Source organism: Homo sapiens, chromosome 5, assembly GCF_000001405.40.
Source record: "Homo sapiens chromosome 5, GRCh38.p14 Primary Assembly".
Lineage (NCBI taxonomy): Eukaryota > Metazoa > Chordata > Mammalia > Primates > Hominidae > Homo > Homo sapiens.
In genome coordinates this window covers 169,626,620-170,203,335 of record NC_000005.10, presented here as the reverse complement: position 1 = coordinate 170,203,335, position 576,716 = coordinate 169,626,620, and the positions used below count along the sequence as shown (strand labels likewise).

General features: G+C 43.9%; 3 protein-coding genes, 1 long non-coding RNA gene, 1 other non-coding gene and 1 pseudogene across 17 annotated transcripts, besides 22 other annotated features; 3 read left to right on the top strand and 3 right to left on the bottom strand.

Moving 5' to 3' along the window:
• The first annotated feature begins 4,194 nt into the window (after positions 1-4,194).
• On the top strand, positions 4,195-11,689 carry LINC01187 (long intergenic non-protein coding RNA 1187). The gene is made up of 5 exons (NR_108022.1): positions 4,195-4,594; positions 5,507-5,584; positions 6,705-6,852; positions 9,330-9,420; positions 11,073-11,689. It is a non-coding gene; the product is annotated as a long intergenic non-protein coding RNA 1187 (long non-coding RNA).
• Positions 48,279-48,809: an enhancer, noted in NCBI's record as "H3K27ac-H3K4me1 hESC enhancer chr5:169581531-169582061 (GRCh37/hg19 assembly coordinates)". NCBI's record gives its function as "activates a minimal SCP1, AML or CMV promoter by ChIP-STARR-seq in naive H9 embryonic stem cells {active_cell/tissue: H9 hESC(naive)}" and the evidence as "EXISTENCE:reporter gene assay evidence [ECO:0000049][PMID:30033119]".
• Positions 61,345-62,732, top strand: KRT18P41 (keratin 18 pseudogene 41; annotated as a pseudogene).
• Positions 93,346-93,899: an enhancer, noted in NCBI's record as "NANOG hESC enhancer chr5:169536441-169536994 (GRCh37/hg19 assembly coordinates)". NCBI's record gives its function as "activates a minimal SCP1, AML or CMV promoter by ChIP-STARR-seq in naive H9 embryonic stem cells {active_cell/tissue: H9 hESC(naive)}" and the evidence as "EXISTENCE:reporter gene assay evidence [ECO:0000049][PMID:30033119]".
• Positions 93,599-97,439, bottom strand: FOXI1 (forkhead box I1). Of its 3 annotated transcripts, XR_941092.2 has the most exons (3): positions 96,805-97,439; positions 96,275-96,419; positions 93,602-95,287 (listed from the first exon to the last, which is right to left on the bottom strand). XR_941092.2 is itself a non-coding variant. In NM_144769.4 (2 exons), the coding sequence occupies exons 1-2, from the start codon at positions 97,376-97,378 to the stop codon at positions 94,725-94,727; spliced, it is 852 nt and encodes a 283-aa protein (NP_658982.1). In that variant the 5' UTR covers positions 97,379-97,439; the 3' UTR covers positions 93,599-94,724. The 3 variants fall into 3 exon arrangements, 2 of the variants coding, with proteins under 2 accessions (NP_658982.1, NP_036320.2); NM_144769.4 differs by lacking the exon at positions 96,275-96,419 and having other exon boundaries at positions 93,599-95,002; NM_012188.5 differs by lacking the exon at positions 96,275-96,419.
• DOCK2 (dedicator of cytokinesis 2) lies at positions 119,954-566,061 on the bottom strand. Of its 8 annotated transcripts, NR_156756.1 has the most exons (53): positions 565,967-566,061; positions 548,850-548,933; positions 534,008-534,048; positions 532,739-532,794; positions 532,162-532,258; positions 528,891-529,039; positions 521,457-521,592; positions 518,986-519,140; positions 514,003-514,084; positions 507,398-507,533; positions 504,887-504,962; positions 503,878-503,954; positions 503,197-503,322; positions 500,909-501,033; positions 495,069-495,167; positions 491,329-491,401; positions 491,113-491,216; positions 489,125-489,308; positions 488,879-488,976; positions 487,034-487,123; positions 485,852-485,952; positions 484,545-484,679; positions 455,832-455,940; positions 443,561-443,631; positions 441,711-441,817; positions 400,130-400,278; positions 362,484-362,579; positions 220,170-220,268; positions 217,414-217,508; positions 207,172-207,250; positions 205,312-205,362; positions 194,739-194,839; positions 194,590-194,648; positions 184,228-184,376; positions 175,388-175,473; positions 168,781-168,937; positions 166,781-166,821; positions 162,191-162,281; positions 161,204-161,323; positions 157,431-157,520; positions 155,722-155,826; positions 152,939-153,080; positions 147,950-148,031; positions 146,568-146,652; positions 145,670-145,756; positions 135,650-135,826; positions 134,116-134,199; positions 127,252-127,389; positions 125,499-125,626; positions 124,190-124,361; positions 123,053-123,173; positions 121,352-121,494; positions 119,954-120,540 (listed from the first exon to the last, which is right to left on the bottom strand). NR_156756.1 is itself a non-coding variant. In NM_004946.3 (52 exons), exons 1-52 carry the CDS (start codon positions 566,007-566,009, stop codon positions 120,478-120,480), a joined length of 5,493 nt encoding a protein of 1,830 aa, NP_004937.1. In that variant the 5' UTR covers positions 566,010-566,061; the 3' UTR covers positions 119,954-120,477. The 8 variants fall into 8 exon arrangements, 7 of the variants coding, with proteins under 7 accessions (NP_004937.1, XP_011532751.1, XP_016864679.1 ...); NM_004946.3 differs by lacking the exon at positions 205,312-205,362; XM_011534449.3 differs by lacking the exons at positions 119,954-120,540; positions 121,352-121,494; positions 123,053-123,173; ... (21 more) ...; positions 217,414-217,508; positions 220,170-220,268 and adding an exon at positions 268,465-268,684.
• Positions 174,770-174,848, bottom strand: MIR378E (microRNA 378e). The gene has a single exon (NR_039609.1). It is a non-coding gene; the product is annotated as a microRNA 378e (primary transcript).
• Positions 222,153-222,891: an enhancer, noted in NCBI's record as "OCT4-NANOG-H3K27ac hESC enhancer chr5:169407449-169408187 (GRCh37/hg19 assembly coordinates)". NCBI's record gives its function as "activates a minimal SCP1, AML or CMV promoter by ChIP-STARR-seq in naive H9 embryonic stem cells {active_cell/tissue: H9 hESC(naive)}" and the evidence as "EXISTENCE:reporter gene assay evidence [ECO:0000049][PMID:30033119]".
• On the top strand, positions 222,841-342,033 carry INSYN2B (inhibitory synaptic factor family member 2B). 4 transcript variants are annotated; one of them, NM_001346304.2, is made up of 4 exons: positions 222,841-223,040; positions 318,520-320,783; positions 321,894-321,968; positions 338,877-342,033. In NM_001346304.2, the coding sequence occupies exons 2-4, from the start codon at positions 319,438-319,440 to the stop codon at positions 339,061-339,063; spliced, it is 1,608 nt and encodes a 535-aa protein (NP_001333233.1). In that variant the 5' UTR covers positions 222,841-223,040; positions 318,520-319,437; the 3' UTR covers positions 339,064-342,033. The 4 variants fall into 4 exon arrangements, with proteins under 4 accessions (NP_001333233.1, XP_047272541.1, NP_001123363.1 ...); XM_047416585.1 differs by having other exon boundaries at positions 321,894-322,075; NM_001129891.3 differs by having other exon boundaries at positions 222,841-223,059.
• Positions 225,625-226,824: an enhancer, noted in NCBI's record as "BRD4-independent group 4 enhancer chr5:169403516-169404715 (GRCh37/hg19 assembly coordinates)". NCBI's record gives its function as "activates an origin of replication core promoter dependent on BRD2, P300/CBP, MED14 and CDK7 cofactors, and independent of BRD4, by STARR-seq in HCT116 cells {active_cell/tissue: HCT116}" and the evidence as "EXISTENCE:reporter gene assay evidence [ECO:0000049][PMID:35650434]".
• Positions 257,177-257,471: a silencer, noted in NCBI's record as "tiled region #8772; HepG2 Repressive non-DNase unmatched - State 24:Quies, and K562 Repressive non-DNase unmatched - State 19:H4K20". NCBI's record gives its function as "represses a minimal TATA promoter and a strong SV40 promoter by Sharpr-MPRA in HepG2 and K562 cells {active_cell/tissue: HepG2 | K562}" and the evidence as "EXISTENCE:reporter gene assay evidence [ECO:0000049][PMID:27701403]".
• Positions 295,547-296,276: an enhancer, noted in NCBI's record as "NANOG hESC enhancer chr5:169334064-169334793 (GRCh37/hg19 assembly coordinates)". NCBI's record gives its function as "activates a minimal SCP1, AML or CMV promoter by ChIP-STARR-seq in naive H9 embryonic stem cells {active_cell/tissue: H9 hESC(naive)}" and the evidence as "EXISTENCE:reporter gene assay evidence [ECO:0000049][PMID:30033119]".
• Positions 364,552-364,621: an enhancer, noted in NCBI's record as "active region_23603". NCBI's record gives its function as "activates an Ori minimal core promoter by ATAC-STARR-seq in GM12878 lymphoblastoid cells {active_cell/tissue: GM12878}" and the evidence as "EXISTENCE:reporter gene assay evidence [ECO:0000049][PMID:35858748]".
• Positions 368,395-368,564: an enhancer, noted in NCBI's record as "active region_23602". NCBI's record gives its function as "activates an Ori minimal core promoter by ATAC-STARR-seq in GM12878 lymphoblastoid cells {active_cell/tissue: GM12878}" and the evidence as "EXISTENCE:reporter gene assay evidence [ECO:0000049][PMID:35858748]".
• Positions 394,574-395,151: an enhancer, noted in NCBI's record as "OCT4-NANOG hESC enhancer chr5:169235189-169235766 (GRCh37/hg19 assembly coordinates)". NCBI's record gives its function as "activates a minimal SCP1, AML or CMV promoter by ChIP-STARR-seq in primed H9 embryonic stem cells {active_cell/tissue: H9 hESC(primed)}" and the evidence as "EXISTENCE:reporter gene assay evidence [ECO:0000049][PMID:30033119]".
• Positions 397,786-397,835: an enhancer, noted in NCBI's record as "active region_23601". NCBI's record gives its function as "activates an Ori minimal core promoter by ATAC-STARR-seq in GM12878 lymphoblastoid cells {active_cell/tissue: GM12878}" and the evidence as "EXISTENCE:reporter gene assay evidence [ECO:0000049][PMID:35858748]".
• Positions 397,966-398,015: an enhancer, noted in NCBI's record as "active region_23600". NCBI's record gives its function as "activates an Ori minimal core promoter by ATAC-STARR-seq in GM12878 lymphoblastoid cells {active_cell/tissue: GM12878}" and the evidence as "EXISTENCE:reporter gene assay evidence [ECO:0000049][PMID:35858748]".
• Positions 483,386-483,685: an enhancer, noted in NCBI's record as "active region_23599". NCBI's record gives its function as "activates an Ori minimal core promoter by ATAC-STARR-seq in GM12878 lymphoblastoid cells {active_cell/tissue: GM12878}" and the evidence as "EXISTENCE:reporter gene assay evidence [ECO:0000049][PMID:35858748]".
• Positions 499,904-500,313: an enhancer, noted in NCBI's record as "active region_23598". NCBI's record gives its function as "activates an Ori minimal core promoter by ATAC-STARR-seq in GM12878 lymphoblastoid cells {active_cell/tissue: GM12878}" and the evidence as "EXISTENCE:reporter gene assay evidence [ECO:0000049][PMID:35858748]".
• Positions 500,374-500,423: an enhancer, noted in NCBI's record as "active region_23597". NCBI's record gives its function as "activates an Ori minimal core promoter by ATAC-STARR-seq in GM12878 lymphoblastoid cells {active_cell/tissue: GM12878}" and the evidence as "EXISTENCE:reporter gene assay evidence [ECO:0000049][PMID:35858748]".
• Positions 506,659-507,858: an enhancer, noted in NCBI's record as "BRD4-independent group 4 enhancer chr5:169122482-169123681 (GRCh37/hg19 assembly coordinates)". NCBI's record gives its function as "activates an origin of replication core promoter dependent on BRD2, P300/CBP, MED14 and CDK7 cofactors, and independent of BRD4, by STARR-seq in HCT116 cells {active_cell/tissue: HCT116}" and the evidence as "EXISTENCE:reporter gene assay evidence [ECO:0000049][PMID:35650434]".
• Positions 546,480-546,529: an enhancer, noted in NCBI's record as "active region_23596". NCBI's record gives its function as "activates an Ori minimal core promoter by ATAC-STARR-seq in GM12878 lymphoblastoid cells {active_cell/tissue: GM12878}" and the evidence as "EXISTENCE:reporter gene assay evidence [ECO:0000049][PMID:35858748]".
• Positions 546,560-546,609: an enhancer, noted in NCBI's record as "active region_23595". NCBI's record gives its function as "activates an Ori minimal core promoter by ATAC-STARR-seq in GM12878 lymphoblastoid cells {active_cell/tissue: GM12878}" and the evidence as "EXISTENCE:reporter gene assay evidence [ECO:0000049][PMID:35858748]".
• Positions 546,910-546,959: an enhancer, noted in NCBI's record as "active region_23594". NCBI's record gives its function as "activates an Ori minimal core promoter by ATAC-STARR-seq in GM12878 lymphoblastoid cells {active_cell/tissue: GM12878}" and the evidence as "EXISTENCE:reporter gene assay evidence [ECO:0000049][PMID:35858748]".
• Positions 553,190-553,249: a silencer, noted in NCBI's record as "silent region_16603". NCBI's record gives its function as "represses an Ori minimal core promoter by ATAC-STARR-seq in GM12878 lymphoblastoid cells {active_cell/tissue: GM12878}" and the evidence as "EXISTENCE:reporter gene assay evidence [ECO:0000049][PMID:35858748]".
• Positions 565,264-565,363: an enhancer, noted in NCBI's record as "active region_23593". NCBI's record gives its function as "activates an Ori minimal core promoter by ATAC-STARR-seq in GM12878 lymphoblastoid cells {active_cell/tissue: GM12878}" and the evidence as "EXISTENCE:reporter gene assay evidence [ECO:0000049][PMID:35858748]".
• Positions 565,624-565,683: a silencer, noted in NCBI's record as "silent region_16602". NCBI's record gives its function as "represses an Ori minimal core promoter by ATAC-STARR-seq in GM12878 lymphoblastoid cells {active_cell/tissue: GM12878}" and the evidence as "EXISTENCE:reporter gene assay evidence [ECO:0000049][PMID:35858748]".
• Positions 565,714-566,193: a silencer, noted in NCBI's record as "silent region_16601". NCBI's record gives its function as "represses an Ori minimal core promoter by ATAC-STARR-seq in GM12878 lymphoblastoid cells {active_cell/tissue: GM12878}" and the evidence as "EXISTENCE:reporter gene assay evidence [ECO:0000049][PMID:35858748]".

Sequence of the window (576,716 nt, the reverse complement as noted above, 5' to 3'; positions counted from 1 at the left end):
CAAAGATGTGAAACTTCTGCCCATTACGGAGATGTTTGGACCAGCCCTTTGTGACTTGACAGGTGAAGGTTGTTCATAATAATCTGCTATCTCGTTTTTTCTGTTTCCCCTTCCTCCTCTCCACAGCTCTATTATTGACACATTTTAGTACCTAGTGGCTTTCCATGTTGTGCCATGGCCATTAAGCAACTTTCTTAGGGATACCTTGCACTTGGCATCACTTCATACCACAAATACTCTTCTCTCTTCATTAAGCAGATTTGCTGGGCAATAGGGTCTCAGTTAGCAATTAATAAAAACACTTCAAGCTCCGTCTCCTTAAGATCTGCGTGACAAATAACTCTAATGGCACATGCATTTAAAAACTGGACAGGTGACCGGGTACTGTGGCTCACGCCTGTAATCCCAGCACTTTGGGAGGCCAAGGTGGGCAGATCACGAGGTCAGGAGATCAAGACCATCCTGGCTAACACGGTGAAACCCCGTCTCTACTAAAAATACAAAAACATTAGCCAGGTATGCTGGCACGTGTCTGTAATCCCTGCTACTCAGGAGGCTGAGGCAGGAGAATCACTTGAACGTGGGATGTGGAGGTTGCAGTGAGCCAAGATCGCGCCACTGCACTCCAGCCTGGGTGACAGAGTGAGACTCTGTCTCAAAACAAACAAACAAACAAAAACTGGACAGGTAAATGTGAAAGACTGAATGAGTGATAGTGAAATTTCAGACAGAGGGGAAGAATTAGGGCACAGAGTTGAACTAACCTTGAAGTAGGACTCAGGAAATATCCACAAGCTCATTATACAACAGCTGGCAATTCTCTCTCTTTCTCCTTCTCTTTTAAACATTTTTATTTGCAAATAATTTCAAACTTAGGGAAAAGTAAGCATACCCATTAGATTAATCTATTGTTAATGTTAACATTTCACCCCATCTGCTCTTTCTCTCTTGGCACACACACATGTACATACACACAATTTCTTTTTCTGAGACACACGAAGAAGTTGCATACATCATAGTCTTTCATCCCTGAATCCCTATGAGCTTCCTAGAGAGAAAGATATTCTCTCACATAATCACAGTAGGGTTATCAACAGTCTAAATTCAAAACTGATACAACTCCTTTTATCTGATCTATGATTTACGTTCCAATTTTGTCAGTTGACTGAAAAATATCCTTTATAGCATTTTCTCCTTTAGTTCAGTTTCCAGTCTATGATCAGGCTTTGCGTTTAGTAGTCATGCCTCGTTAATCTCCTTTAATATGGAACATTTCCACGGTTCCCTCTCTTGACATCAGCCTCTCTGAAAAAAGAGGGCATCAGACATATGTGGGTTTCAATCCTGACTTTATCACCTTGGAGCTGAACAACCACAGGCAAGCTACTTCACCTCCCTGAACCTCAGTCTTCCCATCTGCTAGATGGGAATAGTAATATAATGAAATGTGGTGAGAAGTCAGTGAAATCATGCACGATCTGAAGGCACCAAGCAAGGTGCCTGGAACCTAGTAAGTAATCACCAAATTCGATTCATGTAATAAACGTAATATAATTAGTTCTGGTTCTGTCACTTATTTGCTGTATAATCTTGTGAAAGTTGCTTTGCCTCTCAGAGACCTAATGTCCTAGGTTGTAAAAGTGGGGCTTTTCATACCTTCTTCCTGGGATTGAAGGAGATAAACCAGGTAAGGCATCCAGCTCAACGCTGGTGCATGGAAGTGTGCAGTCAATGCTAGTTCCCCTTCCTCTTGCAAATGCTGACTAGCTTCTTAGCAATAAGGCCTCCATTTCCCTTATCAGTGTCCCTTTCATACAGAATTCTCAAAAGGGAAATACACACTTTCTGAACATTAACTACAGGGGCAAAACCCTTACAGGAGGTGCTATCATGTGAGAAGCTCTGAACATCCAAAGATGATAGCTCTTTAAAGGGGAAACCAGAAACTTCACCCTCCCCATGGATGTTTTTACCAAGTGTATTTTGGAATAATCTTTTCTCTGTTGGTCAAACAAACGGCCCTTGTAGGTGTGGTGGGTGTGGTGGAGGTTTGGGGAGTGGGGTGCTGGTGTGCCCAGAGTGGCCATGATTCATTGTTGATTGAAATTAGACTGTGGGCATCCATGTGACCTTTGTGTCATCATGGAAACTCTGATGAGAGTGACTGCCCAAAACAGAGCTCTCCAGGGCTCAGCACCCTCCCTCCTGGAATGTGTCCCAAGGTCTTTCCAGGGCAAGTCGGGCCTCAGCTCAGTGTCACCTCTCCAAGGAAGGCTTCTCTGGGCTCTGCATTTGATGTTGACTTCCTTGTTTTAATGTCTGCTTAGCACTCTCTGGTCTGGCCTATCTGTTTATCTGATTCTTTTGTGTTTCCTCCATTATCTGTAAGCCCCAGATGTCAGGGAAGTTGCCTGTGTTACTCTCCACTGAATGCCCAGCCTAGGTCATGGTGGTCATCAATTTCATTGGTCACCAATATCTGTTGCTTCAATAAATGAGTCCTCTTCACCCTGTTTGCTCTGTGATAATGAAGCCCAGTGAAGGTCTTGAGCCCCATCATGACTTGAAGGGTGGATTGTGAGAGCTCAAGAGTATGTCTGTGGAGGATGCATTAGGACTGAGTTGGGGGGTCATGACATTTGATCCCTGAAAGCAAGAAAACAGCTTCCACTCTCGGATATGGTTTCCTCTTTTCTTTGATTGCAACTGGTTGTCATGATCCCTCCAGTCCATCTTGGGTGCAGAAACCCTGGGGATTGCCAAAGGCTCCTTTCTGAACCATCTTTTCAAACATGCGGGACATTCCCTGTCCAAGTGAGCTGCAAGGACAAAATAGAAATTTGTGGATGCAAAATGAGATTACTGATGTGGTTGCTGAAACTTATAAAACTCCCTCAGTGATAGGGGTTGTGGTGGCCTGTAAAGGGGATAATGATGACACCTTCAAGCTCTCCTTTTATACCACACAGCCGGTGGAGTCAGGACTTAGGTTCGAATCCAGTCAAGCTATATACATCTGTGTGACTTGGGCAGACACTTTTCCTCTTTTAAGTATCAGTTTCCTCACCTGTAAAATAGGAGTGATAAAACCTACCAAACCTGTGAGATGTCCCCATGACAGAGCACCCAGCACAGGCCACGTAAGGGCTTTCCTGATGTAAGCTTAAGCAGGACAGGCTCGGGCTCAGGACTGAGGCCTCTGGAGCCACCCTCCTACAGGCTGGGTGGCCATGGATAATGTGCTTCACCTCTCTGAAGTCTCGGTTTTCTCACCTGTAAATTGGCCGTAATAACACCTAGGGTATATTTCCTAGGGCTATTGGGAGAACCAGTTAGAATATATTTTTCACATAAAATGTCATTCAGGTAATTATGGCTGTTTAAAGCCTTATAAACTTAGATCTTGCCCTTGTAGACAGAAATGAAACAATTGCTGTGACTGGGTCTGATATCATAGCCAAACCCCTACACAAAACAACAGACTTATCATTCAAACAAATCAGTGAAAATAATTGGTCTTGTAAGTTGTCAATACCCTGTGCAACAAAAGCATTGGTGGAATGACCTTGAGCATTAAGGGGGAGTTGTAGGGATATCTTCTAGAGAAAAGATGGAGTTGTCACCTCCCATGTGCTCTGCTACATCTTCTCTTTAACTTTTCCCTTTGCCCAAAGCAACATGGACCATCTGTTTAATCAACCTCCACCACAACTCCATTCCCCAGTAAGCCAAGTCAGCAACTACTCAAATGCCTCATTCTAAGATGTGCTGATGGAGTGTGGCCTGCCTCAGAGGGTCTCTCCCTTCAAATAGGTCTATATTGTCTGGTTTGTTTGTGAACAGAGCCAGGTAGGTGCCGTGTGGCTCAGAGAGGTGGCTGGAAGTGACCTTCCATGACTCAATTCCACAGGTTTGTTTGCAAGAACACAGACACACGAGTGGCCACTGACAATATGTGTTCCAACATTATATACGGGGTATATTTTGCTCAGAAACATGCCCTGTTAGTTGTTGAAACCTTTTTTGCATTCCCTGAAACAAACGACACTATGGTGTATTTTCTTTTGGGGGGCAGTAAATAAAAGTCTTTTATGTTGACAATGATAATATTATATTCTACAATCTATTTGCATTTCTCTATCCTGTGGATTTTATTGCTTAGTATAAATCCCCAGGCTGAGGTGCATTAAGCTTCACTCAGAGAGAAACAATGCATTTTATCATAGGGCCGGACAGCTATATGCACAAGATGCTACCTGCAGAGATTGGTTTTTGCCCAGATGTGCAGGAGAGATGCACAGAGAGGAAGAAATGCATACATGTGTGCAGGTTTTGGCGTGTGCACAAGAAGCCTGGAAGGATTTTCTTTGGATCTACAGTCAAAATGGATTTCCGAGAGGAAGCTGTCTGAAAACACACCTCTTCCCTGTGCTACATACGGTCCCATCTCTGCCAGCCAGGTTGTCAGGAAAGTGATCAGCACTGGCTTCAACTCTGGCTAGAGCTCTTTGGCCAATGTGATGGGCAGAAAACTGGAATGAGGACAGAAAAGCACCTCAGAGGTTTGAAGAGTCTAGTCTCTCACCACCTTGCTGTAGGTTTTCTGAATACTTCTGAGTTTAGGAGCATTTTTTCTCAACAGGCAAGTCAGGAGCTGCTAAGATAAACCATGGCAGTAAGCTCGAGCCAGTGTTCGTATTTGCCATTGATCGGCCACCAAGTGCTTGCTATGTGCCATGCATTGTGCTAAGCACTATCTCATTTAATATTTACAGCAATCTTATGAGGTAGATGCTACTGTTATCTCCATTTTACAGATGGGGAAACTGAGGCACAGAGTTCCACAGCTGGTAACTTGAGGAATAGGAATTCAACCACTGGAGAGTCTGGCTGGAGTTTTTTGTGGTAGGAGAAAATATGCTGTCTAAATTTGCCTTGGGAAACCATCATGGTGGTCACAAAACCACTTCTACGGCTTGCCTTGACCTAGCAGGAATGAAGATGTAAAGAAAGAATGAGCGCGTCATGGTTATGATGGGATGATGATGTCTGTTGTGTTGTTTGGTGTCAGTTTCTGTAACGCCTTTCTATTTCAATCAAGGCTATTATCTTTTCCTCTGTTTTAGTGAAGTTTCCTTGAAGTAGAAAATGGGAGTGTATTGGGCATCTCAGAGTTTTCAGCTGAACTGAAGGGTCTGATGGTAACTTTACCCCCAAATCTCTGAGAGAAAAGCAGGGAGTCCCTGCTTCAGCTCTGCTCAGAAGAGCCTCCCTCACATGGTGGTTTCTGTGTCACTAGACTGGTTAACCAAATGGTTCTTCTAAATACCCAACTTTTAATAGAAACTCCTGCGGCTTGGATTATTAAAGTCCTAACATGCTTATTTAATCGTGTTTCAAGTCCATCTATCTTTTTTGAGTCTAAGGAAGACTCACTAGGTCAGAAGGAGTAGAGGGAAGAGGATTAATACATGATTTTCTTTTTCCCCTTTTTCTTTTAACTTAGGCTGAGACTTATTTGAATGCCTGTTTCATATGGAGCTTTTAAGTGTAACAGTTGTGAGTGAAATTGCCCCTTTTCAAGGTAATTGAATTCCATTTTTCACTTTCCATTTCCCTCTAGAAAAATCAAAACGTTTTCAGAGCTTGGCTTCTTAGTGGGTGATTTTCTAAGGTGGGAACTTTAGAACCATAAAACATTCTAGTGTGGCAAAGGCATTCAGGAACCGGATGACCAGGCCCCTTCTCCGCAGGTGAACAGCCTCCACCAGCCGGTCTTGGAGAACATATTGATTTCACTGTGTTTTTATTTGAAACACCAAAGGAATGCCCATATCTTGTCCTTGGGCCAGGGCTGTGGGTTAGGGGAGCTGGGTTTCTGTCCAGAATCTTGTCATCTGTAGGGCAGCTGAGGGGCATTATTACCCAGAGGTCCCTGGAAACCTGTGCTAAATTGGTTTGGATCAGTGTCCGTGAAAATGTTGGACAAAGGAGAGTCGATTTTAGCTGACACCTGGACACGACTTTAAATAACACTGTATCACGGAGCAACACAATGTCCTCCCAACTCTTTTTCGGTCTTTCCGATTATGTTAGGGACAAAGTCTCAGTTTGGTGCTGTTGTGGTCGAACTATCTTCTCATCTCTGTTTTTTAAAGTCAGGCAGATCAAGCCTTACTCCTAGGGCTTTAGAAGGTAATAGTTTCTGATTTGGATTTAATCACATTGTTTTATTTCCTTTTTAACATTTTTATGACAACTTTTGCTTTATAGCAGTTTTAAAGGTAGGAAAAAATTTTCGTTTGAAAACAAGTTGGTTTGAGATGTTTTTCACTCTTACATAAAAGACCCACCTTCACAGCGTATGAGCTTCTAAAGTTGGGGAAGCAGTGGCTTAGGTGGGCAGGCAGGAAATTCAAGCAGGTTGGTTTCTGCCAAAGTCAGAGATGATTGCCACTTACTGGAAGGCTGTGTTGGAACAGAGTGGGCACAGGCATTGGGAGCAGAGCTGATTTCCAATCTTCCTGCTGCCCTCGCTGCCTGTGTGTGCCGTGGCCTTCTTGAGCTTTAGTTTTCTCACCTGTGGAACAGGTTTCATGAGCAGTTGGAAGGAAGCAAATGAGCTTCATTTTCTACAACAGGGTGGGTGGTGTAGTTGATATTCACCCCAAAGGTGCAGGATCCCCACTTCTGTTTATTGCCAGCGCTCCGAGTTTGCTTCTGCATGGAAGGGGAAGATGGACTAGAGCTGATACCTCCTGCACCCTGGTGAAGAAATGCACCCTGAGGCCAGAAAATAGTACAAACCCATCTGGCTGCAACAGTCCAGCAGCATGAAGATCAAAGTCACGTGTGAGTTTTGTGCACGGGCAGCCTTTCCTCTTCTCAGGCTGCAAATCTTTGGCAATCGGAGGCAGGCTCTGAATTAAGCTTAATTAAAATTCACTCTTAATTAGGGCCATTACTTAAAATCAATTCTACATAATAAAGCTGTGTAATCATAATTAAGCCCCAGAAATGGGATTAGGAAGCACAGAATGCAAAAGCCAAACATGGGTGAGCCTGGTGCTGGCAGGGGCAGTGGCAGAGACTTCTCGAGTTAACAGAATTTTTAAATAGCCAAGGCCCCGTGAGTGCTCTGATGAGAACCTGGGTGGCAGGCAGCACAGTGAGCTAATCAGAAAAAGGATTTGAGATGAATGGGCCCCGAGAGGCAAAGCTCCATGGTGTGGTGTTACTGGCAAGAGAAAGGAGCGGCATAAAACAGAGGGGACCAGATGAGTCTCCTCTCCAGGCCCTGTTTCCCCAGCTGTGAAATCAGGGTGGAGGGCAGCTGTTTCCCAAACAAGGATGTCTCTAATGACTGTCTGCAAACTCAGGACCCCTGATGTGGGGCTCTCTTGAGGGGATTTCATGGCAGCAAAGTCAGGATCGATGCCATCTGCTCGTAGCATGACAGGGGTCCTGTGGAGTTGAGTTTTGTAGTTGTTGGCATCATTGAGGTGGTGGTTGTCTATTTTTTAACTAATGAAGGGGGGGGGTGTGAAGTAATATTTGACAATCTCTTACTTCCACACTGATGAGCACATAACAATTAGGAGCTTGGTTTTGGAATGAGCCAATCAATTTTGAATTTTAGATGTGCCAATTATCGGCCAAGTGGTCTAGGGCAATATTTACTTCACTTTTCAGTTTATTCAACTGTTGTATGAGATTATAATAATAGTAGATACCTTGAAGGTTGTTCTGAGAATCATGCATATGTGTATAGCGCAGTGCCTGCCAAATAACAACTAATTTTATATTGTTTCAATGTATTTATAGTGTTAATTATATTTACATTTTGAATTGGCTGTGCATCAAGCACTGTTCTGTTTTATATGTATGAGCTAATTTTATTTTCACAATCGCTCTGAATAAGCATTATTATTTTCTCTGATTTCTAGATAAGGAATCTGAGGCTCAGAGAGGTTTAGTTCCTTGCTTAAGGGCGCAAAGAAAGTAACTAGCAAATAATAAGAGCCGCATAAATAATATTATTATAAGGATACTATCTATCTGTATGTGCTCAGAAGCTACAGTGAAATCCCCGGGGAAGTGGCTTACCTGTACTCATCCCCCAGAACGCAAGCCTGTGCTTCTAACCCTGCCAGAATAAGGCCAGGCATTTGAGTTCAGAGCGAAAGGGTCTACCAGGTGCGGATTCCGGAGCTGTGGAATTGGAGCCGGGAGGGAAAGCCAGAGAGAGCTCCTCCCCATATCTGTTTTTCTTTAATTATTTTATTTTGTTTTATTTTATTTTATTTTATTTTACTTTACGTTACGTTACGTTATGTTATTTTATTTTAGAGATGGAGTCTCTCTATGTTGCCCAGGCTGAACTCAAGCTCCTGGGCTCAAAGGATCCTCCTGCCTCCATCTCCTGAGTAGCTGGGATTGCAGGTGCACGCCACCATGCCCAGCTCCGTATCTGTTTTTTGATTTAGTGTTTTAGTTCAGAGGGTGCCTCACACCTCTCACGTCACATATGTGAGTGCTAACTGTGTGCCTGATGCTGAGTTGGCCTGGACATACACTATCTTATTTAGTTTTTACGACAGCCCAGAACGTCAGGAAGTATCACTCCCATTTTGCAAATGAGGAAACTGAGGCTCAGAAAAGCAAAGCTCGTTGACAAAAGTGAAATATATCATTTGACCCCAAATTGGCACAGAGCTGGAAATTGGGTTTTCAATCCATTTCATCAAACACTATGCAGTTCCAGAAAAGTTGCTCAGGCTGGGGTGCCTCCCAGACTCTGCCTCTGCTCACAGCCAAGTCAGCTCAGCTCAGCAGGAAGGATCTTTTTTTTTTTTTTTTGAGTTGGAGTCTTGCTCTTATTATCCAGGCTGGAGTGCAGTGGTGCAATCTCGGCTCACTGCAACCACCTCCTCCAGGGTTCAAGCAATTCTTCTGCCTCAGCCTCCTGAGTAGCTGGGATTGCAGGCGCACACCACCACGCTCAGCTAATTTTCTCTATTTTTAGTAGAGACAGGGTTCCACCATGTTGGCCAGGCTGGTCTTGAACTCCGGACCTCAGGTGATCCGCCCGTCTCTGCCTCCCAAAGTGCTGGGATTACAGGCATGAGCCATCATGGCCACCCAGGACTTCTCTACAATTAGATTTAGAACAAAATATGCCTTGGTGCTGGAGATGTCCTGCAGTTCACATTTCCCAGACAGCCTCAGGCCTATGCAGTGATTCCCTCAGTGGTATCCATTCTGCTTACATGCCTCCAGTGAGGAGGACATCACCTCTTACTAAGCTAAATTCTCACTTTCTTTGACAGAGTAGAGCCAGAGAGAAATTTGCCCTGGGCCTAATATTCATGAAGCCTTTCCAATTCAGACTCGGTATTATTGCCAAGTCGGTGTGTTTGGGTGAGTATATGTTGAAAGCATTAAATTGTTAAATGCAGAAGTTTCAATTGTATCACAATTTTTGCAAATCTGTATTAGAATTTCCTCATTTGTTAATATGTCAGGAACATTAATTGAGAAAGAAAATAGGATGGGGTCTGGTCCATTGTCCATGCCTGCGGGTCCTGAGAGTTAGCAAAGACATTCCTCGTTGAGCTCAGATTTGTACGTTTGTGACATTTCTGCTCCCTGGCAAGGGTCCAGAGAGGATTGGCTCAGGGAAGGCATCTTGTGCCACTGCCACCTTTGACTCAGCTGTGTGGGAATGAAGGGAAGTCTTACTCGGATAAGGAAGAGTACACCATTACTGCCCAGTGCCAGCCTGATGCAGCCAAGGGCCCTCCAGTGGTTGGGAGGAGGGCAAATGGTGGACAGTAGGGGACCTGGTGGCCAATTCAGGTTTCCTAGGATCCCAGAGGGTCTGCTCTGTAAGCAAATGGTGACCACTTCCTTGTGCTTGCACTAGGCACCCTGCTACACAACTCCAGGGGGCACCATTCCCATGGTATTTTATGTCAGTGCCTCTCTGTGGGGTTGTGCTACACGAAGCCCCTGAGGCAAACCCCAGCTCCAGAGAGCTGAACCCCACATGGAAATGCTGGGCTCCCGGTGCCCACAGACCTTGACTGCTGACCAGAGGAGGCTGCCGGCCCTCTCCCTGCACAACCTCTTTGTCCTTCAGCAAAAGAGTATTTGCCTCTATTTACACTAAATAGAGCCAGCTCCGCTTGCTGGTTCCTGTATTTTGGGCAAGCCGAGCTGGAGGCCCCTGAAGCCGGTCTGAGCAGGCAGCCGCGTGTCCTGGTGGTGGTCATGCAGATGGCTCTCCAGGCCAGGTCCTCCTCCAACAACGTTTACTAAACACCTTATCTCCCTGAAAACACGTGACGTAATGTTTATGAAACATCACCCTGTCCCTTCCACCAGGCGGTGGGGGAGCCGGGGGGCACTCCCTTACCTTCCTCGCTTCCCTCTGCCTTCTTCTGCTCCCCTCATTTGGGTGAAAAAGTACGCTGGGTCTTCCCTCACTGCAGGCCTGAGCAGAGAGCAGCACCCTCCATGGGCCTTTCCAGGCCTTTCCATCGGCGCCATGTCTCCACTTACCAGGGCACATTCACCGCCCCCAGGAGTGTTGTCGGCCTCTTTTTACACAAGAGGAAACAGGCTGAGAGCATCAGTGGGTTGGTGGTGAGCTGGGGACCCAGGCTCCTACCTCCTAAAGCCCCCTCTGAACTGCTGTATTTGGGATAACTACCCATTTAAACATTCCTGATTTTTCTGCAGATGGATGACTGGGTGGATCAACAGCTAGTTATATACACACATAGAAAAAAGATAGCTGAACACACGAATAGGTGGATAGAGATGATTGTGTGAGTGGATAGATAGAGAGGTGTCTGTGCAGACAATTCTGGAAGAAAACAGGAGAAACTGTGGGCAACAGCTGCCTCTAGAAGGGAATAAGTCGTCTGAGGAAGAGAGAGAGAAAGAGAGATGGTTTTTTTCTTTTTTGCTCTCTCTAAACTGTTGGGATGTTTTTTATGTGTATCAATTAGTTTTTAAAAATCTCTTTTTCTATTTTTTGCCCTCTATTCCTGTGTGTCTACCTACAGGAGAAATCAGAAGCCAACACACTAGAAAAGTTGCAAGAGATTCCTAGGGGAACCCACAAATTCAGTTCCTTGCCAGAAACCTGCTCCTCCAGATGAATCTAGTGCATCAGATGGGCTCAGAAGCACAGGTGGCGCAGGCAGACCTCTACTGAGAAGAACAACAGTGGAAGGCAGATGAAACTCACATTTTGGAGTCTGAGAGCCATGCGGGCCCACCCCAGTTACGTCTACCCCTGGTCGGTGACCAGAGAATCCTTTAGCAGCAACAGCAGTGATGTTTATTTCACTGGTATGTATAAAGCGACTGATTGAAAACAAGCTGTATGCCCAACAACTTGGAACTGGTTAAATGATTTTTGGTTCAGCCGCACAGTGGAATATCATGCGGCCATTAAGAATAAATAAAAAATCCTATACTTTCCATGTTCAACTTTAGACTGCAAACAACTGAAAAAACACCTTCATAATTAGGCTTCCTCAGATTAGAACGTGAAGTCAAATCAACGTGTGTCAGAAAGTTAACAACAGCTAACTGTTTGTTGTGGTGTTCTGAGTAACTTGTATTATTTTTCAGTTTTTTTCCCATTCCTAATGTGCAAATGTACTATTTTTATTGTAAAAAAAAATACATGTTTGTAAAGAGCAATAACATAAATCTCTGCATAGGCAAATTGAAAGGAAATCAGACAAAATGATACCTTTTGGTAGTGGAATTCTAAATCATTTTTTTCTTCATTAGAGTTTCTGAATTTTCTGCATTTGATATGTTTACCTTTATAAAGGGTCAATCATATTTAAGATGATTTTTTAAAAGACAAGTGGACAGGGAAAGAGAGGTCTGCTGTTGCAAAACCAAAGCTGGAGGCTCTCCGAAGCCCACTTATGTTAGTCAATTGATATTTCATGAAACTCTAGAATGTGCAAATCACTTTCCACGGGGATTGGGGGGGTGAGAAATACAGAGATGAAGGAGATGCAAACACTTTAATCAAAGAAATCCGTCTGGTTGGGAAGAGAAGGTTCTGCATTATATAAGTTGCAAGGTCTTATCCAAGAGGTTAGTCTGTCAAGAGTAATAGCAATAATTACACAACAATATGTCAGAGAGGCTGGGAGCTCCAGCTTCAAAGCCACCTTGCCTGGGGAGAAACTTAACCATATTGGGCCTGAGCCTCAGTTACCTACCTCTTCTGTAAATGTAAACTACCTCTTGGGGTCCTTGTGAGGATTAAATGAAACTTGAGCCTAAAGGGGCTGAGCTAGGTGCTTTGCAAATAACCCAACCTTAGCATGAGGCACGTTATCATCATTACGGCTGTGGTGTTTGTGGTCACCTATCTGCAAGTCACGCTTTCATAGATATGGCTGAGCTGGGATTTGAACCCACATTGATCTAATTCCAAAGCCAATGATTCCACCCCAACCAGACACTGCATTTACTCTCTATGCCTAACTGAAATTTGTTCTAAACCTCACCCTAAGGTCTTGCCAGAAAGAAAAGCTAAATTTTCATTAAAAGATGAAAGGAGAAATGAATCTGTTTCAAAGGACATGAGAGGAAGAAGGAAATATCCCTTCATGAAGGATTTTGCAACTTTGTCCATGCTTCTGCAGGGTGTAAAAGTAAAAATCCTATACTTCCCATATTCAACGTTAGATTTTAAACAACTGAACAAGCACTTTCACAATTAGCCTTCCTCAGATTGGAATGCGAAGTCAAGCCAACGTGTACCTCTTACTGCAGAAGATTTCTGCACTGTGAATGTGATAGGATTTGCCTCCTTAACCAGAGGGTGCTGGTTTTTCCTGGCTGGAGGGTAGAAGGTCATGAATAGAGGACAAAGCACAGGGAAGGGGCAGCATGTCGGGAAGAGCCCCAAGGATCTCAGTATGAAAATAAAGAGGTGTGAGCCAACTGCCCATAGGTTTGGGCTATGAGTCTGGGGAAACTGTTTCAAAATCAATGGAGGCCCAAAGGCAGAGGGAAAATTCTGTGTATGGACTTCCATGTCATTCAGAAATGTTAACTCCTTGAAAAGAGTTAATATATTTTTTTCTTTTTTAAACATTTCAATAGGTTTTTGGGGAACAGGTGGTGTTTGGTTCCGTGGGTAAGTTCTTTAGTGGTGATTTCTGAGATTTTGGTGCACCCATCACCTGAGCAGTGTACATTCTACCCATTGTGTAGTCTTTTATCTTTCACTCCCCTCCCACTTAGAATAATGTTCTCCAATTCCATCCAGGTTGCTGCGAAGGACATTATTTCATTCCTTTTTATGGCTGAGTTGCATTCCATGGTGTATATATATATACCACAATGTCTGTATCCACTCATTGATTGATGGGTATGCAGGCTGGTTCCATACTTTTCCAATTGCGAATTGTGCTGCTATAAACATCCATGAGCAAGTATCTTTTTGGTATAATGATATGTTTTCCTCTGAGTGGATACCCAGTAGTGGGATTGCTGGATCAAATGGTAGTTCTACTTTTAGCTCCTTAAGTAATCTCCACACTGTTTTTCATAGTGGTGGTACTAGTTTACATTTCCACCGGCAATGTAAAAGTGTTTCTTCCTGTCCCTCTGGTCATCTGTTTTTTTAAGGGATCTACCTAAACTCAACCATAACCCATTCCATCCACCTCATCTTGCCTCAAGCTAAGAAATAGGAGTGCAGAGAAGAAAACAGTACAGATAAGAATGCTAGAAGGTTGTGTGTTTGAATAAGAAGGAACATGGATCAGGTTTCAAGTACAGTACCTGAGGCAGGTATGAGGTAGTAGCTAATGGGGTGAGGTAGGCAGAAAAGGCTTCTAAAGAAGCAGGTACTTGAGTTGGGTCTTCAAGGCCATAGTGAGTGGTTTCCCGGTGGATCTGAGAAAGGAAGGTGAGTTTAGAGAAAGGGAAGAGCCCGCAGTGAGGCATGAAAATGTACACTGTGCCTTCAGCGAGCTTGGTGGGTGGCAATGTCTGGATCCAAGTGCGTGTGGAGGAGACTTTGCACAATAAGGCCACTAGGCAGGTAGGACGGCCCCCAGAGGGTTTTGGCTGACAAGCTGAGGGACATGCTATAAGGGTAGGGGCCAGGGGAAGAGATGGCTCCCTGGCAGTGGGTCCCCTGTGTGCTCGGCAGCTCATGGATAACAGAGGATAACAGGCCTGTACCTCCATATTGCCCAACATGTTATCACATCTTCAGTTTGGAGAGAAGAATTAAATTCGTCTAAGTTTATAATTTACCAGATGACTTTGGATAAGCACATATTTGGAACCTCAGATAATTCATCCATTCATTTGCTCATTCAGAACAGTTCTTGCGCATCACTTTATATTCAGTGCTGCTGAAGTTTCTTTGGGGGCTACACAGGTTAGTAAGGCTTGGTTTTCATCTCAGGAACCTTATAGCCAGAATGAGGGAGAGGTGAGTACTAACTCCACAGTGTTATCCCAGTCGCTACTCATTTCCCTTACCACCACGCCTTCAAACACTTCAGTGTACTTTCAGCTCTCAGGAAAAATGCAAACTTTCATCTGGGCCTAAGAATCTCTATATGAACTACCCCTGCTCACCTCCGGAGAGGCATCCCCTTCCACCACCCTCCCCTCCTTCTTCTCTATCCTCATTGCTCCTTTCAATGGTCCTGACAGGATCCCTTTCAGCCACAGGCCCTTAGCAAATGCTGCTCTCACGGCCCAAGTCATCTTCCCTGGTTCATGCCTACTTCGGATTAAAGTTACCCCTCCGGAGAGTGTTCCCGATCAATCTGAATTGACCAAGTCCTTATTACACACTCTCAAACTCCATGAGATGTCCTTCATAGCTCTCATCCCAGTTATAATTAGTTTGCATTTATTTACACAATGGCTGTATTAATTTCTGTATTCTCCACCAGAATGAGAGCTTCATGAGAGCCAGGATGTGTGTTTTCTCAAAATCTGCTTTATTGTGGTCTAATTTGTGTATAATAAACACACCCATGTTAGGTGTACCCATCAATGAATTTTTAGAAATTTATTAAAAATGTCTATATTTGTGTAACCACCAGCACGGCAATCATATACTGAACATTCCCATCACCTGAAGAGGCTCCGCGGTACCTCTTCTCAGTCTGTCCCCACCCTCAGACAACCACAGATCTGCTTTCTGTCCCTATAGACTAGGTTTGTCTTTTCTGCAGCGTTGTACGAATGGAATCATATGGCAGGCATTCTTTTGTGCCTGGCTTCCACCACTCAACATGGGGTTTTGTGCATCATCTGTGCAGTGTGTATTAGTAGTCTGCTCCTATTTATTGCTGAATGATACTATTTTCTGAGTGGCTCATGGGGGTTACCTCTGTCTCTTCATGCAAGCCATCAGCTTCCTGGGGGCAGGGGCCACATGTGCTGATACTCTGACACTTGTTATGAGTCTGACACATAACCGACCTTTGAGGGTGGCACAGTCCATCTTCTCTGACCCAGGGGGTGGGAGTGACTCTGTCCCCACACTCAACAGTCACACACAGCAGCCCTTCCCCCTTCCCTCCAAACCTCACAAGTTAAACCTCTGGGCCCAGCAAGCCCAAGCACATCTGCCTCCCTTCAGAGTCATACTGATGCTTCCAACAGCCACAGGGAGAAGTTCTGGATCGGCCATGGTGATGAGGGGGCAAGGCCAGGTGATCATGGAGGAGTCCCTCCAGCACTGTGAACTTTGATTTCCTTCTTTGTCAAGTGGAGACACCAATACCCACCTCACAGGATCATTAAGGGGGCCCATGTGTGTGAAGGTGCTGTGCAGAGTAGGAAATACAATGTGGTACATTGATGGTCAATTTGATCACTTAATTTCACCCCGTCCTGAGTTAACTGCCTGTGTTACCCTTTCTCTCCTGGACCTTCAGTTTCTGTTCCTGTCAGGTGAGGGGTTGAACTAGAGTTCTCTAAGCTGCCTTCCATCTTGGACCCTCTTGGATTCTAAGTTGTGGAGCAAGAGAGAAGGGGCCTGTCTAGTTTTCCAGCATTGGAAAAATTGGGGTGATTTTTTCGAGAACAACTGACTGCTTTGAAAATTCTCGTCATGGGTAAAGGAAGTCAGCCCCTAGTTTCCAGATCAAGCCAGTGTTTTGCATCCATAGGCCTAAATCTGTAGCTATTTCCAAGCCCATTAGGGACAATAATAGAGCTCCTTATTTCCGGGTGTGCTGGCTGGTGCGACAAAGCATGTCTTTTGCTGGGAACTGGAGCGTTACGGGGGATAAATGTGTCCCAAGTCACTGGCGGAACAGGAACAGCATTTCATTTTGGAAGCCAGTAGTTAAGTTAAAACCACCTCTATGTGGGCCTATTCAACAGAAGATCCCTGGGTACCTACTGTGTGTTAGATGCCTTCCATATATTGTCATTCTCAAAAGCTCTATGATAAGGACATTGGGCCACATTTCAAGATGGAGAGATGGGCTCAGCGGGGCATGCCTTTGCACATTCCCTCAGTCAGTAAATGGCCAAGTAGGGGCCAGAATACCAGGTCCTTTCCACTGTAATAGGCCCTGGACTGGACACAGAGGCTGTAAAAATAATTCAGAGACACTTGAGTTCTTTGTGGCCAAGAAGAAAAGACAATAGTTTAATATTTACTAAAGAGAAATCCAAGAATGTCAGGACATCCATAACTTAACCATCTAATTTAACTCCCTCATTTTACTGAAGGGCAGATGGAGGTCTAGAGAGGTGATCTGACCTGCCCAGGTGACAGGTGGCTGGCCACAAAGCCAGAGCTGTTACCCAGGGCTCCTGACTTCCAGGTTAGAGCTTTTCACTGCTGCAGTGCCTAACTCCAGGGACAGAGACTGGGGGACTGTTGCCAGAACAAGGAAATGGAGAAGTAGGAACAAGGCTAATTCCAAGTCATCTGCCTCCATATTCAGAGTTCAGAGTAAAGAAAAACAGAGTTCCAGGAAACCGTCGGTGGAGACCATTTCATAACCACACTTTTAAAATAGCAAAATACCATGTTCTTTTCCTGTGACCTCCTGCAGACTCAAGGACAAATTTCAGAACAGCCATTTAGTGAGATTCTGGTTCCTTACTCCCGATCCTTGGACACCCTCACTTATTAAGACCCTAAGAGATCCTCACTCATTAAGACCCAAGTACTTCTGAGCAGAAATTCCCATTTTGGAATTTTCCCATTTTTATTCCCAGTGGCACAAAGGACTTCATTTACTATTTTGCCCCAAACACCCTTTGTTTTGAAAGTGTAATCATTAAGTTGTCTTTATTCATCAGTCACAAATTGTTTTTCTCCATTTTATCTTAAAGACAAATAGAAACTTTGGATCAGTGTGAGATGGTCAGGGAATTGATGGTTCTAATGATAGCGGCCCTTGACTGAGCCCCAACCACCTGTCAGGTGTTCTGCTGAGAAAGCACGTGACTGCACTTAGCTCATTTGACCTTCCCAACAACCCTTGGAGGTTAGTACCATTATCCTCATTCCACAAATGTAGGGACCAATGTTGAGAGAAGGCCATCTCAATAGGAAGTTGCAGGGCTGGGGCATCTGAGCCACTGAGCTATACTATACAATTTTCTTAGTCTCTGCAACTTGTTGAGGCCAAAAGAGCACTTGCAGACACATTTGGAACCTAGGGCCCTTGACTGCCTCTGAGCATCCTGAAAGAGTAGGCCTCCTCTGAGAAGCTGAGGGGGCTTAGTTGCTGTAGAGGATGAAGGTAAGATTCAGGTGGATCTCAGCCATTCTGGGAGCACTTGGCCAGGGCCCACTGGGCCCCATAACATTGTGCACAGTGACTGCTCACTAAACCAGGACCCAAGCATCCCACAAGTGGGAAGGGTGGGTTGCACGACACATGAGGCAAGATAGATGGGTTTGCATGCCAGGCAGACACCCATCTGGTCTGAACCCCAGATTCTTTTACTGAAGAGCTATGTGATCTTGGGCAAGGGTTTTCATCCTTCAAGCCTTGGCTTTCTCACCTGTCCAATGGGATCAGTACAACCTACCTCAGTGTTACTTCAGAGGATTCAATGACAGCCGACACTGTCCGATGCTTGGAAGACAGCAGGTGCATAATAATTGAGAGCTGCCATCCTTGCTACTTTCCAGGTGGTGCTCCAAGAGCCCCCTTGACTCCACACCTGAAATATTCTATGTCTGCCTCACCCAGAGTCTGTACTGCACTGAGACTAAGCTGCGACTTTAGACATCTCTTGCACCAGCATCCAGGGCCAGAGCAGCCCTCTGGGCATCACTGTTCCCCACCTCACAATCTGGGTAGTAGCTTGCCTCCTCATGCAAAGACTTGGGGCTCTGCTGTCCAGGACAGTGGTGCTGGACAGTGACCTGGAGACGCTGACAAGCAAATCAGCTGAAGGCAACAGAGAACAGAGAAAATATGGAAGAGAAGCATGGGAGAGAGATGTGGGGAGTAATCTGAACTCCGGGAGGCAGGACGCTGTGGTCAGTGAGGGACAGGGGTCTGGTGTCCTACAGACCTGGGTTGAAAGTCTGGCTGTCCTCTGCATTAATGTGTCTCTCTGGACAAGTCACCAGCTCTCTCTGAGTTTCAGTGCTCTCATGTGTAAAATGAGGATACTAATAGTTCCTCCTTCAGAAGTTTGTTTTTCGGGAAGATTTAATGAGATAATGTATGCAAAGCACAGTACCTGGCTCATAGGACGTGCTCAGTATGACAGCCATGATCATCACAATGATGATTATCTCCTACTAGTCCAGTGATCAGTCAGTTTTCTCAAAGGCTGTGTGTGGGCGGTATCATCATGCTTCCCATTTTACAGATAGGGAGGCCAAGGGGAGGGGCAGAGCCACTCGAATAGGTAGATCCTTTCGCTTGCACGTGCTGCCACCCAAGTGGGTTCTAGCTGGGCTCTGGGTGCTTGTTGGCCAGAGGTGCCATGTGCAGGAGCAGAGCCATTCCCAGCCTTTTGATCCCCTTCCCTCTGGGACTGTCCCACACTGAGAAGAAAAGCTGCAGGAGCTGACCTCTAGGGGGCAGCATGAGCTCTGGAAACTCCAGGCTGGCTGCAGGGACTGGGCTGAGCCGGCTTCAGGCGGGAAAGCAGGTGCATCCAAAAGGTGATCCAGGGAGCCTGGGTAGGGGCTGGCTGGCTGGGTCCCAGGCTGCTTGTGCTAGGAGCTGAGGCCAGGGCTGGGCTTTGAAAGAGAAGGAACCAGAGGGGCACTGAATTAGGATGCTTGGTCCCCTGCCTTGCAACCCTCTCTCCCCACTATTTCTGTTCGGCGAATAGAGGCTGAACATGGCCAGGCAACATGGGGGATTGAGTGGGACGCATTCCCAGACCTTCAGGGAGTGAGGGAGCCTGGTGCAGCCTGGGAAGTGGCAGGGTGGGGTGTCATGCTAGATGGCATCTGGCTGAAAGAGTATTTCCCAAGCCACTAAGGGCCACGCAGAGCCCAGGACAGGTCTTAGGCCTGCACTTGGGCCCCTCTGGCCTCTGCTCACCTTGGGGCCCACTGAGTGCCCTGTTTCTAGGCCCTTCCCAAGTCCCTGAGTCAGAATTGCTGTCTTTTTGACCAGAAGTCCAGAGGATTTCTGTACAGGTTCCTATCTAATAACTGTGCTGATGACAAAAAAACCTGATAGAAGGGCCAGGAGGGAATATTGGGACTATGTATTGATCAATCCTTGCTAGGCCCTGGGCTAAGTGCTCCACAGATATTGCTCTCTGCATTTTCCCCTTCCTGACAGTCCTTCACCTGCTCCTTATGACGATGGAATGCACTGGCTCAGAGAGGTGAAGTAACATGTACAAGGGCACACAGCTGCCAGACCTGAGGCAGATCAGAACCCAGGGCCATCTGGTTCTAAAGCTTGGGAGCTTTCACTCCCAAGTAACTGGGTATGGGGCTGGAGAGGGCAGCAAGGCTGGCACCTGGCCCACAGCCTAGGAAAGAAGCTCGGATACCCCTGGCCTTCAAGAGTGGTGCCTGTCACAGACCCTGCCCCTTGCATCCTGGCATTTGTTGAACACTGAAACCCGTAAAACTTAAAAAAAAAAAAAAAAACAAAACAAAACAAAACAAAAAAACCCCAAACAACAACAACAAAAAACTGGTTAGACAGAAGAGCTAAGCCTTCTGTTTTCCCCTCCACCCTGGCCTCTTCCAGAGATGGCTCAGCCCCCCTGTTCAGACCAGAGTCCACATGGCTCTTGTACCTTGAACATTTTGGCAGGAAAGGGGCTGAGAGTGGGAGGAGAAGGGCTGGGTTTGAGGATCCCTGGTAATTCTGTTTCAGACTCCTTCAGCCTGTCAGATGCTGGGCCTTCCAGTTCTGCTTCCCTTTGCCCTTGGATTTTCAACCGTAGTCTCCTTATTGGTAAAATGGGTCTCCTGCTTCTGGCTGCAATTTGCAAGGACTCTGTGAAATCATGTGGGAGAAAGGAGCTCCGGGAACCCGAATGTGCGGTATGAACATCAGTAATTACTTGGGACAACTGCTGAGTGCGTCTGGCTTTCAGAAATTGTGATCAGTTCAGGGCAATTCTCTGCACTGTCTCTGGATCCTGCTAGTCAAATTAGGCTCAATTAGTCTATTTAAATGATCCCTGTGCACGCTCTCTCTCTCTCTCTCTCCCCCCCACGCACCCCATTGTGTCTCCCCATCCTATTACCTCTCTAATCTGTCTCACTTCTTCACTATTCAAATTAGTGATTTGAATGACTAGAAGCCAGCAGTTTCTTCCCAGGCCCCGTGGACCAGAACTTGTTGAATTTTCAATCAATAGAGGCCCCTCCTTCGGGCCTCTATTGATTGAGAAAAGCCAAAGTTCTCACCGCCTTTTGTCCAGTGCTTTCACCACCTGAGATTTCAGCCGGTTCATGCAGCTTGTCTACAAGGCATCAGTGTGCTCTCCAGCTTGCAGAGAGAGGAGAGAAGGAAAGAAGCCTTATGAGCTTCCCTCAGAGTTGCAGACAAGCAAATTGTTTCTTTTGGTTAAAGGTGCCATTTAGCCAGAATGTTGATGGATTAGTAACAGGGAGAAAAAAAGACAGCACCATTAATAACACTGACCATTCCTGAGGAGGGGTGGCCCTCCAGTGCTATCTACTTGCCCTGACACCAGACACCTCTCATTTTTAAAACTGCTCTGGTCTTCCCACACAAGATATCATCAGCATATGGCTCAACCCACAGCAGCAGCTGTGAGATGGCGATGGCTTTTCAGTTCCATGGAGTCAGGCTGAGCTCTCAGAATCCCCCAATTTGGGCAAGCGCTTTCCTCTCTCTGAGCCTATATTTCCACTGTATCTGTACAATGGGCACTTCCCATCCCTGTTCCCTAAATTTCAGGGTTAATGGAGGATTTGAAGAGATAATCCTTAGAGGCAGGGTGCTTGGCACTCAGTAGATGTGTGGTCCTCCACCCTCCTGACAAACCTCCAGGCTCCCTAGAATGTTGTTGCATTGTAGGCAACAAGTCTCTGACTCCTCAAATAAGGGTACAAATGGTACTGACATTTTCACTTGAAATGGCACTTTTGGGACTCTAACCAGAAAAAAATGAAAGCTTGTAAGAATGCATGTACATCGATGATGATAATTGCTGCATTGATTGTATTTGTCAAGAGGGAACTGGAAAATCTCCCCAAGACTAATATGCCTCAATAAGGGAGAGACTGAATAAGCTGAATACACTATGGCACTCTACTGTATTGGACTAAGCAGTTATGAAAAATAATGAGGTTTTTAAAATTGATCTGGAGAGATGGGCATGATGCATTCAGTGAAAAAGTATACAAATAAATATATATTTAGTGTGATTTTTTTGGAAAAAGCAAACCACCTTTTGTCCCCTTCTCTCCTATGTGTGGACATACATGTTTCCATGACCCTAAAGAGAAGTACGGAGTGATTCACACCAAGTGTCAACCTTGCATCTCTGAGTGGGCACAAAAGGAAGAGATGAATGGGAGAAAGGAGGTTTAAGAGTCTATTGAGACCGGGCGCGGTGGCTCACACCTGTAATCCTAGCACTTTGGGAGGCTGAGGCGGGCAGATCACGAGGTCAGGAGATCAAGACCATCCTGGCTAACACAGTGAAACCCCGTATCTACTAAAAACACAAAAAATTAGCCGGGCGTGGTGGCGGGCGCCTGTAGTCCCAGCTACTTGGGAGGCTGAAGTAGGAGAATGGCATGAACCCGGGAGGCGGAGCTTGCGGTGAGCCAAGATTGTGCCACCGCACTCCAGGCTGGGCAACAGAGCGAGACTCTGTCTCAAAAAGAAAAAAAAAAGGGTCTATTGAATGTATTTTTTGTCTCTGAATTGTTCACTTTTTTCTAAACACATACATCATTTTTTTTTGTAATGAAATGAAGTTGTTAGAAGGCCACTTCACAAACAAGTCCTCAGTGAATGAAATGAGTAAATGAATGAAATCTGATAATCCTACCATTTGCAATTCACTCTTTTGAGACAGGAGGTGTTTTCCTGTTCCAGATTCTCTACCAATATGCAAATACCCCTGAGTGGAGCTGATAAAGCCGAAATTGTCACTGATCACTAATCTGGGGCTTGTCAGCCTCAGGCCGAGATCAAAATAAGAGTGTGTGAGTGTGTGTGTGTGTGTGTGTGTGTGTGTGTGTGTGTATTTGCGGGGAGGAGGAGAGAAAAGTATCAAGGTAGACATCTCTGTGTGCCTGGCAACATGCTGGGTGTCTTCACACACACCTGTGCACTGAATACAAAAACAGTCCTGCAGGGATCCGATTCACTTCTTTTTATGAACAAGGGCACTAGAGATTAAAGGGTTTATGAACATCTTGCCTAAGGTTCCATAGCCAAAAGCTGAGCTGGATGCGAATATAGGAATCTTGGAGCATCAAGACAGAGTAGAAAGGTTTCAAAGTCCCCTGATATGAGCAGACTTCTGTTTAGTAAAACACTCATGATCATCATAAACGTAGTGATGACAGCTCATATCCATTGAGTCTTAGCTTTGTTCCTTGCTGACCCTCTGCTGAGTACTTCAAATGATTTATTTTAATTAATCCTTACAAGGACCCAAGGATGGGAACCATTATTATTCCCATTTTATAAATGAGGAAATTGAGGCACAAGAAGGTAAGTAATTTGAGGAAAGAAACAAACTCAGAAAGTGAAGAGAAGGATTTTGAACGCACACAGTCTTAACTGTACCACCTGCCCTTTCAACCCCCAGGAGGACAGAGCTGTTCATTACAACAGCCCTGACCCTGGAACTGAGGCCTTGGAACTCTGGTCCAGGGCTCTTTGCACTACACCAGACTGATGTCAGTCCCCAGGTCTTGCTGAGAAACAACAGATCCATGAAGAGGGAGGCTGAGAGACTCACTCTGTGTCCTCGAGTTTGCCCTGACCGACTTTATGGAGATTCCAGGAGTGACTCTGGTCTTGTCTGGGTCATCACAGGGCATTTTGGTTTCACATTCTCCTGGGCTTACTGCTGCTCATTCCTCGTAAATCCAGCCACTGTGCAGTTCAGGCCTGACGCCGCGTGCCTCCAGGGTGGCTGGACAACCTCTTTCAGGGCTTTGTTAAGAAGGCCATCCTCAATACAAAAAATTAGCTGGTCATGGTGGCAGGCGCCTGTGGTCCCAGCTACTCAGGAGGCTGAGGCAGAAGAATGGCGTGAACCCGGGTGGCGGAGCTGGCAGTGAGATGAGATCACGCCACTGCACTCTAGCCTGGGCGACAGAGTGAGACTCGGTCCAAAAAAAAAAAAAAAAAAAAAAAGAAGGCCGTCTCATCTATCTAAGACAGCGTGTGCCAGAATCCAGCCATCTCCTTCCCAACAGAATGATTGTTGTCATTTCTGTCTATCACCTGAAACATTATTTATTTACTATTTTAATTTAAACCGAAAAAACCCTCAAACTTTATTTCTAAGAGGAAATCTCTATCACTGGTTATAAATGGACAACCAGCATGGCCATAAATAGAAGGCTACTGTAAAATGAAGATGATAAAAACAGAACAAAGCCACTCAATTATAGCTAGGCATTGCGGCTTGCAGAAGTGCTATGACTTAGCAGGCCTGCCCTCTGCTTGTTAAAATGAGAGAGCAAGAGTTGCAGAGGCATTGAGACATCCTAGCAGCTCTCAAGACTTTTCAGCTTGATACTACCTGAAGGCCTGAGAAAGAACTAGAGACACCTCCCTCTGCCTGGGGCTGGTGGTTCTGACCTAGCCGCAATGGGAAGCACCGCCTTGGGACTTCTTACTTCCTGATCCTCGGGTGTTATCTACGCAGCTCTCGCAACCTCTTGAAGGCCTTCTATGGTCATTGGCTTCTTGGGAAATGCTCTTGGCCAGAGGGCTTGTCTTGCCCAGTGATGGCCGGCTCAGCCGCCCTGTGTCTCAGACCGGCCCAGGCCCTCAGCCAGCTCCTGGGGCAACTTTGAGAGCTTTCCAAAGGAAGGGTCCATAAGGGCCACTCACGGTGGCTCATGCCTGTAATCCCAGCACTTTGGGGGGCTGAGGTGGGCGGATCACCTGAGGCCAGGAGTTCGAGACCAGCCTGGCCAACATGGTAAAACCCCATCTCTACTAAAAATACCAAAAAAAAAAAAAACAAAAAAAAAAAAACATCAGCCAGGTGTGGTGGTGGAAGCCTCTATAATCCCAGCTACTTTGGAGGCTGAGGCGGGAGCATCGCTTGAACCTGGGAGGTGGAGGCTGCAGTGAGTCAAGATTGTGCCATTGCACTCCAGCCTTGGCAACAAGAGCAGAACTGCAAAAAAAAAAGATGTGGGGGGTCTATAAGGAGGTGGCATTACCACTAATAATAGTATTGCACCTAAGAAGGGAGTGGAATTAGAGACAAACTCTTTATCTTTTCTGTCACTTGATTTTTTTATAATGACAAAATATTTATATATTGCTTAATAATAAAGACTTTTCTAAGAAAGACAGCCCGACACTCTTTCTTGTCTTGCAAGGGTTAAGGTGTCCTCTCTGGGCATTTGGGAGACAGTTCAGGTGAGCAGGCAGGAGCAGTGGCTGCTCTCCATGATGTGGCACAGTGGGTCTCATGACAGCAGTGCCATCCTCACGGGGCAGGAAACAGGTGTGGGTTCCAGTTTTTTCAGTGCTAAGGAGACAGTGTGACTTATCCTGGAATTTGAATCCAGGCTGGGAACTTGCCAATGGGTGACCTTTGGCAAATTGCTCGACCCCTCTGAGTTTTCGTGGGGATTATACAACCTACCTTGAGGAGTTGCTGTGTACATACATGATGCCCTAACCCACAATGCGTGTTTTGGTGTCTTGGCAGTCAGTACTGTGCCAGGTTGGGCAAATCACTTTTCCTTCCTGGTCCTCAGTCTTCTCATTAACGAGCTGAGGATGTGATTAGATCTGTGGTCCACAACTAGGGCCACTGGTCAAACCCAATTGCCAGACTTGTTTTTTATAGGCCACGGGGTGTTTTCTGGTTAGCTGCCAACATTTACAAATCAGGAGATTGTACATAGGAATCTAGGTTTTGTGTGTCTCCAGAGAAATCTACAAATCTGGCAGTGTTAGGCCCACATTATGACATTCACTGGGAACTGGCTAAGACAAGACTCACCTACTTGAGCTGTTTAGCTATTTAAGTTATTGGGTGTTCAATATTCACAGCAGCTGCAATTAGGAATGAGTTTAGATAGCTGGCCCCAGGTCATACAAATGTGAACAGGAGAGCCGGGACTTGAACCCACGCATTCTGGCTTTGTGTGTATTTATCTCCCCATGCTGCCTCCTGGTCAGGAAGCCAAGAACTGTACCAGGCACTGCAGAGACAGAGGTGGAGGCAGCCTGAGGCTCTCGGGGCTTTCTGCAGTCCTTTCTGTGCTGGGGAGGTGAGGGTTAACCTTACCCTGCTATCTCACTCAGGCCAGAGGCTGCCAGGATGAACTGTGCAAGAACTTGCTGGAGGTGGATGAAGCAAAGCCTCCTTTTCTACTGACAACTGGTGTTCACCCTGATAGCAACCGCTGGCCCTCAGCGGCCCCCCAGGGTGTGCGGGAACCCTGCACTGGCTCTGTTTTGCTTTGGCAGTGGAGCACACCTGCCTCCCATTGCTCCAGCCCTCCTGTTTACCCTGCAAACAGCCAAGTGCTCCACACCATCATTTAGAGGCCAGGGGGCGGCTGCCATGGGGCACCAGGCAGTCCAGTCCTGTTTGAGCTGTCCTGGGACCTGAGGGCTGCACGCGCCCAGAGCCCATTTGCCTAGGATTTAATGGGCCCCCACACCCCTGCTAGCTGCCGGCAGGAGGGAGGTAAAAGGGGAGGGTGCTGCTGGGCTCTGGGTGACTTGGCTCCTACTGAGCCCCATGACCTTGAGCCTCTGGGTCTCAATGCCTCAGTTTCCCCAATATAATCTGCCCTTCCAGGGCTCCAGAGAGCAGCAAGCTCCTGGACTCGGAAGATTCTGGTGCAGCATCTCTCGGGAGCATGGCCGTAGGACCCTGACAATTAATAACATTCATTGTTGTTAGCAGAGCTCAACAAGAGGCATCGGACTAAGGCTTTCAAAACTTGTCATTGAAGTATAACATACTTTCAGAAAAGTGTGCATATCATAATTGTGCAGCTCAATGAATGTTCACACCCCAAGCACGCCTGTGAAATTAGCACCCAGATCAAAAAGCAGAATACCGCCAGCACTCCAGAAAAAGCCCTCATACTCACCCTCCAGCCACAGCCACCATTTGACTGGCATCGTCTCTTTAGTGCTCACCACAATTCCGTGAGGTTGATACCAAATCATTCCCATTTTATAAGCGAAGGAAGAGGGCCGCAGAGTGGTCGACCACACCTGCTAGTGATTAGGCCAAGATTTGAACCCAGGCCCTTTATCTCCAGAGTCCACACCTGAACCACTGTGCTGGGAAAAGCGGCAGGCCTGGGTTAAGGTATAGATAGGGCCTTGTCACACACCCACCCTTGCCTTCTAGGAACTTCCAGGTTCAGAGAACTGAGGTAGAAAGTCTTAACCACCCCTCACGTGTGTCAATGTTGTGTTATTTCTCACCTGTCTGTTCACATTAATAGGAGAGGGACCGTGTCTTGTTTGTTTGCCACTCAAAGCCCTGCCAGATGCCTGGAATGCAGCAGGTGCTCACTAAATATTTATCACACAAGTGAATGAATGAATGAATGAATGAGGGAATGAATGAGAAAGAAGGGAAGGAATGATGGTAGAAGGGAGAGAGGAAGTGGGGGAGGAAGACTGAGGGCAAGCTCTTTCTCCAAATTTTAAGCTCTGCCTCTCTTACCTGCCCGATGCTCGTTACCGCAGCTGAAACTTTGTTATAGGCTTCCATTTCTAAAATGTCTTCTCAGCTCAGCCCTATGCCCCCTAAGGCCACAGTGGCTATTATAATGTTTTCTCCACCTACCTGATGGTGGGCATGGGTCAGAGAGGGTAATGGAATCAAGGTCACCTCCAAGGGCCCCCTGAGCACAGTCTCCCCATTGCCGCCCCCACACTTAGGCCTCCCTCTTCCCTAGCTGTACCCCAGGCGTCGCATCCCTCACCTTTGCTCCTGCTCTCCTTCTGCCTGGAGAAAACTTCCCTCTGGTCCTTCCGCTTGGCAGGAAGGGCCACACTTCTTTTTGTTTTTCTTTTCTTTTTTTTTTTTTTTTTTTGAGATGGAGTCTCGCTCTGTAGTCCAGGCTGGAGTGCAGTGGCACGATCTCAGCTCACTGCAACCTCCGCCTCCCAGGTTCAAGCAATTCTCCTGCCTCAGCCTCCCAAATAGCTGGGATTACAGGCATGGGCCACCACGCCCAGCTAATTTTTGTATTTTTAGTAGAGACGGGTTTCTCCATGTTGGGCAGGCTGGTCTCGAACTCCTGACCTCAGGTGATCCACCCGCCTTGGCTTCCCAAAGTGGGGCCACACTTCTGATCATTTGAGATTCCACTTGTGTCATTTCCTATCTCTTTTAAAAATATATATTATTATTATTTTAATTTTGTAGATTTAAGGGGTAGAAGTGCAGTTTTATTACATGGATATTTTGCATAGTGGTAAAATCTGGGCCTTTTGTGTAACCATCACCCAATCAGCATACATTGTACCCATTAGGTAATTTCCCATCCCTCACCCCCCTCCTCAAGACCATCCCACATTTCCTCTCTCCTTGATTCCCTTCTTCTATGATCTCACCTCCCCAGAAGCAGAATGCCTCCCTCCTGCACCACCTTCCTCTGGTGCTGTAAACACACCTCCATAATCATTCACATCTAGTGAGCTCTAGTGATGGATTCCTGAGTCTGTCTCCCTCATTAGATTCTGTGCTATGAGGGCAGGATGTGGGATCAGATTAATTGTCTTTATGCTCTGTGTTTCTCATAGTGCTGGGCATAGAGCAGATCCCAATAGGCATTGACTCCACCAAGTAATTAAAGAGTAGCTATCCAACTCAGATCCTTGATGCATCAACTTCTACCATTCAAGCATATTCTTTGTAATACACAAAATTCAAATGCCCACAATCCCTGCAACTCAAATTTATACTTTTCTAAGAACAAACATTAGAGGGTGTGTAGGGAGAGGATATGGGTCATTTAGGAGAATGGAGAAATTGACACTAAAAGGGCAGGAAGAAGAGAAGCTCATCTTCACGTCTTCCCCAAGGACTGGCCCCCAGTTAGGCTTAGTGTTCTCCACCCGCTCCTTCTGCTTCTCTTCCCAATGTTTTACAGCCAGAAAACCGAATTGTGTCTATTCCTAACTCTTGACGCTTTTGTGTTAGGATTGTATTACCTGGGAAGTTAGGAGATCTGGGCCCCTGTTGTGTGACCTTGGCCAAGGCCAAGCTCTTCTCTCTGACCTTCTGTTTCCCTGTTGGTGAAATGAGGGGGCCAAGGATCAAGATGCTGTTTACAGGGCCCTCTGCTCTGACATACTGACTCCCCTACAGTTTCTTTGGATTGTGGAGATATTCCTTCCTCCGCTACTGGAAGGTATAAGTGTGTCTAACTCTTAAGTTAAAATAAATTGTGTCAGGGGGGTTTTCTGAGGCTTTCATAGAAGATGTTTCAATACGACTGGAGATTCCCTAACAGTGACAAAAACAAAACAAGAATAAAATAGCTATTATTTATTGTTTGCTTGTGCCAAGAGTTCACCATAGCTAAGAGCAGTGAATCCTGATAATGCCCTGTGAGATGGGTGCTGTGTGTTCCCAGTCATACGTGTGAATACTGAGGGCCAGAGAAGTAAAGTCAAATTTGTCCAGATTTACTCTGTAAACAATTGGCAGAGTCAGTATTCCAAACCAAGTCCGCTGGATTCCAGAACACGGGACCTTAAGGATGAAGCTAGACCTCAGCTTAGACCTCCCTCTGTGGTAGCATACTTCTTGAGGGAGGGCTCTTAACACCATGACTGCTTATTGATTCTTAGCCAGAGCCAATGAGGCCATCTGACGAAATTTAACTAGCTGCTGTCTCAGAGAAGGAAACTGGGACACAGAAAGATTTAATGACTTGCGCAAATTGGTGGTTCCCAATATTTCTGCATTCATGGACTACTTTGGAATATTGAAGCCTGAAGGGCATATTCAGAAGGATGACAAAGCAAACACCACATTTTATTAAAATAAGTTTGGGGGATATTGATGTTTTGGGTAAGTGTTAATTAAATACATGAATGAACACATGAGCAGAGACATGCATTTTTAGCTCTGCCTCCTCATCACCTTCTCCAGCGCTGGCCACTCTGTAGGCCCCAGAGTCTACTTCGTTGATGGAAGGAGTGACAAACACACTGAACGACACCCGAGATCTCAGTGACTCACCAGTTTCTGCCTGGAGGCTTGAGATGCTGGGATGTGAGGTGTGGCTCAGACCCAGCAACTTTCCATGACTTCCTAAGATTTGCAGTTACCACCAGGGCCAGAGAAAGGCAGTGGGAGGCTCTAAGAACACCTGTTTTAGAGTCCCAGACCCACAACTTTTCAAAATGTCTTTCTCAAGTTTAGAAATGCTGGAATGCTTTTTGCTTCAAATAACAGAAGGCCTGCCTAGAAGTGGTTTAAGCAGTGAGTTCATTTATCCTCCCACGTTACAAGAACTCTGAGCTACGAAAGTTCCAGAATATCCCTTCCATCTTTCTGGTCCTTTGCACATTGGTGTGGTCTTGGCTCATCCCCTCATGGTTGCAACGTGGCAGCTGCAGCTTCCAGCATCACATTCCCATGTCAGTGTCTGGCATGGGAAGGTTGTTGGGAAAGAAACAAAGAGGTTGTTTGTTTCCATGAATAAATTACATGCCCATGTGTAAGGAAGCCTGGGCAAGACAGCGTCTACCATTTTCAGCTTCTAAGATGGAAAGCGAGCTCTGTCTGCAAGGAAGAAGTGCTTTGAGTTGCGGGAGGGTGGCTGTTGGTTGGGTAATCGGTTGTACCCACCACAACTGACAAAGAGGAGTCTATTACCCACTCCTCCAGTATAGCTCTGCAGCCGCCTCTCACATGGGACAAGGAATGATGGAGGCAAGCGAAGCTCCTCCTGGGGTCACATGCCCCAGCAGTGGCTTGTTCTCTGTTCTCCCCACTTGCCGCTCATTCCAGGCTGCCCACTTCTCCCTTGTCCCTACTCTGTGTGAAGATGGGGAGTGCGCGCAGGGATGATCTCTTACTGCAAAGACAAAACAATCCATAACATGCCAGGTCCTGGGCTGAACATCTAATCTGTTGTCTCATTCATCTTCACAACAATTCCCATTTTACAGATGAGGAAGCTGAGGCTTGGAGAAGTGAAGGGACTGGCTCAAGGTCACACAGAGTAAGGGAAGAAACTGGGGTTGGGACTCAGTTGTTGACTCCAGAGCCTGCCCTCTTAGAAGTTATTATTGAATCACCCTCACTTAAAGGCTCCAGGCTCCAATTCTAGAACCAATGAGCTGGAGCCCTAATTTTCATTCTGCCAGCATCTCCTTGGCTCAAGACCAAGCTGGCAGTGCCCCTTCTTTCCCCACCTGGACTGGCCTCAGCTGGTCCCTAGTCTAGGCTCTGTTGCTGGCCTGGCTCCTTTGCTCCTACCAATTATGTCTTTGTATGTGTCTGTCTGTGGTGGGGAGGGGGGCTAAATGGGAGTCACATCCACCTGCCAACTTCAGGAGAGCTCTCTCCAGACACCTCAGGCCCACAGCCTCCCCAAGGCCCTGCTCTGCTCCCAGGCAGGCCTTAAAAGGTATGCAGGCAATCAGACCCGATCTTGGAACCACCAGTGTGGAAAATCCAGGGGAACAAATCCTGTTGACTCTGGGCAGGTGCAGCTGTCACCGTCCCCAGCCCCAGGTTCTGGCTGGCTGGTCCCCTCCCTCAGGCTCAGGGACAGGCAGGGGAGGGCAAGGGTGCTGCGGGAGGATGAGGAAACAGGGTGCTGTGTGCCCTTAATGGCCATCGCCATGCCAGCCCCAGCAGCCCCTCTGCTGGAATGAACCTGTCCCCCACCCTAGAGGGAAAACCCACTGAACAGAGTGATGTTGCACCTGCCAAGTAAACACAGTGAAACGTCTTGTCACTGTTCCTTTAAATAAAGTCCGTCAGATGCTCCCAGTCTCCAGGGTCTTGTTCTTTGGGAAGTGATCCCCTCCTCTAACTAGTTCCTGTAAGAAAAGTCTGGCTCAGAGGAGAGCTGTCAGGCACATAGCAAATAATCTACTGTATCCTGTCCATCTCACTGTGCACATCCCTGCCTCAGGATGTGAAATGCCCATATAGGAAGGGCATTGATCTTCCTCTTACAGTGGAGAACCCCTTGAAGTTGAGGATAGGAATCTGTCTCCCCACAAATATTTCCGGAGCCCTTGCAGGGGGCTCAGGATGTCCTCCCTAGCTTAGAGCACTGCACAGGCCTGCACCACTCTCCATCCATCTATCCATTTATTCATCTGTCCACCCAGTGAGTGCTTGCTGAGTGCTGGCTGTGTGCATCCCATGCTGCACACTGAGGGTCCAGGGACCAAGACATCCCTGCCTGCACAGGGTGTGCCATGCAGTAGAAGAGACAGACAGGGCAACTCATGATCAGGGAGCTAAGAGCCTGGAGTGAGGCTTATCCCCAGCTCTGCCTGGGCTTAGAGTTTAACTGGGCTTTGCAACATTTCAACGCTTTCAGGAGTGGAGGATGCTCTCAGAAAACACCCAAGGTAGGGAGTGATCAGATTTGTGTTTTGGGAAAACCACCCTGGACTTGAGAGGCGGGGTTGGAGGCAGACATTGTCTGAGAAGCTGATCCAGAGGTGAGACACGGCGGCCTGAACCGAGGTAGGAGAGGAGAGGGAGGGAGAATGGAGGGGATGGATTTGAACAATAATTAGGAGATAGTGCCAATAGGACTGAGTGAGAGATAATAAGGTGAGGGTGGTGAGGAAGAGAGAGGGTCAAGGGTGATGCCCACATTTCTGAGTTGGGCAGTTTGGTGGACATTAGTGCCCTTTGCTGATGAGAAAAGGGATCCTGACAGAGGAGGTTGACTCACCAGGTCATTCTCAAATCAGTGGAACTGGGACAGAGCTCAGGCTTCTTCCCAAGGTACTCCTGTCTCAGGAGACGATGGCCTTGGTATGCCCATGGGAGAGGGCTCCTGTGGGTTTGGGAGAGGGAGAGGGGAAAGGTGGTTTTCAACCCAGGGGATGTTTGTCAGTGTCTGGAGTCATTTTTGGTCATTGTGACTCTGGGGGCATGGGGAGGTCATGGCATCTAGTGGCAGAGGCATGGATGCAGCTACACACCCTACAGTGCATGAGACAGCCTCCCACAGCCAAGAACCATCTGGCCCACAAGGTCAGTTGTGCTCAGGCTGAGAAACTAACAGGCCTTAGGGAAGCTGAACAGTGAAGATCAGTCGTGGCAGCTGTGGAGCCAGATGCTTGCATTCAAATCTCAGCTCTACTGATTAGTAGGTGTCTGATCACGGGCAAGTTACTTGCCACTTAGAGGAGCCCAGGCAGGTCTTGGTGTATAAGAGGTTGGCACTTAGTAAACGGTAGGGAGTCTCCAAGCTCATCCATGAATCAGCTCAGATGGCCACACCCTGGGAGTATGTGGAAGCTTACCTGCAAGCCCTGGACACTGGGTCAGAAGCCTTTATGTAAAGTAGTTATGATCACAGTTGTCATAATGGGGCTCTTACGAAGGCAAGGCACCATGCAAAGTGTTTCACATATGTTGACTCATGTTACCTTCAGAAACCCTGCCAAGTAGGGCTTCTATTTCTAAACAGGGGGAATAAATGGGGGAAACAGGGACTCAGAGAGGTTGAGAGTGTCCTAGGCACTGGGAATACGTGGAAGAATAAGGCTCATCTGTGTTCTCTAGGACCTCAGTCTAGTTAAGGAGACAGGAAAATAAACCACTACTATTAACATTACAACAGTGAGTGTCATTTCCACTCAGCCTTGTCTGACATGTCTTCAACAAATAACTGATGAGCATCTACTACGGGCCAGGCCCTGTCTTGGTCACCCGAGTTCCTGCCCTCGAGTAGTTCACAGTCTAGTGGGCAAGACAGATTATATGATGCCCAAGCGATGCGTGCCCACCAGCAGCTGTGTGACTTTGCATTTCCCAAGCACCAGATACTTACAGGCTTTGGCTCATTTAATCTAAAAATGTATCATGATGAGACATTATTGCTAGGCTCATTTTGTAGTTTGGGAACTGAGGTTGTAAAAGATTAAATAACTTGCCCAAAGTCTTACAACTGGTTTGTGGTGGAGCTAAGTTTGGGCCCCTGAACTTTTATACCCCAGTGTTCAAAGTCTTAACCCCTCCAATGGATGCCTGTCCTGTTCTGCTGGGAGACCCTGCTCATGCTGCACCCAGCGGCTCACCTGCCACCCGAAGTCTGTTTGCTCCAGATGTCCCTTTGAACTCCATCCTTCTGGAAGTGACTGGCAATCAGCCCTGGGTCTGCTTAACACTGGGGAGAGGTGCTGTTGCAAGGTCCAAAGGCTGTGAGATCCTAAGAGATGGCAGCCAGAAGCTTGCTCCTGTGGGGCCCAGACGCACGATAGACATCTCCTGGGGCACTTCCTACCCATCCAGACAGGATGTCCTTGCACTGATGTGATCTTTAATGAGGAAAATAGGGGTTCAATCTGTTCTCTGAGGGAGGCTGTGGGAATGTGTGAACCAAACAAGAGGAAGAGGAAACTCGAAATGACAGTCTCATAAAAGGTGCTCTCTGCAGGAAGCCAGGGAGGCTAATTTGCCTTCCCCAGTTTCCTTTTTCAAATGTCCTTCAATGAAACCCAGTCAAATGGATCCAGGGAACTCATCTTTTCACAAAATACAGACCAGGGGATCCCGCCGTCCTGGAAACAGACCCCAGGGCCACACACAAGTTGTTGCTGGGCACCAGCATCCCCCTGAAGCCCCAGTGTTGCCTGCACACAGAAGAATTAGCAAGTCCTGCACATTTATGTTCAACTCTTTTTGGATTCTATTCATTCCACAAACAGTTATTGAGCATCTCTCGGGTGCGAGGCACCCCACAGCAACCTGAAGACACAGTGGTGAGGCAAGGTGGTGTCTGTCCTCAGGGGGCACACTGAATGGAAGCTATTTTCAGGGCTCCTGTTATTCTGGGGGCTTGGTCTTTTGCCTCCAGCAATAGGCAGTGCTTTTAGAGGAGCTAAAGAACGGGTACACCTAGCTAGGACGTGGAACGTTCTGCAATGAGAGTGTCAGGCAGGTCTCTACATTCAGCTGCTGGGTTCCCACAAAGACTCTCAGAGTCGGTGGCCATTGGCCAGACAGGATTTTCACTAGTGGAGTTGGAGAAGTTCTTTCAGTGAAGAAAAATTCTCAGGCTGATATCATGAAGACTGATGGAAACTTGGGAAACTTGGCACACTCTGGTGTCAATATGAGCTCCACAAATCATGGATGAAATACAGTTTTAAATGGGGCTGGAGCTGAGTTGCCTCCCAATCATTCATTCCTTCACTCACTCATTCATTCAAAAAATGTGTTGTATGCCTGGCACCATGCCAAGTGCTTGACGTGGGCTATCTCACTGAAGCTGCAGAGCATCTCATGAGGTGGTATTTTTAGTGCCACATTGCACAGATATAGAAACTGAAGCCCAGAGAGAGGAAGGATGTTACCCAAGGTTGCACAGCCAGAAAGTAGTGAGCAGAATTAGGTCAAACCCTGACTCTGCCACCTTCAGCGGTGTGACCTTGGAATAAGATAACTTTACAGGGTCTTTTTCTTTTGCTTTTTCGGTGCAAATTGGCTATAATGATCTTTATTCCAAGGCCGCTATGTGGCTTAAATAAGATATTGTTCCCAAAGGACCTGGTCCATAGACACACTTACTACGCTTTAATTCTCCTTCCCTCTTCTGTCTCCAAGGGGTTTGAGCTGCAACTCCCTCTAGAATCAGGCAGGGTTTGCTCTGTCTCTGAGAATTGGCCCTCGGACCTCAGCCTACCCATTCCTGGCCTTCTGGGGGAATCTGGGACAGCTGCTCAGAGAGCACTGAACAGGCCCGGTTCCCTGGTGGGTAAGCGCTGGGGGTGCTGCCCTGCAAAGCAGTGTGTGGGAAGGGCGGAGGCTTCCCTCAGCTGAGAATGTAAGGACCCAGCAGCTCTAGTTCCCATATCTCTGTGCCTGGGCACTGCTGCCAGAAACTAGCAAGGTGATACATGTTTTAAATGTAAGATCATCAAGATTTGGGGAAAAAAAATTTGGAAATCCTGCCTAAGTGCTAGCTCCTGAAAGGGCCTGCTTTTCCTACATGGAGCCCCGTGAACTGGTTTTCTTGGAAATGCTGGTGTCTGTCAGAGACTTGGCTGGGCCAGAGAGGGGCCCAATGGACCCCTAACTACTGGGGTCTCAGTGTCCCAATGTCAGTCGGGAGATGGGGTGGGGAAGGACACCTTGGGTGGCGGCAGGAAACCTCCCTGGGCCCTTTTGGGCTAGAAGACTCAGAAACCCAGCTTGCAGGGCAGGAATCAGATAAAGGGGTAAGAGATGAAGTCAGGAGGTAAAAAGTTTCCTGTGAGTTTGCACTGTCTCTTGCCAAGTGTTGCACTGGATGCTTTAATAAAAGCATCATCTCAAATCCTTGCAGCATCCCTGTAAGAGAAGAACGTGAATTATGACATAAACCACACCTGATAAAAGTTATTAGCTCTCTGATGGGACTGGCAGGAGGGTGAGAGAAGGAGGGTACCATGACCACCATTTAATGAGGCCTTTGCTCTCAAGATTGTGTTATTACCAGGCCATTTTACAAATCAGGAAACTGAGGCTTAGAGAGAGAGATCACACAGCTAGTAGGCAGAACTAGGTTTGAAACCAGGCTAGCATGAGGAGTTTAGAGTCAGATAGGGTTGAGATGAGGCCCTTGAATTGAGGCCTGGAGATAAGGTGAAAAGGTAGGACAGCTACAGGGTGGCTTGGACTGGGTTGGCAGCAGCGTTGGAGCATTACTGTCAGCTTCTGGGTCTGTCATGAAGGTATAGTGAATGTCTTTGAGAATGTGATGGAAGCTAGCAACCATCTCCCCAAAAACTGCACCCTCCACACTCACATGACCTGTTGCATACAATCTCAGGGTGGTTATGAACCTCTCTGGAGCCTTCCTTGGTCTCCACATGAAAGACGCTCATGAGTTTAGGAGTTTTATATTGCGTGGGTGCAGTGCAGCGTGAGTCCTGGCCCATCACTTTTTATGCCCAGCTGTGCTCACAATGTATGCCTATTGCCCCCTCTCCCTTCCCTTCCCCTTGCACTGCCCCTTATCTCCCTGCTTGGATGGGACATGCTTGGATGGGAAGGCAGAGCCACTGGAGGTGCCTAGGGTTTCCCAGTTCTCCTTGCTCCCTGCTTGGGACACTGCTTCAGTGAGCCGAAATGGCCCAGTGGAGATTCCCCTGTCATGAGCTGCACCCTGGCAGCTCCTCCTGCTACGGGCACTGCACACACTTGTGGGTCAGCTCAGGTTACAGAAGTGGAAGTGGGTAGCGTAGAACTGGCATGTACCAGGAACCCAATAAAAGTGTGTAGAATCTGCACATACTTTTTTCCATGGTCCTGATAATAGAATGTTGTAGCTATTGGTATATACCCTATGCCTTCCCCATTAGACTGTAAGATCTTTGAGGACAAAAGATAGCAACCTTACCTTATTTACACTGGAATAAGAGGTGGAAAGAGGGACCGAAGGAAAGAGAAAGTGTGTTGTGGACATCACAGTTTCATTTGATTCAGGTAGAACCTTTTTTTAACAGGTTAACTAGGCTGAGAAAATATAAAATTAGAGCTGAAGACTCTTAGATGCAATCTGGTAGGAGATGATGATTACAGCACAGTGGGATGGAGAAAGCAAGCATTGACCATATCATTTGAACCCCTGGATCTAGCCGAACCTGAAGCCCCTTCTTGGTTTTGTAAGCCACTAGTTTTTTGTTTTATTCTTTTTTTTTTTTTTTTTTTTTTTTGAGACAGAATCTCACTCTGTCGCCCAGGCTGGAGTGCAGTGGCACGATCTCGGCTCACTGCAAGTTCACGCCATTCTCCTGCCTCAGCCTCCCAAGTAGCTGGGACTACAGGCACCCGCGACCAGGCCCGGCTAATTTTTTGTATTTTTAGTAGAGATGGGGTTTCACTATGTTAGCCAGGATGGTCTCGATCTCCTGACCTCGTGATCCGCCCACCTCTGCCTCCCAAAGTGCTGGGATTACAGGCGTGAGCCACTGCGCCCAGCCTGTTTTATTCTTTTATATTTCCTCCTAATGCTAGTTTGTGCAGTATATCCGTCACTTGTAACTAAGAGTGTTGACTACTACAGAAAGGTAGAAGAAGTCAAGTGAACAGGAGGGAGGGAGAGCAGGAGGAAGGGATGTCACCAATATGGCACAAGAAAACTTGTGTCAGTTCAGATACAGCAGATCCATCCTAAGACCTCTGCAGCTCCCCTTCTGAGGATCTGGGGCAGCCTCCAGGGTCAGCCCTAGACGAGGGCTTTAGGGAGAGAGGGAGGCTAAAGGTGGCCTCCAGGAGCTTTGGGCCAACAGAAGCCCTGGGAGGTGGAGAGAGGGTTAGTGGAAGCCCGAACAGCAGCTCCTTGTGTTTATAGTAAACAGAGGCGGGTGGCCCAGCCTCCCCTTGGCCCTGAGAGGGGAGGGGAACAGTTGACGGAAAACTCCTCCCTCCCGCCTCCTCTGGGTAATTGAACAGGGGTTGGGTGGTGGGGTGGAGGACACATGGGGCCATGAGGTGGTGCAGATTCTACAGTAGGTAAGAGTCAAGGGGCTGGAGCGTGGGCTAAAGAAGAAAGCACCCACCCAAAGGCAGGCACTAATGACAACCACAGAGTGGCTGGCAAAAGGCTGCCACTCCTCCTTTGGCTTTTTTATGTTCTCTTGCTACTCAAGGTATGGTTCCTGAACAAGTGGCATCACTTGGGAGCTCATAGAAGTGCAGAATCTCAGGCATCATCCCACACCTAGTAAATCAGAATCTGTCTTAACAAACCCCAGGGGGTGATTCTTGTTTGAGATGCGCTGTTATACTCCAACGAATAGCATGAAGTAAGGACGGGTGGTTCTACAGCAACACAAATTGGCCCAGGGTATGTATTTAGATGGGTTATGAAATATTTGGTGCCAAATGCATTTTTTTGCAAATTGGATCTTACTGGAAATCCACCAAAGGAATTAACTTGTTAGAACAACAGCCGCAGGAACGAAGAACAACTTCCTCTAGGAAGTTTATATTTTTACAATTAACTTTACTTAAATCGAAGCATGACTGTCATCTAATGTTCCTCACTTGTCATATAGTTTGCATTTGTGGAGCTCTCGTAGTTACAGGAGCCATGCTACGCATTTTACATGCTTGACCTTAGGAAATCCTCACCCAGCCTTAGGAGGTAGGGATTATTCCCATCCAGCAAATGAGCAAATTAAGGAAGACACAGGTGACGTCACTTGGATTTTTGCATTTCATTTTGCCTTTCACTTTTGTTTTGTAATCCTTTCCCTATCATCTCCCCCTGACTCCCCACCCTCATCACTGCCAGGTCCTGATACTCAAGTCTTAAGGCCTTGCAGGGCTATTGACTTCTGGTGGTTACCAGAGGCGATTGTGCAGTGCCTACCACATGCCTGGTGTCTGCTGGAATAAGAGGCCACTGTGCTCCCTGTTCTAAGGTGCTCCCAGGACCTTGGTTGTCCTGGACTTGGACAAGATGACATATCCAGTTAGGTGATGTGTGCAAGTCTGAGGAATTCTGAGCATTAGGAGACAATTCTCCATGGGTCTCCTGTGTCTCTTACCAGCTGGCTCCCTTTGTCTTTTCAAGGATGTTTATGTAAGGAGCAGCCTTGGAAGACAGAGACAGATACAGTGTCTTTCTCCAGAGCAAAGTACAGATTTGTTTACTATCCAGAATGTCTCCCTCTGGGGTGAAGGTCAGATAGGCTTACTGCTCAGTATAAAATATTTGGTTTCTCTCATCTCGGTATCCTCTCCTGGAACACACTACCCTCTGTCACCTATATGTGCAAAGTCACCTGGCCCTTTTCACTTCATTCTGTGGGAATTGGGGCAAGGGAAACTGACATAAATATGAACTCATGCTACTTGCTGTGCTTTGAATAATTGTCTTTTGTCTCTGACCCAGGAGTCTTGTATTTTCTGACAGCATCCGTGAGACTGAAGTAGATCAAATTATTAGCATGAAAGCAGGTTAAAATCTTAGATCCTTCACAATTCTTGACACTAGAGTCTTTTGGTTTATGGACTTAAATATATAACCCCTACTTGGAAGACCAGACTCAGTCCTCTCACTAAGAAGGCTAAAGAAGCTGTCATGGTAGTAGAGAGTAGAAAAGCAAGGAGTCTGGAGCCAGATGGCCTTGGTCGGAAATCTGGCTCCTGACTTAAGGTGGTGTTTCAGCCTCACTGAGCCTCAGTGTCCTCATAGTAAAACAGGGCTAAAAATTATTCCTGCTTTATAGGACTGTGGTGAAGAGTAAGTGAGATAATAAGATAATATTAAAGAGTAAGTGATCTACAAATGCCAGGTGTTGTTGTTGCTATTGTCATGATCATTTGGAATCCTCTAGCCAGCCATTCCCCTAGAGGCAGTTACTGAGGGTGCATGGAGCTGGGGACAGTGGCCCTTGACCGTCAAGATCCATTCAGACCAGCTGTGAGGCGTCACCTGCTGTGACCCCAGTTGGTGGTTCAAGGTTATAGTAAACCACCTCACCTCTGTGCTAGGTGTTCTCTGTGGGTCCCTTGCCCCCATTTTTACCATACATATTAACCATCTCAGCTGCCAGAACAAAATACCATAGACTGAGCGGCTTAAACAACAGCCATTCATCTTCTCACATTTCTGGAGGCTGGAAGTCTGAGATCAGGGTGCCAGCATGATCAGGTTCCTGGCTCATGGTGCCTTCTCATGGTGCCCTCATATGACAGAGAGAGCACCCACTAGTGTCTCTTCTCATTAGGGCACTAATCCCAGCCTCATAACCTCAACTAAACCCAGTTATCATCCAAAGGCCTCACCTCCAAATACCATCACATTGGAGGTTAGGGCTTCAACCCATGAATCTGGGGGGACACCATTCAGTCCACAACATTCTCTCTGCTTCCCCATCCTGCTCAAGCCCCAGGAGGCTGGCTTCTGGCTGGGTCCAGCCAACTGGTGGCACCAAAAGGAGCTTGAAGGGCCAGAGGAGAGAGAGTTTGGTGCATTTATTATCCGAGGATTTTCTAGGCTACAGGTTGATAGCAGTGGTGCTTCATCATTCAAGGCCACAGTTGCGGCACTGCAGGACTATTCTACAGCTACAGACCTGGCTCGGTTCAGGTGATCACCCCCTCCTTTGCCCATTCAGGTCCTTGGGGGGGTGGCAATGGCATCACACAATTAACAACCTGGGTGCCTTCTTACCTTTCTTGGTGTCTGTCCTTAAGCCTGGTCCAGACTTTAGTACGTAGGCCATTAGATTTTCCTGAGTGAACTCTTCTGAGTCTGCCATCTGTTTTTGGCCGGGACTCTATGCAAAGGAGCCTCCAGGTGTCCCCATCACAGCCTAAGCCCGGAGAGACAGGCATTTACAATCCTGAAAGGGTCTGGGCACAGCTGGACAATACCGGAGCAATGCAAGCCTCCCTTCTTTACCGTTGGCAGTGGTTCTCAAATATTTTGGTTTCAGGACCCCTTTACATTCTTAGAAATTATTGAGGCTCTCAAAGAGTTATTAAGTGAATTATACGAATCCATAGTTACTATATAGAAATAAAATTGATAAATTTTAAAATATGAATATATTCATATGAAACATCATAAACATGATACATGTTAAGACAGTGTTTTATGAAAAATAACTTGATTTTTCCAAAACAAAACAATAACATTGTTTTACATTTTGTGGATCTTTTTAAACATCTGGATTACCGGAGGGTAGCTGGATTCTCATTGGCGTCTGCATTCAATCTATTGTAATATGTGGCTTTGGTTGCAGTATAGAAGAAAATATCAGTGGTGCTGCACTGAGTTTTTTTGAAACACTGCCTTGTATAATATATTTTTTTAAATAGTTAAGAATACCCCTAATGTCATCAGGAGACTTTAAGTACAAGCTTACAGTGGCAGAAAAATTTTTCCAAAATTCTGTATATATATATTGCACAAAAGCTCTAATTTTGTCAATGCAACAAATTCTGTCAGGTTTTTTGAGTTGGCAAATTTATTTTGTTTCATTTTCAAGAATATGTCTGGAATACTCAAGACTGAAAAACCATCGTCATCTGCCAGTTGTTCTTTCAAAGTAAAAATGATGTTCCGCTGAAAGAAGTAGCAAGTTCAGCTTGCAACTCAAGTCCAGCTTGCAACTCAAGTCCAGCTTGCAACTCAAGTCATGGCAAATGTACTTTGCCTACAGCCAAGCCAAGTATGCAACGAAACTTCATATGCAGCACGAGTGCTTTTTGCACACTTCCTGTTTCATTACACAGAATATTAAAAACACATGAACTCTGACTGCTTTGTTAAGGGCATTCTAGAGCGAAACTAGCTTTTTTCCCATTTGCGTGAATGGTGAAGAATACAGTGATCACTAGTGCAGTTTGGTGCCACCACCTTGATTCCTGCTAAGCCTTGGCAGTTTTACCTTTCATTGCTTTTGCACTATTAGTGCAAATGTCAGTACAGCAAAAAAATCTTATTATTATCAAAATAACATTGATCCTGCAGATCCTCTGCAAAGGTCTTGGTGCCCCCAGAGGTCCTAGAACAACGTTTTGAAAACAACTGCTGTACAGTACAGAATATGAAGTAATAGGGAGTGTTGAGCAAACCTTTATTTTGCCCAAAGACCTTTTCTAATCTGGAACTCAATTAAGCCTCTGGAATCTAAGCTCTATGAGAGCAGGAAGTCTTCACTCTCAGAATTTATCGGTGCTTGCATGTGAAATGTCAAAAAAATTTATTGACTTAGAAAGAGGATTTAAATTCAATATAAACCAATAAATAATATGGTGCTTCTGATTTTTTAAAGGCTATGTATCAGCTAAATGGATGTAACAATGCTTAATGAAAACAGTACCTCTGAGCCTCAGTTTTTTTCATCTGCAAAATGGACTTGATTTAATCCACTGCTTATCACAATTTTCCACTGAAGAACTTTAAGGAGCAAAGGGAAATGAATGAATATTTCTTGGGGGAGCCAGGAGTAATCTGTATCCAACCTATTTTCTTTTTTTGTTGGAGTACATGTGATAATCTAATACATTCATATAATTTGTAAAGGACAAATCAGTGTACTTGGGATATCCATCAGCTTGAATATTTGTCTTTTTAAAATGCCAGAAACATCCCCAACCTATTTTTTGAAATCGCTTGTATTTTAATTTCTACAATTTGGGGGACCTTGTAATTCTAATCCATAAAATATCAGTGTTTAATAGAAAGCAATGTTTTTAAATAGCAACAGCAAGTTTAAAAAGATCGATGCTATATTTACCCAGATGCAAGGTTGGGTCTCAAAGGTTATGGTATGTGAATTTAAGTAATAGTCCTGAGTTCTGGTGTTGGTTCTGCCACTTCCTCTTTGTATGACCTTGGGCAAGTTATGTTCTTTTGAGTCTCAGTGTCCTCACTTCAAAAAATGAGAATAATGCTGATCGCAATTACAATAGTAAAACTGTAAGGCAGGGCACGGTGGCTCACACCTGTAATCCCAGCACTTTAAAAGGCCAAGGGGTGGGGGGGCAGATCACCTGAGGTCAGGAGTTCAAGACCAGCCTGGCCAACATGGCGAAACCCCATCTTTACTAAAAATACAAAAACTAGCCAGGCGTGGTGACACATGCCTGTAGTCCCAGCTACTTCGGAGGCTGAGGCAGGAGAATCGCTTCAACCCAGGTGGCAGAGGTTGCAATGAGCTGAGATCACACCACGGCTCTCCAGTCTGGACGACAGAGCAAGACTGTGTCTCAACAACAACAACAACAACAGCAACAGCAACAACAAAAATAGTGCTTTCAACATGGTGAAACCCCGTCTCTACTGAAAACACAAAAATTAGCTGGGCATGGTGGCATGTGCCTGTAGTCCCAGCTACTCCGGAAGCTAAGGCAGGAGAGTCACTTGAACCCAGGAGGCAGAGGTTACATGAGCCAAGATCACACTACTGCACTCTGGCCTGGCGACAGAGAGAGACTCTGTCTCAAAATAAATAAATAAATAAATAAATAAATAAATAAATAAATAAATAATAATAATAATGCTTCCAACTCCACAGGTGGAATTCCTGAGAGAAAAAGATAGCAATGTACCTCTAAGTGTGTACAGAAGTTCTAAGTGCCATGAAGTCATCTCATCCCTGGCTCCCTACCAAAACCCTTGGATTCTCAGAGCAGGAAGCACCCAGAGATTTCGCACAGTGTTGCTGGTAGCCTAGGATTCCTTAGAGATGGGTCAGAGTCCTGGTGAGCTGTGTTAGAGAAGAAAATTATTCTGACACATTAACGTGGTGAGGAAGACTTAAATACAGCAAAGACAGAGGGATTTGTAGCCAATGAGCAGAGTGAGGGGTCATTGAATGGAAAATTACTAAGTGGAGACATCAGGGATAGGGGATTCTTGCTAAACCAACTTAACAGAATTTCTGCTGAAGGCAGGCCAAAGACTTAAACATCAAAGATGGGGAATGAGGAATTTGAACAGATAGTGAAGGTGTCCAAATAGCAAGCATGTGGAGATTCTAGGAAAACTGACTTAGCAGGATTTTTGCTACAGTTGGACCAGGAAGGCCAAAGACAAGACCTAAGGATGAGGCCTGGTTTAAAAGAGGGCACAGAGGAGCCTGTCCGAAGTTTGGTCAAGGACAGAGTTTTAATCAGCTGGGCTTGGACACCTCTTCTCGCCACCTCCCATTCATATGCACCTGATCAGCTCTGTTTGAATCTGTTTTAATTTGAATTCATGGTTCTTCAGGGAAAAACACATTAAGTACATAGAGAGATATTCTATGTTCATTGAAAGAGCATCCCAATATTGTCGAAATACCAGTTATTTCCAATTTGATCTATGGATTCAATGCAATCCCAAACAAAATTTCAGCAAGTTGGCCAGGCACGGTGGCTCATGCCTGTAATCCCAGCACTTTTGGAGGCCGAAGCAGGTGGATCATCTGAAGTCAAGAGTTCGAGACCAGCCTCGCCAATATGGTGAAACCCCATCTCTACTAAAAAAAATACAAAAATACCTGGGTGTGCTGGTGGGCATCTGTAATCTCAGCTACTCGGGAGGCTGAGGCAGGAGAATCGCTTGAACCCAGGAGGCAGAGGTTGCAGTGAGCCGGGATTGTGCCATTGCACTACAGCCTGGGTGACAAGAGCAAAATTCTGTCTTAAAAAAAAGATCAGCAAGTTATTTTGCAGGTATCAGCAAACTGACTTTAAAGTTGATATGGAGGAGCAAAAGGCCCAGAATAGCCAACACAATATTAAAGGAGAAGAGCAAATTCAGAGAACTAACGCTATCCAACTTCAAGACTTACTGGAAAAGGATCATAACATTGTGGTATTGGTGAAAGCACAGACAAATAGATCAACAGAACTGAAATGGGGATCACAGAAATAAACTCACACAAATATAGTCAACTGGTCTTTGACAAAAGGATCACAGGTACTACAAGGGAGAAAAGATAGCCTTGTCAACAAATGGTGCTAGAAAAGTGGATATTCACATGTAAAATAATAATAATAATAATCTAGATGCAAACCTTATACTCTTCACAAAAATTAACTCAACCTTGATCATAAACCTAAATGTAAAATGCAAAACAATAAAACTCTTAGGAAATAACATAGAAGAAAATCTAGATGACATTGGGTTTGGTGATAACTTTTTAGATATAACACCAAGGGCTCATGGTAGGGACTACATGGCTATCTATAGGGAGCAACTGTTATTCAGGGGCTCAAAATGCAGGCCTAGTCTTTCCAGATCTTCTAGATATGTCTAGATCCTTTTCAAGCAGAAGCAGGAAATCTCTTTTGTTATATGAAACCCCTTGATTTTTGAATCATGACAATTCATTAAATATATTTAAAAGACCATATGGGTCAAAGGCAGTGTGGGGGCCGCCATAACGCCTGAATGTGCCTTCTTCTGAAAAGTAGGAAGGATTTATGAATTATGCTGTAGAGATAAATGAAAGCTCTTGAAGATTATGACAGTCCCAGTAAGTGAGGAGTCTTTGGTCCAAAGCAAACTCTGGCTTTTCCTTCTCTAAAACTAATGTTCAAAAACATTTAAACAAATTTAGTAACTGGGTATGCCCAAGGGGATAGATTTCAATATTCAGGCTCCATCAGACTACAAACTAGGCTTTGATCTAGATAGAAATAGGAAGAGCTTGAGAAACTCAAGTGAAAGTTAAAAGGCCTTTAATTTAGGGTTGAATTAAAGCTGAACAGCAAAGGATCCAATGCTGAGGATTTTCCACTCAAACCAAAGCAAATGGCTGAGAAATGGCAAACAAAAGCAAGTCAGTCTCTGGAAGTATTGAGGAAAGTCCATAGAAATAAACCCATCAAAGAAACTTGAACATGAAGAAGAAAAGTTGGGTTGGTGTAGCCCCTAATTTAGCCAAGCAACTCCAGCAAAGCTCTAACCTGCTTCATCCTGGCTTTTAGGGGAGGAAGGTTCAAATCCCAGCTCCTCCATCTAGTAGCTGTTGTGATCTATGGCAGTGTCTGAATCTCACTGACCTCTGGTCTCTAGCAGACAAAACGGGAAAGATAACACCTACTGCAAGGGCTATGATGAGAAAGAAGTGAGATAAACACTGAAACTCTCCATTGCTGCATGCTTACTGTATGTTAGGCACACGATGTCTCACTTAAGCTCATTACATCAAGTCATCGCCATTATCGTTGCCATCAGGATGTGTAGAAGCCCGCACATACAAGAGAAACTAAGTTAATGATAAGTGTGATGGTGTCATTTATGGCATCACTATCATTTCTATTACAGGTGATGTGCACACCTCACAGTCCTGGGGTAGGTGGAAGCTTCTCTGAATCACATTATCAACCATCTCGGGAAGCCTGCCGTGAACAATTCCATGACACAAGAATCATCCTCTAAAACATATATAGGCTTTCTTGTCCTTATTCTCTAACCCTTGAATATATTAAGCAGTTTGAAATGAAAATGGATTGTCCTTGTTTTGTAAGCAGATTTGAATATTTTTCTTCCATATCTATTACCTCTCACACAGTGCTTGCCCAAGTACTGGGCATGTTAATATCTCATAAATAAATTTTGTATAAAATAAGTTTACTGTGTTTTCCCATTCGAAAAGCAATTTAGGCTAGTTATAATGAGCTTGGAACCTATAGGCAGGCAGGAAGTGGAAATAAGCTCTGAAGGGCGGTGGGCAGTGCTAAGTTGTTCAAGGGTCTTTGGAAATCAAAATGCAAATCCCAACCTGCAAACTATATGACTGGAGGGGTGGCTGCTTTCTTCACAAAACCCCAGCAAGCTGGAACACGTGACTTATTTGGTTTTCAGCTACATCTTGCTCTGCTCAGCATGACCTGGGCCTAGCAGAGCAACTGGCAGAAAGGAGATATTTGGTCTGAGCTAACCTCCCCAGCCCAGGCTGAGTCCAGAAATGCTGGGAGCAGGGGAGCTTCTGGTTGCCATAAGAATCTGAATGTGACACTGGCAATTCATGAGTAAGAGGTCACTATGTGAGGGACAGTCCTACACACCCAAATGCCAAGAATGCTGCCCATGGAGAAATACCACGGTTAGTGAAAGTGGCAGTAAAAGGAAACCAGTTGCCCGGGTGCAGCGGCTCACACCTGTAATCTCAGCACTTTGGGAGGCTGAGGTGGGTAGAACCCAAGGTCAAGAGATCATGACCATTCTGGCCAACATGGTGAAACACCATCTCTACTAAAAATACAAAAATTAGCCAGGTGCGGTGGTGCATGCCTGTTAATCCCAGCTACTCAGGAGGCTGAGGCAGGAGAATTGCTTGAACCAGGGAGGCAGAAGTTGCAGTGAGCCGAGATCTCACCACTGCACTCTGACCTAGTAACGGAGTGAGATTCCATCTCAAAAAAAAAAAAAAAAGAAAGAAAGAAACCAGTTAGAAAGCAATGTGCTTGACAGTAAAACAGAGTTCCATGTGTATGAATGCACGGAGTGAGTCTGGAAGATCTTACAGCCCCAAAAGTTAATGGTGGTAACCCTCTGGGCAATGGAATTAGGGGAGCTTCAGAGTGATTTTTTTTCACTTGGCAAATCTCTATTGTAATTATTTTTCCTGCAAAGATGTTTTGTGATGCATATGATGTGATAAACAAGAAAATAAAGATTGTATTTACTTTCAGATTTTTTTTTCCCTAAAGATAGGTATTATTTGTAAAGACAGTTGAACTATTGAAGGAAGAAATGACTGAATGGAGTGCTTAATGATTAATGGAGTAATGGATCCACTGAGGGGAACCCTTTTTAGGGGCAGCAGCACCCTCATCCTTCTCCTCATGCTTGAACTCCCTGGGATCTGGAGGGACATAAAGAGTCCTTTATCTTTCTCCAGGTCCCACCAAGTCTCCGAGTTTCTGCAGGTGGCTTGTTAGTCACAGAAGTGCAGGTGAAATGGAGAAAGCTGCTTATCAGCCTGGGCCAGTGCAGATGCTATCACTGAGGTCCAGAGCCACACAAGAGCCTCAGTCTGACCTGTGTTTCTCTCCTGTTCCCCCTAAGATCCCCCCACGGCCATCTGATAAGACACATTTAGCTGTCTAGTTTGCATGGTCCTGACAATTTTCATTCAAAACATATGCAAATACTGAGGGCAGGTTGCTGAGGACAGAGGTTGTGGTGAAATGCTTCTAAACTTTTAACCAAATCATTCTATTAACCCCAAGAAGAGGAGCCTTTGATTTAGGCCTCAATTTGCATCAAAAGGACAGTTAGGCCTCTGTTCATTTCTACCTCCATCTGGCGGCTTATCTCCTCTCTGGGAAAGGGGAATTAGCAACGAGACACAGTGACTTTCCCAGAAGCACTGGGCTTGTTGACTCCTGGCGAGGTGGCCACTAAAGCCCCCTTCACTCACCAGCTGGGCCCTGTATGAGATGGAGCCTGGGCAGGCTCCAGGCAGGTTCCCAAGCCACAGGCCATTGGTCAGAGTCTGCACTTGCCAGAAGCAGTGGCAGGGTCAGCTGGGCGGGCAAGGCATTAGCAAAAAGTGCTGCACTAATCCAGCTGATGAATGAACGCTCTGAAAACAGCACCTTTGGAGTGGTAACTGGATACCTTACCAAGGGAAGCAGGTGATCTCCAGGAAGGCCACAGGGAATTCTGCAGAGGCATTTCCTGCTTCCTCACCCAGGCCTGGTGGTCTCAGGCTACCTTCTTCTAAATCCCAGACAGAACATCTGTTCAGACCAGTGGTCCTGGTGGCACCTGCTTCATGGGCACACAATTTGTACAGTCACATGGGGACCTATGTTTACAAGAACTCTGTCCCCAGTTTAATGCTCTGCTGTTGCTGTCTTGAAATTCCTAATAATCTTTTTTTAAAAGGAACTCCAGATTTTTAGTTCGCACTGGGCCCCATGAACTATATAGCCAATCCTAGACCTGGGTTACAGCATGGCACTGACACGGTCCTCCGCAGTCCTGGGGAAGGCTGAGGTAGCTGCTGCGCCTGAATTTGGCATTCAAGGCCTTTTCCAGCTTAGTTTTCTGACTGCCTTTCCAGTTATCCCCATATCCCACACTCTTGGGAACATGTCACCTTCTGCCAAAGATTCTGCCCCGCTCCTCCCTGCCTTTGCGCTTCTTATTCCCTGTGAGTGGTTAACCTGTCCCTCTTATATCCGTGCAGACCCTCTCTCAGATTTCTTGACCACAGAGGAGAATCTTTTTCTTCCTGAAGATTTTTTTTGACAACCTGCAGGCAGAGTTAGTGGCTCCATCTTCTTGACACCTCCGGTTGGAGCTCTTAGTGAATTCCAGAATGATCGTGCATCTGTCTCCAACGAGTCTTATTAAAAGTATTTAACAACAGGTATGGTAAAAGCACCAAACAATCAGAGCCAGTGGACGGAGGCCAGGCACAGCCCTGGAGCAGTGTCGCTGCTGGATTTGGGGAATCAGGGTGCCCTCAGGGCCCTGAGTAGGCGCTGTATACCAATCATTAAGGAGTATTTCAACTTTGAAAAGCAGGTCCCACTCTCCGGGTGTGGCCTGGCTGACTGGAGAGCGCCCCACTCCACCATGACCCTCAGCAGGGGTCGTGTGTGGTTCCTCTGTCTGTCCTGGTGTCTAAGACAGGGCTTGGCCAGAGTCAGTGCTCAGAAAAGGAGGATGGATGGGCTGGGGAAAGTCTATGATAATGGGTTTCTTCCTGGCATCCTTCACAGAGGGAGGGAATGATGAGACTGTTTGGAAAATCTGGAGACATTCGTCTCTCCAGTTTTCCCCAAGGGCCCTTCTCAGCTAATGAACCCAGCATATTGCAAAGTGTCCTGCAGTGACTGGGAGAAAACAAAAGGAAAAGGAAGCAGTCCCAGGCCACACGCATCCACACAAGACACATAAACACATGTTCACACACAAGCATGCCCAGTATGCGTGCAAACTTGTGTGTACATACCACTCAAACCCACCACATACTACACACACCACATACTCCCCAATACACCCTCATGCCTCCTAAAGCCAGGAGCAACCCATGGGAGCCAGCATGTGGGCCAGGTGGGCATCTGTGCTGGGTTAGGAGAATGGCCAGGGGGTGGGGGCTGCATGGATGCTCTAGAGGGAGAGAGGCCGTGGTGCTGGGAGGATCTGGAGAGGAAGAGAGGAGGGAGGCCAAGGGCACAAAGGAGAGAATGGGGCAGCAAGGCTTCATCTGGCTGGGGCAGAGAATGGGTCTTAGGAGGCCAGGAAGAAGGAAGGTACAGACAGGCAGGTTCTTGTAGGGGGAGGAAGGAGGAGACTCACGTGTGGAGAACCTTCTGCGTGTCAGGCATACGCTAGAGGTACTGCAGGTATCATCCCTGCTAATTCTTATACCTACCCCATGAGGTAGATGTACATCCCTCACTGCAAGGGGGATGATCCTCCTATTTCACAAATCAGGCTCAGACCGATGAAGTGACCCGCCCAGGGCTCCACAGCTGAGGAATGGAGCCCAGGTGTAGACCCAGGTCTGCAGGATTCCAAATCCCCTGTTATGTCCCCGTTGCTGTCCATCTGGTAAAAAGGTGTGTCTTTTGGCCTTTATTCCCACCTGCGCTGGGCCACACTTCTTGTCTTCCTAAAGGATGCACCTGAGCAGCCCATCCTCCCATCTTACATTTCCATGAACTCTAGCTGGGAAAGCATGGGCACTCGATGCAGGGCAGGGGATCGAGGCCAGCCCCCGGCTTCTCAGCCTCAGCACTACTGACAGTTGCAGCCAGATCATTCTTCATTATGAGGAGCTGCCCTGTGCCTTGTAAGATGTTTAGCATCTGTCTTAGTCCATTCGGCTGCAATACAAAAACATATTCGGCTGCAATACAAAAACCATATAGCTGGTGGCTTCTAAACAACAGAAATGTATTTCTCCCAGTTCTGGAGGCTAGAGGTCTGAGATCAGGGTGCCAGCATGGTCAGGTTCCCACGAGGGCCCTCTTCGGGGTTGCAAACTGCTGACTTCTCTTTGTATCCATACGTGGTGGAGAGAGAAAGAGAACACTCTGGCCCCTTCTTACAAGGGTACTAGTCCCAGTTATGAGGGCTCCTTCTCATGACTTAATCACCTTCCAAAGGCCCCACCTCCTAATACCATCACATGAGGGGTTGTTAGGTTTTCAACACAGGAATTTTGGGGGGACACAAGCATTCAGTCCCTAGCAACAGCATCCTTGGCTTCTACCCACTAGATGCAAGTAGCACCTTCCCTTTTCTAAACACCCAGTTGTGACAACCAAAAATTTCTCTAGACATTGCCAAATGTCCCCTGGAGGGAAATTCACTCTCAGTTGAGAACTGCTGGGCTGGATAGATAGCTGGTTGGGAGGACGCAGAGGGGATTTCCAAGTCTTTGGCTCCTTCTACAAAGATTTGTCAGCTCTCAGATAAGCACCTGTCCTTCTGGCCTAGGTGCTGATGAGTCAGGCCCAGTGGCAGGGGCTGGACAACATGACCTCTGGAGGGCCTTCTGCATGGGCGCAGCAGATCTGGCAGGGGGCCAGTCCCGCCCTCCCCCAGGGGTGACTGGGGCCCCATAGAGATACTTTGTCCAACAGCTCCCTTCCACCAGTATCCCCAGGACATGCAGACCCAAGGGCCAATTATAAAAATGAAAAATCCAGGTCTCGGCCTCAAATGAGTAGTTTCCTTTGGCACTTTGATTCTCTTGTAATAAGCGCCTAGTCACCAAGGAATCCCAGGAATGTGGCCTTGATAATGAAAATAGGCGCCTGGCCCAGAGGGGCCCACTCACTGGACTGGCAGGCAGGCCTCAGCAGGTAGCCTCCAAATCTCAAGCAGCAATTCCCCTGCTGGGCAGGGGCACTTGATGAAATTGGCTGTCCCCACTCGGCCCTGGGACTGTTTCCACATCCCTGTTTCCAGCTGCCTGGCTGCAGCACCCGCCTCCTGAAGAAAGCAAGAATCCTTATGAATGTCTGGCTCCGTATCAGGAAAAACAAAACATAACCCAGCCTCCAACCTAACATTTTTTGATTGTTTACTCTTTCATTTAATATCCCAACAATGATACTATTATTATCCCCATTTTACAGACAAAGGAGTTGAGGCACAGAGAGGTTAAGTCACTTGCACAAAGACTCTACTCTGGAAAGTAGAGTTGCTGAGATCTGAACCTGGGCAGCTGTCTTTGGAGTTGGTGCTCTTAAGAATTGCACTTCTGGGATTACAGGTTTGAGCCACTGAGGCGGGTGGATCACCTGAAGTCAGGAGTTCGAGACCAGCCTGACCAGCACGGTGAAACCCTGTCTCTACTAAAAATACAAAAATTAGCCAGGCGTGGTGGCAGGTGCCTGTAATCCCAGCTACTCGGGAGGCTGAGGCAGGAGAATCGCTTGAACCCAGGAGGAGGAGGTTGCAGTGAGCCAAGATCATGCCATTGCACTCCAGCCTGGGCGATAGAGCAAGATGCCATCTCATAAAAAAACAAAACAACAGACCTCAGTGTGTGACGTTCCCCTTCCTGTGTCCAAGTGTTCTCATTGTTCAATTCCCACCTATGAGTGAGAACATGCGGTGTTTGGCTTTTTGTCCTTGCGATAGTTTGCTGAGAATGATGGTTTCCAGCTTCATCCATGTCCCTACAAAGGACATGAACTCATCCTTTTTTATGGCTGCATAGTATTCCATGGTGTATATGTGTCACATTTTCTTAATCCAGTCTATCATTGTTGGACATTTGGGTTGGTTCCAAGCTTAAAGTATAATAAATATATGTATATTTATTATACTTTATACATTACATAAATATATGTTATATTTTACATTATACATAAATATATATGTCATATATATGTGCATATATATGTATATATGTATATATGTCATATATATGTGCATATATATGTATATATGTATATATATGTCATATATATGTGCATATATATGTATATATGTATATATATGTCATATATATGTGCATATATATGTATATATGTGTATATATATGTATATATGTGTGTATATATGTATATATGTGTGTGTGTGTGTATATATATATATATATATATATATATATATATATATATATATAAAACAAAACTAAACAAAACTGCACTTCTACTGCAAAGTGACCAAGGTATTTGGGCCCCCAGGGCTAAAACCTTACTATATCCTGTGAAAAACAAGGATCTTGGAGGAATTGAGGAAGAAGAAGTGCTACTTGCCTGGCCTGGTCAGGGAAGCCCACCTTCTTTGGGGCTCCTCCTGAGGCCCTGAATCTTTTGTTTTACTACAAAACAGCGTGTCCCAATTTCAGGATGCCAATCCCCAGAAATCAGTAGAATGAGGTGGTTTAGGGCACCGGCTTGAGTCCCGAGGGACTAGAGATGCAGGACCACCTCTGCTAGCCAATGTGTGCCAACAGGCGAGTGACTGAACACATCAGCGTCCTCATCTATAAAGTGGAGAGAACAGTACCGACTTCATAGCATCGTGACACTTAACGAGAGAGTGAACATGAAGCCTGGTGTCCGGGAGATCTGCAGACATCTTGACTACTATTTTGGCGAATGATGTGGGGGATCACCTAATGCCCTTGGAAGTGAGATGCTACCGCGTCACCTAGGGCAGGTTGTCAAACTTCTCTGGTATTCAGTTGGCTCACCTGTAAAATAGAGGCAAGAAGGAGATCCCATTTCAGGGCCCAGGGCTGGAAGTGGAATATGCAGGGAGCGTCAGCGGGTGAGGATGGCAAGAGCAAAGGCTCAGAGGTGAAAACAGCATTGGCTGGCTCAGGATTCCAGGCAGTTCAGGATACTCAGAGAGGGCAGCAGTTGGGCACTCGTGAGAGCTGAGACTACGAGATGGGCAGGCTCCAATTTTGAGGATGAAATCCTCTCCTGGCTTCTGAAGCGCAGGGACGTTGGAGGGACAAGAGGTTCTGACATCAGCTGAAATGATTATTGACTGTGCCCTTTTGTTCCCAGCACGCCTGGGGCTTACAGCTGGGTTTTCAGAGGACTGAAGGTTAGCAGAGGGAAGGAAACAGCTTGACTGGGCTGGGAGGAAGATAATTCGAGGGTGCAAGGCCCCAGGGCAGTACCTCCTCCTCCTCCCCTGTACCCTGGTCCCTTCTCACACACACACACACCATTATGTGGCACTTACAGTGGGCTGATTGTGAGCGCCAAGGTCCCAGGGCAGGGGCTGGGCTGGAGCAAAATTCTCCTAATAATAACCTCTCTCCATTAAGGGCTTGCTACACACCTGCCGCGAGGCTAAGGACTTCCCCAGCTTTATCTCACTTAATCCTTACCAGGGCTCTGCAAGGTATGGATGATGCTCCCTCTTTCATGAGGAACTAAGGTTCAGAGAGGCTGAGCACTCTGCTCAAGGTCACACAGCTGCCAAGTGGCAAACCAGGGTCCAGCCACGGGTGATCCAATCCCAAGGCCTTCACTAGTGTGCTCTCTGTAGCTCTTTCAAAGGGCTGTTCCCCTTAAACAGGCGATGGAAGTAGGGTGGGAACCCCCCAAACCTCCTTTTCGAGCTCCCTTAAGAGTTGATCCCTTTTCAGGTCCAGTTAGTTCAACATTTAAGTGAGTGATTTCCATAAACACTGTTTTTTAAGTTCAGTCCTCTAAGATATGTCACCTATTTGAAGATACACCATTGGTTTAATGATGACTTTCAGAGAGGAAATATAAAGGAAGAGCACATTAGCGTAATGTGCTCTGATTTCTCCCACTTTACATCATGGGAACACGAGCATCTTAGAATGGAGGAGATGTTGGATCAGACTCTGTTAAACACCAGCGACAAAAATACGAAGAATGAGACTCATGGGAAAATTCATGCTCCAGCTGTTCTTTCAAATAGCCAATACATTTGGTATCTACTTTTTATTAAAATGTCATTTACATAGAGTGTAATCCACACATATTAACAGAGTTCTTTCATATGTCTACACCCACACAGTCACCATCTCTTCATTGAATATTTATTAAGCACTATTTTTCAAAGGCCAGAAATACAATTAGGAGCATCATTGGCAAGGTCTCCTCCCTCAATGCAGTGGAAAGTGCCGGGAGGCAGAAGGATGAAGTACACAAAGACCTCCACAAAATTATTGCAATTGTGCTGGTATAATGAGAAAACCAAGCAGTGTGCAGAGATCAAGAAGAAAGAAAAGGAGCCTGCATTTTAAATAGGGTGGTCAGGGATAGTCTCTCTTGTGCAGGAAGCTGGAACCTGAAAAATCAAAGTGTGGTATCCCCAGGAAAAAACATCCCAGGCAGAGAGAACAGAAAGTGTGCAGTTGCTGAGAAGGCAGAGAGCTGACGCTGGAGAAGACTTGTGTAACTGGTGGACATGGGCAATGGTGAGAAGCACCTAGAGAGACGGGCATTGGCCAAGTCAGCCGGATACGTGGGGGCATTGGGATTTGCTTCTCTGCCAGGTGTGTGCCATAGGGGCATTGGTGTTACGGGCAGGAGATCAGAGAAGACTTCATTAGGTGGTCACTTCCCACTGCCAGGTCAGCTGGACATGGGAAGGGCATTCCAGGGAGGGCACCGTGTGTCTGAGGGCACAGTGGTAGAAAGTAAGGATGCTTGTTCAACTGCCTCCCCAGGGCCCTACCTGGCTGGAACCTAGAGGAAAAGGGGACACAGAGGGGAGCCGGGTGGGAAGGGTGACCAGTGACGCAGAAGAGGCACCCACAGACCTGTCCCTCGTGGGTGCTAAGGGAGTTCAGATATTATCCAGAAAGCAGTGCGTCAAAAAGATCCTCCATGCAGTATGTACAGTGAATTGGAGACATCACAGACGTGGCATAGGATTAGGCCCTAGAGGCACCAGGGGGTCTCTGAAAACTGCAGTGGATGGGTCTCCTGTGAGCATCGCAGTGTGTACAAAGAGTCCCATAGCACTTGTGTCTGTTCCTGCTGCCCTATTTGAGGAAAGGTACTGTGTTTTATTTTGAGATCCATGGTGCCTGGACATAGCAGGTGCTCAGGAATAACTGAATGAGTGGATTACCATCTCACATGTGCTGTTACCATCCCCTCTCCCCAGTCCATCCCCAGTCGCAGTGTCTCCTCCCTGAAAGCACTCAACACCCCAGATGCCCAGCCCACCCCCACCTCACCCAGGTGTACAAAAAACCCTTACTGGCCACAGCATTTAGACACACTTCTGCTCAAATCTTGGCTCTGTTGCATACTTGCAAGGTAGTGAACCTCTCTGACGCTCAATTTTCCTATTCTCTTAAGTGGGGGTAATAATAGTGGGAACTCCCAGAGTTGTGGAGAAGATTCGACAAGTGAATGCACACTTCCTGGCCACAGCGAGATCTTGTTAGGAAAGAAAGTTGCCAGGGTGAGCTGTAGGCCTTCCCTGTCCAGTCCTGGCCTCCCACTGCCACCCATAACAGAACAGAATCCACCGGAAAGGCAGAAGCACAGGCTGTGGACATTGGTATATGATATCTCTGTCTCCTGTGTCTAGTACTACAGGCTGGCAGTTTTTCCAAAACTGGTATTAATCTGCAAATCAATCCAAGTGATATAATAAGAATGAGACTATCTATACACCCCAGAAGCCAGGACTCAATCAAATCCTTCTATTTTTGAAAGAAGCCCTCTGAGCAACTTTTCTTAGGACTATATTAAGACTAACAGGCTGGTCACTCCTCACCATCACCTCCCACAAGTCCTTGAAAGCCTCCCTGACCTGAGGTGCGTGATCCAAGATGTGTGGGTCTTCCTTGGGCCAGTAGCGGGGCCCAGGGCTGAGCTGCGGTCACCAGAGATCCAGAGGTGGGAGAGAAGCTGGATCCTCACATGGCTTCTGCATACAAGTCACATGAAGTGTCAAGTGATGGACTGTTGCTAAAACCCTCAAAGCTGAATCCCCAGCTCATCCAAATACATGTGCACATTAGAGAGAGGGACATTTAAGCATCCTTTGGGATGAGAGAGGCAGGGTTTAAATACCAACCTTGTCCCTTATTTGCCACCTGATTTTGGAGTATCAGTTGGGATTAAGGTAATGTGCAAATTAAAAGAGGCACCAAATAATAGTGACTAAGTAAGATAGAAATAAATGTCTGACGGGCAGCAGTCTATGACTGATGTGGCAGTCCTTAGTGCCAGGAACCCGGGCTCTGCCTTGCATAGATCTTTCCAAAGATCTTGCCCTTCACAGAGCACGATAGCTGCTGAAACTCCAGCCCTTATGCTCACATTCTAGCAGGCAGAAAGAAGTAAGGAACAAGAAAGGGGAAATCTTCGCCTCCTAGCTCCTTTTAAGGATACTTCCTGGAACCGTATACATCATCTCAACCCAAACCCCATTGGCCAATCTTAATCACATGACCACACATGGATGCAAGAGAGCTTAGGAAAGGTCATTATTCTGGTTAGCCATGTGTCCAGATAAGAATCAGAGAGTCTAGTCCTAAGGAATAGGGAAGATCATCTATTGAGGGACAGCTGGCAGCCTCTGCCACCATGGGGCAAAATCACATCCTCTCTGATCTCTGCTTTTTTAATCTGTAAAATGGGATTAATAATAGTATTCATAGGGTCATTACGAGAATTAGCTGAGATTCTGTAATGTGCCAAGCACATTGCCTGGACTATGGTGAGTGCTCACTATCTTTCAAGAGATACTCACCTTATTGAGTCATGACTCACACCTTTGAATATCTGCAATAAGAACCAGCAGAATTGCTCTTTCAAAACTCATCTCAGGCTGATTTAATGTTGTGTTATCTTAATGGCAATACCTGGTTTGCAAGAGGGAAAGAGAAGGAACTCACGGAGGCATCACTGCTGGGTTGTCATTATCCCTCTTTTACAGATCAGCACGGTGAGATGCACAAATGTAAAGGACAGATGGAAGGTTACCTAGTTAAAAGAAAAAGCTACACTTTGAGCCTGGTCTTCTCTCAAGCCTGGGCACCTAACACTGCATTATACTGCCACTCTTCTGTGAATACCATGGGCAAGCATCCTTGTGCCCAGGAGATCCCAACGGGAAAGACTTGTCTTGGAAGACCATGTTTCATGCTGCAGGAACTTTCATAGCCAACCCTGTGGGCTCTAACAGGATGCTGCCCAAACACCCTCCACCTGCAGATGAGCTCGGGCGCCACATCCAGCGTTCTCTGTGGAAGCCTGCAGCCCCTAGGCCATGGTGGGAGCTGCGCCTCCCAGTGGGATGGGGGTCTTCTGGTGGTCACCAGCCACCACGCTCCTTGGCACACAGTGCTGCAGTGCAGGTTTGCTCCAGTCCCAGCCTGAATCTTGTGTGGGTAATTGCTCAGCACTAATGTTAGAGTGTGACATCACAGGGCCTTACTTTTTCACAATTGCTACCTGTGGGTGCTGGTGCTGTGGCTGAAGTTCCGGGTTGGCTGAGATACCCAGAAGGAACCACAATTGCTCAGGGGCCTTCCACCTACAGGAGCCAAGGAAGCCAAGCCAAGGAGCTCTGCCAAGCCTGGCACCAACTCTGTCCACGAGGAGGGTTTGGTTGAGCTCTGGACACTCATGCGCCATGAGACCTCAGCCCGAATGCAGAGGGTGCGGGCCCAGACTCTCTTTGCAGTTGTGGCCTAGAAAGCTCTGAAAGACCTGCAGGGTGGTGGGTTAGAGGGACTGCAGGGGTATGGAAGGAAAGGTCTGCTTCTGAGAGTCCTTCCTTGGGCTCTTGTCCTCAACTATCTCCTGGCAGCTCAGCCCGGCTGAAGAATAAGGTGCCAGGAGTGGGAGGGAAGAGGAGTCCCAGGGAACTGGGGAAAGCTGAGGCTGAAGCATCCACCAGGATTCCACTGTGTGTGTGTGTGTGTGTGTGTGTGTGTGTGTGTGTGTGTGTGTGTGTGTGAGAGAGAGAGAGAGAGATGTATTTAGGCAGGATTTGATGCTGCAGGCTTGGGACAGGGAGACATCTTCTATATGCTATGATGTGCACCCACAGTCCCTGGCATCTAGAGCTGGTCATGCTTCTGAGCTGTGGGATAATTTCTATCCAAAGCCAGCCTTGGTCTGGGCTTACCTACTCCTTCTGTGCCCCCCATCCCACCTCCTTTCTGTGTCCTGCACCCACTCTGGCCAGCACTCATCAATGTGTCTTCACTGACCTGGTTATACTGCAAACTCCTTGAAGGCAGAGGCCATGCATTAGTGCAGCACCTGGTGTGCAGTAGCAGCGGCTCAACGATGGCAAAAGAATAAATTCTCATTTGGAGGCTGTCCTGGTGTCATGTGTATCTCTCTTCACCCTCACCCTCTTGACCCTCTGGCAGATCACATACCCCTGCAGGACAGTGGTGTTGACAATCTTTGGTACAACGCAGGCCTGGGGATGAATGGTGGTTCTGACATTTGCATGCAACCTGTTTACAAAAAAAAAAAAAAAAAGTTGTGATTGATTGATAGTGTCATTCACTCATTTTTTTTCTTCACTTGCCCATTCAATGAATTTTCATGAGGTACCAATGTACCCAGGCTCAGGTTCTGGTGCTGGCTTCACACAACAGAGAACAGGCTATGATCTCTGCTTGGAATGAATTCACCATCGGAAAATGACCTCACAGCACATCTCAAGGGCAGCGACTGCAGGCTATGAGACGAGCAGGGCAGGGACATCTAACCCAACAGGAAGAGGAGCATGTGGCTTCTTGCTAGACATGGCAGCTGAGCTGAGCCTGGACGATGTGTGAGAATCATCCAGGTCACGTCCAGGGAGCTGAATGGGGCTGGCAGGGAGAAGACAATATGGGAAAGCGGTCTGTTCAGTCCTGTCAGGGCAGCCCTGGAGTCCAGTGTATGGCAGGGGAGAGATGTCCCAGTGGAACAATTCTTTGACGTTCTGGCTGGGAATTGGGTATTTTTCCTCCATGACTTTTCAGCATCCAGGCCCCCTGCTCATCTGGTTCTTGCCATAAATAGTTCACCTTGTGCCAGGTTGAAATGAGGCCTCCCTCCTCAACTCCCCCCATTCCTTCCCTCTTTCCCCCTGGTTTGGCACATACCTCCTTCAGGGAGCCTGAGCCGAGTAGGGAGGGGACTGAGGGAGGCAGGAATAATGGTGTGGACAACCACAGCAACCTGGGAGATGCCAGGCTCTCCTCGTCCACAGAAATCCATGCCTGTCAAATGCAAGCTTAGGTGTTCTGCCTTGCTGTTCCCATCTGTAAAATTGGGGTTAGATAACCACACTTCAATTAAATGCAATCTAACACCTATTTATTGAGCTCCTTTTACATTCTAGGCACTAGGTTAGTTTCTGGGGGTACAGAAGTGAACACAGACGTAGTTTCTACCCCACCGAGGTCTCAGTGTATCTTCTCCTAGCTCACTGCTTGGCCAAATCCTATCATCTTTCAGCTTAAATGTTTCTTCCTCAAAGGGGCTTCCTGACCCCTAATCTACAGTAGAGCCTTGCTTCTCTTTGGCGGCACTCCTTCTTCCCATCAGAGTTTGTAGTTATATCTTGATTTTGGTTGAATATCTTTACAATCCTGTCCCCTTCAGTAGGCCATGTCCCATGGGACATTGGTTTAACATTTCATTTCTTGAGCTTGGCACATAACTGATCCAGCTAAAAAATATTTGTTGAATAAAAGAAAGAATTGGGGAAGACAGATGTTAAATATGTGATTTCAAGTGGGAAGAATGTTCTCTCTGCAAAGAAAACTTCCCTCAGGCTGCTTGCCTTTAGGATCTCCTGAGGTTATGTTCTCACCAGTGGTGTGGCTAGCTTCTTCTTTAGGGCAGGGACTGTCTTATGGGACCCAGCAAGGTGCCTAGAAGAGCCAGTATTCAGAATACTGACTGAATGCCAACATGTGCCAGACACCATGTTATGCCCTTTTTGAAACATTCTGTCTTTTAGTTTTCACTCAATGGCCCCTTGCACAGTTGAGATATTGAGGATTTTCCATAACTGGCACTCCATAGAAGTTTACAGTTTGATGAAATCACTAGGGTTGATCTAGTCTCGAGATTATAAAAAGTTTGGTCGGCAAAGCCTGAGTGCTGTCCTCTCAATCTCCTTCCCAGACAGCACGAGATTCACCACTCGCTTCACCTTCTCCACCAACTACCAGTCCCTAGGCTCCGTTCAGCCTCCCAGCTATGGTGTCCAGCTGGTCAGCAGCGCAGCCAGCGTCTATGCAGGCGCTGGGGGCTCGGGCTCCCGGATCTCTATGTCCCGCTCCACCAACTTCCAAGGCTGCTTGGGGTCTGGGGGCCTGGCTGCGGGGCTGGCCGGGGGTCTGGAGAGAATGGGAGGCATCCACAAGGAGAAGGAGACCATGCAAAGCCTGAACGACTGCCTGGCCTCCTACCTGGACAGAGTGAGGAGCCAGGAGACCGAGAACCAGAAGCTGGAAAACAAAATCTGGGAGCACCTGGAGAAGAAGGGACCCCAGGTCAGAGACTGGGGCCATTACTTCAAGACCATCGAGGAACTGAGGACTCAGATCTTTGCAAATACTGTGGACAATGCCCGCATTGTTCTGCAGATCAACAATGCCCGTCTTGCTGCTGATGACTTTAGAGTCAAGTATGAGACAGGGCTGGCCATGCGCCAGTCTGTGGAGAGCGAAATCCATGGGCTCTGCAAAGTCACTGATGACACAAATGTCACTCGGCTGCAGCTGGAGACAGAGATCGAAGCTCTCAAGGAGGAGCTGCTCTTCATGAAGAAAAACCACAAAGAGGAAGTAAAAGGCCTACAAGCCCAGATTGCCAGCTCTGGGTTGACCATGGAGGTAGATGCCCCCAAATCTCAGAACCTCACCAAGATCATGGCAGACATCCGGGCCCAATACAAGGAGCTGGCTCGGAAGAACCAAGAGGAGCTGGACAAGTACTAGTCTCAGTAGATTGAGGAGAGCACCACAGTGGTCACCACACAGTCCGCCGAGGTTGAAGCTGCTGAGGTGACACTCAATGGAGCCGAGACATACAATCCAGTCTTTAGAGATCGACCTGAACTCTTTGAGAGATCTGAAAGCCAGCTTGGAGAACAGCCTGAGTGGAGGCCCACTACATCCTTCAGATGTAGCTCAACGGGATCCTGCTTCACCTGGAGTCAGAGCTGGCATAGACCTGGGCAGAGGGGCAGCTCCAGGCCCAGGAGTGCCAGGCCCTGCTGAACATCAAAGTCAAGCAGGAGGCTGAGATCACCACCTAACGCTGCCTGCTGGAAGACGGTGAGGAATTCAGTCTTGGTGATGCCCTGAACAGCAGCAACTCCATGCAAACCACCCAAAAGACCACCACCCACCATATAGTGGACGGCAAAGTGGTGTCTGAGACCAATGACTCCAAAGTTCTGAGACATTAAGCCAGGAGAAGCAGGGTCCACTCTGGGGAGCAGGAGGCCAATAAAAAGTTCAGAGAGCAAAAATAAATAAATAAATAAAAGGCCTGCATTTCATGGGCCATCATCTTTTTGTGTGTGTGCATCAACTAATTTGAGAACTGTGCTGAGAAAGATTCTGTGGTTGCAGTGGGCTGGAGGTGGCCCCCAGGACATATGTCCATGCCCTAACCCTGGAAGCCTGTGAATGGGACCTTATTTTAGTTTAAGAATTGGAAAATGTGAACACTCGCATTTGCAGATCTAACTAAGTTAAAGATCTTGGGATGTGCTTATCTGGGTTACCCAGGTGGACCCTAAAATCAATGACAAACGTCCTTTTAGGAAACAGAAGAGGAGAAGACACGGACACAGAGAAGGGGAGAAGGCCACGTGATGACAGGAACAGAGATGGGAGTTATCAGCCATGAGCCAGAATGCTGTGAGCCACCAGAAGCTGGAAGAGGCCAGGAACAACTCCCCGTGGAGCCTCAGGAGGGAGCTTGGCTCTGTTGACACATTGGCCTTCAGAACTATGACAGAATAAACTTCTGTGTTTCAAGCCACCCAGTTTATGACAGTTTGTTAAGGCAGATCTAAGAAACTAATCCAGTGGCCTCTCAGCTCGATGGGAAGAAGCGCCCTGGTAGATCCTATGCCTGAGTGGGCAAGGGAGGCCACATGACAGGGCACGTGCTAAGGATCGAATGTGTTTGACTTGGATTGACCAGGTCTTCAGGCTGGGGCTTCCTCTGTGTAAACAGACACCAGATCACTCCATCACCGAGTGATTCAGCATAAAATGGTGCATAGATGGAGCAGGATAGAGTTCCTTTGTGGGAGTGGGAGGAGGGGTGTGGGGAGCAGTGGCAACACCAGTAGCTTTGTCATCATTGGCTGAATAATAATGAAGGGGGACAACATTTGGGGAACTTGGGGAAAGTAAAGATGGTGGCTGGTCATCTTTTTCATCCCCCTGCCTGCTGCCTGTAGGTAGGACCACAGTGAATTGTGACTCATCCAGGAAGATGATGGGGAAGTCGTCCTGGCTAGGGCTTCTGCTTCTGTTGGAGTCGCCCATTCCAAGGTTTAACGACCCTTCCCATCAGGGCTTTCCTATCACATTTGAGCCATTCACTGCCCCATTTGAACCTTAGTTTTCCTGCCCAATCTACAACCAAATATCAACCAAATCCCATCCATCATGTAACAAGAGGGAGCCCAGGGTGGAGACAAGCAGCCCAGGACGCTGGCTCACATCCTTTCTTGCTGTGTGATTTTGGAGAACTTCCTATCACTGGTCCTTAGTTTTCTCATGCGCAAGATGAGAAGAAATTAACAATGCCTGCTCCAAGAAGTTGCTTTGAGGATTCAACTAGATCACAGGTATAAACAAGACCAGTGCACACATTTAATAACTGTGCAAAATGTTCAATTTAAAAGCAAAATTTTGAGACAAACAAACAAAAAAAGCAAGCAAAATTAGCTGTCCCATTGAATTCCAGACCCTTTAGCCTTTCCTCATGGGTTTTCTTTAGTAATCACCATTTATTGAGCACTGACTGTGAGCCAGATACCTTCCATGTCATCTCATTCAGTCCTCGCAACAGCCCAGTGAAGTCAGTACTATTGTTATGCCCACTTAGCAGGTGAGGAAACTGAGGAGAGTGACTTGCCCAAGGCAAAGTATTAAATGGAAGGTCCACCTCTTAGCTATCATATAACTGAATCTCTGCACAGAATACTTCTCTCCTAGTGTTCCTTTGCTGTCTTGGTTTGGAAAGTGGACCCCATTGAATCCCCTTAGACCACAGACTCTTCGAGAAAAGGGAACACAATCCTTGGGGTGTTCTTACACCCAAAGCACTGGTGTGAGAGTCTCGTGCAGGATAAGTATCACTGTGCAGAAAACATGAATAAGTGAGTCAATAAATTAATAAATAATGGAGAGTTTTTAAGGACAACTTTATACTAAGATGAGGGATATTGACATTATCGTCTACCTTCCTGTGTGACACTGTGTCTGACAGCTCTTTCCTTTGTAAAATGGGGATAATAATATGCCCTCTGCCCTGTCATGGGCCCTGGGTCAAGGGACTGTTCAGCTTGAACACAGCCAGATGACGTGGCTTTTGCCTGTCTATATCTCCATCAGTGACTGGGTCAAGGGAATGTTCAGCTTGAACACAACCAGATGACGCGGCTTTTGCCCAAGTCTATATCTCCATCAGTGACCAGTGTAGAGTAGGTATTCCCTGGTTATTTGCTGAATGAGTAAATGATTCAGTACTTCCTCCCCCCCACCCCCAGCCATTTCTAAGTTATTAAAAGCTGCCAACCCAACTTTACATTGGATACACAATGAAGAGGTGGAGTTGTCCTGGTTTGGAGCAGGGTTCTCCCCCATCCTATAGGAATCAGCTGAAAATTGTGGTTTGGTTAGGGCTGGCCCTTCAGTTGGAGCCATGTTTATGCATTCACTTGCTGGAGCCTGGAGCCTAGAGAGGGTTAAACATAGGGCAGCATGGCCTGAGTGTTCTCCAACCCTGCCTTGCCCCATTACCTTGCCTCCAGCTGAGATTAGGCCATTAGTTTACTCATAAACATGTGGCACACTTCACCTGTGCATCTGGAGATAAGGGCCACTTTGAAGCTGTAGCTCTGAAAGCCACACTCTGCACCCCCAGGCCTACCCACCGCCTTGGCCTCAGCAGTCTGGGAGGTTGTTCTCTGCAGGCAGCTCTGCCCTGTCCTTTGGAAACCCCTGTGCTTGTATCAAGATCTTAGGGGCCCAGAATGGCCACACAGACAGAAATGGAATCCATGACGGGGCTTAAAGAATATAAAGAGTCTTGGACCAAGAGGGCACTGGTCAAGTCCTGCAAACCCCAGTCAGGGGGAGGCTGGAGAACCCTCATTCTAGGACTCAGGCTGGAGTCTTCCAAAGGTGAAACTTAAGTAACACCCTATTTCTAGTCCCATCTAAACTCTTTGGCCTTCCTCCTAGGTACTTCTTCCTCGCCAGGCAGATATTAGGAATAACCAAACAACACCAGATTTCCTTTGACAATCCTGATTATGAATGGCTTAACTTGACTCACTAAGACACACTAAGCCCATGGGACAAATCTGGTTTGCTCCTTGTTTTTGGATGGCCCATGGGCTAAGAATGGTTTTCACATTTTTAAATGACAGAAAAAAAAAAGACCATTTTTGACTTGTGAAAATTATGTGAAAGTCAAGTTTCATGTCCATAAATAAAATTCTGTTGGAATAAGCAAGGCTCATTCACTTACATATGGTCTATGTACGTAAACGATACATACATAAATGTATGAGTAGATCTCATTGCTTAGCACTGCTTCCTGGTGCACTGAAAATCACAATGATGCCACAACTATCAGCTATCAGTATGAAAGACATTTTCAGACACAAAATATGGTAAATCCATTACAGATCAGCACTAACAGATAAATATTTACAATTGATTTTGATGTGACAAAATACTAACTTTGAAATCCAATTAAATGAAGTATTATTCCCCCGCCAAAAAGAATTCCATCTTCTCATTAGCAGACCTTTATTTCAAAAAAAAAATGGACTCAGTTGTTATTAATTATTTTTAAATTTTCATCAATAAGAATTTTGTGGACTTTTTTTTCTCTCTTGCATCTTCATAATATCCTAGATTTTGCCTCTTGGTCTACAAAGCCTAAAATGTTTACTATCTGGACTTTTACAGAAAAAGTTTGCTGGTTTCTGACCTAGGCCGTTGAACTATGTCAGAAATTTCATTATTTCAGTCTCCCAACTCCATGTCCTCGATGATCCTATATCCATGGAGAGGCTAGAAATCCTTTAAAGACCATGATCAAAATTTTTGGATTTCCTGCCTCATCATTCTTAGGAAACCATGAAAAATTAACAGGAAGACCCATTCAAATGCATTTCTTGTCCTGGTTTCCTGGTCCACTAATCTCCCTTCCTGGCATAACCAGTGCCCCCTTGATACTCTCAGAGAAGTCTCTCTGATCCATCTAGGGCTCATTAATTTTCCTCTCCTCCGCTCTAACTTCCCATAGGAGAAATTTAATTAATCCTGGCCCCTTGATGGATCAACTGATACCAGACCAATGGAAAATTAACTCTCTTATTCAAATATTTATCAAGCATGGTGCTAGGAGCCAAATCAGTGACAGATCCTACTTGGCATACACCCCAACCCCCAAGAGCAGGATGGCTTGGGGGCACTGGACTGGAATCAGGAATCTTAAGCCTACATTGAGCTTGAACTCCACACTTACTGTCTGTGTGACCTTCTTAAGTGGCTTGATCTTTCAGCCTGCACTTCCTCATCTGCAAAAGACAAAGCTCAGGCACAGTTACCTCCGGGCTAGCTTGAAGATTTATTTTAAACTGGGTAAGTTGGCAATGAGGCACTCATCAGCAGGAAAGGCACTGAGGGTTGCCAATGGCGTCTTCCCTACCAAGCACTGAAACCCAGTCCTCTAGATTTCCCCATCACCAGTCTGGGACAAAATGTCTCTTTAAGCCTTTGCAGACACCATCCCCCCTCCTTCCTGCTGGCCCTTCAACCACATGCCCCCAAGGAGTTCTGGAGCAGGACTTACCTCCCACAGCCCTGGGCTCAGCCAAGCCCCATTTCTTCATCCAGGATCAATTATTTTTTTTCTCCTTACCTTAAAGAATAATAATGAATCATACTGCCAACCCCATAGTCCTTTCTATTATTCTCTCTGTCTGACTTTGGATTTCCTCTTGGGTTGTGTAATTCGGCCTTTACAATATCCTTTCCATGCTAACAAAAACGAAGCACTTGGAAGGAGGTGTTAGAGGAAGGTTTGGTCTCCAAAGCCAGGAGTTTGGTGATTTCTTGCCTCCTACTCAGCCACTTCAGTCACCAAATCCTGCTGCCTTTTCCTCTCTAAATTTCTCAAGTCTACCCACTCCTTCCAAGGCCCTTAACCATTGTCTAGATTGATTGAACCAACATCTGTCTCTTAGTTTCTTGGGACTCCAGTTTCTTCTCTGCTCCTCTCAGCAGCCACAGATATCTTTCTCAGTGCAGGTCTGGTCACATGTCTCTTCCCTACTGCTTAAATCCTTCATGGCTCCCAATTACCTAAAGAATAAAATCTAAGTGTCTCAAGTATTGGTAGCTTACAGCTGAATCTCACATTGTTCGTCCAAAGGAGTACTTTTTTTAGTAGGACTCATGCTCAGCTGGCCCTGAATCTGAGTTTAGAGTCCCTGTAGATTGTTACTCTGCTCACCTCTTGAAATGGACATTTGTCATGTGTTTGCCAGCCATTCAAGCCCCATTTTCTTTATTTCTTTTTTTTCTTTTTTTTTTTTTTTTGGTAAGAATTCTATGTGAATCTTAAAAAGAGTCAGGGCTCAGATACCATCTCTCCTTACCCAGGCAGAGTGGAGGTGTAGGACCTCCACCAAATCAGTTGGATGTTGTGCCTTGGGCTTTGAGTCTTGAGGGCAACATGCAGGCACAGGTAGAGAAATTTCTGCTGAAGGAGTGAGAAGGAGCCAACACTGGGGTTCTAACCACAGTGTCCCAGTGGTGTGGCGCAAAATATAATTCCTGCACCTAGTCTTCCTTGGCCCTCACCTTTTTCTGAACACTGTTTTACAGCCTTACCTTGAACCCACGAGACTCAAGAGCCTTCCCTTCTGTCATTTTCCACTTATGGTTACCTAGAGTGACTTTCTGCTGTTGCAAATAGATGCTGCCATCTCTGTCTCCTCTGTTCCTTGAGCTCAAAGCTCTGACCATCCTTCTTTGCATTGCTATAGACTTCTACCCACTGTTGTTGGTAGGAGAGCAGCCAGCCCCAACATAGAAATGTTTTGTTACATGAGTCAATTAAATTCTCTTGGGTGGAAGTTTCTATCATTTGCTACCAAGAGTCCTGAACTAATACAGTCATTAAATAATAACTGTTGTTAAATTTAGCAAACATCTGCTGAGTACCTACCATAATTTAGGCTCAAGGAGAGGCCAACACTGAACCTCATTGGCCATGAGTAATTTGCTCACTCTGGAGCTGTTTCCCAAGGGAAAAGTCAGGGTGCTGTTACCAGAAAGAGGAGGTGGGCTCTAGACGCTGAGCAGACAAACACAACAATCTCAAAAGCATGTTATCGTCATTGTTATTTTATTAATTTTGAAATGAAGAAAATGTGCTTTCATCCAGAGATAAGGAACCCTGGAGTGGTAGCAGATAGAAGCCAAGCTGTGGATGAGTTTTAGGCGTGTGCCTTCCCCAGGGGAGGTTAATGCCAAATTCTCGGTGCTGGGAAGAGAGGACATGCTTGGTAATTCACTGTGAGGTCTGCCATCAGCCGACTTTCTGCTCACATCTACTTGGATTGCCCCACTGTAGGAATATTATCAGGGAGGTTCGGGAAAAGAGAACATAGGATTGCTTTTAATATCCACTTCCTTATACACCTTCCCACACTCCATTTATTCATTGATAGATTCAGGTTGCTCTCAAGGCTGAAATGCAGAGTTAAAGACCTTGCCCTGTCTGGCCAAGTGGCTTTTATCAAGCCTTCCCTGTGTCCCTGTGCCTCAGTTTTCTCATCTGTTGCCTGAGGGAGAGTTTGAACTGCACTATTGACCTTGCAAGATTGCGTGAAGATCAAATCTGAGATTTCAGTTTTGAACACACTGAAAAATATAAGAGCCTCATAGAAACATCAGCCAAAGTGATGTCTAAGGATAAATGTACTCCTGTCTCCACTGGCTGAAACCATCTGGATGGTATCACATTGTCTGTAGAATAAATATGAGTACTTCCTACGGTCCACAAAGCCCTGCCTGACCTCTCCCCTGCCAAGCCTCCAATATTGTTGTATGTCTCTTTCTCCTTCATCAGCCTCCTTTCTAATCTTCAAGAAATGCAACTTTCCTAGGGCTGGGTCTTGTGCTGGCTGCTCCCTCTGCCTGGCTCAGAGCTTTTCTCTGTTCTCATCTCTCAGGCTCAGCTCAAACCTTGTTCCCTCACAGAAACCTTCCCTGACACCTGAACCAAGTCAGATGCCCTGATGGACATACTCGTAGCATTTGTACTTGTCCTTCTTAGCTTTGATTTCCATTGCAGTTAATTATTTGTATGATGAGTACAGGTTCACAGTCAAATGTGCACATTCAGAGAGAAACTGACACGGAAATAACCATCCCCTACTCACCTTCACACAGACAAATCGTGCAGTAGCCATTTGGGCCTGACAGAGAAAATTCCTTTCTGGTAACATTCAGAAACTAAAAGTTCCTGAAGCCATATCCAACATTCTATCTGCAGATGGTTAATAATCAGATGCTCTTTATTAATTCAGCAAGTAATTATTGAGCACATCTACTGGGTGCCAGGATCTGTGTTCTGTCCTGAGGTGGCTGCAATGAACCAGATGGACAGGACTCTGGTCTCACGGAGTCTACAGGATGGTTGGGAAAACAGAAAACAAACAAGTAAATACATTAACTGGTCCTGAGCAAAATGTTTTCAAACAACCTGATCTTGATTAATTATCATGGGCCTCCCTGTAAATTAGGCCTGGGTAGCCCCCTTGTACAGAGAAGGGTCTGAGGCACAGAGAGGAGAAGGGATTCATGCAAGGGAATGGGTGAATGGCAGGGCTGGAATTTGTCCACTTTGTCACTCAGGGACATTGTTTCCCTCTTTGTCCAGCACATCCTACAGCCTGAGATTCAGATAGAATGAGTCAGAGGCTTTGGTGACTGAAATGGAGCTGAAATTTTGCATAAGCAGGATTTATTGAAAGCAGACCAGATGTCATCACCATCCTGCTGGAAACCAGGCTACTGCCATCTGTATTTTGGAAAAAACAACCACAATTAGAGCACTGCTGCCTGCACTTTAATTGACACACTATTCGGAAGGGTTGCCGGCTGCTCCTGGGGTTGAGTGCTGAGCCCTTTGGTTGCCCTTCAGAGAGCCCTAAGCTTATTGTCTCCCATCTCTCCTGTGCAAATTCTCATTCCCCAACCATTATCCCCATTAGATGGAATAAAATCAATCTCCTTCCCAAGGACTGTGAGGTCCTACCAGCTTCTTCTCCTTCATCCTCCTGACCAGAATAGTCTTTTGGTCGTTCCTCAAATGCGCCCAGCTCATTTCCTCTCCAGGGCCTTTGTACTTTGCTGTTCCCATGGCCTCCAGGAATGCCTTTGTTTCAGATATTTCCATGGATGGCTCCTTCACATGTCTGGCTTCACATGGCTGGCTGCTCAGATGTCACTTTTTCAGAGTGACTTCTTGGACCTCCCTATCTTAAATAGTGTCCCCAGTCACTGTCTGAGTCTTTACCCTGCTTTGGTTTAATTCATAGTAATAATCATCACCTGGCATCAGATTACATTTTTATATAATTGTATAACCTGCTTATGTTTTTATTGGTTGTTTCTCCCATTCAAAGGTAAGCTCCATGAGGGCAGGGAACGTTTTCATTGCTGTATCTTCTATACCCAGATCAGCACATGGCATAAAGTAAGTGCTAAGAAAATGTTGTCGAATGAATCAAATCAGAGCTAGAAGAACCCTCTCCCCTCACTCCGCAGATGAGCTATTTCATCCTTTTTGTTTTATAAGGAGAAACTTTCCCTAGTTAGCATAAAAGGCCGCCATTTGCATTGTAGTGAATGCAAGTGGCAGCTCCTCGAGCCTACACAGCTCAGGGGACTACAATGTGAATGGCTTATGGAGTTGTGCAGAAGGGCATCCTTGGACAAGCACAAGCCCTAAAATCAGACAGTTCTAAACTCAGGCAGTTTAGATTCTGACTCCACCACTTATTACCAATGGGGTATGAACTTCACCTCTTTGTGTGTCAGTTCTCTCATTTACAAGATGGGGGAAGTGGTAGAACTTGTTATGTAGGATTGTTCTAAGGATTTGATAATATACACAAACTGCTTTGCAATGCAACTTACACATAGTAAGTGCTCAAATATAAAAATAAAACTACGTGTATCTATGCCTGATAAGAGTGTAAGTCAGATGCTGAGAGATACATGTAGAAGCAATAGCAGGTAAATTAGTAAGTGGTAACCACTACTAACCCTCTAGCCAAGTGGTCACAAAAACCTTCAGGGCCAGATGGGTCACTAAGTGAGGGAAGCAGGCAGAGTGGCCACGGGGAGGGAGTGCTCCACTGAATGGGTTAGCTGCTGCTCAGCTCCTGCCATAGTTTGCCAGGGGAAGCTTGGTTCAGCATGGCCAGAGCTTCCTACTTTTCAGAGATGCCTAAGTCCTGAGAGTTGCCTGAAATCTCACAGGTTTGAAATATTGGCGGCTAATTCATTCAGTGCTCTGGACCAGCCCCAGCAAGTGTTCTAACCAGCTTTGTCACTTCCTAGTGTGAATTCCAAACATCTGCTTTTATTTTAATCAACTTCACTGAGGTGTAATTTACCTGCAATAAAATGCATCTACTTTAAGTGTACAGATCCGTGAGTTTTGGCAAATGTATATACTCATGTAATCATCAAAATAATCAAGATATAGAATGTTTCCATCATTCCAGAAGGTTCAGCAGGGTCCTTTCCCAAACTATTTTCACCTTTGCCCCCACCCCAGCCCCAGACAACTACTGATTTACTTTCTGTCACTATAGATTTATTTTGCTTACTCTGGAATTCAATGTAGATGGAGTAATACAGAATGTACTTTTTGTGTTTACTTTGTTTTACATAGCATGATGTTTAAAAATTATTTTTTGATCTAATAAGACTTGTTTTATGGCTCAGCACATGGAGGATATACCATATACCCTCAAAAAGCATATGCATTCTGTACTGTTAGATGTAGTGTTCTATAAACACTAGGTCAAGATGGTTGCTAGTGTTGTTCAGATTCTCTGTCTTTACTGATTTTTTGAGCTATTTTTGTTCTGTTGATTGGTGAGAGAAGGATGTTAAAATCTCCAAGCAAGTATGTGAAATTGTCTACTTCTCCCTTTCATTCTGTCAATTTTTTCTTCATGTATTTAAAGTTTTTCTGTTTATGAATATAGGCCCACCTGATGAATTGATCATATAATCATTATGAAAGTCTCTTTTTGGCTCTGGTAATACTCCCGGACTTGAGGTCGATTGCACTTGATGTTAACATGGCCACTTCTGCCTTCTTATGTTACTATTTACATCCTCAACCTGTGTCCTCTCTGTTTAAAGTGTGTCTCTATAGATAGTATACAGTTGAGTTGTTTCTAAAACTCTATTCTGAAAACCTATGCCATTTAATTGTATTATTTAGTTCATTAACAATTAAGGTAATTATTGATATGGTTGGATTTAAGGCTACTATTTTATGGTTTCCTCAAATTTTGTTTTTTTTCTAAATCATTGGTTTATCATCAGTTTTTAAAAAAAGATTATTTGGACATTTTTAAGAATTCTATTTCCATTTATTCATTAGCTTTTTAGTTACACTTTTTTGCCTTATTTTTCTGTGGCTCTTCTATGGGTTGCATCCTTAAGTTTTCACAGTTTATTTAGACTTAAGATTGTACCGCTTCACAAAATATGTACACAATAACCTTGCACTCATAGAGATCCTTTTACCTTCCCACCCCAGCCCCATGTTTTATGAAATACCATAATTTGTACTATATCTACATACATAGAGTGTATGTAATTTGTATTTTATCTACCTACATTATAAATTCTATGATATGATGGGTTTGTTGCTCAGTTTGTGTATTTTTTAAAAATTAAAAAGAAAAAGTAGACTTTCATATTTACCCAGATTTTTTTTTCCATTTCTGATGTTCTTCATTCCTCCTGAAAGATTTGAGTTTCCATCTAGTATCATATCCCTTCAGCCTAAATAATTTTCTTTAGTTCAGGTCTGCTGGTGACAAATTCTTTAGTTCCTTTTATCTGAAAATGTCTTTATATTATATTCCTTCTTTTTCAAAAACATCTTTATCAAGATATAATTCACATAACGTATGATTCACCTATCATATAATTCACCTATTTAAAGTGTACAATTCAATTTTTTAGTATATTCACAAATACATGTAATCATCACTATAGTCAATTTTAGAACATTTTCATTACCCCAGAAGAAACCTAATTCCATCTAGTTATCACCTCCACATCCTTCCAACCCTCCTCAGTCCTAAGCAACAACTAATCTCTTCTATCTATCTATCACTATAGATTGCCCTATTCTGGGCTTTCATATGAATGGAATAATAAAATATATAGACTTTAGTAACTGGCTTCTTGCAGTCAGTATAATGTTTTCAATGTTCATCATACAGGTTGTAGCATGTATCAATGCTTCATTTATTTTTATAGCTCAATAGTCCATTGTGTGGATATACCACAGTTTGTTTAACCACTTGCCCATTAATGGAGATTTGGGTTGTTTTCACCATTTGATTATTATAAATAATGCTGCCATAAATATTTGTGATACAAGTTTTTGTATGGACATGCTTCATTTCTCTTGGGTGATATCTAGGATCTGGTTCATATGGTAATTCAATGTTTAATCATGTGAGGAACTGCCAGACTGTTTCTCAAAGTAGCTACACCATTTCACATTCCCACCAGCAGTATATGAGGGTTCTGACTTCTCTACATCTTTGCTAACACTTGTTATTATCTGACTTTTTGAATGTAGCCAACTTAGTGGGTATGAAGTAGTACCTCACTGTGATTTTGATTTGCATTTCTCTGATTACCAATAGTATCAAACATCTTTATGTGCCTACTGACCATATGTATATCTTTCTTGGAGAAATGTCTGTTCAGAGACTTTGCTCCTTTTTAATTGGTTATTTGTCTTTTTAGAATTGAGCTGTAAGAGCTCTTTAGATAAGCTACATGCAAGTCCTTTATCAGATATATGATTTGTGAATCTTTTCTCTCCTTCTGTGCATTGGTTTTTTGCATTTTCTTTTTGTTGTCCTTTGATTCACACAAGTTTTTCATTTTGATGTTGCTCAGTGTATTAATCTTGTTGTTATTTCTTGTACCTTTAGTGCTGCATCTAAGAATCCTTTGCTAAATGCAAAGTCATGAAGATTTACTCCTATGTTCTCTTCTAAGAGTTTAATACTTCCAGCTCTTACATTTAAGTCCTTCTTCCATTTTGAGTTACATTTTGTACATGGAGTGATATAAAGGTCAAATTTTATTCTTTTGCATGTGACTTTCCAGTTGTCCCAGCACCATTTACTGAAAAGATTATTCTCCCCATTGAATGATCTGGGCACCCTCGTCAAAAATCAGTTTCAATTAGATGTATAGGTTTATTTCTAAACTCTCAATCCTGTTCTTTTGGTCTTTATGCCTTTCGTTGTACTAATAGCATGCTGTCTTGATTATTGTTGATTTACAGTAAATTTTTCAATCAGAAAGTGTGAGTTATTCTACTTTGTCTCTCTTTTTTATAATTGTTTTGGCTATTCTGAGACCCTTGCAATTTTGTGTAAATTTTGGGATTGGCTTCACAACTTTTACAAAGGAACACCTAGGATTCTGGTAGCGAAGACATTGAATCTGTAGTTCAATTTGGGGAGTACTGGCATTTACCAATGTTAATTCTCCTGATCCATGAACATGGGATTACATTCATTCTTGAAGGAAGGATAGTTTTATTGGTTATAGAATTCTGAGTTAACGGATTTTTTTTTTCTTTCAGAACCTTAAAGATGTTGTTCTACTATGTTTTGGCTTCCATAGTTTGTGCTAAGAAGTCACTATTCATGGCCGGGTGCAGTGACTCACACCTGTAATCCCAGCATTTTGGGAGGCCGAGATGGGCGGATGACAAGGTCAGGAGATCGAGACCATCCTGGCCAAAATGGTGAAACTCCGTCCCTACTAAAAATACAAAAATTAGCCGTGCTTGGTGGCACACACCTGTAGTCCCAGCTACTCAGGAGGCTAAGGCAGGAGAATCGATTAAACCTAGGAGGCAGAGGTTGCAGTGAGCCAAGATCGTACCACTACACTCCAGCCTGGCAACAGAGTGAGACTCTGTCTCAAAAAACAAAACAAAACAAACAAACAAAAACAAAAACAAAAATGAAGTCACTATTCATTTACATAAAATGTGCTATTTTCTCTGGCTAGTTTCAATTTTTTTGTGTGTCTTTAGATTTCCAAAGTTTGACTATGATGTGCATAGGTAAGATCTTATTTGTATTTATTTTGCTGAGGTCTAGAATCTGTAAATTGATGTATTTTACCAAACTGGGGGGAAAATTGGCTATTATTTTTTCAAGTATGTAGTTTTGGATCTACTTTCTTGCTTTTCTGCTTCTGAGACTCCAGTTATACACATGTTAAACCTATTGCTATTGTTCCATAGGTCTATAAATCTGTGTTCATCTTCTCTCTTCACCTGTTTCTTTAGATTGGAAAATTGTCTTCAACATTGAATTAGATAATTATCTTCAAATTGACTGATTCTTTCTCTGTCATCTCCATCAGATTGTTATGCTCAGCTAGTGATTTTTAAAAGATATTTTATATGTTAGTTCTAGAATTTCTAGAATTTTGGTTTTTCTACCATTTCTCTTTTTTGTGTGTGATGTCCTAACTTTCCATTCATTACAGTCATCTTTCTTTTTACTTGAGAAAAATTACTGTATTAGTTTTCTATAGCTGCTGTACCAAATTACCACAGACTACTTGGTGTCTTAAGAACACAAATATATTATTTCACAATTTTGAAGGCCAGAAGTCTGAAACCAGTTTCATTGCACTGAAGTCAGTGTTGGCAGGGTTGGTACTTTCTGGAAGATCTTGGGGAAATTCCATTTCATTGACTTTTTTAACTTGTTTAGCTGCCTGCATTTCTTGGCTCATGGTCCCTTGCTTATATCACTTTAATCTCTTGCTTCTGTCTTCACAGTTCATACTCTCTCTTCTGTAGTCAAATATTCCTCTGCCTCTCTCTTGCAAAGATACATGTGATTGCATTTGGGATGTACGTGGGCAATCCAGGAAAATTTCCATATTTTGAGATTCTTTACTTAGTCATGCCTGCAAAATTTCTTTGCCAAATAAGTGATATTCAAAAATTCCATGGAACAGTCTTTCCGCTGGCCCCTAATAATTCACATTCATTTCACATGAAAAATACATTTATGCCATCTGAACATTCTCCCAAAGGCTATTATAACCACAGTTACAACAGCTACTTATCAATTTTAGTTTAATAATTCCATTATCGAGTCATATTGGGTCAGCCTTCTTTAATTATCTTTTCTTTTTAGAGTGAGTTACATTTTCCTGTTTCTTCATGTGATGAGTAATGTTGGATTCTGTATTCTGGACATTGGAACATTGTGAAAACTCTGCATTTTGATATATTCCTCTGAAGAGTATTGAGATTTTGGTTTTTGTTGTTTGTTTGCTTTAGTGGGCAATTAACCTGGTTTGGCTCAAACTGCAAATTTTGCATCTTGGGCTGCAGCTAAAATCCAAGTTCAGTTCTTTTATTCTCATCTGTCTAGAGCCCATCCTGTACAAACATGGTTCAGGAACCAGCCAGAGATTTGGGTAAAGATAAAAGATAGAGTAAAGGCCTATGTATACACCACAAAACAGGTAACTCACCAAGCAGATCCCTTTTTAAAATTACTAACCCCACTTGAGAATTTGCCTGTTGTTTACTCTTCAGTGACTTTAGATCGTGGTGTTGTTTTGTTTTTGTTTTTCTCCACAGAGTTTATAGTTTGTTATCAATTCAAAGGTAGGATCTGGTAAGAGCAATTTAGCCAGAAGTAGAGGTGCGTAGTGTTTTTATAATTTATCCATGTCATTGCAAATATCAGTATTTTATTCCTTCTTATTATTGAGTAGTGTTCCATCATATTGATTTACCAATATTTGTCTATTGTCATTTACCTGTTGATGGACATTTAGGTTATTTCTATTTTATGGGGCTGCAATGAATACAGATACTCTAAATATTTGTTTACAAGCCACTGTTTTTGAATACCTACTCTTCTCCAAGCACTTTGCATGATAATTTGATCTTACCAGATATGGGAGGCCAGGATTATTACTCTCAAGTTACAGATGAAGATCCTGAACTCAGTGGAGTTCTCATTGATCCAGGCCACACCCTCATGCTTCACAGAACTGGGTCTACCTGGTTCCAAGGTTCATGCTATTCCTGCCACATCTTGCTGATCTAAACGGCAGGTTATTCTCTGAGCTTTCACTTCATACTTTGCAGGAAATGGAGGGGTTGCGGAGGAGGCAAGAGTAACAGGACCAAATGCGATATTTTCATTTAAACACTAAAATAGTATCTAGTGCTTAATATTAGGTTGGCAGAGAAGTAATTGTGGTTTTTGCCATTACTTTCAATGGCAAAAACCACAATCACTTCTGCGCCAACCTAATACCTGCTAATTCCCTTCCCCTTTCCGATTTCTTTATGTAGTGGGGCCTGGGAGTTTCACATTTCTACTATACTTGTACACTGAAAAACTCTCTTCTGGAAAGAGGTAATCCTAGCTAAGGAATCAGGACACAAGAATTCTTGTGCTAGCTCTGCTGCTAACTTGCTGTGTGGCTCTGGGAAGTCCCTTTCCTTCTCTGGGCTTGGGTTTTCTCCTTTGCACAGAGAGGGCATTGGAAACCCTCGATAGTGCCTGCCAGAAACTGTGTTCTGTAATTCCTGGAGACTCCATTTTTTTGGCCTCTGAGGGAAATCTAGAGTCAGGCAAACCTGCTGAGACAGTGGGACAGGTGGCCCAGCCACCCAGGCCTTGTCTTTTCAGTCCAAGCAGCCCAGTCAGCAATGCCAATGGTGTGCTTTGCCTGGACTGGTCAGAAAATGGTGAGTGGGGCTGCTGCAGACCTTTGGGATGGTTAGAGTCCTTAGGGTGGTTTGAGCTCTCAGCTTTGAGCATGGCCAGGAAGACAAGGTCTTCTCTGTAGTCTCTTACTGGGGACAATGTAAACCACTTTACTCAGGCCAAAGGTAGACTCTCTACAGGTGACAAGGGACCAGCCTTGCCTGAGGGGAGAATCTAAGCAGCTTCATTCCCCTCTTACCTCTGTCAGCAGCATCTCCCATAGGTGCTGGTCAACCAACTCCTTCCAGAATGCAAGTCTCTCAGCAGCCCTGATGGAGCAGACACCCGGAAGGCCTCATAGGAGGGACCAAATGCTCCAACAGAGGCCGATGGTGCTGTCTCCCATGGAGAAGAGAACAGGGCGGATCTGCCTTTTCCAAGTAACCCACATTACTCTTTCTAGTAATTTTTTTTTCTGGCTGCCCATGAATTTTTATAACAGGAGAGAACACTGTTTGGAAAGCACGGGATTGAATGGATCGCGGACTGGATCTTGAACACAAGATTATAACTCCAGAATAGAAACTGTTGGCTGAGCAGTATACAATTGTATATACGGTTGTGTAATGTGCTTCCATTTCCTTACTACACCCTCATGAAGTCCTGGTTGCTTGCAGGGAGACCAGCCTGGCCTTAAGAATTTGCTTCTGCTAGTTCAGATGTGAAGTGATTAATGTTTATCATATACTTAAAACCTCTTTACAGTGACTGATACAGGCAGTTGTTTTCCTATGTACACAGAATGTATCAAGAAGATCAAAGAAGTCTAACAAGAGACCCCATTTCCAGCTAACAGGTCTGAGTCTATTTGTGTTTAGATTGTAAAACTTCAGGAAAATCTAACGTGCTTGTTTCCCTGAACAAGAAAGGTGACTTCCTAGTAATATCCCATGACTGCTAAGTGACTATTAAGGTAGCCAAATATCATCTTTTACTTATGCTTTACTTTAAAAGTTCAAAGAGAGGTGTGGTCAGATTTATCAATGTGATTTCCTCTCTAAGATTCTGTCTTCCAGGGGAGATTCCTTTCTCCTGTGATTTTCTGCCTAGGGGAACCTCAAGATATCTATGGTACAAAAACCAGACATCTGTTTTAGCAAATAGCTAGATATCACAGTGAGGAGTATGTAAATCATCTTGATTATTTTACCATTCATCAGGGAAGATATGGAAACATTGTGAGTTGGGAACATTATGTTATTTTTACCAGTATCCTTGCCTTTTAGAAGGTATCTCTTAGGAGTACTTAAAGTAAAATGGATTGCTTCTAAAATTGTGAGATGAGCTACAGGGCAGCTTTTCTACTTAATTAGCTTTTTTCATTTTGTATTTTCTGTTGAGAAAAGCTGAGTGGGACCTAAGCTATCCATTCATTGAAGCATGCAGGTTGCTTAGAATCCTTTTAGAAGTTAGCTAAGAACACTGTCTCTAGCCATTCCAAAAAAGTATAGCTAGATAATTTGTAAATTCATTGTCATGTTAATTACGATCAATTTCTTGTGTTCCTTTCTGTACTATGGGTATTTACCAAGCTCAATCATAGTTTATACCTCCAATGAAAAGATTAACAATTAAAAAAATTTTCTATGTACAAGTGAGGGTAAAAACCTCATTATCTTCCCTACTCCACCCCCAGTGCACCCAGGCTTCAAAATCCAAACTCATATATTCATTCTCCACTTCCAATCTAATATTAAATCATATAGATTATGTCTCAACAATATTTTTCTATTTGTTCCTTATTTTCTATTACCATTGTCGTTATCTTAGCTCAGGCTCTCTTATTTCATTAATTAAGCATTTCTTTATTATGCATTAAGTTATTAATTCAACAAACATGTATTATTCACCTAGTAGGTACTAGGTATTAGCAGCTGGGAATACCAGCAGTAATCAAGATGAAACCTTATGTTGGGTATAGTCTTCTCACCCAAGTCACTGAAAAGCCTTTAAATAGGTCCTTTATGTATTTTCTGTCTCTAGCCATTCCAAAAAAGTATAGCTAGATAATTTGTAAATTCAATGTCATGTTAATTATGATCAGTTGCTTGTGTTCCTTTCTGTATAGGTCCTTTATGTATTTTCTGTCTCTAGCCATTCCAAAAGTATAGCTAGATAATTAAATACCATACATTAAAAACACTATTACAAAATTAATGTTATTTAATGCTTCATTATAGCTTGAGATAACCTAACAGTGTGGTCATAGTCTTCCTTCTAAGGTTATCTCACATTATTTTCTTAATTTTCCTACATTTTAAATAAATGCATCTGCTAGGTATACATCACCATGATCCCCGGCCTTTCCTTCAGTAGTTATGTTGCTTTTCTTCTTCTTCTTTTTTATTTCAATAAGTTTTGGGGAACAGGTGTTTGGTCACACAGATAAGTTCTGTAGTGGTAATTTCTGAGATTTTGGTATACCCATCACCTGGGCAGTGTACACTTTAGGTAAGGTTAAATCCTCCTTGGGTGATCTGGATTTTCAGGTTCCCCAGTGAGGATGTGTGTTCGGAGGTGGGCTTTCGCCCCTCACACTTCAGGCACTCACCGTTTTTCAGCTATCTCATGGCTTTTGCAGTGAGATAACTGAAAAAGGTCTGTGTATTCTTTTCATTTTCCAGGTATGCTCCTGCAGTAATTGGAGCAAAAGTTTACGACATGAGTCTCCACATGCTGTTCTGCCTGTCCAAGTGGGAGCTGCTAGTCAGTCCTACCTCCCATGCCCATTTTTTTCTCTCTGGGTCTGGTACTTTCTCTCCAGCAACAGAGTTGCCCCAAATTCAGTCACTCAAGCTTTGCTTTTGCCGAGCAGTTTCTATTGGTTTGTTTGCTTTAACCATAGTCACATCTTACCTGCACTATCATTCATTTACTATTACTCATTTAAGTCAGCTCTTTTTTTCTAAAGTAAATTTATTTGAAAAGGAAACTTTATGTCATGACTTTAAAAAGTAAACCAGCCTCACTTGCTATATAGAAAAGATAATCGTAAAAATAAATGCAAACTATTCTTCAGTTATTGTTGGATACTATTTCCTGCAAAGGGCTTGAAACCTTTGTGGAAAAGGGAGATTGGCAGGTATTAGGGGGTGCTGATGACATGTGTGCATCAAACTGGACTTTTCTCTTTGGATGAAAAGAGAAAGCCTGAACCCAGTTAGAAAAGAACAACTTTCTTCTCTGAGTCAGTGTTGTCTAATACTTTATCCACGAGTCACCTAAAATCATCTGTGTATGTCAGTGCCGTGTGCCCCACATGCTTGGAAACTCGGCCGTATCTCATTTTGTCTTCACAGCTGCTTGATTAACCCGTAGGGAGGGTCTGAATACCTCTTATTTTAGACATGAGAAACCCAAGGCCTCTCGGACACTCACCCAACAGCGTGGTAGTAGCCAGGGTTTGAATTGGGAAAGTCACTCTCCAAAATATGTGATCTTTTCATTGTCTGCTATGTCCTGTTTCCCCTAGAAGTCCAGTTTTTGGGACTTGTGCATGGAAGAGCTGCATTCAAGAACTTCCTCTCAGTTCTGTTGGCCCTAAGTTCATCCAATGTTTCTTTTTGCACTAGTTCTTTCTCTCCAGCATAGCCACATGCTGTAACCTGAATGGTGTCCACTCCCCCACCACCTTGGCTCATTCATCTGTTAAAGCTCTAGCCCCAGTGTGACCATGTTTGGAGACAAGGCTTCTGGGGGGTAATTAAGATTAAATGAGGTAATAAGGATGTCCTCCTAATCCCATAGCATTGGTGGCCTTGTAAGAAGAAGAACTCTCTCTCTCTCTCTCTCTCAGCCATGTAAGGACATAGCAAGAAGTCTGCTGTCTTCATGCCAGGAAAAGATGCCTCACCAGAAACTGACCATTCTGGATCCTGATCTTGGATTTCCAGCTTCCAGAGCTGTAAGAATATACATTTCTGTTGTTAGGCAATCTGGTCTGTGGTATTTTATTATGGCAGTCCAAGCTGACTAACATACCAAATTTGGGGAGTTTTTAAGTCTACGTGAGCACTGACTTGCCCTCACTGGCACTCCATGACATTGGAGACAGCTTACAGAACTACACCTCATCCCCAAACCTGCTGCGTCACTAACATAAGGCCTCAATTCTGTGTCTGTCATCTGGGGAAGGGAGATATTGCCTGTCCTCATTTACTTCTCAGGGTTCCTTGGGGCATCAAAATATGACCACAGGCATAAAACAGATGGTCAAAGCTAAAGGAAGCCCGGCTTTCACTTTATTCTGCTGTTTCCTCTTCCAGTCAAGTCCATAAGTGCCAGGACTGCATTAAATAGTGATAGGGTCAGCACTCAAACACAGGGCATTTGACTTCCAGTCCAATGCTCTCTCCAAGGCACCAAAAGAAAGGAAGAGCCACTGGAGACAGCGACATGTGCCCACGCACAGTGGCTCGCGCCTGTAGTCCCAGCACTTTGGGAGGCCAAGGCGGGCAGATCATGAGGTCAGGAGTTAGAGCCCAGCCTGCCCAATATGGTGAAACCCTGTCTCTACTAAAACTACAAAAATTACCAGGGCGTGGTGGCAGGTGCCTGTAATCCCAGCTACTTGGGAGGCTGAAGTAGGAGAATTGCTTGAACCCAGGAGGCGGAGGTTGCAGTCAGCTGAGATCGTGCCACTGCACTCCAGCCTGGGTGACAGAGTGAGACTCTGTCTCAAAAAAAAAGAAAAAAAAAAGAGAAAGTGACATATGACTAGTTTGTTTGTGGTAGCTGAAGAAAGATCATCTATGTACTAACTTACCCTCCATACATTAAATAACGCATGGTATATTTTCACATATCTAAGACATTTGACATCCTGTTTGGTGTCTTTCTCCCTGTCCTCTCTCTGAGCAGTGCATCATTGATACCGCTTCGATTAGTTCTGCTAAATCTCTTTCATTCCTTTTAAATAGCTACATAGTCTTTCATCAGAATTATTATAAACCATGTCATGGTTTATTTATTCCATTTTGTTCATGGTAGACATTCAAGTTATTCCTGCATTTCACTAATATAAACTTTGCACTAATATAAATGTATCTGTGAGGCACATTCTTGTACATACATCTTGGTATGCCCAGCCTCAAAATTAAACTTGTAGTAGAGAGATCCTTAAGTCAAAAGAGATAGACATTAGACATTTCCATGGTCATTACTGAATCGCCCTTAAGATCATTTTGCCTTGTTCTTCATCCGAGAATATATGAGACAAGGGTACCTATTCCCTCCTATCCTTGACAGTTCTAGGCTTTGCTGATGTGTCAGTGGAAAGGATATAATATCATCTTGGTCTATTTTCTTTGATCATTAGTGAGACTAGGCTTCTTTACATGTGTCTATTATCTATTTGCATATCTTTGTTGGTGAAAATAGATTTGCCCATTTTCGACTGGGAAAGTCTTTGTCTTACTAATTTGCTAGAGATCTTCCTACAATACAGTTATTAAATTTTTGACATGTATGCGGTAACATTTCTCTCCCTTTGTGTTTACTTTCCTACTCTGTTGATGGAGGCTTTGCCGTACAGAAACAACTCATTTGTATGTAGTTGACTTTGTGAATTATTCTTTCATACTTCCTGCCCCAGTTGTAATGCAAAGAAGGGGCTTCCATCTCAGCTAGCTTCTAGGAACTCAGATTGCCCCTGAGGGCAGGAGGGGTGAGGCACCAGCCTTTCAATGTCATCAGTGTGACTCTCAGTTTTGTTACCCACCTGCTCGCAACCTTTGCAACGCTCCCTGATGCCTTGGGAAGAAGAAATGAGCTTCTCTCTGGGATTTCAGGCTACTTTGCTTCCTGCACTTACTTAACTCCTGCCATCTTGAATCACTTGCATTTCTCTCTCATCTCCAGGCATTTGTGCATACTCTACCTCTGCCTGCATTATTCAGCCCCTCACAGACCTCTCTCAGGTGTCACTCCAAGGAGCCTTCCTTGCCCCCTCACCTGTGACAGGTGCCTCCTTTGTGCTGACCCATCAGAGCGCATGCCACAGGGAGCCATGCTAAGATGTTTACTTGTCTGTTTATCTAACAGGCTATCAGCTCCTGGAGAATGGGACCATTTTTGTCTCACCAGTATACAGTGTCTCTAACTCCTAACACAGTGCTGGGTACATCATAGACTTCTGATGAACAAATGAATACTTGAATGAGTTTTCAACCCACCTATTATCAACGTCCTCCAGCCAAGGGCTACTTGGGACACCCCTGTTGTTAAACAAGTTGGGTTGGTCCCTCACTGCAGTGATGGGGAACATGTAACATAAAGAACAGTGAGCATTTCAGTATAAGGGTATCAGAGAGGACTTTAAAAATGTGGGCTTATGTTAGGTGTTTGGAGGACAGCTTAAGGAAGAAGGGCTTTGCTTGGATTGAATGCTGTTGGGAAGTGAAGAAAATTCTAGAATTGGGCACCACAATAAATCATATTTGGAAGGAGGGAAGCATGGAGTGAGGCTAAATCTGGAACAGGCAAAAAAGCAGCAGCCCCTCATATTAGCTAGGACTGGGGCCATGTGGTCATATTGCAGCTTGAGGAGTGCTTATGTTTTCATCTGTGTTCACACATGATTGTGGAGTGGTCTTGATTTTGTCTTGATCCATGTTGATGCTCTGAGAAATTGTTCATGTCCAACAGACCAAAGGCCTAGCTGTGAGGGCCCAGCTGGCCCCTGGATTTCTCCCCAGCTGTTCACTGGGTCACCCATTCAGTCCCCATCAGCACCTCTACCTTCCCCCACCGCCATTCCCTGCCATCACCTCCACCCATCTTCTGCTCCTGCCCACATTCAAACCTGCTCCCCAGAGGGGGTCTGTTGAACACTCTCCATGGGCAGTGTTGAAGTACAAAACCCCCAGGCCCCTTGGGAAGCTGGCACATTTGTACCTGATTGTATGTCTGGCATTAACAATGAGACTCTGGCCTAGGCCTCTTCACTTTGTGAGATTCAGTTTCCTCGCCTTTGAAGTCATGGCCTGAGTTCCAGATTCCAGGAAGCCATTTTGCTTCACTCCTGAGGGATTGAAAAACTGTGTCCTGCTCTCACCATGGGTGTAAGTTCTTATTCCCTGTGAAAATGAATCGCTTCTGGCATCTATGGACACATGGTGAGTGTGTGTGTGTGTGTGTGTGTGTGTGTGTGGTGTAGCATGACTTCCTGGCACTTCCAGACCCCACCATGTAGATTACTACTGCCCCTCCCCCTGTCCCGCCATGTTATCCACTCCTAGGACCGCCTCTCTGTTTGGGAGTTTGGGAGCATGAGCATGGGAGGAGGGAGAAGCCAAGTCTTTTGATTTCTGGGAAGGCACCATGTGCTTGTTACCAAATCATGGAGCTCTCAGGGAGGTCAGGTTAGGACAGGTGTGTTGGGTAGAGGGCAGGGAGAGACCTCATTACCCCTGTAAGCTGTAGTTCTCCCAGGTGTTGTGTGATTGAGCCTTCGTTTCTGAAGATACTTTTAATTTTTTTTCCAAGAAGAATCTATAACATTGACCCAGTGAGAGATCAATGGCTTATTGATTTGCATCAAATTGATAATTAAGAGGCATTTCCTCTGGGCAAGCTGCTTGGCAGGCTTTTTCCACATATCCTAATTGATGCTCATCAAAATCCTGACATTGGCTACATTCTTTATCTCCATTTAATATATGATGAATTGGAAGCTCAGAGGGGTGATGTCACAGGCCCAAGGTCTCCAGCAGATAAAAAGCCAAATCAGGATTTGAACCTTGCTCTGTCTAGATCCAAAACCTGGGTTCTTATTCTTATTTAGGGAGAGGGGAGTCTGGGGACAGAGAGTTTATACCAACGGTGTCCTGGAGCTTGCTCAAACTGGCTCAAAACAGCTGATTGTTAGCTTTTCAGGAGCTTTATGTTAAGCACAGCTGTTATTAAAAATTAAATAAACTTATAGTTAAATAAATTATATTATAAACAAAGGTAGTAAATAAATATTTAATTTTTTTTTTCTTCCAAAGGCTGGCAGTTTGTTACAGTATGAATTTTTTGTTGTGGCTCTAAAAATAGGGCAATCCTTCTCCTTCCCATTGCAACATAACTTTACCTAAACCAGCCAGGGCCTGGGATCAGGACAGTAATCAGTAGCTTTTTATTGTTTTTGTCTTTGATCCTCTCTCTGAATCAGGGTTAAACCCAGTTATCATTGGACAAAGGGGCACTTGAGCATCACAAAGAATAGCTGGGAGTAACTGGGGAGTGACCAAGGTTAGTCTTGAGAGTGCCACCCACCCCAGTGCCTTAGACAGAATTAGGAGTGCTAGACCAAAGTCTGCAGGGATGGGGGCTGAAGTGCTAAGGTCTTAGGAATTTCTTCTGGGGATAAATAGGTGCAAAGATTAATGACTTGTAGGAAATTGTATCCATCCAACCATCCATCCATCCATACATCAATCCATCCATCCACCCACCCACTCATGCATCCATCCATCCATCCATCCATCCATCCATCCATCCATCTATCCATTCAATGTTCTCCAAGCACATTCGCTATACCAGGGACTGTGCCAAGTGCCAAGGGAGCCACTGACACCTGGTTCCTGCCCTCAGAACTCAGTCTACAGAAAGCCAGACAAGTAAAGAGAAAAAGGCAACACATGGGTAAGTGTCCCATACTGTAAGAACGCACATGATTGGACCTTTGCTAGCCAGGAATGGCTTCCTGGAGCAAGTAACTTCTTAGATGAGAATTGAAGGCAAGGGTAAGGAAGGAAGGCCTTGGGGAAGAAGAAAGGAGACCTGGCAGAGAAAACAGCCCCTGGAAAGGCCCAGAGATGAAGATGGCAATAGCAGGAGAGTGTGACAACTAGTATTTTAGGGAGAGGGGAGTCTGGGGACAGAAATTATGGGTGTTTATACCAATAGTGTCCTGGAGCCTGCTCAAACTGGCTCACAACAGCTGACTGTTAACTTTTCAGGAGTTTTATGTTAAGCACAGCTTTATTAAAAATTAAATAAACTTCTAGTTACAATTATATTATAAAGAAAGGTAATAAATAAATATTTAAAACTCATTGCTTCTTGATTATTTTACTACATTTGATTATTTTCTATGCTCTGGGTGTTATTTACACCTATTGTGTGTATATGGTGGAAATATGATTTAATGTTGTGCTACTGCACGTATCTTCCCAACTCTGTCTTCAGTTACAGTGCATGGGAAGCTTGAAATCAGTTGTGAAGGGAGTATTTACACCACGGAAATGGGCAGACATTACAAATCCGGGGGACCCTTTTTTCTCCAGCAAACCCATTGTTAAACATTTATCAGCATATGACTGAGTTAATGTGCGTATGTAAAAATGCAGAAATCACAAGTGTAATCTCAATACATTTTCCTAAAGTGAACACATCTGTGTGACCAGCACTCAGATAAAACAGTAGGTGATTACCAACCCTACCTCATGCCCTTTTCCAGCCAGTAGCCTCTTCTTCCCCCAGAGCTAATCACTATCCCCACTGCCTCCATGCCTCTTAGAAACTCTCAGGAAGGCTTCTCCCCGCCCCTCATTCTCATAGCCCCCCCTTCTGAATTTTGGTGCTAGAATCTGGGCATTTATTTTCTCATGATCTTGTTTTAAGTATTTTAAAATTACGCTAAGAATACAGCATGATTGGGGAAAAAAAAATAAAACATGCTAATATGATTTGGCTGTGTCCCCACCCAAATCTCATCTTAAATTGTAGCTCCCACAACTCCCATGTGTTGTTAGAGGGATCTGGTGGGAGGTAATCGAATCATGGGAGTGGGTCTTTCCCATGCTGTTCTCATGATAGTGAATAAGTCTCACCAGATCTGATGGTTTTTTAAAGGGGAGTTCCCCTGCACAAGCTCTCTCTTGCCTGCTGCCATGTAAGATATCCCTTGCTCTCCCGCCATGATGTTAGGCCTCCCCAGCCATGTGGAACTGTGAGTCAATTAAACCTCTTTCCTTTATAAATTACCCAGTCTCCGGTATGTCTTCATTAGCAGTGTGAAAACCGACTAATATACAGGAATATGCAGGACATCTCTTGAGGCCACTTCCTGCTTACATTGACTCCTCTGGGCAGGTAGAGGGGATCTGAATCCAATTGAGTCTGATGCTAAGCCTGAGGCCCTAGCCAGAGAGATGATGCCAGAGCACGGGCTTCGAGAGCCATGCACATTAGTGTGGACCCGAAGGATAAGGGGCCAGTGAGGGGCTCTGAGGAGGGCAGAGGCAGGCGTGACCAGCTCTGTCCCTTAGGAAGTTCACACTCTGTAGTGCGGAGGCAGAGGCTGGAGGCAGAGAGACCAGCCTGGAGGCTGTCGCTGATCAGGAATGCAGAGATGATGGTGCCCCGAGCTGATGCAACATCTTCCTGATAGCATTATCCCACATTTGATTGTTCCAAAATCTGTGGAAAAGGAATTGTCTCCCTGTGGGGATACTGTCTCCAAATTCCCAGTTCAGGGGTTTTCTCCTAGCATCTGGGTTAAGAGCACAGGCTCTGGAGCTGGGGATACCTGTGTTTGAGGTCTACCTCAGGTGATAGCTGCATGGTCTTGGAAAAGTTACTCAATGTCTCTGAATACTGGTTTACTTCCATACCAAATACAAATAATGATAGTGTCAGCTTTAGTAGCATTGAGATTGTTAAGCAATCTATAGGAAGTACATAGGCCTGGCAAGGTGGCTCACACCTGTAATACCAGCAGTCTGGGAGGCCGAGGTGGGCAGATCACCTGAGGTCAGGAGTTTGAGACCAGCCTGGCCAAAATGGCGAAACCCCATCTCTACTAAAAATACACAAATTAGCCAGGCATGGTGGCATGCCAGTTACTCGGGAGGCTGAGGCAGGAGAATCGCTTGAACCTGGGAGGCAGAGTTTGCAATGAGCCAAGATCATGCCACTGCAGTCCAGCCTGGGTGATGGAGCAAGACCCTGTCTCAAAAAAAAAAAAAAAAAAAAAAAAAAAAGGGAAGTACATAGTTCATCCTAAGCATGCAATAAACGTTAAATGCTGCTGTTACCTCATCTGCCTGAACTGAAAGAAAAGCAGGAGAGTTCCCCCCAAATAGTTATACCACTTTCATGACAGACCCTGCATTTTGGCCTTCTGCTTGGGATTCCAATGGCTTCTGCAAGGGAGGAGCATATGTCCAAGGGGTCACATGGGGGCCCACAAGTAAAAGGAAGCAAATGGTGCCTTCAGCATTGCAATATTTCCGCCCCACAAGAACCTCAAAGAAACACTGAATAGAGAGAGTCAGAGACAAAGGCCAATTTCATTGTGTTTTCACAGCAGCTCCTAAGGAGAATATCAAAAGGCAGGTCAGCAGAGAAAGCAGCCCAGGTCTCTCTCCTTCGGGGCTGAAGGAAAGCAGGGGGCAGGCAGGAAGTCAGTGTATAGGGCAGGGGGCTGAGCTAAGCCTTCCACAGAGACAAAGCTTGGGCCTCCTGTGATGTGCTGGCCGACACAGCTTTCCTGATATGGATGCTATGTCCCTGTGCTCTCTCTAGTAAGCAGACTGATGGTTCTCTTGATGGCAGGCTTCACAGTGCCCATTTACAGGGGAGTGGGGGAGCCTGATATTTAAAGCATGTAGACTGTGGTCTGAGATCTTGAGAGGCTGCTTAAACCCTGGGTGTCCCAGTTTCTGCATAGGTCAAATGGACAAAATACTCCCCAGCACCCACAGCGTTGTGAAAATGACAGGAGATAACTGCATGCTCCAGTCCCGAGGGCCTGGTGCATGGCAGGGGGCTCATAAATGCTGGCTACTTCCCTGCAGCCCCTCCGCTCTCTCCTCAAACTCCCCTTCCTTTCCAGTCTTGTGCTTGATCTCTGCTGGACTCTCCAGGAACTCCGAGGAGAGCTTCTGCCACCTTTAAACTCCCACAACACTCTCACCAGCTTGGCATTAGCTTTTCAGCAAGTCTGAACATTTGTTTTTCTGACTCTCACGTTTTATTTTATTTTATTTTTTTTGAGACAGAGTCTCACTCTGTTGCCCAGGCTGGAGTACAGTGGCACAATCTCAGCTCACTGCAACCTCTGCCTCCTGGGCTCAGGTGATCCTCCCACCTCAGCCTCCTGAGTAGCTGAGACTACAGGCACACGCCACCACACCTGGCTATCTTTTTAAATTTTTTGTAGAGATGGGGCTTCATTGTGTTGCCCAGGCTGGTCTCAAATTCCTGGACTCAAATGATCCTCCTGCCTCGGCCTCCCAAAGTGCTGGGATTACAGGTGTGAGCCACCACGCCCAGCCTTGACTCTCACGTTTTAGATAAGTTGTTGTTCTCACATTGATTCCCCTTTCTTTCAATGGTGGCTGCCTAAGAGCCATGTCTGTGCTAAGGGAACTCATTCCTCAGCCATAGCAGAAAGAGCTCAGCTTGGGTCAGGGGTCCCTCAGGATCAGTCATCTGTGCTGGCGGGGGGATCATGGGACAACATGGCAGGTCTCTTGCACCCCTGTCATTGGAAGCAGTGGTATGTAGCTGCAGTGGCCTGGGATGACAATATGTCCACTGTACACAGAGATAAACACAATGACCAAAAACCACACCTAATATTTTATTAGGCACCAGACAATGACTGCTAGTATTTTATGTATAGTATTTCCCAACTTTTCCTCTTGCAACTTTGCCTATTAAAATAAATGGGATTATGAAATGTACCTATATTACACATATATATTCTGCTTCGAGGCATACATCCCCCAACCTCCGCGTCACTTGGAAATGGAGGCACGCTAACTCAGGGTTTGGGGGGGATTAGAGTTTGGCTGTTGGAAGGTGAGAGTATAAACTAGTGGTTTGAATCAGCTCACTTTCGCCATCCTTCAGCTCCAGTCGCATCTCCTCCAGGCAGCCTTCCAGGTGGCCCTTTTCTCAGACCCTTTATGGATGCTGGACACCATGGCTTCAACGTGGAGCCAAAGAGCAGGAGGCTAATCATGGAGTGTCCATGCACAGCACGGCACACAGGATTAAGTGCTTGGTAAATAACCAGTCCTTTACCCCTCCCTTCTTCCATCTCACCTTCTCCTCCCTCTGTCCCTCTCTCCGGCTCTTATTTCTTTTCAGAGGAAGAGAACAAAAAGAGGGACAGGCAGCCGCCAGGGAAGCTGCTGGGAGACCCCCTTCTTGGCCTGCGACTCCCCTCAGCTGTGCCCTTCTGGGTACTTGCAGAGTCATGCTTCCCATGAGCTCCTGGCGCTACTACCAGGAACTCCCTGCAGGGCCACAGGCAAGAGTTGGCAGGGTCTTTGTGTTGTCAGAGCCCTAAACACTTTCTCCTTTCTGCTTGTGCCCGTCATTGAATTTTGTGCTGAAGAAGACTGGAGACTTGAGGTTGTGGGCCTTGGTTCTAAATAGCCGGCTCCCCTCTGGGTTGGCTTGGGCTCTCCCAGGGCCCCTTCACACCTCCTTCCTGGCCCAGGCCCTCACCCATTGCAGACCCACCTCGGGGAAGGAGTAGGAGATGAAGAGCAGGCAGTGAGCTGATCAATGGAGAGGGTGGGGTTTCAGGGTTTGTTTGGGCAAATTTGGTGACAGAGGGATCTAGTGTGATAAAAAATCCTAGTCTGGGCTTCAGGGACTTGCATTTTAATTCTGACTCTGACCTCACTGTCCTGGTGACATTTGTGGAGTGCCTTCCCTCTGAGCTGTAGGCTTCCTTTCTCTGCAGAAAGGGGCAAGCCTATCTTGTGTTTTGTAACAGTCTGACAGTCTGACACCACGTCCCATCCTTTTACTTTCCTAGGCCACCTGGAATCTGCCAGAAGTCTCTCTGCAGAAAAGGACTCCCAGGGAAAGGGCCTGAGGGGTTCTCAGGCAGCCCTGCTTCTTTTACTCTTGGTTGTCATGATTTTGCTGTCCTGTGGTAAGTCCTGGGCTCCCCATTGCTAGATTCTGTGGAGAAGCACTTTAGCCACGGCATCAATGGATCTGCTTGAGTCCTGGCTATGGCTGCTTTCTATCAAGGTATGACTCTCCCCAGGCCTCAGTTTTCTTACCTACACAATGAAAATAATGGTATTGAGTGCACTGGATTATTTTGAGGATTACATGCAATAATGCAGTGCCTTGCACATGGTCAACCCATGATGAATGCTCTTACCATCATCATCACCATCAACATCATCATCACCATCATTATCATCATCATCATCATCATCATCATCAATAATCATTGCCATTGTTGTTGTTGTTATTTACCAGCTCCTCTCTGTCACTCTGTCACAAGGAAAGAGAGCCCCCAGGGTTTGAGTAGGCAGCGATGCAAGTGGCCAGCTATTCCTGGTTTAAGCCCTCTCTGTGCACACCCAAAGAGAGAACTCCTAACAAAAAATCCAGCTTCAATGAACAAGTCCTGCAGCATGCATTGTGTCAGGGACCCCAGGGGATCACCAGCATACACACTTATAGGCTGCTGTAAGGATAAAAAATGTCCCACCTACACAGCACTTGACCCAGGAACTGCCCACAGCCCTCAGTGAATCGCAGCCTGTAGTACTGTTGTTACTGCCTCTAGCATTGGTTGCATCTGAGACTACACTGAAGCATGATGAGCTGCAGGGTCAGACAGATCTAGGTGTGGACTGGATGTGGACTTCACGCGAATCTCTCAACCACTCGGACCCTCAGTTTTCTCATCTGTATAATGAGACTAGTATCCCCCTTTTCGCGGGGTTGTTAGAATTAAATGATCATAGCACAGTTAGGAGGTTTGCATGAACTGTAAAGACTGGGATACGCCAAGTCCATATTGTGTGTTCAGTACCAATGGATTCCTTCCATGACCCTACCCACCCTTCCCAGACTCCCCTCTTTTCCTTGGGGGCTTTTGTCTGGGCTCCACGCCAGTGAAGAGGTGAAAAGAGTCTTGATATGCATTCTTTCTCTGCCTCCTGTCCCAAATGCCTTCAGCTCCAGGCAGCAGTTGGCCCCCCTGTTGAACACACCAGGCAGCCGAGAGACAGAAAATCTCATAAGGAAGTCCCACGCTTCTGCACCACATGTTTGTTTGTTTTTTAATTAAAAAGAAAATAAGAAAACAAACAACACTTCCCAGGTACTCACAAAAACAAGGAGAAATCCCAAGAGATCACACAGAGACCCCCTGTGAGGGTGGGCCCAAGGCCCCTCCCTTGAGGCCATTGTTTTCTCAGACAAACATCCACCTCTCCTGGGCTAAAAAAAAGGAAGCGCTTATCCAACCTTGTTTCTCTTGGAAGATTCAGCCATCTCCAGCTCACTGGTCCATGACATGCACACAGGAAACTGGGCTTTACAAGATTTTACAGATGGGCAGTGCTGGGGTGGGAGGATTTAGGGGTACACACCACTCCTCTCACTGATCCCTGGATCTGCTCAAGGTTTCTGGAGGGCTGGGGAGCAATGCTGTCTCTCCATGGGGATGCATCGCACATGTCAGATGCATTGTTCTGCAGGGCCACCAGGGCTGAGTTTCCTGCACTAAGGCCACTGGTGACTTCCTTCCTTGAGTGGTAGCAAAAGGAGTGTCTGCAGGTAAGTTGGGGCAAGCAGAATAAGGACTTGGACCAGGACAAGTTGTGCCTAGGCTGGCACTAAATGTTGGTGGACAGAAGGCAGTGGAGAGATTTCGCTATATTTGCCATAGCAAGCTTTTCACACTGACCTTCCTTGGCTACTCAACCAATTCTCCATCCCGGCCTCCAATCTCTGAGGATCACATAGACCTGGATTTGACTCTTAGCTCTGCCATTTACTAGTTTATATAACCCTGGAAATGTTACTTAACCTCCTTGAGCCTCAGTTCCTCATCTGTTCAATGGGGTGGTTTGTGAACCTTACGGGGTGACTGTCAATAGTAAGTGTGGCCAGTACAGAGCCTAGTACAGCACCTGCCACTGTTAGTGCTGCTCTGCAGGCACCAGTATTTCTATTGCAAAGTTGGTGAGTCTGTGTGTGGGCCTATGTGTGATAAACAGAAGCCTTAACCAGTGTTCTAGAAAGAGGGTGGATTCCTCGGAGGCTCCTGCTTATGTCTGGGCAGTTCCGCAGTCATGGACCACCGTGGGGCTGGCATGGAGGACCTCTACTGCTTTTCTCTCTGGCATGTCCACCTGGCTCAGGAGCTGTTCTGTACCTAGACCTCGGTGCCCTCCCTGGGGTAGAGGACACCACTGGTGTTGACACTGTTGTAGAAGTGAGGGCTGAATTGGCTGAGCACAGATCCTCCATAGCTGAGCATGTTGGTGGGCATGGGGTTCGCCCAGTCACCCCCACCGCTGTGGTTGCTGAGGTTGGTGAGCGGGGAGAAGGAGTTGAAGGTCAGTGAGTTCTGCCCCGTCTTGTCACTGGGCTCAGGGCTCAGTCCTGGTGTGACCAAGGGGTGGCTCGTGGGGCTCCCCCCGCTCACATAGGCTGTCATAGAGGAAAGGAAGCTGTTAAGGCAAGGGGCGCCTGATGGGGGAGGGGAGGGCCGCTTCTCTGGGGAGCTGGTGGTGCCCCCTGGTGAGGCTCCATCCAAGATGTCCTGAGGCTCCGTGGTCTTGGGGCTGTCCACCGGGAGACTGCTCTCTGTCTTCTCTAAGGCCAAGGAGGCTGTGCTAGAGGAAACATCTGATTTTCTCTTCCTTTTCCTGCGGAAATTTCCATTGTCGAACATTTTCTCACAGTTGGGGTCCAGGGTCCAGTAATTCCCTTTGCCTGATACAAAAGTGAAAGGGGGTAAATAGAGAGGTGGACAAAATGCTTTGCTTCTGTTCCTCCTTATTGTCATAAACTAAAAGCCAAGGTGACAGATGCAGGAAGACAGAGACCGACAGGCAGGGACTGAGAAATGGAGGAATTCCATCAACTGATGAACCACACCACCTCCATCTTTAATTAAGCAGCCCATGACAGGGCCCTTTGGGACTGCAGCCGAGAGGCATGAGCATTAAGGAGTTTGCAATGTAGGTCTCTTTAAGAAGGATGAAGAACTGGGAGCAGGGATGCTGAGGGATTTGGGGGTTGGGGGTTGGAGGGCTTTCAATGCTGAAGGAAAAGAAGACTCAGGAAAACTCTGGGACTCCCTAATAGCCGTAGGCTTGGAGTCTGAAGACAGACTTGAGTCCTGGCTTTGCTCCTCACTGACTGAGGGGCTTTGGAAGAACCTGTTTTCTAGTCTGAAAAGTGGGCCCATTGCCCCTGTCTTCCTCAGGCCCACTGAGAAAGGATCCACACCGGATATGGAAAGGAGCGTTGCAGCTGGGAGGTACCTTCCCGAGGGAAGGCCTGAACTCTTCCTGCTACCGTCTCTCAGCCTGAGGGTGATGGCAGTCCTTGGACAGGACACTTGCCCTCTTCTGGGGACAAACAGGCCTGGTGTTTGCCACCCTCAAATGGGGCAGAGTTGGGGTTCCTTTGAGCTATACCTTGGCTTCCTGCGGTGGAACAAAAGTGGACTTTAATTCTGGGAAATGGATGCATGAGTATTTAATACATGCCTCTCTGCAGGTCTCTGAGTTTTAGAAATGCATCGTTGAAAAGGAAAAGCTCACAATTTCTGATGTTAGAGAAAACTGAGTTCAAATTCAAGCTCCATCACTATCACTTCATTCTGTGTCACCTCTGAGTGTTATTTTCCTAATCTGTAGAATGGGTTTCATAAGAGCTACCCTGCAGGGGTGTCTTCGGGTTAAAGGAGGTTACCTAAGTAGAAACAAGGCAGGCAGCAAAATGGGCCATTAGTGGCTGTTTAACCCAGGTCAGATCCTCTTCCTGGCAGTCTTGGGATGCCCTTGGGCTTTGGTTGGTCCAGTCATTCATTCACCAAAGACTTTCTATGTGCTGGGTGCTGGAGATGCAGATGAATCGTAATTACTGCAGGCGATTAAGCGCTTGATAACACCTAAAACCTTGTGTACATTATCTCATCACCTCCACTGCAGCCTGCAAAGCAGATGCTGTCACTATCCCTGGTTTTCCGATGAGGGAACTGAGGCTCTGAGGTCTAACCTGCCAGAGGTCACTGACTGGGCAGGAGCACAGCCAGGGCTGAAACCCAAATCTTCCCCCAGGCCCATGCTCTCCTTCACTGCTGAGCTCCCCTCTGTCCTGCCTGGTAGCATCCCCCAGTCTTGGGGGGCACAGCCCTAGTCAGAACTTTCTAGAATGGGGTCTTGGGGAGGAAGGAAGTGAGTCTTCCTTGGGGACACCCCCCACACTCAAAGCCTCCTTACCCGGGTCGTCCTCGTCGCGGGGCACCTTCTTGAAGCAGTCGTTGAGCGACAGGTTGTGGCGGATGGAGTTCTGCCAGCCGGCCTTGCTCTTGTTGTAGAAGGGGAAGTTGTCGGCCACGTACTGGTAGATCTGGCTGAGAGTGAGGCGCTTGTCGGGTGCCCCGTGGATGGCCATGGCGATGAGAGCCGAGTAGGAATAGGGTGGCCGCACCAGCTTCATCAGCTCCTCCTGCGAGGGGATGGGCAGCCAGCCCAGGTCGCTCCCCCCAAGCCCCGACACGCTGGGCAGCAGCGGCCTCTGCACTCCATAGGCCTGGGGCAGGAAGGGGCTGGCGTTGGGGCCGGGCAGGTAGGGTGGCGGGGTCATGGTGGGCCCGTTGAACCAGAGGTAGGGGTTGGGGGTGGCCCCATACTCGCCGCCCCCCTCGAAGGAGGGCCGCTGAGGGCTGGGCACGCCCTGTGGGTGGAAGAAGTTCTCATAGTAGAGGTTCATCTCGGGGGGCTCCTGGCCGATGCTGGGGAACTGGGGGCTGCAGCGAGGTGGGGAGGGCGCCGGCAGGTCGAAGGAGCTCATGCTGGGGCTGGGCTGGCCGGAGCCACCTGCCTGGCACCTGCACCCCGGAGCTGCCCCTGACAGGTGCTCAGCAGGCCCGGCCTCCCACTTATACCCCTAGGGCTTGGCCGGGCGGCCCCACCCAGGGGCGGCCACCTGCCTGTGGATCCCAGCCCAGGGCCCGCCCTCCCTCAGCCTCCAGCCCACGGGGAGGGGACTTTCCCGCTGGCGCCTCAGGTCCCCACTAATGACATGCTAGACGGCTTACCAGAGCTGACACGCAGCGCAGCGAGAACGCCCCTCTATCCTCTCTCCCGGCTTTCTCTCCTGTCTTTTCTCACCATCCTCATGATTCCCTTCTTCTTTTTCTCCTTTATTCTGTCTTACTTCTCTCATTTTTTTTTCTGTCCTTCCCTTTCGTCACATTTTTCTACCCACCTCGGTTTCCTTCTCTCTCTCCCTCCTCTCCTCTCTGCATCTCATTCTCTGTTTCTTTCCTTCTTATTTTCTTTCCTCCCTTCTGCTCTGAACTGTGTTTCTTTTCTATGAACTGATCTGGCCACATCACAGCTGCTCATTCCCGTTCTCTCTCTCTCTCTCTCTCTCTCCCCCTCCCTCTCTCCCTCTCTCCCTCTGTCTCTAGGCTTCCAGTTCTTCTTTCCACTTCCATCTCTCGCTTCCATTCTCATTGTCTTCCCGGCTTCTCCCCTTTCTCCTTCTCTTTCACTCTGTCCCTTTCTCTCCACCTCTCATTTTCTCTGCGCCTCTCTTCCCATCCCCTCATTCTCCCTCCTCTTCCCCCCAATGTCCCCTCATTCTCTAACCAACTGCCCCAGCCGGGACTGGGTGGGACACTTTATCAGAAACCCTGTTTCTTGGTCTTTTGAGGTGAGGAGGCACTTTCTGGAGTTGCCAGGAGAGAACCGGCCCTGGAGACTCAGAAGAGGGCGCAGAGGGGCCTGGGCTGGCTTCTGGTGGGGTTCAAGGGGGCAACCAGTCATAGGCACCGCAGCCTCCCCCAACACACACATACACGCACACACGCGTACGCGCACACGCACACACGCGCACACGCACACGCGCACGCCCACACACGCGCACACGCCCACGCACGCACGCGCACACACGCACGCACACACACACGCATATGCATACATGCTGCAGACGGGCAGAGAACCTGAGAATTTGCCTGGAGAGCAGCAAGGCTCTTAAAAATAATAGCAAAAGGGGAAAATGGGGAATCAGTCTTCAGGGAAAAGTGAGAGAACTTGAACAATTCAAGTTTCTTTCCAGCTGCAGGGCAAGCAGGCTCCCAGCTCCTCTCTGATCCAAAGACCTTTCATGTTTCAGCTCGCAGAGGCCCCTGGCATGGAGGCAGCCAGGGCACGAGGAGAGCGCCCGACTCACCATGCCCCAGGCGTCCTCTCTCTCTCTCCCTCAGGCTCCAGAAGCAGGAGCTGCAGCCCCTGCTGGCTTCTCCCTGTGGCTCAGCCAGCTCCTCTCCTATCTGGGCTCCATCCTCCATCTTGTCCCAGCCTCCCCTGGTGCCCCAGGTCAGGCCCTCAGCTTGGGCCATGGGTGGTGGTCTCCCTACTCAGAGGGTAGGCGCTGGCCCCTGACCAGGTTCTGGTAGCAGCTGAGACTTCTCTCTGTGATGAAGCAGATGGGAGAAAAGTTGGGGTCAGCCCCTCTGGTCACCACCTCGCTCCCGCTTGCCTCCTTCTTCTTCCCATCCAGCTTCCTCCCACTTCCTGCATGCCCTACTTTCTTTGAGGCAAGAGAAAGAGGTCACTGACTGTCCCAACTGGAGAGGATGCTCCCCAAAGAATTCTTCCCCTCTCTGCTCCTCTTTCATGGTTATGTGGGGACACATGTGGCAAACATGAATGAGACTGAATAAACTTCATTTTCAGCATATTGGTGCCCAGAGGATGAGTTCCAGGTAACTGGGTAGGAGTGGTCATGTTAGGCCCAGAGGAACCTGTCCCCACCATAAAACAGTGATGAAATGTGACTCTCTGAAAGGCTCTGGCTGTCCAGATGAGGCTTAGAGTAAGGCACACTTTGCAGAGCCAAGCCAGAGGCAGAATTTTTGTTTGGTACAGTTTCTCTATGAGGAGGCCTGGCTTGCTGAAGGTGGAGCCCTGACTTTTCAAAGAGCAGTCACATTGGAGTCCCCTAGTACAGACTCAAAGCCTTACAATTAACCTAGCAATTTCACTTCTCAAAGCTTATCTTACAAAATTCAACAGAGCAAAGAATTAGCCACAGGGATGCCCACCACAGCATTGTTTATAGCGGTGAAAAATTGTAACTAATCTAAATGCCCAACAGTAGGGGATTGGCTAAATAGTGTATCATCCAAATGATGTAATATTATGCAACTATGAAAAATAGATTCTGGAAAAATAACTAATGATATGAAAAGATGTTTATGTTCTCATGATATTATTTGGAGAAACAGGTTGCAAAATGCCATGAGATTTTTTTTTAGTACAAATATGTATTTATAATTGTATATGAAATCTAGAAACATAAATATCAAACTGCCAATTATTATTTCTGGATGAAGAATTGGATGCAATTTTTGTTGTTGTTTTTCCGTAGTTTCTGATTTAAATGATTAGAGAAAGGCAAGCACACAGGTGACTTGCTTTTGGGGTTAAATTTGAAAGGCTAAAAACAGATAATATAGCAGAGACGTAGCAAACACAGGCTCTGAGATCAGGAGGACCTGGCTGCAAATCCCAACCTTGGTATTGCAAATCCCAACCTTGGGATCACTGCAGGCCCTGACAAGTGATCTAGCTTTTCTCAGCCTCAGTGTTTTCTGGTGAAAAAGGGAACGATGCCAGTACTTAACTCACGAAGTTGCAGTGAGCATTCAGTGAGGTAGTCAGTGTAATCAATGTCAATCATTTCACATGGCACATACAGGCTCACTCAATAAATATTAGTTATTATAGATTATAGTCAGTATACATTTGCTGTGTACAATCAAGCACACCTATGTTTGCTACACTGAGAGTTAATCGCATGCAGCATGCAGCAGGGATGTGACAGGGATTATGATGCAAAAACAGAGGGAGAAATATTCAGCGTAGACACCGATTCTATAACCAGACTCTACATTTACAGATGACAATCAGAGAGGGCCCAGAGTCACACAAGTTCATGGCTGGGTCAGGACCCACTCTGCCCCACTTTGGCGTCTCCTGCTTTAGCGGCATTTTCTGAGGAATGCTGAACTGGGTCTCCCTAGCTGCATGTGGACCCTAGTTCCTTTCCCCCAGTAGATCAGAGAAAGCCTGGCCTGTCTTAGGAGGCCTTATTCACCGGGAGCCTCTGGCACCCAGAGCCCAGTAGCTGGGGATCACAGCTTCTCTGCACTTGGTCACAAGGTTAAACCTTCGGGCCAGGGTGTCCAAAGCATCCCAGAGGACCCTTCATTCCAGATTTGTAGGAACACTGGCTATAGCCCTTGGGGTGGACAACAGGAGCTAGCTGTTCCCACCCCGCAGTGAGGTTTGAGAGTTATGGTCCTGCAGCCCGCCTTGACCATCCTAGGGCCTCCGGGAAAAGAATCAAATGTCTCTAACAACTAGGGTCATTTTGTGAATGAAATTATTTTAAACTTTTTGAAATTTCTAGAAGTGAAAATTCAAACCTGAGAAGATGCGCTCTGCCCAGCTTCAGGGAAATAATAATAGAATAATAAATAAAAAATAAGAGTAAGAGTTGGGTGTGTGAGGGCCTGAGCCTGCCTAGGGAATGCTTGGGATGCAGTTTGCATACTACAGTCCAGAGGGAGGCCTTCTTGGACATGAAAGACCATATATTCTGTATATTCTGAACCCCAAATTGTGACATTTGGGACAAAGCAGTAAAACATGGAACACGTGGGCCTGAGGATTGCATAGAACTGGGTTCAAATCCCAGCTTCGCTCTTTGGTAGCCTTGTGATCTTGGCCAAGTTTCTTAATCTTACAAGGCCTCCGTTTGTTTATCAATAAAGTGAGGATGAAACTAGAATCCGTCTCATGTGGATTTGGAAGGAAAAAGTAATATAAATGTGTAAGTAAAATGTGGAGCCCATGATCTGCAAAAGCTGCAGATCATGAGGATGATGATGAATGCAAGGGTACCTGAGGCCAGATATTGACACGGGAGAGGGTTCTGGGCAGGAGGCCTGGCATCATAGCCTCCTCCAAGCAACGTTCAACCATTTGCTTTCCCCTTGGGAAAATCCTGCCATCTGGGAGCCATGCCCCCGAGGACATGTCCCAGCAGTCAGCTGTGGATATTGCTGGGTCCAGAAGCCAATGCTGACTCAAGTCCTGCAGAAAGGGTAACTGTACACAGGCCCCCAGCCTGACTGTGATCAACCAGCACTGCCACTTCTGGCCTTGACTTTCAAGGGTGGAGAATCATACTCTTTTAGAAGTCAGATCTCAGTTCACCTGTCTGGTAGGAGGTGATGTGCATTTTCACAAACATGAACTCATGTAGGACCACAGTGTGGTAAGGATTCAGTTTCCCTGTTGAACTTTGAGGAAGCAGGTACAGAGAGGATGACCAGCCACCGAGATGAAGGAGGCAGGTGGGAGCCAGCCTGGCTGCTGCTCCACTGTGGCTGGAACTGTATCACGCAGGCAGTGCCAGGAGCAAGGAGCTCCGGCCCTGGAACCAAACTTTCTGGGTCTCGACCCTGTCTCTACTCCTTAGGCACTGTCATACCTTAGACAGCAACCATTTGTTTTGGACCTTAGTTTTCTCATCGGTAAAACCAAGTACTTCCTGGTGCTGCTCTGGGCGCTTCATGTCAGGCTTTACTGTACAGTATCGTACCTGCTCAATACAGTTAGCTCTCATTAGGGACTCGGGAGTCCGAGGTGATGGGAGATGCTGGTGGTTCACCAGCTGGGGCTACAACATCCCCAGCTCTTGGACCCTACATACCTCCCCCAAATTCACATTTGATTAGAGGCTTGGCTTCATGGATTCTTTCCCCCCTCTCCACATAATACACAAATAGTTTCTAAGTTCCAGGATTCCCAGGAGCCTAGCACAGTACAAAGTTGTCTGAGGCGGGGAATCAGGGGATTAGGGACCAGTTGGCCTCTAGCTTAACTCTCTGCACCAGGTTCCTAACCTGTAAAATGGGGATAAAAATTGCAGTACTACCTACTATCTATGATGGCTCTCTGTGAGCGGCAATGAGCCCTCGTCTGTCCTGCCTGGGCAACAGGGTTCACGAGAGTCATGTCTTGGGGTATTTGGGGCTGACATGGGGATGGCTTCTTCATGCTGAGCATGGGCTTTGTGGAAGTCTGGCTGGCTGAGGCATTAGCCAGGCTGAAGGTGGTCTTGGTGCTCTGCGGCTTTTTGGCTTCTGATGTGCTTGTCTGAAGAAATGTAGATCAATACCCCCCTCTGGCGGCCGTCTCTTTAAAAGCGGGAAGTAGATTGCAGGGCTTGGGTGAAATTTCAGGGCAGGCAAGAGTCTTCTCTCGGTTCCTTTAAGGACAGGAGACAGAGAGATTTCAGTGTCAGGTTCCCGGGAGAAACAGTCGCTTAGAGAAAAAGACCTTACTCCTGCTGCAGTGGGAATAGTGAGAGCTGGGTTGGGAATGGGGAAAGGTGTCTTAGAAGGCAGCCCAGCAGCAGGCAGACTGACCTGAGTCAGAATCAGACTCCTCCAGCTGTATTTTCTGAGTGCCTTGATGTTTAATCTCTGAGTCTGTTTGCGCTTATGGAAAACAGCTGCTGCAGGGACTGGATGAGGTACTATAGGAAATGCTTCTGAAACCATGCACGGCTGTAATTCATTCCTTCATTTATTCAGCAAATACCAGGCTGTCTTCCCAGTACCAGTTCTGGGCTGGTGTTCAGGAGACAGTGACAGCCACACAAGCTGAGGCTCCCTTTGCTTGTGGTGTTTGCCATCTCTGTGTGGTACCTGAAGTTTTGGTGTACCATACTTAAAAGTTCTCATGGGCTTTCTTGCTCTGTTTCTGATTTTTACTTAGTGAAATTGTTTTAAAGATAGATTCCTTATAAGTTCTGGAAATGGATCATCAGTCGTCAGGATCACTTGCTATAAATAAAATAAGAAGTTAGTATTTATTTAGTGCTTACAGTGTCACGGGCACAGCCTGAGTACCTTACCTGTGTTATCTCATTCAGCCCCCACAGCAACCCTAGGAGGCCCGGATTGTAATTGTCCCCATTTCATAGATGAGGACACTGAGGTGGCATCAGTTGTCTGCTGAAGGCTCTGGCCTGAGTGTGCTCACTCTGCTCAAACATGAGGTCAGCAAGTATTAGCAAGGTGCCAAAACACTCTGACCAAGAACCGAGACTTTCTTTTTGGAGAAGGCAAAAGGATTGAAACAAAATTGGAAAAGAAGAGATGTTCTGATCATGAGAGTGGTAGGTAGAGTAATGAGCCCCTCCCTCTCCAAAGACTTCAGTCCAAATCCCCAGAATCTGCCAATAGGTCATCTTCCAAGGTAAAAGACACTTTACAGAAGTGATTAAATCCATGACCAGTTGGAGAGGTTATTCTGCATTATCCAAGTGGGCCCAATGTCATCATAACTCTCCTTATTAGAGGGAAACAGAGGGAGATTTAATGACAGACAATGAGCTGTAAGAGAGAAAGCTGATGAGTGATGTGGCCACAAGCCAAGGAAAGCTGAATGCCTTATAGCCTTTAGGAGTCAGAAGAGCCAAGGAAACAGATTCTTCCCAGAACCTTCAGAAACAGCAAGCCCTGCCAACACCTTGATTTTCACCTCATCTTATTTTAAACTTCTGAACTCAAGAACAGTAAGAGAATACATCTGTCTTGTTTTAAGCCACTCAATTAGTGGTAATTTGTTACAGCAGCCATAAGTAACTAATACAGTGGGATTCAATGTTGTGTGTGGCTGTGATTCCATGCCCTAAAGGTCCCCTCCCACACCACCAGTGGCCTTCATCCTATACCTAGAGAAGGTGTCTGCTCCATAAAGAGCTCCTCCTCCCTCCCCTCTTCCCCCTCCCTCTCCCCGCTCTGGGTGAAGAATGCTGGCTGGGGACAGTGTCTCTAGGCCGGGCACCATTACTTTGTCCTCAACTCACGAAGGCTTTGGTGGGCTGTGGTGCCCCTCTGGGTCTCAGTTTCTTTGTCTGGCAAATGGGAGGCAGAGCTGAGTGGTTTTGAAGGACCTGCCCAGCAGGCCCCGCCTTTGGAGCTTATTAAAACACACTCTCCTGGACCCAGGCCTCCAAGATTCTGACTTGTGAGGCCCAGGTGAGGCCTGACAGGGGCTCCAATGCATAGCCAGCTTAGAAACCAAGTGATATGGGGATCCAGGTTCTGTCCCCAGAGTTATCCCTTGGAAACATGCCGCTTGATTGCCTTCTCCTCAGAGCCTGCAGCGGGAAGTCCCTGTTCCACCACTTCCGAGCTGTGTGACTTGGGAGAAGTGTCTGTGCCCATTCTGTGCCTGTGTCCTCACCTATAAATTGGGAAGAACGACAGTCTATACTTCAGAGGGTGGTTGTGAGCTTTCAGAAGGTGTTAAGTGTAGCTTGCTAATGACAGTGTCTGGCACACAGTAGGTGCTCATAGGTGCTGCCTGTCAATGTGCCAGCTTCTCCGCATGGCATTCCAGACCCTTATGCACTAAGACCCAGCTGGACCTCTCCTATCAGTCTCCCATCCACCCTCTGCACCCCCCAGGTCGTGGCTGCGTGAACTTCTCCCTGGTGCTCCGGTCCCTGCCTGGCCCCTTGCAGGACATCCTTTGTCAGGAGTGCCCTGCCCCCTCCGCTTCCTGGAGGACTCTCGCTTATCTTCAATGCCTGCTGAAACGCCACTTCCCCAAAAGCCTTCCTCCTGGTTTCCAGGCCACTCTCCGCATTTCCTCCCTACTCTGAACACCCTTCGGGCCTGTAGTGGGTTTCATTTTGCTGCTATCATCAGTTTCTTGCCTGACTTCACAACTAGATCTGGAGTAACCCTGAGGGCAGAGGCAATATTTTCTCCCAGGCTTTGGACAATGCTAGGAGCAAATTTTAAGTTCTTAGTTCATTTGTGAGGGAGGGAAACGGCTGTGTGCTGTTCTCTTCACTTTGCTTTGTCCTGTGGAAATCAGGACCACAGTGGTGGCTATCTCATGGGTCTCTATTCACTGGACGTGGGAGGCCATCTCTGTGAACCACAGTCGACTGCGCTGCCCCATGTCCAGCTGGGTGGATTTCCGTGTGACCAGCCCTGTAGGCAGTTCCCAAGATCATAGGAATCACACCTATTCACTTGTAAATGTGCTCAAAGTTGAACGCCAAGCAGGGACAATTCATAGAAGCCGATTGATTTTTCCAAATGTTCATTGGTTTGCACTTTTTGTAATTACTGTTAGATTTTCTACACATTTAACACCAAATATGCTTTCTATTTTTAATTTTAAACTTTTAAAGATCAAAATGAATTTTGGAGGTCTGTCATAGGGGCATGCATTTCATAAAATCTACTTTTCCCAATTTCATAAACAGTCATAAAATAACTGTGTATGCAACTCTCAAGGATTTTCTCACCAGAAACATAAAGAGTGCAATCTAAGAAAAACAACATGGTTAAATGTGCTAACTATAAGGGTTTGAGTTATTAACCCTTACTATTATATGGGTTAATTATTATAAACTTCTAAGCATATGATATTTGATAAACCATGATTAAAGTCTTCCAGAATAGTACCTGCTCTGTGTATTGGGTGGGTTTCAACTCTTGCCTTTCCTGTGCTCTGTCCTGACTCTCAGCGAACAGAAGCCCACACTAAACTCCCTGCCTCACGCCCTCAAAGGGGACGGTTTCCTTTACTGCCAATCCCTCTATTCTTCACCTAACCTGCACTCTGCCTTCTAAAATCTACCTCTGGCAAGAATCCTCTGGAGAGAAAATTTGGCTTTGGAACTGGTTTCTTCCTCTGCTATCAACCCTCATTAACCCATTTTGAAACTTCCTCATCTCACCCCACCAAAGCATTTAAGCTTCTCAACTTACTATTCATGGTACTGCAATAGCATGTTCCCCATCTTAGGGACATGGAACACATGTCCCTATGTGTCCCCGTGGAACACAATAGTGTGTTCCCCATGTTAGGGACATGTGCATTCTGGAGACCAAACTAATGGATGCTGTGTATGAATAGCTCTGATGTGTCAGATTCTGAGCAGGAGGTTTTCCATTCTTGAGCCCTAAATCTCAGGATGATTTATAGGTGCAAGGATGGGGAACTCTCCATGGACTCTTTCTGGATTATCTTTCCTTTGGAAAAGGGAAAATGACAATTATTCTGGACCCAGTGGCCTTGGCAGTACTCCACTTTGCATTGGCCAATAAATGCTTTCAGAAAAAAAAATGTTTTAACTCCTTCCATTAGTAAACATTGTCTCCTTAAGCAAAGGAAAGCAGTGGAACCAATGGCAATCTGGAGCCCCTTTCTACTGGGTGGGTTTTAGGAATGAGTCAACCAATGATCATTAAGCTCTCACTTGTGCTTCAAGTGTGAGGATAGAGATTGCCTTGGCTGTTGTGGTATCTCTAGCATCTAATACAGCACCAGAAAATGACAGGTGCTCACTCAATGTCTGTCAGTGTTGGAGTGGCAAGGCCTGGAGTCGTGGACCTGGGGGTACGGTGGGGAGGTAGCATACACTGTGATAGTCTGGGACCTCTGAACAGGAGACACTCCTCCTCTTTGCTCAGTGCCTGAGATGTAATACGTCCCTTTAATGTTCTCTGGAAAATGCCTCGGCTGGGACTCGGTGCAGACAGGTCTAGAGCTAAGGTCTGTGTGTGTCTATGTGGGTGTCACTGATCATGAAGCTGCCACCAGCCATAAGCACCCTGAGGGAGACTTCTCTACCCCAAGCACACGCCTCCTCAGGATGAGGGTGGGAGACTTGGGAGGGCAGGGAGTGGTGCCACTTCCAGGGCTGTCCACTATAACCATTACTAGAGAGCCCCTTATTATTAAGGGAGCTCAATGTGATCAGTCTATGGGGCTGACTCAGGGAGAATTGGCAAACACCATTGCCCCACATCCTTAGTTCCTCTGGTTGGCTTAATGCCCATCTGTCATTGTCCTTTTTCGCATATGAGGAAATTGGGCTTAGAGAGGTCACATGCTTTTCCAAAGGTCACAGTTATCTGATTACATCTCTGCAGGAACTGGAGATTCTTCTGGAATGATATGTCCTCATTAATGTCTGCAGGGATTTCTGGGTGCTTCCTAGGTAAAAGGCAGAGAGAAAGGAGGTTGTCTAAGCCATCTTCAACTTGGGGACTGTGTCCCTCTGCACATCAGTGGGAATTTGCCCTCACTCTGCAGAAAACAAATCACAAACAATCAAGCAAACAAAACATGGCAGTGGGGATGGTCTACCCAGCCTCTTAGACCTCAGTCAATGCTCTGAACACAGGGCTCAAGGGAAAGAGGGAAAGAGCAATGAGGTCTGAGCCTGGAGGGGTCATGCCTGGCTGGGATGATCCAATGCGTTCCAGTGAGAAGGGGTTGAAGCTACTTTACTTGGGTCTTCGTGGTGCACTACCTAGGGCCAGTGAGTCATTTGGGTGAGAAGGCTGGACCACTCCCCTGTGGTGCTGCTGCACAGCCAGGCCGACCAGCTGCATTCCCTAAGTTTCTTCCTGAACCTGATTTGAGCAAAAGATAGAAGATCTGACTTCCCAAGTGATGCCAAAGGGGCTGGAGGATGCAGCCTGGAAGTGTAGGGAATTAGTTAATTCTCCCTTTGGCTGTAAGAAATAGGAGATAGAATACTCTATATATCCTTTCCAGGGATGTCAAGAGTAGACGAGCGGGCACCTCTGTGACCAACCAGCTGGCCCTTTGCAGCTTGTCATGAAACAGCGTCCAGCACCGTAATGCATCACCTTCAATTGCTCAACACCTTTCCCTGCCTCACTTCCATTTCCCCTCCTGGTGCCCGGACCTGCACTCCCAAGTAAGCCATCAGCTTGTAATCTTTGGGTTGTGTTTTCATGGCCAATGCTTTCAGATCTTTTTTTTTTTTTTTTTCGCAGAGTCTTGCTCTTGTCACCCAGGCTGGAGTGCAATGGCACAATCTCAGCTCACTGCAACCTCTGACTCCTGGGTTCCAGCAATTCTCCTGCCTCAGCATCCTGAGTAGCTGAGATTACAGGTGCCCACCACCATTCCCGGCTAATTTTTGTGTGTGTGTGTGTATTTTTAGTAGAGATGGGGTTTCACCATGTTGGCCAGGCTGGTCTTGAACTCCTGACCTCAAGTGATTCACCCGCCTGAGCCCTCCAAAGTGCTGGGATTACAGGCACAAGAGCTGTAGTGGTTTTGTTTGTTCGTTTGTTTTTGAGACGGAGTCTTGCTCTGTTGCCAGGCTGGAGTGCAATGGCGCAATCTCGGCTCACTGCAACTTCCGCCTCCCGGATTCAAGTGATTCTCCTGCCTCAGCCTCCCAAGTAACTGGGACCACAGGTGCCCGCCACACCTGGCTGATTTTTGTATTTTTAGTAGAGATGAGGTTTCACCATGTTGGCTAGGATGATCTCGATCTCCTGACATCATGATCCGCCCACCTCAGCCTCCCAAAGTGCTGGGATTACAGGCATGAGCCACCATGGCCGGCTGGGCTGTAGAATTTTAATGTGCATTTGAATCATTTGGGACTATGGTTCAAATGCAGAGTAGGATTCAGCAGGTCTAGGGTGAAGCCTGAGATTCTGTATTCCTAACAAGCCCCCAGGGGAGGCCCACAGTGGTCTTCTGCAGACCACTCTTTGAGTAACAGATTCTAGGAGACCCAGGATATAATCAAATTGGAAACGGAAGAGAATTTAGAAAACAGGCTCTCAGGATGGGATTTTGGAGTTGCATTGCTCGTGTCCCAAGGCAATAGAACTCCCTGCTGCTAGTAGTAAGTGGGATGGAAATAGCTCCTCACACATGGTGACATCATCATTCCTTATGCTTCTACCTGCAAAATGAGGTGCAGCATGCACTGAGTGATCAAATAGCTGAGGTGCTCAGCTGGTTACAGGCTAATAATAATTACAACAACTGTGGAGTAGGATGGCTACTTGGATTGTCCTGGAGGTCTTTCAAATAGAAACTGCTAGGCTGGGACAGCCAAAGGCACGCTGTCAATATCAAAGGGTCTCTCTGTTTCCTGTTGCTGTATTGTGCTACAGCAAATGATCACCCACTTCATGGCTCAAAATAACACAAATTCCTTATCTTAAGTCTGCGGACCAGAAGACTGACATGGATCCCACTTGGTTAAAAACAAAGTGTTAGCAGAGCTACGTTCCTGTCTAGGGCTGAATCTGTTTCCTTGCTTTTCCCAGCATCTAGAGGCTTCCTGCATCCCTGGGCTCATGACCCCCTTCCTCCGTCTTCAAAGCCAGCAACAGGCAGTGACTTCCTCTCACATGGCATCCTCTGACTCTCCTCTGCTGCCTCCTCTTTCTGCTTTTAAAGACTCCTGTCATTACGTTGGACCAATCTGGATAATCCTGCATAATCTCCATGATCTTAAACTCAGCTGATCAGCAAACCTTAATTCCATCTCCAACCTTAATTCTCCTTTGTCAGGTAACCTAACATATTCACAGGCTCCAGGGATTAGAATACAGCCATCACTGAGGGGTTACTATGGTGCCCGTCACAGCTGGTTTGAAATATTTTAGAGACCTCATCTCATGCAGTTGCTGAGCAGACTCTGCTGAAATTGGGTTAGAGTCTGGTTAAAAGGGTGAAAGACTTGCAAAGACAGGAATGCAAAGCTTCAATAGCCTCCTCCAGTAAAGTCAGCGCCCTCACAGGAAGACTGCAGCCAAAGATCTGATGTAGAAACCTTCAGCCCTGTAAGCCTGAACATTTTGAATCCCCCAAACATCCTGCCTGGCTGAAGCAGGCCCTTCTCTCTTATCAGAAGGGAACGGCCTCCCCTTTCTTGGAGCTCTTGCTTGAAACACATGCTCTGCCAGTGGATGCTTGTTCCTCTGGAGAACTGACTCCACCGCCCCTTACTGCCTCCACCCAGCAACCAGAATCGGGTCTGAGAGGGGAGCACAGCCTGGGAGGGGAGCTGTGTCTCCTGCCTTGGGAAGATACAGCTTACATGGAATTGCAGGATCTGGCTGGTGGCACTGGGAACATGCATGGGAGTGGATCTGAGGGTGCCAAGGCTTAGGAAGTTTTTGGAAATAAGATCAGATAGAGGAGAATTCATTAGCATGGGGCGCATGTTCCTGGCTTGGGATTCAATGTTAGGGCAGACGCCCAGTGCTGGTTTTGATAGTTTTCCAAGATAGTTCCTTGAAGCTGGGACTGAGGGTGGCCTATATTGAATGGAGTAGACACACCAGAACTTGGTTTATTCAACACTGTTAGTTCAGAAGGGATCAGGCAGCTCAGGGAAGTGGATGTTTTAGAAGAAATTTATTATGCCTGACTTGAGATTATGTTCCCTGGGAGAGCCTAAAGGACATATATTTTTTTTTCATTTAGGACAAAAAGTAAAGGGTACCTGTATTATGGGTTGAATTGTGTACCCAAGAATATATGTTGAAGTCCTAACCCTGGGTAACCTGGGAATGTGATCTTACTTGGAAATAGGGTCTTTGCAGAGGTAATCAAGTTAAAATGAGGCTATCCTGAATTAGGGTGCTCTAAATCCAATGACTGGTGTCCTTATAGGAACAGGGAGAATTGGAAACAGAGAGACACGAGACACAGGCACACACGCAGAGAAGGTGGCCATGTGAAGTTGGATGCAGAAACTGGAGTGATGCCGCTGCAAGCCAAGTAACACCAGGCATCGCTGACCGCCAGAAGCCAGGAGGAGGCAAGGGAAGATTCTTCCCTGAAGCCTTCAGAGGGAGTATGGCCCTGCTGACACCTGGATTTCAGACTTCCAGCCTCTGGAACTGTGAAGGGACACATTTCTGTTGTTTAAAACTCCTGAAGCTTTTTGTTTGTTTGGGTTTTGTTTATTATTTGCTATAGCAGCCACAGGAAACAAATAGAGACACCAAGCATGGGAGTGGCCATCCTCTCTAGGTCAATGTTAATGGCAGGTGATGTCAGCGTGGAACTGGGCTCCCTCATGTCAGTGGGGATGATGGACTGACGGACTCCTAGTTTAGGAAAGGCAGGTACCTACATCTGACTTTCAGGTCCCAAGTAGAGGTAATTATCACAATGAGCAACAGGGTGAGAGAGACAATCAGCGTGCCTTAACCCACAGGGACCTGTAGGATCTGTAACCCACACTGACCACTGTAGGTGATGGTATTCCCAGAGGCCAAATAGATGAGAAGCTATGTAGATTGTTGCTTGGTTTACATAATCAGAAAATCAGCCATGGTTATGGGAAATTGTGACCCCTCGCTCAGCTTTCAGATCTACATCAAGGCCCATTGATTGAAGGGGAGGCTGATTCTTTAAGACAAAACCCTGCAGTGTACTCACAAGTATCTTCAGGAAATAGTTCTCTAAATTTTCCCAAAGGGACTTATGACTATTTCCAGGGTGACTGTGAACCAGGGAAAAGGAAATATCTGGATCCCTCAAAGCCAAGTAGATATGAGATCTGAATTAACACCAATATCAGGGGATGTAAAACTCCATGATGGTCCTCAGGTTGGAGTGTGGACCATTGGAGAACAAGTGATAGGGGTCTTGGCCTGATTCCTGAATGTAGAACACACTCACTTATGCATCTGTTTGTTGACCTGGGCAGTTAGACCCATTACAGTAGGAAGTTCTGAGTGGAAGCCTGTTTTGTCAAGATCAGACACAAGAATTGCAGAGATAAACACAGCTGTTGAAGACTTGAAGAACATAGGGCCAGTGGCCCCTATAATATTCCCATTCAATTCACCTGTCTGTCTCTAAATAAGAATCGAATCTTGACAGATGATAGTGGACTACCATCAATATCACTAGATGCTAGGTGGACTTTCGTGTCTTTACAGGAACGGGTCAGTACCGCCTCTGCTCCTTGGGATGTGGTTATTCGTTTCATGAATGTTTTCTTCTTAGCATTCATATGAAAGGAACATGAAAAGCAGGTTGCTTTGTTATGGCAGGACAACAGGGTATCTGCACTGGGTAGACTCGGTGCAGTGTCAACTCTCCTTTTCTCTGTCCTAAGATAGTCCATAGAGACCGTGCTTATATTGGTATTTCCAGAAACATCACACTGTTCCTCTACATGCATAACATCATGTTCATTGGCTTGGTGATCAGGGAGTGTCAGGCACCCTAGATTCCCCACCAAGACACATACATGCTACAAGGGTGGGTTGATAAACCTGAGTGATTTAGGGGCCTGATATATGTCACCAATGTGACTGTTACCAATTTTTGGGCTCCAGTTGTTAGGGCATGCTGGGACATCACCTTTAATATAAATAACAAGCTGTTGCATCTTACTTTTTTTTTTTTTTTTTTGAGATGGAGTCTCGCTCTGTTGCCCAGGCTGGAGTGCAGTGGCATGATCTCAGCTCACCACAACCTCCGCCTCTTGGGTTCAAGTGATCCTCCCAACTCAGCTTCCTGAGTAGCTGGGACTACAGTTGTGCACCACCACACCTAGCTAATTTTTGTATTTTTTAGTAGAGATGGGATTTCACCATATTGATCAGGCTGATCTCGAACTACTGACCTCAAGTGATTCACCTGCCTCAGCCTCCCAAAGTGCTGGGATTACAGGCATGAGCCACCACACCCAGCCTGCATCTTACATTTTCTTTTACTAAAAAAGAGACATAGAAGCCGATGAGTCTTTTTGGATCTTGGACAAAGAAAATGTGGACTACTGCTTCCAATTTGTTATCAGGTGACTCTGGAGTATGCCAGTTTGAGTGAACCTAGAGACAAATGCTCTGCAGCAGGTCTAGGCTGTGGTTCTAGCTGCTCTGCCTCTGAGGCCATATCTGATTACCGTGGAGATATTCACGGCAGATGTGGATGCTGAATGGAGATGCTAACAAGACCCTATAGGATGATTACAGCACATACCTCTCAGAATCTAAATCAAACTTATGTTCTCCTTGACTCTCTGTCTGAAAAATAGCTCTCAGAATGCTACTGGGTCTCCTCAGAAGTTGAGCTCCTCACTATGGGACACCAAGGGACCATGCAACCTGAGATGTCCATCATGGGCATCATGGTTGCATCCACATCATAAGGCAGAGCGTGGCAGAAATCCATCATATTATGAAAGTGGTATCTTTGGCATCAGGCTCAAGCAAGTCTTGAAGGCAAGAGTAAATGATAAAAACTGATGACCCAGAATTCCATGGTACCTACTTTTGCTTAATTCATGCCTGTCCTTCAACCCATACTTTTGGACTTATGGAGGGATTCTACAAGGCCAACTTATGGAGAAGGCATACTATGTTAATGCTAGCTGGAAATGGACTGCAGCTGTGTTGCAGCCCAGTGGTAGGGCTATGAGCAGTACATTTGGCTGTCTTCCCTAAAAAGAGGGGAACATGAACTGAGATAGACATTTATTCTCCTGGGCAATAAAGAATGGCTTTGTTGATTGGTCAGAGGACTGAAAAGAATAATACTGGAAGATTCATTACTGGGGGTCTGGGCAAGAAGTATGTTCATGATCCAATGGGAGCAGACTCAAAATTTGCAGATCTGTGTTTTACTGCTCACCAGAAAGACCACAGATCAGTCTTTCAACCATCAAGGAAGTTGGATGATCAGTCCTATAGCTCAGCTTTGCTCCTCTGCCATCCATTGCATGTGCAATGGGCCTGTGATCAAGTGGTCATGGTGGCAGAGATGGAGGCTCTACCTAGGTTCAACAATATGGAATTCCTCTCACCAAGTGTGGTATAGCTATTTCTACTGCAAAGTGTCCACCTGCTAGCAGCAGCGACTGACACTGAGTCTATTACATGCACCATTTCTTAGGGAAACATGGGTCACTTACACTGAGACCTTTCCACCCTGCAAAGAACAACAATTCATGCTTATCATGATCAAAACATCCTCTAGATATGGGGTTGCCTTCGAAGGCCCATGATGTTTCTGTCTGCATTATCATCTAAGGGCTTACAGAAAAACCTTATTCATTGAGTTGGGATCCCACAAACCTTCAGCTGGAACAAGGGACCCATTCTCAGCAAGGAACTTAACATAATGGGTTCAAGGCCGTGGGATTCATCAGCTTTACCATGAAGCCCATCATTCAGAAGCAGCCAACCTGATGGAACAGAGCACAGCCTTTTAGAGGCTCAGCCAAGGTTCCAGTGGGGGACACTACCTCCCAGGGAGCCGTCCTCCAGTCTGTAGTAAATTCAGTGGACAGTGGGTGATGTATAATACTATGGGCGGTGTATAATACTATGTCTTCAAAGTCTCCTAAAGCTGGGGACCTGGTGTGAGAGTACAAAAGCCCTTCTCACTATCACACCAGTGACCTACCCGTGGGATTGATGCCTCCTGTCCTTGCCGTCTTGGGCTTTGTAAGATGTGAGGTCCCAGTCTGTATTTGTTTGCTAGGGCCACTGCAACAAATACCACAGACTGGGTGGCTTAAACAACAAAAGTTTATTGTCTCACAGTTCTAGAGATCAGAAGCCTGAAATCAAGGTGTTGGCAGGACTGTTTTTTTTTTCCTAGATACTGAGAGAGAGAATCTGTTTATGCCTTGCCCCTAGCTTTTGGTGGTTTGCTGGCAATCTGGTGTTCCTTGGCTTGCAGATGCATCCCTCCAATCTGTGCCTTTATCTTCACATGGCATTCTCCCTGTGTGCCCATCTTTCTCTAAATTTCCTCTTTTTATAAGGACACCAGTCATGTTGAATTAATACCCACCCTAATGACCTTGTTTTAACTTTACTACCTGTTTAAAGACCCTATCTTCAAATAAGGTCACATCTTGAGGTATTGGAGGTTATTATTTCAACATGTGAATTTTAGAAGGACACAAATCAACCCATAATATGGTCACAAGGTAGGGCCAGAGTGATGCCCCCATTGAACTGGAGGTGTGACGACCACTTGGCCACTTTGGCTTATCATGCTCATGGATCAGCAACTGACCCTGATTACATGAGGACCTCGGATGTTGATTCAATAGGCGCAGAGAGGAGCGTGCCTGGAACCAAGGGGATCACTGGGCCCTTTCTTAGTACACTCATGCCCACTGGTAATGATCACTAGGTAATTACAACAACCACAAACCAAGAAGGGTGGAGCAATTAGACTCAGACCCTTTGGGGATAAGAGGTCTGAGCAGCCCAGCAGGCAGGCAACCCAGTCCAGATGAAGTGTGACCTGTGGGTCAGAGACACTTAACTGGGTGGTGGAGGAAGGAGATAATGAGTATCTGTTATAGTCTTGGTCCAGCTGCAGTAGCTATCGTGGCTTCTTTCACAAATCTTCTTGCTGTAGGTTGTGTGGGAGATCATAACTAAATGCCGCCTTGAAGTGGACTCTGTGACTGCTTGGACTGGGACATCCCTTCTTGGGAAAGGAGAAAGCACATGAATTTGGACATCTCTTATGGGAAAGAAAACATGTGGACTTGGACATGTGGAAAGGAAAAAGCACATGGACTTGGACATCCCCTCCTAGGAAAGGAGAAAGCATATGGATTTGTTCATCTTTTTGTAGGAAAGGAGAAAGTACATCTTATACACACACTCACACACACAGAGAGAGAGAGAGAGAGAGAAGATTCACAAGCTATAATAGGAGCAGGAGATAACAGAAGGGGCATGTGAGGGTCTGAATGTCCCAGACAATCTCATATGCCTTTTCGGCTCCTTCAGAGGCCATGGTTTTCTGGGACGCCAGCTGTCTGCTCTACCTCAGTAGCCACTGCAGCCAACTTAGGTTCACATGGTCCTCCCACCTGGAGTCCACCAGTTGCTTGTCCATAAGGCCTTGCTCTTCCCTTTTCTTGCTGCAACAGAGCCCAGACTACTGGCTTATTCCCTGAGTTGCTGGTTTCTTACACAAATTCTGCCCTTGGATGGAATGCCACTTTGTGGGGCGTGGGATCTAGCTTCCCAAGCAGCTACTGAAAGGGCTAAATGATGCAATCCACAGGTAAAACCATGAAGGGTTTTACCATACCCAACAGGGGGAACTTACTACTAGAAACAGGAGACTGAGGTAGGGGCAAGCTGGGCAAATACATTCCCTTTTCTTCCTTTTTTTTTTTTGACAGAGTCTCACTCTGTTGCCAGGCTGGAGTGCAGTGGCACAATCTCGGCTCACTGCAAACTCCACCTCCCAGGTTCAAGTGATTCTCCTGCCTCAGCCTCCTGAGTAGCTGGGACTACAGGTGCATGCCACCACACCTGGCTAATTTTTGTATTTTTAGTAGAGACAGGGTTTCACCATGTTGGCCAGGATGGTCTTGATCTCTTGACCTCATGACCCACCCACCTTGGCCTCCGTAAGTGCTGGGATTACAGGCGTGAGCCACCACGCCCGGACTTTCTCCTTTTTACAGACTCTTCTGGGGTTTGATTTCTCTATTATACCCTGCCCAAAGATACCCTGCTCAATGCTGCCTGACAAGTTGAGTCTCTTTGTGGCTTAGTGTGAACCAGAGACAAGTAGAGTTAATACCTCAACTTTCATTGCTTCCAATCCCTTTTCCCTCTTTCCTTCACCCTAAGATTGCACAGCCCCAAAAGAGCATGGCATTCAATCATTGCCTGAGGATCTGTTTCCTAGGGAACTGAAGCTATGGCAGGGAGGCAGAAACACCCAGGTTTCAGCCAGGAGAGGCATACAGATGTGTTACAGGTTAGCATGTCTGGAAAGCAGAGCCCAGCCTGATTTTGGATGCTGGGAAGGCCATTTGTTTCCCTCAATTTCTCTTCTACTTGCTGACATAAGCCTGAAAGCCTAGAAGAAAGAAGGAAGACTTCTACTCCATGCTTAGGAATAAAGGCTAAAAATACCCCTCCCTTAAGGAAAGGAAGGGAATGTAGTGCTCTAGATCAAACCAAAGTATGAATCGCAGATATCAACCCTGTCTTGGAGACAGAGAACAAGCGTCACTGGGTGCTTAAAGAGAAGGTGAGAGATTTCCACTGATGGGAGATTACCTGGAAGAAGACCTGGATTCCAGATTGGGTCCTGCTGATCACAGCCATTGGAGAGATCACTTAACTGTGTAAAATGAGAGCACTGGATGAAGTGGTCCCTAAGGGTCCCAGAAAACAGCATCAAGAAGGGAAGACATATAAAGAGATCCTTCCTCCAATCCCATCCAATGCTACCTCCTTCTGGAAATTCTGAGACATACACCCTTCCTTGAGATGACTAGCTTGTTTTGGACAGAACTTGTATACAATAAGGGAACATCGGTGGTACCAGGAGGGCTATGCCAAATGCCTAACCCCACCTTCATTTTTCCCAGGTGCCACCATTGGCATTGTAGGAGAAGACTTGCAAACAATCATGGACGGTGAAATAGAGTCTGACATTGAGCTGAGGTCCCAGGTATAAAGTGAATGTGTGGATTAAGATCACGAGGCTTGGTGTGGATAGAGATGGCTGTGTCCCTTACTAGTCAGGTGACAAGGCCACATCACAAACTCCTCAACCTTGGAATTGAGTTTCACATCAATGTGATTGGGACCGTAGTGTCTAGCTCATAGGATTGGTGTGAGGATTTAAGGAAATGACATATAGAGTAAGTGCCTGGTAAGTGGCAGCTGTATTATTATTATTGCTTGTTATTGTTATTACTACTGGCATTGTTTTTCCTGCCATGTGATGGCAGCATCTAAAATTTTTCTGGCAAAGGATTAAGTGGGCTGTCAACCTCATTTCTTAACTGAAATGACATTTGACTTTCAAACCCTGTTTATGGGTTTAACGTCTTGCTCCATTTATATGGGAAAACAGGGAAGTGCCAATGGTCCCCTTCAGACTTAATAAGAAAACTCATAGATACTGATAATCTTCAGAAAATAGAACTCAGAAATATTATTACCAGGGTCACACGGTGTTAAGCGAGAAGATCAATCAGTTACAGAATTTTTAGGGGTTAAAGCTTACTTTCTCGGGACGACATAGCAACAACCTCTGAGTATGGGTGTTTTTCAGTACTCCCGAGTGAGGGTAACATCTGCAGTTTCAAGGCACAGGATCATATCTGCTTTTCTGTAGTTGTGGGAAAAGGGAGAACCATTTTCTTTTCCTTGTTGAGATTTGCCCCCTCCTCCCTGGCCCCCACTGCCCACTGGTATTTGGAAGGGCTTACATGTCAAAGCTAAACAGTAGGATTTTATCAGTTCATAATAAGAGAAAAAGCAGGCATGAGAAGCCAAGCTCGTAATAGAGTCCAATCCTCCAGGTGCTGCTTACTCACCTTAGGGAACCCAAAGGTGTTTGTTGTAGCCCAAACCCCAACAATCATCGCAACAGGACTTTTTAGACTGTTGAGGAAACTAGAAGCTGAACTAGGCAACACGTCTTCAAATGGGGCTTGCAGCAGGGACATAGAGGCCACCAGGGACAGGCTGGGGTGGATAAAGGCTACCAAGACTCAGGATATTCTGTGCACTAAGGTGTCCCAGAGACAATGTAGGGTGGTGCCTAAGAGTCAGGCTTCCCACCCAGCTGTCTGGGTTTGAATCCCAGCCATTCCATTACTAAGCGTGTGATCTTGGGTCACTTCATGCTTCTGTGCCTCCATTTCTTCATCTGGGTAGCAATCGTATCTACCTCCTAGGGCTGCTGTCTAGACTTAGGAAGTTCATTCTTATCATGTCTATAACACTGTCCCAGAGACAGTCAGGGCTCAATAAATTTGAGCTACCATCATCATTCTTTCTCATCTCTTACTATACCCCAGGGACCCAGCCTGTAAATGAGCATCCACCCCAAGGTTTCCAGATGGCTCTAGTTCTGAAACCTGTGTTGTCATGCACTTACCCAGTATTAATTTCCTTCTCAAATGCAGTCCTCCGCCTCCTTCTGGACCCCTCCCCTGCACAGCTCCCTGCTCTCTGTAGGATCCAGACGTGGGACTTTGCTCCCATCCTCTCTTGCTGCTGCCTGACAAAGCTACTCACCTCCTTTGGGCCTCATCTGAAAAACCTGAGAATTCCTCCAAGAAAAGCCACCACTTGGGAGCCGGTGACAAGATCCAAGAGCTGGACCATAAGTCCACTGGACCTCAGACCCCTCTTTTCCTAACTCTTTGGCATTATGTTTGGTCTTTACTAGAGTGACCTGGCTTGGGTGGTCTTGCCATCTCTTTCTAAAGGTGAAGAAAGGAGGTATGACACTCCACTATTCAGATTCGTGAGGAAGACCAGGGCAACTTTTTTAACATGCTGGTAGCCCAGGGTTTGGCACCTAAGGAACAAGAGTCATGGAGATTCTTGAAGAATCTTCTCATAGATGAGGTGGGGAAATTTGGCATTGGGCAAGGGCATCACCAGGCTCCTTCACATCACTGCAGCCCCTGGGCCTGCCTTCCTTCCAGGGAGCTTCCTGCCCAGTCCTGGGCCCAGGAGAGTCAGCCAACAGAATCAGGCAACAAGGCTTATTCGAACCAAGAGAACATTTTTTATTGTCAGTAAGAAACAGCAACTCTTCAGAGATGATTGGCTAGAAAAGAAACTGGTTGGTTGTATAAAAAAATGTAAAGTACAAAACTGTTAATCTAAAATAAAATTAAAAAGAATATTTAAAAGGCTTCCTTTTCTGTTAAGTTCTGAGACTTAATAAATGAGATAAAAACAGTTTCTTACACCTAAGAAACTGGGTTATGAAAGCTGTGCCTAGGATGTTGGGGAGAGCACACTGGGAGAAGGCATTCTTGCTGGTACCTTGAGTTCAGGAATCTACGTTGAGGCTTCCTCATCCACCATGATCACAGCCCCAGGGGATGCTGGGCTTGTTAGCATTCAAGCTCTGGGACCTGATTGGCCTCTCTGTCTCCTCTAAGTAAGGACAACTGATGGGGACAGTCTCCCACTCTCTGAGGCTTCGATGTTCCACGCATGGCTTTCCTCTTCCAGAAACTCCCCTCCCTGGCTCTCCCATGCAGCCCTAGTCAGCAGCAGCTCACAGGTCCGTGGACAGCGAGTCTGGGATCTGTTTGCCTTCTTCAGCCGATTTGCTGGCCAGCTTTTGAGAGAATAAACAAGCACAAAACCAAGATGCGATTATCAGATTAAGCACCAAAATGGAGCTTCCCAGTCCTAATCACAAGGGCCTCAACACTGACCCCTGCCCAAAGCCCAGTGAATGTGAGCTGCTATGCCCTTGGCTTTGGCCAGAAAGGCAGTGGTAGACAGTAGAGTGAGCCCAGGCTCACTAGCCATGTGGACTTGGGCACCTCACTTACCAAACCCTGTGAGCCTCCCATATAAAATCCTAAGAGTGGGAGCTCAAATGGCACCATGCTTGGGAAGTGCTTAGCATGGTGCCTGACTCATCGTGTGCTCATGGTAAACTTGAGATATTTGTAGTAGCAGAGTCCTGATTTCATATTACCTTGAGGATCAGATGTGTTATGGTACCTTCTTGATCTTGAGCAAAGGCCAACAAGTAACAATAGGAGATGGGACTTGCAGAATCAGCGCTTGGAAACTAATGTTCAATTTGTAGGATTTTGTGATATAGGTTGAATAAAAAAGGGCTGGAGCACTAAGGGGCAGTTTAGGCGAGGGTAGGCCACCTACTGCTTCTGAGGTCCCTGGGTCCTGCACATCCCTAGCTGGGGTCAATCCTGGTCAGAGGAGCTGCCTGAGGCCCCAGAGGAGAACTGCCCTCTGGGCATTGCTGCACAGTGTCCCAGAACTCAGGGCCTCCTGACTATGCCTCCCTAGGAATGACCACATATGCACACACAACCCCCCATTTTCTTCTCTCTGCATTGCTCTCTTCCCTTTCTCCTCCCAATGCCTTCCTTTCCTTCCACCCTCAATGTCCTCACCATTGTCTTGAAGAACTGATTGACCTTCTTCCGTGTGAGTGTCTTCTTGTCACCATCTGAGAGTTGGAGGAAGGTCTGGCTGAGGCGGGGAGATGTGTTGGCCTCATCCAACCCAGGGATGCCTGCCACTGAGAGCGCCAGGGCTGGAAGGAGAGCAGAGCTGGGGTGTGAATGGGTGGGTAGAGGAGGGGCAGTGCCTTGGGGGAGGTAGACAGGGGGAGGGCTGGGGGACAGAGCCAGCATCCAGGGATCACACATTGTATGTGCCAAGCAGGAGGCAGGATGCCTATTTCCTGCCGTGCCAGGGGACATTGAAGCTGTCCTCTTGCAGTGAAGATTGCCCACCCTACAGACAAGGGTTCAGCCTCCTGGCTCCTGGTCAAAACCTTGCCCCAAAGCCCTGACATCCCCAGGAAACAGAACCTTCTGCTCCAAGGCAGGGGACAGTGTGAGCTTACTCTTCCTCCAGCTCCCAACACCAACACCCTGGATTTCTCTCCCCATTGCAGGAGACAGCGGGAAGAGAGTCTCAAACCCACGTGTCACCTGGTGGAGGGGCCAGATGACCTAGTGGTTACAGCCCCAGCTTGGCGTCACAGAGACATGAAAAATTAGTTACTCTCTGACTGCTGGTTTTGACATTGGCCAAATGGGAGAAAGAGCCCAGACCGCCAGGGTGTGGTGAGACCTGCTGAGCAGATACCAGTGAAATGGCTTGGGCCAAATGTTGCAGCTGTGTTCAGGCTATCCTGGGGGTGGTGGCGGGGCAGTGGGTAGGTGCCTGTTCCAGGGAAGAGGGCCTGGGTCTGAACTCAGTCTCTGCCATTTGCTGGCTGGTGATAGGCAAGAGAGTGATGTTCTCAGTGCCCCAGTTTCCTCATCCATACAATGGGGTGGATAACATGAACTACTTCCTGGGTATGCGCAGTGGAGTAAATGAAATAAAGAAGGAGTAGCAGTTGGCGCAGGGCCTGGCACCCTCAATGTTCAGGAAACAGCAAGCGTCTTCACCATGATCGGCCTGCTGAGTTCCACAGGGCAGCACTGGTCCTGTCTTGTTCCCTTCTGACCTGGCCCTTAGCACACAGAGCCAGGCACATAGCAGCAGACGTCAAGGACTTCTGCCTACCAGATGGAGTGCTCTCAGGCATGCCATGTCCCCTGTTAGGGCCTCAGATTCCCTTCTGTGAGTTAGGACCATCGGCTGTGCTCTAACCTCCTCACTGGACAGTGAGTGAGTGACGACGGTGGCAGATAGGTAGCATCTATGCACCAAACACTTTGCAGCTATAAGATGTGGTGGCCATTTCTGTAAAGCCAGAAAGAGTCTTCCAGGTCCACAAAGAAGCCACAGGTCTTAGGGACATACCAAGGGCAAACTTCTGGCCCCTGGGGAGGCCTGGCTAACTGAGAACAAGGGGCCACCTAGTGTGACAAATGGATGCTCAGTGAATCCTGAGGGCCCAAGGGACAGCAGGCCTCTCCCCTGTCCCTGCTGGAGCTTGCTGGGATGGTGTCACCCCCAGGAAGTGGTGGGTGTGGGGAGAGATTAGAGGGTGGGTGGCTATGAGCAGAGCCTCTCACTCCAGGATGCCTGGCCCACTTTGTTGTGTAGACACAGTTCCCATCCATCCTCCACCCACAAGGCTGGTGGCCTGCACTATCTCTACTCCCTCATGCTGGTGGCAGCAGGGGGCATACCTGGGATGGTAGGCATGGACTGGCTGGCAAAGCTCATTTGAGAGAGGACAGACGCCTTGAGGGGGATGGCCGCATGCTCCGAGAGGTTGGTGTCACTCATGAACTCATGCTTCCTGGAAAGCTGGAGGAATACACCAGACACACACACACACACACAAAGACAGAGGCTTAGCATGAGGCAGATCTGGGTCTCTGAAAGATCAGTGAGGAGGGCGTGGCATGGTTTCTATGAAGCTGGCTCCAAGTTCATTTATTCTGTATTATACCATTCCATGCCAGCCTGCCACATATGGTTGCACAGGTTGCACACTACACAACTACAGGCGGGGGTGGCGGACATTCATTTAGACTATCATGTAAATGGTGTCCCCTAGAATCGACAAACACAGAAGACATTTCCATTCTTATCCATCCACGCAAGAGTAGCCTGCGAGGCCCACTGGGAAGTTTCTGGAGGGCCCTTTCTTCACTAAGGCATCTTGGTTGGCCCCTTGCTCTTTCATTTGGCACCCCTCCCTTGCCAGGGCAGTTAATCCATCTCCCACTCCCAGGTTCCCAGAACACTTCCAACAAACCTCTTTTCCAGGGGGAAACTAAGATTGAATCCAGGGCTGTCTGAAACCAAGTCTCATTTTTAAATAATCGTTAGTTTACAAGACCAACACTCTCAAAGCCAGGACAGTGAGATTTCATCCCTGTATCCCCACCTGGACTCCTGGCACACAGGAGGGGCTTGCAGGGGTCTGAGACATCAGTGGTTAGAATAGGCCTGGGGCTGGGGGCTATAGAAACACCTAGCTCAGTACCAAGTGGGCTGCTCTCCCTTTTGGTGGGAGAACAGGTGGATTCTCCCCAGCCTGGAAAAGCCCTGTGTGATGGTGGAAAGGATACACACAGGCTCTGAAGTGCAAAGGTCAGGGCTCAACTCCCAGCTCTGTCATGTCCCAGCCACCCCAGCTGCCTGGGCACGAGTAAGCACTTCACCTCTCAGCTCCTCAGGTGCCGCCTCTGCAATACCCATAGCACCGCAGTGGCAGGCTTCAGGAAGCCCATATCTGGAAGCCCTGGGTTTTGTGCCCAGCATGTAGTGGAAATGTGCTAACAGCGCTGGAGAGGCAATCTGCCTCAGCCACTCACCCGCTTCAGGTCCGACTCTGCAGCTGCTTTCTCATCCGCAAAAACTACGCTGCTTCTCTTTGTCCTCTTCTTGGACCTCCGCAGCTTGACCTCAGGCAGGGTGCTCCCCGGGGAGATCGGTTCCTCCTGCTCCACTCTCGGCGTCTTGGGTGATGCTAATTCCAGGTCAAAGCTGAAAGGCCAGAGGGGCAGCAATAGAAACTGCAGTTAGAGCTTCAGTAGAACTGCCTTGCAAGGACCCAGGAAGCTGAAGGGGACCTTTGGGCTGCCTGAGCTGTCACTACAGGGTCTGGAGTAGATCAGCAAATCTGGCAGAGGATTTGGGGAGCAACTTGCTCAATGCACAAACAGTTAAATGTGATGAGTAAAGTTCACTTTATTTTATTCGTGGTAAAATGAAATTGAAAGAAGTGAGCCATAGAAAAGAAACTGGTGGTGAGGAGAGAAGACTGGTTGAAAGCATGAATGTGGATTCAAATCCAGGCACGGCCAGTTCTTAGCTGAATGAATAACTTTGGGTAAATCACTCAACCTCTTCAAGCCATCATTTCCTTTTCAGTAAATGGAGGTCTTCGCAGAGACCTTGCAGAGTGGCCATGAGATGATGTCTGAGGAACCCTTGGCATATTCTTGGCATATGGTAAGTGCTGGGTTGCTCATGTATCTATGATTAGAACAGATGAGTTGGGCAGGGTGAATGGTGCCCCCTAGAATTGTGAATGATGCCCCCTAGAACTGTGAAACAGAAGACGTTTCCATCCTTTTCCCTCTGGGCAAGAGTAACCTCTGAGGCCCGCAGGGAAGTTTCTGGAGGGTCCAACAATGATGGCCAGAGGGCTCCAGGAAGGTGGAAGGGGCAAGGGAGGGAAGACCCCCGACAGAGGGGTGGGTAGGTGGTGCAGGAGGAAGAGCTCTGCAATGGAGACATCCCATCGTGGTTGGGAGGAGCTTCCTTGAAAGGGAACAGATCCCTATGAGAGGTGACAATATTCCAGAAGGATGCAGGCTTGGTGAGGAGCTCTGCCTGGCTGACAGAGATCACTGGACTAGAAGTCTGGGGGCTGCAGGTGACTCCTGCTGGGTCCTCAGGAAAGCTGCCTTGCCTCTCTGAGCCTCTGATAATCCCCTAAAAATGGTACTAACCATGAGCCTCCTGGGGTAGTTGTGAGACTGCAGATGGGAAAAGGCTTTTAAACTGAAAGGAGGAAGGGAAAGGTAGAAGGGATGTTGCCGGAGAAGAGAGAGAAGGAGGGGGGATAGAGCCAGGGAGGCAGGGGTGTGGGGGGCTCCTTGGGGTGCAGGGACTGACCTCTCTGAGGTAGGCTTGCTGGGGGTGCTGCAGTCAGAATTCATGGAAGCCAGAGAGATGATGGACATCTGTCTGTATGAGCGCAGCATAGACCTGGGACGGCCCACTCTCCTGTCGTCAAAGTCAGGCTGTGGTGGGAGAACAGGGTGGTTAGCAGCTGTAGCCTGGGGAAGGTGGCCCCAGCCTTCCTGTCACCTTCTTCCTCCACCTAGGCAGGGCAGAGTTGTGGGGCTGAGTGGAGCATCAGCACAAAAGTTCCTGGCTGGCTGAGGCTAGGGCGTTCTTGTAGAATGAAGAATGTGGATGACCTTTACTCCTGGTTCCTGGAAGGTAATATCTAAAACTTTGGAATTTCCTATGTGATAGTAGTATCCTTGTTATTATTCATGGTGGCCCCCTTGACCATACTTGATTTTATGCTAATAAGATGGCTCCTGATGGCCAGAAAGACCAGCTCTATGATTATAGGGCTGGGCTGGGGCTTTAAGCCATGTGGTATCAGCTCAACCTCCAGGGAGTGGACAGGCCCAGAGACTGATTTCCATCACATGGCCAATGGTTCAATCTATCATGACTACATAATAAAACCCCAATAAAAACTCTGGACATTAGGCTCTAGTGAACTTCTCTGGCTGGTAATCATACATCAATGTGCCAGAAGGGGGATGCATCTGGAATACGTGGAAACTTCATGTTTGGGACCCTCCTGGACCTCACTCTGTGTCTCTTTACCTGGCTGGTCTTGATTTGTATCATAAACTGAAATCATAAGTATCATGCTTTCCTGAGTTCTGTGAATTATTCTAGTGAATTATGAAACCTGATGGGGTAGTGGGAATCTCCCAGTTTGTAACCAGTTAGGCAGAAGTGTGGGTGGCCTGGGTCCCTGAAGCTTATGGTTGGTGTTTGAAGTGGGAAGTGTCTAAGACTGTGCTTCTAACCTGTGAAATGTGACCTAACTCCAGGGAGTTAGCACCAGAATTGCATTACAGGGACTTCATGTAGGGAGTATTGAAAGTGACAAACTGCCTCATGGAAAAAAATCTTTGAATCAAGAGACCTGAGTGCATCTGTAGGTTCTTCCAGTAATTCACTTTTCTTCTCTGGGTCTCAGTTTTACCATCTGTAAAATGGGAAGGCTGGACCAGATGGTTTTAAAGGAATTGCATGGCCTTGACATTTTATAACACCAGTTAATAAGGAAAAGGATGAAGAAGCACCCCGTAAGCACCAGGCTCATGGCCTCTTTAGGCCAAGGAGCTCAGCGGTCAAAATCACTGGCCTTAAACTAACAGAGCCAGATGCAAATTCTGCCCCACATTCATTTGCCACATAGCCTCTGGCAAGTTGCCTGACCTTCTGAACCTCAGAAGAAATACAAAGGATTAAAAATCTTTCCTGCCTCTCAGGCTTGTGGTGAGGATTAAATGACCTAGTAGATGTCAAGTGCTTGAATCAGGCCTGGCACATAGTAGATGCTGCATCAGTGTAGCTTTCATTATTATTACACAGTCCCTTGAGTAGTTGGTATCTGCACAATCCAGTTGTAACTGGAGTTTGTCTGGGGGTTACTTTTGCTGGACCAAGTTTCCAGGAGGGTTCCCCTGGATGGGATCCAGCAATGCTGGCCATCATTATCTTCTCTTTGGAAGCAGCTTCCTTTGCTGGATCCCCTCCAACTTCAGCCTCCAGCATGCTTCCCTGCCCCACCCTGCACAATCCCACCCCTCCAAGCCATAGGAACCACCCATACCATCTCTCGGACACCGTACTCCTTCTCCACCTTCATTTTCAGGTTCTTGAAACATTCCTCCATCCGGTCATGGAAGGGTCGCAAGTTATCTGACACCCTTTTCTCATGGATCTTAATCCCAGCTCCCAAGAAGGGGATCTGGAGAGAAAGTGGTAAAGAATGAGCCAGAGGCTGACCGGTGGGCCTCAGCCTGGCACCCCGCCCATCAAGGCAGCTGCAGTCAAGTCTGCCTGCTAAGAATTCATCAAGGGCTTCAGGGTCCTCAGAAACCTGCACACACGGTCCCCAGCCATGGGAAATGGGGAAAGTTGCAAACATGAGGTTTGCTCTGGAAAGGAGAGAAAGACCCCCAGCTTCCCTTGCCTCATAGGAGGGCTGGACTCCCCTCTTCCCCATGAAAGGCCACATGGTTGGGAAAATTGCCCCCTTAAAGAATCTACTTGGGGGCAGAGTGTGGGGATCAGAGGAGGGGAATCTCTGTTGCATTGATTTAAAACCTTGCCTAAGATGTTCTTGGCAATACTAAAGTGAAAGGATGAATGTCAGAAGCTGAGAGATAGAGGAAGGCAAGAGCTGAGAGAAAACAGAGGAGGGGGCATAGCCTCATCTTACCACATGGAGCCAATTGCACTTCATACAGCTGCTGAAGAAGGATATGAATGTGCTAATATCATAAAGTTAACCCCCCAGTAGGGAGCTCTGAAAAATGATAATAAAAGCCTTAGGAAGATGAGGGAAGAAGAGAGGATTGATGTGAGGGAGTTGAAGTCTTATTTGTCCCCATAGGAGGTCAGTGGATACTGTCTAAGTGTCAGCTACCTTAAGGGAGAGTAGCAGAGCCATGGTGGGCACTGTCAGAAAGAGAACTGAGAACTTTAGTTGTGTGGTCTCAGGGAAACATAACCAGGGGAGCAAAGGGGTAGATTATGAATTACTTGGGGGAAAAATTGCTTTCATGATGGTGACATAAAGATATTTCTGCTTACTTCTATTGGAGGTCTCCCAGAAATGACAAGGTGAAGGAGAAACTGAAATCTTCAGTGAAACTTGGAGACATTCATAAACCTGCCACACAATATGTGTGCCAGGAGGTGGGAGGACATAACTGACCTTCCAGAGCTTCCAGAGCAGAGGAGGGAGGTGGTGATAAGAAGCCAATCTGCCTACATGAAGCCAGGAGGGCCTCAGAGATTGGAGGCACCAGGTACTACAGAGAAGGCGGGTGAGCTGAGGGGCCAAACACAGAGGAATGTGTTGAAGTTCTGTATCAGGAGCAGTTAGATTGCCTGACTGCCTCACCCTGCAGCCAAGTGTTCTTTTTTCCCATTTTCCCAAGAAGGAGGAGTTTATCCTCTAGAACAATTAGAACAAGGAGCTCTGGGCTTAGGGGCATCAGGCACAACAGAAGGCAGAAGCAGAAGCCAGACTGCAAATAAGAAGTTGAAGAGAAAGTCTGCATTTGGGTCCTGAGAGCTCCACTTCCCAATTCCCAAATGGCCAGCAGAGTAGCAGCTGGGATTATCTTTCTATATAACAGCTTGAAGGGTCTGACTCTGGAGAATGTGAATGGTCCCATGTAGAGAGAGACGTCTGTGGGTCATTCCGTTGCCACACAGCAATGCTACCCAGTTGCCAAGGCCCTCTCTCTTGTACTCAGATTTTCTTTTTCTTTAGCCTTGCTCTTAACTATGAAGAGAATGCCAAGTATCACCAGACACTGGAGGAAAGTCTCCAATAGGAAAGACAGAGACCAGACCAACAGATAGGGAAGAAAGCAAATAAGGAAGAAAAGAAGGAAAGAATAAAGGAAGAAAAAACAGAATGAATTTGGAAGAAATAGAATAAAGAGAGCCTAAGAAAACATGTTTTTCTAAAAAATTTAACTAATATATAGGAACAGAAAAGATCCTTCATTCATGAAAAAGACAAAGATTTTATATAAAAAAGGAAGCTAATGGAAAAACTACATATAAATAGTAGTGAGATAAGGTTGTAAACGGAGATACATTTATGGCTTTAGTTTTACATATTAGAAAACACAGAAAATAAATTAGCTAAGCATCCATCTCAAGATATTAGTAAAAGAACAGCGAACTAAATTCAAAGGGAGAAAAGGAATGAAAATAATAAAGGTGAGAGTGGACACGAATAAAAATAGAAAACAAATTTACAACAGAGAGGATCAACAGAGCCAAAATTTGTTTCTTTGAAAAGATACAACATTAACAAACTCCTAAGAAGACTAATCAAGAAAATACAAGGTACTAATAACCAATATTAGGATTGAAAAACATAATTACAAGAAGTACAAACATAAAAGATCATAAGATGAGTGTATTACAAAAAGTTAACAAACAGAAAATAAAATTTAAAAACAATACCATTTACAATAGAATTTAAAATATCAAATACCAAAGAGCAGATCTAATAAGATATATGAAAGAAAATAAAATATGTGAAAACCACAAAATTTTGCTGAGAGAAATTAAAGAACTATATAAATGGAGAGCTAGTCCATGTTCATGGATGAGAAGATAGCCATTCTCTCCAATTTAATCTAATAGTTAATGTACAATTAATCCAAATCTCAATGTGTTTGGGAGGAGTGTGTAAACATTGGCAAGGTTATTTTAAAATTTATAGAGAAATACAAAGGACTTAGAAGAGGCAAGACACACTTGATGAAAAGCAACAATTGGGGTACACTGACTATTAGATTTCAAGACCTAAGATGGTGTGGTATTGGTATAAGCATGGACATAGACCGATGGATCAGAATAGAAAGTCCAGAATAGAAAAACACATATATGGTCAATTTGGGGGGTCAAAAGTGGGGGAAAATAGTCTTTTCAACACATGGTGCTAAAGAAATTGGAAATCTGTGTAAGAAAATAATCTGCCTCTTACTTTACATCAGTCAAAAAGGATCATACACCTAAATGTATAAGACAAAACAATAAAAACTCAGAATAAAACATAGGAGAATATCTTCATGATCTTGGGGTAGTTGCGGTTTCTTAAAGTGGACACAAAAGCACTAATCATTTAAAAATATGATAAATTAAACCTGACCAAAATTACAACTGCTGTTCATCAAAATACATCATTAAGAAAGCAAACAGACAAGCCAGACTAAGAGAAGATATTTGCAATACATATATTTGACAGAAGATGCATATCTAGAATATATAAACTCCTATAAATCAATAATAAAGAGACAACTAAATTAACAACATAAGTAAAAGATTTGAAAAAGTATTTCACAAAAGGGTAATCCAATTAGCAGTAAGCATATGAAAAGGTGCTGAACATCATTGCTCATGAAGGAAATGCAAATTAAAACTAAACTGAGATATCATTACACATCCACCAGAAGGACTAGAATTAAAAAAGACTCCCAGTATCAAGTGTCAGGGAGAATGTGGATCAACTGACTTAGAAGTTGTGTGGGAGTGAAAATTGATTTAGCCACTTTGAAAAACTGCTTCTTGTGTCCAGTAAGGTTAAATGTGCATGGCCCAGCAATTCCACTACTGCATGTATACTGAGGGAACTGGGTGCTTAGGTCCACCAAAAGGCACAAACACGAATGTTCATAGCAACTTTACTCATAATATACAACACCTGAAAACATCCAAATGTCCAACAGAACGGATAAATAAATTGATATATTATTGGTAATTTAGATACACATACAATAGATGACACTTAGAAACAACAAAAAAGTCAAACCTCTAGTATGTGTAACAACCCAGAGGAATCTCAAAGGCATTATATTGAGCCAAAGAAGCTACAGATACAGTAGTACATACTGTACTGTATAATACAATTTATAAGAGGTTCAAGAACAGGCAAAATAACCTAACCTATGGTGATAGAAGATTGGCAGTACCTATGAAAGCTGAATATCCTCACATGCTATGACCAAGCAAATCAATGCATAGGTATATACCCAACAAAAATTTTGCATATGTGTACCAAAAAAACACACAAGGAAGTTCAGAATAGCATTACTTATAATAGCCCCAAGCTGAAATAAACCCAATTCTCTATTAGTATAAAAATAAATAAATGCATTTTGGTATAGTTACATAAGCCAGCTGTACGGACTACTATATAGCAATGAAAATGAATGTGAATCATAGTTATGACTCATAAACAAAATGAATGACTTTCACAAACATAACATTGGGCAAAATAAGTTAGATACGAAAGACTGTATATTATGTGATTCTGTTTATATGTAGGTCAAAATTAAGCAAATCTAAACTATAGTGTTTAAGAATGAGTGTTTGGGTGGTAAAGTATTTTTTTTAAAGCAAGGAAATGATTACTATAAAAACAGAACAGTGCTCACTCTTAGGGAAGGAGGCCTAAGATAGGATTAGGGGAGCTAGCAGAATTCTATTTCATCTGGGTGGTGGTCAAACGGATGTATGTTTTTGATAAATCAGTGGGTTATATATTTTTATGTGTACTTTTCTGTACATAATATTTCACAACAAAAGCTTTAAAAGAAGAGCATACTATAGACATCTTTTTATGCCAAAAAATAGAAAGTCTTCAGAAAGAAAATAAATTAACAAGCTATCGATCTTGAAATCTGCAAAAACGTTGAACACCAAATGTACTTTGAAGGCTTCAGCATTTGTTCGGTTGCTAGAGGTACAAATACATTCACTCCCCTTGAAATCTAACCTTCTCGTGTTTTAAGTAAATTCAAAGTGTATTTGGCTTTGCAAAACCAAAATCCAACATAGAATTAAGCTCCAAGTGAGCAGGGAGCAGGCCCAATTTTGTCCATCACTATTACTGTTGCCTAGGACACAACAGAGGCTCAATAAATATAAGTTGCAAGAACAAACGGAATGAAACAGGTAGGGAAGAGCTAATCTGCTGCATGTGATAATGTTAAAAGGCTGCCTTCACTATGAGCAGGACTGCATCTTTTGCATGCGGGTGCCCATAGTTAGGGTGCCTGGGCGCTGGGTGGGAGGGATATGGCTGAGGTCAACCTCGTTTGGGGGTTAGGTGGGCCTCTGTATAGGTGGTCTCAGGAGCAGCGGGTGGTGCTAAGGAGAAGGCGGCCACTAGGGGGCGGTGTCTGAAGGCGCCTAGCTAACGGTTCTCAGAAGCCGCCACATCTAATAGAGTACATGCTTTCAAAGCCTTCCGGCTTTGTTGGTAATGTCCCTCTAGTAAGCTCCAAGACAGTAGTAGAATTTTCTTGGAAGGTACAGCTTGGTATTCGCTGTGCTGTGAAGCTGCAGTTCATTCTTTGGGTACAGTAAACACAGCATGGAGAAGCTGTTTCCAGAGGAGAAGAGGTCCCCAGTGGAGAGGACCAGGGCAATTGTATAGATTCAGAGTGACATCCAACAACTAAGCAAATCTGTATGACATGTTAGCCTTCCCTGAGGCCTCCCAGCAATATCTGAGGATGGGAACGAGTCAAAGCCTGGCCTTCCTGCTTCCCAAACTGGGGATGCTAAGGGAGAACATCATTATTTGAATAATAAAGGGCATGACGACCCCAGAAGGCTGGGGACCTGGGGGATATTTGGGCTTCACAGGTGGCACAAGGTAAAAAGAAAGAGAAAATTCCAGACAGACACACAACATGCATTCGGGAAAAGCGCGTCTGTGCAGTGCTTGGTGTTTCATTTTTAAAGCCCCACTTTGCATAAATTGGCAGAGGCAGAGAAGGACCTGAATTAGGAATTCTTATTTTAAGAAAAGAGGCTGCACCCAATGCTTCTCATTCCCTGATTTCCCTAGAGTAACAAAAACTCCCAACCACAAAAGCTTGCTTTTCTTTGCACAGTGACTGGCAAGAAGAAAGCGAGGGAGGGCAGGCAGCTGCAAGCTGCTACCACCTGCCCCTGCATCCACTGCTCACCTCCCGCCAGCTCCTGCCCTCCGGAGCCCACCCCTGTGTTCTGATGGGTGGTTTGCTGAGAGCCCAGAGTGGGCGAATGTCTGAGGAGGGGGCTGCTCTGGGCCTGGAGGGAAGCCTAGCCCTGTGTAAGCCTCTATGAGAGGGATCTAGCCGACTGTTGCTTCTGCAGGGAGATGGAGAATGAGACAGAAGAGGAAGAGAAGCCAAGAGAGGAGTAAGATGTGTGGGGGTGGGGGGCAAAAGACAGAGAGGCAAGGAATAGAAGTGCAGGCTTCTAAGAGAGAGAGGGAAAGACAGACAGATGCACAGAGAGAAAGAGAGAAAGGAGGAAAGACAGAGTCCACAGGAAGAAGAGGGATGCAAAGAGAGAATGGAAGGAGAGGCAGGTAAGTGGCCAGCCCGAAACAGCAGGGTGGTAACTTCTAAGCCCGTGGGCTGAGCAGCGGCTTGTGTGGGATGTAGACCCTTTGACTCACAACCACCCACACAAAGGCCTCAATTATTTTCAAAACCTGATATCCATCTGAGCATTATTGCAACAAAGTGGGTCAGCTCTAAAAGGAGGAGAAGTGGGAGTAGGGGCTCAAGTCTTCTATTATCAGATTGGCCTGTGCTGGGTGTCGGGGGAAGGTGCTGGTTTGGAGTGTGGGGGCCTGGTGTTTATTTGCATCCCGCTGTGAAAAGCCATCCCCTGAATTCAACATCAAATAAGATAATCTTGGCACCATCCAGCATAGCATTGCTGCCTGGCACCATGCAACACCCAAGAGTGCGATGCCCCAAATCTCTGTTCCAGGATGAACCTGCTCAGGTGTGATACAGAGTTGGAAGAGGGGCTGAAAAGCAAGGGACAGGAGGGCATGTGAATTCAGGCTGCCTCAGCTAGAGCCTAGCGTGGGGCAAGTGAACCACGGTGGGGGGAGAGGAAGGAGAGCAGCATGCTCCCCTGGCCAGCGCTGCCTCACCTGCCATGCAATCAGGTCCTTGAGGTGGGTCAGCTTGTCCTGGTCCTCAGGGTGGTCCCTGACATACTCTTCAGTGAAGAAGGCCTGGGGAGGACAGATAGGAGGTCAGGGTTTCCTGTTCATGTGGCATTTCACAGCCAATCTCTTTGGCACTGGGAGAAGATTCAATTTGAAAGGGGCAAGGATGAGGTCACAGGCATGTGGATGGAACAAGAGTAACAGGTCTGGAGAGACTGACATTGTTTTATCTGCTTTGAGGCTCAGATCAGCACCCAGTGGGAATGGGCTGCAAACTCTGGGGAAGCTGTTCTCAAAGTCAGGTTCCTGAGCCAGTAGCAGCAACAGTACTTTGGAACTTGTTAGAGATGCAAAGTCTCTAGCCCCAGCCCAGACAGCCTGAATCAGAAACTCTGGGGGTGGGGTGAGGACCCGTGTGTCAGGAAGCACTGTAGGGGATTCTGATGCTCCTTTCAAGTTTGAGAACATTGCTCTGTGGAAAATAATTCAGTAAGGAATCTCACTGGTGGGTGTTCCAGCTCACCTCATGGCCTCCCTCATTGCAAGTGACCCTGGCAGCCCCTTTCTGGGGCTCATGTCCTTAGTGTGTGCTCATGTATAAACAGACATATCCCATCACTGCTCAAGGCTGAGCAAAGGGTTACCAATGATGACTGCATGGGTATCTGAGGGTAGTTGGAAGGATTGATTAGGTGACTGGAATTATTGTCCCCAAATTATACTACTGTGTGGTATTCTTAGTTTTACATCAATGGATAACATAGGAAAGATAATAGGGAATTCATCAAAAGATTTGTTAGAATGAGGAGTTCATTTTTCCTTCAGTGTCTGCTAGGTGAAAACCAAGTAAGAACTTTCTACTCTATTTCAATGCCAAGAACAGCTACGTATCCTTACTGAGAAATGGGTATTTTTCCTTCCAGTGGATAATGTAACTCATATAAGTGATGCTATTTCCTTTTTTGCCGTGAACACCAGGAAGCTCAAAAATAAATCTGTGGCTCAAACATGTGGGGCTTTCTGGAGGGACCTTATGACCTTGATATCTAGATTATAGCTCCCCTTTTGGAGTTGATCTCTTAGTTTTTATGGCTTTTCACAGATTCTGAGTTTCATTTCTTTCCATTAGTATACATCATTTCACATCCTCTGTGGAAGAGGTGGGTTTATACAACTGGCACGTACTTTTATGGTCTGGCTCACACTCATCCCAGAGCCTTTCCTTAATAGAGCCACCTGAATCTGCCCAGTGAGATAAGGGGACCTTATGACCCCTGCCCCTTCCTGCCCCTCCCTGCCCCAGCACAGGGTATGGAAAAGAGGCTGGGAGGAAGACAGGAGCTCAGCTAAGACATGAGGCTATAGAAACATGAGGGCCAACCAAGCTGAGGGTCCCTCTGGGGACAAGGACAGTCAAAGTAGGATAAGTGACATGTACCTGCATCTGCCCCCTGGGTCCTCCCACCACTGCTCTGCTCACCGAGCTCCCCTAGACTTGGAGAACAGAAATCCTCACCTTCTCATACTTGGCGAAGCCTCCCATGACAGCAGGGTCCACAATCCCGTTCAGGAGCATGGAGAGTGGGTTGATGGGGAGGGTCTCATCACTCTGGTACTGGTTTATCATCATCAGGATCTTCTCATTGGCCGTGGACATGGTTTCTATGGCATTCTCCAGAGGACTAATTGTGGTCTGTTGAAAATGAGATCACCAAGAAGAAAGGGCCTTAGTTAAGTCACTTTAAAAACAGATATTATTGGTATTGATTTCACTTGGGGTGGGAATTCAAATGAGGCAATGCTCCCTAAGGGGCTGTAACAGGATCTTGTAATTACTGAGCTCTGGGGGCTGTCTGCTCTCTGGGGAGAGACAGGCTGGCTTTCTGCTTAGTGAGAAAGGGATTTCTTTGGGGAGGCAGAAGCAGGAAGTGTCAGGTACCTGCTGAGTGTGCCCCAGAGAAGGTTTTCTCTTCTTATTATCTGGGTGAAACACATGCCAATTCAACCCTTTCAGTATTGGTTGGGCAGATACTATGTGTGAGTTATTGGCCAGAGAGATTAGAGCAGCTTGCGATGTGGGCACCCAGCCTGGCACATAGTAGGTCCTAAGACTGGTTGTTAGAGGGGTTCACTGTTCCAAGGTAGATTCACTTTAGTTGGGAAAATTAAACAGAACACCTGTCCAACACCTCTTAGAAGGCGATATAAACAGAGTGCCATCAAAAGCTAACCGGCAAAAAGTGCAGTTTGCAAGAGCATGAGATCTGGAGTAGAAACCTAAAGTAGAGGTCGGCAAACATTTTCTGTAAAAGGGCCAGATAGTAAATATTTTAGGATTTGCAGGCCAGATGGTGTCTGCTGCAACTACTCAACTCTGTTATTGTAGGGCAAAAGCACCTACAGGCAGTATGTAAATGAATGAGAATGGCTGTTCCAATAAAACTGCAGAAATAGGTGACGGGTAGAATTTAGTCCATGGGCCACAGTTTGCTGACCCATGAACTAAACAGAAACAAACTAAATAAAAATCTTAAATTTGTTAAGACTTGTTTTGTGGTCTAACACACGATCTATACTGAAGAGTGTTCCATGTGCACTTCAGAAAAATGTGTCTGCTGTTGCTGTGGGGTGGATTGTTCTGTATATGTCTGTTAGGTCCATTACGATCTAAAATGTAGGTTAAGTTCAATGTTTTCTTATTGTTTTTCTGGCTAAATGATCAGTCCAATGTTGAAAAGTTAGGTATTGAAATACCCTACTAACATTATGTCTCCCTCTAGATCTCCTAATGTCTACTTTATATATTTAGGTGCTCCAACATTGGGTGTATATGTGTTTACAATTTTTATATCCTCTTGATGAACTGACCCCTTTGTCACTATATAATGACCTTGTCTTTTGTTTTGTTTTTTTTTACAGTTTTTCATTTAAAGTCTACTTTGTCTGAAATAAATATAGCTGCCCCTACTCTCTTTTTAAAAGTTTTCATTTGCGGGAGGCCGAGGTGGGCAGATCACGAGGTCAGGAGATCGAGACCATCCTGACTAACATGGTGAAACCCCGTCTCTACTAAAAATACAAAAATTAGCCAGGCGTTGTGGCGGGCGCCTGTAGTCCCAGTTACTCGGGAGGCTGAGACAGGAGAATGGCATGAGCCCAGGAGGCGGAGCTTGCAGTGAGCTGAGTTCGCGCCACTACACTCCAGCCTCGGCGACAGAGCGAGACTCTGTCTCAAAAAAAAAAAAAAAACAGTTTTCATTTGCATGGAATATATTTTTCCATCCCTTCACTTTCAGTCTATGAGTGTCTTTAAAGGTGAGGTAAGTCTCTTGTAGGCAACATATCTGATACAGTTTGGCTCTGTATCCCCACCCAAATCTCATCTTGTAGCTCCCATAATTCTCACATGTTGTAGGAGGGACTTAGTGGGAGATGACTGAATCATGGGGGCAGGTCTTTCCCATGCTGTTCTTGTGATAGTGAATGGGTCTCACAAGATCCCTTTTTTAAAGGGAATTTCCCTGCACAAGCTCTCTCTTTGCCTGCTGCCATCCACGTAAGATGGGACTTGCTCCTCCCTGCCTTCCTCCATGGTTGTGAGGCCTCCCTAGCCATGTAGAACTGTAAGTCCAATAAACGTCTTTCTTTTGTAAGTTGCCTAGTCTCAGGTATGTCTCTATCAGTAATGTGAAAACGGACTAATATACAATATCATTAGGTTTTTTTGTTGTTGTTGTTCAGTCACTCTATTCCTTTTGATTGTTGAATTTAATCCATTTACATTCAAAGTCATTACTGATAGGTAAGGACTTACTAATGCCATTCTGTTCATTGTTTTCTGGTTATTTTATAGATCCTTTGTTCTTTTTTTCCTTTATTACTTTCTTCCTTTGTGATTTGATGGCTTTCTGTAGTGATATGCTGTGGGTCTTTTCTTCTAACTTTTGTACATCTATTATAGGCTTTTGCTTTGTGGTTACCCTGAGGCTTACATAAAACATACATATAACTGGCTATTTAAAGCTGAAAACAACTTAACTTTGATCACATACACAAACTTCAATTTTACTCCCTCTCCTCCCATGTTTTAAGTTTCAGATGTCACAATTTACATGAAAAATAATTTCTATCTTTAACAAACTATTAGAGCTTTAGGTGTCTTTTTATATTTTTTTTGCCTTTAAATCTTTATACTAGATAATTGATTTGCCCACCATCATTAAAGTATTAGCATGTTTTGGATTTGACAATGTACTTATTTTTTAACACTAAGTTTTATATTTTCATATTTTCACGTTACTAACTAGCATCCTCTTCCTTCAGCTTGAAGAACTACCTTTAGTATTTCTTATAAGGCAGGTCTAATGGTGCTTAACTCAGCTTTTGTTTGTTTGAGAAATACTTTTGGTTCTCTTTGGATTTATCTGATTTGTTGTCCTTTGGGCTTTCTGGATCTAGATTTCTAGTTTCTTTTCTAGATTTGGGAAGTTTTCTGTCATTTCTTTGGATATGTTCTCTGTTCCTTTCTCCCTCTCTCTTCTTATTTTGGTACCTCAATAATGTGTATGTTGTTACACTTGATGGTGCCCCATAATTCTCTTATACCAGTCTCATTCTTTTTCATTCTTTTCTTTTTGCTCCTCAGGTTATATGATTTCCAGTGATTTGTCTTCGAGTTTGCTCATCCTTTCTTCTGCTTGATCTAGTCAGCTATTGAACCCTTCTATGGCATTTTTCAGTTCAGTTATAATATTCCTAAGCTCTATGATTTCTGTTTGGTACACTTTATGCTTTCTCTTTGTTAGAATTCTCGGTTTGTTCTTGCATTGCTCTCCTGTCCTTGGTGAGCATCTTCATGAGCATTATTTGGATTCCCTGCTGAGTAAATCACATGTCTTGACTCCACACATTTCGGTTTCTGGAGATTTATCTTGCTCCTTTACTTGGAATATATTACCCTGTTTCTTCATTTTCCTTCAGTGTCTGTGTTGGTTTCTCTGCATTAGATAAGACAGCTCTCTCTCCCAGTCTTGTCAGACTGGCCTTGTGTAGAAGAAGGATCTGACCAAGCCATCCAGTGTGAAATGTTAGGGTTCCTCTCAAATCTCTCTGTTTGTCCAGACTGCTGTCTCTGTTTTTTGTAGACCCCTATAGTTTAGGATGTGCCACTTCCTGTCAGTACCCAGTGACAGATAAGGCAGGGGCTAGACTCTCTAGATGTAGCTGGAAAGGTGGGGGTATTAAATGTGTGTTCCAGTTTTTTCCATCTTCATGGTGAAGCTGAGCATGGGCGATTACCTCTCACTCTCTCTGCCCTAAGCTGGGGAGAGAATCTGTGGCAAGTGCCTAGACTCAGGTTCAGGCCGCACCCTCTGCTTCTGGGGATATAGTTGTTGAAATTGGACCCATTGTATATCCACCTCTTTTTGCTGTGGTCTAGGGCCACTCAGGAAGACAAAGTCCCATTGACTCCCAGAGCTATATCCTTAAGAGGACAGTCCCTTGGGTGGGAGCTCTAGTGTGGCACTTGGTATGTGGCCAAACTCCTTGCAGGAAGAATGGATAGACCTGGATTTATCACTAGGTTGAGACAGAGGAAAGGCTAGTGAAGTGCCAACCTCTGGCTCTGGCTGCTGGAGAGCTATTGTTTGTTTGCCCTATTAGCTTCCTGATGCAAGTTTGTTAGCTGCCAGGCCATCAAGTAGCCACTGGAAGTGTGTGCCCCTTCCAGAAAGAAAATGGGAGCTGTTAATTTCTGCCCACTTTCTGCACTGCTCCAAGGGGATGTAACCCCTGGAAGTGTTTGTGCACCCATTTAAAACCATCTCTCTGTTCTGTGATCTGGGGAGAATTGCATATGCCTGCTCCCTTCTGTTCCCAGAGCTAAGAGGTTTAGATGGAGTCCTTTTAGAAATAGATCTAAAAGTTGGGACATTCAATGCATAGCATAAACCTCATCTAGGGAGGAATAGGGGGTTGCAATTTTTTAAGCCCTTTCTCTGCACCAACTCTCAGGGAATGAAGCCCTGGAAGTGCTTTCATGCCTGTATAAAACTGCTGCTTTTTTTTCCTGTGGTCTTTGGCGACATGCATATGCCAGTCCCCTCTGCTCCCAGAGCTAAGGTGTTTAGAATATAGCCCTTGGGTGGAAGCTGTAAAAGTTGGGAAACTCAATGTGTGCACAGACTCCTTCCAGGAGAGATTAATAAACCTGTAGTTATTGCTAGGGTGAGCCAGGAGGCAAGGTTTGAGAAGTGACAGCCTGCTTCTCAGGCTGCCAGTGGGTTAATATTTGTTTGCCCCTTAACTCCTCAGTGGAAGTTATGTAGAAGCCAGGCTGCCAAGTAGCCACTGGAAGAGTGTGCCATAAATGCCTTCTGGGGAGAAGCAGGGGATTCCATTTTTAAAAGACCCTTTACTACACTCCTCTCAGGGGATAGGATGCCTGAAAGTTCATGTGCACCCATATAAAACCACTGATTTTTTCCTGTGGTCTAAAGAGACTTGCATATGTCTAACTCTGCGCAGTCTCAGAGTTGATAAGTTAAGAGCCAACCCATGAAGAACCTCAGAATTAGAATGGTATATGTGAGGTCCAAGCCCTCCTGGGGAACCTTAGAATTAGGGTAGTATATGTGAGGTCCAAGCCCTCCTCTCCACAGGGAGAGAAGATGAGTACTGGGAATTTCTTTCCTGATTTTATAGCACAGTGTCAGAGCAGGGTGCATGCCTGAGTGTGCCTCAGCTTTTCATATCGGTTCAATGTGGATGTTTACTCAGTGCCTGGTAGGTAGAAGTCCCTCACTTCATCTCTGAGTTTCTCTCAGAGGGAATTGATCCATGAGTAGATATTTATCTGGTGCATTTGGGGGTGGAGGGAGACCCAGGAGCTTCCTAGTCTGCTATGTTGCTAATTGTCTTCTTGGTCATCTTTTAAAACCATTTCTGTGAAATTATAGCCTCCTTACTCCCTTACCCTGAGTCTGGATGTTTCTGAAGATGACTGATCTCTACAGTGAGAAGGCCCTGGGAATTGACTGACTCACTCTCTCTGTCTCTCTCTCTCTCTCTCTCACACACACACACACACACACACACACACTCATATACATACACACATAGATACACATATACATGCATCCACACATGCACACCCTGGGCACACCCACACACCCTACAACTGCACATGCATGCACACACATAATGTTAACTGAAGGAGAACAATGTCCAGCTTGGCTGCAGCCATAGTCCTCCAAGGTGAAACCCACGGTCTAGTATCTGTCAAGTACACAGACCAACTCTGGGGGGGCTCTGAGGGGCCAAGGTGTAGACTGAGTTGTACTGAAAATCTATCACCACCGCTCAGATTGAGCCCAGCAACACACCTGCATTTGAACAATAGACTGCCATATCTGAAAGACTCAGGCTTTAAGACAAGTCATTAAAAATGGAAAGAGCAGTTGATTGGCTTTCCTCCTTGCTTTTGAAACTATTTTTAGATTCCCAAAGTGTTAGCCTCATTATAGCCATTAGGAACAGAGAAAGAGAATGAAAATAATTTTGGCTTCTCGCCTACGGGCATTTGTATAAACCAAATATGTAACTTTCAGGTCATTACAGGGGTTGTATAGTTGGTGAAAGGCCTAGATTTCAGAAGTTAAACCCACGGTTTAGCTAATAACAGGAATAAAAGTAATGATCATGATAATGAAGATGACCTCACTTATCAATTGCCTCCTATGTGCCAGCCCATGCTGGCCACATTACACCCATGCTCATTTCATTCCCCCAGCAATATGTTAAGTCACTTATCCCTGAGCCACGGGGCAGAGCTGGAAAGACAACTCGGGTATTTGTGATTCCAAAGGCAGGCTTCTTCTACTACACGTAAATCAAGCTTTGATACCACACTTGCTATCAACGGGCTGTTGGGACTTAATCTAGCCCTCAAATCTCTGGTCTTTTCCCTAAGCTGAGCCTCAGTTTCTTTATCGACATAGTAACTCTTGCCAGGCTTGCTGTGAAGAGAAAATGAATTATCAGGGGAGGGTGCTTTGGAAAAAAATGTAAAAGTGTGTGTGGATGGGTGAGGGAACATAAGATGAAAGAGAAAGTGATCTCAATCCCTGGCAATTAGGTGGCATTTCATATTTTTCTTTTTTTAATTTTTTTTTAGATGGAGTCTTGCTCTGTTGCCCGGGCTGGAGTGCAATGGCATGATATCGGCTCACTGCAACCTCCGCCTCCCGGGTTCAAGTGATTCTCCTGCCTCAGCCTTCTGAGTAGCTGGGATTACAGGTGCATGCCACCATGCCCAGCTAATTTTTGTATTTTTAGTAGAGACGGGGTTTCACCATGTTGGTCAGGCTGGTCTTGAACTCCTAACCTTGTGATCCGCCCACCCCAGCCTCCCAAAGTGTTGGGATTACAGGCATGAGCCACCACGCCCACCCCAGCATTTCATATTTTTCAAAGCCATTTTACCAATATTGCCTTCTTAAGTCTACCCAGGAATCCTATGAGCTGCACAGGACAGGTGCTCTCTCATGACCTCTGAGTTCTGCCACAAATTGCTTTGGCAGTTCAAGTCCCATTGCTAGGCCTCAGTTTTCTCATATACAAAATAATGCAGGTAGACAAGAACCAGGAAGAATCAGGACAAAAAACTTGGAGAACTGCAAGCCAAACCAGGCTGGCGGAGGTCTGTCACTTAGCTAGCACATTGATTCTAGCCTTTAAAAATGTAATTCAACAGAGATGGAGGAGGGGGCTGTTGCTACTGCACTTTGCCACAGCCCTTACTAGGCTATGAAGGTATTCCAGTTTATAGCTTTAGGACTAAAAGACACCTAAGGTCCCTTTAAGCTCCCTAAAGTTCCATCATTTTGCAATTCCTATTTACAGATGATTAAAACTAAGACCCAGAGATATACAGTCCTTATCTAACATACATAGCTCATTAGTGACCACGTTGAATTTGGATCTCTGACCCCTAGATCAGGGCTCCTTGTAAAGTCTCCATTTCTCAGGGCCAAGAACAAGAACAAAATAAAACCCCAATAGGCAGAACTTATACTTGAAGCTCATCAGAAAATGCCTGTCTATATAAACATTACTGTAGTCATGATAATTTATGGAGGAAATAACCAAGAACAAGATACAAATTCATATAACACAAAAACAATCTTTGGAAATGAAGTCACTTAGAAGAGCATTCAACTTTTGCATCTGAGACACCCTGAAATTCCTGGTAACTCATCTGAGAGAGGCCATTAAAGATAAATTCACTCTGGCCAACTTTTTGAAGGTTTCCCCAATGCCATCTATGAGAAGCCATCGGGATGAAAGAAACAAGCCAAAAATCTTGACTATTTCTTTCCCAACTTCAAAACGCTGAGTTTATAAAATAAGGTAACCGGTTTAGACATTACGGGTGTCTGCATATTGATTGACTGATTAATTTATGTAAGTATTCTTTAGTTAGCATCAGTTGTGGGCCAGGGACTATTCTTAGCACTTGGAGGTATGGCAGAAAATAAAATAGACAAAATATCTGTCTTCTTGGAATTTATATTCTAGTGGAGCTTATGGTCTACTGTTATATTTAATATTCTCTTAATATTAAAAATAAACAAGAAAATTATGTAGGCTATTAGGAGATAAGTGCTTTGGGCTGACACACAGTAGCTGAGGGAATGGGAAGTACAGGGATGGGCTCTCTCAGTTTGCTACAGTTTGGCAGGAATGACTACAGAAGAGGCGCCTTGCTGAGCACCACCAGGTGACAGGGCTCAGTCAGGGCTAATGGGCAGAGGCTACAGATTGACAGAAAGTTTCTGATTCCTTACCTCCTAAATAGGGCTCATAATAGTATGTACCTCACTGGGGTCTATGAGAATTAAATGAGATATAGCTATAAACCTTTGACACAGCACCTGGGGCACTTGTTGAAACTTATGTGCCATGAAGCAAGGGCACAGACACTTCCTTCCTTTTGGGGGTACTACTTGCTGGGGTGGGCTGGGGTGGGCTCTTCTTTTTCTTAAGGAAAAAAAGATAAAGAGTCCAAGCCAGGTGCCTGACAGGGGAGGTTAAAGTCATACCCTATCTCTTTTACTAACCTTGAACAATGCACTAATTAACTCTGCATCTCAGTTCCCACATCTGTAAAATGGGAAGAATAATAATATCTACCTCACAGGGTTGCTGAGGGGTTGAAATGAGATCATGCATATGAACAGTTGAGCCCATACTCAAAACAATGTTTTTTGCTATCACCATCATTGTTATACTTTTCCAAGGTCTAGGTCATGCCTATAAAAAGGAGGCTGAAGGGCTACTGAGCTGCTGGGTTCGCTGAAAAGAGAGGGGCATTAAGGGTAGAAGTGAAACGGTCTCAATGCTATCGTCTGATACAATAGCTTGAAAACGCAAGTCAGACCACGTCCCTCCTCTGCTCATGGCTCTGTGTCACTCAGTGGGAAAGTCAAAGTCCTTATGGTGGTCTACAAGGTCCTACATGATCTGGTATCAGATGACTGTTACTCACCCTCACTTGTTCTGATCTGGACACAAGCATACTCTGGGCCCAGGGCTTTTCACTTGCTGTCTCCTCTGCTGGAATGTCTCTCTCTTCAATGTCAGCATGGACCCCTTCCTCATTTCCTCCAGGCCTCTCCTCAACAGCCAGTATAGAGGGAAGCATTCTCTGACTACCCTACTTAAAATAGCAATCCCTCATATATCACCTTTCTGCTTTAATTTTTTCCATCACAGTTATCACCTGTCATATATTTACTTTGACTTTTTAGTCCGTCTTTCCCACTAGAATGGAAGCTCCATTGCAGAATCTCTAGGTCTTACAACAGTGCCTAACATGTTAGGTACACATTAAGTATTTTCTGAATGAATGAATAAATAAATAAATAAGACATCCTAAATATGTCCATTTACAAGGTTTCCTCACAACCACACTGACCATTCCTCTGTATCTTGGGGACTGCAAGATCTTTAGCTGTCTGAGGACGTGGAGACCCTAAGCTGTGCTGAGAAGCAAAATAGGTGTTATCTGCACAAGGGAGATCAAACATTTGGATTCTAGCCAAATGATCTCTCCCTTCTGAGCCTCAGTTTTTCCAACTATAAAATGGATTCATATTGGGATACTGCACAGGTGCCCCCAAGGGGGTGCTGTGATGAGAGGAGTATGAGGGGGAGATGGAAATGATTAATGATTGTGTTCCAGGCCCTCTGCTACACCCCACCCACCCAACAGAAGCTCCCCATTCATCAGCTTTATTACTGGAGGCCATGGAAAGTTTCATTTGCAGGGAACAAAAAGGTTATCTGATGCTTAAAAAAAAAAAAAATCTGAAAGGCACTATTCTGAATGCTGCCTGCATGGGAATTCTGGGACTCACACAGCAGCTTCAAAGAAAAACATGTCTCCTTTTTAAAGTCAAAGGGGCCTTTGGAGACTGGCTGTGCCCTGCCCATCGGAGGAAGGGTGGCCCTGCCACGAATGTCCCAGACTCACCTGCGACATGTGCACCACCTCAAACCAGCGCAGGATCCCCGGCAGCTTGTATGCAGTCACGAAGGAGGTTCTCTCAATCCACATGGACTGTCCGTGGGCAGAGGGGTGGCAAGGGCAGGAAAGCAACAAACACATTTATGAAACCTGGGTATCGGAGAAGCTTGGCAGAAACCCAGCCAGGTCCCCGGGCCTCCCATCTACCCGAAAGCAGAATAAATATTGCAAGACCCAGAAACACGCTCTCACCTTACCCTTAAGAATTCTTTCCCAACATTAAGTGTAAGCTCTCCCTGGACTTAGGCCAAGTAAGTACTAACCTGGGTTTATTAGCAGTCTGAATTTTTAGGCAATATTGAATGTGTCCATTTGTTTTCTCGGGGAAGGGTTCCCAGTGTTCATTAGACTCTCAAAGAGGCAGTGGCTCCAAAAATATTAAGAATTACTGTCCAGGCCAAAGAGCTGAGACTTGGAGACACCTCCTTAATCCAGTCTTGTTTGAATCCTAGCTGGACACACACAGAGGAGACTAGCACTCAGGGGACAGTGATGACTACATTGCTGTGGCTTCTTACTGGTGTTTGCTGGAAGGTTTGATTTTATCAACACCCCTTCTTAGCCTGAGGGTTTCTACGTGCTGGCAATGCCTGAATGCCCTGTGGTTGAAAAAGTGCCTCTGACATGAGGCCTGGGTTCTGTATTAAGGGGAAAAAGGCTCAAGAAATAAGGACACAGGCCCTAATGGAAGAGATTGGGGAACGGACGTCATGGTATCCATGGAGGTTGGCTTTATTTTCTCTGGCTTTCTATCAAGTTCCTTCCCATTCTGAGGCTGGCCGATGCATGCTCTGGTTCCTCCAGGTGGCTCCAGGGAATGATCAAGGGTAGGGAAGATACTCACAGCAAACTCATTCTCTGGGTCTACGGTCCCCCTGCGCACGGGCCGGGAGTAGTGGAACCTTTGCACGTAGTTGGATTTGTAGAAGCTGAAAGACAGGAAGAGGCTGAGGCTCCTGGTAGCCATCCCCGGCTGCTGACACCCGATCTGACCCTGCACTGTCCAGGGAGGTTCATTACAGTAAACTTCAGGCCTGGCAGAGTCCCTTGTGGTGCATTTAAAATCAAGGTCTGTGTTCTGGGCTCCGTAAGAGTGACTTTTGCACAGGCTTTCCTGACAAGGCAATTTAGAAGGTAGACTGGTCTTGTGCCCCTTTGAGAACATAGTACCCCTAGAGTATCCAGGCAATTGGAATTCTAACATTGATGGCCTAGGTCATGATTTCCTGTGATCTGCAACAAAGGAGCTGAGGTCTGAGCCTAATTTCCCAGAGGTGTCCTCAAAGGATTTCTTTAGGTGTCCCAGCCAACCCCCTAAATCAGTCTCCCTGAATCGTTGGTGAGATTCTAACTTCAGGGCCAGCAGAACACCGTGCTAGCTGCACAGTTATTGTCCCCTGCTCATGGGTGCCTGTCTGAGAAGGTGAGAAGGTGAGGGGAGGTTAAGACCCAAGCTGAGCTCCACCTGCTCTGCTGTGGCACTTCGTGAGGCTGCTGGGAGGGGCTGCCTCTCCCTGAAGGGTCCTTCATCTTGCAAAGCAGATCCTGTTTCTGACTGTCCCATCCAGAGGGGAGGACCTACTCTAAGACACTCAAGTGCTCCATTACAACCTGGGCATGGGGTAGGGGGAATGAGCTGGGCAGCTGGGAGGCATACAGCCTTGGGTCCCACAGAGGCCCCACCTTGTGGCCTCATCAGTGACTTTGCAATCTGATCTAGAACAGGTGGACATCAGCCTTCACGGCACTTCCTCTACTGTTCCTTTATCAGAGCCTGAACACACCATTGTCAATGTACAACCTTCACAAATGCTGAGGAGATGTCCCTCTGGGAGCATGTGCTCAGCATGGACAAGGCCCCCTGTCTCCACCCTGCCTATCACTTGCCCAGCCACACTCTGTCTGTGGACTCCCTGGGGCCACTCTGAGATCAACCTGAGCAACAAATAGGCTGACTGCATCCAGTTGAGCAAATGCTCGATGCTTGCTGAGGATTTGCTGAGCCATAACCCTGGCTCTCCCATCCTTCCTGGCTTCAGCCTTGTCAGGGGCAGAGCCCAGCTAATTGGAGGGTGATTCTTTGCCCAAGAGGAAAAGGGGGGAAAAACTGGCTAAGATAGAGAAGGAACTAGAAAGACACTGGGGTCTGTTCTGCCACCAGCTCAGTTTGGTGGCCCCAATGGGTTCTCTTCCCCATCCTTCTTCCCTGTGGACAACGAGTCTTACTTTATAATCTGGTCAGGCACTGGCTTATTCTTGAACCTGGGATGTTCATCCAAGACAGGCTGGACAGTGAAGCACTGGATATCTGGAATCCCTGTAGTTAAGGACTTATATCTGTTGGCTGCGGGGACAGTTTTAAGTATAGCTGGTCCTTGCTGAGACCTTCCAGGCCAGCCTTTATGGGGCCACATTTTTACTGAATGATGAACCTCAGGTTGCTGGCTGCCCACTAGGCACTAATGACTAGTTAGTCACTGAGGTCCTTATCAGTGCTGTCACCCTGCAACCTTATGCCAGGGCTCAGCCCCTACAAACAGAGTTGTCTAGTGGTGTTTAATCATCATCATTGCTATATTATCATTAATAATAATACTATTGAATGAATTTATAGCTCTCAAATCAATTGCAGAGTACATCTTCCCATGATCTCATTTGATCTCCTCAATTCCACTGAGTTGCCTTATTAACCTAAATTGTCCCCTTCGAGGCCAGAGAAGCCAGGCCACTTGTTGAAGGTCACACAACTTGTAAGAACAGATCCGAGTTTGTATTTAGGTCTTCTAACTCTAAGCTCAGAATTCTTTCACTCTGGACTCACTACTCAAAGGCGGCCCTTTGACCAGTAGTGTCAGCATTACCCGTAAGTTTGTTAGAAGTGGAGACTCTGGACTATCTGAGAACCAACTGAGTCCGGATCTGTAAAAGATCCTTGGGTGAAACATATGCATGCTAAAATTTGTGAAGCACTGCTATAGAATATGCAAATAAATGTCATTTTGCACCCCAACTCTGAAAATTTGAAAGCAACTGCCTATGGCAGGATGGTAAGGAGCTGTGTTCAGACAGTGGAAAAGAGTCCCATGGTGGATTAGTGATGCCTGCAACAGGCACAGATATTGGAAAAGCACTATGTGGGTCAGACCCTTGTCATGCCTCTTCTAGGTCTGTCTTTAGTCCTTTTAAGCTGACAATATGGCAAACTGAATGAAAAAAGTCAGCGGTCACTGGTCCCACTCCTGACCCCTCTTCCCTTTCCCTACCTCCCATTTCTTCTTTACCCACGTCTTTTATTTAGGTATTCAAGGTCTTTCCTCCCTCTATTCTACCCAATGACCACCATGACTCCAAAAAATCTTTTCCTGGGCCTGACATGTCTGCCAACTAAGGAATCAAGAACTCCTCTGGCTAGCATTCAAAGCTAGGCCAGTATGGCCTTCACCCATTTTTTCATCATTATCTGGATATCCAATGGATCCTACTACTTCCTTTCCTTGGAACATTTTCCCTTATCAGCATCCCTCTCTTGTGAACCCTTTGGACAGATGTCAAATACCACAGTCCATGAAAACAATTCACCCCCCAGTTAGGAGTTGTTTTCCTTCCTTTGGCTTTCCACAGCCTTCGTCTTTGCTTCTCTTAGGATCCACCCTCCAGCTCCTTGTAGGCTTCCTCATCCCCCCAGCCCACCTCACACCCTCCATCCTGCCCAGATTGTGAGCTTTTTCATGGCAGAGACTATGGTTCTTTCACACATAAGAAATGACCAAAACCTAGTTCCAAATTAAATTGAATTGCCTCTGTCTGATGAACTTACTCTATGCTAAGAAGTTAGGTGTTTCATTGATTTACTTCTGATGCCTGTTTCTGCCTTAAATAGATTTCTCTTCTTAAGAGATGGCAATGTTTAACACGAATGAATAAATCTCAGTGAAGGTATTTCTATGATTTTCAGGAAAACCATTTTCTTTCTCAAGCCATGTGGCCAACAGCCTGCTCTGGGAAGAAAATCACTCTGGATTAAGTCTAGGGCAGGGGTTGGCAAACTATGGCCCTGCGGTCAAATCTGGTTCACTGCCTGTTTTTGTAAGGCCCAGAGGCTAAGAAGAGTTTTCAATGGAGGGAAAAAGAGTATTTTGTAACGTGAAAATGATAGAAAGTTCAAATGTTAGTGTCCATAGAGTTTTATTGGAACACAGCAATACCCGCGCATTTTTGGGTTTTCAGTGGCTGCTCTCCCACTACAACAGCGGAGCTGAGTAGTTGTGACAGAGACTGCATGGGCCACAAAGACTCAAATACTGCCCATCTGATCCCTTCCAGAAAGTTTGCAGACCCCTGTTTTAGAGAAGGTTCTAGGTCATGTTTACTGATCTTAGCCACTGGTGTTGGCCCAAGAGGAGAATCCAAATCTGTCCTAGGGAAGCCCGTGACACAAGTCCCCTGAAGTTGTACCAGGAGGATGGCTGGTGAGGTTGTTATGCCACAGGCTGAATGTATGCGCGGAACTGGGGCCCCAGAGGGCTGGGCAACTGCAGACTCCCTACAAAGAGACTTTGGCTTTCAATTATCATTTCCTACTTGGATACCTAAGTGAGAAATGAGATCTGTCACCCTCTCAGACTGCTTATCAGCTTTTTAACAAGTGAAGGCAAGAGAAGAGAGCATTAAGAACTCAATGTTTTGTCAAAAAGTAGGCCTGAGTTCAAATCCAAGCTCCATCACTTCCTAGTTGTGACCTTGTGCAAGCTGCTTAAATTCTGTGAGCCTCAGTTTTCCTATTAGCAAAATGCAGGAAAGCAATAATACCTAACTTGTATAAGTATTGGAGGGTAAAACAACAATGCGTGTAAAATGCCTAGTACATGGTAAACAGTTAATAAAGAGAATGCTGTTCATCAATCTTTTTAAAAAGGATGATGTACTAGAACATAGTTTTTGAAACAGACAGATCATGGGGTTCAAGTACCAGTTCCATCACTAACTAGCTTTGTAACCTTAGGCAAACCACTTTACATCTCTGCCCCACATATTTCTTGTCCATGAAATAGGGAAAATTAACACTCCCCTTAGAGGGTTTTATAGGATATAAAGCCCTCAGTCTCAAGAAAAGGACATTTAGCAAATATTAGCCCTTCCCCTTTTCTTTTGCACCTGCCTCCTGGCACTGAACCAGGGGAGATGTTGTGTCCCAGGAACACGTACTCTCTCCCTTGCCTCATGTTAAAAGGCCACAGAGCTGTTCAATCCCAGGAGATCCACTTAGAAAAGCCTTAGAACTAATCCTATGTCTCGCCTATAACCAAATTCATATTTGTAACCAGCCCAGCCCACCACCAGTTGCATTTGATCCTGCAAATAACCATGGTAGAGCAGGTACGCAGGGCAGGCAAGCATAATGAAAAGGTTACAGATGAATATTTACCACCGGAGAGAAGAATATTTGGATTAAAGTACAGCAGACTGAGCAGACCAGACTTGCGACCTGTCAACCCCATTTTAAAGGCTGTAACTTAATTTGTGCTAAACGGTGCAATGCTGGGAGTTAGGCTGAGTTAATGTGCTCCCTGGCTCAGCAGTTGGCCCTATCCTTGCATTTATATGCTCCCTGCCATGCGAATCCTGTCTGTTGCCCAGCACTGGCTGCTGGCCCACTAAAGACCATGCTTGGCCACACTGACACCCACTTATACGGCACCCTAATATCACCCCATGTGACTTCTGTGTACTATGTACTCCAAGTGAGCTGGCTACTTCTCTGCCTCCTTCCTCCCTTTCTCTATTTATTTATCTCTTTTCTTCTTTCCTCTTTCTGTGTTGTTTTCTTTTTATTTCTATTAATCAACAAATATTTACTGGGAGTCACTTTGTACCAGGCACGAGGGAGTGGGGGACTTAACTGCAGGGAGCAAGCCAGGGCAAGCATCTTCCCTCGTGGAGCCGACATTCTAGCTCACCTCCATGCACGTTTAAAAAGCACCAGAGATAATGGCAAATTGAGACAGATTTTCCAAAGAAAACGGAGCTTGAGATACCAGGGTCATGAAGAGTTCAGAGAAGGCCACATTAGACAATAGAAAGGCCATGGCAGGCCTCTTCCAGAAGGTGACGCCAAGCTAGGATCTGATGGGTAAGAGACAGCTAGTCATGTAAGGAGCTGAGGAAGGGCATCCAAAGCAGAGGGAACAGAGAACATGAATGCTCAGAGGCAGGAACAAGCTGGGCATATCACAGGAACAGAAACAAGAACCCTGTGGTCAGAGGGATGTGAGAAAGGGAAGGAAGGATGGGGGTGGGGCTGACGTTGGACAGGCAGGCAGGGGTCAGATCATGGATGGCCTTGCAGGCCTTGCTTAGCAGTTTTGATTTTATTATGATGGCAATATGGCGTCATTTCAGTTTGTGGAGCCTGCTATGCTCCTTCCTGCCAAAGGCCTCTGCACACAAGTGTTCTTCCTTCTGTCTGGGATATTCTCCCCACTTCCTGCTAAGCTTTGGTTGCTAGTAATCTCAAACATCACCTTCCTCAAGGAAACCTTCTCTCCTTTCCCAACCACAGTACTCTGCATGGCTTCCTCAAGGCACAGATTATATTTTTGTAAATAAATATGGAATAGTGCAATTAGTCACTTAACGCCTCTTTTACTTGCTACACTGTAAGCTCCCTGAACGTAGGACCACTTTGTGAATGAAAATCTCCAGTCCCTTGCACCTTGCTTAGCATAGAGTCAGGGCTTGAGAGTATTCAATATAAGAATGAATTAGTGAGTGAGTGAATTAATCAATGCATGCAACATTTACAATGTATTGAGATAGGTTCTTTGGATCTCATCTCAAATATTTACTGGGAGTCACTCTGTACCAGGCACCGTGGGAGATGGGAACTTACTGCAGGGAGCAAGTTGGAGCACGCCAGAGCAAGCGTCTTTCCTTATACAGTTGACATTCTAGCTCACATTCATGCACTTTTTGAAAAGCACCAAAGGGAGACAAATTTTCCAAAGCAAACAGAGCTCAAGATGCCAGGATCATGAAGAGTCCAGAAAAGGATCCAAAGAACATGGATCCAAAGAACATGTTGCATGTTCCTGCAACATGGCGCCACTGCAATGATTCTGGCAGCAGCCCTGAGCTCTAAGGTGGGTCTTTGTGGGCTGCAGCCCTGGCAGGGCTGCTCAGGTCTGGCCCCTTGGCTAGGGCATTCTCCAAGGATACACTGGCCTGGGGCATTCTTCACATCATCTCCCGGGGCAGAGGTGGTGTTCATCTTCTCTGCATTGGGGAACTGGGTCATCAGCTGCATCTGGAAATCTTCTCTTCGCTCATATTCCTTCCCGCGGTAGATGAACACTTTGTTCTGCAGAGAAAGGATGCTCATTAGAGATTTGGGGACCCAGGTGTGAAGAAAGGGGCCAAGCAAAGCTGGGGAGCTTGTAAAATGACCACGGTCCATGGGGATGTCCAGTGCATCACTCTCCTCTTGGTTTCCCCACAGGGAAAGGAAGGGCTCAACTCACTGACCTAGCAGAGGCCATCACTACTTTAAAGGGTCTGGGTCTAGAGGAAGGGAAGATCATGGATGCTGAGAACTTTCTTCTTCTTACCATCCTATGTACAGCTTCCAGAATAATTACTCACTCAGGTTTCACTGTGTCACACCCACTCTCCTATATACATGGCCACAACATTTCCCCGTTGCCTGTAATGGGCCATGTGGGCTGGACCTGTGGGCTGGAATGGTTCAGCATTCATATCCTCATCACCTGGCTTCTGGCTCTAAGCCTGTGAAAACACACTCTTTATCCTTCCTGACCATGTTAGTCTTTTATAGATCAGTGGTTCTCAACTAAAGGTGATGTTGTCCCCCAAGGGACATCGGCAGTATCTGGAAACGTTTTTTGGTTGTCACAACTGGGAATGGGGGATGCTACTAGAACCTACGGGGTAGTGGTTAGGGATGCTGCTAGCATCCTACGATGCATAGCACAGCCCCACAATGAAGAATTTTCAGGCCCAAAATATCAATAGTGCTGAGGTTGAGAAACTCTGCTCTAGACATCTGTGCCACCCATACTGCCTAAAATGGCCCCTAATTTCCTCTGTCCAAACACACATCTGTCATACATCTCTACATATCAGTGCTTCCAAACCTGGCTGATCATCCAAGGAGCCTAGGACACTTTTAAAAATTCAGATTCCCAGCTGGGCCTGGTGGCTCACGCCTGTAATCCCAGCACTTTGGGAGGCCGAGGCAGGCGGATCATGAGGTCAAGAGATGGAGACCATCCTGGCCAACATGGTGAAACACCGTCTCTACTAAAAATACAAAAATTAGCTGGGCGTGGTGGCACATGCCTGTAGTCCCAGGTACTTGGGAGGATGAGGCAGGATAATAGCTTGAACCCAGGAGGCAGAGGTTGCAGTGAGCCGAGATCAAGCCACTGCACTCCAGCCTGGGCGACAGAGCAAGAAATGGAATCTGTGGATCTGTGGGAGTGGGGCCTAGGAGTCTGCACTTTTAACAAGTTCTCCAGGGGATTCTGACGTACAGCCAGGTTTGGGAAGCCACCTCTACTTCCTCCATGAAACCTGCACCCCTCTCTGCGGCTCATGGCAATCACTCCTGCAGGCCCACTCTCACTTCCACATTGATTGTTGATTAATAATTGTGAGTGATTTATCTCCTTGACTAGACTAAATCAAGTGAGGTTGGAGATCAGATTAGCCATTTCTTTTGTATTTCCCTCACCCCAGAGTTGAACCATAGGCTCACAGACTGAAGGAAGCCTACTGGTGACCTAATCCAATTCGTCACGTGATGGGTAAATAGGCCACTACAGTAGTGGTTCAGAAACTGTGCTCCAGGGACACTTGAGGTTCCCAAGACCCTCTCAGGAACCACAAGATCACACTGTTTTCACAATAACATGAAAGCTGTTATTTATCCTTTTCATTCTCATTCTCCCATGAGTGTACGATGGAGCTTTCTGAGGCTGCGTGATGTGTGATCGCAACAGATTGCAGAAGCAGACATGAGAATCTAGATGTCTTCTCTTAAGTCAGACATTAAAGAGATTTGCAGAAATGTGAAGCAATCTCATGATTTTCACTGATTTTTTATTGGAAAATAGAGCTATTTTTCCTAAAATTGCAGTTTATGTTAACATGTAATGGGTTTATTAGTGCTATTTTTATTTTTAAGATTTTATTTATTTTTTGAGACAGGGTCTCTCTTTGTTACCCAGGCTGGATGGAGTGCAGTGGCCCCATCATGACTCACTGTAGCCTCAACCTCCTGGGTTCAGGTAATCCTCCTGTCTCAGGCCCCAAATAGCTGGGATTATAGGTGCGCATCACCACGCCCAGCTAATTTTTGTATTTTTTGTAGAGGCAGGGTTTCACCGTGTTACCCAGGCTGGTCTCGAACTCCTGAGCTCAAGTAATCTGCCCACCTCAGCCTCCCAAAGTGCTGGGATTACAGGCATCAGCCACCATGCCTGGACCATTATTGTTATTTTCAAATAAATGAACACTTCAAAAAACATTTTCTTAGTTTTAATTTCTCATGTAGTAAATGTAGATAGAGATTATCTTTATACACACAAGTTCTTTGGGATCCTCAATAATTTTTAAGAGAGAAAGAAGGTTCTGGAACCAAAAAGCCTGAGAACGACTGCTCTACAGTAACTCCTGAAAGCAAATCTCTGCCAGCAAACATCCTCCAGCCTCTCTTTGAACACCTCATTCCAGTGACGGGGAACTCACTACCTCACGAGGCAGCTGTAATTGCTGTGTAGTTAGAGAAACACAGTAGATGAGAAATGCTGGTGATTATGATGAGGGCTATTGACTGGGGAGTCTCCTGGGGATGGGGGCAGCACTCAGACAGAGAAGAGCACCGCTTCTGAGCACAAGCAAATCCTCAAAGCATAGAAGGACCGCTGAGATGCCGAGGCCCTGGGGCTCTCGCCTGGTGTCCAAGTCACCCCCAAACTCACCCGCAGGAAGGAGGGGAATCCCTGGCCGTAGTATCCAACAGCAAAGTAGTCTGGTTTGGGCCTGAGGATTTTCATGATGCTTTCATAGAATTTTGCCTGCTGGATCTAAAGGAAGAAAACAAGGTTTGTTGCAACACAGATGTGTATCAAAGGCACATTCAACTCAAAGAGGCCTTGGTGAAGACATTTTCATTATACCAGAGCCAATGAGCCATGTGCACATATTTACATATCTGTGCTATGTCTATAATCACAATAGTAATAGCTATATTTACAGTATACCAGGGACTGTGTTAATCACTCTACCTGCACTAGTGTGGTTACTTGAATCACCCTTGTAATAATCCCATGAGTATCTCCATTTTGCAGATAAAGAAATGGTATCTCGTAAAGCAGCCAGTAAGCATGGAGCTGAACCCAGTTAGTTGCATTCAGGGTTCCCATCATTGCATCTCTGCTCCCACCTCCATGCACACTTGGGCATGGATTTGTGAGGCTATGGAATGAATAAATGCCCCCTGATACAGATGTTTTCCTGTGCATGTATACCTAAGACATTTCATCTATTCTAAGAGGTGTGTGTTTTTCGTATTTTAACATCTCTGGAAACAGTCTGAATCTTACTTTACACCTAATGGCATCTTATAACTGCAGTTGGCCCTGAAGGAATCATGACATGGCACAATAAAAAGAATGGTGTATGATCGATGGCATCTTCCATTTGATACAATCTGGAAGATATATGTGGATCTAGACGGGGGCCTGTGTGATGTGGACTCTGTGCAGGCAAGTGCACATACATTAGTGTGTGCTTGAATGTATCCTGTGTGTGTGTGTGTGTGTGTATGTGTGTGTGTCTTGGGCATAGGCATTGGCAAACATCTATGTGGAGGTACACGCGGGGCAGGTATTAGGTGTCTCTTGGTGCAAGCACATGTGTGTGTATTTGTGTATTATCTTACAAACAGTGAAAACAGTTAACAGCTCAGCTGTTTTTAACAAGATCACTATACCTTCCCCCCACCAAAAGCTATCAATCCTCTCCTAACATTCTGACTCTGTAAGTCGCTGGCCTGGCCTCTCTAAGTGGGCTAAGAGGGGTCCCTGGGGTCCTGCTGCTCAGGCAGCCAGAAAACATGTGGGGAGGATGGGCGGGAGGGAAGCAGCCAAAGAGTTCTGCATTTCCCTGCAGAGTCCAACTCCCCGCCAAACCCAGGCTTCTGCAGTACAAGCAGGATTGGCTGGGCTGGCTTCCCCCACTCTCCACTTCCCCCACCAAATCCTGAGCATGGAGATGCTAATGGGAGTAACCAGATGGGGAGCATTTTAATGTGATTTATCTGTTAATCAGAAAGCACAAATTTGTGTTTTTATTTAATTGGTTTAGTGATTTGTGGAACTTTTACTGCAAATGTAACACAGCGTTTATTGGGGCTGCAGCAGCGGTGGCAGTTGCAGCCCCTCGCAGGTACTCAATGCTCCCTTTGAGGAGCTGTCACCGAAGCATTTCCCCACGACATCTCTCTTTGAAAATACTCCCCACGGGAAGGGAGATGCTCAGTACAGCCTCTCTCAGGTCCTACTTCCGTTCATTTTCTATTTCCCTAACCCCGCCTGGCCCTCATGCCCATCTCCCCAGGATCTGGGGTGAGCTGAGGCCCTGAGCACCCAGCCTGCAGGGCATTCAGCCTTCCCAGGGGATGCCTTACCAGGTTCTGGCTGAGCAGCTCATAGTCAAAGATCTCCATCTCGTACTGTTCCGCCAGCTCCTTGCACAGACTTATGGCCTCTTCCCACATCTACAGGAAGGTCACAGGGACAAAGGTGAGGTGGCACCACCGGGTTTGCAGAGCGCTTGCTGAGGAAGGGACTCAGGCGTAGCTGTGCTTCCTGGGACTGAGGGGAAACCTTGCTCTGACCCAGATCCACCCCCATACAGAGGGGCCGGGGGCTTCCTAGAGAGGACGACCTTCCTCTGGCCTCTCACCGGAGTTTCTTGATAAACAATTGAGTAGGCACAGATGAGGCTAAACCCTTTATTTACGTGCTCTGATTCTTCACAACCACTCTGAGAGGTAACTGACAGCATCTTCATTGTCCGGGTCAGAAACAGAGGTTCAGAGAGGCCCAGCAACCTGTCCCGGGTCAAAACGCCTCACTAAAAGCAGGGTCAGGATGCAAGCCCCCGTGTGTGTCTCCAGGGCCTTGCTCTTCAGTCCCTGCCTCCCACGTGCTCGTGTTTAGTGAAGGAAACCTTTGATTCCCTCAGCCTCCTCAGGGAGGTGTTGGCCCCCTTTTCCAAAGATAAATGGTTCACAGAGAAGTGAGCAAGGTGGCTCAAGGTCAGAGTTTCCAGGGACAAAGTTGGGACCAGGCCCCAGTTCTCCTGATATGCAGTCCTGGGATTCTTCTACTCTGCCAATCCTGTCACTTTTTAATGGGATTATTTGATGTGTGGAAGTAGAGTCAGGTAGCATAGAGGTGGAAGGGGTGGTGCTAGAATATTAAAAAAAAATTAAGACTTTTTTTTTAATAGTAGGTCTTCTCCATCTTAAGAGAAAAAATTCTAAACAAAGAAACCCTAGACATAGTGGATAATTCTTCTCTCCTCTGTCTTAGACGAGAGTCAATAGATCACCTCACTCTCTTAGACCGAAGGAGGTCAGGACGGTCTGCAGAGTCAGGGGAGATGCAGGGTGGACCGGAGGCTGGCAATCTCTAGGGATAGCCATTACATTTCACCTTCAGTTTAAAATGGAAAATGCACCTAAATGGAGAAGCTGGGGGAGGTAGGAGGAGGAGAGAGGGGAGGTTGCCAAAATGCAGTGTGAGCTGTGTAGCAAAAGTGCTCTCTCTGCATCCAAGCATAAAAATAAATAAAACCAAGTGCCGAGTGGAGAAGCCACGGCTGTAAACCCACGGACAGCTCAGCAAGCAGCATAAAAATGCTTTATGTGCTGGGAAGAGGAATCAAGTATATGGGCCAGGCTGGGGTTTTCTCTTCACCTTGAACCTGAAGTTTGGGGTAATCCCCCTGGGCTGGGCCAGGGGACTGTTGGGCTCAAGTATAGGTCTTTGTCTACTTCTCACCATAATGTGAACAGGGAAAAGAAACGCTCTCCCCATGGGTTAAGAGATCACTAAGAGACCAGGGAAAGGGCGGGGCAGGAAGTCAGGTGCCTGGGATTTCCTCTCAGGTCTGCCTGTGTGGCCACTGGGACCTCCAACAGTCACTAATTTCTCTGAGTCTTACACATTCATTACTAAGCACACGGTGGGTTCTGGGCATGGTGTGGTGTGCAGTAATGAAACAGATATAAAGATGGACGAGACACAGACTCTACTCTCATGGAACATAAGTGGACAAAGGATATACATCAATAGATGAAATCGTTTGGTTTTGAGGAATTTAGAGGAGTCTATCGGGTGATGGCAAGATGAACTTATGGAGTAGAAAGCCAGCATGTGTGCCTGGAGCAATGAGCCTCCCTGAGGAGGTATAGGGAACGAAAGCTGAGGGGGCACTGAGGAGTTTGGGCTTCCTTCTAGGAGCTTCCATAGCAGTGGCTTTCAGGGTAAGCTGTACCCATCTGCTCCCTCCTCTCTGCTCTCAAAGTACTTTGGCACCACCCTGTTCCTTTGCCTTTTTCCCCATTATTGCACAATGCCAAAGGGCAATGCAAAAAATATTATTATTGGCATGTCTGTTTTGCTCACTAGACAGTAAGTTTTTTGAGGTTGGGGATCATGCCTTTTTCCTCTCTGCTCAGCACAGAGTGGGCTGAATTGAATATCTTGCTGAGGACAAAGCTCAACGTGTACTTTTAGGCTCTCACACTGCAACATACTTAATCAGCTGATAAACAAATAGTAAGCTCTGACTTGACACCCAGCAGGGCAGGAGGTTCAAGGGATGGCAGCATCTCTGCCCTCAAGAGGCTTATAATTGTAAATTATGAAAACAGTGCTCTCCAACTGCTTGAGCCTTGGGAATTTATAAGCCCTTCCACAGACATTACCTCATTTTATCTTTCCAGAGAAGGTAGAAGGGTCCGACTAAGACAGATGCAATAAACTACAGTGACAGGACAGGCCCAAATTGAGTGCTAAATTATGTCCTGATGAACTGTAAGAGGTCTTGCATTGCAGAGGAGAGGGAGGGCTGCAGGTAAGCCAGAGGACTCAGGAAAGGCTTGGGAGAGGAAGCGGTGGAGTAGGATAATGATGACGGTTACTGACATTTCACCAGCTATTACTATGCACTAGGTCCTATGCAGGGTGCTCTACGTGCATTTTCTCACTCTATTTTCACGGTACAACTAGAAAGAAGGTACTATTAGCATCTCACTGTTATGGGTGGGGAATTGGAGTCTCTTAGGTCAAGGGAAGAGTAGGTGGTAGAGGAGCAAGGATTGCAGATGGGCCATCTGGCCCCAAAACTTGAGCATGTGGCCACCGAGCAATGTTCTCTATAGGGTGCATGGCAGTTTTGGGGCTGGTACTTCCTGAAGGTCCACCAGAGGCTGGAGCTGAGCAGCAGCTGGTCTGGCCAATCTCCTGACCAAACCCAGCCAAGCATCCTTGCTGTTTAAAGATCAAGGATGACACTGCATGTCATTTATCCATTCAGTTCATTCATTTATGAATGCCCAGTGATTAGAACAGAACCTAGGACATAGGCCTACATATTCACTGGGAACTTCCTAGGTTCTGTCCTAGTCACTGGGCATTTAGCAGTGGGCAAGACAAGTCTCTGCTCTCATAGCATTCTAAATTGGGGAGCCAGAAAATAAACAAGTAAAAAGAAAATGAACAAGATGATGTCTCATAGGAACAAGTGCTTTGAAGAAGCCATAAGGGTAACCTGGGGCAGTGGTGCTGCTGGTTTGCCTAGTGGTGGTCAGGGAAGGCCTCCCTAGCATGTGACATCTGAGTGGAGCCCAGCGTTCCAGTGGGCAGCTATGGTGGAGGAATGCTTCCAGCTGGGAAAAGCAAGTACACAGTCCCTGAGTTTGAAAAGAGCTTGGCATAGAGCACGTGAGCAAGAGGGACCCCAGCAGGGATGAAATGAGAGAGGCAGCCAGGGCACAGCTCATGTGGGGCCTCATGGGCCATGGGAAGGATTGTGTAATTTGTTTTAAGTAGATTGGGAGAGCCATTGAGAAACTGCGAGTGGGGGAATGGCATAATCCAATCTATGCTTTATGATCATCCTATCTGCTATATGGAGGATGATCTGTTGGGGGTAGTGGAGGAAGCAGGAAAATTGTTTAGGATCCATCGCAGTGTCCAGGTGAGCAATGTCGGTGCCTTACATGGAGGTGGAAGGAATGGAGATGGAGAGGAAGTGGAGAGAAGTGATCAGAGTTAGGATTTGCAGGGATATCTGACAGAGCTGAGGATGGATTGGATGTAAGGTATGGGAGAGAACCATCCTTCCAGTGGCCAGGGTCCCCACGGGGGGTGGGCAGGGACAGATTACCTTTCCTTTGTCAAAGTAGCCTATGATGGTCTCGTAGAGCGTCTCCTTCAGCTGCCGGTGTGTCTGGGGGTGCTGCTGGCCTGTCTGCATGACCTGTGATGCACACTGCTCATCCGACCACTGTGAAGAGAAGACACAGGAAGTCACACAGGGCCGAGAGGCTGCCAAGAGCAGGTGTCTTCCTAGGATTAAAGGCAGGAACCACCCTGCCAACACACACCCTGTCCTTTCCATCTCTCCTCCTTTCTTGAACTCAGCTTATTTCTGGAAACTTGGGGTACCACTGGAGAGGCTGCCCTTTTGAGGCATGAGTACTCAGGATATTTGGAGGTTGCCCTCCAGGCAGCACTAATGTCCCAAGTCCCAAAACAGACAAATGAGGGAACATGAAATATTAAAACCACAGTGATCAGGAGTCAGATGAAGCCCTGCAAACACCCTCCCCTCTGCTAGCTTCCCCCTGCCTGTCCTGGGTGCCAGTGTCAGTCAGAGAGATGCTGGGCTGCAATTTCCACTTGTGAAGGCTCCTGGTTTTTGTTGAGTTGCACTTATCTTACTCTTTATTGGCTCTCTGTGTGTTGTTTGTAGATATTTACATTGAACCCCTAAGAAACATGCTCCCAGCTCTCCCAAAGCCAAAGGAAATCATTCTGATTTTTTTCCCAGCTACAGCTAAGTTCTCAACAGAAGGAATGCAGCTCAGTGGGCATGCCAATGATTTACCGTTAATAGCAGTTTAGATATTATATAAAGCTGCAAAATGTATCTCGAAGAGGGGTTGTTTTTGCTAAATGTAAAGATCACTCAAAACCACATGTGACCAGGGAAGCAGTGCAAAAAGTATCCTGCCAGCTCAAGAGTTTGGAGACACAGGGCAAAACAAAATATTTGGATTCTTTTTCTTTTTTTTCTTTTTTCACTCTTCAACTTGCTGTGAGGCCCTGTCAGGATCCCAGCATAAATGCCCTTCACCCAAAGTGACTGTACCTTGAGAAGCCAGGTGTGGAGAAGGAGCGTGTAGGCAGCCTCTGTGTAATTGTCACAGTCCAGGTGAAGATCGCGGAGTTTGTACAGGTACCTGTTTGAGGGAAAATATGCAGTAAGCTACCAGGTGCAGTGAAAAGGAGACACCTGGCAGGGACAAGCAGGAGCCCAGAGAACAACTGGGCACCTCTCTGGGTCGCAAGAAAGTCCTCCTCCCTGGATAACCAGAACTTTGTGTGGGTAATGACAGCACCTAGTGTGTGTTGGTTACTTAGTGCATGACAGGTACTAAGTTAACTATTTTAAATTTCTTAGATTACTTAATATTTATGACAACCCTATGAGATGAGTCTCAGGAATTCCTCTTTTCAGATGAGAGAACTATTGCCTGGATAAGTTAGGTGCCATTCCAGCTAACATGCAACTTGATAATGAATGGTCTGGCCAATGCAATATGACAAGCAAGAGAAATAAAGGAAGGAGAGAGAGACAATTTATCAGGAGTTCTGTGCTAATAAACAGAAGAGTCAGGACATGATGCCTGCTCTTAATCACTGTGTCATTGAAGGAGTATGAACAAGCCACAGCAGCTATAAGGGGCAGTTCCTACCCCTCTCTGCAGAGTTCTCTGGGTGTAAGTAAGTGCATTTTTTGGTAATAAAAGGAAGTGGATCGGGGCTGGAGAATAGATATTCATATGTAGACCTTGAGCTGTCAGTAGGAAGAGTTAGCTATTTGACTGCAGTCACATTTTAACTTCCTGTCCCTTTGAAAAGTGAGATCCCAGTTATGAACCATGAGATGGCAATATAACTGAGGGTACTGAGGATGAGAACAAGGACAAAGGAAGGGCGCTTTGGAAAATTCTTAGATAACTGATCCATAATAGGTATTAAGGGGCAGTGAATTAACTTCTCTGTGCCTTAGTTTGCTCATCTGTAAAATGGCAACATTCACAGAACCTATCTATAAAGTGACTGGGCATATAAAGGGCCAAGGAGACCATGTGTGTCTTACAAAAGGCTCAATACATGACAGCTTGCATTGCTGCTAAGAAATGCAAGTATGCACTGAAAGTGATTAGCCTGTAGCCGGCACTGAGCAGTGACAGTTATTACCTATTATCACTGTGAACTAGATTCCTCTACAAAACATTCTCTCCTGCCACCGTTGGAAACAGAATCCAGAGGCAATGAACCACTGCATCGGTGACCTGCATATCATTAGCAGGATTTATTTAAACCCAACTCTAAGTAATGTGGTGAGGGGATATGCTAATTTCTTCATGTGAGAGGAGAGGCAGGGAATGCCTGCCATGGTGCCAGCATTCTACCCTGACCCACTGTCTCACACCAGGGAACACAGGGTTTCTCGGGTATCTCCACTCAATGCGTGTCTCAATGCTCTGGTTTATTTTCCTTTTGGGAAAAAGGCTTTCTGCACGAAGCTCACCAAAGGAGAAGTGAATGTTCAGTGTTCCTGCCACATAAAATGGGTCAGTGGGTCAAATGTAGGCTGCCTGAAATCAGGGCAGGGACCGCCAAAGATTTTGAGGCGAGGAAAGGTCACCTAGTGGTGATTTGATAGCTGCTGTGCTGGGATGCCCTGGCAGTCTTTTGTTCATTCACTTATTCATTCAGCAAAGCTGTACCGGGCATCCAGGCTATAACAGGCCTTAGAGATAAACAGTGACAAACGCAGGCACTGTTCTCAGGGTTTGGGATTAGAGTCTAGGAGAAGAGACAGGCATGAATCAAATCATCAGATACATAACAGCAAGAACACAGCGATGATATGTGTTGTGAAGGAGTGGTCTATGGTACTAGGAGAGCACGCTTTATCCAGGTGGGGAGAAGAGGGGCTTCTAAAAAGGTTCCCATGGCATAACAGTTGATCTGAAGGGGAAGGGGATGAGTTGGGAGAGCTTCCCAGGCAGAAACATTTGTTCATTCATTCATTCAAAAAATGGGTGTTTTATTATCATGTATTTTTATCAATTCATCCTTCCAATAACTCTGTTAAGATGAGAAAACTGAGATCCAGGTTAAAAGAGCCAGAGCCAGAAGCAGATTTCAAGCTTAGTGATTTCTGCTTTCACAGACACAGCCTTTCCACTTTCCTCCCGCCTAACGTTCTGCCAATCGGAGTTAACCGTGAAATTGCACATGACCTCCATGTAGAGAGTTTGGAATTTAGAAACACCTGTGTGTGCACACATGGCTTAATTCTGCCTTATCTCCTCCTGCCCATCCTCGATGCCTTAGACCCCTAGATGGCTGAGTTCAAAAAACCTGGGGAGAGCAGCCCAGGGGAGAGCTTCCCTGCTACTTTCAACTCCTCCTTTGGCACCCTCTCCTCTTCCTTGTTAACTCAAGGGTCTGATGATCTGCTACAGAACCCAAAAGAAGGCACCCTAGTAAAAAGAAGACGTCCCTCAACCAGGGATACCAAACTCAAGCACCTCCAGATGGCAGGTGCTTGAGCGAGGTGGACGGGGAGTAGCACAGTAGGGAATAGAGATGATGTCGTGATGACAGTGCTCCAGGCCTGTCCAGAATGGCTGCCACCACCCGGTTCGGCTAACAGTCGTCAGAATAGGACGAGGGCCCAGTGTTGTCACACCTTCTGAGTTTTCCAGGAGAAAAGGGAAATTTTGATTTTTATGTAAAATCTCCAGATTTTTAAATGTTGGCAGCCAATTAAAAATGTTTTTAAATATTCTGCCTGCCAAACAGAACAGATTTTCAGACTATACCCTGTTTGCAGTCTGGTTTAGATAAATATGGTTTTCTTAGATTACTACGGGCCTCAAATCTCCAAAGCTTGTGGAGGTCTGGGATTTGCCGTCTGTGTTTCTAAAATGAGAAGGGGAGAAACAAGGTTGGAGGGAGGAAACCATGTGGCAGCCATATTACCTATAGTACTTCATTTAATCCTCAAAACAGAAGGTAGGACGGAAACATTCTACAGGTAGGAAAACCTCAACCCAGAAAGATTGAGTAATTTATCCAAGGTTACAGAAAAAGTGAGGCAAGGACCGAGGTCCTTCAGACCCCAAAGCTTTGTGCTGCTACAATAAGGTATGACTAGTGATGTTATAAATATCCCAAACTCAGGACAACCTATAAAATTATTTTTCTCCAAATGATAGCTCCTATTTCTGGAGTAATGCTAAACTAGGTACCTAGATATATCTGCCGTAATAGCAGAGTGAGCGTAGACTTGAAGTTTCTGCCCTCTGACAGAATGTGACAAAAGCCCTGTAAATACCTTGCTCCTCAATCTTCTGGTTGACTCTACCTCAAGGGCTCCAGCCTCATAAGGATGTGCATAAAGGTATACGTCCAAGAATTTTGTTGTTGTGGCCGGACGCAGTGGCTCACGCCTGTAATCCCAGCACTTTGAGAGGCCAAGGTGGGTGGATCACCTGAGGTTGGGAGTTCGAGACCAGCCTGGCCAACATGGTGAAACCCCGTCTCTACTAAAAATACAAAATTAGCCAGGTGTGGTGGTGCAGGCCTGTAGTCTCAGCTACTCGGGAGGCTGAGGCAGGAGAATCACTTGAACCCGGGAGGCAGAGGTTGCAGTGAGCTGAATAGGCACCACTGCACTCCAGCCTGGGCAACAAGAGCGAAACTCTGTCTTTAAAAAAAAAAAAAAAAAAAAAATTTGTTTTTGTGCTTTTTATTGTAGAAAAAGTTGGAAACAATCTAAATGTTCAACAATATAGGATTGGCTATATAAATGATGATATATTCTGGAAAAAATTTTATAGTTTCATTAAAAATGATGTTGATATACATCTGTCAACATGGAGTTCTTGTCAAGTTAGAAAAAGCAAAGAATAAATTACAAGTAATATAAACCCATTTTTGCAAAAAATATGCATGCATAGAATTCAATGTATATATAAATATAAAAAAGTCCTGGAAATATGTATGGATTATGGGAATTTATTTCATTTGTTGTGTTGCTTGCCCATATTTTATAAGTTTATTTTTGTTTTGTAATAAGTATATATTTTTTATTATAAATAAAAGTAACAATAATTTTTAAATTGCAGAAAAAAATATGAGATTCTGAGAAAAACTGGCAAAGGAGTTCTTTGCTTCAGGCTAATGTCCCCAAAAAACCTTCATGATATATTCAAATAATATCATTTAAATGCCTACAAGGATGCAGATATCATGCATCTTAGTATCTTTTTTTTCCCTTCAAAACTGGGCTAGTCAATGGTCTTACTACATGTCTGGACTCAGGCTTCACAGTAATTTATCCAAGGTCAGGCCCGCAACAATGCAAATGCACCCCAACAGTTCAAATCACAAAGTATTCACTCTTAAGGAAAATATGATCTGTGGGAACAACAGGACAGCATGGAAGGCCAGACGATTTCACGTGGTTTTATGGGGCTGACTGTGGGAGAATGAAAGGAATTGAATCTGGAGAAATTGACAGGAATCAGAACACAGAGGGCCTGAATGTCAAGAAGAGAAGTTTAAATTTTATCCTGAAGGCAGCAGGGAGCCATCGATGGATACTGAGCAGGAAAGTGACACAGCAGGTCTGGATTTTAGAAAATATGAATCTTACCTTATGTACATCTCCTCCCTGTTGTTATCTTTGTAGAAATTCTAGGTAGGGGAGGAAAAACAATGATGAGTGTTGTTCTCTGCAATATCACAGCGGTCAAGGGTGTGGTGATGAAGATGAGAGGAAGATTGCTGTCTAGTATCTGGGTACCCTGAGATAGGAATAAGAAACTTATTTTCCTGGATGCCCCAAAGATGCATCAAACAGCCTAATTGGAAGATTCTGCTTTGAAAGTCACTTCCCTGACCCTTAGACTATAAAGGAACAGAGAGGACTTGATGTGTCTCAGCCATCACATATCAGGAGGGGCAGTTCAGTGTTTTGCTGCATTGAGAGGTGGGCTGCCAAGACTGGGGTAGTCTACTTTAACCAGGCCCACATTGAAAGGCAGCCCAGCTTGATGTTTCAAAGCTCAGGCCTTGCACTGGAAAGAACCTGAGTTGGAAAGTGAGTGGTAGCACCTCGGTAATAGTAAGAGATCAGAATTCCTGATAGTGCAGAACTATCAGGAATTATATGGGATTCTGTCGCCAAAACATTTAAACTTGGCAATACGTAGGAATCTAGGTCCCTATTCCAGCTCAGGGGCCATTTAGATTAGTAGCTGCCCTGGACTTCACCACCAGAGATCCTAATCCTGTGGCATTTTTTAAACAAGTCCCTACAGATTCTGAGCCAGGTGGTCCTGGTCCAATCCATGAGCCACACCAGGTGTATATCCTGGTTTAATGCAGCACACCCACGTGCACCTGAGGGTCAGAGAAGGGTGGTGACATGTTCCAGAGCACACAGTCAATGGGTGGCAAATCATACTGGACATCATTTGTCCTGATACCACCTCCATCCCCACCCTCCTCCTTGACACCATATTTAAGCAATGCACTAAAAACTAGTGGTGTCTCAGTGCTTGGAGAACTGTCTGTCCCAAGCATTCTCCCTGATCTTAGCTGGCTGTTAAAGGTCACTTTCCTCAACCAACTCTGTCTCTCCTTAGAGAGAAGCTGCTCAGCTCGTGGAAAACACCTCTTCATGATCTTTATGTAAACTGGGCCTGGTGGAGTTATTAGCAATGAATTCCTTTCTGCTGTCATCGGGATTTTTAAACTCTCCTTGGCATTCTAGAAAATCAATGGCAATATCTAGGCTGTTGAAAAAAAAAGTCTATTTAGGGTAAAGGGAGGCCACACAACAGAGCTCTGGGGACAGGTTTTGTGTTTCAGGAGCCTTGGGAATGGTAGGGAGGTTGATGTGATGGATGTCACGTGGCCTTTTGGTCAACTTCATTCTTTTAAACCACTTTAAGGTGGGATGACACGGTGAATATGAAGCATTATGGCTGCTTACCTACCTGTCTCCTGGTCGAATCACAGAGCGTGTGAGAGAGGCTGCTTGGCAGCCAGCCCATGGGAGCTCATGGAATATAGGGGTTAAGAACTTGGGTCTGGGGTTAGCTTCTCTGGTTAACCTGGTTCATAGTAACAGCAATTCTAGTTATTAGTGTGACTCCATTCTATAAGAAGAAGGAAACTAATACGTAGTGAGCATTTAACCATGGGCCAGGGCAACACAACCTAATGAAATTGGAACCATTATTTTCTCCATGTAATAGATAAGCAAACTAAGACTTCAGAACATTTCCTTAGCTTGTCCATCCCATTAATTATCAGATATAGGATGGAAACCCAGAGGCTGTGTGACTCCAAAGCTCATACTCTTAGCCAGTCTATACTGTCATCTTCCTTCCATGTGATGTGTTGAGTGCTAAAGGGAATATGCATTAATCTCATGTTATAAATAAGGAGGCAGGCATAGAAAGGTGAAGTGACGGCCTCAAGACACAAAGCTAGCAGAAAGCGCAGCAGACGTTCCATTCCACATTTGTCTGCTTTCCAAAGCCCTTAAGCACTGCTTCCCTATGAAGAACAATCGTGAGACCCAAAGCCAAGCCCAAGCCCCCCCACAGGGTTCTGGTCTGACTTGGACCCGCCAGCCCCACGCACCAGCAGGTTCACGGTGCAGCTCATGCGGTTGTCTTTGCTCTCATCTGTCATCACACCCCGGTAATCCAGCAGCTTCTCCAGGAGGCCTTTGACCAGGTTCACGAAGTTCTCCACCGACTTGGCAATGGTTGGGTGCTCTGCAGCACATTCCATCAGGCTGCGGCAGAGACCAGAGGGCAGTGAGCTCATGGCTGGGGAGAAAGACTGTGCTGGGGCCAGTGGGCGGTGGGATGGAGCACATGCAAAATCAGTCAGTCAACCCAAGTTCCCTGACTGCTCCTTTTGTTCATTTATTCATGTATTTATCCATATAGTGCAGCAATTTTTTTTCTAACATCAGAATGGGAAAAAATAAAAATAAAATAGTTTCCAATATAGATAATGATGGTGGGGGAGATGGTCACTTTTACCCACCCCTGCTGAGAATAAATCAAGAAAACTTTTTTGGGGAAGCAATTTTCAAAGTATCTGTAAAAATTGTAAATGCACATATCCTCTGACCCCACAACTCTACTTTGCAGAATCTGTTCTACAGAAATATTCTCAGAAGTATGCAAAGATATAATACTCACAAATGTGTCTAATAGTGAAATAGATGGAACCATCTTAAATGCTCATCAATTGGGAAAGGCCTAAATAAATTACAGTATATTCACCAAATGGAATTCTATGAAGACATTAAAAATATTGGAGAGATTCAATATGTCTGGGCATGAAAAGCTCTATAAAATATAGAGCTAGGTGAGAAAAGTAAGTCTCAGAACAATATTTGCTTTTCACTTAACCAACTAACATAGAGCTTAGCATGGCCAGGGTGTTATTCTAAACCTCATGCAAATGGTAACTCATTTAACCTCCTGTCACAATTTTATGAGATGGGACTTTTGTAGATAGGGAAACGAAGGCATGGAGAGGTCCACTAAGCTGTCCAAGGTCACATGGTCAGGAATATCAAAAAGTCTGGCCCCAGCATCCGTGTCTCTACTGCCGAACACTGCATGTGTGTGCAAGTGTACATGGCCATCATGTGTCTCTATGTGCTTATAAAGTGCCATGTACAGTCAGCAAGGATAGACACCAAACTCGTAGTGATGGCTGTTTCCAACAAGGCTTTAGGTGGGAAAATAGGAAAGAAAAGCCTCCATTTTTCTATTTAAGTATGTGTAAATTATTTTTTAAAATTATAATATTTGTTTTAGTATTTATATTCTAAATTTTAAAAACAAAAATAAAAATGTAACATCTTTAAGCATCTATTAGTTGCTAGGCATTGTGTGGTAGAGAGAAAGACATCAATATAGAAAAGAACCACACCTACTGTCTGGCAGCCCACAGACTAGGTGGGGAGAAACAGATGGGTTAAAATTTTGTTTGATGACTATTTCTTCTTAATTACTTATTCTGTGCCAGACACTGTACTAGTCACTTTTCTTAAGAAATCCTCACAGTAATTCTGATAAGTGAGAATTATTTCCCCCATTTTGCAGGTGAGAAAATGAAGGCTGAGAAAGATTAAAGGACCTTCCCAGTATCAGTGTGATAGTAAGTTGAATCAAGCCAATCATTGTTAAATTTAGGGGAGATATTTTTCCCACAGAGAAACACCAGAGCGTGTTCCCAGGTATCTCAAGTAGACATTATGCAGGCCACGTGATTTGTATCTGTCTACTCTCCCCATGGAACTGAAACTCTCCAGGGGCCCTTAGGAGGGTAAAGGTAAGAAAAGCAAGGACTTCTGAGGGTCATTTCCTCCAAGAAGCCAAGCCAAGCTGCAAGAAGGCGACGTCTCAAACTGTGGCTGTGATAAGACAAATCCATCTTCACTCTGGGAGAAGCACCTGTTCCCTGGCTCTCAATGGGAGATGCAAATGGCCCTGTGATTTAGACCTGTCTGGCTCAGCCACAGCTGTGCATGCCTCCTCCTGGGACAGTCACTTCTAGCCCTGTGTGCCACCCTAATGACAATGCAACAAAGCTTCTTCCCAGTGTTTGGTGTGTGATTTTTTAAAGCTTTCCAGGGCAGGAGACATCTCGGGGTCTGAGCTTGGCCAGACCTGAGGTTCTCAGCCCTGGTCACATGATAGAATCACCAGGGGAGCTTTTACAAAGCCCAATGCTCAACTTAGGTCAATAACCTTAGAATCTTTGAGGGTGGGACCCAGGCAGCAGTATTTTATTGTTTACATTCTCTAGGAGATTCCAACATGGAACTAACATTAAGAACAACTGGGGCCAGGCGCGGTGGCTCACACCTGTAATCCCAGCACTTTGGGAGGCCGAGGTGGGCAGATCACGAGGTCAGGAGATAGAGACAATCCTGGCTCCCACGGTGAAACCCCATCTCTACTAAAAATACAAAAAATTAGCCGGGCATGGTAGTGGGCGCCTGTAGTCCCAGCTACTTGGGAGGCTGAGGCAGGAGAATGGTGTGAACCCGGGAGGTGGAGCTTGCAGTGAGCCGAGATCGCGCCACTGCACTCCAGCCTGGGCGACAGAGCGAGACTCCGTCTCAAAAAAAAAAAAAAAAAGAACAACTGGTTTTGTCCAAGACTTTGCAAACTTCCATGTGCATGGGGATCACTGGGGCATTGTGTTAATAGATTCTGATTCATCACATCTGGGCTGGTTCCTGAGCAGCTGCCTTACTAACAATCTCCCAGGTGATACCAGTGCTGCGGGTCAATGGACCACACTTGGAGAAACCAGGGTTTAGAAGAAAAAGGTCTTGGCTTTCTTTCTTTTCCTATTCTTTATGCATGGAGCAAGAAAGGTGCTCAAACCATCTAGGATTGGTGAAATGGATGGGAAAATTGGCTAGAAATGACCCATCCATCCACTATCCATCCTTCCACTCAACATGTGGCATTCTAGAAACTAGGGATTCAGAGTTCCAGGAGATCACAGTCTAGCATGGGAAACATAGATAAAAATTAACCATAATATATAATGATACTACCACTTATTGAGTACTTCCTGTGTTCCAGACCGCATGCTAAGCCTGTTTAATTGTTTACCTTGTAATCCCACAACAGAGTATGACAAAAGCTTTGGGAATCATAAGAAAATATAGGTAATTCCTCACGCAGTGGAATGAAGGGTGGTGGACACTTGCCACACTGCTTCTGCTCCTGTTGTGGGAGGACTAGAGGGGGCTCACTCCTCCCTGCAGTTGATTTTCACTTGGCATTGGAGGCTTTTAGAGGGAGGATCCCAGACTCCCCCTCTCTGTCAGTGCTAATGAAACTGGACTTTCTTTCATTCCTTGAAATGAAATGAAATGACCTGTGACAGGTCCTTTTCCAGGGATTGAAAGGGTCTGGGTAGGATAAAGGCCCAAGAACATACATCTATCTGCTTCAACCTTCCGATTCCCTCACCACTTCTAGAACTATTCGCAGGAATGAAATACAGAAAGGCAGCGGTGTGTCTTATGAATCCATTCAATGTGAGACTTACACTTTCAGATATACGTGGATCAATGAGCGTGGGCTCCAAAGAGAGCTCTGAGGGTAGGGAGAACTGGAGTGCTGTGTAAGGTTATATAGCTTGTGCACTGCGCAGAGCACATGAGGACTGAAATTCAGCCCCACTCCATGCCTTAAACCTTGTGTTCCTATGCAAGGCTGCAGTTGCCACAGGGGGAGTAGCTCTGCTCTATTCACCAAGGCCCCATCCAAGCCATGTGCCCACAGGACTGTATCTGCCCAGTGGGGGCCCTGTGTATCAGTGAGGCCCTGAAAGAGGGGCTGGGAGGAAAGGCTGGAGGAACTGAGATGACTAGCCTAGGGGAGAAAAGATAGGCAGGCTCATGGCTTCAAAAACCCGCAATGCTATCCACCTGTAAGTAATACAAATTGACTGTCCTCTATGTGAAAATGTGAAATTCAAACTTTCTGAGCACTAACATGACACTCAAAGGAAATGCTCACTGGAGCATTCTGGATTTTGGATTTTCAGACTAGGGACACTTAACTATTAAGTATAATTATTTCAAAATCTGAAAAACAAATCCCAAATCCAAACTACTTCTCGTCCCAAGCATTTCAGATAAGGCCTAATCAATCTGTACTACTAATAATTAATATTGCTAGACTCCCAACAAAAACTCTAAGGGCTCGATAATATTTTATCCCCAATTTTCAGATAAGAAAACTGAGACTCAGAGAGGTGAAAGGATGGAGCAGGCACAGGGGCCCCATGGATGTTCTGATGGGGACCTGGCTCCCTGTGTCGGGCTTGATTTGTTTTGTGCAAAAATCATTCACACCTCTGTTTCAGGAGAAAAATAATGAGCTGTCTTTAATTTCTTTGACCTCTAAGGACTCCTTTTATAAATAATCACTCAGGAAGGATTTGAAAACCCTGCTGATCATCTGAAGACCGCCGCAGAGCCCCATCCGCTTATAAAAATGGAAATTGCCAGCACTGTACATTGCTTCACTTCTGGTCAATATTTTGATTTTCTTGTTTAGAACTTTAAGATAAACACTGACTCAGCCAGAATATTGTTTATTCCCCCCAGATACATCAGTCTCCATATCCACCTGAGGGGCAGACAGTGGGTTTCTCCTTCTGGCCAAATGGCATTTGCATTCTAAGTGTTTAGTGAGGGCCATGCATGGTGACAGGAAGGGGACAGGGGCCAGCTGAGATGGCACTGCCTGGGGCGCCATCCTGTCCTCTGGGCTCTGCCTGCTTGGGCAGGGTCGAGAGGCTCATTGTAGGGGGTCAGAGCAAGGCCTTCAGTTTGCCTTTCTTATTGAATTTAAAACATTCAAAAAGGATTGAAGAAAGAATCCAAACCAGAGTGATCTCAGAGAATTATAGAAATCAGAGAATATGCACTTAGCGAGAAGTGGGGATGTCTGGGTCATGTTCCTAAGCCTTAGGAGAAGGCCTCGCGGGAGAAGGGGGCAATTACCAAGCTGTCAAAGACAGAAACTGGGAGCAAGTCCTGGAGATGGAAGAATATTTATGAAGCATTTACCTGCTGTGTGCCAGATGCTTTATAATTATTCAGTTCTCACAATAACCACAGGAGCTTATTATTCCCATTTCAGAAATGGGGATACTGAGGCCAGACTCATGTGATTTGTGTGAAGTCTTGCAGCTGCTAAGTGGTAGAGCCAGGATCAAAACCCAATGTCTTTCTCCAAAGATATACAAGCGACCCATAAGCACATGGAAAGATGCACAGCCCTGTGAGTGTACTGAAAATCAATGAATTCTACACATCGCGGAAATGCAATTCAAAACCACAATGAGATATCATTTTACACCCGCTGGGGTGGCTGTAATCAATAAGACAGATATTAACAAGTGTTAACAAGAATGTAGAGAAATTGGAACCCTTATACATTGCTGGTAGAAATATATATGGAGCTGCCACTTTGGAAAATAGTCTGGTTATTCCTCAAAAGGTCAAATATAGGTGCCGTATGATCCAGCAATTCAATTTCTAGGTATATACCCCAGAGAACTGTAAACGTTATGTCCACACAAAAACTTGTACCTGCATGCTCACAGAAGAATCAATACGAATAGTAAAAAAGTAGAAACAGCCTAAATATACATTAACTGAGAGATGAATAAACAAAATGGGGTACATCCATATGGTACCAAATATTTTAATTACCAAATATTATTTGGCAATTAAAAGGCATTAAGTACTGAAACATGCTACAACATGGATGAACCTTGAAAACATTATAGGCAAGACAAAATGCAGAGTAATGGTGGCCTAGGGCTAGGGGAGATGGGGGAGTGTTTGGGTGTGTGTGCGCACGCGTGTGTGTGTGTGTGTGTGTGTGTGTGTTGGCAGAGCAGTGGCTAAGGGGTGCAGGTTTGCTTTTTAGGAGTAATGAAAATGTTGTAAAATTGATTGTGGTGATGGTTACATAGCTCTGTGAACATACTAAGAGTCAATGATTGTACACTTTGGGTAAATTGTATGGCATGTAAATTACATCTCGATAAAGCTGTTAAAATGATGTCCTGACTCCAAGTCCAGTGGTCTTGGGCACTGTTCTCTGTCCACTGTCTGCCCCTGGCCTGGACACTGGAGTCAGGCAGAGCCAGGTTCAGGATGCAGCTTGTCCACCCCACTAGCTCGTCCTAGTTTCCTTGAACAATGTGCTTACTTCCCTCAGCCTCAGGGCCCACCTCTGTGAAATGGGCATCAAAGGGAGTAAGTGTGATTAAAGGAGGGATTACACAGCACATTGCACAATAGCATGCTAAGTTATTAAGTGTGCTCAGTAAACGTAGGGCATGACCAACATCTGTCAAAAATTTAAATAGAAGGAAAAATAGCAATCACATTCCACAGTTAAGAAGTAATGAAAGTAGACATTTTGGTAAATTATTTCCCTCTTCCCAACACAGCAAAGATTCTTTTCACCTGGCCCATTCTATCAGTTCCAAAGAAATGGCCACTCCAGAGAGAAATGTGAGGTTTCTTCCAAAAATGGAGTTTTGCCAATACCCATGAGCCTCTAGATCCATCTCCAGGGGAGGACAGAGCCACTCGGAGCCCCCTGGAGTTCTGAGCCCTCCCGCCTCACCTGACCTTCACAGGCTGTTCCTACACACAGGGCACTGAACTTACATTGACTCCAGGAGCTGCATGTACTGCTCGTCGCCTCGGCCCCCTTCTACCTCGTGGTCCAGCTTCAGGATGATTTCGTTTTCAAACTGAAGATGTAGGAGACAAAAATCAACAATAACATCAGAAGGCTGAGGGCTGAAATTAGTCAATTCATTATTTCAACCAAAGCTTTAGGGAGCACTCTTTATCTCCCAGGTTGAGTGCTGGGATCTGGGAATGCAAAATGGAACAGAATACTATGTCTGCCTTTTTGGAGTGCCCAGAGAGTGAAGGGGAGCCATGGGTGATAACTGCTAGAGAGAGAGAGAGAGAGCACGTGCGAGAGAGCGCGAGTGCAGGAGAGGGAGAGAGGGAGGAGAGTCAGGGAAGACTTTTCACAACTCATGTTATTTGAGCTTGTTTTCAAAGGTTAAATAGAAATTTCGCAGAAACAGAAAAAGGGAAAGGACATTCCAAGAAGACAGCACCACATGTGCACAGGCATGGAGATATGTGACAGAACACAGAATCTTCAGGGAATGCCATGTTTCCTGGTCAGCTATTGTTTCTGCCCACTTGGCATTCCTTCATTCCTTTCTCCATATTTTGGTGATCACACCAGTCCTAACCACAGTCCTTGGGGCTCTGGTGGGCTGAGCATCCCTCCCTAGTTCCAGATGTGGAAACCTGACACAAGCCTAGCTCCTAATCCGAATATTTCATTGCCCAGGTCCCAGAATTAATAAAGGTCTGGACTGAGACAGTGAGACCCTAAATCTGAGGCTTTATTGGACCTCTTAGCAAAATGAGTCTTTTTGCTCAAGCTGAAGATGGAAGGTTGTGAGCCTCAGGCTGCTGCTGACCACAATGAACGAGTCTGTCTGAGAATTACACCAATACAGGGCAAGCAGAGAGGGGAAGATACAGAGAGACAGAGACCTGATGCCATTTGTGAGCCCCTGCATTCAGCCACACCTGACACTTTCCCATTCATATGAGCTCATCTGTGTATATATCAGCCAGTTTGAATTGGAGTTTTGTTCCCTGCAACCAAAGAAATGATGAAAAATACTCATAAAACATGGAGCAAATGTCAGGTCTCAGAGAGTCAAGACTGGTGACAATGGTAATGATCAGAGATCAGATTAGGTAAGTGATCAGAAAGCAAGTATCCATTTACAGTTCCACCAAATCTTGTTGCATTGAAGCCACAGAATGCTTTGTCTCCCTACTTTCCATGTTAAGAAGCATTTCACCCACTGGAGTGCATGGCTTATTCAACGCATTGTTTTGAAGTCACCCAACGTCTTTTTAACATGATTTTGTTGCAAAATGGTTTTTACTATTTTAGTATTATACCCTGAAGAGTCCATCCAAATCATGCAGTCCACCCTTCCCTCATTTTACCATTAAAAAATAAACTGGCACCTGGAGAGGGAAAGGGGAGCTTCGCAAAGGTCACCAAGACCAAAAGAGGACTTGGGGAGTCCTGACCTCTAACTTGACCTCTTTACACCCGGTCTTCATAATACTTCATGAAGTCTGGAGGTCACGGATCACCTTTAAATGTGACAATGCATGAAGAGCAGCCAGCCCTTGCTTGGTACAACCCTCGGTGTCAGTTATTATTACGGATGAAGAAGTAGAGGCTCAGGGAGTTTAAGTGACCTGTCTAAAGTCTTAGATGAATGGCAGAGACCTTTGGCAGGCTCTTTCCTGGGCATAAAGGATAGAGCTCCATGGAGTTGGAATCTTTAGGTGATGAAAAGGCAGGGACCACATTTGCTCTTCCCTCTGGTTCACACATCATCCGTGATGCCATCGTTCCCTCACTTTTGTGCACAAAGGATCTAAGGGAGGGACCAAAAGCTTGTGCTGATACAGCACAAATGCCAAAGAATTTCCGGTGAGTTGCCTCAGTTGGGGAAGACTTATTGAAGGAGATATACCGGGCCTGGAAAAATGGGTAGGACTGTGATAAATGTGAAAAGGAAGGCATTCCAGATGGGGGAAACGGTGTGAGCAAAGCTGTCGAGGTGGGAACGTGGAGAAAAATGAAGACAGCAGTTCAGCTTGAGCAGAGAAGAATGGATGGACGGACAAATGGAAGGAAGGAAGGAAAGAAGGAAGGAAGGAAGGAAGGAAGGAAGGAAGGAAGGAAGGAAGGAAGGAAGGAAGGGAGGGAAGGAGGGAGGGAGGGAGGGAGGGAACAGACACCTAGATGAGACCCAGTGTGGCAAGAGTCTAGACTGCCAGTCTGCAAATGAATCACGTCCCTTCTATGGTGCATCCTGTCAAGCATTATGTCTGTGTTGAATATTATCCAATGTCAAGGGTTGGGGACTATCATGCTTAGAGATGTCTTCTCTGCCAAGCCTAGAGCAGGAAGAAATACAGCTAAGGGGCTATACAATGAGTCTGCTGTGCGGCTGTCTGGCTTTAAATCCCTCACCGCTTCCCTCTGCCATCTTGGGAAAGCTGGTAGGTCTTTCTAATCCTCAGGGTCAGGATTTAGATCAGGGACTGGCAAACATTTCCTGTAAAGGGCCAGACAGTAAATAATTTAGGCTTTGGAGGCCAGATGGTCTCTGTGACAACTACTGAACTCTGCTGCTGTAGCACAAAACCAGCCCTAGACAACACATACACAAATTGGCATGGCTGTAGTCCAATAAAAGTTTATTTACAAAAGCAGGTGGAAGGATGGATTTGGTCTGTGGGCCAGAGTTTGTCTACCCCTTATCAATACAATGGGCATAACAGTAGTACCTACAGTGTGGAGTAGCTATAGGGCACAGAGATTTTATATGTAAAGCACTAGCAAAGTGCCTAACATTAAGTGTGTGCTGTGTCCCTCGACTTGTCATCACCACTAATGTTATTGTTATTACTGCCGAATGTTACTAGAAAGCAGCGCAGGGGGAGAAAAGTGCATTTTTTCTTGTCTGAGTGGTTCACTGGGAAATGCTGGCATGATTCTTCCTGGTGAGCTGAACTTTTCTTTGGAGCACAGAAGTGGTTGAGGTAAATAAGCACTTGTCTCAGGATCACAAAAGAGCCTGCCAGGAGGGAAATTACAGGGTTCCAGGGAGTGTGTGAGACAAATGATACCATACCACCATGCCTGAGCCCTTGGGGTGAGCTGGAGGGGTAAGGTCTCAGTCAGGCATATCCCAGGGTCAGTACTGTGCTCAGAAATGGCTATGCTCACAGTCTGTGGCATTGAATAGACTTGGTTTGAGTCTTGCTTTGACTTTTTTCCCAGCCCTGTGACCTTAGCCAAGTTAATAAACATTTCTAAGGCTTAATGTGCTCATCTATTAAATGGAGATTTGAAATAGCATCTCCTTCATAGTGGTACTGTAACAAATTAAAGGGCAAACACACGTATAAGGCACTTGGCACATAGTAAGTGCTCAATAATTGTTAGCAAAGCTCATCATGCTATTGTCATTGTCATCATCATAGGCATCATACTCTCATTTAATCTTTACAACAGCCAAGGGAGAAGAATGTCATCATCCCCATGTTACAAATGAGGAGGCTGAGGCAACGTAGGACCTTGGGTGACAGAGTGTAAGACTCTGTCTCAAAAAAAAAAAAAAAAAAAAAGGCTCTCCCAAACATACACTCCATCATGATGCTGCAACAGTCCTTACCCCCAACACTGTCACCATCCAGAGTTGAGGATGTAGCTCTGGCTTCTCCAAATTACTTCCATTTTCATCCACAGCTACATGACTGCATCACATCATTGACTCCTTACCCCACTGCTGCGAGGTGGATGTTTGCTAATGAGTATCCACAGATTTGTATTGAGCCACTACAGAAGTCAGATTCTACAGAGGCCCAATACAAATCTTGAGAAGCTCTAATCGAGAAAGGAGGAGTGGACTCCAGGAGCCCAAACCTTCTGCCTGGGCCTCCCTCTTCCAGGAGACTGGCCTGATATGGGCCTCGTGTTTGCTTCATGCCTTCCCTGCATTGCTTCTCTTGCCTCTCCTGGCTGCTTTAGAATATCTTGGCTATTTTTATCATCTTGTTCTCCTAGAATGTTTTCTGATTGGAGTCCAGCCCTGTAGAAGTATGAGATTTGGGGAGTGATTGCTCTTCCTCACACGTCTGGTGCTGACATTGACATGGGAAGAGCAGAGATGTTATTAGAGGCCTGGATGTCAGGAAGATGACAAGGATGACATCAACACCAGTAAGTCTGCCTTTGACCTCCTCTGTTATGAAATGCCAGTTATCCTGGGTGGAAAGAAGTAGAGTTGGGAGGAACCTGGAAAAGAGAATGTCACGTGAGAAGGGGTGTCTGGAAGTCAGCGCGGCTTTCTAATTTTGAGTTGTCTCTAATCGTTCCAATTCATCCCCCAAAAGAGCTTGGGATGGGAACCTCTAATGGCAGTTGGATACCCACTTTACAGATGAAGAAGCTGAGGCTGAGAGAGGTTAAATAACTTACCCACATTGATTCAGCTTATAAGAAGTAGGTCTATCTGAATCCAAACAACAGTACCGAGAACGCAGCAAGCACTCAGTACAGATTTATTGAATTGATGTAATCTTTTCCACATTATGTTCTAAACAATTTAAATCACCAGCTTACTCCACGCCAAGATGCAGTCTCAGTGGAATCTGCTAACATGGCTATCTCCGTCTATTAATTAATTCAATGAGCAAAGATTGAGCTCCTACGGTGTTCAGGCACTGTTCTAGGTGCTGCTGTCAGATGCTATCCCCTCTTCTTTCTCTGAGAGAAGAATTCTCTCTGGGATCTCCTGCCTGCTGAGGGCTCAGATCCCCATGCTGACTGGTACACAGTCCTGTTCTACAATCTGCATCTAGCCAACCAGTCTCCAAGGTCTCTATACCCCAGGACTCCCACTCATTCCCACCAATAGCATCCAGAACACCTACATCCCCTCTTTCCACAAAGAATTGGCCAGCAAGACAGCTGGTGTACTCGGGGCAAGGGGATTACTCAAGCAGTCATTAGCAACCCCCATTATTCTAGTTTATAAAAACATTTGCTGGAATGCACCTCCCTGTGCCGATGTGGTTCCCCTGAATGACATGGGATGGGGGTCTAAATGCCTCCATCCATTCATTCTGGGAACACTGACATTGTGCCCACCACGTGCATCTCAGGCACTTGACAGGGACTGGGAGTTCAGGACTGAGAGACCAGCTTTGGCCCTCAAGAGCTCACAGTCTGCTGTGGAACACAGACCTATGAGCAGGTAATTGTGCTGTGTGGGACAAGTGTGATGACCGCTCAATCCAGGCAGGATAGGATACGTTTCATTCTGACTAGCATGTGTCCTGGCCAAGCCGGCCACAATGGGGTCCACCTAAGGCCCTCTTGCTGAAACTGTCCTTCCACAACCCCACCAAGGGAATCATGTGGTGTACCAGGGGTGGGACATCCAGTCCTAGACAATGGACAGAGACCCCCGAGATGGTCTGGGATGAAGTGCTACACTCATGAGGGATAAATGTCATCAGTCAAACCCATCAGCTGTCTATGAAATTTGGGTGAGAGGTGAGACAGGGAAATCTGGCACAGAGCTTATAAAAGAAACCCAGAGCAGAGAAAGAGATTGCCCTGGGGTTGCCTCTTGTTCAGCCCCCAGAACCGTGAGCCACTGAGAGTCTAACACCTTCCTGTCCTAGTTCCAGCCTATGTATACTTGGCTTGAGAAAATCTTTGTCTCTTGTACCCAGATGAACCACTGCCCCAGGAGGCAGGAAAGCCTTTCCCAAAAAGTAAAGCCTCAGCTGAAGGGTGTCTAGGATCTCTTCAGGCAAAGATATAAAAGGAAGAGCCCATACAAAGGCATAAGAGCTAGAGAACTTCAAGAAACTGGCATCAGGCCAGAGGGTTTGGTATGACCTGGGAGCAAAGCCCCTGCTCAGTTTCCTCTTGGCTCTGCTATTTCCCTTAAGCAACCCACATTTTAGAGAGGGAACAATGTGGTCTTCTGGGGACCTGGTTCTTCTCTCATGGGATTATTTTGGCATCATGTACTAATGCCACTTTGCACACCAGCCCTCCTGGATTCTAGACCCCAGTATTGGGGTTCACTCTCGTTCTGGCCATCAAGGCTGCTTGGGATTCAGCAGGGATTCACCTCCCTTTCCTGGAGACACCTTCCATGACTGCTTACCCTGAACCAAAAACCATGCCTGGGCCGGCGTATCCCCGAGCTGAGCTCCTATGAAGCACGCCAGCTGGTTTTCACATGGGCATCTGCCTCATTAGTCAGCCTGATTGTCCTGTCTTTTTTGATAAGGGAGCTGCGAGGAGAAGTGATTAGGGAACATGCTCAGAATGAATGCACACTGGAGTGAGGAGCCCAAGGAATGACTCTATACGGAGAAAACAGGTGGGTGCATGCCACAGAGAAACCAAGATACGAGAATCCTTTAGGGAAGGAAAATCACACTAGAGTGAAACTCTCTGAGGCTGCCAAACATCTGTCAGGTCACAATCCAGGCAACGACCAGGTCTTATTTCTTTTTGGGACATTGTACACCATCAGGCACTTGGTGTGTTTCTTTTGCACACCTGTTCCCAGGAACTCTTCTAAGGCACCCGCTGGCCTCAGAAGTGGGTCTGAGGGTAAGTAAACTGCCCTTCGTCTCATGGCGTGTGCCCTTTACGTGGTCCCAAGCTGCACAGACCTTGCTCCCACTTAAAAGGCAGCAAATTCCAAGCTGCCTTCAAACACTCAATCCAAGCTTTCACCTTCCACTCCCCCTATCCCAACTGCTCAGATACGGCCTCTTTCTCCATTTGACCTACTCAGCCAGATTTCTTTACAGGCTCTTCACAAAAAGGCAGCTGGCCACTAGCCCTTCTGGCACTAGAGTCCCTATAATGCTACCTCTCACAGTGATATCATCATAGCAAACTAGTCTCTTATTCCTCTCAGAACAACTTTCTCCCATGTGAGATTAATAGGATGGAAAATCCAATAGATGTTTCTTGCACAAATAAATTTAAGAAATGACAGATCTGTTTGCCATGGAATGTCTCAGTGCCTTGACTCTATTAATATGCACTGGGAATCTCTAAGATGGGTTCCAATATGCAGTGATTTCCAAAGGTATTTAACCTTGAAACCCTCTTCCCTGGAGCATCTTGTTGGATCAGTGCTTCATGGACATATTTAGGGAAAGCACTGCTCTAGCAGATACCAATCAGCCAGTATTACTGGGAGATACTGGTGGCTGGATAGTACGGGTTGCAGCATGGGTTTAGGAATCGCAGTGACCTGCTTGCTGCAGCCTTTGTTCTGCTACTTTCTTGATTGTGACTTTCAGCAGATGACGTCAGCTTTCTAAGTCTCAGTTTCTTTTCATCTTTAAAGTGGGTAAGATAAGATAATGTTACCTACTTCACAGAGTTGTAGTTTAAAAAGACTGCATGAACTAATACATAGAAAATAGGTGTCATATGCCTGATATGTAGTAAATATCTAAAGTCAGTCATTATAATCATCATCATCATCATCATTAGATGCAGATGAGGAAGATGAAAAATGCACAGAAATGAGTATAAAGCAAGGCAGTAGATAATAGTCATACCTTAGACATCAAATAACAGGAATGGGGAGAAAAGACCTTCTAGGTGACATGGCATTTGGATGGGCTTCGCAGGATCAGTAAGAGTTTAGAAGGTGTTGAGAGGCAGGGTTGTGACTGTGCAGAGAAGTAGCAGAAAGAAAAAAAATGCCCGAAGGACACCCACAGAGGCAATGCCATTCAGGTGGGCTGCGGGGATGGTGGAGAAGAGGTAAGGCGGGGAGAGTTGGAGAGGATGGCTGAGACATTCTTCAGAAGGCTGGAGCCGGGAGGGCCGGGGATGCTGGCTAGAGGGTGTGGGCTTTATTCTGTGGGGATTAGGGTATTAATGGGTAAAGGAAGGGAAACATCCCTAAGGATCTTAAGGAAAGGCAGTTTGGAATCTGCTGCCTTTTAAGTACCCATTTTAAGGCAGGATATGGTAGGAATAAGAGGTAGATGCACTGGGGGAGAGAGGAGGGTGAGAAGCTCAGTTAGAGGTAAAACTGAGGATGTGGGGCAGAGAGGACAGGGGGTGAGGCCTGAGGGAACGGCTCAGGCAGCCTTGATGGGACTTAAAGACCAACCTTCCTAAACAGGGTAATGTCACTGAGCAGTACCGGGAGCCAATTGTGGCAACTGGTGCTTCTTCCACTGCCAGAGCTCCCAGTGTGACCAGGCCCGGGAAATGGACCTCATTGTCCAAGTTTGACGAAATATTCAATGACAATATTTGGCCAATGGCTCTCGTGTTTCACAGAGGTTCTGGCGCCCTCCATGCTGAGGCCAGTGTCCTATTCCCTCACAGATCCACAGGTCCCTCCTGAGCAACACGTCCCTAACTCCATCTGCTATCAGATTTGGTGTGTGGACAAGTGTGACACCCAGCAGGGCCGGCGTTTTCTAGATAATGTAGATCCGCAGAGTCAGCCCAGAAGATGAAGTACTAGACAAGAGTGGGTGAGAGAGTGGGACAGGTGGGACGGGTGGGCCCTGGGAACACATTTTTAGGGAATCATTAGGTAGAGATGTGGGGTTCTTAGATTCTTGAGAAAGAGGCTAAGCAAATACACAGCCAGAAACTGCATTTTAATCTTGTCCTTGGACGGAAAAGCTTGATAGAATACCGACCAAATCTGATCTGCCAGCTCATTCCGGACCCATGAATAAATGTCCCTATCCTGCCGCCGAGCCTCTCAATGAAGCTCAGGGAGATGGAATGAGGATATCATTATGGGGAAATGGGCTGGGGATTAGGCATGCTGGCATGAGTTTCCGGCCTCATTTTTTACCTTTTTGAAATCCCCACTTCTTTGATATTCACACAGCATCATGTCGAAGAAGATTGGTATGGTGGCTTTCCGGAGCTCAGCCTCAGGGATAAGTGTCATCTCTAATATAGGTCCTACCATGCCTGGGATGAAGCAGATTTTGTTCTGACCTGAAAGAGAAGAGGAACATGAACACATAAAACAGTTCGGCGACGCACAGGTCCTCCTCCGACCAAGCCTGGGGAAAGAAAAAAAGGGAAGCATAATAGTAAAAACAATAGTTAACACTTATATAGTTGTTTACCATGAGCCAGGCACCGTTTTGAACACTTAACATATATTAACTCCCGTTAGAGCGCATGCATTATCCAAAACAAGCCCGATTATTAAGGCTAATAACACGGGCGTGCGTGTAGAAAGCACTTCACTGTTTACAAGGGTTTTCACCTGCAGTGTCTGCTCTGCAAATAGGGCCATGATTGAATATGTTAGAGATGGCAAAGCACAGCACATTTGAAATTATGTCTGTCTGAAATACATGCCGTGTTGCTGAGAGTTTTTAAATGGGATTTTACCAACTGTTTTATGAAATGAGAAAAGCAAAATTTGCTACTAAGAACTCGCTATAATAGTGTGGTCAGTGGAACGGGGAGATTTAAAACATAGCTTGAGGATCAGATGAACCACAACTTCTCGTCTCTTCTGCCTCATTTCAAGGCATTCCCTCCATCCCCTCCCCTGGCTCCTGGCATTCTAGCCTAGCTGGGGTTGCTCAAATGTCACAATTTCACCTTGCTTCCCCCACAGCAAGGCTTGTGCACATTATGCCCCTTTGCTGAGAATACTTTTCCCTGTCTGCTCCCTAACCCAATACCCATTACCACGCAGCCTCCCCCAGATGGGTGCTATCTTAGCTTAAACACTCCTTCCTCTGGGAGAAAAGCCCCCTCTCTACACCTCCCACCCTTAGCTAGAAAAGATTCCTTGCACTGCCTTTATATGTTTTGCCAATTTTGAAATGATATCTTTATATGTCGAATCGTTTGATTAACATCTGCCTCCCCCACTAGAGACCATGTCTGTTCTCCTCATTGTGTCTATAGCACTGAGCACAGGACTTATCAGATGATCAGTAAACACCTGCTGAATGAGAAAATAAATTTTCCAGCTCCTACATTCCCTGGCTATGGGACTTGTATATATGTCTCATAAAAATGCAAAAGTGATACCCAGCTGTTGAGAAGATCTTGCAAAAATATGTCCGCATGTACTTAGCACAGAGCGCAGAAGAATCAGTGCCAAGGGCAGTGTTGCCCAGTGGTTAAGGGCACCAACTCTGGAGCCAGACGGCCTGAGTGTGTAAATTGACTCCACTATCAATTACAGCTGTGTAATGTTGATCAAGTTTGTCTCCCTTCTCGGGGCCTCGGTGTCCTCATCTGTAACTTGGAACAATAACAGTATTTATCTTATAAGGTTATTGTAAAGAATCAAAGAAAAAATGAGTGATTATTTAGCAACTGCCCAGGACAATGCTTGGCACATAGCCCACTTTCTACAGCATTAGCTATTAATATTATCTTTGTGATGTTTGGTCAAAATGAACCATAAAGGGGAGCCGTATTGAGCAGAACTGAGCAGAATCTTCAGAAAATATGCATCAGAAGTAGCAGATAGGGAATAAAGAGGAGCACTTAGGAATTGCAGGGATTTCCTGGGAAGTGAGGGTCAGCATATTCAAGCAACCCTATTATTGAAGCTCACACCTCTATATTTCATCAGCTGCTACCTCCTTCTCCTTGTGAGTTTTGGCACCCATCCTGGTTTCATCCATTGTCAGGATGAACATTTGTGGTCTTCGCCTGGGGCAGAGAGCACCTCAGGGTGCAGAAACTCAGGTGGTATGGCGTGTGGCCTGGCACAGCTGCTTGCGATTAAAGCTCAGACAAGGAGCTGAGAGGGAAAGCAGTAAGAAAATGAATTTTCTTTCAACCTAAATGAGGCTTAATGTTGGAGTAGTTGCCCAGGATTCAGATTAAAATAAAATAAAAAAGGCATCATCCTAGGAATATCCTCAGTTAGTGAGAATGAAATGGTGGAGTCAGGCAGAGTGGAGTGAAAAATAAAGACACTTTTCCAGGATATAAGCTTCATTATATGATGCATTTGGATTACACTTAAGCCTCAGAGTCTTTGCTTTGGCCCAAATAGAAAACAATAACAACAACAGCTTCCTTTCTGGCAGGTTTATAGTAATTGCTAATCTAGGTTTCTGATTTCATCCTTCAAGATCCTTTAAGTCTTTTTCAAACCACAGTGGAGTTTTAAAATTCAAAGTCAAGTGCAAAAACAGGTAGAAGGTAAATGGGAAACTGTCAGATAAGCCACCACGGAATGGAGAAATTGCTTATGCAACAAAGGCCTTTAGAATACTGGAGGGCATTGGGCATGATAAGGATAAATTTTAGATGGTTTAAAATAAAGGGCAGACATGCTGTAGACCCGTGATTTCTTAAATACTTTTGATCTGCATTCTTTACAGTCAGTTGAGGAGATATTTGGCAGAATAGGGAAAGCGGAGAGAGAGATGGTGATCTCCAAATACAGTGTGACCTCAATGGCCCTTACAATGCTCCCTTCAGAAATGTTATTCATTTACATAAAAGTGGAATTTCAGCACATTGGATTTTGTGTTCAAGTATCCAAATGCATATGTGTTTGCATATCTTTACATACATAGATGCATACACATGCACGCAGAACACATTTGTGGCTAATTGAATACAAACTCACTTGGGAAAAAAAGTGCTCATGCAAGAGACACACCTGCTGCTGTATTCGAGAAAAGCCAAGGAAGGGCATTTACTAAGAGGGTCTTTTTCATGTAATTGAAGCTGAACTTCACTGGGAACAGATACCAATTAGAAAAGGCTATTAAAGTGCCAATAAGCCAGCAGGAAAAATCCAAATGCCAGATTACACAGGCTTTGGGAGAGGATCTGCTGATAATGTAAGCACAGAGAAGAGCTCAGGGGGGTGTGGGTGGAAAGGGGTCCCATGAATTCTCTGGTCTTGGTTTCTCATCTGTACAGTGGCCTCCTCCATCACTCCTCCCAGGAGTGGACTGTAGGGTAAAATGCAAAGGATCTGAGGGCACTGAGGAGATGACCTTGAAAGAAACAAGAAGGAAGGAGGGAAGGAAGGAAAGGTGAAAGGAAGGAAAGAAGGAAGAAAGGAAGGAAGGAGGGAAGGAAGAAAGGAGGGAGGGAGGGAAAGAAGAAAAGGAGGGAGGGAGGGAAAGAAGAAAAGGAGGGAGGGAGGGAAGGGAGAAAGGAGGGAGGGAGGGAGGCTTTTGTGAACTTGGCTGAGAATTAAGTTGGGCAAGCCATGGGCTTCTGAGGCTGACATGTAACAGAAAGGTCTCTCCAAAGGCTGGCACAGACGCTGCAATGAACAAGGATGAGGGCAAGTTACGACTCCCTGGATTTCAGAGTCCAGCAAGCCTCCGGGGGACTTTGAAATAAAGCTGAGCTGATTAAAAACAAACAAACAAACAAACAAAAAAAACCTAAAATCAGTTCAAAAGGGGAAGACAGAACACAGATCCACCGATCTTTGCTCCTCTGTCTTAGGCTTGGAAAAGCTCCCTCCTGGCAATGCTCTGAAACAGGCAATCAATTCTCTCCTCATTGTTCAGGACTTGCCCAGCCTCAGCTTCCTTCCAGGCCCCGTAGAGTCTTCGAGTCTGACAGCCTGGGTCAGGTCCTGCCACTGCCACTCCCTGGTTGTGTGGTATTGTGCTTGTCATTTACCTTCCCTGAGCCTCCATAATCTCATCTGTAAGATGAAGATAATAAAATCTGCCTAATAGAATTGTCGAAGCTTAAGTGCAAACGAAGGGCCCTGCACAGTGTCCGGCACATTGCAAAAGCTCAGGAAGTGTTGATGCTGTTGCTGCTGCTGCTGATGGTAAGTACTTTGGGTTCAGCTCTATGCCGAGTTTTAGATTAAGCAATATGAAAAGACAAGGCCTAACCCCATGGAGCTCCCTGAAGCATTTCATGGAAATTTTCAGGCTGGTCATTTTATTTGTTCACTTTTAAAGCAAACAGCTGAACTGGGGAAAGGGTCAGATGGATTTATCTTCCCTACCATGGCTGACACTCACAACCCTCCACTCTTCTCTGTCTCATTGAAATATTTTCTCATTTGTCCTCAAAGATGTTTGAAAAGCCCCAGTTGGATCATGTTTATTCACAGAGTATTTTCCCTATGACTTTCCTTGCTCTCAGGATAAACTACCTGGGAGCATGTCTGGTCCTGTGCTCCCTCCCCATACCCATTGTGTGCCTCTCACCTAGCCACCCTCCCTCCACCTGCCTACTGCCCACTCCTCCAGGGCACACTGCTTTTCCCACCTTGGGCCTTCCTCCACCAACGAGCTCTTCTTCCTTCCCTCTCCTGGACCCCCCCTCCATAGTCTACCCCCCCCAACACATGTCTCTGCAAGTAAACCCTTTCTCATTTTCTAGGGCTGTGCTATTCTGTATGGAAGCTACAAGCTGCATGAGTCTTTTGAGCCCTTGAAATGTGGCTAGTCCATTAGAAATGTGCTGCAAGTGTAAAAAATCCACCAGATACCCAAAAAAGGAAAACAAAATCTCAGCAATATTTTATATTGATTACATGTTTAGTATAACACTTTAGAATATGGTGTTAAATGTATTGTTAAAATTAACTTTATTCTTTTAATTTTTGAAAAATAAAGACACTAAAGCATTTATAATTAGAAGGCTTGTATCCTATTTCTAAAGAACAGGTAACATATTCCACAGGTTCTGGGGATTAGGACATGGACATCTTTGGGGAGCCTACCACAGTGCTCGATGTTGGTTATTACATGAATGAGTAAACAAATAGACGGATGGCCACTCTAATCCCATTTCCTATTTATTCCCAGCAGCCTCTCCCCAACCCCAGGAAGCCATGCTTGCTTGGGCTGGTTGCTCCCTTGTAATATCTGCCCTTTCCCTGTCTTTCCTTCAGCCCTGACATAGTCCTCCTTCCAATTCAGGGATTCTGGCTCTTCCTCATGGAGGCCATCCTTGGCTTACTCACTAAGTAGGAGTCTGTCACCAATTCTCTGGGTGCCCCAAGTTTCCATTCTACAGCTATTTCCCCTTCGCAACTGTCATTAAATAATGCTGCAGTTAGTAGGTAACTATTCAGTGCAATGATCACCAGTCCATGAAGTCAGGGGCTATATCTCTAACCTGATTCGGGTTTTAACCCCAGCTACTGGCATAGTACCTGGCATGTAGAGGATGTGTGTGTTAGTTTCCTACAGCTGTTGTTATAAATCACCACAAACTTAGTAAATTAAAACAGTACACATTTATTTTGTAATAAGTGTAATACTTCTGGAGATCAGAAGCCTAAAAGGGGTTGCATGGAGCTAAATCAAGGTCTGGGCAAGACTGAGTTCCTTCTGGAGGATCTAAGGATTAATCTATTTCCTTGCCTTCCCCAGCTTCTTTTTCCAGCCTCTAGAGGCTCCCTGCATTCCTTGGTTCATGGCCCCTTCCTCCATCTTCAAAGCCAGCAACACAGCTTCTTTAAATTGCTCTCTGACTCTGATTTTCTCCAGCTTCCGTTTTTCACCTATAAGGATGCTGTAATTGTACTGAGCCCACTTGGATAGCCCAAGACACTCCCCATCTTCAAGATCTTTAACTTTATCACACCTTAAAGTCTCCTTTGCTGTGTCAGGTAACATATTCCACAGGTTCTGGGGATTAGGACATGGACATCTTTGGGGAGCCTACCACAGTGCTCGATGTTGGTTAGTAAACGAATGAGTAAATGAATGGACGGATGGCCACACTAATCCCATTTCCTATTTATTCCCAGCAGCCTCTCCCCAACCCTAGGAAGCCATGCTTGCTGGGCTGGTTGCTCCCCTAGAATACCTGCCCTTTCCCTGTCTTTCCTTCAGTCCTGACATGGTCCTCCTTCCAATTCAGAAGCCATTTCCCCACATGGAATCATCCTTATAGTCCTCACTTATATCCCTTTTGGCCTGAACTCCTGAGTCCCCACTACACATTTCACTTTGTCACTTTTCCCTACTAGATAGCTCCACTCCCTGGACCTCCGCACCAAGCTGAGCACTCTGTAGACGCTTAAACAGTAATGGACAAATTGCCCTCGAGGCTTGGCCAGGCCAACCTCCCTACATGGGAGGCCGAGATGCCAGGCGCTAGAATGTGTCCTTCTTTCCCACAACGAATGTTAATACAGCAGCTCAGTGTTAACCCAAGTGAATGTGGGAGGATTAAGTGCAAAGTCTTTTGAGCAAAATGTGCATTTCTTCATGCCGAGCAGAAATCAAGTGTTACGATGCTATACTACTGGGAAAAGTAAATTCCATTTGGCGTCCGCCCGGGATCCAAAACAACAAATGCCATTAACCCCTGAGTGGCTGGCTCCTTAACCACATGTTGTCTTTCTCCCCATGAAGACCTCCCTGCCCATACCTCCTCTCCACACACACACAATTTGTCTAGATTTGCCCCTGAAGAATGTTAAATAATCTTCAAGCCTGAGATTATAGCTTTGCAATTAGCTATCTTATAAACACAGGGTTGCTCAAGTTGTTCTTGATGAGAAGAAGATGATGATACTGATGATGGTGATGATGATGCCCTGATTGCTTCTGGCCTTAAAACAAAATTTAGAAAACTAACATGCATTATGATTTACTCATTATCAGTCATCTTTGAAAAAACGTAGGTCGTTGGTTATTTCACACCCTTTGAAACAATATGCATACACTTTGAAAAAACGTAGATCGTTGGTCATTTCACATCCTTTGAAACAATATGCATACACTTTGAAAAAGCGTAGATCGTTGGTCATTTCACACCCTTTGAAACAATATGCATACACTTTGAAAAAAATTATTTGTAAGAACATTGCACTTGGGATCAAGAGACAGGACAGGCTCTTTTAGCCTCAATTCAGTCACTGGCTTGTTTTTGACCTTAGGAATGTCCTTCTGCTTCTCTTGGCCTCGTCTGGCAACTTTACCTATAAAATCGGCAGGGTTGAATTAGATGATGTATCAGTTAAGGATGCAACAGAAATCTGACTACCATGACTAAACTGAAGCTTTAATTTTCTTGTTTAACAAGAAACCAAAAGATGGCCAGTCCAGACCTGCTCCTTCATTCTCAGAATGTAAGTTTTGTCCTCATGGCTTTAAGATGGCTACTGCCCCTCCAGCCATATTGTCCTTTTCCAGAAAGAAAGAGAGGGGAGGGCTGTGGGCAAAAATGCATTTTGTTCATTCAATCTGTCCTCTCCTTGCCTCTTTTTTGTCTTGTTTTGTTTTTAATTGGAAAAAAATACTTTCCTGTAGACCTAACAGGTATGTTTCTGCTGATTCTCATGGGACAGACTTGGGACACGTGGCTGTTAACTGCTACAAGGCATTGTTAATTGAGCACATTGCAATCCTAAAACACTGAATCCTGGGTTCAGGTAGCCAGGAACAAGAGAAGCCTGGTTCTTCGGCTCTTTCTTGCCCTTCTAATAAATACCTTCTCTGATTAAGGCAGCTGCAGTCAATGCCTTTTTTTTGCAACCAACCCTCAACCCCTGACAGATGTATCTTTTAATTGCATTAATTCATCCTACAGGTTTTTGCTAACAGCAGGGAGTCTGTGATGCTTCAGAGCAAACACTCTGGCTAAGGTGCTTGACCAGTTTCTGCCTCTAACCCACTACATGATCTTGTACAAACCCCTTCTCTATGGACTTCAGTTTCCTCATTAGTAAAATAGTGAATTGGACCAGATCAGTTGCTTCCAACTGTTCTCTGCAGTGCTCAGGGCTTCCCCCTAGAAAACCCTCTACAAGAGAAGTTCAAGAGCAGCTTGTTATAATGGGCTCTGGGTCTCCCACCTCACTTCAATTACAATAGTTCTGCTTTCATCCAATTTACTTATTAAGCAGGAGAATTTTTTTATTGGTCCTCAGCTAAAAATAAATATTTGAAAAATGCTGGACAATATGATCTTTGAAGGGCCCTTCCAGCTCCGATGTTCTGTGATTCTAAGCAGGTGGAATATTTGGTAACATCTTTTCATTCATCAGCATAATTGGGAGTGCAGGAATGCCTGCCAAAACATAATCTATATCTAAATAAAATCTTCTGTGTGCAAAACAATGGCAATGAAGGACATTCAGAAAAGAGCAGGCCATGTGGAAGGACTTGAAACAAACAAAGCACAGATCCCTGTTTTGCAATTCTGGCAGTGCCTGGGGTGTCGAGCTGGGGAAGGAAGCCCGCCACAGCTTTCTCCAGCCTCTGCTGTTGTACAGCAACGAATGCAAACTTGGAAGTGAACTGAATCTGGGTCCATCATGTGTTGAGCACATCTGATGTTTTGAAAACTTTCAATTAGTTTTCATTAGTATTCATAAATTGGAAAATACATTGAAAAACCCAGTCTCCCGGCTTCTTTTGAAAAACTGAAAGGTATGACAACGTTGGGATTGCATTTCAGTAGGACAGCTATTAACTGGAGAGGAACAGTGACTGTCTTTTTTCTCTGCTTGGGCATGTCAGTTTCACTCTGCCGCAGGCCCTTACTCCTTCTCATCTTCCTGACCCTGAGGCCAGGTGCCGGCTGTCGTGTGGGCCTGTGCTTGCACCATGTTCCCCCATTCCCCTACCATTGCAAAGCAATGGTAAATGAAACGTCAATTATTTCCTATATCCCAGTCCTTACCCAGAGTGGAGAAACAAAAGATAGACTGAGAAAGACATGCCTTTCTAGAAAAACAGGGTAGAGGTGGCACCCCCTTCTCCCAGGGGATATTTGGCAATGTCTGGAGACCTTTTTGGTTGTCATAACTAGGGAGGGTGCTACTGGCATCTTAGAGGGTAGAGGCCAGGGAGAACAGAAACATTAGGTTCCATCCTGATGGGGCAAGGATGACAATAATGATAAAAACTCTGATGTGGGTGTGGTGGCCTCCATGGCTCCACGTGCCCCAGCTTGTGCTCTGATGACCCTCATAAGCCCCCTGTGAGGGTGCTTATTTCCCCAACTTAGGCCTGGTGATGCTAGGCCTCACAGCCTGTAAATGTCAGAGCAAGGCCCAAAGCAAAGAAGTGGCAGTCTGTTCTGGGCTTGGGTCCTTGGCTCTGCCTTGGGCTTTGTGAACCAACCTGCAACCTCCCTGTTATCCAGCATGTACTTCTCTTAGCTCGAGTCTGATGCTATCAGCAACCACAGAACGCAGACTGATCATCTATCCACTGCTCTATGCTTCCCCCACAGTGGATAGAACTCGCTGGAAGGGGCATGCAACTGCTGCCTAAAAAACCCATGGGAACTGGCAGATAATAAGAGGTCTGGGGAAGCAAGAAGCGTAGTCTGAAGAGGGAACAAAAATTAAATCCAAGAGATGGGCACAAGTTAGTACTTGCAGGAAAGTCAATATCCACACCCAGGGCAGAGCAATTTAGAATCAGAGAGTCAAGGAGGGACAGAAAAATAAAAAATTCATTACTGTTCGTTCATCCATCCACCCATCCATCCTTTCAGCACATATTTATAAAGGAGGATTCAGGACATGAGCAAGGTTTATAGCCCCTGTCCTTGTGGAATCAAAACCACACTTGGAGGCTTCCAGCTGTTTGATTTCAAGCAAGTTACTTCCTTTTCTGAGTTTCCTGATCAGTAAAAGGATGGGGGAACAATTCCGTCTTACAGGAAGTGATGTGAAGATTAAATATAATCTTCTTAGCATGGGCCTGACTCAGACTCTCAATAATGTCTCCTTCGTTCCATCTCTCCCTCCACAGGTATCATTCAGGTAATCACACAGAATTCCTGAAGCTCCCTGAGGCAGAGACAGCTTCTGGGGTCACTTTTCAGCTAAAAAGACCCTCTCATCTTTCAGAGAGCCAATTCTCCTTATGAGGTTGGAGTACGTTTTGTGGACCACGCTATACAGGATGCAGAAGGACCCTCCAATCAGCAGCAAGCATCCGTGTCATGTGTGAGCACGTGAGTTCCCATGACAGTCCTGGTCCCTCTTATAAATTTCCATTTGGATCTGTAACCCATTGGGGGCATCAAGCAGAAGCATATTCACAGCTGCTTGCAGGGCTGGGGGTAGAAGTGGGTATGGGGAACCCCTCTTATTCAGAGTATAATCAGGCACTTATTAGGAACTGGGGTACACACAGTAATGAACTGTTATTTCATGCTCCCACTGCTAAAACCCCTGTGGCCCTCCAACAGATGGTCTTTAAGAAGGAGTTTGGTGCCTGCAGATGTGAGTATCTGGATGTGTGTGCCTACTCACCAAGCTTGTACCACATATCACGGATGGAGAAGCCAATTAGCCGTCTCATGTCCCCATACCTAGGAGGAACAAAAACCTCTGCTTCAGGCACCATCTCAGAGGATCTCATGGACCTCCCCCTCTTCAGGAAATCCAAAAATGCAACCTACTTATTCAGGATTTTGTTGTATTTGGCGTGTGAGAACTGCTCCAGCTGCAGAGAATCCTGGGTGATAAAAGCCACTGCCAGATGAAAATAGTTGTTCCACAGCTGTAAATGAAAGAGCAGAGAACAGTTATGGAGAGGGTCTGAAGCGGGAAGGCATAAGCGCTGGGTAGTGTGAATAATTTATGAAGATGGCAGAAGACAGAGGCCGAACCAGTTTAATTGTGCCCACTGCAATTTTCTAACTGGCACTGACTCTGAAATTAACATCCTGGCCAAAGTGAGGACAATGGATGGATTTCTCTAGGCGCTACCACGTCCACTCTCAGACAACAGGATTTGGGAGAGGAGGAGAATTTTAGGTTTTTTTTTTTTTGTTGTTGTTGTTGTTGTTGTTGTTGTTGTTTTTGTCCTTGTGCTTTGTTCTGTTTTTTGAAAGACAAATAATTTGCCCTAGCTGCGTGCTGTGGAGAGCTGGTTCTTGCCCTGGAATTAGAGGGTGACGAAGGGTAAGATAGTTCAGGGATTCACTGCCTCTCTGGAAGTCCTCCCTAATTCACCTGACAGCTTGGAGGACCAAACTGCAATCCATTCTGTCTTAAAATATTTTGCCTTTACTTTCCCCTTAGTTGAATAGTTTCAAAGTGTGGTTGCCAGATCAGCAGCAGCACCTGGGAACTTGCTAGAGATACAAATTCTCTGGCCGCTGCCTAGACCTACTGAATCAGAACCTCTGGGGGTGGGACCTAGAAATCTGCAGGTTAATAAGCAGTCAGGTGATTCTGATGCATGTTTCAGTTACAGCCCCTGCTGGCCCAGCTGAGATGCAGGCTTGTAAGGATTTTTGCATGTACCTGATCTGTTGGTGCTAACCCACTCCACCAGCCTGCAGTGAAATAGAGCAGGTAAAGGGGTCAGCACATGGTGACTGCTCAAAAGATTAGCCACACTGATGGCAATATTGATACAGGATACAGAACCAGAGATATTATAGGTCCAAACCATGGATCTACAATCCATGGATTCATCACGGAGCCTCGGTAAACCTGTCTGCAAAACTGAGGTGACTCTGGTACCCACTGCAGAAAGCTGTGATAAAGATGACACAAAATGATGTGTTTAAAGACATGAATCACAGTAAGAGCTCAAAAATCCTTGCTAGCCTTATTGCTGTTGTGCTTTTCCTTATTCCAGTGGTTTCTTTGGTACGAAAGCCAGTGATACAGCCTAGGGTTTTGGTGCTCAAGGGCAATTATTGCAAGATGCCAAGGTCCTGCAAGGAGCATGTGGGAGACAGTTTTGCTGAACAAAGCCCACCCACTTTAGGCCCCTCTCAACAGTGTATGTAGCAAGAGGATAGGCAACATTAGCCAGAGAAATCATACTGCCATTGAAACCTTCCTCCTTAACTCAAAGACGTTCATTCGTGTTTGCAGATGGCCAAGACTATGAAAGAGGCAACTCTTCCACTGATAACATAACATCATCATTGCTGCCCAGAGTATGACTTTCAAATCGGTTTGCGGTTCCAGTCTTTGAAAGAAGCAAAACAAGCAATCTAATTTTACTATAGGCCAGGAACTTTCTCATACATCTTCCTTTCATCTCTCAACACTTGACAGCTCTTATTCCTCTATTATAGATGAGGAGACTGAAGCTTGGAGAGGTTGAGTATTTTGCGTAAGTCTCTCATCTTGATGTATACACAGCAGAGCTAAGATCTGCACGCAGACCTTCTGATTGACATTCGGGGTTCTTTTAACACACCACGGTCAGTATTCAGCTGGGGATGCATTTAACAAATATTTCTGGAACATCTGCTAGGTGCCCTGGCATTGCCACAGTGTGGTGACAGAGCAGTGGTTACACAGACAGCGATCCCTGGCCTCACGCAGTTTACATTTTGTTGAGTGAATGCTTTTTTCTTTACTTGGACCTTTATCACCCAGGGCCCAAAAAAACAAACTGCTCTAGGGATTCAGTGAAGTGGCCTCTTGGCTCATGGCCCCCTTAAAGTCAGCTCTCCATGCAGAGACCAGAAGAACCTTTTAAAACACATCAGATCATTCGAGACCAGCCTGACCTACATGGTAAAACCCCATCTCTACTAAAAATACAAAAATTAGCCGGGCATGGTGGCACACACCTGTAATCCCAGCTACTCAGGAGACTGAGGCAGGAGAATCACTTGAACCCAGGAGGCGGAGGCTGCAGTGAGCTGAGATCACGCCACTGCACTCCAGCCTGGGAGACAGAATGAGACTCCATCTCAAAACAAAAACAAAAACACATCAGATCATGCCACTCCCTTCCTCAAAGTCCTCCAAAGTTTCTTGTAACATTTGGAATCAAATCTCCTTGTTTCCGTAGCAACGTTGCTTATGTAAACACATGTGGCAGGTTGGGTCTCCTGTCCACATCCCCTCAGACTGCCTTTCCTCCCGGCATCCCAGTGACTTAGCAGTTTCTCCAGGGCTTTGCTTTGAAAATGTGCAGCTTTGGTCTGCTTATGTCCGGAGCTTACACCTTCTCACATTTAAGATGGGAATTTGAAACAACAAGCCAGGGCAAGAGAAAACTGTGGCCACAGGACATGGAAATGAGTGTTTCCATGAAAGTGAGAAATCTCTGATTTTAGGGGATAGCAAAAGAGTAATTAAGGTACATGGGAAATAGGTATCCAACAAAGCAAGTCAATTTACAATTACTTGTGAGAATAATTTCAGAAATGCCCCCTAACACATAAGACACATCAAATATGGTTGAGCCTCTTGCCAGTATCTATTCTACCCTGAATGAATCCATCAAAAAAGCATTTTCTCTGTCATCCCATTCCTGATTTTCTTTTTTTTAAAAAAAAATCTGAGATATAATTTATATACCATAAAATTCACTTTTTAAGTGTATGATTTAGTTTCTAGTATATTCACAAGGGGTTCAACCATTACCATTGTCTAATTTTGGAACATTTTCATCACGCCAAAAGAAACCCTCTACCCGTAAGAGTCAGTCCCTCTTCTCCCCACCAACACCTTCCCCTACCCTGTCCCTGGAACCTATACAAGCATGAGGCATCCACCACAGGCTTGGCACACACCGAGCACTCAGTAAATGCAGTGGTGGTGTTGATGGTAGCACTGGGTGTAGAGTATTTGTATGCCCTGTCTTCTCCAACTGTAAGCTCCACAAGTACCCAAATCCTGTCTTGCATTTCATTGTATCCCTAATGCCATGCTCAGCACAATGACTTGAATACAGCTGGGCTCCAGAAAATATTTGTTTATCAATTGCTATATTGTCACAGAAATTCTTCAAAAGGTCCCAGATTTTTCTGTCTGCCCTGCTACAAACTGCCTGGAAACTGTGAATACTAATGTACTGTCTGTCTCTGTGGATTTGCCTATTTTGACAGTTCATATAGGTGACATCATAAAATATGTGACCTTTCATGTATGATTTCTTATACTTAGTGTAATGCTTTCAAGGTTCACCCATGTTGTAGTATGGATCAGTACTTCATTTTTTTTTTTTTTTATTATACTTTAAGTTTTAGGGTACATGTGCACATTGTGCAGGTTAGTTACATATGTATACATATGCCATGCTGGTGCGCTGCACCCACTAACTCGTCATCTAGCATTAGGTATATCTCCCAATGCTATCCCTCCCCCCTCCCCCCACCCCACCACAGTCCCCAGAGTGTGATATTCCCTTTCCTGTGTCCATGTGATCTCATTTTTCAGTTCCCACCTATGAGTGAGAATATGCGGTGTTTGGTTTTTTGTTCTTGCGATAGTTTACTGAGAATGATGGTTTCCAATTTCATCCATGTCCCTACAAAGGACATGAACTCATCATTTTTTATGGCTGCATAGTATTCCATGGTGTATATGTGCCACATTTTCTTAATCCAGTCTATCATTGTTGGACATTTGGGTTGGTTCCAAGTCTTTGCTATTGTGAATAATGCCACAATAAACATACGTGTGCATGTGTCTTTATAGCAGCATGATTTATAGTCATTTGGGTATATACCCAGTAATGGGATGGCTGGGTCAAATGGTATTTCTAGTTCTAGATCCCTGAGGAATCGCCACACTGACTTCCATGAACAGACACTTCTCAAAAGAAGACATTTATGCAGCCAAAAAATACATGAAAAAATGCTCATCATCACTGGCCATCAGAGAAATGCAAATCAAAACCACTATGAGATATCATCTCACACCAGTTAGAACGGCAATCATTAAAAAGTCAGGAAACAACAGGTGCTGGAGAGGATGTGGAGAAATAGGAACACTCTTACACTGTTGGTGGGACTGTAAACTAGTTCAACCATTGTGGAAGTACTTCATTTTTTTATCATTGAATAATATTCTATCATATGGATATACTCATTTCGATTATCTATTCATCCACTGATGGTCATTTGGGTTGTTTCCAGTCTTTGACTATTATGAGTCATAGCATTGACGCTATGCTGCTATGAACATTTTTGTACAAATCTCTGTGTGGACATACGTTTCAATTCTCATGGAGTGGACCTGGTTTTGTTTTGGTTTTGGCTTCCATTCTGGAAGACCTTTATGAGCCATGAGGCTGTAGCTGTGCCTCATCTTCTTAGTGGATCAGAAATGGCACATCCAAGTACCTCACCCATAGCCCCTGCCCAGTTTTGGCCATGGGGCTCTGTGGGAATGACTTCTGGAACTCAGAGGAGGTTGTCACAGTATGTGGCTCTGTGTAGCGCTCTTAGAGGTGAGCAGTGGTCACAACTAGATATTGCTGAATACTTATAAGGCCTCTGCCCCAAGCCTTTCTTCACTCTTGTTCCCAAAGAATCAGATCCAAATGAACCCACCTGGCTTTTAAAGTCTCATACAATTTCCATGGTCCCCAGTGCTGTCTCCTTCAACAACTGCCCACCTAGGTGGCCTGGTCTGCTCAGACTCCACGGAGATCACAGGAGCATTTTGGTCTCCATGGCTTCACTCACTGTGGTTCTCACACCTGCAGGGATTGTGTCCTATTCTTACATCCAAGCTGGGTTCAAGACCCGCTTCCTTCATGAAGCCTTCCTAGACTGCAGGGCATATTGGGTCTGCCTGATCACTTCCTGATTTGAGGAGCACTTATTGTGTGCAACCATGGATGTTAGTCCACTGTTCTGCACCTGGCCTTGTGCTCCATTTGTTTCTCATGACAGCACTGTCTGGTAGTCAAGAGCACATGTGTCAGTGTCTTGCAGACCAGGGTGTGAAAACCAGTTCTATTGCTTATTAGCTGGGTTGCCTTTGGCTAGTGACTTGACCTTTCTGAGCCTCATTCTCCTCACTTGTAAAATACCCAACATAATGGTACCTACCATAAAGGACTGTTGTAATTACTGGATCAATAATTTGAGAACGAGGCATCCACTATAGGCTTGACACCAAGTGCTCAGTAAATGGAATGGTGGTGTTGATGGTAGCATTGGTTGTGGAGTATTTGTAAGCCCTGTCTTCTCCAATTGTAAGCTCCACAAGTACCAAGATTTTGTCTCCCATTTATTTGTATCTCTAATTCCATGCTCAGCACAATGACTCGAATACAGCTGGGCTCCTGAGAATATTTATTTATCTATTGCCGTATTGTCAGAGAAATTCTTCAAAGGGTCCCAGATTTTTCTTTCTGCCCTGCTAGAAACTGTCTGGTGATATTTCTACTAAGTGCCTAGCTCAGCTGACTAGGGGAAGCTACAGTGTGTCTTTAGCAAAATGCACAGGTCTCTTTGCCCTGGGGAAGAGATGAGGTGATTTCCGATTGGGAATTTAATATTTTGAAATTATAGGACAATAGAGAGTTAGAACTGGAATAAATTTAAGTGTCATCTGTTCTGACTACCATATTGCACAGAGGTAAACAGTAAAGTCCAGATAAGGTAAAAGACCACCCAAAGTCATACTGCTAGTGGGTATAATGAGAATTTAGTTACTTTAATTAACTCTCAAAAAATTATAAAAGTAATATACACACATAGTTAAAAAAATAAATGATAGAAAAGATTAAATGGGAGAAAGTTATTTTCCATCCTACCTTGGATCCAAGTCTAATTCCTCAGAAGAGAATGTTAACAATTCCTTGGATAGCCTTTCAGAATTTTTTTATGCATAAACAAATGTATGTACAGACATCTTTTTTAAAAGTCTGCTGCACTTGGCTTTTTTCTCTTACCAATATATCTTGCAAATGTTTCTATATTAGCATATACAGATCTGCTTCATTCTCTTTTATTGCTACATTGTATTCTATGACGATGTACTTTAATTTTAACCAAATTCCCTATTTATAGACATTTAGCTTGATTCCAATTTTTTTTTTTTTTTCGCTAGCAACAGTGCTGTAATCAACGCCTTTATTTAAACATCTTTATGCATGGGAAACTACATTTGTAGTATACATTCCTAGAACCGGAATTTCTAAGACACAGGGTCTATGCATGTTTAGTTGTTGTTTGTTTTTTGTCTTTGTTTGTTTTTATAGATACTGTCAGGTTGCCTTCCAGGGTTTCAGTTCAATGACCAGTTCCATTATCATGGACAAGGTACCCTACCTTTCTGAGTCTCAGTAACTTCATCTAGAAAATGAGGACAATAGTATCTAAAGGGTATGGTTGTAAGGACTAAATGAGGAAATCACTGGCTAGCAAACTCTCAGTCTTGCAAAAGCCTTCTCCATTCATCCAAGCAAAGTAGATTCACCCATTATTCACCCATATTATACCCTGTTCACAACATCTGTGTCATATTTTAAACAAAATTAATTTATTTTCTGTCTCCTCTACTGGCTGTCAGCATCAAGCAAGCAAGAACCTTCTTTTTAAATTCACTCTTGTTCACACAGTATCGCACATCACGTCTGAGCCAGCACGTGCTTGGGAAATTATTTTTTGAATGAGTTCATTAACGAACCAAGCACACTGCATGCATTCTGGTTAAATCCTCCCTAAAAAAAATATGAGATTTGTATAATTATTCTCCCCATTTTAGAGATCAGGAAACTGAGGCCCAGAGAGGTTCAATATCTTGTCCGACATCACAGAGCTACAAAACGGTGAAGGTGGCATCTGAATCCAGTTTATCTGACTCCAGGACTTGTATTCTTCACCACCCTGCTCTTCTGCTGAAATCGCTCTTCTCCTTTCTCAGTGTCCTTTCAGCTTTGTTGGTTAAGGTTGTCACTGGTCCATCCGATGTTTATAAAGACTATAGTCTTTATAGCAGAGAGATCCAGGATTTTTTAATCAGAATCAGGATTCTTTCTCAGTGACCTTGAATCATTATTTATCCCAAATTTCAATAAAAAAAAATTAACCAGCATGCAGTGGTGCTGAAATGCAGTCAGCCTGCCCTCCTCTGCAGGGCAGAGGCACAGCTGTCATGACCACTCTGGGGATGCTTCTGATTTGGGGAGTGGAAGGTCCCAGGTGTGGACTCAGGTGAGAAATATCAGACAAGAGAATGTCTGGGGCCTAAAAGCTGAAGCAGGCAGGGCTGGGGAAACTGCACCCAAGCATGTGCCCACCGTTCTGCCTGGTGGAACCAACCATCCCACCATGAGTCCCCCTGTGGTGGCGCTATGGGCAGTTGCAAGGCTTTGATGACTGCTCCCTCTGTATGTGTCTCTCCCTCGCCTGTTTTTGGCATCACTGTTTACATTTCCCATTATAAAGACCAAGGTGGCTCTCATGCCTCTACTAATGGCTAGAAATAGTCTAGAAGTTTTTCATTTCACAGGATATCAAAACTGGTTCCCAGGATAGGCTGGTAATCCAAAAATGCCTCAAGGCCTAGGCAGAAATGGCCACACCTAGAGCCAATTAGAGCATCCCCAAGGAGAGAGAATGATCTCAATACCAAAGACAGTGCTGCCTAACACAGAGTCTTTCTGGAGCCCAAGTATAATCTCTGATTCCAGGGCCAATCAGAGATTTCAACATGGAGAGTCTCATCTTCCAGCCAATCATCTCAGCGCTCTCTATCCCAGTGCCAGTAAGAACTAGAAAGGGCAGAGAGTGCTTCTGGATCTAAATAGAGCTGTCTCCTGGAATCCAGAGGCACCCGGTTCCTAAGAAACAGAGCAGAAGAGTGAAAAGAGGATGTGCTTTGCAGACAGGCCTGGGGTTGAATCGCAGCAGCCCCATTTATTGGTTAGATGACCTTTAACAGAAAAGTCAATCAATTCTCTGAAGCTCAGTTTATTCACCAGGGAAATGGGTATATCACAACCTGACAAGATTATGATGAGAATCAAAATTTTCTAAGTAGATGCCCAATAAAGTTAGTCACCCTCTTCAAAAGCCTGGATGCTGGAAGATGGATTTGTATAGCCTTCTATCAAGATTCCAAGATCCTTGAGGGTAGGGCAGTGTTCTTTGCTTCTGAGTTCCTTGAAGCATGTTGCAATAGTCTGGGCCCATAAGAATTGCTCTTAAACAAAAATACCTGCTGATTTGAATTTGAAATCCTCTCTTGGTCTTCCCTGACCACATGAACTGATGCAGACACCAAGGACCAGCATCCTGAATAGGGCCTGGAATGCAAGTGATCTTAGCCGCAACCAGAAAACACCATTTTTATAATTCCCAGTTCTTGTCACCTACAGAGTGGCAGTCACCAAGCTTCTTACTTTCTGCCCTTTGAATCACAAAACCACAGTTCTGGGAAAGATATTAGGGATAATCTCATTGCACCTGCTGCTCCTCTGGTCAGTGGCTGCCAAGACAGGCAGCAGTCAGTGATGGATGCTGTTCCTGCTGATATTAAATGCATAATTAATGAGCCCGTAAGAAGGAGACAAGGCGTGTTCCAGGCAGGGTACAGAGAACAAATCCATTCTTACACAGGGGGAGGAAGAGGTAGGAGAACAAAGATAAGGTTGGAAAATGATCCTGTTCTTGGGTACTTTTCAATAAATAGCTATGGAAGCCTCATTAGGAAAAGAGACTTACTTTATTTTGTAATGTTGGCCACTCTTCTGTTTTACAGAATCTTGTGGGTGTGACAGCCCCAGGCAATGTTGTGGTGACCAGAAAGAGGCCTCCTGTCCTGTTTATCAAGGACTGACATGCATTCCCAGCCCTGACACATTTAGGGGCATGATCATCATAATCATTATCCAAATAATAAAATTACTATTATTATAATGAGCTAACACTTACTAAATGGCTGCTATGTCCCCAGCACTGTTCTAAATGCTTTACGTGAATTCACTTAATCCTCACAACAATCCAATGATATAGCTGCTATTAGTATCCTGATTTAATGTTGAGGAAACTGAGGCACATAGAGATGAAGTAATTTGTCTAAAGTCACTCAGCTTGCAAGCCCGTACTTCTCATGTATGAAACCCTCAATCTCTGAGCATCTCTCAAATACAGATTTTCTTTCAGGAAAACAGGATATAAACCTAAAGGAATGCCCTGAAGGACTGAAGTTGAGCTTCTCTTGGAAAATATCCATCTAAGAGCATGGAAAATAGTGAAGTCAGGAAAGCAAGTTTGAGGCTGCAATAGCCGATACCCACGGAAAGAGATGAACAAACTAGCTCGCAGTTATATGGACCAAACCCTGTCACCTCTGGCCCCTAGGTATGGTGTTCCAAGTTGCCCCTCCCAAAAAGCAGAAACTTCCCTAAACATACCCATGACCAGAGCCTGCAGGCCTCTCAGCCACATTTGGAAGGGAATCAAACATCTCTCCTGATTCAAACCAGCTAAAGAGATATGCTTTGTTCCCGTGTCGAAGATTTATAATGCCAGGAGAAACTCTCACCCAGACCCTGTCAGGCAGTCAACCCACTGCAAGGGTGAAAGTCTATATCAGGCACGTGGCTGTAGTCATCTGGGTGGGCTTTGGTGTCAGCCACCACTGTGTTCTGGTCCCAACTTTGCATTGATGTGCTCGGTGACACCATGCTATCTCCTTATTATCTCTGAGTCTTACTTCCTGCCTCCTTAGAGCAGAAAAAATATTAGTAATAGTGGCCAACTTGTAGGGTGGCTGTAAAGACTGCAAAAGATAATGCCCTTAAAGTGCTTCTCGTGAGATCTGGCATGTATTATTAACCATCAGAAAATGGCAGCTACGCATTTTATTATCGCTCTCATTGTCACTCAGTTGCCTGATTTGAATGCAAGGTAGTTCAAGAGACTCTTGTTCAAAGATCCTGTTCATCCTCTCAGCAAATACTCATCTACTCATAGGCTGGTGCTCTCAGAAGGGTGAATCTCACAGGCCTCAGCCCAGACGTCACCTCCTCAAGGAGACCTACTATGTGCCAGGTACAGAGCATAGAGTTGTTGTGTGTTCAAGGTCTTTATACTCACGAGGCTTAAGTTCTATGGGAGGAAAGAGAAAATACGCAGGTAGACAAGAAAGATGAGTTCTAATGATATTTAGTGCTATGAAGAGACTCCAGGAAGCCACATGGTTTTGCATAATGACTGTGGAGTGAGTGGGGGTGATCCTCAGGGAGGAGTCAGGAGGGGAGGCCTCTTTAAGGAGGAAGTATTTGAACAGAAACTTATGGGACCTTACAAGTGGATTCTTCCAGCAAGCCCTTCGTCACATTCCAGTTCTGGAAAAACCCTATGAAGTAGAAAGGGTAGTTGTTGCATTTTACAGATGACTCACTTGAGGCACGGATACAGTCCAGGCCTTGCCTGAAGTTGCTCAGCTTCTGAGAGGCGAAAGCCCAGAGAGGAACTGAACAACTTAGATGAGCAAGTGTGGGGAAAAGCAAGAGAGATCAGATTGTTACTGTGTCTGTGTAGAAAGAAGTAGACATAGGAGACTCCATTTTGTTATGTACTAAGAAAAATTCTTCTGCCTTGAGATTCTGTGACCTTACCCCCAACCCCGTGCTCTCTGAAACATGTGCTGTGACAACTCAGAGTTGAATGGATTAAGGGCGGTGCAAGATGTACTTTGTTAAACAGATGCTTGAAGGCAGCATGCTCCTTAAGAGTCATCACCACTCCCTAATCTCAAGTACCCAGGGACACAAAAACTGCGGAAGGCCGCAGGGACCTCTGCCTAGGAAAGCCAGGTATTGTCCAAGGTTTCTCCCCATGTGATAGTCTGAAATATGGCCTCGTGGGAAGGGAAAGACCTGACCGTCCCCCAGCCCGACACCCATAAAGGGTCTGTGCTGAGGAGGATTAGTAAAAGAGGAAGGAATGTCTCTTGCAGTTGAGACAAGAGGAAGGCATCTGTCTCCTGCCTGTCCCTGGGCAATGGAATGTCTCGGTATAAAACCCGATTGTATGCTCCATCTACTGAGATAGGGAAAAACCGCCTTAGGGCTGGAGGTGGGACCTGCGGGCAGCAATACTGCTTTGTAAAGCATTGAGATGTCTATGTGTATGCATATCTAAAAGCACAGCACTTAATCCTTTACATTGTCTATGATGCAAAGACCTTTGTTCACGTGTTGGTCTGCTGACCCTCTCCCCACAATTGTCTTGTGACCCTGACACATCCCCCTCTTCGAGAAACACCCACAAATGATGAATAAATACTAAGGGAACTCAGAGGCTGGCGGGATCCTCCATATGCTGAACACTGGTTCCCCGGGTCCCCTTATTTCTTTCTCTATACTTTGTCTCTGTGTCTCTTTCTTTTCCAAATCTCTCGTCCCACCTTACGAGAAACACCCACAGGTGTGGAGGGGCATCCCACCCCTACAGCAAGGAAAAAACACCATCATTCCAGTTCATGAGCTCAGTGCCTACTACCCCCTAAGCCCCCACTGGAAGAGATAGATGCTAGGGATCGGAGACTTCCCTGGAGGGGATCCTTTTGTGGGGGGCCTTCCCTCGCACATCTCCAGGCAGAGGAAGCAATCTGGACTTTCCCACAGAGTTTGTGCTTCTTGGGCCTGGACCTGGGGCAGGTGTGTCATTCTGTTTGCCCCAGGCACATACTTTTAGGACCCTGAATCTCTTAGAGGTCCCAGTTATTGGCTGAGCACTAAAAATGACTTTCAAAGGAATCAGGAAACCACAAAGTTGTACTGGAGAATTTGATTGTAAATCATTTTTCATTGTCAATGACTGGCTGCCCTTTTGGTTCCAGAGAATAGAAAAGTAAAAAAAAGGTGATACATTTTTAAAAGGTGGTACAGACTCTGACAATGAATGAATGCAAATCTCCTTGTTAATATAAGAGGCCATTATACCGTCACATTTGCATATGATGATCAGTTGATGACTATTTAATCAAGGCCCTGGTTGAAAGCCTGAGAATTTTCTCCCCAGCCATAACCCCCCGTGGGAATCCCTGGAGAGACTGGGACAGCTTCTGTGGCCTTTGGGATGTGTCTGATGGAGCAATCAGCCCAGAATGTCAGAGACGCCCTGGGCAGCTCCAAGGGTAGCTCTGGTGGCTTATACTCACCTGGAACTCAAAGTTCGTGTGTTCTAGGAACTTCTGGTTCATGGTTTCTGCAAACTTGTTGATAGCTCTCAGGAAGACCCTGGAAGAGGGCAGAAAATTACCAGACTGTCTGAGCATGATCCCTTAAGTTCCTTCGTCCTTATGCCAGACTAAAATTCCCTTACCCTCTTTGGAGAGAGGCTCAAAGGCCAAATTACTGATTTAGAGAGGTCAGCTAATGCAGATTAACAACTATTCACACTCTAGACTCGGGGCTGTTTGCCTTGCAAGAACTCAATAACTGTTCGACTTCTTTTTGAAAATTTGCATTGTCTTATGTTTAAGATATTACAAGCTTATGGAAGAAAATTCATGCTATCCAGAAAAGATCTAAAGAGAAATCACCCCCCCCATCCCCAAACAAACAAATAAACAACCTGCTACCACATCGTATCACCTAACGAAAACTGTCATCCATGTTTTGATGAACATAATTTCAAGGGTCTCCCTACATGTATATACATGAATGATATTTTCAGGGTATCATTTTGATAAATGGGGCTAAACAACAAATGCTGTTTCACAGCCTGTCGTTTTTACTCAACAATAAATTGTGTACTTCTTTCAGGCCAATGAATGTAGATATATATCATCCTTTTTAATCACTGAAGAGCATTCCACTGTATGGATGTATCACAGTTTAATCCATTTCTTATTGATGGATCTTTTTGGGTTTTTTTCTCAGTTTTTTCTGTAATAAACAATGCTCCAGTGATCACTCTTCTGTGTATATCAAATACCTCCTATATATACCCCTTCTCCACTGTTCTCCTCCAAGTAATAATACTGTTCAAATGGGCCGGGTGCAGTGGCTTGCGCCTGTAATCTCAGCACTTTGGGAGGCTAAGGTGGGTGGATCACTTGAGGTCTGGAGTTCAAGACCAGCCTGACCATCGTGGTGAAACCCTATCTCTACTAAAAATACAAAAATTAGCCGGGCGTTGTGGTGCACGCCAGTAATCCCAGCTACTTGGGAAGCTGAGGCATGAGGATCCCTTGAACCCAGGAGTTGGAGGTTGCAGAAATCTGAGATCATGACACTGCACTCCAGCCTGGGCAATAGTGAGAGTCTCTCTCAAAAAAAAAAAAAAAAAAATAAAAAATAACAATACTGGTCAAATGTCATGCATGTTTAACATTTTGGTACTTGTCAATTTGCATTTCTCCTTAAGTGTCTTCCTCTCCATGTTGTTCTCTCCTTCCTCCTTGCCAAGCCCTTCTGACTGGTCTTGCAGCCTCCAGTCTCTTCATCCTGAAAAGCTCCTTCCCCTAAAGGACAGCTCCATCATATCAATCATTGACTTCATGGCTCTCCACTGCCTACAGGGTGAGTCCAAGCTCTTTCTCTGGACAGTCTCTCCCCTCATGATGGGACCCCAACCTTCTTTTCTAGGCTTATTTCTTGCTAGTACCCTGTGTTTCTGGTATTTCCCAAATCCCTCTCTATGTTCTTTCTTTGTGTAGAATGTCCCTTGCCTTCTCATCTCTGAAAGTCAGGATTCTTCATGGTCATTATCCTTCATGGTCCAGATCGAGAGCCTTCTTCATTTAGTTTTCCACCATCCCACCAGCCTTAAGTGACTGAGACCACCCCCATTCTCTGAGGTTATTTCTGGCACCCCTCCTATGAGCACACTTTACATCCAGCTGTCTGTGTGCAGCCGCATCTCTAATTTCAGACTATGAGCTTCTGCAGGGCAGGGTCTGCTGCACCCATGTGTACCCCAAGGGATCCTCATTGCAACCCCCTTTCCCAACATTCATCATGGTCTAGGATGATTTACTTGTATGACTCAGTAACATCTCTCTCCTTTGGTAGATTCTACTCTTCTGGGAATCACAGACTCCCTCTATGCTCTCACATACTCCCCAGTCCACATGACTTTAACTCCTAAATTTGTATATCCATCCAGGCCTCTCCCCTAAACACCAGCTTGCACTCCAGCTCTATGATCTATACCCATACTTGAGTAACTTTTAGGCATCTCAAGCTTACATGTCAAAAACTAAACTCCGGCCACCTGCCCTCCCTACACCCACCCTGAAATACTGCTTTCTGTAGTCTTCCCAACTAAGTTAAGGACAATTCTATTCTTCCAATTGCTCAGAGTGGGGGGAAAAAAGGAAACAATTTTGGTAACGTCCTTGACTATGACTTTCTCTCATATCCTACACCTGGACTTTACAGAACACATTTGCATATAAGAAGTGTCCCCTCCCAGGGAACAAGAAGGTTGGGTTATTTACACCTTAGCTGTAGCCCCTCACTGATTGAAAGTTGCTCCAATGAGCAGGAAGTCCCTGGTACTTCTGGCCTGTCCTGCAGGTGAGCTGAGCACTCTGTAGCCAGACAAAGCCCAGGGAAAGAAAGAAGTAGGAAAGCCTCACTGAAGCTGCCAGTGGATTTTGGGTGGTCCAAGAGTCGGTGGGTGGAGTATCTGCAGCATTTGCTACATCAGGCACTGCAGGGCCAGGTGTTCATTAAAATACTTTCATGACTGTTGAACACGGAAGACAGTGTATCCTGGCACTGGAATCACAGGATTTGGACACACACACACACACACACACACACAAATGGATGTGATTTCTGGCTTTGTTACTCTCCAGCTGTGTGGAATTGAAGCATGTTAATATAACCCCTGAAGTTTCAGTCTCCTCCCTTGTGAAATAGCAGTAATGTAACCTTTTTCACAGGGTCACTAGCTGAGGTGGCTTCAGACCCCTCTGGACTGCTTCATTCTTCTAAAGGCAAGAGCCAGACAACAGGGCAGACAGAGGACAGGGATCAGTCAGCAGACAGTTTTGAGGCAGGCAGCACCATACAAAAACAGAAATAAAAATCCCACAAAATCTGCCACCCCATCAGGCTGTCACAAAGTGAGATTTCTTTGGTTTTGTTAGTCTGTTATTCACCAATATGTCTTTGAAACAACATTGTATTTTGTGTTCTCTCCTTAAAGATTAGTTATCTGATCCCCCAGATGGAAATGCATTGAGTGCCTGTCACATTATATGTAAACATCTCAGAAACTTGAATACAATATCAAAGAGGGGGCTTTCACACATTCTCAGCACCAACAAAGCTATCAGTCATTCCAGTAACAGTCATTATTTTGGTTGTCAGCTTAAACTTGTCTCCAGCCTCAAAGGCCAGCCTAATGACCGCGAATTGATTTGCCCCTGTGCTGATGATGGGGATTAGTAGCAGGTAAATCAAAGTTCCTCCCTTTCTCTAGAGTCTTTCATAGCCACACACTGGAAATCAGAATATCACTTAACTTTGGGTGCCCATGTTTGGGTTTGGAAAAGTAAGGCATTTTTCTTCTCATTTTTCTTGTTTTTTTTTTAAAAACAGTAATTGGCTGGGCACGGTGGCTCACGCCTATAATCCCAGCACTTTGGGAGGCCGAGATGGGTGGATCATGAGGTCAGGAGTTCGAGACTAGCCTGGCCAACATGGTGAAACCCCATTTCTACTAAAAATACAAAAATTAGCTGGGCGTGGTGGCGAGTGCCTGTAATCCCAGCTACTCGGGAGGCTGAGGCAGGAGAATTGCTTCAACCAGGGAGTTGGAGGTTGCAGTGAGCCGAGATCACACCACTGCACTCTAGCCTGGCAACAGAGCGAGACTCCGTCTCAAAACAACAACAATAATTGTACTTAAAGCCTAAGCACTCATATGGTAAAGTGGGTTAGGACGAAAACACACTCAACTCTATTACTCTCAACAATGAACCTGAATTGTTGAAAACAAAGTTCGTTATCAGATCTCAACCTAGCACTTGCTGTGTCTCGTCTGTGTTGCTTAGCGGCTGTATAGGAGGAAGAACAATCCCAACCATGGTTTTCAACTGCCTGCCAGGCTCCATGCTAGGGCTTTGCATGGATTCTTTCCTCTGTTGCTTTTGTTTTTCTAATGCTCACATATCTCTGAGTTAGATATGGTTTCCACTTTAGAGACGTGAGTTTAGGTAACTTTCCCAATAGCCCAGCCAGTACATGTAAAATCAGGATTTACATGAAGTTACACGGCCTGCAGAATCTAGGTATTTAACCACAGGGCAGTTCTGTCCACAGGGACATCTCTGTAGTTCTGTTCAATCCAAGCCGTGAGCTCACTTTATTAATAATGACAATGATGGAAGCATCAATTGCCATAATTCATATGGCCTGTGCTAACAGTTCTACAAACATTATTTCATTTAATTCTATAAACTGAAATAGGAGCTACTGTTATACCCATTAAACATAAGAGGAAACTGAGTCTTAGAAAGAGCAAATAATTTCCCCACATTCAAACAGCAAAGAAGCAGAAGAGTCCAGACCCAAACTCAGGTCTGTCTTTCTCTAAAGTGTTTTCAGTTAACCAGAAGGACACACTGGCTCCTTGAACTTCCGGCACTGGCATGCTTCCACTAATGCCTGCCATGCACGCAGCCCTTCGCACTTTGTCCGCATCATTCTGCTGCCTGCCTACAGCTGACTGGGTCCAGAGCCAACACGTGACTCAAAGCAGTCTTGTATGGGCTGGCCAGCAGCCCATGGGTGGTCTTATGGATATAGCACTGTGCAATGGAAATACCCAAGCCTGGACAGAAGTAGATCCATCCTTTCAAATAGCCCACAAGGAGGGAGAACGCAGTCTGAGCCTTGAGCAGAAGCCATGGGCAGATGATTCCATGAGGAACCAGAAGCCATATGCAATAGAGCAGGGAACAGATAAGTCAGCTGTTGTGAGTAGGAAGAAGCTGGCAGAAAGAGGAGCCAAACCCAGGCTTGCTACCCTCAAAACTGTTCCATGTGAGGCCTCACAGAGCCTGCTGGCTCAAGTCCCCAGTTTCCTACTTCTCTTCATGTGGCAGAACAAATCCTGGTGTCAGGAGGCAGCCGAGAATAAGCCTATACACACTACATGTACTACTCCCTGGCCCAGGCCCAGGAATGGAAGGTGCACACAGAGTCCTACAGGCGCTGCAAGCCTGCCAGGGTCACCTTCCCACTCAGCCACTCTTCTGAGCTGCGGCCGTGGGCTGGGTGGTTGACCTCTGTGAATCTCAACTGCCCCATCTGTAAAAGGAGCCATGTGTGAAGACTAAATGAGCTGCAGTACATGAAGCAGGGGCCCAGTGCCTGGGCACACAGATGTCCTCAGTACATGTCAGCTGTTGTTGTTATGGTTATCCTTAAATGCCCATGGCCTCGAAGTTCTGGGGCAGGAGGATATGAGGCTGATAATACTCCCATGTGACAACACAGCGTGGACCATGCCCACAGGCAGTATCATGTGAACAAAAGAGGGGAGAGGAGGCGGACATGCCCTATCTGGTGAGATTCACCAAGGGAGAGAAAAGGCCACTCCAAATCCCAATCCCCTGTCATTCATGGGATGTAGTTGATTCTACTGGTTAGAACTAAAGATAAAAGCATTGGCTGGGAGACACAGACATCCCTCCTCTTGAGCCGCTGGGATACCTATTCTCCCACAGAGCATTTCAGTGCCTCCTTTACAACACACAAAATGCTCCATGGGCCAAAAGGTTCGAATGAATCAGCATATTCCAGCTCAGTGACAGGACACGGTTCACCCCAAGTGCCCGGAAACATTTTCTGCATAATTTGGGATTCCAGTTAGGGATGCAGCAGGCTCTGGGATCGGGATCCTGCAGCCAGCTGGATGTCAGGATTAGGTGTTCTTTGCTGATTAATGAAACCATGAAGAGGTAAGCTGGGCATGGTGGCTCATGTCTGTAATCCCAGCACTTTGGGAGGCTGAGGCAGGTGAGTCACCAGAGGTCAGGAGTTCGAGACTAGCCTGGCCAATGTGGTGAAACCCTGTCTCTATTAAAAATACAAAAATTAGCCAGGCATGGTGGCGTGCACCTGTAATGCCAGCTACTGAGGGGGCTGAAGCAAGAGAATCACCGGAATCTGGGAGGTGGAGGTTGCAGTGAGCTGAGATCGTGCCATTGCACTCCAGCCTGGGCGACAGAGTGAGACTCTGTCTCAAAAGAAAAAGAAGAAGAAAAAAAAAAACATTAAGAGGGTTCTTTCTTTCTGGATTACATGGATTGGAGGAGGTGGGGACCCCAAAAACGAATAATCACTACAAATTAAGGTAGGTAGGATGAAGGGAAAATGGGTGTCAGTGATTCATCAGCACACTGATGGAACTACCATATGAAAAGGTAGACAAGATCCAGCCCAGATTTGCTGCTTCAGTGAAGTAGTTTGGCTATACCCAAACCATAGAAATAGAAATATAAAATAAAAATAACTAACATTTATGAAGCGCTTGCTATGTGTCAAACACTATTCTAACTACTTTCTACATATTACTTCATTTTAGTTCCCACAAATATCCTTGTGGTAGGTATCATTATTAGCCACATTTTACAGTGAGGAAAACAGAGTCTAGAGTGGTGAAGGATCTTGCTCAGATGGAATTTGAATCCAGGCAGCCATAAGTCCTAACTGCCCTGTTCTGCCTCTGGTCTCTGTCTGGGCTCCAAATTCATGACAGCAACTGCAGCTTGCATTTCCATGGGAATATTTATTGTTTCCCCAGCTAGACCGTAAGCCCTCTGCCTTCTGGGACCATAGCTTAAATTGGCCTGTCCATTGCCTACAACCCTGGATGCTCATGAAATTCAATAAATATTTGGTGGTTGGCTGCATTTAGGGTAACTTTAGGGCTATGCATAAATCCTAAGCCTCCTCAAAATGTTGGATTTCTAGAGTGAGGTGCAGATGGAAGAGAGGTAAAAGAGGTTTCTAGGCATAATCTTGTTCATTTACAACATTATAAAGAACTTGATCATTTAAAAATTAACAACATCATGTAAATCAGATCTTACTGTGTTGCAGCTTACCAAAAAGAAAAACACTCTAACAGGAAGTATTTCTTGCAGGAGATGTGTCACTATGTCTGCATACGCAAACAGTACACAGCTGGGGAGACATTAAAATCTAGAAAACTCCACTCCCTTTTCCAACAAACAGATAAGTAAATAATAGATGACTAATGCATACATAACACAGAAATCATAAGTGATAATAGAAAAATTATAAAAACAGGCCAACTATCATAACATACAGATCATGGAAGGAAGGAAGAAAAGTTAGTTGGAATGTCCAGACATACTGACAAGTGAAGTTGGCCCTGACCACATGAATAAGTTGCACCTTTTTGGAGAAAAGAAAATGGTATTCTGGGGAACACTGGTCTGGCATAAGTCATGGTACCTGTTCTGTTTATCTAAATTGGGTTGAAATTGTTCACTAGTGGCATGACCTTGGAGAGTCATTTCACCTCTCTGGGCAAAATGCACTTAATAATATGGAGATTACTTTGGGAGGCCGAGGCAGGCAGATCACCTGAGGTCGGGAGTTCAAGACCAGCCTGACCAACAGGGAGAAACTCCTTCTCTACTAAAAATACAAAATTAGCTGAGCATAGTGGTGCATGCCTGTAATCCCAGCTACTTGGGAGGCTGAGGCAGGAGAATCACTTGAACCCAGGAGGCGGAGGTTGCAGTGAGCTGAGAGCATGCCATTACACTCCAGCCTCGGCAACAAGATAGAAACTCTGTCTCAAAAATAAATAAATAAATAAAACAATAATAATAATAATAATACAGAGATTAAGAGCATTGTTTTCAATGAAATGGCTTCTGTTTCTTTTCAGCAATGCAACAGGAAGTATGTTACTTATCTATTCTGTACCTCAGCTTCCTCTTATATAATGCGTGGATTATAGTTGTTCTACATTATAAAGTTGTTGGGAGGATTAAATGAACTAATTTCATGTAAAGCCTTTGCAACAGTGATGGATCTCGGTACTTAATAAATGTTAGCTATTATAATATACAAAATGCAAAAATAGTGAGAACATTTCATGTGTTCTATAAACATAAGAGATCATTTTGGCCAGAAGATGCAGGAAATCTTCGAACTAAGCTATGTGCCTGCAAGCAGAAAAAAGCAATCTTTTCTGGTTGACATTAACACATGCTTCTTTAGTCTAAAGCTAAGTTTGTTGTCATCACCTAGTGATGGCAACGCTATTATTATTGATATTTTCCTTGATCCTGGCACTGTGCTAAGGAGTAACTCATTCTATCCTCGTACACACAAAGCAATTTTCATGAAATAGAAACTACCATTATCCCCATTTTACAGACTAGGAAACTAACACTCCAAGAGGTTAAATGACTTCCCAAGAAAGAGAAAGTGGCAGAATTAAAGAGTCTGAAGCCCAGGCTGTGTTCTAGAGTCTAACTTTTTTCTTTAATGTACAAAACATAAGTACTTGGCTGACCCTTAAGAGATACAAATCTATGATTTCTATTTAGGAGAGATTTCCAATGTATTAGGTCCGTTAGGAAATTACATTCTAATTTTCTAGGTATAAAGAAATAAGGATTACTGTATCATTTCTGGGGGCCTCTCCCAAAAATGACTAAAGTTTGAATGAAGCTGGGATTTCAGGAGGAAATATTCCTTCAAAGCACTCCCATGGGACCCAGCACATGTTTCTTCCAGAAGGACCGTGTGGACAGCTCAGAAGGGGAAGTTGCCTGGCCAGGGCTCCAACCCCAAGACCCTGGATCAAGGCTGGACATCTGTGCATTCACCTGCCCATTATTTAGTCCTCTTTCTGGTAACAACTTCTAGATTTTCCTTTGAAGAACTACTCTCTCTGCTTCTTTCCTTATTCCCTGACTTTGTGGTTTTGGTAGAACTGACCCAGTTCCAAAGGCGGGTCATGAAATCCAAGCCTGACTTAATAGCACATTTCATTTGGCTGGCCGCAGAGGTCCATGGATGGGCATGTAGCTCAGGCCAGACCTTTGAAGAGTGGCCTCAGGATTTTTTCTGTACCTATAGGAAAAGAAGCCTTTTCATTCTATTGTGGTTGAAAATACAACAAGGAATATATCTGCAACTTCTAGAGCCCATTTTCCCCACTAAGAGAGCATCTGCCTGAGAATCAAGTAAATAGAAAAAGCAGAGAGAGACACACACACAGATTCCCTACATTGCTATTTGAGCACCTAGATACATCCATGCCTGAAGCCACACCTCAGGGCTCTTTCAGTTATCTGTGCCAATACATTCTCTTTTTGCTTGGGCAAGTTTGAGTTAGTGTTTGCTCTTTCCCTTCCACTTCAGAGAATTCTGATTTTGTCTTTTTAACTTCTCCCCTTATTCTGCCCTCTAGGGATATTTCTATCTTTGCCAGACAATGCTTGGTTTTTTGATATAAAACAAGAACAATAGGTAGAGGGAGATAAAACTAGACACCAGTATAAGTTGAAGGGCTTTCCATGAAAGAATTTAAAACAAATAAAATAAGCCAAAGGAAAGCAGGGAGAAAGAAAAGAGAAGAACCAAAAAGATGCTGTTTTAAAGGAACTGATCGGCAGGATTTGAGAATCAGGTTCTGAGAGAGGCTTGGGGAAATCCAAGGAATATTAGAAATAAACCCAAGGGAATATTAGAAAAGATTAATGAATGTTATAATTTGGATTTTACTTTGGTGAAATGATATAAGAAACCTAGGAGCAGAGACTGAAATTGTTTAGAATTACTTTTATCTCTTGTTGTGTTGGGCCATAGGACATCTAAGCTATACTTGGGTTACACTGATAGTGTAGGAGATGTTAACGGGTATTATAGATACACACATAGACACACCAAATGCACATCCTATGTGCAAATGGATGGGCAAATGGAATGCTGTACCCTAAATCCTCCTCTTAGAAAAAAATCACATTAGCAAATTAAAAGCTTGAAGAAGTCCTGCAGCATGGAAATCTGTTCAAATCTGTTTAATTTAATGCTTCCTAAACTTATTTTACCATGTCACAGAATATATTTTATTACTTTTTAAAAATTAAAATAATATATTTTTAAAATGCTTTTCTAAGATCTCCTGTCCCAAGAGTGAACGAAAGGCTTCAGAGATGAAGTATGATATTCTAACTGGGATTTGAAAAATGGAGAAGTTGGAGACGATTTTTTGAGTAGCTTCGATTGGTGAGGAGTCCTTCCCTGGGTTTAAAGATAGAAAGAAAGCATGCCTTAACACTTTAATTTCTTTTCAGCAAGGAGAAATTGTCCCTAATTTAACCCAAAATAAGTGATCTTTGAAGTGAGGGCTGGGTAAGGTAGCTTTGCGGAAGCAGGTAGCAGCTCACCTGTTTTGAACCATGCTCATGGCCATCCAGTCTCCAGGGTACACGTTCTTTCCAATGAGGTCCTTGAACATGATGAAGGTCTCCATCAAGAAGTCCTGAAACAATGAAGCACAGCACACATGTCATCCTGTTTTACAGGAACTCAGAGCTTGTTGGCTCTTCAAATTTTTTTGCTATTATATTTTGGAGGGAGGAAAAGGGAAGGGACACAGCCTTTCATTAACTAAATTAAATGGAAGCTTAAAGATTGAATGCTGGAATGCTGTTTCCCAAATGTCAGTGGAACATGAATATGGGATGCGAAAATGTTCTCAAAATAAAGCACTATTAATTCCATCTTTGGGAATAAAGAAGTAAATGTACTCATTGATGTGGCAATTTTATAATCATTTTCACAAATATGTATTTGAGAAGGAAATAATCTCACTGTATGAAAGCATCTCAGGTCATTGAGCAAATAAACTCTTATTAAAATGAACATCTAATTAGCAGTGCTGTAAATACAGCTAATTCATATGTCACACACATACACACACACACACACACACACACACACACACACACACACACACACGAGCAGATTAGCTGAGACACAATGACAGGAACTCTTCCTCTCCTTTGAAGAGGTTCTTAGCGGACTTCAGCACCCTTCACTAGATTTTGCAGTGAGCCATACTTTTTCTCCATCTTTGGAAAACACAAATTAAAGCAAAATCTGGAGGCCAGGCACGGTGGCTCCCACCTGCAATCCCAGCACTTTGGGAGGCTGAGAAGGGTGGATCATGAGGTCAAGAGATTGAGACCATCCTGGCCAACATGGTCTCTACTAAAAATACAAAAATTATCTGGGTGTGGTGGCAGACACTGTAATCCCAGCTACTCGGGAGGCTGTGGCAGAATAACTTGAACCCAGGAGGCGGAGGTTGCAGTGAGCCAAGATCGTGCCACTGCTCTCCAGCCTGGTGACAGAGCGAGATTCTGTCTCAAAAAATAAAAAATAAATAAAGAAATCTGGATAGCTAAGACCAGAACCACTGGCACTGAGACCCTTTTGAGCTGGAGGTAGTGAAGACATACCACCAGTGTACTTTAGGCAAAATTTAAAATCTAGAGGAAATCCGTTCAGAGTTGTTTCCTTAAGTTGGTGGTTTTCAAATTATTTTAACAGCAGAATTCTTTGTTCAAAGAAAGCCTTACCTGGAGCCCAATATATAAAATATATAAAGGTAGAACAGCTCTGGTGGAATTGTGTGTGTGTGTGCGCACGTGTGTGCATGTTTATGGTAAAGCATAGTGAGGATAGGAGGAACATAATTTGAAAATCACTGCTTTTAGCTAAGTTGCAAAATTCTGGAAATGACATTTGTTCCTTTCCAGCAATCTTTGTTGCTAGGGAAAACTACCTCAACACTTTAAGTCCTAGTTTCCACGTCAGCAGAATGGGAATAATATCTACTTCAAAGGGTGACTGTGACGATTAAGTGCATACTGCCTATCACATGCTTAGTACAGAGCCTGGTCTCCTACAAATTCTCATTACCTGTTGATGATGATGGTGAGTATTGTTATATTATTCATACTTGATGTCACCTGCGGAAGTGTGGATATCATCACAGGCACATCCCCTTCCTGTGGAAATGAAGAAGGCTCCTGGCTCATAGATGGGAAGAGTGGCTTCTTAATGAGGAGATAGTGTGGTATAAGGGTTACAGTCAATGTCCAGACCTTACCTCCACCACATACTAGCTACGGGACCTTGAGCAAGCAGATTGTAGAGTTGTGAAATGTGACTCCTAATTTCCATGTCATACTTTTGTGAGGGTTATGTAAGAAAATGTGTATGTTCAATCATTAAGAATTCCATTTCTTACCTTCTTCCCCCAGAAACCTTTCCTTCCATACAGGATCAAAAATTAGGAGTCCAGTTTTTCTATTTCCATGTCTTAAGACATAGGGAAATTGGAGGTTGAGGGAAAAGTTCCATTTCTTGCCAATCTTACTCCAAGGGAGAGAACATCTCACTACTGAATGGATGAAAGGGTAGGGCATTAGTTTTCTAATGATTCCTTTTTTTATGGGCCACTCTCTGAGGTTGATCCAATTTTGGTGCTCCTGGTCTCTCCAGGGAGAGTTGAGAGTGACCTTAAGCAGTGGGACTCCTGAACCTGGTAGCAACAAGACAGAGAGAAAGGAGGCCACACTGAGGGCAAAGTGTGCTCTGCTCCACCCTTGGGGCAGGAACAGCCTGGGCTGGGCTCTATGTTAATGAAGTCATCAGCTGCAGAGATAGAAGCCACAGGCCACGGGCAGATGGTCTTGCAGCAAATGCATCCTGAGAGGCTAGAAGAAGGTGGCCCAGAGACCAACTTCCTCTAGGCATTTGTGATCTTAATAAGAGCTATATTTTACTGAGCACTTACTACGTGAGAGCTATTGTGTTCTCGTGCAACCCCTTCTTAGCCCTATGACATAAATGACATTATCCCCACTTTACAAATGGGGAAACTGAGGCATAAAAGGATTCACCTGACCATGGTCACACAGCTAGCATGTGACAAATCCTAGATGCAAACCTAAGAATGTATGACTCTAACAGTCATGCTCTTAAACCCCAAAATGTCTGTGATTCATCAACAAATATTGGTTAAGTCATATCTAGATTATGTGATAGACAGGCAGGTCTCTCTGACAGGGACAGAAGCCATGTTCCAGAGATGGAAGAGTTCTTCCTCACCCCCAGCATCCTGCAGACTCACCACAAGTTCAGAGCTGGTCTGGAAGGTCTCAATGTAGAAGGAGTAGTGCTGGTCACCCATCTGGTTTAAGATGGCTGTCATACATGCCACAAAGTGACTCTGCAAGAAATGAAGACAAATACTATAAATAGTTGAGAGAGGACCATGGAAAACTTCCCTGTGAGAAAATGTCTCCTTATGGCTCATTCATCAATAAAGTATTTACTGAGTACTATTATGTGCCTGGGACTGTAATAGCAGTGCCGAACATAAACATAACACCTGATCCATTACCTCTCCTGCTGTTCGCACACTGGGGAAAGAGCACTGTACTTGTGTCAGGAAATCCAGCCTATTTCAAAATCATGGAGACAGTTTCATTTTATGACAAATAATTTTACATGTGTAAGTCCCAATCGTCTCATCTGTCAAATGGGACAATAATTCATCTGAATCTACCTCTAGAGCAGTATCAAAAGAATCAGGTGGCTCCTTTAGCACCTTGAAATGCACTAAAGTTCTCTGCAGTGGAATCTGTAGTTGGATCACCAGGAATCAGCCAGTGGCAACCCAGCACCTCCTGGGGCCTGCCACTTGGTAAGAGCTGAGAGGGATGAAAGAAATGAGAAGAGATGGCTCTTGCTCTTTGTGAGTTCATGATCTAGTTGGGAAAGCGAGATTAATCATGAGAGAAAAAGAGTAAGACCCTCAATTGGCAAAGCCAACTAAGTACCAGAAAGATTCAAAGAAGAGGGAAATCAAGGCAGGGACACAGAGAGGAGACCCTCTGAGCAGAGGAGGAACCACACCCTTTCATGCACCAGAAGACATCAGCATAGCCTTTTCTGCTTCCTCTTTCCCAGATTTATCAGTCCATATCAGGGTGAGTTTTCTGTGTCTGCAAGCAGCATTCAGGGAGATCTATTCTGGAACCTGGTAAACAAAGCACTAGCCACGAATCCACCAGGGGTGAGAAGTCATTTTTGACTGTCTCTTGCAAGTTTCCACTGGGGCTGCCATCTTGGCCAAATGAAGTTCTACTGTGGTCCAGCCAAGCACGGGCTTGTGGAAGATGGCCTGGCTGGAAGTATTATGTTTGAACCAAAAAAAAAAAAAAAAGCATTTTTACCATAAACTGCTGCCTTTTTTATATAAAAAAGTTCCTCTTTTGTTAATAAAATAACAAATATGAAATATATACAGGCATACCTTGAAGATATTATGGGTTTGGTTCCAGACCACCGCAATAAAGTGAATATCACAATCAAGCCAGTCGCATGAATGTTTTGGCTTCTCAGTGCATATAAAAGTTATGTTAACACTCTATTGTAGTCTATTAAGTATGCAATAGCATTATGTTTAAAAAAATATAAATTTTAATTTGAGAACATAAACCTTAATTTAAAAATATTGCTAAAAAACTCTAATGATCATCTGAGCCTTCAGTAAATAGGAATCATTTTGCTGGGGGAGGGTCTGGGCTTGATGCTGATGGCTGCTGACTGATCAGGGTGGTGGTTGCTGAAGACTAGAGTGGCTGTGGCAATTTCTTAAAAAAAGACAACAGTGAACTTTGCCATAGTGAAGTTTGTTTATAGTGTGCTAAAACAATTATAATAGTAACATCAAAGGTCACCGATCACAGATCACCATAACAGGTATAATAATAATGAAAAAAATCTGAAATATTGCTTGGATTTCCGAATTGTGATGCAGAGATACGAAGTGAGCACAGGCTGTTGGAAAAATGGTGCCAAGAGACTTGCTCAATGCAGGGTTGCCACAAACCTTCAATTTGTAAAAAACAGGTATCTGTGAAGCATAATAAAACGAGGTATGCCTGTATGTATATATACACGTGTATATATTTCCTCCCAGGTTTACAATTTCGTTCTAGTGGTAGAGAAACAGGAAGCCTTTTGGAAAACTGTTTCTTAAGTTTATACTCCCGAAAGTAGCTCCCATGATATGGATTTTCATTTGTTTCTAGGTTCTTTTCAATTGGGAAGTTAGGGATAGCATGCTTTCCTTGTCAGCAGGAACAGCTATGTAATTAGTGAGTCCCAGAACAAAGTAAAAATGCAAAGCCCTTGTTTAAAACTATTCAGAATTTTGAAACAGCCATGGAGCCCTTCTAAGCAAGGGGTCTGTCATGACTACGAAGCTTACAAACCCAGGAAGCTGGCTCTCCCTGCCAAGTGACCACCACACCCACACACCGTAAATGACTAGAAAACATGCAAATCCGGCGGAGATCACAAAGCTGGGACTCTCAGGGACAATGGCTGATGATGCTTTGTTGATGGGAACTTGTAGCCTCTACACTGGGTGGCAGGCAACTCCTTGAAGAGCCAGAGTCAAATTCTTTTTCCTGCTCAGGCCCCCAGGGGGTGGTAGTGAGTGTGTGAAATTATCCCTTTCAAACTAGACAGAACACCGCCGTCACTGCTAATTTAACCAGCTCCCACTTAAATCAAGAAATAACCATTATTCTCGTTTCTACCTCCAGCCAGGCCAAATGCAAGAAAGGAGAAACCTTAGCATTTGTGGGGTGTAGGAGTGTGTGTATATGCATGTGTGTGTGCCTGCATATGTGTGTGTGTGTGTGTCTATACACACACAGGAGCGTGTGTTTCCTCTGCTCCATCTCTCCTCTCCCTTCCTTAAAGAATTCAGCCTGTGGCCACTAGAGGTCTTTTCTTTTCACATGGTAGCTGCCGAGCAGTTTGTTCGGCTTTTTATTTATTCCTACGTGAGCAGACCCACTACACTTCTTGCATATAAACAGTGAAAATTACAATATGAAGGACTTATTATTCCTTCTTTTGGAGTAATTTTGCTGCTGGTCAAAGCCTGGCTCATTGTGCAAGGAAGGGGGACCATCCTCTGCAGGTAATTCCACTGCTTCAAGGTAAGAGATGTGGGTAGGTTTTATTTTTTATGATCGATGATCCTCTGAGAGAAAATGCGATCGTCTCTTGGACAATAGTTTACTTTTAAAGCTTTGGCTTAAATCAACAGTGAGACTGGGAGCTTGTATGTGTGTGTGTGGTGGTATGTAGTGGAAAATCCACCATTGTCAGAACTGCAGGCTGCCCCAAATGCATGGATATGGAATGCTTGTTATTTCAAATGGCTTGATTTGAATTTGAAGGGGGAAAAAAAGCAAAGAAAAACAAACCTTGGATCTCAAGTTGCCTGGAATTGCCTTGAAAAGGATGAATTGTCTTAAGCCTTGTTTAGAGAAACTTCCATTCTTCATTTTAAAAGATAAAAAGGGAGGGGGATTCTAGTCCCCATCTAGAGAGAGTGGCTGTTTTATGAAAAAAACCATTATCTTTTCATTAGGAGTTGGTCGGTGTGTTGTAGTTCACTGATCAATCAAAATTACTTTTACCAGCTTGTTAATTTCTTAGTTCTCACTACCACGTAGAAAAACCCGGTTGCGTGCCTTTTGGTACGATTTGTAGTGCAATGTGACTGAAGTTTGGACAAGTTACCTGCATTTGGCTGTTAATGAAAAATGACAGTGTTTTACTTCTGACTAGAAGCATCTTTTTTTTCTGCTATGGTGTCTAGCCCCCTTTGGTATCAGATCTGTGGGAAATCACACCGATGTGAATGATTGATAACCTGAAATGGAGTGAGAAACAAGCAGCAGCTTCATATTCAGAAAAGTCTCCTTTCTGTCATTTGGATTTTAAAAACCACCTCTTTTGTCATACAGCGATAGAATCATGGAATAACATTTTGCTTCTCTGATGTGTGTCTCTTTTTCAGTAGTTTCCTCAAAAATGGCATTTGTGTCCTGCCCCTCTGTACAAGTTTGAGACCTTACTTCCATATCCACCATGTCTTAAATTTTTAGGGGACATAGGAATAGGGGTGGGGGAATGTTGAGCAGACTGCATTTGCCCTAGCAACTTAGACAGCCCTAACACTGACGTTGTTCAAACTTTACAGTGTAGGAGCTCGAACTCCCAGCCCTGTCAGAAACCTGGAAAAGCCTGAATACTGCATGGGGAACAGAGGGGTGGAGGGACCCCTTGCAGTCTCCAGGCTAGCAAGAATCCCCCTCTTTTCATCCCGGGCAGAAATTCTGTAATCGACATATTTACTACCTAGGAATGAGGCAGCCACTCATCCATATCCAAGCAGCATGCCAGGATGGGAAATTGCTTCTTAAAACAGAATTCCAGGGAGACTTGCATATTAAATTCCAGTGAGAAATTGTATCTGAGACTCTGGCACAAACCAGACAGTGTCACCTCGCTCCGATTGGGATGGTTTAAAATGTGGCTAATGAATCACAGCATGAAGAGACACGGTTTGAAACTAGGTCAAACGTGTAAAAATAAGTGCAATCATCGCAGGCACTTGGCTGATGAGGGACTACTTAACACCTTGAGTGGCAGGGCTTATTTGCTGTACAGAACCCTCTTCAGTGATCCAAGACAATCAATCCTCTTAATTAATTCAGCCCTTCGGGACGTAGGGAGGTCTTGCACACTTGGAAGCTCCAAAGGAAAAGAGTGAGGGTCTCTTCACTGTGTGATGGTGAGAGAGAAGAAGAGAAACCCAGTATTGTGTGATCAAAATTAATTAGCTGGGATACTAGGTGATTGTGATCAGGAGATTAGCACTCCCCAAATCATTCCACTCTTTTGCATTAAAAAATTCATCATCATCATCATCATGATATTGACAATGCCAATAATTTTAGTGTACAACATTCAACTTAAACATATCTATTTAACAACCTCTAATGCAAACACACCTACACCCCCCCCCCCCCACACACACACACACACATACACAGAGCCAGGACCCCTGCAGTGCCATGTGAACTGAGGGAAAGGCTACCAGTTTGCCTTGCCTTGGGAAACAAACAAACAAAATAGGGGCGAGGGGCATGGGTGCTGCCTGCCCATGCAACCCTCACTCACCTAAGATTAGTAGGAGTGATGAGATCGCAGAGGGAGTGAAACAGCCAACTTCGGAAGCTTGCTACCTAAATGCCAACATTACTATGTGATACCAGCTGGTGACACGTTGCTATAGTAACTTCAAATAATGCGCACGACCAAAATAAAATAAAATATAGAAAGCACCAGTGAGAGGAGATGAAGGAAAGTTTGCCGAGGGAGGCTCAGAGACAGATGAAAAGTTCTTTCTAGGAGCTGTCCTTTGGAGACTAGGAGTGGCCGAATGCACTCACAGGTTGCTTCTCTATTCACCCCCATGTCTGCCATCTGGTTATGTAACAGATTTTATTCTTGGATGAAATTGGTGCTGTCTGTGTGGTGGGTCTAGGACTGGAAGTGGGAGGCTTTGGTGTCAGGAAAAACAGGGACTCTAAAACCTATTCATTTTAGAGCTTTATCAGGCAGTTCAGAATTGTAATTGGGAGCACTCTTTGGGAAAACTAAGGTGTGCTGTCTGTCCTTGCGTTCTGGGCTCTGTGCTAGGTGCGAGGCATGGAGCAATGAGCAGGATGGATAAGGCAGTACTCTAAAGAGCTTACATCTGGTTCTGCCAGGATGCAAGCATGAGAGTGGGGGCTTAGGAGCCAGAAAGCCTGAGTTCAAATCTCAGCTGTATCTCTTACTAGTTTTGTGACCTCGAGCAGGGTCTTGTGCCTCAGCTGCCTCATCTGTAAAAGGGGATAAAAATATTCCTTACTTCACACTGTTTTGGTGAGGGTTCAATTAATTTGTGTAAAGGACTTAGAATACGGAAAGCCCTCGATAATAGCAGCTATTATTAGTATTGTCTTGTTGCTGACTCAAGTCCAGAGAAGCTATGCAGATTAGCTCATTGAAATTCCTGACCTGGACAGAGGAAATGATGACTCCGCCTACCCGTGACTATCTATGGACACATCAAGCACTCCCAATCACAGCTTGGGATGAACAGCTAAGAGCCTCTGCCGCTGAACATGCTTTTGGTTAACAACATGCCACTGTTCAGTAAGTCCAGTGTGTGCCTCTTGGAACAGAGCATGCTGGGACAGTTCTTTTATTCAGGAACAGTTGCTGGCAGGTAGGAAAAGTGACAACAGTGTCCAAATTGTTCAGAAGCCTGAAAAATAACTGTCTTCATCGAAAACTTAGTTCCCCAGTTGTTTGGCTTTAAGAAGGTGTGTCTGTCTTTGCGTGCAGTGACATTCTTTGGTTACCCAGGACATCCTGCTGTGCAATAGAATAAACTGAATCACCTTCTTTCCTAAGAAGCTTTTTGATCCGCAAGGTTCATGTGGCCTGCTACATGTCAAAGGCATAGCATCACAGGAAAACAGAAAGATGCCACTTGGATGTTGCATATGCTGGGTGTGCCCTGACATGTTCCATCTGTACAACATGGCAACTCCGGCAGAGTCAGCCATGTGCACCCCTGCCTGACGCTGTGGGCATTAATGACAGATCAGCTCTTAAGCACAGACAAGGGGCCAGAAGCGCAGGCTGCTTTGAATCAAGGCTCGAAGAGGGGCCTGAATTCATTACACACTCTTCATTTGAAACTAACACCTTCTGATCCTGGTTGGAGCCTGTGCTTGTGGCTCTGTGATGTGAAATCACTTTAAATTTTCTTCTTTTTTTTCTTTTTGAGATCACTTGAAAACTTCTAAAGTATATGATGAGATGTTTAATCACAAGGGGAAGTGGAAGGAAAGAAAATTCCATTCATTCATTCCTTTTGCCCAGGGCCCTACATTCATCATCTCAATAGCGACCACCAAGTGCTAGGTGCCAGAGGCACAGCAGTTACTGAATCCTGTCAGTAATCTCATGAGGTCAGCTTCATGCTCATTTTATACAGGAGGAAAGTTAGATACCTGGAGGTCAGGTAGCTTGCTTATGCAGACTTTTAGTATATGGTGACATAGGACCTAAAATTTAGGCCTTTCCGACTCTAAGCCCTGTGTTCTCTTAAAAACCCGCCACGTCTTCCACATCAGCACTCTCATGGGCAGAGATTTGTGTCCATTTATTCATTGTTCTTTGTCAGAAGGTAGAGTTGAACTTGCATATTGCATGGGTTCAATAAATATTTGTTAGATGGGAGATTGAATTTATTATAGAATTTCCCATCTCCAAAAGAATGTTATAGGGACCACCCCCTCCATAAAAGCTGAAAAGTTAGGGTCCTGTGTTGACTACCTTTGCCTTAGGAGAGGCCAGAAATGAAAGAAGTTTTGTTCTACCTCTGAACACATCCCATCTTAAATTATATTCTAGCAATCCAGAGTGAGATAATTCTTTCACACATTTCTTAATTCAACAAATATTTCTTGAGCACCTACTATGTGCCAGGCATGGTTTTAGATGCTGGGGATACAGCTGAGGTTACCAAAGGCTTTGTTCTTAAGAAGCTCACATCCCCGTTGGGAAGAGCCAGGAACAGAGGGAACACACTTTAAACAAGGAAATATATATGTAAGATCATTTTAGATAGTGATATGTGCCACTAATGAAATATTACAAAGCAATAGCATGGAGATGGAGTATCTGCCCTATTTTCAATAGGATGGATCATAGTGGCCTCTTTAAGAGTTGACATTTGAGTAGAAACCTGAATAGTGAAAATGGGTCATGCAAAAATCTGGCAGAACAGTAGATGCAAAGGCCCCGAAGTGGGATGTGCTTGGAGCGTCGGAGGAGCTGAAAGAAGTTCAGTGTGGTGGAAAGGTATGACTGAGGGAAGGCTCCGTATATGATGAGGTCAGAGAGACAGGCAGCAGTCTGATCCCACGGGCCCTTGGAGGCCCATGGGATCAGTGCAAGAATTAGGATTTTCTTGTAAGTACAAAGAGAAGCCATTGATTTGGACTTTGAGAAACATGCTGTAGCTGCTGTGTGCTGGAAAGCTCTCCTCTTTAGAGAAGCATTTTCCATGTCTTTCTACACCAGCCCATCTCCAAGGCACTAGACTGGAGTTGTTCCTAGGGTCAGGAGTTTGTGAAAAGCACAAATTATGTTTTAAATGTTGACTCTTCCTCATTCCTGATGGTTGTCACTCTTCAGCAAGCATTTCTTGCTAAATGATTATTTTCTAGCAGAATCTGGCCCTCCTTCAGCAGGTGTGGGCATGGACTTTAGTTTTACATTGATTCCACTTATCTTTGAGTCCAGTGGGCTCATCTCCCTGTCATGCAGAGTTGAATGAACAGAAGCCTACTTTTGGAGGCTCCCAGTCTCTGGTTAAAGCCATTCAAGTCTGGGGGCCTACCTGAGAAGCCTGCTTGCCAGGAGAGGGGTTATCATTCAGGATACCCCAGTTTTTAATGGCACAGAACATAATTATCCTGTTTCTAACTCTCTCCATGGAAACATGTGTGTGTGTCGGGGGGAGGGGGGTCACAAATATGATTGCAAAAAGAACAGGTTCAGAAACAAGGATTTATTCTCCATGTATACAACAACGATGGGCTTCTGTGCCTCACACTGAACATCTCAGGAAGGGCTGTGCAGGAAAATACGGTATATTCCTCAGTTCACACCTCCCTGAGAAAAATCAAAACCAGGAGCATTGCTAGGGTATGGAGCTCTGGATAAGGATCCTAAGCAGCTCCGCTCCCACTCTTTCCTGCAAACATGTGCATCCAGGGTAAAATGACACCAAGGTCAACCTTCTGTGGGTAAAGGTGTCCCAACAGGATGTGAAGTCTCTGACAGGAGGTACTGTGGGCTAAACAACAGTAATAATAATCACCATTTCAAGGGCTAAATACATGTTAGATACTAGGCTAAGCCTCCATTTCCCATCTGAAAGGACTTTTTATAGGGCCATAACAAAGGAAGAAAAAACCAGAAGAAAGAGAAGTTAGTATTAGTCAGATGTTTATGTGTTAGACGCTGTTAAAAAGTACACTGATGATCGTAATAGCCAACAGTTATAGGATACTTACTATGGGTCAAGCACTCACTATGTAAGCTTTATCTTATGTAATCCTCCAAACTTTCAGTAGATGTTGGTAATACCATTTTTACTTGATAGATAAGAAAACCAACGAACAGAGAGGGGATATAGGTTGCCTAGATCAGCTTGACTTCAGAATGCTTTCATTTAATTTAGAAAAAAAGGAGGCTATCATTTTTGCAACCATGGTATGATCTTATTATCATTAAAATTAAGCCATACCTCAAAAGTCAATGAAGAAAGGAAAAGTGTGTGATCGTCCACCTCACCACCTCTCCCCCTGCTGAATTAACCTTGAATATTAGGAAACATCATTGACATCTCTTGTGCCTATATAGAAGAGGAGGAATGGATGATGGACGGATGGACAGATGGATAAATTAACAGATGAATGAATGAATAGATGGATGTATGGACATATGGATAAAGCTAGCTAGATGATATACACAGATAGACCAATTGGTAAAGTTACACAGTTACATAGACAGAACCAGCCCTCTTAATGACTATTCTCTATGGCTGAGGACACCCCTCCTGTTTTCTGCATTACTTGGGATTTGAAGGCTAAGAAGGGTTCTGTATGAGGTACCAATACCGCATACTGGGAAATATATCTAGTTTCTCATAGATGTAGCTTTTCCGGCAGGCACTGGACACATCCTAAGTCCTGGGATCAATGCCAGCTCTCCTTGACATGCTCTGGAACTCTGGACAAATTATTTTACCTCTTGGACCCTCAGTTCTCTCTTTGTGAATGGGGATAACCATGCAGGTTCTGTAGGACTGTAGTGAGGATGAAGGTAGAAGACACATGCAGAGGGTCCCTTAAAAAGCCTGGCACACACTAGGTATTCAGAAAGACTTCTTGCAATGCTCAGCCTCAGTTCCATTCCTGATTCACCAGGAACAGTCTGTGATCAGCCGGAGATGTGTAGAGTTTGCTTCTGGTTCACTTGTAGAGGATGATTTAAACCCCCCTGTGGAAATGAGGGCAGCTGCATTGTGGGTGAGGATTTATAGTTTCTTCCATTTTTCTCCCTTTACAAAGCCTCTATTGTTTAAGGGAGTGGAGGGGGCAGGCAGATAAATATGTTCACAGAACATCGGGTGACCAAGCCAGAGAGCTTCCAGGAGGGAAGATTACTTTGTGGATAAAAGGATTTCTTCAGTTTACCTCGTTTTCCTTCTTGAGGAGTGAAGAGGAGTGAAGGTCTCTCACATCATGTATTAAACTTCAAGCCAAACGTATCATCCAGGCCTCTTTTAGCACTTCCTCCCTCCTCTAGTTGTTTCTGCTGCAAGAGATCTGCTAGTCACAGCACACTCAGGTACTAGGATCTGCTAACAGCTTATTGGGGAGGGGGGTGGTTGCTTGGAGGTGGCCCCTTTGCAAACTCTGCATTGCTCAATTCCGCAGTGCTTAACTGCAGCAAGGACACACTGAAGGTGTAATTCTTAGTCCACATTGGAGAACATTTTTCCCGCTTCCTAGACAATTCCTCAGTCCTCACTCCCAATCAATCAATCAGTTATCAAATATTTATTTAGCACTTATTGTGTGTAAGGAGCTATGTCAGGTATGATGATGGTCCACACACTGAAGGTCTCAGACTAACAGGGGAGATTTTATCCACCTATCATCTATCTATCTATCTATCTATCTATCTATCTATCTATCTATCATCTATCTATCTATCTATCTATCTATCTATCTATCTATCTATCTGTCTCACAGTGGCTCTTAACTGGGGCAATTTTGTCCCTCAAAGGGCATTGCCTTGAAATATTTTTCATTGTCAAAAGTGATGGAGAGGTTGCTACTGACATCTATTGGTTAAAAACTAAGGATGCTGCTAAAATATCCTACAATACATAGGATAGCCCCCACAAAGAAAATGATCCAGCCCCAAGTGTCACTAGCACTGATGTTGAGAAGCTCTGATCCATAAAGGGGAAGATACATTATGATACTAAATGATAAGTGCAAAATGCATGCTATAGGTAAGGTTTGCACTAGGCTTTTAATAAGCAGGAACAATCTATGAGGGTAGAAATATTCAGGGAAAATTTCATAGAGCATGTAGGATTTGAGAAACTACAAGATTGATAGAGATTGAGCTAAGAATGGGAAAGGACATCTTAGATCAATAATAGAAAATACATTTTATTTTATAATTTGATTAATTTAATTGATTGGTAGTGACTGTCTGGGAAGTTGTGTTGGAAATAATTCTAAGGCCAAGTCCTAGCTCAGCAGGAAAGAGTGTGGCAATCAATTAGTGATGTCTGCCATGGGCAAGGGCAGGGAGTGGTAGTATATATACTGAGAAATTGCTGCTTCATATTTATATGTTGGAACAGGATGAGGAAAGTGGCAGAGGTGGAAATGAACAAAGTGCCTGGGTACAGCAGAAGTTCATGGGTAACTACGAGAGATATTTAGAGGGGAAGAATATGGAAGGGCCTTGGATGCCTAGCTAAGGGCTTTGATCCTCAATTTGTAGGTAATAGGATGCCATGCAGGCACCTGCCTACTGTGTTGCCTTCAGGCCAGCTCTGCTGACGAGGTCTTGAGAACTAAAGAAAGCTACCCAAAGTCCTTGCTCTTCATTTCTATAAAGGGAGTACTATTTCATCTGTTAACAGCAAAAACTGGCAGAATCATCACACTCTGGCTTTTATGAAGCTGATCCCCATGATGAGAAAAATCCTATGAGGCTGAACTCAGAGATAACTGTTTGAAAAGCTGACTCCAAGGTTTCACATTAATGAGCTCCTGTAAAGCCCTTTTGGATAGAGCATTCCTTCTGATGTCTTTCATGAAAAAAAAAAAAAAAAAAGGCTCTAGGAGGAAAGGGGCAGAAGGAAGTGGAAGTCCATTCCTAGGGCTCACGTGCCAGCTGTGGCTGACCCCTGGCTAGGGCACTGCATAGCCAACCCAGCTTGTGCTTCCTGTCAGGCCCCAGCTCCCCGGCAGGCTGGCTCCTTCTCTGGCAGCTTCCTTCCTGCTCTGGGAATGATACTTCATTGATTCATTGGTTTGCAATTTTCCAGATGATGTCATACTCATTTTTTTTTTTGCCTTTCTTTCCCTCTGTTCACCTCTTGCCTCTTAAATTCACATTTGTCCCACTTCCCTGTCCTCTGGAATGGTAGCAACACCTCCCGATTACCATCCTCTGCAGTCCGCATTAGCTGCCTGCTGACTCCCTCTCCCCGTCATCATTAATAAAGGTGACACAGCAGCTTGGCATGAACGCAGGTCCTCCCCCCGCTGCCCCACCCTCCCCTGTCTTGGAGAGGATGGCTCCCTGACTGCAAAACCCCTGCCTTTGAAGGTTTCTTCCTGCACCCAGCTCCCATACGTATATTCGGATCCACACTCAATTAAAGAAAAATCAACTGACACAATGAAAAATGCCATTCAGAGAGCTGGCCTGGTGGAGCCCAGATATCAGATCAACTTATTAAAGCCCCATATCTACTAATTCCATCTAGAAAAGAAAAAAGATGTCACAGTTGTCTGGACTGATTTTTTCTTTAAAATCTCCCCTGATTATTTCACCCTGGCAGGGCCAGAGAAATCCCAGCAAAAGTCTAATCAAAGTTAAAGCTTAGAGTTAGAGAGCTGATGGGGAGGATGATTCTTGGGAACTACCCTGCAAGCCAGCCTCCCTGCAGCACAGATGGGGAAACCATGGACCAGAGAGGTTGGGTGGTTTCCCCATAGTCACATTACAACCCAGTCATATGATCACAGTGTTGAGTTGACTCTATCACCCTCCACCACCTTCAAACAGCAGTCCCCTGACCTTCCAAGTTTCCTACAAACAAAGTGATTGTTCTTTCCCAGCCTTATTTCAGCCAGGGGGCTGTCCAGATGCCCAGGATAAATGAACCTTAAGGCTGATATTTGAGAAATACATTCTTCTTTACTTTTCTGACCAAATAGGTATCCAGGTTTGGGGCAGAACAAGCCATTGAGCAATTATTTTGTCTTTCAAAAAAAAGATGGAATGCATGTCCCTATTACCACTATTCATTGCCACTTTGATCCATTACATTCTGTGCACGGCATCCAAATCTGGTTAAGAACATCAAATTAAAAACCAAACGATTGATCACTGAAGTCACTCTGCATAATGAAAATCATCTGAACATGCCTTTAAGGGGCCTCAGGGCAGTAACAGGGTGGGACATGGGAGGCTTCACTTACATCACTGTAGCCAGAGATCCTCAAAAAGGCAGCCTGTAGGCCTCACATAGCCCACAGAAATGCTTGGTTTGACCAGCATCATGTTTTTAAAACATTTGAATTTGTTGTCAACAATTAAAAACCAGAAGAACTTGCATTGAATTTTGGATATTCAGTTTCTCTTGGACATTTGGAAGATCCAGCAATCCCAGTCTATATTTCCAAGGAGCTGCCCCCTGAAGAGAGCAGGCCCTTTCTAGGCAGGCAAGGCCTGGCCTCATTCTAGGGTAACCAACTCATCTTGGTCTGCTGGGAGACTTTTCCTGGGAAACCCCTCAGTCCTAGGTAACCAGGACAGTTGGTCACCCCACCTAGTTCTCTCACTGTTGTTATCTGCCTGGACCCTGTAGGCACTGCACGTGTGACCTTTCCTACAGCCTCCGCCACTCCCCTCTAGGGAATGCCTCCGCAGAATGGCATGCAAAGCTGTCCACTCTGAATTCTCCCCACTCTCCTACATACCACCTGCTCTCAACTTCTCTTCACTATTTGGTATTTGCAAAAGCCATGGATGCTCTCTCTGACACAAATGAAGTCCAATTCATTTTTTTCTTTTTTCTTTGTTTTTTGAGATGGAGCCTCACTCTGTCACCCAGGCTGGAGTGCAGTGGCGTGATCTCGGCTCACTGCAACTTCCACCTCCCAAGTTCAAGTGAATCTCCTGCCTCAGCCTCCCGAGTAGCTGGGATTACAAGTGCCCCACACCACACCCAGCTAATTTTTGTATTTTTAGTAGAGATGGTGTTTTACCATATTGGCCAAGCTGTTCTTGAGCTCCTGACCTCAGGTGATCTATCTGCCTCAGCCTCCCAAAGTGCTGGGATTACAGGGATGAGCCACCACCCCCGGCCATTTTTTCTTTTTTGAAACAGAGTCTCACTTTGATACCCAGGGTGAGTGCAGTGGCATGATCATGGCTCACTGTAGCCTTGACTTGCTGGGCTCAAGCAATCCTCTCACCTCAGCCTCCAGAGAAGCTGCGACCATAGGCACATGTCACCACATCAGGCTATTTTTCAAAATTTTTTGTAGAGGCATGGTATCACCATGTTATCCAGGGTAGTCTCAAACTCCTAGACTCAAGTGATTCTCCTGCCTTGGCCTCCTAAAATGCATAATTCATTTTTAAAGACTCACACAAGTGCCATTTCTTCTCCCGGGAAGCCTTCTCTATTCTCCCTGTGCCAGGTAGAACAGGGCAGTCCATCTTTGTGTTCTAACCACACTCAATTCTTCCTCCTTTTATTTTGCTCATCACCATTAACACAGCATCAAGTGAGCTGACCCAGGGAGTACCCTTCCTAATAACTAGCGGGAGTCAAAATTGTGATAAAATTGAAAAATGTGAAGATTTCGAAGACTCAGTCTCTCTGCAGTTGTGAGCTTTGCAATCATTCATCAAAATGAAAAACAAAAACCATCTCACAAGTATCTGCACGAACTCCATAGGGATATTTACCATGCTGAAGTCGAAGAACACTTGGGCCCCCTGAACATTGACCCCCCAATGTTTCTTCCACCTGTAATGTGGTATCTTAATCATATGCTCATGTGTCTGTCCCCACTGGCCCTGGAGAAACTCAAGGGCAGGAACCTTCTTCCCAATCCTGTATCCTCAATGCCTGACACATAGAAAGCACTCAGTAAAAATATCTCAAGGAGGGGAGTGGCTGGACTCCTATCAAAGAGGTTAAAAGGACTGCCTCGTTTGCTGTGATTTTAAAGGACAAAGGTCTTCTCAGCTATCCCAGTGCCCACAGGGCCACTGAAGCTTAGCTGAATGCCTTGAGCCATATTACAAGCTGAAACAACCAGCCCATGATTGGGGTCAAGCTGTCATTCTTTTGGCCATTTCTCATGAGATTACAAAGTGTTGTCAGCTTTGGGATCTTTTCTGATAAGTAAAGAGAATTCCAGGAAGGTTTTCTCTCCTTGAAGCTTCAGACTTATGCATCCAGCATCCAACTTCCTCCTGGACATTTCCACCTCATGGGCAGCTCATATTAACATGTCAACATGATCCTTCCCCTCTCAGACCTTTCTTCCTCCTCCCCATGTGCTCCTTCTCAGAACCAGCCACTTTGGCCAGGACAGTAATCCAGCCATAGTCCTTTGTTCCACCCTTTCTCTCGCTCCTCCCACATTCAATAAATCACAAGCCATGGGGATTTAGAAATTTTTCTTGAAAGAAAAGAAATTTGTCTTGAGTTTGTTCATTTCTCTCCCTACACTCTTACTGCACTGATTGACGCTACCATCATCAGTACCTGGATTATTGCAGTAGCCTCCTAAACGCACCCCCTGCTTCCCACTCTGGCCCCTCTAATCAATTCTCCCTGTTGCAGTCAGAGTGTGATCTCTCTATAATGGAAATGAGACTAAATCTCAATCCTACTAAAATAGACTCCACTTACTCACAGAGTCAAAATCCAAACCTCTTAGCATGGTGTTCGGTTCCCTGCATGACCTGGTCCCTCTTCCCTTTTCAGCCTTATTTCTTCCACTCTTCCTACTCTTCCCTTTAAACTTTATCATCCGGCCACACAGAACTTATACTAATTCCCCTCCAACCTGCACATCCAGATCATATTCTGATCACCTCTGACAGCCTGACCACATGCTGTTGCCTTTACCAGAAGCATTGTTCAGCATCTGAGCCAACACATGTATCTACCTACCTTTTAAACAATTGACATAGTCACCTCTACTGAACTTCAGGTCCCGTATTTGAAATCACTTCATCTGGAAAGGCTTCTGGGATTCTCTCCACCACTAGCTGTGGTCAGGGCCCTCCTCTGAGTTCTCATGTCCCTGTGCATATCACTTTCATGGCACTGATGGCAGTTTTCAGGAACCCACTTTATCTATCTCTGTCCACCTCTGGACCAGGAAGGCAGAGACTGGCTCAGTGTCCTACTTTCTCCTTATCTCTTTATCCCTAGCACCTGGCACAGTGCCTGGCACATAGGAGGTACTTCACCATTAATTGCTCAATGAATGGATATATAATATGGTCTCAGATGGAAGAATCAGTGGGACACAGATTGGGAAAGTAGCTATCTACATAGCATGTGTTAATTTAAGTCTAATTTGATGGCGCATGGATTGGTGAAGGGCTCTCTTTCGTTGAATAGGTTCCTCAAAAACATTAGACCAAAGTCTGATCTGTGTGGAAAGTAACCTCCTCATTGCATGATGGCTGGAGCCTGAGTAGGGAGGGGAACAGCTCATGGAGTCCTGGCCATTCTTTCCGGCCTCATTTTCCATGGAGGTAGTAGGAAACAACACTTGTCCCAGAGTGAGGAGACCATAGTCTCAGCTCTGTCCTGCCACTTGCTGTCCCTGTGTGCCAGGATTGCTTTTCCTTCCTCTTCCTCACCTGTAAAATAAGGGTATGGAGCCAGGTCCTATGCTGAGTGTGGTGATTTGAATTCACCCACAGGTGAATTTGCATCCCAGCTCCTCCAATTATTGCTGTGCAGGCCTCTGTAAGTAATGCTGACTTCATGGGGATCTTATATAGATTGAATGTGATTACATTCCCTAAGTGGATAATGCCATTCTGCTCACAGAATAAGTGCTCAATAAATGGTTACACTTAAGCATACCAGCACATCATAGGGATAAGTTATCAATGGGTTATGTGGTAAAGCTACACAGGCACAGCTAAGATTTGGGGCTTTTAAACTCTGAGTCATGCCATTTCCTCAACCCCCGCCCCCCAAAATAATCTTACTGTACACATTTGCAGCCCATTTTATCTTTGTTATGAAGCAACCAACCAATGTACATTATGTTATGATTAAAACAATAAATCCTTACTGCACTAAATCAAGCCACCAATTATGCTCCTACCATAATGGGATTATATATTTCATCTTGGAATTTTAAAGGCCTTACAACTTCAAAGTATGTTCTGTTGCACATTGCCATTTCGAGATTGGCAGAATATTGCAAAGGAAAACTTCCTGCTCTTCGGAAGGCAGTGGATTTTTCCCTGGTTCATCCTAGGGAAACCTAGGTCTCCTTTGAGTCTCCAAGGTCCCAGCTGATGGAGGAGCATGGAGAAGCCTTTTTCCAGTGGATAATCTGTTCCTGGATTCCTCCTCCAGCACAGGAACCACGTCAAAGGTGAGAGCCCAGAGGCCTGAGTTCTAGTCCTAACTTTGCCATCAATGAGTTAAATGATTTTGGGTGAATATTTTAACCTCTATAGGCCTCAGTTTCCTCATCTGTAACATCAAAAGAGGCCTAGACCTCCAAATTCTGAAAGTCTATAATTGGTTCCTGAAATTAGAGAGATGTCAAAATTCTTCTCCTTTCCTTTCTTGTTCCTTGGATGAGGTTGGACTCTGAGGCCATGGTTCCTAAACTCTGCTGCACATTAGAATTACCTGCCACCAGCTCTCCCGACATTGGGATGTTTAACGCTCCCTGGGTGATCTTAATATGTGGCAAACATTGGGAACCACTGCTCTTAAGGGTGAGTGAGCTCAATAGACAAAAATGAGCCATGCTGACCTGACTCCAACACTAGCCAGCTGTGTGATCTTCAGCAAGCTATTTAATCTCTATGAATTCTCATTTCTAAGCTCATCCCATAATGTTTTGCAAGCAATAAGTGACATAATGCAAAGGAGTGTCTATCTTGCTACTCAGAGTGTGGCCTGTGGACCAGCAGCATTAGCATCACCTGGGAGCTTCTTAGAAATGAAGAACTGCAAGCCCCAGCCCGCAGCTGAAGAATCAGAATGTGATTCTAAGATCTGCAGGTGGGTATTAGGCCCATGGAAATTTAAGGAGCATTGCCTTAGCACACAGTGGGTATTCAAGAAAATGTATCTTTTGTAAGCCTTCTCTGCAATCCTCCCCTTTCACTCATTAACCATCAAGTAACACTTACATACTATGTGCAGCAATGGATGATGGGCCCCTAGCACAGCAAGTGGCACACAGTAGGGCTTCAACAGATGTTTGGCGATTGAATGAATTGATTCAAAAGGGAATCAGACCTGGCTCCTTCTCTCAAGGAGCTCAAAGTCCATGAGGAAAACAGATATGAATGCCAATATGCAGAACAGAATAATAGTCATGAGCGACGGAGACTCACCTTTATTTGCACATGTGCTATGTGCCAGATACTAGCTAAGCAATTTACATGCAGTTCCCCCTTTGAATCCTCCAAGCAACATTGAGAAGTAGATGCCATTATTATACACCTTTTACAAATGAAGACACTTTTGCTCCGAGGGGAGAAGCAGCTCATCTGAAACTATACTCAGCTACTACATGGCACCAATAAGATTTGAAGACAGGGCAGCTCCAGCCTGATCACCTGGTATAGTACTGCTGCTGGGAGATGAGGCAGAAGGGCTGACTTTTGGCTTACCAACTTTGACCATGGCCCCTTCAAGGGTGGCCCTTTCTCTGGGCACTGAGAAAAGTGGCAAAAGGAAGCCCTCCAGGCGGAGATGCTGGGTTTCTATTCCAGCAGAAGAGCTGGCCACAGGGCCGCCAGCTCCCATGAGCCACCTGTCTGACACAGTTCACTGCGTCTAGCTGCCCCCTCCCAGGCCTCTCTCCTGCTGCTTGAACATTTTACTTGCAAATACATTCTGCAGATGATGCCAGTCTTCCCAATGACAGGCCAAGGCAACAGAAAAGAAATTTATAGTCTGAGCTTGGGGGTGGGAGCGGAGCAACTTTCTGGAAACTGCCTGATGGGGGCCAGAGTCCGGGAGTCCCAATCCAGAAGTCCTGAACTCCAGGCTAAGAAAAGGCCTGTGGTCACCGAGGATAAAGCACAGAATGTAATTCTCCTGGGTCTTCCTCTGCACACAGATGAGTTCCCCCAAATCTGCATCTGAATTATGTTCTGGTCAGTAGAATTTCATCATTCAACAGGAGGTGGTAGATGGCAGGGAAGGTGGTGGAAATATTTATTTGTACCTCAACCTTTCTTTAATTCTCCTCCCCCTTCTCCCTCCCCCAATCCTGCCACTTCCATGAGGGTAGGACTTTTGCTCCCTCCCCTTGAAGCAGTGGTTCTCTCTGTGTGGGCCCTGGAGCTGCAGCAGCAGCATCCGAAAACTTATTTGAAATGCACATTCTCAGGCTCCACCCCACACCCACTGAATTAGAGCATCTAGGGGTAGGCCCAGCGGTCTATGTTCAACCAGCCTTCCCGGGGACTCTGCTGGGTGCTCAAGGATAAGAGCCAGGGCCTTAGAGAGCATCTGTAGTGAGTGAATGATGCTAGGGGGAAGGAAGAGGGAAAAATGCTGCTGGTAGGGAGGAAGAGGCAGAAACTGAGGCAAAGAAAGGGTGAAAAGAGACTCCCAAGACTGGGTGAGGGGGTGGGTTAACATTCTGGGTAGCAAAGATCAGTAACTCCTGCTTTGATGTGCACCGGAGGGGAACGGCTGTGTAAGTGCCCCTGTGATGGCTGGTCCCTGGGCCCAGCACTACCAAACCAGCAAAGCCTCCAGCTCTAAGGGACATGCACAATTGTACAATGAGAATATCAGCAGTGACCACAATGGGCCTAGGACCAGAGGAGTCACCATGAATGCACTGCTAAGCATAGGTCCCCAGGGACTTTTGTATGACTCTCTGGATGGGGAGGGAGCAGAGAGGGATGGAGGCCTAATCAAAGGCTGAGATTGAGTTCCTGTCAATGCCAGCCAAGTCAGGTCAGGGCTGCTGTGGGTTGGATTTAATTTGATTTAGAGAAAATAAGGGATCTGTCATCATCCATCTCATCAGTTCATGGACATAAACTGATACCCACCCCACGTGGACCACTTTAAAGAGGCAACATTATGAAGAGCATCCTCAGGCCTTCCCAAACTCTCTTTTGGTTACAGCACCTTATGAACACAGAGCAGAGGGGTAGAAGGTGTAGTTTCCTGAAACACATATTCCAGGGGAACCCAGTAGATATTTCAGGGATGGGAACTGTAACTGTAAAGAGAGTCCCAAAGCCCCACTTAAGCATCAAAATGTCAATTCTTCCACCCTTGGCCTTAGCCCAGCTAGAGCTTCCACCCTTACCCTTCCACTTCCCATCCTATACCTGGCCTAGGGGTATTTGCAGAATATAGCCAGGCAGGGACAGGGGAGCTAAGGCTTTCTCTGTTCTGGGCAAGGAGAATTCTGCCTCATCCCCAGTCTGGCCTCGATACCCTTTCTCCTTATTTTGACGTCTACCTTGACACTTGCCATCTCAGCAGAAAGTGCTCTCTTCCCCTTTCAACTCCTATGGTATGCCCTATTTCCTTCTCTTTCTCTCTAAGAGTTATCATTCCCTACTTTTTAGTGCCGTATTTTCCAATATGTCATTTCAAGCAACAGACAATACGTTCCTAGAGGTTAGGGATCTTGTCTAACCTCTTTGTCTAACCCACCATGGAGCCTGACACAGGTTAGGCTTTCAGCACATATTTGCAGATCTAGTGATAGACACAACTACCTGTCTGACAACTCCAGGTGAATGTTTGCAGGCATCTCAAACTCAAGATGCTCAGTTGGAATTCTTCATCTTCACACCTTTGCTCACCCCAAATCTGGTTCTCTTCTTTCTCTTGGGAAATGGAACCTCCATCCTCCCCCACTTTCCGGTTGCCTCTATGGAAACCTTTGACATCTTTACCACTTTTTCTGACTGGCCATATCCAACTCTTGACCAAGTTCTTTCTGACTGCACCTATAACATATGGCCAGACTCTCTCCTTTTCTCTCCACCCCAGGTCAGTCCACCACGATGTCTCCCTTATACTACAGCAATAGCCTCCTAACTGTCCTCTGCCTCCAATCTTGCTCCCTCCCCTCCAGGGAGCAACCAGAGTAGACTTTTTAAAAACCCAGTCCTATTACTCACATCTCTACTTAGCCACAATAAAGCGTGAAGCCCTTAGCCCAGGTTCATCAGCCACCACTCTGCTCAGACACACTGGCTTTCTCCAAGTTGGACAAGTTGGTTTGTTCTAGTAAGTTCTGGCCTCTATTCTTTTTCTCCATTTTTTTTTTTTTTTTTGGGACAGAGTCTCACTTTTTCACCCAGGCTGGAGTGCAGTGGCACGATCTCGGCTCACTGCAACCTCCGCCTCCTGGGTTCAAGTGATTCTCCTGCCTCAGCCTCCTGAGTAGCTGGGATTACAGGTGCCTGCCACCACACTCAGCTAATTTTTTGTATTTTTAGTAGAGATGGGGTTTCACCATGTTGGCCAGGCTGGTCTTGAACTCCTAACTTCTAGTAATCTGCCCACCTCGGCCTCCCAAAGTGCTGGGATTACGGGCGTGAGCCACTGCACCCGGCCTGGCTTCTATTCTTCTTAAAAAACTTTATACTTGTCCTTCTTAGCACTTGTCACAATTTTAATTAGATATTTATTTATTCAAGACTTGTTTAGTGCTTGTCTCCTTTCCTAGGTGGAGCTCCTTGAGGCAGAGAAATGTCTGCTTAGTCCACCATGTTTTCCCAGCATCCAACACAGTGCCTGAATGTAAAAGGTGCACAGTCAATAGTTTTAAAATGAACACGTTTAAATTTCAAACATTATGCTCAGCATGCTATACTTATTCTTGCACTGTTGTTAGAGTTGATTAGCAGGCAAAGGTAATACATTCCCCTGATGCAAGGCAAGACTAGGCAATTCAATTTAATTCTGTTCAGTGTAGTTCAAGTCACTTCAATTATATTCCATTCATCTTAATTTAATTCCACAAACCTTCACAGATACCAGAACTCTGACAGCATTTATCCTAGGTGTGGAAATGTTAGAGATGATGATGATCCATTAATTGCCCTTGGGGGGCTACCCATTTATGCCCCCTCATCTATGGCCAATGACAATTGTAGGACATATGACTGATCTCCCTACATGCATGAAATTGCAAATGGGCAACAGGTTGACCTAAACAGTGTCTCACTACCATCACTCACTCATGCAATATACTGGGGTGTTTACCATGATAGTTACAGTCGTCTTTCTTAGTCCTCAGGGATATGTTCCAAGACTCCATGGATAGTGAACCTATATATACTATGAACCCTAGTATATATATTCAGTTCATAGCCTATACTGAACCCTATATATACTATGATTTTTTCCTATGCATGCATACCTGTACAGTGTGAATATACTGGACAAAGGGATGATTCACATCCTAGGCAAAGAGAGTAGGATTTCATCACATGACTCAGAACAGAACACAATTTAAAACTTATGAATTATTTATCTGTGGATTTTCCATTTAATATTTTTGGACCACAATTAACTGCAAGTAACAAACCATGGAAAGTAAAACCATGGATTGTGGGAGGAGGGGACAACAATATAGAGACCCGAATATTACCACACAAGTACAGGTGACTAATGATGGCCAAGAATATTGAGTCAAATGGCTGGCCCTCCATTATTGGTCATTTTAAGTGATAGAAATCCTCCAATCCACCTTGAAAACCTATCTTAGAACCTCATGTTTCTTTCTAATCAATAATTTTCCTTTTTATTCCATTTCATCTTGAGTATATGAGATTTGAGCCTACTCACTTCCCAAAAGATGTGAGATGAATGGCAGGCTGAAAAACAAGACATATTAATATTATCAATGGCCTGAAATGAGTTCATCTGCTACAAGAACCAGAAATAGCACCTTTCAGGCACCATAAATGAGCAGATGTAAATACCCAAGGATCTGTCTCTGAATTCTCTAACAGCTAAGAAAAACAAAGATACCCATGTACAGAGGTTTTATCTTTTGACATGGAAGGCATACACAGCTTTCTGTAGGAACTACATTATTTCCTCCTCTGGAACTATACACTGGTGGAAATTTATCATGGGTACTTATAAAAGAACTCAGAGAGGCAGGGTAGACCTTGCCTTCATCAGTTTCACAAAAGCATAAAATGCTCCTCAACCTGACCGTTCCCTCATCCACCTTCAATAAAGGCAGTTCTTTGAGGGACTGATAGCCTGAGATCCGACACTCTGCCTCTGATGATCTAGCTTTACATGGTCGAATTTAATTTAACCTATTTACTCTTATCTGGACCTCAACAGAAACCAAACAAGCTGTTTGCACCCCTTCCAAATATTGCAGGCTCAGCTCTCTGAAGTGCTTCTGTTTCCTCTTTTCCTGGCCAAACCTCTTTTCCATCCTATTGTTGTATTTCCTATTTTGCCCTCTGAGCATTCTACCTGGTTTCCACAGAACTACTTCTAGATCTCTCTAGATCTACGATGACTCTAAGGATGTGGAATAACTAGGATGGCACCTGTTAGTAAAATATCTAGTCAAGGCCAAGTAACACACAGTTGGAGACCTGAGAACTGGACGGACTCCCTAAAGTCCTTTAGTCCAACACTTACCTTTATGCATGATCCTCTGTGAAGCATTCCCAATAAAAGATTCAGTGACCTCTGCTTGCAAGATTCCAAAGAGAGAGAAATCTCTACCTAATCAGAAATTCCATCACCCTGTGGACTATTAGAATTGTTAGAAAGTTCTTCCTTATGTTGAACCATAAACTTCTTTTTGGTAACATCAAGCCATCACACCAGTTCTACTTCTGCAGAATGATCTTCTGGACTCCCCTAGAGTTGTTGGGAATAGTTTGTTCCTTTTTTTTTTTTCTTTTGAGACGGAGTCTCTCTCTGTCACCCAGGCTGGAGTGCAGTGGTGTGATCTCAGGTTCAAGCGATTCTCCTGCCTCAGCCTCCCAAGTAGCTGGGACTGCAGGCGTGCACCACCACGCCCAGCTATTTTTTTTGTATTTTTAGTACAGACAGGGTTTCACCATGTTAGCCAGGATGGTCTCAATGTCCTGACCTCATGATCCGCCCCCCTCGGCCTCCCAAAGTGCTGGGATTACAGGCATGAGCCACCATGCCCAGCCAGTTTGTGCTTTTTATACATGATTTCTACTCATCAGAATATTCTGCAATGCTACCTACATTTTCATATGTTGTTTCTGCCCAGTCCTAGGCTTAAATACTTTATAAGTTAGTAGTTTACTAACGGGAGCTGTTTGATTTGGATTCTAGGAACCTGCCTCATTCCTTAGCCAACTATGAGTTGCTAATGCTGATAAAACACATTGTCTTTGAGAGACACAAAGCGTACTAGGTTTTTCCCCCACTCTCTTAAGTATTTTTGGCAAAACAGAGAAGCATGAAAAGGTGAGACCCCTTTGCCCTGAACCAATTATGAGGGTGACTGGGTAGCTGATGAATGACAGCCCCTCCTGCCTGAATGCCCTCTATTGCTGGGCATTGCTGCACACCAGCTTTTTTCCTGGCCTTAATACATACTTAACCATCTTCAAGAGAGCTCCACGCCTAACACTCAATCTTAAAATGTGACATTGTTCCTATACAATCAATATTTAAACCACATTTTGTAAATTTATACCAAAAAAAAAGAAACCCAGGAAAAGAAAGCACCCCTTTTGTCCTCTATTTTAATAGTAAGACGGAAAGGGGGCTGGGCTAATGGTAACAGCTGCCCTTTCTGTGTATGGAAAGCTGTAATTTAAATATGCACACCAGCTTTTCAAGCAGAACATTCTAAACCATCAGCCCTGTTATTCGGATGATGGAGTTTGCAGATTTTCTGTTTGCCCTCCTCTTGCTTTTCCCACCTTTGGGGCTTTTCACTGTCCCCAGAAACCCAAGCTTAGAATGGAGAAGGAAGGCAAAGACCATATCTAATAGATTCATAAGCTTCTTATTAATAACAGTGCAGTAAAGTATAAATGGGGTAGGTGCCTTTTTTTTTTGCAAAACAAAGTTTCCAGATTATCTGTGTTCCATTTAGCCAGGCCCTCATTTCTCACCACAGGGTAGATAATCAAGTTGACAAAGACTGTGTTTTGTCCTTCTATGTGCATGTGGACGTCATGTTTCACACTTGCACTCATGTTTGCTTGGTTCCACACAGGGAACGTATCCCCTGGGTGAATTTTAAATGTTCTTGCACTGCTTGCATTTTCAAAAGCACAGCATATGAGCATCTCAGTCAAGGTGAGCTGGTAGGACCTCTCCTGACGCCCTACTCCCTCGCAGTGGACTTCCCACTGGAAACCTCCACTTTTGCTGCTTAGCTCAGTGTGTCTCTGCAAATAGGCATGTTTAAGGAAATAATAAATGCCTAAGGCAATGCAGGTGGGGAGCAGGGGAGAGTCAGGGAGACAAAGAACAGTAGCAGTACATGGAGCTCTACCAGCTTTTGGGCTAACAGGGTCATGAACAGACCAGGAACCTGAGACAATCAAAGGACTTCACCCCACAAAGCCAGGGTACTCTGGGGAGCTGAAAAACTCAGAAGGGTTTCCAAATATTCCTGAGGCTTCCTCGCGCATTGCCTCTAGTGTCTCATTACCAGGAATGAGTCTTTCTGTGATTTCACCAGACTGTTTAGCAGTAGAAAGAGGCAGACCAAGGAGTCCCAGTCCCACCTGTGACCTGGAGCAGTCACCTGACACCTCTGAGCCTCAGTTTTCTCATCTGTTCAGTGGGAATGGTATACTTCTCCTTACAGGGCTGTGGAAAGGACAACATAGTTTTACACAGAAAAAGTAGTACTAAGCTAACATTGGTTGAGTGCCTATTACGTTCTAAACAATGTGCTAAGTACTTTGTCTATTTTGTCTCATTGAATTCTGATGACAATCCTACAAAGTAGGAACTCTTACTATCCCCATGCTATGGATGCAGAAACTGGGGCTCAGAGCAGTTAAGTCCCTGGCTAAAGGCCAGAAAGTCAACTAGAATTGATGTGTCCATTTTAATTAATTCATTCATTCATTTATTCACCATTATTTATTGAGTACCCATTCCATACCAGGCAATGAGAAGCAAATCACACATAGTCCCTGCCCTCATGGCACTGACAGTCTTATTACTGCAAAGTACAAAGTGCAGAGTAAATGGAAGTCAAATGGGATTCCAAATTCTACTCAACATCTAGTAAGCCCCAGAATAAACTCTCCAGAACAATGATACCATTGTATTGCTCCTGTGGTTTTGCCTGGTGTTCATGATTGAGACATACTCAAGGAAGACAGTGCTGGCTCTGCAGGCCCTCCAGGGACAGAAACCAGGCATGTTGGCCAATACAGAAACATCCTACACATTTTCCTTATATTTGATGCATTCCTGGACCCATAGGTCTGAAAGGAACCTTGAAAATGAATTTATTTTTCTGCCTCTGAGAAAGATTACATTTGAACTTTTTGTGAGAGAGATCCAGCTAGGGAAACTTCACTTTAAGAACCTGGTTTAACAAAGCTTGTATTTATAAACAGGTGAATTTAAGGGCATCCCCATGACTTTAAATAGTGAACACTCCAATGCATTTTAAGCAAGATTGAGTCAATGTATTTTCTTAGCAGATAGCTTTTCAGGAATGCAAAATATACCTGTGCCCAGCATCTTAAGGCTTCTAAAAGGTAGATGATACCTTTCTCTCTGTTCACTTACAAGCTCATGTCTTCAAAAGCATTTGTTTGGAAGTCCCTCCTTAAATCTAATCTGAATCCAACCTGTTGTGCTTAAAGTCGCTGCAGTAATCTTTCTAATACAACCCACGAGAGAGGGACTGGAGGGAAGAATTTAAGACCCCCATGAGATCAGGAGCAGCCTCTTAAGTTAGTAGTATCACTTGTGGCTAAATCTTGGCATCATTTCCCTAATTTTTTCTAGCCGCTCCCAGGCACTCCAACTATCTCTGAGAATGTTCTTCTTGCACACACTTAAAGAAGCATCTGAAATTTGTGCTATGCAGCTTAGCACTTGCTCAACCAGGATGAATCTTAGAGACCATCAAGTTTTGCCCTTGCAGGACAGAAGAGGAAACTGAGATTCAGAGAACTGCTGTGACTTAATCAAGGACACAGCAAATTTGTGGCAAAGCCAGGAAGATAACCCAGACTCCAGACCCCAAGCCTGGGCTCTTTTTTTTTTTTTTCAAATCTATGTCTCCCCCACATTTGACTCTTTGTTTCCCTGAGCTCCAGAGCCACACCCTGTTCCTTTTTAGGACTCTCATGACCCAGGCTTAGGCACATTAGTTGCCCAAAGCACACTTGGCTTGTTCTGACTTGAGCAGTACAATGAGCCATGTCTTAGTTTCAGGCAAGGCCACCTTGACCATGAGACATGAAAAGGAACTGAATCGATGGAGCCTCTGCTATGTAGCAGGGACTGTGTTGGTACTTTGCTAAAGCCCTGGGAGGCAGGATTTCTTAGTGCCCATTACACAGATGAAGAAACTCAGTTTCAGAGAGGTTAAAGAATGTCTCTGTAATTCCACAGCTATATAGTGGCTAGGCTGGAATTCAAAACCAGGTTTGCCTGCCTTCTTCTCCTGCATGATACTGCTTCATACACGGTCCTCAGAACCTTAAGGACCAGGTGGAAAGAACCAACAAGGTCATACTGAAATTTTGCATCAGTGCCCTAATGACCAAGAGAAAATACATTTCATCCAATTCAAAGGTATAAAGATGTAAGGTAGAAGCCGCAAACTGGCCTTGGAGGAGACTCAGAGTGACAGCACGTACTGTCCAGGGGCGCATCCTCCTCCTTTCTTCCCTCCCAGTCTCTCTCTCTCTCTCCCTTCCTTTAACACTTATTGAATATGCCAGCTACACAGTAGGTGCTCAGTAAGTGTTTGGGCCCAGAACCTTCCTATGGGAAAGGCACTTCACTTTCTGAACATGGCCTGGCACTGTCCAGATGCCCTTCTGTCCTGTGTGGTCCCGGGCAGGGGCATCTCCCCTTCTCCTGCAGGACCACTCTGAACCCTAACTTGATGGCAGCTGCCTGGCGATCTCGTCATCCTCCTGACATGGCCATGTAGCTCCTCAGCTTCCATCATTCCTGAATCTCTGCAAGGTTATGGGGTTGCCTTGCTTCAGAGGGCACAAAAGTGCTTAGCTCTGCTCAGGTTTGCTCTTGGCTGGTGGAGACCTGTGACTGCTCTTCCAATCCCTTGAGCCTTCCTCATGGAGGTTTGCCAAGTCACAGGAGGCACAGTCTGCGATTGATTCCTAATGCCCCTGCTAGGTTTTAACAGCTGGTGAAAACGTCTGCTCATATTTCACCCACGCTCCCCTGGCTGTGGGTTCAAGTCACTGTTGATTTGGTCATTGGGTTACACACACTTGCAGCCTGGGTGGACCTGTATGAGCCTTCCCAGCATCAGCTGCGTTGACCTCTCATGAGGTCACTCCCCTGGGTTTTGAGAGCCACTCCTTGAAAATCATCTTGGAACATGTAAAAACAAATAAACAAACAACAACAACAACAAGTTTGAAAGGGCCCAGGATTCTGCATTTGGAGAACCAAACTGCACTATATTCTGGGCAAGTCACTCCCCTCCTTGGACCTGAGTTATCCCTTTCATAAAATAGAAGAACAGGGATGGATAAGCTTATGGGTCCCTTCTGCACCCAGGCTCTGCCTGATTCTGCTGAACCACAGCTTCAGGGGGGTGGCCAAGAGGTCTTTCTGGTCCCTGCCTGACTGCCTTCATCTATTGCCTTACCTGAGGTCTGAAAACACATTTTTTGGGGCTTCAAAATACAAAAAGATAAAACTGAAAAATCAAAATAGATAAAAGCTTAATTAAATGTCTACATAATGGAATGTTATATAAACATCATTAATTGTTAAGTTTGATGTTCATAAAAATTTTATTACACTTAAAAACAATTTATTCCTTAGAATCACTCACTTCGAAAGGATTTTCAAAAATGTCCAGCGATTGCTAAGGCTTCATAGCCATGAGTTAGTCACAGCCAAACACTTCTAAAAGCAAAATCATTAAAACCTCTTTTAAACATACTACAGCAAATAATAACAATAATAATTAATGTGAAATGTGGGTGACTTTCAGTATGTTTGATAAAATGTGGGGTGAAATCTCCAAAAGGAAGAGTGTTCAGGGTCTTTGAAAGTCTTAGGATTGCTCTAGAACCAGAGTATAGAATATGCACTCATATTTATAAATCACTTACTCTGTGCCAGCCTCTTGTGAAGCCTTTGCCATGCATTAACTCACTTAATTGGTGAGACAATTCTTGAGGTAGTTACAATTACCATTCCTATTCTACTGATGAGGAAACTAACTCGGAACAAGTAAGTGGCACAGCTAGAATGGAAAACCAATGGTGCCAGGGCTCATGCTCTTAGCCACCTTACCATATACAATGCTTGCCATCCCAGGTGTCTCCCGAGGAGAAAACAAGTGCTGGCAGGTTGAGAAGGGAGGGAGGTGCATGTCCCTAATGAGGAGTTCACTTTATGCTGCATTAAATGGAACCCATTCCTTGCTGGCTCTACCACTACTTGCTACCTCCTCTGTGAACTCTTCTGCCCACAGAGGTCTCCTCTGTAGCTGACTCTCAGCCTCGTCTAATGCTATTAATAATGCAAATAATAATAATGCAAAGCTGATGTTATTGACAGCTCCATCAGCATTTTATACAGGACTTAATCTCATTCAATCCCCAAGACCTCCATTTCATAAACAAGGGAATTGCGGGTTTAGAGATCTGAAACAATTTGCCCACAGTCACATAACTCTCAGAAATAGAGGAAGCTAGGACTGACTCACACTCCAGTCTTATTCTAAAGCCCAAACTCTCTCTCTCTCTTTTTTTTTTTTTTTTGAGATAGAGTCTTGCTCTGTCACCCAGGCTGGAGTATAATGGTGTAATCTCGGCTTACTGCAACCTCCGCCTCCTGGGTTCAAGTGATTCTCCTGCCTCAGCCTCCTGAGTAGCTGGGATTACAGGCACCCACCACCACACCCAGCCACACCCAGCTAATTTTTTGTATTTTTAGTAGAGACAGGGTTTCGCCATGTTGGCCAGGCTGGTCTTGAACTCCTGACCTTGTGATCCGCCCACCTCAGCCTCCCAAAGTGCTGGGATTACAGGTATGAGCCACCGTGCCTGGCCCCAAATTCTCTTTTAATTAGAAAGATATACATATTGTTTAAACAATTCAATAAATAAGTATATTGAATAACAAAGTGAAGCCTTCCCTTTACCACAATCAACCTACTGTTTTCTCCCTATCTGAGGCTCTCTTCCTATGTTCCACTGTCCCAGACTTCTGCAAAGTATTTATGTATCTATCTAGGTATCTGTCCATCTTTCCATTCATTTCTCACTTATGTATTCTGGTGGCTTCACTCTCCATGTGGCAACTCTGTACCCTGGATTGAAACGGCATCAAACGAAGCTTGGAACAATGACAACCCCTACCTGAGATGTCTCCATTCCAGGGGCAAGGCTGGCTGGAGCATGATATCCACGGGATTAGGAAAAGCAGGTGGGGTGCTGTGCATCCCTTCTATTCCAGAGCTCTTAGCAGGGATTCTGTGGCTAACATGTCAGTTGTATTGACTCCTGTACAGTCTCATGTGCTGAAGTGCCACACTACCTTCTCAGCCTGGGAGGTTTCTGGGCTCAGCTGGCTCAGATCCCATGTGTGGGGAGCATTAAGAAAAACAGGTCACCTGCATAAGACCAGCGGCAAAAATCTGACTCAGTGCTACTTCTCTGTTTGTCCTTTACTTAAAGGGGAGCCATAATTAAAATGATCCAGGAAAGAGAACCAAGCAGGAGATTGAGTTACTTGGAGAAAGGACCATGCTGCATTGATTTTTACATACCCAATGCCAGCAGTGCATCAGGTACACAACAAGTTCTCAATAAATTGTTATACGGACGAGTTGATAGAATAAAAAACAGGTCTCTTCCCAGTGCTGCATGCAAAAAAGCTCGGTTAGAGTGAATTCTTATTTGCAAAGATGAGAGATTTTTAGTCTTCTGATGGCTTTTTCCTCCTTTCTGTTTTCTTAGTCACAGTTCAGGGGCAAAGAAAAGCTTCTATCTCTCTGAAATGGTAGGAGAAACCCTTGGGGCTTAGGTAACAAATCACAAGGATCTCTCTTTCACATGTTGTGAGAATAGAAATATTTAACCATCAGCACCAACAATGTCATTTGTATAAAAGGGAGTGACTTCCTGGCTGAGAGATGGTCAGAATAACATAGAGCCTAGGAGTCAAGGTAGTGAAGTTTGTGAGCCTGGGGCTCTGGTTCTGGTGTCTGCTTCTTGGCTGTGTGATCTTGGGCAAGTTTCCTAAATTTTCAGCTTCTCAGTTTTGTCATCCATAAAATGATGATAATAATAGTACCTGCCTTAAATAGTGTGTGGAAGAGGCTTAAACAAGCTAATATAAGTCAAAACTTGAGCACAATCCTTGGTGTAGCTATACATATGTTTGTGTATATAACAGAAGCTCAAAATTATACCATTATTATTAATAACATACTCTGGACCCTCATCATAATGCTATTCTCAATATCCAAACATTTGATTTCTATTGATAACTATCTGTTGAATGAATGGGTGCACTGGTCTGATCAGGGTGTGATCCAAGGCAGGTGTCCATGTCTTCCAACTCTGAACCTCCAGAATGGAGCAGGCAGCACACAGCAGGCTCTGAGTGAATTAGCCAAGAATTTCTAAGCCAGAAGACTATGTGGGGAAGGGGCAGATATCTTCTGCAATGGTATCCAGAAGATCTGGATTCAAGCCCTGACTCCACCATGTGTTGTGTTATTTGGAAGCATTAAGAATCCTCTGTCTGGGGCCACATATGCAGCATCAGAAGGAATGTCCGTGAAACAAACAAGAGGACCAAAGAAGATAAGCTGGGAGAATCCCTGAGACTGTCCACACTAGGGAAGGTAAAGCCCAAAGTCTTCCCACATTTGATAAAGGAATGAGTATAAGAACCATTCCCCTTTTCTCTTGCCCTGACTCTATCCCTGCAAGAGTGAGAATGACAGAGCAGCCAGGGAGGGAAAGGGTTGGTGGGGACCGTGTCCCAGATAAGGCAGGCAGGTCTCATCAGCTCCAGCCAATCACTGTGGTGTGGGAATGCAGGACCGGTGACGCTGGCTAATCTGACTTCGGAGCAGCTGGAAATCTAAATGTTTACATTCAACCGCCCAATTTTATATAGTCTCATCAAATTCAAATTAATTTTATAATTTTGAGTGAGCCAACATCATGAAGACCAGTCAAAACATCACAGGCCACATCTGCCCCGTGGGCTGCCAGTGTTTGGCTCAGCCTCAGTAAGAACCTGCAGCCCAGACTGTGAGAGGAGGCTGCTGAAGCTGGTGGTTCATCACATAGAGCTGGGGACAGAATCTGGTCCTGATACACCCGAATCTTAAGAGATCAAATGATGCTGTGAAAGAATGTGGCTGTTACCAGGAATAACGACAAAATTCCCAGAGGAACACAACATTGGACAAAATACTTCATAGGGGAAAAGAGTACACCTGAGGCCTCCTGTCACATAGAAAATCTGTAGCATGATCCAGGTGCAAGAACTAAAACCAAAAGAGAAACTGACACAACCCCCAGAGAATGACTTCTTTGCTACAAGAGAGGGGCCATGTTGTGTGGCCCAAAACTCAAGCCTCTCAACCCTGGTTCACACAGTGATCTCCACTTCTGTTTACCTAGGTTTGTCTTGAGAAAGCTTCTGTTGTTTGAAAGTCCAAAAAGACTGTTATGCTGAGATAATACTACTGTTTTTTGAGTGCTTAGTAAATGCTAGACACTAAGCGCTTTGCATATATCAATGCTCTTAATCCTAAAACAACCCTATGAGGAAGGTCTGCTTGTTCTCTTATGAGGAAAGTGAGGCTCAGAAAGGTTAATAACTTTCTCTAGGGGCATGGAGCTAGAGCTGGGGTTTGAATCTGACAGGCTGGCTCCAGTGACCAAGCTTCCAACCACCTTCCACGATGGCTCCTGTCTCATCTCATGATAGTAGAACAGAAAGAGGGAGAGAAAGGCCACCACCATCTACTGAGAATGGTGCCAGATGGGCTTGAACATGCTTCAGAAGAGATGGCACTGGATCCCTCAGTGGGAAGCATCTGTGATCCCCTCAAACGCAGAACCCTCCTTCATTGCGAGGTTGTGTTTTTCTGGTAAATGTGAATCCTGCCAGAGGATAATCTAAGCCAGTATTAACTATAAAAGAAAATCGAGAAAGAAGAGTTACTAACTGATATGAGCACGTATGTATGGTGAAGAGTCTATTTGCATTTGCCACTTCAAAAATGAAACCTCTGGCTCTTCTATCAAAAATTCTTAAATGACAGGGTGACAACCTTCTCAGTTGGCTCCTTTAATTAAATGAATCTGAAATGCTACACCTCTGTGTACACTCAGAAACTCTCCTACTCTGTTCCCTTTTGATCTCTGTAATTTATTTTAAAGATCACATTGAACATGCTATTTACTCTGTGAGCCACAGCCCAAAGAAATCAAATTCTAACCTGATCATGGCATTCCATTTCACATCACCCCCACCATTAAAAAGCTGCTGTGCTCCCCCGCCTCTGGGTACCAACGCCTCCAAATTCAGTCTCCATTCAGTATGGAGTTCCAGGCTCCAGCTACTTTTACAAGTTATTTCTCACTTTTCATTGATTCCTTCTTCCCTTCAGCCAAACTGGGCTAATGGGCTATCTCCTTCAAGAAAAATCTCAAAAGCCATCCCTTCAGGCAGCCCCAGGAACATGGAATGGGATCTCTCCTCTCATGGGCCTCCATGAGGCTTCCCAGGTGCCTCTATTTACAGTTCTGTCCACATTATTATGATCTCCCTCCTGGGAAGTAAAGAACAGGAGGGCAAGGATTGTATCTTCAATGGATCCCTACCACATTCTGCACATAGTAGTCGTGCAGCAAATGCTTGTGGAGTTGAATTGATAATCAGGAAACTGATTCATAAATGGAACAGTCTTCGACTTTTGCATGAATATTCAAAAAGATGCCAAGGAAATTCGAATACAGGGCTATACACTTTTATCCACATGCTCTGCTTTTCCTTTAATAATCATCCTTCATATCAGGGAACGTGGTGATTCTAAGGTTGGGAGGACATGCAGAGGCTTCTATTGCACCTTTGTAACTGGATGCATATAAAAAAGTATAGGATATTCTTGTAATTTGATAATTTCACAAATGCTTGTTATGCTTGCCCTTATGCCAAACAGTATGTTCACTACTGAGGAGGCAGGGACGAATGACCAGGTGCCAGTCACTGGGGAGCTGAAGAAAAAAAAAAGAGACAAACCATCCTGAGGAACTGGCCCTGAGTGGGTGTCAGAAAGTAGTTGTGAGCCAGGTGTAGTGGCACACATCTATAATCCCAGCTGGTTGGGAGGCTGAGGTGGGAGAATCGCTTAGTCCATAAGTTCCAGACTGCAGTGAGCCATAATCACACCACTGCACTCCAGCCTGGGGAACAGAGCAAGACCCTGTCTCTAAAAAAAAAAAAAAAAATTAATTGTGGAAGGAAGGAATAAGAAAGGAGAGAAGGGAAGGAGGGAGGGATAAAGAGAGATCTATGAAAATCTATAAATGTATATGTGTTTCTATGTGTGTGTAGGTAGATGATAGTCAGATATACAGATAGAGAGAGAGAGAGATGTAGGGGATGGATGAATGAATGAGTGGACAGAGAAAGGGAGGGATGGATGAATGGGTATGAAAAAACAGAGAAAGGTGCAAATAATCATTCTCCCCCTACCCATCTCTTTCTGTCATTACTGTGTTTTATCTTTTTCATAACACTTATGTGTATTTGTTTACCTTTTTTTAAAAAACGTTCTGAATCCCTCTACTAAAATATAAGCTCTGTGAGAGCAGGGCCTTCATCTGCACTGTTCCCCACAGTATCTTCAGAGCCTAGGTCACAGCAGACAAATAACTATTTGTCAAGTGAATGAATGAAGAGAAGAGGTTGGATGAAATTTTCACACCTAGAATTTAAGCTTAGAAGTGAAGAGGGTGTGTACCGAATGGTGGCCTGGCTCTTCTCTCGGTGCCTTACAAGATGAGCTCTCTGGGTCTCCTGAAGGTAGGATCAGCCCCAGAGGAAAGGCCTGAGAGGAATAAGAATGACAAATCCTGACCCTGCTTCTGGCAATTGCAAGGACCCCTGGGTGAAGCTTTGCAGAACGCAGCGGCACTGCACGGTGTGACATTTACTTTTTATTTATGGAATGCCTGTATGCTCATGCTCACCCAGCAGGCACCATGTATGCTGTAGGTATTTATGCTGTATGTATTTATGTATGCTCATGCTCACCCAGCAGGCACCATGACAGTGAAGGATCTGGTCCTGCTCCTCCCCTCTAGGTAACAGGTAATTTGAAGAACAATACATGCATGCTGACAGCCCGCCATTCCCTTCACCCTAAAGCAGGTTTGCACTTACTGTTAAGATTTTTACATTTTTGGGGATATTCATTTTCATTTTTGGAGGGAGAGGAATAAGAAATAATGAGACAAAAAAGCATCAGCTTAATGTGGAGGGTCAGAAAGGCCCAGATGCCAGGGCAGATGCCCTGAACCCTCACTCGGTCAATCTGATATTAGTTGCGTGGCCCTGGGCAGGAAGCTTCACCTCTCTGAGCCTGTGCTTTCACCATCTGTAAAACAGGGCTAATGAAGTCTACCTTGGAGGGTTGGGATCAGAATAATGGATGAGAAAGCATGCAGCCCAGTGCCTGGCACTCAGCCTAGGCACCATCAACAAATGCCAGGTCCCTCCTCATTCCCCTTGGAAAATGTTCTGTCCTATTCCAAGACCCATCTCCTCTTCACAATCTTGGAACATTTTGTTAATACATTCAAGTGAGTTTGCAGTGACTGTATAATGTACAGGTTAAGAGTACAGCTTCCCCTATCAGACTGCTTGAGTTCATATCACAGCTCTATCACTGATTAAGTGTGTGACCTTGGAAGTTTGCACAATCTCTTTGAACTTAAGTTTCCAAAATGGTAACAGGGAGTCATAGTGTTGTGTAAAGATAAACGTATGTTGCAGGTTAGGCATTGAGAACAGTTCCAGATACATTGTAAACTCACTCCAGCATGGGTATACTCAGCGCTCCTCTCCAAACCCCCTGGCCTTCATTCCATTCCTCCCATATGGCAAAACTCCATCCTGACTCAGGGCCTTGCCCACGCTCTTCCCTCTGCCTGGAACACTGTCTCCCCAGATCTTTGCATAGCTGGCTCCATCTCGATATTCAGGTCCAGCCTAAAGGCCCTTTCCATGTCACTGCCCACCCAGTTTCAAGTAGTCTCCCTCAGCCCCACGTCACTCTCAATGACAGGATCCTACTGTGTGACTTTCAGATTGCCTATCGCTGTGTGAAATTATTTTTCTATTAGGTTTGTTTATTGTCTGTCCCCACCCCATTAGAACGTAGCTCCAGGAGACTAGGAACTGGCCTATCTTATTCCTTGAAACAGTGGCTGATACACAATGAGTCCTCAGTAGACTGGTGGAATGAAAAAGTGAATGAATGAATGAATGAATGAATGGATGAGTGACTATGCCAGATCCCCCAGTTCTTTGCAGTGTTTTGCTGGAATTCTGCCCACCTAATGCCCAACACAGGAGCTGGGGTAAAGATCAATTTCCAAAACACTCCTGCCCTTTCCTCCCAATATGAAAACCAGCTAAGAACACACATGAAGAAACATAAAGGTAGCTCCTGGAAGAGCCTTCTTGGACTTCCTGTGACTCGTCCCCCTCAGTCGCCCAGTTAGAGAGCAAACACACCACTTCCCTCAGATGCCTGCCTCCGGATACCCCTGGCTGGGCTGGATGTGGGGGGCTGGAACACTGCTTTCTTCACTGTGGCAGTCCAGAATAATCCTACAGGGCTGGAGGCTTGGCCTTCTCTTCAAGTGACTGGGAGCTTGAGGCCCCTCCTCTGTCAAGGGCAGGGAGACTGTTAGATCACTCCTTCCTCATATTTGCTGTGCTGAGATGGCCTGCCAGAGTGAACTGGGGCTTCCTGGGTAAACACAGCTTTGGCTCTGAGGAGCTTTGCTCAGCTGATGGTCTGTGAATGGATGCAAGGAAGCAGGGAGGAGGGGATGGCACCGGGGTGTTGCACCAGGGCTGGAGCCTGCCTGGCCTGCTCATGTGGCTTCCTGGAGCCAGCAGTGTGGGGGATGCTCGCTTTTCTGGAAAAGAGCCACATCAATATTCTGGGAGACTCTTATGCAAATAAGGACGAGTCAAGAAAAATCAGGCTGCACAAAGGACGGAGGCCGTGGGCGAATCCAAACAATAAGCAAAAGCCAGAGGTGCTGGCTGCTGAAGAAAAGCCTTGGGGGCCGAGAGAACCAGAGGCAAGTGTTCTGCAGGCTGAAAGAATGATTTTTAAGCGGGAGGAGCACATCCAGCCTCCGTTCTACTCCTTCCTAGTACCCGTGTGAAGAGGCCACTGCAGATGCAGCTCAGCCAGTTAGTAGCTGTGAGCTCTGGGCAACAGACTTCACTTCTCTGAGCCCTGATTTTCTCACCTTCGAAATGAGCACAATACTATCTCCCTAATTAAAAAAGAACGCCTGGGAAGATTGCATGAGACAACACATACAAAGTGTTTGGCACTGTGCCAGGCACGAAGTAACAGCTCAATTAATAACACTTGTTAGCATTTCTGTTGAGTTTATTCTCACTGATTTTTCACTCTGAGACCCAAAGAGTTCAAATTTGTTCCAGTCTCTCCCCTTGAGCTCTCTGCCCAAAATTATATATGTCTTCTAACTAGAGGAGAGAAGAGAACTACCACTCGGTATATGCCTGCTAAGGCGTTAGTATGGTATTATTGACCCGTTGTATGAATGATAACACAGTCCTGGAGAGGTTGCATGACTTTCCCAAGCTCATACAGCTGCAGCACAACCAGCCTGTCTGCTTTTAACCCACACCTTTTTAACCATGTCAGAGGATTCTTCTGGGGCCAAGAGAAAGAAAATGAAACCACAGTCGGTTCCCTAATCTGAGAATTGAGGGTCCCTGTGAATGCTCTTTTGTCCTGGTCATGCTAAGAAGACACCTCTGAAGTTGTAGTCAGGATTTAAATCCTCCTAGAGGTATTTGCCAGCCATTCTCAGGTTGGATAGACCCCAGAGAGGATTTCTGAAGGGAGAAAGAAGTTAGAACATGTAGCAGACAAGAGACAGGGCAAGGAAACAAGATGTCTGGAAAATGAAGCATTCTGAGCAACTGGAGCCCACAAGGCAGATGGAGGAGGAAGGCTGTTCCCATGGTCAGAAACCGTTCAGCTTTCCGATCATCACAGACAACAGCACAAGGTGCTTCTAGAGCTCTCCAGAAAGGGCAAGCAAGGTTCCTAGCACTGGTGAGAGCCACCACATGTTCAGCTGTTTACAGCATCCCAGATGCTTTTCATTAACCTGTTTGCTCCCAATCATTGTGAAGTGGGGATTGTCCCCATTTCTCAGATGAGGAAACCAAGGCACAGAGGTATTAAAATGCTCTCCCAAGGTCACTCCATAAGGGATGGCTGGGATTCCACTGAGGACGGGGGAGTTTCAAAGCCTCCCTGGTATTCACTGCACAGGCCTGGCTGCTCTCCCTCCCTCCCTTTCCAAATCTCCTGCCTCCTTCAGCATCTCTCCAGAGTCACGGCTGGCTCCTTGCAACTGGGGCTGGAGAAGGCCACGGCTGCCACGTTCTATTTTTGATAATCCTTCCTGTTTGGTAGAACATGCCTCTGCCTGCCTTGAAGGACCTGCCAGCTTTGTTCTGAGGTGCCGGCCACACTGCCGTCATCACCTTTCAGACACCTCTGTGCATGGGCAGGTCACAGGAAATAGAATATCAGGGAGTTGGGGCTCACCAGCTCTCAGTTACATAAATCCAGGGCACTCAAAGGCAGGGCCTTTGGTGTGGCAGCTCACGCCCCTGAGCCTCAATTTCTCCATCCATAAAATCAGTCCTCAAAGGGAGCCATGGTTAGTGTTAAATGACATAATCCAGGTAAAGTGCTTACCCCGGTCCTGGCACATGGTCAGCACTTTATAAATACTAATTCTTAGTCCACAGACCTGGAGAATTATAGAGTCACACCATGCTATTAGCCCACTCTTACCACTTTACAGAGACAATAAGAAAGCAAAGTGGCTTTTCTAAATTTTCCCACTGAATTAAGTGGCAAAGATGACATTAGAAGCAGTTCCCTTCATTTTCCAGTGCTCATCCCTTACCATGGGGTAAGGATTCTCAAACTTAATGAGCGTCAGAGTCACCTTGGGGGCTGGCTAAAACACAGGTCCCTGGACCCTACCGTCAACTGTTCTGAATCAGTAGGCCTGGGAAGGGCCTGAGAATGTGCATTTCTAACAAGCTCCCAGGTGATGCTGATTCCACTGATCCCAGGACCACACCTTGAGAACCACTGCCCCCAGATCTGCAAACTCTAATGCCTGATGAGGCCAGGCAGATAAATTAATATAATAGACAAGCCAGGAGGTGAGGGTAACCAAATAGCATGTGTAATCTTGTGAAAACGGCAACTCTCCATCAACGTGGGATGGACTTGTATGGGAATGTGGGACCTTCTGTTTTCTCAAGAGAGGCCCTAAAATCTTTTTATGTGAAAACTCCTAGAGTTTAAATGTTAGAAAGGATTCACATTTTTTAAAAGTCTGGGCCATATTCCTGTGTAGAATATGGCCCGCGGGCCACAGGTCCAGGACCTAAGTATTGCCTGTCCACAGGGCCTGGATCTCAGGGTGGGATCAACCTTTAGACAGCTACTGCTTATTCCTCAAGATAAATCCAACCCAGAATCCTGGGTTTTCTTCAAAGGAAATGTACCAATGAATATTTTAAAACCTATTCATCCAATTCAAATTCCTGAAGCATGCTCCAAAGCTGAAACTCAACTTCACACGGGTACTTTAGGAAGCAGAGACATTGATGGCCTGGGTGTGGGGAAAACTCAATGATATTTCCATTGAATGGAATAGAGAAGCTGCAGAGCGTTCCAAAGACCTGCAGGTTCCTCCAGCCCAGCCCAACACATTCCTATACTTATTCCTCTTTTTTAGCTATTGATATCAACAACCATGTTTGTCCCACGCATACGATTTGCCAGGTGTTTTACATAGAGTCTCTCATTTAATCCTAATGACATTGTGAAGGGATTATTGTCATTCTTTATTTCAGCTGAGTAAGAAAATCTGAGTTCAGAGGCGAGCACACACAGTGGTCAAGGCTGAAAGGAAGAGTTCAGACCAAGCCTTGGAAGCAACAAAGACTGAGGTTCCTGACAGTTAACCTTTGAGCAGGCTAGTTGGTGATCTCTGTTTCCTGAACCCTCGTGGTCTCTCCGACCAATGTGGAGGGCAGGAGCTGTGTCCTCTATTTCTCTGTACTGCTTGCAGGGCCAAGGCCAACTCCAGACCGCCCTGCATCCTCAACTCATAAGAGCTGCTTCCAGCAGAGCCAGCACCATCTTGGTGAAAAATTCCTCCTCCTCACAATGGAGGGAACTTGGGAGGGAAAATTACAATTTTCTGTAAAATATGGAAATAGATCCTTGCAAATGAGTTCAAATTTATGATAATTTCCCAATACCTCAAGACAACCCACTTGAACATCTGTGTGGCTCATGGACGAGTGCATGAACTGTTGCTAATCAGAAATGAATTGTGTCAGCTCCACAAACTTGTGTTTCTGGGCATCTTTACATATTTCTCCTCCTACCCAGTCTCCCTCTAAGTTAATTAGACCATGGGAGAGGCATGGATCCACTTCATGATTCAGAGAAGTCAGAAGTCATTGCAGAGAGAGAATAGACCAAGGAAGATAATATTTTTATTGCCTTGACAGTTGATTTTTAAACTCCCTTCTCCATCACCCATACACACACTGCCATAAATAAGATATGCTACAGACTTTCTCAGGTGTCAACATCTTAATGAGAGAATCTGCTTCCTGATACCTTGGAAAAGGTCAATAAAGAAAAAAGAAATTAGAGACAGGCCCACATCCTTCTCATGTCGAACTGTTTTCGTTCAGGCTAACGACAGCAGTGGAATTGTTATTTTGCAACTACAGAACAGATGTGAAACTGAAATGATATAATACAGTTTTACTTCTGAATGGTGTGTGTTTTTTAAATTGGGAGAAAGGATGGGACTTGACATTTATAGGTGACAGAGTTCCTGATGCAGCGTGACCCTGCTGTTAACGCAAACCAAAATTGGCAGCCCCAGGGAAGTGGGGTTCTATTCTGGAGGGGAATGCCCCTGTCCCATCCCTGCAATGCAAGAAAGCGTGTGGTATTCGATGTCTGCTGGTTCCCTAGGGCCACTCTTGCTCCATCCAGTTTGTTTTCCACATAACAGTCAGCGTGATCTTTTCCAGTTCCAATAAAATCATGCCATACCCTGCTGGAGGAGCCGTCACGGTCCCCACAGCTCTTAGTTTAATCAAGTCCAGATTCCTTAAGATGGCCAAAGTTCTGCCAGATTTGGTTCTTCTTTCCATCACTGTGCAGCCCACCTCTTGCACTCTCCTTTCTAGCCCACAGGCCTTCCAACAGACACTTGCCCTGGTTCCATGGGGCCTTTGCACCTGCAGTAACCTGTGCCTACACCACTCCCACTCCACCTGCCCTCTGCCTTCAGACAGAAGCCTCTCTAACCAGCCTGACCAACTCAGTCTCTACTAAAAATACAAAATTAGCTGGGCCTGGGGGCACAGGCCTGTAATCCCAGCTACTTGGGCGGCTGAGACAGGAGAATTGCTTGAACCCAGGAGGCAGAGGTTGTAGTGAGCCGAGATTATCCATTGCATTCCAGCCTGGGCAACAAGAGCAAAACTCCACATCAAAAAATAATAATAACAATAAATAAATAAATTTAAAAAGCACCTTTCTGGAGCTCACAGACAAGGGATCCTTGTTATCTGCTCTCCCGACACCCTGTGCTTTCCCTTCGGGGCGCGGCTTCAGTTTGTGAGATTAAAGACTCAGCGTGGGTGACTGGATTAATATCTGCCTACCCCACTGAAGCACACTTCATGAGGGCAGGCTTTCTGTCTGTTTTTCTCACCTCTGTTTATCTAAGAATTAGTATGGAACAGGGTCTCTCAGCCATGGCACTATCGGCATTCTATTAGACAATTCTTGCTCACTGTATGATTAGCAGCAGCATTCCTGGCCTTACCCACTAGATCTGGGGTCCCCAACACCTGGACCATGAACTGGTACCAGTCTGTGGCCAGGTAGGAACCGAGCTGCACAGCAGGAAGTGAGTGGCAGGTGAGTGGGTGAAGCTTTATCTGTATTTACAGCTGCTCCCCATCACTCACATTACTGCCTGAGCTCCCCCTCCTGTCAGATCAGTGGTGGGATTAGATTCTCACAGAAGCACAAACCCTATTGTGAACTGTGCATGTGAGGGATCTAAGTTGCGTGCTCCTTATGAGAATCTAATGCCTAATGATCTGTCACTGTTTCCCATCACCCTCAGAGGGGACTGTCTAGTTGCAGAAAAACAAGCTCAGGGTTCCCATTGATTCTACATTAAGGTGAGTTGTATAATTATTTCATTATAAATTAAAATATAATACTAATAGAAATAAAGTGCACAATAAATGTAATGTGCTTGAATCCTCCTCCCGGTCTGTGGAAAAATTGTCTTCCACGAAACTGGTCCCTGGTGCCAAAAAGGTTGGAGACCATTGCATTAGATGCCAATAGCAATACTCAAGGTGTGAAAAACAAAAATGCCTCCAGACACTGCTAAATGTCTGCTGAGAGACAAAATTGCCCCTGGTTGAGAGTGATCAGAGTCTGGCACACAGCTGGCACTCCATAAAGACCACCAACTTCTCAGCACAGTTCTACCTTCATTGTTAAAGCAGCAGGTCCCTTCTAAAGATCTGTAGAATACACACACAGAAAACTGTGGAAGAAGGCGCTACTTCAATAGACGGAGGGGACCATGGGACCCTAATCACCCCTCTCCCCACCCACAGCCGTCACCAGGGCTCTAGATGACACAGTGAGAAAACTCCCTGGGGAATGGGAGGTGTTGGGGTTTGGAGGTAAGATCTGAAAGATGACTCTGCCTCTTCATAGCCAACTATCCTTAAGCAAGACACTTAAACACTCAGAATCTCTGTTTTTCCACATATAAAATGGGAAATGATCAACTCTTGTGGTAAGAAATTAATGAGCTGAAGAGGGCAAAGTACCTTATTCAGTGCCTGACACAGAGAAGGAGCTAACTCTAGGTTGACTTTTTTTACCTTTCTTATATTTTTTAGGGACCTTAATATAGAGCTGAGTTCCTTATAAGAACTTTAAGTATATTAATTTTATATGAAAACATATATATACATGCATAATGACGTCTCAGTCAATGACGGAATGGAGCTGAAAAATTCCTACCTCCTAGTGGCATCGCACCCATCCTAATGTCATAACACAATGCATCACTCACCTATTTGTAAACTAACATACTGTGCTGCCCGTCATATAAAAGTACAGCACACACAATTACATACAGCACATAATTGACAATAATAATAAACGACTGTTACTGGTTTATGTATTTACTATATCATATTTTTTATCACAGTCTAGAGTGTATTCCTTCTACTAATAAAAATTAACTATAAAACAGCCTCAGGCAGGTCCTTCAGGACATATTCCAGAAGAAGGCATTGTTATAGGAGGTGACAAATTCATGAATGTTATTGTCCCTGAAGACCTTCAATGAGACCAGATGTGGAGGTGGAAGACAGTGATAGGGAGGGTCCTGACCCTGTGTAGACCTAGGCTCCTGTGTGTGTTTGTGTCTTAGTTTTTAACAAAAGAGCTTAAAAAGTTTAAAAAAAAAAAAAAGGCCGGGCACAGTGGCTCACGCCTGTAATCCCAGCACTTTGGGAGGCTGAGGTGGGCGGATCACGAGGTCAGGAGATCAAGACCATCCTGGCTAATGCGGTGAAACCCCGTCTCTACTAAAAATACAAAAAAATTAGCAGGGCGTGGTGGTGCATGCCTGTAGTCCCAGCTACTCCCGAGGCTAAGGTAGGAGAATGGCGTGAACCCAGGAGGCGGAGCTTGCAGTGAGCCGAGATCACGCCACTGTACTCCAGCCTGGGCGACAGAGCAAGACTCCATTTCAAAAAAAAAAAGAAAAGAAAAAAAAGAAAGAAAAATGCTTGTAGAATAAGGATATGAAGAAAGAAAATATTTTTGCACAGTTATACAATATTTGTGTTTTAAGCTAAGCGTTATTACAAAAGAGTAAAAAGTTAAAAAATGAAAAGTTTGTAAAGTTACACTCTGCTATGGTTAATTTTCTACTGATGAAGAAAAAATATTTTTAATAAATGTAGCATAGCCTAAGTGTACAGTGTTGATAGTCTACAGTAGTGTACAGTAACCATCCTAAGCCTTCACATTTACTCACCACTTACTCACTGATTCACTCAGAGCAACTTCCAAGCTCCATTCATGGCAAGTGTCCTGTACAGGTGGACCATTTTTTATTTCATACCATATTTTTGGCATGCTTTTTCTATGTTTAGAAAAACACATTACATTTACCAATGTGTTCTAATTGCCTACAGTATTCGGGAGAGTAACATGCTATACAGGTTTACAGCGTAGGAGCAATAGGCTCTACCTTATAGCCTAGGTAGTAGGTAGGCTCTCATCTAGCTTCGTGTGAGTACACTCTGATGTTCACACAATGAGAAAATTGCCTAATGATGCATTTCTCTTAACATATCCCCATCCTTAAGTGATGTGTGACTGTGTTTGGACACGGACATCCCAGGAAGAACACATTTACTTTTGTGCTAAAAAAAAAAAAAAGAAGAAAGAAAAAGAAAGATTTCTTTAAGGTGGCAGCTGTGCGGTAGCTGTAAACTTTTCTTGAATAGACTGCAAGCTTTAGAGAGGCAGGGAGCATTTTGTCTTGCAAGTATAACCTCCATGGCTGGTGCATGTTAGGCACACAATAGATGTGTACTGAATAAATGAATATGTGGCTCTTTCAAAACTTAATGGCTCCCAGGATTTCTGAGTTTTTACTGGCCTGAGTTTTCACTATCTGTCTGGCCATACCTGGGGGTGATGTCCACCTCCTGTTACACTGCAAAGGCCTGGAGAGGATGTGAAAGACAAAGAAGGGAGGCTGGAAAGGCAGAATGGAGAAAGGGACCCACCACTCACGTGAGAGAAGAAATATTTGATTTCAGTGTTGTCAGTGACCAATAGAATGATCCATGCCTTTAGGTCTAGGGTCCAGGGACAATGAGGACCCTCAGGACCTTCCCTTGAGCAGCTTGCCAGCCAGGAGAGCAGTTACTACTGGGCAAAAGTGTTACTAAATGAGAATTTAGAAGAATAGACAAAATAATAATAAATACTCTTTATCCATTTGTAAAATTAAAATAATTATATCTCCCTCATAGGTTGTTATGGGATTAAACAAGTTAATATAGATAAAGAACTGAGCACAGAGTCTAGAACATATAAGTACTCAATATATGTTCCTATTATCATTGCTTTTACTAATCTCATTAGCCTTTTATTGAACACTTACTATGTGCCAAGCACAGATAAGCGTGCAGCATCTTACCTAATTCTCACAGTCTCAGGAGATAGTCTTTGTATCATCCCTATTTTACACTTAAGAAAATCATAGGCCAGGGATGTGGGAAGTATCTATTCAAGGTTGCACACCCAGGGAACCATAGATCCAAGGTGCAGCCCAAGTCTACGGGTTGGCAAACTTGTTCTCAAAGGGTCAGATTTTTTTCTTAAAGGGCCAGATAATAAATGTTGAAGGCTTTTCAAGCCATAAGGTCTCTGTCACCACTACTCAACTCCTCAAATTTTTGATGGTGGTTTGAAAGCAGCTCTGGACAACTATACAAAGAAATAAGCATATCTGTGCCGCAGTAAAACTTTATTTACAAAAACAGGCAGCTGGCTGGAAGTTTGTTGAAGGAGTCACCTACCAATTACTCTGCCCAGAAACTGGTCAGCCCCTCCCTCCTCACCAAATACCCAGCCTCTCCTCCACAGTGTTCAAGCTACCATTTTTGCAAAGCAGTGGCAGGAGAGGTGGTGGGAAACCCAGTCTGGGATTGAGAAGCTTTGTTTGATTTTTCTGTAAGTATGTTTGAATTATTAAGTGTCTGGCTCATTAAGTGAAGGGTGTCGTTATAATTCTATCACAAGAGACAAAATTGTTATTTAAATTGAGTTTTGTCAATTTAGCTAATTTACTAAGTGGGCATTGCCACGTCTTAATTAGTATCCTCTGATCAGAGATTATTCATGAGGACAGTGCAGTGTTGGTGCACCAAATCTATATAGGCTGGAGCGCGCCCCCCAGGAGGAGGTTTTTGCTCTCTGGGGAATGCTAGATTCTGTAATGGATCAGTAGCCACACTGGTTTCTCCAGTGAAATCCAAGGATCTGCTAATTCATAAAAAAAAAAAAAAAAAAAAAGGAGTCTGAGAATCACCAATGATTCTCCCCAACATGCCCATCGAAATACACACAGGATAGAATAGATGTGTTTATTCATTTTGATTATCTTATAATCAGCTGTTTCCCTCCCTGGGTACTGGATCTGCTATTGACTAGCTGTGATACCTTTGAGAATCACTTCACTTCCTGGATCCTCAGTTTCCTCTCCTAAAATGGCCAGATAAGTTCAGAGTTTGAGGATGAGGAATAACCGTCCTAAAATGTTTTGCCCTAGGAACCCACTGCCCTTGCTGCAGCCTAGCCCCATCTCTGTCGTTGAAGCACGGACATTATCTTGTCTGTAGAACCATGCACGGAAGTGTTATCACGCTTGGGCCTCAAAAATGCCTCTGCTTCTATGGATTAATTCTGTGTGTAGTCAAAATGCAAATATTGTTGATTTTGTTCTCCATCTCCTCAAGGGCAGACAGGTGGTTTTGTTACATTTTCTAACAAGTGGGGAACGATTTTGTTTTTATTGGCAAAAATACTTAGGAAACAGAAACAGACTTCTTTACAGTTGTTCCCCCCACCGCCATGCCACCTCCCCAAGAAAAAATTTATGTTAACTTCCTAAAGGCTGTGTACCTGGCCTTTTATTAGTTGTGGTTAGAGACAGGAAACTGTAACCATTTGAGGATGTAGCTGATAGAGAATGTTGTTTTCTTCCTGCTCTGTGGAGTAAATGCCATTCCTAATTATTATTTATCTGTAGGACTTTTGAGTTATAATGTCTCGTTCTACCAGAAATGTCTGATTTTTTATATTTTTACACAACGCGTTTTTTCTCCTATGAAGTCAGTGTACTGTGCACAACTTGACAAGTTTTAAGACATAATGTAGCAGTTGAAGCTCTAAGCAAAATAGCACAGTGATGAAGGATGACTTCACCGCATCGGCAACGTTCATCACCACCTCACTATGAAGACCTTCATTTCACCGCAAAGTAGGTAGGACGTGATAAAACTCCGACTTCTCCACCAGCATGTCTTGGTGCTGGCTTCTTAATAGTCTCCCAAACCTTGACCTGATATCCGAATGGCTGCTGTCCAGAGGTGGCAGTGGTTTTAGAAATCAGCTCTCAACCCGAACTCCACCATTAAGTTGACAGTTCAGCATGTCAGATTTTGGTGACTTAGCACACAAGAAGAGAAAGAAAGCTAGGGCATTCTAGGCCTCTGCGATGGTTCCATGGGAGCAGAAGGGCGCAAGTGAGATTCAGTTTCCCTACACAGGCATGGGAGATGAGACCTTTTTTTGGTCGAGTTAAAGCTTTGATCTGATAATGTACAAAAGAGAGGATCTTGGCAGTGACTCACAGCAAACAGTGTACAAATTTACTCAGAAACGGCAATGGCATGCTGCTCTGCAGACTGTCTTTATACACAGCTGCTCCCTCCAATTAAGAGGGCTCTCCACAGTGCTGGCCAGTCCTTCTATCCAAATCTTGCCACGCTGTCTTCACTGCTGCTTAGCTTCCTGCCCACGTGGACTCCCTCTCCAGTGCTCTTTCTATTAATTTTCCCGCCTTCCCAAGAATCTTAGATGGCTGCAGTCAGTATGTTGGCTGCTAACGTTTGCATTCTAGCTGATATTGTATCCAGCATAGCACAATCACTTTCTATACTACTTTCTCAGGTCATTGTTGTTTAATCAGAATAAATATCAAGTGTAAGGTGGTTAAAGTTGTTTTGGCAATGTATAATGCTTTATTTACCTATTTGCAGATGACACTACAATCAATTTATCATACAGATAATAATGAAACTAACAATAAGGATTGCATGATAACTAGCATTTACTGAGCACTGATCCCGTGAGCAGCCCTGTGCTAACCCTTGGCAGATACTATCACATTTAATACTCCGTAGCACCCAATCGGTTCAGTCCTATCATCAGCTGCATCCTAGAAAGGAAGGAGACAAGACTTAGCAAGGGGAAGTATCTTGCCCAAGGTCAGACAGCCTGGAAGCAAAGAGCAGGATTTAGATCCAGGTGTGTGTGAATGTAGCGCATACAATTAGGCTGGAAGAAATGTGGGTGCTGATAAGCATTCCATCTCCTAGCATATGTGCATGCACCTCTTACTACAAAACCAGTGTGGTGTGGGCACTGGGGACACCCTGCCCTTGAGGGTTTGTGATTCACGGGCATGCGGATAGGTAAATTAGTGGGAACAACACAGGGTGGTATTGGCTATGATCCACTCCGGGGACAACTACCAAAGTACCTAGGAGGGGAATGCAAATCAGCCCAGGAAATCAGAGAAGTCTTCCCGGGTAAATACAGTAGAAGGGACTCTTCTTGTTCCAAGGAATTCACAATCCAAGTCCACTGTTATTACGTGAACAATAAAGCAAGTGGCATAAGCCCCGCCCCAGTACCTGATTACTGCCAACCCCTAATTGGGAACACTCAACCCCCTGCCTCAGCAGTTCTCAACCCCACAGCTACCTCCCACAGACATGAGGTGTGCTACAAATGTGACCACTGATCAATGAGCAGTATGGATCAAGGGAAGATTGGCATGCTCTGCCCTAAATGCTTAAACCTAACATTAGCAATAGATGCCGGTCCTGCTGAGTGAAGAAAAAGACAAAAAGGCACATGAGGTTCCTAAGTCAGTAGCATTAATGGCGACACCAGTAGTTTGTTCAGGAAGTGCTGCATGTCCCCTGGAGCACGCTCTGTTCATTTCTCTCTGGTTACAGTAAGTCTGGACGCCAGCCACCCCTCATGCATTCCCCACCTCATAAATCTGCATGTTGAAAGAAATCCAAGAAGGGAAGGCAAAGGTTGGCAGCTGCCTGGAAGTCTGAGAAGTGGGTGTCTGACCCCAAAACTGCTTGAAGGCTGATACACACAGGTACTCTCTTAGTGCGGCCAGTAAGGTCCCCTGACTTCTACAGCTGTTACTCCTCACAAGGAAGGAGGCCGAACGAAGGAAGAAAAGGGAAGGAGCTGGACTAAAGATTCATTGTTTCTGAAAAGTGGGCAAATAAGCAGCCTCCTTCCCCAGGTGAATGCAGTATCAATATTAACAACAAAACACAGTTCTGAATTTATTTATGCAGACTCTTGATGCTCAGGATAATGACTGATTTACCAGAAAGAGCTCTTCTATAGCAGCCACTCTCAATCTTTGCCTTCACATTAGAAGGACCTTGGATGCCAGCCCATCTCACAAACTAATGAAATCATATCCTTAGGGGTGGGGCACCGGTATCTGTATTTGATTAGCCCCAGGAGATTGCAATGTGCAGCCAGGGCTGACAGCCACTGTCCTACAGGCTAACCTGATGCACTCCAAGTAGGGGAAGCTACTAGTAAACAGAACCTGATTTCCATGGTGACATATCATTCATCTCCTCTCTCTTTCAGGGTACACCAAAAGGTGAATTATTTAGTTTCTACACCCTTCTCCTTACCCTGTTTCAGGTGAGAGGGTCGGGAGTAAGGGCATCTCTCTTACTTAACGACTGTAGGATAGGTGGAAAGGCAATGATATAATTTTGCCTGCCAATACCTGCCGGAGAAACCATTTCTTTGCAGAGAATGGCAGACAGAGGCAGAGTGTGCTAAGAAGTTAGAAGGGCTTGACGGTGGGAGGAAGAGATAGGCTTTTTTATAGAACTGCTACAGTTTGAGGATGCAGGATTGGTACTAGAATATTCTTGTAGTTATTTTTTTTTATTTGGCCCTGGGAAATTATGATATCACATCTCTTTTTTAAAAAGACAAGGAAGCCACTATTTATTTGTAAACACTATGCATAGGTGAGTGTTTGTATATTTATAGGAAAGGATCAGAGAGGATTCACATTTCCCTTCTAATATAAGTCACTTCTGGAGACTGGAATATAGGGAACAGGGAAAGAGCCTTGGGTTTTCTCCTTACATGTGTTTATAAGGTTTGGATTACTTAAAACAACAAACATACAAATCCAGCCTGGCCCTCACCTTGTGGTCAGTGTCAAGCGTCCCAGGTCTAAAAAACCCAAAACTGACGGCAAAAGCATCAGTGAGGCATGCAGATTGTTCCTGAGGCTCCATGAGGACACCCAGAAGCATGTTCCATCAACTGAGAGATCTCCAAAGCCTCCCTCTCTCTTGCCACATGGCAGCTGCCATCTTCCTTCCCCATTCTCTCCCTACTTCATGTCACCTACCTGCCTTTTCCCCTTTTCTTCCTCAACTACTCTGCAGCGGGTATAGTTCCAACCACTTCCTACCTCTTAGATCCCACTCCATGCAGTCCCTTCATATGAGTGAGTGTCCCCCTCACTCAGTGCTCCTTCCTCATAACAGGGCTCTGTAAACTCAGGGACCCACCCTCCTTACTCTGTGTGTGTGTGCAGGTGATGCTAAAAATCAGATACTCACCGTTGATGTTAATAGGCTTCTGTCACCTCCATCATATGCTCTTACGCCACTTTATCTCACTATATAGCAGTTATCGCCACTGGATGTTGTATCTTCTTTGTTTACTGCATCTGTGCCTAACTCCCCACTAAAATATAAGCATCATGAGGTCAGGACTCTGTTGGGCTTATGGCTGTATTCCTAGCACCTAGAGCAGTTCCTGGCAGGCAGCAGGCTCCAGAGGTATTTGTTGAATACATGAATGAGTGAATGAATGCATGATATTTTCCCTGACCCACAGTGAAGAAAGAGGAACATAGAGAAGGGCAGGCAGGAGGGAAGCAGTTCAGAAGGCTATGATCCCTGGAGGAAGGATTCCTGTTATTTCTGGGGCTAGCTGGGAATTGTCCTCTGGGCCACTTGGCTGTGCTTCCATCTCCTGGAAGCACAGTGCCAGCCACCTTCTCCCATGTGAGCTACTGTGCTAGGAACTTCACCTTCCTCACTTATAACCCTCACCACCATCTCACACAGCAGCATTAGCCCAGTTTCACAGACAAGGAAGCAGGCTCAGAGATCTTGTGTCAGTTTGCCAAAGTCAAACAGCGAATAAGTAACTGAAATGAAATTAAAACCCGAATTGGTCTGACCTCCCACCCCAAAACAACTTTCCACAAAACGATACCACCTCATAAAATAACCACATCTAATTTTATATGCCAGGAACTTAGTGCACTTGGATAGGTGGAAAGAGTTTCTTCAAAGAAGTCTGAGGGTTCAGGCGAACGGGAGAAGTGTTCAATTGCCGAGAGGCGGCAATATCAAGGCAAGCCCTTTGAGAGACGCTGGTGTTTGTGTTCTTCCCACTGACCCACTGTTGGAAGTAAGACCTGTACTTTGATGGCTTTGTCAGCAACTGGGCTGGGTTGAGCCAAGCCTTCCTCACTCTCCTGGTCGTCTTTGGGATGCACATGTATTTGTAAGATGGTTTCCTAGAGCTGGGCTCTGTAGGAAGGTAACTTTCATGACTCAAAATATCCCAGACAATGCTTAATCCTAAGATCAAGGGTGTTAGTAGCATCATTAGTTTGGCCAATGAGTCAACCAGTCAAGCAAAGCCACTTTATCTTTACCTGGAGGAAAACAACTTCCCACAAATCCACTTTTCCTAGCTTAGAAACTCCCCTCTGTCTGGCACACACATGAGTACCTGCCATGGCTGTGCAGGAGCACCTTGTAAAAGGGACTGGCCCATGACATGTGATGAGGATGCTTTTCCTTGGGACAGGTATCCTTTATTGTATTTATGTGTATGGCTAATTTGTTGTGAATGTGAGAAGAAAATGAAGTGCAACCCCCAATGAAGAGCTGAAAGCATAAGAAAAGAAACCAAGAGAGATGGTTTCTCAACAACCTGGAAATGGAGGCTCACCCACAGTGCCTTCCACCCGACTCTCAAAGGGCGAAGATGTAGACTGCAGTGAGAGAAGCAACCCTTCTTGAAATTAATAATTCAAGGTAAAATTACAAAACTTAATTGCTCCCTGTCAGCCGCAGCTCATCCTTGTCTACCGTTATTTTGCACAAATTGATTTGGCAGCCACCACATTCATTTTTAAAGGACTTTCTTATTATCTATAGCCTGTTAATATGTTCATTCTTCACCCTTGTAAGTAATTCCAGGCAGATTTTTACTCATTTACCATGAATGAAGCTCACATTTCAGAGGAGAAGGGAAATTGTCCAAGAAATGTCATCCCAGAGGACACACATTACCCTAAGAGGCTCTGAGGTCCCTCGAGCCCAGACAACCCCAGTCGTGAGTGCATAAGGAGAACTAAAGCCAGAGTGTCTTCTGAAGTCCTGCTTTAACCATCACCCATATGTGGTTATTTAAATTTAAATTAGGCCAGGTGCGGTGGCTCAAGCCTGTAATCCCAGCACTTTGGGAGGCCGAGGCAGGCGGATCACAAGGTCAGGAGATTGAGACCATCCTAGCCAACATGGTGAAACCCCCATCTCTACTAAAATGCAAAAAATTAGCTGGGCATGGTGGAATGCACCTGTAGTCCCAGCTACTCGGGAGGCTGAGGCAGGGGAATCACCGGAACCCAGGAGGCAGAGATTGCAGTGAGCTGAGATCGTGCCACTGCACTCCAGCCTGGTGACAGAGCAAGATTCTGTCTCAAAAATAAACAAAATAAATAAATAAATAAACAAATAAAGTTCTATTCTTCAGTCACATTAGCCCTATTTCAATGTTTAATATGTTTAATATGCATATGTTTAACAGGCATGTGTGGCTAGTGGCTACCATATTGGAGCACAAAACAAGGAGCACAAAACAAGATTTCTATCCTCATATAAGGGTCTATAGGAAAGTGCTAGGTCAAGCTTTCAGACTCCAGCAGGATAGCTTCTTTCTCTCTCTCTCTTTTTTTTTTTTTTTTTTTTTGAGACAGGGTCTCACTCTGTTGCCCAGGCTGGAGTGCAGTGATCCCCTCTTGGCTCACTGTGACCTCCATATCCCAGGCTTGAGTGATTCTCCTGCCTCAGCCTCCGAGTAGCAGGGACTACAGGCATGTGCCACCACACTCAGCTAATTTTGTTGTTGTTGTTGTTGTTAGAGACAAGGTTTCATCATGTTGCCCAGGCTGTTTTCAAACTACTGGGCTCAAGCAATCCTCCCCCCTCAGCCTTCCAAAGTGCTGGGATGACAGGCATAAGCCACCACACCTGGCCACAGGATGACTTCTTACCATCTTATCTCATCCCATGGCAAGATAAGCTAGGAGTTCTGTATATCGTTTGCCGGGATTCGCTTTGTGGAAAATCTACGTGTAAAAAGCTATGGGATTTGTCTGAGTCTTACCCATGTGAGATGAACTTGTTGGTGTCAATGGGGAAAGGAAAGAGAAATGTTTACCATATGGCCAAGGATGGTGGAGGAAGAGATTGGAAAATACTGGCCCTTGGGGCTTTGGCTTATAAATGTGTCATGACTTGAACTTGAAAACACCTTTAACCCCCTGCTATGCCTAAGTGCTATGTGCGTGGGCTTCCTGCATAGGCACTCTGGTTCCCTTTCAAGGCAGGGCATGACAGAACTTCAGTCTACCTGGCCAGCTGTGGGCCCAGGTTGACCTCAAGCTTTCCATCTGCTCTTCTCAGGGCACAAAGATGAACAGAACACATAGCTCCTCCTCATCCTACATGTTTGGCCTTTTAGTCTATCTCAAAGCAAGCTTTGGCATAATTAATAGCGCAGTTATCTGCTAATTATTCCACTATTCAAGCAGGAACAGAAACACCCAGGGCATAGAGTGAGCATCATGTGCACAATTAATAATTTTCATCACTGAGTAATTACTTGTGTAGTATTTAACCTAATAACATTAGATCTGCATTATTGGGCTGTGGTTGCTATTTTCTTCCACCCACTCATTCCTGTATAACTGTTCTCTATGAAGGTGTCATAACTTGTTGAGAAATCATATTTTTTTCTAATGCTTTACGCTTCAACAGTTTGGATGTATTTAGATCTCTCTGCCTCTTTTAAAAGTTTGTCTCCTGCTAGGCCTCCATGACACTGTCCTTTCCATGCTTTCTTGGCCTCTCTTTTGGATGGACGATGCTTCATGTCACTCACTGGTTTTGGCCTCCTGCTCAGCAAGGTTACTCCCGTAACTTGGATTCACTCTCAGCAGCACTGATGCATGGGGAAGCGAGGAGGCTGGCTCTGGTAGAACTAAGGCTGGGGAACCTGCCTGACTACGTGAAAACAGCGGGGCATTCTGGGGCAGAGCAGTGCAAACCCAGACCTGGTTCATTCAGGTGGAGATAGGGCATCCCTGGTAAGGCAGCACTGCCACTGGTCAGAACAGGGCAAGAACAGACTGGGCAAGAACAGGCTGGCCCACCGAGGGCCATCTGGTGTAAGACCTGTGGCAGCAATAACTGTAGACCCCTCCTGCTGGTGCATTGAGGCTGCTGTCAATATTGGTTTGGCCTTGGGTGGGGCAAGTCAATGAGGTGGCTGATCCTGAGTTGCAGGGGGAAGGGTTTGGCTGGGAAGGCCTGAAGGAACCCCAGGTTGACAGTATCTTATCCTGCTTCTGTGGACTTTCTCCCTGATATTTGTACCCTCTCTACCACCTGTTTAAGAAAAAATGCATACACACACATGGATCTGTGAGTTAATTCCCACACCTACTGAAACCCAAGGAAGATTCCTGCTGGTTATACCATCTCATCATCCAGCCCTGAATAAAGAATTTTTCGGGCCGGGAGCAGTGTCTCATGCCTGTAATCCCAGCACTTTGGGAGGCCGAGACGGGTGGATCATGAGGTCAGGAGATTGAGACCATCCTGGCTAACACAGTGAAACCCCATCTCTACTAAAAATACAAAAAATTAGCCAGGCGTGGTGGCGGGCGCCTGTAGTCCCAGCTACTCGGGAGGCTGAGGCAGGAGAATGGCATGAACTCGGGAAGCGGAGCTTGCAGTGAGCCAAGATTGTGCCACTGCACTCCAGCCTGGGCGACAGAGCGAGACTCCGTCTCAAAAAACAAGAATTTTTCCTATATGTTTTACCTCCTGATCACACAGGACTGTACCTTTAGAATTATCTTTGATTCTTTTCCCTCTTTAACCCTACACTCCATCAGTTACTAAGTCCTGCAAATTAATTATATGAAACATCCTTCTGTTAGGGTTCTCACTGCCTTACAGCAGTGGTTCTCAAAGTCTGGTCTCTGGCCCAGTAGCATCGGCACCACATGCAAACTTATTAGAAGGTCCCCATCTCTAGGGATGGGGTCCAGCAATCTCTATTGAATCTCCAGGTGATTCTGATTCATGATAGAGCTTGAGAACTCTGCCTTGCATTACAACTCAACCCCCTTACTGTGGCCTACAAGGCTCTAGAGGATCTGGCTGCTTCTACCTCTCCGAATTCATCTGAAGCTGCTTCCCTTCTCTCATGACTCTCCAGCCAGGGGCCTTTTTTCAAGTCCTGGAAAGGGCCGAGATCTTCCCATCTTGAACTTTTGCAAATGTTTGCTCCTCCAGCTGGAATGCTCTTCTGCTCTTTTGCTCTTCCCACTCTTCATGTAGCATATTTATGAAGAATATACCATATTGGTCTGGCACCCTGGGAAGCACTTTATATGGCTTTAATTCTTAACACAAATGTCAGAGAGATGTTATCCTTGGCCATCCCACCTAAAGTAGCCAGCCTCATTTCTGCCCCAAGCTTTAGTTCTTCCCTATTCTGCTCCTTGTTTTGTATCATAATTTACAATTATTTTTCATGTACTGGTCTTTTTTTTAGAAGACCTAGAGGGAGGGACATTGTCTAGTTCATCCTGTGTTTCCACTGCAGTGCCTGAGATGCAGTAAAAGCTCAATAAGTAACTAGTTGCTAAATGAATGCATCCAGCCAAACTTCACCTCTAGTTACAGAGTCACAAGCCTTAAAGGCATTGGTTTGTTTTTCTTTAAATAATCTTTGAGGCCCCCTCTAGTCCTATGCCATGGTAAGTGGGTGACGTATGGCATAATGCATTCTAATGCATTCTTTGCTTAAACCCTATTCTGTCCTGCCTGAGTGAGCTGATGTGCCACATCACTGCCCCCACCTTCCAGCCTCATGCGGCACCCAGATTCATCTTTCTCAGTCATCATGTTCACAAAGCTTTCTTTGAACATGGCCACCTGAGCTCACAGAAGATCAATGCAGACCATAATCCGAGGCTCATGTGATCAGGGAAAAGGGCCTATTTGTTAACAGTAATGCCAGCATGTATATGGCAGTTGAAAAAGGTAGAGGATAAGAAGTTCATTTTTCAGACATTCATCAAAAGTAAGAACAGTGCCATCCTATGCAAAGCGACAATATTTCCCAAACAGCAAGTAAGGAGCAGGGTCTGCAGGTGGCAGGTGAGAGACAATCAGGTGAGTGGCTTCCCCGTGGTCCCCAAGTCAGGCACTGGGCCTGCGTCTACCTATCCACATCCATGCCGACTATAGGAACTCCTACTCCTGGATCCCTTTGGCCTGACTGGCTTCCCAGATCTATGTTTTCCCACAGCATCCCACTTGTCTCTAAGAGAGAAATTCTCTTTTCTAAGCTCAGCTCTAAGCAATGGACTCAGAGACTAACCAGAGCTGACGACATCCTGCCATGGAATGAGGGGTGTGTTGCGAGCTCCTGGGCACACAGTTATGCTCAGAGATGATACTCACAAAGCCCCTTTAAGAATTTCCCTAGAGTCTCTGCGGGAAACACAAGACCTAAAACAGGCCCAGCTGCCAGGGAACATCTTCTCCCCAGGGAACCAGAAATTGTTAAATTCCAGAAACAGTGATAATAGCAGCAATAGATAATATGTATGAAGGACTCACCATTATTGGTCTGGCATCCTGGAAAGCACTTTACATGATCTCTTTTAATGCTCCCAACACACAACCCTATATGACAGGTGCTATTGTCACTCCGTTCTACAGATGAAGAAACTGAACTACAGAAGTCCCACAGGTCACACAACCAATCAATGGCAGAGCTGCTGGGATTACACCCCAGGACAATGCTTTTTTTTTTTTTTTTTTTTTTTTTTAAGACAGAGTCTTGCTCTGTCGCCCAGGCTGGAGTTCAGTGGCCTGATCTTAGCTCATTGCAATCTCCACCTCCTGGGTTCAAGCGATTCTTCTGCCTCAGCCTCCCAAGTAGCTGGGATTACAGGTGCACAACACCACGCTCAGTTAATTTTTGTAATTTTAGTAAAGATGGGGTTTCACCATGTTGGCCAGGCTGGTCTTTAACGCCTGACCTTGTGATCTGCCCACCTCAGCCTCTCAACAAGACGATGCTCTTACCAGGACCCATCTGTCCTAGGGTCTTACCTGCAGGGTTTCAGTCACCTGCCCTCAAGGCAGGTTTGACTTCTCCACTTTACAGATAAGGAAACTGAAGCTAAGCTAGGGCTGCCTGACTGAACTAGTCCTCAGCTCCCTACTACAGAGTCCCCTTTCCCCTCTTTACCATGTATTACACTTTTTGGCCTTCCATAAAAAGAACAGATGAATGGGGGGTTGGGGTGGATAGTGAAGAAAAAGAATAATAGAGAAAGAAAAATTAAAAAGGAAAAAGGGAAGTCTAATATTATTGATGATTTAATTACTTGAGTCAATACTCTGAAACAAAACTGAAAACTGGTTGACAAGATTGGAACATCCCCAGGAAGACTGGGAGAAGCAATTGTGCCTGGACACACACTCCCATTTTCATTTCTGGGGACTTCTAGAGGAAGTAGTTATCAGGGAAGTCACAAATTGAAAAACTGCAGCTCAATCTTTGACAATATGCCTACCTACCCATGTGCCAGGCCAAAGAGCGTCCCAGGATACTTCAGATTGATGAAAAAAGAAAAGAAAAGAAGGGTTGGAAAAGAAATGTCCTGTTAATTATTCAACTTTCAGCCCTCCTTCAAAAAAAGCCTCTCAGATCTGCTTTAATGGCAGAGGGGAATCTCCATTTTTTAAGCAGGATGGGGTTGCTAATAGGAAGTCTTAGTTTGTTCAAATGAACTTCAGCATGATTGAATAGCTCTGAAGAGATGAGATGGGTGTTCAGTGAGAGTCTAAATTGCTACCCAAGAAGCAGCCAAAAGATCATCAAGATTCTCAGATTCCTAATTCTTCTCAGGAACAAATAAATGAGAAAAGTCCTTTCTACTGGAGAAAACACAACAGGGAAATGTGATTTGCTGACAGGATGGTTGGAGGAAGTAAAATGGGCCTTTGGATACCAGGAAACTGACTAAAAAGAGGTTAGACTTTTAGGGAGCAAAGGTGACAGGGAAAGAGTATGAGGACAGAGACTTCCTATTTATTTTGAAAATATATGTTTGAAGCTTGATGTCTCTTGGCCTGACCTCATTTACTCCCAGCTCAGGGCCAGAGCTAGTGTGTGTGGCTGGTGTAACTCAACCCAGTACCAACTTGTCAGATGGCTGTGGTCCCCTGGGACTTTCCAGGCACTGTGCAGGGAGAAGCAGACTGGGAGCATGCAGGTGCCTCTGCCTCTGGATTCCAGGGGGCACAGCAGGGCAGGGAGGAAGAGGGTGGCAGGAGGAGACAAGGGGCATCAGCTAATTACCAATTACCAGGCCCTTTGCAAACACAAAGCCTCCACCTGAATGATAAACGTTATTAATCCAGCTCCATTTTGCCAACCGCAATGTTTCTACTTGCAAATTTAGAGAATTCTCCAAGGGAGCAGCAGATTGCTTATCCCACAAAACTTCCATCTTAGCTCATATACTGACTGGCTGAGGCCTGCAGGATAAAATTCTCCTTGGCAAACTATCTACAACACAAGTTGCATAACATCTATGCAAATAACAGAGAAGAGAAACTTTAAGAAACATGCCATATATGTTTTTACCTAAACACAGTTACTCACATTTTTAAGGCACTTTAAAACTTATAAAATACATGCATATTCAGTGCCTTACTTAGTCCTATTAACCTTCTTTGAAGCAATATTATCCTTCTTTTATCAGATGAGAAAACAGTGGCTCAAAGAGGGATAGAGACGTGCCCAAGGTCACAATAGAAATGTGCAAAAAGGAATGAATATGGGCCTACAGATAAATTTCTGGCTCAAAATTCCCCTGCAAAGAGTGTGTGTGTGTGTGTGTGTGTGTGTGTGCCCACGTGCATGCACACGCACGCATGTGCTGCTAACAAATAGGTTGCTAATAAGTCAGCATCAACATCTATAAAGGCTGAAATCCTATACTAGAGCCAATGTGTTTTCTGCGTATGCCCCTTCATTATTAGGAAAGTAACACATAAATATTGTAGGAAATTTAGGAAATATATGAAAGTACAAAGAAAAAAGTAAAAACCATTCATATAAGCTTACCACCCAGACATCTCATGTTTACACCAAGAAAACATCTCAATCTGAATCACCCTCCATCCAGTTTTTCTACCCAGTCCCATGCTTGTGTAAACAGAGAATTTAGAAGGAGAAGGAACCCAGCACAGAGGTGAGGAGCATAGGCCTTGGAGCCTGAGAGCCTAGGCACAATCCTGGTTCCATGAGGTGGTGGCTCTGTGTCCCCCAGGGAATTATTTAGCCTCTGATATTAGTTTCCACATCTGTGAAATACGGTAAAATTATATCTGTCTGTGGGACCGATAAGAGAAATTCACAATTCGATATTTACAAAGTGCTTAGAAGCTTGCCTGTAATGACAATAAACACTGTACTGTACAGGTGTTTGTTAAATAAAGAGGTTATCTAACTTCAACATACAAATTTCAAGCTCCCTTTCAAAGAATTCCCCTTGGAAAACCACCCAGAATGTATCAGATACTCAAACAATGTAGGTTATATCCAATCAAACAGCTTTGCCTGAGGAGCTCTGTGGAATGAGACAGCACAATTTAAGGGAGATACAAGGGGTTAGGATCTGGCTCCAGCTCAAGTATACATTAAGCTGTGTGACCATATACAAATCACTTAACCTCTCTGAGCACTATAAATCTGTTAAATGAGGTAACTCCACCAGCTTAGAAAGATAATGTAGGTGATATTCTCTAAACTGCAAATCCTCAACCATTAACGGTTATTTTTCTCATTGTTGGTATTATTCAAAGGTGATGGCCAAGATCTACTTTACTTAGATAATTAAATGTATCAAGCCCAGTCTGGATACAATACCAAGGGAGTTCAGAAAGCTCTAAACTGACCAGGTGAATCAGTTCCAGATCTTCCAGCTAACTGCTGCAGTGCATAACATGATTTACATTACATTATTTTTATGTATTAACATTATTTCTTGGTATTCCAGATGAATATTATCAGGGGTTCTGCATAAATTAGGGCTCATCTTCTCTGAGCCTTCATCTTTTCCTCCATAAGATGAGATAATTCATTCTTTGGAAGCAATAAATACCTTTAGGCAATGTGCACACTGTACTGTAATTTTTTCTGGAGAGCTTCTTCCAAAAGCTGCACCCTAGCTATGCAAATATTGATGACTGACATTACTGCAGTTTATGTTAACGTTCTCTCTCAAATGTGGAATGGCATTAAGGCTAAAAAGAAAAGGAAATGAGCAGAATAGAAAGAAGGTATTTGAGTCATGGAAAAGCTCTTAAAATAATATTTGCCCAGGACCAGGATGTACATGGGATTCTGATAGACACAGATAAAAGTAATTCTCTCCTCCAACCTCTCTGGAGCATTTTTTTAAAAGATCATCTTTCTACTGTCAAGGGGCTATCACAGTATTATTTACTATGTTCCTTCAGTAAAAGGGTAAAATATTGTATTTGTGCACTATTCAATTGAGAAACTTAAAAGTTCGATTAAGAGCTCTGGGAGAAGACTGTCACAACACTGCTTACAGCCTGTTCTTATCAGTGGGCCCTAATCCTCAAGAAAGCAATCATTTCAATGTACTCCTGGGATGCAATCCCATCTCCAAAACTGGCTTCTCCCAAGTGCTCCTCTCCACAGCTCTGTAAGGGCTCTTTGATGAGGTGAAACTGGAAAACACTGGGTTAAACAAAGTTAAACAGACATCTTTACTGGATGCAGGAATGCTTAGAGCCACAGCAAATTCCTACGAAGAGGAGGAAAGAGGCAACATTTTCCAAATATTTGACTACAAAACTGTTGATCCACGTGCTTAGTGTTCCATGGAATGTGTTTGGGAAAATTTGGCTTGATTACAGTCTTCATCTTTAAAAGAATATCACAGCAGTCCTCAAAAATCTAGACTCATCGATTTTTCTGGAAGACCCCTATGCTGAGAAAGAACAATAACATAGTAAATACAAATAAAGATTATACAGATTTCCTATTCCTATATAGATTATGAGATTTCCTATATAATATTAGGAAGTGATGATCTTGAATATTCTAATCCAAAATCTTACATCAGGAGGAATACGGACTTAGTTCAAGTCACAAACACAAACACAATTTTCTGAGTACTTTCCCTATCCATCCAGACACTTTTCCAGGCTAACATTGCATTCATTCCTACTGACCATCACCCTACGTGCTTTTCCCTTATGGAAGCAAAACACTGGGATTGAGACTCTTTAAAAGAATTTCCAGAAGGAATTGGAAAATAACTGAGGAATAAAACATATTCTTGCAAAGGTAATTAGGAAAGTGCCCCCGTGGACTGAGGGAAGACCTAACAATATGAATCTCAGTTCATCTAATAAACTGTTTAACTATATTTTTTGACAATAAGAGCTGCTGATCTCTAGGAAAACAACTGCCCACTACTGGGCTTGGAGGAGATACAGGTGTCCTAGGGTGGAGGTCAGAAAGACAAGAAGAGCCATCCACATAGATCATGATAAGCTCAGCCATTCAGCTCTTAGGCTTTCCTGTAAGCCCAAAGGAAGGGCCAAGTTCCAGCTATAAATTAAATCTGCAGAGACGGGAGACGGGAATGAGCACAGAGCTGATGTGCTCTCTATGGCTACACTGTCCATCACCTGCCACTGGGGCTGAGCTATCACCTTTTATGACATCAGTGGAATTCTTGAGCTGAGTTACAGCCATGCCCTCTTTCCAAACCCATCAGTTATTCAATAAGTGATGTGTGACCTCTGGGAGTGGTGTGAATGGTGAGATCTCGGTTTGCATTTATCTCCCAAGTATGAGTGCCAGCCAACAAACTGTTGAGCCAAAAAGGAAGGGAAAAAAACCACCTTACAAACTTTGCCAAATCCACCTACTTTCTGGAATACTATCAACAACTCTCAGAAAGTATTTTGTTTTCTTCCCCTTGGTGTTTCTGAAATCAAAGTATGCAAATGAGTATCCACACTTCTAATTGCATATAATTACATCTTACATAATATTATATTTTATTGTGTTTAATTATGTTTTGAACATCATAATAACTGCATAATCATTATTATGGTGCCAGCAATATGGCATGGTGGTGAGGAGCTGAGTCTCTGAAGATGGACTGCCTGGGTTTGAACCTAGCTCTATCTTCTACGGTGTTACCCTCCCTGAGACGCTAAATCTCAAAAAGCCAATCTCTTGGTGTTTCTTTAACTATTCACCGGAGATAAAATCATTATCTCACAAAGTTGTGTTGTGGATTAAATGACATAATTCACGTAAAGTGCTGGGTTCTATATTCAACAACACGGACAACATGTATCACTAAAGTATGTGTTCATTAACACAAAGTGTAGTTACTTGGCATAATTTCAGAAAAATAAGAAAGGCAAAAATAAGTACAGTAAAATCCTTTCCACTAATACTAATCTGCTGGTTAATGTCTAAGTTTCCACCTTTAAAGCATCATCAAATTTAACTTCAGGTCCTGATCTCTATTAATATGCAAATACTCCAGGGAAGAATAAGGGTTTAGCTGCTTCCAGTTGCCCCCACATTAGCAGGTTTCGCGGGGACTCAGAGAATCGCCAGGGGAAAGGCCATGAGTGCACTGCTTACCAAAGGAAAGGCAATGACACAAACCAAAGCAAAAGACCCCACGATAACTGTCACAAAAATACGCCAGGGAAACCCTTCTCACCATACACTTACCACTTCTTCAAACCATTAATGATCAGTTTAATGTCCACATCAAAGAAATGCATGCTGGAGAATTAAGGTCAAAACAAAACCAGATGGTAGACTTCAGAGAATAAATCAGGTGGCTGCCAGCCTGGGGTCAATTAATGATACTGGCCATTACTTTTTAGTTGGGGATTTAAGGGGAGTAAAATTTGATGAGTGTGAATTAGTTTGTGTCCAGCCATTTATTTCCATCTATGGAGGGAAGGCAACGCAGTAAATCTTCATAAACCTTCAAGGAGAGCATTGTCCAGACAGTGAGAAAGAAACTGGGTGTCAGGAGACTCATTTGGGCCCCACCTCTGCCCCATATCGATGGTGTGACCCTGGAAAACTTATGCAGCTTCTCAAGGCCTCAGTTACTTCAATTCAAAACAATGAACTGAGCAACATCACCTCTGGAACATAGTTTTAAGTTTTAAATTACATTTAAAATAAATGATCAATTCCACAAGCAATCAAAGATCATAGTGTCCTTAGGAAAAGGCTGAAATATTATGGTTAAAGTCACCCTTGACCACCATATTGAATCCAAACCCATCACTTCTATCCAACATAACCCTTGTTACTGGTTTATAAATGTCTTTCCATTTTTCATCTTACATACTCATATATCTGGCCCCTAAAATATCTTTTAAATTAGTTTGTATTTTTTTGAGACAAAGTCTTGCTCTGTCGTCCGGGCTGGAATGCAGTGGTATGATCTTGGCTCACTGCAACTGCCTCCCAGATTCAAGCAATCCTCCTGCCTCAGCCTCCCGAGTAGCTGGGATTACTGGTACCTGCCACCACGCCTGGTTAATTTTTGTATTTTTAGTAGAGACGGGGTTTCACCATGCTGGTCAGGCTGGTCTCAAACCCCTGAACTCAGGTGATCCTCTCGCCTCGGCCTCCCAAAGTGCTGGGATTACAGGCATGAGCCACTGCACCTGGTCTAGTTTGCATTTTTAAAGTAACCTAAACAGTATCATATTGGACAATATTCTAAAGATTATTTATTTCCCCTCAGGACATGTCTAGAAGATTTGTCTATTTCACCACATATGGATCCATCTCAGTCTTTTAACTGTGAGATGATGCTCTCAGCATGAATATTCTGTAGTTCATTTGGCCATTCTTCTAGTGTGCATGCATGTGGTTTCCTATGTTGTGATTTATAAACAGTGCTACAGTAACCTCCTTGTACATGTGTGTGAGTAATTTTCTAGGTTAGATACTGAGCAGAAGAATCGCTGGGTTATATATAGGCAGAGTATAATTTATTACTCAAACCACAACATTTTGAGAGATAGTAATAATTATACCAGTATCGCAAATATAAACTGGGACTGTCCTAGACAAAACAGGATGTGCAGTCTCCCAAGACAAGGATCATATGTGGTTTCTGTATTTTTAAAATTTTAATAGTAACAAATGCCATCCAAAGCAAATTGAACAGGATATTTTTAAGCTTTCAAATTCTACTAAGGTTTGACTTTTTCCCCCAAAATAGGAAGGGTAGAATATCAGAAGTTTATGCTAATCCTCAGATCCCAGCTAAATACCTTTCCTTGCTGAAAGGCAGAATTCTGTAACGAGAACACACATTAGCTCAGGGCTCCTTTCAGTCCTGGTTTTGATAGTTTGTAAGTCCCTCTGCCCTGAAATGAGACACCATTCTTTATTTAATGTCCCATTTCAGTTTCCAGAATGAAATACCAGTGGAAAGGGAAGACCAGCTTTAGCACAATAACTCCTCCTTAATTACCAGTCTTATCTCTCCACTGCAAGGTCATCATTTTCTGTGTGGTAGGGCCAGAAAAAATCCCTTTCTGAGTGTGACATTATGTCTTCTGTCATCTTCAATTATCTTCCCTGTGGACCTACCCTAGGGACATGTTCTCCCCTTCATTTCTCTTTCTATGCATGTCTGATTCCTTTGGGACTTTCTAGTGTTTCGCAATCACCAAAAAACAGCAAGCAATCGATTAGAAAATCATCAACAAACAACATTCAATTTTCATTTTATCCTACACTTCTCTTGATGGGAAGTCAAAGGTCTTCCACAGAGCCTCAGCTATGATGATTTCATTATCAAAAAATAATCTGCTCCACTGATAGTCACAGTAATTAAAAAGCACTAGAGCTCAAACTTTGCACCAAAGGAAACTCTAGAATCCCTATTTTTACTACTGGAAAAAAATCTCTAAGCAATGAGGGCTACTGGTGTCAGGGTGCAAAACAAACAAATGGAGTCAATTCATTCATTGGTATTTATTGACACTTGGGTGTCATGGGAGATGAGCAATTATATTGGCCTGGTCTACTAGGAGTTTATAATGTGGTTGTGGAATCAACCCTAGTGAGAATGACTGAGAATGAGGTGGCAAGAATCACCTGGAATCCCTACCCAGATTGGTTGCTGTGAATTTTCCTTCACTAAAAAAGGTTGTCTTTTGTCCAAAGAAATGCTGAGATTTGGTGGCTTGATCATACGTCAACTCCACTGACTTTAAGCTGTGAGTAGTAAGAGAGGCATATAGGTGCCCATTTTCTGCCTCAGGCTCTCTGAGATCCACCATATTTGCAATGAACGAATTCAGTCCTGGATTTGGAAGAGTAATGACGATGGCTATTTGCATTTCTTTACAGCATAGTGGCTAAAATTATGGGTTCCAGAGACTGTTGCTTGCTTTCAAATCTAGGCCCCATTACTTACTAGCTATGTGACTTGGGCATATTACTAACATTTCTACACTCCAGTTTTCTCAACTGAAAATAAAGGTAATAATATTACCTTGTATATTCTGAAAATCAAATGACTTATATATGCCAAATTCTTGTACTGGTGCCTGGCACATAAAATGGACCAAAATACTGGCTGTTGTTATTAAAAAGTCTCTCATATTTTGAAAAGTTACCAATCCCTAACCTAATACCTACTATGTGCCAGGTACTCTTCTAAGCACTTTAAATATATTAACTTGTTTCATCCTATGAAGGAGGTACTATCATTGTCTCCACTTTATAAATAAGGGAGGCACAGGAAGGTTGCCCAATAGCTAGTCAGTGGCAGAGCCATGGTTCCAATTCTAGCGTCCATCCCCTTCATCACTTTGCTATGCTGCTCTCACTCTCTAAGTGCATTTGTCCCCATGGCAAGGTTTCTTCAGCTCCAGAACAGGGGTGATAGGAGGGCCAGAAATTGACTAAGACATTGATGAGCCTGATGAAAGGCCACCTGTCAAAGTGGCTGGTTCCTTAGATCCATGCATGTGCAGACACAAATCCCAAGTCACAGGCTCCTGTTGGACAAACACACCTAGAATTATTTTGTCCCACATTTCAGAGGTAACTTGTTTAGAAGAGGTTCCGTATGAATCCCACACTCTTAAAAGACTCTATTTTCAGAATTTAAGCAGCTTCTGCTTCTGCCCGGTAGAGTAAATCCCGGGAATCAGGAAGACCTCAAATCTAGTTTGAATTCTCATTAACTGCCTGGCAATCCTCTATTCAGCCCTCTGAGTTCCCATACTTCTAATCTAAACATGAGAAAATGAGAAAGGGAGAATCTGAGAACATTTGTAATATTTCTGGTCTAGTGTGACATGTTTTTTATCATCTTACAGAATTCAGCATAACGTTTCTTAAGAGTAGGATTTTCCCTGATACATTGTTTTTCTAAACCAATGTATACCATTTAATCAGATTTGCTATGGGGATCAAATCCCAAGTCATCAATCTCACACCTGCATTTCTTAGATTTATGTACCAGCTCAGTTTTGGGATATCATTGATTTCCATATGTAGACTCTTCAGTAAAACACTTTGCTCATTGGCCCTTGATGGTTTAAAATGGCTGAATTGACTATGCTGACAATTGCCTTTAAATGTTGAAAATAGATCTAAATAATGAACATCAGTGGAGAAATAATCTGTTCAGTCTCTGTCTGTCTCTGTCTCTCTCTCTCCCCTCCCTCCCTCTGTGTGTGTGTGTGTGTGTGTGTGTGTGTGTGTGTGTGTGTGTGTTCCCTGTCAATTCCTCAAATATTTTCTCTATATAGCCAGGCAAATTGGAAATGAGTCAAAATCATTAAAACATCTGAGATTCAATATATTAGTTACATGACCTTGGGTAAATGACTTAATCTCTTTGGTTTTCAGTTTTCCACCAGCAAAATGGGAGCAGTGGGTTAAATGAAATAGACAAACACAATAAGCCTGCAATTAATATTAGTGCTTACTGGTGCTTTTGCTGATGATTTTGAGTAAAGATTTTCAAAGTACCAAAAACTAACTTTAAAACTGGTAATAATTAGCATTATTCCTCCAAATATTACACAGCCTTTATTTGCTTTTACCCGAAAGTTCTCTCCTTATTCATTTCTGATTTGTTTGGCTTCCACCAGAGACAACTTCTGATTTTCTAGTTTTGTTAGTTTTATCCACTTGTGCTAAATCTCTTGAAATTTTCAAGTAGTGGGGCCTCAACATCAAGGCCTAGAATTGATTCTAAGTGGCTCTGGGGTGAAGACAGCTGGTCGCTGTCCAGGGACTGACTGTGCTGTGAGTTTGCCTTGCAATGATGGAGCCTCCTCTGGGGTCAGGCAGATTCTCTTTGTCTGGCTGCCAGCTCTGGGCAGGCGCTGCCTGTGGGAAGAGGCCACAGCAATGCACAGGAAGCCAGACAACAACAGTTATGTCAGTCTGTGAAGGGACTTTGTAGATCATTTACTCCATGGGATGCAAAAGTGTCTATAGAGGTCAACAGATCATGTACATGAGTGTAGCTGGCTGGGCATGAGAAGGCATGGTTGAGGCAAAGGTGGCTAAAAGACCCTGCCCCACCAGAAGGCTACAGAACTGCTCCTCCTGCAGGGATTGATGCCTTAGATGGGGATGTGGGCCCAGGTTACTACTAAGATGCCAGAAATCCAGGTTGTTTTCTATGTGGAAACTCTTGATCTTAAAATGCTACCAATGAATTCAATTTTTAAGACACTGTGCAGGCCAGATTAGATATAACCATTTCCCATATCTGCCAGTTTTAACATTCTGATTTAGCCTTGGTCTTTTGAATCCAAGTTCAGAGTTCTCCAATAATCAATCCCTCCACCCAAAACTGAAAGCCCCATAAAACAGGAGCCTGTTGGTCTGGTTCACGGATATTCCCCAAGAGCAGTTCCTGGCTCAGAGTAGGCACTTAGTATTGTATTCTTTTCTGAATGAAGGAATCAGTGAGATTAACCAAAGAAAGGTTTAGGAAGAGAATATCTATATGGGTTATGAAAGAATCAGAAAGAATGGGGTAAGGTGAATTGAGTTTTAGAACATAGTATGAGGAGAGCATCAAGTTGAAAAATCCACAAATTTTGGGAACTGGGGAGAGTTAGGTCAAAGAGAAGAAAGGAGCTTTGTTGGAGCCAAGGTTTGCTTTGAAGGGTTGTCTTCAGGATGTATAATATCTATACAAAAGGCGTTCTGAGGGACCAGAGCATGCATATTTTTTCTTCAGTCAAAAGCTTCATTTGAAAGGGCATCTTTAGTAAACATCTTTGGGTGTCCATCAAAGTCTATTAGTAAACTGCTGTGTGATATGGGTCAGGACACGTGAGTTTTCTGAGCCTATTTCTTCATCTGTAGAAATGGACACAATCTCATTTTCTTTATCATCTTGGCAACTGGAATTTAGGATTAAAAGAGATAATGTCCTCTAAGCTTCTTGCTCAGTATACAAAAAGTTCTTAAATGGGATCAACATTGTAGTTGTTATTCTAATAGCGAAGCATCTAATTCCTCATTGATCAAAAATAAGAGGGTTAGACCAATTAGATCACTTTGTAGACCTAATTTGGCTAGAAAATGTCCAGGCAGAGGGCGTGGTAAGACTGCACTTTCTCCACTGAATTTCACAACAAAGTGTGAAATAGCTCTGCTCATAAGCTGCATACTCCCAGAAAGCCAAGAGCATACAAACCACTGCAGATATCAGGGAATTTCAATATGTTTATTTTTATTTTTGTTTTATTTCAAATTTTCTAGAGCTCCTTTTGAGTAATGCATTTAAACACCATCTCCCAACAAGTCAAAGAAGCCAGTAGAAAATAGGACCAAACAGTACTTTACTGCCAGGGAGTTTCCTTGGCAATGAGCTTGTTCTATTCCCAGGGTGTTTTTGGAGAAAGAGGAGGGGAGGTGAATTATAAACAGGTTCTAGGGAGCTTCTATATAGTTCTAGCCATAGATCAGGCTGATAAATAAAACTCAGGCAGAGTGGAATTGAAGTGAAACAACTTTCTGTACAAAGAGAAAGATTATCTCTACTCTTGGGATGAGTAGAGCCGAATAGTTTCCATCAGGAACTGCAAAGCTCTATAAACTTCAATAGCACATTCCGACTCCGCTAGAACACTAATGAAATTGTGAAAGTATAGTTGTCCTTTAAATGTTTGTGCCTGAAGTTATGACCTGTTTCAAATGACAGGAAACTAGAGACAACACTTTAATGGTTATGAATGCATTTAGAAAGAAGGCTTGCTGTCTAATGAGTGTGGAGAAGGCACTACAATTGAGGAACAATTTACTACCAAGAAATCAATTTGAAAATTCTATACAAAATTATCACCCATTAAATTGTCTTTCTTCAAAACTGCAGACCCTAAAATGTTACTTCTAGACAAGGAATTTTACAAACAATAAATGCTAATTAAGTAATCTATTCAAATGAGTTGATTGAAAAAAAAAAGAAGTACCTCCTAGAAAAAAAAAATCTCAACACTCTGGTTATACTGCTGCTCCTGCTGCTGCCACCCTGCTATGTTTGATCCTCCTTTCTTTACCAAAAACTACATGGCATTGGACAATAAGCTGGACCACTCCATTTTCCTACTACCTTCATACATTATGGGTATAATGCAACATGAATGAATGTACCCACCTGCATCTCACACACACACACACACACATACACTCCACCACACACAGTGGCACATAAAGAATTCTGTTTACAACGTAATGGTTTTAAGTGGAAAGAAAGTTATGGATTGGAGTAGTTATTAAGACAGGGGAGAATGCTGATGTCTCAATAAGACCCTAAGAAAACACATATGTGCACACACACATACACGTGCCAAAAGATGAATTTGTGTGTGGCTAAGACTATTAAAGACCCTTCGCAAGTAGAGCAACAATCCTGAAAGCCAATAGACAATGATAAGAAAGGGCATGTAAATAAGAGCCACCCTTCAACCAAGGAACCCAATACACTTGTAAATCAAACATAAATAACGGCTTGGGCTCAGGAGTTTGACATCAGCCTGGGCAACACAGTGAGACCCCATTTTCTAAATAAATAAATAAAATAATAAATAAATAAAAGCCTGGCCTATAACTGAAAGACAAAACAAAAGAAGAAAGAAGGAGAAGAAAAAATAATAGTCGCTTTCCTTTTTTTATACCCAGGGTCCCTTGTATCACCAAGAGTGGCTCAGTGGATGCCATTGTCTCAAAGAGCAAGGTGCTTTGGTTGTTCAACAGCCTGATGTGCATAGGTACGCAGTTAGCCCATGCCCTCTAGTGTTAGGGATCTTGGCTTATGCAATCATTCTAGAGAGAACAATTTCAACCTAGGAAACATCATGGAAATGAAAACAGAAAGATATTTAATAGCCCCATGAGACTCTGGTAGTGAAGATGACAGTGGGGCATTATTTTTCCCAGCAGTTGGTAGAAAACACTTCCCTCCCTTTATTTTCTTTCCTGGCATCTAGGCTTTCCGTGGAACTTGCTGATGTAACTTGGTGACCCAATATGCCACCTGTCTTGTGTTGGTTTTGCACAATCAGATAAAGGGTTTGAAGTCAATTTTTACCATCTCTGTAGCACCAACTTCTTGGCTAATTATAGGAAACTTTAATATTGTGGCCTTTAACTTGAAGGCAGACAGAAAAGAATTGAATATGAGTATTGATTTAGCACCACGTGAAATGAAGCCTGAAGGGTATTATGTCCTCATAAAGTATAATTACTCCTAAAGTTTTATCTCAAACTGTCTCAGGAACTCTCACCAGCAGGTAATAAACAGACTTGGAAAAATGTCACTGGCCACATTAAACATCCCCAGTCTGGACATGGAGGGCAATCTTATGTACAGCTCAGTGTAGTGGGAACAGCTCTAGGTTCTAAAAGCTCCACTGGCTCTGATGTCCTGTGAACGCCATAGCATGAAAAGAGAAGTGAAGGAGAGTTCTCTAATAAACAGAAATTCATACACGATTGGTATGTGTGTGGAATGCAGCAGAGGCGTAATAAGGATCTGAGAAAGGCATGAAACTCTAATAATGATCATCCTTTTTTTCTTATCCTCTGTTTCAAAGCACAGCACATACCTGACCTGTTAAATCAACTGGCCGACTAGGGGCCATTTTGTCAGTGAAAAATAATAAAATAAAATAAAAACATTAATGAAGAAATAAACCTAGAAAAGAACTGATGTCACTGAGATTTAGTGGCCAGAACAACAGCTGCCTGCTAGTGGACCAACGAGCATCAGCAAAGGTAGAAATGCTTTTCCTGGGGCCTTGGAGGCACCTGAGGGTTTCACTTATTATTCTCACTTCCAAGTGGCTCATACCCCAGATATAGGAAGGACTCAGAAATTGTGCCTTGTGAGGATAGTGTTCTGAGGACAAATGGTTAACCAACCCCCTGCAGGAGAAACCGACTAGGTGGGCTGGAGAGAGCCTACTGGGGGCTGGAGCCAGTGACTGACCTCACCAGAAGCAGAAGGGGCACCTGCCATTTCTCAAGAAAGCTGTGACCTAAAAAGTTTAGTCATCAGTCCAAATTCCTCCAGGAGACCATTAGAAACTGCCTCTCTGTTTCCCTGAGTCTTGTAGCTAGAGATGTAACAGGTCATTTTGGGGACTTCATTGCCGTGGCCCCTGCTGGGTCATCTGCTGTGAACATGACATATCGTTTTCACTCAGTGCCAAACACTTAGTGCAGTGAACCTCGGAGGAGCTCCCTGGGCACACAGGGAAAGGATGCTGAAAACAGGTCAGTCATGTTTTATGAATCAGGCCTGAGAAAAGGTAAGCACGCCTCCAACCACAGGCGGCACAATCAATCTGCTGATCTTTTTTTAAAAAGTTAAGAGAGTAAGCAATAAATCAGCACTGAGGGGGTAGATCCTCTGCCATCGAACTGTCTTGAGATGCAATTTTAAATGACTTTGTAGTGACCTTGCTTACCTAATTACAGGGCTCAAAAGAGATCTTCCTTACATATTCCATGCGGTGGTAACCGGCTTGGAACAATGTCCTGTTTGTCTCAGATGGCCACTTCTAACATGAAAGGCCTGTCTGATGACTGTCCTCTTCTTTGCAAATGGACAGACTTGGGATCTGGATCTGCGGTACTAATCATCTAGAACTGAGAGAGCCATCTGGGCCAGGAACATATGGCTCAGCTAACACCAGGCCACAGACATGGAAATAAGCCTGGCTTTGGTGCCATTCAGAGTAAACATTAAGTGTCCTCATGGCAAATTTGTTCCAATGGCTGAGAGAAAGGCACCCTGATGACTTGCAGAGTCATTAAAAAAAATGCTGGTGCAGAATTTGAGTGGCATTTTGTGGCTCAAGCTGCACAAGGGTCAATTGTGGGACTGAGAAGAAAAGAGAGGATTAGCCCCAAGTAAACAACTCAGTGATATTCACCATAAAGTATGTCTCAGGTGATTTTCCCACTGTTTATCTACTCAGACCATTCTAGAAGTTCCAAATCTGGATGATAATAATCCTTGTAAGTGATCATCTTGGATTGTATTTTATTCACAGTGACACTGGCTTTGGGATAGAACCAAAATTCTGTTTGTTGAGGACTCACAGTGCAGAGTAAAGTAGATGTATTATAGGTTTAGAGGGCAGATTTGAGTTTGAATTCTTGCTCTGCAACTTAGAAGATATGTATGTTGGTCAAGTAACTAAACCTGTTTCTTAATCCAAAAGAAACATTTTGCAGATAATAATACTCACCTTGCAGGACTGACATAAAGATAAGCACAGGGAAATATTCCCACTCTGGTACCTGATGGAGTGTGAATCCAAAACCAAATATTTAGACTTTCTTCTTCAAAAAGAAAAAACTTAGATTTTTTTAAATTCATTGCAAATTGGATAGCATCTTTCTGAAATATTCTATGTCCCACTGATTTCATTTCCTTAATCACTCTGATCCAGTGCTACTGAATAGAAAGAAATGTTCTATACTGTTGAACATGGTAGCCACCAGCAACACTGGGCTATTAGCACTTGAAATGCAGCTAATGTGACCCAGGAACTAAAATTTTAATTAATTTAAATTTAGATAGCTTCATGTGGTACAAGGTTCCCATACTGGACAGCACATCATAGCTGAGCCCTGATAGATAAAGAATGAAGGCTTTAGAAATGGAGGCACAGCAAAGGTGATGAAATCATCCACAGACTCTCCTCACATCAGCAGCAGCTACTGAAAGCAGGCAGCCTGGCTCAGCCTCGCTCACATTCACTCTAGGGGCTGACAATTATGACAGAAATAGCACCAGACAGTGGCTCTCTCTGCCAGAGGCAAGTTCTGTGACCTTGGACATAATTCCTAATTTTTCTGAACCTGTTTTCTCATCTGCAAAATGGGGCTAATGCCTCAGGGTTGTTTTGAAGGTGAAATGCAATAATGTAGTGGGGGCCTGTAGTCCCAGTTACTCAGGAGGCTGAGGCAGGAGAATTGCTTGAACCTGGGAGGCAGAGGTTGCAGTGAGCTGACATCACACCACTGCACTCTATCCTGGGCGACAGAGTGAGACTCGGTCTCAAAAAAAAAAAAAAAAAAAGAAAAAAGAAAAGAGAAAAATGCATTGAAACCTGTAAAATGAAGAACAACTACAAACATAGTTCACTGTATCCTTAGTTTTGCAACATTGGTCATGATTCCATATTGCAATATGTTGCTTGGCATTTATAGATAGACAAAAACGTCCAGGACCCATATGCTTTAAGGATTTATTTTCCTCTAGCAGGTGGGAACCTATTTGTGTTCATTTCTCTATTCATTCCAATCCTTGCCCATCTCATAACTTGGGGGCCATATTCAGAAGACCAAATGTCATGATTTGGGGATTAGTTTTAAAACATGGAGCAGGGGAAAGCATATTCTTAGAGCATGTATGAGTATGCCTATATGCATGTGAGTAATCAGAATTATATTTGCAAATAACACAAGAATCGCATGTGCTTATATACTTTATTGATTTGCCTCAGCTGTTCAAAATGTCCCAATAAATCTAGTTGCCACCAAGGGACCAGCTATAAAAATAAAACTGAGCTTAAATTAAAGGTGAAGCTATTAACATTTGTCCTGCAGCCTGTAAGGCATTAATGAATTCCTTTCTGGCATTAGTGAACTTGAACCTTAACTGAAATGGGGCTGCAGAATACATTGGGCTTTCCCTTGCTCTGTTGTTCAATGAAAGCTTTTCCTGGGGATGGCTTGATCTAAATTGTTCCATCACAGCTTCTAGATGAAGGCAGAGCAAGAGAGGAGATAAAGACAACACTTCAGTGGAGACTGGGAATATTGTACAAAATGCAAAATGTTTTGGCAAGAAGTGCCTGCACAAGAGATGTTTACCGACACGGACTGGCCAACGGTTCCTGTGTGTTGTAGGATGTTTAGAGCATCCCTGCCCTCTACCCACTAGATGCCAGTAGCACCCCCTCCCAGTTGTGGCAAACAAAAATGTCTCCAGACTTTTCCAAATGTCCCTGTAAGGTTGCAGAGTGGGGGCAAAGTCACCCCTAGTTGAAAACCACTGCTCTAGAGAAAGTCAGGCCTGGTTCATTTCCCCCTCTGCCATTTTCCAGCTGTGTGATCTTGAGCAAGAATTTGACCTCTCTGAGCCTTAATTTTCTTGTGTGTAGAACAGAGGTAATTGAACTTTCCAACATACTGGGTTGTTTGTGAGGATTCAATTAGATAATGCCTGTAAAGCCTCTGCCACTATGACTGGCAACTAGTCTTCGCTAAGTGGTGGTTACCATTATCATTAACTACTTTGACTTTCTAAAATGTTCCAAGCAAACAAGCCACAGATTTTAGCTGCTTCTCTGCAGGAGCCCAATTATCAGCCACTTAAACCCAGCAGAGAGTAAACAGGAACTAGACTAGAACTGGCCAGAGGATCTTTCCAAGAGCTCCCTTCTAGAAATACATGGTTACTGCCTCCAGATGAAAGCAGAATCTTCTCCTAAAATTGGGCGTGTTCATCTGACTTGGGCACATCGCTGTATCTTCAGTATCCCTAAGAATGACGCAAACCAAATGCAAAATCAAGTTGCCTGCCAATAAGCAGAAAATATTTCACTGGTGACCAAAATGCCTCAGCAGCCATCAGATATGGGTCCCAGATGCATCCCCGGCCATATCTTTCGATTGATTTCAACTGGCGTTCCTAAAACCTCATATTTATGTTTGGCATCTTTTCACCTACAGGATTGTGACAGACCATAAGCTCAGTGAGAGCAGGGACCCTGCTCTGTTCACTGCTGTAGTCCCAGTCCCTAGGACAGTGCCTGACTCATAGCAGAACTCAATAAATATTTATTGAATGATAGTATTTCCCTCTAGACAGCATTTGCTTTCTCAGCACCATCAGCACCAGCCTCATGCACATTTCCAGCAGGACAGAGGCGGCTAGCAGTCTTTCTACTTCAGGCCCTAATTTCCCTATAGACTTTCCAGAGCTTAAACCAGAACCACCCTTCAATTCTTTCTGACAGTAAAGCAAGGAGGTCAGGAATGGTCTTCCCTGTGATTTGGCAGAAAGATAATGGGCTTAGATGACTGGTCAATCCCAGCTCCAGCTCAGGTATGTGACTTTCATCAAGGTAATTTGTCACAGCAAAACTCAGTTTTGGCCAGGCATGGGTGGCTCATACCCGTAACCCCAGCACTTTGGGAGGCTAAGGCAGGAGGATAGCTTGAACCCAGGAACTTAAGACCAGCCTGGGAAACATAGGGAGACCCTGTCTCTACAAATAAAATGAAATAACATAACATAACGTAACAAAATAAAATAAATTTTAAAAATCTAAAAATCTCAGTTTGCTCCTATGTTAGAAGTGGGGATAACAGTACCAAGCCCAAATGATGGTGGTTTTAATTGAGATGAACGCCCGTTTGCTGGCTAATGCTTATTGAATGCTGGCCATGTGCACACACTGGCTTGGGAGCCTTTGAAATAATCAGTAGTCAGTACTATGATCATACTCATTTTACATATGAGGAAACTGAGGCTCTCTTAGCTGACAGTAAAGCTTGCGTTTGACGTCAGAAAGAACTTTCTGACTATCCACGGCCCCGGGCACAATGCCTGGCATGTAGTAATCGCTCATTGAGGATTTACTGCACGAATGAATGTAAAGAAGGTCGAACTCAGGACCGTTTGGTAACTCTTAGTGTAAGAAAAATGTCTTTGCATTCATTTATAATTAGTACCCCATCTACTTCCAACCAGTCAACACCTGCTGAGATATTAAACCTTGTGTAAGAGAAAATGTTGATGGGTAAAGTAGAATAGAGGCTTTCTGAACGAAGGCAACAGACATTTTAGATACAGTCAGGTTCAAGACAGCTGTTTTTAGGAAATCAGCTTGACTGTGAATGAATGTTTAGACATCCTCTTGTCAGAAAGTAAATCTTCCTGGCTGCTACATCTGCCCCAAAGTGTTCTCACTTTGTTCAAGTCCAAAAAGGACAGAGGACCAATCGCAGCTGTGGTGAGCCCTGCACACCTGGGTGGTTTGCAGTTCCTGGGTGCAGACGCTGCCATTTAGTGGCCCCTCCCAGAGGTGCTGTATGACAGCACACAGCCTGGATGGTTTGTCCAGTCCCTGCCTACCCCACACCCATCCCTCTCTATTTCAGTTCCATTCTGGACATCATTCAAGCCCGTATACAGGACTTGAAGAGCGAGTGACATTACCCTCAGAGAGGTGGGGGCATTAAATTATTTTGCCACAAACTGTCCTCTCCCAACATACTCTGCCTGGCAGCCTCGAGCTATTTATACTGAGGACCCAATTTTAAACCACTTCTTGCAGAAAGAAAAAGCAAGAGGTTGCCAAGGGGCAGCTGGCTTTCAGATGTGTTTGGTTTGCCCCCAGATGATTTTAAAAGCTTAATTCAGTCTCCAACATTTAAAAGTTGGGATATTTAACACAGAGTTCTGGCTTCTCCTGAAAAAAAAAAAAAACACTGGCTCTAACAGTACTGCTCCTGGGTTTCATTCACCAACTGGGGCTGCAGCTGACAGCAGGGGTCCCCTTTGTGGCACATTTCTCTCTGCCTAGCTTGCTCCCAGCTGGCTTCACCCACTTGTGTCACCCTGAAGCCATGTGAGTTTGCAACCCTTCCTAAACCCACTGTAGAAAATACATGCCAGCACCTCATATTTACTGAGCACTCTGCACGGCCTCCCTGAATCCTGACCTCAGCCCCATGAGAGTGTCATGACTACTATCTTCATTTTCATATGAGTGACTGAGGCTCAGGGAGGTTCAGTTGCTTAGTCAAGGTCACACAGCTAGGGAGTGGCAGAGCTGGGATTCAAACCCGGGTCTCTCGGGTTCCAGAGCCGGTTTCTTCCCTCACACTGAGCTGCTCCAGCCGTGGAGCAGTGAAGGTGCCATAGTCTTCTGGGCAGGCCCTCCCACACAGAAATGTGTTGCTACTAGGAGTGACTTGGGGATTAGCAAACCCACAAATTAGCTCCATACAGTGTCACTGATGGAAATTCCAATGTAGCTAATACAGTTAATGCTCGCTGAGCTGAGGCCACCCTCGGTATCTGTCAGACTTATTGTCTGTTTAAATGATGGGAAGCCTTCTTAAAGGACTGCGGGGCCCTCACTAGGGGGAGAGGCTGGTTGGAAGGCCTCCATGTGAATGAGAGAGAATGAGATGATGGTGCTGCTGAGGTCGCCAGCACTCTAAAGGCCTGAGCTCTCTGCCAACCCCTTCCCACCTCACTCCCTCAGGCCCTCCCCTGCCTGTCTGCACCCTTCCCCACCACCCCCATTAAAGGGAAGCTGCCCAGAAGTGAGACTTTGGAGAGGTGTTTGAACACACTGGTAGAAATTCCATAGACAGGTAGGTGATTTAGAGAGAACAAGTTGCTCTTTAAAAAATACAACACATCTCAGCTACTCAGCAAGCCCAGCGTTGCAAGAAAAAGGAAGGGACAACTAGCATTAAGACTGAGGGGAAAGCCCTCCTTGCTTTCAAGTACTTGCTTGAAGCCAAGCAGTACTGTCTCTTGGGAACCAAATCATCAGGCTTCTTGCCAAAGGCTAGGTCAGTATGCTGCTTTTACCCAAGAAAGTACAAAGGATCTAGGCAGCCCCAGAAAATGTCTTACCTTCTCCTCCCCTAAACTTTTTTTTTTTTTTTTTTTTTGAGACGAAGTCTTGCTCTGTTGCCCAGGCTGGAGTCAATGGAACGATCTCGGCTCACTGCAACCTCTGCCTCCCAGGCTCAAGCAATTCTCATGCCTCAGCCCTCCCGAGTAACTGGGATTACAGGACCACGCCCAGCTAATTTTTGTATTTTTTGTAGAGGCAGAGCTTCGCCATGTTGGCCAGGCTGGTCTCGAACTCCTGACCTCAGGTGATTCACCTGCCTCGGCCTCCCAAAGTGCTGGGATTACAGGCATGAGCCACTCCGCCCAGTTTCTCCTCCCCTAAAACCCACTGGAGGCTTCCACTGCTCTTAGGGTTAAGTCCAAACTTCCTGCTACAGTGACCGAGCTCTCACCCACCTTTCTCCAAACTTACTTCTTTTCTCCCCCTGCCCCGAGTAAGTTCGACCCTCTAGGAAGTCTGAACTTCTATCAGTTCCACAAAAGAGCCCTGCTTCCTCTTATCTCCATACTTGGAGGCCTTTGTACCTACTGTGTCCTGAAGTGACTTCCCTTCTCCCATCTCCCCACTTGTGCCCACCCGAACGCCCCCTGCCCCCCGGCCCCCGCTGGCTCCTACTCTCTTCCAAGCTCACAATAGACAACCCTGCCCTTGAGGAGGCTCCCTTAGCCACCAGCCTTCACACTCACACCACCACAGAAACATATCAGGGATGCATGCTGCTCCAAGGGACTCCTGCGGCACCCCGACTTCCTCTTGGTGGGTATTTACCACCCTGCTCTTAACTTTTTCCTTTTCCTTTTTTTTTTTTTTTTTTATTGTTGTTGTTGTTGTTTTTTAGAGATGGGGATCTCACTGTGTTGCTCAGGCTGGAGTGCACTGGCTATTAATAGGTGCGATCATAGCTCACTGTAGCCTCAAATTCCTGGGCTGAAAAGATCCTCCCACCTCAGCTTCCCCAGTAGCTGAGACTACAGATATGCACCATGACCACCTTACATTGAAATTCACCCCTTTCTTTCTTTTTTTTTTGAGATGGAGTCTTGCTCTGTCGCCAGGCTGGAGTACAGTGGCGTGATCTCAGCTCACTGCAACCTCCACCTCCTTTGTTCAAGCGATTCTCCTGCCTCAGCCTCCCGAGTAGCTGGGACTACAGGCATGTGCCACCACACCCAGCTAATTTTTGTATTTTTAGTAGAGACAGGGTTTCACCATGTTGGCCAAGATGGTCTCGATCTCTTGACCTTGTGATCCGCCTGCCTCGGCCTCCCAAACTGTTGGGATTACAGGCGTGAGCCACCACGCCTGGCCTCACCCCTTTCTTTTATGTCTCCCTCACTACTCTGTGGGCTCTGGGAGAATGTCTGAGCTCACTGCCGTGTCCCTAGTACCCAACCCATTTTCTGCAGATTAAGGGTGCTCAGAAGGATTTGAGGAAAAAATACAGTCAGGAATGAGGCTTCCCTCTCTGTGGAACACTCAGCATCATGCCAGGAACCCAGCTTCCCAAATGGCCCCAGGGAGCCTCAGCGGGGTGCAGTCTACAAAACAGCTGACCCTCAGTATTTCCCACTTTTCTCAACCCAGGTCAAGGCTGTCCCTTCCAGAAACCACTCTACTTGACCTTAATAGCCTGTGGCCTCTTGCTACAGAATCACGTAGTGGATAAGAGCATGACCCCTGGAGCACAAGGCCCTGCTGGACTATTCACTACTGTGGTGGCTTGGCAAAATCACTAAACTTCTTTGTGCCTCAGCTTTCTAAAATGTGGCTCACTGGGAACATGAGGATCATATAAAATAGCACAGCCTTAAAAAGATGGCCTCGTCCACAGTCACCACCAAGTGATGCTGGTTATCATTGTGCCTCTTTGCTCCTGTGACAGCTTTTCTCAGCAGTTCATCAGCTCTTTTGTAGGGGAGTTAAACACGACTAGACTAACTGGTTATTCCCCTCCTGGACTTTCCTTGACCTTTTCAGTGTTTTTGTGGTATTTCTGATAGATGGCATTAACCCTACAGATCAAGATGCAGCCTCATTTGTGTTTTTGGTTTCTGTGGTTTCCTTGGCACACAGAGAGGGAGAAACAAACCGTTTGACTGATTGGGCATCTGGGTGGTCTCTTACTTCTGAAGGCCAATGCCTGATATGGTATGGTGTACACCACTCATGCTCCAAACTTGAGGGTAGGAGAGGGCACTGTGGTCCCCAGAGCCATGTGTTCTTGCAAGGCGGCCACCATGCAGAGGAAGGGGTAGCTTCTTCTCCAACAGATGCAAGCAAACATGGTGGTAACACCATAGCACATGGCTGAGGGTCCAGAAAACCCCTCCATTTGGCTCTGGGAAAGCCTATTAGAAGCCATCATTCTAGGTGTCTCAAAATGTTGCCTTCTAAGTCAAATCCACTCAAATCAAATTAATTTCCTTTCTCTACATCTTTCCGCCTCACACTTCAACTCTAACTAATGTAATACTCAGTGTTTTTGAGTTTATCCAGTTCTCATCATCTTACTGTTACCACCTTGCCATCATCATGTGTTACCTGGACGACTGTTACAGCCTCCCCACTGGTTCATCCTGCTTCCACTTTTGCCCCATCCAGTCCATTTTCTCAGAAAAACCAGAAAAATCATTTTAAAATGCAAACGTGTTAATATACCTCTCTCCTACACACACATGCACGCATGCATGCCCACACACACACACACCCTTCGTAAACCTCTTGAAGTCATTCTGTTTTCAAAAATCAACCAAAAGACTTAATGTGGCCTTCAGGACCAATATCATCACTCCTGCCTAACTCTTCAAGACCAACTGTGGCCTGCTCTCTGGATTCCATCCAAGCTGGCCTTTCCTTTAGCTGTTACAAAGGCCAAATACCTTTCTTGCATCAGAGCCAGTGTGCACAATGTTCGTTTGCCTGGACACCCTCTTTTCATGCCCATCCCATCACCTCAATCACACCCACCATCCCTCCTCAATGCAAACATCACTTCTTCATAAGGCACTTCCCTTACCCACAATGTCAATTAGGACTCATGATTCTCCCACCGGCCTCTATTTTTTGGTCACAACATCTAGCACGTTTTATAAATCCATGTTTACTTGGATGTTTGTTCACTTAATATCAGCCTTTCCTACCCGTAACTAAGTTCCAAAATAGACAGGACCTTGGCTGTTTGGTACACCAGTTGTATCTCAAGGTGAAGACAGTTCTAGATATATGGTGAACTCCTAATCGATGATTTGCTGGGTTTTATCACTTTACTTACAGTCAATTCCAGGCAGGCTATATCTGTATCTTGGTAATAGGAGGAAATATTTTTCAGTTTTTCCACCACCAAGAGCTTCTTTGCGGCTCTCCCTCTCCCCACTGACTTGGTGTATTGAAAGATAGTGGGCAACAACTCTACACATTAAGTCATAATTAGCTTATTTTATCATTTTGTTCATCCAAAGCATGTAATACTGCTAATCGAAGCTTCTAATTAGAAGTAGTGCATGAAGGAGTCAATACTCTTAATATTACAGCCCAAAGGAGAGAGACTCGACATTTAGGTTTGCTTTGTAAATGTACAGCTTGCCTAAGCTTTAAGATGTTGAAATCACTCCAGAAGATCTGTTTGGCCAATAAGGTCCTTCATGCCATGCCTCCTGCCAGCCAGTCTTCTCCTGACATTTGCCACTATCTCGCCCAGCCACGATAATTAAGTTTATGTGGAAGGAAAAACTTCCATTTCACGTCTAGACTCAAGGCACACCTTTGAACCTGCTTCTTCCTTCTTTCAATGACTTGAACTCCTAGTCATCATAGAAAGCCTGGCTCAGATGTCCCCTCCATCAGGGGACAACAGGTTAGGGTTGTCTAAAGGTCCCAACAGGTTAGGGCCTGGGATGGTGGATTTCTACAATACCTGACCTTGCTTAAAGCTTGCGTCTTACCGTGCTGCCTATTACCTGCCCATCTCCTCCTTTAGATCTGAGAGCTTGGAGGTGTTCCTGATGCCCAGCACAATGTTTGGCACATAGTGGGTGCTTAGTAGAAGGAAAGGAAGAAAGGCTAAATGGAGAGAGGGAAGGAGGAAAGAAGAGAAAAGACAGCTTGTGGTTTCGAGTGCTGGAGACCCTGAAGTGAATACAATGGACAGTTTGTGAGACTCTCATGATCTTAGTGGAAGGAAATGACATAACTGAAAATCAGTATCAAGTAATACATGATTAGGGCAGATGCCTGATAGCATTAATTAGGGCTGTAAGAGTCTGCTTAATTTTTTTCTGGAAAATCTGAGAGTAAAGAAAGTAAGAATAAAAACTTATGGAGTCAACAAAAGGCACAACACTGTGAACACATTGGGGAAATTCATGTGTTATGCAGTCTTTGTATGCCAACAAGGAATGGAAAGGAACATTGAAAGTCTCACTTTGGATGGCAATACCATCTCCCAACAAAACGTGGTATGTAGAGAGGTCTATTTCCAGGACACTAACATCGAACAAAAGCAATTCAAAGCCCAGGGCCTTCCTAGTCCTGCTCCAAACCTGAGTGCCCAAGCAGCTCTGCACAAACATTTATATTCTCCATTATTGATCTTTTGGCCCTTCTATCCTCAAGTCCATTTGAGGCAAGCAAGACTGAGAAACCAAGGCTCATTTTTGACCTGCAATCATTGATGCTGGTGCTGACTTGCCATCCTATTTATAGGTAGGTGGTAGGCAGGCTCTCCCTCCAGGGTCTCATTGAACCTGATTCTTGGCATGGAGAAAGAATATGAATTGGCTGCACTTTACAGAGAGTGAGAGAAGTCTCAAGGCAGGAAGTCAGGCACTCTGAGGATCTAAGACTCTTGCTCTTCCTAATGAGCCATACTGTCTGGGCGTGCTGAAGGCAAAAGGAGGCTGTGGTTCAATTCAGTTTAGTTCACTTCAGCAGCCACCTTGTCATCATTCTCCTCTTTGCTAACATTTTTTGAGCTCTTACTAGATGCCTGGCACCATGTCTAATATCTCTTCTAATCCACAAATCAGCCATTTGAGAAAGGTCCCTTTTACTTGCCATCTTGCACTTTATGTATTAGGAAGCCAAGTCTCAGAGAGCAAACACCATTCACCAGCCAGGTTTGAAACCAGACCTGTTCTACTTCACAGACTGAGTTCTTAACTTCTGGATGCTGCTGTTGAATCCACCATTCTACCACCTTTTGCTTCTTCACTTTAGTCTCTGTGGTTGCTCATTTCCATCTGGTTCTCTGACTTGCTGCTTTACACAACGGCAGCAAACTACCGTCCACGGGCCAAATCTTGCCTGCTACCTGTTTGGGTAAATTCAGTTTAATTGGAATATCACTATGCTTGTTCATTTACATATTGCCCATGTGTGCTTTCAGGCTACAACGGTAGAGTTGAGTACTTGAAAAAAGACCACATGGCCTACACAGCTGCAAATATTTACTGTCTAACCCTTGATTGAAAGAGTTTTTTGACCCCTGATATAGTAGATAAGATAGACACTATGTTAAGAGCTTAACTGTCATTCTTTCATTGAACTCATACTGCAATCCGGTGTGTGTTGTTGTTGTTGTTGTTGTTGTTGTTGTTGTTTTGTGTGTGTGTGTGCATGTAGAGGATACTCCTATCAATCCCATGTTACAGATAAGAAAACTGAGGCTCAAAGAGTTGAAACATCCTGACCAAGGTCACAGAGCTAGTAAATGAGACAGCTGGATTTTAAACCCAGGCAGCCTGGCTCTAGAACCTATGCTCCTAACCATACAGTACACCTGGCTGCTGTGGGCCCAACACTGTGCAGGCACCAATCACATGGTGCTGAGCAATATATGGCCCTTCCCAAGCGGAGCCCCCATGAGAAAGGAGACCATGGCAGCCAGTTGATGGGCAGAGGAGAGCTGGGGTAGAGCTGTGGGAGCCCCAGGGACACATACTTGTTCATGCAGCCTCAGTCAGCCCCAGAAGCTCAGAACGTACTGATGAAAGCTGGGACACACAAAGGAAGAACAACACACAAGAAGGTTGGTGGCAGGTGACAGAGTCACTTCTGACAGGGGACTCTCTCCCCAAATCCACTCACAATTGCTCAGCCGAATTATTTCCTAATACTCTTCATCTTAAAGAATCATTTTAAAAAGTGATTTGATTGCTCTAGCTAGCCTGCTCCTTTATTTCTAGGGGAGCAGCTTTGTAGGAAATGGTTTTTATTAGAGTTGTTCATCTGCGTTCAAGGGAGGAAAGCTCAGCTCTTCTTTTGAGAGTCCACTCCTCTATTACATAGACCTGGAGAAAATTAAAGTATCCTGGGATGAAGGAATCATCTCTTTGCTCTCTAAGAATGCAGTGAGAGCTTCCCCATGTGGCCCTGACGATGGCCTTCTAGACAAATGCTTGCATGGACAGGGAGCTCACCCCGTCACAAGGCAGAGTTGCATTACTTGAGTTTGAGGGAACTTCTGTCTTTAGCTGAAACTCAGTTTGCATCCCCAGGCTCTCAACCATGGGGCTGTGGTTCTGTCTCTGGAAATATTACAGGGCAACCCTACTTCCCACTTGATACAGTAGTGAAGTCTTTAAAGGGACCATCATGTCTTTCCGTTTGCTCTTCTCTTGGTTAAAGAGCTCACATTCCTGGCCGAGTACGGTGGCTCACACTTGTAATCCTAGCACTTTGGGAGGAAGAGGCAGGAGGATCATGTGGTTAGGAGATCGAGACCATCCCTTCCAACATGGTGAAATCCTGTCTCTACTTAAAAAAATACAAAAATGGTTAGCTGGGTGTGGTGGTGTGTGCCTGTAATCCCAGCTACTTGGGAGGCTGAGGCACGAGAATTGCTTGAACCCAGGAGGTGGAAGGTGCAGTGAGCCGAGATCATGCCAATGCACTCCAGCCTGGTGGCAGAGCAAGACTCTGTCTCAAAAAAAAAGAGCTCACATTTCTTCAACCATTTTTATTGTGATACTTTCCAAATCTCATAAGGATTCTCTTTCTCATAGAGAAAGCCTAAAATTTTAGATGTGTAAATAAATTCATAATAAATATTCTTATGATAATTTTCTCTTAGAGTTCAAGGCTACAAAAGAAGGTTGTTACTCATGATGAAATGTCTAGCACTAAGCACTAAGTAATGACAAAAATATGTCTTACTATATTCCCTTTCTGCCTTGGTTTACTAGGAAGCTCACGTCAAAGTTGATGCTCAGTTTTTCTCCTCTTTATTAACTTTATTTTTTACCTCTCATCTTCTGTCATCTACTAATTGCTTTTAGTTCTATGGCATCTGCATTTTATTATAAACATTTATCCTCTTCTACATTATCAATCGACTCCCACACCCACTGTGAGCAGCGGGTAGGGACTATATCATAAATATTCCTGCTTCACACAGATGAGAGTTTGAGTGGCGACTAGTGAGTGATAGAAATCTTTGCTGGTTCTCACACTTTGATAATAATAATGATGATACTGCCTATAGTAATAATGCTAGTAATCATAATAGGAGCCAAAGTTTATTAAGTGGTTCCAGCCTGACAGGCGCTTTTCTGAAAGATTTATGAGTGTGTCACCTCGTTTAAATCTTACAGCCAGCTTCTTAAGTAATATTATTAGCTACATCTTCTTAAGTAATATTATTAGCCACATATTACAGATGAGAAAATCATAGCCCAGAGAGGTTAAGTAATTTACCCTCCAACAAAGATGCAGAAAATGGCAGAGCCAGCATTGAAATCTAAGCCGTCTGTTTTCAGAATGCAAGCTCTTGTCCACCATGCCACACTACCTAAATTATCAGACCACCCCCAGCCACTCCACATGGGATTTAAGGGGTCCCGGTACTTCAGATAAACTCTGAACCCATAAGATTCTGGATCTCATCCAGAATGGGGAATGTTGATGTGAGCTTTAAGAAGTTGCTCACTGCTGACTGCCTCCCCGCCCCCCGACCCCAGGAGCAACGGTTTCTGGCTCTTTCACCATCTGCCTGCACGCTCTGGGAGCTCCTTCCAATCCCTGTGCCCCAGTGCAGCCAATCAGGCTCAGACATGGGACTGGGAAACAGAAAGGCTGTCCTGGTCGTTGGCCCAGAAAGGATCATGGAGGGTGGCCAAGGCCAGGCTTGAGATCATAGCATTCACATAAAGGTCCCTGTTCAGGCAAGACAAGGGTAGTGGTAATCGGGGACATCTCCAGGCCAGAAAATAGGGAAGAAGGAAGGAAGGTTGGAAGCCAAGAGGTCTGCTGGCTGATTCTTACTATATCTATTATGTGCCAGGCACTGCGTTATGTGAGCCAAATGCTCCTTTCATTTTCAAATGAGGAAACTGAGAACCCAGATATGAGATGACTTGTCCTAGGTCATTCAGCAAGTTTAGGTGTAAGTGCATGAATAACTCTTTGTAAGAGAAAGGCTTTGCCAAGTCATGATAAGTATTTCATTCCAGGAGATGGAATGTCACCCTGCTCTCGGGGGCTGTGGTTACAATAGGTAACGTGGAGGGAAGGTGGAACCCCCAGTGGCTGGAGTCAGGGTGAAAGCATGGGGCACCGAAGGAGCTTTAGGGAGTGTGATCCTACCCCCAAAAGAAGAGGATGCGTGAATGCTGGCTGCTGGCTGCTTTTCTCTAGGGGCAGGGGAGAAGACTCAGGTGAGTATAGGTGGTTAGGAGTGAGACCACCCCCTGTCCCCGGATCTCCAGGAAAGTTCTCCACCCAGCTCAGTGCCTTTCCTAGTCTCCTATCCTGGAGAGTGAGAAGTGGGGTTGAGGCTGGGTGGTTCTCTCTACCATATGCTCTTCCCTTTGCAAGAAACAAGAGAGGGAAGGAGGAGGGAGAGAAAGGAAGGGAGGAAAGGAGAAAGAAGGAAGGGGGACATTTAAACTTGAGCTTTTATACTTCTGGATTTGACCAGCATCCATGAGAAAAAGGATATCCTTTGTCATTAGGCAAACACCGTGAGCCCATCAGGTGAGAGGCAATTAAAGGTGTGCTACACAGCCTGTGATTTGCATGGGAGGTGGATGGGGCTTCACAGCTTGTACAGGCAGAGAGCCTAAGTCCCAGAATGCAACATCGATTCCAGCAATGGTCTGAGATTCCTGCACGAGAGGAGGAAATGAATGACAAAAAGCCACAGAGATGTTCTTGGCCCCTTAAGAAATGGCAGACCTCACGGGGGGCCACAACACCAAAACCAGCAGACGGGACATTTGGCAGCATTTTCTCCTTGAGTTTCGTTTTTATTACTTCTGCCTTTTAATGTTACTTGAGATTTGCCACAACCCCCGCATGGACTCTCAAAACCTGGGATTTTGTCCCGTCTCTGTGTAACCTGGGGCCCAGTGCATAATGGTAACCATGGTAAAGATAAGAACAGTGGAAGTCACCATTTACTGAGCACCTACTGTGTGTTGCACATGCTGCTGGGCACGCTGTTTACTCATCTCAGAAATGAAGAGTGGGCTCTTTAATGGCACTGCAGTCATGCGCTTTTGCAAACTGCTTGTGCCACCGAGTTCTCTGTTCATCTGTGATTAGATCAGACCATAAACTTCCCCCCTTCTCTTCCCCTTGTGAAAATTCTTCAGTGTAGGCAGGGATCCAGAAGTGGGAAAACCTTCATTGCAGCTGCCTGCCAATGCTTTGCTGTACCAGGGTGGATGGCGCACTGCAGAGTCCAGGGCCCAACAGTTGTCCTTGGTGGGTGTGCAATGTGTATCTATGTCAGGAGAAGGGGGTACTTCCAAGTCATGCTGTGGGCCAATCCTGCCAGCCCCCACCCAAGGCACCTCTAAGAGGCACCCAGCTTCTTCTGGCCTCCATTAGAAGCTCTCTGATCTAATGAAATTTCTGCTGTCCTTTTGGTCCTGCCAGACCACCTTCATCTTGGGCAAATCTCGCACCTCTCTACCAGTTCCCTCATCTGCAAAATGGGAGTGATAATGCCTAGTCTTGGCAAAACTTGTTGTGAGGTGGAAAAGGGCTAGTAAATCTAAAAATGCTTTGAAAACTTTGGCAGTGCTATTGACAAGCAAGGGGTCACTGGAGTCTGTCGTTTTTAGTACAACGACTAGTATTTTAATCAGCCAAATGTGTGTGACTGGTCTATACTGGAGCATAGGTCCCTTCAGAATGGAAAGACTTTTCCAATTTTATTCATAATTTCTTTAGACAATCTACAGGAAGAGATTGTCAAGTGTAAACAGAGTTTCCAAGTACCACAAAACCACAGAAAGTGATGCTGAGATGGAAAACGATTTTCCTGCCTTCTTCCATTCCAACTGGATCCCTCTCCCATGTGGAAAATGTTGACACGTCAACATTGAAAAATAACTTAGAAGTGGCCTGTGCCAACTCTGTACCCTATGAGTAAATCTGTTCACAGCAATGCAAATCATTGTCTGTCTGGCTTCCTGTTGTTTTTTTCTGGATGGAGCTTATGGAGAAGAGGGGTGAAACATGACCACCCACTTCTGCTCTCTCCCTTCCATCTGACACACAGAGCTATTCCTCTGACAACAAATCAAAAAGATTCTAGATTCTTCTATCTGTTTGAGCAGGCAGCTCCCCCAGTGTTTGACCCCAGGAAAAATAAATCAAATTATTTAAAGTCAAAAAGTGGTATGACCTAAAAAAAAAAAAAAGGGTAAGAAAATGTCCCCAGTTATGTAGTGAAAAACAAATGGATTGAAAAATATCAGAAAAATCTCTGGAGAGAAATCAAAATGCTGAGAAATACAGAGATAATATTAAGCCAATGCCCTTTCTTCTATGAGAAGCTGGATGAATTGGCCAGCAGTTGCATCTGGTGGTAGTAAAGGCTTTCCCCTGGAGAAAGCAAGCTGGAGGTGACCTTTCAGATTCAGCAGCAGCAGCAGCAGCAGCCAATGCCTCTGGCTAGAGGGGTGAATGTACCACAGAATTGTCCCTACAGGGCAGGTGCCCTGAGGCTTGCAAAAGAGGAAATTCAAGAGATGCTGATTCCCCACCCTTGACATAGAATAGCCAAAGGAATGAATCACTGACCCTAAAACATTTATGAAGATGCAAGAGAGAAGGAGAAGGCAAGAGAAGGGGCTAGAGAGGAACAAAAGAAATGAAGGAAGAGGAAGGGCAGGGTGTGGAAAAGAGGAGGGCAAGAAAGGTGGTGAGACAAAGAGCAGGGAGGAGAGGGGAGAAATGAAATGGGGAGCCATGCTGGAGAAAACAGAAGAGAAGAAGGGGAAAAGAAGGAGTGAAGACAGAGGGAAACACAATAAAAGAGAAAGGAGAGAGGAAATCCAGAGGATAATCCAGCTAGATTTGTAACCTTTCATGTCTTAGGCTGGTCATGTTTGTTATGTTCACTCTACTGTCCTCTGTGCTGTCTTGCACACCTGAAACATTTTATTATGTTTTTGAAAAAAGAAAGATAAGGTAGAAGAAAGGATAAAAATGAAGAGGAGGTAGAGGTAGATGGTAGTCATATCTCCCTGGGTGTCTGTGACAAATGCAATTAGAGGGTTGGAGTGGTAGAAAAAAATAGCATTAGTGGCTTGCCCATCCATCGGAGAGGCCTCTGGGATCAGAAAGCCTGTCTTCTCCACTAGGTCTGTTTCCAAATGAGGCACCTGAGCTGGAACCAGGTGGGCCATGGCCCTCAACCTTTCTCACTGGTGTACTGGAGAAGAGGAGAACCTGGATTGACATTAGTTCCACTTCTGCCTTCAACTCAATGTGTCACTTGTGCAGTTCCACAAATGTTCACCTAGCTCCTGCTCCATGCTAGAAGCTGTGCGGGTGTAGGGGATACACACCAGCAAGTTTGTTCTTCTTGAAGCATTTGCAGGTAGAAGACAGCTGCTCAGAGTCTCAGTTTCCCCATCTCTATAATGAGGGGGGTTGTCTTCATGGTTTTTAGGTTTGCTTTGAGTCCCAGGACTGAGTCCCCTACATTTTCTAGAACAACTCCACTTTATTGTGTTTTAGATATTGGAATTGTGCTTAAGCTTGGATTTGGAAGGCTGATTTTACCGCTAAAGGAATTTTGAAAATCATTAAATAAGATTCTCCCCAAGGTCTAAAGTTTGTTGTAGTGGTTGTTGTTGTTTTTCTTTTCTTTTTTCTTTTTCTTTTTTTTTTTTTTTTTGGGACGGAATCTCGCACTGTTGCCCAGGCTGGAGTGCAATGGCACAATCTCGGCTCACTGCAACCTCCGCCTCCCAGGTTCAAGCGATTCTCTTTGCCTCAGCCTGCCAAGTAGCTGGGATTACAGGTGCCTGCCACCACACTCAGAGAATTTTTTTGTATTTTTAGTAGAGATGTGGTTTCACTATGTTGCCCAAGCTGGTCCAAGCTGGTCTTGAACTCCTGACCTTGTGATCCACCTGCCTTGACCTCCCAAAGTGCTGGGATTATGGGTGTGAACCACCGTGCCCGGCTGACTTTGTTCTTTTTGAAGCACTTGCAGGTAGAAGACAGCTGCTCAGAGTCTTAGTTTCCCCATCTCTATAATGAGGGGGGTTGTCTTCGTGGTTTTTAGGTTTGCTTTGAGTCCCAGGACTGAGTCCCCTACATTTTCTAGAACAACTCCACTTTATTCTGTTTTAGATATTGGAATTGTGCTTAAGCTTGGATTTGGAAAGCTGATTTTACTGCTAAGGGAATTTTGAAAATCGTTAAATAAGATTCTACCCAAGATCTAAAGTTTTAAACTTCTCTGTTCTATTTCTAAGGTTGTATGATTCCTTGAAGCCTCTAACTATAAGAATTTACTCTATTCATTCATTCAACAAATACTAAAGTTCTTCAATAAATGGGAGCAGAGACAGATAATACACAAATAAGCTAATAGGACAGGGTTTTGCTGCACAGAGGGACACGGAAGGGGAGAGGGGGTCAGGGAGTGTCTCCTGGAGATAACAGGCTTGGAAGGATCTGGGGAAAGAGGAGTCCTAACAAAAGGAATAGCAGATTTGAAAGCCAGATGATGAGAATGAATCTAGCATGTTCAGGGCCAGGGACCATGTCACAGAAAAGGGGGAAAGTGGCATGAGATGAGATGGGACAAGGAAGGTAGACAGGGGCCAGATGACATAGGGTTGTGGCTTGTGTTCAAGGTTGTGGCCCTGAAAGTTATGGAACTAGTTTGGATTTTAATTTAAATGTAGTGGGACACCTTTGCAGGGTTTCAAAGAGGGGCCTGATGTGATCTGATTAAATATTATCAAGATTACTGTGGCTGCTGTGTGGAGGACAGATGGTAAAGAGGACAAGAGAGGGGGACACTCACAGTGATACAGGTGAGAGATGATGGAGACCTGGGTGTGAATACCAGAATTTGTGCAAAAAAGTCAAACATGGTATATAGAAAGATGAGAACAAGATTTCACAATCAGCACATATCCAACATCTTTCAGGGTCCCAAATATATAAGTCTGGATCTTAACCTCACCTTTTGGTGCCCAATTTTTTCCTCAAGTCAACCCATGTGCTATAAAGAAAGTCAATTCCCTTTGTTTCTTTGACCACTTACAACAGAATGTAGATTTAGGCAGACCCCCAAAATATACCCTTTTCCTTACTGAGAAAGCTGCCGGAAAGGGGTATATTTTTGGAATATATAATTTGGAAAATTAGCTTTCCAAATTTCAAATTGGAAAGATAAGTGGATACTTGGACCACAAGCATTAACCCTTTGATTTCAGATGAGTATGGAATAACCCTTACCAACAGATTTGACCAAGCAATTAACTGAAGACAAATGGAAGGAAAACAAACTTTGAACCACAAGGCCCAGAGGTGAATGATCAACAGTAAATGGCTCCTTAAAGACTCAGCACTGTGCTTAGGACTTTGGAGGATAGAAAAAGAGTGGAAGACATATCCCTACACTTTAGAAATGCATCCTGTAACTGAGGAAACAGGACTAACACATAAAGTAATTAGATGTCTGGCCAGCTAAATGGAGGAAGAGTCGGGGTCTCCACCAGAGCCCCGAGGCTGGCAGCAGGAAGACAGGGTTCCAGTCTACCTCTGTGACTTAGGACAAGTCATCGAGTCCTTCTGGATTGAATTCGTCTTCTTTAAAACAGGGATAATGCTTCCCAGCCTCCCTAGTGGGGATTACATGGGATTTGAAAATGCTTTATAAGTTGTAAAGTGTGGTGTAAACAGTAAAGGTTATTATTACTAAGTTCAGAGAAGGGACACGGCAATGTGTCAGCAAACAAAGCCTCCTCTGAAAAACAACCTAATCAAGAGCCTCCTGCTCAAAAACCACCAATGACTTCCCAGTGCCTAAAGCGGAGGTTGTCAAACTATGGCTCCCAGGCCAAATCCATTCAGTTGCATATTTTATAAATAAAGTTTTATTGGAACACAACCAGAGCCATTTGTTTACATATTGTCTATGACTTATTTCTTGCCACAATGGCAGATCTGAATGGTTGCAACAGAAACTGTGTGGCCAGCAAAGATGGAAATATTTACTATCTGGCCCTTTAAAGAAAAAACTTGCTGACTCCTGGCGTAAAGGATAGTCTGAACCCCAGTTAACACGTAAAGCACCCTGTTATGTAAGGCAGAATTTGGATGCATGAAATGAATCAGATACCTTCCTCTAAGTCTTCCCCTACCCTGTACAACGTTTTGTAGCAATTCTTAGGAACAGATTCCATATGAGGTTGGCATTACAAGGTCCTTTCTTAGTGCTACAATAGGGATCAGGTCTTTTTCCTCCTTGGAATCTCCACAGTATTTATTACAGTGCCCACCTCACAACAGAATCTAAATAAAGTTTAACCAAATTAAAGCTGCCGTAAATAGAGAAAGCATAGTAGACTAGAAAACAGACATGAGACCTACTGATAATAAATCTTTGAAAGGAAAAAAAATGTTGGAAGTGAATTAATTCCTTCACTCTTAATTAGTTATGCAAATATTTATTCCATGCAACTATCCAACTATTCCATGTCTTAGAAGCTAAGGCAAATTAGATAATACAGGATTATATTCATTTGTTTTACAAGAGTTTATATAAGACCCTCTCTGTGTCAAGCGGAGGGGTAAGGACTCAGAGTAGACCATTACCACATGTCTCTCAAGGAGCTTAGAGTCTAGTTGAAGAGGCTAGAAGTCAGCAGATCATCACAATATAGAGAGACAAGCACAATGCTAAAGACACAAAGTACAGAGACGGCAGGGAGATAGGACTTCTTGCACAAAGGAATGCCATCTTTGTACATTCCTTCCCATGAATGCACCTACAGTTTACTATCCCAAGGGAAAGAGGAGGGACAAAGACAAATTCACAAGTGTCTCATGGCTACCAGCTGGGTTCTATCTGAAGAGTGAACACTGACTATCCTGACCATTTCATATAGATTATTTCATTTAATTCTCACAACCAGTTTAGGCGGTTTTACAAAGATCAAGTCACTTGTTCCAAGTCAATAGTCAGAAAGTGGAAGAGTCTCATCTACGTAGATCTTAAGCAAAAGCCTATGCACTTAACCCCTCACTGTATGGCCTAAAGATACTGAGAAAAGAGGACTGGGCAGGAATTCCAGAGAAAGCCTACAGTTTGCAACCTACAGAGATATTGTCCAATGTTTCTGTATCTACTGAATGGACACTGATTCCATGAGGACCATTTGCTGTGGGCCAAAGGCATAGATGGAACATAAACAGTTGGTTCATGTTCACTAAAGTCAATAATCAAGGGAGGACAGAATAAAGTGTTGCAAAGATCAGTAATAATTCCAGCCGTAGGGCAGCTGTGACCACCTGTGGGGAACGATTCTGGATCCTGGGCCAGGATATTAATTTAGCCCTAACCACCAATGCCTAGGGAAATGTGAATTAATGGACAATTGGGAGCCCATAAGACTTAAGGGCCTCCAGAGGGTGCTTTTAGCCAGGTGTATTCCCCACGATGTGTCTGTGCAAGGGTCATGGTGGACATCAAGGGCAGGAGAGTTCCGACACAAAATATTTTTGTCAAGAGAAAATTTTGTATTTCCTAAACTTCCTAGGCTCTGTCTAAAAATACGAGAGTTTCCACATTCGTTTGACTATTCAAATTTTCATTTTCAACTTTTCAGCCTTTATTTGTATCAAACGTTGTGTAAAACCAATAAACATGTGAAAAAATGTCCACTCATATAAATTCCATATCGAGAATAATGAGATACAATTTCTTTTCTACTTTATTGGCAATGATTAAAAACAATCATCATAAATTGACCAGGCACAGTAACAAAGAGGTTCTGGTGAAAGACCTTCTCATGCAGTAATGGCAGAGTTGCACGTTAGTAGAACTTCATAGAAGGATGAGTGGTAACATGGTAGTATCAACGAAATCTAAAATGCACAGCTACTTTGACTCACTAATTCTTCTTCTAGGCATTTATTTCAAGAAGATAATTAGACAAGAGCTCCAAGATTTACATAAAAATGTTTATTTATAGACTTTTAAATAATACCAAATATTTAGAAACAACCTAAATATCCACAAAAATACTATTTAAATAGATAATTGTATAACTAGACAAATTCATGTTAGCCTACTTAAAAGGACAGTGTGATCTGTACACCATAATGTGTAACTTTCTCCAGGTTGTTCAGTGAACAAAAGGCTTTCTGTCCATAAGCTTGTCTGTGTATGCAATTTCTGTGCAAGCATTGCACAGGGAGAAGGCTAGAATGAATGTCACCAAATTGTTGGTGCACTGTGGCTCTTTCTGGGTGGTAAGATTTCAGGTGATTTTTTTCTTCCTTTTGTTGTTTATTTGTATTATTTGAATTTTTACAATGAACAAATAATATCTTTATAAGCAGAAAACCAACTGCTTTTAAAGATCAAAAGAAAACATCTAAAGGATACATAAACTTCCTGGAGAAAAGGCAGGGCTAACACCAGAATAATGACTGACTTTCAGAATGAAAATGTGGAGGGAGTTTGAAACCTGCTTGCTAGCCTTGCACAAAAATATTAATCTTTCCAGTCCTGAAGAAGGCAGGAAGGCCCAATGGTGAGAAGCCTGTGCTTCAGGGTCAGTCTGTGGGTCCAAATGACAGCTCCATCACTTATCAGTGTGAATAACTTGGTATAAATATATTCATCTTCTGTGCCTCAGTTCCCTCATTTATAAAGTGGGGAACTGATCGCACCTGCCTCTACGAGTGTCATAGGATTAAGGAAGAGAGTAAATGAAACATACCAATCACAATGCCTGGCACATAATCAATGCACTAGACATTAGCTCTTATGAAAACCAGCCTCAGACAATCATAGCCTGTGTGAGTTATCGTTCCCAGAATGAAGTGCTAATGAGCAGTTAAGAAGAAAGCAAAAAACAATTAGTCAAGGAAACCCTCAAAAGTAGACATATAAATACCTAGGCTCTGCAGTACAAAGATGAAGAGTATGAACTGCATGTTTTTAAGCATGCGACCATCTCACAAATTTCAACTGCTTACTCTGCAAAACGGGGATAATATACAGGAGGTTATTTTGAGGATTAAATGCCAGGTGCTAACATAGCATTTAACAGTGAGTTGTTAATACATATTTGTTACTATTAATGAAAATAACTATTATGGACTAGGGAATTGGGTACTGAGCTCCCCATTATCATAGGTATCCAGGCAGGCTTAATTATTATCTGAGGAGGAAGATGCAGAAAGGATTTAGTCATGGACTGAGGAAATTGTCTCTGGGATTCTCCCAGACCTAAAAGTCCTACACAAAGTCATTGAAACATAGAACCAATTCTAAAAGTTGCATTGTTTGGAATTTTTATGTAAAGCAACTCGGGACCAGTAGGTTCATCTCCTCAGAGAGGTATGTGACAATGCCACTCTCAGAAGCCAACCCTGCTCTTCAAACAGGCAAGGCAAATGAGGAACCACCTGCTCATGAAACTCTGCTCATTCTGTCCCAGGATGGCTCATTTTGTTCTCACGCCACTAATAAAGACATACCAGAGACTGTGTAATTTATAAAGAAAAAGAGGGGTTTTTTTCTTTATAAAGAGAGATGCAGATCACTCCAGATCTGCAAGGGTCTTTTACCCTTGTTCTTAGCAACTGTCAACATATCATGCAGATCCCAAAAGGGCAGAGTCATAACTTCATAGTTAAGAATGCAGACTTTGGAATGACAGACACCTGGGTTCAAATTCTAGCTCCTCTACTGAGTACTTACCCTCTCTAAGCTTCAATTTCCCCGTAAGTCTAAGGGGGATAATGGCACCTCATGGATTTTTTGTAAGGATTAAATGAGATAATGCAATATTGGAAAAGCAGTAGGATATGTTTAGGCAAGTTACTTAACCCTTCTGGGCCTCGGTTTATTCAACTGTAAATGGGGACAAAAATATTATCTACCTTATAGAGTAGTTTGTGATTAATGAATGAGTTATGGCTTGGAAAGCGCTTAGAACAGCATCTGTCACATTAGTTAGTACTCAGTAAATATGAGTTGTTTTAATTAATGCATGTAAAGTCCTCAGCATGGTAAAAGTATGTGCTCAATAAATGGTGGCTATTATTATTATGAGGTAGTTGTTCCTCAGAGAAGTTCATGCACATTTATCTCCTGAAAAGCAATAAGAAATGAAGACATCAGGGGAGAATTTTGTCCTTAAATAAATGTTGCAGTCATAGCAGAACGAGTTCACAGGTCCTGTTGCCCTAGCAGGATACCCTAGGACCTTCACTCCTCTTCATGCCCAGGCTCTCTTTAATTCACAAGGACCTGCCCTTCATCCAACCATCCACTTTTTCAACAAATTCTGCTTAAGCACCTATAGTGAGCCAGAAAGAGGGCTAGGAATGCTCAAGCAGTGAATGAGATGGTTCCAGCCTCTGCCCTCCGGAGTCTACAGGGTAGTGGAGGAGATGCACATTAAATAAATACATACACAAATGCTTATTTAATAACAGTTGCAATTTGTATTGTGAAAAATGTGACGAGGATGTACAATGGGTCCTGATGTGGTCTTGGCACTGGGTGTGTGAGTAAGAGGGAGACATTGTAAAGGCTGCCTGAGAAATTGCTGGGACTTGACTGATGAACAGGAGTTGGCTGAGTGCTGTGCAGAAATGGAGAGAGAAAAGGGTCCAGGCAGACAGGCATTTTGTTCCAAGGCCTTGCACCCACAAAGCACCTGGTTCACAAAGAGAACCGAGAGAAAGGCCACGTGGTTGACTTATTCCTAGACCCTCCACTCAAAATACTCAGCTAGGAAGTTAGAATTTGAAGAGAAATCCAGGTCCACAGAAACTGCCTTCTCATTGGCCACTGTTGTCTCTTCCCTTTCAGGTGCTCCTCGCCTGCTTGCAGATATCAGACCCCAGCTCATCTCAGACCTCAGCCCCTGAGGCCAAGCAAACATACATCATCATGGAGGCTGCAGACGTAGCTCACCGTGCCCACATGTGAACTTCGGCCAACACACCACAACAGGGACTCTGCCCACTGAATCCCCTGTGATTCCTCAATCCTGTCCTGGTCATACCCCACTGGGTTTTGTGAGGCTATTTAGGAAGATAAGTTTCCCTCACTGAAGAAAAGAGAGACAGCATGAAAGAAAACAATGGCCCCAAAGGAGGAATTTGTGATTGACATAAATGGGAATGTTCCCTTGGGAGCATCATGTATCATCAAACAAGCAAACCTCCAGGTCATTTATTTCTCCACCTGTTTACCTGCTATGGAAAGAAGATGCATTTAAGTTTCCTGCAGTTTCACCCTGGAAATTAATGCTCTGGGAAACAAAAAGCTGTATGTTCTAGACGTAGCAGGTTTCTTTTGGAATTCACTCATTGGGAGTCTGGCACTACCCCCTAAATGGTACTTTTGTTGTCTTTTTGTTCAAGACAGCCAGCTTCTTCCAAGATCAGAACCGCGTGCCAGCCTCCCTTGATAAACCGCCTACCAGCTCTCTTGGTAGATCAGATGTTTAATAGTTAGCCTAACTCATTTGTTTTTCCAAGGAGCAATTATGACTACAATGAATTAATATTTTAACTGCAGGGAAAGCATTACAGATAGTTCCTACGTAGACTCTAGAGGCTGGGAATGGCCAACAGGATTTCCCATACTAAGAGGAGAGGACCACTCCATCCTGGCCAGCAGTTCTCTATGATTGAAATACTATCATTAGATACTGCTCCAAAGACCTAAGGGGAGATGTGCCTAGGAGAAGTGTATGGTCCTGATCCTTCCCACTGAGGCTCAATGGCCCAGCAAAATATGAAAGTGAGACCTGTGCTTCTAAAGCGTAACAGTCTAGAATCAGTGGAGTTTGTGAAACAACCTCACCACCGCAGGAGCAAATCCCAGCAGGTGAGATTCAAGGAAGATGGGACCACTAAGAATCCAACTGGCCTAGCTGAGGTTGACGTCCAAACTCCAGAAGACCCGGCTGTGATGGGGAAGACTCAAGCAACCAGGCACCATCTTCCCCCCACCTACTCGCTCTCCTTCCCCAGGTCCCAGAAGGCAGGGGGCTTTCGCAACATTGCAATCCAAACTTCCCCCAGTCTCAGGAAGCATTTCCCAGTTTTCAAAAGGAAGAGACTCACAGCCAGTAAGTCCCTGGTGGAAATGCCAACAGCCTCCCAAAGTGCCATCCAGGTCAACGGTAACCTCTCTGAACAGGACATTGTGTCTTCTGACCTTGCCTACTTAAGGTTGGCTCAGCATCTTGAGGATGGGCCTCGAAGGGTCAAGGTGTCCCATGCATTCCTCCCAAGGGTCCCCAAGGTGCAAAGCAATGGTCCTGTTAGCATATGCTTGGAAGCAGGAACTTGGAGGTCCTTAGAGAAAGCCACAGCTGCCATTCAGGTTCCAGATGATATTTATCACAGTCCTTCCTGGGAAGCTAGAGAGTCTGCTCTCAGCCCAGACAGGTCAGCTGAAGTAAGTAACTCCATACACCCTTTGGATGACACACGTCCAGGTGATGGGAGAAGGGTGACTCCACTAGATTCAGAAAAATCCACCTCCTGCTTAAATGCCACCAGCGTTGCCAGCCACACACCAGGCACAGAGGAACTTAAACCTGAATTGCTTTTGCCCAAAGACAACTCAGATGACAAAGACCTTGGCTCACTGTCATCTCAGTCAAAGGAAACGTGTGTTCCTTCATCTCCACGGACTCACAGTTCCCCCTCACAAGGCTCCCACAGCCAGCCAGCCCACCCAGGAAGAGCCTCAGACTGTCCTTCATCAAGTAACAATCACCAGAATCTGGTGTCACTCAAAACTAACAGTGCATCGAAATCTGCCCCTGGGTGTCAGGAGCAGACGGCAAACAACCCCACCGAGTCAGACACACTGGAGTTTCCAAATTGTCCAGGAAGTAATCATCTCCCATCCTCTCTTTCAAGGAGTGAGACCAAACTTCAGAGCAACAGGGAGATTAGTGACATTAATCAAATTCACCTGGCACGGGGTGAACTCTGCGACCTCCAAGGCCGACTGCAATCTGTGGAGGAATCTCTGCACTCGAACCAAGAGAAAATTAAAGTCCTTTTGAATGTAATTCAAGACTTGGAGAAAGCTCGAGCTCTCACTGAAGGGTAAGGAGATTTTTTTTTCATATTAAAAATGACTGGGTGAAGTCATTTGCCAACACAGGGGCAGAGACAGCTTTGGTTTCTTTTAGTAAAAATGTCTCCAAAATGTTTGAAGCACTGTTGTTTCTCCAAATCATAACCACAGACCTCCCTTTTCTCTAATGGAATTTCATTTAGTTCTAGGCTTTGGTGGATTTCTGTGGATTTCTACTGCTGTTTGTTTTCGTTTTCAGGTGTTAACAGAATGGGGAAAGGCAGCAATGGAGCAGTAAGATCAAAAATGATTTTTATGAAGATGAGGGTTCTATTGATACATGATGGGGGAAAATGATAGCAGGAAGGCACTTCCCCATCCCCCTCCTCTTAGCAAGCTACTGCATTTGTACAGTATTTCTGTTCTTCATGTCATTGTGACAAAGGACTTGAGATGGCCACTCAGCTTACTATTGACCTTCCCCTGTACTGACTACTTTGATGACGGGCTGGCCCATCAATGACCAACTAATTGGAACTGAAATGAGATCACAATTCATTTTGCACAATTCATTTTCGGCAAAGAGAAAAAAAGTCACAAAATGCTTTCCTGGGTGACTCAGCACCAGTATAGGAGGAAAAGGCAGTTATTTGTTTAGATGCGAAATGCTCGTCCCTGCAGAAAGTGCTCTCTAAAGACAAAGAAGAAGCAATGGCTAAAGCTCATCAAAAACAGTAGGAGAGAGAAGTCATTAACTGCTGTTTGCTGTATGAATCAGAATCAGCACTGCCGTATAGGAGAGAAACACTGTGATGATGCAGAATGAAATGTACTGAACTAAGAGGTCAGGAGTTTTAATAACCTCCCTTCCACTCACCTGCAGAATCCCTCATCTCACAACAGGATTGTTGTCAGCATGAAAAAACTCTCAGCTTGAGAAATCTTTAACACGTATAAAGCCTTCTAGACATGTGAGCTCCTATTGTCGTGACATTCTTGTTTCCTTATTTGTAATGGCCGTGCAACTTCAGAGCACCGTGAATGCTGTGCTATAGGGACTAAGGGACAAGTAGGTTGAATGTTTGTGGCCCACGTGACTTTTGCCCATAGATTTATCCAGCAAATGCTCTGTCTTGCAGGCGCAACTTTTATCGAACTGGCCAAGATCTCAACAATTGCAGTACCTGCCAGAACACGGCGTGCATCATATACAGGTACCTGGCCACAAGCGAGGCCTGCTCTGTAGACCATAAAGCCATAGGGTCCGCTGAACACTCTAGCAAACTTTTAAATGCAAAAAGTCAAGAGAGGCAAAAACAAGGTATTTAACTATGAAATGTTAACATCTGGTTCCAAGGCAGGGATTGCTTTGTTTCCTTAGAACAAAGTCTATGAGCATACCCTTTTGATGTAATCATCCCTAGGCTTATCAAACACTAAGTGCAGGCATCATGGTAAGCTTGGCATGCACATTTGCATCTCATTCCACCTTCAGGAAAGTTAAGGCATTCGGTCTCGCTCACACAGAGCATTTTCCTAGAGCAGAAAGGGCCAAACTCAGGACTCACATCCAGATTTTTCAAATCCCAAACCTGTGATCTTAATTATTCCACCACACTGCCTCTTCCTCAACAGTAGCTATGCTATGCCAAGCCCTTACTTGGCACAGTCAAGAACCATGATAAGAACTTTATGTTCATTTCTAAGTATGTCATTTCCTTCTAGCACAGAGTAAGTTTGCTGCAGTAAATTTTTATAAGTGACAAAAGGGAAACATGATATACAGTGTAAACTTGGAGTCAAAGATCTGTGTTTTAATCCCCAAGTCTGCCATCAGCTAACTTAATCTGGGCTCACTTTCCTTATCTGAATAGGGAACAATTATCCCTATTCAGAGTTGCCATGAAGACCAAATGAAATAATATATGTGAATGTGTTTTGTAACTGCAAACCTCTGAACAAATGCAAGGGTTTATACCTGTTTTTACTAGAAAGATCAATGCCCCCTTAGCTGGAAGCCCACTTTCCATGGCATAGTAGAAAAGTGGTCAAAAGCAGTAATTTCCGTTGACGACATCTAATTTTGTTGACCAAAGTGAACAGTTTTGCTTTCTCTATTACACTTCTCTTTTTGTTGAAAACTGGCAGCTTAGGGCCTGAGCAAACTGGAGCCTAATTGGGTTGCCTATGTCTTCTTTTAAAACTTCTCATTCTCTCTGGCAGAATCCTGAAATTTCAATGAGTAAGAGACCATATGCCTGGAAGGCAGAAGGTGCTTGCACTTAGGCAGGGCCTTGAGCATCTTTTCATTGAACCCATCAGCTCCTTACAAAGAGGAACCACCTGTTTTTAATCAAATAACAGAAGCGTCAGGACTGCTCACAGATAAATGCCTTTCACCTCAATGTGAAGTCTTCCTTTAAAAAAGAGGGCCCCGGAAGAGCCCTGCAGCATTGGAAAGCCTAAGCAGAAGTTTCATCAATTGCTCTCTTTTTGCTGCTTCTTTTTTTATATCTTCTAACTTGAACAAATTTTCTAATCATTAGAAGGGACAAAAATTATTAAATGTCTAGACAGAGAGGACAAAACTATTCATCATAAACAAGAAGAATTAATTTGAACTAACCTCCATTTAAATTTTGGATAGTCTCTCTTCTTTTCCGGAGCCAGATAATGTATTTTCTGTTACCTTAAAATGATTTTATATTTGGCCTATATAAGTAAAAAGGGCAAGGGGTGATTTCCAAGTCTACTATGAGTTTCATGACCTCGCCTTGGGCAAATCATTTTCCCCATCTGAAAAATGAGGGTCTTTAATTAAATGGCCCCAAGAGTCCCTTTTAGTTCTGACATTCTGATATTCTAAACCGAATTAAAAGTGACAATATTTGGCTAAACTATGACCTTCCAACATGTCTGAGAATGTTTGCATTTTTCTAGCACTTAATTCAAACATCTCCAGCAAACATTCTAAATTAAGTTACACCCCTGGTTGGGTTAGCAAACCTTCATGCACACCATCCTTTCCAGAAGAACAGCAATTGTATGCATATATCCCTCATTACCATTCAAAGCCAGACTGTTCTCCCAGAAAGAATCTATATCCTTGTATCTAAGCCATTGCAAGGGAACGGGCAATTAATTTGATGAAAGCAGAGATCTGAACAGCCCCATCGTAGTAACAGTGGGAAGATGAGAGTTGTCATTTTTTTTTAGAAAACATTCAAATGACTTCAAACTTGCGTTGTGTTCTGGAAAGTCAGATCTTAGAAACGAATGAATAAGTGATGTGAAATACTCATCCCCAGGCCTTGTTAAGCCGTGATCTCTCTCCCCGATGATGGATGCGCTCAGTGCATGTCACTGTACATAAAGCAGCATGATCCAGCGCATGATGGATTGCCCACTGGGTCTTCTTCTCTGGAGATGTTGCTGCTAAATTAGCCATGCATACGGTTTCCTAAGTGGTATTTCCCAGAGGCTCCAGCAGCTGGAGGCTATGGCTATGCTGCTTGCTCTTATCAAGACATGTGGGGTCATCTGGTTCTATCTAACTCCTTCTCTCTGCTCCCTAAGCCTCCTTGGCTCTCCTCTTACCATTGAACACTTGGATACATCCTATCTCACCAAGAGCACAGACCCAACACCAATGCCTAGAGATTCTATCCATGGCTCTCAGGAGCTTGCAGGGATTTCCGTACATAAAGGTGAATGGATCCTTTGGTTTTGACTACTGTAGACTCCACAGGAAGTGAGTGGCAATTGGCTCTAAACCACCAGCTGATTCCAGGCTGTTTTGGCCCCAATCACTCCCTTCACTTCTCCTTAGCATTAATCCTAGCACAAGTTACCCAAAGGGTTGAGTGAATGCCACCATAGCATCCAAGATTAAATAACATTAAATTACTTAGTAAGAAAGTTGTTCTCTTTTCAAATTTATTTCAATCCTTCCAATAACCTAGAGGGGAAAATCTGAGTTTGGTACTAGAACGTCTTTAAAACCTTCCTAATGCTGGCTTATCACATTTCTCTGCAAAGAAAGAGCAGGTCTCAGTTTCACAGCCCTGAGCAAGCAATAGTTATCTAGCTAGAATACAATCATTTTTACTTTTTTTATTGAAGGCTTTAACTTCTAAAACTAGTCCTTTTAAATACTTTTTGTAATTGATGCAGGTCTGCATTTCCAAAAGTGATATTGCCTGTTTTACATAAAACATGTTTTTAAATTTAAAAAGCGAATGGATTTAGAGAAAAAAAGTGAAGTGAATAACTGTGTAGATGGTATGGGGAATCTTGCAAAAACCATGAAGGTGGAGAATGAGTGATTGAAGTTTGGGAAATGGTGCCCTAAGGAATCGGCTCCTTTTCACCTTCTCAAGGGCACGAGGTCCCTCTAAGCCACTTGCTCCTCCTTCCCTCACTCCCTTCTCTACTTTTCCAGTCATATCTCCAGCATTCATCTTTATGTTTATGCTAAAAATAGTCAGCAGTGCTTCTTTAGAGGTCTTTGATTACAGAGATCACGCATTTCTTTTCTAGACATAACTCCCAGGAAAAAACTGCTTGGTTTCAGTTGTAAAATGTCTCCAATATGTTTTAAAGGAAAATAATAAGAGGTCTTTCCCAGAAAACTTTTCATCTCCCATCCAAGCATGCTGTTCAGGAATTGGAAAGACAGAGTTGCAACCTTACGGTTTTCGGTGGGTGAAGAGAGAGATTGGCCATGTAGGATTTGAAAGGTGCTAGAGAGGTGAGAGAAATAGAAGAGGTTTTGTTTGTCCAGGGTCCACCTGGACAGACTGCTCCTCGTCTTATCCTTAGTTTCTTCCCATCACTTCAACTGCACTCATGGACTTTATTTCTGTGGCACCACTTTCTGCTACCTTTTATCTGATATCTATATCAATCTATCTATCTATCTATCTAAAATTTTCAAGCAACTACATGCAGACATTTCCACTTCATATCCCAAGGCAACTCAAATTTGTCATATCCCCAAACACACCTATTTCACCACAAAATTAATTTTCTTCCCATATTTACTTTGTTCAACACCATTGACCAAGAGGCAACTCCATAAAGATATCACAATCCCTCTTGACTTTCTCTTCATATGCCAAATAAGCTACTGATTCCAACTGCTCAATCCAACCCCTTCACTCCAATTCCTCTGCCGCAGGTTCAGAAAAGGCTCTCATCATTTGTCACTTGAACGTGAATTGACCTTTTTGACACAGGTCTCTTTTCCCTTATCTCAAGTAATCCTCCATGCAGATTGCTAACTTGCACCTGAAAAATAGAATCTGACCATGTCACTCCCCCGCTAAACAATCTTGTCCTGATTCAGGTAGTCTGTGGCTCCTCTCCAGCCATGGGGAACTAGGTGCTCAGCTGGTGGTTCTGTCATTCCTCTGTGCCTTTACATAAGTTCCTTTGCTTTCCTGGGACGTCTTTTCTGCCCTGCTTTGTGTGGATATTTCTTAGTCTTGCAGCTTAAATGTCAGTTATCTGGACAACCTCACAATCCAATCCTTCCCCAGAAGGACCCCCATGCCATGAGCCCTCATCTGCTAGGTCACTGATCCTATTGCATTGTAATATGGTGTTTATAAGTTTCTTTCCTTCAGCAAATGGCTAGTCTCTCAAAGTCATGGATCAGTGTCTCATACATACTTGGTGCTCAGTAGGTTCTTATTAAAGAAAGAAATGACTCTATTAACTAGGAGAGGAAGGAAAACCAGTAGTGGACTTGAGACAGCTGTTTAAATTGTCCAGAAGTAAAGTCATTGTTACTATTAGTGTACACCACCACTCCTGGGTGAGGAAATGAAGGATTAAGCAAATATTCTTATTAGGAAGGAGGGCTTCTATGTAACTGGTTCTCAATGGGTCTTTTTAAGCTGAATGTAAGCCCGTAGGTTGCCAGTTTCAAAATAACTGGAATGCCACATACTTTCAACAAGAGAGAACCTTTCTTTGATGACTCAGAGAGCTTGCTGCACTTTCATAGGACATTGAAACCCTTGTTCTTCCAGGCCATCAGACATTATTGCCCAGGACTTCTGTCCTGACTGTAGTGGGAAAGGCAAAGTTTGACTGTGGGGAACCACAAAACTCCCTCCAGGTGAAAATATCTCCCTTCTCTGGTGTCTGAATTGTCCCAGTGATCTCTTTGGGAGAATGAGTTAGAACATCAGATCTTCAGGTTCTCTTGCTAAATGTCTAATGCTAAATATCAAAACCCAGGCTTGTAGGCAAAATAATGCCTAAGGTGTCCACATCCTACAGACCCTCTGCATATGTGACCTTATTTGGCAAAAGGGACTTTGCAGATGAAATGAAGTGAAGGACTTCAAAGGAGGAGAGCAGGGTGGGTTGTCTGGTGGGCCCAGTGTAATCACAAGGGCCGCAGAGAAAGAGGGAGGCCAGAGGATCAGAGTCAGAGAAGGAGATGTGACGCCAGAGGCAAAGGTCAGAGTGCCGTGGTCACAAGCCAGGAGGCATGGCAGACCCCAAAAGTGAGAGAAGGCAAGGGATGTTTTCTCTCCTAGAGCCTCCAGAAAGAGCACAGCTCTGCTGACACTCTGATTTACAGCTCTGGAGGACTTCTGCCCTCCAGAACTGTAAGAGTAAAATCTATGTTGTTTTAAGCCATTAAATTTGTGGTAATTTCAACAAAGGGACATAAGTACACTCAGAATAAATCCTCATAATTGGAGGCCAGTTTATTTGCCTTTAACTGATGATTTTTACAATGATAACAGCTGACGAAAGAGATCTGTTGGGCTGAAACTTAAGGGAAAGAAAGAAGAGAGCTACCACTTACCGAGGATCCATTATTTACTGATCACTTGAAGTACCTTTTGTTTTCACACTTAATCCTCACAATGATGAGATTGATTAAAGTACCCCCATGTTACAGATGAAGGAACTGTTGCTCAGGAAGGGTCAGGCACTTGCTCAACATTCAGATTAGGCAATTGAAGCTGAGAGAGGCGAGGCACTTGCACAATTATTCTGGAAATAGTAATTGCAACGGCCACAGCAGAACACAGTTCTGTCTTCCAACAAGCCAGATTCCACAGCATGCTGCCTTCCAGATGCCAGACTCATCTGAAGGATATTAGGTCTCAGTGGAATGTTCGATTGTCACTGAGTTCCACTCAGCCAAGGGCATCGTGAGGGTTTACATTGAAGATGTAGGCCCTAGACAGTGCTCCCAAAGCGTGGTCGTGGACCATCTGCATCGGAACCTCCTGGGTGTCTATGGAAACTTGTTGCTGGGTTTCAGCCCCAAAGCCACTGAATCAGAGAGTGTGGGGTGGAGGATGGGAATCCGCAGTTGCAGCAAGCTCCCTGGGAATGGTTGGTTCAAATAAAGCAGAAGGATTTTTTTAGGTAAAAAATCAGGGTCTTGAAAGAAGATACTTGATTTACTAGAAAGTTTTGTGACAACCAGCCCATGAATAAAAAATACTTGCTTGTAAAATAGCCCAGAGAGTAGCTTTAGTTCTTACTACATCTTTGGAAAGATGAATTACCTTTCTGCTTGGCTTTGATTTTAGGGTTAGATGATCATATATAGACCTAATTATATATGTTGGGTAAAGGTGAGAATGGAGGCAAGGGCGAGGGAAGGAAGAGAGAGGAGAGGATTACTCATGGAGCAGGCATATCTTCTGATGCCTCCTGTTTCCAATGAGAAGAGAAAAGGAGTCCCTCTCAGGCCTTTCTGGGGCCCAGGCTTACATTATGCAATACTTGGGAGATTCAGCTGTAACCGTTCCTTCCTCCCACCTCTCTCAGTCCCTCAGGCCTCATCTGAGATCAGAAACTGATTGGCAATCCAGGCTGACATTTTTCCTCCAACAAAGGTTGAGAGTAATTAAAGCCTAATTCTGCTCCCTGGCCAAGGGACCAAACGCTAAGAACGGCCCTCTGGTGGGCCCTAGAGGGTCAACAGCAGACACGTGTAAAAGGTGGGTGTCCAAATGCTGACCATTACCACTACATTCCCACTTCAGGATAGGGGTATGGTCACCCCTTGCTTGGGAACCAAGGACCATGCATGAAGCTAAATGCCACGCAGAATCTGCCACCACCACCCGCTCATTTTCCATTTTCTCAAACTCCACAGACCACCAATTGCTTTTTTTTTTTTTTTTTTTTTTGAGACAGAGTCTCACTGTCGCCTAGGCTGGAGTGCAGTTGCACAATCTCGGCTCACTGCAACCTCTGCCTCCCAGGTTTAAGCGATTTTTCTGCCTCAGCCTCCTGAGTAGCTGGGATTATAGGTGCCCGCCACCACACCCAGCTAATTTTTGTATTATTAGTAGAGACGGGGTTTCACCATGTTGGCCAGGCTGGTCTTGAACCCCTGACCTCAAGTGATCCACTGACCTTGGCCTCCCAAAGTGTTGGGATTACAGGCATGAGCCACCACACCCGGCCGCTTTTTTATTTTAATCATTATTGATGCATCCACTCATAAATTCTTCTGGACCAGACAGAGAAGAACTTATGGATTCTGTAAAGGAGATTCTCTGCAAGAGCCTCCCTTTGTATCTAGCAACCAGCATTCTCGTTCCTAGCACGTCCCCCTCACAGTTTTCATATTCAGAGTATGACAAGGAGGCTCCCTGGAATGCAGGCCAAAGCCTCACAGCTGTGCACCCTGCAAGAGAAAAGCAAGGGCTTCACATCACTGAGGAGAGAGAGGCTCCAGAGAGCTGTGTGAGCCGCTTGAGGTCACACGGTTGGAGGTCTGAGAGTGCTTCTGGGAGTTTCCTTCTTGGTTAAGCGATTTGGCCACTGAGCTCTGGCCTTGCCTGCCACTCAAAGCTATTACCTAACCAGAGAAAAAGGCATTTCTCTAGAAATGCAATATGCACTCAGTCCTATGGGTTTAGCAGCCAACTTTTCACTTAAATTGTTTAGTATTTTCCTTTCATCTGCTTATGACAGTGTCCCAGCGTGGAGCCAGGTGAACTCTTGAGAACCTTGTCTTCCAGCCACAGTCCTCCCTCTGGCCAGCAATGAAGTCCACAGTAAAAAATAATGATAAAGGCACACAGCATATCTGTTATTCTAGTAATCACAGATGCATTTGCAGCTCTCATCAAATTCCAATATGGACTGAGCCACACTATTTCAAATGCTGGGCCGTGAACGTCATAGCAATGCCCTCGAGCATCTCCAAAACAACCAATAGCAAACACAGCTTAAATGTCTCTTTGGGAAACAGCTATGAAGTTTGGGGTACATGTAAAATGTAAAAGGTAAAATTTCTCTGAGTCCCAACAGGAGATTCCCAAGACATTTTTCTCTATTCCCTGATTCTCTTGAATGGCTTTACCCCTTTCTTTTTCTCCCTAGAGTGTAAAGGAAAAGAAGTAGGATTTACAGCATCAGCAATTTATCTGTAATAAAAAATGAAACCTATTTTAATGCATTAATAGCAAAAGAGGCTGACACATGCCATAAATATAAAATTACACGAGTTGAATATTTCAGAGGAATAACAAATGAGTGGCTGCTGGCACAGAGGCCACAGGTGATCACAGAGTGATCCGATCTTTATTTCTCCATCAAGTTAGTGTAATAATCATTACCATTTGTTGAATCAGCCACTGCACTAGGCATTTTGCCCAACACTATATGTCTATCGTTTCATTCCAGACTCCTAACCATCCTAAAATGTGGATAGGATTAACATTCCCATTTTACAGATGAGGAAACTGAGGCTCAGAGAGGTTAAGTGATCTGCCCAAGATCCCAGGGAGCCAGGGCTCAAAACTAGGTCCTACTTTCAGAAGACTTTCCTGTCCCTTCCCCTCTTTCCTTGTGACCTTGCATCGTCAGTGAATAAGTGTGTTAACTTTCTCGGAGATGATCTACCCTTTCTGAGGGTTTCACATGCAGATCTTACTGGCACAGAGTCACAGAACCCAAAACACAGATTTCTTTCAGATATAGCTATCAGCAGAGATTTCTGCAGCTTGATCCCATTTATATACATGCCAAGAAGAGAACCTGTGATTTTCTGAAGACCCAACAGCAGATAGATGCCCTAGGAGAAGGGGTAGACTTGCCAATTTGAAATAGCTGCAAGTTGTGAAGCACAAAATTAAACCCTATAAAAAATGAGCAAACTTGTCATTAGGAGAAAGTTTTAGGAACAATATCCCTTCCAGGCTGGGGAGAGAAAAACATACAAACTAAAGTTCCTGTGATCCGAGACTGTAATTCTTCCCCAGAGATGCCTTCCAAAGTGTCATGATTTATCCAAATGGACGAGAACCAAACTACTCTCGCTGCATCCATTGATTCTTACAGCTAATTCTTTAAAAGAGAAAGTTGCAGGAGGTCAGTAAATCAGTGGTGCACCTGGGTTCTGTAGAAACAGGGACCACAGAAATGTTCCAACAAGAGATGAAGAAGAAGTGGAGGGGAATTTGGAAGATGGTTTGTCTTCAGGGAGACGCCATGAATCATTCACTTCTCGGCCAACTTGCTTAGAGTGTAGTTGATGGCAGTGGCTTGTTGGCATGCCTGTTTATAAAAGAGCAGGACCCACTGCTGAGAAGGAAGTGCAAAATGGCTCACTGGAGACATCAGCAGGCTATACCAGACCCAAGATTGCTGACCCCAGATATTATCTTCAATAGGCTGCCTCCTTAGAAGGAGAGCACCTTTTTTGGGTATGCAGCCTCCCTTTCAAGGCTGCCCTGAAATTGAGAAAGAGTATTCCAAGGTGGACTGGTCAGCTGGTCCATAAAGCGTCCCCCATGCACCCCAGCCCTAGTTTAGGTCTGGTTCCACAGGGGACTGTGAGGTCATCCAGGAGCACCAGGCCTTGGCCACCACCTCCACCCCCACCACCCTACATATTTTGCAATCAGAATTTCATACAGATGCAGATTACTATGTTATTTCAGTCCAGTGCATCTTAGTGTAGAAGCTTTGGGGCTAGACTGTCAGGGTTCGGATTCTGACTCTGTCACTTATATTTACATGCCCTTGGCAGAATATTTAACCTCTCTTTGCCTCAGTTTTCTCATTTATAAAATGAAGGTAATATTATTTATCCCATGGGATTGTGAGAATTCATGAGAGAAGGAGTGTAAACTTGTAGCATAGTGTCTAGCACATAGATTTCATTCCATAAATGACCATCATTCTTTTTATCATAATTATTATTTTTGCCCATTTAAATTACCATGTATCCTAATCTAATGTGGCCCAGGTACTCTCTTTTTGTTTCTTCTCCTTAGAATAAAATGCTGGAAAGAGTTAGGTCCATGGCTAAAACATTTGGTCCTTCTTTAAGCAGAAAAATCAAAGGACTAGGTATCAGGAAACTAGGTGAATAGACTGAATGTTTGTGTACCCTTCAAATTCAGATTAATTCCTAATGCCCCATGTGATGATATTTGGAGGTAGAAACTTTGGAAGGTGATTAGGTCATGAACTTGGAGTCCTCGTGAATGGGATTAGTGCCCTTATAAAGAGAACTCAGAGAGGTCCCTCTCCCCTTTCTGCCACGTGAGGACACAGCAAGGGAATACAGCTGTCTGTAGACCAGGAAGAGGGCCCTTACCAGACACCCAACTAACAGCACTTTGATTTTCAACTTCCCACCTCCAGAACTGTGAGAAATAAAGTGTATGTATGTATGTATAAGCCACCCAGTCTGTAGTATTTTGTTATAGCAACCCAAGCAGACTAAGACATAGGGTTTAGATTCTGCTTGTAACTTACAGTATGACTTCCCTTTGCCAACTTGCTTGTCTGTTTAAATGGGCAACAACCTTCCTATCTTCCTGGGCTATCATGAGGATAAAATAAAAACACAGACCTAATGCTAAATGATGAGTTAATGGGTGCAGCATACCAACATGGCACATGTTTACATGTGTAACAAACCTGCACATTGTGCACATGTACCCTAAAACTTAAAGTATAATAATAATAAAATTTTAAAAAATCAAAAAATTAAAAAAAGAAGAAAAAAACCCACAGATCTAAAATACTTTGCAAATTCAAAAGTTATATACAACTGAGAGGCTTCTGTTATTTCTTTCTACATCAATTTTTATCTCCTTTTGGCTCACCCAACTTCAGTTTACCCAGCCAAGATCCTGCATCCAGAACCTCGCTCTGTTGTTTGCTCATGAGCTTATCTATTTTTTGCTATTTGTTACTCACTGTTTCTTCTTCCAGCCAAGTCATGACTTGGGGCTCTTGCTGCTTCCAATTACCTAGAAAAACATCTTTCTGCTTTTCAGCGAGCATGATGGCTGGAGCACTGATCTGTAAGCCAGATTAGTGAGGTACCCCCAAGAGGGAAACCTGAAAGTTCTTACCATTTCTGGTTTACACATAGCTCACTCTCTAAATGCAACGTGGCTCCGTGTTCAGACATCTCCTTGGATGTGAAGGGCTCTAAGGCACCTCAGGCAGTTAACTGAGCATCCCTAAACCACAGGTCCCATGTCCCATGCATCCTCAGGAAGACCAACTCACATACCATGAATGCCCTGGACTATCTCAAGGGCTCGTGTCCGGAATTTTGCATTGTAACAATTTCTTAACTACTATTTGCCCTCCACTGTAAGCCAGGGTTCTGCAAACTCAGCACTCTGCACCTATCTTCCTTCTTACGATCCTGCATGGAATATACAGCATATGTGAAATATGGATGGTGGAAGATGGTAAGGATGGGAGGGTACAGAGAGTAGGTGGAAGCAGTGAAAGCGAGGTGAGGTCAGAAAAGTTATTGGTGTGCTATTTGGATCCTTGGGCTGAAACCCAAAGCAGAGAGTCTCTCCCACTGTCTGCAAACAACGCTCTGCTAAGAATTAACTTCAATTTTCACCAAGTTGGCAACTTACTCCTTTTTGCAAGGGGTTGCTAAGCATGGTGTAGTAGCTAAGTAAGAAGTAGAAATGCATCTTCTCTTTTCTACCCAGCCTCAAGATAAAAAGCAGATGAGAGGGCTCTGTCCCTCCCCATTTATAAGGCAGCTGCCACCAAAGCAAAATATACTCCCTCTCCTCCCTTCCAAACTGTAGTGTGTCAAACGGATGAATAAAAAGAAAAGTGGCAATTTTCCTTTATGTTAATAAATTGCTTTGGCCTAAAAAACATTAATCAATTTCTTTCCGAAGCACACACACTTCTCCATATTCTGCTATTTGCCTGGCCTTGAAAAGAAAGTTACTTTCAATCCCCTTTAAATTGTTCAAGACCAGTGGGGGCAGTCACAAGAGGGGAGTGGGGAGCTCCCTAAATCCCAGTGATTATAATGAAACCCTGCTGTGTTTCCATAGAAACATAAAGAGTGTGTTCTTCCCTGAATGTAGATGGTGGGGAGGGGTGAGGAGTGATGCTGCTGGTAAGGTGCGCAGCTACTGAAGAGCTGAAGGTTGATGCGAGGAGCTGAGATGGGAAGGCAAAGGACCTAGTGAGGAAGAGTGGAGTGGGCCAAGACAGTGTTCCATGTGCAGTGATTTCAGCTGCTATTGCATCCCATCTGCACAGCCACCCAGCGAGGAAGCTAGTGTAACTCCCAAGTTCAACTGAGCCGTGGGAAGAGAAGAAACTTGCCCAGGGTCACCCAGCCAGGAAGTGCTGCAGCCTCCATTCAAACCCAAGAGCATTCAGCTCTGGGGCCCTCACTCCATCCTCTATGTTGGGCTGGGCTTCAAGTTGTGATGGTGAGATAAAGTTTCCGTTCCATCTCCCGGTCTTTTCTACCCAGGCCTGCAAGTTCCATACACATTCTAGAATCATCCAGAGCATTAATATCATTTTCTTTTTGAGATGGGGACAACTCAATCTCTCACCTGGGCTGGAGTGCAGTGGTGCACTCATAGCTAATTGCAGCCACAATTTCCTGGGCTGAAGTGATCCTCTCACCTCAGCCTCCCAAGTAGCTGGGATCACAGTTGCACACCACCACACATGGCTAATTTTTTACTTTTTGTAGAGATGGTGTCTCGCTATGTTGCCCAGGCTGGTCTCAAACTCCTGACCTCAAGGAATCCTCCCACCTGGGTCTTTCGAAGTGCTGGGATTACAGGCATGAGCCACTGCGCCCAGCCTATTTTTATTAAACAGGTATTAGGACACTTGTAAATCTTGTCAAACTCAGCTGGTTTGTTGTCATTGTTTGTTTATTTGAATTATGAAGTCAGAGACACTTCACATATAAGGAGAGGAAGGCAGTTGGTGCATGTGTGTATTCATATAATTTGGTGGAAGCATATGGATGAAGAATTGGAAAGTAGGAGTAGTTCAGAGAAATAAGAAGTACATTTTGAAAGCAATTGTTACTTAATCACCTATCTCAAACACACTGGGGACAGTATCCACATCTGTCTAACTTACTGTTGTGTTCCTGGAACCTGGTACAGTGTCAGGCCCAGAGCAGGATGGACTGATGATGGATGGAATGTTTTGTACAAGAAAATCTTAGACTCCTAAAATCTTAGAGGGGGTACCCACTCTCTTTGGCTCTATCTGGTACTCTATGATGAAGATTGTTTTTCTGTCACAGTAGGGAGGGCAGGGCTATTTCAGGAGCTAGGAGCATTGTGAATATAGATGTTCCCTATCTGTGAACTATGTGTGTTCCTGGTGCTAGAGGGGCGAGAATCAGAGCTTGCAACTCACCATGTTAAAGTCCTTCCTTGCTGCAATGCAGGGGTTGCCTAGGCTCTCAATCCATCTCCAGTTTCCACTGGGGAGAATGAAGTATAGGTGGTGCAGACAGAAACCCACTCCACCACACCCCAGACAAATAGGGGTGCAGTACCAGGTGATGCCTCCTGGAAGAAGAGACTGTGATGTTATGATTATATATGTGTGTATGTGTGCGATCTATGTGTGTGGGGGGATCAATAGATAGAGACAAATAGATGCTAGAGGTAGATAGATAGATAGATAGATAGATGATAGATAATGATACATGATAGATGGATAGATAACGATAGATGACAGATAGATGATAGATAATAGATACTGATAGATGATAGATACATGATAGATGATAGATGATAGATAGATAAATAGATAATAGATGATAGATTAGATAGATGATAGATGGATGGATCAATAGATAGACAGACAGATAGATAGATAGACAGACAGACAGACAGACAGACAGACAGAGAGGTTTTCACCCATGGTTCCTGGCTCATAACTCCCATAGCCCTTGTTACAATCTTTTGTTATCACGTTGGGTGAGTTAGGCCTCAGGAGCAGGCCTCAGGAAACAAAGTCTCTTTCTCTGACCTTCTCCTGTCCTCCTGTCACCTGCCTAAGGCCGGAATCTAATCTGATTGTGGGTCAAGAGACTGATTCCAGAGTGGGTCCTGCCCATACCCTGGAGGAATGAGTGCTACACAGGGGCTGAAGCCCCCACACATCTCTTCATCTGTATCCTTTGCAATATCCTTTATGATACACCAGTAAACGTAAGGAAGTGTTTCCCTGAGTTCTGTGAACCACTCCAGCAAATTAATCAAACCCAAAGAAGGGGTTTTGGGAACCCCAACTTGAAGCTAGTCAGTCAGAAGTTCCAAGGTCCCGGACTTGTAAGTGGGGGGAAGTCTTGTGGGATTGAGCCCCCAATCTATGGAATCTGATGCTATCTCTGGGTAGATAGTACTGGAACTGAATTGGAAGACACCCAACTGGTGGCCACTGCTTGGTAGTGGGGAGAAACTCCCACACATTTGGTCATAGAAGTCTTCTTCTGTGTTGATGGTTGTTGTGGTGTGAGAGCAGAGGAAAAACATGGTTTCAGAGTTTTTCCTGAAATAGAGACTCCTGAAATAGACAGTCAGTATGTGAGTCTGCACATGCCTCTGCCCACTGGCCTGGCAAATTCTGGGCTTTGGCTAGAAGGTCTCTAACAGCTACTGATGCCAGCACTGAGGACACAGATTCACTGGATTAGCAGTGCCAGGAGGCCAGGGAGATTGTCTGCCTACCATTCCTTCCTCAGCAGCCAGAACAGGGCCTGCCACAAAGAAGATGCTCAATAAATGTTTGTCGAGTGACTGACTGGATACTTGGTGCCTACTCTATGCTGCGTGTTGTATATGCACATGGCATTTAAGCTTCACTGAGGTCCTTTGCGTAGGCACTACTCATTTTGCAGATGAGGACACCATAGCCTGGAAGTGGGAAATGACTTCCCCAAGATCTCACAGTGAAACTGTGGGGCTTTGCTTTAAAAACCACAGCCTATGTTTCATCCACAATACAATTCTAATTTAATATAATGATGGCCTATAGGTCATCCAGCCAGGATTATGTCCCCATAGAGAGGGCCAGAGAGAACAGAAAGAGAAGGCATGTAAGTGGAGGAGAAGCAAGCCTGGATGAAAAATGCAGAAACAAAACAATCAGATACCCTTTCCTAGTGCTCCCTAAGAACTAACACCCCATCAGTCTTGCTATAAAACAGGCCCCCTCGCCCCTCTGACTCTTCAGCCCTGCAACAACCCATCAGTCTTGCTATAAAACAGGCCCCCTCGCCCCTCTGACTCTTCAGCCCTGCCTCTTCCATCTCAGAATGCTCAGGGACGAGGCACTCTTTGGGGCTCCATTCGTCATGCATGGCAACGGCAACATGCCTTTGCAGCAGCATGAACTCGGGTCCCCGGCCCTGGGAGGTGACATGGGGAGAGTAAGCAAGGGCAGATGTCCCTTTAATGACAGCTGTTTTCCAGCCCTTGCTGGGTATAAAGGCACTGGCCAGTCATGCCACATCATAAACCAACATGGGGTCTTTGGTCTCCCAGATGCAACATTTCATTTTCCTTCTGGCTAAACAAGGAGAATGCACTGTTTTCATGACCACGTTTCCTCCACTTCCCACACTCCCACGCTGGCTCCTCATCCTTGGGCCTTCTGAGACCCCTGGTATGAAACCAGGTAACAAACACATCAAAAAGCTTAAGAGCTTTCTTATAAGCATCTTGGCACTGAAAACTCCTCTGTAAGTAAATCCTCCTCATGGAGGAAAGACAATTAAGGACAGAGGGAACCCGTGCTCAGCCCACAGGGATGTCTAAGAGGATTCGTTTTTTCTGCCCCGGCTCTCTGGGTTCTGGGGAGGGTGAACCAGAGTGAGGAAGCAGGCTGAGAGTCCCTGAGGTCTGCTGGCCTGACTTCCAGACATGCAGAGGTCACAGACAGCATCAGCACCCACTCCCTACAGGCCAGGCTTCTGTTCAACGCCCACCTCCCCTGACCTCAGGGACCCCTGCTCTGCGACAGGTTCACTTTTACCTCCTCAATGTTTGTGATAATCAGCACGGGACAATGCAGTCCGTATGTTAATGACACCAAAACACACAAGTAAAATAGCCAACAACAACAACAACGAAAAAGAGGTTGGGAATGTCCATCCATCAGTAGAGGAATATTTAAATACACTGTATTGAGGAATACTACAAGGCAGTCTTACATGTAAAGCTCTCCAAGATATATCTTGAAGTTGAGATGCAATTCAAAGAGCAAGACGTAATATATTGGTAGAAATTATGTTAATGATGATGATGATAGCGGTAATAGAAGCTAACACATACGGAGGACTTAGCGCACGCCAGGCACTACTCTGAGCATTTCATTTATATTATCTCAGTTTACACACATTAATTCCAAAGAAAGCCTTTGAGATAGGTGCTCTTATTACCCCCATTTTACAGATAATGAAACTGAGCTGTCAGTTTTCTTGTCTGTTCCTCTGCATTATCTCAATTTTTTAATAATGAGACAGTTTTCATGCATAACACATGCCAAAACCCCATTAATGATTAAGAGAGAGACTGGAGCCAATATTTACAGAACACTTGCCATCAGGTCTCACTGACCCTTAATAACATCCCTGTGAGGAAGGCATTACAGGTGCCAATTCAATCACTGAAGAACTAGAGGTTCAGAGAGGTGGCATCACTTTCCCAAGGTCAAAGAGCCAGTAGGTACCTAAGGATCTAGGATTTGATCCCAAAGCTCATGCTCTTCCATATTAGTTGGGGCTGAGAGATGCTTAATCAGTCTGTGCTGATTCGAATTCACTTTCCTTCCTTCCTCTCTGTGTTTTTCAGTGTAGAGTATGATTTTCGGCAGCAGGAAGGCAGGTTCCATGAAGTTTTGCAGAGTCTGGAGGAAGCAGAGCCAGTTGAGGAGGCATCGCCCCCACCAAAGTCCCCAGCAGAACCCCCAGCCCCGGAAAAGCAGGACTTAAGGCGGAAAACCAAGAAGGTGAAAAAGAAATGCTTCTGGTGGATCTGAGCTGGTTGGGACCATCCCCCAGCCCCCCAACTCCACGCACTTCCCTGAGATGGGAAATCCACTGCACTTAAGGCCTGCCCTGCTTCTTTGCAAAGGCCCTGGGCTGTGAGCCCCTTGGCCTGTGAAACAGAAGAGCCTTGGAGCTGATGTAGCCGCTGCTGGACACCTGACCACGATCCTTACCTGAGTGCGTGCGACTGCTTGCTGAGGGCTTCACGGACACTAGAGTGACCGCTTGCCAAGTTCCCTGTCACACTCAGCCAGAACTCATGCTGAGTTTTAAGACCAGATTCCCACCACGAGCAAAACCCCACACTACACCTTCCAACACCTCCAAGATGCCAAGCACTTCCTTCCCATCCTGGGTTCATAAACCCAAAAGAAAAAAATAGTGTTGTGCAGACCCGGAAGGTAGAGGGAGGTTATAGGTTATAAGCAGGTACCATAGAAAAAAATGAGATAAACTGGCAGTTTTCTAAGATATCAGCATACATAATAAGCACAAGAGAAGTGGGCAGGGCATAAAATGCTTATGCAAGATCACCCTGGTGTGTTGGGTTGTTTTCCTTTTTAATTAGCCCCTTGATCCCAAATTAAGGCTCTGTCATCTCATGGTGCATGCACCTTTCTGCCTGTGGCAGAGTCAGGCCACCCCAGGGTATAAACTTGTTGGTGTGGCTGTGCTGGATAAGTGTAATTCAAAGAGGATTTCAGCAGCTGTAGCTGTTCCAGGGCCCACCCTAAACCATCATGCTTCTTCTCTGCCTAGGGCCTGAGACCACCTGGCAAATGGGTGGAATCTGTTTTTGGTGTGAACTTTAAGACTCCATAGTTAACTTACCTGCAATATTTAAAATCATGAGATCCAGCAACCTGTCCATCAGTTACATCTTATGAGTAACATAGATAAGGCTAAGATAAAACACAACACTGTTTCTCATCCCTTCATCCCAGAAACAGCCGTGTAGATAGGTTCAAACATATATTAATCGACACAGTCTCCCTTCCTGGTGACCAGACAATGGTCACCTGATTGAAAAACTAGCAGGACTATGGATGAGGATATAGTTTTTTCTATTTGAGGTTTAAATATCTTTCCATCCCAAAGTCTGAGTTATTCAAGGTCTGGCTCATTCTGTTGACAAGACCTACATACATGTGGATCCAGTCAAACTTGCATGGCTGAACAAACTACTAAAGTAATATAATTAAGTAATTGCTATATACTCTTGTGGATGAGGGGTAGGATGGAAAGGCTCAGATTCCTTCTGGTTGAATTAAAATCTCTATCAGCATGTGGTTAGATTGACATTGCTAGAAAGGGAGCCTGAAACTAAACATACATTAAACGAAGAAGGTATTTTGTAATTCCCTTGGCTGAAGATCCAGTGTCTAAGCTAGAATCTTTGCAGAGCACAGAATCCTGTGTGTTCGTGGGATGTACCTACCCCACTGCAAATTGAGCCTAATTGAGCAAACCACTCCGATGGTTTCACCTTCCCCTGTCATAGTGATGCAGTGAACAAAGCTATTTCAGTGAGAATGAAAGGGAAATTTGGCAAGGAATATCAGCTTGCACTATTTAAGTCTTGGAATGTCATTCAAGATGTTCTTGTTCTGTTTCTAGTGTAATGTTTAAGCCCACAGAATCAGACCGGAATATATAACGTCATGTTAGAATTAAGATAAATACACTTGTCATACTTAAGAAGCCACATTTCAATAAGATATGCTACCACTGGCTAAAAGCCACAGATTTTTTTTTTCCTGTATCCATACGATCAACTGTCAGTTGGCCCCAGCAATGGAAAAGAACAGAATAGAGGATAATCCAATAAAGTGAAATCATTTGGGACCTCTTATGTAATTTTATCTTGTAGTAGAGCTTCCATCTTAATTTGCTTTGCTTACGCTAATTTCATGTGAATTTATATTCTCGGGCATCATGCTAGAATGTAAATAACCCTGTTCCCAGAATTAAGAGATCCAGGCAACCAAGCAGTCTATACCACTAGCCTTTGGCAAATGGCTTAAATTTCCCGGCCTGTTTGTCCATTCTTGAATACAGATAAGAACATATGCTTTCCTACTTTATAAACTCTTAGCACGTTCCACATTATGTGAGCTGAGTGACTCAGAGCTGAGCTGGATTACTGGCCAAAGTTAGCCTGGGAAGATAAAGAGATGTTTGAGGTACCTCACACAAAATTAATAAGCTGATGTGGTCATAGATATGTTTCCAGTTGAGGCCCTCACATGAACCCTTAACTGAATTAAATAAAACTGGGACTAGAAAATGTTGACATTTTCTGCACTTCCCCAACAAAAAAAAAAGAAAAGAAAAGAAAAGAAAAAAATAAATAAAATGTTGACATTTCTAGAAATACAGCCAAACAAGGCTGTACTGATTCTACACCAAAGCACAACACCGCATTGCTTGGGCCACTGACCTGAAACTGGGAAGGAGTTCTCTTCTGAAAAATTGATATTTAAAATCATTATGAGGAAATAGGATTCCATAAACATTTTCCTGATGAACAAAAATGGTCGTCTCTATGTTTAAAACACCACACACACATATACCAAAACTGCATACTCACTTATTCATGTGAAAATCACTGCTTCTTTGTAAAATATTACGTAACATCTACCATGATATTCTACAGAAATGCTGTACTTGAGGTTATCTGGTTTGCTGGAGAGATATTAACTTAGCAAAAATTACTTTTATAAAATTGAAAGGAAAAAGACCAATACATCAACTTAAATTGCAGGAGTTTATGTAGCTGCTTTCTCTGTAGTTTAAAAAGCAATGCATAAATGCATACTCACTATCCTTGGAACTTAATACCAGCTCATCTATAGAGCACCTTCTTAAAGACGATGTACTGATGTAAGGTTTTGTAAATTTCTAAACTGTTTTAAACGGGATATTATCTTTTGCAATAAACTTACATATTTTTTCTAGGTTTTAAGACTCCATTACTAGCTTGGGTTGATTTCAGTTATAAAATGTATGCTTAAGAAGGACACCTCAATGGTCCTAAGGGCAAGTATGGCTTTCATTATAATTGCTTCTATATATTTCTAAGGGAAATAAATAAAGAGCAGATTCAGAACTTAGTGTCACGATGATCACATGAAGCCCCGCGTGTCCCGTGAGTGAGGGAGGCAGCATGAATAAATGGAGAGCTGCTCCCAGCCTCATTCCATGGATGTACAGGCATGATTTGTATCATTATACTCAGACACCTGAACTCTAATTTATCCAGTACTTTTCTTTATTTCCCCCTTAATTTTTTTCCTTAAAAGGCAAATTTATATCGCCAATGTGAAGAAAAACAATATCATGTTCCAAAAATAGAATATGAAATAAAAATATCTTATTAAGTTCTTGCTAAACCCTGTTGCTATTGAGGCTGCTAAGCCTGAGACCAGCTCTCTGTTAAGATGGGAGATTAGCAAATATTCAACACATACGAAAGGCACATTCACACCAAGCCCATTTTCTACTTGACTAAACAGGATGTTTGAGAGAGAATTGAAAAGAAAACAACTTTCCTGTCATGTGATTCAGTATTCCTTTTCCTGCCTTCTCCACGAACCATCTAAAACCAGCTTGGGTTTACACCTGGAGAGTGAGTCTCCCACTTTGGGAAACATCAATTTAGAGAAACAATAACAAAAACAAACCCTGGACATAGAATCAGAAGTCTTGGGTTTGACAGCAGTCTGCTATCTTATTTTTGCTGCATAAACTTGAGCAAGTTGCTTAGTTTCTGTGAGCCTCTGATTCCTCTGATATACCCCCTGCCTCCCAAGAGTGCCTTGACAATGAACTGAGTGACAGCCAAGAACACAATGTAGGGTACACATTGGGCCAGGTGCTCAACAAGCACATATTCAGTCATTTGTGGATTGAAGTAAATTGGGAGAGAGAAAGGAAGATACCTCCGTGAAGCTGCAGTGGTTTTCAGAAACAGGTTTTTCTCGGGGCAAGGGAAGAACACTTTCTGTGGGCACGATGGCTCACACCTGTAATACCAACACTTTGGGAAGCCAAGGTAGGAGGATTGCTTGAGCTCAGGAGTTTGAGACCAACCTGGGCAAAGTAGTGAGACCCCGTCAAACAATTAAAAAATTAGTCAAGAGTGTGGCTCACACCTCTGGTCCCCACTAATCAGGAGGCTGAGGCAGGAGGATAGCTTAAACCCAAGAGGGCTGGAGTTAGCTGTGACCATGCCACTGCACTCCAACCTAGGTGACGGAGCAATAGTCTGTCTCAAAAAAAAAAAAGAAAAAAAAAAAAAAAAAGAAGGATCCACCAGAAACCACGACAGTTAATGTTAAGTAATAAAGTCGCCCATGATTCAAAAGAGCACATGGGCACATAAAATACAGCACAGCACTCCGGGAATTAAAGATTCTTGTTGTGTGGAATCAAATATCCTAGAGGTAAAAGAGACTTTAAGAGCCAGGTCCCTTCCATTTTAAGCACAAGTCAATTAAGGAAGGCTAAATGATTTGTCCAAGGGCTTATAGCAATCCTGTGGGGAAGTAGGTGTTGGGAGCAATGTGGTTGGTGGGTGGAATGTGTGAGGGGCCAGGGCCATTCCAGGAAGCATAAGGCTAGACTTGAAACCCGTTCTTACCTTCATTAGCTGAGCTGAATCCTCAATATAACCTTCACTTGAAAAGGCTCTCATTTTAAGCTGCTCAAGGCAACTTGCTGTATGCTAAAAATGTATTTCTTTTTATAAATGCCAAGAAACAAAGATGTTTTATGATCACTACGCCCATCAAGCATTGCTTGCAAGAAAAAGTGCGGGGGACAAATCCTAATCCAACACTGTCAGCATTCAGCACAAACCACATTTGACTGGTTTAATGAACATAATCCCATTTTTGAGTACTTTCACCTCAACTTCCTCCCCATCTTCTTTTCACCAATTTACAGCCTAAATTTCGATGGACCATATCATACCACCCCTACTCCTGAGGTTTTGCAAATGTCTAATTTCTCTCTGCCTCCTACAGAACTCTCAGCCCATAAAGAGCAGGGATGCATCCGTTGGCAACACACAGAGTTTGGTTCTCTCATTGCCAGACTAAGCCAAGTTCTCAGGTCAGCGTGCCTCTCCACTGTGGGCATCCTGTTCTAAACCCACTTCATTTCTCAACTGGCCTCTGCAGGAACCTCCCCAACAGGTCTCCCCACATGCAATCTCTTCTTTTATACTTATTTTTTAAATATATTTTGAAACAGGGTCTCACTCTGTCACCCAGGCTGAAGTGCAGTGGCACTATCATAGCTCACTGCAGCCTAAAACTCCTAGGCTCCAGCAATCCTTTCACCTCAGCCTCCCCAGTAACTGGGATTACAGGTGCTTACCACCACAACCCACTAATGTTTTTTTTAAAATAATTATTTTCTGTAAAGACTGAGCCTTGCTATGTTGTCCAAGCTGGTCTCAAACTCCTGGCTCAAGCAATCCTCCTGCCTCAACCTCCCAAAGTGCTGGGATTACAGGTGCACGACACCGTACCCAGCCCCTCTCTCACTTCTCAAATATCTTCTCCACATAGCAGCCAAAGCAATCATTGCAAAATTTGGATGGGAATAACATTACACTCTGACTTAGAACTGTTCAGTGGCTTCCCAATATACTTAGGAAGTAAGACTAGGTATGTTGCTCTGGCCCGAAGCCCTGCACATCCTGCCCTGCCTCTCCTGTAAGCTCCCACCACAGGCCCTTCCGGTGTTTGTCTTCCAGTCTCAGCCAGCCTTCTTGGCTTTCTTGGACCTACCACGCCTTCAGTCCCTGAAGGCTCCTGTTCCTCCTGCCTTCAATACTCCCCACCTACACCACCCTCCCTGCCCAGCAGCTCTGTTGGGGTTTCCCAGGTCATGCCTCCCATGGCTACCACCAACTCAGCCCAGACCATGCCAAATACCCCTCTTAGACATTTGCCTGGCACAAGGGACCTTACCATCGAAGTCCTTGGCGCAGTTGTCCTTGTACATATATCTGCGTCATTCTTTGATCAAGGTATCTATCTAGACTGAAGTCTTCCTAAGGAAGCCATCTCGCTTATTCTTGCTTGCCTTTGTATCTCCATCATGTACCACCATGGGGTTTAAATACTCATTGCAGAAATAAATTATTGAGTACATTAGATTCACTGGGCATACACCAGTTTATCCCTGGTCCTTCAGTCCTCATATTAGGATGGTACCATAGTGAGTACAGTCCTGAATGATATATGGTATAAATCTATACATAAAGAAACAATTCTCTCTATCCTCATTCTGCTCCCCACCAAAACCAAAAGGATCTTCAGAAACTTAACACTTATCAAATATAAAACCAACGTATATAAACAGAATACTTATCTTTTTAATTGAGAATATCTGCATTCAAGTTATTTCATAGTATATTCCCAAAATGATTGATTATTTAATTCCTAGAATTAAATGATCTATTATTGTGGTTTTGGTTTATGTACGTGTGATTTTCTTTTTTCTTTTTTTTTTTTTTAGTTTTGTTCCCAGAACAAATAACCAGTCTTCTCAAAGAGAGACTTAAGTCCCTGAGGAATAGAAAGAGCAATTTTTCCATCTTCTCACCATCATGCCCTAGTCTCAGCTCTTTATAGAAATTAGGGTCTGCCACTGGTAATATGCCCAAGGCTTCTAACTCTCCTGAGGTGAGAGTGTAATGTTATTCCCATCCAAATTTTGCAATGATTGCTTTGGCTGCTATGTGGAGAAGATATTTGAGAAGTGAGAGAGGGGCCGGGTACGGTGTCGTGCACCTGTAATCCCTGAGGTCTACATGGCATTCAGGACCCAGGAATAAAAAGACACTAATGTTTGCTCCCAGTACCCTTCCCCCTGCCAAGATCTTTGTCCTGAATATTGATGGTCCAGTTTCACATTGTTTCAGAATAAATTGTCATCATAAGTAAATCCCAATGCATTCTGCACATTTTACCAGATACTGCCTTACCATATCAAAGAGTAAATGACTTTTGAAATTAAAGCAGATTGTTGACTATTTTCCCTGTAATGTTTCTATTAAAATGCCAGAATTTATTACATGTGACCTAGTCCATTCTGGAGAAAATGCAATTTAAGAGACAAGGTCTAACTAAAGGAACATTTTGGGCAAAGCATTTTGCCTTGGCTCAAAGCAGAACTAAAATGAAAAGACAGTAAAATCGCACCAAAAGATCATTTGCTTGGAAGCAAATAAGAGTTTTATTATCATAAATGGCTTTCACAAATTCTTAGAATCCGTAAGTATACTATATTAGATTTTACTCAAATGAAACCCATATGTTTGCTCCTGACAAAAACCTTTATTTCTTAAATCATTAGTTAAACATGGTGACCTCTACTTGGTGCTTCATCTTGGTTTCCCAGGTAGCAGACACACTGCTATGATACCCTGGTTATGCTGACAGAAAAGCCTTCTTGCTCATGAACCAAGTGCTGAGTCATGTTAACTGCTGAACTTGAGAGTGATTCACACAGTGTTTCCACTGAGCACACCAAGCCCGATGAAATTCAATTCTACAAACAGAAATCACGGATGGGTGATGGAGGTGATGAGAAGTTACTTGCTGGTGTCATTGTCTTTGGTGTGCTTTTTTGTTTTAAAATAAAAAACAATATACCTTCAGTAGCTGAGAGTCAGGGATCAAAGGGAACAAAATCAAAGCAACACAAAACATCAGCACTCATAAACTCAGGCTGCTGACCTGGAGTGGGTTTCAAGGATTGAAGCTCTACCTCATCTCCACTAATATGCACCCCTCAGCTCCAAAAATCTCAGATGAACCTCAGTCTGTATTCACTTTTTTCAGTAAACAGTCATCAAGCCCCTTATCTCTGCCAGGTGAGGTGCCAAGGACACTGAGCGGAAAATGCAGTGCAGACACTACCCTAGTACCAAAGAGCTCAGGGGCTGGTGGGCAGCTTCTGACAATAAGCAGGTGTCTTTTTCTGATTCACCCCACCTGAATGTCACATTGCCTCCTTTTGAACCCATCCAAATGCTATTCTTGTATTCTGATATGGTTAGGTTTTGTGTCCCCACCCAAATCTCATCTTGAGTTGTAATCCCCAGATGTTGACAGAGAGACCTGGTGAGAGGTGATTGGATCATGGGGCCAGTTTTCCCCAGGCTGTTCTCATGATAGCAAGTGAGATCTCATGAGATCTGATGGTTTTATAAGAGGCTCTTCCCCCTTCGCTCCTCACTGCTCTCTCTCTCCTGCTGCCATGTGAAGAAGGTCCTTGCTTTCCCTTTGCCTTCTGCCATGATTGTAAGTTTCCTGAGGCCTCCCCAGCCACATGGAACTGTGAGTAAATTAAACCTCTTTTCTTTATAAATTAGCCAGTCTCAGGTATGTCTTTATCACAGTGTTAAAACAGACCAATACATATTCTCTTGTGGCTCTTTCTCATTACCTTCCCCTTTTCCCACCATACGTTAAACTCCAAGAGTAGGAGCAGCTTTCCTCATCTTGTAATGTCCAAATCCAGGAAGTGTTGTTTAGTTTAATTGAAAGACTTCACCATTGGGATCCTTGGTCTCTTCCATGTAGACCCCTGCACTGTTCTTCAACATCTATGTTCTCTTACCATTTTCCACCCCCTCACAGCTGCCTGGGGCCTCTCTCTAAGACACACATCTAGCAATGTCATTCCCTGGTTTTTATATCTCTAGTTGCATCCCACTACCATCCTAGAGCATAAAAATTCCTTCCCCTACAAATAAGTCTCCTTATAATCTAACGCCACTCTAGCGCTTATAGCCTAACTTCCTACTGGTCTACTTCCCCCAACCCCATCTCCTTGCCACTTTCCAAAAAGTCAGAGGCTGCTACATATCAGTAACTTTGCAAATTCTGTTTTCCCTACCAGGGACACTATTCCATTACCTATCTACCACAGGAAATAATTTTAATTTAGAGGAAAGAAAAGGAGAGTCGCATTATTACTACTGATAGTGATAATAAAAACTCTAGTTTCTTGAAGTTACAATGAGCTGTTACTAAAGGCTTTGCCTGCATTATCTCATTTATTCTTCAAAAAAATTACCACAAGGTAGTTTATGATTACCCCCATTTTCCAGAAGAGCAAATGGAGGCTTAGGGGGAGATAAGTAATCTGTCAGAGTACACAGGTAGGAGGTGGTGAAGGCTGGAGTTCTTTGAGGGTCTGCCAAGCTTGGGAGCCTGGGCTCCTAACTCCGATGCCAGACAGTAAGTTGCAATTTAAATGTCACCTCCTCTCTATAACTTTTTCTGGTCATCCCCCGTTGCTACCATGGAATTAGTCACTCCATCCTCCAAGTACCCAGAGCACATTGTGCAGGCTGCCACTTTTCATATTATATTGACATTTCTTTTGTCAATCTCTCATGCTCATCTCCACCAGAAAGAAAATTCTGGGGGGACACAATTGTCATTTCCATCTCTGGGACTCTCCAAGGGCTTCTCAAATTGCCTGAGATGCTGTAAATGCTTTGTATATGTTTATTGAATGAATTGGGAGAATATATGATAATGGAGACATTTCAAGGAAAAGCAGTCCAGGGGAAGAGAGACAGACCAGGACAGGCTGGGGGTCCTGACTTCTGCCCCTGACTTTCTGCATAATTTTGAATAATATCTTCACCTCCACACATCACCTCTATCATTAAAATGAAACCCTGTGCCTCTCTGGCTTTACAGACTGTTCAGAAGAAAAGTGAAATTATATACATGAAAGTGTTACAGGGCTGGGCATGGTGGCTCACACCTGTAATCCCAGAACTTGGGAGGCTGAGGCAGGCAGATTACTTGAGGTCAGGAGTTCAAGGCCAGCCTGGCCAATGTGGTGAAACCCCGTCTCTACTAAAATACAAAAATTAGTAGGGCATGGTGGTGGGTACCTGTAATCCCACTTACTAAGGAGGCTGAGGCTCAAGAATCCCTTGAACCTGGGAGGTGGAGGTTGCAGTGAACTGAGATCATGCCACTGCACTCCAGCCTGGGCAACACAGTGAGACTTTGTCTCAAAAAAAAAAAAAAATGTTTCAGTAAGTTTGACTGTCCCCTTAATTCCTATTTTTAAAGAAATAGTGTCAAAGTTGTTTTTGGCTGGGTGCAGTGGCTCACACCTGTAATCCCAGCACTTTGGGAGGCCGAGGTGGGCGGATCACGAGGTCAGGAGATTGAGACCATGGTGAAACCCCATCTCTACTAATAACACAAAAAATTAGCCCAGCATGGTGGTGGGCGCCTGTAGTCCCAGCTACTCGGGAGGCTGAGGCAGGAGAATGGTGTGAACCCGGGAGGCAGAGCTTGCAGTGAGCCGAGATTGCACCACTGCACTCCAGCCTGGGTGACAGAATGAGACTCTGTCTACCACAAAAAAAAAAAAAAAAAAAAAAAAAAAAAAAAAAAAAAAAAAAAAGTTGTTTTTCCTGATTATAGAAGGAAAGTGAAATTGTTTTAAAAGTAAAACTCCAGAAATATGCAAGTCATGTTCCCTTTAAGCAGAAGATGCTAACACAATGTGAGCCTTAGAACATGTTCTGAGCTCTGGGAGATCGAAGCCCTCTGGTGAGGGGCCATATTTCTTTCCCCTCCTTGAACTTCAGTTTCCTTGATGACTTTATTGTTATTATTGTTGTTGTCGTTGCTGCTTCATTCCTGCAACCCTCTCTCTACATAGAATTCACAGAATAGTCTTGTGTTGTTAAAAATCATCATAAATATCATTTAATGGCTACACAAATGCATCACTGCATGAATGTAACATAAATCTGGAAAAATGGGTTTTGATTTTGAAGGATCATTTGACAGAATTGATTCCTTTGAGTCACTTAAAGCCAGTGCCCTGGACGGGGGCGATGGGCCTGAGATTTGTGAGAAAGCCTATTTCATTAGCAGTTGTTCCAACAGGATTTTCCCAGGGGCAGTGGATTAGTCCATTTTCCTGCTGCTAAGAAACACATACCTGAGACTGGACAATGTACAAAACAAAGAGGCCTATTGGACTTACAGTTCCACTTGGCTGGGGAGTCCTCCCAATCATGGTGGAAGATAAAAGGCACATCTCACATGGTGGCAGACAAAAGAGCACTTGTGCAGGGAAACTCCCCTTTTTAAAGCCATCAGATCTCATGAGACTTATTCACTACCATGAAAACAGCATGGAAAAGACCTGCCTGGCTGATTCAATTACCTCCTACCAGGTCCCTCCCACAACACATGGGAATTCAAGATGAGATTTGGGTGGGGACACAGCCAAACCATATCAGGAATTGTCAGACCCTCAACAACACCCCCAGGGAAGGACACTCATGATAGGATTTCTCCTTCCAATGTGTGTTCCAGGCCTTCACAGCAGACACAGTGTGCCTTATTGTATTTCACAGAGGCTTTCTTCACAGCCCAGCCATAGCAACAGCTGAACATTACTTCACAAATGCAGGAAAGATTGAAAGGCAGGCCTGTAAAATAATTTGTAATCTTATTCCTGACACTTGTGTCAAAGCAGGGAGAGGAGCCCACAAGAGGAATAATAATGGCTATTATTAACCAAGGGCCTACTATGTGTTAAGCCTTGTGAAGTGAGCTTCAAACATGTTTTTATTCAGTCTTCACCACAAGCTTGGCAGGTAATGACCATTACTAGCCCCACTTTACAGAGAAGCAAAATGGGGATCTGCACTGTGAAGAGACTTTCTAGCTGTGGAATGAGGAGACCTCCTCCCTTCTTGAGGAAAGGAGGACACTGGCTCCCAGCCTGTCAACTCCTTTCAAACCACATAGCTTGTCCCCAGTTCCACAGCACTTGGAAAGCAATGTCAGGGATGGAGGTACTCAGCCAACGCCCAAATGGCAGATACGCTGTTTCTCAAGTTCTCCAAGGACAAGAAAAAGCTGGCCCCTCTTCCACTGCCAGGAAATAGGACAAGAGATACAGTGGAGTCTTACCTTTAAGAACACGCTTAAAATTACTTGTCTCAAATCAGATTTGTCCAGCTCCACTAACAGAAGCTGAAAGGCACCGAGATATTTGGAGGTAATTTCATTAGGATTTGATGATGGACCAGTCATTCTTCTGTGTGACTGCATTTCCCAGCTCTTGCTGAACAATTTCCAAACTCTATTTCTCTCTCTTTCCCTCTCTCTCTCTGTGCTGACAGCTGCAGTCCCTATGTGGCCAATGAAGGCCCCAGCTTTGGCACCAGCTTCCCCAGGGCCTGAATTTACCTACTCTGCAGAAACACGAGGCATGGTGATATGGTTTTGCTGTGTCCCCACCCAAATCTCATCTCGAATTGTAATCCCCATAATCCCCATGTGTTGAGGGAGGGACCTGGTGGGAGGTGATTGGATCATGGGGGTAGTTTTCCCCAGGCTGTTCTCATGCTAGTGAGTGACTTCTCATGAGATCTGATGGTTTTATAAAGGGGCTCTTCCCCCTTCTCTCTCTCCCTCTCTCCTGCCACCGTGTAAAACCTCCCTGCTTCCCCTTCCACCATGATTGTAAGTTTCCTAAGCTCTCCCCAGCCATGAGAAACTGTGAGTCAATTAAATCTCTTTCCTTTATAAATTACTCAATCTTGGGCAGTTCTTTATAGCAGTGTGAAAACAGACTAATACACATATGTACTGAGTCAAGTGAAACTTTCATGGCAACAGCAGCAGCAGCAACAGCAATGGCAGCAGTGACATCATCATCATTATCTAGGAGCACTCCCTACCCATAGCAAAGGTCTGCTCCATTGGACACAGCAGGGAGAATGCAGTAGCTATCTTAACAAATCAAGGAACCTCATATTCCCTCTTAATTCTCATTTCTGCAGCAGCTAATCATGGGATGGAAGAAAGATTTGGAGAATGAAGCATGCTCTTTTATGCTCCAGCTGTCATATTTTAGTTTGCCTGAAAAAATTCTGTCACCCAGAGCTAGTAAGGTATTTGGGAATTTTATATTTTAAAAAATCTTTACAGGAAAGATTGGCATGAAACAAAACTTTATTCACATTATTTTTTAAATTGAACTTTGTAAAGCTTGTCATTAATTTGTTCCTTCAATTAGTTTGTTCTTTCCATTAATTTACTGCCATAGCTTGAATTGAGTGCCTGCTACACACCACGGATGGAAGGATGAATGGAAAGATAAAAGGAAGTGGTCCCTTCCCACATGGGTCTCACTTTACTGTGGAGCACAGATAGGTAAAGAGAAAATTCCAATACATGTGGTAATGTTGTAACTGAAACAAGGACAACGAACAACCGGAAAGATGGCCTAGCAGAATGACGAGAGTTTCGCAGACTGCAAGAAGGCATAGGGCAAGAAATGCTCCTCCCACTTAAAATGCACCAAGCCTTCCTCTCCAGCCATTAAAGTTTTTCGTGGCATTCAAGACCCAGTTCCAGTTCCGTGAAGTCTACCTTGATAAATGACTTCCGTCCAGACATGCTACAGGTCCTTTGAAAATTGAGATATGAATCTATGTTTTGTATATATATTTTAGGCCTAGTATGCCCTGATATGTGTTCACCAAAGTCCTTATTAAGGCAATGCTTCCGCCTCCAGAAAACTTGCACACCATCCATATTACCATATTAAGCTGCAACCAAGCTACCCCAAGCTCACAATGCCACCTTTTGGCTACAAACTGTCATTTCAAGTCTCTTGTCTAATTTTTTTTACTATTTTCTTTCTTAACTTGATTCTTTCCCTGATCTCCCCTTAACACACATACACATACACACAAACAGGTACACATATATATGACACAAACATACCCTTGCACATACACTTTCAGGAATTTTCTCAATTAAATTAATTTTACCTCAGGAAAACAAGTTCCTAGACACATACAGTGAGCTGCTTAAGAAGATGGGCTTTGAGCCCTGGCAGACTCGGATGGGATACAAATCCTAGCTTCCTCCTTCCCAGGCTTGCAATGCTGGGAAGGCGTTCAAGCTCTCTAATGGCCATTTCCTCTTTGAGATGAGACAGTAATTATTGCCAACCTCACTGACTAAATTAGAGAATGCCCTTAAAGTGCTTGGTACCATCTTGGTCACATAAACGGTCCATAAATGTGAACTGTTAATACCGACAGTGCATTCTGTGGAGGGGATGCTTCCGCTCCCCACCCCCAGTCTTGTCTTCCACTCAATCCAGTTATTCTGCAACAACCCTTACTCTCGGCATCTAATCATGACATAAAGCTAACAGTAATAACACTTGCATATTGAGAAAAAGAATGATGGTTTGTGTGGAAATAAAAGTAGACAGTAAACATCTTTCATTCATTTAGCAGGTGTTCATTGACACTGTCCTGCAGGCCAAGGACAACCGTAAGAGGTGGTTGTGGCTAGACTCAGGCTAGCGATCTCAATGGGAAGGAAGCATTTAGAGTTGAAAGGTCTTTAGGGACCAAGATGAACCGTGCCTGGAGATGAGCTAAAGGCAGAAGGAGAAGGAGAAGGACACTTTGCCTCCAGAACCCTTTGCAAACTCCATGCCAGCCTTGTCCTCTTCTGTTAAGCCTGCTATTTCATAAGTACCAACACTCACATAAAGAAAAAGTTCTCTTTCTAAGTTTAGAGTTTTTGTGGTTTAATTACCAGAATTTAGGAGATCAATCCTAAACATATCATTGTCATCATAAAACCACCAAAAATTCTGTGCCATTTTATGTTTCTGAAAGTTGCCACATAGGTGATCTCATTAGATTCCATGATCTAGGCAAGGCGGCAACTGAGTTCAAAGTGCTCAATTATTATCCTTAAAATGTTTGATTCCTAAAGACTAACCTTAGTTATTCATCGCTTAGGAGTGTACAATACACTATTTAAGGGCAGCGACTCCAAAACAGTACTCCCTGGGTTCAGATCCTAGTTCTTCCACTAACAAGCTGTGTGGTTATGGGCCAGTTGCATGACCTCCCTGTGTCTCAGTTATCTCAGTAAAATATGAGCACCTGATGCAGGTGAAGTAAGGTAAAACACACCAGGTGCTTAGCTATTTGCCTAGCATACAGGGTGCCTGTGCCATTAAATGATAGCTTTATTATAAATATTACTTTTCAACAAGGTACAGGGGTGCTGAGTGAAGGCCAAGAGCCAACTAACCACTCCTGGCTGAGAACCACACCTCCTCGTATCCTAGACTGTCCTCCCTCCTGCTTGCCACGGACTGGGGTTGGGAGGAGTTGCTACTGTCCTGCTGCAGTCCTTGACTCAGTCTCTGGGCTCATGGTCTGGCTCAGAGTAGTTGCTTAGATGGGTCATTTCCAATTTGGTGTCCCAGGAGTGAAAAGTGAAGTCAGAGCTTTGAAGCCCAGTCTCTGATGACACAGATGCCTCCTGGAGTCTCCAGCACTATTATGAGGTGAAGCAGCAGAGGAAAAGGTGACTTCCAATTTCCTTCTTTTTTCTTTTTGAACAAACTGCTCTGAATTTCTGGAGCTGCTATGATGCCAAGCATTTACCTTTACTTAATCACTCAATAGCCTCCTCTGTGAAAACCGGGGTAATTAGGCCCAAAATATATCACCCAGAGGCTTATTTTAACTACCCAAAATAAAGGCTAGATCCCAATTTCAACAAAATCACCAGATTGTTTTCCTTCCAAGAACTTCTGGCAGTGTTCAAGTTCCCTGGTTGATTCTCCCTATGGGATTGTTCATCCCCATCACTGGGGTGGCAGGAGACGGGACAGCCCTCTCTAGAGCAGTCAGTAACAGGATGCATCAGCCAGGGAGGGTTCTTGAGGCACACCCTCACCACGCACAAACAAGCCTGGACATTTTTCCTCAAGCTGCTCCAAGACCTGTGAGACAGGACAATATCTTCCTGGAAGGGAGCACAGATGACTGGAGACATACGCACTCTGGTGTCCCTGGTTCACATCCTGCTTATTCCTACCAGCAGTGTAACTTTAGGCATGATGCTTTCATCCTCTGCTGCTCAATCTGTTCCCCCAAACAACAGGAGATAGCAATATTGCCTACCTGTGTGTGAGGGCTCAAGGTGCAATCCATTACACAGTAGGCATTTTGAGTCAAACTTTTCAAAAAATATATTTTAACCTCTCTGAAGATTACAATCTGTGTCACATTATAATTGGCAGCAAGTTTTCTTTCTTATGGGCACATAAAATCATGGAGTATCTTAAATTTGATAAAATACGGCATGTAGCCTGAGGAAATTGTTCCCCAGGAAAGGCAGGCTCTCCAAGACGGTTTTTTCCATTACTCTTCTGCTTTTATACCACAGCTTTTTTAAAGGAAGCAAGAATATGTGCAAGAGAATCTTGTTTATACAAGAGTTTTTGGACTGGGCCAGAAAAACACCAACGGTTGCAGTAAATACATAATATTTGCAAGTATCTTGCATACATCACTGTTCTCCAATCTCATGCCATGACAGACAGCACTAATCAATTCCCAAGTTCTTCCCACTGAGCCAATGTGTAGCTTCTGCATCCTCCTCAACACAGTTCTACAGGCAGCCATCCCCAATCAGCCAGGGCTGGCACTTGAGCAAAATCTATTTTAGGTCTCTGATTCAGGAGCTTGGGAGATAGAAAAAGAGAATAGGAATTGTCAGCCAAGTCAGGAAACTCAGATATAAGAAGAAGATTTCAAATATGGTATAGTTTATTGCATTAAAAAAACAAGGTCTAGAGAGATTAAATTGGCATAAAGTCACTAGCCAATTATCTGCAGAAAGAATGTAGAATTTTTTTCCTGTTCTCCCAGATAAGGGAGAATATTCTATCTAAATTATCAACATCACTAATCATCAGGAAAATGCAAATTAAAACCACAATAAGATACCACCTTACTCCTGCAAGAATGGCCATTATTAAAAAGTTAAAAAACAATCGATGTTGGCATGAATGTTGGGAAAAGAGAACATTTATACACTGCTGGTGGGAATGCAAATTAGTACAATCTCTGTGGCAAACAGTATAGGAATTCCTTACAGAGCCAAAAGTAGATCTACCATTCAATCTAGCAATCTCAATACTGGGTATCTACCCAAAGGGAAAGAAGTCATTATGTGAAAAAGACACTCGCACATGTATGTTTATAGCAGCACAAATCGCAATTGCCAACATGTGGAACCAACCTAAGTGCCCATCAGCTAATGAGTAGATAATGTGGGATATATGCACCATGGAACACTACTCAGCCATTAAAAGGAATGAAATAATGTCTTTTGCCACAACTTGGATGGAGCTGGAGGCCATTATTCTAAGTGAAGTAACACAGGAGTGGAAAACCAAAAACAGCATGTTCTTACTTATAAGTGGGAGCTAAGCCATGAGTATGCAAAGGCATACAGAGTAACGTAATGGACCTTGGAGACTCAGAAGGGGGAGGGTGGAAGGGGGGCTAGGAATAAAAAAACAACATATTAGGTACAATGCACACTACTCATGTGATGGGTGCACTAAAATCTCAGAATTCACCACTATATAATTCATCCATGTAACAAAAAACCACTTGTACTCCAAACGTATTGAAATAAAAGCATATATCTGTATGTATATATATGTGTGTGTGTATATATATATATGTGTGTGTATATATGTACATATATGTGTGTATATATGTGTGTGTGTGTGTATATGTGTGTGTATATATATATATACACTTTCTATCAAACCATGCTCCCTTTCTCACCACAAAAGCTAAATTCCTTAGGACTTAAGTAAACAAGAAGTTACCTGACAAATTAGACTGTGGCAAAGAGAGGATGAAAGGGTACTAGTCATGTAAAAGTCATTTGCTTTTTATTTTTGCAAAATTCCCTTTTGCTCATTTGTCACCAACAATTCATTGCTCAGGGAATTGATCTATAGAAAAATCAGGAATGGTCATCGCAAAGCCCTAAGCCCAACAAGAAATCCATCCTAGCCCCATGGTTCCTGTGATTTTAGTGGCTAAAACCTTTTACTGCAATGTTCCTATCCCTGAAAAGAAGAAAAAAACTGTCACTAATCCCGTATAAGAATGAGAGTTGCAACCAGCCATCCTATACCCACTTGGGGCCCTCCTGGGATTTCAAAAGTACTTGACATTTATGGTGTTTACCACAAATATTGATTAATATTCCCAAGCAATGGAAACTAACCAAAAAAATCACATCTGGAAAATTAAAAGTGACAGGTGGAATGGGGATCTCTCCTCCTTGTCAAATTTCAATTCAAAATTAGATTGGGGCCTTCAGTGCTAAGACAGGGACCCTTGACCCCTGAGTAACTACTTTCCAACATCATTTTCTTTAATTTGGAGGAGATATTTCTATTCTAGGAATTGCTGGAAAGGCTCATTTTATGAAAATGAAACTATATCTTAAGAAAACCCTGTTTGTTGCTTCCTTCTATTTCAGGTACATTTCTGCTCCTAGTGAAGTATGCTTGCCGCAGGCCTCTGGCTCTCCCCTCTCAGCACTCTTAGCATTGTAATTACACTAGCAAACTCCAAAGTCATTGAGACTAATGACACAGCTTGCAACTTACAACCTTTGCAAGGCTTCAGGGATGAGCCAGAAAGTCTGAACAGGCAATTCCTTACTCCCTGAAATGTGGATTCCCACATTTAGAAAACACATTTGTTGAATAAGGAAGAGCAATCTGAGGGGAAAGCACATTCAAGAATATGAAGGTAAGAAATGACAGCATTTTCAGGGATTATTTCACTTATTCACTCACTTCATTTCATTAGTGCCTTCATTTGCTCAACAAACTTGGGTACCCACTGCACGCCAGGCACCCTGCTGGGTGTTGAGGATAAAAGAGTAAAACAGGGTGCCTGACCTCGGGGGGTCCACTAAATGTGGGGAGAGCCTACAAATAGAGAATTGCCTTACAATGTCATAAGCACAATGGGCACAGTGACCTAAGTATGCACAGGGCCTCGGAGAACACAGGGCAAGGGACAGAGGCAGGGTAGCTTGTCCAGCCCAAGTGGGGAGGGAGTGGGGACAGGTGGGCCAAAAGCAGCAGGACTTGGTGGGTGAATGGAAGTGGCAGGCAGGTGACAGAGAGGGAGGGGCAAGGGCAGCTTGAGATCTAGGATGGCAGTCCCATAAACTGAGATCCCGAATTCAGGTGGAGTGTGGAGTGGGCTTCAGGGACCTGGCAATGAGTTGAGTTTGGGGTGCAGTGCATTTGAGATTCCTGAGAGACATCACATCAGAAGAGGTCTGATTTTCTCCAGGGCACAGACCATGCCTAACTCATTTCTGAGTCTTTGTGCTGAGTATCTAAGAGGTTCTCATAAACTGCTAAAGGAATAAATAAATGAATACAGTGCATAAGAAGCACATGTACAAATGCTTATCCTGTATTATACGATTTAATTCACACAGGATCTCTATGAGGAAGATCTATTATTACTCCATTTATTTCACAAATAGGCACAAGCCTTAAACTCTTACAGTCTAAGAGAGGAGCTGTGACAAGTTCATAGATAAAAATGACTCAAAAAAAAAAAAGAGGCAGAGCACATGAAAATGTGATCAATATCATTCATCATTGGGGAAAGGAAAATTAAAACCACAGTGAAATACCACTAGGACAGTTATAATCCAAAGGGCTGACAATAATAAGACTTGGTGGGGATGTGGGTAAACAAAACCTCAAACATTGCTGGGGGGAATGTGAAGTGGTACAGCCACGTAGTGTGATGGGTCACCCACCGGGTTACTTAGGAGTGCATGTCCGCTGCTTGTCTTTAAAGGCTGGGCGGTGAGCCAAGGCCAAGGTGCCCAGCTTAGAAGCAGGTGTCCCTGATAACCTGAACATCCCAGAGGGTAGCTGAGAATCTACCAAGGAAAACAGCCCCATCACGCACACACAGTAGGCAAAGCACCAGAAAATTAGCTTAAAAGCAGCTTAGGGATGGGAGGTTGTGCTGATCTCTAAAGCTGTCCTGCCAGCATCCAGGAGTACTTCGTATGTAAGTCATAATAAACTCATCTACTGGTCAAGCTGGACTCATCCAAGTCATTGTTTAATCTCTTTGCTCCCTCCTAGTTTCAGGGAATGCTTTTAAAAATATATAATTCCAGGTTTTTCTCATTATGGCTACTATGGAAAATAGTTTGGCAGTTTCTTCTAAAGTTAAACATACAGTTCCCATATGCCCCAGCAATTCCACTCCTAGATTTCTACCCAAGAGAAGTCAAAACACATTCATACAACACTTGTTTGTGAATGTTCAAAGCAGTATTATTTATAATAGTCAAATGTTAAAAACAATCCAAATATCCATCCACTAGTGACTGGATAAACAAAAGTTGGCATGCTCATATAATGCACTATTATTCAGCAATGAAAAGAAATGAAGTACTGATATATCCTAAAATATGGACAAACCTCAAAAACATTATGCTAAGGAAAGAAGACAGACACAAATGACCTTGAATTGTATGATTTCATTTATATAAAATTTTCCAGAAAAGGTAATCTATGGAGATGAAAAGTAGATTAATGGTTGCTTAGGGTTGGTGAGAGGAGGGAAAGAAAGTGACTGCAAATGGAACTTTGGAGAGTAAAAGAAATACTCTAAACTGAATTACGGTGATGGTTGCATAACTATAAATTTTCTAAAACTCGTCAAACTGAACACTTTCAATGGTTAAATTTTAAAGTGTATAAACTATACTTCAATAAAACTGTTTTTATTTATTTGTTTATTTGTTTATTTTGAGACGGAGTCTCACTCTATCACCCAGGCTGGAGTGCAGTGGCGCGATCTTGGTTCACTGCAACCTCTGCCTCCCGGGTTCATGCCATTCTCCTGCCTCAGCCTCCCGAGTAGCTGGGACTACAGGCACCTGCCACCACACCTGGCTAATTTTTTGTATTTTAGTAGAGACGGGGTTTCACCGTGTTAGCCAGGAAAAACTGCTTTTAAAAAAAAGGTAAAGAGAGCTTGGTGATTTAGAAGAGGGAGCGGTCACAGCTAGAGCAGCTTCGTACATTTGTGCTGGACCTGGAAAACTAGGTAGGATTTCAACATGTTGAAAGGTACAAGAAGGAATTTCAGGCAAAGAAAGAGGCAGAGGCTAAGCCTGCATGTAAGACAGTGCCAGCATGTTTGGGCAATATCCAGACATCCATTTTGGCTGGATATTTGGATGGAAAAAAGTTGATGAAAAGACTGAAAAATGTGGTTGTGACCAGATCAGATCACAGAAGCTGAAAATGATTGGGCTAATGCATTTATGACTTCATTTGGTAGGCAGCAGGGAGCTACTGACCATTCCAGAGTAGGGGAGTGTCCTGGTAAAGATTGATGGGGCAACAGTGAGGGATGTGTGTTAGAAGAGCCAGCCACAAAAGCCATCAAACAAAAGGCTCATAGGACTGGCAGTACTGAGTAGTTACTTGCCTATGTTGATAATGCAAAAGACAGAGAGCCTCACTCTACCAGATAGAAAGCAAAATAATAATATACAGCACTTATTTAGTGCTTCTTATGACACAGGCCCCATTTAAAAGAATCACTGTTCTACAGGAAAGGGAGTTAAAAGCCTGCTACGTACAGAATGAGCCAAATGGACTGATGATCATCTTTAGGTTTACTCTAAAGAGAAGGAATAAAGATAAAGGAGGTTATAAAATGCTTCACTTGAGGTCAGGAGTTCAAGACCAGCCTGGTCAACATGTAGTAAAACCCTGCCTCTACTAAAAATACAAAAATTAGCTGGGCATGGTGGCACACGCTGGTAGTCCCAGCTACTTGGGAAGCTGAGGCCAGACAATCACTTGAACCCAGGAGGTGGAGGTTGCAGTGAGCCGAGATCACACCACTGTACTCCAGCCTGGGCGACAGAGTGAGACTCTGTCTCTCAAACAAAACAAAACAAAAAAGAAAAATGTGATACTTCAAAGGTGGAAGGATGGTAAGTAAGACAAATGACAAAGACCAGTTTACATGGCTCTCTGGCCCAAAAAAGCAAGAGTATCTGGCACCACTGATGCTCTCCACGGATGTCACCACTGTGTAAAGCAGGAATGTCAGGGTGGCTTTCTGAAGGGAATCCAGCTGTTTGGGAGTCACAAAGTGTTTATAAACATTATTTTTTAAAATAAACTGCCAACACTGAAATATCAGAAAATTTCATACAAAACATGGAAATTTTCAGTTTCTCTTGAAATATTGGGAATCCTAGCAACTATATGGTCCAATCCCACATGGTATCAATCAGTCAAGGCTGAGTAGCCCTCATCCTTTTTTAAACATTAGAGTCCCTGCCTGGCACATGTCATGCATTTATTCATTCAAACGTATTTACTGAGCACCTGCTATATGCCAAGTGCTGTTATACGACCTAGAGACACAGCAATGACAAAACAGAAAAACATGCTTACTTTCCTGGAGCTCATATTCTCATGAGGATAGCTAGACAATAACCAAATAAGATAATGTATATTTCCGATTATACGTAATTAGAAAAATAAAGAAGTAAGGTATGACTTTTAGTGGATGGAGAGGTACTGGGAATTGTAGACAGGGTGATCAGAGAAGGCAAGCCTCTATGCTTAGGTGATATCAGACTCAAAAAAAGGGAAACAGCACATCTATCATGTTTTATATGTGGGAGGAACACATAAATAAATAAGCATGGGGCAAAGGCATTTCAGGCCTGGCAATGTTTGGATTTTATTCTGAGTGAGATGGACAACCATTGGCAGGTTTCAGCAGAGGAGTGACATGGTTGGGCATACTCATTTATGTTGGTGACTGGCCCCTGAAAGCATTTGAATTTTGGGTCCTTGGTTTAAAGCACGATGGGCAGAGGTTAAAGGGTTCGAGCTGGGTTCTGTGTCGGGAGAAGAAAAATAATCAGATGACGGGGCAGAAATTTCCTGATCTTCAGAACATACTGTTTATGCAGAAGAATAGCTCAATATGTAGTAATGACCTTGAATAACCAGCATCTATGGGCAGAATTAACACGCAATGAAGCCCCTTAGGAAACCAAGCTCACAGGACCCTGAGACTGGGCACCATGTGACTGTAGGCCAGAGGAAAAGGTTCCTAGTGGACATGCATCTGGAATGTTCCACCTTGTTTACTTACAAAAGCTGCTCTCCCTTCTCTGTCTTCAGCAGTGATAGTCCACCCTTGCTGGTATGCTCAATTTAGCGCTGGTACACTCAACTAGACAAGTCCTAAGCCCTGTTTTATTTCAACAACTTGAGTTAATTCTCAAGTCCTCCCAACTCAGACAGGAAAAATCTGGTCACCCTACTCCAAAACAAAGCAATGATCAATGCTGGGAGTTCAATGTGATCTGCCTTTTCAGAAAATCCATTTTTAGATGCTGAAGAGCTTGCAACATTTGACAAGAAGAAATAATCCACTCACAATCAGAATGTGATCCCGGCCCATGGTGATGACTGTCCGGTTCACTGTCCGCAGCAGCTGGACCATGATCTCCTGGATATGGTGGTAGGTGAAGGCCTGTAAAACAGTCAGAGACATCTATGTGACAACCAGGACACTGCATCTGAACAATTGTACAAAGGACACAGACAACAGTGGTCAGACATGGTGATCTTCAACACCATCACCAACACCACCACCACTACTGCCATCATCATCATCATCATCATCATCATCATCATCATCATCGCCATATCTCCATCGTCATTACCACCTACACTGGGCATAAAAAATTCCACTAGTCACCTGAAATATAAGTTAAGATGGCTTAACTTAGGCTTTGGAATCAGGAACTTTGGAGCTAGAATACTAGCTCTGACAATAATTAGTACTGCATTGGTTAAGTTATTATATGGTTTGGATCTGTGTCCCCGGCGAAATCTCAGGTCAAATCATAATCCCCAGTGTTGGAGGTGGGGCCTCGTAGAAGGCAATTGGATCATGGGAGTGGATTCTCATGGTTTAACACCATCTCCCTTGGTGCTGTCATCACGATAGTGAGTTCTCATGAGATCTGTTTGTTTAAAAGTGTGTGGCAACTTCTCCCCTCTTTCTCTTCCTCCAGCTCTGGCTACGTGAAGACGCCTGCTCGTGCCTTGCCTTCTACCGTGAGTAAAAGTGTCCCGAGGCCTCCCCAGAAGCCTAGCAGATGCCAGCATCACACTTCCTGTACAGCCTGTGGAATCAGGAACCAATTAAACCTTTTTTCTTTAAAAATTACCCAGTCTCAGGTATTTCTTTATAGCAGCGCAAGAACAGACCAATACAGTTATATTAACTTTTCTAATCCTTGGTTTCTTCATCTAATAGTCAGGATCTGAGCTGGAATAAGGAGGAAATTTAATGCAGGGAATTGGTTATACAGGTAACGGAAATGCCAACACACCAAACAAGGTAACCTAGAGTCAGCCACAGCAGGAAGCCACTGTCACTTGGAGGCTGGAGGGACAAATTGAGGAGGCAGTGTTTCTGGAGCCCCGGGACTAGGGTTATATAATGGAAACTAGGGTTACATAATGGTAACCACATGGTGCTTGTATAATAGAAGCCACATTACCCACCTTGGGTGGAAATTTACAGTGAGTCAGGTTGTAACAGGTATTGGGTTCTGGCTACTTTAAATACAGGTCCCTAAACTTTCTGTAGGATTTGCCGATCCTTTTTGAGCTTTTGTTGTAGTCGGCAAGGGTTTCAAGCATATTCATCTATATCTTGGAGCATTTTACCAGCATAGCATTTAGGCACAGAGTTGCACACCATGCATACGCGAGGGTGGCCATGGCCAAGTGGAAAGGCCTAGGAATCTTAACTTCAGAAGCTCTGGGTCTGAAGTTCAATGCTGTATTTGCCAGGTGTGCAACCTCACTTATCACTTCTCTGAGCCTCAATTCTCTCATCTACAAAAATGTAGAAGGTTCTCTCAAGGTCGATGTGGACCTAAAAATGACATGTGCAATTCTGGAAGAACTTACATGCCTGGGTCCTCTGCTGGAGATTTTGTAGTCTGAAACAGAGCCTGAGCGTCAGCAATTTCTGAATTTTAGGTGTGTTATTCTGATGGCTAAGAACCATGATGTGACATGCTGTTTAGCTCTGGAGATGGGGGTTTGGGAACAGCCTTGTGTCTCCAGAACCTAGCCAGAGCCTGACACAAAGAAAGTGCTAAATCGATAGTGGCTGAAAACGTGGATGACCACCCATGCTCATTTACAAGTACTCCAGCAAGCTTTACCGCATTAAACTTAAGTGTGGTTTTGTCACTTAATGTAAGGAATTGCAGGGAGTTGGTTATACAGTGAGAGAGAAGTAGATTTGCAGTTGGGGTAGGGCCAGAAAAAGAAAGAAGATGTGCTTACTAAAAAATGTCCTCCCCCTGCCCCAATGACTTTCAGTGGCTTTTGGCATCCGGAGATGAATAACCCAGAGCTTTCTTTCTCTGCCTTAGACTCACTTATTTGTTACTTTGGCTACTCCCAGACTCTCTAGCCCTGTGGAGCCACCAACAGAACCTCTGCCACTGGAGCTTTTGTTAGAGCATTTATTTTACAGAAACAAGTTCCCCTGCTTCATCAAGCGCAGCCAGACTTCAGTCTCTGCTGGAGACTTGCTGGTCTCTCCCCACCAACCAGCCCTTTCTACTCCTGACACTCAAGGCCAGGGAAGACAGATCTCCCCATATTTCTGGCCCAAAGATGAACCTCTCTCCTGATTTCCTTCTCCTTTATTTCTCCAAGCCATTTTGCTGACTTACAGTCTCCTATTTCTTGTACTACGTGAACATGATGTTCATGGTTATAGCAACAACCACAGCTGACAGTCTTTAGTGCTTCCTAAATGCCCGGTACTCTGCTAAGCACTTTATATCGTCTCACATCAAGACGAGCAACATTACTCTCTCCATTGTTCAGATGAAGAAACTGAAGCCAGAGTGGTTAAGTAATTCATCCAGGGTCACCCAGTGAGGAAGGGAGAAAGGATTCAACCCAGCAGCCTGTCTCCAGAGTATTCTCCTTATCCAAACTCACCCATGCAGACTGGAACACGATCAGAGATTTCTGGTGGCTGCTTGGGGGGTTTCATCATCCACCTTCCATCTGTCAAGATGGATAGACCCTGCCTTCAATTGGACCAACTTCTACCTCCTTCAGTGACTTTTGATCTTTTCTCTGCCTTTTATAAAATCTTCAATGCTATGTATTCCCCCTCCCTTATATTTTCTGCATTCCTTTGCAATTTCATCAAATTTATATAATGGTTTTCATTTTGATGCTATTTTTTTTCCAGGATTACATCTCTTCCCTTGTGAATAGAGATATTAAAACCCACTTTCTTGACCTCCTGCCCCTTGCTTCTTTTAAATAGCCATTTCTTCTTGTTCCAAAGAGCAGCAATTAGACTGCTCAGGAAGTTTGGTATTTAAAAGTAGAAAACTGTCAAATTCAATTCATTTCACTCTGAAAGCTCCCAGTATTGGGAGGTTGCATAGCAGAGTGTTTTGAGATTAGAGATACTTGAGTTTGAATCCCAATTCTGCTCATTTGAGCTGGGTGACCTTGGGCAAATTGCTTTTCCTCTCTGAGTTTCTGTTTCTTTGTTTATAAAATGTGGCAAATAATAGTAACCTCAAAGTTACTGGTTTGAGGAATAAACAAGGTAATGCAGGTAAAGTCTTTGATACTGGGGGTTGGTATATAGTAAGCCCTCAGTAAGTGGTGGCTGCAACTCACGTTCCCCTTGGTTTGCATCAGCTCTCTGGTTGGGCTTGCAGATTGCCAGCACGTAGCAGAAAGTGCAGTACAAGGCAATGCATAATCTAAACTCTGGGTGATATCTAAATGTCACCCAAAGAATGTATAGCATATATGCAAATGGAAAACTTTCAAGATGATAAACCTGTGCTAAGCAGTAAAAGTGCAGCCACAAATCACCCACTGTTAATTGCTCCAGTGCCAGGCAAGTGGAGGGAGACTCTAGGAAAGTGACTTCTGGGCTCAAACTAAACGGTAGCTTGTAATTGAAATGACAAAATCAGTCTTCCCATTATGGCCTTGGCAAAGAAATTAATCCATCCAACCTAAACACACTGCAAATTGTAGTGATTTTTTTTTCTTTTAATAATTATAGGCTCTGGTATCTGGAAGGGACTTCAAATGAAGTCTTATGCAGAGCTCACTACATAACACAGCAGAAGGTGAGCTGGGAGTGGATGGGGACTAGGCAGGGTCGGGGCTAAGGGAGCCAAGCCCTCTCTTCCTGACTCACTCTTGACCCTAGGCCACTCCTAGGACTTTTCAGAATGCAGTGCAAAACTACTGATCTCCTGTAGGGTTTCTAGAATAAGAAAGCACACCAAATATGAGAATATTTTAAGTAACAATAGACAAAGCATTTCATAACACTAAACCAAATTATATAAAAAATGTGGCCTTTTTTTTTCATTTTTCTTTCAACACTTTTCATGATACCAAGTAGAGAAATCTCGTTTTGGTGATTATATGTCTTTAATACCTCTCTAGTTCTTGTAAAAACACCTTTTCTAACAAAGAGGAAAATCTTCAGGTCAGAGCAGGCAGCAAACAGTATCTACTTAGAACTTAATGACATTGTTTTGTTTTTATTGTGTTTATTTTTTGAAGTTGGTCATATTTATGGCAAGTGTGCAAGAAAAAGCTCCAAAACTTGGAAATAAAGCAAAATGAGGATGGCATGACATTTTTAATAGAACATTTGGAAAAACCACACGGAAGGTCCTTTTACCCTCTCAGGAATATAACTTTGTTTGGATTAACCATCCACAACTGATTAGAAACTAGAAATGTTATAACCTTGCAGAGTTAGTAGTTAACTTGCAGAAAAATGATAAAATGTGATGTTTGCTGCTTTGTTAAAACTCATAGTTTTATTACTCTGGAGAAAATTTACCTGTTTTATACCTAATGATAATTTTATACAAGTATCTCTTCTCTCACAAAATATCAAGAAGCCTGAATACTTTTGAACCAGGTTGTTGTTGTTCAGCTTGTTCCCTGGTTTACCAGTTAAATGAAACTTTGATGTGCTCAGTGTCTAATTGCATAGGATAATATTTTTAATAATTTGAGAAATCTACTTTTACACAAATGATGCTACTTACAGTTTTGATATGAAATTTTATTTTTATCAAAGTTATAAGTGTATATAGTTCAAAAAATTCTTCAAGCTTCATTTAAAAACAAAACAAGCTGGGCACAGTGGCTCATGCCTATAACCCCAGCACTTTGGGAGACCCAGGCGGGAAGATTGCATGAGCCCATGAGTTCAAGATCAGCCTGGGCAACAGGGCGAAATCCCATCTCTACTAAAAATATCAAAAATTAGCCTGGCATGGTGGTGCACACTTGTAGTCCCAGCTATCGGGGAGGCTGAGGCAGGCTTGAGCCCAGAAAGTTGAGGTTGCAGTGAGCTGTGATTATACCACTGCACTCCAGCCTGGGCAACAGGGAGTGAGACCCTGTCTCAAAAAAGAAAAAAAAAAATCCAAACCCCCAAACAAACGAAATACAGCAGTCTCTCATGATCCCCTTGCCAGAGGAACTTTTGTACCTCTTTAAGCTGTTGTAATTGTTATTTTGGCATTTATGAACATGATGCCAATAATATGCTTTGGTACTTCTTTTTTAAACATTTCTTTTCACTTTTGGCATTGTCTATTAACTGTCCACCATAGAAAACAAGCATTTTGGCCAGGCCCGCTGACTCATGCCTGTAATCCCAGCACTTTGGGAGGCTGAGGCGGGCAGATCATCTGAGCTCAGGAGTTCGAGACCAGCCTGGCCAACATGGTGAAACCCCGTCTCTACTAAAAATATAAAAATTAGCCAGGCATGATGGCGCATGCCTGTAGTCCCAGCTACTTGGAAGGCTGAGGCAGGAGAATAGGTAGATCCCAGGAGGCAGAGGTTGCAGTGAGTCGAGATTGCACTATTGCACTCCAGCCTAGGCAACAGAGCAGTCTCAAAAAAAAAAAAAAAAAAACCAGGCATTTCACTCTTTCCTCCCACTGTCCCATGAGGCACATGCATCCTTCCCATTTCTCCTCCCTCCCATACACTTACGGTATAATTTTGCTTTGATCAATATTTATTACTTAAAATATTTTGAATATGCAAATGCCATTCTCATCCAAGTTGTAAACTATGATGGATTCCCATTTCTTGCACACTCCTCATTTCATGCCACCCCCCCACCAAAAAAAAAGCAATTTGGAAAAATCCAAGATTCCTTTTCATTCTCTGAATGTTTAGTTTTTTTAAGTACTATCTCCCAATTTACAATGGTCTCTTCTGCTATTTTTCTAAGTTCTCTCTGCCTCTTTTCTAAAGTTTGCTTTGCCTCACAGAGTCTGTGTCCTCCAAGTAGATTTGCTTCTGTTTGCTTGTTTTCACTCTCTCTTCTATGTGAGCATTGTTCCTTAGTTCTCTTTAATCCTTGGGGCTATGTTCTCATTTCATTGTGTGTGATGCTAAGGTGATCACCGACTGAGCATGTGAGTAGGGCTTGTGGTCTGTGAGCTTATTGCAGGGTGATCTGGTTGGGACATTTAGCTGGAGAGCACTGACTGAACATGTGAGTAGGACTTGTGGTCTGTGAGCTTACTACAGGGTGATCTGGTTGGGACATTTAGCTGGAGAGCACTGACTGAGCATGTGAGTAGGGCTTGTGGTCTGTGAGCTTACTGCAGGGTGACCTGGTTGGGACATTTAGCTGGAGAGCACTGACTGAGCATGTGAGTAGGACTTGTGGTCTGTGAGCTTACTACAGGGTGATCTGGTTGGGACATTTAGCTGGAGAGCACTGACTGAGCATGTGAGTAGGGCTTGTGGTCTGTGAGCTTACTGCAGGGTGACCTGGTTGGGACATTTAGCTGGAGAGCACTGACTGAGCATGTGAGTAGGACTTGTGGTCTGTGAGCTTACTACAGGGTGATCTGGTTGGGACATTTAGCTGGAGAGCACTGACTGAGCATGTGAGTAGGACTTGTGGTCTGTGAGCTTACTGCAGGGTGACCTGGTTGGGACATTTAGCTGGAGAGCACTGACTGAGCATGTGAGTAGGGCTTGTGGTCTGTGAGCTTACTGCAGGGTGACCTGGTTGGGACATTTAGCTGGAGAGCACTGACTGAGCATGTGAGTAGGACTTGTGGTCTGTGAGCTTATTGCAGGGTGATCTGGTTGGGACATTTAGCTGGAGAGCACTGACTGAGCATGTGAGTAGGGCTTGTGGTCTGTGAGCTTACTGCAGGGTGACCTGGTTGGGACATTTAGCTGGAGAGCACTGACTGAGCATGTGAGTAGGGCTTGTGGCCTGTGAGCTTACTGCAGGGTAATCTGGTTGGGACATTTAGTTGGAGAGATGCCAATATCAATATATGCAAGTCTTTCTTCTTGGACTGCTAGGATTTCACAAATAAGAATTGTCTGATCCCTGCATGATGTGTGAAGGCCTGGCCACCAGTGCGCTAGGAGATGAACGGGAGGAAAGTGCTGGAGGTTTTAGCCTCCAGGATGCACACTTTGATTGAAACCTGCTTTTGAGTAAGGTATCACTGCCCACACTTTCGTCTGGCATCTCCTAGGCCAGATGTCTTCTGTTTTTTTCTTCTTTATTGAATACACCTTCAATAACTCAGCCCCATGGAGTCAGACTGCTTCTGGAACAGGCTCTCAGCTGATCCTCCTTATTTGAGCTCCTTCCTTTCCTTCACCCTGACTTGCAGGGGCACCTGGTACTACCATTTCCGGAAACTTTGTTTTAGATTGGATGAGTCCTCAGGGTCCTCCACTGCTGGCTTATGAAATACTTTTCTCAGGTCTGCTATGTCATGTACTAACTTTCCGTATGATTCCTACCTTTCTTTCAAAGAAATTCTATTTTTTCAGGAGGTTTTCAAGAGGGAGGAAAAATATGTACCTATTTTAATTTACCATCTTTACAGGGAATTCTGCCCTAAACTTTTCATGTTTGAATATTTAGAAGTGAGGTGATTTTGTTAAATATATTAAACATATACCTGATAGTGATACACTTTTAAAAATATGATTGTGTCATGTAAATGTCTAAGGTTTCAAAAATAGTGACAGTGCAATCCATTTTACAGAAAGAAAAACTTCAGCTTTAGGATGGGGTTTGCACAAGGTAATATGACCAGTGTTGTGTGACAGGAAATGTCATCAGAGCTAGAATGAAGGACCTATTCTGCTGAACATTGAGGGGGCCACTGCTTCCTCCAGTCCAGCACACAGGCAGCCTTGGCCCTGTGTTTATGCCAAGGACAATCTCACCTCCTCTGCCTGCTTTGTCTTTAGGCCTTTTCAGTGCTAAGATGAAGATCACAAGGTCACAGCTACAGAGTGAAATCCAAAGGCCTACATTTTTTTTTTAAGCAAAAGAGAAAGAATGTATATTCTTACAGTGAAAACAGCAGCAATCTATGGCTGCTACTGTTTTGTCCATTCTGTGTTCTATGGAAGAGGTCTTTTCCATTTCTTTCTTATCTTGAAACTACCACAAACACCTAGAAAGAAAATATCTAACTTTGAAAAATAGTAACAGATATCATCTACAGTACAGTCACCCTCTCTCTCTCTGGCCCTTAGAGGGAATGTGATTTTTGCATGAGTTCTAGGTTTAGTGCTGTCTTCTTTCTTCCTGTTTGAACTGGTTTCCATCCTGAAAGATTTTACTGCATTGACATCTCATTGCGTGAAGCAAGCTTCAGAGGCAGCCAGGGACAGAGACAGCTCAGCGAAGGGGAGGCAGGGTAAACAAGGCAGGGTGGGTGGCACTGCTCTATCCCATCATCTCTGCTTCTCCCCACCCACTGGGTGAGTGTCCCCACCCCATGTGCCAGGCGGGACTTGGGCAATGCTTTCATGTTGTCACACATGTCTTGCACTTTGTATTAGCCTTCACTAGAAGACAAGGGTTGGAGTTGGTGGCAGAAGGATGCAATAAAAAGGAAAAGAAGATGTGGGTTCTAATTCTGACACTGCTGTTAACACAAGTTTCAAGGTCTTATTATATGCCAGCAACTGTGCATATAGACTTGACATAATCTCATTTAACTGTTTATAAAACTCCACTGAAATCCCAGATACACAACACACGAATTAGAGAGATTTAGTAACTTGCCCAAGAATGTTCCATTCACAGATGGCCCAACCTGAACCTAAGCTCATTTCTGCCTAATTGCATGCTCCTTCCATGATCAGAAGTGTGGTGTCGATGGCACAACGGAATGGTGCTTTAGGCCCTCTCCAACTTCTCTGGCAACTTCTTTCAATATTATGAAAAACTCTCTGCAAAAGTCTCTCCTTGCACAGAGACTAATGAAGTTGCCATTAACTATTCTCTTTCCTTGTTGGTCATTGACCTTGACACATCTTGCCCCTCTGAGCCTCAAGTTTCTTCATCTGTATTTTGGATGCATTGGCATCCACAATATCAGAATTGTTTTGAGGAACCATAGCTAATTCCAACACTGAGAGCTAATATCTTTTGAGTTTTTAATATGTGGCATGTACTTTTCTAAGTATTTTACAGACATTAACTTAAGGAATCCTGCAAGCACATATAAAATGGGAGAAAGACTTCTACAATTCCAGATTTAGAGATGAGTGAAGTGCTTGGCTGTGGTCTGCTAATCCAAGTTCCAGCCCAGGCCTGCCTGACTCAAGTCCAGGCTTGTGACTGCCTCTGCCTCCACCTCTTTGGATCACATAAATGAATGGATGTGGCAGCACTTTGCAGATGGTAAATCATTCTGTAAATCTGTCCAAAGAACATCATAAGACAAACAGTTGTGTGCACAGCTGCTTGTAGCATATTGCATTGTTTATAATACCTAAACGCAGCAAGCAAGATAAATGTGGTCAAATCAGGAATCCTATTATGTACATGACAGTTTATTCACACAATGGAGGAGAAGGTAGATAGATCTTGACCTGGAAAAATATCCTAAATATGTTCAGAAAAAAAGAGACTACAGAGTACCATATGTAATATACACCTTTTTTTTTTGAAAATTTATTTTCTATGTCCAGAAAGTCTGGAAAAAATGCATGGCAAACCATTAACAATGATATCACTGAGTGGGAGGGAGGAGGGACAGATGTGAGGTTAAAGGGATAATTTTATTTGCTATGTTTTGTTGGAAATGTTCATAATCACATATGTAACAATGAAAATAGAACTCTTTCTCCATTGGAAAGAAATGAAAGTCAGGCTGCAATCCTAAAGAATCATGTCCACAGGGGACTGAGTGGATACATCCCAGGGATGTACACCCAGGAAGCCCTGTGTTCAGGGGTGTCAGGCTACTGTGGGAATGGCTCTCCTTCTTCCCCACACCCAGCAGGTCTCCCGTCCCATGCTGGGGCTATAGATGTAACCTTGGGGCTCGCAAGCTGGATCACTGTTGCCAACATTACTAAATGGACAGAAAAGCACTGCAAAGTAACATGGGCTAACATTCTTTTAAAAGGCACAACTATGAAACCAGCTAAATAAGCAAAACATTGTTTTTATTTAGATCTGTAAGTTGCTTTGCAAGGGTTTTTATTAAAATGTAGTGAAACCTCCAACCTGCAGGCCAGAGCAGAAAAAATTAAGCCTCCTAAAGTCTGCATGTTCAATATCTTAATGCCAATGAATAAAGGCTGGTTGGAGACACTTATGAAGATGTGCCTCAGATAGGCTCCACTTTAGTATTTTGTTCTTCAAAACAGGAAAAATTTATGAGGTGCAAAAAAATAGATAAAAAACAAAACTAAATTTGTTGAATTCTTACTATGTGCTGGGCAATGGGCTGTGTGCTTTGTGTTCAATATCTCAATGAGTCTTGACAAGAACCCCGGGGATAAGTATTACCCCATTTTAAGATACAAAATAAGATTCATTCTAATGATTATTATCATTCAATATTTATTGAGCACTTAATATATGCCAGCCATTATGATAAGTGCTTTACATGAGCCACCTCATTTAATTCACAGAATAACCTTATAGATCTGCTACGCTGGTTCTTCCCATGTTACAAATGAGGAAATCTAAAGCTTTATGCAACTTGTCCAGAGCCACAGAACTGTAGGCAATGGAGCTGGATCTGCTCCCATGTCTTTTTGGTTGCAAGGTTCTTGCACTGTGTGCAGCTATTTATAGCAATATTGTATTACGTATAATACCCAAATGTAACAAGCAAGATAAATATCCCCACATCAGGGATCCTATTATATAAATGATGGCTTATCCACACAATAGAATAGGAGATAGCAGATATGTCTTGCCCAAGGGACCTGCATCTCCAGTCTACTTTCCAGGAAGAACAGGGTCATCTGCTTTTAGATCTTAAATTATACCACTCAATCTCCTTTCTTGGAGCTCTTTAGACAAAAAAGCAGGCTCTAAACAAGGTGACTTTTGAAGGCCCCATTTCATATCATGTGTCAAAGATATTAAAAAGAAAAAACCTCCCCAAATAAATACAACGTAAATACAACTGCAAAACTGTTGAGTTGTAGTTGACTAGCTAATATACTGTTCATTTTCTAAATACTTAAGCAATTATTTCAATTTTGATACTTAATACTTTAATGTCAATTAACAAATATCCTGAGCCAATAAAGTCATAGGCCCTGGGTTCTGTACCTACACGGTCCTAACGTGTAAACTTTCAAAGCTTAAGTGAAAATTGAACTACATGAACAAATGGCCCTGCAGCAATCGTCTCAGGTAAGGTTTTCATTGCAGAAATGGGGGTACATGAGCTATTTGCAATATTTCAAAAAGCTTAACAGAAATTGTACACTCATTCATCTTCAGTATTACTGCATGGGCTAATGAAAACGCCAAGATTCCTTGTTTGAATGAGGACAAGATAAACTCTAAATAGGCAACCTGTTTAACTCTGTTGGTCAGAAAATTACTGAATGTTTAATGCATGCCGCTTTTTTGAGAGACAATGTATTTCAAAACATGCATCCATGGGCATAGGAATAAGAACAGGACTCCGTGGTGATGAAAATTTTTGCAACTATTTTTCCAGAAAGCCATCCTAGATATGGTTTCCACCCTTCCATTTCCCAGCTTCACAACAAGCTCCCTCCCTCCTCACATGACTTTCCTCCCTTTTCTCCCCCATCCAATCGCAAACTAGTGTTTCCTTTTATTTATGCCTCTGCATCATCATCAGCCCTGAATGAGAGCATTAAAATTCTGGACTATAATCTTCTCTGAGGTAGGGAGTCATAAAGTAATCCACTCGGAGCTGCCCCCTCTTACACTGTTAAACAAATAGATTGTGAATCATTGGTAAGTTACTTGAGGACAGGGATTAGGTCTGTGCCACTACTTTGGGCTCAACACCTAGCACAAGTACCTGTCACAAAATAAGTAATCGCCATGATTTTATTAAGCGGATTTAAGTTCGAATAGGAGATGTCACGTAACTGTTGCAGAGAGAAAGGAGAGATTCTCAGATGAGGCGTGGAGCTAGAATAGAGGATCTGGACGCTTCTGGGCACAGATTTCTTCAACTGTCCTGACAACACAGCTTGACCACATACAAAAGACTAAGGGGTTATTTGACAGGAAATGGGAGAAACCAAAAAATACATACAACGTTCTATCCTCCTTCCTACAGTGAAAATACCCTTAATCATCCCACCACCCTCCAGAGAGAGAACATAGACATCAGAAGCTCATTCAGTGATGACTAATACAGTTTCCTCAGCAGGGTTTCCCCAAATCAAAGGTCTACTATCCTCATTTTTCAAAATGGACTTCTCCCACAAATCCCTTCCAAGTCAGGCAGGCCCAAAACCAAGCTGGGAGGCCGATCTCATGAAACATACAGCAGCCTATGCCTCAGCCAGAATTCAGAGCCCACTCTCACTGACCGCTCTGCTTAGGGATTAATTCTACCAGAAACTTTAGAAAAACTACTAGCAAAGGGAGGTTTTAAAATCTCACCCTTGAACCTCTTTTCCTTTGCTAAGAAATGACAGAGGGAGTATGTCGATCTAAAATGCAACAGAATTGGCCAGAAAAGACCAGTAGATCTAAGGAGTGAATTTGTATCCTCTGATCTACGCATGCAGTTACACAGACATCAGGATTGCCTTTGTCAGTTCAGATTGGATACAGTAAAAACCCTCCCCAGAAACCTATCTGTATAAATAAAAAATAAGCAAGAGACAATGTGTGCCCTTCTCCATGGTGCTGGCAAAATCACTGCCTCCTAGGACAAGGGCATTTCTCCTCATCTTGGGAAATATGGACTCACTCACTCTCTCTGTCAACACCCACCCCCGCCAACAGAGTGTGTGCCTCGGTTTTAATGTTGAAAAACCATGTGTGTGTGTGTGTGTGTTTTTAATGTTTTCTAATTGTCACCAATGATTTCAACATTTTTAAAGTTCTATCACATTTCTAACACCATCATCCCCAGCTCTTTCTGGAAAGCTTAGGCTGTGTGCTCCCTTTTCCTCCACTAAATCTCCCAGATCCACCTATACAACTACAGTAAATTTGGGCGAGGGAGAACTCATTTATTTTCCTTGATTTATTCCGAATTCCGATCTATAGTTTCTGGTGGCTTTTCTGGATGGTAGAAAGATGGGCACCTCATTTTCCAGTTTCTGTAACACACTCAGTGCCCCCACCTTTAATCCATAGCCCTGATCCTTCCCCAACAAGCTGGTGAGCAGGAAAGCCATTTCTATGAATGCTCAGTCACTTTCCGTTCTCACCAGTGACAGCCTAGCTTAGCTGGTTATTATAACCAAGTCATCTTGAAGCAAATCTGTGCACGTATTCCTGGGAGCACATTAAGGTTTTCTTTCAGATAAGTATGCAGCATCTAGAAGCAGTCATCTGCTCCCAGGTTTCTGCAGCCTGAAGTGAACTGAGATCCTTGAGAAGCTGCCTAAACAGCAGGTTGCAGCTCCTCTCCAACCCCCTGCCCTACCAAAAAATGAGATGGCCAGGATAATATCTGTTATAGTCCAATACCTCAAGAAGCATTATCTAAGCATCTGCTTCAGTGGTCTATAACCATAGCTGCATTTTTAAAACAAGCGGGGGATTTTCCATATATATAAATATATTCATGCCCAGGTTCCACCCAAGACAAATTCTAAGTCTCTGGTGATGAGACTCAAGTATTGTTATTCTACAAAAGCTCTCTACATAAATTTCAATACGGAGTGGTACCGACTCACTACGTGCCACGCTCTGTCCTGGATTCTGAGGATTCAGAGACAGAAAATCTAGCCCCTGCTTTTAAGAGACCACAGTGTATTAGCAGCATAGGACTAGGGAAGAACCACATAGTAAAGGAAGGATCCTGACAGTGTTATTACAGGGAGCTGAGAAACCTCAGAAAAAAAGTCGTCACCCAATCTAGGAAAATGTGAGACGGTGTCCTGAGGGAGGTGCTGCAGAGCCAGCTGGGAGAAACATGCAACATAGTTCTTTGCAATGTAGTAAATAAGGCTTTATAATAACACTGCCTCTCCATATTAAGAGTGTAGCCTAATAATACATAACTAACTCTTATATATTCTTGCTGCCAACCCCTTTCCTTGAAACTGTATCAAGTCTCACTCGCAGTGAGTCAGACCAACCACTCTTGGATTCCTACCTTCTCCCTGGAATTCTGATTATGATCTTCCCACAATCATGATGGGTAACAGAATTCACCATACCTTTACCTTGGACTACAGGCATCTTCTTCAGAGAATTCAGTCCTTGGGGTCTGGAGAGGTTTCATTTCTCCCAGGCCCTACCCCAACCAGTCTTGGTCAGCTCGTCCCCCCCAGAGATGAGAGCCACCAGAGATGAGAGCATGTTTTTCTCTGTGTCTGAGATGTCCTTCTCCCTTTGATTATCTGCTAATATCCTGTTCACCAGGGAAAAACTGAGCCCAGTCATCATCTTTGGGAGCTCAACCACTCCAAACTTCCACCTTACCCCAGGCAAAGTTGCTTGTTCTTTTTGAGTACCCACAAAACTTTGTTCATATTTCTTTAGATCACACCTTTCCATTTTGAAAGTCCAAAGTATACCATCATGCTTGACACAGAGTAAGCACTAAGTACATGTATAAATACACAAAATGAACATGTCAGTGGAGGGATGGATGGATGGTTGGATGAAAGAATGAATGGATGGGTGAGTAACATTGTCTAAACTACTTTACATCTTATCACTTCAGAATTTGATGAAAAACAATAGATGTGCTACGTCATCTCTTCTCAAAAAACAAAGACGCTGGCAACTTCTTTACTTATTCCCCCTGTATGTACCATCTCCTCTCCTTTCTTCACTTTTCACCATATAACCAAGAGGGTGTAGTGTTGTGACTCGTCTTCCAGGAGAGATTTTTTTGTTTTGTTTTTTTCTTTTTTTTTTAATGTTATGCAAACGTTTCAATATTTTCTTTATATATATATATAGATATATTTTTTATTATACTTTAAGTTCTAGGGTACATGTGCACAACGTGCAGGTTTGTTACATATGTATACATGTGACATGTTGGTGTGCTGCACCTGTTAACTCATCATTTACATTAGGTATTTCTCCTAATGCTATCTCTCCCCCCTCCCCCCACCCCACAACAGGCCCCAGTGTGTGATGTTCCCCGCCCTGCGTCCAAGTGTTCTCATTGTTCAATTCCCACCTATGAATGAGAACATGCGGTGTTTGGTTTTTTGTCCTTGCGATAGTTTGCTCAGAATGATGGTTTCCAGCTTCATCCATGTCCCTACAAAGGACATGAACTCATCATTTTCTATGGCTGCATAGTATTCCACGGTGTATATGTGCCACATTTTCTTAATCCAGTCTATCACTGTTGGATATTTGGGTTGGTTCCAAGTCTTTGCTATTGTGAATAGTGCCACAATAAACATACATGTACATGTGTCTTTATAGCAGCATGATTTATAATCCTTTGGGTATATACCCAGTAATGGGATGGCTGGGTCAAATGGTATTTCTAGTTCTAGATCCCTGAGGAATCGCCAAAATGTCTTCCACAATGGTTGAACTAGTTTACAGTCCCACCAACAGTGTAAAAGTGTTCCTATTTCTCCACATCCTCCCCAGCACCTGTTGTTTCCTGACTTTTTAATGATCACCATTCTAACTGGTGTGAGATGGTATCTCATTGTGGTTTTGATTTGCATTTCTCTGATGGCCAGTGATGATGAGCATTTTTTCATGTGTTTTTTGGCTGCATAAATGTCTTCTTTTGAAAAGTATCTGTTCATATCCTTTGCCCACTTGTTGATGGGGTTGTTTTTTTCTTGTAAATTTGTTTGAGTTCTTTGTAGATTCTAGATATTAGCCCTTTGTCAGATGAGTAGATTGCAAAAATTTTCTCCCATTCTGTAGGTTGCCTGTTCATTCTGATGGTAGTTTCTTTTGCTGTGCAGAAGCTCTTTAGTTTATTTAGATTGCATTTGTCAATTTTGGCTTTCGTTGCCATTGCTTTTGGTGTTTTAGGCATGAAGTCTTCGCCCATGCCTATGTCCTGAATGGTATTGCCTAGGTTTTCTTCTAGGGTTTTTATGGTTTTAGGTCTAACATTTAAGTCTTCAAACCATCTTGAATTAATTTTTGTATAAGGTGTAAGGAAGGGATCCAGTTTCAGCTTTCTACATATGGCTAGCCAGTTTTCCCAGCACCATTTATTAAATAGGGAATCCTTTCCCCATTGCTTGTTTTTCTCAGGTTTGTCAAAGATCAGATAGTTGTAGATGTGTGGTATTATTTCTGAGGGCTCTGTTCTGTTCTATTGGTCTATATCTCTGTTTTGGTATCAGTACCATGCTGTTTTGGTTACTGTAGCCTTGTAGTATAGTTTGAAGTCAGGTAGCATGATGCCTCCAGCTTTCTTCTTTTGGCTTAGGAATATCTTGGAAATGCAGGCTCTTTTTTGTTTCCACATGAACTTTAAAGTAGTTTTTTTCCAATTCTGTGAAGAAAGTCATTGGTAGCTTGATGGGGATGGCATTGAATCTATAAATTACCTTGGGCAGTATGGCCATTTTCACGATATTGATTCTTCCTACCCATGAGCATGGAATGTTCTTCCATTTCTTTGTATCCTCTTTTATTTCATTGAGCAGTGGTTTGTAGTTCTCCTTGAAGAGGTCCTTCACATCCCTTGTAAGTTGGATTCCTAGGTATTTTATTCTCTTTGAAGCAATTATGAAAGAGAATTCACTCATGATTTGGCTCTCTGTTTGTCTGTTATTGGAGTATAAGAATGCTTGTGATTTTTGCACATTGATTTTGTATCCTGAGACTTTGCTGAAGTTGTTTATCAGCTTAAGGAGATTTTGGGCTGAGACAATGGGGTTTTCTAGATATACAATCATGTCATCTGCAAACAGGGACAATTTGACTTCCTCTTTTCCTAATTGAATACCCTTTATTTCTTTCTCCTGTCTGATTGCCCTGGCCAGAAATTCCAACACTATGTTGAATAGGAGTGGTGAGAGAGGGCGTCCCTGTCTTGTGCCAGTTTTCAAAGGGAATGCTTCTAGTTTTTGTCCATTCAGTATGATATTGGCTGTGGGTTTGTCATAAATAGCTCTCATTATTTTGAGGTACGTCCCATCAATACCTAATTTATTGAGAGTTTTTAGCAGGAAGGGCTGCTGAATTTTGTCAAAGGCCTTTTCTGCATCTATTGAGACAGTCATGTGGTTTTTGTCTTTGGTTCTGTTTATATGCTGGATTACATTTATTGACTTGCGTATATTGAACCAGCCTTGCATCCCAGGGATGAAGCCCACTTGATCACGGTGGATAAGCTTTTTGATGTGCTGCTGGATTCAGTTTGCCAGTATTTTATTGAGGATTTTTGCATTGATGTTCATCAGGGATATTGGTTTAAAATTTTCTTTTTTGGTTGTGTCTCTGCCAGGCTTTGGTACCAGGATGATGCTGACCTCGTAAAATGAGTTAGGGAGGATTCTCTCTTTTTCTATTGATTGGAATAGTTTCAGAAGGAATGGTATCAGCTCCTCCTTGTACCTCTGGTAGAATTTGGCTGTGACTCCGTCTGGTCCTGGACTTTTTTTGGCTGGTAAGCTATTGATTATTGCCTCAATTTCAGAGCCTGTTATTGGTCTATTCAGACATTCAACTTCTTCTTGGTTTAGTCTTGGGAGGGTGTATGTATGGAGGAATTTATCCATTTCTTCTAGATTTTCTAGTTTATTTGCATAGAGGTGGTTATAGTATTCTCTGATGGTAGTTTGAATTTCTGTGGGATCGGTGGTGATATCCCCTTTATCATTTTTTATTGTGTCTATTGGATTCTTCCCTCCTTTCCTCTTTATTAGTCTTGCTAGTGGTCTATCAATTTTGTTGATCTTTTCAAAAAACCAGCTCCTGGATTCGTTGATTTTTTGAAGGGTTTTTTTGTGTCTCTATCTCCTTCAGTTCTGCTCTGATCTTAGTTATTTCTTGCCTTCTGCTAGCTTTTGAATGTGTTTGTTCTTGCTTCTCTAGTTCTTTTAATTGTGATGTTAGGGTGTCAATTTTAGATCTTTCCTGCTTTCTCTTGTGGGCATTTAGTGCTATAATTTTCCCTCTACACACTGCTTTAAAGGTGTCCCAGAGATTCTGGCGTGTTGTGTCTTTGTTCTCGTTGGTTTCAAAGAACATCTTTATTTCTGCCTTCATTTCATTACGTACCCAGTAGTCATTCAGGAGCAGGTTGTTCAGTTTCCATGCAGTTGAGCGGTTTTGAGTAAGTTTCTTAATCCAGAGTTCTAGTTTGATTGCACTGTGGTCTGAGAGACAGTTTGTTATAATTGCTGTTCTTTTACATTTGTTGAGGAGTGCTTTACTTCCACCTATGTGGTCAATTTTGGAACAGGTGTGGTGTGGTGCTGAAAAGAATGTATATTCTGTTGATTTGGGGTGGAGAGTTCTGTAGATGTCTATTAGGTCTGCTTCGTGCAGAGCTGAGTTCAATTCCTGGATATCCTTGTTAACTTTCTGTCTGGTGGATCTGTCGAATATTGACAGTGGGGTGTTAAAGTCTCCCATTATTATTGTGTGGGAGTCTAAGTCTCTTTGTAGGTCTCTAAGGACTTGCTTTATGATCTGGGTGCTCCTGTATTGGGTGCATATATATTTAGGATAGTTAGCTCTTCTTATTGAATTGATCCCTTTACCATTATGTAATGGCTTTCTTTGTCTCTTTTGATCTTTATTGGCTTAAAGTCTGTTTTATCAGAGACTAGGATTGCAACCTCTGCCTTTTTTTGTTTTCCATTTGCTTGGTTGATCTTCCTCCATCCCTTTATTTTAAGCCTATGCGTGTCTCTGCACGTGAGATGGGTTTCCTGAATACAGCACACTGATGGGTCTTGACTCTTTATCCAATTTGCCAGTCTGTGTCTTTTAATTGGAGCATTTAGCCCATTTACATTTAAGGTTAATATTGTTATGTGTGAATTTAATCCTGTCATTATGATGTTAGCTGGTTTTTGCTCATTAGTTGACACAGTTTCTTCCTAGCATCGATGGGCTTTACAATTTGACATGTTTTTGCAGTGGCTGGTACTGGTTGTTCCTTTCCATGTTTAGTGCTTACTTCAGGAGCTCTTTTAGGGCAGGCCTGGCAGTGACAAAATCTCTTAGCATTTGCTTGTCTGTAAAGGATTTTATTTCTCCTTCACTTATGAAGCTTAGTTTGGCTGGATATGAAATTCTGGGTTGAAAATTCTTTTCTTTAAGAATGTTGAATATTGGCCCCCACTCTCTTCTGGCTTGTAGAGTTTCTGCCGAGAGATCAGCTGTTAGTCTGATGGGCTTCCCTTTGTGGGTAACCCGACCTTTCTCTCTGGCTGCCCTTAACATTTTTTTCCTTCATTTCAACTTTGGTGAATGTGACAATTATGTGTCTTGGAGTTGCTCTTCTCGAGGAGTATCTTTGTGGCGTTCTCTGTATTTCTGGAATTTGAGTGTTGGCCTGCCTTGCTAGGTTGGGGAAGTTCTCCTGGATAATATCCTGCAGAGTGTTTTCCAACTTGGTTTCATTCTCTACGTCACTTTCAGGTACACCAATCAGACGTAGATTTGGTCTTTTCACATAGTCCCATATTTCTTTGAAGGTTTGTTTGTTTCTTTTTATTCTTTTTTCTCTAAACTTCTCTGCTCGCTTCATTTCATTCATTTGATCTTCCATCACAGATACCCGTTCTTCCAGTTGATTGAATCGGCTACTGAAGCTTGTGCATTCGTCACGTAGTTCTCGTGCCGTGGTTTTCAGCTCCATCAGGTCCTTTAAGGACTTCTCTGCATTGGTTATTCTAGTTAGCCATTCATCTAATCTTTTTTCAAGGTTTTTAACTTCTTTGCCATTGGTTCGAACTTCCTCCTTTAGCTCAGAGTAGTTTGATCGTCTGAAGCCTTCTTCTCTCAGCTCGTCAAAGTCATTCTCTGTCCAGCTTTGTTCCTTTGCTGGTGAGGAGCTGCTTTCCTTTGGAGGAGAAGAGGTGCTCTGATTTTTAGAATTTTCAGTTTTTCTGCTCTGTTTTTTCCCCATCTTTGTGGTTTTATCTACCTTTGATCTTTGATGATGGTGACGTACAGATGGGGTTTTGATGTGGATGTCCATTCTGTTTGTTAGTTTTCCTTTTAACAGTCAGGACCCTCAGCTGCAGGTCTGTTGGAGTTTGCTGGAGGTCCACTCCAGACCTGTTTGCCTGGGTACCAGCAGCAGAGGCTGCAGAACAGTGAATATTGCTGAACAGCAAATGTTGCTGCCTGATCGTTCCTCTGGAAGTTTTGTCTCAGAGGGGTACCCAGCTGTGTGAGGTGTCAGTCTGCCCCTACTGGGGGGTGCCTCCCAGTTAGGCTACTTGGGGGTCAGGGACCCACTTGAGGAGGCAGTCTGTCCATTCTCAGATCTCAAACTCCATGCTGGGAGAACCACTACTCTCTTCAAAGCTGTCAGACAGGGACACTTAAGTCTGCAGAGGTTTCTGCTGCCTTTTGTTCGGCTATGCCTTGCCCCCAGAGGTGCAGTCTACAGAGGCATGCAGGCCTCCTTGAGCTGCGTTGGGCTCCACCCAGTTTGAGCTTCCTGGCTGCTTTGTTTACCTACTCAAGCCTCAGCTATGGCGGGCGCCCCTCCACCAGTCTCGCTGTTGCCTTGCAGTTCGATCTCAGACTGCTGTGCTAGCAACGAGCGAGGCTCCATGGGCATGGGACCCTCCAAGCCAGGCACGGGATATAGTCTCCTGGTGTGCCGTTTGCTAAGAGCATTGGAAAAGTGCAGTATTAGGGTGGGAGTGACCTGATTTTCCAGGTGCCTTCTGTCACAGCTTTACTTGGCTAGGAAAGGGAATTCCCTGACCCCTTGCGTTTCCTGGATGAGGTGATGCCTCACCCCGCCTCAGCGCACGCTCGGTGTGCTGCCCCCACTGTCCTGCACTCACTGTCCGACAAGTCCCAGTGAGATGAACCCGGTACCTCAGTTGGAAAGGCAGAAATCACCCGTCTTCTGTGTCGCTCACGCTGGGAGATGTAGACTGGAGCTGTTCCTATTCGGCTATCTTGGAACCCAATCTGTTTTGTTTTTTTCGAGACAGGGTCTTGCTCTGTCACCCAGGCTGGAGTGCAGTGGTGTGATCACAGCTCACTGCATCCACTAGCTTCTGGGCCCCAGTGATCCTCCCACCTCAGCTTCCTGAGTAGCCGGGACTACAGGTGCATGCTACCATGACCAGCTAATTTTTTAATTTTTTGTAGGTGTAGGGTCTTGCCATGTTTCTCAGACCAGCTTCAACCTCCTCAGCTCAAGCAATCCCCTAGCTTTGGCTTCCCAAAGTGCTGGTATTAAAGGCGTGAGCCACTCTGGCCAGCAAAGGAAAGTTTTGTTGTTGTTGTTGTTTGAGATGGAGTTTTGCTCTTGTTGCCCAGGCTGGAGTGCAATGGCGTGATCTTGGCTCACTACAACCTCTGCCTCCCAGGTTCAAGTGATTCTCCTTCCTCAACGTCCTGAGTAGCTGGGAGTACAGGCATGAGCCAACGGGCCTGGCCAAGGGTAGTTTTTAAGCAGATAAATAATTGGTCTCCTGCGGGTATTTCTGGAAAGGTTAACTACACTTACCTTCACTGAATCATGTCATTCCTTGTCCCCAGATATAAAAGCGAAGGCATTTCTACTAATACATTTGACGACTGTATTAGGTGTGGGAAGTCTCTGTTTTTACGTACCCTTTGATGAAGTATAAGCAAAAAGTTTATATTTGGACAAATATAAAGTATGCATGAATAATTAAGATGAAACATAAGACTGAATTCAAATAAATTCAACCTTTGGACTCTGCCCCCCAGAACATTGAGCATTTATATTCACTCACCTGAAATTATTAATATTTATGTGGAAAAGCCTGGAAATAACTGAAATCTCTCATTGCTGTCTCAAAGATATGTTTGCGTGACCTATCTCAGGTCACACAGTCTGTTAGAATTAGAGCTGGAAATAGAACCCAACACTTCCCAAAAGCTGCGGAAAGGCCCTGGCATCAAATATTGCCTTCTCTGTCACCACCAGAGAAGGCTAAAAAGAGACATCATTAATTAATTAATCAGATGCTTTTGAGGGATTAAGGCAGTAAGGAAGGAAAGAAAAAACATTTTGGTATTAACCACATACTCAGCAACTTGGTTTTATGAATTAACAAAACATGGAGAGATAAGCTGAGGCTCAGAGAGGCCCCAGTACCACCCGGCTAGTTAGTGATGGCATTGGAATTCAAATCCATGCCTATGTGTCTCCAAAGTCCATCATCTTTCAACTAGAATTTAACTCAATCCAAATCAACAAATACTTATTGACTGCTCAATAAATGTGCTGGGCACTGTGCTAGGATATGGCAGTGAACAAGACCGATACGGCCTTTGTGCTCATAGGGGTTACTATCCAGATGAGAAAACAGACATCGTAAAGCTGGGCACAGTGTGGTGATTGTCAGGTAAGGTGAAGTGCATATAACCTCCACACTCTTCAGGCAATGAGAAGTACATGTGAGCTCTAATCTCTGCCCCAGAGTTCAAAACATTATGGGTTACGCATGTTCACGTAGGCTGGCCTTGGGGTGTGACCAACCCCAAGGCATTATTTCTGTGGGAAAATGCAGGCTGAATTCTAAACTGATGTATAAACAACTTTGGGAGCCCAGCAGTACTCAAAGTTGGTACCTGCTTTTTATGCGATGTTTTAATGCAAAAGCAGAAGATTTACCTTTCTCACTGGATTCCACTGAGTATAAAAAATAAAATTAGTGTCAGCATGTATTTCTTGAAAGTAGACTAATTGAAGATGGGAGGATCAGTCAAACCACGGACATTAATTATTGAGTATCTGCTCGGAGTTCGGCACTATGCCCAGGCAGTGTGGAAATACGGGAGAAACGTAAGACTGGATCAGCCCTGTCCTTGGAGAGTCTGTAAATAACAAACAGGACACCCACAGAAGAGCACTTTCTGTAAATGATGGCCTATGTCAAATTTCCAAGAGACAGGGGTGGACACATGTCTGTGAAACAGACAAGGCAAGGCAAATATAAGGGAAATTGACCCAGGCTTCAAAAGACAAATATGATTTAACTATTCAAAGAAAGTTTATTGTAGCAGTGGGAGGAGTGTTAACCAGGGAGTGAGGCTTAGGAAGGACTAGATGTGTTCTGAAATAATGAATAGACCACTGAGGCCAAGTGCTGGGAAATAAGGTCCGAAGTTAGTTTCTAATAAGAGAGGAGCTTGTCTTCAACACCTTTGCATCCCAAAGGCCTAGCATGGTACCTGACAAATCATAGGTGCTTAGCTAATGTTTAGTGAGCTGTTGGATAGAAAGATATTACTTCAGTTGAAAAGAGAAATAACAAAAAGTGTTAGGCTTGTCTCAACATGTGCCAGAAAGGCCTACCATGACAAGAGCAAATGTCAAGCTGCATATAATTAAGTGCTAAATTCTACAATAAAGCCAAAAGTTTTCAGAATGCAGAAGAGGTGGTGAGTGAGACGGAGCTAAAAGAACCTGGGGTGATTTCTTAATCGAGGAAGAATTGGGCCTATTAGGAAAGGCAGGGTCTGGCTCTCAGAGGTCACAATTCAGATGTCTACATAGGCAGGATGGATAATATAAAAGTGTGAACCCAGTCATCTAGAAAGCAATAGGAACGAGTGGGACTGTGGGTTTTAGGAAATAATTCTGCAAGCCAAACACAATACATCTGTGGGCTAGATTCAGGTTGTAAACCACCAGTTGGAGGCTTTCAGGACAGACAGAAGGGAGAAAAACAGGGTGACTATAGTCAATAATTTAATTGTCACATTTAACATAACTAAAAGAATATAACCGCATTGACTGTAACACAAAGGATGGTTGCTTGAGGACATGGATACCCCATTTTCCATGCTGTGATTACGCAGTCCATGCCTGTATCAAAACATCTCACGTACCCCATAAATACATACACCTACTATGTACCTACAAAAATTAAAAATTAAAAAAAAGAAAAGGAGGGAAAAAAGAATCCCTTCCAGAGTGAAGGAATAGGGTAAATGACAAAGAAAGAAGAAAGAGCATGAAGGTTTGGTGGGAGAGTGAGAGTCTGGCTGTGCTAGAATGTAAACTGCAGGCAGAAAACAGTTGGAAATGTGGTTGGAGAGGAAAATTAAGCTGAGTTTGGATTTCAGGCCAAAGGCAAGGTAATAAATAGAGGGCAAAGATGACTTTAGCATGCTAGGTTGCTTGCAGAAACTGTGCTGAAATTAAACTTTATTTTCCAACCCAGACTGTTAAACCAATTGTGTTTATCTCTAAGACAAAACTGATCTGAAAACCTCCCTGAGAAAATGTCCATTCTAGAACTCTTAGATCATTTGCTGGAAGCTTCCTTGCTGCAGTCTTTGGCTGCTGCCCCTCAGATTGTACATGGCAGGTGAGGCACCACAGACAGCTGCTGATCAAATGCATCCTTAAAAACAGGGCGCCTCCTCCCTCACTTAACTCATTTCACTTAAGGATTTACATTTATACCAGGAGAGCAAATCAAAGTTATAGTTCCCTCAGCAACTGTAACCTGGACCAAACATAGCTATATTTATCTGCTGCTGAGAGGGCTTTTAACTCATGTCTCCCAACTTCGAAGGGGAGATTTAATTCAAACACTATGCAAGAAATGCTTTTTGGAAACCAAGTGGCTGCCCCAGTGAAGGTTTAGAGTGTAAATGGCTGTTCCTTTCAACTAGTGCTTTTATGCAAGGGTTCCCAGCAGACAGAAATCTTCCGCAGCCCCTCTACAGTCTTGGAGGGTGAATAGAAGGGTACCTTCTCCATTCCTCCAAGCCGCCACGCCATTTATGGGTCAGAGCCCAGCTTTGTTACTGCAGGCAGCCAGTGTTGATAAGAGGACTGTGCAGGGGCCAGGACTAGGGGGAAGGAGTGATACAAGTTAGACACTAACCTAGGGGGCAAAATTGAAGGGGGTCCCAAAAAACTCAGTAATCAAGAAAATTAACACTTAATGCAATTTTTTTGTTTAAAAAATTAATGCAAAAACTCATGGTAAACAAAATAACAAAATACTGAGTTTTTAAAATGTCATGTGAAAGTATTATTTGATTTGATTACTGAATTTTTGGTGCCCCATTACATTCTGCCCTTCCTCCCAGGCCATGCCTCACCTCATCCTGGCTCTGAGAGGCAGTGAAGAAGGGTATGAGATTGAGGATAGGAAGGAGGGAGTGTGTGAGGCCATCGTGCATTTGGCTGTAGGCAAACTTCTTTAAACTTTGGTAATGGCAGATAATGCAATATTAAAGAATACCTTAAGAAGTATTTCTAGCTGATGCTGATGGAACAGAACCTGGTGGATCATTAACTTTACTAGGGGGAGGTCTAGTCAACTGTGAGCAAAAGCTGTCTTCTTATTTTCCAGATGGATTCCCCAAGAATACACAACCCAAAGACCATCCCTAAGCAATGCCAAACCAACCATTTTCCATGCCCGCCAGGCAAAGATCAGGTGACACTCAAGTCCTATACCCTGGCCTAGGACTTACCACATGGCTAGGGATGTCAAATAGCCCACGTGAAATACTATAGGCTGCAAGGTCCCTGAGAACAGGACAGGCTCCTATGCTCCTCCATGTTCCACCTCCCCAGAGCCTAGTCCTGGGTTATGGCATGCTAAATGTTGGTTTAGTCATGCAATTACCTAATTATTCATTTGGTAGGAGGTTACATTGGCCTTCTGATTGGTTGAGACAGTTAGGAATTTTGCAAATGGAACCTTCTAGTAAGGCTAGTCCTTTCTGGATTTTTTTGTCTTAACTCATAAATCAGAAAAACCTGTATCTATCAGGTTTTTACACTAATTTCTATGTGTAATTTCCCTTCACATAGAAATAAGTATACTTGACAGAACTGTTCACCTTCAACCCTCATTCTTCATAAGTGAGTAATCATCCCTTAAATACTTCAAAAATAAGCTTCTTAAAAACATTTTAAATTTTGAAATAATGTTGAATTCCTAGCGAGTTGCATAGATGGTACAGAGAGTTCCTATGCACCCTTCACCCAGCACTGGTTAATGTTAACCTCTTACATTACCAGAGTAGAATAATCAAACCAGGAAATTCACATTGGTCCAATGCTATTAACTACACTGTAACCTTTATTCTAATTTTGCCAGTTTTCCTTCTAACATCCATTTTCTCGTCCATGATTCAATTCAGGATCCCACATTGAATCCAGTTGTCACATTTCCAAATCTGTGAGAGTGCCACAGTCTTTCATGACCTTAACTGTTGAAGAGGACTAGACTGGTATTTTTCAATCCTCAGTTAGGGTTTGTCTAATGTCTTCTCATCATCAGATCGAGGCTGTACATTTTTGGTAAGATTCCCATAGAAGAGATGTAGAGTCCTTCTCAGTGCATCGTGTCAGGAGGCACATGACGTCAGTATGTTTCCCTGCTGGTGGTTTCCCTTTGCTCATTTGGTTAGGATAAGGTCTATCAGTTGTCTCCACTGTAAAGCTACTGCTTTCCCTGTGCCATTAATCAGTGGATACTTTGGGAAGACACTTTGAGATTATGCAAATATCCTGTTTCCTATCAGATTTTTGTCCATGACTTTTAGTAACCATCGATGGTTCTTCCTTGTAACAATAAATCTGGTGGTGTTTGTCAAATCAAAAATCAACTTTTCCTAATTTTTATGTCCTACTTAAGGCCAAAACCTACCAGGTGAAAGACGACAATCTCCCTGTCACAGTGACCTTCCCCACATTTTGGGATTGGCCATCTAGTTTAAGCATAGCAAATCCATGGTACCCAACTCATTGTCCCCACCCCTCACCTACTGCAGGAACCAAGGCTGTCTTTCTCACTGCCCTGCAGGAGACCTCGACATTCTCAATGCTATTAGGAAAGAAGCCACAGCAGATCAATGAGAACTATCATGAGAAATGAAACATATCTCCCCTCCTTGGTCTATGTTGGGTGTTTAGTTTTTCTTAAAAACACTACATCCCTGGAGCATACTGGCTTTGCCAAGTCCCTTGAGAACCCTTAAAGGGTGGCAGATTTAGGGTCCACTAGGGGAAGAGAATTGCACAGGCATCTCCCTTGGGTCTCTGGATTTTTCTTGTTTGGGGCCATTGTTTTGAGTCCCTGGCAGGGGTGTGCTGGTAGATGTTTGTCCATTGTTTTTCCAGAAAGAAAAAAATAAAGTCCTGGATATATGCAACGTTTTCCAATTTCTGTGGCATTAACACCCCCTTTCTGGTTGATTTCAAGGCACAGCAGCAGAGCTGGAGACAGTATTTCCACCACACAGACACAATAGATGTAAATAACCTCAAGAGGGTAGATAAAAATAAAATGGAGCCAGCTCATCGGGAAGTTTTTGAGTTTTGAGATCTTATTACCTTAGATTTTAATATAGTTTATTTAATTATAGATTTATAACAATTTTTGATGATAACGGTTATTTAACAATTGCCTCACAAAATTCCTAAACATTTAATACTCGGTTCTTGTGAGCTGGAAAGAGCCAGCTCCAGCTCACTGCCCTGTACAGTGGTGATCAGGAGCCCTGAAGTTCTGGAATTCCCCGCAGGAGCCCCTGAAAGGACAGGAAGACACCTTTCTCCAGTCGCTCCAGGAATTCCTATGAGGTCCAGATGCCCTGCAGGGAAGGCCTGCCTCCAGCAGCAGCATCTGCCGCTTCCCGGCAAGCCTTCTGTGGAGACTGCGAGGGCTCCAAACCATCTGGCTGCCACCAGGGCTGGCTTGGGGGTTGCCCTCAATACTAATGGGGCTACAGAGTTCTCTCCAGGCTCAGTGCCTGCCTTGCATTCTCCCAGGAAGCCACTTTACCCTGTACTGTCCTTAAAAGAATTATAGGGATGTTTTAGAAGCAGCCTGGAACAGCAGAAAGAGCATATGAGTGAATCGGAACAGTGAGGGAAGAAGGAAAGCCACGTGCATAGAGTGCAGATTATTTGCCAGGCATAAGGCTGGATGTTTTCACAGGTGTTCTTGTTTACTGTAATTCTGACACACCTGGGAAAAGAGTATCCTCATCATACAGACAGGTTAGAGCAGCCATCCCTAGCCTTTTTGGCACCAGGGACCAGTTTCATGGAAGACAATTTTTTCACAAAACGGATGGTGGGGCAGGTGGTTTTTGGATAATTCAAGTGCATTACATTTACCGTGCACTTTATTTCTATTATTATATTACCTTGTAATACATAATGAAATAATTACACAACTCAACATAATGTGGAATCAGTGGGAGCCCTGAGCTTGTATTCCTGCAACTAGACAGTCCCGTCTCAGGGGGATAGGAGACAGTGACAGATCATTAGGCATTAGATTCTCATAAGGAGCATGCACCCTAGACTCCTCTCATGTGCAGTTCACAATAGGGTTCGCGTTCCTATGAGAATTTAATGCCGTCGCTGATCTGAAGGAGGCGGAGCTCAGGCAGTAATGCAAGCCATGCGGAGTGACTGTAAATACAGATGAAGTTTTACTCGCTCTCCAGCTGCTCACCTCCTGCTGTGAAGCCTGGTTCCTAACAGGCCATGGACCCAGGGTTGAGGACCCATTCTGGGGTTGGGAAGTTAGATGACTTCTCAATGTCCCACAGCTAATAACAGCAGAGCTAGAATTTATCCCCTGCTCTGCTCACAGCCGTAGCCCCAGCATACAGAATAGAGCACATGTTAGGCAATTTCTAAATATTTGTGGAATGGATACAAGATGCAGTCTGACTTAAAGCCTGTAGAGGCTCCTCCAGGGAAATGGTGCAGGTGAAAGTGCTGTTAACTGGCGATGTGTAGATGCAGAGTGGGGGGAGGTAACGTGGTGCCTGAGAGGCTGTTGAGTTGGGAATGTCACCTAGCCTCTCTGAGACTCAGCCTCCTCGCCAGTTAAATGGGGATAGTAAGATCTACCTTGCCACTTTGGCACCAGAAACAAACAACTGTGTCGTATAAGAACACACACTGCCAGTTAGAAGGTGCTGGGGAAGTGTGTGGTATACAGTCATCCATAGAAGTTGTGCCATTGGCCTCAGGAGGGCATTTCTAACTCCACGGAAGCCAGAGGAAAAGCAAGGGGTGAAAACAAAGCAGCCTTGGTCACAGCAGAAGGTGCAGTGATCTCATGTATTTCAACCTCAGGTTTGGGGCTTAATTAGCTGCTCTCTGGCATGCACCATAGACAAAAGAATTTCAGCAAGCCTTGTCTCCCTGCCTTTTATTTCAAATATGAGGGAGCAGATAGGTTAGAAGAAAACCCTGCTGCTCTTGCAGGGTGGTATTGATTCCTGGGAATTAAACAGTAATGCAAAGAGGCAGTGGCAGCCTCCCTTCCACCCTGCAGCAGGCAAACTGCCTAGGTTTATCAGAGAACCCAGAGCTCAGAGTGGCCACAGGGGATGCACTTCAGAAGAAGGCGCCCAAGCGTAGACAGGCAGGGTGGACTGCTTTCCCACACGCAGGTCAGGGGCAGGACTCCACCAAGAATGCCCTCTAGTCTGGAGGATTCATGCTCATGCCGCAGTCCCCTCCCCTCCCATCGGGATTCTAACACAGCTAAGATGCTAATGCCCTTTGCTGTCCATATCTGATCCTCTTCAAAGGAGAGGCATGAGTGTGTGTGTGTGTGTGTGTGTGTGTGTGTGTGTGAGAGAGAGAGAGAGAGAGTCTGTGTGTGTGTGTGTAAACATACATGCACCCAAAACCACACGTGCATATTCAACGCATTAGACAAATCATTCATGGGGGGTGGGGGGCATGTGGAATGGGAGTAGAAGACGGGGATAAAGGGTAAGAAATTGTTCAATAAAATCATAGGAGTCCATTGTTTTGGACTGAGCTCCTGCACTAGGCCCAGATCAAACCAAGATGGAGTCGCTTGCGCTAAGTGCGACATACTAAAATGGGAACTTTAAGGAAGCAGGAAAATCCCCCAAAGAGACCAGTCTTTCTTAAAAACAGAAGGTTCACAGCAACCAGTTGGAAAGGGCATGGTCATTTGAGCTGGCATGATAAGGAAGTCCCCCTGCTTTAACTCTTACAAGGAAAGTAACCTGAAGTAACCTGATGTTAACCAACCCACCTTTTTGTATCATCCCATTTCCTTTTTCCTACTCAAGCTACCTTACAATAACCAACTGCTTTGCTGCGCCCAAGAGAGCTCCTTCTGTCTTTTAGATACGAATGCCTGACTCATGAATCACTAGTAAGAGTCAATTAGAACACTAAAATCAATTTGATACAATTTTGTTTTATGACAAAATGCACACGCATATACACACACAGAACAGGGGAGGATCTTGCACAGACCAATGAAGATGATGTGTTATGAACTCAGGAGTGTGATTAATTCAACCCTCTGCACCTGACATCTAAAGAAGGCAAAAAGAAGAATACCCTGCTAGCACTCAGCGCACAAGAAAAGAAGGCAAAAAGAAGAATACCCTGCTAGCACTCAGCGCACAAGACCCCAGGGAGAAATCAGGCCCTGCCATTAATTGGAGCGAGACATATTCATTCATTTATTCCTTCCTTCAGATAGCTTCAAGAGCCAGGCATTGTGCTGGGGTGGGCGGGGGGTAGAGCAGCAAGATCTCTCTCCTCATAGCACTCTGGTTTCTGCAGGCAGACAGAAAAGTCCACAGAGGGTGACAACACAGGTGCCACAATGGAGCAAGCACAAGCTGCTCCTTGGACCACAAGAGACATGGAGAAGAGGATTAGAGAAGGCTTCTCAGGAGAGTCACATTTAACCTGATTTCTGAGGGGAAGGTAGGATTTAGCTAGGCTAAGAGCAGAGGTGATGCATTCAGGCAGTGTGAACGGCACTCCGCCGCAGTGAGAAGTGAGAGGGTGCTGCACAAGTGAGGAACTGAAAGGATTTTAATGGAACCAGAGAATAGACAGTTCAAGTGGGATGGGAGAGACTGAAGCTGAAAGCGTAAACTCTGCGAAGTCAGTGTGGAAGCTCAGGTTTGAGACCTGCTCTACACCTGTGGCTCAGGGAAGCTCCCTGAGCTTCCACACTCAAAGCCTCCTGTTACACAGGAGAGAGTAACACAAAATGACTGGCGCTGGGATATCAGGGTGCACACATGGTTCTGAAAACACAGACAAGGAAGTCCCTAATTCTGCCTGGGGGCAGAGCGGAGGAGAAGGAAGTGGGAATGGAATTGAGAAAATCTCAGAAAGGAAGTGTTATCTGAGCTGAACTCCAAACGAGTTTAGGATTCTACCTGCAGAGAAAGATGAGAAATTGGAAGAGCATTCCAAGCAAGAGACACTGCACTAAGCAAAAGCAAAAGCCTCCCAACTGATGTCTAAGTTGTGAACAAAAACATCAAAACCTGGCCGGGCGCAGTGGCTCATGCCTGTAATCCCAGCACTTTGGGAGGTGGAGGTGGGCAGATCACTTAAGGTCAGGAGTTCGGGACCAGCCTGGCCAACATGGTAAAATGCCGTCTCTACTAAAAATACAAAAATTAGCTGGGAGCAGTGGCTGGCACCTGTAATCTCAGCTACTCAGCCAGCTGAGGCACAAGAATTGCTTGAGCCAGGAGGTGGAGGTTGCAGTCAGCTGAGATTGCGCCACTGCACTCCAGCCTGGGCAACAGAGTGAGACCTTATCTCAAAGAAAAAAAAAAAATCAGAACCCTTAAACCATTCATGACTGAGAGTACCTTGGTAGCCCCCCACCCAGGTTTAGCCAATAGACTCAAATACTTTTTTAAAAAAAGATGATTCTGAGAATTCCTTATGTCCACGATTCAGATGCAGCCAACACCTTTTCTTCTTGAGAATTAGGAGTCATCTTTACCCACTTTAAGACTGCTAAGCAGAGTAGCAAACAACGACTCTCCTTTTTCTTGAGGAATGAAACATAAAAACAAAAACCCTGTCTTAAGAGGGGAAAAACCAACTCTCTCTGGGTCTGGAGCAATATTAAATTTTATCAGTTACTCGGCAGCCAGCAAAGCACAGAACGAAGCAGTGTGAAACCGCCCTTCAAAGTAACTGGAGTTGACAACTAAACTTGCTCAGTGAGGGGGGAGAAAAGGAGTTAATAGAGGAAGAAGTCAGGCCTTTTATCCTTCACCTGAGCTGGTCCCTTTCATATGCTAAGAGACCAGGAGCAAGCTGGGTGAGGGAATTCAACACTATGATTAAAAAAAAATCAACAGCCAGGCTAAGGCAGACATCTCCCCCTGAGTCCTACCATGACACCCAGGGTTTCAAAGAATAAGGTTGGCTTGCTGCTCTGGGCTGTAATTACCCAAACAATGACAATCTATTGAAGACAAGCATCCTGTCCCATTCCCCAAACACACAGCGCCCCCCAAATGGAAGCTTGGCATCCTGCACTGTAATTGCTAAATTTCCACACGTGGTTCTACCCTGGGCAATGCCTCCAGTAGGTGGACATAGTCTCTATTCTTGGATGTTCCATGGAACATCAATGGGTTGTTCCATGATGCCAACTAAAAGCCAGTAAAAATGGCTATGCTCTTGTCAGCAGAGAAGGTCCAAACAACCAGGAGAAAAATCCAGAACATTTGCTCTGGGGGCCTTTTTTATTAGTTTTCATCTAAGTGTTCAATTTTGAGAAGTTGGTGCCTGTAGAAAGCAAACAGCACATTCTACAGTCTGGATTTTCAAAGTTGGATCTTTGCATATTCCATGTCCCTTCTATCCCATGAAGATGAATTCATGAGTACAAATTAATGTGTTTGAAATATTTGCCATTTTGTGGTTTATTAAATGCATATTGGAAGATGCTAGATTTTTTTTTTTTTTTTTTTTTTTTTTGAGACAGAGTCTTGCTCTGTCTCCCAGGCTGGATTGCAGTGCCATGATCTCGGCTCACTGCAAGCTCCACCTCCCAGATTCACGCCATTCTCCTGCCTCAGCCTCCAGAGTAGCTGGGACTACAGGCGCCCACCACCACGCCCAGCTAATTTTTTGTATTTTTTTAGTAGAGACGGGGTTTCACCGTATTAGCCAGGATGGTCTCGATCTCCTGACCTCGTGATCCGCCCGCCTCGGCCTCCCAAAGTGCTGGGATTACAGGCGTGAGCCACATGCACCCAGCCGGAAGATGCTAGATTTTATAGACTGGACAGGGTTCTTAAATTAAGAAGGTAAAGAACTGAGAATGAGCCCAGCTATTCCTCTATTTCCAGTGAATACTAAAGGAAAAAAAAAGACAGGTCATATTAGAGCAATGGTTTCTGAGCATGGCCTCTACATTGGTAGCATCAACAGCACCTGGGAACTTGCTAGAAAAATAAGTTACTGGACGCCAGGACCCCACCGTCCAGACTAATGATCAGAAACGTGTTTTAACAGCTCCTCCAGGTTACTGGGGGTGCCTGCTCAGGTTTGAGACCTGCTCAACACCTGTGGCTCTTCATGCTGGCTGACAGTTAGCATCACCTGGTAATCATCACCTTTTCATTGCAGTGCCCCACCCACCCCAGACCAATTCAGTCAGAATACTTGGGACAGGGGCCTAGGTATTACTGCTTTTGATGCAAGATTTTTCTTCTCAGTCGCTTTGCAAGCCGGGGACCCCCAGCCAGTGACGCCCTGCCCAGGTCTCACTCAGCCCATCCAGCTCACCAACTATGTTATAGCTTGTACCCATATTCAGCGGTTCCGGATCTCTTGTGCCGCACCCAAGAAGAATGAGGATACGTGGGGCATTGAAGGGTGAGGAGGGCGGAGAATAATTTTCTTGAGCAGTGAAAACGGCTTTCAGTGGGGGGGCGGGGGGATGGTGGGGGGTGGAGGTGGGGCACTGGTTCCCCTACCCCAAGATTGGAAAGTTGTCCCCTCCCCGTCCCTCCCCACACCTTGTGTGACTGGGTCTGGGGCCTTTTATAGACTCAGAATGGGGACTGCCGATTTGTTTGTTAGTACGCAAAAAAAGGTTAAAGGGAAGACACCACTCAAAGGTGGGCATGACAGTGTAGAAAACCAATTAGGAAAAGGTAAGTTTATGTAAAATAAGCGAAGGGTGGGGATCAATCAGAGGAAAGTGTGCCAAATGGTAGGACAAGTTCTCAATCCAGTCTGAGGATTTAACATACAGCTTGACTTTCAGGTTTTAAACTCTTCGGCTTGGAGATGGGGTTTCACCGGGGACCCACCCCATCTTCCTACCCATTTGGCTGACTCCTGCTAGTTTGACTTTTAAAAAGCTCCCCGGGTGGCTTGTAATCCCAGCACTTTGGGAGGCCAAGGCAGGAGGATCACTTGAGGCCAGGGGTTTGAGACCAGCCTGGGCAATATAGTGAAACCCCATCTCTACAAATTAATTAATTAATTAACTAATTAACCAAGTGTGGTGGCTGGTACCTATAGTTGTATCTACTCAGGAGGCAGAAGCAGAAACCTGGCTCAAAAAAAAAAAAAAAAAAACTCTCGAGGTGATATGACTATGCAGGCAATGAGGCAATGTTGAGAGCCGCTATATATTAGAACATGAGAAATTTAGGTACTTTTGGGCCTCTCATTTTCAGTTTAGCTCAAAGTAATCATGGCTACTGAATGCCTCCTATTCATTGAAGAAGCTTTTGAGAAAAGAAGAGAGATTTCCATCTTCATGAGCAGGAGAGGTGAGATGTGAAGCTCACCAAAAGCATCAAAATTTCTACCAAATTCAATGGTGATAACAGTATTTAATAACTCATCCAGCAAAGACAGTTGCTCACCCGGAGAAAGGGGTGGGTTAGTCCCCACAGTCAGAATTCATTATAAGAGCACTGCACTCAGAGGCGGTAAAGAGTGACACGCACCTCCCACACACCTCAAGTCCAGATGCCACAATCCCCCACGGGGAGCTCAGAGCCTCCCACTCACTTCTTGGCTTTGAAGCCCTAAGTATCGAGGGTGTGTAAGACAGCAAGCAGCCTCTTCTCACCAGTGTCTGATGTCAGGGAATGTGCAAAAGGGTGACAGCCTGTCAGGGTAGAGCTCTAGGGGGCCACTCCCCTGGGATGGGCAGAGCCTCAGCATCCTACTTCACAAATAACTGTGAACTGGGGCCATCTTTCCACCAAACCAGGAACTTGACAATTAGCACATTATAACTGGATCCCCCAAACTGGGGGCCACTGGCATATTCCCAAGGACCCACATTTTTTTCCCCATTTAAAGGGATCTGAGCATTACTAAAATGTAAAAAACACTGTGGATTGGCTTTTCAACAGAAAGAGGCAAATTTTTTTTTAAGACAGAGAGTCAGGGTCTGTTCTGTCACCTGGGCTGAAGTGCAGTGGCAAGATCATAGCTCATGGAAACCTTGAACTCCTGGGCTCAAGGAATCCCCTCACCTCAGCCTCTCAAGCAGCTAGGACTATAGGTACATGCCACCACACCCGGCAAATTTCTTTTCTTTTCTTTCCTTTTTTTTTTTTTTTTTGTAGAGACAGAGGTCTTGCAATGTTGCCCAGGCTGGTCTCAAACTCCTGGCCTCAAGTAATCCTCCTCCCTGGGCTACCCAAAATGCTGGGATCACAGGCATGATCAACCTCCCTGGCTGAGGCAACATTATATAGGATGTTACCACAGAAATAATAGACAAACCCTCATGTTTCTACACTATGAGTAAGACTGAAATCTCCCTTTAAAAAAACAATTTTTAAAAAGATCAAATAGCTAAGACTGGAACCAGCTCAACAGCTGGCTACTGAATGTCCTTATAGAAACATCATCACCCTAACATCATCATCTGAATGAATCTAGAATATCTAAGCTTTTGGTTATTATACTGTCTTTCCATTAAATGAGGTAGGAGTAGAAAGAAAAAGACCATGCCTTTGTATCCCCTATGCCTGTGATTACACAGAGTCTGAATCAGACTGACCTGTGTTTGAATTTTGACCCTGACATTTATTTGCTCTATTTATTTGGCCTTGAATGCTAATGAAGTCTATGAATTTCAGGTTTTTCATCTCTAAAATGGGAATAATAAGCCTTAGTATCTAGGATCAGGGTGAGCAGAGAGAATGCGCAGATTGCATTTAGCACAGTGCCTAGAAACCAACAAATAGAGATATGATCATTAATTATTCACCACTGAACACTAGCTGAAGCTTCACCTCCTTTGTGTAGGCTTCCTTGACAAAAATGCTTACGCGCACGCGCGCGCGCACACACACACACACACACACACACACACACACACACACACACACACACTTTGTAGCTCTTGTACCCCAAATATGCATCTAGATTTTAGTCGTTATATATTGGGGATAGGTTTTCTTGTTCCCAGTGCCTAGCGCACACCGGGTATGTCATATGTATTAATATTTCTGCATGAATGAATGAAGCAAGCTATGCATATGTAGTAATAAGACAAGAAGCGGCTTAATTGGGATGGTAAGTGTAGAAAGGAAGAGACAGGAGAAGACAGTATGCAAGGAAATTGATCATAATGGTTGACTATGGATCTGACCAGTAAAGGAACATTGCTCTGCAGAGTTTTCGAATTACAGTCAATAATAGACACAGTTCATTCAGAAAGCTCTTCTCTGAGGATGTTCTAGGGAGGAGAGAGAAAGGGGCAATGCTCACACAAATGCTTAGAAAAAAATGTATTGGTTGTTTGGGTCTATGTAGTCCTCTGAAGCCAGTCCCATCTAAGGACTGAATACCTCCTGGACATTACTCAAGGACAAAGAGGAGCTGCCAGAGGAACCTGGGTCAGATCCAGCACCCTCCTTCCATCTTCCAATGCTTAAGAATTCCAGGCCTGGGTCTAATCACTACCTCTCAGTCTTCACCACCCCATCTGGCTTATCTTCTGCAGATTCAGCCCTTTGGAAGCCCTCCACTTACTCCCACTGAGACTTTCCTTTGGTTTCCGTCCCCAGCTAATCTCTGAATGACGTCTACAAAATACACAGTAACTTCACGGCCACAGGCATCTCCCTACCACCATCCTACTCCACACCCTATCTCTGGAATCTGAGCCCCAGCAATCTGCTCATCCAGGAAGAGGCTTAATCATTTTTGTCATTTCAGAAGGTAACTGAAGAAACAAAACCGAAGTAAATCAGCTAAGAAAGCAGACACGAGAGTTTTCTTGCTGTCTAGGCATAGGAAACTCCTCCTCCCACCCCTGCAAACTAGGGCGTGAGTACGTGGACAAGCCATCTTAAAAGGCTGCAATAATGTCTATACCCACATTCTGAGAAAGCCTGGCCAACAAGACACACAGAGACAAAATGCTAACATGATTAACTCCAGTCCCCTAGCCATCCTTCACAGCAATGGGGGTTAGTCACAGGAAAAGTAGGCCTGCTGAGCAAGCCGTTGACTTTTATCTTTAGACTCCAGCTGCTATCCATCAGTATCAATATTTCACAATGTAATCAACTTAGCCCTAGTCTGAGTCCAGGATATCTACATCATCAGGAGGACTCACCGCATCCTGGTAGCTAAGGACTTCCAAGATGCTGTTGAGCAATTCAACGCAGTACTTCCTCTCCAGGACCTGGTGTTGCATGTCATCCTTCTGCTCCAGCAGCTCCTTCAGCTCTTTGGTGATGACAGGAAGCAGAATGTCCCGGCATTCTGGAATAAAGACAGTTCAGAGTAGTGTAGAATTCCTCATTTTTTAGTTTCTTTTCTTTCATATATGCATACAATGTTTCATTAAATAAATAGTTCATGAAGACATTCTCCTTGTAAAAAATTAAAATATTAAAGATTAGGTTAAGATTTCCTGAGAACATCATTCACAATTCTAGTCCCTTTTCTAACCCTTCCTACCCAGAGGCAACCAGTTATTTTATTCTGTATATTCTAGTATGTTCTATATATTTTATATATACACATACATATAAAAATGTGCCATATGAAATATCTAGTGTTATTTTAACTTTGCATTTCATTTAAGTCTATTACTGTCACTATAAACTTCCAAGACCCTTTTATACAATTTTACTTATGTGTTTATCAGTATAAAACATATAGTTATTTTGGCTTTGTTTCCATTTTATACAAGGGGACCATGATGTATATATTACTCTGAACCTTGATTTTTTTTCACTCACTAATATTTCTTGGAGCACTTTCTGTATTATCACATTTAGGGACCAACTTAGTTATTTTTAACTGTTTTATAGTACTCCTTATCATGGATGTATTTTTCTATTCAGCCATACCTGTACTACTGAACATTCTTCTCTGGTACAGACAGTACAAAATGAACAACCTTCCACTTGCATCCTTCTGCACATTGCTTTCATTTACCAGCATGGCCAACGTGGCGAAAACCTGTCTCTACTAGAAATACTAAAATTAGTTGGGCATGGTGACATGCGCCTGTAATCCCAGCTCTTTGGGAGGCTGAGGCAGGAGAATCACTTGAACCCAGGAAATGGAGGTTGCAGTGAGCTGAGATGGTGCCACTGCACTCCAGCCTGGGTAACAGAGTGAGACTGCATCTCAAAAAAAGAAAGAAAGAAATTAAAACTTTTGCAGAGAAGGGTATGTCTCTTGACATTGCTGTTTCAGGGAAATTTCTGGAAGGTTCTGAAGCCCTTCGCAGCTTTGTCTCCATATTTCCCTTGAAAACAGAAAACCTTGAGGAAAAAAAAAAAATCCAAACATGTGTCAAGCTGCCCCGACTCAGATGCTGCTTGAGCTGCAATATGAATCATACACACCAGGATATCATTTTAAATCTAACAAATAGATGTTGGACATCTTTAATGTGAAGATACTCTCCTTATCAAGGTACAGAGATAAGATGTGGTTCTGCCCATTAGGTACTTAAAAACTGACAGAGGTGATTACAGGAAAAAAAAAAAAAAAGCAAAACCAATGAACAATGGCAGAAATTAGAATAAGACAAAGGTCAGAAGAGGTAGAGGACATCTCTTATTCTGTCAGCCCAAGAGCTACACCCACTCCTTCTGGCACAGCACCCTGACTGTACGTGGGGGAGTCATACTGTCATGGGCTATAATCCTGAGAAGCTGTCATAGGCTCCCTGCCTTCCCCTGGAGAAGGGCTGGACACCTGGCCCCAATTAGGATGGCCTCCTGAAATCTGAATCTTGAGGGAACGTTCATAATGATAACTGCCAACGGTACTAATACACAGTATTTTGAGTGCTTACAATGTGCTAGGCACTGTTGCAAGTGTCGTGCATGAATCATCTCAGTAAATTCTCCTAGTGACTAAGGGAGGTAGACACTATTATTTCCCCGTTTTGCTGATGAGGAAACAAAGGGACTTGTCATGTGTACACAGCTAGTAAGTGGTAAATCCAGCCCGACTGCAGAGACTGTGCTCTTAAGCACTACATGAAATGTGCAGTCTTGGCTGGGCATGGTGGCCTACGCCTGTAATCTCAGCACTTTGGGAGGCTAAGGCAGGTGGATCACTTGAGGTCAGGAGTGTCAGACCAGCCTGGCCAATATGGTGAAACCCCAAGTCTACTAAAAAAAAAAAAAAAAAAAAAAAAAAAAAAAAAAACCCAAAACTATCTGGGCATGGTGGCAGGCACCTGTAATCCCAGCGACTCAGGAGGCTGAGGCAGGAGAATAGCTTAAGCCAGGCAGAAGCTTAAACCAGGGAGGCAGAAATTGCAGTGAGCCAAGGTCACACAACTGCACTCCAGCCTGGGCAACAGAGCTAGACTCCATCTCAAAAAAAAAAAAAAAAAAAAAAAAAAAAAGAAAGAAAGAAAAGAAAAAAGAAAAAGAAAAAAGAAATATGTAGTCTCTCAGGCTCCGCTTTCATCCCAGAAGTGCCCCAAGGAGGCTGCCCAGGGGCACATGCTGAGTCCCCTCTCCCTCCAAGATTCTGAGTCTCTCCTCTCCGATAACTAGTTCCTCAGCATTTCCTCTGATTCTATGGATTATTCCCTTTCTTCTAAATACATTTGTTTTTACTTAAATTTACCAGAGTAGGATTCTGTTGCTTGAAACCAAAGAGTCCCAATTTACAGAGTCACAAAACAAATTGAATGCTTCAGAAGCCCTCTCATGAGCTCTGGTCAGAAGGTTCATAGAAGACTTTATAGGATCTAATAAGAGTATATCCCTTCTCTCAGAGCCAAATCTCAGTTTTTAATTAAATTCCAATAAACGTAATTAATGTCCATTCATCCCACTAAAGATTAAGCTCCATGAGAGCTGAACTAATATTCAAGTGCCTGATACAGTACCTGGTTCATAGCAGTGAGTCAGTAAATCTTGGCTGAATGAATGGAGGAGGTGGCATTTGAGACAGTCCGTGACAAGTGGATAATATTGCAATAGGAAGAGTGAGGATTTAGGGAACACTGGTGGTTTAGAGAATATAAATCTAGGGTTATATTCTCTTGGAAGGAGAATAATGAAAGATAACACTTAAAAGAAGTGTTCTTAATTGCAATGGAAGTGTCAGTTCTATGGAAACAGAAAATTATAGATGACAAAAATTTTGATTCTGCTTTGCTTAAAATTGTAGATAGAATCATAGGCCACAGCTTTAATGACACTTTATGAGAAATTTGGACTGAAGATATTGTTGGGGCTGAGCATGGTAGCTCACTCCTATAATTGCAGCACTTTGGGAGGTGGAGGCAGTAGGATAACTTGAGCCCAGGAGTTCAAGACCAGCCTGGGCAACATAGGAAGACCCCATCTCTACCAAAAATTTAAAAATTAGCTGGGCATAGTGATGGATGCCTGTAGTCCCAGCTACTCAGGAGGCTGAAGTGAGAAGATCAGAGCCCAGGAAGTAAAGGCTGCAGTTAGCCATGATCACACCGCTACACACCAGCCTGGGCGACAGAGTGAGACCCTGTCTCAAAAGAAAAAAAAACCAACTCGTTGGCCTAAGGACTTTTGAGAGTACAATACATTGATTAGCCACTACCCTTTGTTTAGAAAGATAAGGAAGAAAGTTGGAGAAAATATATCTATTACTTTATCAATTACCCTATTACTTAAGTTAAATATTTAGTCCATATCTTGCCATCATAAAGTTGAGATTTTCATCCAGATGTATTTATTAAGCAGGGTAAAAAAATGTCTTACAATATTCATTAAAAAGTTTATTTTAAAAGTTATCTTCTCTTTTTTCTTTTGCCTGGCTAAAAGTTATCTTCAAAAGGATGTGAACTTGTAATTTTGCAATCTTTTGTTTGCTAGAGGGAAATTAGGTGTTGAAATTCTTGTTGTAGAAAAACCAGGTGAGTTCATCTGAAGTGGTAAATGCTTTGTCATTGGGATACGAATAACTTCCCTAACTTAATGATACTTAGCTTCCCAATTATGCCTTCATTGATGTGATAATTAAGCCCAACCAGAAGATAAAAATTGTGCATTATCTTACTAAGTTAGATAAAGTGGTAAAGTCTTCCTCTTTGAAAAGTAAAATAAGAGATTCTAAAAAAGGAGATTTAAAATACAACAGAAAGTCTTGTTTTTCCACAGTCCTCTGGGTAAAAGGGAGTCACCAAAAGATGTGCCTTCAGGAAATCTGTGTCACTGCAGTGAAGATGCCATGGTGATGACAATCCAGGTGATGACAATGAGTATAAGAGTGCGCAGGTTGTCCCCTAGATTCCCAGCTTCTGACATAACGTATTTGGATTCTGCTGAAGCTAAAGATTTGATAAACTCTTGAAGCAAGGTAGTAAGAAACAAATCAAGCGTGGTCAATTGCCTTGAGCTTAAAGTACAAGATGACAATGTTTTAAGGCTTAAAATAGCTTTTTGTGGCTCAAGATTAAAAATTATTTAAAACTTTCTCCACCTGTAAAATGAGGTCAGTTGGACCTACAGGAAGGAACTATGTAAAGGCAGATCAAGAGCTAACCCATTCACACATTTAACTGACTCTTTCAGTCAGTCATTCTACACATTTATGGAAGGCTTACTATGTGCCAGTCACTATTCTAGGGTGGAAAGGAATGACCAAGGGTTAACTACCCAGCACTGCACGGAGCCAACAGAGATAAGAAGCAGACTTGAGTAGACAGGAAAAACACTTAGTACCTTTACATCTTAGGAGTGGCAACCTATTAGGAGTGGTCATAAAACAGAGCTGTGGAATAACTGAGGTCAGGGTTTTCCTTAAAAGGTCATTCTGTTAGCACTCTAGTTGAGATACCGCACATAAATCCCATTACTAAGATATGAATCCAAGGAAAAAGCCACTTAGGAGATTTTAGATATGAAAGATCTCCTTGGTAAGTCACCAGACTTTAAATCCCACTTAAAATTGAACTAAGCTAGTAGATTTTTCACGGGAAAGTCTGGCAGTAAGTTCTCCATTCCTAGAAGTATACAAGTAGTAGGTTGCTGTCTATAGATAGGCACAAGGAAGAGGTAAAGTATCAGATGAAGGGATGAACTGAATGATTATTAAGGCCACATGCAAAATTCTAGGATTCTACAAAACATAGGTTCCGAGGAAGTTGCAGGAGGAAGGATATATTTGCTAGGTGGAAAGACAGTGGGTGTTTGCCTTGCTCACAGAGTACTGAGGCTGTGGGAGCTGCAGACCAGGCACTAGGAGAAGCAATGGTTTATCAACCTGAAAGGCAGCTGCTTTACAGATTCTCAAAACCAGCATCCCCATAAGATGGAGGCTCATGGTGTGGAGAGTCAGCAAGATTTTCACTGAAGAGACCATTAATAACATGGCCTGTTTTTCAGAAGGTACTCTGTCTTCTCTTTAACCATGATTTCTCAGAAATGTCTGGCTCCTGTTTGTAGATGAAATAATTTTTCTCATTTGTAATTGGAGCTGTGAAATTATATTAGTCGTAAAGCTTCAGGAAGCAGCATTTCCAAATTGCTGCTTGATTGTCAAGCCAACAAACACAAATGGTTTTGAAGATAAATAGTTCACACCCTGAAATAAATCTTCATAGGCAGAGGTAATGAATGTCAGAGACCTGCACACCCAGGCTGGGTTCCTGCCTTAGGTATCCAATGTCTGACAAAGGCTGGGAGACTTACCACCGAGTGACAAGTCCAAATTATAATTCAGACCAGCCATGGGGGAATCTGCAGAACTACTCAACTCTTTGGGTTTTAATTGAAAGGGTTTTCTTTGTCCAAGTGACTGCAGAGAGGAAAATGCGGTATTTCTGGGTTCTGGGTCCTCCCTTAGGAAAGTTTTGTCATGTGGCGGTCAGTGCTACCTACCTGAATGCAAAGCCCTCTTGAAGTGTGGTGTGCTTTTGCAATTATTTGATGGCTCAGGGACACTTCAAATAAGAGGACCCTTTTTTCACCTGCTCCTTGCCAGTATCAGCTCCATTGGAAGAACTAAATGAAAATTCTTTGTCACTTTGGAAAACCACCTTGAGGTGCATCCAGCCAAAATCACATCTGCAATCACAGCCACAATCCAGCTCCAGCAGAAAACACTTCTAAAAACCATATCTGAATTGACCCTCTTCCCCACAAGTCTGTTCTTTCTCCTTTGCTGTCTCTCAAGAGTGAGGACACCCCCAGTCACACAGTCAACCAAGCAAAGAAATCATCTTTCAGTTCTTCTCTTTACATCAGCATCTAATCCATCATGAAGTTATGTCCATTCTACCCTCAAGCCAACTTCCTTCATGTTCTGTGTCAAGTCTCCTAACCACCCTACCTGCTCCCTGCACAGGAGTCCCTTGTGGTCAGGAAATTCTTCAGTAACTTCCTATTGCCCTCAGAATGAGTTTTTTCAACTCTCTGGCATGGCTGGAGGCCATCTGTGAGCAAGCTCTTCCCTTAACTCATCGTGGGCGCTCACCACTTTCCACTCCTCCACCTCCCTCTCTCTGTTCCAACCACAAACTCTCTCCTTCTCCTGAATTTTTGCATGTTATTTTCTTTGCCTAGAATACTCTTGTCCCAGCCATCTTCTCCTGACTCCTTCCCTTCTAGCTGTTAACTTAGATGTCAAATCCTCTAGGATGATTTTCCTGACACCCCGCCTTTGCCTTGGGTGACTCTTCTTCATTCCTATAGCACCCAGAATATATTTCGATATATTTCCATCTTACTATTTATCACACGATATGGTCATTGTCTATGTAACAGGAAAACCAGTGAGATTCTTGCTGTCATCCCATAAATGAAAGTAAGGCCCAAGCTGTAGTTGGGGTACACCATCATCCCTCCAGGTTTTTTGAGAGGTACCAGTTCAGGACCAGCCCTACACCAATCCACATGCACTCACCCAGAAATAATAGAAGGTCAGCAGTGGCCTTTTGATATAATGCAATTTCCATGGGATATGCCATTACCCCTCTCCTCCATGAAACTCATGTTGAGAGAAGGAGAACCCAAAGAATCACTCATAAAACATAAGACAAGATGGACACTATATCCCTGCTAGGGAAATGCTTGCCAATCTGTGAACCCAGGTACATCCTGGTCCCACCATCAGAATACAGATTTTAGGACATTCTGGAGTGTAGTGCACGGTACTTCTCTAGCCCCTCTCTTAGTGTTGGGGAAGAGGGTTAAACACAAGCAATGCATCTGTGTCAGGGCTCAGTCACATCCTCAGCATGAGTGCCCACGTTTCTAAGCCTGACTGTGGCAGCCTGCACTTGGAATCTCATTCCACTCATAACCAGCCCCAGACTTTGTCACCAGCACGGGTTAATCGACTCTTCAATCCTGTTCCATTTTTCACAGACTTTAAGGTGAAATTCATTCGGCTTTGGCCAAGTTCCTATTGACTGAAAGTCGAATTCTCCTCAGCTCAACTCTCTCGGAGGACTGGCAATGGGGAAGGGGCGGGGGATGCTATAGATATCACAGCTCACCCTGCCCTCCCTGTGTAATTGAAACCCAAAATTCTCCCAGGCAGGGCTGACCAGTGTAAATCCAGCTCTGCTCTGCCAGGCTGCTTTTCTTCTGTTCGGTTTGCGAGCATTTGCAGATGTTGAAAGCCACTTGGTTGGATCAACTGGACACAAAGGGAGATCTCCATAGACATGATTCTAGTCTGACAGTTAGCAATTTGTTCTCACAACCTCCCTCCTCCAGCCAGCATATCACGAAGAAAACTAATTCCGCCCACTGGGAAATCAATAACTACCCACAAATTTCATATTCCAGATCAGGTTACAAGCCTTTTACAACTTCACTAGCATTTTCCCCCAACGCATTCTTCAGCAGCTCCCCATGAGTCACTTGCCTCACCCCCAGAAACATGCCTCATTACAACACCCAGAATCATCACCTGCAGCCCTCTGGCGAGCCTCCGGCGCCATCTACGTCTCCACTTTATGAACCCCTCGGGGACCAAAATGTATCTCCCAGCTAAACAAACCCGGCCTATTTAGAAATGTTAGAACTCAGCACCTGGTTAAAATTCTCTCCAGGTATCTTAGAAGGGAGAAAATATAGTTAGGCGGTAAATCCTTAAGGAAAAATGTACTTCCAGAACTTTATACTAGATATCCATCGAAAGTCCAAACCAAGCTCTTGCTTTTACCATATATCCTTTATATTGAACGTAAAAAGTGATTTTGCACTAAACCTAATAAGCAAATACCCTATAAGTTGGCTCATGCCATTTAGAAACACAGAGACAGCAGGGAGGGTGGACTGACATGTAACTGATGGAACTGTTACTGTATATGTGTGTGTAGGGATGGGGTCTTGGTATGTTGCAGGCTGGTCTCAAACTCCTGGGCTTAAGCAATCCACACACCTTGGCCTCCCAAAGTAAAGAACTTTTTTGTGTGTTTGTTTGAGACAGAGTCTCGCACTGTCACCCAGGCTGGAGTGCAGTGGCGCGATCTCTGCTCACTGCAAGCTTCGCCTCCCAGGTTCATGCCATTCTGCTGCCTCAGCCTCCCAAGTAGCTGGGACTACAGGCGCCTGCCACCACACCCAGCTAATTTTTTGTATTTTTAGTAGAGACGGGTTTCACCGTGTTAGCCAGGATGGTCTCGATCTCCTGACCTCGTGATCCGCCCGCCTCGGCCTCCCAGAGTGCTGGGATTACAGATATGAGCCACTGTGCCCAGCTAAAGTAAATAACTTTTAACAGGATGTGAATATGTTTGTATCCCAAAAAGTCACACTGATTATAAATATAATTTGAAAGCTCTGAGAGTCGACATGCAATATATTTATATCCTTAAACATGTATGTTTAAATATATATACATATATATGCATACACACATAGTCAATACTCACTGTTCTCATGGATATTATATTCTAGTAAAGTGCTAAAGTGCTATAAATAATTAAATAAACAAGATAATAGTTGTCTTAGGTTAGATACTCCAGAAGCAAACTCTAACATGAAGTTTGGATGAAGAGGACTTATTAGGAGATGTTCCAGAAAAATATGCAAGAGGAGTGGGGAAGTGGAGGGAAGGAGGCCAAGCCGAGTACAAAAATCAAGCAAGCCTCACAAAAGGTAACTTTTGAACTCAATCCTATGAGGAGTTCTGGAGACAGTGTAGACTCCAGGGGTGATGAACCTGGAATGTTCAGACCCGGCGGGTGGACTGCGCTTTCGGTGGTTCCAGTTCCCGGGAAAAGTAGGGTCCTGCAGCCCGAGGGCAGCCCTGGGAGGCAGGTGCTGGAGTTGGGGGCCATGAGAGCTGATGTTACAACAATGGGCGCTGATAACTACCAGCAAGGAAATTAACCAGGTGACAGGATGAAGAGAATCTAGGGGCCTGTGAAGACCACTTCATACAGTGCAGTCAACGAAGGCCTCGCTGAGCCGGGCACACTTAAGCTGAGACCTGAACGGGGAGAAGGCAGCTGCATGCACTGATTTCAGGGAGGCACACTTGGAGAGGAAAGGGCATGGAAAGGCTCTGGGGTGGAAATCTGCAGAACTTGGAGGAATGATGTGGACACAAATGTGGCTGGATTGCAGGAAACAGGGGTTTAATGTGAGATGATAAATTTGGAGAAGTTGCCAGGGCCAGGTCTCATCAGGCCCTGGGGCCCATGGTAAAAAGTTTGATTCCTGGGTAGTGATAAACACTTTTCATTTTTGTGTTTTTAATGGCGGACCTAGAGAGGAAGGTGGGAAAACACTGAGGAGGCTTTCTGTAGAGGTAAAGAAGGGGTCTTGTACTTATTGCACCCTGACTGTCTACCAGGCATTCTCTCTATGAAGTATATCATTATACCTATTTTACAGATGAGGGAACTGAAGCCTAGAGAGGTTCAGTAACTTGCCTAAAATCACACAGCTAGTAAGCAGAGCTGCATTAAACTCAGGAAATATGATTCCAGAGCCCATATTCATACCTATTAAACTATCCTGCTTCCTTACTATAACAGTGCAGGGGAGAGAAGACAAAAGCTTGATTCATTTGCAGCAGTAGAGACAAGGGTGCAAGTACAGAGGGAAGTCGATGAACATGGGTTATTTTTTGAAGGCAGAGTCGACATGACCTGCTGATGGATTAGATGTGCTACATACCTGTGTAAGCATATGCATTTTGGAGCATTTGAGTGAGACAGCAATAGATTCATTTTAGGGTTTATCAAATTAGGGTGTAATCATAGAGACCATTTCCTGGCCTCAACTGGCAAGTAATGAAAGACTCCCATCAACATCTCTCCGATGGCAGGAAATGGCCACTGAGATAGCCTATCATCACGCCTTCTGAAAGCTACTAGGACATAAATAGTGTGTTCTGAAAGGTACTTGCACCCTTAGTTACCCCACTGCACTTGCCTGCAGCTGCTGGCTGGCCTCCTCATTGCTAGCTTGCTCATTAAATCCAGCTCCTTAGAAATGCTTTGGGAAAAATAAAAAGCCAATCCAGCTCCTTAGAAAGTGCTTTTAGAAAAATAAAAATGCATATATGGCCAATTGAATTGGGACCCAAAATTTGATTTGTTTCCTAATGCTTAGAATGATTACATTTGCAGTGCCACACCAGATGAATGCAGTTTGGGCTGTTGGAAGACTGTGCACCCACCTCTTCATCCTGGTGATGAAAGGAGCAGCAAATAAAAAAGCTTCTGGCTGACGAAGCTGCCTCTGTACTGGATAATCTTGACAGTCTTTAAAGAAGGATTCCTAGCTGGGTGCTGGGCATGCACCTGCAGTCCCAGCTACTCGGGACACTGAGATGGAAGGACTGCTTCAGCCCAGGAGTTCAAGGCCAGCCTGGGCAACATAACAAGACGCTCATCTTTAAAAAATATTTACGTATATATGCACACACACACACACACACATATATAAAATATATGTACACATATACATGTATACATATATAAAATATATATACACATATACATGTATACATATATAAAATATATATATACACACACACACATTACATAAATAAAGCAAGATTTTTAGGAAAGTGCTCTACTTCAAATTCATGCAAGAGGAAAAATGAGTCCAGTAACGTTGTGACTATGAAGATCTGTGTCTCACATCCTTTGACACCATTTCCAATTCGATGACATCTGAATTCACATGGATTTATAAGTGCTCAGGACACCTATCAGATTGGTCAGCACCTCCCACACCCTTCCAGGGCTATCATCCCTGACCCACTGTCTCTCATTTACATCACACCATACAGAATCCCTTATTCCCTCATGCCAGTCTCCTCTAGAGACTCATAGAATTCCATGGTTTCATGACTCTCAATCTCTACTTAACCAGGAACTCCTACACTTTTATCTCTTTATTAGCTAGTCCATGGTCACATACTCAAATAGAGTCTTCTCAGCAGCCAGGGTCACTATAACATATTTTTTTAAAGGGACAGAAATTATTGGTGTGAAGGGGAGTGAGAGAGTGGAATATTAATTGTGAGAGATATGCAATGTACATTGAACTCCTGCTAGATCCTAGGCATCATACTGAGAATTTATTTAATCCTTACCAAAACCTATTCAATGGATTGCATTGTCCCCATTTTACAGATGAGAAAATAGGAGCTCCATGTAGCTCACCCAGCTAGTGTGTCTCCAACAGAGGCAAGGCCCCAGCATGGACCTGTCTGACTCCAACGCCAGTGTTATTCCAGCCCCACTCACTCCGGCTCATGAGTGCAGGGCAATTATTACCAATTTCTAGATTCTGCTAGCTTGAGGCAGCCACCCTCTGAGTTTGTTAACTCCCTTAAGTTGGCCTTAAATAGAAAATCCAAGACCTGGATAGCTTGGTCTGTTTAATGATTGATTGATGTTTGTTGTGGTTTTATAAGTTACAGTCCCAGGGGACTGAAAAGAAATCTCAGTCCTAGAACCTCAGAATTAAACAATAATGAGCATTAGTCAACTCAGTGGTTGAGTCTTTAGTCCAATCATTCACTTCTTTCATTTTTTTATTCAACTATAGTCGGTTGGGCTTCCCCATCGCATTGCAGTTGGCTAGCAAACAGCAATCATGACTTCAAGCCATTCGCTACCTTTTCCTCATCAGACAGTGAGAGCCTGGGGTGAGATATCCAATCTCAATCAAGTCATGTCTCCTACAGTTCCTAGCACAATGCCTGTTATCCAGTAGGATCTTAGTAAGTGTTAGATGAATGAGTGAGTGTTTGCTGAAGGCAAATAAGGGGCCCGTATTTAGGGCAACTCACAGAATCAGAACCCTGTTTAGTGTTGGATTGATCAATACTCATTATTCAGTGTTATCCTTGAGGAAACTAGGTGGTAGCAGCTGGGGGTGGGATGGGAGGTGTAGAAGGAGAACTGCATGTGTGTTTCTTTACCTTCACCACCTCCCCTGAGCCGTTTTACCTAATCATAGAGGAAGGCATGGCATAGTAAGTAGAGCTTTGGGTTAAAGGTTGGGAGACCTGGGTTTGAATCCCAGCCTTACTACCACCAGGCTGTGTGTAACCTTGGATGAGCCATTTCACTTCTCTCCCTCCAAAAATGGAGATGAGAATGACTCTTTCATAAGAAGATCAAAGTAAAACATGATACAAATTCAGTTGCAGTTATTAAGTGCAATGAGGCATTGGGATCCAATGCTATGCAGAAGTTTTTCAGTCCAAAGGAGAGCATGTTAAAGCTTCAGTTTCCTTCCACTGTTGCTAACTTATAAATTTTACAAATGCCTGGTCCAGACAGGCTGGAATAAAGTGGACTTAAAGCTATTATCTGCATCATTCAAACAAACTACACTTTGGTCTGAATACCAAACTCAGAGAATTGAGTTCCAAGAGGTGGGTATAAATTGAAATAATTGGGATATATGCCTCAGATTTCCATTTTCCCTTTTGTATGTGGACAGACTAATGGAGGGCTCAGGCAAGCGTTCTCTGAATGTCCTTTTTAATTTCTGTTTGCAACTTAGAATAATAATACCACGTACTGACAATCCTCAAGCCACACATGAACAATCCTATATTGCCCCCATCACAAAACTTACAAATACCAAAAAGAACAAAAGCCAACAGCAATGTTTTGAATCAATATGAGCAGCTAGCATTCCATTTCTGGGAAAATCATGCATTAAAAGCCTCTTGTTTACATTTTAAGGCTAACAGAGGGGCCCTTCATTTCAGAGAATTAAATGAGAAAATTATCCTGGATTCAAGCATTAGCAAAATGGAATGGTTGTGTAATTGTTTCCAATCATCATCTGATTCTCCTCTTCCCTTACCTTCCCCATATCAGCTCTGAAGAAGAGGAGGCTGAAGCTCCTCTCATTTACAGCTCCACAGATTTAAAACCTAGTGTTGTTTATTACAAAAGGAAAACCAAGAAGTATACTATATTTCAAATAAACTGAAGAACTGGAAGCAAACTTCAAAGAGGAAAGGAAAAAACCACAGCCATTTTTCTCCCTATAAATAAAAATGGAAATGGGAAGAATTTATCCGCTGGCCTGGTTTTCTTTTCTAAAAGCACTCAGCTAAGAAGATAGAGAGATGAGACAGACTTGAGGCAGGGGCTCTTGCCTGCTTTATTTCTTCACTTGTGAAAAAGAGCCAAGGGGAGCCCTTCCCTAAAAGGCCCAAAGCAAAGAGTGATTTAAGAAATGTATCATAAACTTAGGCCCAATATTTAAATAAGAGGATCAAAGAGATTTTGCTTGGACTCTACAGCAATAAAAGAGGAACTGGGGAAAGTATGAGATGGGAGGAAATAAAGATAATAAATATCAGTTAAAGACATGTAATGAGCTCTCTGTGCAAACAGATGACAACATATGCTCCTTACCTTTGAACAGTCCATGTGTACTAAAGGAAAGAAGCAGTCAATTGATGGGAGCAGTAAGAAAACATATGTACAATGAAACATATTACATTTCACAGAACTACCATTTGATCCAGCAATCCCATTACTGGGTATTGACCCAAATAAATATAATTCGTTCTATTATAAAGACACATGCACACGTACATTCATTGCAGCACTATTCACAATTGCAAAGACATGGAATTAACCTAAATGCCTATTAATAAAAGACTGGATAAACAAAATGTGGTACATATACACCATGGAATACTATGTGGCCATAAAAAAGAACAAGATCATGTCCAAAGGTATGAGTGGAGACAGGGACATGGATGGAGCTGGAGGCCATTATCCTTAGCAAACTAATGCAGGAACAGAAAACCAGATACTACATGTTCTCACTTATAAGTGGGAGCTAAATGATGAGAACACATGGACACTCAGAGGGGAACAACCCTCACTGGGGTCTATCGGAGGGTGGAGAGTAGAAGGAGGGAGAGGATCAGGAAAAATAGCTAATGGGTATTAGGCTTAATACCTGGGTGACAAAATAATCTGCATAACAAATCCCCATGACACAAGTTTACCCATATAACAAACCCGCACATGGACCCCTGAACTTCAAATAAAAGTTAAAAAAAGAAACATACCATATTTCAAATTATGCTCAGTGCCCCCAACATGAATCTACAATTGTACTCCTATGAAATTGCAAGTAATTTTGCACATTATTTGTTCATGTGTTTATTATTAGTTATAAGTATTTCTTTATACATTACCTTAGTCCAAAAAGAATGAAAGAAGAAAGATGACATCCCAATGGAAAAGACAACATGAGCTCCAACTGCCCTTACTGGGGCCATAAGGGCAGCCCTCCAAGTTCTAGAGTTTGTTGATCATTAGGATAGAAGAGGACAAATTCCTTGCAGGAACCATAGCTTTTTCTGGCACGAAATTCTTAAAGAAATTTTTCATATTGTGTTTTAATGTTAATGTTCTACACTGAGTTTAGTAGTCATTTGCTGCTTTTGACTCAAATTGTGAAATCTTAGCTCTGAAAAGAACTGGAGAGAAGCTAATGGTTTCAAGTCACTTGACTGTGTTTAGTGCTCTTGTGAAACATAAAAAAAATAAAGGGAGGAGGTTTCATGAGCGTGTGCTTGTCCCTCCATGGCACTTCCGTTTCTCTATTCATGTGAAAAAGTATGTGTCAAGCGTCTGCCAAATGCCAAGCATTCCATATGACACACGGGTGTACAGGACCAGCATGCAAGTGATAAAGAGAGAGATGTGACCAGATTCAAGGCATATATGAGAAAGGTTCAAAGGCAGAAAAATCATGGAAGAGCAGAAGGTTTTCTTGAAAAGAATGAGTAAAGTTTTGGAAATAATGAGTTTGAGTATCTATAAGACACTCAAAACGAGATGTCAAAGGAATGATTGGCTAAATATGTCTGAAAATAATCTAGTACAAATGGGTAAGCATCAGTTTAACCATATGAGAGATACAGTGGATGCGGCTGCCCCCTACAAAAAAAATAATTTCCCATGGGCAATTACAATGCATTTAGCAGAGAGTGGCTTCTTAATTTTATTTGGTGGTGCTCATGAAGACCATGATAAAATGAAAAGGAGCAGAAAAAAGAGAGGAAGAATGAAGAGAAAAAGAAAAAAGAAGAGGTAAAAGAGGAAAAAAAGACGGAGAAAAAGAAGAAAGAGGAGGCAAAGAAAGAGAAGACAGACACAGAAGAGGAGGCAAAAAAAAAAAAAAAGCAAAAGTGGAGGAGGAAAAGCATAGCAACTGGGCAAGAATGAGGACTGACTGAGGAGAAATGAGTATGGGAAGCTGGGACAAGGGAGCCACAACAGGCCCAGAAACAGGAGGGATTTTCACTTGAAATTTTTAGACTATCAAAAGGACAAGGTTAAGACTGAGCCCAAAGGTGGCTAAGCAGCCCAAACTGGCAGGGGGCCCAGTGAGCCCACCTGTAAGTTTGTCAAAATTTCAAGTAGTGACAGTTGGGTGGGAGCTGGGGGACAGGATTTTCTGGGAGTAACAGTCAATGACTTCTTCTAGAGCACCTATCATGCATCTGAGTGTTGAAGGTAGGGATGGAACCATCTTTTCCCTCAAAGACTCTGCTAGAGTACCATGCACAGCCCGTCAGCCCAAGACAAGGTGGAATGATAAACTGGACTATGAAGAAGAGGAATGGAAGGAAATGTCGGCCATCAAGGAGGCTCCATTCTCATTCCTCTAATGTACTTAGTCAGTAATAGACCACATGGTAAGTGCTATATAGACAACGGTGAGCAGAGTGCGGAAGTGGAATATCGGTTATTGTCTGTGTGATCTTGGAGAAATCACTTAACCTCTCTGTATCTTTGTTTCTGTATCTGTAAAGTGGAAATAATAACAGCACCTCTCTTGGTGAGAATGAAACAAGATAACATAAAGCACTTAGATCAGCATACCTGGCCCATGGAAAGCATTATAAAAGTATAAGCTACTGTTATTTAGTTTTTAAAATATTTATATGTAACTTTCTGGGTAATGAAAATATACTGTATCTTGATAAGGGTCGTGGCTAATAGATTTACTATATACTTAAGATGTGTGCATTTTTCTATATGTAAATTATACTAAAGTTGTATTTAATTTTATATAAAATATAAATACGTGTGTGTGTACATGTATACATAGAGTCCATATTATTTTTCCTGTTTAAAACAGACAGTAAGTCTTGAAAAAGTCAAGTAAATTACCCAAGGGATTATACTGGAACTTGTAGTCAAGTACTTGGACTCCAGAGCCGGTGCTCTTAAAGATTGGGCTGGCTATGTTTCTATGTCAGCTGGGCCTTGGTACTCAACAGGACAGCAAATAGTTGCCTGAAGATGCTGTGCTGAACTCTTCTTGGAGAATCTCCTGCCATCAAGAGAGGGCAGCTCTTTTCTTATCTTTCCCATTCTTTCTCCCACCTTCCACATTCTTCTCATTTCAGCTCGGTTTCATCATCTCATTAAATATTAAAACCAAGATCCACGCCAGTCAACAAGCTGGCTGGTAATGGAGTACACACATTCCAGCAGGAAAACACCGGCAGACAGGCAGTGATTAAGAGCTACAAGGCACACACCCCAAGCTTCCCAAATTCCTCAGGGGCCAAAGATGCCCCCCTACTAACTGAAGTGTGCCCACTTTAAGTACACATGCAGCCCCTGCCAAGACAAAGAACACCAGCCAAAGAAGAGTGAGTGATCATAATTTATGAGGTGCTGTAGAAATTAATTTTGTATGCCCCTTCCATTAGCAGTAGGTCTGAATTAACTTTAATATGCAAGTTATCATGTTAATCTTTGATACTAAAAAAGAATGTATCATCATTAACCTTTCTAGCCCTGAACTGGGAAATGCAGTCTTTTTATTAGTGGTAATAGAAGTAGCATTATTTCTTGGCATCTCTGTACTCTACCCATTTGTATGCAGTTCCACCAGTCACTTTGTAAAATCTCTGCTGATTCAGAAGCCCATTTTTCAAACGTTTGACTCTAACTGCCCATAAGTCACCAGAAGTTGACTCCGCCTTCTTTTTTTTGTCACCAGATTCCTCTAAATGAGAATAAATTTTCCAATGAAGGAGCATTCCACAAAAAAACACTAATGGCCAGCAGAAGAAGCCCACAGGAAGAGGGGGCATGAATGAGTTGTGTGTGGCATTTAGGAAAGGCAAGCTCATCTTAGCCAAACCATAATGGGTCTTCAGAGCTCCAGGATCCCTGGATAACTAAATCATAGCTAAGAAGAAACTTCTGCTTTAGGGAGCAGGGAAACAAATTAAGCAATACTGGAAGAATTGCTATTAAAGATAATGGGAAAAACACTCAAATACTGCAATCTAGTACATCTTTCTTTCCAGGTATTCATTTGATATTGGTAAATTATAGATGAAAGAAATATGTGGAGAGTTCTACTCTCCATTTTAATGAATAACTTTAATATTCCTATTCCATTTGTTCTATATATGCTAATCTCTAAAATGTGTTAATAGTGGGAAAATATTTGATAAATTGCATTTTGCCATCTTTTTCTTCATTCACACTCTCTGATGGAAGAGCAAGATGATCAGAAAGTAGAGAACTTCTTAGGAAGGATAAAAAGGCAAGAATAAGGTATAAAATATCTTAAAATACAGCATCAGTTCCTGAAAAATGAAACTAGTTTCTGTTTTCAAATGCATTCACATACTGTTTATAACGTAAAATATAAACAAAACTACCTCCATACTGAAATTAGATTGGCTGCTGATCCAACTTTTTGGCTTGTAGGGAAGCTACCCATAATGAGGTTATCAACATACGAGTTCATCTCTTATACGGGTAGTTTTTATGATCTTCTTTTAGATCTAATGATTGTTTTTCTGACTGCTCCATAAAAAGGACATGACATGAATAAGAAGGAAACTGGGATTTAGCCATATCTATCTTCATAGAGCTTAGAGCTTTCTAAAGGGCAAAATCCAGTCAAGTATTTTCCAAGCTTTAGTTTATCATTATGTTTTTCAGTGGGAAACCTGCTATGTATTCATCATAATTTCCACCTGCACTATTGTTTACTTAATATTTTTCATAAAGTAAATTCATTTGAATCTGCTTAAGTTTATTTTGAAAGAAAACTTTGCTACCTCAACCAGAAAACCAGTATCCTTTGCCATAAATGGAAGATATCATAACAATCAATACAATAAAAATAAACACTTATATTAAATACTAAGAGAAGCTTGAGCCTGATGTCTGCTCCATCTTTGTTATCAAAGGAGATTATTAGAGAAAGATAAAAACAAAACAGCAAAGATACACAATCGTTGACATAATCAGAAAGATTGAAAAGGAATTGAATGAATGAACTTCCCTTCTGGATACAGTACTCTATTTGTACACACCTGAAATTATCTTTCATGCCAAGGAAAATAGTTTTGCTTACTCTGCAAATGAAAGAAAGAAACTAAAATCTGGATTCCTAACTTTTAATCCCAATTCTGCCACCAACTTGTGGTGTGACCTTGGGCAGGTCATGTCCCCTCAGAACCACACTTTCCTGGGCTGAAAATGAAGAGGTTGGATTAGGCAGTTTCTCCAAGGAGCCACTCAACTTTTCCCGTCTGTGTTTTGTGAAATCATTAAACATGTTCAAAAATATCATCATCATCGTCTGAAATGTGTGGTTGTTGATTGCATTTACACTGTTACCTGAAAGTCTTACCAGGAAAAAATAGCAAAAGGTTTGAAAAGATCAGCTATTTGGGGAGCAAAAGAGCATTTTGAAACTGTTGTGTTGAGAAAAAAAAAAAAATCAATGAAATTGACCACAATCCACGCACAACAGAACCTGACTGCCCAAAATATATACCTGCACATCCCTGGACTTTGAAAGCCAGTGGGCAAGACACTGATTTAAATTGGCCTTACAAATCACCTCATCACTTGCCTGGGTCAAACAGTCCTTTATGCTGGTTGAGTAAAAGAGGGTGCTAATTTCAAACTATCAGGTTTATCTCCGCCTTCCTAGGAGACAGTAGATTGTGAGGGGAAAAAACAAATACATCAATAGTTAAAAATTAGTTAAGTATCTGCAAGCTTGCTTATTGGAAAGAACTGGCACATTTAAGCAGGTTTATCCATCTGTAAAATAGTGATAACAACCTACTTTGTAAGTTTTTATAAAAATTATTAAAAGTAACTAGTATCGTAATTATTATAGTATATATGAACACCCTTTCTCCCATAGCTTTTTTTCTATCTTGATATTCTAAAAAGTCAATTTAAGCAACTTTTTATTTTTAATGCTCTACAGTGTCTCTAACTTCAAACTGATAATAAAAATGGGTATAATAATTATTAATGAATAATTAAAATGGAAATAATAATCATACTAATTTCAAACTATCATTTATCTAGCATTTATTGCCATTCAGGGACTGTGTTGAGCATTGTTATTTAATATTCACATTTAACCCCACTATAATCCAGATTTTACAGATCAAGAAGCCAAGAACCAAAAAACTGACATGACTTTTCCAAAGTCACCGATGAATACAATTCAACTATGAAACCAAATGGAAAACCCTGAAATGGCTCTCTGGAACTCTAGACTTTGGTAAGGAGATCATCCAACAAACACTCTTTGTACATTTGGGGCCAAAGTCAAGATCATGAAAAAATCAGAGGTTACCAAATCTAATATAATAAAAGTTGAATATTTCCAATTTCTGAAGTTCTTTGGTGTTTCTTGTTCATTTTAAATAATCTTTTGGAGGTTTTAAACTACAAGAATGACTTTAACATCCTCTGGCTCTCTCCTCTGAAGTCTCATGGCGCTTTGCTTATTATCTCTACTATAAAATATTCATTCTGCATTATAATAAAGAATGCCTCATTTTGCAAATAAAGGCAAGCTCCTTGAGGACATCACCATATTTTCATCATCTTTGTATTTTCTAAATGGCTACAAAATGTTTTGTTTATGCCAGAGAATCAATAAACATTTTTTGAATTGGAAAACCTGTTCTAAACATTGCCTCTCTTCATCAAAAATGTGGCTCCAACTATCACATGTGGAATTTGATATGTCAGAGAGCCAGTTAACGATACAGGTCTTGGGATGAAGGTGAAGACGTAGACTAAAAATTAAGTTTTGCAGCTGTAGGCAGCAGGATGGCATTGAGCCAGCAGAGTGGATGAAATCCCCTCTAGGCAAGGATGGGTAAAGCAAACCTCGAATGCAGTTGAGAACCGAAGACCTACATGGCTGTTGAATTTCTCCAAAACAGTTAGGTAGTCCTGCTCTCTGTGTTCCCCCTATTTCTGACCCTAAGGCGTAGAAAGAAGGACCTGGAGACCTGCAATCACACAGCAGGCATTCTGTGGATGTACCCATTTCCCAGGATGAATCAAGAAATTAAAAAAAAAAAAAAAAAACTAAGGAGGAAGCTGCCTAGTGTTCTCCCCCTAGGTTGGCAGGAGACAGAGAAAGGAGTAACTGGTCAGCTTTAGGCCTGGAGATGAAACAGCTGCAAGGAACCTGATCACGAATAAGGAGACTACAACCACAGTTTCCCGTCTTCTTGGAAACAGAGCAAGAAATAACCAGCTCTCCTGCTTGTACCCCAAACCCAGGGTCTGTCTCTTGATGTATGTGGCTATCTCCTGATAAACTAGAAGAGGGAGCAACACATCTTATGCTCAGGGAATTATTCTCTCCTTTTCCTGCTGAACCACAACATAAGCCAGTCTGCTGTTTGCTGACAGGTCCCACTACCTATCAAGATTTGCAACTCGCTGTAGTCCCCTGAAATACCACAAATTTTCTGAGAGGTAACTGGGACCTACTTAATTTCTCAGCACAGGCCTTGAACAGACAGCAGAGTGCTGTGGTGAACCTCCTGTTACCTGGATTGTAATTGATTTTAAAACCTGCCACTGCACCCAGAGACAGAGCCCAGAATCCCCATAAACCAACAAACAAAACAAAGCATCCTGCTGCAGACGGGGGTTCTGGCAAATCTGGGACATCGGCAGGGATGAGCCTGATGAAAAGCAAATTTTTGAGACCCACACAAACACTTGCATGGAGAGAAACATCCACCTGCAAAAGGGGGCAATGTCCTGACTGCTGCCCCTCTCTGTGGGGGCGGGAGAGGGGGCGTGGAGAAGGGCAGAAAGTGGTAGAGTTCCAGGTCCCATGCCAAGAAACACAGAACTAGTTCTAACAAGCCTCTCAATGACACACTGGATTCACACACCACGGCCTGTGTGGACAATACCCTAATCTGGGTACATCCAAACACAGTGAGTCCTTCTGTGTCTTTCATGTCAGGCTGACACTAGTGCCCACAAAACCCCAGGATAACAGAATGCCTTTCAGGCAGTTTAAATAGTACTTGAAGCTGCTGTCTCTTGTTCTATGCTGTCCTGGCAACAGAGACTGGCTGACTGTCAGAGATGAACAGGATCTCAGAGATCCAACATTCTGATTATACAATGTGAAATGAAGCCCAGAGAGGTTAAGTGGTTTGTCCAAGGTCACACTGCTTGTTAGTAGCTTTCCTGGACTAGAGTTTAAATTTTCCAGCTCTTAGCACAGCAGGTCTTGAATAACATCGTTTCATTCAATGTTGTTTTGTTATAACCTTGATGAGAAAAAAAATCAATTCCCAGCTGGGGCCACTGTCTGTGGAGTTTGCACGTTCTCCCCATTTCTATGTGGATTTTCTCCAGGTACTCCAATTTCCTCCCACATTCCAAAGACATGTGCATCAGGTTCATTTAGCATGTCCACATGGCCACTGTGTGAGTGAGCATAGGTGTGTGAGTGCACCTCGTGACGGAATGGCATCCTGTCCAAGGCTGGTTTCCGCCCGGCACCCTGAGATGCCAGCATGGGCTCTAGCCACCAGGACCCTGAACTGGAATAAGTGGGTAAGTCATGATCTTACTTGTTTTTATTATTCTTAAATGTATGTATAGCTCACATTTATTTTAATGTATAATATTAGAAGTGTTTTGGTCTTTATTTAGAAGTATGGCGATATTTTATGGTGATATTTTAAGTTAGGAACTTAACTCTTGTTTATATCAATTAGCCTATGGCAAAATTGGTTTTGTTATACATCATTTCACTTAAAGTTACGGTTCCCAAGAACCTATGGATGACAATAAGTGAAGACGTACTGTGTAGTGTTTTCTTCAATAGACGATATTACCATCTTTCAATGAAGGCAACTGGTCCTTTCACCTTCAAACACCTATCCCAGTGCCAGTTACTGGGAATACAGAGAGAAAACACACACTCTTTACCTGAAGTCAGGAAGCTGGTGTTACGTAAGCACAAGGAAAATCTTAGAGAAGCACGAGAAGGAGGAGAGGCCCCTGAGATCCCGAATACATGGATTCTCAGTGCTTTTGTTTGGCTTATGATGAAACAAATACGAACAGGGAGGAAACCGTCAACCTGCCCAGAAGCTGCCAGCACACAAGGCCCAGAGGTACTTTATTGGATGCCAAATTCTTTTAACACACCATGAGAAAAGAAGTTGACAACTTTCCCATGCATTTTGGAAGGTGTGTTAGAACGATTCAACACACACACACACACACACACACACACACACACACACACACACATTTATTGGGTTGGGGGAGCCTTAAAACTTACAAATCTAACCAGAGCTGACTCCGTCCCTCCTCAGTCATAGAGCAGAGTTTACAGCTAGGGGAAGGTGGCAATCACCAGGGCAAACTGGGCTCACGCTGGATGGGCAAGAGCCACATGCTTCTTAGCACAGCAATGCCAGGGTTGCTAGATCCAAAAGGATCAAGGCCAAAGCCATGGTGGAAGGGGAAATACATGACCCCCAAAGTAGATTAGAAGACGCTGGGTCTGAGAAAAAAATAATGCTCACCTTGGCAAGGTGTGCCTTACTGCTTCGGTGACCCAGAAAGAAAACTGGTTAGAGCTCTCTCTGGGAGGGCAAATGCAACGGGATGAATTCCTGCAGCCTACACTCTCTACGGGGCCACAGTCAGTCACCACACCTCCTCCACACCTGGAACCTGAGGGGACTGAGTGGAGAACTGCCTCCCTAGGAACTGGCTGGTGTCTAAGCTGATGCGAGTTGTTCAGGCTTAAGAAGAGAGCAAGGGGAAAGGGGGAGTTCCTCTAGGGATGGGGTGAAGCAGAAGATTTTAGAAAAGGGGCTGCATGGGATGATGCGGGGGTGGGGTGGGGACAGAACAAATGAGAGACAGACAGAGACGGACAGGGAGATGGCTGGACCTGCATAGCTAGAAGCTGGTGGGGCAGAAAGCCTGAACCCATCTGAACCTCAGCCACCACCTAATCATCTTGTGAGTTCCTCTAGAGCTGGCCCTAGGAAATTATCCCACTGTCCCAGCAATGAGCCAGTGTGAGCCATTGGACACCACCACCAACAGCTCACAATCGCAGGCACAGTGATGCCAGGGAGCCAGCAATGGCAGAGATGTCCCCTCCCCCCAACCACAGGCACCACCATGAGCACAGGCAGTGAAACTGAAGCCCCACCACCCCCTCCCTAAGTCACTGAAGTGTACCCTTTAAGCCAGGGAGGGACAGGGCCACACTTTCAGTGCTAACAATTGGTAAGTAAATTGGTATGTGGGCAGAAAAAGCTGAACCAGGGGTTCTATCTTAACTCTTCTACTCAGTAGCCTTAGAAGAGCCACTTCCTCTTTCAGGGCCTTTTTTCCTCCTCTGTAAAATGGATCAGGGGTGGTGGTAATTCAGGTCAATGTTTGTACTGTATTTGTTTTTTATTTTTGGAGTAGTTTTGTTTAAAGAGCAGCTTTAGGTTCACAGCAAAATTGAGTCAAAAGTACACAGTTCCCATATATCCCCTGTCCCCACCCACACGTGGCCTTCCCCACTATCAACATCCCTCATCAGAGCCAGATCAATTTTTCACGTGATGCTAACTGAAATAAGCCAGGCACAGAAAAACGAATACCACATACTTCTTTAGACTTAGAATTTTTTTGCTGAAAATTTTCTTGGATATATAGATAGATAGATTGGTAGATCAGTAGACTGACAGAGACATAGATACAGTGAGCTATTCTAAGAAGCAGGGAGAAGTGGGCCTGCTTGTTATACACCCAAGGTGAAGCCCCTTCAGGGTTTCTCTCAATTGCTGAATTTGACTATCTCTGGGCAGCTGGTTGCTAACATTCCTTTCAGCTCAAACACTCGATATGCCCAATGTGCAAATTCTTTAATGCACACACGCATATACAATCCTTCGTGTAGCTCAAAATGACTCTACCAGGCAAGTAGGGCAGAGCAACTGTTTATCAGTCTCATTTTACAGAGAGAGAAAGTTAGACAGGGCTAAGGTAGCAGGAGCTGCCCCCAAAGTCTTACAGGTGTTGCCTTCCTGACTTTTGTGCCTACAATTTTGAAAGGACTGAGTAAAAGAGAGAAGAGTGCAATAAGAGCACACTGCTGAGTGTCCTCTCCATCCCAGTTCTTCCAAATCCTCGAGTGCAGCCCAACCAATATTTATAAGAACAAAAATATTACTACTCACTACTGAACACTGTGGACACAGAGACCATTTAGTATGGGTGTTAGGAGCCTATGTTTAAATCCCAGCTTCCTATATAAATCTCAGCTTTAGCACCTGCAAAGAGGTGATCATAACAGCCCTTGTAAGACAGTGTTGATGGGAGGATTCATGAAGGTAATGATATATGGTTCTCAGCACAATGCACCTCTGTGTGTTAGTAAGAACTCCAGAAATAGTAACTGAGGAGCCAGGTTCCCACCATCCAGGAGCACTTGTGGCAGTGGAAGGTGCTGAGTGCTGCTGCACAGAGTAACTCAAACCCTGAACCCTAGGTTACAGTTAGCTTAGGACCACAAACCTCAGGAGGGAATGTGTGCTCACGTATCCCCTCATTCAAGCTTCTCATTTGAGAAATGAGGAAAATGAAGACGGAGGGATGAATTCATTCTCTAAGTTGGAATGCACAGGAAACTGCAGAGCTGAGACTCCAGCTCTCCTGACTTCCAGTTGTACCTTCTATGATGCTACCAGATGACTGCAAATAATAGTAGCACTAGTAATAGTTATTAATGATGAAACTTGGCTTATGAGTCCTTACTAAGGACCAGGCCTCTCTATGCCTCTCACCGGCAACATCACATTCAATGCTCACGGGAAACCAGTGAGGTCAACCGTCTATATTGTTTTCCTTTCACAGGTGAAGAATCAGATGCTTACAGAGGTGAAGTATCCCGGGTAAGGTAGCAAAATCAGGAATTGATCCAGCCCCTTATTCTGAACAACTGTCCTGTGTTGTGCCTACACCAGAAATGGGAAGTCTCTCCTCAAATAATTTCCCACTCTTTAGCTAAAGCTGTAATTAGAGTCTCATTTGCCTTTGGATAATTGGCTCCCCTCTCCACTGTGGCGTCTGGTTCCATGTGGGCAGTCTCTCCAGCCTGGATGGTGGCATGCTCAGCAAATCTACTTTGGCTGCCTAGGACTAATGAGGGCTCTCAGTGTGGTCGCATTTAAGTGCTTGGTATTGCAGGGAACGTCCACACACAGACACACCCCCTGCCATCAAGGATAACGGCGGAGTTGTGAAAACATGTCCCTCCCGAATTGGATCATGTTACTCCAACTCCTTAACTCAAGGACAACACAGTCTGCTCCATGCTGAGTCTATCACACAGGGAGGAAGCAAAATCCTCTGTGTGTGTGTGCATGCACCTTTGTGTTTGAAAAGTAGGGAAAAGGGAGAGTCAAAACCTGGACAAACACTGGTAAGTTTGGGTGAGACTCACATCCAATGGTAAACAAATAATAAGCAAAGAGGACAATGATTTGTCTATTAAGGGTATGAATTCCAGGAAGTTTTTCTAGCATACAATGAAATGAACCTAAATGTCCTTAAAGAAGAAAATATTACAATTGGTTGTATTAGTCCATTCTTATGCTGCTATAAAGAAATACCTGAGACTGGGTAATTTATAAAGGAAAGAGATTTAACTGACTCACAGTTCCGCATTGCTAGGGAGGCCTCAGAAAACTTACAATCATGGCGGAAGGCAAAGGAGAAGCAAGCACCTTTTTCACAGGGCAGCAGGACGAAGTGAGAATGCGTGGCGAGCAAAGGGGGAAGCCTCTTATAAAACTATCAGATCTCATGAGAACAGCATGGGGAAAACTGCTGCCATGATTCAGTTATCTTCACCTGGTTCCACCCTTGACACGTGGGGGTTATTATAATTCAAGGTCAGATTTGGTCAGGGGCGCAGAGCCAAGCCATAAAATTGACTATAGCCAGTGTCCTTCAAAGAGTCCTGTGAAGCCCTTAAAAATAGAATGGGAAAATGTTCCTAATAATTTTCAGAAATCAGATTACACAGCATGCAAAACAAGATCCCAATTATATAAAATATATGATACAGGCCAAGTGTGGTGGCTCACACTTGTTATCCCAGCACTTTGGGAGGCTGAAGTGGAAGAATCACTTGAGGCTAGGAATTCAAGACCAGCCTGGGCAATGTAGTGAGACCCTGTCCCTACAAAAAATATTTTGAAATTAGCTAGCCATGGTGATGTGTGCCTGCATTCCTAGCTACTTAGGAGGCTGAGGTGGGAAGATTGCTTGAGCCCAGGAGGTCAAGGTTGCAGTGAGCTATGATCATGCCACTGCACTCTAGACTGGGCAACAGAGTGAGACCTATATATATATATTTATATAAATATATATATTTATATAAATATAATATGATTCATATCATATCATATATATGATACAAAAGAGAGGAAGAATAAACAATGGTTTCCTCTAAATCGTGAGATCATGGACATTTTATACATTTCCAAATGTCTTACAATCAACTCACAATATTTTGATAATCCTAACTTACATAAAGAATAAATGCCATTTTTCCCATCTCTGGGCCAACATCTTCAGAAGCATGCCTAGCAGAGGTCTCGGTGTGGTCCAAGGCCCCCCTTAGCAAGGAAGCATATCAGGCAAGGAGGAATCCCAAGGGCTGCTGAGGTTGAGAAGCAGGCATCTCTCAGCTCAGACACTCCAAGATCTCCCACAGGCTGTCATCCAGAGAGGGCCTGTGTCACATACACTGGCCTTTCATGTTCGGCTGACATCCTGCCTTCTCCATAAAACTGTCCCCAATGTTCCAACAGCCCTGTTTCCACTGAATTCTGGCAATAGTCATTCTTATAGGGTTATTTATAAACATAATAACTTATAAGTTATCATATTTATAATTGTATAAAACTTTATTATAAAATTTATTTATAATAAATTAATGAAAACCTTATAAATTTATTAAAACTCTATAAACATTATATTTGCACCAGAGACTGCTATTCTGGGTCCATCTGTAGGTTTTGTCTGTTTTCTATATCATTTGAAAATAAATCAGCAGGTCTCCACTTGGGAGACTTATCTCAAAAAAAAGAAAAAAGAAAGAGAGACAGACTATCAAGCAGCACTGTGTCTGCATATTGACATGGCCCTGCCTCACTGCTGTCCTGTTTACCCATGGCACAGACTCTGCCCCAGTCCTCACCAATCCCTATAGTCTCTCCTCCCAGAGCTGACTGGCCATTGATTTCTGTCACTCTTGCTTCCTTAGTAGCAAAGAAACATTTCACCATACACTTGTCTCTGTCACACATAGGCATATGGCTGGGTGTGGTGGCTCATGCCTGTAATCCCAACACTTTGGGAGGCCGAGGTGGGCAGATCACCTGAGGTCAGAAGTTCGAGACCAGCTTGGTCAACAGGGTGAAACACTGTCTCCACTAGAAATACAAAAAATTAGCCAGGCATGGTGGCTCATGCCTGTTATCCCAGCTACTCCGGGGGCTGAGGCAAGAGAATCGCTTGAACCTGGGAAGCGGAGGCTGCGGTGAGCCAAGATTGTGCCACCACACTCCAGCCTGGGTGACAGAATGAGACTCTGTCTCAAAAGAAAACAACAACAACAACAACAACAACAAAAAACAGTCATGGGGATATGGATGACTAACCAGATGGCACTGTGTTTTAGGGAGGAAAATTAAAGAAATCAGATTTCTCTGTGAAGTAAAGAAGGTTCCCACATGTTTAATAGGCAAGTAGAAAATCTGAGTTGTAAAAATACAAGTGAAGGTGACATTAGGACTATCTACTCGGAAAGGAATGATTATCTTAGCAAATCTCATAATAACTATGACCCTGCCCCTTCACTCATTTGTATTACCTGCCCAGCATGTGTGAGCTCAAATTTAAAGAGATCTTTGGGTAAATCTTTTCTTCTCCAATCGTAAGCTCCTGGGGACAGAAACTCTTCTGTTCCAGAAGTCATCCAGCATGGCAGTTCAGTGTGTGCTGGGGAATCAGACAGACCCCAGTTGGAATGGTGTCTCTGCTGTTACTTGGTGTGTAACTATTGGCAAGTTTTAAAACCTCCTTAACTGGCAAGTTTTTAAACCTCCTTATCAGTTTCCTCACCTGTTAAATAGGAATAGTGATACCTACACTTTACATGGATGTCATGATAATTAAACTAGTTAATTATTTGGGGCCTGGCACAAAATCATGGTTAAATAAGTGGTGGCCATACATTACTTATTACTGTATTTTGTTAATAGTCCCCACAGTACAGTGCTGCCACAGTTTTAGATTTTTAATAAATATTACTTGAACTGAAATGAATCTGCAGCAAATTTTCAATTCAACTGTATTGTCGTCTTCAGGAAATTTCCTTCTATTCTAAGATGTTGGGGAAAAATAACCTAGCAAAATCAAATTTCAACAGATCAACATAAAAGTCTCAGGATGCTTGTATTAGCCCATTTTCACGCTGCTGATAAAGACATACCCAAGACTGGGTAATTTATAAAGAAAAAGAGGTTTAATGGACTCAGTTCTATGTGGCTAGGGAGGTCTCACAATAATGGCAGGGGGCAAAAGGCACGTCTTACATGGCAGCAGGCAAGAGGGAATGAGAAGCAAGCGAACGGGGTTTCCCCTTATAAAACCATCAGATCTCGTGAGACTTATTCACTACCATGAGAACAGTATAAGGGAAACTGCCCCCATGATTCAATTATCTCCCACCAGGTCACACCCACAACACGTGGGAATTATGGGAGCTCCAATTCAAGATGAGATTTGGGTGGGGACACAGCCAAACCATACAAACATTCTAAAACCCCACCTCAGCATAATGGGAATCATTCATGATTGCAATTTCACAGTGAAAACAAAATTTTGGAGTAAATGCATAACCTTATAAAGATTTATATAAATGCCCTCATTATGTATGCTTCCATTAATGCAAAGAATCATTCCAAAACTAGATAAGAATCCCATGGAATATAGTTTGAAAGATATGAGAACAGAGTGATTTTGTTGTTCTCTATTTTTAATGAGGTAAATTACACACACACACACACACACGAAGAGTTTATTGAGTTTATTTACATTGCTATTAAAGAAGTGATCGGGAATTTTTTTCTCCCCTAATTAAATTGTAGTTCATAAGGCCATTGAAAGCTGCTATTCTAAGTATTTTTGGAAGTTTAAGACAGATTTTTTTCCTTGATTGTATGCCAATTTTTTTTAACTTCAGTGCACCCTCACCCCCAACAGACACTTTCATAAATCTCTCTTGGACTTGTTCTGCAGCACATTAAATCACTGTCTTCTCTGATTCTGGATCTGAAGGTTTCTCTCTGAGAATGAAGTCTGCAATCTGTCACATCAGAACAGGAAGAGAGGATTTGAGGGAGAACCCCTTCTCAGATCTCCAGAGTGTGGAAGGGACGTTTTGGTGCTGGCTATGGCTTTGTGACACTGCAGTTGAAACGGGCAAAGTGGGCTCCTCACTTGAAGAACTTTGATGCCTCTAAATGCTCTGATGAGAAAAAACTTGTCCTCAAAATCGATGGTACTTTCTTGAAGAAATGAAACGCTCCAGCACATGAGGCACTGTTAAATGACCAGCTGTGTAACCTCGAATGCATCATGTAATTGCCCTCCATTCACTTAAGGTTCTATAAAATGGCCTCATCCCTTGCCCCCAGCTGAGGCAGGATGCTGAGACGTACTGGGGGAATGCTTCTCAATACTTCTCAACACAGTATTGGGAGAATATTTTTCAATGGGAAGAGGAGGGTTTTTAAGGCACTAAATGGTATTATGTGAAAAAGATTCAGAATTATTATCACTGTGAAGCAGAGGATGACTTTTTTAAAACATAGATTTTCATTGTTGGTGGAACACTACAAAATCTTGTTCAGTGTCATCATTTACAGTTGTTCTACAGAGGTTAAGGGACATGCCCAAGATCTCACAACTGTGCACTAAATGAGATAATATACCTAACTGTTTAGCACAGTGCCAGTGCATAATAAGCAGTCAATAAACGTCAGTTGCTGTTGCAACTGCTGATGTTGTTTTTACTATGATTCAGGTCTCCTCACTCCCAGTTCAGTGCTGTTATTATCAAATACAAAAAGAAACTACAGGAAGGTAGCTTTATGAGCCCAAGCAATTTCTTACCATAAGGAAAATTATTTCTTTCATAATTGAGAAAGTGCAAGCCGAGAGAAGGTAAGTGCTATGCCTTGGCACATAATTCCCAGGATGCTAACATCACACTGAAGACTAATTCAGGGGCTTGACTGGAGGAGGAGAGGCTACTCCTTTTTCCTAATCCTTCAGCTCTCAGTGAGCGATAGCACAGAGAACCTGCATGTTGTGGACCAGAGACTGAATCCAGTCTACAGCAACCCTGTCCTCAGCACCGGAGATTGAATCTAGGCTATAGCAACTCAGCCCACAGCCTGTAGGAAAGAGCAATGTCCTGAAAATGCAAAATGACACTGGCATGGAGAAAGGAGAAACTGTCCAGCAGATGAAGCTGGGAAAGAGGTGTGGTCAAATGGGAAAAAAACAAAAATGAAAGACAAAAATCAGATTCCTACTCACACTATATATAAAACATAAACTCTGTAGATAAAGGATTTATGTATCAAAACTAAAATTATAGAATTCTTAGTAAAAATAATGAACATCTTTTAGACTTCAGGACTGAGAAAGATTTCTTAAGGCACACACAAAAATTTGACTAAAAAAACATTGATTTGATTGTGTTAAAATTAAGAACTTTTGCTCATGAAAATGCATCTTAAATAAAAAGACAAGGTATAAACTGGGAGAAGATATTCACAATACATAAAATCAGCAAAAGATAAGTAGAAAGAATATATTAAATATCCTATAGATCAATAAGAAAAATACAACCAATCTGACAGAAAGACAAAAGGCCGGGTGCGGTGGCTCACACCTGTAATCTCAGCACTTTGGGAGGCCGAGGCAGAGGGATCACAAGGTCAGGAGTTCAAGACCAGCCTGACCAACACGGTGAAACCTGTCTCTACTAAAAATACAAAAATTAGCCAGGCGTGGTGGCACACACCTGTAATCCCAGCTACTCAGGAAACTGAGGCAGGAGAATCGCTTGAACCTGGGAGGCAGAGGTTGCAGTGAGCCGAGATCACGCCACTGCACTCCACCAGCCTGGGCGACAGAGCGAGACTCCGTCTCAAAAAGAAAAAAGAAAAACAGTCAAAAGACATGAAAAGACATAGCAAAGAAACAAAACACGAGTGGCAAAGAAAACAGAACAAAGGATTTTCAGCATTACTGGTGATCAAGGAAATGCAACTGAAGACAGTGATGATGTAGTCTAAGCCCATTTTAGTGGCAAAGGTTAAGAAGTAGGGCAATATCCAGCATTAAAGAGACTGTGGCTACACAGGTCCACTTCGGCATTGCTGGTGGGAGTGTAAATTGGTACAACCACCTTTGGAAAAGAGTGTTCACTATCTCCTAAAGATTCTGATCCCTTATGGCCAAGCAAATCTACTAGTAGTTCTATCCCCAAAGGAGACTCTTGAACATTTACAACAAGAGACATGTACAAGAATGTTCTTAGCAGCAGTGCTTTCAATAGAAGAAACACTGACACAACCCAATGCCTGAAATTGAAAGCATGAATGAACAAATTATGGCTTATTCACACAATGGAATTTCCTACCGTCATCAAAACAATGAACTCCAGCAATCAGTAATATGGATGATTCCTAGTTTAATATTAAGTAAAAAAAATAAATTCCTTCAAATTATCAACAGTTCAATACACTTTTCGTAAAGTTCAAATAACTAAAATACTGGGAATATATATAAATGCAATACAACTGCATGAAAAGGAAAGCAGTGGAATGATTAACAAAAGATTCAAGAGGCTGGGTGCAATGGCTCATGCTTGTAATCTCAGTGCTTTGAGAGGCCAAGGCAGAAGGATCACTTAAGCCCAGGGGTCTGAGACCAGCCTGGGGAATATAGGGAGACCCTATCTCTACAAAGTTTTTTTTAAAAAACTTCACCAGACATGGTGGTATGTCCCTGTAGTCCTAACTACTCAGAAGCTGAAGCAGGAGGATTGCTTGAGTCCAGGAGCTCAGGGTTACAATAAGCTATGACTGTGCCACTGTGCTTCAGCCTAGGTGACAAAGCAAGACCCTGTCTCAAAAAAAAAAAAAAAAAAAAAAAGACTCAAGAATGTGGTTACCTTAGGTGGGGAAAGGCAGTCATGTGGTTACACGTAAGTGATTGTTAACTTCCTAGCTTCTGTTTTGTGTGGTGAATGCATGGATGCTTCATTTGTTATTAAAAATAATGAATAGAACATTTAAATAAATAAAAGCATGTCTTGTGTGGATCAATAATAAGATGTATTTTGAATTAATGGCCAGGACTGCTCCAGCTCTGTACAATTGAGGTCTGTTCTTTTCCTTTTCTTAAAGGGACACTGGCCATTGAATAATGCTTTTACTACCGAGGTCCACAGACCAGCCTCTGAGAGCTGGTATCAGTAAGACCAGGCACATAAACGTGTGTATAGACCAGGAACGTAAATAAAACAAAACTTACAACTTCCCTTATCCTTAAGGAGTTCATTCCATCAGTATAGACAGTCCCATAAACAGAGAATGCTAGAATGATATGTCAAGTGTCATGATGGAAATTTGTACTCTGCAATGGGGGAGCCATGTCCTTGCCCACACTGCTTTCCTTTCCCTCCTCAGGCTCCTGGAGCTGTGTCTCCCATTTGAGAGAGGTCAAGGGCCACCTGCATCCAAAGCCCCTTGGCGGGCTGATACCATGCACATCCCTGGCCTCCTCCCCAGATATTCAGAGTCAGAATCTTTGGAGTAGGGTCCAGGATTCTGCAATTTTAGCAAACTCCTCAGGGACATCTAAGCTTTGAGGTTAGATGCGTTGTTTTGCCCCCTTTGGGAATCAGGGTAATATCTGCAATGTATTCAACCCTCTACTTTCACATCTTTCCCCATTCATCAGGTACCCTGGCAGCCATTCTCTTTCTACCATCCCAGGGACAGAGATGAGGACAGACTCCTCAGAAAGGAAGGCGATAAGATGGAGAGGAAGGGTCAGCTGCTCCTTCACCTGGCATTGAGACCCAAAGCCACAAAATTTGTGTGTACCAACATCCCCTCTGGGGCTAAAGTCCCAAAGGGAGTCATTTTAGATAAACTGAGGGAAACGTCAAAACCTGTGCCTTTCTTCCCCTTCCTATTTGAGTTCCTAGGAGGGTGGGGACTGTTTTGAGTCAGAAAAACTGGTTAAATCTAGAGCCATAAGATACCATGTATTGAAATTTTTAAGTTGCCACAGCACAAAGTAGAGACTCAAAAAGAAGATTAAATTAGATTAAAAACAAAAAGAAGCAGCTTCATTTTCTTTGCACAGAGATCACGGTGCAGAAGTTTGCAAACTCGTCACAATTGTATCCACATTGCTTCCCCAGGGACTAAATGTTGAATGGAATTGAGCTGAAATGCCTGAGACATCAGGGAGGACTTACTGCAGGCTTGAGGTCTACTTTGGTTCTTAAAGGGATGAGTAGGAGTTGCCTGTTGAGCATGGCTAGGGGTTGAGGTAGGGAATGGGAGGCAGTAGAAGGTATTCCAGGCACTATATGCAATGAACTGAATTTTGCAAGGGCATGTAAGGTACAAAGAGAGATGACAGCCCCACTATGAGGCTAGAGCACATCCTGAGAGGGAGAGGCTTTGTTCTCCTAACTGCCTTTTCCTTCTGAACAGTCTCAGAAGCAGAGCCTCATGTCAACATTCCAAGTCTTGGGCAGCCTGCTAACACCCCGGCTTGCTGCAGGGAAGCTGTGCCCTGAGAAGCCACAGGTGACACAGCAACTGCTGGCAGCAAGAGCCTCATCCCCCTCCCAGGCAAGGGTCCCTGTGCACACCTGTCAGAGTTCATGTATAGCCTGGCATTTGGAACAGGAGTTGGGAGCAGGGAATGGAAATAAACAAATCCTTCAGGAGGAATGGTGAGGCACTTGTTCTCACATGGAGAAGGAAGAATTACCAAGTCAATACACCACTATTTTCTCCTTTTTAGTCCTCATAAGAATAAAGCATAGTGAGAAAAAGGTGGGTTCTGTTATTCAAATGACTTGCACTCAGAATCAGCTCCAGCACTTACTACCTGTGAGCCGTAGAGACAGCGCTCATCAAATATTGCATGTGCGTGTGCTTCGTTTACATCCCAGATTCTCTGGTGTTAGCACATGTGATGTGTTCTGGCCAATGGACTGTGGGTGGAACTGGCAGAGCACATGTGATGTGTTCTGGCCAACGGACCGTGGGTGGAACTGGCAGGTGTCACTTCCAGGCCAAGGTCATTAAGAGCCACTGTGCTCCTTCCCTCCCTTCTTATCTTTCCTGCTACAGGGAGGCCACATGCACCAGCTGGCACAACTTCAGGAGGGACAAAAGGCATATGACCTTCATCAGACTTTGCACAGGAGAGAAATAAACCTTTCCATTATCAAACCACTGAGATTTGGAGATTAATTTGTAACCCTAGCATCACATAGTCCAAAATATTAATACCCTAATACGTTGTGTAATATTTGATCTCACTGGAATGAAAATTACTTAACTTTCTAGGCCATTAGGTTTTTGTAAAAACTTAATATATATTTATGCTGTATGTAATACCTGATACAGAGCTGGCATTTGATAAATATTAAGTCTCTCCCTTTAAGTTGCTGTTGATGTCGTTACTATTGTTATGGTTAGTACTGTTATACAACAGACAAAATAGATGCATTTTAATAAGCAGCAGCTGGGTCTCTGGCACTCTGCTAGTTGCTTTTCATAAGTTATCACATTTCTGTAGCTAAAGAAGCTACAGCTCAGAGAGGTTACTTGTTCAAAGGAACACAGCTAGCATGCAATCAAGCCAGGATCCAAAATAAGGATATCCTGACTCAAAGGTCTCTTATTCTATGACACTCCTATTCACATTTTTCAAATTTTTCTGACATGGAACCCGAGGCTCAGAGATGTTAAAGAAGATCACCAAAGTAATAACCACTAGAATAAAATCAAAAATTGACAAGTGGGACCTAATTAAACTAAACAGCAAAAGCAACTATCAACAGAGTAAATGGACGACCTACAGAATAGGGGAAAGTATTTGCAAATGATGCATCTCACAAAGGTCTAATATCCAGAATCTAATGAACTTAAACAAATTAACAAGCAAAAACAACAACCCCATTAAAAAGCGGACAAAGGACATGAACAGACACTTCTTAAAAGAAGACATACATGCAGCCAACAAGCATATGAAAAAATGCTCAGCATCACTAGTCATTAGAGATATGCAAATCAAAACCACAGTGAGATACCATCTCTCGCCACTCAAAATGGCTATTATGAAAAAGTCAAAAATTGGCCAAGCGCAGTGGCCCATGCCCATAATCCCAGCACTTTGGGAGGCTGAGGCAGGCAGATCGCCAGAGGACAGGAGTTTGAGACCAGCCTGGCCAGCATGGTGAAACCCCGTCTCTACTAAAATACAAAAGCCAGGCACAGTGGTGCACCTCCCAGCTACTTGGGAGGCTGAGGCAGGAGAATCTCTTGAACCCAGGAGGTGGGGGTTTCAGTGAGCTGAGACCGCACCATTGCACTCCAGCCTGGGTGACAAGAGCAAAACTCAGTCTCAAAAAAAATAAATAAATAAAAAGTCAAAAATTAACAGATTCTGGTGAGGTTTTGGTGAAAAGGGGATGCATATACACTGCTGGAGGGAATGTAAATTAGTTCAGCCATCATGGAAAGCAGTTTGGAGATTTCTCAAAGTACTTAAAACAGAACTACCCCTCGACCCAGGAATCCCATTACTGGGTATGTATGCAAAGGAGGATAAATCGTTCTACCACAAAGACATTAACATTCATAAACATATGCCTGTGTATGTTCATCACAGCTTTATTCACAATAGCAAAGACGTGGAATCAACCTAAACACGCGCTGATGGTGGACTGGATAAAGAAAATGTGGTACATATACATGATGAAATACTACGCAGCCATAAAAAAGATTAAAATCACATACTTTTGCAGAGCACTGATGAAGCCAGAGGCCATTATTCTAAGCAAATTAACACAGGAGCAGAAAACCAAATGCCGCATGTTCTCACTTATAAGTGAGAGCTAAACATTGAGTTCACATGGATGCAAAGAGCGGAACAATAGACACTGGGGCCTGCTTGAGGGTAGAGGGTGGGAGGAGGGTAAGGATCAAAAAACTGCCTATCAGGTCTATGCGTATTACCTGGGTGACAAAATTATCTGCACATGAAACCCCTGACATGAAATCAATTCATGTAACAAACCTGCACATGTTCCTCATGAACCTGAAATAAAAGTTGAAAAGAAAAAAAAGGTAGTAACTGCTAGAGTCAGAGGGTTGTTTATTCCTAGCCCAATGCTGCAATGATATGTTGATTAGAAAAGATATAGGCACAATTATTTCCATCCCTCTTTTCCCCAACCGTTGTCCAGCCCCTTGTACACTGTGAATGGGGGACCCAGCATCTCCAGATACTGTGGGCAACAGATGAGAGGGAAGAAGGAAGCTAAGCTTTAATAAAAGGGAAACTGGATGCTTTGCTCAAAAAACAGCTTCTCAATAAAGTTCCCAGTGAAAAAAACCCACCAGCTGAAAATAAACATTGAAAGAGCTTCCAAATCTCTGTCAGGTGTCTGTCTCTCTCTCTCCCTCTCTCCCCCCTTCTTCCCTCTCTCTTTCTGTCAATCTCTCTCTGTGTTTGTTTTGGAAATTTGAAGAGAAATCTCTAGCAATGTGGATCCTAAAGCAGTTTACACTGAACCAGATGGTGCCTCTGATTAGCATCAGACTAAAAAGACACATTTCTTGGAGATGAGGTTCTTGTAGGGACAAATCTGTTTCAAAGGCACAGAGGGTTTGCTTTTCTTCTAGACTCCTCTTGGAGCTTTCTCCGGGCATATCTGTGCGTCCTTTCTCCTGTCATCACCACCAGGCAGGTCTGAGCTTGTGTTGGAGAAGACAGCAAATTAGTGTTTGTAAGTTTCTCAGTTCTCCTCTCACTGAAGCCTGAAGTCATCCACAGGGAGCAAGACATTCCATGTGGGAACCTGGCTGGTGATGACTCCTTACTCCTGCAATTCCTAGGCTAACTAGCCACATGTGCCACTGATGAACAAGCAACCCAAGGGGACCCATTCTGTGACTATTCCCATTTTACAGATGCAGAAATTAAGACTTACAAGGATTAAGTAATTTACTCAATATCACAGGTCAAATCAAAGTTGAGGCTAATTGCCTCCATAAAGAAAACAAGGAAAAAACTGTGTGTGGGGTGTGTGTGTGTGTGTGTGTGTGTGTGTGTGTGCGCTAAAAGAGCCCTGAGGGGTAAATCATCAGAGAGGATAGCTGTCAAGTGTCCAAAACTATGTAACTATGTTGGAGCCTGTAGTAACACAAACAATGAAGTGAGAAATCACAAATATTTCACCTTGACCTCTACTTCTTCCAGGCATATGTAACATGGCCCCTTTACAAAAACATTCTAGGGCAATAAAAATTGAAAACAACAACAACAACAACAACAACAACAAACACGTTCAAAGTCAGAATGGAGAGCATGTACCAACCAAGGCCCTTTTATTCATTAGGTCCTGTGTCTCTCGGACCCTGAGGAAAACCATGTAGTTGAGGGTTGTGTGCAACTATCAAACGTTAAGGGATGCCCTTATTGCAAGGAATTTAAAGGTCAGCACGGAAATTGGGATCAGCAGGAAAAACAACCACAACACCAATAATAACAATTGCTGTTTAGTATGAAACATTATGCTGAGCCCAGTGCTGTGTCAAGTACTTTAAATGCATCATCCATCTCATTAGCCCACACTATCACCCTCTAAGACAGACGTTATTGTTCTTATTCCCACTTTCCAGATGAGCTTACTGAGAATCAGAGAGGTTTAGAAAATTACCCATAGTCACACAGTCATGTAAAAAGCTGAACCAGGAAGTAAACTCGGGTCTAGTGTGACCCAAGAACCACCGTCCTTAACCAGTAAACCCTTCTCCACCTTCTCCATAGGATCCTTCTGATGACAGGCCAATAGGGTAGTCTGCCAAAATCCCAGAAAGTGCTTAAAAGCCTTCTGGTCCCTCCGCTTAATGTCAATACAAATGTTCAAGGCTGTGAGTACAAGCAACTGTCACTGAAAATACTCCAGGCAATTTGCACATCTGGCAGTTAAATGAGTGCAGGCTCAAAGCAAATCACGTCCCCGAGGCACAGGACACTTCACAGGGAGAATAACAGGAGGAATTTCATTACTGCTCAAACTTGGCCAGAGGAATCACACTCACCTTATTTAAGGGTATAAAGAGAGATGCTCACCCGAGGTCGATGGACACCTAGTAAGCATAATGAATTCAGGTTTTATTCATTGGGAACTTGAGGATTTAAGAAAGGGGATGAGCTGAAGTTTCCCTTTGGGACTATTTTGGTAACAGGGCTCACTTAGCAAATAGATGGTGGGAGAGGAGTTACCTTTCAGCTGTGAATAAGGTCATACGACTTTCACATGTGAGCCGAGCGTGGCTACACTAATTACACTTTGCCTCCTCTTTGAAAGGGGTCCCCAAAGGATACTTTGTCTACCTCTAGTCTCTGTATGTATTTAAAGGTAAGAATTTTGCTTTCTTTTTTAACTGTGTACAACGCCAGGGCTGGCCTTCTGTCAGTTAATATTAATCAGAGGGTTTCTACTGAATCTGAAACCCAGACACACAGCAGGACTGAGAAGCAGCAGCTGTCCAGCCTGCCCTGCCATGATGCTAACCCTCAGAGGCCTCCTCCCAGCCCTGGAGATGTGGCTGCAGTCAAGGAATTACTCCGACTTCCAAGAGGCTGGAATTGACACCACATGCCCAGCCCAGGCCCGTGCTAGCACTCCATCTGGCCTTGATGCCAAGCCGGGCCCCTGACAATGACAGCAGCTCTGAACAATGAAGAAGAGCCAAGCAGCCCACTCCCTGCTGCCTGTGCCACACCATATGCGTAGCTAGAGTCGTCCTTGTCATGTCTCTAGGATGGGACTCAATTTGCCTCTGCAGTGGCACCACCTGAAATCCTGAGAGGGGCTTCCAGGGCAGGAAGGGGCAGACATATTTCAATGCTTTTGGGGTGAGGGAAATTTATTTGGAGGTGGAAATCAGAACTTTAAAACCATGGAAGTCTCACTTTAAAAAGGCACAGTGACACAAGAAGTGCAACAAGACTTACCAGAATTAGTCTCCATAACCTCACAAAAACCACCTGGCTCAAACAAACTACATATTTATTGGATTAATCTGTTGTCACATATCTGTCTAAAGGGTCAGGAAACCACACACATAAATATTAAAATCACAAGAACATTTTCATCCCCACATCCTCCTCCTACCCTTAACTCTGGGGAGAGGATACAGACAGCAATTTTGGATGCACCATGTTAACCAGGCATTGGAAAAAAACATCTTTACAGTGAAGTGGTTCCTGAATATTTCTGTGATTACCAGGCAATTTGCATAAATATTCAGGCTTCACTCCCTGAATAAATTCCAGTTGGGTGATGGCTGATCCTCTGAATTCTAAGACCCTTTGTTTCTTGCACAGTTTGCTTCGCATTTTATTATTGACACCAGTGTGGATAGAGAAATTGAAAATTGGAGAGGCTGGGTCTTAGGATACAGAAAAAAGTACTGACCCTGAAAAGTCATTTCTTCACCCTTACAGAAAGGAGTGAAGGAATGCAGTTTCTGAACAGGTCATTCTTTTACATGGAGCAAAAGGCATGATCCATTTTGAAAATCTAGGCATGCAGAGCATTCCTAGAGATGAGGTAGAGGATGAATATGAGCTTCTGAATCCTGCCTGATCAAATCTGATGGAGCTATCGACATCCAGTTGACTGACCTTGAAAATAGGGAACTCTAAGTCTTCTGCCAGTGGGGCCCAGTGGTGACCAGTTTAGGGTAAGCAGAAGCTCTGAACATAACTTCTGTGCAAATCCACTGTCATTCCATGATCTCCCAAAAATATATACCATTAAGTGAAGAAAGGCAAAGTGCAGAACAGTTACATAGCATGCTACCATTTGCATGATAATAATAAAGAGTATATAGCATATACGTAATTGATTCCACATCCACAGAGTGTGCCTAGAAGCAAACACAAGAAACTGGATATGCCTTTTGCCACAGAGAAGGGACTGGGATTAGCCATGCACAGGGTCTGGAGGGACCATTTCCACATGGTACCCTTTCATACCTTTTCATTTTCATCCATGTAAATGCGTTACCTTTTCCAAAATAATTTACATTTTTCTAAAAACTTTAAAAAATGTTAATTCCTACTCAATTAGACTCTTCGAGCTAGGTCTCAGGAATTAGCATTTTAATAAGCTCTCCAGTTTATTCTTACACACTCAAAATTTTGAGAACTTCCCCGTGAAAGGCTCTTTCTACTAAAAGGAACTTTATCCATTTCCCTTTGAGTTAAAGACAGCAATAATAAACCATACAGGGGGAAAAAAAAACCTCATTAAACTTTCTCAAGAGAAATAAACAATGCAACCTCAGCTTTCCTAAAATCAATTTAGATTCTGATATCTAAGTTGTCAGCTACTTTCTACTTTTTGCATTTATGCAGACCAAGGGAGTTGTGAGAAAAGAGATGTTATAGTCACTGGACAGGTTGCCCTCTCCTGCCAAGCTTCCCCAAAATGATGTGGGGTTTATTGGCCCCTTACCCCACCCCAGCAAGGGTGCTGTGTACTCACCTTGCTTTTTAAAGAGGTTGCTCTGGACTATCTCATTCATAGACTGTACTTTCTGCTTCTGGAGTTTCACAGGAGGGATGCAGGTGTAGAACTCATACAGGAGTTGGCTGAGGGCAGGAAAAATAGGAGCTGGTAGAGCAAGGCAGACCCATGTCTCCCAGCTCATAGCACTTACAGTCCATCCCTGGACCTCTAGCTCTGGGAAACCCCCAAGTCCTGGCAGAGCATGAGGTGCAAGGTAAGCCTTCAGTAAAAATGTACAAGTTGTTCTTGGTATAGAATATTAGTAGCATTAAAAGAGACGTAAAAATCTGAAAATACCCATAGCCCTGAGCAGTTACCGTGTACCAAGCACACACTTTGCATTTTGCATTCATTATGCCATGTAGACTTCATAACTCTACAAGCTATATACAATACTTATCCCAATTTTATAAGTTAGAAAGCTCAGGTTTAGAAAGGCTAACTTTTCTAAGGTTATGCAGCTAGGAAGTTAAAGAAACAAGAGTTCAAAACAAGGTTCTGACTTCATTACCATACCATTTTACTTACAAATGTTTTATGCTTGGTAATGCTTTATGATAAGTCTTAAAATCAAAATCTCTAATTTTTTTTAAAACTATGAAAAATTGTGGATTAGAACCAGTTTGGGACATCAAAAGGGAGATAGCTCTTCCCAAATAGGGTGAGAATCAAAATACCCTGAAACAAAATTATAGTCCTTGTCGGCTTTCCAAAATAAACTTATTGTATTCATTTATTCTTTCAAGGACTTATTAAACATCTACTTAATATGAGACAGGCAAAGCGCAGAGAAATGGGGATATAATGGGAACAGACTGGGTCCCATTTGGCATGGAACTTACATTCTAATAGAGGTCATCAAATGACACAGAAGCAAACAAATCAATACACAGCGATGTATGCAGTGGAGGAAATAAATAGGGAGCTGTGTCAGAGAATAATGGCACAGGGGCTGGGGGAGAAATTTAATTTATTTACAATATCCAGCAGTAGCTTTTCCAAGATAACATTTAGCCTGAGGGTCTGAAGGATGAGAAGGAGCTAGCAAAAATCTTCCATATGAACAGAAAAAGGACATCCATGAAAAAACTGGTAACATCTGAATAAAGTCCAGAGTGCAGTTAAAATAACTGTATCCATGTTAATTTCTCAGTTTTTATAAATGTGCCATAGTTATTTAAATGTTAACATTAGGGGAAGCTGGGTGAAGGGCATATGATAACTCTCTGTATGTAATCTTTGCAACTCTCTTCTAAATCTATAAGTATTTAAATATAAAAAGTCTTTTAAGTCTGTTATCTGTAAACTACAATACATTTTTTAAAAAGAAGAAGGTATATCTGATTGAAATGCCCCTATTCCAACAGCATAATCACATTAAAATAACGTGTTCATCTATGAGCTGAACGTAGTTAAGAAGTAGAAGGCAAAAGGGAGCTGTCTCCATTATCTCTTTAGGTATGCTTAGGCTGTTCTCCATTTGCAACTGTGGGGTCTACAAGGCAAAGAGTGGAACCCAAAATAACCTTCAGGCCCAGGTGAAATGGAAACATTCATCTCAAACATCAATTTTTTTTAACCTATATGATTAATTTTCATATCATCAAAGAGGGATGCTTATTATACAGTTGGTTTTCACCAAAGTCTGGCACAAGAAAACCAAAAGGTAAAAATACCACACCGGAAACCCTGAAAACATCCCCTGCCACAGGTCTTCCCCATCCCCAAGCTGAGTGCCCATCTGGAGCTCCCCATAAGAGCCCTCCTCCCACTCTGAATCCCTAGCTTGCCAGCAGAGCCCAAGAAAGTACAACATGAGCTCTCACCTGAGTAACTTCGCATCAAAGACCATTTCTACATCATGCAGGACAGATGGGATGTATTTCAAAGCCGCCACCTAGGTGGAATGTAAAATACATATAAGTGATCCTCACATCAACAAGTCTGTGCTGGCAAAGAGGGTACTTTGCAGCATGACACAGATCAGAGGAGAATGATTCTGCATCCTGGACATTACAATATTGATGGAAGCCTCTGTATGGACATCAAAACATAAGCACGGACTTCTTTGTATACAAAAGTGAAGTCACAACTCCTGTCTTCAAGGAGGCAATAACATAGACTAGAATGACCACAGACCTTGTAGTTCTATAGATCTGCAAATTCTGTTTCCACACCTTATTAGCCATGAGGCTTTGGACAAAACACTTAACCTCTCAGACATTTACTTATCTGTGAAATAGACAAAGTTATATGTATTCTGAAGGATTGCGAAGATTAAAAATAATATATGTGAGGCATCCAACAGAGCACCAGGCCTATTTTAGTGCTCAATAAATGGTGACATATTATTAATGGAAGATGGTGTACTTGAATTGCTTTGCTGGTGACAAGTTATTCATATTTCCTCTCCCTGGCCACTTTGTGAATAATAGTGGGTATGTTTTGGTCCACTAGCTGGGTTGGGAAAGCTGAGCATTGTAGTGGATTGCTTCCTCTCTTAAAGTAACTGATGCATCCAGAGATAGGAGCCACACTCACCCCCTGCATAGCAACACCACTTGCTAAGCAGCAGGGCAGACTACAGTTTCAGTAGAAAGAACTGTAAGTCACATGAATGGAAAATAATGTGTAAGGGTCTAATGGAAGTATGCATTTTTTATTTATTTTTCTGTATATTTTAGGTGTTCTGTTACTAACATGTATCACCCTTTAACAATCAGACTCAAGTAAAAAATCGTGAAAATTACTTTCCTAAAGAAAATCTTCCTCCTAGCCATATACAACTGAGATTCTTAACATAAATAATGATTATGATTATTCTCTAAGAATTTACAACAGGGCAGAAGCTGTACCAAAGACTGCTAATAGATTAGCTTATTAGTTACAACCCTGCAAGGGAAACATTATTTGCATAAATAAGGAATCTCTGGTGCATCACAATTAAATAACTAGCCTGGGGTTGAAAAGTTAGCAAGTGGAGAGCCAGGATTCAAATTCAGGCAGGCTGCACTTAGAGCCATTTCTCGTAACCCTTAAGCTACATGGTCACCTTACTCAAATAGCAACCCTCTCTCTCTCTATGCCTTCATCCCTTTTTTAATCTTGTTTATAATTTTTAAATTTTAAAAAGTCAATACTCTATGTTTGATGTAAAAACATTCATACCAGATAAGGCATGAGGGTGAAAATTGTTTCCAAAGTCCTATATCGCATCCTCCTCTGGGTCCCAATCTCTCCTCCCCAGAGAGGGGAGGACCACTGTTAGTTAACATTGTGATGAATTTCCTTCCAGACTGCTTTCTATGCATGAACCTACATGTGCATGTGTGTGTATGTAAATATACATGTCTGCAACTTGCTTTTTGTAGTTAACTGCACACCAGTGGCATCCTGCCTTCTCATAGAGTGGATTCTTTTCATTTCTAACCACTGCCCAGCACTGCTCAAATGGGTACATTATACCTTCTTCAGCCCACCCCTGATCATAGGCTCCATGCTATTGTCAATTTTTATTATAAATACGTGGTAAAAAAAATACTGTTTGTATATCTGTAAAGATCCTTGTAGGATAGATTGTTCAAAGAAGAATTAGTGCATGAAAACATATAGACATATACATTTTAGGAGAGATTGTCAATTACCTTGGAAGATACAGTAACCAATTTCCTTTAATTGACCATTTCCCCATAACCTTGCTACCATTGGACATACAATCTTGTAGATTTTTGTTGATCTGATGTGTAATTTGCAACTTTTTGGTGGCTAGTATGGTTGAGCATCTTTTCCATATTTATTGAACATCTATATTTACTAAATTGCATGTTCATATCCTTTTTCTATTCTTATTTTGGGTATTTTTTTCTTATTGGTTTTTAAAATTTTTCATGCATCATTAATAGTAACCCTTTTACAGTAACATATTTTACAAGAATTTTCTCCCACTTATCCTGTTGTTCCATTGCATAGAAAGATTTTAATTTGCAGGCTGTCATATTTGTCAGACTTTTACTTTATGGTTATTGGATTTTGTATCTAGAGATTTATTCTTTATTCTTTTAAATGTAGATTATAAGATAAAACAACATTCCAAAGCCATTGTCTCTGAAACTATGTTCTATTGGAGCCTCTTGTCCCATAGGATGGTGCTAGGTATTCTGTAGGGGAAAAGGGTTCGCAATCAAAGAATTTTGGAAAGCATTGGCTTAAGCAAAGATAAACCAGTGAGTTTTTTTTTAACTATAGAACTTTTCATAATTTTAATATGCTAAGAAGCATTATGACATTCCTCCAGGCAGTCACAGTATCCAGTACATTCCAACCTAGTTGGTCAAGGACCATCTTTATCAGGAAACATCAAGCAGATGTAGCAAAATCAGATGACTGCAGGGCTAGACAAGCAACAGAAAGAAGTGATATGGAATGAGGACAGGGCAGTGGGAAGTGATGAGGTGTGTGGATTCCATTCTCTCCCTAAAGACTCAGTTATTCCTATCAATTGTTTTAACACTTTGATTTAACGCTTTGATTTGCTAGACAAATCAAACACAAATGCAGGCTGCATTTCTCCCAGAGGCTACTAATTTACAACCTCTGAAGTCTAAAGGGATACCATATACTGAGGCATGTGCCCTGAAAAGAGGCTAGTCCAAGCATTTCATTTTTTTTTTTTTTTTGAGACAGAGTTTCACTCTTGTTGCCCAGGCTAGAGTGCAATGGGGTGATCTCAGCTCACTGCAAACTCCACCTCCCAGGTTCAAGCGATTCTCCTGCCTCAGCCTCCTGAGTAGCTGGGATTACAGGCGTGTGCCACCACGTCCAGCTAATTTTGTATTTTTAGTTGAGATGGGGTTTCACCACGTTGGTCAGGCTGGTCTTGAACTCCTGACCTCAAGTGATCTACCCGCCTTGACCTCCCAAAGTGCTGGGCTCACAGGCATGAGCCACCATGCCTGGCCTGGTGCAAGCACTTCTAGCAAACTGTTTCTTCATCCACTCTTAGGCCAAAGAACATACAGCCCTCAGGGCCCTGAGCTCTCCACCCAGCACCGCATGAGCCTAGGCTCATTTGTTCACTCCTTGAGCCTCAGCCTCTTCATGATGGTGTGTGCTGAGTTTCTTCCCATCTCATTACTCAAGCACTGGCCATCATACCCCACACCTGGACAGATTATAACGCGTACTCATCATAATTAAGGCCAAAGTGAGAAACATGCACAGAAACAAACCCCTGTGGGGAAAGGCAGGACTTCAGTGTCTGCTGCGAGTTGCTGGCTTTCAAGAGCTGCATGTCATTCCAGGACTTTGGAGGGACACGATGGAACCGCAGTTATCAGGAGTCTCCACAGCCCGCACACTTACATGCTTTAGCTATTAGCAGGCAGCTGCACAGGCTGCGGGAGGGGCTGCTCAGAAGAAGCCCATCTTCCCAGCCTCCCACTCCAGGTAGGCCATACAGTCAAATGAAGCAAGTAGCTGTCACCTGAGTCTCAGAGGGTTTTAGCAACATGACAGGGGAGTATTAAATTTGCATCTAGTCCAGGCGGCCTCACAGAGAAGTGGCAGGCCTGTGGTTCTTTTTCCCAATGGGGACAGCCCATCTCTGCCTACTGAAGTTTGCCAAGACTGTTGTCACGGTCAGCATTTGTCAGAGGACTTCTGTCTATGGTCTTGCCCTGACACACTGGGGCAGGTGACAACAGGCAAGTTCAGGAGGTGCCAGCACCAAACGCTCCCAGAAGGCAGAGCACCTCAACCATAAGACCTATGGGAGACTCCATATGTTACATGTTTCTATCCTGGGAACTGAGTTTCACTCTTCTATTATTATTATTGTTTTTAATTTATTTATTTATTTTGAGACGGAGTCTCACTCTGTCGCCCAGGATGCAGTGCAGTGGCACAATCTCTGCTCACTGTAACCTCCACCTCCCAGGTTCAAGCAATTGTCCTGCCTCAACCTCAGGAGTAGCTGGGATTATAGGCACCCGCCACCACGCCCGGCTAGTTTTTTATATTTATAGTAGAGACAGGATTTCACTATGTTGGCCAGTCTGGGTTCAAACCCCTGACCTCAGGTGATCCACCCGCCTCAGCCTCCCAAAGTGCTGGGATTACAGGCTGGAGCCACCGTGCCCAGCCGTTCTATTATTTTTACTCTCATTATTACTACCATTCTTCATAAAATAATATTGTATCATTATTACTTTCATTCCATAGTCTATATTCCTATATTGTGTATAATACTTAAAACACACATACATATATATACCTATACACATAAACATACATGTGATGCATATACACACATACTCATATAATACGATTATGAATTATAGGGTTTTTAAGTGGGAATCATGGCTGGGCATGGTTGCCCATGCCTATAATCCCAGCACTTCAGGAGGCCAAGGGATTGATCACTTGAGCCCAGGGTTTCAAGACCAGCCTAAGCAACATGGCAAGACTTAATCTCTACAAAATATATATATGTAAAAAAAATACCCAGGCATGGTGGCACAGGCCTGTGATCCCAGCTACTCAGGAGGCTGAGGCAAGAGGATTGCTTCAACACAGGAGCTAGAGGCTACAGTGTTCTGTCTTTTGCCACTGCACTCCAGCCAGGGTGACAGACAGAAACATTGTCTCAAAAATAAATAAATAAATAAATAAATAAATAAATAATAAAAAATAGGAACCATTATTGGAAACTGTTTACATGCCAAATACTTTACATGCATGATCTCATTTAATTCTTTCAACTACTCTATGAGTGGAAAATGTTAATCCCATTTTACCAATGTGAAAACTATGGCATGGAGAAGAAGTTAAATAACTTGCCAGAAGCCATGTAGCTAATGAGAAGCAAAGCAAGGATGTGTACCCAGCTCTGTCCTGCTGGCTGTTATCCAGTACGTCCACTACTGCCTGTCATGCTGTAGGAAAGGCATTCTATCTCGGCAAGTGGGGAGGATTCAGCAGGGGCGAGAAGGCTAATTTGGAGGAGGAAGTGGAAAAAGAGCTTCCCCCACCCTTTGTAAGAATAGTTTTTGAAAATAAAGTGCAGTTCTTCTGACATTCCTTAAGTTAAGGATCCTCATTACCACATCTATAGGGGGTTGCAAGAATGGCCAACAGGAAAATGCTATCTTGCTAATTAGGTGATCATGTGGCACTGAGTGAATTTCCTAGATTAAGGGTCCACTCTGAACCCCTCTGCCAAAGGCCAGGTACATCCCTCAAGAAGAGAATCAAACCCAAAGCAACCAAGAGTGGTTTTACTGTCCCAGAGGTAAATCAAGGGAGGACACTTGAGATCATTGCTATCTAGATGGACTTCACCAGAATTAGAAAACGGCAAGTGTTTAAACATAACAACAAAAATCAAAACCAGACTAGGATGCCTCCAAACTCAGAGGGACTTGTCTGCTGAGTGCTTTCAGGCTTTCCTGTTCTCTCTTTCACTCTTTCTCTCTCTCTCTCCTCCCTTTCTCTCTCTTTCAAACAGAGTGACCAGTGTTGGTGCCAGTACACTCAGACTTCTGGCCAAAATGAACATGTCTTGAAATGATACACAGTTATGCAAGAATGCTACCAGATAGCTTCCTCATTCAAGAGCCACAGGCATTCAAAACAAGTACTATTCCCCTCAATTTTTAATCCTTTTATTTTAGCCAAGCAGTGGATGATCAAGGTCCATAGAAACTGGAAAAACGATGTCACAGGAATTCCCCATAGCATGACCATAAGAAGGCAGTTTCCTTTGAGATGCTGAGTTGTCCCCGAGGAAAATAAATGCAGCTCTCTCAGGACATTCAGTCTCATCACTAATCTCTCAGGCAAAGTGAAGGGAAAGGAACCAACAGGTTCCAGAATATGTGTGTTTCCATCCTTTCTGTAACTCAACTTTATGGGGTCCCCTGAGTCTTATCCACCTGGGGTTTTGCCAGAAGACTTTAGTCTTAATGAAATTGCGCTATTGTTTGGTGGTGATTAAGAACTCAAACTCTGGACTTACACAGCCAAAATTTAAATCCAAGATATACTAATTTTCAGCCAAGGTAAGTTACTTAACCTCTTTAAGCCTCATTTTCCTCATTTGGAAAGCAGAGATAAAGCCCATTTGTCTTTGCATATAGTCTTTATCTCCGCTTTATACCAAATGTTCTCGCTCATAAGTGGGAGAGCAAGAATAAGAACACAGGGTGGGGAACAACACACAGGGGAGCTGTCAGGGGGTGGGGGGGGGTGAGGGCAGGGAGAACATCGGGACAAATAGCTGATGCACGCAGGGCTTAAAACCTAGATGACAGGTTGATAGGTGCAGCAAACCACCATGGCACATGTATATCTATGTAACAAACCTGCACATTCTGTGCAGGTATGTCATGGAACTTAAAAAGACTATTTGTCTTATAAGGTTGTTGTTACAAAGATCAATTGAGCTAACAATATATGTAAAGCTTTTAGCTCAACACTTGACACTTAATAAACACTGAAACATCAAACTAAACAAAATGATAGAAGTAATTATTTTATTTTTAGATAGAGTCTTGCTCTGTCGCCAGGCTGGAGTGCAATGGCGCAATCTCGGCTCACTGCAACCTCCACCTCCCAGGTTCAAGCAATTCTCCTACCTCAGCCTCCCGAATACCTGGGATTACAGGCACCCGCCACCACGCCCAGCTAATTTTTGTATTTTTAGTAGAGGCGAGATTTCACCATGTTGGCCAGGCTGATCTCAAACTCCAGACCTTGTGATCCACCCTCCTCGGTCTCCCAAAGTGCTGGGATTACAGGCGTGAGTCACGGCGCCCGGCAGTATTTATTTATTTATTTTAAGAGACAGGGTCTTGCTTTGTCACCCAAGCTGAAATGCAGTGGCATTATCACAGCTCACTGCAGCCTTGATCCCCTAGGCTCAAGTGATCTTCCTGCCTCAGCTTCCTGAGTAGCTGTGACCACAAGCATACACCACTAGGCATGGGCAGGCCCCCATGCCTAGCTAATTTTTTTTTTTTTAATTTTTTGTCGAGACAGGGTCTCACTATGTTCCCCAGCCTGGTCTTGAACTCCTAGGCTTGAGAGATCCTCTCACCTCAGCCTCCTAAAGTGCTGGGATTACAGGCATGCACCATTGCACCCAGCCATATTCATTCATTCATTCATTCAGACAGTAGATATTTGAGCACTTTCTGTGTGGCAGCCATTGTTCCAGACATTGGGGATATAAATGGCAGAGTCCCCTGCCCTCCTGGACACTCCAGGGGCTTCATTAGCATAAGTGGCATTCACAGTGGCCAAGAGAGCATGTCATTCAATACAAGCTGTTCATTTAATTCCACTTGTGCCATCAAATTGGAGCATTATGAAATACCATGGATCGTAAGGAGAGTGGGGCAAATTGGCCTGCACAACATCGCCATATGTCTTTTACTAACTTTTGAGCTCTATCTAATTTACATGTGTGTGGTGTTGACCCTCTGAATCTGCCATCAGTTTTATCAACCACGCTCACAGGGCTGGCACACACAAGGACTTCTGAGCATGTGGTCCATTGTTGAAAACACATGGGAATCCCTGGCCTAAACCTTACCTGTGGCATAGAGAATAGTGCTTTGGAGGCAGATGACCTGGATGGATTCAAATCCTAGCTCCAGCACTATGAATACATGTAATTTGGGATGAACTATTTAACTTTATGAGCCTCCTATGAACACTGAGGATAGTGGTTCCTTGAAGATCTCTGGTGGGATTTAAAACACTGTATATGAAGATCCCAGTTCCATGTCTGGAACATGGTAGGTACCTGATCAGCAGAAAGTGTTTTTATTGCTCCTTTCCTCTGAACTACTGGCTTTCAATTCTCCGTGGTCTTGGTGAGCTGCTGCCACGCCGACTCAGAACAATAAGAAAAACCACAGAAAGCAACTCACAAAAGCTGGGTGAGCATTAGAGATGGGCAATAACTTGCTTAGGTTTCAGAGTTAACAGTGGACACAGCTGAGATTTGAACCAGATCTGCTCTACTCACAATTAAATTGGTCACAAAAGAGGGTTTCCAACATAAGCCGCTACCCAGCTGGATGTGAAAAGTTTGAACCAGGAACATCAACCACGGGCATTCATATCCTCTGCACCCAGCCAGCACTTATGGCTGATGTTACTAATAGCTCACACCCCATGCAGGCTCAGAATCAAGACTCCGGTCACCTCGTACTATTTCACTAGCTGAAACTTTCCCATGCATGTTTTCATACAGTCACTTCTTGTGGGTTTATTCTCTTAAGAATGTATATTTATATTTCTTGATCTAACTGAATAACTGAACATCCTAACACTATTTAGTCTTGTGTAACAAAATTAGGAACACAAATGCCCGCCTTCTGAATCCTCACTAGTAAAATACCCAAAAAGCTTCTGTTTTATGATGAAGTAAAGGAGGAAGAGGTATAAATGATTAAAAAATGATTTAAACCAAACTATGTAACAGGCTTTATACTTCAGGTTTCACATATATTACTTTATTTCACCCCCTCAATAATCCCCTAAATTACACATTTGGCCTTCCATGTTACAGAGGATAAACTGAGGCCGAGAAAGCTGAAACGATGTGCCTAAGGCTACATGTCCACATCTCTCTGGTCAAAAGCCAAAGCTCCCTCTCCTGCAGCAAATCTCAAAGTCTATAGAAGAGTCCTTGTGTGGGATTTGCTGACATCACATGGGCTTGACACCTCTGCCCTCATCATTAAGTTCTCTTCATATGGTACTGCTCTCCATATTAGAATGTAACTTTAAATTCTTCTTCGATAACTTTTCAATAGCTATGTAAATAGGTGGAAAGCATCATTGGTTTTATGAAAATCCCTGAGGCTAAATTTGACCCTTAGAGCAAATTGAAAAAGAGATGAAGCCCCTTTCTATGTCTCTGGAGTGGAAATCTATGAGAACAAACCAACAAACCTGGCCCAAATTATAAGGAAAGCAAGGTATTTCTAACACAGCTACCCAGACAAGAACCACCTGGGTAAAAAGACTTATGCCAAAACCATAATAATCATATTAGTTCACTGCATTTGCATAGCATTTTATAATTTGTTCTTTTGCAGACAATGTTTATTTGATCCTCACCCACACAATGAAATCTTATAGATGAGGAAACTGAGGCATTGAGAAGTTAAGTGACCAATGTAAGGTCATGCAGCTGATAAAGAAGGGCATTCCTATTGACCAGGTGTCTTGAGAGCGGCAAATGCTCACTTGTTCCTCTTTGCTTCCTTTTTTTCTCCTTCTTTCTTTCCCTGCCTTCTTACTGTCTCTCTCCCTTTGTTCCTTCCCCAAATATATGTGTAGCCCATCGTAGGGAAACAGGTGCTGAAATTAGAAAGAGTAGCTCCAAAATTACCTATTCCCTCTTCCATTCTTCTCTCCATGGCACCTCAACTTCTTTGGGGCATCAGCGCCTTTCTCCTCTGGGATGAGAAACTGGCTTTATCTATTGGCTCATCATTTCTGCTCTTTCACACTTCAGCTTCCTTGGAGCTGATTTCACACCTGATTCAACCCTATAGCCTCTCTCATGGCAATTGGTCATCCTTGGCTCTCTCCAGATATCCCAACACTGTGTGGCTACTCACTAGAAGCTCAGTTGCTTCCAGTGTGATACAGATGCAGTGGCTGGCTGGGGCTCCTGCCGCATCTCCTCATGCTGTCCCCTGCTCCTGTTATCCCCTTAGTCAGAGAATGATGAAGGGGTTAGGAATATGAGGAATACATTTTTTGTTTGTTTGCTTTTTAACCAGGAGGGGGTAAGGGAAAAATAAAAACTAGAAGACTGCAGTCCCAACTAATCCATAGGAAGACATCCATCCCCAGCAGGGACTAAAGAAACAGTATAAAGAACAGGCTAATGCCGTGGTAGTGAGTATGGTCTTTAGAGCCAGGCAGGAACAGATATGAATCTGAGCCATCCCACTTCTCAGCAATGGTGCCTGGAGGAAGCTGTTTCAACTGTCTGAGCTTCAATTCCCTCATCAATAAAATAGAAACCTTAAGACGTATCCCTAGTGTTATACATTAATTAATTCAACAGATATCTATTAAGCATCAACTAATAAATGATTATTAGTTGAAGACACACTAATCATTGTGTTTTCAACACTCAGAATAATCCTAATATTAGGATTAGAGAACTCATATGATTATTATGGTTTTGGCATAAGTCTTTTTACCCAGGTTCTTCTTGTCCGGGTAGCTGTGTTAGAAATGCCTTGTTTTCCTTGTGATTTGGGCCAGATTATGCTGGTTTCTTCCCATAGATTTCCACCTCAGAGACATAGAAAGGGGCTTCATCTCTTTTTCAATTTGCTCTAAGGGCCAAATTTAGCCTCAGGGATTTTCATAAAACCAATGATGCTTTCCACCTATGTGTATGGCTGTTGAAAAGTTATCAAAGAAGAATTTAAAGTTATGTTCAAATATGGAAAGCAGTACCATGTGAAGAGAACTTAGTGATGAGGGCAGAGGGGTGAAGCCCATGTGATGTCAGCAAATCCCACACAAGGACTCTTCTATAGACTTTGAGATTTGCTGCAGGAGAAGGAGCTTTGGCTTTTGACCAGAGAGATGTGGGCATGTAGCCTTAGGCACATCGTTTCAGCTTTCTGAGCCTCAGTTTATCCTTTTATAACATGGCAGGCCTAATGTGTAATTTAGAGGATTTTTGAGAGGGTGAAATAAAGTAATATATGTGAAGCATGAAATATAAAGCCTGTTACATAGTTTGGTTTAAATCATTTTTAATCATTTATACCTCTTCCTCCTCTATCTCATCATAAAACAGAAGCTTTTTGGGTATTTTACTAGTGGATTCTAGAGGAGGGTATTTATGTTCCTAACCTTGTTACATAAGACCAAATAGTGTTAGGACCTTCAGTTATTCAGTTAGATCAAGAAATACAGATACACATTCTGAGGAGAATAAATTTTAGAATTATCAGGATTATTCTGAGTGTTGAAGACACATATGAATAAGATAGTTGCCTTCCCCAACACACAGGTTTCCACTGTTTGTTAAATTAAAGGAAGCCATCAGCAGAGTGGTTCTCAAACTTTGCTTCACAGTAAAATCACCTGGGGAATTTTTTAAATCCCCTGGCCTGGGTCACACTCCATACCAATTAAATTAGAAAGTCGGGTGGTTGTAACCAGGCATCAGAATTTATTAAAGATCCCCACACAATTCTAACGTGCACAGTCTGGACCCATAGCATGAGAAGCAAACATTCCCCAGGCTGACTTCCACCTCTGCTTCCTCACCTTCATTCTAGCTAAACACTAGTACGTCATTAATTCTAACCAGTGCCTGGGCATCTCAGGCATAATGGATCTTTAAATTAGCATCTAAAAGAATAATATTGATTTAAAAAAAAAAAGCAGCAGCAATCTGCATTAACTCATTGATTTAGATAAATGTGTTTGGGCTTCGTTTATTCACAGCACATCAGGCACTCCCAGCTTCCCCCACCCGCACCCCCAGTGCCTGCAAGTGCATTCTGTGAAAGTTCTGAAGTCTCCCTGAAACAGCCTCTTCATTCAGACTCTTAGCTGCTCAACTCCTTCCCAAACACAGGGATAGGCCTCACAGTTTCTCAAAGATTTGCAGTCTTCACAGATTAGCATCGTGGACCACACATGAGAGGACTCATTCTCTCCAAAGCACCTCTTGTTTATTGAGGAGCCCTCTTTAATCCCAAAAGGGTCCCTGACTTTATGTTGTCGAGAATTAAACTCAGTTTAAGAGACTGCTACCATGAACTGTTCTCTCCATTGGAAGTGGATCCGGTTTGACTAATTTCCTTCTAGGTAACAAAAATTTCAGAGCTATTTTAAAAGAAGGCACTGCTAGCTTCATGGGTAACAAACAATAAATACGTTTTCTCTTGTCCTGAGGAGCCCTTGGTCTTTAACCTAGTGGCCAGCCCAGGCCTTCACTGGATACAAGTTTGCATATTTAAGTAAAAGAAGATATTATCTTAGCATGCTGTTATTTACTGGATGGCCAAGGAGAAGATAGATTTTATTGTAGCATAAACCAACCTGCAAAAGGATGGTAGTTTTGTATTGACTTTTCATCAGATTGTTGATGGATTCAAAGAGCCGTCTCATGGATTCTTCAAACTCCATCTGTTCTTTGCCTTCATAAAGCCTGAAACAAGATACATCTGGGTCATTTCTCAAGCTAACAGACAATACTTTTAAAAGTGTGTACTAGGCACAAACTTCATTTAAAATTTAAAACAAAAAGGAGTGGGAGGTGGGGACTTCAAGGAGGAGAGGATTCTGCAGATGCTGCGTGCATCATTCTCTCAAGGGAAAAGCCTCATATCCACCATACCCAACAGAAACCCACCAACTAACAGGGCATACACCTTCTGCCGTATTTTTTTAAACCCCAAGGAAACCCCAAAGGAAGGAAATTTGTCTGAGCTGAGGAGACATTAATAATTTCACCCTTCTGCAAGAATCAGAGGAAAGATTGTGATCATCAGATTTTCAAAGTAACTTGGAAATATCAAGGAGAAATATTTTCAAATGCACTGCCATTTCCGCCACCCATTGTCTGTTTGTCGGATGAGCCCCAACAACCTGTTTTATGTCAGGGGCCATTGCTTTCCCTTCCTTCATTTCAGGAGTTAACTTATTACCTTAAGCCTTTGTTTCTCTGATTATAAAATCCCTACACTGTAAAACATGTAAACCTAACTGAAATACATAACTTAGAAGGTGAGACTCCTCATTAATCCAACCAGGGAGGTTAGCTATTGTCAAAGTTTTAATGGGTATCCTTCTAGGGACTTTCAATGCCTATAATAATATACAAGTGTAAAATTGCATAGAACCAGTCCCTCATGTAAAACCAGTCTCCAGGTACCTGCCTGTTATCAACCCCTTCCCCCAGCCTTAGGAGTGTTGCTCTGCTCAAGGCTTCTCCAAACAAATGTTTATCACCAACCGTGAAATATCCGCAGCCTAATCTGTGGCATCCAGTGTGAAATGCACAGAAGAGTGCTCCTGTCTCCAATTCAGATAAAGAGAGTCTCTCCTGTCACAGCCCTACACGCTCAAAAAGCTCCTCAGTGTGCCCGGGCCTTGGCAAAGGTGCTTTCCTAGATAAAGCACTGACACACTTAACAGGTTTGTTTGCTCCTCAACCACAGAGCAGGCCAGCCAGTCACAGCCCCCTCAGCACTGTCTCTGCAAAATCCCCATCCTTCCCCTCACCCTTCTTTCCCGTCTTTCTACTTCATTTCTGTGGCTTTAAGTGTGTGCCTCTTCTGTTTATCTTCTTGAGTGTCAATCACTCTCTTTCTCTCCTTGGGTTTCTATGTCTTTATATCTAGTTCTCTCCCCACCCTCCCCCTGACTTCATCACTCTCTTTCTGTCTTAGTCACTCTCTGTCTCTCTTTCTTTCCTTCTTTTTCTAACTAACCCCCTCTCTAAAGCCCTCCTGAAGTCAGAAGCATAAGTGAAGTCAGTGCTGAATGTTCCCGTTGGTTATGGGGACTCAGCAATTGCTGCTGACCTTCTGGGTCCAGCTCAAGGTCACAGAGACAAGGAGTGTTGAAGTGGCTACGTGCCTAGGGCTCCTCATTCTCTTCCTCTCCCTAGTTCCATAGCTCCCTCTGCTAACTCACCCCCACCCCGGCTTTTACACAGCTCACTCCTGAGCCTTCTTGTTCTGCCACCAGAGATAACTGCCACAGCATATATATTCTAGAGTCAATCTGCTTTGGGTTCAAATCCCCACTGCCCGGCAGGCACTTTATTACAAACAACAGCAAACATTACAGAGCACTGCTCTGCTCCAGGCACCTTCCTGGATGCCTGTGAAATCACTCACTCCTCACAACCACAGCATGAGGCAGGCACTAGTATCACACCCACTTTACAAATTAATGAAGCTCACGCAACATGCCAGAAAACACCAGGCCAGTGAGTGTCAGAGCCAGAATTCAAAACTGGCCATCAGCTCCTGAGCCCAGCCTCTCAGTCTCTTTGCACACTGCTTTGCTCTACACTTTACTGCCCCCTTAATTCCCACAAGCCTTGGGCAAAGTGTAAACCATAACAGTACTGTGTCAGAGGATTGCGAGGATCAACCCACATGGGAAGTTCTCAGCATGGGTGCCTGGCCCCAGCAGATGTTAGCGCCTGCCGTACTGTTGTCAGTTGGAAGAGTAGCATGATTATCATTGCTCTCATCCCCACTTCACAGATAAGGAAACAGAAAAACTCTCAAGAGGTTGAAACTTGCCCAAATGTCATCAAAGTAGAAAAGATGGGACCAGAGTACCCTGTCCTTGACCTGGCTGAAAAGAGAGGATCCTAATCCAGCATGGTGGTGGTCAGCCTCCCCATGAGATCACACTGTTTGTCTTTCTTTGTGCCCACAGCCACCAGCAATCCCTAATGGACTGTCCACTCATCATGCCTTTTGCCTTGAAGTCTGTTACTCTTCCATGAGGCACAGCTGCCTGAAAACGCTGAATGAATTCCATCACCATGGCTGCTACTGGTCTAGAGTATTGAACCTGCCCACTGTGTCTCCCACCCACATTTAACATCCCGACCTGGCTTCCCAATCATTTACAGACACATGGGCTCTTTCTGTAGGGTGTACCTGTGTGTGTGGTGGGGAGTTCTGCCCAGGTCCTCCTGGGAACCACCTGCTCCTCCAACAAGGCTGGGCTCCAGCAACACTTTCCTGCTGGTTGGCCTGTCCAATCCTACCCTCCATAACTGAATGGCCCCCTGGCAGTTCTCCTTCTGGAATTTGTCATTTTTAAGAAAGAAACATAAAAACAGGCTTTTTTGGAGTGATCTTAATGGCAGCACTCCAGGGGGAAGGGTCATGAGCTCCTGCTGAAGAGATCCCTGAGGCTGTCCTGGTTCCCAACTTCTCTGTGTCTCATTATTTAACTTTTTTTTTTTTGATTTTATGAGCTGCACAAATATCTTTAAAATAAACTCTCCTTTTTGCCTAGACTAGCCCTGGCTGGTTTTGTTGCAAACCCTCACTAGTCAGAACTTGGCAGAGTAGAGCCAGCTTCTTCCTGCAGCTCCCCTGAGTTTGAAACCAAGAGCTGCTGGGAAGTCCGGTGAGCATTTAGTTCTTGCTCTTATTGTACAGATGAAGAGACTCAGGGCCAGAGAGGGCAAGTGACTTGGCTTCACCATCTTATAAATATTATGTGACTGAACTGGAAGGAAAAAAGATTTTTAGTCTGTAAGACTAAACCAAGGCTCTGCTCAACTTTAAATTTTGTAGGAAACTAAATTTGATTTTCACGAGAAAGAGAGCAGTGATCTGCTCTAGGTCACAGACTGTGCCAATGATATAGCTTGAACCAGAACCTGGTATTCTTCTTCTATGTTCTCAGCATCTAACAGGGGAAGGCAGATAACACAAATCCCAGGAAGCCATGATTAGGGGCCTCCACTCCAGTGGGAATCCAATCTGCTCCTTGCTATTCATGTCACAAGTTAAGGGTCTTGACACCACACTTGAGTCCAGGGATGAAAATATATCCTGCACCTGCCTAAGTCTTATAAAGGATAAAAAAACAATTCTAGGAGGAAAATGGGGGAAAAGTACATATATATATATAATAATATAAATCTTAAATTTATAATTTAAATATAAGTTTATACAAATTTAAATATAAATCATAAATTATATATTATCTATATGTCTTAAAATATAAATATATATATCTAAAATATATATACATATTTTAAAATATTTACTTTCTTTTTAGCTGAAGAATGGCTGGGAATGGGAAGAAGAGTCACAGGACATGACTACAGCTGGGAAGAAGAAAGGAAAGAAAAATCTATTTCATATAAAGCGCTTTGCTATCAAGCCAGACTCCTCCATATACTTGCTGTGTGGCCTCAGTTAATTACTTTTCTGAAATTTTACTTTTATTCCTGATAAAAAGGAGTCCTAATGCTCATTCAAATGGTTATTTTGAGGTGAAAAACATGAGATAATTATTTTTAAGTGCTTAATATTGTAGCTGGCATTTAATCAGCGTTAAGTAAACATTATAAATTCTTGTTCTTGATTCCTAAGCACAGAAGTGATTATTTGGGCAAACTCTCTGATCTGAGCATAAGAGGAATATTTTGTAAGATACAGGGTCTCAATATGTTGCCCAAGCTGGCCTCAAACTCCCAGACTCAAGTGATCCTCCAGCCTCAGCCTCCTGAGTAGCTGGGATGACAGGCACAAGCCACCAATGCCCAGCTATAAAAAGAAATATTTCAATTAAGGAGTGACTAAGGAAAAAAATTCATAAGGGTTTTAGATTACAAGGAAGAAATAACCTGATGACAGCAGGGTGATTAAGCATTAAGCATTGTGGGACCCCCCCTTGAAAAGCTTGAAAAGAAAATAAAAATGCCTCATCTGTCTGCGATTCTTCAGATGTGGCCTTGAAGTCAAGGGCACAGCAGATGTAGCTTCCAGGTTCTTTTTTAGCGCTTGATCTCTGTTACAGCTTCAGGATGTAAACATTTTTTCTGGCCTAGAACGCCTGGAAAGATACTTCAGAAACCAGCAGATTTTGCCAGGGAACAAATTATTGAAGGGCCCTAAGGCCCTGACCACAAGGAAAACTGGAACAACCTGCAAGGCACTGTTCTGGGGCATGCAAGTCGACCACAGCCAGCACTCCGGCTCCCAGGGCTTGGATAAATATAGCGATGCTCGGCTTGCATGTGATTCATTAAGGAGACACTGTGCACAGCTGAGCACTCACTAAATGCAAATGGAGCCCCATATGTTGTGTACAATGCTCTGTACCACCTCTTTCACGCAGGTACATAAAGCCTCAGCCCAAAACTGAGATGCCAACCTCAGGCTAGCATCCCAGGGGAGCAGAATCTAACCAAAGCAACCTCAGGATGCAGAAAGCAAGTGGGAAGATTCCCTTGAGAATCAGGGGTGGAGGGAGAGCCTCCTAACACCCTGACCCTCTTTTATTTTCTGTACCTCAGTCACTTCCACATTTATAGGCATCCATCCCTCCGATTCCTTCTCTGACTCTTCGAAGCAATAGAGAAGTTTAGGCAGCACTGCCTGGGTTCCTAGCCTTGCTCTGTCGCTTATTAGTTGGGTGACCTTGGCTAAGGTACCTAATCTCTCTGAGACTCAGATTTCTCATTAGTAAAATTGTATTAGCCCCATAAGGTTGCTCGAAAATCAAACAATGCACATAAAGCCATTAGCAGAGTCTAGTACATAGTCAACAACAGATGTCAGCTACTATTACATCATATACAGTTTTTCTTCCGGATACACCCATTTTTGCTTCCTGAACTGTAAGAAGAAAGAAATCAGCATTTTCATAAAGACAACTACCATTTACTGAGCACTTACTACATGCCAGGCACCACACTGCAGATAAAAATGAGTAAAAGGGCTGGGCGCAGTGGCTCACACCTGTAATCCCAGCACTTTGGGAGGCCGAGATGGGCAGATCACGAGGTCAGGAGATTGAGACCATCCTGGCTAACACGGTGAAACTCCATCTCTACTATAAAAAAAATATTTAAAAAATTAGCTGGGCAGGGTGGTGGGCGCCTGTAGTCTCAGCTACTTGGGAGGCTGAGGCAGGAGGATGGCGTGAACCCGGGAGGCAGAGCTTGCGGTAAGCTGAGATCGCACCACTGCACTCCAGCCTGGGAGACAGAGCGAGACTCCGTCTCAAAAAAAAAAAAAAAAAAAAAAAATAGTAAAAGATCCTGGGAGATAAGTGGCAGCTAAATAATTTATGACCCCAGGAACAAGAGCAAGTCAGTGGGTAGGGAGGCATCCGTTATCCAGGGGATGACGCTATGGGACTGTTGGAGGGAAGCTAGAAGGCTGGCTCTACGCTTTTTCTATTCAAGCTCTAAAACCAAGGTGACTTGGCTGGTGTTCCTTCCCCTGAGCCAATAATTTGCCCTATTCAGATAAGTGTAAATTAGTGACTTTACAAAAAGAACCATTGAATCTTTCCTGGTTTCAAAAGAGTGATTACTCTGGGAAAATCATAATACTTTAAGACAAGAGTCAAGGAGTGATGTGTATTCTCTCCCTCTCTCCCTCCCACCCCACAACCTGGGACCAAGAATAATTACAGCTAAACCAGTGGCTGAGTCTGTCTGAAGATCATCCTTGCACTTCCCAATCCTGTTCATAGAATGAGACCCTTCAATGCACTAGGCAGGCACATTTAAGTCAATGAAATAGGCATGCAAAGGATTCGTGAAAGAGACGGTTCCCTTCCTAATTCATCCCTTCCCTGTAAGGTCACTGCCACCATCCCCACCTCTTCCCCACCATCAAGGTGTATGGACCTGAAATAAATAAGAAATTGCAAAGACACAGAATCTGAGAGTTAGCTGTCTTACTCAGCAATGGTCAGATGGCTGGGTGCAGTGGCTCACACCTATAATCCCAACACTTTGGGAGGCCGAAATGGGAGGATCACTTGAGCCTAGGAGTTCAAGACCAACCTGGGAAAATGTCTCCACAAAAAAATACAAAAATTAGCTAGGTGTGGTGGTGCATGCCTGTGGTTAAAGCTATTTGGGAGGCTGAGGCTGGAGGATCGCCCGAGCCCAGGAAGTCAAGGTTGCAGTGAGCCATAATCAAGCCACTGCACTCCAGCCTAGGTGACACAATGAGACCCTGTCTCCAAAAACAAAAACAAAAACAAAACACATACACAGTGGTCAGAGAAATTCTCCTCTAAAGGGTAACAAAGTTGAAGTGGAAATATTTATTCTGTCAGAAGAGAAAGAGCAAAGCCTCATGAGAAACAGAATATGTAAGGAACGGTTAGGATGACTACAGTGTTGCTAGTGTCAACTGTCAAGCAGCCCTAGAGGCCACAGAGGTGCCTGTGCAGGCTTTACTTCATTGAATACCCCCAGCAGCCAACAGGCGGGGTGCAGATCAGCTCCTGGTGCCAAGTACTTTTGTCAATGACGAGATTATTTCTATTGAGCTGTTACTTTTCCAGAGCCTGACATTTGGGGTGGGATCACTCCTTAGGGCAAATAGCAAAGGAGATTCACTAACATCTTCCTGTAAATAACACCAGGAAAGAATGATTTGTGGATGAGAGAAAAGAAGACAAACTCAACATGTGGAGATTCTGTTTGAAAAATGTCTAGAATGAACACATAAAAATTAATGCAATCACTGAAGAAAAACTGCCTCTGATGGAAGTATAAACAGTTCTAAATAAAAAAAAAAGAAGTTAACAATATGGGAGAAATGAAAGAAAAACAATCCATCTGAAACATTCACTTTACTTTTAAAATATGGCAACCCTGTGTAATAAATTAATAGTAAGTAGGTAATAAGATGCAGGAAAAAGCCTGAAAAGAACTTTAAGTTATGAACAGTGTGTGATGTGTGCCCATGCCATCCTTCATTCTATTCAGAGGAGCTGCACACTTTATGTAATTTGGCGAGAAAACTAAGTTGCATAATTCTGCACTTAAGTAAATTTCTCCATTAGCATGAAAAATGGTATTTAGGGTTTTTCCCCCCAATATAATTAGAAATTGAATGTTTCCAAAACAATATTCCTAAGGATAGAAAGAAGCACACGCATGCACACTCTCTATCTCTCTTTCTTTCTTCCCTGCTTCCAAGACATACAGAGAAATATATAGATTACATCATCTACTTGAAAAAGCAGCTAATATTCAGCACACTCCTTCCAGCTCTTTCTCTATGGCCCAGTTGGTATAAAAGTCTGGGTGCCAAGAAGAAGTTGGATTTTGACCACTTCTTTTATCATTTGTTCCCTCAGTGTTTTTATTTGTTTGTTTACAATCTAGGAGGTTTCTATATAATTGAAAATATATAACAGAAAAAAATGGCTTGCCAGATGATTACGCAGACACACGTGCAAAGCTAATAAAATCTGCAAATCTGTACATTAAATTGATAATTTAGCTACCTCTTGGAAAAGGGGATTAGGTATAACATGCCCATTATATACACTTATTTTATATTCTGATTTTTAAACACAAGTGAAATTTTCATTTAACTTTAAAAAGAGAGATCTACTCTTTCTTTGGTGTATTTCTTGCCTTATAGCTCCTTCCTACAACAGTCCATTTCTCCAAAGCCTTTCCTGAAATTTCTCATTCTCATGTGGGAATAAGGCTGGGGCTGGAGAATCTAACTGAAGGTCACATACAACTAGAGGCCATTTTCCCTCTACAATTACAGAATCAAGATGCTGATTTTTCACCTGCCTCCCAGTTTCTGGCATAAACTGCAGCTAGAGACACAACGGCCCAAGAAATGCCAAGTTATTATTACTCTAAACTATGGTCATGCCAAGAGCATTGAACTTCATCCTTTGATTCCATGGCTTCCTGAAAAGGATAATTAACCCCAGGCTCTTCCACTGAGAGCCCTGACATTTGGTGTGTGTAGTTAAGTGATTTCTTCTTTTAACATTTTCCTTGCTAATGGTGCCAGTTTTAAAAATGCATGTGCAATAAAACTCTTTGTTTTGAAATTTGGGAACACCCAAGGAATGTGGAGATCAAACACACTGAGGTTTGAGTGCCTGGAGACCTCTTTGAGCAGTAGGATGACCAAGGGCCCACCAGGCTGCCCGCAGAGGACAGGGTAACAGAAGGAGCAATGGTATCGGTCACAGGACTGAGTGAATTCTAAACCAGACTAGCATTTACAGACATTCAGACTTTAGATCACTCCTGTCTGGGCCCTTGTGTCCTCATCTTTAGGTAAACTATTTACCATTGAGGTAATTCTCCAGGATTCTTATCTGGCTTCTATTGTCAAAGAGTTCTTCCTTACGTTCAGCAATAACACGTTACATACATGTTCCATACATACTGGCCCATAAGACTTAGCTTCTTTTTTAAGCACCTGAGTTGAAAATGAACATTACTATCTATTTCAGAACATGTATTGTCCAAAACCAAGCCTGTTTTTGGACAATAAAAAAACACCCTCTAGTTTCCAAGCACAGCCTAAAGGCCCCACTGGTGCCCAAGTCAAAGCCTTGGGCTAAGAAGGGACTATCTTGAATTGCTTGAAAGTTATTGAGTCATCAAGACCCATTAATTCCACCCCAAAAGCCATTTACCCCTCTCCATCTTCATCAGTACCATGGAGGACCAAGCCTCCATTTCCTTTCACCTGTGGGGGTCTCTGAACCAGTGTCCCTTCCCTCTCTCTTATTTTCTTTCAATCCAGTTTCTACATAATGGTCAGAGGGACCTTTCTAAAAACACAGATGCGATCATAGCATTTTCCTGTTGAAAATCCTTTAAAAATTCCTAAGTGGAAAAAACACACGCTACTTTCCCTCTGCTCCCATGCCGCAACCATGAACACAGAAGACATCTGTAACAAATGTGCGAGAGTCTATCCCCACCACCAAGCAAGCAATGAATTCTGCAGTGGACACAGCTGGTGTCCTCTAATTCAGTCCAAACCCAACATTATCTACCTGGAGAGAGTCAGATCCTATTGGGTGAGGGCTCAGTCCCCAGGACTGCCCCCCATTTCCAATGCCAATCATAAGCCCAGGTTGTTTTACCTGTGCCTCTGACCAACTGGCTATTAATTTGAGTTCCCAAAACTCCCTCCTCGGGTTTGATTAACTTGCTAGAGCTGCTCACAGAACTCAGGGAAACACATTTACCTATTTGATATAAAGGGTATTTATTACAAAAGATACAGGAATGGGGAGGAAGGTATGCGGAGCTTCCATGCCCGGTCCAGGAATGCCACCTTCCAGGAAGTGCCACGTGTTCAGCTGTCTGGAATTGCTGGGTTCTCTCAGAACCCAGTCCTTTTGTGATTTTATATAGGCTTTGTTATGTAGCATTGGCCATTGGTGATCAAGTTAACTTCAACCCTCTCCCCTCCCTATGGGGGAGGCTGAAAGTCTCAACCCTCTAATTCTGCCTTGCTCTTTCAGATGGCCACCCCTCATCCTGAAACTACCTAAGGGTTTCCAGGCTTCAGTCAACTCATTAGCATGCAAAAAGACATCACTTTTTGGAGATTCTAAGGATTCTAGGACATGTATGCCAGGAAAAAGGATCAAAGACCAAGTATACACTTCATAATATCACAGCTCCCCATTTCCCTAAGATAATTTCTAGAGGTCATGGCCTGACACTCAAGGTTCTTCAAGAGCCACCCCTTCCTACCCTTTTAGGCAATGTCCAGTCATTCTATCCCTTGGTCACTGAATTCCAGCCACCCTAGACTTTCCACAGTTCCTTTGGGTCAAACTCCCTCCTATCTCAGGGAGCTCCCTCTGGCTTTATTTTCACCTACTACACCCTCCTCCTCTTCACCTGCCAACTCCTACTCATCATTCAGGTCACAGCTTAGATGGTACTTCCTCAGAGAAGTATTCCTGACCCTGTGATGAAAGCTGATCTCTTCATAGCATGATCCCAGGGCACCTCACATGCATTTCCCCTTGATTTTACATGCACCCACATGATTATCTGCTTCATGTCTCTTCTCAACTACACTAAAAACTTTCATACCTTTGTCTAATTCCACTAGTCTGTCCAGTTCATTGTTATATTTCTAGTACCTAGCATAGTGGCCTACTCGATATGTGTTGGATAAACATGTGATTACTAATGCAAACCAAAGTTCTACCACTAGACACGTATTTGAACTTATTTTGAGATAGAAACTTTCATTATCTACTCATGTGCTTAAAAAAAGAAACTAAGTTTTATGGCCCAGTATGCATGGGACAGGTATGTGATGCATTGTTGCTGAATGTAAGGATGAATAAATCCTGAGTTAAAGGTGTTTTGGAAGCTACAGGCTTTAAGAGCAATTTGTTAAAAGTTAAGAAATACCCATATACTGAAAAATTGTTCACCATCTTTATATTCCAGGCTGAGAAACCCACAGATGCCTTCCAAAGTGGGAACACCATGACAAAAGCCCAGGTAGAAAATCTGGGCATGCAATGCACACAGCAGACAAAGGCTGGGGTGCAAACCAGTGCAGGGCATTTAACACACCCTGTGTGGACTTCTAGGGTTTAGGAGAGGTCACATTCTAACACTTACTGCAATGGAGAGGCACTAGAATATTACATTAAAACATATCAGAGGAGGAAAAGTTGATAAAAGAAGAAGGCCCCTGACCCAAACAGGTGAGCTTTAAAATCCAGGGCTGCATTTCAGCTACCAGACCCTGCTGACCCAGCTGTGCATACCTGGCCTGAAACCAGTGAAAAGACCCATCACTTTACCCCAGGAAGCAAGCCACGAGGGGTGAAAGAAATAAAAACTCAAAAATCATGGACTCTCAATTCTAGGAGAAGGGCTGTGATATGGTTTGGTTCCACATCCCCGCCCAAATCTCCTGTCAAATTGTAATTTACAATGTTGGGGGAGGGACCTGGCGAGAGATGATTGGATCATGGGGGCAGATTCCCTTCTTGCTGTTCTCATGACAGTGAGTGAGTTCTCATAAGATCTGGTTGTTTAAAAGTGTGTAGTACTTCCCACTTGGTTCTCTCTCACTCTCTCTCTCCCTCTCTCTCTCTCTCTCTCTCCCTCTCCCCCCTGCTCTGCCATGCTAAGGCATGCTTGCTTCCCCTTCACCTTCTGCCATGTTTGTAAGTTTCCTGAAGCCTCCCAGCCATGCTTCCTGTACAGCCTGTGGAAGTGTTGAGTCCATTAAACTTACTCTTTTCTTCATAAATTACCCAGGCTCAGGTAGTTCTTTATAGCAATTGAGAACAGACTAATACCGGCAGCTTTTACTTGGCTAAAGTAGGTGTGCTTAGGGTCTCCATAAGATAAGTTATTCAACTAACAAAAATGTGTTTTTGTTATTGTGCCAATGACGGTGCTGAGCATCTACTATGCACCAGTCACTGTGCAATTAAGGAATTTATACAAATAAATAAAAACTGACGTCTATACATGTAAAACAGAAACTGTGATATGTACTTCAAACACAAAATACGTGGGCAATGAAAAGGTAAAATAGGGAGCTTTGACCTAGCCAGAAAATACAGGGATAGATTCCCTGAGAAAGTGATGCTTGAGAGGACACAGGAAAGATAAATAAGAGAAAATTAGGTAAGAAGGAGAGGGAAGAGCAGTTCAGGTTGAAGGAACAGCAAGTGCACAGGCCCCACAGCAGAAGGGAGCTGAGAGAATCAGAGGAGCTGAATGAAAGCCACCAATTCCAGAGTGGAGAAAGACTTCTCCTTTCACCTAGGGAAGTCAGGTCAAAGGGGACCAGAGGGGCTACAGGGCCAGACCAGGAGACCCTTGCAGGCCACATTAGGTTTTGTCTTCATCCTAAGAAGAATAAAAAGAAATAAGAGGATTTTAAGAAGGTGAGTACTGTGATCTGATTTGAACTGTGGAAAGATCACTCTGACTGTAGGGTGAAGTTTAAAGACTTCCATTTCTGACAGTATGGTGAACAAAATATCCTGGAAAACCTGTCAGTGAAAACAACTATCAAAGCTGGATTTTAAATATAAGTCACTAAACTGTCAAGAAAGTAAGGAATACACCGAGGACAAACACAAAGCAAAGCAGGTCTCTGGGTACGTCAGAGCAATGCAGCCAGCTTTGCCCCAAAGGCGTCTGCAAGCCCTCGTGTCCTTAAAGTTCTATTTTGATGGCTGCCTGGGGAATAGAAGAAATGAGATCAATCCTAGGGCCTGCATATTGGAGACCCTCATATAAAGCTGGTTTCCCAGTTTGTTGCATCTTCTTCAAAATAGAGGAAAAGAAATAAACCTATTGCACAAAAGGAAACAGGAAGGAAATGCCCTGGTCTTCGATGCTGTATGTAGAAGAAAAACGCAAACATATCTCCAGTGAGAATTCTTAACCACAAGTCAGTCCTGACCTGTGTTTTGTTTTTGTTTTCCAATTCATGTTCCTTGCTTGTATCCATAAACAGAAATTTTAACTAATGAGGTATCTGGTTGGTATTGCCCCAGGTGAATGAAAGAAGGAAACTCTGATTTTCTTTGGAGGAAAATAAAAAACTTTAATTAAAATATATACCAACTGATGAAGTTCCAAGGACAATTAGCTTTAGGAAATAATAAAAACAACAAAATGCATAAAGAAGCAGGGTCACCCAAAACAGAGAGACAGAATGAGAACCCACAAAGATTCCCACTACTGGAATTATGCAACAAAGTGTACAAACCCAGCACACTCACTATGCTTCAAAACATTAAAAAGATGCTTGAAAATATGATCAAGAAACAAAATATTATAAAAACAAAAAATTAGATTTGAAAAAGAACAAAATGGAGTTTTTGAAAATAATATTGTAATTGAAAGAAAAACCTCAGTCAGTTAAAGAACATATTAGACAAAGCTAAAGAGAGAACTTGGTAAGCTGGAAAATGGGTTTAAAGAAATTAGGCAGAATGAACCGAGAAAACAAAAAAGATAGAAAATATGAAAGAGAATTTATGAGAACTAGAGAATATAATGAGGTCTAACATATGCTGATTGATATTTCAGAGAGATAATAAAATATATGGAGAAATGTGAATATTTAAAAAAGCAAGAATAATAGTTTTTTTGGAATTGGTATTAAATATTCAAAACTTCAAATCCAGGAAAACTAACTTTTAGCAACATCAACAAAATCATTCCTAAGTACATCATGGTGAAACTGCAGAACATCAAAGAGAAAGAGATGATCTTACAAGCCACCAGAGAGATAAAACCAGAATGCCTATAAAGAAACAATAGTAAGACTAACAGTTAACATTAACAGTAGATGACAGTAAACAAAAAATGAGCTATAAGTCTATATCTAGAAAAACTTCCTTTCGAGTTTCAGAATAAAATCAGATAATTTAATTTCAGGGATTTTACCAACAGAATTTCTTAAAGTTAAGTCTACAAGATTAACTTCAGAAAGAAAGTAAGCAAATATGAAATGTCTAAGATAAGAGAAAGAGTGATGAGCTTTTTTTTAATTGTGGTTAAAAACATATAACATAAAATTTACCATCTTAATCATTTTTAAGTATACAGTAGAATAGTGTTGAACTTTTATTGGTAAAAACATAAATACTAACTGTTTAAAACAATAATAATATCTAGTATGTGGAGTTATTTTTAGAAAGTAAAACTAAAATGCTGCATAATTCTAGCATGATATTTAAGAAGGAGGTGACAGAGCCTTCTGAAATCTTATTACTCAGGGAAATGTTAAAAATGTAACTTTAGACTTTACTAAGTTAAATATGTATGATAAAATATGCAGGTAGCCACTAATATAATTAAACACAGAATGTAACTTTCAAACTAATAAAGGGGAAAAAAGGGAATGAGGAAATTGAAAACAATCCCAAAAAAAGAAAGGGAGAAAAAGGACAGAAAAATCAGGGGGTGGTGTGGAGGATGCACAGCTAAAATGGTAGAAATGAATTCAAAACATCAGTCATCACAATTAAACCTCTTATCTCTTCATAACAGACATAATTATTGACTTCCTTAAACTGATGAAAAGCATCTACAATAAATATCCAAAGCACAATATGTATTACCATTTCTATTCAACACTGACCTAGACTCCTAGCCCGTACAGTAAGACAGGGAGAAAAAGAATTAAGATTAGAAAGGGAGGTACAAAATGTTCTATATTTATAGATGCTATAATTGTCTATTTAGGAAATCCAAAAACCTTTATAGAGAATAGACTGTAGGAAGGCAAGAATGGATATAGCAAGACCACTGGAGAAAGCAAATACAGTATTCCACATGTGAGAGGGTGAGAACATGGAGTAGGAGGTTAGCAGTAAAGATGGAAAGATATAGATAAATTGAGATACGTTTCAGGGAGAAAGGTTTGAGACTTGACTGTGGACCATATGTGGAGTAACAGAATGAGGTGTCAAGAATGAGTCCCTCTTTTCTGTCTCACGCTGCATACTGGTTTGTGGGTCAGTGAGATAGAGCACATCATGAATTTGATTCCCGATGTGCTAACTTTGAGTTGCCTTTGATATACTAGAAAAGAAGATATCAAGTGATTGGATATATGGATCTGGAACTTGGTGAAGAGGTGAGGCTGGATTTCTGTGTTACCTGCATAGAAATGATAACTGAAGCAACGGGCGTGGATGCATTCAGCTAGGGAGTGGGAAGCGAGTGAAAGGAGGACACCAAAAAGCATTTAGGACCTCCAGAGAGAAAATAACGGTATGAGGAATACAAAAAGAGTTCTGTGTTAGTGAGCCAAGGGAAGAAAAGTGATTCCAGGAAGAGACAGAGGTCAGCAGAATAAAATGCTGTGGCTCATGCTATTTAGGGTATTCTTAATTATTAGCATGATAGTATTATCACCTGTGGCTTATTCACAAAATATGGTTATTGTTTTTTGTTTTGTTTTAAGATGGGGTCTCACTCTGTCACCCAGGCTGGAGTGCAGTGGTGCAATCTCGGCTCACTGCAACTTCTGCCTCCCGGGTTGAAGTGATTCTCCTGCCTCAGCTTCCCGAGTAGCTGGGACTTCAGGCTGTGCCACCATGCCAGACTAATTTTTGTAGTTTTAGTAGAGATGGGGTTTCACCATGTTGCCCAGGCTAGTCTCAAACTCCTGAGCTCAGGTGATCCTCCCACCTCAGCCTCCCAAAGTGCAAGATTACAGGCATGAGCCACCACACCAGGCCCCAAATATAGGCAAGCTCTTCATTTTATCACTCCTATGGCACTCAAGACATGCAAGTTTGCCCTTCCCCAAAGAATGTCCATCTGATAGGAACTCAGGAAAAAAATAATTAATACCCTTTAGCCCAGCAAATTATACTTTGGAAGAACCTTATTCTGAGGAAAATACACTTGTGTACAAGAATGTACCTGGGCACAATGACTGCTAATAATCACATCAAATGGCTTTTATAGCATCTGTTACTTTGAGGAATAAGGGTCTGTATTAGTCCGTTTTCGTGTTGCTGATAAAGACATAGCCGAGACTAGGCCATTTACAAAAGAAAGAGGTTTAATGGACTTACATTCCATGTGTCTGGGGAAGCCTCACAATCACGGGGAAAGGCAAGGAGAAGCAACTCACGTTTTACACGGATGGCAGCAGGCAAAGAGGGAGCTTGTGCAGGAAAACTACAGTTTTTAAAACCATCAGATCTCATGAGACTCATTCACTATCATGAGAACAGCACAGAAAAGACCCACCCCTGTAATTCAATCACCTCCCATAGGGCTCCTCCCAGGACACATGGGAATTGTGGGAGTTACAATTCAAGATGAGATTTGGGTGTGGACACAGCCAAACCATATCAGGGTCTTTAGACCGATACATTAACACAGCATTGAGAAGTGGCAAGGCTGGGTGTGGTGGCTCACACCTGTACTCTCAGCATTTTGGGAGACTGAGGTGGGAGGATCACTTGAGGCCAGAAGTTCAAGACCAGCCTCAGCAACACAGTGAGACTGCATCTCCACAAAAAAATTTAAAAATTAGCTGGGCATTAGTCCTAGCTACTTGGGAGGCCAAAACAGGAGGATCACTTGAGCCCAGGAGTTCAAGGCTACAGTGAGCTGTGATCATGCCACTGTACTTCAGCCTGTGCAACAGAGCAAGACCTTGTCTCTAAAAAAAAGAGAGAGAGAGAGAGTGGTAGCTATAATCATATACCTAAAATTAAAAAATAAACTTGTTCAAAACTGTAACCAAAAATTCATGGTGGCTGAAACATAAATGGCTCTTAAAAATAGTAAGTGTGGTGACTGTAGAACAAAAATGCTTAAGGGAGTTGAGCGATTGCTAGAACTCTAGGGATTGTTCACTGATTTGAGGAAACACAGGATGTCCATCCTCCATCTAGCATGATTAAAGAATGGACAGTTTATGTCCTATATATCTTAAGTGAGGTAACTAAAGAGACTTGTAGAGGTTACGACACACGTGTGGTCCATGACACAAACCCTTCTTGTCACCCAAGTATTATACGTGCTACCTGCCATACAAGCGTTTTTAGTTAAATCCCCTCTGAGCAGTTTGCAATGTGCCTAGAATAATCCCTGCATGGTAGCCTCTGACTCGCTGTCCAAATTCATCTTTCTCCTGTTCTCCCCTATGCTCACCTTACATCCCCCAGCACCAGTCTTCTCTAACTTTCTGAAAAGCTTCACCCTGTGAGAGCACTTGCTCATAGCTTTCCTCCCTGCACCTCCTTCTCCCATCCAGCCATCGCATGGCTGATTCATTTGCATCTATCACATCTCAGTTTACAGGGCCAGGAGCAGTGGCTCATGCCTGTAATCCCAGCACTTTGGGAGGCTGAGGCAGGCAGATAAGCTGAGGTCAGGAGTTCAAGACCAGCCTGGTCAACATGGCAAAACCCCATCTCTACTAAAAATACAAAAATTAGCTGGGTGTGGTGGTGCATGCCTGTAGTCCCAGCTACTCGGGAGGCTGAGGCAGGAGAATCACTTGAACCCAGGAGGCAGAGGCTGCAGTGAGTCGAGATTGTGCCATTGCACTCCAGCCTGGGCAACAGAGTGAGACTCCACCTCCAAAATATAAATATAAATAAATAAATATCACATTTTCAGAACCCTCACAATAACATTCTGAGGTAATCCCCACTTTAGACCAGGAAACTAAGACCCAGAGGTGAAGTGACTTTGCCCAAGGTCACAGTTACTGGGATTCAAACCCAGGCAGTGTGGCTCCAGAGCCTCACCACTGTGCTATACCCTGCACTCTGCTACCCCCCACCCTCACTACCCCTGTCTCAGCCACACACTTGCTTATTCCTTCACTGACATTTATTACCATTTGAAACAACTTGGTTTATTCATTTCTCTATGTTTTTCCATCTCCCCCAGTATAATATAAGGGCAGCATGAAGAAGACACTCCATCTGTCTTTTTCACTAGAGTCTCCTAGCATAGAACTTGGCCAAATAGTAAGACTCAAAAGTGACTATTGAATACACAAATGAATGAATGAAATCAATGTGTCTCTGTAGCAGGCTATATGTCTCTCCTGTATGTGGGAGAGTAGATCTGCCAGGTAGAGGGGCCAGTTTAGAGACTTGAAGGACAGTGACCATATGTGCCACATGATGAAGTCCTTTTCAATCTTCCTTCCACCCCAAAGACACAATAAATAACAAGCCCAATGAGTGAGCAATATATTATTTTCTACTAAGGAAACAAATTCTCCTTCGGGGTGATGCCTGCCTCAAGTACATTTGACGAAGATCACAAAGTACGTCTAGTCATACCAATTGCACTTAGCATCCCTGACAATTGCGTTAGCATGGCAAATTTCACCCTTCTGGCAAACTAGACCCTTCTTATCCGGTATGTTCATATTTCGTTACAGGGGATTTGCAAATGCAGTTTCTAAATCTACACGTTTATTCAGTAAATTGCTCTCCCACCCAAGTCATTCTCTGAGCAACTGTCAGCCTCAGCATTTGACAGAAATAGCCATCTTTGCTCTCAGGCAAGGGTTCAACCAGCAATCTAGCTCCCAGATTTCCAATAATGAGTTAACAATCAGAGGAAATAGTTTACCATTTCAACCTAAAAGAATGAATATCTGTGTCCTCCACAGCCTTACCCTTAATTGTCTACAGCACAGGATAGCCTCATTCCACACCATTTAAAGGGAGGTGGAAGCAGACAAGACCAGTGTCTTACGCTTTGCTATGAGTGAAGTATGAAATTTTCCCCAGATTCTGAAGGATGGATGGGGGAAGTCAGTCTAGGATTACACCCTGGAAAAAGGCAATCCAAATGTAGGTAATTCACAAACAGATAAGAGGAAATCAAATGCACTTCAAACTTTGACCCCTTGCTCTGATGGCCTTTGGACCAGATATTAGGAAAGATGCTAAGCTCTGGGAAAGGGTTGGCTAACTTAACAATGACCTTCTATTGCAAAATATCATGCCTCTAATCAGTTTCCAGTCCCATGATCTCCCTGTAGCACCTGACACTGCCGACACTCCCTCCTTGAAACACTGTCCTTCCTGGTTCCTGGAATGACAATCCTTTCTGCCTGTTATCCTATGTCCCTAATCCAGCTTTCAGTGGGACCCTTTTTTCACCCATCCCTTCAATGGGCTGACTCCCTGGGTTTCATTCTGAGTTTTATAGTATTACTCACCTTGTGCTATAGCTTCAAATATCTCTTTGGATCAATTTCAACCAAAACTGTGTCTCCATTCTCCTGAACTCCTAATCTGTATCTAACTGCCTGCTATACATTTTCATCCGGTTCTGCCAATAAACACCTCAAACATTTTATGTCCCAAACCCAATACACTATAAAAACCCACTACTCCCCTGTATTTCTCATGCTGGTTTGCAATGCCAGGTCAAATGGACCAGAAAGTCCAGAGTCAGATCATCTGGCTTGGCCCTCTCCTTGAATTCCATTCCTACATTCAATTAGTTCTGGCCATCTCCTCATCTGTAAACCTTTATCTTCTTCCTCTCCTCTTCCCCAGTACCACCGTCACTACCTTAGTTCAAGAGCTCTTGCCTGGATTATTGTGATAGCTTCACCATTGATCACCCGTCTCCATCTCTTGCTTTCTATCTCATCTTCCACGAACTAACCTTTCTTCCCCAGTACTCTATCCAAAAGATGAATCTAATCATGTTAATCCCCTGCTTTAGAACTTCAGTGGCTCCCCACCGCCAAAAGCAGAAGTTTCCAAACTGCTCCTTGGAGAAAAAAATTTTTTTTTTCATTTTAAGCACAAAACTCAATAGATGCTTATTTATTTATAAATGATATCCATCTGCTAGTCTAAATTAAGTGTTTATAAGTTTAATGTCTTCATGTGAGATAAAATAATTTTAATAGTTTTATCTGATCCCAATAGCTTAGTGTGTACACCTACTGGGGCACTCACTGTGTGCTCTCTAAGAGTAAAAGGTAGGATCTACATCAAAATCCCCCTGGATACAGGATGACGTCAAGCTGCTGGGTCTGACATTCAAGGTGTTTCACAATTCAGCTTCAAGCCACCTCTCCAGATGCATCAGGCCCCCCTCCACCACCACGGCTTCATTCACTAGCTACTCTTCTCCACAAACATGACATTCGTGTGTGGGTACAGCACAACAGCAAGAACCTCAGCTTGAGTGTCAGATCCCTCCCCGCCGACATCTAGAGTGTGACCTGGAGTCACTTTCTGTACCTTTCTGAGCCTCATTTTCTCTTTTATATAATGAACATCATAATACCTATGCTTTGCAGCGTTGTTGTATTAAGTGAGGTGGAGTAAAAAGCAATGCAGGGCCAAGCACAGAGGAGAGGCTTCATAAATGATACTGAAGAGAAGCAGGAGTCATTGGAAGTTCTATTTCACAGATTGTATTTAGAATTAGAGAGTCTCTTTCGTCCCATGGACTGGCTCCTTTTCTTTTCTTTCTTTCTTTTTTCTTTTTTTTTTTTTTGAGACAGGGTCGCACTCTATCACTCAGACTGGAGTGCAGTGGCACGATCTCAGCTCACTGCAACCTCCACCCCCCAGTTCAAGCAATTCTTTCACCTCAGCCTCTCCAGTAGCCACCGCACCTGGCTAGCCTGGCTTCTTAAATACATTTCAATGTCTAGTTTGAAACATCACCTCCTCTGAGAAGAATTACTGATCCTCCCAAGGTAAGGTTTGTCATTCAAATCTGTCTGCTCCCACAAGAACAATTTCCAGGCCTCCACTGTGATATTGCATCACTGATCATTGCTTATCCCAGGCAACTGTGATTTGATTGCTGGGATGCATGTTTATCTTGTCCACTACATTGCCAATACTTGAGGAAGGCTGACTTACTAATTTCAGGGTCCCCATGACTTAACAAAGTGCCTAGCACATAATAGGTGCCCAATAAATATTTACTAATATTTCCATAGGCAAAGGGAACAGAGAACTATTTAAAAGTTCATGCATAAGACTTCATGACTAAAACACCAAAAGCAATGGCAAAAAAAGCCAAAATAGACAAATGGGATCTAATTAAACTAAAGAGCTTCTGCACAGCAAAAGAAACTACCATCAGAGTGAACAGGCAACCTACAGAACGGGAGAAAATTTTTACAATCTTCCTATCTGACAAAGGGCTAATATGCAGAATCTACAAAGAACTTAAACAAATTTACAAGAAAAAATCAAACAACCCCATCAAAAAGTGGGCAAAGTATATAAACAGACACTTCTCAAAAGAAGACATTTATGCAGCCAACAAACATGAAAAAAATGCTCATTATCACTGGTCATTAGGGAAATGCAAATCAAAACCACAATGAGATACCATCTCACACCAGTTAGAATGGCGATCATTAAAAAGTCAGGAAACAACAGATGCTGGAGAGGATGTGGAGAAATAGGAACACTTTTACACTCTTGGTGGGAGTGTAAATTAGTTCAATCATTGTGGAAGACAGTGTGGCGATTCCTCAAGGATCTAGAACCAGAAACACCATTTGACCCAGGGATCCCATTACTGGGTATGTACCCAAAGGATTATAAATCATGCTGCTATAAAGACACATGCACATGTATTTTTTATTGCAGCACTATTCACAATAGCAAAGACTTGGAACCAACCCAAATGTCCATCAATGATAGACTGGATTTAAAAATGTGGCACATATACACCATGGAATACTATGCAGCCATAAAAAAGGATGAGTTCATGTCCTTTGCAGGGACATGAATGAAGCTGGAAACCATCATTCTAAGCAAACTATCGCAAGGAGAGAAAACCAAACACCGCATGTTCTCACTCATAGGTGAGAGGTGAACAATGAGAACACATGGACACATGGTGGGGAACATCACACACCGGGGCCTGTCGGGGGTTGGGGGCTGGGGGAGGAATAGCATTAGGAGAAATACCTAATGTAAATGATGAGCTGATGGGTGCAGCAAACCAACATGGCACATGTATACCTATGTAACAAATGTGCACTTTGTGCACATGTACCCTAGAACTTAAGATATAATTTTAAAAAAGAAAAATAATAAATAAATAAATAAATAAAAAGAAAAAACAGCTCATGCATATGCACAATTTCATGTTATAATCAGGCAACTTACTTAACAGTTGACAAACCACTTTCACATATGTTCATGAGAAAGGCTGTTTAGCTTTCCCTGAGTACTGCAGCAATTCATAAAATAAATAATAAAGAGAAGTCACTGTTTGATGATATCCTTTCGGTGACAGTTTTCTCTTTCATCCTGATCTGACGCCAAGTTAATGCTATCATAAAATAGTTCCATTAACTGCAATTGTTCAGTTTACTAAGCCATTACTGTCTTCAAAAAGTGAAATTATATTCAAAACCAAAAACAGAGGCTTACACAGAAATAAATGGCATTAATATGCAAACAAATTACACGCAGAAGAAACAGGAATCTCAATGTCACAGGCATTTCAGCTCATGCTCGGCATAAACAGATGATTACATTTTAATATTTATTCATACATGAACAATAAAAACAAATCACACTGGCAAGCACCTCTGAGTTAAATTCATATTTGTTTCAAAAGGCAGAGGCTTATGTGCTCCCTCCGACTGCAAGCTACACTGACTTGCCCTGAGCTTTATTCAGACAATCTTGCTGCCTAACATATTCATGACCTAGAGGGTAAACTACTATGCAATATTTACATAGGAAGAAACTGAGCTGGTGGGAGGGGATAAGGTGGAGGTTGATTGGTAGGGTGGCACGGAATAAATAAATAGGCAAATAAGAAAAAAAAAAAAAAGACAAAAGAAAGTACCAGAAAGCCGGTGTCTGGGGTCTGGTCATTGATGCTGAAGGCAATTAGAGAAAGGGCAATCACGTCTGGCCCTGGGTGAGGTAAGCTAGACTGGAGGCGTCGCTGAGCTGCGAACCATGCTCCTGAGATGCCCTTGTTAATGTGGTGGCAGCTCCAGTGCAGGCCAGTGGAACTGTGCACACCAGGGCAGGCTTTCTCGGCTCTCGGGGGTAGGGAGCAGGATGAAGCTTCCAGGTGCTGAAGCTCCCATCAGGACACAGAGTGCAATTTTTCTCTCCCCAACCAGTGACTTGTTCCCAAGGAGTGTGAGCTCACCTGGCCTGCCCTGTGTCAACTTTTCTTTATTCATTCCCTGGGGATGAAGACAAAGTCACATTTGCCTGAATAGCTTCACTATAACAGCAAGGATGCCTTTCCTGACCACTCCTGCTCCAGCTCATCTTGTTGTTGTTGTTTGCAGAATTCCTACTGCACTTAGGGATGTTACCATGCTTCCTAGCACTGAAACCCAAGGAGCCATGTGCCTCTCAGCAGCCCCTAATGTCACTCAGTACGTCAGCCCCTCCAGTCAGAGTCGCCCTCCCTCAGGACAGCCCCTCAACATGGCCAGCCAGACTTCACATTTGCATGGCCCAGAAAAATGATCAGGTTCTCACATTTGCTTCATCAGATGAGGCAGAGTGCAAAGCCTCACTCTGCTATATTTCTTAGCTGTGTGATCATTGAGCTTGACTCTAAGCCTCAGTCTCCTTCTTTGTGAAAGGGGGCTAGAAATGGTGTCCAATTTCATACTTAATGAGTGCTTACTACATTCTAGTTGCTTTAGTGTACCACAGAGTACAAAACAGTCAAAGGTTCCTGTACTGATGGATCTGACATTCCAGCAAGGAAGGGACAGTCAACAAAAGCATGATTACTATATAGTATGCCATGTTTAGTTCTATGGGGAGAAAAAGACATCAAAAGGAAGAGAGAAATCAGCAGTGCTCGGGACAGGGGTTGCAATTTTAAATAGGGTAGTGAAAGAGAGGTTTGAGCAAAGATATAAAAATGGTGAGGGAGTTAACAAATGGATCTGGGGAAGGGTGCAAAGGTCTTCAAGGAAGGAAGGAGCTTGAGCCACAGCAAGTCCAGTGTGGTTGGCACAAAGTGAGTGAGGAGTAGCAGGAGATAAAGTCAGAAAATGGGGTCCTCCGTAGAATTTTTGTGAAGACTGCTGAAGATGATAAGTGAATAACCATGTATACTGGCTATGTGACCAGCACTGTGCTAAGTAAGTACCTTACATCCATTGGGCTCACTTAGTCTGTACACCAACCCTGTATGGTAGGTACTATTATGACCGTGTTACATATGAGGAAATTGAGCTTTAGGCAGATTAAATAATTTGTCCAAGGTTGTAAATGCTAGTAAATGTAATGGCAAGATTCCAACTCAGAATTCACACCCAAGCAGACTTGGCTTTGGAGACTGTGCCTTTCACCTCTGAGCTGGCAGTTTCTCATAAGCAAATGAGCTGGAGCTGGGGCTGGTGAAGGAGGAGTTTGTGGAAGCAGGAGATCAGGGTTAAATGGAGATGGGGAAGGAAGCAAGACCCAAATAAGCAGGTCTGTAATAAGAGCAGAAGGCAGGATGCAAAGAAAAGCAGGCATAGCAAGCAGGGGCCAGAGACCCGGGCACCACAGCTGCTCTGGCCAGAGGGGCCTGATCACACTCACAGAGGAAATAAGAGCAACACACAGAATCAGGACCACCCAGTGAGGGCTAGCAGTAGACCAGCGTGAATTCCTGGGGCCAGGAGAGTACCACATTGTGGTCCTCAAAAAGCACAGACACCTGGTAAAAGTTATCCCTGCCTCCAGAGAAATAAACTGTAAGAAATGTTTAGGATAGTATGAGTAGTAAGTCAAATTTTAAGCTTGAATCAAGACCCTGGAATTTCTTCTTAATAATTTAAATCTGAGTTTTTGAAAAAAGCACCCTTGCTGTTTCTCCTAAGTGAAAACATGATACCAGCTAACATTTATTAAATTTATGAAATAAGTACCAGATATTGCATGGAGCACTTTGTACCCATAATCTCATTTCATCATTGAAACACAATGAACTGGTTTATCCCCATTTATAGATGAGGATGCTGAGGCTCAGAGAGGCTGATTCAATCACTAACCCAGGTACTTATAGAGGCAGAGATACCACTATACCCATTGTCTGTCCTGCATGAACATCTCCTCATAACTCTTACTCCATGCTGCCCCTTGCACTCTAGCCTGGGGCAGCATGAGGATCTGTGAGGAGCAGAGACAAGTGGGAGCAACTCCTGTTGCAGCACAGTGTTCTGGTTCCTCTCCCTTTTAGAGAGTTATCCTAACTCTGCAGTCTGATTCTCTGTGCCTGCCAGTAGGACAGGGAGCTGCTTAGTGTCCATCACATGGAACAGGGAAGCATGGTCTGCTCCAAACTTTGTGTAATTCCACAAGCTCAGAAACCTTGGGCATCTGCACAGCTGGTTGTCTGAGCTTCAGGATTAAAGGCACTGCAAGGGGCTTTGTAAAGAAGCTGAATCGTAGAAGATTATCACTTCAACTCTTTCTGAATGTTCCTTACAATGCTCAATACCTCCCAGGAGCTCAGTCATTCTACAAAAGCCTAGTGGATATTGGACATATTTATGGCCACCAGCATCTTTCAGACACACTTCCTATAATTTAGGAATTACTCATAAGACTGCCTCCCTGTGGCAGAAGCTAGAACCTGCTCTGCCAGCTTCCTTTGCAGCTACAGCACTGGCATGTGCCTAATCAGAGACACTTGATCCAGACTTTGACTCAGGAGCTAGTGACACAAGAAGCGAGGGACAAGGAACTCACTCTCTTCTTTCTTTGGCTATAGATAAAAATGAATCCTTCTGAACAATATAGTAAAATAAAAATTCCACCCCTTCTCCACAACGACTCTTCTTTCCTTACCCAACTATACGTTGCATACTGACACAGGAAAATCCTTAGCCCTTGCAAGTGTTCCTGGGCAGGATGTGCAAAAAATAATGGCAAGGGAACAAATAATGGGAGCTAGATCCGCTGCAGTTATGCAAGCAGGGAAAGAGAATAAAGGATTCACAGGAAACAGACACACAATACCAGATACAATTAGCCCCAAACCAATAATTCAATTCTGATTTCCCAACAGCTGGGTTAGACATCTCAAAGCATTGAAACTTCTGTTTTCTAGTTTCCCACAGAAGATGCCCCCTCGTATGGAGAAATACCCCAATAGCTTCCCAATGCCCTAGAGACTCCACTGGAGAGCAGATCATTGCTAAAGATTCTAAAAAGAACAAGACACAAAACCTACCTTCTCCTAGCATGAGGTCCTAGACCGTCTTTGCAGGTCAGCCTACATTTCTGTTCATGAGGAAGGATTCAAGATTAGGCTTGGGTTGCTTTAGAGACCTCTCCTGACCAAATGTCAGTGATGTGCTGCTATTCTAGGGATACAGCAAGGAATAACAGATCACCCTGCTCCTGAATAAGCCAAAAGTCACTTAGCATTTACGTCACAGCAGCACTGAATTTACACCAGTTAAAGAGTTAGGGGTTCTGCAAGATTATATGCCTTGAGGCAGAGAAGAGCAAAACAAATGCACAAATGTATTTTGTCCCAGTAGATGGAAAACACAAAAACTAACAGACGTAAGACATGAGAGAGTTATACTGGCTGGGCGCAGTGGCTCACGCCTGTAATCCCAGCACTTTGGGAGGCCGAGGTGGGCAGATCACGAGATCAGGAGATCAAGACCATCCTGGCCAACATGGTGAAACCCCGTCTCTACTAAAAAATTAGCTGGGTGTGGTGATGCGTGCCTGTAATCCCAACTACTTGGGAGGCTGAGGCAGGAGAATCAGTTGAAGGTGGGAGGCGGAGATCGCAGTGAGCCATGATTGTGCCATTGCCCTCTAGCCGTGATTGCGCCATTGCTCTAGTGACAGAGCAAGACTCTGTCTCAAAATTAATAAATAAATAAGAGAGTTATCTTAACAGAAGCTCTGCAGTCTCATCTCCATGTGCCTTCCAGTAGGAAGGGGAGCCGCTCAGTGTCCATCTCATGGAACAGGGAAGCTCAGCCTGCTCCAAACTCTGTATAATTCCACAAGCTCAGAACCCTTGAGGATTAGCGCAGCTGGTTGTCTGAGCTTCAGGCACTGCAAGAGGCTTTGTAAAGAAGCTCAATCCTTGAAAATGGAAGGAAAAAATGGAAGGAAGGAAGGAAGAAAGGGAGGGAGGAAGGGATGGAAAAGGAAAGAAATATAGGAGAGAGGAGAAGCAATAAAATAAATACACCAAAAGGAAGAACTGAAAAGGTCTGAGAAGTAGAAAAGACATATTCTACTTATACATAAAACATTCTCACTTGGAAGATGGGATAAGATATCCTTGACTTTTAAGCTGTAACTGCAATGTCTGAATTCTTGAACTCCTCCAAGAAAATCACTCTTAGATTCACTGGAGTCTCATTGGTTTTCCCAAATCACTGAGAAGTATCTCTCAAACCTAGAATACCCGACTCAGACTTGACTAAATGACAAGCCAGAGGAATCTGAAACAGACACTTCACTTTCAGAATGACCTAAGTGCATTTGTTCTGTCGCATGGTTCAAGACACTCACATCTTTCTATTCATAACCTGAAATCTCAAAGAATGTGTTAAGAGAATCCCAAATGATTGCCTGTTTCAGATGCACTGTCAAATATAAAGCTTTAGCAGCCCATCCATTGTCATGATCACAATCACAATGATGGTCTTTTTTTTTTTTTTAAGAGTCAGAGTCTTGCTTTGTTGCCCAGGCTAATTCAAGTTTCTTTTGAGAACTCATCTCTAAAATAACAAGTCCACACCATAAGTGGCTGACCTGGCTATGACTCCAGTAATGCACACATGACCACAACTATACAAGACCCAAAACAGTTCTTGGCATAGGGTTTTGCTAGGACAACAAGGAACATAGAGTTGCTTCCACTGGTAGAATGTAAACTTGAGGATTCTAGCAGCCTCTGCGTCGGAAAACTTGCCTTATAAGACAATCAACAAAAAGAAAGCAGAGTCCAGATCTAGACAGACAGAGACTATCCCAATAACGCTGAGCATCTGGACTCAGCCATGCCTGAGGCCGACTACACCCTTGGTTTTTCAATGATGTGAAATAAAGTCTCATTTCTCCCTAAGTCAGTTTCAGTTGCGTGTTCTTTGTTTGCACTAAGAATCCAGACAATACTTTCCTTGAATGTTTTTCTTATTTTCCATCACACACAACCAACCTGATTACACACAAACAATCCTCTACCTAACTTTGCCCTATGGCCAAGATGAACATGAATTGTTCTTCTATAAATTGCATTTGAATACCTTCCTCTCCAAAGCCCTTCAAAAAGGCAGCTGGCCTCTGTGATACTGACCATCAAAATCTTCTAAGGTACTCTAATACATCAGCTCACTTTTTGGCTACTAGGATCTCAAGGACAGACAGGTCAACTGCAAATACCAGCTTATTGGCCATGTACAACCTACAAGAGCCAAGTAAATGTCAGACTCCCTGAGTTCTGCCCTTCCTGCTCCCAGGCCCTCTAACATTGGATATAGATTGCTGGAAAATGTTCACCATATTTCAAATCAAATGAAGAATGTTAGATGAAACACAGAAGAGCCTCAAATCACATTTACTGGTTAAACATAACTCTGCAACCTGTTAAGATTTCTTTTTTTTCCCAAATGAACTTAGAGGGTACAATTATTACATATTCATTACTCTCTAGGTTGGATTCTTGAGCTGTTTTTGATCGACAGCTGGTTATAATTTTTTAAACGAGTTTCTCCTACAGTAAAAATACTGTTGTATCCCAGAGGAATTGCAGAGCTAATCAATCACTCTTACATAACAAGTACTCACTGTGAAAATAATGTCCTCGACCGAACAATGAACTTGAACACATATTCCAAAGCCTTCAGCGTTCTTAGGATTGGCTCACATTGCTCCCCTCTGCTGGAGGTATCCAAGTAAGTCTTCAGCACTGTCATCAATTTCCTGAATAAGGGATAATATTTTCAAAATACATCTCTTTCATCATGGTAATTAGTTTGCTCAGTAAATTATAAGGCATTCAATCAAAGGTTAAAGGTGGTAGTAGAGCCAAGCTCACTTACTCATTTGTAAGCATAAAGATAACTCTGCATAAAAATTATATTTATTACAGGGAATTAATAAGTATTTCCTGCTCATAAAAAGCCAGCAAAGAAAAAGATAGGGAGGAAAAAAAAATCTTTTGACTAGGAGAACTAGTCACAATCAGGCTACAAGTGGGAATAATGGGGAATAATGGTGGCAATAATGTCTTTTTTTTCAACTTTTTCTTTCTATAGAACATGCTCTTGTAATATCACAGAACTCTAAGTTTGCTTAGGAACTTTCTATGTTTCTTCTTTACCATAGGGCAGACTTCAAATTACTTGGCCTGACTTTCAAGGCCCCTTCACAAACTGGTCCCCACCAAACTCCCTGTGGCATCATCTCCTATCTCTCACCCTCTCCCTACACCCAAACCAGACTGAGCTACTTGGCATGTGCACTTTCTTCTGTGTAGCTCCCCCGCTGTTTTTGTTTTGTTTTGTTTTGTTTTGTTTTTGAGATGAGTCTTACTGTCACCCAGGCTGGAGTGCAGTGGTGTGATCTCTGCACAATGCAATCTCCACCTCCAGGGTTCAAGTGATTCTCCTGCCTCAGCCTCCCGAGTAGCTGGGATTACAGGCTCCCACCACCATGCTCAGCTAATTTTTGTATTTTTAGTAGAGACAGGGTTTCACCATGTTGGCCAGGCTGGTCTCCAACTCCTGACCTCAGGTGATCCACCTATCTCAGCCTCCCAAAGTCCTGGGATTACAGGCGTGAGCCACCACACCTGGTCTTCTCTGTAGCCTTTAAGTCCTGGTGTCCACTCAAGAAATGAGAGCACGCTAGCTGAATGGATGAATGAGCACTTCCAGGTACCACTGCAACCATAAGGCATTCATCCAAACCTATGGGTATTCCACATTTTTAATGATATCCAAATAACCCAAGCATAGGTTAGATTTTGTTAGAGAATGGAGAGCTCACACAGATGAGTCACAAAAGAAAATTACTCAAGTTCCTGTGCCCTAGGCATCCTGGCAGGGCAAGAGGGTGGTAGAGAAGAAGTTCCCATGTGCACAATTACTTACTTGTAAGCCAAGGTCGCACTGAAATGCTGTTGGATGTAAGCCTCCAGAACGGTGTTGAAATGCTGAAATTTCCGGTCTGCAATGAGTCCTATTATGTAAATCTGAGGAAGATGCAAGGCAGCAGTATTTTCAGGGCAAACCCAGGGCAGGAAGCCATCTTTACCTGGCATAATTCAACCCCCATTAAAATCCTTTGCCCAGGAATTAGCTCACTAATACATAATGAGTTCTCTTTATTAAGGTAGCATCTTCCCAAAGAAAATGTTTCATGAAGTGTGCTGTGGGGTGTTATAAGATGAAAAGGATTTCATGGTCAAATAGGTTTTGAGAAATGTCAGGTTATCATTATTAGACTTTCTTATTGCAAAACTTTTTAGAATCTTTAATATACTTATGTACATTGTGAATCTCTAAAAGGGTCATGCAACATTCAACACTTCCCTAAATTAATTAATCAAAGTATATATTTGTCATGAAACATCTTTTCTGAGAGCTAGCATTCTAGGGTACTCTCTGGGGAAGCACTTGATTAAGCCACAGTTGTCTCTCAGTAACCTCTTTAAAAATGCAAATATCCATGACACAAGGGGTTAACACTTAAAAACTTTGTTGGGCACTGATTCCCTAATGCAGATGTTTCTTGTGTTTATTTTGACATAACACTGAGAAAATCTGAGTCGAGATAGGGAGAGGACAAAAAGACCATAGGGGAGGACTAAAAGAAGGAAGATCTGGATGGTACAGCATCATGAAAAGTTCTGGGTGGGTAGGAGAAATGTAATGATTAGTGAGTTGGAGGAAATGGGGAGAAGAAGGTGAAAGGAAAGCTAAGAAACATTTTTGGTGCTTTACAACCTAGCCAGGGACTAGCTCCCAACATTCATAGAAAGCAGAAGCAATCATTCACAATATCCAGCCTCATGTACCTTCAGCCAGTGTCAATCTGACATCAGCATTTAAAATTCCCCTTTCACCCACAATGCCTCATGCTTTCAAATGAACTGGCAAGAAGCAAAAGGAAATAGCAGCTCATTATTGGTCTTGTTGCCAAACATTACAACACCTCCAAAGAATTCATGAAAAAGGCCATGAGGGCCATGAGGGCCATGAGTTCTCAGTATTTTCACAGTAAGACATACATTAATGCCTGTTGTCACTAGACACTTTTCCCCTCTCTCTTACCAAGGCATCAAAGACGAGGATGTCATATTCATCACTTTGAGAATGCTCCATCATGATGTTGAAGAGGGCATCCAGAGTATCCTGGAGAAACTGGAAGAAATAACAAAGGTTGCACTACTTCAGAAACAAGACAAAGTACAGGTGAACCAGCAATCCCACTCCTAACTATCTATAAGAGAATGAGAGCACACATCCACCACATGTCATGCTCAAAACGTCTAGAGTAGTTTTACTCACGAGAGCCAGAAGTTGGAGGAACCCAACTGCCCATCAACAGCAGAATGGATGCACAGATGGTGGCATGTTCACACTAGAGAATACTACACAGCTGGACTAAAGTGCAAACTACTTCCACAGGCAGAAATGAGGATGATTCTCACAAGCATTATATGCAGTAAAATACATCAGGCACAGAAAGTACACTCTTCACTATTCCATTCTTATGAAATTTGAGAGTAGGCAAAAACCCATCTACAATGATGGTTGTCAGGACAGTGATTACCCCGGGGGACTACTGGCTGAGAAGGGGTATGAGGGAATCTACTATAATGCTAAAAGTGGTCTGTATCCTCTTCTGGGTGGTGAGTACACATGGTGTTTACGTGTGTAAAAATCCATTATGCTATACTCTTAAGATAACTGCTCTGTATCTATTTCATCATATGTATATCATATTTAAATAACAAACTTTTTTAAAAAAAAAAAAAGAAAAAAGAATGCAAGAGGAAGACAACAAAAGCCTCATCTCTTCCATGACTTCTCCAAGCTACCAAAAGGCTATAGACTTTATTAAAGTGGTGTCTTGGGGAGTTACTCTGCCATTGCTGAACGAGGTAGATGGGTCAGTGGTATACATTTACGGCATCTGGAAATTCTGCCACTGCTTCTCCAGGTAGAGGCAATTAAATAAAACTTGATTTTCCTCCCTCCTAAGGGATGGGTCAATATTTCCTATAATCCCTCAAAACACAGAGCTACCATATAAAGATGTTTAATCTCAGAATTTCTAGCTGTATCAAGGAAACAAGATCTCCAGGACCATTGGGAAACACTTGTCCCAATTCATAAGGCTGGAGAGAAGGGTTGCTTTAATTAGATTTGCACTTCAGACGCTTTCTATTCTCCACTACCATGTGGATGCAATAATACATCTGACATTTGCATTGTTTTCTGCTTATTTCACTTAAAATGTAAGCCCTGATGTCTTTCCCTTTCCCGTCTTTAATACATAATGCTCTCCAAGCAGCAGAAACCAAGAATACTTTTTATTTCTAACAATGATCTGTGGGTAGTACTAACAGATCATACTACTATATATATATGTATATATACATATGCACACATATATATGCTCACACACATACATACATATATATGCATATACATATATATCAACATATGACAACAAAAATAATAATTACCATTTATTGAACTTTGTTTTATATGCTTTGGTTTAATTGTTGTGTACTATGTGTAAGAGACTGTTGAGTAAGTTTTAAATATTATCACCTTGAATGCTCATAACAGCCCTGAGAACTATGTCACTTTTATATTATCACATAAAGTTGGCATGTGGGAGAGCTGGGATTTACACCCAGGCTCATCTATTTCCAGAGATTGAGCATAACCATTGTTTTCTGGCACCCAACATTCAGTGCCATTGAACCAAGTCACTCCCCTGGATTTCCCAATAAAGATTCCTCAAGGCAACTCGGGAGAGTGTATCCTACTGTTGGAAGAAAAGTTTCCCCATGTCCTTCAATACCTTGTTTTTCCCCTGAAGCCACCCACATGGAGAGTTCTGTCACTAGTGTAAGAATACAATCAAAATGAAGCCCCACTGACCTTCACCACTTCCTCTCCATCCACAATCTTCAACTTTTCTAAATTCTCCTGTAGCAGTTGAGGCTTCATACGCCACTTCAGCAAACCCAGCAAGCCCACTAAAATAGAGTCCAGACATTCAGAAGTATCATTACTGGCCTAACTGTCCATATCAGGACCTCCTTGGGTCTGCAAGCACATACACACATGTACACACACACGGACACACACACTCCCCACAGACACAACTCTTGATGACCCGATTACCATTCTGAGTGAGCTTTGTGGAGCACACCAGGGTGGAAATGGAGAACACATCCCGGGAGCTGACAGAAAGCCCCCCAACACTGCTGGAGCTCCTGCTCAGCGTGGCCCCCTTGTTTTCCACATGGTGTCGATAAGAAGGAAGGGTCAGGTATGCGCTGGCATCCTCCATCTTCTTGCTGTCCCCCTGGAAACAACACTTGGTTACTGCCCCAAGCCAAGGCTCCATGCCCAATGCCACACAGAGCCTGCAGCAGACAAATTAGACACTGTGAAGTGGGGAGAGTCATAAAGAGTGAAGAAAATCATCAGAGAAGCAATAGACATTGGCTGGTGAGGCAGGACTGTTTTTCCACAATACAGGTAAGAATTCAAAGACACATTAATAGAAAGGGGGTTGATCCACCAGGTGAAAGCTCTGTGAACCTCATTAATGGCAAAATAAAAACGGAATTGAAAATTCCCAGACAGTACATTTTAATTCATCCTTTTTTTGAGACCATAATATCTGCTCACCAGCAAAATAAGGACTCTAGCTTAAAGAGGAATTTAATGGCAAAGGCACTAAGTAAGAGTGTGCTGGGATCTGGACCCTGTTTTGCCATTCACAGGTCTATGCTATCTTGAATACACTATTTTGCCTCTTTGTGTCTCATTTTTTTTTTCATTAGTAAACTGAAGACAATCATCATCCCTACTTCCTAGAATACCTGAGCAGATAATATGGAATAATGCATATAGAATACATAGCAGAGTGATACACACATAAATGAGTGGCATGTTAAAATGAATGACTAGAGGTAGGCATTACAGAAGATAACATTTATCTTACTCCGCACCAGGAGTGAAACCAAGTGTTTTATATGTCTTGGTTCATTTCATTTAAGCCTCATAACAAACATATGAAGCAGACACTGTTATTATCCTCAGTCAAGGAAACTGGGACCTAATGGGGGTAAGTAAAAGAAAATTGACTGCAACTAGGCCTCTGACCCCAAGGAGTTCACATTCTGTCAGGGAAGAAGGGCTTTCAAGCCAAGAATTCTATGTGTGATAAATGAGAAAACAGAGGCTGTACAGAAGAAAGGGGGTTTTCTGGAAAAGTCAGAGAGACTCAGAGAAGAGTACAAGAGTACTATGAGATGAAGCCTTGACGAGGCTGTGTTTGCCATGCATCCCACAGGCAAAAGGGCAATTTCAGCCTACAAGGCTAAGAAAGCCAAGGGCAAGGGTGTGATCCATGTGCTGGCTACTCAACCTTGCTCCACCTCACAGCCATACACTTGCCTCCAGCCAGGTGCTAGTAGATGCATTCTGTTGTCATAAGAGGACATGTGGAAAAGCAGCAGGTAAAAACCAGACAAATGCTCCTCCATGTCTCAAAAACAGTCCAAGTCTCATAATGTAAAAATAAAAATAGTGGACATCTGCACTCCCTTTATAGTTTAGATGGCCATTTTTCATGGGTCATCCTAGTGGGTTGTCATAAATATTGCCACAACTGCTTAAGAAAAAAGAAACTGAGACTCAGGAAAATATGTGAGATGAGTCCAGGCTTAGTCAGCAGCAGGATCAGGACTGCAGGTTTTAATATTTTCCCATTAGCTACAATGCAGCATCTCTCAAATGTTTATTGTACATCCTCTACACATGCCACAGAGGTCCCTACAGAGTCAAGAGTATATAACAGTCATTAACAATAACCTTTCTGTAAATAACAATAACCTTTTCCATGTATTGAGTTCTTCCATGTACTCATCATTGCTATGTTTACATCCACTGTCTCATAATTTTCACAAATATTCACTGAGGGCACAAAGATGAGGAAACAGAGGCCCAGAGAAGTCAAGAGTTTATAAGAGGCCACAAAGTTGGTAAACTCTGGTGTGTGTGATTCTGGGGTCCCTGCTGTTGACCACTAAGCAATTTTGCCATCACCCCCTTTCTTCCTGCACTCCCCTCAGTGCAGAGCTCCTTCCAACTCATGGTACCTTGAGGACAACTAAGTCATGGAATCCATCGTGTAGAGTAGTCCCATCTTCTTTCATCAGCTTCACATAGGACATGGCAAAGTTCTTTTCTCCTTTATCTTTAGCTGGAAATAGCATTGTGGGGTCAGGAAAGAAAATGATACATGGGCCACCCAGCTCTTCCATTCTTCTCCCCTTAGGGGGAGGTGCAGAGATGCCATTCAGTATGGTACTCACATTCCAGAGATGACCGATGTCGAAACATGAATCGCAGATGGATCCTCTGCATGTCTTCAATAGGGACAGCCACCTCAGCAGACAGAAACAGAGCTCAGAACACAATGAGTTAAAGGGCCCTCCCCACTGCACCCCCCTACACACTTCCACAGCAGCCTGACCATTTAACTGAGAGAGCTGCCTGCTGATTTACAACCCATCCATTGAGGCTGATGAACTGTAAATAAATTACAGAAGAACTAGCTATGAAGAGAAAATAAAGTACCAAATGTAATCCATTTGGCAAATTGCATTCCCAGCCAATGAAAAGAGGTCTGTAAATTATAGTGAGGAAAAATGAGTCTCCCCAAATTGATATAAAAGTCACATAACTTTAGCACAGGATTTGATGCACTGCAAACTGCACAATGCACATTTTCCTTACACACTCCAGGAGTTCTGGCAATTGCAGCAGGGCTTAGCAAATTAACAATGGTTGTTAGGGGGTTTGCTTGAGGAATCTCATTTATGCAAATTAATAAAAATGCTTTAATCCAATAATATTTGGAAAAATCCTAGGGCTCATCTCACCCTTGATCAGACACATGTCCAGATGTTTTTGATTCCAAGGACACTGAGCTAAGACAACAACCCACTGGTCACCCAGGCATCCCTGTCCAGTGAATGACCCACTGGTACCACTGATTGTGATGCTTTCAGCCTGGCTCTGTGCTGCCCACCTCCCAAAGTCTCACAGCTCCTCTGCAATCTGAGATTCAGGCCAATGCGGAGAAGGTTAGCTACCTGAGAGAAGGACACTGATTTTAAAAAGGAATACATTTGTACTGTACAGATGCCTATTAAACGCCAAAACAAATGTATACTTGGGGGCACTTTCTGTTGCAGAAAATGAGGCTTGAGCCTGAGGAGGTCCACCATCCTGTCTATGTTTCAGGCAGAGCAAAGGAACTGAGGGTCTCATGGGTAACTGCAGCCAATTCATTCTTTCCCTGAGTGTTGAATGTTCACTAGAAGCTACAATCATGTGGGGTGCTGGCCATGCTGATACAAGGCAGAGTCCTCACACTCAAAGAGCTCATTGTTCCGTGTTACACATGGGGCAATGTGTAACAGCCCTGTGACAAGGGCTAGCAAGGAGATACAACTGAGGTGCAAGAGAGAACAGAGAAGGGAAACCTGACCTGGTACATTAACTTTCTGACCACAGAGTTGACCGGGTCATCAATTCGAAGGCATTGGGTATGGGGAGACACACTGAGCAAAGTAATAATATGTGTAATAAGTGGAGAACCGCTGGGGTTTGAATAGCTCTCACTGAAAAGGAAGTCAAGTGTGCATCTTGTGTTTGGAGTCAGAGCCCGGGGGGAATAAAGAATGCTGCTAATGATAAGGCAGAGATATCTGAAGCTATGATCAAGCTGCAGTGTTCACTGAATTAATTCCAAATCCTTATTCCAATGCAGGTTATTCCTTTCTGCTTAGTGTGACGATCTGGTAATGTAATATTTGTAGTTAATGTCACTTCTGTCAAGGAATTATTCCAAAAGGGCATCTTTCAGGCATTATACAGCCTGTGATAGGCTCACATTGGCTTGCAAGCTCTGTCACTCCTCATTGCTGAGTAGAATGGTGCAGCTTGATGAACTGGGCACCACCCACAAGAGGACTATTTGACAATTCCACTTTGGTTACATCCTGCACCAAGGAAGGGTGATCAAGGGAACCAGGGTGCTCACCCACCTGGCCTCCATTTCCACTGGCTGACAATACCACCAGACACATGCTAGGGGGTCATTTCAGATTCAGAGAGGTGCCTCCAAGGACCCTAAGCTCTTACAGATGGTGACTTCTGCTATAAACTAGAGCTAAAGAAGTTTTTCTGTCACTCTATGTCCCTCCAGTATGTTCATGACTGGCCTCAGAATTGAGTTAGATATTTCATGAAGAGAAACATAATATATTCTCATATGTTGTTCACAATCACATTGATCCATCAAGCCTCCCACCTGCTTTGGCTAAAACAAAGAATTTCTAAAATATGTTCAACAGAATCCTAGCCCCAGGATATGACACTAGGAAAAAGGAAAATGCTCGGTAGTCAACGAGTTTTGGGACGTGCTCTGCATTCTTATTTCCTTTTGCAGGTCTGCAGAGCACATTTACATCTCAAGGGCTCTAAGAACTTGACATAAGGAAGCCTTTAACTTCTATATTTGTTCTCAAGTTTCTCACATTTGACCAGGAAATGTTATTTTAATACATTTAACGTATGAATTTTTTTTTTTCTGAGAAGGAGTCTCGCACTGTCACCTAGGCTGGAGTGCAGTGGTGCAATCTCAGCTCACTGCAACCTCCGCCTCCCAGGTTCAAGTGATTGTCATGCCTCAGCCTCCTGAGTAGCTGGAACTATAGGCACATGACACCATGCACGACTCATTTATGTATGTATGTATGTATGTATTTATTTTTAGTAGAGACAGAGTTTCACCATGTTGCCCAGGCTGGTCTCGAGCTCGTGACCTCAGGTCATCCACCTGCCTCAGCCTCTCATAGTGCTGGGATTACAGGCATGAGCCACTGCACCTGGCCTAAAACGTTATTTTAATAAAACACCACTTAGTATTCCACAAAACATTTTGCGGGGAGATGCCATATGAGAAGGACCTGGAGGGAGACTGCAACAGATATCTGGAACAACTATACCTTCCCTCTGCCTTCTCCCCACAACTACACAGAGAGGCACAAAGCTGCCTGCCACTACCAATTAGACTGCCTGTAGAGGGGTGGTTAAAAAACAGGCAAGGGTCAAGTGTTTGAAGGGCATCTTGAAGGAATGCAAAATCTAGTTCAATTTTGCAGACTGAGATAACTGCCAAGTATAATCAAGAGTTGTATTAATTGAATAAGTACTCTCTTCCAAGGACTTGTCTGACAGTATTATGTGTATTAAGTCCTTTTACTTCCACAGTCAACCTATTGCTCCCATTTTACAGGTGAGGAAACCAGGGCACAGAGCAGGTGAATGACTTGCCCAAGGTCACACCATTGGTGAGCATTAGGGCTGGAATACGAACCCAGACTCTCTGGGCCTAGGGTCTATGCACAGAACTGCCTTGCTCAACTGCTCTCATTAAAAGGAAGAAGGCTGGGTGTGGTGGCTCATGCCCATAATCCCAGTACTTTGGGAGGCCAAGGTGGGCAGATCACTTGAGATCAGGAGTTTGAGACCAGCCTGGCCTACAAGGTGAAACCCCATTTCTACTAAAAACACAAAAATTAGCCTGGTGTGGTGGCACACGCTTGTAATCCCAACTACTCAGGGGGCTGAGACAGGAGAATCACTAGAACCTGGGAGACAGTGGTTGCAGTGAGCAGAGATGGTAAAACTACACTCCAGCCTGGGCAACAGAGTGAGACTCTGTCTCAAAAAAAAAAAAAAGAAGAATGCTAATTGTTCCAGTCAGTATTCTGCTCCCTCAGCTTGCGGGGATGAGCACAGACCCAGAGCCAGACTGCTCAGGTTTGAATCCCAGCTCTGATATTTCCTAGCAGCGTGGTCGTGGTCAGGCTACTTCCCTGTTCAGTGCCAGTTTCCTCAACTATAAAATGAAGGAAATATTAGTACAAACCTCACACGGCTGTTGTAAGCAATACATAAATTATTTAAATAAAGCACTTAAAACAGTGCCTGGTTCATGGTAAGAACTAGACATGTGTTTGCTGCTATTATTAATTATTACCTTGACTGTTTCCATCCAGCGTGGCTGTTTGACTTGATAGTACACAACGGAGCGATACTCATTCATGGGCTTGTCCCCTGCTCCCACGCAAATTGCATTCTGACCCAAGAAAAACAAAGTGAGGGAAAAGACTACAGAATTGTCATTTTCTGTGCTTGTGCAGGTTTGGTCCCTAGGCCACGACCAGCCTTAGGGCCTGGGCCAACCCTGCCTTCCCTAGCCCTCATGCCAGGTGCCCATAATGGCTCCTTCTCTATTACAGATTTACACAGGAGTGCCCCAGCCACAGGACTGACAGGCACTTAACTACAGAAATTCCATTACTTCCATTCTGGAAACCACTGGAGTGCACCAGGGCATTGATGTGGCTGCCTTACTGTAAGTGACAACCAGCCTTGGAGTTACTGCACACTGCCAGTCTTATTAATCCTATTTGTTTCCTAAATGTGAATGTGCAGAAAGTTTACTAACAGGCTCAGATCAGCCAAGCAGCAACTCTTTGCGATGAATTTCTACAGCTAACACGTCAGGGCGGTGGGCAGTGCTGGACAAAAGGAGAGAGCACAGGCTTCAGAGAGACACATGAGCACCTGCCTTAAAGAACAAGTCTGGGGTGAGGGGGTTCCGGGGAGGAGGCTCAGTTCAGGTCACAATAATGGAAACATCTTCTTGGTACTCCATGCTGTGCACTGGGGTATAGGAATGGGTCAGACATTGAACCTGACGTGAGCTCACAGTTTTGTGCAGGAAACATTAGGGAACACGTCATGACAGCAAGGCAACGTGATGACAGACATGTGTACACACTACTGTTGGGCACAGAGGAAGGACACAAGGACAGGTGAGGAATCAGGGAAGATTTGTTGGAGGCAATGACAGTTGAGAATCTTGAAGAAAGTTTCCAAGTTGGCACACAGCAGAAATGTGGGAGGGGCTTTCTGAGCAGAGAGTGAGCACAGAGCACACATGTCCAAGTGGGACATTTATTCCTTGCCATAAAAATCACCCTCAGAGGTTCAGAAAGGAGCTGACTCACAAGGAATGACCTCCTGGTCACATACAACAATGCCTACTTCTATGGTCATTCCAGCCGTTTGGCCCCCAAACAAGATCCAAGCTAGGATTACCCAGAAGGGGCCCGAAGTGTGGTTTTTATATTAGGCCAAACAATTTTCAATCCTCAAATTGCCAGATTCATAAGATTTGGTTTTGGAGCCCCAGCCCCTGAAATTGCAAACTGTGTGCCTCTCGGCATGTTGATGGTGAGCGAGTCATGCCTCTCATGAGATTCAATCAGATTCTCCCGTGGGTCCTTGACCTTCAGCAGGCTGAATCACCAAAGCTGGCCACATACAGGCACTCCGTGAGCCCTGGCCAACCATGCTAACCTGGGGAAAGGAAGACTCGCCCTTCACACTGGAAATCTCCCCTTGTGCTTCCGAGGTATGGAAAAGGAATGAGCTCAGTTTCAATATTGACTGACAGTACTTGCAGCCAAATCGATCCATTTGAAAACAGAATACACAGCAGTCCTTTCAGAATGTATCTTTAAAAGAAAAACAAGTGTAACCAATGAACCAGAACTGAGTGAAGACACACAGCTCTCCTTGTTTTTCCATGGGATGAAGCCTTCCAGAACTTCCCGAGGCACTGAGCTAAAAACATGCTTCCAAAGTCTTTCTAACCATTTAGAGTGGGCTTTGTGTCCAGCATCACACTAAGCCCTGCACACACACCACCTCGCTTAATTCAGTCCTCATAGCCACCTCTGATGCTTACTGTCAGCATCCCCATTTCACAGCTGGGTGACCTGAGTCCCTGAGAGATTAAACCACTTGCCCAAAAAGTGGCAAAGCCAGGACAACATCACAGACCCTCTAAATACTCATCCAGTGTTCCTTCTATAAGAACCTAGATGCCTTCCAGCCTACAAAGATTTATATCTGTTGACATTTATGGGCTTAGAGTTTCTGTAGTTACAGTAAATCCCATGTAGCTTACCAAATCAGAAACTACACATATATCTCTGGTGAAAGTAAAACTGCCGCATGGCAGGCAACTGGATCTCACAAAACTGTACTGATGATGAAAATTTTTGATTTCCTAAGGCTGGAGAAAAAAGTCTCAGTACCAGTCAGAGAAAAGCCAAAGATAGTGCCATAGGCCTCAGCACTTCAGAGAAATAACAGTGTTGGGAAGTGCACTGAGAGAGCATTGTGACCAGGGACTGAGCCCAGTTCTAGGGAAAATATACACTGGTATATATCTCAAATAACACTGTTCCATAATTTTCTACATTGCCTATCCCCATGGCCCCCAATTAACAGTGAGAGCCCCTCATAGGTGTGGGAGACTTCAGGTCAGTTGAAGAAAATCTGAGTATGGATCAGGAAGCCTGGAGGCTTTCATGTTGGCTTGGCCTTAGAAGAAACATCTCTGCAGGAAGAAAAACCAGGCTCCTAACACATGTCCTGTTTACTTGGTAGGAATCAGGTGAGAAAGAGATGACACCAGGGATGTGAACACACTTTAGGAAAGACAGTGTTCTCCTCTCACAAGACCACATCATGGGATGTCGATTAGCATGCCTAAGGTAGGAATCAGGCTGGGAGCTCAGTATACCCTTCTAATAATAATAGCTAAATTTAATGCACACCTATTATGTAGATTACCTCATCTGATATTCACAAGAGCAAAGTGCCATTGCTGGTCCTATTTTCAGACAGAGACTCTCAGGCTTAGAGAGGTTATGTAACTGCCTCAACATCCTCTTACTAATTCAGGCAGAGCTGGGCTTTGCACCTGGCTGTCTGGCCCCAGGGGTCATGGTCTTAACCACTATCCCATACTTCCCCTATCCCCTGCCTCCACCGCCTCAAGTTGGGTGGTCTCAGAAAAACAGAGGTTTCTTGGCCCAGCATCTAAGCCTTTCTCTTTCACCAGAATTTGCTTCTGGCTGGATTGCCTGTTTGACTCCCTCAGGTCCCTCAGAGGGCTTCACCCTGCACTTGGTCCTCTTCTCTGAATGTGACCCTCCTTCCTGTTGCTGGGTACTTACTGCAATACCAGGTGCCTTATACCTATGGCGTGTTTTGTCTGTTTGTTGAGAAAGGGTCTCACTTTGTCGGCCAGGCTGGAGTGGCTGGGGTGCGATCTCAGCTCACTGCAACCTCTGCCTCCAGGGTTCAAGCAATTCTCGTGCCTCAGCCTCCTGAGTAGCTGGGATTACAGGTGCTTGCCACCACACTCAGCTAATTTTTGTATTTTCAGTAAAGACAAGGTTTCACCTTCTTGGCCAGGCTGGTCTCAAACTCCTGACCTCAAGTGATCTGCCCCCCTTGGCCTCCCAAAGTGCTGGGATTACAGGTGTGAGCCGCTGTGCCCAGCAGCATGTTTATTTTTAAAATTTTTTAATTTTAAAATTTTTAATTTTTGTGGGCACATAGTGTGTGCATACACATACACACACACACACACACACACACACACACACACACACACACACACATATATATGGAGTAAATGAGATGTTTTGATAGAGGCATACAATGCATAAAAATCACATCATGGAAGATGGGGATCCATGTCCTCAAGCATTTATCCTTTGTGTTATAAACAATCCAATCATACTCTTTTAGTTGTTTTAATACCTACTCTTTTGTTTAACCTGCAACCCCACGAGAAGAGGTTATTATTTCTTTTTACACATGAATAAACTTGCCTAAGATCACACAGCTAATATGAGGGGAGGCTGGAATTTGAACCCTGTCTGCCTGACCCCAGAGCCCACCCCATTAGCTTCTCTGCTATGACCCCTCCTGAGCAAGGCCCTTGACACCCCAAGGTGAGCCATGAGCAGGCCTAACCTCCTCTGCCCTCTGGTCCTGCTCTGCCAAAGACAGTGTGCATGCACCTAGAGCAGGAGGAGAAATCAATATTTCTAAAGGGGACCATTTCCACAGGAGCCCACCAATATCAAACAGAAGTGTTTGAATGTACTGACTGACACTTAATTAGGCAGTAATATTTATTTCTACAAATAGAGAAAGAAAAGCCTCCCACAGGCTTCCTAAGCAATTTTCAATAGTCAGTCAACTGAACTCCCCCAGAATTTCCCTAATAGAGGAAACCACAAATCATCACCATGCCCCACAGTTCCCTTTCCATGTCAGCCCCCAGAATACCTGCTTACCTACTCATCTTGGATAAGTGCATCTGCTCAGCCTGCTCGGTAGTGACTTGAAAGGGTGACAAAAGTGGAAGAAAGAGTGGCTCAGACAGGAGATAAGATGGCTGCTTGCCTGTTAACTGTGTCTTTTAATTTGTCCTTTGGCAACATGGAAGGTAAGCGTATCAATGTTTCAAAAATGAAGCTGAGGTTAAAAAGTTCTCTACCAGGGAAGTTGGATAAAAGTAACTTCAAAGCAATGGTCTCTACATTTGGGAATTGCAATTTCCCTTTCAGATAAAAACCCTCCGCTCCTTTATGTTCCTTTGAGTCAAGTATTTCTCACTTATTTTATTTTTTGGAAAAAGTTTCAGACTGCAACAAAAGGAGGATGCGTTCAATGCTTAGATTTTGTTCAAATAGATACTAATTAACATGACCAGTCTTTATGAACAAAAAGGCAATTGTGAGGATTTCTTTACATTTAAAAAACGATTATGAATCTTCCCAAATTTGCCAGCAGTGGTTATTAGCCTCATTTTTTAAAATGAGAAATAAATTGGAGAATTTTGCTACATGTACGGGCATTGTAGTGAAGTGTCTCAGAGGGCCTGGAACCAGTCAAACCCCATCTCTGACATATGCTAACATTATGGCTTTGGGCGAGTTACTGTAAGTGACACGGGTTTTGTTTCCCTATCTGTAAAATGGGGCATAATAAAGGAAATGTGTCATACTATCACACAGCCTGACACATGGTAATTCCCCTGTGAATGTTAGTTATTCTTGGGTACAAAGTATCAGTCTGATCTCCAGGCCCCAAGGACAAAAATGATGCCTCTTCCATCTTCACATCCCCTCTCTGATGAACACACCCGCCCTGCTTGGCTATTTGATCACTCACAGTGGCCTAAGAGGAATATTCGCCCATGCTAAAATTTCTCCTGAGAGCTGATTTTCTTTTCAGCTAACTACTCTGTCAGGAGGAACTGAGAAACAAAACCCTCCTACACACTGGACACAGCACTGACAACCTTAAAGAAAATACAAGCAAATAAATATAAACACACATGACAAATATTGGACAGGACATATGCTGTATAAATATAGCAATGCGCTTTGCATTCCTGAATACACCCTGCTAGCTCTCTGGAGACCAATTTACGAATAAGGCTTTCCACCAGCATTTCTGGCTGAGCGCTGGGGAGTTAGATTAAGTGTTGAGAATGCCTGCTTTAAGCACATCCTGAGCCTCCACACCAGCCCAAGGCACTGTATTGATCCTCTTTCTTACCATGGACTTTGCCTGAATAAACCAGCTCAGGTTTCAGTGAGAACATTTTAACTGCAGAAAGCTAACCTATAAGCTGAGACCAAGCAAAAGTAAATAAATAAATAAATACATACATACATACATACATACATACAAGAAGAAGTTGTGAAAGGAAAGGAACAGACATTGAAAAACTGCTTTGGTGTAAGGAAATATCACAAGGTCTTATTATGGAACACTGCACTAACCAAGCTCAAAAGGTGTTGAACACATTATTCAACACCATCCCAAAGGCACCTGGCATTTAGACAACAGAATCAGGGAGAGGAAAAGTACGTCTTTACAAGCAGAGGCCCCCAAGGCGGACCCTGTCACCCAGAGCAGCAGTGAGTCCCTTACAGGCAGCGTTTTGCCATCCTCCGCGCACACACACATGATGACTTCCACATTCCTCTGTGTGGTCTTGTTGTACTTGTCAAAGTCACCTTGTAAGAGAGTAATGTAGATGTCGTTCCTGACATCCCCTGAGGCAGAGGGAGAGAGAGACAAGAGTTAGTGTGGATTACAGCAGGAGAGACGCTGACTAACTAGAGGGGATGGAGGGTGAGAAGAAGCTCTCCCACCTGGATTGGTATTAATTAAAATCAGAATTGCTTAGAGAAAGCATTTTTCCCTCATCAGGGAGGCTGGAGAAGTAGGTAACACGGGGATGAAGGGATGCTAGGAAATCAGTTGCAAAAAGGGAAGTAGGGACACTCAAAATTGGCCATGTTTTTCTCGACATTAAAAGTCATTTAATTTTCATCCTCTAGTGACACCTTCTGGGAAGGCAAAGGAAAGCTCCAATTGAATTGATCCTGTCCCATGAAAACAACCAAACATATACATCTGCCGATATTTCACTGTGTAGGAGCAGAATAGAGCAACTTTCCATGTGTCCTAGGGACACAGGGTTAGGAGGGAGCTGCAGAGGATCTTCAGGAAGGGAGGTAAGAAAAATAGAAAATCTGCCAGACACAGGTAGCTCATGCCTGTAATCCCAGCACTTTGGGAGGCCAAAGCGGGCAGATCGCCTGAGCTCAGGAGTTCAAAACCAGCCTGGGAAACATGGCAAAACCCTGTCTGTATCAAAAAATACAAAAAAATTAGCCGAGTGTGGTGGCACATGCCTGTGGTCCCAACTGCTCAGGAGGCTGAGGTAGGAGGATTGCTTGAGCCTGGGAGGCAGAGGCTGCAGTGAGCTGAGGTCAAACCACTGTACTCTGCACTCCAGCCTAAGTAACAGAGCTAAACCCCATCTCAAAAAAACAAAAAGAAAAAAAAAAAGGAATAGAAAATCCTACAAGGGGTTACACAAGTAACTGAAGTCTCAGGTAAAGCATGGACAAATAAATGACAGCACAGGCCCTAGGAGACAACCGCCAGACAAATGTGGAAAGAAACAGCCAGTCAGTGAGAGCCATCGTGAACGGAAGTCCAAGACACAGGTTTAAGACACAAAGAGAAGTTTCAAAAGAGTATTACCATTGTCAAAAGACAAAATTACAACAAATTTAGTTTGAAGACCTCACTTGGCTCTATTGCAATTCTAGAATCGGGCAATGCTTCATTCCATAAAATAGAATCAGTATTCCAAAGAGCTGAGCAGAAGAGGTTGGCTTTATAGACAGAGAAGGCCTGAAGGAAGTAGAAGCAAGACAGAGTGAATTGGTTATTTCAAAGTTATAGCCCTCATAAGGCTGAAACAGGGAAACAGAAAAATAGAAAAGTGACTGATTGTTAACATCAGGTTACTTCAGGAACTTCATTATCATGCCCATTGAAAATTGAAAATGGCCTGTCTGGAAAATAGGCTGTTTCTCTTTCTTTCTTTCTTTCTTTCTCTCCTTCTTTTTCTTGTCTTTTCTTTCGTTCCTTCCTTTCTTTCTCTCTCTCTCTCTCTCCCTGCCCCCGCCCGCCGCCCTCTCTCCCCTCTCCGAATTTCTTGCAAGATCAGATAACAGTTTAGTTTAGGTTTGATGACATGACCCTTTAGCATAGCTGACTCCATTTTGATTTTCAGTCTGGTTTGTTGGGGGCTGGTGCAGGAACTTAGTCCAAAACAATGCCCTCCTATAATTTTTGTTTAATATTATATAAACTCATTTTTTAAAATTATACACACATTTGGAAATGTAGTGGCTACTTCTGGAGACAAAGATATAAAGGAACTTTTAACATTTCACTTTATACCTTTTCAGGCCATTTGAATATTTTACAATGAACACAAATTCCTTTGGTAATATAAAAAAAAAAAGCTTAAAAATATAAGAGAATGACAATATTCTCCCAGAAAGAGTGCAACTGTTCTGCATGTATAAAATATAAATGATGGCCACAATAAATTATTAAGTGATAAAAACAAGTTGTAGAATACTATATAAAGTATATTAAGTAAAGGAATATAAAATATGACCCCATTTGTGGGGAGAAGGGGTATGTGTTTATATTTACATGCTTGTGTCTATTTTGTTAATGCATAGAAGTTTTTGGATATACAGACATCATTTTTAGTTGTTACCTTCAGGGACAGAAATGGAGAGAGGCAGTAAAAAAGGAAGGAGTTGACTCTTTAGAAGGAAAATGAATTAGACAAGCTGAATTGGCCCCTATGTCCCCAGGGGAAGGTCAGAGCAGCTGTGTCTCACCTGGCATGATGATCTCTGGGAATCCCAGCTTCCTGGCCACCACGGTGGTCCTGTCCACCAGGTGTGGATAGTCCTTGCGAATCTGAATGATGTCACCCACCAGCATCTTCATGGTCACCCAGAGGCCTGCAAAGGAACAGCTCACCGTGAAGAGCCCACTTTTGCAAGTGACCCCTCAGTCGGCCCTCCCGCCACCTCTCCCCTCTGTCTTTCTGGAGATCACTGGGAACAGAGTCATACAGCCACAGATGCAGCCACCCAGCCCACAGGGCCTCTGGAACAGGCGATCTCTGGGTCTGAATCCCGCTAATGATTTCTAGCGGTGTCAGCCTCTGGCAAATTATCCCACTTCTCTAAGCCCAAAGTGAGGATGACAACACCTATCTCTCAGGCCTGGATTAAGAAAGAAATCAAACAAGGTAACTTATTAAAGTGCCCCCGGAACACCGGAGATATTCAGGATGTATCAATTCCTCTCTGCTTTTGGGCACCAGGACATGCCTCCAATTTTCTTCAGAAAATGTGACTTATCCCTGTAGATCATATGTTCCCATTCTTCCCAGTGGTCTGTCTGGAAGGAAAGCTAAGTATCCCAGGGTTCAGGATTTTGATTCATTTGCTGAAGAGTTAGGGGCTCCCAAGCTGGAGCAGGCTCAGCCCACTGGCATATTGGCACTTTACCTTGCCCTCCACTGTCCCCCTTGGAGGCTATGACTTTGCCCAGCAGGCTGTGTAGGAAGTCATTCTCAGCTGTAACCCTGGAAAGGAAAAGAGAGCATGAAATGTCCACATCGTGTCCTCCTTGCGTTTCAAGGGGTCCCATGAATCTCCCCAGCCCCTCCACACGCCTCAGGTGAAAAGTGAGTTTGCATATGTCAGCCCAGGGTATATACATGCCATCAAGAGGTACCTCACTTTTTATCACAAAGCAATGTGGCTCTGAAATTTGGGAATATCAATGCTACAGGTAGAGGCCATTTCTTATTCTCCAGGAAGATGCTTATAAAGGTAGGATTCCAAAGCTTTCAACATGCATATCTGCTTAGCAAGAGTTGCTCCTGCTAAGTCGTTATCACACGCCTTCAGCAAAGTCACTAGCCTCATTACCTGGACCATCCTTAGGGCTATTAAGTACTGATGATGCTCTCAAACTGGAGCCCTGCTTTCTGGAAGACTCCTTTTGGAACAGGAGAGGAGAGGACATTGACCTCCCTTATTGCCCTCCTCCTAAGTCATGGATACGTCTATCCATGAGAACCAGGTTAGGATTCCCTGCCACACGCTCCTGAAATGCTGCTGCTTCACAGCTTCGTGGTTTCTGCTGCACTTGTAATTAATGCATTAATCTTTTGTTGATTATCTGTTTAATTCCCCATCTATACTATGAGCTCCATGAAGACAGGGCCCATCTTGTTCACTACTTCATCCTCCACACCTAGCACAGTGCCAGCCTCTGCCAGGCCACCAATAAATGTCTGTGGCATAAATAACATCTGATGAATGAATGGCTGAAGAGCTGTTTGGTTTTGAGTGCCTGGGCACTGAGCCAGTGATTCTCACCCTGAGCTTCCCTTGGGAGGCTCCACCTGCCTATCACTAACTCAGGGAACTGGTACCCTCTGAGCTCCAGCAGCCCTTGATGACAAAGGGTGTGGTTGAAGAGAATGGAAAGAAATGGGAAATGTCTTACGGGTGAAAAGGAATGAAGTGCTGCTTTTCTTCATCACTCTCTGCTTTCCCCTTGATGATGTCTGTTATATCCATAACTAGAAAGAAGACAGAATGAATTAATGGTTTAACTTCTTCCTGTTCCCATAAGGGATGACAGTGGGATGAGCTTATGGGACAGGAGGTAGAGCCTGGGATGCCTGGGGGTCAGGAAGGCCTAAAATGGCAAGCAAGCCAGTGCTGCACAACACTCAGACAGCAGAGGTTCCTCGCGTGCAGCACCAGGGCAAATACCTCCAGGCAAAGCAGACTGGGAGGTCAGAGGGCCAGGGAGGCATCCAAGAGCACCATGGCTTAGCAGAGGCCAAAAGGAAAGGGTCAGAGCCGTGGCTGTGGAATTCAGCAATTAGGTTTGGATTTGACATGCATGTATTGAATGTCTACCATGCCTACAAAACCAGACAGCAGTGATTGGGTCTCTGTAGGATCTGAGAATCTCATGAAATATCCACCCTCTTTTCATAAGCATACTCATATGTACAGATACATAACTGAAGAATCCTCAAATCCTGTGATTCCAGAGGTATCCTGGATCCTCTGAAACCTTTCCTTAAATCAGCCACTAAAGGTCCCAAAACCAAGGTAAAGAACTCCTACACTAGAATGGGGATTATAGAAGTGGGAGTGTAGGAGAGGGCTGAGAAAAGCTACTCCAATCAAGCTCATACCCTAGTTACAGAAAATACGTCAAACACTCCAGGCACTGGGCAGGGGCCATTAAAATTGCTTGGGTAATAATCAACCACTGACTGCATCTAGATAGAGAGGGGAGTCAGAGAGCAGACAGGAGGAGAAACCGAGCATCCATTCTCTCTAACTGACTCTCCTCATCCATCCTCAGGGCTGTGATTAGGGCAGGGCAATTTCCCTTTGGCTCCAAAGTTATTCATAGGACCTGGTAGATCAGATAATCATCTCTCCCTGCCCAGAGTAAAGACTATGGAGATGAGGACGTGACCTATATTAAAGCTCCTGGGGCTTCTGCTGAAACTAATGGGAAAGAGGTACATTCTTTCCACTGGTTGCTAAGTTGGTAGGATGCAAGCTTGGAACAGCTGGCTGATAATTTGCCAACTAGTTGGACAGCCATCTTCTTAGTAAGCCAGCATGAAGACATAGGGGCTGAGCAAGAAAGAGACAAATTCTTCATAGTAAGCCAGCATGAGGACATGGGAGCAAGAAAGAGACAAACTGATTTGAGTTCCTGGATCCAGCTATGCCTGAAGCGATCTATTCATAAGCTCTTCAGTTACACCAATAAAGTACCTTTTCTTTTCCTTCTTCTACCAGTTTAGATCAGATTTCTGTCATCTGACACCAAAAGAGAGGGCAGGCTACAGCTGAGGACAAAGACACACTTTGCAGTAAGGTTGAAGGATCCTTACTGCCTTAACAGAAACACCATGATGTCAGAAATGCCCCCACAAGTAGAATCAGAGCATTTTAGAGCAGTAGAGGATTTCATGAATTAACCAGGTATGAGTCCTTCATTTTGCACATAATAAAACTAAGGCTCTGGGGAAAATGCTTGCCCAATATCACTGGCTGGCTAGCTAGCCGCAGTGCCAGGTTAAAAAAAAAAAAAAAACAGTGAGCTCAGTAAAACATCCTCCACTCCACCGCTTTGCAAGCAGTGCCAGGGGACTAGTTGGAGAGTAAGCAGGTCTGCGATTACAGATCAGAGCATCTTGAAGTGAGAAACCTGAAACACTGAGGTTAGCTATGGTACATAGGGGTTATGCACGGTATACTCTTAAAATTTTATATTTTAATAAAAAGAAAACTGGCATATCAAATTGCCATTTTCACAGGAATTTAAATCGCCTTTGATGAAAAACATACATTATGTAAAGCAGGTTGATTAAAAGAAACTATATTTGGTAAATAACAGTACAAGTGGTAGTCAAACATAACTAAAACCATAAAAGTGGGGCAAGAATGACGAAGCCTTAGAAACCCCAGGAGAGCTAAAGCTTAAGAGGAATGCAGAGCTGATGTTGCTGTACAGCAGCCTCATGCAGGGCTCTGCCTCAGGTCACGCCAATTCTCCAAATGTCCGTTTCCATCTGGAATTTAGATGTGTGGTAGGTGACTCATTCTGTGTAACTGCATTTCCTGTCCTAGATGTACTTTTTAAATGATTTGCTCCTCATAATTAGATCCTGCCTGTATTGTTTTTCCTTTTTCACAGAGCTGGGGAGCAAAGGTGTCAACTGCTCAGACGGCCCCGGTCTCCCGATGCTCTACTCCAGACAAGAGGAGCCCATGATTCACTGTGTTCATCATAAATCTGGACTTAGTCACCAATTATTTTGATTTAGTCACCAGAAATGTAGTTATTAAGGGCTGTCTGGCATAAATTTTGCAGGGGTGGGGGCAGCAGGAGGCGGTTGGGAAACAAATCATCATTACAATTCAGCCACATAAAATGTGCGCTCCCATAAAAATCAATGATGCAGAGTGTGCCCCTTACCTGCCACCCCAAAGGGCCTCCTCAGTCCCTGCGTGCACTTCTTTGCACCAGTATCCTTAAGATCCATCTTGCCGACCCGGACTATTTGACAAATCAAGTAAATTTTATCCCTGTTGAGGTCTTTGTTTCCAAGATCCTGGGGGGAAAGAAACAAAAAATTGACCATCATGTGCTGAATGGGGGAAAAAAGGTAGACAAGAAAACCCAGTAATAGTAATTTCTGAGGGATGTATATAATACTTGCTATACATGGACCAATCATACAATAAGTCCTGGAAAAGATAGAAACAAGGCTCTCACATCCATTTCACAGATAAGCAAGGTAAGGTTTGCAAAGGAAAATGAGTGATAAAACTCTAGTGTTTAATCCCAATTCTTCCCTCTCAAAATGATAGGGCAAGAGAAGGGTAGAGGTGGAATATCAGCTGTACAGACAGGATTCCCCATATGCCGAGGTGATAGATCCAAAAGTAGCATTTGCTACAGATGACTCGGATGACACCATCGGTCACATCATTGCTCAGAACCTCTGAGAGAGAAGACAAAAGGAAGAGAAAAAAATCATAACAGCTACCATTTCCTGCACATCTAAAGTGTGGCCATCAGTTGGGTTGAGGTAGTGCTAACAACCCCAATATCTCAGTGCTTACAACACAGCAGAAGTTTACTTCTGGTGCAGTCTACAGGGCCAATGCAGAGGGGTGGGGGCTCTGATTACTTACTTACTCTGGGCCCTTGGCTGGCAGCTCTGTCTCAGCACGGGTGCGCTCACTGTCTCTGCCACAGGGGAAAGGAATGTGGCAAATCACTTCTGGCTTTTAAATCATCTACCCAAGAGAGATGCACATCACTTTTTGCTTGCATGTCATTTGCCAAAGAAAGGCATATGGCCGCACCTGACTTCAAGGGGTCAGGAAACTGCAGTCAACTATCTGTTTGTTTATTTATTTATTTTATTTATTTTGAGACAGGGCTTCACTCTGTCACACAGGCTAGAGGGCAGTAGCATGATCACAGCTCACTGCAGCCTCAGTCTCCCAGGCTCAAATAATCCTCCCACCTCAGCCTCTTGAGTAGCTGGGACTACAGGCATGAGCCACCATGCCTACCTAATTTTTTTTTTAAGAGATGGGGTCTCACTATGTTGTCCAGGCTGATTTCAAACTCCTGGGCTCAAGCAATCCTCCCACATCAGCCTCCGAAAGTGCTGGGATTACAGACATGAGCCACCAGACCCAGCTCAACTGAGTCTAGAAAAGCCAAAACTGGTGAAACGCACTCTCATCCACTGTGCTAAGTGATTCCTGCATCACCATATTCAATCTCTCACATCTCTGAAGTACATACAATTATTGCATCCCCATTTGACAGATGGGGAAACTGAGACACAAAGAAGATAAGAGGCTTCCCCAAGGTCATGACCATAGCCCATGAGACTCTGGGCTTTGAGCCCAGTCCCTGACACCAAAGACCACAAACATAGCTACTACAGTACAGCTCCCTTGCCATCAGAAAGGCATGCAGGAGGAAACTCCTGACTTCATGCTCGAATCTAAAAGCTTCAGTGATCTTGAGGCCCCCTGCCAGTAAGGATCAGCTAAGGAAGAAACAACAAGACATGCTGTTGGCATCAGAGTAGAGTACCCTGGGCCAGGTCTCAAAAGGGAACAGTTTATTCTCCTTCGAGTTAATTCTCATATGGGCATATGCACTGGGAATAAGCTGTCGGCTCACATCAGATCCAGGACCAAGGCACAGCTGCCATCCCCTGCCTCTCACTATGCTGGTATAGGAGGAAGGGAGTGGGGCTGTGCAGAGTCTCTGGGAACAGGGCAAGGCCCCAGTGTGGTCCACACCTTCCTGCCTGGGGACCATGACGGTTAAATTTTGTATGCCAACCTGGCTAGGTTGTGGTGCCTAGCTGTTTGGTCAAACACCGGTCTGGATATTGCTATGAAGGTATTTTGTAGACCTGATTAATATCTACAACCAGCTGACTAAGTAAAGGAGATGACGTTCTATAATGTCCGTGGGCCTCATCCAACCAGCTGAAGGTCTTAAGAGCAAAAACAGGTTTGCCAGACAAGGAGGAATTCTGCCTCAAGACTGTAGTATAGAAATCCTGCCTGAGTTTCCAGCCTGCCAGCCTGCCTTTAGGATCGCAAACTTATATTCCATGGGTTCTGTTTCCCCAGAGAGCACTGACTGGTACAAGGGCTGTTCATCCCACCAGCTGCAGGAATGGACATCTGCTTTTCAGGCTAAGAAAGACCCCCCACCCCATCATCTGCATCCCTTGCCTTCTTCTGCAGGCATTTGAATTTGAGATCCCAATTATTTCACGTCCAGATGGTTGGAACAGCCTTGTCTCTGGCCTGCCTGACTCCTTCCTCCAAACCATCCTGAAATCTCTTATGAATTCATCTTTAGACATCGCATCTATTATTTCATTTATTTCCCCCCAACAACATTAATAGCTCCCTATTTCCTACCCTATTAGTTCTACTCTTTCCCAGTTGACATGAAAGGACCTAGACATAATATATCCAGCTGTCCTAGCCCACTGATTCCCCATGACTCTCTGAATATAAGTAGGTTATTTTTGTCACAAAGATTTCTTTATTGCTCCATAAACACACAATGCTCACTTCCAACTCTGGATCTTTCTTCCTAACCACCCTGCTCCCACACTTCCCCTCCAATGCTTGCCTCTTCCTCCTCTACATATCCACATCCTTTCCATCTTTAAAACTTGAATCCTCCTTCCTTCATAATGACCTCCATCCCTAATACCTTCTCTCCTCAAATTAGGATTCTCCATATTTTTGAAATACTTAGATTGGTGCCTTTCAGAGCGACAGAGGCCCTGGTACCTGAAAGCTTCCTAGACTTGAAGGGGCTGAATTGCTCCCCCACCCCCACACACACACCCCAAATTCATATATTGAATACCTAATCTTCAGTGTCTCACAACATGACTGCATTTGGAAACAGGGTCTTTAAATAAGTAATTAAGTTAAAAAGAGGTTGTTTGGTCAGTATGACTGGTGTCCTTATAAGAAGATATCAGGGCACAGACAAACACAGAGAGAAGACCACGGTGAAGACTCAGGGAGAAGACAGTCATCTGCAAACCAAGGCAAGAGGCCTCAGAAGAAACCAACCCTGCCAACACCTTAATCTCAGACTTCTAGACTCCAGAATTGTGAGAAAATACATTTCTCTTGTTTGCATGAACCAATCTGTGATAGTTATGGCAGGCCTAGCAAACTAATATACTACATAAACCTAGAAGATTCCCAGGTAAGCCCCCATTCCACCTTCTTCTCTTAACAATTTTTTACTTGCTCAAAGGAAGATGTCAGACCTCTTAGAGCTGTCTCATCGGACAGCGCCCCCCCGCCACCCCACCCCCACACACACACCTCCACACTAAAGAATCTTAAAGTGTAAAAAATAGCCAAATGCTATATTCACATTATATTCTCTGGAGGGTGTGTCAACTGGCAATCCTCATACAGAATTGTGCTCCAATCTATGGTGTCTCCCAGTCATTTCTGCTTCGGCCTTACAAAACTCGAAAGTATTGGGGAAGCAGGGCAATGGAACTTAACAAGCATCACCTGATTTAGGAACTCATTAGTGCTTCTTTTATTGTTCACTCTTGTTTCCTGTGTGTTAGCAACCACCCCAAAACTGGGCTAAATCTTAGGGAACCTCGTAGTATATGCTGCTTTCTTCTTACATAGCCTTGTGGGGTAAACCCTTACAAAACAGAGGGAAAGGGCCAGGAGCAGTGGCTCACGCCTGTAATCCCAGCACTTTGGGAGGCTGAGGTGGGTGGATCACGAGGTCAGGAGATCAAGACCATCCTGGCCAACATGGTGAAACCCCGTCTATACTAAAATACAAAAAATTAGTGGGGCGTGGTAGCATGTACCTGTAGTCTCAGCTACTTGGGAGGCTGAAGCAGGGGAATTGCTTGAACCCAGGAGGTGGAGGTTGCAGTGAGCTGAGATTGCACCACAGCACTCCAGCCTGGCGACAGAGCAAGACTCCATCTCAAAAAAAAAAATAAATAAAAATAAATAAATAAATAAATAAATAAAACAAAACATAGGGAAAGTCAACAGTCAGCTGGACCCACATGCCAGGCTCAGAGAGGCTCAGAGAGGCTCAAAGATCTGGAAGCCTTCCCCCAACATAGGAGACCAGGAAGAGCTAACATCCAGAGAGGGAGGAAATAAGGCCAGCAAGACACATGCTTGCCAAGTCTTATCTCATCTCTAATTTAAACGTCACCTCAACACCCAGTTGAAAGTAACTTCCAGTCACATACCATCACATCACCCTGTTTTAATTATCTGCATTGCTTGGATTGCTTTCTGACATTGCTCTTGTTTATTTGTGCATGCATTTTATTATCTGAATTTAACCCCACTGCACCATGAAAGCACTCACTGCTGTATGGCCAGTGCTTAGCACAGAGCACATGCATAGTAGGCACTCATTGGCTAGCTCTTGGATCGATATAAGAAGTGAGAGCACCATCACCTTCCTTGCCCCCTGATATGGTCTGGATCACTGTCCCCACCCAAATCTCATGTTAAAATGTAATCCCCAGGCTGGAGGTGGGGCCTGATGGGAGGTGATTGGATCATGGGGGTGCTTTCTTATGGTTTAACACCAGGAGAAATGACACCAAAGGTGCTATCATCATGATAGCGAGTTCTCCTAAGACCTGGTTGTTTAAAAGTGTGTAGCACCTCCCCCGTGTCTCTTGTTCCTGCTCTGGTCACATAGGACAAGCCTGCTTTCCCTTTGCCTTCTGCCATGATGGCAACTTTCCTGAGGCCCCCCCAGAAGTCGAGAAGATGCCAACATCACCCTTCTCGTACAGCCTGAAGAACCATGAGCCAATTAAAGCTCTTTTCTTTACAAATTACCCAGTTTCAGGGATTTCTTTATAGCCATGCAAGAATGAACTAATACACCCCCAGATCAAGACTGATCATCTTAACAGAGGGAAGCATCCACCTGTTGAGCCTGTCAACCAAGGCTCTCAACTCCACTTGTTCTGAGGAGCGGAGGTGTGGCCCAGGCAGAATTCCATGAAGGCAGGATTACATTCTCATTAATGCTGTGTGACACAAATTTACTGATGCTCTTTCCCCCATGTTTACATCATGAATTGGTTCTCTGCAAAATGAACCACTGATTGATTCCCCGTTCTTCTCCCTCTCATGCAACATCTGTCTTGTGGTTTAATCAGGAAGGCCTGTGGGACTCTCCTATTTATCCAGAAAATAAATAGGCTCCTCCTTGTAACTAATAACAGATAAACAGGATGGAGGCACATCTATATATGCCAAGAAAACTTTGCCTAAGCAATTAGGACCTATGATCCCATTCCATGCCTCTGGCCCATTTTTTAAAGAAAATAACAAAATTAATCAGCTATTCCTCAATGTAATCACAACATAACATAAGACATTGCAATTAATGGGCTGTAACCAAAAAATTATTGTAGAGCAAGGTAGGTTAATCTAGCATGTCGGTCACTCCTGGATCCAACTCATCTGTTTGGTCAATGCCCAAATCCCTCCCTGGCTCCTTCTCTGTAATTTCCCTAGCTAATACAGGCAATGTAGTGAAAAATCTCATAAACAGTGTTCTCCCCAAAGAAGCTTACAGACAATGCTAAGATATTTAGGTGTCTTAAGATCACACTTGCTGGGTGAGGTGGCTCACACCTGTAATTCCAGCTACTCAGGAGGCTGAGGCAGGAGAATCACTTGAGATTCTCCTTGAGAGCCGAGATGGTGCCACTGCACCCCAGCCTGGGCAACAGAGTGAGACTCCATCTCAAAAAAAAAAAAAAAAAAATCACACTCTTCACACCCTTATGGAAACAGGATGAGAAAGGGGTCTCTACTAAAAATTATAACCTTTACTTATCTCCTTCTTTCCCTTGTTTCCCCTATTCAGAGCTAAAAAGCCAGCTTCGCTCTCAGAAATAAATCATCCAAATAACAATCGATTTCAACATTTCTACGTACATGTCTTGCTCAGTGAGTATTGGTATTTAGAAGGATGATCCTAAGGACCCACCAGATCGTTAGTCATCTATGACTTAATTATATTCAGAATGTCCAATTTACCAAGGCAGTCAATATTCTAGAAAGGTCCTATTTTTTTCTGATATATTTTAGAAAGATTTTTCAGAAAGCCCTGAACAAAGAAAGGAACTCAGGTTAATCATGAATGAACCGGAAAATCAAAATTGCTGTTGTGCCCAGTTCACCTGGGCATTATTGCTCAAAGAAGTTGGTGCTTGTTTATGTAGCATTCTGCATATGTTCTCTGTGTGTGCAGGAGTGAGACGGATAGGGAGAGATGAGGAAAAACAGAGGTGAACATCCATCTTTCCGAAAGCTTCCTCAAGGCACACAATGTCCTTTGTCAGCTTTGGATTTCTGCTTGGAGCCCACAACACAGCTCTGCAGGACAGCCACACTTCACCCTGAGCTCCTGACCAGCCTCATTTCCAAGGTCACATTTTTGTGGTTGGGGAGCACGGTAACGAGAAGAGGGTGCACACTCACCGTGAAGACCACCTTCAGATTGTTGAGCATCTCAATCTCCTTAGGGAAGCCCCGGCTGCCCCATCGCACTAGGTAGTTCTCACTGTGGGAAGAAGAGTGGCAGCCCGTTACTGCCAAGGGACCTGACATCCATTTAGTCAAAACATTCACCAAGCATCTACTATGTGCCCAACACCATACTGGCTGCTGGGGGTATGCAGGTGTTTAAGAAAGACATGGTCCTTCCCTCCGAGAGATCACAGTTGTGTTGGGAGACAGACATTAGACAGGCAAGAGCAAAGAACTATTAACCTATGCGTATTTGCCACTACTATCCCTCTCCCATCTGCTAAGCAAATTCTGGCACAGCTGTCTAATATTTTTGAGGAGCATCTGCATACTGATAGAGGTTATTGAGAATGGCAGAGATGAGAGGGGAAAGGACTTTAGTATATTTTATTGGACATTAAGAATATATTTACCCTTTCCGGCCCGTTCCCCATTCAAGACTGAGTAAAGATCTGAATTATTTTAAGTTACCCTTTGAATGTAGAGCTGTTTCCTTGAATGGAATGTCATACAGTGATGGGTCATATAGGGTCTCAGCCATTATCTAAGATACAATTAAATAACTGTTTAAATGCCATTGTAACACTATTTATATAAAATTGTGCTACAGGCTAAGCACCCTTAATCTGAAAATCCCAAATATGAAATGCTCCCAAACCTGAAAATTTTTAAGTGTCAACATGATGCTCAAAGGAAATGTTCATCAGAATATTTTAGATTTCAGATTTTGGGATTAGAGATGCTCAACTGGTAGATATATATAATGCAAATATTCCAAAATCCAAGAGAAAATCTGAAATCCAAAACAATTCTGGTCCCAAGCGTTTCAAATAAGGAATAGTCAGGCTGTATAAAGGAAAAGTTCAGGATGTTGTATGAATGTGTATCAAATGGGCCTGACCTAGTGGGTGGTCAAGGAAGTCTTTGCTGAGGAAATGACATGAAATAAAGTTGGTCAAGAAAAGAAGGTAGGAAAGGGAAATGCTTCAGGCAAAGTCAACGTGAGTAAAGGCCACGAGGCAGGAAACAGCTGGATGCATCTAGGAAACAGATTCAAGGGGGCTGGGCACAGTGGCTCATGCCTGTAATCCCAGCACTTTGCAAGGCCAAGGTGGGCAGATCACCTGAGTTCAGGAGTTCAAGACCAGCTTGGGCAACATGGTGAAACCCTGCCTCTACTAAAAATATAAAAAATTAGCCAGGCATGGTGGCACATGCCTGTAGTCCCAGCTACTAGGGTGGCTGAGGCAGAAGAATCACTTGAACCCGGGAGGTGGAGGTTGCAGTGAGCTGAGGTCATGCCACTGCACTCCAGTCTGGGTGAAAAGGGAGACTCCATCTCAAAAAATAAATAAATAAAAATAAACAGATTCAACGGAAAGTTACAAGAGAAAAATTAGAGGGAGAGGCCAGACCACATAGGCTTTATAGGCCATTCAAGGATTTTTGCCTTGATGATGAGAGTAATGGAAACCCATTGGAGGGTTTTATGAGGACCAGCTATATGGTTCTAACGTACGATCCTTTGCCATCTCATATCTCCTAGCAGCCGTCATGCTGGTCAGTCCCATCACTCCAGGAAGATAGAGAGGTCTAGCACTTATTTAAGTTAGAAGAAGCTTAATATAGTTTGCTGAGTTGAGTCATCAGATTTTCCACGCCATTTAGGAGCATATAGTTGGTGCTAAATAAGTGCCCATTATTTTAAATTAGGAACAAGATTTTTTAAAAATTCAAAAATCAAGTTAGCCTAAGAAGGCATAACGGGATTCAGCAAAATTAAAGGGACTTGACTTCCTTTTAGAGCTTGTTTTATCTCTGATGCCTCGTTCCTCTCTCTCCAGTCACCCCTAAAAGGTTAATGAGAGCAGACTGAGCAGAGTTCAAGCAGGCAATGGGGCCAATAGCAAAAATGAACACAGTCCCAGATTAACCAATGCTTAAAACTCAATCAAGTTAAGTGGATCTTTTCATCTTTTGTGTTTTTTTCAGTAAGATCTAAAAATTGTAGTGGAGTTTGCAGTAAACTAACTAGGAAGTCTCCATGCAAATTTTTTTTATTTTTAATGCTTTCTCATTGGTAATTTCTGTACTGTTGTTAGTGAAATGCTTAGATATATTCCAGTACCTTCCATCATATGTAGCAAGCCCCTCAGTGACCCAGCTTGCTACGTCTAAACAGCAAGCACCAGCAATTTTCTTCCAGGAGAAGCACAATCATAAATAAGGAAAACAATTTGGAGGGCTGAGCTGGTCCCATCCATCCTCACCCAGGAAGATCTAGGTGGTAGAATCTGAAGGCTCACAGCACCAAGACATGTAAGACCTCCTCCAAATGACAACCTACTCAGAGGAACGAGGAGTACTATTCCAACTCCTCATCACACAATTTTTGGGCATAAGCCTTACTGCTAGCCTGATACCTGAACTGCTTCTCTTTTGTCCTGTAAAAATTTACATTAAATTTCCCAAACAGGATCCCTTCAGGGATCTACTGGGTATCTGACCGTGATTCAGTCCAACATTAAAACATCGATCCTAGCTATATTCTCCCCAGTCCACATCTGGGCCACACTGAAGATGTCTTAACCTGCCTGTTGTTCACTGTATGTCGATCCTGGCTACAGCAGGCAGGAGCCCAGATTTCTTGCTTAGGGAAAGAGCAGCTCTTCAGAGTGAGACTGACATTGGGAGTGTTCCCAGATTCCCCTGCCCTCCTTCCTGCATTGTGCCTCTTCTCTTCTTCCTTTGCTTTCTCCTCTTTTCACAATTGCTGGTTTCTGCCCCCTTTGTCCTCCTCTCTCTGTTCATCCCCACTCTCCCTGGGCTGGCCCTCGTCTCCAGCACTCTCAGAGATGTCACTCAGGCACACCCCATTGAGCATGGCCTGCCAGGTGGCACGGCAGGGAGCACAGCTGCCACCTCGCTGATTCATGGTCTCCCTCCACAGAGCTGGTCCAGCCATCCATCACTGAGATGGGGCCAGCCGACCACACTCCCTTGTCAATGTGGCAGGCAGTGAGCACTTTCAGATCTGCTGTGTGTCATAGGCCCCATACTGTTTCCTCTCGGTTGCTTCTAAGGCTCCTGAAACTGCAGCCAGTGAGCCTTTCAGGAACCTTGGGAGTAACTGACAGGGAACAGCAAGGGGCCCCTGCCTCTGACTCCCAAACCATTTCAAGGTGGGCGTAAGGGACCAGGGACACTCATTATCGGGGTCCACCAAGGCTAAGCCAGGTGAATTGGGCTGACTCTTTGAGGTTAGGGACTTTGGTGCATAATAAAAATTACCTTTCCACCATAATGGTGCTGAAACCCTGGTGAAAACCATTTAGAATATTTGACACAACTCATTCCTTGGTGACAGACTTACGTGGGAAATAGCTTGTCTTTGGAGTTAGATGGGCCTGTATATAAATCCCAGCTCTGCTGTTTACAAATATTTGTGACTTTGGGCAAGTTGCTTGACTTCCCTGAGCCTCATTTTCTCATCTTAGTGACACGGAACCATGAGGATTAGATGAGACAATGTACAGACCCCAGCACATTCTTCTGAGATGGACAGCCCCTCCAGTTTCATGCATGTCTCCAGGAGGCCGCTGTTTACTAAAGCACCACTATTCCTCAGGCATGGTGTATTCGTTCATTTAATCATCATAACAACAAGCCAGGAAGACATCATTTTATCCATTTTTCCCACAAAGGCAGAGAGATCATGTCCTAGCTCTTTTCTAATGTGTGCCTCTACAAAAACTTAAAAATTAGCCGGGCGTGGTGGCGCATGCCTGCAGTCACGGTCAGTGGTCTCAAATATGAGACCATGTCTTGGGCTAAAACCCCAATGGAGGAGACAGGCAGTGGTCGCCTGAGAGGAAGGATGGTCTAAGCCACAAGTAGAGGCCAGGAGTCTGGCAGTGGGAGCCGGAGGAGCAGCAAAGTCTCTTCCCTGGAGATTCCCAAGAGTATTTTCCCTTCCTTGAGCTGAGGCACCCAGAAGTTCCCTCACTTCCTCCATTCCCAAGAACAACTTATTAAAGTAGTAATAATAACAACCACTGCCCCTTGCAGTACAGGCAACATGTGCCAGGCCTTGTGCATCACAAACTCTTTCTCATTAAAGCCTGAAGCAAATGACCCTGTGAGGTCAGCACTCGCATTATGCAGATGGGAAACTCAGGCTTAAGAAACATTAACAACCTGCCCCATGTTAAGAAAGAGTAAAGGCTGGGGCCTAGATGTGAACCCAGACAGATCTCAGAGCCTATACCCTTAGCCTATTGCTGCTACAGAGGATTTGGAGCATTCATTTCTTAGCTCCTATTTTGAAAGTAGATATTGGCAGGTAGCAGTGGCTCACCCCTATAATCCCAGCACTTTGGGAAGCCAAGGTGGGAGGATCACTCGAAGCCAAGAGTTCGACACCAGACTGGACAATGCAGCAAGACCCTGCCTCTATAAAAAATTAAAAATTAAGCAGGTGTGGTGGCACATGCCTATAGTCCCAGCTACTCAGGAGGCTGAGGTGGGAGAACCACTTGAGCCTAGGAGTTCAAGTCTACAGCGAGCCGTGATTGCACCCATGCACTCCAGCCTGGGCAACAGAGTGAGACCCTGTCTCAAAACAAAAAAGAAGTACATATTTTTATTCTAGCCAATGCTACTTGTCTGAATCTTGTTATTTCTGACTGCTTTCTGGCAATCAAAATCTATTTTACAAAACCCTACAACCATAAACTCCACTGTGGGAAAAAACTGGTGGTAAATAACACTTCCACTTGACTCCTACAACCTCCAAAGAAGTTATTTCCACATTCTCACTCAGGTGCAGTCTCTTTTCCAGGTGGAGATTGCTCCACAAGTGAGGATGGAAAGAAAAGATGCTCTGTGCACTGCTTCCCATAGTCAGAGAAGTAGGGCAACCCTGGACACACCTACCTTATGACCGTTTGCTTGTTGGGGTCGTAGAGAGACATGAAGAGCTCAGCATCTTCCCCAATTCTGCACACAAAGTTTCTCACAAACACATAGAGGCTATGGGTGGGGGATGAGGAGATCCGGGAATACATTGCATAATCTGGCTGGTCTTTTGACTGAAAGGCAGAAGGAAGAAGGAAAGAAGATGGAGAAAATTAGCCTAGCACCACTTAGAGCAACAGAGAGATAGTCAAGGATATTGGGTTCAAGCCTAAAGTTTGGGCATTCCATCCAGCTCTGCCATCAAAAGCTTCTGTAACCTGAATCAATTCGCTTTGACTCTCTTGGCCTGTATTTTTCTATCTTGGGAAATGTCACCATTGACCCAGACTTCTTCATAAAGTTAGTGTCATAAAAAGCACAAACTAGAAAAGAAAAATATTGCTTAAATGGATTTTTTCAAAACTATAAACTTTTGCTCTTTGAAAGATGCAACAGCTAGGTACAGATTTGGAGAAACTTGCAAAACATATCTGACAAAGAATTTGTATCTAGAACATACAAATAACTCTTACAACTAATTATGAGGAAAATAACCCAATTAAAATGGGTAAAATGTTTGACCAGACACTTCCCAAGAGAAAATACAAGTGGAAATGACAGGAAGCACATAAAGAGATACTCAACATTACTACTTATCAAAAAAAATGAAAATTAAAACTACAATGAGATACAACTACACAACCACTAGAATGGCTAAGTTAAAAAGTCTGATATCAAGTGTTGACGAGGATGTAGAGCAACTAAAGCTCTCATATATTGCTGGTAGAAATGCAAAATTAGGCTGGCGTGGTGGCTCACACCTGTAATCTCAGCACTTTGGAAGGCTGAGATGGGCTGACCATTTGAGCCCAGGAATTCAAGATCAGCCTCGGCAACATAGTGAAAACCCATCTCTACAGAAAATAAAAAAAATTAGCCAGGCATGTTGGCATGCACCTGTGATCCCAGCTACTTGGGAGGCTGAGGTAGAACAATCACCTGAGCCCAGGGGGTCGAAGCTACAGTGAGCCATGATCACACCATTATACTCCAGCCTGGGTGATAGAGTGAGAGACCCTGTCTCAAAAAAACAAAAAAAATTGTACAGCCATTTTGAGAAACAGCATGGCAATACCTTAAAAAGTTATATATACACTTATCACATGATCCAGCAATCCCACTGCTAAGTATTGCCCAAAAGGAATTAAAACATGTCCGCACAAGGATTTGTTTCCAAATGTTCATAGTTGCATTAGTATAATAGCTCTGAACTGAAAACTTACCCAAATGCCCAATAATTGGTCAATGCTATATACCATTGGTAACTGGCCAGTGGTATACTGACTCAGTAATAAAAAGGACCAAAATGTTAATATGCACAACAACATAAACCTCAAAAACATCTTGCTGAGTAAAAGTCAAACAGAAAATTAATACTGCACGATTCCACTTATATGAAACTCTAGAAAAGGCAAATCTACAGTGACAGGAAATTAGGGGTTGCACGGGGCTTGGGGCTGGAGAAGGAGCACAAAGAAACTTTTAGGGTGATGGAAGTGTTCTTTATCTTGATTGTCACGATGTTTATCCAACACAATATATTATTACGATTCATTAAAGAGTAATTTAAAATGAGTGAAATGTACTATATGAAAATTATATCTTAATAAATCTAAAAACAAAATTGCTTTCAAATAACACAGAGTAGCTAAAATAATTTTTTTAAATAAAAGTCAGACTGTTAACCTTTCCTTGAAATCTCTCACTGATTTCCCATCCGTGGGAATAACATCACAACTCTTTTCCAAAACCCCTCAGGCCCTTTGAGATCTGTCTCCACCTACCCGGCCTCTGCAAATCATTGCCTAAACTCCCCTGGTGTTCACCACACCTCATCCTTGTTTGGCTTTCCTACTCCTTGAATAGTCAGAATGCAGTCCTACCTCAGGGCCTTTGCACCTGCTGTGCCCTCTGCCTGGAACACCCTGTCCCAGATCATCCCAGGCCTGGTGCCCTCACATGATTCAGGTGTCAGCTCAAATGTCACTCTTGAGAGAAGCCTCTCCTGGCAGTGCCTTTTAACATAGCTCCTGAGTCACTTTGATTCACATAACCCTGGTTCATTGCCTTTTATACACTCATCTGGAATTAATATTTTCACTTATTTATTTACTTTGTTATCGCCTTTCTTCTTTTCCCCTTCTGGAATCTACAAGCTCCAAGAGATCAAGAAACTTGCCTGCCATTTAACTACCTGTGAGATGGATGTTGAATGAATTACAGATTTGAGTACGAAACCACAGTTAAACACATGTGGTTGCTGATCATCTCAGGTCATAGACAGATGCCCCTTGAATAATACACAGTCTGGTTCATTAGCCCATTATTTTAAGTTTATGATGTGCTAAATGATTGTATCACTTGGCCAAAGCCTATTTAGTAAAGCTCACCATTTCTTCTTTGATACGCTCTGTGATTTTATCAGTTGCTTCCTCATGTGCATGGAACAAGCTGATGACACTGGTATTATCAGGGTCCAAGATATTTCCGTCTTCATCTCTGACAATCAAATCAAGCTCAAGGATTCTGTAAAGCAAAAACTGGAGGTGAAGACAAATCAGGGGAGAACTTTAGGTCACTGGTGAGAAGCTTTTTACCAGAAAGTTCAGCTGATTTCTGGGGGTCATATAGTCACATAGAAGAGCTCTACACTGATAGCCTGGGACACTGCTAGTGAGCACATATTGGTATAGTAGACCCCCTTTAGAAGGTACTGTAGTAGTGTGCATTCAATTTTTTAAAAAGGTGTATTTTCCATGGTATTAAACTGAAACACCCAACACTTGAACTAGGATGTGTTGCAGACTTGTTCACATCAGCAAGTATTGAAAAAAAAAAAAAATGTTAGCTGGGTACGGTGACTCACGCCTGTAATCCCAGCACTTTGGGAGGCCGAGGTGGGTGGATCACCTGAGGTCAGGAGTTCAAGACTAGCCTGGCCAAGATGGTGAAACCCTGTCTCTACTAAAAATACAAAAATTAGCCAGGCATGGTGGTGAGCTCCTGTAATCCCAGCTACTCGGGAGGCTGAGACAGGAGAATTTCTTGAACCTGGGAGGCGGAAGTTGCAGCGAGCCGAGATTGCACCACTGCACTCCAGCCTCGGTGACAGAGCGAGACTCCATCTCAGAAAAAAAAAAAAAAAAAAAAAAAAAAGGTCTACTAAAAGAGAAATGGCTAAATCAACAGTGATCTATCTATAATGGAATACCACATAGCAGACCTTTTAAAATATTATATAGTTTTGCTATGTTTAATAATATATTTCAGTGCAAAAATCAAGCATGGAAAGATGCATACAGTGTGCATACAATATTTATTTTTATAAATAAATAACAATAAAACAAATAAACAAAAAATAGGCCAGATATGTTATCTGGGTTCATGTATAAGAATAAGCTTATGTATGAGAGAAAGCTCTGAATGAAAAAAGGACCAAACTACCAACACAGGTTATCTGTGGGGACAGGTAGGGGCCTAGGGCTGGAGGAGTAAAGGGGTCAAAGGTTACATGTGCCTTGTCTCAATTTATTTAATTTTTTTTTTAATGAGTCAGGGTCTTGCTCTGTCTTCCAGGCTGGGGTACAGTGGTGTGATCATAGCTTCCCACAGCCTTGAACTCTTGGGCTCAAGCAATCCTCCCACCTCAGCCTCCTGAGCAGCTGGGACTACAGGCACATGCCACCATGCCCAGCTACTACCGTACCTAGCCTCTTTTTAAATATATACACAGAGGAGGTATTTATATATTACTCAATAAAAATTTGAAAATAGTGGTTGGGGAAAAACAATCTCAGACATGTTGACTGTTACCCACAGCTTGCTTTCAGCTATTTGACTTCCAGGCCACAAGCTTTTCCCTGTTTGGTATTGATTTGTTTCAACTACACCTGTCATCCTGATCGGCATCAGTGATACTAATAGCAGCAAACTCACACAGCACTTACAATCAGCTCACATACAATAAGTGTTTTACATAAAATTAATCCATTTAATTCTCATAACAACCCTATGAAGGAGGTACTATCAATAACCCCATTTTACAAATGAAGAAAAGACTGAGGATATGAGGACTAATTGCTCAAGGTCATATAGCTAGTAAAAACTAAGAATACATCTTTGTCCACACTCATAACCTCTCTGGTATGCTTACTATAATAGATAGGAGGAGCTTAGGAGCAGTATATGGGTTGTGGAGTGGGGTAGGGTGTGTTTGCAGAAACCTTGAACTTGAAACTGCTTTTGCACTTGATATTGAGATGAAGAGCCTCAGTTGTCCATACAAAGAAGGTAGGAGGAGGTGGGGCTGATGGATTCTGAGAAGGCCAACCATACTCCTGCTTGGTTGCGACTACTAAGTACCAGATTCTGGAAGGGTAGCAAGGACAAATGAAGGAAACTAAGTCTTCATCTCTATCAGAGAATCGAATTGAGAGGCGCATCTCTCATCTCATCCAAATGCAGTCAGAAGCGAGCCAAGGTTCACCCATTTGTCCACATTCATTAGGAAATTAACTCCCAACTTAACATGACTCATAATGGTACACGGCCATGCTGCCCAACGGCAATGCTAAGGGGGAAGAAACACATTCAGCTAATGCTTAGCAGAGGCTCTCCTGACCTTGGAAAAGATGGAGCATCGCTGATACATAATTTAATGCCAAGATCTCTCTGGCTGTTTCTCCTCAAAATTTATCAAAGTGGATTCGGTTCTAAAATACATGAATAAAACATTCTCCTAGGTCTGGCTATCTTGGGATGTGAAGAAGTCATTTGAGGATTCCTCAATCCTTGGACATCAAAATCACTTGGAACTTTGGGAGCTTTGGTAGGATTGACAGGACTCTCATGGCCCAGGGGCAGGAGAGGCTGTCCTCCACAGCCTCTGAATGCAGCCACCATGAATTTTGGGGAGCAGAACATTTAGGCATTCTCTCATCAGGATGTAACCCCAGTGCTCTCTTCTGTTCAAGGAAGTGATAAAATGAAGCCAAGATGAGGGTAGAGGGAAAAGGCCCCACTGTATGCATTTATTTATAATAAAATTTTTAAAAAAGGTAAAATCAGCTGGGCATGGTGGCACGCACCTGTAGTTCCAGCTCCTCGGGAGGCTGAGGTGGGAGGATCACTTGACCCCAGGAGAAGGAGACTGTAGTGAGCTGTGACTGCACCACTGCATATGCCAGCCTAAAAATCTGTGATGGCTCCCCATTGCTGTCTGGACAAATCCAGACTCAGTTGGTGCTAAAATCCTCAAGGTTCCAGCCCCAGTCCACCCATGTCTTCCTCTCCGTGGTCATGTCAACCTCTCATCTCCCACATTCTCTCCCTCCGAGTTTCTCTTCTCCATTTCACCTAATAATTCCTGCTGGTCTAGTTAGATTCAGAGTGGTTGTCATCCCCACCCTGACTCCCACCCCCATGTCCTCCAACCTTCTTGCCCATGCTTCCTGCACTCCTAATGTATATGACTTCCGACTGAAAGTGGCTGTTTACTTCTCTGCCTCCCTTATTAACTCACACAGCTCATGGAAGGCAGTAGAATACAGCAGTCAAGCACTTGAACTCTGGAGCCACATTATCAGTTCAAATTCCACTGCATCTTGAGCAAAATCACCTGCCGTTCAAAAGACCACCAGGATGGCCAAATAGTAGAAAGTGTAACCGAGGATCTCAGCTTCAAAATGCATTTTAAAACTTTTTTCTTGGCCAGGCTCGGTGGCTTATGACTGTAATCCCAGCACTTTTGCAGGCCAAGGCAGGTGGATCACAAGGTCAGGAGTTCAAGACCAGCCTGGTAGAGACTGGTGAAACCCCGTCTCTACTAAAAATACAAAAATTAGCCTGGCATGGTGACGTGTGCCTATAGTCCCAGCTACTTGGGAGACTGAGGCAGGAGAATCACTTGAACCTGGGAGGCGGATGTTGCAGTGCACTCTGCACTCTAGCCTGGGTGACAGATCGAGACTCTGTCTCAAAAAAGAAAAAAAAAAACAAAAACTTTTCTCAAGACTGAAGATGTAACCTTGAGAAAAACTATAGAAGCCTTTTTTTTTCCTTAGTCTTAAGTATACCCTTGAAACATACTTTGAAGCTCCATTCCCTTCCGTCTTCTAACATATACTCTCTTACTCCATGCACATTTACTTAACTCTGTGCTTGTTAAGAAATTCCAGGGGCTAATTTAAAACAAACCAGGCATGAGAGCGCAGCTACAGAATTCTCCCCCACTTAAAGACTGCCTCAAGATGGATCATCTACAGCCTGGCCACTGTCAAGATGGCACCAGTCTGTGCTCCAGGTGGACCATAACTCAAGACTGGCATCAGGGCAAAACACACAGCCCCTGCACCCTACACAGCTCCTGCATGCCTCCCACATCCAGCTTCCCTTTTTGAAACCCCTGCCCTCAGCCCAGAGTTTTGAAGTGGTTTCCAGAGGGGTGAGCCTGTATGTTTCCCCATGGCTGGCTTCGGAAATAAAGTCACTTTCCTTACAATGCCCTGTGTCCCCGTTACTGGCTTTGCAAGCAGCGAGCAGCAGAGCCTGCACTTCATTACAAAAGGAGAACCTCACTGGTTACATCGGTTTGCAAACTTTGAAGAGACAGTCTCTGTCATGTCTGGAAGGTGCTCTCTCTTTGAAGACGGAAAGGACATGTTGGGTTTTATGCCTCACAGGGCCAACATCATACATATTCAGCAGGTTTAGGGGAAAAATCATACATATTTATGGAGACAAGAGCATGCACAACGGGTAAACATGTATGTAACATACATCCCATGTACACTTTGGGGTGGGGTTTATTATTAAAATAAGATGAAACTTGGCACTTTACATCAAAAGGTGAACTACTGGACACAGTTTGCGGGCAGCCTTCAGCTAGCTGAAACTGACTTAAGATTTGCAGTTCTTTATCAAAAAAAAGAATGTTTAGCAGGCCAGTCCTCTGTCCACTTAGAGTTATAGTGGTGTGGATGTAAATCAGAGTTAGGAAGGGTCTGATAATTTGCCTGATAGCTCCTATTGTTAGGGAGTTTGACAAGAGTGTGTTTTTCTTGTAGCTGTAGGAATTTAGGGAGTTGCCATGCCAGCTCCCCTGAATGCTCAACCTGACCCATAGGCAGCTGTTGTTTCCTTAACCTTAGAGTCCATCTTAGTTGATAAAGAGGCACCTGTGTTGGTTTCTCAGCTCACACACCTAATCACTCTTGAGCCTCACTTTCCTCACCTGAGAAACAGGGTGAGAATAGTGCCTACCTCATAAAGTTGTTTTGATACTTCACAGAGTTAATATATGGAAAGTGCTTTAAATGGTGCCTGGTGTACAGTGAGCGCTTCAGAAGTTATCACTGGTTCTCATTGCTTGCTTTTTGATTGTTGTTAAAAACAGAGACTGTATTGTGTATGTGTCTGTACCCTGTACCCTTGGGGCCTACCAGGTGTGCAAAGAAAGTTTGATATCTGAATGAAGGAACGGAATGAATGAGAGAAGAAACAAGCTCATTCTGATCACTCCTCCAAGGTTCAGTTCCACTTTGTGCCACCCCCACCCAATCTCCCAGCTGCTGGAAGTTGGAGGTGGGTGTTCCCAGGCTGATCCTGACACTTGGCCCAGACGCTGGGCCTCCTGGATTTGAGGAAGCTGCCCATCCCATACCAGAGCTCTGAGCACCTAAACTATCAGGCCAGTGATAAGTTGCCCAACTCTCTCGCTTGCAGCTGAAGCAGTCAGGTGAATAAGGGGGCCCCTGAGCTTGAGGTCTCAGTCTGTGCCACGGAGCATCCCTCACTTCCCCAAAGGAAACTGACAGAACTAAAAGCACAGGGCTATAGGTCAGAGGATGCTGCAGAGGAGGGGCTGGTTTAGGGAGGACCCTCTTTCTTCTTTTTCTCCCATCACCACCATTCGCCCACTCACTCAGTTGTCACTCACTGAGAACCTACTATGTGCAGACCTTGTTCCAGGCACAGGCAGAGAGGTGCTTTAGACAGTCAACATCTATAGGATCTTCCACAATAGGAGGGAAGCCAGGCCAAAAAGGAGGCAATTACTACTCAGGGCCTTCAAGAGCACCTACCCCGGGCCAAGGCGGGTAGTGGAAAATCAGGGAAGGCTTCCTATGAGTAGTGACCACTTCTTCCATTCCTGGTCCTTCTTCTCAGGAGCCCCCATTGAGAAAACAACATTTGAAGGTCGTAGATGTCATTGTAAAGCAGCCCTCAATTCCCACACACTCAGCTGCAACTGTGCTCAGCTAAAGACATCATGGAACCAACGGCAGTAGCAGCTGCGGGGCAAACCCTTCCTGTCACTTTAGGATGATGTGCTTTATAAGCAGATTTGGACACGCTTGCCAGATGCCAATGGGGCATCAGCAGAGGGACTGTGTTCCTGGGATGGAGACCAGCTGTGAGTTGGAGCCATTGACTTTCCTCTCCGAATCCTCCCCCTAGTGCTTATGTCAGGGCAAGAAAGCCTGGCCTGGCTGCTGGGGAAACTTCTTTTTATTCCCATTAAATGGGCTTTTTACTTCCCCCTCAGGCCCTGTGTTCCAGCCTTCAGACCCACTTTGCAGTTCCTTGAGTATGCCATGCTCTCTCATGAGCCCCTGACTCTCCTTTTTTAGCCTGCTTAATATCTCTTTATCCTTCAAACTTCAGCTCAGGGGTCGCCTCCTTCAGGAAGTCTTCCTTGACTTCCTTCTCTAAGGCTCATTAAAAGTAACTCTTGCTTCCTGAGCTATCGAACTTCTCACAGTACATATCAGCAGTTTACTTGTGGCTTACTCCTAATTGGAACTGTGACCCTTTAGTGGACAGGGACTTTTATTTCTACAGCCCCAATACCTAGCAGGAAATCCAGCCAACTATAAGTCCTCAATACATGTTTGTGGTAGGAATGAATGAACAAATGAACAGAATGTTTGGAAGCCATTCAAAAGATCAGGAGGGAGGGAAGGTCCTTATAGTTCTCAAATGCTATCCAAGTAGCAGAGTGGTGAGGCCCTGGACTCCACTCCAGGAGGCCCTGGACTCCAGGTGGACCCTGGAGCCAGACTGCCTGGGTCTAAGTTCAGATTCTGTCATTTACTAGCTGCGCGACTCTGGACAAGTTACCTACCCTACTGAAAACCCTCGGTTTCTTTATCGGAAAAAAGTGGGGATAATCAAACTGCATACTCCATAGAGTTATTATAAGAATTAAATGAGACAATGCCTGCAAAACACTTAGCACCAAGCCTGGTGTACAATGAGCTCTGATTAAGAGTTACTTATAATGTTATTATCAGTGGGTTGTCCCACCTCAAATAATTGGTTCATTTTCTCCTTAACTTCATAGCATTCAAATCCAACCAATTTTTACTTCTCTTCCCTTTTGAGGAAACATTTTTGTAATTGTGCATTTGAGTTAGTTGATGGTGTGTGGGTTGGCTACTTTAGGATGGGGGAAGAGACATTAAGTCTCACATTGGGATTTAAGGGAGAGTTTTGCAAATGCAGGTATAAAATGACAACTAAGCTGAAAGTGAACCAGCATGACTATGCTCCCTAGTCCATCGGAAGTAGGTTAAATGAGTGTCCTAAATCTCTCAGCCTGGTAATAACACCATGTTAAGTACAAGCCTTCTCTCCACCTGCATGTCCCTAGGTCCCCCAGGGGTGGTAACAACGGCACGCAAGCACAGCCATTGGTCACAACCTTCTCCCAAACAGAAAGTGACAAAATTGCATCTAAAAATGAAAACAAGCTTCTGGGGAGAGAGGGAAGAAAGAGGATGGCTGGGGGAAGAAAACCTCTTTGCAGAGGAAAGAGAGGTTACTTGTTGCCATAGTCAATTTTGGACGTGACTTTCTGCTTCAGTTCCTTCAGCTCATCCTTGGGTAAGGTTCCTGAGAGAAGCTGGGACCTCCACTCCATCAGATCGTACATCATGGACTGCACCTGGAGAAAACGCTCCTTTTTGCTGGCCTAGGAGACAAGAAACAACCCATAATTACCTGTGTTAAAGGGGCATGACCATCTATTTGGCAGGCTGTGCCAAAGTCAGGTGAGTGTGGTCAAGGGCCATGGCCTGAGGCTCTCTCCCTGCCCTACCCACTACAAAAGGATTAGGTGGGGGTCCTAGTCGTTGATGTATTTATTCCCCGTGGACCACAGGGATTTCCCAAAAGCAAAAATAAAAATCTCAATCATTTCTTGGTTAAGGAATGAGTGATTTCTGACTTTATCTAAAAAGATATTTATTGAACAGGAATGCTACGAACATCTGCCCTAATGGAGGTCCCAGAGCTCAGGCCTTTTGAGGCTGGGAGCCAGGGCCATTTCTCTGGTGATAAAGGACTGCTTCTAGGGCAGCATTCTCCAAAGTGTGGCACGCGTACCACCTATGGGAAGCAAGATGGCTCTTCGTGGTACAAAGATACAAGGTCAAACAACATGGATCCCTAGGTGATTCTCTCCCACTCCATTTCCATCCTTCTGTGTAAGGGAAAGAGAAAGTTGCAGTTTCATAGTAATATGTCTCTAACACCTCTCACATATTGTTAATGTCTTTTTTAACAAACAGAGAGAAAAGGTTTGGACTCAGAGCTTTTGACAGGTACAATAGCAAGCATGTTCCGGAGGCTAAGGCGGGAGGATAGCTTGAGGCCAGGAGTTTAGCACTGCAGTGAGCTATGATGGTCCCACTGCACTCCAGCGGGGGTGACAGAGCAAGACCCTGTCTCTAAATTTTTTTTTATAAAAATAATGTTATCTTGTTTTCATTGTATTTAGATGAATAATGTTCTTCTAATTGTGTCAAGTACTTTTGTCTTTCCATTTGGGAAAGTGTGGGTGGTATAATTAAAAAAACAACAACAAAAAAATATATATATATACACACTTGATTTTTGTCCTTGGTTCTTGAAGCAGTGCTCCTAAAACTCCTGCAATGACCAGAGTGATAAGAATGTATTTTGTTATTCCTAACAATCCCCTTTCAATGATACCTGAGTTTATGCTAATGAGGTGATTCTAGGTGGGCCCCTAGATAGCTTCAGGATGAGGGGCTGGTTGCAGAGGAACCAACTAGGAACCAAACCCCCAATCACATGATTAGAGGGTTGGAACTTAGCCCCACTCCCCTCCACCTGCCCCACCCCAACCTCTGGGAGGGGAGGGGGACTGAGGATTGAGCTCAAGCACCAATAGCCAATAATTTAATCAATCATGCCTGTGTAATGAAACTCTGATTAAAACTCTTGGTTAATAACATTTGAGGGGCTTCCCAGAAGGTGAACACATCAATGTGCTGGGAGGGTGGTGTGCCGAGGACACGGAAGCTCTATGCCCCTCTATGCCTAGCCCTGTGTCTCTTCCACAAGGCTGATCCTGAATTACATTCTTTATAATAAAACCGTAATCACATGTATAGCACTTTCCTGAGTTCTCTGAGTTGTTCTAACAAATTATGAAACTGGAAGTGAAAAAAGGGGGTGCCCAGGCAGGGAGGGGTAGTGAGAATCCCTGAATTTATAGCCAAGTCCAACAGAAGTTCAGGTAACCTGGGAACCCAGGACTTGCGACTGGCATCTAAAGTGAGGGCAATCTTGTGGGATTGAGGCTTTAAACCCATGGAGTCTGGCAGTAACCCTGGGTAGTCAGCGTTGAACTGAATTGTGGGGCATCTAGTTGGTGACGGGGAATCAAGAACTGCTGGAATGATGCAGCATGCTATCTCATTCTTTATGTCTATAGATTCAGGTTTACTGAAAGGAGATCCAAAGCAGCTATTAAGTAAATATTACACAGGTTGTATGCAGATATGGCAAGAATCAGGAATGTGATACCGAAGTACTAGATGTTGAAGGATCTCCTGACTAGAGTAAATGGACTTACTGCTATTCAAAGATTTCCTAAGGGAAAATGCCAAGCTTCAATGGTACGTGTGATTGTGATGTTTTAAAAGGGGTAGTAGGCCGGGCGTGGTGGCTCATGCCTGTAATCTCAGCACTTTGGAAGGCCAAGGTGGGTGGATCACTTGAGGTCAGGAGTTCAAGGCCAGCCTGACCAACATGATGAAACCCCATCTCTACTAAAAATACAAAAAATTAGCTGGGCGTGGTGGCGGGCACCTGTAATCCCAGCTACTCAGGAGGCCAAGGCAGGATAATCACTTGAACCCAGGAGGCAGAGGCTGCAGTGAGCCAAGATCATGCCATTGCACTCCAGCCTGGGCAACAGAGCGAGACTCCATCTCAAAAAAATAAAAAATAAATAAAAAAAAAAGGTCAGCGTATAGTGGAGATGAACAAAAAATTGCTTTAGCCACAAGGATACTATTTTTCCCCTACACTTTTCTAAAAACTTTGAGAAACATGTAAAATTGAGTGTGCCAATTACATCTTCATATTATGAAATGTCCACATGGGAGTCAACATTTAAGACCACGAAAGGTAAGTCTACAAATCCTGTGCATACACCAGCAGGTGTCCACGGTGCCATAATAAACATGCAGTAAGCCTTGGTTGACATTTTCACTCTCAGCTTAATGGTTTGCTTAGCTAATTGCTTTCATTAGGAGCTTTAGAGCATCAAAGGAGGATTTAAAATTAGATTTGCTTCAAAACAGGGAAAACAAATGCAAAAATATATTCTTTGTTTTTCCAAAGTCAAAACTTCTTCATAGATGTGAGGACAATAGCCATTGGTTAAAGTATAAGAACAGTATTTCTCAATGTGTTATCAGCAGACTAGCAAATCAAATCTGAGTTTATTAAAAATGCAGATTATTAAACCCCTTGGGAGGAAGCTTTATTTTTAACAGTTCTTAAGGTGATTCTTATGCATGCTCAAGTTTGACAACTTCTGCACTAAACACCGAAGGTTCACAGTAGACTCCATTGATTATGGCTCTGTCACTAGCTCTGTGGCTTTGAGAAAGTCCCTGATCCTCTCTGGGCCTTGATGTCCTCACACGTAATAGTGTGCGCTCTGCTATGTCACCAAAGCCACCTCCACCTGCCTGACTCAATGCTAAAATGAAAACTGGAACCAAACTGAAGATTGCAAGAAGCTTCCAACTCAGGGAGCAGAGTTCTGAGTCTCACCACATAGAGTTGTTTCCAGATGCTTCCCCATTCCCAAAGTGTCGTTGTCACTTCTTGTGCCAGAGGAATTTCTGCAGGAATGATGTTCTCAGTATTTCTATTTAAGGTGGGAGAAAAAGTGGTGTGAAATTGAGACCCAGGTGCTAACAAGATAAAACACCAACAAATTTGCATTAAGCTGCAGCTGCGGAGGGGCCTTCCTGACATTAGACTAAAACACCTCCAATAGCCACACCAACTACATTATGCAAATACAAGGGACTTGCTTTGTTATGTCCTCCTTCGCTAGGGTGGGCTCATTATTTAGGATTAATCTACTTTAATACAGTTCTAAGGTAGCTGCCAGCAAAAAGTTTGATTCTCCAAACTAATACCCCCTCAGAGTCAGATCTCAGTATGAATCAATTTGGATTAGATCTCCCATTGAGTAACGGAAAGGAGACCCACAAATATACACAGGCACAAAGAAGATAAGCTGAGCAACCCTCAGCTCTTCCAAGTCAGATTTTCAAAATAAACAGGACAGAGACATCCATGAGCCACTGGAGGCTCAAGTCTGGTGAAGAATGGCAAATACCTTCTTTTCTCAACTGTCACTTCCTTGATGTGGATAAATGACTTAGGAAAAATGCCCTGTTGGAAACAAAACAAAACAAAACAAAATAAAATAAAAAGATATATCACCACAGAAATGAATGACCCTACGTCTTTATAATTTTTTTCCAAAAGCTACTGGCTTATAAAATCCCCAGACTTTAAAGGAATAAACCCAGAGCCAGATAGAACAGGGGCTGGATTCTAAATCTACTTGTTTAGATCTGGCTTTCCCTCCAGTTCTCCATCAGTTGCTCTAGATCCCACAATAGCCCTAGATCTCACCATAGCCCTAGATCCCAAGGGATGCTCCAACCCATTATGGCCACTCATCCTGCAGGTGGGCTATAAGACAGTATCGTTTGAAAGACAACCTAAACCACTCACTGACTTTAAGCGAGACGAGGAGCTCTGCTTCTCCCATTGCCTGCCCGATTCCGGAAAGCGGTCACCCTTCACAGTCAGGAACAACTGGAAGGTCAGAAATAACTGGTCCTGAAGCAACAATGTTCCTAGGTGCATTTGGGCTAGTTCGATTTGAGACCTATTCTGCCTGCATTTATTCCATTGTTCTTTGAGAGAGCAGAATAGGACCATCCCTCCCGACACAGCATGTCAGGGAAGAAGGAAGAAGCTTCTATTATTTCCTTACTCCATACATTTGGCTCAGTTAACAAGGTAAGTTTATCAATTACTTGGAAATCCCTTCATAAATGCAACCAATGTGCATACTGGGGACATCTGGTCACTGTGCTAGGTGCTGTGAGAGAAAATGAGACAAGCAAAGCAAGCGCCTGCTCTCATGGAGACAATAGTGAAATGTGAGGTTAGAACAAGAGAACCCCTCAAAAGTAGAAATCAGGCCTGTCCTTTCTGTGTTGACCTGGGTATACGGATGAGGAGATGACTGAATGCTGCAAACAACTCTAAAGGAAGGCAGTAGAATAAATTTCAAATTTATAACGCACAATTCCACAGAGACTCGAGGAAGGGAGAAATCATAAGTGAGTGGCATATCAGGAAAAGTTGCAGGGAGATGGCACCAGAGATGAACCTTAAAGAATGAGGGAAAGTGGGAGGGAGCTGAGCACAGCGAGTGACAAGGCACAGAGGTCAGAGAGCACAGGGCACAGGAGGGAGAGATGGATTCCCTTTGCTGAGGAGCAATGGTGGGAGAGACCTGCTCAGATGGGATAGCGGGGCCATATGAAGACCTCCAGTACTGACACAAATAAAAACCAGGTGACCTTACCTGTAACATTTTGTGCTTTATGAGGTATCCCCTATACCAGTCTGCAAAAAGAAAACAAAGAAACAGTTCCCTCATTTATTACAAGTTTGTTGCTAGTGTTTTTCTGTTTTGTTTTGTTTTGTTTTAAACTAGTAAAACTACTGCAAATTGCTTTAGACCTTGGGTACAGATCAAACTCTGGAAGCTCATAGTCTTTGAAATCTGTTGAATTGGTTGCCAACATCTCAAAATAACATCTAAAAATAGACTTCATATAAAGGTGCTCCTGATTTTGAAAAATCAGGAGCCCCAGTAGTGCTGGCCAGTGCTCCCAACTGGCTGGGAGGAGAAAAGCAGCAGGGTCCACCAGACAGAGCATCTGCCTCCAGTCCACCAGCCTCAACGCAGCCCCTCCCTTGTGTCCATTGCCTTCCTGGGCCCTGTGACCATCTGCATGCTTTCAATTCCTGCCTTCGGGACAAAGAAATGCTCCTGATTTGGGCAAACATCCTAAAATAACACTGACAGTTCTAACAGCAGCAAATAGTGTCTAAAATGCGATTTACAAAAGTTAGTCGTTACAAAACAAGTAAGTTTAGGGACAGATAAAGGGACAGGGATTTTAAGAGATCTACCCTTTGCAGGAATATTATATTAAAAAATGTATCAATGAGCAGAAATCCAAATTACACACAGTCCTCAGACAAAATACGCCTGAGTGCAGCAAGTCCTGATGACTGTAATGAGTCGGCTGGCCTTTGAAATGATTCCAACACAGCCAAGGAGTGGCATTTGTCATCTTTGTAAATAAAACGCGTCTGTCAGGAGCCTCACTAGCAGACCCCTCATTACCGGGCTGACAGATTGTTGATGAAATATGTTCCCAACAGACATACAACCAAGCCCAAAAACAAACAACTTAACATGCAAAGTCACCCTTCATAGTCATGAGCCAGCCTGACGGCCAGGTCCTAAAGGAAACTCTGAAGCAACAGGGGGCCGTGATAGCTTCTTTTTGAGTGACAGAAAGTGAGAGGAAGGAGAAAAGGAGAAAGGAAGGAGAGAGGAAAAACAGAAGGAAGAAAGGGAGGTTGGAAAGAGAATCTCAGGTGGGAAATAAAAATACCATTCTAAGCACTCTTTATATATTAAGCCCTTCAATATTCATAACAACCGCATGAAGTAGGAACGGTTATTATCCTGTTTTACAAATGAGTGGCCTACCTGAGGCACAGAGAAGTTAAGTGACTTTCCAAGGATCACACAGCTAGTAGGTTGCAGTGTCAGGTTTTCAACATAAGCAACTATCACCTATGCTTCCTATATTATGAGGGAATGATTTGATGGTTACCTAATATTAATATTTCCAACTTCTCAATGTCTAAATCTCCAAAACTAAATCTCCACTAAGCTACTTTCCACCTGAATACTTCCAGTGATGGAAGATGTTCTACTTCATGAAGCATCACATTCTATTTTCAGTGGCCTCTAATTATTTGTCAATAACTGTTGAAAAATAATCCATAATTAACAATACTGCTTATACTTTCTAAGTGCTTCCTATGTGCTGGTAACTCTGTTGACATTTTTTGTTTTGTCTTATTGTAAATTAATCTTTACAACAATCCTATTAAGTAGGTACTATTACTGCTTCAGCTCTGCAAATGAAAATAGACAGGCACAGAGATTAAGCAGCTTGCTGATGGTCACACAGCTAGTGGGTGATGCAGCTGAGATTTACACTCAAGCAACACCCTGCTGCGCTGTGCTACAACAACCTCCTTTAGTTGCCCCTTTTCACCAACTAGACAGAAATGCAACTTTGTAATATTATTATTACCTGTCTTTCACTGGTCACCTGCAACATGCAAAGCTGTATGCTAAACGTTGTACAGGCATTCTCTCATTTAATCCTCAGAGCGACACTGTGAGCTAAGTATTATCATTCCCATTTTATAGATGAGGAAACTGATATTCAAGTCAATTGATGGGCTGGGCCAAGATCATACAACCAGAGTTCAAACTCAAGCTTATGTGACTTCAAAGCCAATCCTTAAAGCTGGTTGGCCACATTGTCTCCCATGTGATGGGGTTAGAGTGCAAATAGAGATAGGGTCATCTGGTAGCAGTGACTTGAACCCACATGATGGCTAAGGTCACTAAAATCCACCAAAAAACAGAAAAACAATCGAGGGACCAATAGATGGTCCCTACACAAAGCTCATGTCCACATCTGCATCTCTGTGACAGGGACTCCATTAAGGTAACTTGTCTTCCTGGATCCAAGGAGTTTGCCTGCTCTGACCCTCAAAACTCGGTTATGTGTGTACGTCTTATAGGTTTCCTAATTCTCAGAGTTGCACCTCACTCCTGACGACAGGATTCTGCTGACACTTACACCCAATATTCTTATTCTGGCTCCCAGGTTCAAGTTCAATCAATATTAATTGTGCACCAACTATGTATATTGCACTGGGCTACATGCTTCCAGGGATAAATCCCCAGGGATTCATTGCAAGAAGGCTTTATCTCCACTTGCTGGATGGTGACACTGAGATCAAACAGGTGGGGAAGAAATTCCAACACATTCTTTAGCAGAAAAGCAGCCAAACCAGAATCCAAACCCATGCCTAGTGCATCAACTGCATCCGGACTATCCTTATGACTTTTTTCTGGCATTTTTACTTCTGCCAGGTCATTTATCTCTGACCACTGATGTTGGTTCCCTAATATGGTCACCAATCAGCTATATCTATCTATGCTCCAAAACATGACTGGGCAGATAACAACGGTTGGTACAAAAGAGAAAAATTCCTGGACAGTGGACACCATGATCAAAAGCAGGCTCAGTGTAACATGGCATTTACCATGTCCCAGAACCCGCTCCTGAGTTCAACACTCTTTTGAATTCAACAATAACAAGGGCTTTTTTGCTAACCGTTTTCATGAGATAACCACTTTCTTTAACATAAAATTCACAGTGTGCATTGCTATGGACTGAATGTGTCCTCCCAAAATTCGTATGTTGCAATTCTGACACCTGATGTGATGGCATTAGGAGGTGGGGTCCTTGGGAGGTAATTAGGTCATGAGAATGGAGCCTTTATGAATGGGATTAGTGCCCTTACAGGAGAGTTTGCTCCCTCTCTCTTTGCTCTCTGCCATGTGAGAGGCTATGACAAGAACACAGCCATCTACAAACCAAGAAGCGGCCCCCACCAGAAACCAGATCTGCTGGTGCCTAGATCTTCAACTTTCCAGTCTCCATAAGTATGAGGAATAAATTCCTCTTATTTAAGCAGTTTATGATACACAGTAGCCTGGACTGACTAGACATGCATTCTGGAGGAAGATGAGAAAAGGAAAAATTTTTACAATTCTTTTGGAAAATTATAAAGTGCCAATTATTCAAATAATCCTCCCTTTTCACATCTCAAATACCAATATCAAATACATCTAGAGTCTCAAATCCTCTAAGAGTCAAGGGAGGCAGGAGATTTAAAATATCCCACAACATCAAAAAAGAATCCAAGGTCTAGAGATCCAGTCCTCCCTATGCCATTTCCAAGCCACATGGCCTTTGGTCATGTCACTTAAGCCTCAGTGTTTCTATCTGTAAAGTGAGGGAAATAACACCTAGCCCCAGAGGAGTGCTACAAACACTATTTTTTTAGACAAAGTTAAAAAGTGTATGCATCTGGCAAAGGTACAAAAAGTTGGATGGGAAAAAAACATACTGATTTCAGGATAAGTGTTACCTACATATGGACAAAAGAAAAAAGAATAGAGGAGGGGTAAAAAGGGATTTCAATTGCACTAGAAATTTTTATTTCTTAAAAACAAATGTCTGAAGCAAGCACATACATATGTGTGTGTATATACATATAAACATGTGTATATACATATAAACATGTGTATATACATATAAATATACACACACATATATAAGTTCTCCCACTACCATATTTATATATAAACATATATAAATATGCTGATACTTATATATAAACATATATAGATATGCTGATACTTATATATAAACATATATAGATATGCTGATACTTATATATAAACATATATAGATATGCTGATACTTATATATAAACATATATAGATATGCTGATACTTATATATAAACATATATAGATATGCTGATACTTATATATAAACATATATAGATATGCTGATACTTATATATAAACATATATAGATATGCTGATACTTATATATAAACATATATAGATATGCTGATACTTATATATAAACATATATAGATATGCTGATACTTATATATAAACATATATAGATATGCTGATACTTATATATAAACATATATAGATATGCTGATACTTATATATAAACATATATAGATATGCTGATATTTATATATAAACATATATAGATATGCTGATATTTATATGAGTGATGAGTGCTTAAGAGTGCTTTTTCTTTCTTGTGTGTTGAAATATATAATAAGATTGAGATCAGATGGAAGCTTGTACCTATCACTGGTTGATATGATTTGGCTTTGTGTCCCCACCCAAATCTCATACCAAATTTTAATCCCCTTATGTCAGAGGAGGGACCTGGTCGGAGGTGATTGGATCATAGGGGTGATTTCCCTCATGCTGTTCTGGTGATAACGAGTTCTCGTGAGATCTGATGGTTTAAAAATGTGGCACTTTCCCCTTGCTGTCTCTCTCTCCTGCTGCCATGTAAGATGTGCCTGCTTCCCCCTTCACCTTCCACCATGATTGTAAGTTTTCTGCGGCCTCTTTAGCCATGCAGAACTGCAAGTCAATTAAACCTCTTTTCTTCATAAATTACCCAGTCTCGGGTAGTTCTTTATAACAGTGTGAAAACAGAATAATACAGAAACTTGGTACTGAGAGAAGTCGGGGACTGCTATAAGATGCCTGAAAATCTGGAATCAGTTTTGGAACTGGGCAGAGGTTGGAACAGTTTAAAGGGCTCAGAAAAAGATAGAAAGATGTGGGAAAGTTTGGAACTTGCTAGAGACTTGTTGAATGGTTTTGACCAAAATACTGATAGTGATATGGACAATGAAATCCAGGATGAGGTGCTCTCAGATGGAAATGAGGAACTTCTTAGGAACTGGAGCAAAGGTCACTCTAGCTATGCTTTGGCAAAAGACTGGCTGGCAGCACTTTTCCCCTGCCCTAGAGATCTGTAAAAATCTGAACTTAAGAGAGATGATTTAGGGTATCTGGCAGAATAAATTTCTAAGCAGCATAGCATTCAAGATTTGACCTGGCTGTTTCTAAAAGTATATAGTCATATGCATTCACAAAGAGATGGTCTGAAATTGGAAATTATGTTTAAAAGGGAAGCAGAGAGTAAAAGTTTGGAAAATTTTCAGCCTGACCATGTGGTAGAAAAGAAAAACCCATTTTCTGTGGAGAAATTCAAACGAGCTGCAGAAATTTATATAAGTAACAAGGAGCTGAATGTTAACAGCCAAGATAGTAGGGAAAATGTCTCCAGGGCATTTCAGAGATCTTCACATCAGCCCCTCCAATCACAGGCCCAGAGGCCTAGGAAGGAAATATGGTTTTGTGGGCTGGGCCCAGGGCCCTGTTGCTGTGCAGCCTCAGGACTTGGCACCCTGTATGCCAGCCACTCCACCTCCAGCTATGGCTAAAAGGGGCCAAGGTACAGCTCAAACTGTTGTTTCAGAGGGTTCAGGCCCCAAGATTTGGTGGCTTTCATGTGGTGTTAGGCCTGCAGGTGCACAGGAGACAAGAGTTGAGCTTTGGGAATCTCTGCTTAGATTTCAGAGGATGTATGGAAATGCCTGGATGTCAAGGCAGAAGTCTTCTGCAGGGGCAGAATCTTCATGGATAACCTCTACTAGGGCAGTGCAGCAGGGAAATGTGGGGTTGGAGCCCCCACACAGAGTCCCCCGTGAGGCACTGCCTAGTGGAGCTGTGAGAAGAGGGTCACCATCCTCCAGACCCCAGAATTGTAGATCCACCAACAGCTTGCACTGTGTGCCTAGAAAACCTGCAGGTACTCAATACCAGCTTGTGAAAGAAGCTGTGGGGTCTGTACCCTGCAATGCCACAGAGGGAGAGCTGCCCAAGGCCTTGGGGACCCATCCCTTGCATCAATGTGGCCTTGCATAGATGTGAGACATGGAATCAAAGGAGATTTTAGAGCTTTATGATTCAATGGCTGCCCAGCTGGGTTTTGGACTTGCATGAGGCCTGTAGCCCCTTTGTTTTGGCTAATTTCTCCTTTTCAGAATGAGAGAATTTACCCAATGCTTGTACCCCCATTGTATCTTGGAAGTAACTGACTTGTTGTTTTGATTTTACAGGCTCATATGTGGAAGGAACTTGCCTTGTCTCAGATGAGACTTTGGACTTGGCCTTTTGAGTTAATGCTGGAGTGAGTTAAGACTTTGGGGGACTGTTGGGAAGGCATGACTGATTTTGCAATGTAAGAAGGACATGAGATTTGGGAAGGGCCAGGGGAGGAATGATGTGATTTGGCTCTGTGTCCCCACCCACATCTCATCTCAAATTGTAATCCCCATGTGTCAGGGGAGGGACCTGGTGGGAAGTGACTGGATCATAGGGACGGTTTCCCCCATTCTGTTCTTGTGATAGTAAGTGAGTTCTCACGAGATCTGATGGTTTAAACGTATGGCACTTCCCTTCTTGTTCTCTCTCTCTCCTGCTGCCATGTAAAACATGCCTTGCTTCCCCTTCATCTTCCACCATGATTTTAAGTTTCCTGAGGCCTCTCCAGCCATGCAGAACTGTGAGTCAATTAAACCTCTTTTCTTCATAAATTACCCAGTCTCAGGTAGTTCTTTACAGCAGTGTGAAAACAGACTAATACACTGGTTAAGAGTGTGAATCCTGACTACTAAAAACTTTCTGCATACCAAAGAAAACAACAAAATGAAACAAAAACCTGTGAATTAGGGAAAAAATTGCAAACTATACATCTGATAAGGGGTTAATATCAAAAATTTTATAAAGAACTCATATAACTCAATAGTATAAAAATAAATAACTTGATTACAAAATAGGCAAAGAAACTGAATAGACATTTCTCCAAGGAAGACATGCAAATGGCCAACAGATACATGGAAAGGTGTTTGACATCATTAGTTGTTAGAAAAATGAAAATCAAACCACAATGAGATATCACCTCATGCCTGTGAAAATGGCTATTATCAAAAAGTCAAGAGATAACAAATGTTGGCGAGGGTGTGGAAAAAGGGGAACTCTTCTACACTGTTGGTGAGAATGTAGATTGGTAGTCATTGTTGAAAAAGGTATGGAAGTTCCTAAAGAAATTAAAAATAGAACTAGCATATGATCCAGCAATTCCTCTTCAAGGCATATATCCAAAGAAAATGAAATAACTGTCTTGCAAATATGTCTATACTCTCATATTCGTTACAGCATTATTCACAATAGCCAAGATACGGAAACAACCCAAGTGCTCTCACCAGTGGATGAGTAGATAAAGAAACTGTAATATACATATACAATGGAATATTATTCACCCTTTAAAAAGGAGGAGATCTTGCCATTTGTCACAGCATGGATGAACCTGGAAGACATTATGCTAAGTGAAATATGACAGACACAGAAAGTATTGCATTATTTCACTTATATATGGAACAAAAAAAAGAGTCAAATATACAGACATAGAGAATGAAACAGGGGTTACCAGGGAGGGTAGGGGATGGGAGGAATGAAATGGGGAAACGTAGGTTAGAGGTTACAGGGTAACAGATATGTAGGAAGAACAAGTCTAGAGATCTAATGTACAACAAGGGATCTATAGTCAATAAAATTGTACTGTATTTGAGCTTTCTGCTAAATGATTAGATTTTAGCTGCTGATGCCACCAAAACAAAAACAAAAAAGAAGGGTAACTATGTGAGATGATGGATATGGTCATTTGTTTCACTATCGTAACTATCTTACTACCTTACTACCTATTATGTATCTCATAACATCATGTTGTATACCTTAAACATATACAATTAAAAAAATTTTTAAAGAGTATGAGCTCTGCAATGAAAGTCTGAATTTGTTGGAGATCTGCTACTTAACTGTGCAATCATGGACCTGTTAATACTTTCTTCTGAGCCTCAGTCCCCTCATCTATAAAATGAGAATAATAGTGCCTCACATCTCATGGGAATAATAATAGTGTCTTATCAGGCTTAAATTGGATTAAAAACTCAGAGAGTTTGTCCAGTGTCCAAAAGAGTTAGTAGATACCATTCTTCTAAAAAAATCAATTAAAATAATAATAATGCAGAGAAAGTTGGGCATATTTTCTATTTTATTTTCAGGACCTATGGATTTATAATATCATTTTTTTTTTGCACTAAAGTCATTTCAACATATTTCCATCACAACAAAGCAAATAGACATGCCGCAAATGAAACATAATGGAAGTTTACTGACGTCTGAGCCTCATCCTCACTCAGAAGGGAGGAAAACTTCACATACACACTGCTGATAATGGAGCAGCCTTACTGAAGAAAATGGAGTCCTTTTCAAAGTGACCTGTCACTACAGCAGACCTGAACAAAAGACTATCACCTTGCAAGGTGGTGCTTTAAAAAGATTCCATGTTAAGTGCTTATAATGTCCTCACTTATATTAAAAGCAAAGAATTTGGATAGGTCAAGATCACCCTCAAAGGAGTTATTAGCATGGAAGCCACTGCCTATGGCTCTTGGTGTGCCCTCCTCAGTGAGGGGTACATTCAAAATCTCCTTGTGCCAAGCTTTTGCAGCCAAACCAACAATGTGGTAATAGATATGTGTTCACTTAGAAAGCACTCCAATATTTTCAAATGAGAACAGAAGGTCTCAGAATAGTACATAGAGTATGTAGTTGCATTTCTAGAAAACAGCAACAACAAAAGCAATGCGCTATTTTTTCAAAGCAGAGGATGCTCTATCCATCTCCTCCCTCATTCCTCTGATTTTATTTGTTTGTTTATTTATTTATTTTTAGAGAGAAGATCTCACTCTGCCTCTGAGTCTGGAGTGCAGTGGCATGATCATGCCTCACTGCAGCCTCGAACTCCTGGGCTCAAGCAATTCTCTCACGTCAGCCTTTGGAGGTAGGAAGTTGTTGCCTTAGGAGGGCATGATACAGTTCCTCCACCCCAAAACTACATCCAAACACAGTATGAGTGCATTCCAGGAGCTTCACACAAAGATGTCAGGGGCATCTGGCATCTCATTCCCCAGCTACCTGGCTATTTCTACAATGGACAAGCTGATCATAGAGGGCTTATTTCAGTAGAGAAGACAAAGAACTGGAAAGAAAGCACCCCAAACTCCCTCCTTCCCCAGGTCTTGTTCAAACTGGGGAAACAGAAGAAGTAGGTGAGCTGCACAATATATGAGATTGAAGTCTTCTGATGTCATCAAATATCAGGAAAGATGTCAATCAAATATGACTGGAGGAAGTGACTGGGGGGAAATAAAATAACACTGCTTTTTTTTGTGTTTGTCCCTTCTATGATGAATTCCTACTGCTCAATACACTTACCTGTGTTTTCCACATCTAAAACACAGAATGTTTATGCCGCCTCTGGATAAAAGAGGCAGCATGAGAGATATAATATGGGCAATGAAGTCAGCATTTGATGTCTAAGGCTTAGCATGGCCTAGCATGAGTACCATCTTGAACTATGTGAGTTTTTATCATAACAATATATTATCCTTATAATAAAAAGTGAAATTCACCCTTGTTTAAGCTTCCAGTTTAGGGTCCTGTTTTCCCTCTTCATTCAGCTGAGTAAATTTAGTACATAGGCAAGGAAGGGCTAGTCTCACCCATTCCAGGAAAAGATTCAGCTTCTGGGCCATGTTGTAAAAATATACATCTGCCAGTTTCAGTACAGCACTACATAATAGGGGAGAGGATGGAATTAACAAACACAGAGAACCTTCTATGAGCCAGGCTGGTGGTAGACAGCTTCTTTACTTTTTCTCATTTTATCCCCATAAGAAGCTCAGGAGCAAGGTGAAAACAACCCACTTAACAGATGAGAAACCTAAAGCTTACATACCCAAGATGACTCCACTAGTGGGTAGCAGAAGCAGGGAATAACTTTCTAATTCAAAAGCCAGTGCTCTTTTCACTTCTTTATTGGGGGTGGTGGGGAAGATTTTAAAACTATTGAAAGCCCGGCAAGGTGGCATGCATCTGTAATCCCAGGTACTTGGAAGGCTGAGGCAGGAGGACTGCTTGGGCCCTGGAGTTGGAGACCAGACTGGGCAACAAAGAGAAACCCCCATCTCAATAATAATAATAATAATAATAATAATAATAATAATAATAATAATAATAATAATGCAGTCTTGTAGATTGGAAGCAAATATCCTCAGGTGTTGGCAATGATTAATTATAGGTGGTTGGAATGTAAGTGATTGTTATTTTATTCTTCATACTTTTTTTGCCTTATTTTTCAGAGATGGAGTCTTGTTAGTCTTAAACTCCTGGGCTCAAGGGATCCTCCTGCCTCAGCCTCCCAGGTAGCTAGGACTATAGGTACACACCATCATGCCCAACTTAAAGACTGTATTTTTTTTTGTTTGTTTAAAACTAATATATGCTATTATAAAGAATTTAAACTAAACAGAAAAGTACAAACATATAAGCTTAAAGAATTATCCTGAATCCCATTACACAGAAAAACACTATTAATATCATTCCAGTCAACTCTTCGTTTATATTTATATACATAGAATGACAGAGAGATAAAAAGATAAAATATGGTTTTTAAAATACTCTCATAAAAATGAGCATATGGTGAAGATACTATATAAATACATTTTTTTTTTTTTTTTTTTTTTGAGACGGAGGCTTGCTCTGTCTCCCAGGCTGGAGTGCAGTGGTGCGATCTTGGCTTACTGCAAGCTCCGCCTCCCAGGTTCACGCAATTCTCCTGCCTCAGCCTCCTGAGTAGCTGGGACTACAGGCACCTGCCACCACGCCCGGCTAATTTTTTGTATTTTTAGTAGAGATGGGGTTTCACCATGTTAGCCAGGAGGGTCTCGATCTCCTGACCTCATGATCCACCCGCCTCTGCCTCCCAAAGTGCTGGGATATAAATAAAAATTTTATTTAATCTTATTTGTATTTAGCAGAAGAAAAAGAAACCAAGTGAAATTGAGGGACATTTGAACTTTGATTCAATGTTTCTTTATCACTAAAAAGATTTCCTGAAAACTTCTCTAAAATGAAAATTGTTATGAAAAGCATTCAAAGATAGACGTGGTTATTTTTTTTAATTCCATGTTTTATTTCCAATTAATATTCATTGACTTTGTTGTGAAAGTGATGTCATTGAGTTAGCTATTATCTTCCATTCTCCTCCCAAGTCTCAACTTTATTAGATTTTTTAAAATATTGTCTAGGTTCCCAACAATAACATTCTTTATGGTAGCCATAAAAATCATGATGTCAGGGGCATCTGGCATTTCATTCCTCAACTACATGACTATTTGTACAGTGGACTGGCCAATCATTAGGCTTATTTCAGTAGAGAAGACAAAGAATAGGAAAGAAAACATCCCAAACTCACTCCTTCCCCAGGTCTTGTTTGAATGGGTGAAAGGGAAGAAGTGGGTGAGCAGCACATGGATATAAGATTAAATAAAGTCTTCTGATGCCACCAAATCTCAGGAAAGATGTCAACCAAATATGACTGAAGGAAGTGGTTGGAGGAAAAAAATCACACTGCTTTTTTATGTTTGTCCCTTCTACAAGAAATTCCTACTGTTTTTAATATCAATTTTTATAAATCGATTCATTTGGACCCAATATTAGCCACTATTTCCTTTTATCACAGATTTTTAATCCAATATTCTTGTATTGTGATTCACCTCTCAGTTGGCTGGATTTTGGTTTTGAAGTAGTTTTCTGTAAGAAGGTTTCACGGGTACACCCATATTCTTTCTACTACACAGTTTTGACTAATTTTTGACTAACATTGTGGTTTTCACACCTTTTATATTTTTAGAGGAATCTTTTTTTTTCAATCAGAATCACAGACCATACACCCCATCTGAAGGCAGACAACACCAGACCTGCTCTCAGACCCCCTCCAGCTCCATTACCTTCTGCCACTCAAGGCACCCCAAGAAGACTTTGGATCCCCTATTTGAAAACTCTGCATGGCCATGAGTGTATGCATGAGAAGTCCTAATGATTTGCGTACCAGGAGATATGATATTTCCTCAGATAGCTAGAATCATTCTAGCAGACTTCCAAACACTGTCTTTTCAAATAATTAATAAATTATTAGCCATTTACCAATGAATATATCCAGCTTTTTCCAGCAAGTTATTGTGACTAATTTACAAAGATACATTAAAATAAGACTAATTGAATTAGAAATGGAAAACCAGAACCAAAGAAAGGATAAAGGTGTCCCAGAGATGAATAAAGGTGGCTTGAGTCCACCAGAGTAGCCTTCGTAAAGGTCAGGGCACCAGGCCAGGGAAAGGTACTGGCAAGGCTCTGACTATGGCAGCCTGTGTGGGAGGTTTATTCCCTCAAGCTTTCTATTCAGGGAAACTGCATACAACGAAGAGAAAAATACTCATCTGGATTTCACAATGTAGGACACAGAAAATAATGACCAAGGCCTTGTCATTGTTTTGGCAGGCATGGGTGGAGGAAAGAGTGTGGGCTTGGCTATCAGAAAAGAGCCACTGGGGCCAGGTGCGGTGGCTCACCCCTGTCATCCCAGCACTTTGGGAGGCCGAGGTGCACGAATCACCTAGGGCCAGGTGTTTGAGACCAGCCTGGCCAACATGGCGAAACCCCGTCTCTATTGAAAATACAGGCGTGGTGGCACATGCTGGTAATCCCAGCTACGAATGAGGCTGAGGCGCAAGAATCAGTTGAATCTGGGAGGCGGAGGCTGCAGTGAGCCGAGATCGCATCACTGCACTCCAGCTTGGGAGACAAAAGCAAGAGTCCGTCTTAAAAAAAAAAAAAAAAATCCACTAGCTCACTGTGCAACCTTAGATGAGTCATTTCACTGCCTCCATTTCCTCATCTGCAAATGTGAGGTCTCGTGCCTGTTTCTCAGGATTAGCATCCAGTAGCATGAAAGAGGCACTGAGGAGAGTTGCTGCTGTTTTTATTTTCATTCTTTGCCTTTGGTAGTCACCTACAGTTTGCTTATCTGCCACTGGGCAGAACTAGATTTGTAAAAGATAGGGTTATGCTGTGAGCAGGGGGCAGCGTGCGTGGAATCACAGACCCAATTCAATTCTCTAGGACAGCGTCTCCACCCCTCTCCTCCAGCCTTGTCCACTCCTTGCGTAAAAGGTTTCAACAGGGCCGGAGTGTGAACTTTGCAGGCCCTGGACACTGAAAAGTGTACGGTATCCCCTCATCTACAACCCCAAGTAAAAATAATACTAAAGCATAAAATAAATATAAGGAAGATGAACAAAGTTCTCATTTCCCCCATGACCCCTTTTAAAGTTGTCTTGACATATCAAATTTCAAATTATTTGCCCACAAAATGGTTTTCTGTATGTTTTTTGGTTGTATCTACATGCACAGGTATGCATATGTGTATATATGTACATATGTATGTTTGTGTGTGTCTTTGTGTGTGTCTGTGTGTGTGTATGTGTTTACACAAGCATCCTTGTACAAATCTGCAGACCCAGCTAGGGGCTCTGTTGCCTAAGAGGTTGCATGTAGCTAATCCAGCACTGGAAATGACACTGCCTGTCCTGTGGGTTGTGGTGAGGAGTGACTAGGATCATGTGTTATAAAGAACTTAGCACAGTGTCTATTTTGTGGAAAGGACCAAAGATGGCTACTCCTGCAGGTGACCGCCTTTCCCCATGAAAGGACTCCTTCACAGTGGCACACCTGCCTCCTCCCTGACCGTCACTCCCTCCCCAGGGCCTCCTCTAATGGATTCACTGGGGGCAGAACAGGCCTATGTGCTCAATACACTCTCTCTTCTTCCTCTACCACTCTGCCGAGACACAGGAAGCCCAGGCTCTGTGCCCTCCATGCAGCAGGAGGTATCAGCAGGCCCAGGTAGGAGGGAACTGTGGTAGGCCAGTTGGGCCAGTGAGGGGTGGGAGCCTGCCTGACTGCAGGTAACAGATCAGCAGCTCATTTGGTTCTCATGCCCAAGCCATGCTCCCAATATCAAGTTTATCAATGACATGTTGATTTCCAACTGCCTGACTTATGAGTCCAAGGCCATTCATCTTTGTGCAAATTTTAAAAAGCACTCCCTACAAGCACACCACCATGGGTGGACGCAGCCCAGTAGACACCTGGCTTCACAAGGCAATGGCATCTTTGTAGGAGAAAGAAAGAGATGCCACCACATTGCCCAAGACAGGGCTCCCAGCTTGGGGAGGGGAGTGAGCTCCTGCTCCCTGGGCTGGGTGCCTTCATGCAGTAAACAAACAACACAACTGTGCACATCGGCTCTCCTGGAATTAGAGGTGTGATTTATGGGACCCTTCCAAACCCTAATGATGCTTATTTCCCTTTATCGTGATATTAATACTAATAAAGAACTGTATCTAGGAAGAGTCACAGGCTGAATAGCCCCATGGCTGAAGCAAATGGAGAGCATAACAAACATCGAACCACCCAGTTAGGCTTTTGCTATGAAACATACATTCCTAAAATGAGAAAGCATTTCTGTTTAGTAAATTCTAATTACTAGCGTTACCAAAACGTTTTTAAATAGACCACACAGTTGCAGGTTCAGAGACAGCGCTGAGGGGCCTGGGTGTACTATAGGCTTCCATCAGCCAAGGGTCCAGCACTTGGGGCGTGGGCCAGTGACTCACCTCCACACGTCTCCTGTATTCGCACCACATCGCCGATCTGCAGGGAGAGCTGGGGGGCTCCGCTGCCTTGGAAGTTGTATATGGCTGTGAAACAGAAAGAAAGACAGCTAGGTGAGACCTCTAGATCTCATTAGTCTCTGCTCCTTCCTGCTTTCCCTGCCTCAAGTCCATCCCATGCCCACGCAGCCCACCTGGGCTAAACAAAACCAACACAGAAACCTATTGCCTGCCACAAGAGTTATTTCAGACTCAGCCTGGCTCCCAAGACCTTCTATTAACCAAAGTTGACCTTTCCTCAACACAGGCCCTGCATTGAGCCTGAGTGACAAGGAGGCTGCTATTTACTATGGACTGTCCTCTTACTGTACACCAGGCAGTTAAAATGTTACATCATTTGTTATGCATGTTTTGCTACAATTAAAAAGAAACAACTGCATACTAAGCACCTGAAGTGTGGTGAGGTGCTATACCAGGTAGGAGAGATGCACTGGTGAGCAGGATAGCAGGAGAGCCAGGCAGCTGTGGCCTCTGAGACCCTGAGCCCCTCCTTCAGCCAGGCCTGGGGTTGAGTCCCAGCTCAGGCACCCCAGGGATCTATGGCAAATTATTATGAGAAAGAAAGACAGTCCCAGTGTGTGAAGAGCCTGCCATGTTGTAATGCTCCATAACCAGTAACCAAATGGTAGAATTAGACAGCCAGGGCCTTGTATTCTAATGGGAGAAGCTGACAGGTCCACCTGCAATGACCTGATGGATGGTCTGGGCTCAGGAGGTACAGGTGCTTTGAGAGCACAGGAGATAACATGCTGGAGCCATGCATGGGGGCCACAGGAGGCTTCCTGCAGGCAGGGCCAGCTGAGCTGGGCCCATGCTCCTCCCCGACCAGCACAGCACCATTGGGACAATGGAGAGGGCTACGCAAGGGAAGGAACCTGTGTAGGAGATTTACCAGGAGGAAGGCCCCGGTGTGAGCTCCAGTCCTTCATGACGCCCTTGGCCCTGCTGCTGCCCACACAACAGGCAGTAGCTACGTCTCCAGACTCCTCCAAACCCGCTCTAGCTGGTGACAGCTACAAAACAGACTCACTTTCCCTCTGAATCCGTTTCCCCACTTTTAAAGTAGGCATTATTGTGCCACTCTTACCCACCCCACAATGTTGGGTGGGGAGCTAAGATAAGAAGATACCACTGTAAAAAGGTTATTATTCCTAAAGAGGAACTAAACGTAGGCAGGCCCCACTTTTCTGGAAGTGGCTTATCAGTGTGGATCCTAATAAGAACGAATGTGTAGCAATCACTTATATCCCAGACATGATTCTAAGTTCTCCATGTGCATTTACTCCTTTAATTCTCACAACACTCCTTGCAAGTGAGAAGTCTTATTATTTCCAAATTTCAGATACAGAAACTCAGACAGAGAGAGGTTACTTGCCTTGCCCAAGGTCATACAATGCTGGAACTGGGAGTACAGGCCCATGCTCTTTCCTACTCCTCTACTCTACAGGTACACCTCTTCATAATTACCTCCTTTTACCTTTGAGGATACGGACCGTAGGCTGATCCATTAAGTGACCAGGGTCTAAATAGCCAATGCTGCTCTGTGTCTAACCCCTATGCAGAAGCTGGGTGAAATGCCACTGGGTTCTGTGCAGATTCTTTTGCATCACAGAGACCACCGCCAGTCTCTAACTCTCATTCATCTCTGCCTCTTCCCACTTATCTCCTTCCCTTCCTTCCCTCTCTCTTCCCTCCTTCCTCCTTCCCCTGGTCCAATCACCCCAACACGTCTGCCTAAACCACATTAAAAGACCAGAGTGGTTCAGAAGGAACCCCAGCTCTGCCACTCACTACTGTGTGATCTTGGGCAAGTGACTTCACCTCTCTGCCTCACTTTCTTACAATGGGGATGTTAACAGTACCTATCTCGCAGGGTTTTTAGGATGCTTCAGTGGAACGGAGCACAGGCTGTCCCCTCTACTCCCAGGTGTGCCCCATATCCCTAACCTCCCTTTTGTGTGCATTCAGAGAGATGAAGTCTCCATCCTGAGAGATGATAAAGCTTAGGAGTTAAGAGCTAGTTGTCTCTGGAGTCAGACAGATGTGGCTTTTGAGGCCAGTTCTGTCTTTTCCTGGCTCTGGCCTCAAGCCTAGGGCTGCAGTGTACAACTGCCCAGGCTGTGCCCTGCACAAGGCCACCCAGCCAAGAGAGCAGTGAAGGCTGGCACCCAACCTGCGATCTGCTTGCCAAGGCTTGCACCCTGCCCTGGCACTGTGCCCACCAGAGGAAGGATATCTTTTTGTAATCCACACAAAGGCACTGTAGGAGCCAGGGGCAGCCTGCTTGAGCAAGTGGCTGAATCTCCCTAAGCCTCAGTTCCTCTGACTGTAGAATGCAAGAAATAATGGTCCCTACCTTACTGGGTTCCTGGGAGGCTCAGCTGAAATTAATGCCCATACACGACTTGACTTAATGTCCAGCTATAGTAAGTGCTCAGTAAATGTAGTCACTTTTCTTTTTATTAGCATTATATTATCTCCTGAACAAGGCTCACTCCTCCAGAGCTTTGTGTAGCCTTTAAATCTCCTTTCCTGCACTTTGCAACCAACTGCTCTGTCGACCAACACTTAATCAAATTAATCCTTTGTCCAAAAGCAAATCTAGAGAGGGCCCTCGGGGGATGCTGAGGCTTCTCTCCTCCTGCATAAACGCAGCCTGTTTCTTCATTCCCTCCGCACTTGGCCTGATTTCAACCCCCTTCCCCTCATAGGCTGCTGTTGCTTGGACATACTCCAGTTTGCTGGTGTCCTCACTGGGTAGACTCTGCTCCCTGCTCTTTCAGCCCAAGTGGTCTGCCTGAGGACTTGGCAGTAGAACTGGACAGGATGGTGGAAGCAACTGAGGCTTCCAACAGAAGAAAACCAGGCACAATGTGTGTTAGTCTCTGGAGCACGAGCAAATCAGGGGTGTCCATCAGATATGTGGAGGTGGGGCAGGACCGTGTGTTACTCCGTGACCAGCTCCTCCCTGCTTTCCTCGGGAATCTTCCCTCATCCTCTGCCCAGCAATGTCAGGTGAGAAGGTGCCAGTAGATTGGCTTAAGATGTCCTGGACAGATCTTGAAACTGGGTATTCAAAGTGAAGATCCGTATTCATTCCAAGTACTCACTGATTACAAAAATGAAAGTAACTGACTTTGGCACTTAATTTATAAATCTATTTCTGCCTTTGCATAAGGGCCTCTTAAGGCTCCATTTGAAGAAAAGCAGACATGACTGACAAAGGAAGTGGCTTTGCCTATGAATACCCAATTCTGTTTAGTCTTCTAGATGACTAACAGGAAGCTCCAAGCCAGAATTCCCCTCTGCTACGTTTGATGGCTTATCTCTGTCCTTCAGTTTGCTTCTGACCAGTCTAAGATGGGCCTAACCACTCTCAACTTTTGAACAAGGGATGAAAAAGGCAGAAAAACAAGAGGAAGAAATCATAGCCTGCTCCACCCTGCCCAGTGCCTGTCCACAAAAGATAGACAAATCAGGGAAGCCTACCCACAGCCCTCAGGCCCTCGGCCATTCCCGCAAATACTCATTCCAGCTTCCCCATCGTGCCAGGTCGCCAAGCCCTGGGGAATACTGACACATTCCCTAGGAAAGACTTGACCTCTCCTTGTACCAAAGCACCATACATAGGAACCAAAACAGAAACTGGTATCCTGACAAGCCCACCCAGAACAAAGCATTTATGGCCAAGGATCAAAGGGATGTTCCCAAGTATGGAGCCATCTTGGGTCACTGACTCCAGCAAGGACTCACATTGGAAATCCCAGGTTGGCAAGCCACCGGACTGCTATTTTGAGGCAGATGGAACTTCTAGCAACCCTGGAAATCGAATCCACTGATTAGCTACCAATTCCACCTAAACATATTGAAGTACTCTATTCATCAGGAGTTCAAATAGAGGGAGCTAAGGTGAAAGTAAACACCATTGTTCTAGCACAGTGGCTCACAAAAACAACTAAAGAAGGGTCTCTGTGCTTTGTGCAATTTTAGGAGATAAGTTCAATGTTTCTCTTTGATTTATATATAAGGAAACTGAGGAAGGGGTGGGTAAACAACTTCTCCACCTAATAAGATATATAGATAGATCTCGGAGTCTAAATTCTAACTACTGCACACCCTGTTTCCTAAGAAAATGGTAAATATTTAGAGCACATTTTAAATGCCAAGTATATACTCCATGGTGTTTTCAACAGATATCCATGTGAACATCTAGTGTGTGCTAGATACTGTCCTAACTACTGTAGACACAGTATGTAGTACCTACTGGGTGCTAGATATTGCTCTGAGTACTATAGTCACAGTGATAGATAAGACAGACAAAATCCCCAGCACTGCCAGGTGCGGCGGCTCACGCCTGTAATCCCAACACTAGGGGAGGCAGGTGGATCACTTGAGGTCAGGAGTTTGAGACCAGCCTGGCCAACATGGTGAAACCCCGACTGTACTAAAAATACAAAAATTAACCAAGTGTGGTGGGGTACACCTGTAGTCCCAGCTACTCGGGGGACTGAGGCAGGAGAATTGCTTGAACCTGGGAGGCAGAGGTTGCAGTCAGCCGAGATTACACCACTGCACTCCAGCCCGGGTGACAGAGCAAGACGCCGGCAAAAAAAAAAAGAAAGAAAAAAAAATCCCTAGCACTTTACTTGTATCAGCCCATTTAATCTTCATAGTAACCTCAAGTTATTACTCTTCCTGTAACATACAAGAAACTCAAAGAGATGTTAAGGAACTTGCTCATAGCCACACAGAAAGTGGCAGAAAGCGGATTCAAACCTAGAGTGGAGTCCAGAGTCCCTGCTTCCTCACCAGGCATCACACTCTATTACACATACACTGGGCTTGTTTATATCCTCGTTACATCCAGCCTCAGTAAGGATGGAGACTGAGCCTATCTTGTTGACCACTGAATTCCTAGCGCCTGGCCCACAGTAGAAGTGCAATCAATGTTTATTGAACTTTTAAGAAATGCTCATTGGACGGAAGGGATGTGAATGAACATGAAGGGCAGCTATGTCCCTTCTTCTGGCTATATTCTTTCTTGCATTTATCAAGATTGCTTCAAAAGACACGTCTTGGCTGCCAATTTTGATTGCAGCCATCGAGTGCCCTGTGACCCTTCAAGATGGATTCGTACCTCATCTGGGGCCCTGCCATCTGCTGACATGTTTGAAAACACAAGCTTCAGCCAACACCAAGTGTTAATAGAGTTTGGACAAGTGGCTGTGTAAGAGGAACAAAAGCAATAATGGAGAAAGAATGTAATTGCCCGAAGCTCACTTTGGAGAGTCTCCACTCCAGGGGGAAATAGAACTAGCAGCAGGTCCACTTTGGTGGATTCAAGTGAAATGCGCTCATCGAAATGCGTAAGCAGTGTGCCTGAAGTCTCTGGACAGGTGTTGACAGCCTCCGCACTGAGGCAGCATCCTGACATTGCATCCACGAGGGTGACTGCGATGACCCAGCAGAAGCCTCTGGCAGCCACCCCAGAGCTCAAACCCGGGCGGGCGCTAGTCAGCAGCAAATGAGGCAGAAGAATTACAGCCAGAGGGAACCTAGAAGGAGGAGGTGTTCCTCCACCCACCAGGAGAGAGCAGAGAGCAGAAGAACAGCTAACCTCTGCCAAACACTTCCTGCATACCAGACACTATTCCAAGGGCTTTACGCACAGCCACCCATTTCATCGTGAATCTGCAGTTCTTGGGGTGGGTGTGATTATTATCGTCTCTGTTTTACAGATGAGGAAACTGAGGTAGTGCAAGATCAAGTAAACATCCTGGGGTGAACACAGCAAAGAAGGGGCCAAGTGAGGATTTCACCCCAGACAGGCTGGCTCCGGAGCACACTCTCTCAGCCATGCACCACACTCACATCGCCTCTCACGAGTGGAGATGCATTTGGTCCCAGCACTGTGCCAGGTGCTTTAGGCCTCTTGCTGGATCATGATAACAACCTTATGGGCTGCATATTGTAGCGCACAGTTTTTAGCGAGCCAGTGACATGCCCAGCCGACAAGACGAAAGTTAGGATTCCAGTGAATTCTCTCAAACAGTGATCTCAACTGGGAGCGAATTTGCCCCACTAGAAGAGACATTTGTTGATGTCTGGAGACATTTTTCTTGTCCCAACCTGGGGGAGGGGAGTCGGGGGTGTCAGTGCTACTAGCCTCTAGTGACTAGAGGCCAGAGATGCTGCTAAACATCCTACAGTGCACAGGACAGCCCCATAACAAAGATTTTCCTGGCCCACAATGTCAATAGTGACAAGGTTGATAAACCCTGCTCTGAAACATCATGCTGGATTTCACTCTCTCCATTCTAGTACTCCTATAGGCACATTCACACACACATTCTCACACACTCTTGCACTCACACATGCACACACACACTACAGAGTTGGAAGAGAGTTTATGGTGAAATCAATCAAATCAGCCCTCCAGCCCCAAATGCAGAGAGCGTCTGGCACTCTGCAGGATCCTGCAGCTAGAAAAGTGGGGTGAAAGGGGGTGGCTCCTGCTCTCCTGAGCTTCTGTGAAATCTAGTCGAAGAGACAAAATAAACACACAAGAAACAAAGAGCTGTCTTCAGAAGTGAAAGGCTAAACTGCAAGTCACAGCAGCTGTGGACTCTCAGAGGGAAAAAGAGGCCCCACTAAGGAAGTGAGACTGGAGGGAGAGGGAGGGGCAGAGACTGGCAAGGGGAAGAACTGGACTGAGAGCCCCCAAGGAGGTGGGGAGAGGGTGTGACAGCAGGGAAGAGAGGGGGGAAACCAGCTTGATGTGTGAGGGATGAATGGCAGGGCCATCTTAATGGAGTCCCAGGGAGAACTGGTGAGCTTGGTAGAGTGACCATCTGCAGGAGTCCACTGTTTGGAGACGAGTTCAAGAGTACTCTATTTATTGCTGTGCTGTGCTCTCACAGGACCTCGCCTCCTGACAGGGAAATGGATGAGGTGGGAAGATAAAGGCAAGATGGGGCAACTCAGTCCATCTGAATCCTATAAGGCCACCAGAAAATTTTAAAACCTCCAACTCTTACCCTTTACCCATCCTCCTCCCCCTCCACTCATCTACCCACCCACCCATCCATGCATCCACTCACCCATCTATCATCCATCTACCCACCCATCCATCTAATCAACAACTATCCATCCACCTATGAATCCACCTCTTCATCCATCCAATCAGCAGCCGCTGAGCACCTGCTCTGTGCTGAAGAAGAACAACAGACATGGCCCTGCCATCATAGAGCTTGCATTCTACAGAGGTGCCCAGATCATTCAACATGAGGCTGCAAGGAAGTATGAAGGGGATGATGGCAGCTCTAGTAACATGAAGCAAAGGGGGCACTGCCCCCAACCTGTCCAATGGGGACATTAGTACTAATAATGGTGCTCTCTGCTGCCTCATACAGAAAGAGAGGTTATGACTGGACTGTAAGCTTCCCGAACTGTTTTATTCATCTCTGGGCCCAAACACCCAGCTAAGGACCATCACTCAGGACAGGCTTACTGAACTTAATTGATCTGAACAGACTGTAAGAATTGTTTTCCGACTCTTGACAAGCTCCTGGCTTCAAGAATTCAAACCTTAGGCAGAATGCTTTGGCTATACCTATTGTATTTGTTTACTAAATAGTTACAGAGTAAAATAAGCACATTTTGCCAGGGACCTTAACTGGCTTCCATGAATGAGTTTTGGCGACATTACAATGCAGAACTGCACATGTGCATATTTTAATGGGAAGAAGTGTGTTTCTAGCGGTCACAGGATTCTCAATGGGACCTATGCTACAATAATGATTAGTTTCTCTGACCTACCACGTTCCTGCTATTGCAGTGATGCTGAATGGACTCAAAGTTAACCCTCCATACAGCTCTGCCCTCCAACAATGTACCAGCTAGTGGGGAAGATGACATGCAGTTACCTAACTAAAAGACAAGGTGAAAAGGGGCAACTTCCATAAAATAGAGGGAATTTTCAGAGAGACCTCAAAGATCTATGCCTCAGTTTCCTCACCTGCAAAATGAAGACAGAAGTTATTTTTCTTAGGGTGTCTGTGAGGGCTAAACATGATGACACAAGGGCTTTGTAAATGTACCATGCTATGGGACTGGTACTCAAACAGATATATAGACCAATGGAACAGAACAGAGACCTCAGAAATAACACCACGCATCTACAACCACCTGATCTTCGACAAACCTGACAAAAAGAAGCAATGGAATAAGGATCTCCTATTTAATAAATGGTGCTGGGAAAACTGGCCAGCCATATGTGGAAAACTGAAACTGGACCCCTTCCTTATATCTTACACGAAAATTAACTCAAGATGGATTACAAACTTAAATGTAAAATCCCAAACCATAAAAACCCTAGAAGAGGCTGGGCGTGGTGGCTCATGCCTGTAATCCCAGCACTTTGGGAGGCTGAGATGGGCGGATCATGAGGTCAGGAGATCGAGACCTTCCTGGCTAACACGGTGAAACCCCGTCTCTACTAAAAATACAAAAAATTAGCCGGGCGTGGTGGTGGGCTCCTGTGTAGTCCCAGCTACTCGGGAGGCTGAGGCAGGAGAATGGCGTGAACCCAGGAGGTGGAGCTTGCAGTGAGCCGAGATTGCTCCGCTGCACTCCAGCCAGGGAGACAGAGTGAGACTCTGTCTCAAAAAAATAAATAAATAAAAATTTAAAACCCTAGAAGAAAACCTAGGCAATACCAATCAGGACATATGCATGGGCAAAGACTTCATGACAAAAACACCAAAAGCAATTGCAGCAAAAACCAAAATTAACAAATGGGATCTAATTAAACTGAAGAGTTTCTGCACAGCAAAAGAAACTATCATCAAAGTGAACAGGCAACCTACAGAATGGGAGAAAATTTTTGCAATCTACTCATCTGACAAAGGGCTAATATCCAGAATCTATAAGAAACTTAAACAAATTTACAAGAAACAAACAACCCCATCAAAATGTGGACAAAGGATATAAACAGACACTTCTAGAAAGAAGACATTTATGTGGCCAACAAACATGAAAAAACGCTCAACACCACTGATCATCTGAGAAATGCACAATGAGATACCATCTCATGCCAGTCAGAATGGCGATTACTAAAAAGTCAAGAAACTATAGATGCTGGTGAGGCTGTGGAGAAATAAGAATACTTTTACACTGTTGGTGGGAATGTAAATTAGTTCAACTATTGTGGAAAACAATTCCTCAAGGATCTAGAACGAGAAATACCATTTGGCCCAGCAATCCCATTACTAGGTATATACCCAAAGGAATAGAAATCATTCTACTATAAAGACATATGCACACGTATGTTTATCGCAGCACTATTTACAACAACAAACACTTGGAACCAACCCAAATGCCCATCAATGATAGATTGGATAAAGAAAATGTCAACATATATACCATGGAATACTATGCAGCCATAAAAAGAAATGAGATCATGTCCTTTGCAGGGACAGGGATAAAGCTGGAAGCCATCATTCTCAGCAAACTAACACAGGAACAGAAAACCAAACACTGCCTGTTCTCACTCATAAGTGGGAGTTGAACAATGAGAACATATGGCCACGGGGAGAGAAACATCACACACTGGGGCCTGTCAGGGGGTGGGGGAGTTGCAAGGAAGGGAGAGCATTAGGACAAATAGCTAATGCATATGGGGCTTAAAACCTAGATGACGGGAAGATAGGTGCAGCAAACCACCATGGCACATGTATACCTACGTAACAAACCTGCATGTTCTGCACTTGTATCCCAGAACTGTCAGTAAAATTAAAAAAAAAAAAAAAAGTACCGTGGTACAAAAGGTAAGGCAATGGCATGATTTATGCCAATGTCGATGACTACTTAGATCAAGGTTTTCACTAGGGAAGGCCTCGATGCAGCCCTCATTCTTCTAGCTATTCAGACCAGAAACCTCGGAGTCACCACTGGCTCCTCTCTCCTTCTCATACCCACATCCATTCCAAGAGGAAAACCCCATTTGCTTGACCTACAACACATACATCCCGAATCTAAGCATATCTCACTGTCTCCACTGCTCCCTCCTGCTGCAAGCCACCGCCATCTCTTGGCCTGAGTTATCACTGTTGCTGCCTAACTGGTCCCTCTCCTTCCACATTTAATTCCCCCTGATTAATGCACCATAAAACTGCTATGTTCAATCCTCTTAAAACTTAAGACAGGTCGTCCTACAATTCTACTCCAAATCCTGCAATGTCCCCCTCCCCCATTCAGAGTAAAAGCCAAGGACCTCACAATACCTACGAGGCACTGCTCCCTATGACCTCTCTCAGAGAATCCATTCCTTACTGCTTTGCATCTTGCTTACTCTACTGCAGCCACACTGGCCTCCCACACATCAGAGAGGCTTCCTCCTCTTTATATTGGCTATTCGTTCTACTTAGAAGGGTCCTTCCCTGACTGCCACCGCCAGGGAAGCCAGCAGCAAAAACCCACTTTCCAGGCAAACCCTCAAGGTTCAGCTGACACTGGGATGGCCCTGCTGCTGCAGCCCACCATGTCAGTCAGGGTGTCTCTAGGCCTGGCATTGCACCATTTAATTCAACCAAACAAATGCCTATTACCCCATTCAGACCCTGTGCCGTGACAGTGTGCACGTCATACTGTCCACCTATGTCTCCAACCATCATCTTAGCTTAGGCTGTGATCCAAGGGGCCGTGTGCAGTCAGGGGAACTGAGTGCCCTAGAACAGGGGTCCCCAACTCCCCAGGCCACCGACCGGTACTGGTTGGTGGCCTGTTAGGAACCGGGCTGCAGAGCAGGAGGTGAGCAGCAGGCAATCCAGCATTAGCCTGAGCTCTGCCTCCTGTCAGATCAGCAGGGGCATTCGATTCTCACAGGAGCAGGAACCCTATTGTGACCTGCACACGCGAGGGATCTGGGTTGTATGCTCCTTATGAGAATCTAATTAATGCCTCATGATCTGAAGTGGAACAGCTTCATCCCGAAACCATCCCTCCCGCCCCGCCCCACCTCCCCATCAGTCTGTGGAAAAATTGTCTTCCACCAAACCAGCCCTGGTGCTGAAAAGGTTGCAGACCACTGCCCTAGAGTGATGAACGGAGAGGGCTCTGGAAAGTGTCCACATTGGCGGTCATACTTTCTCCAGCCTCAGTTTCTGCCACCATGACTTTAAACCAAAGCAGAAGCTGACCTGGTGGGGTGCAGGGAGACAAGGAATGACTTTCTCCAAGGAGAACTAACAACAGAATAAGACTTAAGCAGCTCACAAACTCAGCCTGACTGTTTTTCAATTCACACCAATTAAGGGAAGGGGGAAGAAAGGAGAAAGTGCCTATTAAAGGGAACATTTGTGGTGTCTCCGCCCAGACTCCTCTGGAGTTGCGTGGTGATAAGCACTGTCATTCCCCATTTGCAGAACATATGCTGCAGAGCACAGACTGTGGCACCCATGTGTAATTGACTATTGAAAAAAAAAACAAATCCAAAGGTCCAGAAATTAGCGGAGCAGTATGGTGACTACATTTCATCTCTCAAAAGACAGCAGCAATAGGATGCTGATCTCAGGAGGAAGCAGAGCTTAGAAAACACAATCTGTCTTCAAGGCTCATTCAAATGCAAACATTATGGTCAGGGGCAAGATGTCCACTGCCTAATGAGGTGCCCATATAACTACGGATTAGGACAATCTCCTTACATGAACTCAAACAGCCAGCCCAGCAGGCACTCCTAAACAGACCCAAATTGCTGAAGCATCTGAAAGTAGGAAGCCCCGGCACCTAAGAATTGGTGGCAGGAAGGAATTAGATGTCTAATCCATGTATTTTTGTTTCACCAGACTAATTTCTGGGGACCAATCCAAAGGTACAGTCAGCCACTGTAGCAAAGATGCATGTATTAATATCCCTCCAAGCATTGGCTTTGGGATTCTTTTCCCCATTGCTCCTGAGAGGCCTTCTCACATCATCTAATTCAAGACCATTCCTAATATTCTCACTCATATTAAAACAGCACATATCACAATTTGTAATTATATGGTTACTGATTTATTCATGAAATTCTTTTTCATCTTCCCTATTAGACTACAGGCTCCAGAAGGATAGGGGCCATATTGGCCTAATTCTAGTAATCTCAGTGACTAGCATAATGCCTGGCACACACACCCAACAAATATTTAAGAAGTTAATGAAGAATGAATGAGTGAACAAATGGACAAGTTAATGAGTGAGTGATGCTCTCTATCCTTTCAACTGTTGCATTTGGCAATAAAAGCAGTATAATTGGTCCCTCTGTAGTGAAGTTCTGCTCCTGGGTATGTTTGGGATGCAGTTTCCACTCATGCTTCCAACTCAAAGAATCAGTCCCCACCCATGGCTCCTGCTAGAGGAGTAGCAAGCCATGTGACCCCACCTCATAGTCACAGAGAATTAGACCTGCCAGGGGCAGCACCCTCACCAGAGTGAGGCCCATTATTAGGCTGGCAATGAACTCTGACTTGGGTTGTCTTTCTTACAAAGGGAAATCAAGCTACCACTCTCTTCTGTTGGGACTTTGAACAAATAAACACAGAGAAGATTCAGTGGATGCTTGAACTGCAAGGTTGTGCAGAGATGGGTGGGTTGCATGCTGGGGCCACCACTGTGGTATTAGAGTATCAGTTACGAAGGAACAATGCAATCAGAGGGAGGTGGTGGGGAGAGAAAGGAGACCACAGTTGGCATGCTCAGAGAAGCTGAGAAGCCATGAGAGGAGAGGCAGAGGTTTCCAGGGTTGCCTCAGTTCAAGCCCTTTCCGAGGCCTGGCTCCTCCTGTTTCCTGGATTTCCATGTGATTCCTCTGACCCTAAAATACACCACTTCTCCCTGCTCTCCCACAGATACACACCACACACATTTTCGTTGAACTGGTTTGACTAGATTTTGTTCCCTTCAACAAAAATCCATGTGCAAATGACACCAGCACACATTGCCCACGCCAAATCTGTCAGTGTGCATGGATCAGCTCTGTCCAGGGTCCTGGGCTGCGACAGCATCACCCACATCCCTGAACCACGAGCTGGTTATGGATTCCTCCATATTCCCCAACCAAGCTGTGAAAAAGATCCCTTCTCTGCTTCTGCAGAGCCTGTTATGGTTTGAATTGTGCCCTCCCCCTCCAAAAAAAGAGACGTTGGAGTCTCAACTCCCAGTACCTCAGAATGTGATCTTATTTGGAGACAGTCTTTACAGAGGTAATCACATTTAACTGAAGTCACTAGGGTGGGCCCTAATCTAATATGACTGGATGTCCTTTTTAAAAGGAGAAATGCGGAGACAGACACGCACACAATGAGAATACCACGTGAAGTTGGAGGCAGCGATCAAGGCAACGCTTTTGTAAGCCAAGGAATGCCGAGGATTGCCAGCAAACCACTGGCAGCTGGGGGAGACACCTGGAACAGATTTTCCCTCAGCCCTCAGAAGAAACCAACAAATATTCCTCAACACCACACATGGGTGTAAAACCATAGCTAGAGAGAAGCTGCATACAGAACAGGTTTCTGATCAAAATATGCCACTTCCATAGGGCATATTGATTATTTTGAGCTGGATGCAAATAAGAATCAACAGGTACAGCAAGAAGCTTTCCTGGATATTTATCTGAAGAAACTCCTAAGAAATAAGGACTGTCATAAATCCCCTCTCCCAGGGAAGTTTTATGGCAATGAAGAAGACAGAAAGTTGGCTCCAAGATGAACCTGCACAAATAACCCTTTATCTTCCATTAGATTCCCCATATATTTCCCTTCCCACAGTTTGCTGCCCTTGGAGGCCTAAAACCCTCCTTTGACTTGCTACTTCTCTAAACCTTTATTGTACCTTTGCTAAGATGCTGTATAAGCTCAAGTTCAAACCAACCCTTTGAGTACTCCATATGTAAGCAGGATGTACATGCTAATAAACTTGTTTGTTTTCTCTTGTTCATCAGTCTTTTGTTAGTCTAATTTACAGAAAACCCAAGATGCAGTAGCAGAAAGAAGCTTTTCCCTCCCCTACAAGAATAACTAGAGTCCCACACAAATCTGCCTGGCAGGCTCAGCTTCAGGGTAAACAAAACTCTTTTCTACCCTCACCCTTTATCTCAGGACTCCTGCCTTGAAGCCCTCTTTATAGTCCCAAAATACCATGCCAGAGACCACAGATTATTTGTCATGAATTTGTGTCCCCACCAAAATTCTTATGCTGAAGTCCCAGTCATCAGTGTCTCAGAAGGTACTCCTATTTGGAGATAAGTGCATATTCGGAGATAAAGGAATTATTAAGTTAAAATGAGTCCTTTAGGGTGGGATGCTAATCCAATATGACCGGTGTTCTCATGACAGGAGGAAGAGACAGCAAGGGTGTGCCTGCACAGAAAGCAATGAAGAGGCAGCAAGACAGCCATCTGCAAACCATGGAGATAGGCCATGAGACAAGCCAACCCTGGTGGTGCTTTGATCTTAGACTTCCAGCCTCGAGAACTGTGAGAAAATACATTTCTGTTGTTTAAGCCACCCAGTTGGTGGTATTTTGCTACAGCAGCCTGAGCAAACTAATATATCATCCTCAATATTCTTCCTCCTCTCCTTACTTATGAAGAGAACTCCTAATTTTTAGCTGGGTACATGGCTGCCTACATTACAGACTACATTTCCTAGCTTCCCTTGCAGCTATAGTCAGTCATGTGATTACATTTTTGCCAATAGGATGTAATGTAAGAAGAAATGTCAAGTGTGCCTTCAGGAAAATGTCTTTAAAGGGAAAAGCCATGACCTTCTTTTTCCCTGCATCCTTTTTGCTGGCTGGAAGGTGGACCTGATCACCGAAGCTTAAGCAGCCTATGTGGCTCAGGAGGCAGAAGTCACATGCCAAGGATACAGTGTGAGATATAGAATGAGCCACCTTACCACCTCTTCCCAGACCATTTCTGAGCTTTCCATGAGAGACAGAAATAAACTTGCAGCTTGGTTAGGCCACAATTTTGGAGGTTTTCTGTCACCCTTTGTCACACTTAACCCTAACTGATACTGTTAGTTTCTCTTTCTACCTCCTTCTTTTCTGCCCTTTCCTCTCTCCTGCAAGGAGAAAGCTCTCTTCACTGACAAGAGCCTCAGGCAGAGTGGATTAACCTAGTAAAGGTTAACAGGCAATGTTGATTATAAGTGACCTCCTGCTAGATTAACCAGGCAGTCAGCAGACAGGTAAAACTGTTACCCATTTTCCTTCTATTCTAAGTCCAATTCCCCACTCCTATCCTAATTAACTATTTAACTTCTTCCAGATGACACTGCTCAAAACCTCCAGTGCTCAGAGAAGGAAATCCAAACTTTGAAGGTTGGCACTCAAAGCCCTTCACAATCTAGCCATAATCTACCTCTGAAATTTTTTTAACACTAAAAGCAATACTAAAACCAAAACAGACTACTTATTGTTTGACCCACACACTTCAGGGATGCCAGTTCCCTGCCTTTACCCATGATGTTCCCCTTCTAGATGCTTTTCTGGTGCCATGCAAAGGGCCTAGGGTCTGAAGACAATTGAATTTAAGGCCCGCTCCATTGCTTCCAAGTGATGTAAACTTGGTTACTTCACCTGTAAGTTGGGAATAATACACTGCCTCACATGGGGGTTCTGAAGTCAGACAGAGATTGCATGACCTTTGGTCTTGCAAACCATGAAATACTACAGTCTCATAAGGCATGACTGTCCTGAATCTGGCATTAGGGTGCATCTTGGTGCTGGTGTCTCTTGGTTCTGAAGCTGCTAGGTAAGACCCTGGACCTGAATCACTAACTCTTATTGAGCCAGCACACTACTAAATGCTTTCCATGCATAACCCCATTCAATCCTCACAAGAGTCTCATGAGACCTGCATTATTATTACTTCCACTTTATAGACGAGGAAACAGACCCTGATTTGAACTCAGTTCTGACTTCCCAGTCCAAGCCTCTAGCCTTACACATAACTCCTCAAGGGCAGAAGCTGTATCCTTCCTTACTTTGTAACTGCCCCTTGAGATATGAATTATTATTTGTTCTCTGGATGGGGACCATTTATATCAAAATGACCCCACAGTGCCCGGTACCCAGTAATTGAGTGGATAACTGCTGATCTCTCCAGGGCAGTGTTTCCCAAACAGTGGCCTGGGGACCCCCTGCATCAAATCCCTCTGGGTGTTTGGGTCTTCCAATGCCTCACCTGCGAAATATTTATCTCTGAGATGGTGTCTGGTATCCGCCTGTGTAGGAAGCTCCAGAGTGACTTTTTATTTGATATTTAAGTTTAAAAACCACAGTGAGTCCATGGAGATTGCACCACGGATGACACTTAGAGTAGCAGCACCTGAGGCCTCCCTTCCCCCAGCCACCACTTCCGCCCCTGAGCTCCAGGCAGAGGCTTCTGGGAGTTTAGATGGCTGAGGCTGACGAAGCTAGCTTCTTGGTTACCCTAAGACCACCTGGCGGGAGCCTTTTTCCCCAGAGGCTCTGGGGGGCTGAGTAGAGAACCCCACCGTCCAGCCCCATTCCCCCAAGCTTGAGCTGCCCTCTGGATGCCCTGCCAAATCAGGAGTCATCTGACCCAGGAGGAACAGACAGGGGAAGCAGGCAAATGGGTGTCGCTTTGGAGGGGGTGGAAGTATGCATGGTGGGCAGGCCAAGGCTGAGCCAGGGGAGAGTGGAGCTCCCTCTACAAGGCCAAGTCTCCCACGCGGCGAGCTGGGGCACTCCTGGGGACGCCGAGTTTGGCGCGAAGAACTGAGTTGTCAAGCGCAGGTCTTGACCCTATCTCGGAAATGTCTAAGGTTCCCTCAGCAGGCGAGAGGGCGAGGGCTGTGCTTAGCCTGCGGGGTGGGGTCCCGCCGTCCTCTCCCCGAGCCTCGGCTTTCCCGCCCCGAGGCCCCGCCGCAGGCTGCGCCCTCTGACCTGCAGGCAGCGCGCCCTGCCCACCCCGCGCCGCCGGCCCCGCAGCATCCTCCTGCTCGCGGCTCTCCCGCCACCTGTCCCGCTCCCTGCCGCGCCCTGGGGCCCGCACCTACCCACGCCGTGCCGCTCCTTGTCAGCTTTGCGCCAGGGGGCCATGGCTGGGCCGGGGCCTCGCGTCCTCCCGTGGGGAAGCCGTCAGGGGGTGGCTGGGCGCCGCAGGGCCCCACTTCCTTCCTCTTTTCAAACTCCTCTCAGGGCCCGCCCTCTCCTCCCTCGCCGGGGCTCCCCGCTCCCTCCTCCCTCCCGTTGGGCAGGGGCACACTAGAAGGCTGGTGCCCCGTAGGCTAAGACACGCCACCCCACCCCACTTCACGCAAAACTTGGGGACCACTCCCACTTTGTCTCCTCCCCAGGCGAGGGAGCAGAGGCCAGTCCCCACCTGGGGCTCGCCAGACCACCACCGCAAGTGCAGAGAGTTTCCTGATTGCCGTGCCTAGGGACTGAACAAACCTCCTTAACTCCCCTCAGCATGAGCTTTGGTGTCAGATCTCGGTTCGAATCCAGACGGGGACAAATGACTTCATTTTTCTAAGCTTCAGTTTTCTCATCTGTGAAATGGGATACTAATACCTACTTCATATGATTATTGTGAGGGTTAGAGAGACAATGTACACAGCAGGTGACATGGAAGAGTAAATGTTTACCTGGAGGTGGATCCTTTACAGCCTTTTTTTTTTTTTTTTGTGAGACGGAGTTTCGAGTTTCTCTCTTGCTGCCCAGGCTGGAGTGCAACGACGCGATCGCGGCTCACCGCGACCTCCGCCTCCCGAGTTCAAGCGACTCTCCTGTCTCAGCCTTCCCAGTAGCTGGGATTACAGGCATGCACCAGCATGCCCGGCTAACTTTGCATTTTCAGTAGAAACGTGGTTTCTCCATGTTGGTCATGCTGGTCTCGAACTCCCCACCTCAGGTGATCCGCCAGCCTCAGCCTCCCAAAGTGCTGGGATTACAGGTGTGAGCCACCGTGCCTGGCCCATTTACAGCTTTTTATCGTTTTGGTGCTACAAACCCGTTGGAAAATCTGATGTAAGCTCTAGAAGCTCTACTCTGAAAATACGTAAATACACTATTTACCAACATCACTGCAAGGTGAAGGGTGCTGTCACAGCCAGCAACAGTGGGACCCAGGAAAAGAGCCCTAGAGTTAGGCTAATGGAGACATTTCCTCGAAAAATCTCATTTTTGCTCTGAGAACAGATTCTGTCCAAAAAAAAAAAAAAAAAGTCTGATCCACAGTGATAAGGCTGAATTTAAGTTTTGCTGAGTTTTCTTTCTTTATTCATGACTCTCACTACCCCTTTCTGCCTTACACTGGAGAGTCATTAAGATAGATTAGGCAATATCACAGCTGAACTGGAGCAACAAAAAATTATTGATTTTGTTTTATCTGCAGTTATTTTCTTTTCTGTTTTCTAGCAGCACAAATTAGGTAATAATGTCTTATACAGTCAGCAGTGGTATTAGGGTTCCACCAGATGACCAGAGTAGGAGATTTTATATATATGCATACATATATATACATACATACATATATGCATATATATATACACATACATACATACATATATGCATATATATACACATACATATATGCATATATATACACATACATATATGCATATATATATACACATACATATATGCATATATATATATATATATATACACATACATATATATGTATATGAGAGACAGAGAGAGATTGGGGATTGGCTAATGCGATTGTGGGGCTGTCAGGAAGAGCAGTTTGGAAACTCACAGGCAGATGTCCTCAGGAGGAATTTCTTCTTTTTCAAGGAACCTCAGTTCTATTCATAAGGTTTGTCAACTAATTGGATCACACCAACCAAATGTATTGAGGATAATCTCCCTTAATTAAATTCAATGTATGGTAGATGTTAATCACATCTACAAAGTACTTCACAGCAACCCCTGTGAAGATTGTGAAGATTGGTATTTGATTGAATAACTGGGCCATAGCCTTGCCAAGTTGACTCACAAAACTAGCTATCACAACAATGTTATAAATTGGGACTATACAATAGAGGATGCCAAACATTTTCTGTAAAGTCACAGATAGTATTTTAGTCTTTGCAGTCCAGAAAGCAAAATCAAGTATATATGTAGGATGCAGGTACTTATGTAAAGAAAGAAAAAAGGTTCTAAATTTTTTTTATTAATAAAATTCAAAATATCATGTGAATGAGTATTTTTTGTAATACTAGCTTAGTAAGGCAAAAAAAAATACATTTTGGGAATGATATCACATTTCACCTTATTGGAGTTCAAAGTTAATGTGCCTTATCGAAATTGATTCAAATATTCATATGTTAATGCTGATCTGACAGGATATTTACTTTCTATTTCTGAAAAAAATGTTTACCAAATGGGCAATGGTTAAAAGTCCAGAAAAGCTAATAAAATTAACCTTTGATACCACTGATTCAATAACATCACAGATTTAGATATTTTCCACAAAGTACCTGATGGTGAATATTACAATTAATAATCATAAGCTTTAAATATCTTATATTTTCACCCACCTTCTAAATTTGCTCCAAAAGCCTTCTTCTGCTCCACAGATATTTTTTTTACCATGAACACTAGCAACACATCTTAGCAGATTCCACTTCAGGTTGTGTTGAATTAGTGTTTTCTCATTTTCTTTTAAAGTAATCTTGCCTATAGTTCTTCTACACAGGCTCTTCATAGAAGCTATTTCTTCATTCACTTCGAACTCAGCATTGACTTCTCAAATAAACAACAACTGAGCTGTATTGGTAATATTTGTCAACAAGAACTAAGGAAAACCACTAGAAGTCATTTTAAAATTCACTATTGATGCTTCTGTCAATGTTCTCAACCAAGCAACCAGTGTCACCAAAAGGCTAAAAGTCTTAAACTAATTTATTTTCACTGGATATATTTCATCTGCTGCTATAATCAAACATGATTTAATGAACTTAACATCAATAAAATATTTTGCCTTGCTTGCATAACAAATAAGCCACTTGGAAACTTATTCTGGTTGTAGTCTCATTTTCACTTTTTATTATTTTAAAGAAATTGTGCTGTGATGAGATATTCTGTTTTAAATTTTCTAATTTTTCTTGTCATTGCTTTTGTGTAAGTTGGAAAAGATGTGATGAGTGCTTAATCTATTATATTGTTTGGAGTGTCAACATGTAATAAACACAATGCTTTCTCCTCTGCTTTGTTTGTTTTGTGCTGCTATAACAGAATGCTACAGACTGTGTAATTTATGATGAACAGAAATTTATTTGGCTCACACCTCTGGAGGCTGGGAAGTTAAATATCAAGGGGCCAACATCCAGCAAGGGCATTTTTTTGCTGTGCCATCCCGTGGTGGAAGGTGACAGGGCAAGAGCCAGAGAGCAAGAGAAGCCCAAACTCACTTTTATAACAAACCCACTCTCACAATAACTAACCACTCCCTCAATAACTAACCCACTCCTACGATAACAACATTAATCTATTTATGCAGAGCCCTCATGATCTACTAATTACATCTTATTAGGCCCCACCTTCCAACACTGTTGCTGTATTGGGGATTAAATTCCCAACTCATGAACTTTGGGGGGGGTCACATTTAAACCATAGTGCTATTTAATTTGGTAACAAACAATACACACTCCACTGTGCCTTAGAAGCATGACATTTGGAGCCCACTATTCTTTCTTTTCTTTTTGACATGGTGGCTATAGCACTGGTAATTTTTTTAAATGTTACCATAGAGAGAGATATGCACTTTAAATGCTGTGGAGTTGTAATCTCATCCTCGTGATTAGTGGGTTGCTGGAGAGCACTGTGTAGCATTGAAAACACCATACACAGTCCTTGTTGCAAATAGTCAACTCTGCCATTGTAGAATGAAAACAACTATAAATGATGCATAAATGAATGAGCATGGCTGTGTTCCCATAAAATGGAATTTTTACTTCCTACAGTTTTCATATAGCATGGAATGTTATCTTTATTTTGATATTTTTCAGCAGTTTAAAAATGTAAAAACTAGTCTTAGTTCATGGGCCATACAAAAACATGCAACAAGCCAGATTTGATCTGTGAACCACAGTTTGCTATCTTCTGCTATACACAGTTGTGTTGTCTTCATAAACTTGTAGCCAGTTGATCTAAAATACACTTTTTTTTTTTTTTTCGATTTAGGTTTAAGCTTCTGACATACAAACAGGCAACTTCACATTAACAGTGTGGTAAAGTATCTGATGGGAGGCCAAGAGTAGGTGGTGGTGCCAGAAAGCAAATAAGATTGAACTTGAGGAGCACTGAAGTTTTTTTTTCCCCATTCAACTTGTGACACAACCTATAATAGGAATCTCTTCCTTAAATAATGTTAAACAAACAAATTCAGCATATTAAAAGAGTTGAAAAACTGCTTTCAGTTGAAGGAGATGAAGTTTAGAAATTTTGACTGAGGGTTAATTAACTTCTTAATGGGGTGGCTTTTAGTGCAGAAATCTTTAAACTTCATATGGTTAGGAGATGGCTTTTATGTTTCTGAAATATGGGCTTTTCATTACAGTTAACAATCCTATGGCATCATAAAAATTTTTTGGCAAGAGAGATCAATAGTCAAACATAAAAATCTGACTAAAACCACTTAAAGAATTTACAATAATCTTGGTCACACAATTTTATTAAACACCATCTGTCAGTTACTTGACTATTAGGTAGTACACTCTTGATGACTATAACTTCACATACATTGTGAGGGATGACTGTGGGTAAAAGGACATCTCTAGCCAAGATTTCTGTTAAGTTCAGTCCTGTGTGTCCAACTACCTCCTAGACATCCCCTCCCAGCCCCATCAATGTCTCCATATTTCAAAACCAAGCTCATATCATAACTGTACCCTAGACTTGTCCCTCTTCTGACTGTTTCTACCCAATGTTAACAGATGAAGTGACCAGACTGTGCTTTAATCAGGTGCTAGAACCCCATCTCCATCACTTACCTAGCTTTGTGGTTTGCAGCAAATTCACTGAACACTTTCTGAGCCCCATTCATTGAATACTTACTGCCTTTCAATCCCTGATTTAAACAGTTGGCATGCATTATCTCGTGTCATCCTAAAAGCAGCCCCATAAGACAGGTACCATTATTACCCCAATTTTACCCCCAATTTGCTAATCAGCAAACTGAGGCCAGAGAAATGAAATCCCTTATTGTAGCCAATATCCACTATGATTGCCCATGAGTGCATCATTACCCTTCACTTCACTCGGGTCAGAAATTTAACTCATCCTAATCTTCCTTTCATTCCAAATGATAATCTCAAAAACAGCTGTTGAATCTGCCCTCTTCCCCATCCCACAAACTTAAGATCTTCCTTGAAACTTGGATTAGAGATCCCTTCCTCCAACCTTGCCTCCTTCCAATCTCTTCTCCATGTTACTTCTGAGAACCTTTGCCCAAGTAGTTTTGGTCTTCTCAAGCTTCTGGAATAATCTAGGAAAAATATAAGCAAAGCAGGTTTGTAATAACGTGAGAGGTTTAACAACTTTTGTGAAATGTGAAATAAAGACATTCCACAGGAAATAACTATGCAAAGCCTCAAGTATAGCCCAAAGAAATCTAACTGGACTCATGGTTTAGGTAAATTGAAGAAAACTCTTTCCCTAAGGCACAGCAGAAGGGGAGGTTTCTGATGTCCATCTTTTTCAGAGTCATATGTATTCAGGTCCAAGATTTGGCTGGATTTCACTAGTATGCCTGTAATGATTACTAAATATTGGAATATTTCCATACAGTTGCTAAATAGCTATATCTCAAGACATTCGAGTGCCCTCCTCCCATTCTTGCGTCACTACAGTGCCTGTCAGCTTGTTCTGAGTAGTTCATGGGGGTGGGCCCCCTACTGCACAAGTCCACCAACACCCAGCCAGAGAGCTCCTGGGCCCAGATAGGAGAGAGGGCTACCCGGAGTTAGCATTGGCACGTCAGTAGGTAGATGCCTAGAGGCTTCTGGTGTCCCACTGACCTGTGTCCATCACATGGCTGCCTTTGGAAACTCCATCCTCCACAGTACTAGTCAACATTTTTCTCATTGTCTCTTCTTGTGTTAGCTGTTACAGTCATGGCAAATAGCCGAGTATATTCTCAGCAGCTCAGACAGTCGAGAGCAAAAGCTTGTACTTACCTAAATTTTACTCACCAAAGAGGAGTCCACATTCCGATCAGGACCATAAAAGACTCTCGGTAAGAAGGATATACGCTCCCAAAATCAATTAGTTACAGTAAAGGAAGGAGGCCCAACAACAAAGATGGCATGTAGATAAGTAGGCATTCAAATAATTCTGCCTTCAGTAACAGACAAAACTCTAGAAGTGACTGTGGGAGTGAGGGTTGGCGATAGGGAGAATCAAGAGCTTTCCTGCTTACCTAGAGTTTGCTCTATCAGATGAATGTTAATAGCCTCATCCAGGTCACTGCGAATGTCACTAATTCATTCATTTTTATGGCTGAGTATTATTCTATCATAAGTATATTCTAAGTGAAGTAACTCAGGAATGGAAAACCAAACATTGTATGTTCTCACTCATAAATGGGAGCTAAGCTATAGGATGCAACGGCATAAGAATGACAGAATGGACTCAAGGGGAAATGGTGGGAAGAGGGTGAGGGATGAAAGACTACAAATAGGGTGCAGTGTATACTGCTCAGGTGATAGGTGCACCAAAATTTCACAAATCACCACTAAAGAACTTATTTATGTAACCAAACACCACCTGTTTCCCAATAACCTATGGAAATAAAGTATATATATATGTATATATATTTAAAAATGTTAATAGCCTCAAGCCCACTGCTAGTTAATGCTGTAGGCATCTGCCGGTGGGATCTACCTCAACTGTGAGACTAAGACGTCAAGGCCCAGATTAATATCTTTCAGTGCATCCTTCAAATACTTTTGCACACTATTTAAAAGTCTTAAGAATATTATGCAGGGCCATCATTCCCCCCGACAGCTTCATTTCCTGCCTCCTCTGCCCCTTCTTACACCACCTCCCTGCACCACACCCACAATCACCCTACACTCTTACAAGATGGTGCTGTTTGAAGTTTCCTAGAAGTGCCACAATTCTCAGATCTCTGTGTGCTGTAGTCCTTCCTCCAATAGGAATACCTCTTCTTGCCCTCTAGGTTAAGTAGTTCTGGGAAGATTTACTTGGTGACTCCCCCCACCTCCCAATTCCCCCTCCAGTTAGACAACCCTCCTGCGGCAGCCCATGCTCATGAACTACTGGTCTGTCTAGTAGTCGCAATGGCTCTTTCTGCAAAGCTGCCAAGGCTCATACTGGGTGCAGTGACATCAGCCCTGCTCCTTTTCCACATCTCGTTGGCACTGACTCATCTAGAAACAATGATATTTGACAGGGGCCAACTACTAGCAGTCCAAAGGCCAAATCTGGAGGGTGACATATTTGTTTAACAAGCATATTTTATTTTACAGTTTTTAATGTTTTTAAAAATTGCCAGCAATTAACAATCAAGAGATTTTACCTGAACTTCTAGATTTCTAGTCTCTCTCTAAATAAATGTAGACACTGCATTTCCACAAGGCAGTTTCAGCTGGAGGCAGCTTCAGCAGCTGTCCTTGAGTTTGAACATGCACTCTAGTTGCCACAATCTCCAATGCTGAGGCCAAATTTCAATGGCTATTTACCATTGTGCTTACACAGTTGTTTTTCTTAAGATAAAAACAAAAATGAAATACTGCTTGGCCCTGTGTTCTATCAAAAGTGGGAAAATAAGAGAGACTGAAAAGATATATGTTTCAGGAAACATGGGAGAGGGTGTATATATTTACAGATGTGAAGAATATTCTTAGATGTAGGTCTACATAGAACAAGTTCTTCTTAAGTTGCCATAATAACAACAAACCCAGTTTGCTTCATTCATTTAAGTTACCTGCCTAGTCCCCATAGACACTGAGTTGAGACCTTGGTGGGTGTATTACAAACGAGAAAGGCCAACAGTTTCTGGCCAATAAGGAGGCTTTGTATTGGGTGATAGCAAACCAACCCAGTTAGGTCTTCTCATTTCAGAAGTATAAATAGTAGACATTACTGCAGAAAGCAAATTACTTGAGCCAAGAGCGCCTCTTGAATAATCTCAATCTCTTGATTTTTTGGAGAAATCAATTATCTGGTTTAGAAAGAGACAATAGATTCCTCATAAGCCTTCATGTTCTAGCAATAAGCCTCCAGTCATCTGGGTGTATCTCTTCTCTAAGTCCAATACACATCTGCATGCCATGTTGTAATTGTGGCTTTACTGGACTTCCACCCATTCCTAGAGGCTGAGTGCTCCTTCATTCCACAAACGTCTATGGAGAACTCATCATGTGAAAAGTCCTGAGGATATATCTTGGGGAACAACACAAACAAGATTGCCACTCTCATCAATCCTGTAGGCTAGAAGGGAAGGCAGAAAATCCATGTACATAATACATTTTAATAAAGAAAATAAATTGTATAAAGAGTACTGTGGGAGAGTGGAAAAGGGGATGGTCTGGGAAGGGCTGTCTGAGAAAGTAATAGTTAAAAAGTGACCCTTGAGGAATCACCAGACTGTCTTCCACAATGGTTGAACTAATTTACACTCCCACCAACAGTGTAAAAGTGTTCCTATTTCTTCACAGCCTCGCAAGGATCTAGAACCAGAAATACCATTTGACCCAGCAATCCCATTACTAGGTACATACCCAAAGGAATAGAAAACAGTCTACTATAAAGACACATGCACATGTATGTTTATTGCAGCACTATTTACAATAGCAAACACTTGGAACCAAACAAAATGCCCATCAATGATAGACTGGATAAAGAAAATGTCGTACATATACACCATGGAATACTATGCAGACATAAAAAAGAATGAGTTCATATCCTTTGCAGGGACATAGATGAAGCTGGAAGCCATCATTCTCAGCTAACTAACGCAGGAACAGAAAACCAAACACCACATGTTCTCACTCATAAATGAGAGTTGAACAATGGGAACACATGGCCACAGGGAAGGGAACATCACACACTGGGGCCTGTCTTAGGGTGGAGGGCAAGGGGAGGGAGAGCATTAGGACAAATAGCTAATGCATACAGGGCTTAAAACCTAGATGACAGGTTGATAGGTGCAGCAAACCACCACGGCACATGTATACCTATGTAACAAACCTGCACCTTCTGCATATGTATCCCAGAATTTAAGTAAAAATATTTTTTTAAAAAGTGACCCTTGGGAAAAACATGTTCCTGGGAGAGGCAAACACATTTGTATAGATCCCAATGGGAGAACAAGCTTACTGTATTTAAGAAACCAAAAATGGCCTGTGTCATGGGTGTGCAGTGACCATGTGGTAAAATTTAGGTTGGAAGTTAGATAGGAACCAAATTACATAAAACCTTGAAGATCACACTAAAGAGTTGGAATTTTACTATAAGTGTACTGGGAAGTGAGAAAGACAGTCAGGTGCTGGCTAGGCCCTTACAGGTAGGCTGTGATATTCTCCTATTGAACATGAACAATTTCTCATGTTGAACATCAACATCAGGCAGCGCCAGCCTGTGACTGTGACGAATCTAGACAAAAATAAGACAACTCTGTAACCATGAGTGATCATAGACAAAACATGAACATTGTCCAAACCAAAAATGACCAGATGTCATTATTCTGTCATGGCTAACGTGAATGACTACTGATTTTTCCTTTTAATCAGTTTCAGGCTTAGCCTCATTCTAGTCTTCCATTCTTCTAGATGAGATGTATTAAGTTACCTAATCACAGAATTAACACTGCCTTCTTAAACACTACCCCAAATCACATAACACAAGTCCAAGACCTATCCATAGTAAAGTCCCTTCTAACATACTCTTACTGGAACACCCCAGGACTCCCCATGGTATGCAGCCACAAGCAATAAACCCAACTTTTTTTTACTGCAGGTGCATTGCTGGTGGTCTTTAGGTGGAAGGCATTGACAATGTCACTAGAGGATTTTAAGCAGGAGGTAATATAATCTTTTTAAAAAATTATTTCAATTAGAAAACAAATTCTATAGGTCAAGAATGAAAGTAACAAGGCCAGTAAGTGGTTCAGCATCCAGGGAAAGATGATGGTGGATTGGACCAAATGGTAGGGGCTCAGCAGTCAAATGCAAAATATATTTCAGAGATGGTATCCATAGGACTTGCCTACCAAGGAAATGAATATGTAGATCAAGTAGGCAGCCAAAGCCAAAGACCCAAAAATAAAGTAGCCAAAATAAGATAGAAGTCCAATTCTTTTCTGCATAGTTGGTATTGCAGTTCTATGACATTGTGAAGGGTGAAGGCTCCTTCTTTCTTGCTATTCCATTATCCCCCAGGTTCACAATCATTATGTGCATGATCCACAATGACTCACCACCATATTTCCATTCCAGTCAGCAGAAAGGGAGTTAGAGGGAAATAACAGCATGGCTCAGAATAGCACTCAACACTTTTGCTCACATTCCTTTGGGCAAGAATTGGTCCCATGCCCACATCTAGTTGCAAAGAAGTCTGGAAAATAAAGACATACCTCAGATATACTGAAGGTTCAGTTCTCGACTACTGCAACATAAAGCAAGTCACACAAAATTTTGGTTTCCCAATGCATATAAAAGTTATGTTTATCCTATACTGCAGTCTATTAAGTGGCAGTAGCATTATGTCTATGAACACAGATAATGTACATACCTTAATTTAAAAATACTTTATTGCTAAAAAATATTAACAATC

Coding starts and splice junctions, on each gene's coding strand:
- FOXI1 (NM_012188.5), bottom strand. CDS start 97,378: ATGAGCTCCTTCGACCTGCCGGCGCCCTCCCCACCTCGCTGCAGCCCC. Junction 95,288..96,804: donor CCGCGACGAGGACGACCCGG/GTAAGGAGGCTT, acceptor CTTTTGTATCAG/GCAAAGGGAATTACTGGACC.
- INSYN2B (NM_001346304.2), top strand. CDS start 319,438: ATGGCCCAGCAAAATATGAAAGTGAGACCTGTGCTTCTAAAGCGTAAC. Junction 320,784..321,893: donor GCTCGAGCTCTCACTGAAGG/GTAAGGAGATTT, acceptor TCTGTCTTGCAG/GCGCAACTTTTATCGAACTG. Junction 321,969..338,876: donor ACGGCGTGCATCATATACAG/GTACCTGGCCAC, acceptor TGTGTTTTTCAG/TGTAGAGTATGATTTTCGGC.
- DOCK2 (NM_004946.3), bottom strand. CDS start 566,009: ATGGCCCCCTGGCGCAAAGCTGACAAGGAGCGGCACGGCGTGG. Junction 532,259..532,738: donor GTGACAGTTGAGAAAAGAAG/GTATTTGCCATT, acceptor CACCTTAAATAG/AAATACTGAGAACATCATTC. Junction 155,827..157,430: donor AGCTGCTCAGCCAGAACCTG/GTAAGGCATCCC, acceptor TTCTTCCTTTAG/ATCCAGCAGGCAAAATTCTA.